Here is a 576,716-nt window from a genome sequence, read left to right on the forward strand (position 1 = left end):
AGGGAGGGTGGGCCAAGCTCAGTCACAATCGTAAGACCTTTATTCTCTTAAGAAGCCTGAAGTCGAGGATTTTAAAAAATTTATTTCTCCTGTGTCCTAGTCTTTCCTCTTTCTGTGATGCTGAGTCAAGAACTTTCTGGAGAATCTGAGTCATTTGCAAAGGCTGCAGCTGGAGAAAAAAGAGGAAGAGAATAGATTTCAAACTGTATCTATTGTTGCTTTTGAACCAGTGGTGGAAAATGGCCGGTATCAACAGGTGTGGAGTAGCAGCATGCAGCTTAGCCATAGTAAGAGTATCATCATAACTCATAATGCCTGAAAATTCAAAAGACAGATTTGAACTGTAAGTCCAGAACATTACAATTGAAGTAGAATTCAAAATTTAGGGTCTCTTCTAGCGAAGGAGACCCGTGCCGAATCATGCAAGGAGGGTTGCGCAACACCTGGTGAACCTTCCGAGAAGCAAATCAGAATTTCCCTGTCCAAAAATATTATCTCACCCAAGTTCTGTGAAGCAGAGAGCACCGAAGCCTTTATTCTGTCCAGCTGGTACAGGATGACGGTCGCAATGTGTTGCAGAATAAACCGGCATACATTTACAATGAAAACAGCACTTTTGATACATTTCTAGTTTTGAATTTCCCACCTTTCCCCGCCTCCCAACCCCACACTGATTCGCCAAGAGGTTCCCTGATATCACAGAGAAGGAGGCGCCGCTAGGGGGCTTGACTGCTTTGACCAATAAGAAGGTGAGTCCTTTGTAATGTCCAGTAGGGTCTCTCCCCAGGTGGTCTGACATTCAATGTCCTCTGAAATCTGGGGCGAGACCTATTGTCAATAAAGGAATTTTGAGAGTCCAAGCCAGGGGTCCCCAAACTAAGGCCCGGGGGCCGGATGTGGCCCTCCGAGGTCATTTACCTGGCCCCCGCTCTCAGTTTTATAATATAACTAGCTGTGCCCAGCCACTCGTTGCTGTGGCGTATGGGAATTCTTTGTTAGGTAGGTGGAATAACAGTGAATAGCTTTGTAGCCTGAAAGCCTGGCCATTTTCTTATGTGAATCCTTGTTTGGTGAGGTGGAATAGAAAGGAATAGGCTTGCTGCTTGGAAGGCTAGGTAGTTGCCTTTTAGGGGAATGTTTTTTTGGGGTGGTAGAATTGTAATGAATAGCCTTGGTGGTTCAAAGCCTGGGTGCTTGCTACCTAGGGGAAATCTTTGGTTGGTCAGCTTCAGAGTAGTATCACTGTTTCAAAGCCTGGTCGCCTTTTACGAAGGTTAATCTTTTATTGGTGTGGTTGAATTGCACTGAATATCCTTGCAGCTCCAATGTCTGGCTGTATTTATTATTTTGTATTTTATATATATATTACAAAATATAGAAAGCGTGGCACATTGCCTGTTGTGGGTTTTGGCCTTTTTTTGGTGTTGTGATTGTGTTTTTTGTGTGATTGTGTTTTATCTTACTGGAGGCAGGGATGATGGATTGTGTTGCCAATTTTAGAGTTTGGGGGGTGTTGGGTTCTGTTGTTTTGTGAGTCGCCGTGATGCCAAAAGCCTTTTATATATATAGATATATTGTATATACATATAATGTTGATAATAATATTATAATGTAATACAATATAACACTAATAACATTACCATATAATAATATTAATTATATATTCTATATTACATATAATATTACTCATAATATTACAGTATAGTGGTATAGTTCAACATAGTAATATATAATGCTAATATTGTGCTATGCTAATAATATAATATATTGTACGTACATATAATTTGTAAGCCACTCTGAGTCTCCTTTGGGGTGAGAAGGGTGTGATACAAATGTAGTAAATAAATAATAAATAAATTTTAGACTTAGGCTCACCCAAAGTCTGAAATGACTTGAAGGCACACAACAACAACAACAACAACAACAACAATCCTAATTAACTTGACTATCTCATTGGCCAGAAGCAGAAGCACACTTCCCACTGAAATCCTGATAAATGTATGTTGGTTAAAATTGTTTTTTAATTTTTAAATATTGTTTTGTTCTTTAATTGTTGTTGTTGTTGTTTTTGCACTACAAATAAGACATATGCAGTGTGCATCGGAATTTGTCTATATTTTTTTCAAATGATAATCCGGCCCCTCAACAGTCTGAAGGATTGTAGACCGGCCCTCGGCTTAAAAAGTTTGAGGATCCCTGGTCCAAGCTGTTGTAATCCTGTGTCCTTTTTTGGACATCTGGGGGTGACATTTCTGGCCAGAGGTCAGGCTTCGGTTATCATGCTCCAATGATATATATGGGGAAAGACATTGCAGCAATGAGAATAATATAGACAATAAAAATAATGATAATAATAAAAATAAAATAATAGTGACATGTGAGGAGCCCTTATCCGGGGAGGATTCTGAAATAATCCAACATCCGATGGGGCTGGGGAAACAAACACATGTGTTTCCATGACCATATGTCCAGGCTTTGATCTCTGGACGCATATTCATGGGGGTCTTCTTAGAAGGGAATCCCAGGTTTTTCCTTTCCTGCCCAGGCAGGCGAAAGGGGCAGGTTGGGGTACCCTAGGACTTGGACAGAGACGCAAGGATTACACGGGAATCCATGCAGGGAAATGGGGAGAGGGGTCCTTAATGGTTAAGAGTTCATAAAGTTCATAAAAGGTGAAATGAATGGTGTAGTGAAATGCGTATTTATATGGGAGATTTAGAACTTGTAATAGTTAAGACATAGCTTACCTTGCAGGGTTGGTGTATGAACCGCCATTTTGTAGCACTCGGAATCTGAGTGTAGATCCAGCCTGATTCCTCTTCCACACTGCTCCTCTATCCCAGGATCTGATCCCAGATTATCTGCTTTGAACTGGATTATATGAGTCCACACTGCCAGATAATCTGGGATAAGATGATAATCTAGAAGTAGGTTTTTTCCAATGGGGCTTAGCCTGCTTCTAACCAGGAGAGGAGGGAACGCGCTCAGGAGTGCGTGGGGCTTACACATGCCACATACACCCACATATAGAGTGAATTTTAAAAGCAATACTGCTAAAACATAGATTTAAAATGCAGTCTTTTCCCTTCCCAGAATGATATTATTACAGTAGAGTCTCACTTATCCAAGCTTCTGGATAATCCAAGCCATTTTTGTAGTCAATGTTTTCAATATATTATGATATTTTGGTGCTAAATTTGTAAATACATTAATTACAACATAACATTACTGCGTATTGAACTACGTTTTCTGTCAAATTTGTTGTATAACATGATGTTTTGGTGCTTAATTTGTAAAATCATAACCTAATTTGATGTTTAATAGGCTTTTCCTTAATCCCTCCTTATTATCCAAGATATTCACTTATCCAAGCTTCTGCCGGCCCGTTTAGCTTGGATAAGTGAGACTCTACTGTATATATATTTTAACGTGAGTCCCTTTCCGTTTCAAATCTAGAGAGAAAAGTGGGGTGCCAATAATAATAATAACAACAACAACAACAACAACAATACAGTTGTGGAGAAGAAAAAGGTTTGGATCATTGATGTCGCCATCCCAGGGGACAGTCGCATTGATGAAAAACAACAGGAAAAACTCAGCCGCTATCAGGACCTCAAGATTAAACTTCAAAGACTCTGGCAGAAACCAGTGCAGGTGGTACCGGTGGTGATGGGCACACTGGGTGCCGTGCCAAAGATCTCAGCCGGCATTTGGAAACAATAGACATTGACAAAATTACGATCTGTCAACTGCAAAAGGCCACCCTACTGGAATCTGCGCGCATCATCTGAAAATACATCACACAGTCCTAGACACTTGGGAAGTGTTCGACTTGTGATTTTGTGATATGAAATCCAGCATATCTATCTTGTTTGCTGTGTAATACAATAAAATAATAATAATAATAATAATAATAATAATAATAATAATAATAATAATAATAATAATAATATCAGGGTAACTTAAAATAATAGGAGTTGTGGAAAATCCTTAGCAGGGTGATAGTTTGCTCTCCCTGCCCATTTCCAGTTTTCTTCTCTCCCTGAAGTGGAAAGTCAGTCACACACCAACCTAGGTGGAGAGTTCTAGTTTGGGGTTTTGCAAGCACATTGCAAGAGAGATCCTGCAGAGGCGAGGGCATTGCAAATCCAGACTCACTCCACTTCTGCAACCTGGTTTAAGAGCCCTATAGAAACCAACCACTCCAGGACGGGAAGGGGATTTATCTCCTGAATAGCAACTATTGGTTGAATTAAAACACTTTCTCATATAACCGAAGGTTATCCAAAGGTATTTTGAGGCATGGGCACTAACGCTTCGAATTGGAAGGTTAATTCAGAAGCACCAAACCACCTCGAAACCCATTTCAATATTAATACGATTAACAAATTTATTATGATTAACGACTTTTCTGATTTTTTCCCCATGCCTAATATATCGATATGGAGTGTGTGTGTGTGTGTGTGTGTGTGTATAATGCAGTATATATAAAGTGTATTTTTCAGTGATTGGTTTGGGGGGGGGGGGGGCAAAATACTGTTTGCTTATACTTGAAAATTACTTAGGTCCAGCCCTGCTTTTATGCAAAATTCTTGTGTAATTTCCTTCAAAGTGCTTATCTCACTTTCATTAATCTCTGTTTTATTCACATGATGAATTAATAAATGTATCAATTTTTTGATAAAGTAAACAATCACATCCCTTGGGAAACTATGCACCTTTGCAAATTTGGAGTTGATTTGGTAAATTTTATCCATCTCAAAATCTATCTCCTCCTTCATTGTATCCAGAAAGTTCCCCAAAGCCTTGGCTGATTTCTTTCTGATATTTTCACATGGATCTTCCAGAACCAACCTAAATTTCCAAAAAAAATATATTCCCTATGAATTCCAGCAAAGGACATATTATCCAGATGATTCTCATCGTCTTTATCAGTCTTCAGTTCCCGTTGTTCCACTTTATCATTTATCAGTTTAACCTCCTGAACCAATTGCCTAATTGTTGGTTTCTTTAATTTCTCTTTTTATCTCATTTCATTTGTTGTTTCAGCTCTTCTTTTAACTCTTGAGTAATTTTTCCTGGTTCTTAATGTTTCTTGTTTCCCAAATTGTTTAATTAAATGCACTTCCATGACTACATGGACCATTTTAATTGTTTGAAAGGATAGTCTTGCTTCAGTTATTTTATTTTTTAAAAATGTAATCTTTGTATAGCCACATGATGGCAGTATTTCACATATGTTTTAGTTGCAATTCTTCAAGTATCCACAAGATGGTAGCACTTTGTAATATACAGTACCAATTCATTTCAATTCATTTCAAGTTTCTTCAACAACAGATTATTTATTTTTATTTATTTATTTATTTGCGACATTTATATACCGCCCTTCTCACCCCGAAGGGGACTCAGGGCGGTTTACAAGTATATATACATACAATATATTATATTATACAACTATATCACAATATTATTAGTAATATTGCATGTAATATAAATATACAATTATAATAGTGAATTATAATAATTATTACATTGTATTACATCATAATATTATTATTAATATTACATGTATATACAATGTATTATAATATTAGTATAGTATAATATTATTATACATCATTATATCATTAAATTGATACAGGAGACATGGTGGAAAGATGTCTTCCCGGCCTCACCTTCTTCATTCTGCTCCAGATATAAAACTAGCATAGCATGTTATTGCGGATAGGGGCCTCTAGCTGATGTAAAGAGACAAGATGGAACTGTCCTCATGGCTCCCTCTTAGCTTATGTCAGCAAGTTTCTTATCTATTGGTTTGCTGTGAATAGTCTTTACTTAGACTATCTCTCATAGGCTGAGGATGATGGTCCTCCCATTCTGGTGTCTTGGGGATGTGTCCGTAGGTGGCTGAAGAGACCTATTCTTGATTCTCATGTTTTCCTGCAGTGAGGACATCGGTTTCCAGGTGGAAGGCAGTCCTGGTCAGGGTTGGCTTGGTGCACTTTCCTTTTGGCACGTTTCTCCCTTAAGCCCTCCATTTGTGCCTCTTCAAACTCCGCAGCACTGCTGGTCACAGCTGACCTCCAGTTGGTGCACTCAAGGGTCAGGGCTTCCCAGTTCTCAGTGTCTATGCCACAGTTTTTAAGGCTGGCTTTAAGCCCATCTTTAAATCTCTTTTCCTGTCCACCAACTTTCCGTTTTCCATTCTTGAGTTGGGAGTATAGTAGCTGCTTTGGGAGATGGTGATCGGGCATTTGGACAACGTGGCCAGTCCAGCGGAGTTGATGGCGTAGGAGCATCACTTCAATGCTCGTAGTCTTTGCTTCTTCCAGCACACTGACATTTGTCTGCCTGTCTTCCCAAGAGATTTGCAGGATTTTTCTGAGGCAATGCTGATGGAATCGCTCCAGGAGTTGAGTGTGATGTCTGTAAACTGTCCACGTTTTCAGACTGTATGGCCATGTTCAAATAGTATTGTAAAGATGTCATGATCATTGTGTTTTATTCATGATTGCTATGTTTATGTTGACTGTTTAAGGTTATATATTTCAGCTATTCTTATACAGAAGTTGGGAGCCTCTAAGGCATGGCCAGGAAAAGGGGCGTGGCTTCACCTTGCTGGTGGAAGCCTTAGAATTCAAATTTAGCCGTTGGAATTGGGCAGTTGGAGTTTGACGGTTGACCAGAGCAGTTGGTTCTGTTCAGTGGGAAAGGAGTGAGATCGAGAGTAGAGATTGTGGGAGGAAGTTGAGCAGCTAGAGAGTTTTAGCGGAGAAGGGCTAAAATTAAAGTTGCTGAGCTCTTAGTAGGGATAACTAAAGAGCTGAGGCTACATCCCTAAGTCAAGGAAGACTAGGGTTGACCAGTTAAACTCCCCAGTCCGAGTTTGATCGGGTATAGATCAACTAAGTTCAAGAAGGACAGTATTCCTAACTGAAAGAAACAAGTCATATAAAGCTGATACCATACTAAGCTCAGAGAAACTATTGAGAAATCTTGCAACACTTACTGTGCAGAAGTAACATAATTCAACTCAAGATATAACATTCTTGCGACCATCAAGCTTTGTGCCATAAATAAACAAGTTACTGTTTCTTCAATTGTTGCTTATTATTTGAGCAAAGCATCTTTCAAAGGTGGTGGCAGCGACAACATTGGAAAGTGGGATACATAGGGGTAGAAGTTGAATCCTTCGCAATTTGGTGGCAGCGGTGGGATCCAAAAAGATTCCATCCTTGTCATCATACTTCTTTACAAGTATTCCTAACATTTCGCCTGCATCTGAGGTTCTGTTGGCAGTGAGGCAAGTGGAGTGTCCAAGCTGGGAGAAAGAATCTTTGTCTGTTTAAATAAAGAGTGAATGTTGTAATTAGTAAGCGTGAATTTGCATTTGAGTAGCCATGACGTTTGCAAAGTCAATCACTGAGGGTATCTGCATAGAGGTAGCCTGGCCTTTGCTGCCTAGATGCATCTTCTGTTTGGAAAATGTTCGCTGGTCCTTGATTGGCCCTTGTCTGGAGTTCTCCTGTTCCTGAGTGGTGTTCATTATTTACTGTCTCAATTCTGGTGTTTTTTAAAATACTGATAATCAGGTTTTGTTCATTTTCATGGTTTCCTCCTTTCTGTTGAAATTGTTCATGTGCTTGTGGATTTCAATTATCTAGTGTTCTTATCTATTGTTATTCTTGGAACCATTAACAGCTATTTTTTCCCATGGTAGGAAGTTTTTAATTTAATTTCCCCTCCAACTTCCAATAATTAACTCCTGATATACTTTTGGAATTAAGACTTGTGATAATTGAAAATCACTTTCTTCTTCTCCCTTTTCCTTCATATATATTCTCAGTCAGTATATTCAGGGAATCTACCAAGGGTGTTAATTTTCACTGGTGAATTTTCACCTCTTTTCTTAAATCAAAAGTTACAATATATTGTCGAAGGCTTTCATGGCCTGACGTTTCACCCACTTCTATGGCAGGTATTCTCGGAGATTTTGAGGTCTGTTGGAAACTAGGCAGGTGGGGTGAGGATGCCTGCCACAGATGTGGGTGAAACGTCAGGATAGAATGCTTCTGGGACATTGCCATACAACCCAGAAAGCTCACAGCAACCCAAAGTTACAATAGTTTGGACACATTGATAATCCTTCTCCTTTTGCTCCTATTGCTACAACTGCACCAGTTCTAGCAATCCTGGAGGTTGTCTTGTAAGCAGATGAGTCTTTATCACTATATCCTTGGCTGTCCCCATACCAGGGGAACATTTTAAATTGGCCAAGTCCACCTCTGTTTGGTAATGCTGCTGCAAGCTGCCTCTGTTACGGCAGTGCACAGAGACAAACACCCGCCATGTTGCCTTGCCTGCAAACCAAAAGTAAAACCCTTTCATTGGGACGTTTTAACAAAGTTGCCTGATAAAGAAGCCAGTGAAGCTTAAAAAGCTTGCAATATATATACCGTGTATTTTGGTTGGCCACTTGTCATTTTTTTCCAAGATGAAGAAGACACATTGGTGAGCACCCTTTGGGTTTGTTCGCTTAGCCAATTACAGATCTACCTAACTGTAATTTTGTCTCGCCCACATTGTACTAGTTTGTTTGCCAGAAGGTCGTGGTGGAATTTGTTGAAGGCCTTACTGAAATCCAGGTACGCTACATCCACAGCGTTCCCTGTATCGACCCAGCTTGTAACTCTATCGAAAAAAGAGATAATATTAGTCTAGACTGACTTGTTTTTGGTAAATTCGTGTTGACTATTAGTGATGACCACATTTGTTTCTAAGTGTTTGTAGACCATCTTTTCCAGAATCTTGCCTGGTATTGACGTGAGGCTGACCGGACGGTAATTGTTTGGGTCATCCTTTTTTCCCTTCTTGAAGATAGGGACCACATTTGCCCTCCTCCAATCTGCTGGGACTTCCCCCGTTCTCCAAGAACTCTCAAAGATGATTGCCAGTGGTTCTGAAATAACTTCCGCTTGTTCCTTTAATACTCTTGGATGTAGCTGATCTGGCCCTGGGGACTTTAATTCATTTAGAGCAGCCAGGTGTTCCTGGACAACTTGTTTCCCTATTTGGGGTTGGATTTCCATGAATCCTTTGTCCACTCCATGTTGCTGAGGTTGAAGATGGCTTTCTTTTTGTGAGAAGACTGAGTCAAAGAAGGCATTAAATAGGTCTGCCTTTTCCCTGTCGCCATCACCCCATCTTCTCCTCGCAGAGGCCCTATCGCCTCCTTGTTCTTCCTTTTTCTACCGACGTAAGCAAAAAAAACCTTTTTTGTTGTTTTTAATGTCTCTGGCAAGCCTTGCAAACCTTTTCCCTATAGGAGTTGGCTATTCGTTTGTCTTATTTTTTTTTCTTTGTTGGCACTTGCGCCTTGCGTTTTTCATCTTTAAAGAACTCCCATCCATCCTTAACTCCCCTGTCTTTTAATATTGACATCCATGGAATGCCGCTCAGCATTTCCTTCATTTTTTGGAAGTCAGCTCTCTTAAAGTCCAGAATGCGTGTTTGACTTATCTTAGTTTCAGCCTTCCTTTGTATGGCGAACTGCAGGAGCACATGGTCACTTTATCCTAAGGATCCAACCACTTTGACTGCTTTGATCATGTCTTCCACATTTGTTAAGATGAGATCAAGAGTAGCCGATCCCCTTGTTGCCTCTTCTACCTTCTGGACCATAAAATTGTCTGCAAGGCAAGCGAGGAATTTGTTGGACTCTTGGCCAAGTTTGTTTTCCAGCAGATATCGGGATAGTTGTAATCGCCCATGACTACTATATCTCTTCTTTGTGCCTCTTTGGTCAACTGTTGACAGGAGGTTGTGTCAAGTCCTTCATCCTGACTGAGTCTCTTGGGTTGAATCCTTTTGGTCAAACTGTAGTCTTTTTGGCCACTGTTTGCCTATATTGAGAGAGCACACATTATGGCAAGTAATGTGGAACAAGAACAGCCTTTGGAGTGTGGTAAATATATCCCCATACCAAAAAAGGGAAATGCTAAAGAATGCTCAAACTTCCGTACAGTGGCACATATTTCCCATGCCAGTAAGGTAATGCTCAAGATCCTGCAAGGAAGACTCCAGCAATACATGGAGAGAGAGTTGCCAGAAGTCCAAGCTGGGTTCAGAAAAGGCAGAGGAATGAGAGACCAAATTGCCAATATACGCTGGATAATGGAGGAAGCCAGAGAGTTTCAGAAAAACATCTACTTCTGCTTTATTGACTATTCTAAAGCCTTCGACTGTGTGGATCACAATAAACTATGGCATGTTCTTGGTGGTATGGGGATACCAAATCACCTTGTCTGTCTCCTGATAAATCTGTATAAAGACCAAGTAGCCACAGTAAGAACAAACCATGGAAAAACAGACTGGTTCAAGATTGGGAAAGGAGTGCAGCAGGGCTGCATGCTTTCTCACTCCCTATTCAACTTGTACACAGAACATATCATGCGACATGAGGAGCTTGAGGAATCCAAGGCCGGAGTTAAAATTGCTGGAAGAAACATTAACAACGTTAGGTATGCAGATGATACCACTCTGATGGCCGAAAGCGAGGAGGAGCTGAGGAGCCTTATCACCAAGGTGAAAGAAGAAAGTGCAAAAGCTGGGTTGCAGTTAAACGTCAAGAAAACCAAGATCATGGTAACTACACCTATTGATAACTGGCAAATAGAGGGAGAAAACGTGGAGGCAGTGACAGACTTTATATTTCTAGGCGCGAAGATCACTGCAGATGCAGACTGCAGCCAGGAAATCAGAAGACGTTTACTTCTTGGGAGGAGAGCAATGCCCAACCTTGACAAAATAGTGAAGAGCAGAGACATCACACTGGCAACGAAGGTCTGCATAGTCAAAGCAATTGTATTCCCCATAGTAACCTATGGATGCGAGAGCTGGACCATAAGGAAGGCTGAGCGAAGGAAGATAGACGCTTTTGAACTCTGGTGCTGGAGGAAAATTCTGAGTGTGCCTTGGAGTGCAAGAAGATCCAACCAGTCCATCCTCCAGGAAATAATGCCAGGCTGCTCACTGGAGGGAAGGATATTACAGGCAAAGCTGAAGTATTTTGGCCACATCATGAGGAGACAAGAAAGCTTGGAAAAGATCACGATGCTGGGGAAAATGGAAGGAAAAAGAAAGAGAGGCCGATCAAGGGGAAGATGGATGGACGGTATCCTTGAAGTGACTGGCATGACCTTGAAGAAGCTGGGGCTGGTGACGGCCGACAGGGAGCTCTGGCGTGGACTGGTGCATGAAGTCACGAAGACTCTGAGACGACTAAACGACTGAGCAGCAGCAACAGCAGCAAAGGCCATGGGCATCTACAATCCTCCATTGACCATGTTTTCAAGTTCAAGCTCAATGGCTATCTTTCAGTCATCACCGCATGCCCCAAAGGAATGCAATTGTAATATCATAGATGAATTCTGGGTCTACCCACATGCTTAATGAACATAATAAAACCCTGATAGTTTTGAAAAGAAAGAGAAAGTAAAGGAAAAAGAAGTGCATCTTCACAAGTAGCCAGTTAGGTGACACAGCCTTTTCCCAGCAGCTGCTTTGCCTCCTTCTGAAGTTTTTTCCCCATACTTCTCTGCCCCAAGCAACCTTTCTTATGTGTATTTATTTCCCAATAAGAGGGCAAGTTTAGCTTGGAGTTCATACCCCTCCAAATTCCCTTTAAAACAAGAATCAAAGTAGATATTACTTTAGTGAAAGATAAAAAAAAACAAATTAAAATTCAGGGTCAAATATGTGTAGGGTGTAAGATAAATACAGTTTTCTTGATGTTAATGATGTTATACCCATCTCCCTCCTCAGTTACTCCAGGTTCAAGTTTGCCCCCTTTCCTCACCTCTCAGGCTGCAAAATAACAGGTGCACCAACCTGCCAGGGTGGAGAACATGGGTGTGGAGATCTGTCTTGCCCCATTTCTCTTCATCAAAATAAAAATGAGCCTAAAGGAATTTAAAACCTGTTGGTTTTGTTCTGTTAATACATACCAATTGCAAACTAGTTTTCCTGGTTATTTTTTAAGGTGTGGGAAGAAGGGTGGTAGTGCATTAGAATATTAGAAGATAGAAAATGGGGGATGAAAAAGTTTTGCATTACAAACTGTTTACAAAACAGTATCTAAGAATGTCAAAAGCAAAAATGAACATTATTGTTATCATTAACAATGCTCATTATAGAGATGTCATTCTTTTTTAAGTGTATGAGAAGTGGCCATACATATTTGTTACATATATTTAAAGATACACAGAAGAAAGTCTTAGGGTCCTTCCACACAGCCATATAATCCAGGGTATCAAGGTAGAAAATCCACGGTATCTGCTTTGAACTGGGTTATCTGACTTCACTGCCATATATTTCAGTTCAAAGCTGATTTTATTCAGCTGCGTGGAAGGAGCCATATACGTAACGTATATGTTTTGTTAACTAGATGAAGAATCAAAGCTGCAAATACGTCTCATTAGAGACATCCCATTGTCATAGAAGAGCAGTAAGGGATCTAATATCTCAGTTTTGTTCCCAGTCAATAGATTTTATCTATTGGCAATTTGATCTCTGGCAGTGTTAAAGAGAAGGTCTTTAGCCTTCTCTGCCAAAGAGTGCTTGTTCTTCCTCAGTCCAGTGTTATTCAACACATTTTTTTAAAAAAATGACAGATGATGGATAGCGTGCTTATCAAATTTCCCAATAAGATAGCTAATAGCTAAACCAGATCAGAATTCAAAATGGTTGTAACAGATTAGAGAGCTGGGCCAAAACTAACAAAATGAATTTCAATAGGGAGAAATGTAAAGTACTACATTGAAATGCAGACGTATAGGATGGGTGACATCTGGCTTTGTTGTTGAGTTATGGCACCTTTAAAAAAAGAATCCAAGCAAGAGATATGATTTTATTTTTATTTTTAAAGCATTTTCTGCCCTTTCAAAGTTTCACAATATCAAAGCCACAAGATGCTCTGAAGGACCCCTCAGCAATTGTACTCCAAACTATATTGGGTCTAAACCCTTTAATAAATATATACAATTGTATTTCTTGTGTAGCTTGCATTGATTGTGTACTGTAGCAATTCCTACATGCTTCTGGAACATGGCCATATAGGCCGGAAAACTCACAGCAACCCAACATAGATTCTGGCCAGTCGTCTGCCTTTCCCTGACAACCACACAGAATAATTTTCAGGTGTAAATTTTCCTCATATAGTGGAAGTTGTTGGTATTATTTTGTGTTGAATGTAGCAAGGATATTTTCAAACCAATGTTATTGCTTCATACATTATAGTTCTCTTGACCTCAAAAATGTGTTTTGTTGTAAGAAAAACATTAAAATTCCTGTTTTTTAACTCACAAAGAAAACCAACAACCTTCTCAAAAAGTGTTCCTTTTGTAAAAACTATTTTTACTTCCTGAAAAAAAATATATTTGCAGGCCAGCCCCATCTGATGTCATGTACTAAAGACTTTAAACATTTCAGTGAAGCATAACATATGGCATTGGGTATTTTTATTGAATAACTGATTCTCAAAAACAAGGCCAATGTCCCTTTCACAGACATGCCACTTGTGCCAAAAAGGCATTGCTTTCAGAACATGTCATCGCTTGAGAACCTCAAGAATTGTACTTTGGAAAACACTGGCAGAAAATCACTCCCCTTCCCAGAAAGGTTCCAAGTTTGAATGCAGTCGAAAAAACAAACGCTGAGTCATCCTGGCTGGATGTAATCTAGCCCTCGGAGAAACTTGTTTACCAAGATTGTGCTGCAAGGCAACTGTTTGGCTCCATTGTGTGGTTGTAAGAGTCCTCTTTTGCTAAAATTGCAGTGTAGCTCTCTGCACAAAACCAATTCTGTTTTTAAAATGTTAGCCCCTCCTTAAGAGTATTTGTCTCCCAAAATTTGACGGGGAACAGCCAGATAACACACTCAAAAATGTAACCCCTGGTTGAAATCATATACCCACTTCATTGGGAGTAAATAATCTTGAACTCCCATGATTCCATAGCATTCAGCCATGGCAGTTAAAGTTGTGTCAAACTGCATTAATTCCACCATGTAAGTGCACCCTCAAACACACAGCAATTTAGATCAAGTGAAAATAGCTTAAAATCATGTACATACACAAATTGGGTAATTCATTAGGATACAGGAATAACTAAAAAGTTGTTTTTACTCTGAGCGATCTCAAAGTGTTCTGAGTCTTGCTGGGGCCTGTCCTTAGTATGGGTTAGGTGTTGGTTAATATTCCAATTATCATATTTACTCAAATTTAATGCACCCCCTTTTTTGACTAAATTACCGTATTTATTCTAATCCTACCGGCTGTTAGAAATTCTGGGAGTTGAAGTCCAAAACACCTGGAGGGCTGGTATTGCCCATGCCTGGTAATAACAACAACAACAACAACAACAATAATATTAATACTTTATTTCTATACCGCCCTATCTCTCGGATGGGACTCAGGGCGGTTTCCAATCATAAGAACAACACAAACATTACATAGCAACATAATAACACATTATTAAGCAAAGTAAAATAATACAATTATAGCAATAAATAACACTTACATGACCTGATCAAGGGGACGGGAACCATAAACCCAATATATTAAAATGTATAATTTTAGGCTAGAGAAATCTTGCGCAATATATTCAGGCCCAGAAATCGGCGGTATTCCAATGTAATTACTCAAAAGGTATAAACTCACCTGCATCCCTCCATCAGGCTGAGGCTTGTGAACTCACCAGCATTGACCTGACAAAACAGCTTCCCAAGTGGCCTCATTTATGAGGCCTTCAAAGCCTGCCCCTTGGTTCGAAGGCCTTGTAAGTTGGGAAGTTGTTGCTAGACCTAATGGAAGAGCGTGGCTTTCACTGTTGGCTGTTCCAAAGCAGGCAACATAATGGTTGACAGACAAGGTGAATCCATGCATTACATTCAACAATTTTTTTGCGATGCTTACCTTCAAAGGAACCCTGGTGGCGAAGTGTGTTAAAGCACTGAGCTGCTGAACTTGTAGACCGAAAGGTCGCAGGTTCAAATCCTGGGAGCGGGGTGAGCGCCTGCTGTTAGCTCCAGCTTCTGCCAACCTAGCAATTCGAAAACATGCCAATGTGAGTAGATCAATAGGTACCGCTCCGGCGGGAAGGTAATGACGCTCCCCCAAAGGCCGTCTAGATCGTCTCATAGGACCATAGGTAAGGAAAGTGACCTCCAAAACCCATGTAGATGGTCTCATAAGGCCGTAGCTAAGCAAAGAGACCTCCAAAGACCGGGTAGACTTAGATCAACCCTAAGTCTAAAGTTTAAGACAGGGGCCAGGTAAATGACCCTGGAGGGCCTCATCCAGCCCCCGGGCCTTTGTTTGGGGACCCCTGCTTTAAATAATACTATTTTTTAAACCTGTTTTCTAATCATTTTTTATGATTGCCTCTCTAGGGAACTGTGTTTGCCCATCCCAGGGCATTTGTGCCCCTCTCTGTGCTGGTCATGGACCATAATAAAGTCTTGATTGATAATCCAGTTTCTTGATTCCATGATCAGTGTAGGAAGTATCCATGTAGATACATGGGTCATGCTGTAGTGGTTAGAAATGTCAGAGTTTTTACATTATATCATTTCTTAAGTGATAAGTACGTGTAAGGATCAGAGCCAACAAGCATTAAGAGTCAAACCACCTGGCTAGCACTGAGCAATCTACAGCCAGGGTAGGGTAGCTGCAAATGTACTAAAGAAGCACAAGCTTCTCTGGTGATATTGATGTTATTGGTGTTGTTGTTGCTGTGTGCTGTTGGAGATAAAGCTGCAAAGAAACTGAAGAATTGGTGAAGAAAACCAGAGAGAGCCTTTTGGCCAAGAAGAAGGTATGAACTAACTGAGTGTAATAGGAGGGTGGGCTGGAGAAGAGACAAGATCTTCTGCTACACATACAGCAGAGTCTCACTTATCCAACATAAACGGGCTGGCAGAATGCTGGATAAGCGAATATGTTGGATAATAAGGAGGGATTAAGGAAAAGCTTATTAAACATAAAATTAGGTTATGATTTTACAAATTAAGAACCAAAACATCATGTTATACAACAAATTTGACAGAAAAGTAGTTCAATACACAGTAATGCTATGTAGCAATTACTGTATTTACGAATTTAGCACCAAAATATCACAATGTATTGAAAACACTGACTACAAAAATGCGTTGGATAATCCAGAATGTTGGATAAGTGAGACTCTACTGTATGTAAATATTTCAGTGTAAACCTTACTACTGACAAGACAAGTTGTATCTGTCTGCTCTTTAATCAGACGGGGAGTGCTTTCACTATAGAAGGGGATTGTTTTGTTTCTACACACAGAACCCGCAAAATTTTGCTGCATCAAGAAACACATCTCCCGATAATATGGAGGTCTTTGGGATGGGAACAATGCCCCCCATGGTTTTTTGCAATCATTTTGCCTGAAACTTCTCAAAATATATCAATTATTTCTCCTCACAATGGCTAGGACAATTTGTTATGTAAACAACCATGACTGAAAATGACAAGGTTGGCTTGTCTCTTTTAACTACTAAAAGATGCATTTCTCACTAATATGAAATCTCAGCAACTAGGGCTTTCCTCAGAGAACCTCATGGTCTTCCCAGACAGTTTCAAAAGAGAACTACACTGAGTGTTTTCAAGGTGCAATGGCTCTGAAATGCAAGCACTGTAATTTCATGAAGTTGCTGTTTAGATTATTTATTCCTCTTCTATTCATTTTCTCCTTCCAAGGAAATAGAAATGGCACGGGAGAAAAATCAAGAGGGAAAGAAAATTCCAAAAGCTTGACTTGCAGAAGGGAAAAACAGCAGGAGCAGTAAACGCTAGATTTGATCACAGGTTATTTCCAGCCAGGGTTTATATCAACGTCAAGATTTTAAAAGTACATCATGTCTCCTTCAAATTGTTTAGCTCAGAGGTTGTCTACGAAATCTTATTTAGCTGCCATATCTCCAACATGCAAGAGGATGGCGCTGTGACATTTGGAGAGCTTTGCTTGCAGGCTGTGTTGTGTCGCCACCCCCACTGCCACTGCCTCAGCAGGCAGCAGCCGTCTCCTCCCACCCTATGAGCTCCAGTGATCTGGCAGGTTGACAGTAAACAAAACACTTTGACCACTGTAAGGTCAGACAGCTTTCCCCAATTCACTTAGGGTGGAATAGCTGGCTGGTTCTTCTTTCCAAAATGTTAAATCCACAAACCGTTTTTAAAAATCCACTATACTTCCAAGCAAACAAGGGTAACGGAGGACACATCCGAATGCAACTTGGAACTTTTCCTGGGCAGATAATATGTATTAATGTTTGCTGGAAGAACAGATTAAACAATAATACATTAGTACACTACCAGAACTCCAGTCACATTGCACTGGTGTTTATTATTTACAGATATGAATTTAGATATTAAAGATATACATTCAAAAGAATCAAGCAGCAGAGCAGACATTAACTTACATCTCTGCAGCCTTTGCAAGCTTTGAATGAGCCTTCTCAATGACACCTTGCAAGGCAAAAATGAGCAATCCTTACTCCCAGACCTGCTGATGGTGGCGGTGGTGGATGTGGTGGCCTGTCCTTTGTATGGGTTAGTCAGTTGATAAATATCCCAGTTAACAAAGAAGGAACAGATTACAGTGGAACCTCAACTTAAGAGTGTCTCAACTTAAGAGCATTTTGAGTTAAGAGCAGTTGCTTGGTCAGTATTTTGCTTTGACATAAGCAGCATTTTGAGTTAAGAGCTAATGCAAGAGAGTGCTAGTGCGAGAGTACAGGCCTTTATTTATTATTATTTATTTATTTACAGCATTTATATTCTGCCCTTCTCACCCCGAAGGCAAACATTCAATGCCATAACATAGAACAGAGACAGAGACAAGATGCAGGCACGGGCTGACCTCGAACTCATGACCTTTTGGTCAGAGTGATTTGTTGCAGCTGGCTTGCTTTCCAGCCTGCGCCACAGCCCGGCTTCAAGGGAGTAACCTTGTGCTCTTCTCCACTTTGTGTAACTTTGGATTAGTTGATTTTGTGTGGTTCTTATTCCTGGTATGTTTGATTTCATGATGAGAGTATGAAAAGAATTATGCGCTTTGTCCTTGACACAACTTTCCACTTCATCACATGTACTGAATTCCACTGAGTGCTACATACACTTAACATCCGGGAAGCCACTACTCCCACCACATTAATTTGGCTTCAAGTGTAGAAGAGAACATTCCTTGTGTATTTTTAAGAGTGGTGGCCATCAGTCATTTTCAATGTTTCAGAAGATGGTAGGGAACTAGATTTTTTGAAATCATCTGGAAGTTTGGTCTTTTCTGTAATGTAGTGTCCTTTGTTGTTCCCAGGTTGAAAATGTGGGAGGGGAGCTTGTGGGAGGAGCTAAACTACCATCCCAGTTAGGAAGAGTTCCGCAGCCACTACCATTTCCTCACGGAGCAAGTTGCCAAAACAATTTCTTTCTTTTTAAAAAACCTTTCAGGATTCAGAAGTTGGATTATGTCAGTGCTGACGGGGCCCTAGATAATGTCACTTTAAGATAAAATTCTTTGGAAATAAGGCCCACTGTGTTGAATTAAACTCCTTTCAGAGCTATCTAGGCAGTGTTCCAGAAGCATTATCTCATTATTATCAGAGGCAAGAGGGAATGTTGCAACTGGCCACTTTGATTGGCACTGAATAGCCTTGCAGCTTCAAAGCCTGGTTGCAATTATGCTATGATGCAAGTATCCCCTAGTAACTTGTTTGTATATGATTTTGAAAGTATTATACAGTGTATAATATTTTGTTCCCAGAGCAACAACAACAAACTATATTTATATATCGCTTTATCTCCCTTGGGGATTCAGAGCGATTTACACATAATAAAAACATTCAACACATATACATCATACAAAATACAAGAAACAGTGCAGAAAAGTGTATTAATTTAAATTTTGGTCATGGGGACTGAATTATTCAAATGCGCAACAAAACAACCAAGTTTTTAACACCTTTTTAAAAGATGCAAGAGTGGGAGCCTGCCTGATCTCCCTAGGGAGGGAGTTCCAGATCCAGGGGGCCACTACTGAGAAGGTCCGCTCCCTCATCCCTGCCAACCGAGCTTGTGATGGAGGCAGGAGCGAGAGAAGGGCCTCCCTAGATGAATGAAGAGATCATGCAGGTTCATAGGGGAAACACAGTCACGAATGTAGGCAGGTCCCAAACTGTTTAGGCTTGAATTGGGACCGGAAAATAATCGGCAGCCAGTGGAGCTCCTTAAACAGGGCAGTTGACCGCTCCCATTAGCAACCTGGCTGCCAAACGTTGGACTAAGTGTAGTTTCCAGGCCATCTCAAGGGCAACCCCACATAGAGTGCATTGCAATAGTCCAGTCTAGAGGTGACTAAGGCATGGACCACTGTGGCCAAGTCAGACTTCATGAGGTACGGTCGCAGCTGGCATACAAGTTTTAATTGTGCAAAGGCCCTCCCAGCCACCACTGACACATGAGCATCAAGTGTCAGCGCCGAATCCAGGAGGACCCCCAAACTGCGGACCTGCGCCTTCAGGGGGAGTGCGACCCCGTCAAGCACAGGTTGCCACCCTATACCCCGATCAGACGTGTGACCGACCTCGAGGACCTCTGTCTTGTCAGGAATAAGCTTCATCTTATTTGCCCTCATCCAGGCCATCACAGCGGCCAGGCACTGGTCCAGTATCCGAGGGGCTTCCTTGGAGCTAGGTGGAAATGAGTAGTAGAGTTGAGTGTCATCTGTGTAGAGATGGCACCAAACTCCAAAATTCCGGATGACCTCACCCTGCGTTTTCATGTACATGTTAAAAAACATGGGGGATAAAATAGAACCTTGCGGGACCTACAGGTCAATGGCTAGGAGTCTGAGCAGGAATCCCCCAGCTTCACCAACTGGGAACGGCCCTCCAAGAAGGACCGGAGCCACTGTAGCACAGTGTCCCCGAGGCCCATCCTGGAGAGCCATCCCAGAAGGATACCACGGTTGATGGTATCGAAAGCCGCTGAGACATCCAGGAGAACCAGAAGGGACACACTCCCCCTATCTAGCTCTCTGTGGAGGTCATCCACCAAGGTGACCAAAGCCGTCTCTACTGTGTCCAGGCCTGAAACCAGACTGCGAATGGTCTAGAAAATTGGGTTTTTCCAAGAATCCCTGGAGCTGAGAGGCAACCACCCATTCCAACACCTTGCCCAAGAAAGGGAGGTTGGAGATTGGTGTATAGTTGTTAATAAAAGAGGAATCAAGGGATGCCTTTTTAAAATATGGGCCTAATTATTGCCTGTTTCAGGCTAGATGGAAAAATCCCTTGCTCCAATGAGGAATTTATTATCCTCTCAAACCAAATTACTAGTCCTCCCTTGGTAAGTTTGATTAACTAAGACGGGCAAGGGTCTAGGGCACAGGTGGCTCTCACTGCTCCAAGGACCTTGTCAACGTCATCGGGTTGCACAAGCCGAAATGAATCCAGCATGATCAAACAGACAGACGCCTCACACACCTCATCTGCCATTGCGCTAACACTGGCATCCAACTCAGAGCGTATTTGAGCGACTTTATCTGCAAATAGTGCGTGAAATTGCTGCACTGGGTTGCTGGGTTGTCAGAGGTCCCCCCCCCCCCCCGAGATGGATGGAGGAGCTCCTCAACAACCCGAAACAACTCCATTGGTCTATTAGCTGCAGACGCTATGTGGGCAGTCAAGAAAGCCTTTCTGGCTGCCCGCAAAGCTGCGAAGTATGCCTTAATGTGCCCATGCTCGGTCGGCTACCCTGTAAGTTTTCTCCCAGTAGTACTCTAGACCCTTTCTCATCCGCTTCATCACAGCCAGCTCCTCTGTGAACCAGGAACCCCTAGTGAATCGGCGGGTTGAGAGGGGATATTCAGGGGCGATCGTGTCTATCTCCCTGGCCAACTCACTGTTATAGTGGTCGACCAAGGCATCGACAGGATCGTCAGGCAAGATCACCAAGAGACCTCAGGAAACCAACTGGATCCATAAGCCTCCTGGGGCAGACCATCTTAATCAGTCCACCACCCCTGCGGAGGTTAGCAGTCGCGGTTAGTCTTAAAGTGACTAGGTGGTGATCGGACCATGACAATGGAAGAATGTTTTGCTCTTCCACCCCAACCACACCACTGTCCACAATAAAAACTAGGTCAAGTGTGTGTCCTGCCTGATGGGTGGGTCCAGATATAACTTGGGACAGTCCCATGGTTGTCCTGGCAGCCATGAAGTTCTGTGCTGCACCTGTTAAAGAGGCCTCTGTGTGGATGTTGAAATCTCCCAGCACCAAATTTACCACCGGCAGCGGCAGCCTACCAGCTGTTAGGAATTATGGGAATTGAAGTCCAAAACACCTGAAGGGCTGAAGTCTGCCATGCCTGGGTTAAACCCTTGTGCTGGCAGAACGGCTGACCAAAAGATCAACAGTTCGAATCCAGGAAGTGGGGTGAGCTCCCATCTGTCAGCTCGAGCTTCTCATGCAGGGACATGAGAGAAGCCTCTCACAGGATGGTAAAACAACCTGGCGTCGCCCTGGGCAATGTCCTTGCAGATGGTCAATTCTCTCACACCAGAAGTGACTTGCAGTTTCTCAAGTTGGTCCTGACATAAAAAAAACCAAAACAATTCCATATATGTCATCAATTTATTCTTAATCTCTTCTATTTGATCCTCTTGTGTATTAACCCGTTACACTTGTTATAATTTGAAATTAAAAATTATTGTTCTTCATAGACATCATATTTTAGGCTATCATTTGTGGCCAAATGTGATTATCTTCCAAGTGTAGCATCTTTGTGGTGGGTCTGTAAGTGACCATAGACCTGTTCTGGATCTGCATGGTCTTTCGCACTGAGGACATATGTTTCCAGATAGAAGGCGGTCTCAACAAGCGTCTGCTTGGTGTGACGACTTCTTCACCCATTTCTCCCTTTCACTATTGCTGCCTCTTTAAAATCCACAGCACTGTTGGTAACAGCTGACCTCTAGTTACAACACTCAAGTTCAAAGGCTTCCCAATTTTTGGTGTTTCTACCACATTTTTAAGGTTTGCTTTAGGCCCATCGTTAAATCTCTTTTGCTGTCTACCAACATCATAGACATATGCCTATCACAAAATGTGTAATGTGGAAGATCTACAAAATGCCAGAGGGGAAAGAGATGAGAGGATGAAGAAATGAGGAATAGGGCTTCTACTGACACAGACAATAATCAAGAAGGGACTTTGAGAGCTGTCGTGGATAGTAACTACCCAAGCCTGTTTTTTGTGTCCTGAAGGCAGGTAAAATTGTCCATGAAATTAAAACCCACCTTGATATATTAATTAACACCCCACCCCCCACTGCCGTTTCCATCTGTGGTGCCAGTTTTAGAGTTTGCTGCTTTTGCTGCAAGGGGTGGGAAGAAAATTGACCCCCTGTGTTGCTTTTGAAAAAGTTTTTTTTCTCCTCAGACTGGGATTATCTTTTTTTTCTCAAATAAGTCATAGTGGTTTGCATTCCAGCCCATATACACATATTTGAAAGTGTGTTGCAATGTATTAAGTAAATCTTGGTTCTAATTACGAGACATTAAGTTCAAATTGATATATTACAAAGCAAGTCTGTCCTTAAAATGTTGAATGCTCTAACATTCTAAGCCTTCATTTATGCTTATCTCAGTCCGACCTATGTTATCCTTTGTCACAACATGCCATTCTTTAGAAAGCGACACTAGACTTGTTATCATTCAACAATTTTATTAAAGCAGGTGCATTAAGTATTATGCTAAGTCAAAAGTATGGATGAATGAATGGGCAGAAATGGAGTGTGAATAGGACTGCAGTGAGAAGATGGCTGGGGAAGGACTGCAGAAATATATTCAATGCAAAACAGTATTGACAGTGACCCACAAATCCTTTCTAAGGATGGTGTGGTTGTGTGCTCTTGTGAGGCAAAAAGCTATGCCAACAGCAAGAGTGCTCCTGGTAGGCTGGGCAATAGTAGAGAGTGACACTGGCGGAAGATCTCTCAGATGCAACAGCAGTGGCAACACAGCTAAGGTTTGTTAGGACTGTGCAGAAGGAGGTACAGGTAAACATTTTGCTTGTATTGTCGAAAACTTTCATGCCCTGAATCACTGAGTTGCTGTGAGGTTTTTAGCCATGTTCCAGTAGCATTCTCTCCTGACGTTTTACCTGCATCTGTGGCTGGCATCTTTGGAGGTTCTGTTGGCAGTGAAGCAAGTGGGATGTATCTGTTGGATGTCCAGAGTGGGAGGAAGAACCCTTGTATGTTTAAACCAGTGGTTCTCAACCTTCCTAATGCAGTTCCTCATGTTGTGGTGACCCCCAACCATAAAATTATTTTCGTTGCTACTTCACAACTGTCATTTTGCTACTGTTATGAATCGTAATGGAAATATCTGATATGCAGGATGTATTTTAATTCACTGGATCAAATTTGGCACTAATACAAGATATGCCCAAATCTGAATACTGGTGGGGTTGGAGAGGGGATTGATTTTGTCATTTGGGAGTTGTAGTTGCTGAGATTTATAGTTAACCTACAATCAAAGAGCATTCTGTGCTCCATCAATGATGGAATTGAACCAAACTTGGCACACAAAACTCCCATGACCAACAGAAAATACTGGAAGTTTGGTGGGCTTTAACCTTGAGTTTTGGAGTTGTAGTTCACCTACATCCAGACAGCACTGTGGACTCAAACAATGATGGACCTGGATCAAACTTGGCACAATACTCAATATGCCCAAATGTGAACACTGGTGGAGTTTGGGAAAAATACACCTTGACATTTGGGAGTTGTAGTTGCTGGGATTTATAGTTCACCTACAATCAAAGAGCCCCTCGAGGTCTTGTGAGGTCTGTTGGAAAATAGGCAAGGGGGGTTTATATATCTGTGGAAGGTCCAGGATGGGAGAAAGAACTCTTGTCTGTTAGAGGCAGCCGTGAATGTTGCAATTAATCACCTTGATTAGCACTGCAAAGCCTTGCAGCTTCAAGGCCTGGCTGCTTCCTGCCTGGTGGAATCCTTTGTTGGGAGCTGTTAGCTGGTCTTGATTGTTTCTTGTCTGGAATTCCCATTTTCAAAGTGTTGTTCTTTATTTACTGTCCAGATTCTAGAGTTTTTTAAAATACTGGTCCCTAATGAGGCAATATTGCCCCCTCCCTGCTGGCTTTGGTTCGCAAATTAAAACTTTTCTGTGGAGACAGGCCTTCCCAGACAAATGATAATAGGTACTGCCAGCCTGATAAATATTTTAATAATATTTGACAAATAATTTCAGTTTTTAAATTGTTTCATTTGATATGTTAATTGGGTTTTTTATATCGGGATAAGATGTTTTAACTGATTACGTATTCTGGTTGGATGTATTTGTATGAATGTTATACAGTAGAGTCTCACTTATCCAAGTTTCTGGATTATCCAAGCCATTTTTGTAGTCAGTGTTTTCAATATATCATGATATTTTGGTGCTAAATTTGTAAATACAGTAATTACTACATAACATTGCTGTGTATTGAACTGCTTTTTCTTTCAAATTTATTGTAAAACATGATGTTTTGTTACTTAATGTGTAAAATCATAATGTAATTTGATGTTTAATAGGCTTTTCCGTAATCCCTCCTTATTATCCAACATATTCGCTTATCCAACGTTCTGCCGGCCCGTTTATGTTGGATAAGTGAGACTCTACTGTATATATTGTGTGTGTGTGTATATGTATATATATACAAGCTAGGATCATTGCTAGAAAATTGGGGAGGGGTGAAACCTTTTTAGTGAATCATGAAGAATAGTTCCATAATGCAAAATAATTTAGAAATCAGGCTCCATCAATAAACCTCAGTGGACACTCATGACAAATAAACTTCAGTGGACACTCCTGGATAATGGAGGAAGCCAGGGAGTGTCAGAAAAACATCTACTTCTGCTTTATTGACTATTCTAAAGCCTTCGACTGTGTGGATCATAATAAACGATGGCATGTTCTTGGTGGTATGGGGATACCAAGTCACCTTGTCTGTCTCCTGAGAAATCTTTATAAAGACCAAGTAGCCACAGTAAGGACAGACCACGGAACAACAAACTGGTTGAAGATTGGGAAAGGAGTATGGCAGGGCTGCATACTTTCACCCTCCCTATTCAACTTGTACACAGAACACATGCGACGTGCAGGGCTTGATGAATCCAATGCCGGAGTTAAAATTGCTGGAAGAAACATTAACAACCTTAGGTATGCAGATGATACCACTCCAATGGCTGAAAGTGAGGAGGAGCTGAGGAGCCTTATCACCAAGGTGAAAGAAGAAAGTGCAAAAGCCGGGTTGCAGTTAAACATCAAGAAAACCACGATCATGGCAACTACACCTATTGATAACTGGCAAACAGAAGGAGAAAACGTGGAGGCAGTGACAGACTTTATATTTCTAGGCGCGAAGATCACTGCAGATGCAGACTGCAGTCAGGAAATCAGAAGATGTTTACTTCTTGGGAGGAGAGCAACGGCCAACCTTGACAAAATAGTGAAGAGCAGAGACATCACACTGGCAACGAAGGTCTGCATAGTCAAAGCAATGGTATTCCTCATAGTAACCTATGGATGCGAGAGCTGGACCATAAGGAAGGCTGAGCGAAGCAAGATAGACGCTTTTGAACTCTGGTGCTGGAGGAAAATCCTGAGAGTGCCCTGGATCGCAAGAAGATCCAACCAGTCCATCCTCCAAGAAATAATGCCCGGCTGCTCACTGGAGGGAAAGATATTAGAGGCAAAGCTGACGTATTTTGGCCACATCATGAGGAGACAGGAAAGCTTGGAAAAGATCACGATGCTGGGGAAAATGGAAGGAAAAAGGAAGAGAGGCCGGCCAAGGGCAAGATGGATGGATGGTATCCTTGAAGTGACTGGCTTGACCTTGAAGGAACTGGGGGCCATGACGGCTGACGGGGAGCTCTGGCGTGGACTGGTCCATGAGGTCACAAAGAGTTGGAGACGACTAAACGACTGAGCAGCAGGACAGTCCTGGGGATTTGGTTAGTTAAAATTCATGAGTAAACCAGTTTTTTTTTAAAAAAAAAAATCTGAAAAATTGGCGGGATGAACCCCTACCCCCCCCCCCCCCGCCCCCCTTGGCTGCAGCCCTGTTTACACATACACTCCATTTGCCTCATTCTCACAGACCTCTGAACAAACCTGTGAGGATACCTAACAGCCGAAAGCCAGGAGTAATGCTGTTGGAACAAGGCCATACAACCCGCAAGACTCACAGCAGCCCAGTGATTCGACCATGAAAGCCTTCGACAACACATTGGACTCGTCATTGTTTGGCAGAGTGGACCGGGAGGCGGTTCCGCTAGGGTTGTTTCTTTTTTCCCTGCACAGACCTGTTCTGGGTCCATATCTTGACCGACACGACAGGGCAGAGTCAGTGGCGGACGGAGAGGCGGGAGGAAGGGGGAGATGGAGGCCAGGCCGGGTGACGTCACAATGCTGTTTGCGCCAATGGGGCGCCGCCTCCCTTTAAATCGACGGCCCGTGTCAATCACCACCCCCTCCGGCAGCCTCCCTTCCATCGCCATATTGGGCCAGTGGGGGGGAAAGAGGCTCGTCCTGCCCCCGCCCCTCGCGGCTTCCCCGCCTTGTTTTTCTCCTTCCGACGAGCTTTGACATCGGGCGCGGCGGGGCAGGAGCCCCCGCTCTCCTCTTCGGGTTCGCGCTTCTTCTTCTGCCTTTGGCGGGTGCGGAGGGAGGGCTGGTCCCGTCCCGGTCCCCGGCTTATGCGCGGCGCCCTGGGAGCGCCCCCGGGCCGCGGCGATGTCGACGGCGCGCGTCTCGAGCGGGAGCCCGACGCTGGAGCGGATGGAGGCGCGGCAGGCGGAGGGGGCGCCCAAGCCCTCGGCCTGCCGGAGCCTCTTCGGCCCCGTGGACCACGCCGAGCTGGCCCGCGAGCTGCGCAGGCACCGCCGAGAGGCCGAGGAGGCCGCCCGCCGCCGCTGGGAGTTTGACTTCCTCCGCGAGCAGCCCCTCCGAGGGCCCGGAGCGCGCTTCGAGTGGCGCGCCCTCCGCAAGGACGCCCTGCCCGACTTCTACAGCCGCCCTCCGCGGCTCTCCCGGCGGTGGGGCAGCGGGGCAGGCCCTGGGGACAGCCCTCCCGCCGCGGGGAAGTGGCGGCCGCAGTGGCGACGGACCCGGGGACTCTCCGCCGAGGAGGAGGACGGGGACGAGGAGGAGGCGACACAGGCGGATGGAGAAGGCCCGCCCAGTTCGAGGAAGCGGCCCGTCTCGGACGGTAAGCGCCCAGCCTCCATTCTCTCCTCTTCCCCGGGGACATCCGGGCCTTTTCTGCTCCTGGGGGCTCCCGTGGGTTGTCGAAGCCACAGAGAACTTTGCCGCCTCTCCTTCTCCTTTAAACAGGTATGGGTAAACTTCGGCCCTCCAGGGGTTTTGGCCTTCAACTCAAATTCCTAACAGTCTCAAGCCCTTTCCTTTTTCTCCTCAGCCGCTTACGGCTGTTAGGACTTGTGAGGGTTGAAGGCCAAAACCCCTGGACGGCCGAAGTTTGCCCATGCCTGCCTTAAAACAACAACTGGCAGGTAGCGGAGGAAGAAGCTCGCATCTATTTGGCCACTGTTAGAAACTTCATCCTGCATGTGTTGTCCAAGGCTTTCAGGGCCGGAACCACATGGTTGCTGTGAGTTTTCTGGGGTATGGCCACAACTCCTGATGTGTTTTGTCAGTTGAACTAGCCAAGATTTTTTGTCCGCTCTAAAAGGAGCCCCGGTGGCGAAGTGTGTTAAAGCACTGAGCTGCTGAACTTGCAGACCGAAAGGTCCCAGGTTCAAACCCCGGGAGCGGCGTGAGCGCCCGCTGTTAGCTCCAGCTTCTGCCAACCTAGCAGTTCGAAAACATGCCAATGTGAGTAGATCAATAGGTACCGCTCCAACGGGAAGGTAACGACGCTCCATGCTGTCATGCTGACCACATGCCCTTGGAGGTGTCTACGGACAACGCCGGCTCTTCGGCTTAGAAATGGAGATGAGCACCAACCCCCAGAGTCAGACATGACTGGACTTAACATCAGGGGAAACCTTTACCTGACAGGCACAGTTTTGGTAGTCATTTGCCAATTTTACCCAATAGTGGGTTGCTGTGAGTTTTCCAAGATGTATGGCCATGTTCCAGAAGCATTCTTTCTTGATATTTCGGCCACATCTATGGCAGGCACCCTCAGAGGTTGTGAGGTCTATTGGAAACTAAGCAAAGGGGGTTTATATATCTGTGGAAGGTCCAGGATGGGAGAAAGAACTCTTGTCTGTTTGAGACAGGTGTGAATGTTGCAATTAATCACCTTGATCAGTATTGAAAACCCTTGCATCTTCAAGGCCTGGCTGATTCCTCCCCGGGGGAATCCTTTGTCAGAGTACACAGAGAAGCTGTTGTAATTCACAAGCATGTGGACAATTTCAACAGAAAGAAACCATGAAAACAAACAAAATCTGGCTACCAGTATTAAAAAAAAAACCCTCTAAAATCAGGACAGTAAATAAAGAACATCTGTCGGGGGTGCTTTGAATGCGATTTTCCTGCTTCTTGGCAGGGGGTTGGACTGGATGGCCCATGAGGTCTTTTCCAACTCTATGATTCTATGAACAACACTTTGAAAACTGGGGAATTCCAGACATGAAACAATCAGGGCCAGCTAACACCTCCCAGCAAAGGATTTCCCAGACAGGAATCAGCTAGGCCTTGAAGGTGCAAAGCTTTTCAATACTAACCAATGTGATTAATTGCAACATTACCACCTGTCTCCAACAGACAAGAGTTCTTTTTCCCACCCTGGACTTTCCACAGTTATATAAACCACCCTTGCCTAGTTTCCAATATACCTAACACCTCTGAGGATGCCTGCCATAGATGTGGGCGAAATGTCAGGAGTGATTGTTTCTGGAACATGGCAATACAGTCTGGAAAACTCACAACAACCCACTGTTGGGTAAAATTGAGCGCCATGGCAAATGACAGACTTGTTAAAGCAAACTGCTTTTCAAGCAAACAAAAAATCAGCATCAGACTCTTGGCTAGTTCAATTGACAAAACACATTAGGAGTTTCGGACCTCCGACCCTAAATCCAAATCTCCTAGAAGAACTAGATCAAAAAATTGTTGCACTACAAAGGTTGGATATAGAAGCTCAGAAAGACATTGCCACCCCTAGTAAAGCTGGCTCATTGAAATGGCGAAGTTGTTTTAAACATACTTTTCAAATATCTAATATACATCTCAGGAGGTTATTTACCAGAACTAGATTTGAACAGCTGGACACAATGGTCAGGCTTGGAAGGTTAAATCAAGTCCCATATAATGAACATTTTGTATCTGTGGAGTGTCAGAGGTTGAAGATATCACACATGTACTGTTTAGTTGTAACTTGTATAAGAAAGAGAGAAACCAATACCTCGGGCCATATATTATACAAAAGACACACTGTGATCCTTAACATTTTATTGGCCAGTCAGAATGCTAAAACAACATACAAAATGGCCCTTTTTCTATTTAAAGCAACTCAGCTGAGAACTGCATATTTGGAGTCGATTGGTGTAAATTATTGGGGTGATAGATATTTGATCTGGTTCAGGATCTTGACCCCTTCTTGTTAACAGCTTGTTTAACTTTGGTTGTAATATTGGTTGTATGTGCTAAATGTGTTTGTTAAATGTTTTGATACAGTTAATAGGCTAATCAATAAAACTACTGGGGTGTTTGTGTGGTTTCCGGGCCGCATGGTGGTGTTCTTGCAGCATTTTCTCCTGCATCTGTGGCTGTCATCTTCAGAGGACATTCCACAGGTATCTATACTTCACCCACATCCTCTGCAGATGCCAGCCACAGATGCAGCAGGTGAAAGGCCAGGAGAAAATGCTGTGAGAACAGGGTCACACAGCCCCAAAAACTGGATCATCATTTCAAATTTTGGGTGTGTCCACCCTCCCTCCCCCAGTTCTGTTTTCGGGAAGATTCTTCCTGAAACAGAACTCTGTATCCCAAATTACGAATCCACGTGGCTCTTCTCCTAATCTCCCCGAAATCAGAAAGGGGGGTGGCGAGGGAGACTTGAAAACAGAATGAAAACAATGAAAACAGAACATATTTCTGCTGTTTCACACACTCCTACCAGAAACTACACAACACCCCATTAATCCCACTTGCTTTTTGATAGCAATTGGACTATGGTTTCGGACACCCAGTCCCTGCTGGGCCATGAAACTCACTGGATGACCTTGGGCACATCACACTCTCTCAGCCCCAAAGGAAAGCAATGACCAACACTTTAGGAACCAAGAAATCCCAGCAGTAGATTCATCCAAGGGTCACTCGAGGTCAGGAAATGATTTGAAGACACACAAGTACACTACGTAAGAGCTGCAGGGATAGTATTTACAGGGACTACCATTCTCTCCCAGGCCTTCTTTTGAAGGCTCCAGACTTCAAAATAACATAATGTAACACTATTTTGTTTTTGGGTTCTAAATGTCATTTCCTAATTTGTTCTGTCATAAAAACATGGAAAAAGTGTATTAAACTGCAAAAACATTTTATGAGACATCTTGCAGCACATTTTGCTACAATTTTTTCAGTGACTATATCATGGTCTCAGCTAGTTCAACACTGTGGCAGCCACAAAAACAAAGTTTCTGGAGTATAACAACTCCTTTCAAAGTAAGTACCGCGCAATTAAACAAGAAATTATATTTTCAAACCAGGAACAGATTTTTTTTTTTCAAATTTCGTTACATAGATGATCCCCGAGGACTGAAATCCAACGCTGTCAGGCAAACATAGTTCTTCTATTCAAATCAGTAATGCTGACTTTCAGGCATTACTTTTGATGTCTCTCTTAAGGGATGCAAAGGAAATTTTTATTTGTTCTTACAAAGAAAATGAAACCAGGGGAAACAATGTTAGAAGAAATAGTTTGAAAATTGTTGCTGGCTGCTCTGCGGAATAAGGAAGGTGGAGGATTAATGCCAAAGACTCAGCTGCTATCAGGTTTCACAGCCAAATGACCTGGCGCTCTCCCTGCCACCAGTCTTTTCTTTAAAAAAAATGTTTCTGATGCAATAACAGTGATCGTAACATTAGCTGTGCTAATGCACATGCTCAAATAATCCAGGGATTGCATTTTGCAATGTGTTTTCTTTCATCCCTATCCACTCCCCTTTACTGGATTATCTTTGCTCTTTATATTTAGCACAACACTCAGGAGGGAGACCATACTTTGAGTTTCTTTTCTACCCTCCCCACAGATTCATGCCTGCCAAACAAAAGAGCCAACATGACAGAAGAGGCAATTTCAGAGGGCTCTCCCAGTGCCAGCTCAGTGGAACAAACGCCCAAGAAATCAAGCCCAAGGCATCGTCAAACGTAAATTGCTCATGAGGTGAGTGTCCTCTCCCAATATTCAGTAAAATCCATGTAGATGTCAGAAAAGGATTTGTTTGAGATTAATTCCACTGATTTCATGCAAGGTAGTTTAATCTGAGAATCTAATTCTACCTTAATCTGTAATAAAATGCTTAAATTTCACTTTGGCATAAACTACAGTGAACTTTATTGAATCAAACGTCCTTAGGACCAGCAACACAAAAGCAATTGATAATTAAGTTAAGGGCATGGTTTGGAGAAATAGAGCATTTGGGCATGCAGGGCTCAATCAAGCTCTTGCGGTGCTATGATTTGGCTTCAACTGCCATTGCGTCATCTTAGTAAATTGTGGGGTTTGTAGTTTCGGTGAGAATTCTAGATGCCTCTCCCTAAACTACAAATCCCAGGTTTTTATATGGTGTTTCCATGGCATTTAAAATGGAATAATTGTATTGTAAACAGTGTAGTGTGATAGGAACAGCAGATTTTGAGATCAGGACCCCTACAAGAAAGTTGACAGTTGGCATTACCAAATGAATCAGAGAGATTAAATTAGAAACTAGATGCTTAGAACAAACTCAGGCTCTTGGAGTAAGAACAGGTGTGCAAGTTCATCTACTATGGACTTGTTTCCTTGGGATTTGAGAAGAAAAAAGCTTCTGTGTGGAGCACTTGCTATAGCAAGAGAAACTGCGTAGTTTGTCATTTTGTTTTCAGTGCATTCTCTAGAAATGTAGTGTGTTTAAAACAGGTTCCGCCTGCAAATATTTTTTGCCAAATGTCTTTTTATGAAGAACTTGGAAAATGGCATGGATAACAGTGCTGGTTTTATATATAGATAGGAGACCTAGCTGGCAGTGACTAGAGCCAGGAACACACTGAACAAGTGATGGAAGCAGCCTGGCAAAATCTGAAAGCCTTTGAAAAGCCAGAATCCAGTAACAATTCAGTTTTCCTGCCCAACACAGTTCTGTTGACTGGACAAGTCAAAAACAAAAACACTACTAGCAAAGTGAAGCTTATGATAACCAACAGTGACTGTTTAGTGTATGCAACATTATACACAGTAGTTATTTATTTGACTGGAGACAACATTTGTGGAGCCACACCCTGAGTGGAAACTTATTTGGCTTGTCGGGTATGTTGGTACCAGTTGGTGATTCTTTGTAGTCTAACAATGAAACAAGGTATTGTTGTTCTCGGCAACTTACTCCTGATCTCTTCCTTAATTTCAGAATAAAGAACATTTGTTTCCTTGTTCTTTGGAGGCATTGGGTTCATGAAGCAAGGAAGATGCAGAGTTTATATATGAAAGAAAAAAAGTATCACTGCTTCTCCATGGAATGGGGAACTTATAAAAGCACTGAAAGAAATCTGTCTTTGAATAACACTAAAGTCAGGCACTCTTAAAAGATCTGCCTCTCAAAGCATTGGATGTAGCATTCTGCAATTAGGTTTTTCCTCATTTGCTTCATTGTACTACCTGTGTATATAGTTTTTACATTATGTAGCACATAAACCTGTATCTCCCCCTCTCATCTTTTTGTTGCTTTGTTTTGGGGAGGGGGTGGAGGTCATAAAAGGCGATAGGTTCAACATTTGTTTCCAAAACCCAGCAGGCGAAGAGTTGCATGGAGAATATGTATTTCTTAAAAATGTCTTATCCCATTTAATGGAGTCCAAGAAAAACAACATGTTAACACTGGCTACAGCAGATTGAGGTAATTTGCTGGAGAATTTTCTAGCAATCCGTATTTTTGCTGAATTCCATTAAAATGAATGATATATGTAGAAAAGCAGATTCATTTTATGGGACCTTATGCAAGAGGGCGATTGTGTCCTAAATGTTTTTGAGGAACTTTGTTTCCATTATGTAGCAGCATAAAGGTCTCCCTACTTGCAACCCTTTACATGTTCTTTCCTGATAATTTTGGTATCTCTGTTACTTTAGATATTTTTTAAAAAATAATTTAAAATCCCTGCTCTGGATAGAATGGAGAAGAACAGGAAAACTCTGAACTTCAGCTTCTCTTCATCTCACTCACTTCTCTGATGTTCGCGGGTGGGCAAAGAAAGGAAAACTACATCTTTCAACAGTATTTTTTTATAATGCCTTTTTTTAAAAAAAAAATAAAAATTTGAAATGTACCTGTGTACATAACTTTGTAAAAACACTGAAAAATTATACTAACTTATTTATGTTAAAAAGTTTTTTTAATCTAGAATATGTTCTCCCATAAAGCCAAAGTGGCATACGGTTTTTGTGCATTTGTAAATGCTCTCCTTGGTAGGGGTTTTTAGATTTTATTGGGGGGAGGGGTTGTTTTGTAATTAATATGGCTGTGCTTAAATGATTGCAGACTGAGCCAATTTAATTTTTGTGTGTGAAGACATTTGCCAATTGATATTGTTCCACATCAAGCAATCAATAAATAAATAAAACTGCCATATATAAATAAAGAAATATCTATCTATCTGTATATACAATTATTTATGTGTATGTTTTATAAGTCCAGGGATGCAGAGGAACTTTGGCCATTTCCCAGAGAGATTGATAGACAATCTTTTTCTCTTCTTCTGTGGTCAAGGGCGTATATAGCAGTCTCATCCTGCCTTGTAGCACACAAATAGCACCATGAGGAGAAGGTGGGTTGCAAGTCTCACTGGGAAAAATAGTGTAAAGGAAAGTGGTCGACCTGTTCCCTAGTCCAGTAAATGCATATGCACACTTCTTTATAGGTAAATTTAAAAGGAAACAAACCAAAACAGGATTACTATAATGATGGGCAATGCGAAGTGCATTTTCTCAGAAGAACATCCTGTTAAAGCCCTCATTAGGTGTTCTCTTGATCACAGCACACATGTCCTTTGAATGTCTGAAGGGGGTGCATAGGCTTTTCTGGGTAAACTTGCTTATATGTTGCTATGTGATTGGGGACCTTGATAAGCGAGGATTCTCTGCTATGCAGACTCTTTCAACTAAGCTTATTCAGAAACGTTCTTTGGATCTTTGCAATCTACACATAAAGCTCTGAGAAATAATATCTCCAAGAATTGTGGGGATGAGACTCATGCATGGGCCCACATCCCAAACTCAGTGTCAAGGCAAAGATGTGAAGTAGGTCCCTGGCACTTGCTAGCCTGGAAGTGAAACTACATAGCTATTCATGTGCACACAAAAAATGAAGCCACAAACTGAAAAGTAACAGTTTGTATAACCAGGTAATTGCCATCCAGAACACTACTCTGTTACTTTAGCTGAAGTTCAGTAAATCTGTTCCCAGGACTGGTTTTGATAAAATAGGCACACACAGACCTCCCATATTTGATTAAGATGATGAGCATGTGCAAGGAGAAGAAGGGAACAACACAGAGCAGTTGTAGTTCAAAAATTGTTTGAACTACAACTGCCACAATCGTGCAACTAACACGTGAATGCTGAGAGTACTTAAACTAAGCAATATTTACACAAGTTACAGCACTAGATCAACCACCACAATAACTCCTTCATGTGTGATCCTGTGTTAATGTCAGGAATCATCGTGCCCTTTTCACTGGTTTGAAAAGCAGACAATTTTGTGCAACTGTAGTGCTAAGGTTGCCACTTCATTTTATGGGTCTTACACCTATGCATAGTAGCAGGTGATATGTAGGGACTTAGTAGGGGGATATTTCCAGAGACAGCTGATAACAGTTTTTGGCCTTTGCTATGTGTGGTATTGTCTGAAGCAGAGTCAAAAGTTGCTGGACTATTCCCAGGATTCCTAATCATTGGCTAGAGCTGCTGAGAGTTGTCATCCCACAATATCTAGAGAACTGCATGAATCTCACTTTAGTCCAAACCTAGACAGATGTGATCTATCTACTAAAACGATCTCCAGCAAGACAGCCTCATGGAAAGTCGTGCAAGGGCTATATCCCAACTCTTTCATCAGAATGTATGCAAACAAGCCAACCTGCTAATTTTGCTCAATGTTAGTAGTGTCTTTCGGTACAGTATACAATTATGAAGAGACCATAAGGGTCATTAAATCCAACCCTGTCATGCAGGAAAATACAATCAAAACCATCCCCAGAGAAAGAGATCCATCATGCAGCATATTCCACTGCTGAACAGCTCTTTCAGTCAGGAAGATCTTCCTAATGTTTAGGTGGAATCTCTTTTCCTGAAATTTGAATCCATTGCTCCATGTCCTAGTATTTCAGAACTGCTTCTTAAACTAAGCTAAACATACCCAGTTCCATAAGGTACTCCTCATAGGTCTTGGCTTCCAAATCTTTGATCATTTTGTTTGCCCTCCTTTGGATGCATTCCCCAAGGGGAACTGTTTTTGGGAAAACAGTTCCCCCTTTCAGCAGCTAGTACACCAACTTCCTGTTCAAAATAGTACCAGCAGTGAACAGTATATACGGCATGCAAAATTATTGGCACAATTTATTTTTTAACCTGTACATTTATGAAATCATTTTGCATCCATGTTTCCCAGGCTTTAGCACCCAATTCCCCTGGAATCAGAGAAGACTAAAGGGGAGAATTTAGTACATTTTGCACTAATTTTAAATCAACAGTATTAAATTCAAAAAGTGATGCATCCCACCCCAGAAAATTCACAATACTATGCAAGCAGGTAAAACATTTTTTCTTTCTTTGAATAAAAACTACAAAAACTGCAACACCACAGAAAAGAACAACAACGACAACAACAACTTCATTTCTAACCCGCCCTCTCTCCCCAAAGGAACTCAGGGCAGCTTCCAAATGCCCCATACGATATAAAACAATATAAAGTTAAAAACAGATAAAAACAAACCCCTGACAAACAAATAAACTATGGCTTGAACAATAAACAATGAAGAAATTCACACCTCTAAAAAGATAGAGGTGAAATTAAAATCTTTTTGAGTCCTTCTAATAAAGCCAGGGGGAGGGGGGCACACATAATCCCCTGCCTGAATTGTTCCATAAAAGATTTTTTTCACAGGAAAAATAATAAATCCTTAAACTCTTTTACAACCACAACAGAACAGTAGAGTCTCATTTATCCAATCTAAACGGGCCGGCAGAAGCTTGGATAAGCAAGGCTTGGATAAGTGAGACTCTACTGTATCTGCAGTGCAAATACAGTAGTCTCTCACTTATCCAAGCCCCGCTTATCCAAGCTTCTGGATAATCCAAGCTATTTTTGTAGTCAATGTTTTCAATATATCTTGATATTTTGGTGCTAAATTCGTAAATACAGTAATTACAACGTAACATTACTGCGTATTAACTACTTTTTCTGTCAAATTTGTTGTATAACATGATGTTTTGGTGCTTAATTTGTAAAATCATAACCTAATTGGATGTTTAATAGGCTTTTCCTTAATCCCTCCTTATTATCCAAGATATTCGCTTATCCAAGCTTCTGCCAGCCAGTTTAGCTTGGATAAGTGAGACTCTACTGTAGTTACAACTTTATAACCCAAATTGCTTCTTTGTGCCTTTCTATCCTGACAAGGATAGAATCATAAAATGTGTTGTCAAAGGCTCTCATGGTTGGAATCACTGGGTTGTTGTGTTTTTCAGGCTGTATGGCCATGTTCCAGTAGCAATATTTCCTGACGTTTTGCCTGCATCTGTGGCAAGCATCCTCAGAGGTTTGTTCAGAGGTCTTTTAGAAATGAGGCAAGTGGGTGGACTTGTCCAAGGTGAGGGAAAGAACAGCTCACAGTACTGACACATATACACTACACTTGTCTCATTTCCAACAGATCTCTGAACAAACCTCTGAGGATGCTTTCCACAGATGCAAATGAAACGTCAGGAAAGAATGCTGCTTGAACATGGCCATACAGCCCGAAAAACTCAACAGCAACCTAATCATGAAAAATGACTTGCATGCGTGAACTACAGGTTGAGGACCTTAGGCCAAGTTCTAGCAAACACTTAGCACATAAAGTACAGTGAGGTATCAAGAGCCCTGAGGTGACGACTTGAGACATTAACTCCACATGGCACATCCCCAAATGGTTGGGAGACTAGCCAATTTTTTGTTCCCTGGCTCCCATTTCTTTGCCTGTAATAGTGGAGGAAGATGTAGAGATTGGCAGGTGGAAAAACAAAATACTTGTCTCCATTCCGATGGAGAGCTCCACCTGCTCCAAACCTGCAGGCCAAACTACTCTTAAGTTTCTTTGGGAGAGTCACATTATATTTTATCTGACTTTTTCTCACAGGATTGGAAAGAGGTAAGAGGCAGCCAGGCTTTGACACTGCAAGGGCATTAAATGCTAATCAAAGCAATCAAGTGAAACATTCACTTGCCTCAAGCAGACAAGAGTTCTTTCTCCCACCCTGGACTTTCCAGATATATAAACTCCACTTTCCTAGTTTGCAATAGATTTCACACCTTTGAAGATGCCTGCCTTAAATGTGGGCGAAACGTCAGGAGAGAATGCTTCTGAAACATGGCCATACAGCCCAAAAAACTTTTTCTCACAGGGTTGTAAAGAGGTAAGAAGCAGGCAGGCTTTGAAACTGCAAGGGAATTAAACACTAATCAAGGCGATCAAGTGCAACATTCACAATTGCCTCAAATAGGCAAGAGTTCTTTCTCCCACCCTGGACTTTCCAGATATATAAACTCCACTTTCCTAGTTTCCAACAGACCTCACACCTCTGAGGATGCCTGCCATAGATGTGGGCAAAACGTCAGGAAAGAATGCTTCTGGAACATGGCCATACACCCCAGAAACCCTGATTGCATAACTGAAATGAGAAACGGGAACGTGTAAAGAAATGACTACAGTCTCAGTTATCCAACATTCTGGATTATCCAACGCATTTTTGTAGTCAATGTTTTCAATACATTGTGATATTCTGGTGCTAAATTCGTAAATACAGTATTACATAGCATTACTGCGTATTGAATTACTTTTTCATCGTGTATAACACGATGTTTTGGTGCATAATTTGTAAAATCATAACCTAATTTGATGTTTAATAGACTTTTCCTTGATCCCTCCTTATTATCCAACATATTCATTTATCCAACGTTCTGCCGGCCCGTTTATGTTGGATAAGTGAGACTCTACTGTACTTCATATATTCGACTGCTAGTCCTAGAGTAGATCCTCTGAATGAGCTGTATTTTTTTTAAACCAACCAATAGGTTTATTCCAGCTGGAATCGACCAATAGGATTCAAGGCCTGTTGTGAATTACCTCGCCTGTGAACAGGTTTTCAAGAAAGGCCCCCGAGGCCTGCTATTTTCGTGTTCTACTCCCAAGCAAGCCCCCGCCGAAAGTGTGGCTGCACATAGAGACACAACTAACTGACTCTTGGGTGTGAAGAAGCCATTGGCTAGTGGCTTTTCTCGCTGAAAAGTGGCGAGTGGGGAGGCCAGTCTCGCCTTCAGCTCCAGCCCCTCCAAAGGCACCCAACAAGAAGAAGGAAACTGCCGCGAATGAGCGACACTTAGCGTCGCAAGGATGTGTTCTAACACGCAGCAGCACTTCCGCCTCTCCGCCATCCTTTCTCTCAGTCAGAGAGAGACGCGAACTCTGGCGAACCCGCCCCCTCTTTAAGGCGGCTCCGGCGGCGCAGAGAAGGGGCGGGGCTCTCCCCTCACGCGGCGGACGTCTAATCGCTCATTGGTCGAGCGTCCTATTTGAATGGAAGCCTTTGGAGCTTCCCAGCCTTCGCGCCCTTTGTGAGAGCGCCGTCTCCATTGGCCGTTTAGCTGGTTCCAGGACGTCCTCTGTAATCATCTGCGCCGCAGCCACTGACGTCAGCACTGATTTGAAACTGCGTTAAATGGTCGGTGTAGATGGATATAAGTAAAAGTTTTTTTGCGTATAATTATTTTTTATTTATAATAAATGCTTCCAATAACGCATTTGCTAAAAGAATTGCAGACAATATTTCCAATGTGTTGTCGAAGGCTTTCATGGCCGAGATCACAGGGTTGTCGTATGTCTTTCGGGCTGTGTGGCCATGTTCCAGAAGTATTCTCTCCTGACGTTTCACCCACATCTATGGCAGGCATCCTCAGAGGTTGTGAGGTATGTTTGCAGTACTTGCAACGGGTTGCTGCGAGTTTTCCGGGCTGTATGGCCATGTTTCCGAAGCATTATCTCCTGACGTTTCGTCCACATCTACGACGGGCATCTTCAGAGGTTGTGAGGTCTGTTGCAAACTATTGTCAACCGGGATTTATATACAGTAGAGCAGGGGTCCCTAAACTTTTTAAGTGGAGGCCCGGTTCATGGTCCCTCAGACTGTTGAGGGGCCGAATTATCATTTGAAAAAAAAAATACGAACAAATTCCTATGCACACTGCACGTCTTATTTGTAGTGCAAAAAAACCAAAACAATATTTATTTATTTATTTAATACATTTATACCCCACAATCTCTCACCCCGAAGGGGACTCAGAGCGGCTTACAAGTTTTATGTCCATACAATATATTATATCATTAGCATAGCACAATATGAGCATTATATATTACTATATTGTACTATACCAATATACTATAATATTATTAGTAATGTTACCTTTAATATATAATATATAATTAATATTATATTGTATTATTATTAGAATTATATTGTATTACATTATAATATTAGTATCCATATTGTATGTACATACAATATATTATATTATTAGCATAACACAATATGCTGCTGCTGCTTAGTTGTTTAGTCATCTCTGACTCTTCGTGATAATAATATTATTATATTGTATTAGTATTATATTGTACTACATTATAATATTAGTCTCAATATTATATGCATACACAATATATCATATTATTACCATATCACAATACAGTAGAGTCTCACTTATCCAAGCTAAACAGGCCGGCAAAAGCTTGGATAAGCGAATATGTTGGATAATAAGGAGGGATTAAGGAAAAGCCTATTAAACATCAAATTAGGTTATGATTTTACAAATTAAGCGCCAAAACATCATGTTATACAACAAATTTGACAGAAAAAGCAGTTCAATACGCAGTAATGTTATGTTGTAATTACTGTATTTAGGAATTTAGCACCAAAATATCACGATACATTGAAAACATTGACTACAAAAATGGCTTGGCTAATCCAGAAACTTGGATAAGCGGGGCTTGGATAAGTGAAACTCTACTGTACTTGCAACGGGTTGCTACGAGTTTTCCGGGCTGTATGGCATGTTCCAGAAGCATTATCTCCTGTCGTTTCGCCCACATCTACGATGGGCATCCTCAGAGGTTGTGAGGTCTGTTGCAAACTATAGTCAGCTGGGATTTATATATCTGTAGAATGTCCAGGGTTGGAGAAAGAACTCTTGTCTATCTGAGGCAAGTGTGAATGTTGTAATTGGCTGTCTTGATTAGCATTGAATGGCCTTGCAGTTTCAAAGCCTGGCTGCTCCCTGCCAGGGAGAATCCATTGTTGGGAGCATCCAACAAATGCTACGTTCAGCAAAGGACAAGAGGGATCCTTTCACCTTTGCAGGAGTCTACGGTATAGCATGGACATGTCTACATAGGGACCACCAAACACAGCATTGCACAAACGTGAATCAAGGAACATGAAAGGCACTGCAGACAAACTCACCCAGAGAAGTCAGCCATAGCAGAGCACCTGATGAACCAACCTAGGACACAGCATACTATTTGAGAACATAAAAATGCTGGACCACTCTAACAACCATTACGTCAGACTACACAGAGAAACCATTGAAATCTACAAGTATGTAGACAATTTCAACAGAAAGGAGGAAGCAATGAAAATGAACAAAATCTGGCTACCAGTATTTAAAAACTCCAAAATCAGAACCTCACTCAGAAAACGGGAATTCCAGACATGAAACAATCAGGGCCAGCTAACACCTCCCAACAAAGGATTCCCCCAGGCAGGAAGCTACCAGGCTTTGAAGCTGCCAGACTATTCAATGCTAATCAAGGTGGCCAATTACAACATCCATACCTGCCTTGAGCAGACAAGAGTTTTTTCTCCCAGCCTGGACCCCAATTGCCTAGTTTCCAACAGATCTCACAACCTCCAATAGATGTGGAGGGAATGCTTCTGGAACATGGCCATACAGCCCGGAAAACACAGCAACCTAGTGATTCCTGCCATAAAAGCCTTTAACAGTACTTGCAACAATTTTTATCATTTAAAGTTACAGATCCTTTTTCAGTGTTATTTATTTACAGTTTTTCTTTCTTCTTTCATTTTTGTTACAAATGCTGTTACAAATTCACATATATATCTCAGTTAATATATATCAAACTGTTCTATTGTATAATTGTATATGTATATGTATATATATATACACAAACACACACACACACACACACACATATATATCGATGTAGATGGAGCCGGGGTGTAGGTGATTCTATTTTATTGGCCATCGCAACATTCTAGGGAAATGTGGGGCATGAGGTTTGAGAAAGGTTGCTTCTAATTCTAAGCCAGAAACTCTTTCGGGTGCTACCCCCAAACTCCTGTCAAAACACAAGAACCATAGAATTACCAGACTACATTAGTGGGGTGTTGAAGGGCCCCAAGTGTGCACTGTTTCTGAGTGAACAGGCTGGTGTAAATATTTTTTGGATTGTAGCCCTTTTACACTGTCATGTAAAATCCAGATTGTCTGCTTTGAACTAGATGACAGTGTAGACTCATATATTGCAGTGCAATGTGAATTCTGGATAAATAACCACACAAAGCTTTACACTTGTCATTTTATCCTGCCCTGTGCCTGACAGACTTTGAAGGCAGTGACAGACTATATTTCTAGGCGCAAAGATCACTGCAGATGCAGACTGCAGCCAGGAAATCAGAAGATGTCTACTTTTTGGGAGGAGAGCAATGGCCAACCTCGATAAAATAGTGAAAAGCAGAGACATCACACTGTCAATGAAGGCCCACATAGTTGAAGCAGTGGTATTCCCCATAGTTGTGAGAGCTGGACCATAAGGAAGGCTGAACGAAGGAACAGTCTGAGAACCACTGTTCTGGATACACCTTTCCGGTTGCTGTTCAAAATCGGATTTGGGAGCCTTTGGTTTTAAAACTTTTTATTCATTTTGTATCCTGTTTTTCTCCTCAAATTAGATAGCAACACATCTGAGATTGAAAACAGTACAAATAAGGCCACATATGTTATGTTTTTAAAACACGATTCAACAAATTGTAGTGAATTAAGAAAAAAAGTCAGCATCCTCCTGTTGTCAGGCTTCTCTTGTGCAGGCAGTCAGTTGCCAAAAGCTCAGGAGAACAACCTTTCCTTTGCTTGCAGGTGGAAGGAGGACAGCACGAAAAGGAACCTAGCCTTCTTTGGTTTCACAGCTTGACTGTAAAGACTGAGGAATGGGGGAAGAAAAGAAATGACCATACAGAAATCTAGAGCAGGTATAAACATTCTGTGGCAAAAAGAAGTTCTTGATTCCAGCTTCATCATGCCTATGCCTTCTTTATGCCTTTCCTATGCCTTAGGAAAGCTGCAGTCTCTCTCCTATTCATTCTCTGCAAAGCAAATACAAGAATATACCTATCTTACTTTGTAGCTGTAAAATTGAAATACGTTGGTATATGTGACATTCACTGAAGACTTTAAAGCAGTCTATCTCAAGCTATCTGGTAACACCCCCCCCAATGTATCAGGGATTGGTGTCCTATTTGTGACCTTTGTCTACATTTTTTCTTTCTTTCTTGGAACCTCATCAGAGGTTGACCGCCAATATCATGGGACAAGCATTGGCTCATTGACCACCACTAGAAACGGCAGTATTTTGAAGCACCACATTATCTTTTTTTTCTTAAACCTATCATGAACATAAACTTCAAAAATAAAGGGAGTAATATCACAAGCACTGTTTGGAGATCACAATCTTGGTCACCCTTGCTTGGTAAATGAACATAGAATCACACTAAAACACATTGTTCAACATTCTGAGATATGTCTCATTTTCTGAAACTGGGTAACAAGTCATTATTGGTGAACATGGGAGTTTCCCTCTGTGGCTTTCCCAAAGTGGAGACTATCATCTAGTAAGGGACAGAGGATTCCTCTCTGTGTCTAGTAATTAAAGTGAACTCTTTGTCCGCTTTCCCTTTTTTGTCTTTGAAAATGTTTCTTTAATCTTGGACAAATCTGTTTTCGGGGAGGGGGGGGGAGTGTGATCATGGCGCCGGACTGGAGGGCAGGAGGGAGAACCAGTTTCCTGCAGTTCAGACTTGTTGTCTGTCCTTTGGGCATGTTTATATTCTGGATGGTGCCCTGGTTTTTTAAAGGCTATTTTTTACACCAAAGTGACATTTTGATTTTTCGCAGGTTTAGAATGTGAAGGCAGAAATGACATTGGCTAGAACATACACTCAGTTTAAAATTATTTTCATTATTATGCAACATACCTCTAAAACATGTTTCCTTGAATACAGGTAATGTCTCACAAATCCAAATATAGGACAGTAAAAACTAATCAAGAATGGTAGCCTACGGATATTTGTATTTTACACATTGTGGAGGTTGGAGTGAGAAGCCATCCCAAAAGCATATGGTTGCACTGATGCTGTTAGAAGAACAGCGGTTAGTTCAAGCCATATACTTGAATGGTGTGGGCTATAGTGCTCTCCACTGCTATCTCCTGTTACCAAAGGCAATGGCAGTAAAGCTCCATCCACTCTGGTGGCACATTGTTTTCATTTGTTCTTTCATTTAATAGATAAAGAGGAGCTACCCACCTCCTGCCACTTAGGCCTCTTCCACACAGTTGAATAAGATCCCACAATATCTGCTTTGAACCGGGACATATGGCAGTGTGGACTCAGAGAACCCAGTTCAAAGCAGATATTGTGCGATTTTCTGCCTTGATTTTCTGGGATATAGGGCCCATGATCTCCAGCAATCTCTCTTGCCTGAAGATCATGGATCTTAAAGAGCCAGGCTCTTGGCTTGCTTGCAAGCACTCTCCCATCTTTTTATGTTTGGCCTCTCTCAACTGTTGAGTAGAAATGATGCTATGAGGGCATTCAACTCCTTTGGTGAATCAGACTGAGGCCCCTTCCACACTGCCCCTAAATCCCATGATCTGATCCCAGATGATCTGGCAGTGGAGACTCATATAATCCATCTAAAAGCGGATAATATGGGATCAGATCATGAGATATAGGGCAGTGGAGACGAGGCCTTAGAAAAAAAATATTCTGACACACAGTCAAATAATCTCACTGTAAGTGCTTGACTACCACTGGTTGAGTTTTTCAAATACATTTCTGATTAGCCTATCAGCCGTATCAAAACATTTGACAAACACATTTAGCACATACAACATACAACCCACATTACTGTTAATATATCACATATTATGACTGTGAGTCTATACACGCCAGTGTGTAATATGCACAATGTTATAATTCAAATGTCTGTTCATTTGTTTAAAAATGCTTTTTGAAGTCAAAAAGAATATATTATCATTAAGTAAGTAGAAGAGAGACCTCTGCTGGTTGAATATAAGAACATAGGCTGACCCAAGCTGGGTAAAGAGGAGGGCCTACAAGTCCAAATTTCTGTGACCACAGGTTGCCCAGGGAAGCCCAAAAGCAGGGCATGAATGCACGGAGACTCCTTAATTGTGTATCCAAGCAAAAGGTGTTGAGAAACTAATTTTAGCTTTTATAATATTTTCTGACTGTTTACCTGAAATTAAGGTAATTGTCTTATAAAATTCCCAGCTCTCTCCTTGACCCCCACCCCCTTAAAAAAATAATGTTACATTGGCAACTTTCCAGTCTCCCGATACAAAGGCCAGGCTTAGAGATATCGTCTATATTATTGATGGAAGATGAGCAATTTCATATCTGAGTTATTTAACAACTTCTGGTATCTTTTTGGACTCGTAGATTCATTTTTAATTTGTCAATAAGGTCTAAAACCTCATCATAATATACGTTTACCTGACCCCGAAACTTTAGACTTAAGATCACCCTAAGTATGAAACAATTTGAAGGCACACAATAACAATCCTAATGAACTTGACTATCTCATCAACCAAAAGCAGGCCCACACAAACCATTGAAAAACTGGTAAGTTTATGTTGGTTACAATTGTTCTTAATTTTAAATATTGTATTGTTCTGCTGGAAAAACAATATTTCAATGCAAAAATATTAAACCTTGCACATAAAATGTTGTTTTCTGTGCAGAAAAAAACTGTAATTTGGAATTTGTTCAGTGTTAAATTCTCACTTGGTTGATTTGTCCAAAAACTATTTTCTTTGTGAAAAATAATGTTTTAATGCAGAAATGTTATTTCTCAGTGCAAATCAACCATGTGTGGTTTTTATTTTTGGTTTTTATTTTCATTTTGTTGATTGATGAGTCAACAAACAAGCATGGGTTTGCTCTAGTCAGGAATAACATTGATTCTGTAGAGAAGTCTTGCCTTTGTGATACAGTAGAGTCTCACTTGTCCAAGTTTCTGGATTATCCAAGCCATTTTTGTAGTCAATGTTTTCAATATATCGTGATATTTTGGTGCTAAATTCATAAATGCAGTATTTACAACATAACATTACTGCGCATTGAACTGCTTTTTCTGTCAAATTTGTTGTATAACATGATGTTTTGGTGCTTAATTTGTAAAATCATAACCTAATTTGATGTTTAATAGGCTTTTGCTTGATCCCTCCTTATTATCTAACATATTCACTTATCCAACGTTCTGCCAGCCCGTTTGGACCACAAGAAGATCCAACCAGTCCATACTCCAGGAAATAATGCCCGACTGCTAACTGGAGGGAAGGATATTAGAGGCAAAGATGAAGTATTTTGGCCACATAATGAGAAGACAGGAAGGCTTGGAGAAGAGAATGATGCTGGGGAAAATAGAAGGGAAAGGAAGAGGGGCCGACAGGGAGCTTTGGCATGGGCTGATCCATGAGGTCATGAAGAGTTGGAAGTGACTGAACAAATAAACAACAGATATATTTCTCTGAATGAATCTTATATGTTTAGGAAGCTGAATGCCCAAAAGCTTTCTAGTAACTACCGTGTTTCCCTGAAAATAAGACAGTGTCTTATATTAATTTCTTCTCCCAAAGATGCACTAGGTCTTATTTTCAGGGGATGTCTTATTTTTCCATGAAGAAGAAGGTAAAGGTAAAGGTTTTCCGCTGACGATAAGTCCAGTCGTGACCGACTCTGGAGGTTGGTGCTCATCTCCATTTCGAAGCCGAAGAGCCGGCGTCCGTAGACACCTCCAAGGTCATGTGGCCGGCATGACTGCATGGAGCGCCGGAGCGGTACCTATTGATCTACTCACATTTGCATGTTTTTGAACTGCTAGGTTGGCAGGAGCTGGGGCTAACAGCAAGCGCTCATTCCACTCCCGGGATTTGAACCTGGCATCTTTTGGTCCGCAAGTTCAGCAGCTCAGCGCTTTAACACACTTTGCCACCAGGAGCCCCTCCATGAAGAAGAATTCACATTTATTGTTGAACAAAAAATGAACATTTATTATATATTGTACAGTGATTGTCACCACAAACCAGCATAACCAGACAAACTATGAATCCTATCAAGAATTTCTGGTTGCTACTATTATTTCCATGTATAACAATCTATGGTACGTACATTTACCAATCCTGCATGCTCTGGTGTTCTGTTTGGTGGGCATGCTTCCAAACAAAAACTTTGCTAGGTCTTACTTTTGGGGGAGGCTTTATATTTAGCAATTCAGCAAAACCTCTATTAGGTCTTATTTTCAGGGGATGTCTTATTCTCAGGGAAACAGGGTAAGGCAGAAAACCTAAATCCTATACTGACAGCAGATGTTTTAATTTAGCACTGTTATAATGGCATGCGTAATTGAGATTTCGTGTTGTATCTGATCTTGTCATTTCTTTAAAGCCAATGGCAAAAATAGCTCATCTAACTATGAAATGTCAGTGGAATGTTTAACTTTTTTCTATTGACAGTAATAATGTCAAGGTTGGAAGATTTCAGAAAATAGTACTCTGTTAGCAAGTGCACATCCTTTTCAATCAACATTGAAAGATGGTCTGCTAAGCTTGCAGAGAATGCCACGAAGGACAACCTGTCTCTGTGTATATAACTTTCATGCCTGTTAAGATCTTAGTTGTAGGGGTGGCTCACTCCGAAGATTTTTTTTTTCGTGACTTGAATCGCTTCTGGAGTGGGAGAATTGGCCGTCTGCAAGGACGTTGCCCAGGGGACGCCCGGATGTTTTGATGTTTTTACCATCCTTGTGGGAGGCTTCTCTCATGTCCCTGCATGGAGATGTTTCCATTTGATTTTCTCTGCTTTACTTTTCATGCTACTGTTTGTTTTCTCCCCAGCAATTCCCTTCACAGCTTGGTGACATCATCTCCATCTCTGGGAGGGGAAAGACAAGCATGCCCCCCTTCCCAGAACAGCCTCTGCCCATTGCTTTGTCATTCAAAGAGAGAAGGTCCAACAGTTAGTCACCATGGAAACATATCATCTGGGTTCATGGAACAACACAAAGTGGCCAATGTGGTCGGGACAGATCTGCCTGATACATTTCAGACACACCTCTCAGAACAAGGAACTATTTATTAAATTAGAAGGGATCCCAAGAGACAGTCAAGTTTAACCCCCAATCACAGAACAGTATAGATGATGCATGACATAAATAAATCATATGAAATCAACAAAACAATATGCAATTTCAGGGAATTTAGTTAATTAAAAAAACTTCCCTCCAAACTCACCTTTAAAATATAAATATATGAGATTAAATCTATCAGCTCTTAATCACAAATACATCCGTTATCAGGCTGCCCCAAGTCTGGTTCATGGGTTATATGGCCTCATAGGCACATAAGCATCTGGTTGAAGTGAGAAGTGCTTGTACTAAATCTATCTCCCCTCATGCATGTGAAGCTTTGCCTGTCTTCACTCAAGGCCCAATAAAGAGAGCAAGGGGATTTCTATTTCAGCAGCTGTTTGAGAACTGACTGTTTGACTAAATGTCTTATATTGTATTAATTTTAAAGACAGTATTTTAGAATTGTGAAGTGCGTTAAAGCGCTGACCTGCTGAACTTGCAGACTGAAAGGTCCCAGGTTCAAATTCCGGGAGCGGCTTGAGCGCCCGCTGTTAGCTCCAGCTCCTGCCAACCTAGCAGTTTGAAAACATGCAAATGTGAGTAGATCAATAGGTACTGCTTCGGTGGGAAGGTAACGGTGCTCCATGCAGTCATGCCGGCCACATGACCTTGGAGGTGTCTATGGACAATGCCGACTCTTTGGCTTAGAAATGGAGATGAGCACCAACCCCCAGAGTCAGACATGACTAGACTTAACGTCAGGGGAAACCTTTACCTTTACCTTATTTTAGAATCGTAGGAAGAGACTACAAAGGCCATTCGGTCCAACTCCCTGATGTGCAGGAAAAGCACAATCAAAGCATCCCGATTGGTGCCTTCCAGCCTCTGCTTATAAACCTGCACAGGAGATTCCACTACACTCCAGGGCAGCATATTCCACTGTGGAACAGTGGAACTTCTTAAATATTTGTAGCTATATGTTTATTTATTTGTATCTCTATTTTATTGTAAATTGCCTCATGGGGAAAAGATGGGATATAAATAAAAGGTAAAGTAATAATAATAATAAAGCTTTATTTATATACCGCCCTATCTCCCGGATGGGACTCAGGGCGGTTTCCAATCATAAAAACAACACAAACATTACACAAGAAACATAATAGCATATTATTAAGCAAAGTAAAAATACAATTATAGAAATAAATAACACATGACCTGATCAAGGGGACGGGAACCATAAACCCAATATATTAAAATGTATCATTTTAAGTTAAAGAAATTTTGTGCAATATAAGGTAAAGGTTTTCCCCTGACGTTACGTTTAGTCATGTCCAACTCTGGGGGTTGGTACTCATCTCCATTTCTAAGCCTAATTTCTAAGCAATTTCTAAGCTGAAGAACTGGCGTTGTCTGTAGACACCTCCAAGGTCATGTGGCCAGCATGACTGCATGGAGCGCTGTTAACTTCCCACCAGAGTGGTACCTGTTGATCTACTCACATTTGCATGTTTTCGAACTGCTAGGTTGGCAGGAGCTGTGGCTAACAGTGGGAGCTCACCCTCCTCCCCGGATTCAAACCTCCAACTTTTCAGTCAGCAAGTTAATTAGCACAGCGGTTTAACCCGCTGTGCCATTGGGGGCTCCAACTTTCTGGGTAGCTTTGGGGAAAGCTGAAGGAACTAAGGAGAGGAGAAGGGAGCTGAAAATCTGTTTCTCTCAATCCAGTTGAATTCACCCACATCACAATACAACCCTATAGCATGGATAGGAATCCTTAGATTAGATGTTGGATTATGAAATGAATATAATTGTTTGATTCTGGGACTGCAAACTTCTTAAGAAACACATTTCAAAAGATTGTCAGGAAAGATGCCTTCATGGGAGCCTAATAATAATTATCCTAACCACTTTTGTTTTGCCAGATTCTAATGAACTTAGTTACAAAAAGTGGTTGGGGAGTCTTGAATGAATACATAAAACCAGTGCTGAATCTTAACTTCTCTCTGTAGATCCCTATAACTTGTACAATATTTATTACTCAAGTTAATGCATTATATGGAAGCCAGTAAACTAAAGCATTATAAGAGTATCTAGTAGTTTTAAAGTGTTTCTGGAACAAAGCTTCTATTATGAGTTATACCGTTAACAGGCAACCATCAGATTTTTTGTTGAAACCGGAGCTCCACTGGCAGCATCAAAAAGGCTAGCCAGAGAGCAAAAAATTTCTGGCATTGGAACAGCTGTGCCTGAGCTGGTGTAAAAAAAAAAAACCCCTTGTTGTGCAAGGTAGAACTATCAATAGGATATCTATCAGTGCAGATGACAAATGGGAAGTTCAGAATAACTGGAATACTTTGCATTTATACAGTACATTTTGAGACCTGGATCCAAAGAACAGTATATAAATAAAATAAAATAAAATAAATGTCTACTTTTGGAACCCCTAATGATTTAACTGTACCCTGTGGGGATTTTAATTTTTCCCTTTCAAACAAATTCCAGAAGGAAATGCATGTCTGTCTATTGCAGTAAAAACAACAATGCATGTCTGTTTGTTGCAGCAACAACAACATTTCTTGGGTAAGTTCTCGGAGCCCAGAGAGTCAGTGGTTTCTAACTCTCAGAAACATGTGTCACAAGAGATGGGATAGCCTTTCCAGTGCCTTGGAATTCTTTGTTGGCTTTCCTGCCTTTGAAAAACAGTCCCGGTTCCTTGGAAAATCTCTGCCTTGGCAGCCAGGTGTCTGTTTGCAAATTTCTGTCAGAGCTCTGGGGACTTACTGTATATACTCGAGTATAAGCCTAGTTTTTCAGCCCTTTTTTTAAGACTGAAAAAGCCCCCCTCGGCTTATACTCGGGTGAGGGTCCTGGTTGGCTTATATTCGGGTCAGCTTATACTCGAGAATATATGGTACATTTATTATTTTTCTCTATTATTATTGGTATTATTACATTTATTATTTGTCTCTATTATTGTTGCTACTATTACATTTATTTTACTCTATTTTATTATTATTATTATTATTATTATTATTATTATTATTATTAATACATTTATTATTTCACTCTGATCTTATTCTTATTATTGCATTTATTATTTTACTCTATTTATTATTACTTGTATTATTTTCCTGTATTTAATATTCTTATTATTACATGTATTATTTTACTCTATTATTATTAAAAGGATACATAAGCACATTTACATTGAAGATGATGAGAATAATGATCAGAGTTGGACAGCCTTATCTTAAATTTGAGCTTTATGTAAACATTCAAAAACATTTAACCTACTGATGCCTCAATTAATGTAATTTTATTGGTATCTATTTTTATTTCTGAAATTTACTACCCTCGGCTTATACTGGAGTCAATGTTTTCCCAGTTTTTTGGTGGTAAAATTAGGTGCCTCGGTTTATATTCGGGTTGGCTTATACTCGAGTATATACGGTATTAGACCCAGGACCCTTCCTCGCAGCCATATAACCCAGAATATTAAGGCAGAAAATCCCACAATATCTGCTTTGAACCTGATTATCTGAGTCCACACTGCCATATATTTCAGTTTAAAGCAGAAAATGTGGGATTTTATTCAGCTGTGTGAAAGGGGCCCCATTGGTGAAATATAAGCTGGTTGTATATGTCTTAACATCAGTGGAGTGCCGCATACTTGGATGGAGCTCTGTGGCCAGCTAGAAACAGTGACAACACAGAAGAGGTGACAGCTCGGTGGAGCGGATGTGGATTCAGGCCATTTGGATAATGTAGTCTTGGATTTACACTGGGCTAAGCTGCCCAGTGTAGACGTGCCCTCAACCTGGTACTGTAAAATAAATTGCTCTTACACAATACTTTTCTAATTGGGTTCTGATCCCTAAGGCAGTTGATTAGAAACCTATCTGGGGTTTTGCGGGAGAAAATATATAATAACTGGCAAGAATTCCAGAAATATAATTAAAAAAATATGGATTAGCACATATAATGAAAATCTACTAGTCCTTTTTTGTTGCTGAAGATTCAGAGTGATTGGTGCTGAGATATATTGTTCCATTCTGTTTATCTTAGCATTTGGGTACAGAAATGTTGGACCCCTCTAACAACCAGCATGTCAGTCTACACAGAGAAGACACTGAAATCCACAAGCATGTGGACCATTTCAACAGAAAGGAGGGAACCATGAAAATGAACCAAATCTGGCTACCAGTACTTTTTTTTTTTTTAAAAAAACAAACCTCTAGATTAAACTCCCAACAAAGGATTTCCCCAGTCAGGAAGCAGCCAGGCTTTGAAGCTGCAAGGCTCTTTAATGCTAATCAAGGTGGCCAATTGTAACATTCACATTTGCCTCCAACAGACAATAGTTTTTTCTCCCACCCTGGACCTTCCACAGATAAACCCCACTTGCCTGATTTCCAACAGACCTCACAACCTCTGAGGATGCCTGCCATAGATGTGGGTGAAATGTCAGGAGAGAATGCTTCCTGAACATGGCCATACAGCCCGGAAACTTCACAGCAATCCAGTGATTCCGGCCATGAAAGCTTTCGACAACACATGGATGTGTCATTTTTCAATGTACAGTAGAGTCTCACTTATCCTTTTTTTTAAATGTAGTTTTTATTGGATTTTCCACAACACATAACAATAATCAATTAAAATCTAAGAAAGAAAAAAAAACACAAAAAACATACACCCACACATATATTGTACTTCCCTTCTTCCCTTATGGGGATCAATTATAATCATATTTATAATTATTTATTTATTTATTTATTTAAGTCCTGGTTGTGCTGGTATACCCTATTTAATTCTCCAGTGGCAAAGCTTGTTTCTTACTGTTTGTCCATATACTTTTTATATTGTTCCCAGTCTGTCTTTTTTATTGACTGTCCTCTATGCATCTTTAATAAAAACGTTAGCTCATCCATGTCTCTAATATCTTCAATTTTCTCGAGCCATTCTTCCTTCACTTATCCAACATAAACGGGCTGGCAGAACGTTGGATAAGCGAATATGTTGGATAATAAGGAGGGATTAAGGAAAAGCCTATTAAACATCAAATTAGGTTATGATTTTACAAATTAAGCATCAAAACATCATGTTATACAACAAATTTGACAGAAAAAGTAGTTCAATACACAGTAATGCTATGTAGTAATTACCGTATTTACGAATTTAGCACCAAAATATCATGATGTATTGAAAACATTGACTACAAAAATGCGTTGGATAATCCAGAACGTTGGATAAGCGAGACTCTACTGTATTTTAATATTTTTATGTTTAATGACACAAAAGGGTTTCATTGTATTTAATTTTACTCCTATGTTAATGCATTGTATTGCTTTAATTTGTGCTGTGTCATATTCGTTGTTAGTTGCCTTGAGTCCTTCTTTTGGCAGTGGGATAAAAATTTAAAAAATGAAAGAATTGATGAATCATAGAGTTAGAAGTAGCTGCATGGACCATCCTTTTCAAGAAGATTCTTTATTTTAGAAGGTTCTTCTATTTCATTGTTATTTATACACCCTATTTTACTTTGTTTAGAAATGTATTTCATCGTGCTTTAGTTTTTCTGCTAAATCGCCTTGAGCACTCATTGAATGGAAAGGTGACTCAGAACTATTTCAAAATAAATAAATAAAATCACCAGATGTCACCTCAAACACAAGTGTTTGTAGCTGAGTCTATTTATACATTTGTGACTCATTGTGTCTAGGAACCCAGTGTTGTGGATGCAGCTGTGAACCAAGAGAGAGAGAGAGAGAGAGAGCGCAAACCATATAGGGACATAAGATGGTTGAGTAGAAACCTGCAAGAGATATCACCAATAATTTTTAAAAGCCACTCAGTGTTCTTTGTCGTTTGTGTTGAGATATTCAAAGCAACTTGCAAAGGGCAAGCTGCGACTGGTACCAGTTAGTATTCTCGCTGGGACAATGGTAGTATTCAGCTACCATCAGCCACCAAGAAATGTAAAAATTACACGTTTTAAGGCTGCTAAGTAAGGAAAGAGCTGAGACAGAGAAAAGTAGAGTAAATCATGAAGTCCAAGACGGAAGCTTATTAACTGGAGCTTATCAAAGTCAGACAAAATTATACTATTAAGATAATTACAGGATTGGGAGAACACTCTTGCTAGTAATTGGCTGTACTTGTATGACCCATGTGTATTTAAAATGTATATACTGTTTTTTTGTTTTGTTTTTTTTCTTGATGTAATGTCTATTATCATCTATTGTATTGCTTTTAATTGTGTTATGATATGTTGTTTTTATATGTTATTATATTGTATCGCTCTGGGCGTGGCCCCATGTTAGCCGCCCCAAGTCCCCGTTGGGGAGATGGTGGCGGGGTATAAATAAAGTTTTTTTTAATTATTATTATTATTATTATTATTAATATTATTATTATATACAGTAGAGTCTCACTTATCCAACATAAACGGGCCGGCAGAACGTTGGATAAGTGAATATGTTGGATAATAAGGAGGGATTAAGGAAAAGCCTATTAAACATCAAATTAGGATATGATTTTACAAATTAAGCATCAAAACATCATGTTATACAACAAATTTGACAGAAAAAGTAGTTCAATACGCAGTAATGCTTTGTAGTAATGCGCACAGCCAGATAAGCCATTTTTGCCCTTAGTTTGTTACTAAGGGCAAAATGGCCACGCTGGGCGGGGGCGGGGCCAACTGTGGCCCCCCCCCCCCTCACTAATCGCCCTGGCCCCGCCTCCCACGCAGCGTGGGAGGCGGGGCCAGGGCACGCTGGGCGGGGCCAGGGCGCGGGTGGCGGGGGCGCTTTTCAGCACCCCCGCTTCCCATTAAAAAATATCTCCGGCCGGCCCTGTTTAGCTGGGTATGGCTGCACTCATTTCAGTCTGGGGTTTTCAGTCGTTATTATCCTTCATTTGCTTTTCAAAAATTGCACCAAATGTATTTTTATTGCTACCAGTACATATTTTATAAACTACCGTATATACTCAAACGAACCCAAAGGGTGCTCACCAATGCGTCATCTTCATCTTGGAAAGAAGTCACGAGTGGAGTGCCGCAGGGTTCCGTCCTGGGCCCGGTTCTGTTCAACATTTTTATTAATGACTTAGACAAAGGGTTAGAAGGCACGATCATCAAGTTTGCAAATGTCACCAAACTGGGAGGGATAGCTAACACTCCAGAAGACAGGAGCAGAATTCAAAACGATCTTAACAGACTAGAGAGATGGGCCGAAACTAACAAAATGAAGTTTAACAGGGATAAATGTCAGCTCACCACAGCCGCTCCTGAATGAACACACGAGACTCTCTGTGGTATCACCAGGAACTTTTACTGTAGGAAACATGAACATCAGAAAAGCCAAGAATGGGAGGCTCCGGCCAACCCTCCTTTATATACCCTCCCCCTCATTTGAACAGTCTCTTCCCGCTCAGTAAAACCCCGCGCAAATTCCCCGCCAAGTCCATCAGCCGTTTCTCCTCCGAGTCCTGGGACGCAGGTGTCTTATCACTGTCAGTGACCCTGAAACTCAGAGCCACATCCAGGCTCTAGTAGCAGGGTTCTGACATGGCGTCCTCCTCCCCTTCGTCCTGGAAGGAAAAGATTAAACACAACTATTGTTCTCCGCTGTCCAGAGTTCCTTTATACTTTTTTAACAGGCTGCAATGGAATACCGGGTGTACCTTTCCTAGGTCCTTTGGTAGCCTCAGCTCATAGGTCACTTCGTTTATTCTTTTTGCTACCCTGAATGGCCCTATATAGCGTGGAGCCAATTTCTTGGATGGGAACCCCAATTTCAGGTTTTTTGTGCTCAGCCAAACCAGATCTCCTTCGCCTAATTTGTCCCCCTCTCGGCGCCTACGATCCGCAAAGAGCTTGTACTTCTTTTGTGTTTCCCGCAATGCCTCTACCACGGTTTGCCACCCTTGCTTGATTTTGGCCGGCCATTCCTCGTCGGTCTGGCCCTCCCCTTCCTTCCACTCGGGTAGCCTGGGGAAAGGTGCCACCTCCTGTCCGTATACTATTTCGAATGGGGCACGACCTGTGGCCGAATGTACGGCCCCGTTAAAAGCCATCTCAGCAAACGGAAGAAGGTCCGCCCAATCATCCTGTCTATAATTGGTGTACATCCTTAAGAATTGGCACAGTGTCTGTTGGGTACGTTCGACCCCCCCGTTGGTCGCGGGATGAAAGGCCGAGCTCAGGTTCCTTTCTGCTCCTAACAGCTGTAAGAATTTTCCCCAAAATTTTGCAGTAAATTGGACTCCCCGGTCACTAATTATCTTGTCGGGACACCCATGTAGGCGATATACATGCTTCACATACAAATCAGCAAGTTTTTCAGCTGAAGGGAGTTTTGGCAGAGCCACAAAGTGTGCCTGTTTTGAGAATAGGTCCAATATTGTCCAAATGTATCTGTGGCCTCTGCTGGGGGGTAGTTCGCCTACAAAATCCATGGCTACGCATTCCCATGGCCTCATGGGCTCCACCACCTTCTGCAATAGCCCCTGGGGCTTCCCCGGTGGTGTTTTTCCCTCTGCACATAATTCACACTGCGTGACGTATCCCCTGGCGTCTTTCCTCATTCCGGGCCACCAGCATTGTTTGGCCAACAGTTTAATGGTCCTGGTGGGGCCTAGATGACCCGCACCCTTGTTATCATGGTACTTCCTTAACATTTCTCGTCTTAAACATTCAGGAATATACAATTTCTTATTTACAAACACCAAATCCCCACACAATTCTCCCTTTTCTTTGTTTGTTTGTAACCATTTGTCCATTCCATACGCTCGCTTCAACTCTTCCTCCCATATTTCTCCTCCCCCCGTGGAAATGGCAGTACGTTTGTTTTCTTTGGCCGCTTGTGCTCGAGTTAGTACTGCCAGGCCCCATTGCTTATCAAGAAAAATACTCCCTTCAGATTCCTGAATTCCTCCCCCGTGCTGAGGCATCCGAGAGAGAGCGTCAGCGAGTATATTATGTTTCCCCTGGAAGAATCTGAGTCTGAAATCAAAACGGCTGAAATATTGGGCCCATCTAATTTGCTTCGCTGATAGTTTACGAGGGGATCTTAGATACTGTAAATTTCTATGGTCAGTCCACACCTCAAACGGTGTTCCACTTCCTTCCAGAAAGTGTCTCCAGCACTCTAGTGCTTTTAGAATCGCTAAGGCTTCTCTCTCCCAAATCGGCCAGTTTTTTTCTGTATCGCTAAACTTTTTTGACAGATAGCCACATGGCTTCAGGTTCCCCCCCTCGTCTTTCTGTAGCAGAACTGCCCCATATGCCCGGTCTGACGCATCGCAATGTAATACAAAGGCTTTAGACATATCAGGGTGCTGTAGGACAGGCTCCTCAGTAAAACGCTTTTTAAGGGCTTCGAAAGCTTCCTGGCATTCTATTGTCCAGGTCAGTTTGGCCCCTGGGGCCTTCACTTTGGCTGTTTCTCCCCTACCTTTAGTCTTTAACAAATCCGTTAATGGCAAAGTGAGGCGCGCAAAGTCCTTGATAAATGTTCTATAGAAGTTTGCGAACCCTAGGAAGGATTGCAGCTGCTTCCGTGTTTTGGGGGCTTCCCACCCCCTCACGTCTTCTACCTTCGCAGGGTCCATCGCCACTCCCTGGGAGGAAATCCTATACCCCAGAAAGTCTATCTGGTCTTTATTGAACTCGCACTTGGCAAGCTTCGCATACAGTTTTGCTTCTCTCAACTTTTGCAGGACTTCCCTGACTAGTTCTATGTGTTGCTCCTTAGTCCGAGATACTAACAATATGTCATCTAAAAAAACAAAGACTCCCTTGTACAACAATGGATGCAACACTTCGTTGATTAATTGCATGAACGCGGCGCCTCCGCCGCACAAACCGAAAGGGAGCACACGATAATTGAATAATCCGAATGCACAGGAGAAGGCCGTCTTCCACCTGTCCTCTGGTTTAATCTGCAATTTATGGTACGCTTCAATTAAGTCCAGTTTAGTGAATATCTGTCCCTCCGATAACTGGGCGATCAAGTCCTTTACTAAAGGTAGGGGGTATTTATTTCCAGAACTGATTGCATTCAGGCCCCTGTAGTCAATGCAGAGCCTCAGCGTTTGGTCCTTTTTGCGCCTGAACAACACAGGCGCCCCTAGAGGGGAATTTGAAGGCTCTATGAAACCCCTCGCTAGGTTTTTATCAATGTATTTTCTCAGTTCCTCCTTTTCCCTAGCCGACATTGGGTATATTTTTGCCTTAGGAAGCTCTGCTCCTGGGACTAGCTCTATCTTCACTTCAACTCTCCGCTTCGGTGGGAAACTGTCTGCTTCCTTCTCATCGAATACGTCCACAAAATCCCGATACTCTGGGGGTAATTTATCTGCCAGTTCTGCTATCCTGATAGAGTCTTCCTCCCCCCTTTTCCCCGGCTCCCTTTCCACTTCCTGGCTCCCTCCTTCCAACTTCATCCTGAAGATCATGCTCTTATCCTCCCAGTTGATTTGCGGGTTGGCCTGCCCCAGCCATGGCATGCCTAGTATAACATTATAGCTGGCTATTTGTGATATCACAAATGACACCTTTCCTTCCCAACTCCCTATCTTACACTTTACATCTTCGGTACTGTACTTAGCTAATGATCCCGATGCTGTGGATCCGTCCAACTGCGAAAAAGCTATTGGGGATTCTAGGTTCGTTCTTTCGCATCCCAATCCCTCGGCTAATTCAGGGGAGATGATGTTCCTGGAACATCCACAATCCACAAATGCTTTGCAGGTTGCTTGTTTGCTGCCACTTTCCAGCTGAATGGGGACCACTATCATGGCTTTGTCCTGACTTACCAACCCCCCCGAGTGGTGCCTCATCGGTGGTTCTTCCTCGGCGCGTTTCCCTGCCACGGCTCTTGGTTTGGGCGGGCCTCCGCCTTCCCCTTTTCTCTGCCAGCACTCGGCAGCCCTGTGGCCCAAACGGCCGCACACGAAGCAGCCCCTCCTGCTGGTGCTCACGTTCCCTGTCGGCTCCGTTCTCCTCCCGGCTGGGGTTGATCTCTCCTTCCGGCTCCCCTCTTTCATCTGCGGCCGCTGCTGTAGCCCTCCTCGGTGCCTCCTCGCCTGGGCCAGCGATGTCTCGATGCGCCCCGCCAGCTGAATCCATCCGCGCAGTGTGTCAGGCTCATCACGATGCACCGCCCAGGAGAGGATCTCCCGCCTGAGCCCCTCTTTGAAGAGTTCTATCTTTGTCACTGCAGACCATTCCGGCACCTTTTCAGCGAGGCATTGGAACTCCTCCGCATACTCCGATACCGACCTCTGCCCCTGGGAGACGGTCTTCAACTCCTCCCTCGCCCGGATCTGCTCCAGTGGATCTCGGAAACGGGTCTCCAGGGCCCCCATAAAGCGTCGGAGTGACCCCAGACATGGGTCGCGCCGCGCGTGTAGTTGAACGTACCAGCTGGCCGCTCCCCTCTTCAACACTGCACCAATGGCCCGTACCCGGCTGGATTCCGTTCTAAAAGTGTGGGCATTGTCCTCCATATAGCCCCTCACCGTGGTCAGGAAAAAATCCAGTTCAGAGGACTCTCCCCCAAACTCGATCCTTAGTTCCTCTCGTCTCGGTAGGGGTCCCTGTGGTGGCAATCCCCAATTCTCCGCCCGTCGCAAGCCCCCTTGCGGGCCAGTGGGCCCCGCTGCTGCTTCCCTTTGTCCTGTGCCACGCCCGGCATTCGCCAGGGGCACCAGGGTCTCAGTTGGGAGCGTAGCCGGGATTCTCGGAGGCTTTTCCCCTTCGTCGTCACTCTCCTCCACCCGCGTCAGGCTCGTTTGGATCTTGGGCCGGGCACCGGGCTCCTTTCGCATTTCCCTTCCCTTCGGTGCTGGGAGGTCTGCAAAGCCCTGGCTGCTTCCCATGCTCACGTCCCACATTGAGCTAGCCCGGAGTTCCCTTCCTCGCTCCGGCTCCGCCAAAACCGCCAGGCGCTCCATCGCCCTCGACATCACTGCCAGGGTGGTCTCCATCGCCGACATCCTCTCCTCCAGAAACACCATCTTTTGCGGGCCTGGGGAAGGTGAACCTTCCTCTCCTCCGGTGCTATCTCCCCGCACCACTCCGCGCCTCTGGGTTACCCCATTTGGCTGGGCATAAGCGGTGGATGACGCCAGGGCCGCTAGCTGGTGGAACTCAGCGTCCGTCTCGGGAGTGGCCCTTTCCGACCTTCCTCCTCCGGCGCCCAAGAGCTCTTCATCCTCCACTTGCATGTTACACCTCACCGCTACAGCGGGATGGTGTCCGTATTCTTGGCTTAGTGTCAGCTCACCACAGCCGCTCCTGAATGAACACACGAGACTCTCTGTGGTATCACCAGGAACTTTTACTGTAGGAAACATGAACATCAGAAAAGCCAAGAATGGGAGGCTCCGGCCAACCCTCCTTTATATACCCTCCCCCTCATTTGAACAGTCTCTTCCCGCTCAGTAAAACCCCGCGCAAATTCCCCGCCAAGTCCATCAGCCGTTTCTCCTCCGAGTCCTGGGACGCAGGTGTCTTATCACTGTCAGTGACCCTGAAACTCAGAGCCACATCCAGGCTCTAGTAGCAGGGTTCTGACAGATAAATGCAAGAGACTTCACCTCGGTAGAGAAAATGGAATGCAAAGATACAGAATGGCTCGACAGCAGCACGTGTGAAAAAGACCTTGGAGGCCTCGTGGACAACAAGTTAAACACGAGTCAGCAATGTGATGCGGCTGCCAAGAAAGCCAACAGGATTTTGGCCTGCATCAATAGGAGTATAGCGTCTAGATCCAGGCAAGTCCTGCTCCCCCTCTATTCTGCCTTGGTCAGACCACACCTGGAATACTGTGTCCAATTCTGGGCACCGCAGTTGAAGGGAGATGTTGACAAGCTGGAATGTGTCCAGAGGAGGGTGACTAAAATGATCAAAGGTCTGGAGAACAAGCCCTATGAGGAGCGGCTGAAAGAACTGGGCATGTTTAGGTTGCAGAAGAGAAGGCTGAGAAGAGACATGATAGCCATGTACAAATATGTGAAGGGAAGTCATAGGGAGGAGAGAGCAAGCTTGTTTTCTGCTGCCTTGCAGACTAGGACACGGAACAATGGCTTCAAACTACAGGAAAGGAAATTCCACCTGAACATTAGGAAGAACTTCCTCACTTGAGGGCTGTTCGGTAGTGGAACTCTCTCCCCTGGACTGTGGTGGAGGCTTTTAAGCAGAGGCTGGATGGCCATCTGTCGGGGGTGCCTTGAATGCGATTTCCTGCTTCTTGGCAGGGGGTTGGACTGGATGGCACGTGAGGTCTCTTCCAACTCTACGATTCTATGATTCTATGATAAGCTGACCCGAATATAAGCTGAGGCACCCAATTTTACCACAAAAAAACTGGGAAAACATTGACTCCAGTATAAGCCAAGGGTGGTAATGGGTGGCCAGGACTGGGATGGGCGGAGTTACAAGCTCTGAGGCAGGGCTGAGCTTCTATCCCAGTCCTGCGGCGCCTGCCAGGACACAGGGGGCAGGGCCAGAGGAGGGGGCGGGGCCTCTTCCCAAGTGCCTGATGCTGCTGAACCTCTATACCACGCCCCCGTGTTCTAACAAGTGCCTCAGGGGAGGTATACAGAGGCTCAGCCTTGTCTCCGCTCTTGGGAAGAGGCCCCGCCCCCACCCCTAGCCCCGCCCTTTATTCCTAAAAGGCCTCTTAAGAGAGGTACAGAGGCTTAGCCCTGTCTCGGGCTCTTGGAAGGAGCCCCCTCCCCCTCCCCTAGCTCCTCCCTCTGTGTCCCAACAAGTGCCTCAGGAGAAGTAGAGATTCTCAGCCCTGTCTCGGGTCTTGGGAAGAAGCCACGCCCACTCCTCTAGCTCCACCTCTGTGTGTCCTAACAGGCGCCTCAGGTGCTCAGCCCTGTCTCCGGCACTTGGGAAGAGCCCCGCCCCTCTCCTGGCCCCGCCCCTGTGTCCTAATAGATTGCTCCAGCACCCACCGGGGGGGGGGGGTGGTAGCATCCACTTTGGGAATCACTGGGTTAAACTGTTGTGATGGCAGGACTGCTGACTTACAGGTTGGCAGTTCAAATCCAGGGAGAGCAGGTGCAGCTCCCTCTGTCAGCTCCAGCTCCCCATGAGGAGACATGAGAAAAGCCTCCCCCAAGGATAGTAAAAAATCAAACATCTGGGCATATCCTGGGCAATGTCCTTGCAGACGGCCAAATCTCTCACACCAGAAACGACTTGCAGTTTCTCAAGTCGCTCCTGACATGAAAAAAAAAAGTGTCAGCATCCAGTCAGTCCAGTTGGTCTGAGAGCCCAATGGATCTCCCTGCAAGTGACTGGCCATCATGGTCACATCTGCTGAGGACATAATGAGGTGCCTGCACAAACAGCAAGAAGGGGAAGAGCAACCCACTCCTTCTTGAATGTGATTTCCTGCTACTTGGCAGGGGGTTGGACTGGATGGCCCATGAGGTCTCTTCCAACTCTACTATTTTATGATTCTATGATTCTATGATTGCATGGATGTCGTATTCTGACCCTAGCATATGCAACCACGACAGCCAGGTGCTCACAGAAAGCTCTGTGGTCCACAGGGAGCAGTTGCAGCAACACAGGATGATCCATCCTCTTCACTGCACTTGAGCCATCTAGAGAACTGGACCCAATCCAGCTGTTCAGATGGCTGCAAAACCCTACGATACACCAAGGTTTCCTGCCAACTCAGGAGTATTCCCTGACTTTGTTTGAAGCAGAGCAAAGTTGGGTTAAGGGTAGAAAATGTAGGTTACTTACCACAAGTTTCTATGCATTGTCTAGACAGCCAGCATGTTGTAGTAGAGCCGTGAATAACATTACAAACAGTAGTATGGGTGCCAGAAGGGGAAAAAGGGTTACTTGGGAGCAGGAATCTGATGATGAGCAGCAGAGAAAGAGGATTCGGGACATACTTACAGCACCTACAGATGGAGAGGCGTTTGAGGGATTCTCTGGGGATGATGGTCAATGAGTGAAGGAGAAGGAGACACAATGGATTGGACTAAGATAAGAGAAGTACAAGCTATTTGCGAGGCACCAACAACTAGTGATACTTTTATGGGGTTCTCTGGGAGTGAAGACTGGCAATCAGGGGATCCAACTGATTCTTGGGGGGATCTAAGTCTTGTCAGGAGATGGAAGAATTGGAGGGAGAGTCAAGGGAATTCACGTGAAGAGCTGGGAGCAGCTGCGGGGGATGGTGATGGGGCAGTGGTCAGTTCATCTTCTGATGATGGTTTGTAGATAAAAGTGGGTTCAGGGGTGAGGGGTCTTTGCAGAAGGCAAGGTGTTGATGTGCGTTCGTGTGCTGTGTAATTGGGGCAAACTTTGCATGGAGTAGTGGGTGAGAAAATCCAGAGATTTAAAAAAATCAATCAAGTTCAAATTCACTCCGCAACCTGGGCTTAGCTTATAATGCAATTTGCCCAGCACTACAGCTTTAAATTGCCATTTGCCAAAAGTAACACTTGTGAAAGTGGCCAGCAGCAGTTCAGATGTATATGCAGAATGTCTACTACTCCAAGCAACACGGATCATGTAGACCTATGTCAGCAGGTCCCAGCTGCATCTCATATGTCCCCCATGGCGATTCATGAAAGCATCAATCACATTAAAGATGAGGCAAACATGGAACAGAGTGTCCAGATTTTAAAAAAACCAAGGCCTGCTCCAATACTATACTGTCAGCTCTTTGGACTGGCTACACCCCGCTATCACTGTTATGACTTCACAAAGATTAGTCCTAGAAAGAGAAAGCATAGCAGATATATTTAAACTCACAAGATAATTTTTGTGGATAGATTTACTTCAAGAATACTGAGACCACAAGGGCCACCCAATCCAATCCCATGCCACTCAAACTAATAAAGCTACAGTAGAGTCTCACTTATCCAACACTCACTTATCCAATGTTCTGGATTATCCAACGCATTTTTGTAGTCAATGTTTTCAATGTATTGTGATATTTTGGTGCTAAATTCGTAAATACAGTAATTACGACATAGCATTACGGCGTATTGAACTACTTTTTCTGTCAAATTGGTTGTATGATGTTTTGGTGCTTAATTCGTAAAATCCTAACCTAATTTGATGTTTTATAGGCTTCTCCTTAATCTCTCCTTATTATCCAACATATTTGCTTATCCAATGTTCTGCCGGCCCGTTTACGTTGGATAAGTGAGACTCTACTGTACTTGCAAATTAATGGGATAATCCCACCTCTCACAATGCCTGCTTATTGCTAAGAGTACAATGGCAATGTGAAGCATCTTCAAAGGCTATTGCAGGTTGAATATCTCTCATTCAAAATGCTGAGACCAGAAATATTTTGGATTTTTGGTGATTTCATTTTGTAATATTTGCATATACATAATGTGATATCTTGGAGATGGGATCAAATTTCTAAACACAAAATTTATTCATACTTCATATACACTTTATACACATAGCCTGGAGGTAAATTTAAAATAATTTGGTGCATGAAATACAATTTGTATTTACATTGAGCCATCAGAAAGCAAAGGTGTCATTACTTCAGCTGCCCGTGTGGACAGCTTTGGATTTCGGAGTTCCTGAAGTCTTGCTCAGCCCTGTTGATCTTGCATCTTTTACTTTGAGGTGCTGGAAACTGAAACTGGGACATCACACGCAATATATCATTTGAGCTATGGCCAGAATTCTTAATGATGTAAAATCCCCTTTTTCCATTTAAGTGATTGCAAATATTATTGCCGATTAGATGAAAAAAGCATAATTTAATTGTGAATGTAACAGTCAAGGCAATTTTCTATGGAATGTGCAACAACAAATACATGCTAGTTTTGTGTTTATTGGGATGATGTGGCTAAATGTCCATGGTAAAGGTAAAGGTAAAGGTTTCCCCTGACTCTGGGGGTTGGTACTCATCTCCATTTCTAAGCTGAAGAGCCGGCGTTGTCCGTAGACACCTCCAAGGTCATGTGGCCAGCATGACTGCATGGAACACCGTTACATTCCCACCGGAGCAGTACCTACTGATCTACTCACATTTGCATGTTTTCGAACTGCTAAGTTGGCAGAAGCTGGAGTTAACAGCGGGCGCTCACTCCGCTCTCCGGGTTTGAACCTGGGACCTTTCGGTCTGCAAGTTCAGCAGCTCAGCGCTTTAACACACTGAGCCATCGGAGGCTCAATGTCCATGGTAATGCAGTTCAAATCTTCATTTGAGCATTTGGAGGGAGAATGTGATTTAACATATGCCACACACAATAGCAGTTAACATCCACTCAGATTTGAATTAAAATGTAACCATTTTCAGATGGGAAACAGAAAGTGCAGTTTGCTTAATGGGCAAGTTTTACATGGATTGTGAAACAACATCTCGGATCTCTTTTGTTGTCAGTGCTTCTGAATAAAGAACACAATGCACAAATCTGGATAGTGCTACATTTGCTATATTATGGAATAATTTTGACTTTTGAACTGGAAATCAATATGCATTTAATACACTAAACCAAGGGATTTTATTTAGAACCATTTGCAGAAGTAAAAGGACATTAAGTCTAGTCATGTCCGACGCTGGGGTTGGTTCTCATCTCAATTTATAAGTCAAAGAGCCGGCGTTGTCCATAGACACCTCCAAGGTGATGTAGCTGGCATGACTGCATGGAGTGCCGTTACCTTCTCACCGGAGTGGTACCTATTTATCTACTTACATTTGCATGTTTTCCAACTGCTAGGTTGGCAGAAGCTGGAGCTAACAGTGGGAGCTCACCCTGCTCCCCGGATTCAAACTGCCGACCTTTCAGTCAGCAAGTTCAGCAGCTTAGCAGTTTAACCTGCTGTGCCACTGGGGGCAGAAACTTTATTTTAAAGATATTGTTTGGATCCATTTTGAAAAATTCATATATGATGCCAAAAATCAGAATGCAGAAATGTGAGCAAAAATAAAATGATAGATTTTCACAGCTTTCTTCTCTCTTTTGAATGAAAGAGCACTATTTCAGAAAGAATAAGTATACCTAATGGGTTCATAAATGTTCAAACTACCTACCATTCTTTTCCATTTCAACATATTTCTGTTTAATATGTAAAGAATATTTGCATATTTAAGCAAAACGTTCTCCTGCGGCTCCCATGCAACAAGTATCACATCTGGACATTTTGCTTAATTTGGACAGAGGGTGACTGTACTGTCAATAATCTACCCAATCCAAATATTGAAAGTGAATTTCTGGATGTTGCCCACTACTTCTCCTTGGGCAACAGGCAAATTTCTTATATTGGCCAAGAAAAAAAGGTAAATGTTAATTGCACTGAGACATAAAACTGACTTGAAACTAAAAAGTATGTGAAGTGACTGTTTCGGCAATGGGTGAAGGGGGATTCACACATCTGCTGTCTCTACTCTGCTAGGTATGAATTCCGAACTTAAATAAATACATACATAAACCAACAACCAAACTCTCCAAGTCTGAACAATCAAAACTTGTCATTGACTAGTAACTGAGCAAAATCTTACTTCTATATGACACTCCCTTACTTAATAATTGTACCCATTGTATGAACATCCTAAAAGAAGACAAGACATCTGCGCTTCAAGCTTTGTTTCTGTCATTTTGCATCTATTTTCAGTGTCAGGGATCAACCTTGTAATAAACATCAGCAGATGAAAGTGCCGCTGAGAAGATACAGAATATATTCCCATTATTCATTAATGGTAACAGTCCTTTCAAATTGCTGGTAAACAAGAGGAAAGTATCCCTATTGAGTGTTTCCAGGCAAGACCAAAGCTTTGGGATCTCTTTTTTGTAGAAATCAAGCACTGCATCCATCCATTTGAACATAATGAGTTGACAAATCTTTATGTTTGATGGAAGTCTTGCTGCTGCTTCCACTCTAGTTTCTTATCTCTGGTTCTGTTGCTACATTTGATGATAAAAATAAGGAATGGATGAAAAAAGCATCCACTTTTAGAGGACGGGCGGAAGAGGATTTGCTTTGTCTTAGTCTCTTTCCTCAGCTGCAAACTTGGATCCCAACACCAACTAAAATTATGTAGGATAAAATGAGAAGCTGATGCAATATTGTTCAGTCGTTTTCACATTTTACGGCTCTTTGGGGGAGAATCTGATGAAGATCGTAACCTCCTGGCTCTTGGAGTGGTTGAAGGAGATGCCCATTCTGATGATTGCTTGTCAAATTGAATTTGAAGAGCATTCAGGATGTCATTCAGCTTGTGGTCTATCTGAGTGACCTGTAGCAGAAACAAAGCAAGACATAGGGTTTTATCACTTGCTCATGTAAGTGTGTGTGTGTGAGAGAGACAGACTGATAGCTATGATTTTAAAACTACCTTGCAGGATGGTGGCATAGTTTTGTTGGGTATAGAACAAAGAGAGACCACAACAAGACTTGTCATTTCAGAGATTTATTACTGTTACCTAGAGGTTTGATGCAGTTATAGCTCTTTCAACCCTCTTGATGGATTGTCATCTTGTCATGGTGAGGGGGTTTGCATGTTCCAATGAACCTGCGGGCATAACCACTGGAGTCATGCACTTCCAGACTGAGCACAATTCAAAGACCTCAACAGCGGATCAGGTGGAAGGTAACATGGTACATGTTACAACTGTTGTGGTAATCTCTGAGCAGTTAGACTCAATGTAACCCTCTCTGGGGGAGATTCCACCAAAAATCAGCAGAGTAGCAAAAGCAAAGCTTTCAAATGCAACAGTTACTTACACGGGGTGAGTAAAGAGAAGCCTTTGACCATTTAGGATTGCAATGGACTGCAGAGTCTCAATAAAAGTTCAAAAAGTATTTATTCAGGTAAAAAGAATTCCATTGTAGATAGAAAGGCATGGGAGCTGCCTAGTCTACTCTAGACTGATTTCTAAGGAAACATAAGAAAGGAAAAATAACAAACATCTAAATAGTTACATCTTGCCAGGAGAGATGGCAAGACATGTTGTTAGCTTGAAGAACAAAGGGAGAAGAGAGAACCAAAATGGTTCCAACCTCATGGTCCAGTTTATTGGGGCCATAAAAGACATTCTGACCAATGAGAAGTTAGTGTCCCTGGATATTCACATTTCTGCTGACTTCAAAGTAAAGGATGTGACGTAAACAGGATAGAGTGAAGCACAGTAAAGCCTGTCTAGGCATGCTTTGGAAACAGGGAAAGGATTCCCTCAATCTAACTCTATCATCTATCTAACTACATCTAGACTTGAGTAGTCCAGGATGATTCCCAACAACAACGGCTGTGAAGGCAGAATAACGCTGTAACAGATTGAGAAGCCACCATTGCTGTGTTAACCATGCCACTGGTTGGAACCTTCACTCTGTGAAGACTGTGTGTTGATTGGCTGTGCACCGACTTCAACACATTAAAAATGTTGGGAATCTATGAGCAGTTAAGACTCAAAAAATAACCCTCTCTTGGGGTGATTCCACCAAAAATATAGCAGAGTGCTAGAAGCACACATCATAACCAGCAGAAACTTATGTGTGGTGAGCTGAGATAAGCTTCTATTGCCAGAGGCTGTCCAACCGCCCGGGGAGGGAGGCATTTGCCTGTGGTGCCATGGTCCCGGGGGCGCTATCGAGCCCCCGGGAGGATGGCGCCACTCCCGCCCCCTTCTCCTTCAGACCTGGGCCTTCCCGCCGTGGCAGGAAGGCCCATCCAGGCCCGAAGGAGAAGGCCCATGCAGGCTAGCTAGGCCTCCCTGCCATGGCCCACACGCCCTGGCCGTGCCTCCAGCAATGTGCGGGAGGCGGGGCCAGGGCGCGCGGCGCGGGAGGCGGGGCAAAGTCTGGCCCCACCTCCCATACCACATGGCCTGGCCCAGCCAGCCTGGATGGGCCTCCCCGCCGTGGGCTGGTTCAACCAGGCCGCTGCGGGAAGGTCCATCCAAGCCGCAGCGGGAATACCCAGTCACGCTGGCTGGGCCTTCCCGCCACAGCCTACGTGCCACAGTCCACTTTTTGAAAAACTTGTTCAGTTGCTACAATGACACGAATATGACATTAAAAACAGAGCCGCTCATTTATGTGATACAACATTATGAGCCCCTAAAACAAAAATGACATTATAGAGAATAGAAATACCTTCAGGCACTCCCAAATAATTTAGAAACCTTTTCTTCAGATTGCTCTCAAGTGTATGTTTGGGTTCTTGTTACAAGTTATTTTTCACTGTTCAAATGGTTTGATGGAAGTGAGAATTGGTAATAGCTTATTCATTTCCCCCTGAAGCAAAACAGTTGTTTTAAAAAGCACTTTATCAACAGTAGTTGCTAACTTTGGCAAAGGCACATGAGAACACTGGTGTGTGCATGTGCGTGTCTATATTTATTTATTATGGATTATAATAACTAACTTTGAGAAAGTGGTTCAGCTCTGACTAAACTTGGCTCCAGACTATTTTTGATCCTATGGCTACAAACATTCTCAGAAAGAATGAATGACAAAATCAAAAATTAAACCATTAATGTACAAAAATCTAGCTAGAAAATATAACCAAAAGTGGGATAAAAAAACAACAACAACAAATAACATCAGCACTACAGAAAATAACATTGCTGCTATATATTTTGAAGCAGTGGTTTCCAACCTGTGGTTCATAGACCACCAGTGGTCCCCAAGAACTAAAATATAGTCCGTGGCGTCACCGTTACTACACTGTTGCAATGAGAGTTACTGGTCTCACAAAACCCTCTTATAGTACCGAGGCAACTGGGAAGAGTGGCTGACTATCCATGAAAGGCATGACAACAAGCCTCCTGACTGCTGCTTCTCCTCCTCCTCCCTCCCCCTGAGCGAAGCCATTCCATGTGGCACCTGGAAGCAGAGGCGCCTTGGTGTCTTTGTTTTTAGGCCTGTTTCTGGGGTTATTTGGGGTGCTGATTCAGAAAATTGCATTGGATAGACCACATCAGCTCTAGATTATTAAATATGGTTTTCTGTGGGCGAGCAGATGGTGACTACTGGATGGCCTATGTTCTGTATCAGAAATTACAACTGATGTGGCCTATCTAATACAGTTTTCTGAATCAGCACACCAAATAACCAAACAGAATCTAAACTTGACCAAAAACTGATTTGTAACCCTTTTGGTACTAATATTGGAGAGTGGTCCCTGGTCAAATGGTCACTGGTCAAGTGGTCTCTGGTCAAAAAAAAGCTGGGAACCACTGTTTTAAAGGAAAAAAATGGTTAACATAATAAAGGCTTAGACGATAAAAACATTTTTACTTGTCAAGATCCTCCCTCTCCCGATATAGATATAAATTGGGCCTCCCTGAAGAAGGTATTATGCAACGAAAGATCCTTCTCACTTTTGACTATCCGTTGCACTTCTTTTAGCAAAAGTACTGAAAGAATGGCCTCACAAGATGCATAGACCTGGGAATTGTAGTTTGGTGAGGCACTTGCATTTTTGGGCAAAAAAAGGCTACAGACCTTGTAAAACTAAAACTCCTATAATTCTATAGTACTGGGTAATGGCGGTTGAAGTGGTGTCAAACTGCATGAATTTTATCGTGTGGATGCACCCTAGGTCTGGGTAGAGGAAATTAAACTCTTTCAGTTTTCACATTATTAACATTATTCGAGCACATTTGTTTTTGAATCAATTTGTAAAAAAGGCCACATAAATATTTATAGATAGTTTTGCAAACACTTTCTTATGCATTAATATTTATGCACAGCTTTGTACTCAATTTTCCCTAATATAAAAATTGACAGTGTTTTCAGTTTTCAATTGAGGATAGTGAAAGTCTTATGTATGCGTGTCTGTCCCTCCAAGTTCCCTGAAGACTTATGGCAACTCTATGGATTTCATAGGCTTTTCTTAGAAAAGGAAGACTTAAGAGCCCCTTCCACACTGCCCCTATATCCCAGAATCTGATCCCAGATTGTCTGGCAGTGGAGACTCATATAATCCACTTTAAAGCAGATAATCTGGGATCAGATCCTGGGATACAGGGCAGTGTAGATGGGACCTCAGAGACAGATTTGCCTGTTCTTTTCTCCAAAATATATTCAGGCCTTAATTTTCAGGATTGCAGATATCAGCAGGTAATTGTCTTTGTTTTCTTTTTCAGCGACAGTAGGAAAGATGATAGTTTGCTGTAATTGAACAATGGGCCTAGTCCATTTTTATTGCTTTAAGGGAATTAAACACACAGAGATTTTTCAAGGTGATCTGATACTCTCTTTACAGACTCCGTGGAGACAGGTGAGCTTGGCAGCTGTTCATTGCCAAGCAGCAGTAAAACAGCTGCATCTTGTCATAGTCAAATACTCATGTACCGTGGGTTTTTTCTTTTGAGAAAGGCTAGAAATGTACCTTGAGCTTCTTCCCCATTATACTATTCATGTATTGCAACTCACATCTGTCCTATGATATTATATATATATATATATATATATATATATATATATATATATATATATATATATGTATATGTATTCACAACTGTGTAAACCTCGCTGAAAAAGAGTGGTCACTTAGGGCACTCATTTATGCTCCATTCTTCCATCTGAAATCCATTTCAGCCATTCTTATGAGTAGCTGATTGCAGACACTCTTCTTTACACTTTTCCTGCATTTGTGTTTTAATAATTTCCTGTGTTTACATTAATGATATTATTACCAATTCTTGTCTACCACTCCGGCTGCATCATTAGTATATCTAATTATTTGAAAAAAATGTAGCAGTAATAGCACAACAGTGATAGGAAAAGTTTCATGAAAACCACCACTCCTCTAAATTTTCTTTCAGCAACAGCATGAATATCCTCGTGGGCATCAAAATCAAGCAAGTCCAACTGGATGGCCACCCACAAGGGTCTTTCTCCAGGGGCAAACCAAGAATGGGCAACTTGGAAGTCCCTGAACAGACTCAGAAATGGAGTTGGCAAATCAAAAGACAACCTGGCAAAATGGCACTACCTAGAAGAATCTCCACCTTGTGCAACTGTGGAGCAGAACAAACAAACAAACTGTGGAGCAGAACATCTGTATGCTTGCTCACCATGCCCTACCTCATGCACAGAGGAAAAACTGTTTAAAGCTACAGACAATGCAATCACTGTTGTCTGTTTTTGGTCAAAAACTATTTAGCTGCCTGTGATTTCCTTATTTTATCAGTTTTAAACTTATTTATTTATGAAATGCTTTTGACACAAAATAAATAAATAAGTGATAGAATGTTTATTTATTTTATTTATTTACAGCATTTATATTCCGCCCTTCTCACCCCGAAGGGGACTCAGGGCGGATCACATTGCACACATAAAGGCAAACATTCAATGCCATGACACAGAACAGAGACAGAGACAAGATGCAGGCACCGGGCTGGCCTCGAACTCATGACCTCTTGGTCACAGTGATTTGTTGATTTGTAGCAACTGGCTTGCTTTCCAGCCTGCGCCACAGCCCGGTCCTGTTACAACTATTCTATGGAAATCAATAACTCTCCTCCTCTGGAAGGATTCATGAATCATTGTCCAAAATGGGGCTTGTGGACATGAATGATAATCACCCTATCAACTGTAAGCAGGGGATCACAAAACACTGTCCTCCCCTTCCATGGAACAGAGTTATTTATTGTCTTCCATGTGCACATGTTCCTTTTTGGACAGACTTACTTGGGGGCAGCATTACTGACTTCCATGTACACACATCCCTATTAGGACAGTGCTCTATGATCCTCCACTTCTGGGGAGCAAAGTTGACTTCCATGGGCACAAGCTCCTTGGCTTCTTCCCTGAGCTGGGAGAGCAACTGTAAAGTCTATAAATGGACTTGATGGCCAGGTCATCATTATGTCTCTCCTCCCAATTCTAGAAAATGTCCTAGGAGGCGAGAGAAGGATAACAGAAATGAATAGCTGGCTTCACAAATGGTTTGCAGACCTGGCAGGATGACTTGAAAGGTATGCTGTCTCCTGGGTTTAAAACTCTGAAATGTAACAGAGAGGGTGACAAGATTTGTCAAGTTCACAGACCGTTACCCCTTCCTTTTTTTGATCAATGTAGAAATCAATGACACTGCAAGGCATAGCTTCTGGGAGATCACAAGACATCATGAGGCTTTCGGTAGGAAGCTGAAAAGCCCTGAGATTCAGACAATCAGGCCATCTCTCCTCCCATTCCAAGGACACGACTCGGGAAGGGAGAGAAGAATCACAGACATGATGGTGCTTCACAGATAATGCCACCAGGAACAATTTGGTTTTCTGGTGAAGTTTAATAAAGTTGGGCTTCTGGCAAAGGATGGCTTGCACCTCATCGAGGTCTTTAAACTGATCAAGAGGTCTTTAAACTGAGAGAGGGAGATAGTATTCATGTAGGCAGGAGATTAATAACAGTAGGAGGAAGTTGGACTCAATTGCTTTGGGTCTCCCACCCAACTCCATGATTTTAAAATTCTACAATTACTCCTATATCATTCTACTGGCTGCTCAAAGTATGAAATGATATCTACTCCTAGATGGAACAATGGAACAATAACCCTGGTAAACTGATTGGGTGTACAAGAAGGCTGACCATAGGTACTTCTGGTAGCAGTGTATCAAAACTGGTTGGTGGGTATGAAACCCATGTGATTACCTTGTTTTTGGTTTCCTATTCATTCTTGTTTATTTTCATTTTTCCATACTTTTCTATAAAACAGCACCTTTGCTTTGCCCTCTCTTCCTTTATCCCAAACATACCCACCCATTCTTAGGTTAGGTGTGAAAACCCTGGCGACCTGGAACATACAAGTTCTGACTTTGAATACAATTTCATTTGTTTTGGTTTCCATCTGCCTTTCCTGTTTAAATTAGTGCACAGAAAGGTCCTGTTTCCTCTACTTGAGATTTTGCTATACGTTATCTGGTGTGTGTGTGTGTTGAAATTTGGGGGGGGGGGGGTAGATATGAGAGGTCATTCTTAGGTGTGAATGATGAATTTTCCTGATAAATAGGTTGGTATGATAGTGCAGGTTTTGGGATTCTGCCTTTAATGATTACACATCAATTCTAAGAAATACTGCTTTCCCAAATGTTCATTCTAGTTTGTAGTTGATTTTATTGCATTGCCAAATTTGAATTGCTACTAGCTTTTATTTTTGAAATTAAGTGTCACATCCTGTTCATTATTTATAATGTCATAATAAGCCAGACTTACCACATTGTAAAAATTGCAATTTACATTTACAATTCCAGATCCATTGTAATTACTGTAAATGCTCCCAGCCTGCCTCAACCATTTTAAAAGCCAGGCAGCTGCACCAACTGAAGGAGTTTGAGATACTGGAAAGTGGGGCGTTGAACTCATTTGCCTCCTGCCAGAAAGGCAAACTGAGAAAAGGAGTGGAAAGAAACTTAACAGAGTTGTTTGGATGGGTGAGGAAAAACTCTGAGGAAGTGATTCAAAAGCTCTCAGGACCTCACCATAAAGGCCCATGGATTTGCCCGGCATTGCAACAAATCCATGGGCTCCTGGTGAGGAGTGTGGAGAACCTGTTACTCCAAGCCCTGACTTATATGTATTTTATATATTTATAAACCTGATGCCATGTAAAAAATTTTGTAGGCCAAAAGGGGATTGAGTGGAAAAGTTTAAGAAGCCCTGGTCAAGATTAATATAAGGTAGGGAATATTTGCACTCTGTCTTTTCTTCACAGACATCAACTCTGAAAAAATTCGGGACACACACACACACCTGGCCATGGGCTTGGCCAGAACTGGGAAGAAACTGGAGAATGAGATACATCCTTCAGGGAAATGCTTGATCATACTGAGGTATAAATATTCAATAGTATTCCTGTACCTTCATATTACGTAAGAGAAGTCCAGGGTGGGGGTTCATGGGTGGGAATGGGGAGGTGGTGGGACTGAGGAAAAATACTTGTATTTTGATTGTGGAATATCAAAGATTGTATGTTTCTATGTGTGTGTGTGTATACAAGTTCAAAAGTTAACACAGTAGAGTCTCACTTATCCAAGCTAAACGGGCCGGCAGAAGCTTGGATAAGCGAATATCTTGGATAATAAGGAGGGATTAAGGAAAAGCCTATTAAACATTCAATTAGGTTATGATTTTACAAATTAAGCCCCAAAACATCATGTTATACAACAGATTTGACAGAAAAAGTAGTTCAATACGTAGTAATGTTATGTTGTAATTATTGTATTTATGAATTTAGCACCAAAATATCACGATATATAGAAAACATTGACTACAAAAATGGCTTGGATTATCCAGAGGCTTGGATAAGCGAGGCTTGGATAAGCGAGACTCTACTGTATCACAATTTTTTTTTTAAAAAAAAGATACATCCTTCAGAGACTATTGTCAGTGAAAATTGCATTTCTCCACTTGCACCATCAAATACCCACCTTTTTCTGGTCCATCCTCAGTAATGTCCCTGTTGAGAATTAGTTGAATTTGAGTGGGAAAACGGTCTTCTTTTAATTCTTTTTTAAAAAAAGAAACTAACTTAAACTTGCAGCATTTTTTTACAGGAAAGTGATTCAAGACACTGAAAATTTTAGATTATTGTAATAGCAACACTTCCCTGAAACTTAATGACAACAACAACTATCCTAATTACCTTGACTATCTCATCAGGCAAAAAGCAGGTTCACACTTCCCATTGAAATATTGGTAAGTTTGTGTTGGTTAAAATTGTTCTTCATTTTAAATATTGCGTTTTTCTTTTCTGTTTTGTTTCTGCACTACAGATATGTGTAGTGCGCATAGGAATTTATGCTTGTTTTCCCACTTCACTGCTGTATTGGTAACCGTGGCAAACTTATCCGTCATGTTCTCAGTTCTCTGGCATGTGTTTCTACATTCTTTTAAATAAGAGGAACAGCACAATTCTGATGTATTCCTATTACAGATTAATTCCCAGATAAATCATGGGACACAACAGATTTGTAATTCAAGAAATTAATCCATGATAACTTGGATTCCATGTACAGTAGAGTCTCACTTATCCAACATAAACGGGCCAGCAGAACATTGGATAAGCAAATATGTTGGATAATAAGGAGAGATTAAGGAGAAGCCTATTAAACATCAAATTAGGTTATGATTTTACAAATTAAGCACCAAAACATCATGTTATACAACAAATTTGACAGAAAAAGTAGTTCAATAGGCAGTAATGCTACCTAGTAATTACTGTAATTACGAATTTAGCACCAAAATATCACAATTTATTGAAAACATTGACTACAAAAATGCGTTGGATAATCCAGAACGTTGGATAAGTGAATGTTGGGTAAGTGAGACTCTACAGCAGGGGTCCTCAAACTTTTAAAGCAGAGGGCCGGTCCACAATCCTTCAGACTGTTGAGGGGCCGAATTATCATTTGAAAAAAAAAACAACGAACCAATTCCAATGCACACTGCACATATCTTATTTGTATTGCAAAACAACAACAACAATAACAATGAAAGAACAATACATATTTAAAAATCAAAACAATTTTAACCAACATAAACCTATCAGGATTTCAATAGGAAGTGTGGGCCTACTTCTGGCCAATGAGATAGTCAGGTTAATTAGGATTATTGTTGTTGTGTGCCTTCAAGTCATTTCAGACTCTGGGGGAGCCTAAGTCTAAAATTATTTATTTATTCATTTACTACATGTATTTACTACATTTATATCCCGCCCTTCTCACCCCAAAGGGGACTCAGAGCAGCTGTATGTACATACGATATATTATATTATTAGCATAGCACAATATTAGCATTATATATTACTATATTGAACTATACCACTATACTGTAATATTATATGTAATATATAACATATAATTAATATTATTATATGGTATTATTATTAGTACTATATTGTATAAAATGATAATATTATTATCAATATCATATGTATATACAATATATTATATTATTAAAACTGATATAAAAATATTATATTATAAATGAGGGCGGGGGCCAGGTAAATGACCTTGGAGGGCCGCATCCGGCCCCCGGGCCTTAGTTTGGGGACCCCTGCTCTACAGTATTTCTTATTTTAATAGAAAAAGAGATAGCCTAGATCCATCTGGATCCTATAACGGTCTTTGGAATGGCATCATAACATGAAGTTACAAAAAGAAATTAATATAAATGCATTGATTATATGTTTTATTAAGGGGTGCTGACAGCATGTAAAATATTGTATTCTGGTTTTTTAAAATATATTTATTGGAGTTTCATAAGACATAAAAGTAATAAAAAAAGATTTGGTATACATCAAAAGTGGGAGAACAGTAGTTTTTTATCGAAAAAGTAGAAAGGATAGAGAAAAGAGAGTAAAGAAAAAGAAAAGAAAAAGAAAAAAAATTAAATTTGAAAAATTACAAAAAGATTAAAAAATGAATAAGAAAATAAAAAAATAAAAAATGTTGACTTCCATGCTCTTGCTGTTCCTTAAGTTCATTCATAGTTAATATTCCATTGTCGTCATACCATGTCCCCTCTGTCTTCTTCTAATCTTGGAATTGATATGCTTCAGCCGATGAGATCTAGTTTAATTTGTTTTAAATAGTATTTGAATAAATCCCAATTGGTTTCTTTCTTAGGTAATCCTTGGTTTGATGATAACCAGTAAGTCAGCCTGTCCATATTCATAATCTCTAGTACTATATTTAGCCAGTCCTCTTTTTTTGGTGTTTCCTTCTGCCTCCACATTCTAGCATAAACTAACCTAGCCGTTGTGACCAAGAAATTAAACAAAATCTCTTTATTCTTATCATTTTCAATATCTAGCATTCCCAACAAAAAGAATTCTGGTTCTCTTTGAATTTTTATTTTTAAAATCGACTGTATAGCTTCCCATATGTTTTTCCAGAACTTTTTCGCTTTAGTACAAATCTACCAAGAGTGAAAAAAGGTGCCCGTCTGTTGTTCGCATTTCCATATTTATTCTAAATATTAAAAATATTCAAATTTTGGATAAATGGCAGTGATTGAAATAGATAAAGCATTTTTGGTAAAATGTTCATTTTAATAATAGATAACCTGCCAAGTAAAGATAGTTTCATGTACCGTATATACTCGAAGATAAGCCGAGTTTTTCAGCCCTTATTTATGAGCTGAAAAAGCCTCCCCTGGCTTATAATCGGGTCAAGGCCAGCAACAGAGCCTGCAGGCTATTGCTTGCAATATGTGATCTATTTCTCTCTTCTCCCTTGTCAGTGTGTTTTCTTTTGCAAAGCCTCCCTTGCTCTTAATCAAGGGAATGTTTTGAAAAGAGAGACACCCTTGAAAGTCAGGAAGAAGAAAAATATATATTCATTAATCTTATGAAAGCATTTCCCCCTGAAATATTTGTTAAACTCTCTTACAGATATATAGGCATTAACCCCTTGCAAGCTTTTGCCATCTCTATGTAACTTTATATGTGTATATATCTAGATACATTAATTTTATATATGAATTTGCCCTCATATGTTTGCAGGTCTTTGCAAATCCTCTATACATATAGATCCATGTACCTGCGTATCTGTAGCCATACATATACATTATTTTTATATATGAATTTACCCTCATACGTTTGCAAGTCTCTGCAAATATCTATATAAAGAGAGATGTCTGGATAGATATGAATATATTCTTACCTACCTATATATAGGGCTTGCAAATATTACAGGGGGGAAATGAATACACAAATATCTATAGACATGTCAAGATAGATATGAATATATATACAGTAGAGTCTCACTTATCCAACACTCGCTTATCGAACGTTCTGGATTATCCAACACATTTTTGTAGTCAATGTTTGCATCATGATATTTTGGTGCTAAATTTATAAATACAGTAATTACTACATAGCATTACTGTGTATTGAACTACTTTTTTCTGTCAAATTTGTTGTATAACATGATGTTTTGGTGCTTAATTTGTAAAATCATAACCTATTTTAATGTTAAATAGGCTTTTCCTTAATCTCTCCTTATTATCCAACATATTCGCTTATCCAACGTTCTGCCGGCCCATTTACGTTGATAAGCAAGACTCTCGAGAGCACGGCCTCCTCCGCTGACTGAAGTGCCCGAGATGGTCTATACAGGGAGATATGATTTGATTTCAACAGTTTTTATTGGAAAATATAAACGGTTCTAGATCTGCCTGGTCATAACATGGAAAACAGTGTAACAGTCGAACTACTTGGAGCTGTAGGAGTTGTGATCACCATTATTTACAAACAGGGGCGGTCCAACCGCGAAGTGATTTAGGCACTTGCCTGTGGCGCCATCGTCCTTGGGGGTGCAATTGAGGCCCCCGGGAGGATGGCGCCACCCCCGCCTTCTTCTCCTTTGGGCCTTCCTGTGCCCGCCTGGGCCTTCAGGGCCTTCAGAGTTTGTGAGGTCTGTTGGAACTTGGAAGCTAGGTAGGTGGGGTTTATATATCTGTGGAAAGTCAAGGGTGGGAAAAAGAGCTCTTGTCTGTTTGAGGCTAGTGTGAATGTTGCAATTGGCCAGCTTGATTAGCATTTAATGGCCTTGCAGATTCAAAGCCTGGCTGTTTCCTCCCTGGGGGACTACTTGGTTGGGAGGTGTTAGCTGGTCCTGATTTACTGTCTGGATTTCCCCTGTTTTCAGAGTGTTGTTCTTTATTTATTATCCTGATTTTAGAGTTTTTTTTAAATACCAGGTGCCAGATTCCCTTTCGGTGGCCTTTTAATTATCTGCCTTGATATTCTGGGTTATATGGCTGTATGGAAGGACCCTCAGGGCTCTTCCACACAGCCATATAACCCAGAATATCAAGGCAGAATAACCCACAATATCTGCTTTGAACTGGGTAATCTGAGTCCACACTGCCATAGAATCCAGTTCAAAGCAGCTATTATGGATTATCTGCCTTGATATTCTGGGTTGTATGGCTGTGTGGAAGGACCCTCAGAGCACTTCCACACAGCCATATAACCCAGAATATCAAAGCAGAATAACCCACAATATCTGCCTTGATCTGGGTTACAATATCTGCCTTGATCTGAGTCCACACTGCCCTATATCCCTGTTCAATGTTTGGTGCTAAATTTGCAAATATAGTAATCCCTACGTAAGATTACCATGTATTGAACTGCTTTTTCTGTTGATTTGTTGTAAAACATGATGTTTTGGTGCTTAATTTGTAAAATCATAATGTAATTTGACATTTAATAGGCTTTTCCTTAATCCCTTCTTATTATCCAACATTTTCGTTTATCCAAAGCTTTTATTTTTCAGTGATTGGTTTTTTTTTTGGGGGGGGGGGCAAAATTCTGTTCGCCTACACTTGAAAATTACCTAGGGCCGGCCCTGTTTACAAAGTACAGTATTTTCACAGATACCATTTCTGTTTTATTGTCCAAACTTATTAGATCTCATGTGGAAACAATATGTTTCTATTGAGCTCATGGGCATGTGTCTTGTCCCATTTGCTCTTCAGTTTCAATAAGAAAATGCCTTTATTTCCTTTGATTTACTAGTGCTTTGAAAAAGAAAGAAAACGTTCAGAGGAAATTAAACCACAAACAAGAATATTTAAAGAACAAAAGAGCTTGGCAGATCCCCAAGAAAGAAAGGAAATTTAAAGATAAATGGAGTTGTCCTTATTTTACCTTGTGTGTCATGATGACTAAAATATGAAAGAAAAGCACGAGTTTATATTTGTCATATGCAGAGTTGCAAGGACCTGACCTCTTTCGGATAAGATGAGTAAACAAAAGAGACAAGACTCTCTTTTGTTAGACTTGTGGTATGTATGTGGATAGTATTTCTTCAATTTCACTAATATTTTTCTCTCTCCCCCCCCCCCCCCCCCCAGTAGTCTTATTGTCATCATGACTTGGAGGTTTCACCGGGTTCTCAAAGGCCATACCAGCAGAGCACACGCTCTAGTCATTTCTAAACTAATACGACTTCAAATGCAATCCAGTCAATCCAGTAGTATGGACAGATCTAGTATGGAGAGGCTCTTTCTCAGCATTGCCACCAGCAGTTTTGACTACCATAACCGTATGGAGTAGTTGTGATTTGTATAACGCAGTGGTTCTCAGCCTGTGGGTCCCCAGATGTTTTGGTCTTCAGCTCCCAGAAATCCTAACAGCTGGTAAACTGACTGGGATTTCTGGGAGTTGTAGGCCAAAACATCTGAGGACCCACAGGTTGAGAACCACTGGTATAAGGGGAGGGACCTAGGGAAAGGGGTATATTTAGCTTGAAGAAAGGAAGGCTGAGACTACTATTTGAAAGGATGTCACATTGAGGAGAGGGGAAAACTTCTCTTCCGCTGCTTTGGAGACTAGGAAACAAAGCAATGGTTCAAATTGCAGGAAAAGATATTCCACCTAAACATTGGGAAGAACTTCTTGACGGTAAGAGTTGTTGGGTAGTGAAATATGCTGCCTCAGAATGTGGTGGAGTCTCCTTCTGTGGAGGTTTTTAAGCAGAGGCTGGGTGGCCATCTGTCGGGGATTGTGTGATAATGCATAGCAGGAGGTTGGACTGGATGCCCCGTGTGGTCCCTTCCAACTCTATGCTTCTATGATGACATGCACCAATGAAACTGCAGATCTTTAAACTATTCAAGGTATTTTACTCTTTAGTATGCACTGTCACAATATGTGATGAGCAGAAATGAAGCACTGATTATTCTAAACCTATTATTATATGTAGTTGTGCATAATATATTTTCCATACAGTACATGTATTATGCTGCTATTCTGTTGAATGGAAAACATTGGTCTAAATGCAACTAGTAATCTCAGCTAAAGTAGTCTCATTGAGTCAATGGAATTTATGTAAGTGTTGATTCATCACTGACTACAACACCGCTTGAGCTCTGCGAGTGCAGCGTTTTTCTGAATGAAGAAGAGAGTGTTTGATGATCGAGACATCCATGGAGATACCAAGATGCTTGTTTATAAAGCCATTATCCTCCCAACCCTGCTCTACGCCTGCGAAACATGGACGGTCTACAGATGTCACACTCAACTCCTGGAGCGTTTCCATCAGCGTTGCCTCAGAAAAATCCTGCAAATCTCTTGGGAAGACAGGCAGACAAATGTCAGCGTGCTGGAAGAAGCAAAGACCACCAGCAATGAAGTGATGCTCCTACGCCATCAACTCCGCTGGACTGGCCACGTTGTCCGAATGCCCGATCACCGTCTCCCAAAGCAGTTACTCTACTCCCAACTCAAGAATGGAAAATGGAATATTGGTGGGCAGGAAAAGAGACTTAAAGATGGGCTTAAAGCCAACCTTAAAAACTGTGGCATAGACACTGAGAACTGGGAAGCCCTGGCCCTTGAGCGCTCTAACTGGAAGTCAGCTGTGACCAGCAGTGCTGCAGAGTTCGAAGAGGCATGAATGGAGGGCTTAAGGGAGAAACGTGCTAAGAGGAAGGAGCATCAAGCCAATCCTGACTGGGACCGCCTTCTACCTGGAAACCAATGTCCTCACTGCGGGAGAACATGTAGATCAAGAATAGGTGTCTTCAGCCACCTACGGACCCACAACTGGAAGACCATTGTCCTCGGCCTACGAGGGATCGCTTAAGTAAGTAAGTAAGTATTATGGACTGTGACATGCTTGGAACTAGCTTGGCAAAGCTATTCTTGCATTTAAACAGTTATATCCAAAACCTCAAGCTGTGGTATTCACTTTGAAAGCAGACAATTGACATCCCTTCTAGTTACAGTATCGTCGCCGAGTCCCCCTTCTACACTGCCATATAATCCAGATTATCAAATCAGATAATCCACATTATTTATTTTGAACTGGATTATATGAGTCAACACTGCCATATAATCCAGTTCAAAGCAGATAATCTGTATTTTATAAGGCAGTGTAAAAGGGGCCTAAGATTAACAACTCATCTCTATCCCTTGCTTTAAAAAAATGAAATAATAAAATAATACAAATACGAAGCAGAAAAAAGTAAAAACACAAAAACATCCCCTCCTGAAACAAAGGCAACCATCAAACTATCACATATACTTCTTATTCTGCTTTATTACATTTCAACTTCTGTTAAATACAAACCAACATATTTAAAATTACCATATTTACTTGAATTGAATGTAATGTGCATCCTAATTTTCAAAGCTTTGAAACCAAAAAAAGATTTTGCTGGCGAGTGTAATGTGCAGAGACACAAATTGCACTCTTTGTAATTTGGCCAAAAAAGATGCATTACAGTTGCTGCATGGTTAAATTTTTTAATTTAAAAACAAAGTGTTTGAACACCAAAGCTTCCAGCAATAGAAAGGAAAACCAGAGAAAGGGGGACTAAATACTCCACTGGCACCAGGTCTTATCTGATCTTGGAAACTAAGCAGGGTTTGTGCTAGGTAATATTTGAATAGGTGACCATAAATGAATACCATATAGGCTGTATTTCAGGTGGAGGAAATGCGAAAAAATCACTTTGTGAGAACAAGCTTGGCAACAGCTGCCACTTTTCTCCCTCTCTCTCTCCCTCCCCTCCAGAAATGGACTTCTTCCCCACCTTCCAAGTCCTCTCCCTTAGGCTTCACCCTGGCTGTAATTCAGTAATAGTCCAACAATAGTCCAGTAATGGGGTAGGGAGGTAGAACTTTTCTTTAAGGAATGTAGCTTCTCCTTCTCTTCAACTTTTGCTTGTGTTTTTACCACAACTGCTCCGCATTTTCAAGCCTCATGGAGCTTCATAAGCAACTTCCCCTTTTGTTTTGGCTCAGCACTAAGATTACCTAAAGATGGTAGTGCGCACACTGGCAACCTCAAGGTTAGACTTCTGCAATGCATTGTACATTGGGCTACCTCAGAAACTCCAATTAGTTCAAAACATGGCAGACAAATAAGTTATAGGAACATATAGGAGTGAACACATCATACCTATACTAATGTCACTTCACTGGTTGCCAATCAGTTTCAGGGCCTGAAGTCATGGTGGATAAAGGAAAACAAGCTTTGCACTTTAGAATGAGGCCAGAGTAAGATAACCATTCTGAGTTTCAGAGCTGTTTGGTAAACACCTTCTGAGCATTTGCAAAGATGCACAGTTACTTTTGAGAGACCAAAGCTGTCTTCCTGCTTCCTTCTTTTAATGGGATCAGCCCATCTATATGGTCTTATAAAACAACTGAACAAAATAGCTGTCACTAAATCACCACAAATCTCCAGTGATATAAGAAACTCACCTTTTATTAAGGTAACCTGGAAATTTGTCTGGAAATTGGGAAACCAAAATAAAGCCACATGAAAGGCCATAGAACAGAATTCACCTGCATTCCTCTGGGGCCATTCTTACCACATTATCCTTTCTTGTGATTTGGATGTCCTCAGTTCTTAGTGAAAACACTACAGATTTATAGTAGCATTGTAGTAACTATGGCTTACCCCCAAGCAAGACTGGGATTTATAGTTTTTGTGAATATGCAGGAAATTCTGCTAGAGATTAGTAAAAGTTCAGTTTCCTGGATTCATCTGTAAATGAGTTTAAACCAGCTCAAGTCTGTAATGCAGGTTTTGTGTCCTAGACAATGGACCACATTCAGACCTTAAAAATGGCTTGTAATCCCAAACAGTCTGATGGAGCTTAGAGGCTATTGTTTATTATCCATAAGAAGGTGATACAAGAACCCAGAAACGGAGCCCCTTCTCTCGCCCCTTTTCTCTGCTTGACAAAGTTGTACAATAAAGCTCGTGTAAAAATACATGTTAACCTGGGAATCTTTTAGTCTCCATTATGTCCCTTGTTTTACACATTACATCTGATTTTAGAGCTGTCTCTGTGCATTTTAGTCCTTGCTTGCCACCATATATGACCTATAACACATCCCTCTTTCTAATTCTATTGGCTCAAGAAAACTTGGCAAGCCCTCTCAGGCCTCATCATTGCCATATAATGGGCTCCTTCCCCACTTTTGCTCTTGCAGGATTCTGCTGATGCCTTTCAGTTTGGAGCCTTTCACCTGTTATAAAAGACTGATTTGGATTTCACACCAACCTCTGGGCACAGAAGATCCCAAACTTCATCTGTTTCAGATAAACCTTCCTAGTTTCTGTCCTACATTACTTGCTCCCTCTCATTTTTCCTGACCAACCATAGCTGGGTTTGACATCTTTTTTATTTTACCACGTATAATGATTTTAAAGCCTTAAAAATATATATGATGGGAGTAAAAGGTAAAGGTAGGTAAAGGTTTCCCCTGACGTTAAGTCCAGTCATGTCTGACTCTGGGGGTTGGTGCTCATCTTCATTTCTAAGCCGAAGAGCTGGCGTTGTCCGTAGACACCTCCAAGGTCATGTGGCCGGCATGACTGCATGGAGCGCTGTTACCTTCCTGCCGGAGCGGTACCTATTGATCTACTCACATTGGCATGTTTTCGAACTGCTAGGTTGGCAGAAGCTGGGGCTAACAGCGGGCGCTCATTCCGCTCCCGGGATTTGAACCTGGGACCTTTCGGTCTGCAAATTCAGCAGCTCAGTGCTTTAACACACTTCGACACACAATGGGAGTACTAATGATGATTTCCCAAACTATTGAGAAAGAACATGCACAGCTTCTGTATTTATGGAAAGAGCTCTGCATCAAACATTTGTTCTTGATGATCATTTTTCTAGCTTCAAATCCTATTAAATAAAGTCCACATTTATTTGAGCTGCTTTCAGCCTTACAAATGCACACTTCTGTGAATTTTTCATCCAGTGATGTATAAATACTAGCATTTCCACAGTGCAGCAACAAAAAGTCATCAATCATTATTTGAACCAGGAGGCTCATACAGAAACCTTTTGAAGAGACAAAAGGACTTCATCAGATGGGCAGGAGGAAAGAGGGGGATAGCATGGGAAACACAGGGAGAAGACACAGAGAAGACTGCACCTGATAAAGTCGTACTTAAGCTGCCCCTCTTTCCACCACTAGGAACATTGGAGGAATATATAGCATTAGAAATAATAACTAACCACATCCTGTGTTTCTGCACAAGTCACCGTTCTAAATGAAGACGTAGTGAGGCATACTGAGATGCCCCTGGCAGATGCCTTTAAGTATAGACAGGTTGAATGATTCTCAGCTGCCTTCACACCAAATACCAAATGAAGGAGGCAAGGCTAGATGCTATTCAGTTTAACAAACTTTAGTTTGTCTTATATTGATGGCATGCAAAGGGATCTTGTAGCACCTTTGAGACTAACAGAGAAAAAGAATCTCATGGCCGAAAGCTGTCATAGATTGCAGGTGCTTGGCTGCTTTGCTGTCATGCTGCGTTTATTGCTGATGGCTGTTTGAAAGTCTGTAGACTGTAGAGATGAATGTTATATTGCTGTAATAAATAACACCAGACAGCCATGCCAGAATGATGCACATTCAGAACAGGAAGCTTCTTCTACTGTAGGGACCTAGCCCGCCCCATCAGCTTTCTTGCCATGTGGGTCTGAGGTCCAGATGATCAAAACAGATTTTTTTTTCATGTCAGGAGCGACTTGAGAAACTGCAGATTGCTTCTGATATGAGAGAATTGGCCATCTGCAAGGATGTTGCCCAGGAGGACACCCGGATGTTTTGATATTTTAGCATCCTTGTGGGAGGCTTTTCTCATGTCCCCGCATGGGGAGCTGGAGCTGACAGATGGAGCTCATCCATGCTCTCCCTAGATTCGAACCGCAACCTTCAGGTCAGCAACCCAACTTTCTAGTCAGCAGTCCTGCCGGCACAAAGGTTTAACCCATTGAGCCACTGAGCTGCTTTGAACAGGATTATATGAGTCTACACTGCCATATAATCCAGTTCAAAGCAGATAATCTGGATTTTATATGACAGTGCAGAAGGGGCCTGAGTTGCTAACTAAGACCTCTGTGGACACGGGAGTTAATAAGTGAAGCTGGAATTTGATAGGCCCAAGTGCTCCCAGCAGCATTCAGAGTTGCCTGCTTGCTGATTTTTATTGTCTGCTAGTCGTCCAAGGCCATTTTGGGATTCATTTTTCTGCTAGACAAGTGTAAAAAGCAATAATAATTATAAATAGAAAATTAAAACAAACACAAGCAAATAGAAAAGGGTTGGAAATAAGGGTGGAAAGCTTCTATTTTCTATTTTCACTGCTGTTAAGATTGTTGTTAAAGATGTAATTCAGAGTCTGAAGGGACTGTATGTGCTGTTTTACAAAATTATTCTCAGAATTATTGCAATGCTTTTTATGCCAGGTTCAAATCCCGGGAGGGGATTGAGCACCCATTGTTAGCTCCAGCTTCTGCCAACCTAGCAGTTTGAAAACATGCCAATGTGAGTAGATCAATAGGTACCGCTCCAGCGGGAAGGTAACGGCGCTCCATGCAGTCATGACCTTGGAGGTGTCTACGGACAACGCCGGCTCTTCAGCTTAGAAATGGAGATGAGCACCAACCCCCAGAGTCAGACATGACTGGACTTAACGTCAGGGGAAACCTTTACCGTTAAGCCACACCTTAAATCAAAAAATAGCTTCCTAAGATTTATAGAGATACTCACAGGAATACCTCAGCAAGCGAGAGTCCAAAAGTGGTAGGTCAAAACCCAGAACCTCAATCAGTGGCTGATACCAGATGAGAAACTCCCCCTAGGCAGACAGAAGACTGGGCAATTTGGAAGGCACTGAACAGACTGTGCTCTGGTAACACGAGATGCAGAGCCAGCCTTAAGAAATGGAGCTACAAAGTGGAGTCCACGACATGCAAGTGTGGAGAAGAGCAAACTACAGACCACCTACTACAATGCAGTCTGAGCCCTGCCACACACACAATGGAGGACCTTCTTACAGTGACACCAGAGGCACTCAAAGTGGCCATCTTCTGGTCAAAGGAAATTGAGTATAATGCCAAGTTTTTAACTTTGTTTGTGGTTTTTCTATATATTATAACTGTAGTCTCAATTCGCTCCTGACACGATAAATAAAAAAGCTATAAAGACTGCCATTGTATCCTTAATTTATACTGGTGTGGAGGGTATACTGGTCTTTTCAGGGCCGGCCCTAGATAATTTTCAAGTGTAAGTGAACAGAATTTTGCCTCCCCCCGCAAAAAAAACTAATCACTGAAAAATAAAAGTGTTGGATAAGCAAAAATGTTGGATAATAAGGAGGGATCAAGGAAAAGCCTATTAAACATCAAATTACATTATGATTTTACAAATTAAGCACTAAAACATCGTGTTTTACAACAAATCAACAGAAAAAGCAGTTCAATACATGGTAATGTTATGTAGGAATTACTATATTTGCGAATTTAGCACCAAACATTGAACTGGGATATAGGGCAGTGTGGACTCAGATAACCCAGTTCAAAGCAGTTATTGTGGGTTATTCTGCTTTGATATTCTGGGTTATATGGCTGTGTGGAAGAGCACTGAGGGTCCTTCCACACAGCCATACAACCCAGAATATCAAGGCAGATAATCCATAATAGCTGCTTTGAACTGGATTCTATGGCAGTGTGGACTCAGATTACCCAGTTCAAAGCAGATATTGTGGGTTATTCTGCCTTGATATTCTGGGTTATATTATAAAGAACACCACTCAGAAAACAGAGGAATTCCAGACCGGAAACAATCAGGACCAGCTAACACCTCCCAAAAAACGATTCTCCCAGGCAGAAAGCAGCCAGGCTTTGAAGCTGCAAGGCTATTTAATGCTATAATTAGCATTTTAACATTCACACCTGCCTCAGACAAGAGTTCTTTCACCCGGTGGGAGACAGCCTCGCCGGACGCGGCAGCGTGCTCGCTCGCCAGCCGTTTCACCCAGCAGGAGGAAAAACTCCGGCCGCAAGTGCGCGAGCAGGCCTCCCCTTCCCACCTTCCTTCCCAGCCGTGATGCTCATAGGGCACTTGGAGGCACCTCAACTGCGCCCCCAAGAGGATTGTGCCTTCAGCAACCACGTAGTTTGCCTACCAGTTGAACTGCCCCTGACTCCCTTGCGCAACCAGGACAGCTTTTTGTTACATATGACTATGAGTTCTGTCAATCCCACATGTAGAATTCCTTCATACCATAGTAGGTTTTTAGTTCCACCAGGCTTGTGGATCTAAGGGTTCTAATAAAAAGAAGAAAGAGCGCAAAGGGTGGGGGAATCCCATAAGGCTAAGTCTGTCCATTCTTACCCTTAAAAAACCCCACAATTTTCTGGAATGCACTAGAGTTCCTCAGGAAATGAGTCAACATGGGAAGGATTCCCTGAAGGCAGACAATTTTAAAACCACTGATTTACAATAAGTAGTTGCATCTAGTTCTGTGGGATGCCGAAAAAAAAGAAATGTTTGGATTACAGCATGCTCTTATTCAGACTTTCCCTAAAGCAATTTAATGAAGACTTGAGGGCACTTTCAAACAAGGCTTTTCATTTTTTGCCTTGTTCGTGGAATGTTATGGAGGGCTAGACAATAGTAGTAGTAATAGTAGTAATAATTATTATATGCTGTTTTTTCTCTCTTAAAAGAGATCGAAAATGGCAAGAAAACCCATTTTAAACAGAAGATTGTCCTTTGATAACCTTTCAGAGGAAGGACAGACTACTGTAAAACAGAAAAAATGGCAAAGCTATTTCAGCTGTAGAGAACCACGAGCAGCCGATTTACTATAGCAGCCATTTGGTAAAAAGTCTGGGCCTGAGAATTAGAAACTGGACCCAGAATCCTGTTGTTGTACATGACATGCATATCGATTGTACTCTGTGAGGTCATAGAAAAAGGGGGACAGGGACAGTGAGAAAAATGATTGTCAGCCTAGAGCTATTTCCCATTTGCTTGTCTTGAGGTTGTAGGTGAGGTCGCCCTCAGTCAAGGTCCTTTGGTAGGAATGGCTTGTATGACTCCTTTCTTTGGATAGCTGTGAGTTTTCCAGGCTGTATAGCCATGTTCCTGAAGCATTCCCTCCTGACGTTTCACCCACATCTTTGACAGCACTTCGACAATACTCCTTTTTTTCCCTTTCCCACCACTACACCTATGGATATTTTTGTCTTGCTGCATAACTATGGCAGCAGAGCCAATAAGAGCATGGCTTGGGATCAAACTGCAAACGCGGGGAAATCAGGATCTAGTACAGCATTTCTCAACATGGGGGTTGGGACCCCTGGGGTGGGTCACAAGGGGGTGTCAGAGTGGTCACCAAGGACCATCAGAAAACACAGTATTTTCTGTTGGTCATGGAGTCCTGTGTGGAGCAGCAGTGATTAGGAAAGGTTACATTTTCCATGCCCTATTCTCCGCCTCTTTCTCCTACTCTACATTTCACATTTTTAGACATGCAGAGGCTTTGGCCCTATAACTTTTCGTGGTAGGATTAGAAACCAAAATCACATACACACAAAACCCAGTCGGAAAATCAGCAAAAAGCCACAACACGCCGGAACTGTTCCATACCATTTCATTACTGCTGTCATCACAGGAACTGCTTTTGCTTAAAGCCCAATTTCTGTTATTATTGTTGAAGTGACTTTTCACGCTGTGAGATGGAAGCGGAGAAAGAATTTGCTTCAACAACAGAGAATGAAAAAAAAAATCTCATGGGAGAGAAACTACAAAACATTTTCATCAGCTAAATGACTTTTGTATCTGGGTTGGGTAAGATAACAACCTTAAACCAAAGCCTTTGTATTTTGAAGAGAGTGTGTCGAACTGGTTATAGTTCCAACTACTAAAAAAATTACCCCTCCTCCATCCGCCACCTTTATTGGCTGAAAAACAAAGATGGGGCAGGGGCAGAGTTGAGATTCAAATAACAACAAGAACAATAATTTATAGTAAAATATATTGGCCCAGATGTATGTAGAAAAAGGCATATCTGTAGCTGACTTTTTTTTTGAATTCTATCATTTTGTGGACATGCTAGTGTGATTTACATAATGTTGCTGGAAATGGTGTGTGTTTGTGGGATACTTAATGAAATCCACAAGCTGCATCTTCTAATCTCAATTTTCAACCAAATGGTGACTCATCTATAAAAAAAGTAGGTAAAGGTTTCCCCTGACGTTAAGTCCAGTCATGTCTGACTCTGAGGGTTGGTGCTCATCTCCATTTCTAAGCCGAAGAGCCGGCGTTGTCCGTAGACACCTCCAAGGTCATGTGGCCGGCATGACTGCATGGAGCGCCGTTACCTTCTTGCCGGAGCGGTACTTAATGATCTACTCACATTTGCATGTCTGCTAGGTTGTCAGGAGCTGGAGCAACAGCGGGCCCTCAAGCCGCTCCCGGGATTTGAACCTGGCACCTTTCGGTCTGCAAGTTCAGCAGCTCAGCGCTTTAATGCACTTCGCCATCGAGGTAGCTTTCTGTAAACCAGCAGTTCTCAGACTGTGCTTCATGGAGCCCTTCGGTAAGGGTTTTCCCCATTAAGTCTAGTCGTGTCCAACTCTGCAGGTTGGTGCTCATTTCCATTTCTAAACCGAAAAGCTGGCATTGTCCCTAGACTCCTCCAAGGTTGTGTAGCTGGCATGACTGCATGGAGCGCCATTACCTTCCCGCCTGAGCAGTATCTATTGACCTACTCACATTTGCATGTTTTTGAACTGCTCGGTTGGCAGAAGCTGGGGCTGACAGAAGGAGCTTATCCCATTTCCCGGATTCGAACCAGCGACCTTTCAGTCAGCAAGTTCAGCAGCTCAGCAGTTTAATCCGCTGCACTATCGGGGGCTTCTTAGGGATCTGCAAAGCAAACTGAGGGGCTCCAGGCTACCCTCCTCCCCTCCTTCTCCTACCCTGCTCTAGTCCAGCCCGATTGTTGCATGTGTCTACCCCGACCCTGCCTGCTTACTTCTATTATTATTATTATTATTATTATTATTATTATTATTATTATTACAATGGCTGGATGGCCATCTGTTGGGGGTGCTTTGATTGTGTTTTTCCTGCATGGCAGAAGGGAGTTGGACTGCATAATGAGACTTTAACAACATGAATAATGGACTATGGATTTTGGAAAATGATTATGGACAAGTATGAGATCATTACTCGGTATTTTATATGGTTTTTAATCTGTTTTATTGATGACTGTTTTAATTGTTACTGCCTGTTTTATACTTTATTAGATGTGTTTTTTCTGTGTCTGCGCAGCATTGATTTTTTGTCAAATTTTGTAAACCGCCATGAGTCCCCTCCAGGGCTGAGAAAGACGGGGTAGAAATAAAGAAAATAAAGAAATAAATATGTGAATATTGTTTTTTGCTTTTCTTTTATTTTGCACTGTGTGAATCAGTTCACACAAACACACTCTCCATTTTTGGGACTCCATGAGAAACCTTTGCTTCAAAAAGGGCTCTGCAGCTGAAAAAAGTTTGAGAACCTCTGTTCTAAACTCAAGAAAAAGTGTCCCTATAATTTGAACACACCCTGTTACGGCTTAAATTTGAGGATGTTCCAGAAGGGCTTTAAGAGCACTACTTTAAGCCCTGCACTTAAAATAGGATTTTAAACAGTCAGGTTTAGACTTGATCTGGTGAGGAGCTGGGTCAGCTCCATGGTCATTAACCATGTATGGAGCTGATCAGGCAGTAACACGGCCAAGGCTGCTTAACATTAAAGTTACTGGATAATTTGTGGTTTCCTCAAAGCTCTGGATTATCCAACAACTTCGAGGGTGCCTAATCAACTGTGCTGCTTCCCATTCATGAAGCGGCAGAGTTGATTAGATGCTGGACAGGAAAATAGGATAGCACTTGTCTTCCCTCTCTTAAACTTACATTAGCAGTACCTGATGGACACCAAAATGGACATAGACTCTCCTCAGCACCTGGAATAATGCTATCCAGCATGCCATATTCCTTCTTTTCCCCTTTCCTCCTCCTCCTAATAATAATAATAATAATAATAATAATAATAATAATAATAATAATAACAACTTTATTTTTGTACCCCGCCTCTATCTCCCCAAAGGGGACTCAGGGCAGCTTACATGGGGCCAAGCCAGAATAAAATCAATAGCAATATAAAACACAACAATATACAAGATTGCACAATTATAAAAAGTTAAACATTACCCAATAAAAATAAATGACAAAAACTAATAAAAACATGGATTAAAATGGAGAAGTTGTAAAAATAGACTGGGTAAAGTGCACCATATAAATATTGTAAACGCGAGGTGACTGATAAAGTGCTGCAAATTCTTGGAAGTGCAAATTGGGATGGGGGGGTAAACCCTATGTCTATATCAAGTTGACAAAGGTAAAAAGTGCACTAGATAGCACTGAGGAGAGTCTGCATTCATTTTGGTGACCATTAGGCACCACTAGGTAGCCCCGGTGGCGAAGTGTCTTAAAGCACTGAGCTGCTGAACTTGCAGACCGAAAGGTGCCAGGTTCAAATCCCGGGAGCGGAGTGAGCGCCCGCTTTTAGCTCCAGCTTCTGCCAACCTAGCAGTTCGAAAACATGCCAATGTGAGTAGATCAATAGGTACCACTCCAGCGGGAAGGTCACATGACCTTGGAGGTGTCTACGGACAACGCCGGCTCTTCGGCTTAGAAATGGAGATGAGCATCAACCCCCAGAGTCAGACATGACCGGACTTATCGTCAGGGGAAACCTTTACCTTTTAAACGAATAAAATTAATTTAAAAAATTGACTGCATAAGCTATTTCATAAACTACTACTTAGAACATTACAAGATAAAGCTGGCGACATATGTCCTCCTAACGATTTATCCTTATATTGAAGATGAAGGGGTTTGCCTCAGGTATAGTACTCACATGGAAATTGAGCTGCAGATTTTTCATTTCATCTTCCCTGCCACAGGGCAATATAAGCTTCGATTGCTACTCCCTCCCATAATCTCTGAGGATCTAAACATTTCACTCAGGTCGGTTTCCTGATATTATGCATGTACCTTGAGCAGGTCACACTCTTTCAGCCTCAGAGAAAGGCAAAGGCAAATCCCTTCTGAACAAATCTTGCCAAGAAAAACCCTTGCTAGATCTGCCTCTGCTAGACTATTAGCATTCTGAAGTAGTTTATTCAGAAGACTAATTACATTGTGATTGTTCCCCAAGAGGGATATGATTTGCCTTTTGATTTTGTTGAGCAATTTGACTGAAGTGACTGGTGCACTATCCGCTTCCATATGTGTCTTGCCCTATTTTGATAAACTACAATAGACCGGAAATGATCCAAAAGTTGTTTGTTTAGTCCAGGATATAATTATGACTTGCTAAACAGGATACACCTTTAAATTATAATTTAAATTTGATAAATAGAGCAAACCTCAAAGTGGTGGATATTTTTTTATTTAAAAAAAATCTCCCAGGGTATAATCACCGAGTTAAAGGAAGCACCTGTAAAATGTTATTGTCATTAACTGAATAACATGAAGTAAGAAAAAGTGCTGCAAGGTTTTTTGAAGTTACTTTTCCTTCCCATGGAAATCATTGGTTCTCACTGATCAACAGGCTTATCTGAACACCTGAGTGAGGAACAGAGTCGTGCTATGTAGTTTCCCCTCCAATGTTGCACAAAGCCCTATACCAGTACTTTTGTAAGTAGAACAATTGCCTGTCAAAGAGATGACTCGAAAACTGTACATCCTTAGATTTTCACACCCTGAGTGCAAATGTCAGAAAGAAGGCTACATAACGTATGTGACAAAGGGGTCATGTTTGTGTGCTGAGATGCATCTTTTAATCCGGATGATGAAAAACTCCAAAAAACTATTCTTGCTTTCATTTTTTACTTCTTTCTCCTTCTCTGAGAACCTTATTTAAGGTCACTTGGTTTTACTCTTTTCCCTCATTCCTAGCACTACTCTCCCTCACACTTGACACTTTGAACTGATAAAGTAGCATTCACTACCACCTTGATCTTAACTGGGAGAGAGTGATGTCTGACTTATTCCATCTCCTTTGATTAAGTCTTTGCAACAAATTAGAAAATGAAAAAGCACCAGAACTTAATGGACACATATCTACTCACATACGTCGATCCCATGTATACATTAGGGCAATGGTTCTCAACCTCTACGTCCCCAGGTGTTTTGGCCTATGACTCCCAGAAATCCCAGCCAGTTTATCAGCTGTTAGGATTTCCAGAAGTTGAAGGCCAAAACATCTGGGGACCCATAGGTTGAGACCCACTGCATTAGGGGCAGATTTTGAGGCCAAAATTATGGATTTTGAATCACCTAATGTATAAGTTGAGCACCATTCTGCAAAGGGAGAAAGTATCAATGTCACCTCAGGGATCTGGGTGCCACTACTATTTCCCCACCCATGCATTCAAAAAGGCCAAAAGCAGTGCCATGGTGGAAAGTAGTGAGCGTCAGTGTTTCTTTTAGATTCTTCCAGAAGTGGCTTCTCTTTTCATAAGAGTTAAGATATAGTACTCACATTAACCTGTGGATAAGTCAATGTTTCAGAGGGCAGGGACACACCAAATCTTAAGGACAATGATATGGGGGAATTGAAGAGTTAATATAGGAACTCAACTGTGGGGAGAAAACTGGAGAGTATGCACCCATAGTCTTATGATCTTATCAAAAAGGCCAGGTAAAGCGTCCCACTTTGCCTGGCTTCGAGGAGGAAAAAGAGGGGCAGTGGGGTGAATCCATAGCCATGCATGCAGCTCCCTCTCAGAGATGATTCACCTATCACACATGAGGAGCATTGCCCTTCTGAGGAGGATCTGTGCTAGCTGCACTGGAGCCAGCACGACAGGGGAAGCCTCCCGTGTTTTGAGGGAAACATGCAAGGATGTTTCCACCCTGGTTGGGGGCGGGGCCTCCTTTGGAAGTCACACAATGTTGTGTGATGGCCAGCGTGGAGCTCCATCTCCAAAACAGGCTGGAAGTGTCCTAGGATGTTGAACTTGGAGAGAGTGATGAGGTTGGTAGATCTGTATATGAAATAAACTAGATGAACTTGAACTCTTAACACAGGAAGACACATATGATTTAATGAACCCTGGTGGGATTTTTCTTATGATTGGAATATAGTAGCAGAGGTGTTTAACACATTTCAAAGAAATAGACTAATCAGGAGAGGTGTAACAGTATCCTTATATGTGCATCTATTAAGAGATCCATGATTAAAAGCATAGGAAATTAGTTGAGAGTCTGGGTAAAAATGAAAGGGAAGAGGTACAACAGTAACCCCATTGTAGACATCTGTGATATGCTTCCCCGCTAGACTATGCTTAGATTATGCTTTCCTAAAACAAATGACAAAACATTCAAAAAGGAGAGATGTGATAATGTGGGACTTCAATCACCTTCAGATGTTCAGATGATATCAGATGAACTGACATTTTTAAAAGACATATATAAGGAAGGTACTGCCTAATCCATTGAAAATAGAACAAATGATGTAATAATTTGGTTCACCAGATGTTTGGGATTTGAACTGTCAGAATTCCTAACTGCTGGCCAAGTTGACTATGGAAAGTGGTAGCCAAATGTTGGCATGGAAAATGTATTCTGATGCTCAGGATCCTTAGGGTTAGTGACTTGAGACAAAAGCAAAATATGTTTCTCAGTGGATTAAGTAAAAGCAAGTCACGCTCCAAGAATGTATAAAAACTAGGCCAATACTGCAAATCCCTCAAAGGGGCCTATGCTGAACACCCCTCTTGCCTTTTGTATGTGTGTGTTTGTGTGTGAGTTTGTCCAGATCACAATAGATGACTAGGCTAAGGCCTCAAAATTCCCAGTTTGAGTCCCTGGCATCCATTTATCATTGTCACTGAAATAATCTGTAGAACAATCCCACAGTTCTGGAGGAAAGAGAAACTGTGCGGAGCAAACATGTCACGGCTAAAATTCAAGTCTAGTGCCATACATTAGTTAATTATCCACACAAAAATGCAGCATTTCCCTCTGATTATGTGTCTTAATTAAGTGATGTGGGGCCACTTTTAATCTCAGATGCAAGTCCTGAATAGAACTTTTGAAATGGGATAATAGAGGCTTATTAGGTTAAGAATGAATTGTGCATACTGGGCTGACTTTGAAAAACATGATTAGATGTGCTTTTACACCTAAATAACTAGGCTCTCATAATCAGCCTTCCAGGGGCTTATTAGCACAATCTAACAGGGCTGGCAGTGTTCTATAGCACCATTTATTCTGCTGTACAGAAAAGAAAAAGAAGATAAACAAAAGCGGAATGAAAATATACTATGATAGGAATTTTAATTATCAATATCATATGAAAATATGTTTGATTCTACAGTACTGTATCTATTGCATTGTACTTTGATGCTTTCTTATTGTAACACAAAGCTAGCCTTAGAGATCCAAAGGAGGTACACGATGTGCAAGATAAATTTGCACAGAAGACTTCTGATCTCTCTTCTCTCAAAAGAACTCGATGGAGCACTGCTTAGCTTGCCTTGTTGTGGAAATAATATGAACTCTGTCACATAGCCCTTTTTGATAATTCCAAGACCCACTTGTTGGTAGTGATCATGCAATTCCTCTACCACATAAATGCAATGCCATGGTGGGTCAAATGCTGTGAGCATGATGTAAATAAGATTGGGGACCTCTTAGAACTCACCAGAAAACTAAAAAAAAAAAGGGATAAGATAAAGGAAAAATGTGGAGTGAAGAACTGGTTAGCCTGGTTAGGCTTATTCCAAAGAACACAGAAAATGAAAAAGAAAGAAGCAACAGATGCCCCATTAGATAGAATTATTAGCTGGAAAATTGTTGGGTTATCTAAGCAATCATACATGCATTTTCAATGTGGGATGGTTTATGTAGTTAGTTATGTTTGTTGCTTAGTAACCTGAGCCAAGATGCATTCCAAAGTTGATGACACCATTTAGGGGGTTTTGCATATGAAATGGGAAATGGGAGTATCCTTTCTGGGGACACACAGGAAGTGATGTACAGATGCCTCTTCCTGTCTCTTCCTCTTCGCTCCTGACCATGCCATGCTGATGTTCCTGTTTTGTTAAGAGAAATGTAGTATCCTGAAGTGTTTTTTTCTTTTGGAAATAAGATGTTTTTGCCTGTATGACCATCATCATACAAGATTGTGAGTAAACATATTTTTGCTATTTTATTTGATGTCTCTGATGCTTATTTTATGCGCATGACTTTTTAAAGGGAAAGGGAGGCTGGATATTTTGTCTTATTGTTCATTTCCTTTTTACCTCTGCTCTCATAAACCCCTAGTCTTCTGCGTTTTACTGCTCTGCACCAATATTTAACCATATTGGGATCATAATCTTAACAGGTTATGAATGAAAATATATTCCTATTAAAAATTGATAAGGAACTTATCACTGATAAGGTTGTGAGGTTGCCTCACAACCTCTGAGGATGCCTGCCATAGATGTGGGCAAAATGTCAGGAGAGAATACTTCTGAAACATGGCCACACAGCCCGAAAGACATACAACAATCCTGTGATCCCGGCCATGAAAGCCTTCGACAACACATTAATAAGGAACTAACAGCCCTATCCTACACACCTTGGTAGAGGCTTGGAAACAAGACATAAACTTTAGCGAGAATTTAGTCAGGTCTTGAATAGACAAAATCTAAAAAAATTAAACACCTAAGGATTAAAGAAACACAATTGAAAATAATTACAAAAAGGTATAGGACCCCCTTACAGTTGGAACACATTATGGAAAGCATTTCTAATAATTGCTGGCATAAATGTGGGAAGATTGGTACATTTTTTCATATGTGGTGGTATTGCATTGAAATCCAGAAATATTACAACATAGTCAGGGAAGTAACAGAGGAAATAACAGGACAAAAATTATATTGGAATAAGGCCCAATTTCTGTCCCTCACTATAAAGGAGGGAACAACGAATGGACAGAAATACTAAAATTTATGATATCTGTCATACATGCCAAGGTTGGAAAGACAAAACAAGGTGGGAATCTGGAAACCTGGTGTTCTTACCTCTCTAAATATTTAATTAACGACTTTATCAATCAAAGGAAAAATAAATATTTGAATAGTTACTACAAACATTACTGGAATAGGAAATGGTATTGTTTAATTGACAAAATGGAAGGAAATTATAGGTACAGAATTTTGAACCAGACCATCCAAACAATTAAATCAGTGTATAGAAATAAGCTGACCCAAATGGGGGGTCGGAAGAGAGGAGGTGGGAGTGGGGGAGATTTAAGGGGGAACTAATTGATCTGTTTTGAAGTACAAACTGAACCTGTAACTTAGTCACAAAAACTGTAAATAGTTATCTACACTGATTCATAGAATGTCAAGGTTTGTACTATATTGTATTGTTATCTGTGATTTTCAGAAATAAAAAAAAATGTTGTGAGCATGGAGGTATGGTTTTAGTGCCTTCTAATTCCTCTTGAGCCAGGAAGCACTGGAAATGATATTTTCCGTGCAAGCTAGTTATAATGGATTTTCCACAGAAATGTATGAAACTTGAAAATTTCAAAGGTATTGCAGTTGATTTCTTTTTATTTTTTAAATCAAATATATTATAAATACTCAAACACATAAATAATTGAAAATATAAAAAATCAAACAACATAACAAAGCATAGCAAGACAGAAGTGAGACAAATGAAAAAAGAGAAAAAGAAATACATAGTGCTGACACAATACACCTCCGTAATTACGAAAGTATTGAGCAAATCCACAAAAGTTCAGCCTTAACCTGCCTTTGTACACACACACACACACACACAAACACACACACACAGAGTCATCCCTCTGCATCTTGATGGGGTTAGGAGCACAAAACACCAGTGAAAGTGAAGAACTGCAAAATAAAAATTGCAATTTTTCTATTTGAGCGGATATCTCTCTAGAAATTTTGCGGTCTTTCAGCATGACTCTATTGTCAGCTTCCACTGGAGCATAGAATTGCACTGGAGGACCTAGATCAGTGGTTCTCCACCTGTGAGTCCCCAGATGTTTTGGCCTTCAACTCCCAGAAATCCTAACAGCTGGTAAACTGTCTGGGATTTCTGAGAGTTGTCGGCCAAAACACCTGAGAATCCACAGGTTGAGATCCATTGACCTCAAGGATTCTTAGAGAGGTGTTCTCTCTGGAAATGTCTAGGTCTTTCAGTATGAATTAAGGAAGATGAGCATTGAATCATAGTGAAGGACTTAGATACTCCATGAGAGAACATTTTAAACAAATCAATGAATAATGAAATCTGCAAAAGTAAAAACTGCAAATGTGGAGGGAAGACTCTATATATATCCCCCACCTTAAAAAAAATGATTTCCAATTTGTCAGAAAAATAGTGTCTACTTTTATTCTTTAATTATTCCTTTCACACCTTACATTCTAACATCAAGTTCATTCTTAATTTCTACACTTTCTAATTACACTTTGCTAATCTACACTTTCCTAAAGGTAATCCTCCCCTCACACAGATACTTTCCTTATAATTCCATCTCTTTCTTAAATCAAATGCAATTGTTCATCAAAAGTTGCTGACATCGTCTCCCATTCTTTTAGTATCAAACAAGAATGTAAGCAATTTCCAGTCTTGTACAAATTGCTCATTAGAGTTTTCCTTCACTGGCTGCAGGTAATTTCTAAAACACTTTGAAAAAGACGTTACTACTCTCTTTTACCTACTTTCTCATTAGATTTCAACTTTTTTTCATACAGTGCAGCCTTTTGGTGGCCCACTATCAACACACAGTAGCGGTAGTCTTATGCCAGATGCCAATCCTTTTTTCTGTTTCCTTTTGTAAGGAGGGGTGGGAAAAGAAACATTCTGATCTTTTAGGTAAAGGTAAAGGTTTCCCCCTGACATTAAGTCTAGTCATGTCCGACTCTGGGGGTTGGTGCTCATCTCCATTTCTAAGCCGAAGAGCCAGTGTTGTTCATAGACACCTCCAAGGTCATGTGGCTGGCCAAGGCCAAGGACAAGAGCTCGAACACTGTTTCCATCCTAAATACCTTGGTGTCACCTTAGACCGAACACTAACATATAGGAAACACTGCATGAACACCAAGCACAAAGTAGCTGCACGCAATAACATCCTGCGGAAACTGACTGGCAGCGCATGGGGAGCAGACCCACAAGTAATAAGAACATCAGCCCTGGCCTTGTCTTTCTCAACTGCAGAGTATGCCTGTCCTGTTTGGCACAAGTCTGCCCATGCAAAGCAGGTGGACATAGCACTGAATGAAACATGCAGAATCATCACGGGATGCCTTAAACCTACACCTGTTGCTAAACTCTACCAGTTAGCTGGCATTGCCCCTCCTGACGTGCGACGGGAAGTTGCTGCTAACGGTGAGAGAAATAAAGTCGAACATTGTGAAAGCCACCCACTGCATGGCTATCACCCTCCTCCCACCAGACTCAAATCAAGGAAGGGCTTCATGAGAACCACCACTCCTCTTGATGTTCCTCCAGCAGCAGCAAGGGTGTCTCTCTGGGCAGCTAAACCTGGCAATTCTAACTGGATGGCCCCCCACGAGGGTCTTCCTCCAGGGGCAAACCAAGAATGGGCAACTTGGAAGTCCCTAAACAGACTGAGAAGCGGAGTGGGCAGATCTAAAGACAACTTGGCGAGGTGGCATTACCTGGAGGAATCCTCCACCTTGTGTGACTGTGGAGCAGAACAAACAACTCAGCATATGTATGCTTGCCCACAATGCCCTGCCTCATGCACGGAGGAGGAGTTGTTTAAAGCTACGGACAATGCGGTTGCTGTTGCCCGCTTTTGGTCCAAAACTATTTAGTTGCTTGTGATTTCCTTCCCCCCCCCCCCATCATTTTTGAAATGTATTTGTCGTGCAATGCTTTTGACACATAAATAAATAAATAAATAAATAAATAAATAAATAAATGTGGCTGGCATGACTGCATGGAGCACCTTACCTTCCTGCCAGAAGGGAACCTACTGTTCTGCATGTTTCAAACTGCTAGGTTGGCAGAAGCTGGGGCTAACAGCGGGAGCTCAGCCTGCTCCCTGGATTTGAACTGCCGACCTTGTGGTCAGCAAGTTCAGCAGCTCAGTGGTTTAACCTGCTGTACCATCGGGGGTTCTTGTGATCTTTTAGGGCTGCAATATACACTTGAAAGTGAGCCTCAGGACAATAGCCCCAGGACTATAAAAATAGAACTGCATAAAAAGTAGAAACATTCTACAAATATGAAGAATTTATGCAGTCCAGAGAATCTAATTTTATTTTCATGCTGATTTAAGGTTTTTTTTTTTAAAGTATGTAGGCCTATGCATAAGATCCAGTAAAGGTTATCTTGGGATAATGTCTGGTGCTGTTCTTTGGTGAAAGCTTGTAAATGCGTTTTTCCAGTAGTGCACTGGACTTCCTTTAGAAAGTTGGAAATGGAAACACATTCGGGATTATTTGTTTTAATATAGAAAAGATCTGCAAAATATTATATAAGGAATTTAAAATGTCTTTTCAGTGTGTTCTCAACTCTTTCTAAATATTTCTGGAAAACCCGAATTATTGTGCTTGGAAACAGTCAGCCAGAAGGGACTCATGTAAAGCATTGAATAATATGTTGCTTTTGTTGATTTTTCCAGCCTATCTTTCTTGGTTTGGTCATAGTTATCATCTGACATCAAATGGACAAACAGCTCATGTTTTACTATTTTTGTGCTAGAGAGTGTTTTCGGTCGGAAAGAAAGACCATCTTTTGGTAATAAATACAACCACATCAGAGTGAAGTAAGGGATTTTTCAATGTCAATAGAAATTCTATATATAATTATACAAAAAAAATCTGCCAGACATAATAGGTTTCAGAGGAACTGGACTACCAAAGAAAAGAGCCCAGCTTATGTTTTTTGTTTATTTTATTTTATGAGGCACAAAAATAAATAATCTGCAGACAAATGAGGAAAAATCCTGCACATGTAGTTTTAAAGGCCAAATCCAGAACATCCCTATGATGTGCAAGACTGTAGGATGTTGCCACAACCAGCCATATTGTTCTTACAGCTTTCCCTATTCTCCTCCACATAGGTGTAAAGAAACAGTAATGAAGAAGGAACAGGGTCCTTCCTTTCTCCACAATTGTTACTATCTGCTAGAAATGTTTTTGAAGTAATAATTTTCACATCACTAAGATACTAAGGATCTCATCACATTGAAGTCAGTATTCAGGGTAATAGTGGTGAAATTATCCATGGATCACAGCAAATCCAGCATGAGGCATGGGGAACCCATCGTTCCACACTCCACATTGATCTTTACTTCATCCCACGGGGGGAAAGAGTCATCGCCCAGATTCACCCATTCTTTTCTATGCAACATGAGAAGCATCCCGTGTTGTAGTTGAGTCTCCTAGCAATATTACAAACGGTAGTAGAAGTACTAGTAGGAGGAAAAGGGGTAATCTTGAGCAGGTGTCAGATGAGGAACAACAAAGGAAACGGATCCGGGAGATACTTATGGCACCTTCTGAGGAAGACACGTTTGAAGGGTTTTCAAGTGATGAGGAGTCAATGATTGAAGAAGGAGACGGGATGGATGTGAATAGAGGAACTAAAAGGGTTACTCAGGAGCAGGAATCAGATGAGGAAAGGGAGAGGAAGAAGCTCCGGGATATAATTACTGCTCCCACAGAGGAGGAGTCGTTTTTGGGTTTCTCTGGGGATGATGGGTCTGGGAGTGATGAAAATGTAGAGGGCATATCGGACTGGACTAGGGTACAAGAAATGAGGGATGTGTTTGCAGAGCCAACTTCTGGTGATACGTTTGTGGGGTTTTCGGGACAGGAGGATTGGCAAACTGCTGATACACCTGGGGCATGGGGAGACCTAAGTCTTGATAGGAGATGGAGGAACTGGAGGGATGATGGGTGGGGTTCACAGGAACAGCTGTGGGGGATGATGATGGGGTGGAGGCCAGCTCATCTTCAGATAATGATGTGTAAGTTAAAAGTAGGGTCTGAAATGGGGATCCTTTGCAGAAGGCAAAGTGTCGTTTTGGCGTAGGTTTGTCCCTGCCTGTTTTTCCTGTTGGGCTTTGGGTCCTGGCTCTACAGCTTGGCGTTCCTGGTTCCTGTGATTCTTGGATTTGGACTGGACTATTGTGAGTGTGCTTTTCTCCCTTCCTGGACCTTTGGACTGACGACTTCGGCTTTGTTTGATGACCCTCGGTAACGACGTTTGGACTAGCTTTTCGTGGACGCTGCTTTTTCCCTTCCTGGCTTTGGATTTACTTGACTTCAGCTTCGGTTACCCGCTTCGGTAAACTATCTTTGGATTGGCTATTGTGAGTGCGGATTTCCTTTGTCCCTGGCTCCTGGCTTGACTCAACTGCGGCTTGTGTAAACAACTCGGGGACGACGTTAGTTTGGACCTTCATTTTGCTATTTTGTTGAACTTTTACTGGTTTGTGGTCAGAGAACTGCAGGAAAAGTCAGTTCTACTGTGTTGAGAATCAAGAAGGTTTAGGCTTTTAGTCTGTGTGGTTTAGATAAGTCAATAAGTTGACTTATTTAGATTAGTAGTTAGGGTTGGAGTATAAAGGGGAAGAGAAAACCCAGTAAGAGTCTTTATTGTAACAGAAATAACAGATGGAAGGAATAGGCTAGAACCTGGAGTGATCTATAAAAGAAAGAACACATTCTGAAGTAAATAAGTATAACATTTGTCTAGTGGAAAGAATAATCTTCTTAAGAGTTTTATGAAAGGTTATAAAGGTAACCACTAAAGGAATGTACCTCTAGGAGTTAAGAAACATTGAAACCATTAAGCTTCTATACTTCAATAAACTTATTACAGTTCCTCTTAAATTCAAGTCTCGGTTTCTTATACTTTCGAGTCAAGCTGCGCTACACATCAAAGGAAGATAAACATGATATTGCAGGCTAGTGGCTGTGTTATCGATTTTGTAGATTCATTACAAATTGTAGGAGAACCTGCCAAATCGTCTCTTCAACATGTCTTTTGAACTCACATCCATTTATCTCATACTTTTTGATTTGTTAAATCTCTTCAGAGATTGGTGGCTAGGTTGCTAACTGGAGCGCTGTACCATGAGAGGATGACTCCCATGCTGCAACAGCTCCACTTGTTGCCAATCTGCTTCCAGACTAAATACAAAGTGCTGATTGTTACCTATAAAGTCCTAAACAGTTTGGGCACAGACTATTTGCAGAACTGCATCTCCGTATACAAACCGGCTGAAGTGTTGAGATCTGCGAAGGAGGCCCTGCTCTCGGTGGCCATGCCCCACTGAAACTCCCTCCCAAAAGAACTGCCCCCTCCCCCCCTCACCTTTAAAAAGTTGCTAAAAACCCAGTTATGCATTCTGGTGTATGGAGAAGAGGAAGACTAAAATGCCTCGATGTACACCCTTGCCTAGATATGTCAAACCTTTTCCAGATACTGGAATTGACTTCAGCCTGTTGGTTGCTGCATATAATTTTATTCTTCTATATGGTTTTAGCTATTAGTTTTTAGATGTTTTTATCTAGTGATAAATTTATATTATGCATTTATGTTTGTATGGGCCATTTAAGTTTAATCTTTGGTTATTTTTATCTGTTATTAAGTTTAAAGTTAGGTTGCTTTTATATTGCTTGAAGTGGTCTGTTTTGATATACCGTATATGCTCGAGTATAAGCCGACCCGAATATAAGCAGAGGCACCTAATTTTACCACAAAAAACTGGGAAAACTTATTGACTCGAGTATAAGATGAGGGTGGGAAATGCAGCAGCTACGGATCAAATTTAAAAATAAAAATAGATATTAATAAAATATCTGATGCTTCAAAGCATTATTTGAAGCATCAGTAGGTTAAATGTATTTGAATATTTATATAAAACTGCAATTTAAGATAATAATAAGACTTTAATAAGATAAGACTGTCCAACTCCGAATACTTATATATTCAAGTATAAGCTGACCTGAATAGAAGCCGGCCAGGACCCTCACTCAAGTATAAGCCGAGTGGGAGCTTTATCAGCCCTGAAAAAGTGCTGAAAAACTAGGCTTATACTCGAGTATATACAGTAATTTGTGTGTATAATTTTTCCCCTTTCTGGCATTGAATGTTGGCTATATATGTTGGAAACCGCCTTGAGTCCTTTCAGGTCTACAAATAAAGTTGTTGTTGTTATTATTATTATTATTATTATTATTATTATTATTATTATTATCAGCATATTCACAGCATCACAGCATATGATTTTGGCAATTCCTATAACAGTCAGTACATATACAAAGTGAAATGAAAAGTGCCTAAAGGTATCAAAATTTCATGGCAGGCATGATATCTAATCCAACCTTGCTTCACTGTTAGTACCTAAGCCATATACATCAATAGCTGTAGGTTAGTTCTAAGCTTCTATCAAATTATAGACTGTAAAAGCACAAACATTTTGAAGGCACACAACAACAACAACAACAACAACAACAACAACAAAACCAAGAGTGAAAACAGAAAGGGAAGAAGCAGTTCCAAGCTGTGGCAACCTCCACCTTCAGTTTACATTCAATAAGTGTAAGAGGCACTGTACTCAGATTTCTTAAGTGGCAAAATTTCTCCCCTTTTCTGCCTGAAATGCTGTGCCCAGTAGCTACCGCCAAGCTAAACATCCCTGGGATCCAAGAGCAGTGGGGAGACACACAGGATCCTTTTGAAAGACACAACCAGCCCCTCCTCTAATTCTTGCTTGACTACATTTAGGAGTCATGCTGCTTTGGAAATGCTGGAGATCTTTGCAGAGTTGGAATTCAACAATTCCCAAGAGAGCAAAGGATAGGTTTACAGCAAGTGCAAAGGATAAATATTTACAAGTATTCATCTGTAACAACAGGAAATTCATTTTTTCAAAAGATAAATACAAACAACAACAATAAAGTGCCGGCTGAGGAACAACAACAACAACAAAGGGCTAAGTATTTGGTTGGAATGAACTATTTTTATGCTAAAAGGACTGAAACTGAAAAAGATTTCTGCTTGCTCTAATTTACTTGTTTTAGAGCAGTACTGAAGGGGGAATGGTTACAGACATTTATTCAGCTGCTGTCCTCCTCAATGGAAACGGACTTCCCTCAGCTGGCACTGTAAAATGGATCCTGGCTTTTCATGGCTTTGCTGACCTTGTTTTTTTTTTCAAGTCTCCTTAGAAGAGAAATTGCATTTTAGCACTTGCTTTTACTGATACACTTGGATCTATTCTAGTAATCTTATTGGAAAATTATAATATATGTGCATTAATTGATGTTGGGCTGAACTTTTGACCTTCTGTAAAGTCAGTCCAAATTTGCGAGAATTCCAAATGTCTGCTCTGGAATGTACAGCCACCTTTGTTTTGAGAAACTATTTTCATCAGGATGGAATTGTGCAGTTGTGTCAGTGCAGGAATACAGATTATAAGCTGTGTGGAAGTGTGATCGCAAAACTACAAATTGGTCAATCAGTGCAAATTTATTACTGAAGAGATATTAGAGGTGCTCAACCCAATATGTACCTGCTATCAATGATAAGCTGACTGTAGTGGAATAGTGGGTTTGCGCAATCAAGTCTTTAGGGTGATGATATTCATGAATATTCCAAATACTTGGAGCACATATAATTAAAATCTTACTGAATGAATGGAGGATGGAAGATATCTGTACCAGGATCAACCTTGATCAGACCCATTAGTCCAGCCCAGTGTTTCTCAAATGCTGCTCCTGCAGGTGTTTTTGGACTTCAGCTCCCAGAAATCCCAACCACCTTACCAGCTGTTAGGAATTGTGGGAGATGAGGTCCAAAACATCTGGAGAAGCACCGTTTAAATAACTCTGATCTGGCTAATGTCAGATCCAAGCAAGCTAGCATTTCTAAATGTGGCTGACTGTATTTGAGATAGTTTTATGGACTATTCTAAAGCCTTTGACAGTGTGGATCATAATAAATTGCGGCAAGTTCTTGCTGGTCTGGAGATACCAAGCCATCTTGTCTGTCTCCTGAGGAATCTGTATAACAACCAAGTAGCAACAGTAAAAACAGACCACAAAACAATAGACTAGTTCAAGATTGGGAATGGAGTATGGCAAGGCTGTATACTCTCATCCTACCTATTCAACTTGTATGTAGAACAAGTCATGAGACATGCAGGGCTTGATGAATTCGAGGCTAGAGTTAAAATTGCTGGAAGAAACATTAACAATCTTAAATATGCAGATGATACCACTTTGATGGTTGATAGCGAGGAGGAGCTGAGGAGCCTTGTAACCAAGGTAAAGAAGAAAGTGCAAAATCTGGGTTGCAGTTAAACATCAAGAAAATCAAGATTATGGTAACCAGACTGATTGATAACTGGCAAATAGAGGGAGAAAATATGGAGGCAGTGACAGACTTTGTATTTCTAGGCACAGAGATTACTACAGATGCAGACTGCAGCCAGGAAATGTTTAATTCTTGGGAGGAGAGCAATGAGCAATCTCAATAAAATAGTGAAGAGTAGAGACATCACACTGGCAACAAAGGTCAGCATACTTAAAGCAATGGTATTCCCCATAGTTACCTATGGATGCGAGAGTTGGACCATAAGGAAGGCTGAGCGAAGGAAGATAGATGCTTTTGAACTGTGGTGTTGGAGGAAAATTCGGAGAATGGCTTGGACCACAAGAAGATCCAACCAGTCTATACTCCAGGAAATAATGCCTGATTGGAGGGAAGGATATTAGAAGCAAAGATGAAGTATTTGGGCACTTAATGAGAAAGCAGGAAAGCTTGGAGAAGAGAATGATGCTGGGGAAAAAGGAAGGAAAAAGAAAGAGGGGCCGACCAAGGGCAAGATGGATGGTATCCTTGAAGTGACTGACTTGACCTTGAAGGAGCTAGGAGTGGTGACAGCTGACAGGGAGCTCTGGCATGGGCTGGTCCATGAGGTCACAAAGAATTGGAGGTGATTGAACAAATAAACAACAAAATATTAGAGATTTCAATATCATGGAGCTGTACAGAGCTTTGAGTAGCTATTAATATACTATTTTTGAGCCACTTTGAGAAAGAAAGATTGGGAAATAGGTGAAGAGGCATCCCAGGCAGCATATTGGTATAATGTTGCTTCTTCATAACCTCTTCTTGCTTCTGAAGATGGATTAGCGTGCCTCAAGGGGACTATCCAGCGGGTGTTAGTTTCTCACTTCTATTCCAGAGGCAAACTTTGAAGGATAGTGAGACAACACTCTTACGCCAGCTGATTAGAAAAAGAAAAAGATCCTCCAGCTTCCTTTGGCATGGCTTCCTTTAGGGTTTGAAATGTTTTCTCTACATGTAGGAGAGATTCTTGGTCTCAGCTGTGTAAATGTTTTAACTGGGACCTGTGCTTGGCTCTTCAGGTCATCCGTTTCCCTTCTGGCCTGCACAGGCCAAAATGCATCTATATAAGCTGAGCCCATCCAAAACTAACACAGTGGAATTTTTCCACTTGAACATACCCATGGCACTTGGCTTATTCAAAGTGCAGGATGTCGTGCCAGGTAATAAAGTATGCACTTGACTGATATGAATTACAAATGATTGATTTTTTTAAAGAAGAGAAATATAGCTTTTTGTGGCTTAACACATCTGACTTGGCAGAATGTTTTCCAGAGGAGCAACTTAAGAAAAGATGTTAAACATCCTGAAAGAAAATATAAAAGCTAACCTAAAAGAGGATCATGTTTACATTAAAAAAAAAGAAGTAGGTGGAAATCTTGTGATTAATCTATCACAAACAAACAAACAGCATAGCCAATTTTATGACTCACATGGAAAGGGGCTCGAAGTTTGTGGCAGAGCATTTACAATGCCTATAGAAGGACTCAAGTTCAACCCCCAGCATCTCTAAAGACCTTATCATATGCTGGCTTTCCTCCGTTTCTAAACATTTAAGAGACCTTTGAAAGACGGAGTTCCACAGAGCCCATCGAACGATGCAAGAGTACTTCCATCAATTGATCATGGGACTCAGTTTCTAAAGTGTCTGGCTGTTACTGTTTTGATAGAGAGTCTGGTCACACTTACCACAATGAACCCAATACCAGATCCAGAGAGGGATCTTGAAGGGAAAAGTGTCAAGGTGAGTGATAGGAGCCCAAGAATTATGAATGGCAAGACCAGCCTAGAGAGGGGATCCATCAAACTAGTATTGTTAGGAATATGTCCCAGTTAAAACCCATTTATGCTTTGATTGCTCAGGTTATCATTATTACTATGGAACCAAAATTGAATTTAAAGTTGAAGAAAGATTAAAGGTTTGTACATGGGATGTTTCTAGCACATTAAATACCCATATTCTTGTTATTCTTTTTGTTGTTATTACCCCAGTGCAGGGTGTTTCTGTCAAAAGGAATTTTTTCCCACTGCCTTCATTTTATTTTAAAACTTAACTTAGAAATAGAAAATTTCCATACCTGCTAACTTTCCACATCTGTTTTCAAATAAAAGCAGGCTTTCAAAATATTCACTTTTTCCACAACCAAAGTGGAAGGAAGAAAAGCAGCATCTTTGAAATATTTAACTAAATGATGGCTTTTTGAATCTTGCAGTTTTTTCCTCTCCTTGAATAGCTACATTGGGTTTTATTTTAAGATTTAATTATAGGTGAAAAGAAAGAGTATGAATGGTGACATGGCGACATTCCTTTTCTGGTTTATTCCTCCACCCACCCCTGTTCCTCTGTAGTTTATTCATCACTCACCTGCTTGACCTTTGCAGATCTATAATCTCTTACTCTAAGAATCATTGTTGCTGGAAATAAAACCCAAACATTATTCACATGAGTTCTTTAAATTATTGTTTTCACAGAAGTGTACATACATGCACTCAAGAAATATAATCATACATGTAGAAATAGATCAAAATGTCCTTCTTTTCCATCACATGGTCGACTCCCTTCCCCTTGGTACTGTTTTGCCAGGCTTTGTGGCAAAACGGCAGGGATGAGGGATGACTCTGTCTCCTTGCATGCTGCTTTGTAGTGGTGATGTTCATCCAGCACATGGGGAGCATTGCTGAAGCGGTGCGGATCCATACTAGTTCCATTAAGAGCCAGCACAACATGGGTAGGCTCCCATGTTTGGAGGGAAGCTTCCTAGGATGCTTCCACTCCAGTTATGGGCGAGGCCTCTGCCAGAAGTCCAGTGATGTGGTGTGATGGGCAATGTTGTGTGTGCTCATCTACTGCTGGACTGGCAGAGAAGCATCCTAGGATGCTTAAAAAAACCCTGTGTATTGAAGTGGTAAAATAGGGAAAGATGGGATTATTGTTAAGGTTTATTGGTTAATTGTTAAGCCTAGTTTTACATATGCATCTGAGAACCATGAAGCAGTAATGGTAGTGAGATGGTTTACTAGATAGAAATGCCATCAGTTTCAATACAACAGTGCAAGAGGATCACCCATATCGTGAAGAGCTGAGGAACTAAATCAGTGGCACAGAATGGCTCAGTCAGAACTCACAAGTGTGTGCTTGCTACTTGGGTAGTTGTCTTTGGCATAACTATGCAAGTAGCATTTGTGTGCTTCCAGGCTGCTGATTGCTTCTACTATGTACTGCAGAGAAATGAATATTCTTCATATAAATTGAACAGATAAGGTGATAAGATGCACCACAGTCTGTATCTTTGTCATGTTGTTGCCCCGGTGGCGAAGTGCATTAAAGTGCTGAGCTGCTGAATTTGCAGACCGAAAGGTCCCAGGTTCAAACCCTGGGAGTGGCGTGAGCGGCCGCTGTTAGCTCCAGCTCCTGCCAACCTAGCAGTTCGAAAACATGCCAATGTGAATAGATCAATAGGTAGCGCTCCAGCGGGAAGGTAACGGCGCTCCATGCAGTCATGCCGGCCACATGACCTTGGAGGTATCTACGGACAACGCCGGCTCTTCAACTTAGAAATGGAGATGAGCACCAACCCCCAGAGTCAGACATGACTGGACTTAACGTCAGGGGAAACCTTTACCTTTACATGTCCAAAGAACATGGTGCTGTTGTTAAATCCTGAGCACGGCTTTGCTTGCATGAAAAGTCTGATTATTTCATTAATCTTTGAAAATTCTTGGAGAGTAGGAGAAGTTCCAGCAGACTGGAGAAGGGCAAATGTTGTTCCTATCTTGAAGAAGGGGAAAAAAGAGGACTCAAACAATTACCGTCCAGTCAGCTTGACATCAATACCAGGAAAGATTCTGGAGCAGAACATTAAGGAGGTAGAAAGGAATGCAGTGACTACTAAAAGTTAATATGGATTTCTCAAAAACAAGTCATGCCAGACTAATCTTATCTCTTTTTCCAATAGAGTTACAAACTGGTAGATGTAGGGAATGCTGTGGATGGAACATATCTTGATTTTAGTAAGGCGTTTGACAAAGTCCTCCGTGATTTTCTTGCAAGGTAAGGTAAAGGTAAAGGTTTCCCCTGACGTTAAGTCCAGTCGTGTCCGACTCTGGGGGTTGGTGCTCATCTCCATTTCTAAGCCAAAGAGCCGGTGTTGTCCACAGACACCTCCAAGGTCATGTGGCCAGCATGATTGCATGGAACGCCGTTACCTTCCCGCCGGAGCGGTACCTATTGATTTACTAACATTTGCATGTTTTTGAACTGCTAGGTTGGCAGGAGCTGGGGCTAACAGCGGCTGCTCATTCCGCTCCCGGGATTTGAACCTGGGACCTTTTGGTCTGTAAGTTCAGCAGCTCAGCGCTTTAACACACTGTGCCACTTGGGTTATGTAAGCCATCACAAATTGTATGCATTTGGAAAAGTGACTGTCCCAGGGGCCCCATTCACACTGCACAACTTTATGTCTTGTCCCAGTATTTGTCTATACTTAACTGAACAATGCACAGCTAACAAACATTTGAAAATAAATCCAGGACTACATTATAGCTTTTTAAATTACTAATAATTGTAACTATTAATGAAAAGGAGTATAAACATAGAGCTATAAAACGATATTTGTCTGAAGAAAAAAGAAACCCTCTATACACAATTCAGGAGTAATCTGTGTTAATTTCATGGTCATTTGCTGTGAGCTCATTTTAATTAAGCAGCTTTTGTTCACTAAGATATTCATGCAGATAAACTTTCCCATGCCTCCATGGTTGCAGGGTTTGATGTTATCATGCACTTCACTAAACTTCCACCACAGGCTCTGACAAGATGCAACGAGTCCCTACAATAAACACATATCCTGGGAAAATTCTGCTTTGCTTCATGTGAGAGAGTGGCTATGAAACACAGCCAGCTCTTGTTTATATATTTCTGACTACAAATGCTGTGAAAAGTTGCAGAATTAGAATATCTAGTTTTGCTACACCAAATATATATCAACAGGTAAAGATAGATCAATTAATCTTCCCCATAAGCAAGCTTCTGGTCTTATGCAGATTTTACATAATATAATTTACTGTAAGCTGTGACAATGGCTTTTTTCAAATGAAAATGTGTGTGAAGCATTTCATATAAATTATTCCAATAACAGAATATTAGGCTGACTTACCCACCCTTGCTGTAGAGGGAAAATGGTAGAACACGGAATTTAAAGCCACGGCTTGCTCCAAATTCTCTCTGAGAATCCGGAGCAAGCTGTGACTTTGGGCCCATGTAAACAGTTGGGCTGCTTCCAGGACACAACTGTTTACATGGCCATCCCATATCCATACCTGAAGACATGGGATAGCACATACCTTCCTTCTCCCATTGTTTTTGACGTGGCAATTAGCAGGTGTGACAACTTCAGTTGTCCCAGTGGTGCAGTGTGTTAAACACTTGTGCTGCCAGGATGGATGACTTGAAGTTTGGGTTGCTGACCTGAAGTCGCCGATTCGAATCCAACCCGGAGAGAGCGCGGATGAGCTCCCTCTATTAGCTCCAGCTCCATGTGGGGACATGAGAGAAGCCTCCCACAAGGATGTTAAAAACATCAAAACATCCAGGCGTTCCCTGAGTAATGTCCTTGCAGACAGCCAATTCTCTCACATCAGAAGCGACTTGCAGTTTCTCAAGTCGTTCCTGACACGAAAAAAGTTGCTAGTTGACTGGAGTGATGCTAGTTGGAAGAAAGAGACGATCACAGAAAGGAGGGTGGAAAGGAGGAGATGATTCCTTCTTTCCTTACACTGGCACCCCAGCAGATGTTACTCTAGGAGACAAGCAACTGACATGAGCCATGTTGCACCAGTTGGCTGCTGCCATAGGAAGAACAGGGGAGGATGGTAAAGTTAGTCATTTGGTGGTGTTGAGCTGCTTTGACATTACTGGATAGTCAAGACTCCCTCCTTTCTCTACAACACTGTGGGGGTCCGTGAGTAAAACCATCCGGGGGTTGGCATTTGCACTCTGGATCATCCCCAGGATAAGTGTAGACCCCCCCCCCCCCAAAAAAAACAACAACAACCCTTCAATGACCCCCATGCTGTAACTGAAATATATTTGGAAGCAATGCTTGATAACATTGCTTGATAGCATCTCTGGAATATATTTAGAAGCAATGCTATCATCCCTGGTGGTTATCACCTATTTCATTCTTCTAGATGTGGCCTCCAAAGGCCTTTCCTGAGGCCTGTGGATGGGGCAGAGCTTCGCCTTCACCATCTGGCCCTTCGCATGCCTGCCTGACAATGGAGCATGTGGGTGGTGAAGGCTTACTCACCTATGCACCTGCTGGCAAGAGCTGAATTATGAGTGAAGAAAGCAAACAGATACTATCTCTAGACATATACAAAGCTGGATTAGACTCTGAAGAAGGAGGTGTAGAAATTTCTATGAGTAGAAAATAGGGAAAATTTGGAACTACTACTACACAAAGTCAAGGAGAAAGGTGCAAAGGCAAATTTAGAGATGAATATTAAGAAAACAAAAATAATGGACACAGTTGATTTGTCATTGTTATGTGCCTTCAAGTGATTTCTGACTTACATTGACCTTAAAGCAAACATATCATAAATCTTTCTTGGAAAGATTTCTTCAGAAATCTGCCTCCCTCTGATGATCTTTGTTATAACTACAGTAGAGTCTCACTTATCCAACACTTGCTTATCCAACGTTCTGGATTATCCAACGCATTTTTGTAGTCAATGTTTTCAATACAGTAGAGTCTCACTTATCCAAGCCTCACTTATCCAAGCCTCTGGATAATCCAAGCCATTTTTGTAGTCAATGTTTTCAATATATCATGATATTTTGGTGCGAAATTCGTAAATACAGTAATTACTATGTAGCATTACTGCATATTGAACTACTTTTTCTGCCAGATTTGTTGTATAACATGATGTTTTGGTGCTTAATTTGTAAAATCATAACCTATTTTGATGTTTAATAGGCTTTTTCTTAATCTCTCCTTATTATCCAACATATTTGGTTATCCAATGTTCTGCTGGCCCGTTTATGTTGGATAAGTGAGACTCTACTGTATATTGTTCCTGTTGAGGGATATAGCCCAAGAAGAGAGAGAAAAATACTAGAAGTGAACAACTAGCGTCGCAAATGCTCCCATCAAGCTTGAGATGATGTGATTTGGATAAAGTTACCTAGTCGGTTATCATGACTGATCTGGAGATCTCCAAAGTCATAATGGAATGCTCATAATCGCTCTCAGTGAACACAGATGATTTACATAACTTTGAAGTAAACAATGAAGAACACCAAGAAAGTCAGAGATTTCCCATTCCTTGGCTTAGTCTAAAATAGAGACTTCAGAATCAGAAGAAGACTAGTACTTGGAAGGACAGCTGTGAAGAGACTAGACAAGATTCTCAAATGTAGTCATTTGTTTATTTATTTTTATTTATTTATTTACATACCCAGGAGCCTCCGGTGGCGTAATGGGTTAAAGCCTTGTAACCTGAAGGTTGGGTTGCTGACCTGAAGGCTGCCAGGTTCGAATCCCACCCGGGGAGAGCATGGATGAGCTCCCTCTATCAGCTCCAGCTCCATGCGGGGACATGAGAGAAGGTTCCCACAAGGATGATAAAAACATCAAAACATCCAGGCATCCCCTGGGCAACGTCCTTGCAGACGGCCAATTCTCTCACTCCATAAGTGACTCAGGTTGCTCCTGACATGAAAAAAAATTTTTTTACATCATTTCTATCCCACCTTTCTCACCTGAGGAATCCCCATTGTATACCCTACATCTTGTATGGTTGTGAAAACTTGATAATGAAGAAGGCTGATAGGAAGAAAATTAACCCATTTTGGATGTGGTGCTGGAGGAGAATTCTCTGGATACAGTGGAATGCAAAAAAGACAAATATTTCTCATCAATATTTGTCAATTTATGCAGTAACAATAACTTCTGACAATATTTGAGGTTGTTTTAATTATGTGAAACAGTAATAATCTGCTATGGCATCTTTAAACAGTGTTTATGATATACAACAAAAAGCAATAATTCACTAATTTATTAATTTGTTTAGTCTACTGGTACTATCAGATCCAATCTAAAGTTTGAAATATAAAATCAACAACTAAATTCCATATTTTAAAAATACATTCTCCATGCACACCTATTAAAACCAGTTATTCAAAGTGACAGTCATTTAGAAAGGTAATGCTTACTGCATTTAGAAACACAGAAGAAATCTTATACCTAAAATCTGCTATAACACACTATCCAATTCCATGGTCATCCCTGCTGGTGACAGCTTTATTTTAAAAGTGGGTGATATATCTTTAACGTTATGAACCGGGAGTGGTGTGATTTGTTTTGCAGAGGGTGGAATACGCAGGAGGGTAAGGTGTGGTTTTTCTGTCTCCACAGTACATGTAAGGTCATGGACTGGCTGGCTCCAGGCAGATTATTGCCCTGCTGTCTGCAGACATGCCTTTCAGAGACTGTTTTCTAAAAAGAGAATATGCAAAGAAAGGGCCACCTTCTGAAAAATGTGTCACGTTGTCCAACTTCTATCACAGAAGAGAAACATTCACTTCATTCTCAGACTATTATTAGTCATTATTTAGGTCACAGACAGGAGACTGTTTCCAATTATTGAAAAAGAAGATACAAGCACGACATGCTTTACTCTCATTTCTAAAAACTGGCTGACCAGGCATAGCAGTCTTTTTCAGCTTGCTTTTAGCAGCTCATGTGCAGAACGTAAAAAGAAACAATATCCCTCTCTGGTTTCAATCTTTTAAAAACTTTCTACCTTCAGCAGGGGCGGCTCCAGCTATATGCAAACTATGCGGTTGCGAAAGGCGCAATCCTCTAGGGGGTACCAACTTGTGCCTGAAGGGGTGCCTTGGTGGGAAGAGCCAGCGGAGCCTTGAAGGGTGCAATGCCCGCCTCCCTCTCTCCCTACCTGGCTACCCCGCCCTCTTTGCACCTTGCTCCTTTAACTATGTCTCCTGGGGCGCCTCTCTCTTTTTACGCCCTCCGATGCCCACATCATTACTCGCAGGCCGCAGCAGAAGCAGCAGAAGCAGCAGAAGCGAGCTCAGCCTTTCGTTTCCCACCACCGCCATCGGGCTTCTGCCTCCCTCCTGGTCCTCTGCCCGCAGCACCCACAGCATCTTCCACCCAGGCGCGGTCTCGTCCAGGATGATGAGTGGTGCACCAGGGCCCCAGCTGAGCCGGGGGAGAAGGGCCGCGCGGGCGGGCGGGCGGGCAGGGGAGCAGCCTCCAGGGAGGGAGGGAGGGAGGGAGGGAGGGAGGGCGACGGGGACTCCTTTCCTTCCTTCCTTCCCGGGGTCCCTGGCGGGAGTCCCTTGGAACCTCCGGTGCGGAGCGAGTGGCCCGCCAGGGGAGGAGGAGGCAGGTGGGGCTGAGGATCCCCTGGGCGCCCTTTCTCTTCTCCCTCCTCTCGCTTTCTGCCCTTCCTTCTTCCACTTCCCCTCCCATCCTTCGCTCTGTCCTTCCTTCCTTTCTTCTTTCCTCCCTCCCTCCCTTCCTCCCATCCTTCTTTCCTCCTTCCCTTCTTTCTTCTTTTCTCCCCTTTCTTCTTTCCTCCTTCCTCTTCTCCCTCCTTCCCATCCTTCTTTCCTCCCTTTCTTCCTCCCTCCCTTCTTTCCTTCCTTCCTGCCTTTTTCTTTTCCTCCCTCCCTTCTTTCTTTTCTTCCTTCTTCCTCTTCTTCCTTCTTCCTCTTCTTCCTTCCTTCCTTCCTCCCTCCCTTCCTTCCTTCCTTCCTTCCTTCCTCCCTCCCTCCCTTCCTCCCTCCCTTCCTTCCTTCCTTCCTTCCTTCCTTCCTTCTTCTCCTCCCTCCCTCCCTCCCTCCCTCCCTCCCTCCCTCACATAATAGTAATAATGAATGTATTACCCCTTGTCCTTATCTGATGTGATAATAATAATAAATGTATAACCCAGCTCTCCTTATGTAGTCAAATAATAATAATAATTGCATTGCTCACTTCTTATTTAGTTTAATAATAGTAATAACCCTAAGGAGCCCCGGTGGCGAAGTGCGTTAAAGCGCTGAGCTGCTGAACTTGCAGACCAAAAGGTCCAAGGTTCAAATCCCGGGAGCGGTGTGAGCGCCCGCTGTTAGCTCCAGCTCCTGCCAACCTAGCAGTTCGAAAACATGCAAATGTGAGTAGATCAATAGGTACCGCTCCGGCGGGAAGGTAATGGCGCTCCATGCAGTCATGCCGGCCACATGACCTTGGAGGTGTCTATGGATAACGCTGGCTCTTTGGCTTAGAAATGGAGATAAGCACCAACACCCACAGTCAAACACGACTAGACTTAATGTAAGGGGGAAACCTTTACCTTTACTTTACTGCAGAAATGCCCCATTATTAAAGGGCAGAGGAAGGAAGCGAAGGAGCAAGATGGTTTGCTAATGATAAATTAAACTGCTAAGAGGATCGATAAGAAATGAACATTTGGCAACAATAGGACTTTTCCTTCATAAAAATGTCCAACAGCAGGAATAGTAGTTTATTGCTTTGCTGAACAGAAATATTAATTCTTGTAATTGCTTGCATGACAGAATTAAGGAAACAAATAAAGGGAAACATGAAATAACCAAATTGATAAAGAGTTACTTTTACAAGTTGGACTAGATGTCTTTTGCCATTATTCTAAAATTTCTATTTTAATTCTATGAAATGGGGCTGGAGAAAGAAAAGTCACAGTCATATGCATACACCCAGTAATTCAGAAGAACCATGAAGAATTCAATTTTCAAAAGTGTCCTAAGTAAACCAGAACTAAACTAATGAGTTAAGGATAAACTGAAGAGTTAGTTTGAATGAAAGAGTATGGGTGGATGCATGCACAAACCATAAGTCTAATAAAGATGCAGAGAATAACTGAAATTAATTGAGACTCACAGCATCAGATAGACCTCACAACCTCTGAGGAAGCCTGCCATAAATGTGGGCAAAACATCAGGAGAGAATGCTTCTGAAACATGGACATACAGCCCAGAAAATTCACAGCAACCCAGAGTCAGATATTTTTCTAATTTTAATGTGAGTTTTCCTTGAAAGAAGACACCAACAAGTAATGGAAATGCACTAAGTAATGTTGTACGTAAAAGAAAAAAACGGAGTTACAAAAACAGCAGCAAGCTAACTTCTCAAAAATATATTTAAAAATGCTTTTAAAAGTAACTTCACCAACTTGGGGTTGAAGCCATATTCCTGAACTCTAGTATAAGGAGTGTACTACTGGCTAAAGCTACTCTGTTTTTGGTAAACATGTGCAACATTTTAGGTGTGGCAAAATAGTTCCTGGAATTGCAAAGCTCTAAAGAAAATGCATCCGTAGTGTCCATATCTTGTATTAAGTTGGGGGAGAAAACAGTGCCTCCTGTCTAAAGGTTTTCACACCCATGATGCTTTTCTCATCATACACATGAATAAAATTAAGAAGGAATGGGCTGTGTGTGGTTACTCCTATCAGAGCCATTTGGAATATCTTAGGGTCTATGGAAGAACAAATGGCCGAAATGTGTTCTTATGCTTGAAAACTACAAATATTAATTCAAAGGTATGCCCCCATGTAAGAAATGTATTTCCTCTCAGACGTGTTCACTTTCTCATATGTCTTAATTTCTCTGTCAAAAAAAGACACAAAGCGATTCATTTTTAATATGAAGGATTCACTCCATAGTAACACCACTGCACTGATTATCCTGTATTTTGTCAAGTGAGGCTGAATCTTTAAAGTAAGCAGTCCTTGGGTTTTTTTCATCATATTTCCTGCATTGTGCTGTAGACGGCTAAAAGACAGTCAAAAGATCAAAGGTTTCCTTTGATGGTTTATATCAAGGATCCCTGCTGTATTAAAAAGGATCTCGGGTCAAGACATTCTTGTTCACACACAAATCTGAACAAGAGCTAAACAACAGCAATCAAACCACATGAAGACTGAACACACTCATCAAAGGGGCTGAAGAGAAACATCCAGTACCAAAACCATAGCATTAAGTAGCGGCAGATGTCTCCCAAGGAGGCTGCTTTTGATGCATCAGCATTAAGTAGGAAGAGAAGGCCTTGGGGTGGGGTGTAGCAGTGGAGAATGATAGCCAACAAATTACTCTAGATTTTTAGAATGAATCCATTCTTTCTTTTAATTTGATAAATGTATTAACCACCCAATAAACAGATTAGCTATGTCTCAATACAATATCATAGAAACCTGAGCAACGTTTTCTGTAGTCCAGTGATTCTCAACCTTCCTAATGCCACAACCCCTTAATATGAGTTACTCATGTTGTGGTGACCCCCAACCATAAAATTATTTTCGTTGCGACTTCATAACTGTAATTTTGCTACTGTTATGAATCATAATGTGAACATCTGATATGCAGGATGTATTTTCATTCACTGGACCAAATTTGCCACAACTATCCAATACGACTTTTTTTTTAAAAAAAATAATTATATTGGAGGTTTCAAAAGTGTTACATAATTAAAAATAAAGGGAAAGTTTGGGGAAAAGAGTGGAGGGGGGACAACATTGGGGTAGAAGGGGAAAGGGGGGAAGGGGAGGAAAGGAAGGGCAAGTGGGAGGGGAAATGGGGAGGGAATGGGGGGTAAGGGGTAAAGGGTTGTCGGTAGTTTGGTCTTCCATTCTTCTTCGTTGTGGTTAACTTGATTTTACAGCTATATCTTGTGCCTCCTGATCCTTTTTAGTCCCCTTGATACAAATCTTAATTTGCTCATTATTTTATTCAGCTACTACTGCAATATTTTTCAAAATCACTCCAGTTAACCAATACGATTAAATTTGAATACTGGTAGAGTTGGGATTGACTTTGCCATTTGGGAGTTGTAGTTGCTAGGATTTCTAGTTCACCTACAATCAAAGAGCATTTTGAACTCCACCAACAATGGAACTGAACCAAACTTGGCAGATAGAACTCCCATAACTAACAGAAAATACTGGAAGGGTTTGGTGGGCTTTGACCTTGAGTTGTAGTTCACTTACATCCAGAGAGCATTGTGAACTCAAACAATGATGAATCTGGACCAAACTTGGCACATATACTCAATATGCTCAGATTTGAACACTGGTGGAGTATGAGGATAATAGACCTTGGCATTTGGGAGTTGTAGTTGCTGGAATATATAGTTAACCTACAATCAAATAGCCCCTTGAACCCCACTAATGATAGAATTGAATCAAACTTCCAACATAGAACCCCCGTGAGCAATAGAAAATACTGGTCTTTGGCGACTCCTCTGACATCTCCTCATGACCCCCCCCCCAGGGGTCCTGACCCCCAGGTTGAGAAACGATGAGTGCTATGAACAATCAAATAAAAAAACCCATTTCAGCTCATAATTCTAATACTGGCCAAATAGCACATGTGGTATTTGTTTTGTTGCCTGTGCCCCTGTTTAGAAGGTTTCACCTCACTTTCTGACCCTGTCATAACTGGATTTTGAGGGGGGGAAAGGGTTTGTTGTGGAAACAGGAATTGGTGATACAGCTTCAGTGGAGACACCCAAAAAAACCCCCTCCTCCCCTATGATAACTCTTTCAGGAGAGGAGACATGGTGGCGCAATGGGTTAAACACTTGTACTGTTGACCTGAAGATCTGAAGGTTGGGGGTTCAAATCCACGAGACAGGGTGAGTTCCTGTCTGTCAGCCCCAGCTTCCCATGCGGGGACATGAGAGAAGCCTCCCACAGGATGGTAGCACATCTGGGTGTCCCCTGGGCAATGTCTCTGTAGATGACTGATTCTCACACACCTGAAGTGACTTGCAGTATATTTTCAATTCGCTTATGGCACGATTAAAAAAAACTCTTTCAGGAGTGAATCTTTCTTCCTTGGGGTGGATCTCTCTCACTTCCTGTTGTCTGACCCCCATTTGTAACTATGACTCATTTGTAAGTCGGATCTTTGTAACTTGGGGACTGCCTGTACTGTGAAATGGTACTGGATCCAAACAGATCAAGTGGGACTGTAACATGTCACAGCAGAGCAGATCTGAGCAAATGATAGGAGTTGGCTGTCAGTTGGGCTGCTACTGTGCAATTCCAGGATAACTTTTAAGTGACTGGAGTCTACAAGCTCTTCCAACATGGCAAAGGCCACAAAAATGGAATGGTCATGGTTTTGGAAGTGAAATTCCAAACAGGAGATGAAACAGGTGGGCAGTGGCGGGGGGGGGGGGGGGATTCCTTTTGGCCTGCTGCTTAACAAAATTTTCAAATGGATGGGGAGGTGTGAAATATGCCATCCAATTTATGATTTTAATATCCACTAACAAAAAAGATCAATATGAAAAAGCTCAGGCATAAGTCACAACCTTGGTTAATTTTTATCAGATTGTTCTCCTTTTGGCTTATATATTTGCTTAACTTTTAAAATGATCCTACTACAACAGTTGTGTTATCTAGCATGAGAGATCTCGATTACCCACTGCATTACTGTGCATGTACAGCAACAACTACGAATTTATATTCCAGTTCATGTGACTAGGAATAAAATATTATTGCCATAGAATTGTCCTTGGGTTCAGACTACAGTTAATGTTGAGGGAAATTTCTTAATCATGCATAGCACCAGGCTAGCACAAAGGTAAAGTAAACACAGTTCATCTGGCAATCTCCCCATGTTTCCCTATAGCATTTTACTTTTTCATCCTTGGTCAAGTAGTCAAATCTGAGAGGCAGGTGTGGGCACCAGGAGACAAAATGCAATAACTTCATGGCATGCACAAGATTGAATAGACATTAGAGAATGGAGAACAAGCTGCATGTTATTTACTATCATGGTCAGTTTTGTCTCTGCCAATTTATTGCTGCCTTGTTGGGAAATAGAAGGCTTCAAGCTTCAGTCTTGAAGTTGAAGGTGACCCCCCCCCCCCCCCAATAAAAGATAGTAACTTATAATTTTGCTAAGGACAAGGACATTAGGCTGGATAATAAGGGTTAAGTCTTGGTCAATTTGCAAAGGCACTAACAACAACAAGGACCCTTTCCATCTTAGATAATGTGTACATTTAATCAAAGCTTTATGTCCTATATTTCATATATTTATAACAGAAGGTAACAAATTTATTACTGGAAACCATGTCACAAAAGTTATTTGACTTTTTCCATCTGAGCCACACCTGGGCCAGAGAATTAATGACTTTTCTAATTGTTTCCCATCTCAGTCAACGACTCACAAACAAAAGGGACTCCCTTTTGAGCTGAGAAACATTTACATATCTAGGTTAAATGTTAGCCAATAAAACATTATGCTTTATAATCTTTCTCTTGCCATTCATTTCCCCTTCCTATGAACTCTTTAGGTATCAGGGACCCCTTTCCCTGCATGAACCCTATGTATCCCTTGCGCTGTCTCCCAGTTCTAGGGGAGCCCCAAAAGGCCCTTTTGCCTGCTGGGCTGCTGGAGAACCTCTGGGATTCCTCTCCTTTCCCCCCATAAGAAACACAAAGGAGATCAAAACCCTCTGAATGCCTCATGGGACTACCTGCGTCTGTCTTCCAACACATGGGGATGCTGGATCTCGTGTTTCTCCCCCCATTGTGAATCCCACATGTGTCTATCAAATTTATTTTTATTTTTATTATTTTTATTATTATACTTTATGATATCTTGCCCCTTATAAAAGAAGTACTGTGACCCTGATGTGAACTTTTTACCAGCAAAACATCCTGACCTGAGCACCACCAGGATGCGTCAGGCTATGTACTACCAGCATGGATTACCATGATCACCCTCTGGACTTTTTCTCAAACCTCGGAAGGTGGTGCCAGACCATTTGAGAATGAAGAAACCTTTGGATATTTCAATCATTCACCTAAATGGCTTACCTCCTCTGCAGGGAGAAAAGGGTAGGCTGCCACTGCCAAGAGAAAACCATCTCCCTTTCTGAATCATTTTAATCCCATCAAGATTTTCGATGCTGCTGCTTTTTTGACAATAGGACTGGCATTCATGTGTCAAACTCCCATCCAAGGGACTTCTTGTTCCAATCAATGTATCAAAAGATAGGTCCAGTTTGCAGGGCCCTAGGGCTCTCGCCAGACCGCTTGACAAAGGACCTAACATAGGTCACTCATTAATCCTGTCATCAACATATGATTGCCTTTGTTTCTCCTGCTGCCGTACCTCCATCTCCCCCATTGGCCAGCCAGGGAGAGACATCACAGGCAGGCAGCACTCTGTCATTGGCTGAGGTGTGTCAAGCTCCCACCTCTCCAGGGAGCCCCTGCCAATCACAGCAAGGCTGGGTCCAGCCGGGGGCGGTGGGAATTTTGAACCTGAAAACTATATAAAAGTGCATGCTTTGCTATGTTATATATCTCAGTCTATTTTTGGCGAACTATCGCAGGCTGGCATCACTTTCAGCTGAAATTAAATAAAATTACTCAGTGGCTTCTGCTTTGTCTTGGTGAATTATATTCTGGAAATCATTGGTTTCTTTTTCTCACCAGTCTTCTAAATGAACAACATACGGGAATTTTCATAAGACAGGCTAGAAACTCTTGTCAGTTTTTATTATTATTATTATTATTGTTGTTGTTGTTGTTGTTGTTGTTATTATTATTATTATTATTATTATTATTATTACCAAAGCTATTAGTAATTCAAGATGGCAGGGGTGAACTTGAGCTCGTCTGCATGCAAAACATGTGCTCTAACATAGATATTAGTCGACAACCGTTCTGAGTCCAAATGAGCGGAGGATAGTTCTGATTCTAAATGAGTGGATGAAGTTATTCAATAGTGCAGAAAAACATTCTATGTATGCTCGGGGGGCACAAAAATATTCCAAATTCACCATTCTGATTTTTGTAGTTGACGATTGCTACAGCTGGAATGAACATCATTTTGTATTTTTTTCCAGCACAGACAAACAATCCATAGTGTTTGAAGGCAGTATATGAGGATGGGATGAAAAGAAACAAGACAGATCTGTGCAGAAAAATACTGTGATATGTTACTAGGTTAAAGGTAAATGTTTAAGTCTAATTGTGTCCAACTCTGGAGGTTGGTGCTCATCTCCATTTCTAAGCGGAAGAGTTGGCATTGTTCGTAGACACCTCCAAGGTCATGTGGCCGGCATGACTGCATGGAGCGCTGTTACCTTCCTGCCGGAGCAGTACCTATTGATCTACTCACATTTGCATGTTTTTGAACTGCTAGGTTGGCCAAAGCTGGAGCTAACAGTGGGAGCTCACCACACTCCCCAGAGTCAAACCTCCAACCTTTCGATCAGCAAGTTCAGCAGCCCAGCGGTTTAACCCATTGTGCCACCGATGTTTGACTAAAACAGCATTTCTCACCATTGACTATACTGGCTGATGAGAGATGTAATTCAACATGATATGGAGGGAAACACTATGCTTATCCCAGTTTGAAACATTCAATTTGGAAACCCAAAAGAAATAAATAACACATAACCAGAGATTGCTAAAATATTTGGCTTACAGCTCCCAGAATCCCCCGTTAAGTACTGCCACTGACCATCCTGACTTAGGAGTACTAGGAGTTTTAATATGGGACCATAGCTCTGTATATAGCCTGCCATTTGCATCGGTCTTTAAATGTGATTTCACTGGGGATATGTTACTAGGAAGATTTGAGAGAAAGAAACCAACTTGACCTTTTCCAGTTGTACCATGCTACAAACATATTGTCATCCTCTGTAAGATTTGCAGTTCATAACATATCTGGAAATTGTTAGTTTGAGGAAAAGAACTTTAAAAACACAAAAATATCGTTTTTGAATGAACTAATAACAAAATGTATAGTGAGGTGCCAGCAAAATATGTCATTCTTTGCAGAGCTCAAGGATTTATTTGAAAACTAATTCTTTACTTCATTCATACAAGCAGACCGAATTAAACCCCATCCCCACCTATATTAAAAATCTCCCCTTTTCTACAATACTAATGAATTATTTTAAACCTAACATTTCAAGCTTTGACTGTATTGCTAAGCAGCAGAAAATAGTTCCGTTTCTGAGGTTATAAATAGGCACAGCAACTGAAGCAAAAACAAATACCTGACTCAACAAAATCTCCTATTTCCTTTGATTCCTTTGTACATCCTTCTGTTTCAGTGTCTTGCTTGGCACATCCTATTTCTTCCAAGATTGACAGCTAAACAGCACCTTGCTAAGGTATTAACTGATTATAGTAAATGTCCTTGAACATGTTTAACATCCAGTAAATGATGGCAATAAATAGGGTATTAAGTAGCATGGTGCTTAAAAACCTGCAAATTCCGACAATGGTAATAAAACACTCCTGCAACAGTGGTGGCCTTCGGATCAGGAGTCTTAAATCAGGGTATTTGCAAACCACCTCTGCTTTCTCTCAACTCCTAGCAATTCTTTCCTTTCTAATAAGGTTAACAAGCCAGAGCTGAAGAGTTGAAGCCCGAATCCTCCTTTTTCTAAAGCTCTAAAGAATCATGATCATGCCATTCACATCACGTGTCCCCCCTGCTTCAGCACAAGGTTCTCAATTAAGCTACTTACCTTTTGTGTATTGTGTCACAGCTGTGATACACAAGAAGCAATTCTTCAATCTCATGTTTAAAATGTGGCTATTTCCCCTCTCAGAATCACATTTGATTATCTTAGGGTTTTAGGGTGTTTTATATTGCCCAGAGATTTGTTATTAAGACATTTTTCTTCTTTCCCAGAGAAAAAGCAGAACGTCAAACAGTCACCACTCTTTGAAAAACAGCACCATTCTGAAAAGTTGGCCAACAAACATATTAGTGAAGTCAAAGGTGACCCCCCTCCCCAATAGAAGATAGTTGATAATCAGGGAACTTACAGTTTTGCCAAGGACACCAGGCTAATCTCTAAAGAAGCCATTTTTGTGTTCTAAGTGGTAAAAATTGAGTTAATCCTGCTGTGAGAGGAGTGAAGTTCAGAATAGGGAAAGAGCTAATACAGAGATTTCTAAAATCTATAAAGCACAACGGGCCCCTGGTGATGGCGCAGTGTGTTAAAGCACTGAGCTGCTGAGCTTGCAGACCGAAAGGTCCCAGGTTCAAATCCCGGGAGCGGAATGAGCGCCCACTGTTAGCCCCAGGTCCTGCCAACCTAGCAGTTCAAAAACATGCAAATGTGAGTAGATCAATAGGTACCACTCCAACGGGAAGGTAACAGCGCTCCATGCAATCATGCTGGCCACATGACCTGGAGAGCACCAGGTTAAACCACTGAGCAGCTGAACTTGCTGACCACAAGGTCGGCAGTTCAAATCCCGGGAGCGGGCTGAGCTCCCGCTGTTAACCCCAGCTTCTGCCAACCTAGCAGTTTGAAAACATGCAGAACAATAAGGTTCCCTTCCAGCAGGAAGGTAAGGCATTCCATGCAGTCATGCCAGCCACATGACCTTGGAGGTGTTTACGGACAACACTGGCACTTCGGCTTAGAAATGGAGATGAGCACTAACCCCCAGAGTCGGTCACGACTGGACTTAACGTCAGGGGAAAACCTTTACCCTTTTATAAAGCACAACAAGGGGCTGTTCCAGACAGGACTTTAATTCGGGCCGGGTCGAGTTTAAAAATCTCGATTGGGACTTGATTAGAGTCCACATATGCCCCAGAAAGCTCGTGCTTTTCTGGGGGATGTCCAGATGCCCTGCTGGACCTTCCGGCAGGGCACTCAGACACCAACAACCCCCTCCCCCAGAAAAGCCTTAAAAAGTAAAATTTGTTTACCCGGCAGCATTTCCCTGCTGTCGACCCTCTCCTGGCATGTAGAAATGATGTGCCAGGAGAAGGGGGGCCCAGGAGTGATTTCCCCCCCCCCCTCTCCTGGTGTGTCATTTCTATGTGCCAGAAGAGGGCTAGCAGCAGGAAAATGCTGGCCAGATATGTTATTTTTTCTTTTTAAGGATTTTAAAGGGGTTTTTGGAGGAGGTGGGAGCTGTTTTGGGTTTTTCACGTTCCAGGAGCCCAAAAATCCCAATACAGATTTTTGGACCAGAAGTCGCACAACGCGATACCCGGACCCAATCCACACAGCACCCACAGCTTGAAAGCCTCGAGTTTTTCCAGCTGTCAAATTACTTCAGCACAAAGCAGGACTTTCCTGCTTTGGGCCGAAGGGATTTGTTTTTACCCAAGGAGTTATTTGGAGGGTGCACATTTTCCACCCTGTGTGGATGCACCCAGGGTGGCCAATCTAAATGCAGTTTGCATGTTTTCTGATATTATTCCTGTTGTCTGTTGTCATTTTCTAGAGGATTCTCAGTGAAGACAGAGATCACTCCCCTTCTTGGCCATGTAGAGACTGGGAACAAAGGAAAATAGAAGACAGGACAACTACACTGTAAAATAATACCTAGTTATGCGAATGGAATTCTAATCACCAAGGTAGTCCTTTAGGTATTATCTGCGCTAGGATGCAGTCCCTTTTCTACATTATTTGCTTAGTTTGAGCACTGTTTTTCCTTTGGAAGAAGACTGAGGCAAAGAAGGTGTTGAGAGCTTCTACGTTTTCGATGTCCCCTACTAGCCTTTCATGATCTTCCCCATGCAGTAGCCCTACCCTTTGTTCTTCATCTTGCTTTGAACATAGCCAAATGAGTCACTTTTGTTATTTTTCAACCCCTCGAAGAAGCCTGATATCATTATGAGCATTAACTTTTCTGACTTTCTCATTAAATAAAGGTAAAGATTTCCCCTAATGTTAAGTCCAGTCGTGTCCGACTCTGGGAGTTGGTGCTCATCTCCATTTCTAAGCCGAAGACCCGGCGTTGTCCGTAGACACCTCTAAGGTCATGTGGCTGGCATGACTGCATGGAGCGCTGCTATCTTCCCGCTGGAGCGGTACCTATTGATCTACTCACATTGGCATGTTTTCGAACTGCTAGGTTGGCAGAAGCTGAGGCTAACAGCGGGCGCTCATTCCGCTCCCGGGATTTGAACCTGGGACTTTTTGGTCAGTAAGTTCAGCAGCTCAGCGCTTTAACACACTGTTCCACCGGAGGCCCCTTGACTTTCTCATTACATGTACTAATTTGTATTCCTCTTTGGTGATTTTCCCCATTGAATCTCCACTCAACTGAAAGTTCTTTATAAACCTACTGGTAAACTGGCTGGAATTTCTGGGAGTTGTAGGCCAAAACAGGTTGAGAACCACTGTCTTAGAACAAAAGTGTGACCCATCTGCCTTTTGTTTTCATTTTTTAGAGATTGTTACCTCGGCTGCCTTCTATTTGCAAAATGTACCCTCTCTGTGTTTTGTGCCTTTGCATCAAATTCTCTTTCACAAATTCCCCCTTGTGCTTCTCTGGGCTGATAGTTTTATAGATCTTGGGGTTTCTTAATCACAAGAGCACAGAAATATTCACCATTTTATATGCCTTCAGGTGTGATTTGTGCATCTTTTTGGGGCTTATAAACTGAGGACTGCCATAGTCTGATCCCACTAATCTGTGCAGACATACTTTCATATTGTACTCACTATTTTCTCATCCAAATCATGTAGCAGGTCAATACACGTTCAAATTTCCTACTCAAAGCCATTCATTTCAAAATTGCTTTATACACAAAAAACAGAAGATAGTTTTTCTTACATTCTTTCCATGTACCCCGTCAAAGCTATTTGTGTGCTCCCACAAAGATTGCATAACTAACTTATATTTGATGATGGGTTACATATATTTTAATCAAGTAGCAATCCTCACTATTACATATGTTTCTTTGTAAGGACTGCCAAAATTTCAGCTGCTTTGCTTTTTGAAAAATTGCCTTTGGAAATAGAACAGATTTGCATCAAACAATTTTTGCTATACATCTCCATTTCTCTCTCAGGCACACATGACACAAATCTGTTTAGTTACAGCTTTGAGGCAGGCCCTTTTGAAAGGTGAGTGTTCTGCTTCAGCCCTTACTTTGATTTATTGCTATATATTTCACAGCATGACACACATTGTTGACTATCCAAAATAAAATCTCAGGAGGTGTTAAGTTTCACTGGCTGGATGACACAAAATAGAGTTGAGAGGGAACATAATGTAAATCAGAGGGCTGCAACTCTGAATGAATGAACTTGCCCTGTGGGGTCTGGTTACAACAGGCACACTGCCCTAATCCATCAAGTTTCTTTACAAAACAGCCTTTGTGTTTAATCCACATGCCTTTATGGAGTCACCATAACCAAATGTCCAACCAGACAGAACAACAGTGAAGTTTATTTTGCACTAGAAAATATAGGCCGTACATGTATGTAATGCATGTAATATTCCTAGGAAACACAGATAACGTTCCCATATATACAAGAGGTTGAATGATCTAAAGTCTAGATATCCAAGCTGTCGTCTTCTTGCAGGCCCGTAGCCAGGATTTTGATTCGGGGGGTGGGTGCATGGGGGGAGCTGAGTCTGAGTGAGAGAGGATCTACCCTAGCAAACCTTATGTATCATTATCCCAATACCTCCATGCATATGGGATATATTGAGCATGGTGATCAGATCATGATATTAATAAACATAACAGTTGAAATAATACCAGTAAGGCCTTCTCGCAGAACACCCTGATAATTCCAGGGGGGGGGGGCTGAAGCCCCCCAAGCCCCCCCCCCCGCTACATGCCTATCTTCTTGCAACTATGCAATGTTTTCAGAACTTTAACCGTATTCCAGGTGTTCACTTTAAGAATACATGGTCCCACAATCGTACTTCCACATGCCCTTATAACTTCGCCTTTCTGCACTTTTTAATTTTAAAAAGAGAAATTTCACAGTTTTAGCAAAACCAAAAAAAGGAAATATGATTTTTGAATATTAAATAAACAACAAACAGACTGCCCGGGAATAGCGAGGAGGAATGAGTGTGTGTGATTTCACTGTCAGCATGCCAGCACAGAAGGAGAAAAAACCCATCGCATAAGGTGGGTGACAGGAATGTTGCCCGACTGCTAGCAAGTGATAGATTTTGCCTGTCAATAGTGATGGATGGGTTGTGGGGAGGAGGTAGATGAGTGTAATGCAATAGGGCCATCACTAAAAGTAACAGTCCAGGTTCAGTGTTAGTTTGCCTGCCTCATGCAATAAAATCCCAAGAGCTCACTCCAAAGGGAGTTGCCAATTTTTCCATTGCTTGACATAACTGGGCCAGGCTTTAGCACAGCTGGTTAATCACCAGTTTCAATAAATCTTACCAATTGAAAGGTTGGCAGTTTGAAGTCTGGGTCGAGGTGAGCGCCCAACCTTCAGCCCAGCTCACTGTCCACCTAAGCAGTTTGAAAACAATTGTGAGTAGATAAATTAGGTACTGCTTAAGCGGGAGGTATTTTATGGCATCATAAAAAGGAAATACAGTGTTCGCTCACTTATCGCTGGGGTTGGGTTCCAGGACCACCCGCAATAAGTGAAAATCTGCGAAGTAGGGATGCTACATTTATTTTAATATTTATTCATTATTTTAGTAGTTATACACTACTTTAAGTCTTTATCAACCAATCGTGTATTGATAAATCGCCTCCTTCTCCTCCCGTTGCTGCTTGGGCTTCTTTTCTCTCCCTTTGGCTTCATAAAAAATTACAATTTACAGCCTGTCTTTTAGAGTTTATTGAAAAACCGCGAAACAGCGAATCTGCAAAAAGTGAACCGCAAAGTAGTGAGGGAACACTGTACCAGAAAATGCTGGCTATCAAAAGAAAGGAGGACGTCTGTGATCAGGGCTCTTCGACATGGGGGATGGAGCGACAGCACCCCCCTGTAGCCAGAATCAAGCACAACCCCCAGGACGCTGAAGATGGGAAAATGCCTCACACACCTCTATCTGTTATCTGTCTGTTTGTATAAAAGCACTGAATGTTTCCTGTATATGTGTTCTGTGATTCACCCTGAGTCCCCTTTGGGGTGAGACAGGCAGAATATAAATGCTTTAAATAAATAAATAATAAATAACCAGACATTGCTGTCAAAATATAAGACGCTAAGACTATGTCAAGTGCTTAGCCATGAATGCAACACTGAAACCATTCACATGCTCTATAATGTATATGTGATATACACTATCTGAAGATGTTCTATTCTAGACCGAAATCAGCCAGTGGAGATATAATGGAAAATTACCCAGCATGGTGCGACCAAAAGAAAAGACAGATGGTGACCAAAGTGCTTTAACACCATAAGCATTAACAAATGGAACAGCTGTGTCTCACAGCTTGGGAAAGTAGTTTCATGTATTGCAACTTTTAGTACCTCTCTGAACAGCATGTCCTGTGGCTATGCTACTTGGACAATTATGGGAGTTGTAGTCTGAAACAGTAACTTTTCCAAACTCTGGTTTATTTCATTTTATCCTTTGAATAATCCTGTAGGTAAATCTAGTTGAAAGACTCCCTAAATAGGAAAAACAAAATCTCTGCTGCGGACTCTGTTTCTCAGTTAAACCACTCTTCCCCAAACCATGTTAGTACAGCAATGCACATAAAGGAATCTTGTCTTACTAGAAATGAGAGAATCAATCTGTTTCCAGTCTGTGTCACTTCTGCATGTGCCACATGGATTCTCAGAATTCTATGCAATCCCATTTCTATATTATTCTGTACATTTAAAAATAAAACTGTATTTTATATCAATTTGGATACTTTTTTGAGCAAATAAGTCCATCGTCACAGATAATGTTAAATGTAAACTTCAGGAGAACATATTAGTACAGTTCATTAGACTTTTAAAAATATTTAGCACTGCACACTTATTTATTCTGAAGACATGGGAAGTATTTGACATTGCAGTCAGAGACACTATTTATTGAATGCATAAATAGCATTTGATAGGATTTAATATAAAGTATAAATGGTATATTGTATCCTGATGTCTCAGATATATTCTACACTACAGTGGAATAAACTGACATAATAGGAGCCTCCGGTGGCCTAGGGGATAAAAGCTGCCAGGTTCGAATCCCACCCGGGGAGAGCGTGGATGAGCTCCCTCTATCAGCTCCAGCTCCATGCGGGGACATAAGAGAAGCCTCCCACAAGGATGGTAAAACATCAAAACATCCGGGCATCCCCTGGGCAACGTCCTTGCAGACGGCCAATTCTCTCACTCCAGAAGCAACTCCGGTTGCTCCTGACACGAAAAAAAAAATTGACATAATTCCTTTTCTCCCCAGAGAACTCTGAAAATCTAGTTCTTTGAGGGGAGCCTATAAAGCTTTGGGAAAGAAGTCTCAGCTTCCTTTAATACTAATGATTCAGAGAATCCTTTGAGGCGCTTGGTTTTAAAAGTGTAATCAGTGTTTCTCAAACTTTGCTCCTCCAGGTGTTTTTGACTTCAGTTCCCAGAAATCCCAGCCAGATTAGCAGCTGATAGGAATTGTGGGAGCTGAAGTCTAAAACATCTGGAGTTTGAGAAACTCTGGTGTAGGGAATAGGGAAGGATGACAAGTGTCCACCACCTCTGTAATTTTATAGCTTCCCTGATTCTATGCCACTGAAATTAATTTATAAAGAAGCACAGAAATGGGAGTGGGGAAAAATAAACATGCAGGGAGAAAATATCACTCAGAAGCCTACTGAAAATTTTGTAGTATAGCAGCAAATGCAATGGCATAGCAACAGATGCACCCCTGCACCCAGAAAATGATGCCTACTTCATTGCAGTATACAGTATTATCTTCTTGGTTTTACTTTCCACAGTGAGTTGAAATCAGGGGGAGTAACCCGTAGCTGTCCACCTAGATTTATGTCGTCTCACTTCAAAAGCATCCATCAATGATTACCAGGTCTCTGCTAAGAGCAATTTGTTCCCTCTCCTGCTGAACCGAGAGGGGGAAGACAACTATGGTGGCATATGGAAAGAGAAAACGAGGGTGACCCTGTATGTTTTTGGCTTTGGACCTATGGCTGCCAGATTCAGTCCCACTCACCATTGGTATGGAACACACAATAGATTACTCAACAGAAAAAGGTTTACCAGTCGTGGTTTAGATAATCAGAGGAGCTTTTCCCAACTATTCACTTTATGGGTGACTAGGGTAGCTTTGGGGCTTGATTCTTTGCAGCCTTGACCTAGAAGTCAAGCTGACTATTATGAGTTAAAATCTCTGGGTAGAGATGTTTTGCGACACTAATCTAATGTGTCAGATGGAGGACAAATATAATGTTTTCCAGGACTAGCAAGCATTCACTTAGGTAGAAGACAGTTTTAGCTCCAGCGGCTGTTGCAACTGGAGTTAAACCTGACCATATCTAGGGATCTCAATGTTCTGGGATGAGGATTCAGGTGTCCTGTTTTCAAAATGCAGCATTTATGACATTGTGTTGTGATTAACTACAACATTCACACTGGCCTCCAACTGACAAAGAGTTATTCTCTCACCCTGGACTTTCCACAGATATATATATATATATATATATATATATATATATATATATATATATATATATATACACATACACACACACATATACTTTCCTTGCTTAGTTTCTCCATACCTCACAACCTCTGAGGATGCCTGCCATAGATGTGGGCGAAACATCAGGAGAGAATACTTCTAGAACATGGCCATACAGCCTGGAAAACATACAACAACCCATTTATGACATTATCAGAAGAGCCAGGCAAAGCGTCCCACCTCATCTGGCTTTGCTGAGGAAAGAGGGCAGTGGGGCGAATCCGTCACCCCACGCGATTCTCCCTTGTGGCCCCACTTCCCCATCACACGGGGGAAGCGTCGCTCAAGCAATGGGATTTGTGCTGGCTCCAATGGAATCAGCACAACACGGGCAGTCTCCTGCGTTGGAAGGGAAGTTTCATACACCGGAAGTCCAGTGATGTTGTGTGATGGGTTTATGTGATGCAATTCTAAATGTGAAGGTGTTTTTTTCTGAGAGATTGCAGACATAATGATAGAGTTGATAGTCTATGGGAGTGTAGGCCGATTGGGTCTGCCTCCTTCAGGGCCCAAGTAAGAGGTCTCATAACTTAACTCGCATAGGACCTCATTTGTCCTAAATTTGGCACTGCATGACACTGTGATTTGATAACCCCTTGGAAACTAGTATCACTACAAAAGAGTGTATTTCAGTAGTCCTCCTTCATGAAAAAATGTGAGTCAGATTGCTATTTTTAGACATAATCCTATTTGAAAGCTTAAATATTGTTACTATGCATTTATTCTGATTTTTTAGGAGTGATTAATTATTATGCTACATGTTTGCTGCTCTCATTCCTCAGTTATCTATTTTAATTATTATGAATGCTATTATTGGACCTCCAACAACTGTTCAACAAACTAACATTTTTAAAGGTAGAAATAAGTAGAACATAGTAATGGACTTACATCAAAGAAGTGATAGAAACACATCATTCATATCATGGGTGTTCTCCATCCTTACTAAATACTAGCAGGGGGAAACTTGTATAAGAACCTTGTATTGACACAGAGCAAACAGCACCACCTGCTGAAACACCACTAGTGTGCACTCTCATTTTTGTCATGTTTGTGCTATTATGATTCAACAGATTGCTAGTGAAGACAATATTTCTTCTATTTTCTCATTGGACTGCTAGAACTAGTTGGCTGAACCTGCCTTAATGCATTACTTTGCAATCACTTTGAATGAGGACCAGGGGACAGGGAACATTTCTGCTGTGCTGGCCAATTGTGGAACACTTTTGAACAACTATTTCTACATAAATAAAACACGGGGGTGTTTTAAAGCCTTTGGAACCCCAATTATTTCATACAAATGTCCACACATGCTCATTTTTAAATTGCTATAATTTATTTCAACTTGTTTTAAACTATCCTGCCTCAGCTTCATTTTTTAATTACTATATGTTGTTTAAGTTAGTTAATCTGGTTTTGTTGCATATTACCCAGAAATCTTTAGCTATATGATGAAATGTAAGTATTTAAAGTAATTATTTTAACATCATTAAATGTAGGAGCTCTAATGTGCCCAGAGTATTCCTACATGTATTGGAGAGAGGTCTATGCTTGATGTACATAAGCTCTCATTATGCGCACAGCTTATATTTATTCAACCTAGATCGATTGTTGGTTTGTTCCTGTTTGATTTTCAGAAAACAAACTTCCTTTTTCGTTCTGTGAATTTAGCTTAGCTGTGGCACAGGCTGTTGAGCAACCAGCTGCAGCCAGCTGCAATGAATCACTCTGACCAGGAGGTCATGAGTTCGAGGCCAGCTCAGAGCCCCGTGTTTGTCTTGTCTTTGTTCTATGTTAAGGCATTGAATGTTTGCCTTATATGTGTAATGTGATCCGCCCTGAGTCCCCTTCGGGGTGAGAAGGGCGGAATATAAATACTGTAAATAAATAAATAACTAAATAAATAAATACTGTACATAATAAATCATTGTTTCCCTCCTTCTCCAGATCTGCCTTAACAATTCAGAAATATGGATGTGTGAGTTCTGCTTTGGGTGCTGAAAAGAATGAATAACTATTACATCCCTGATTGAAATAAGAAGTGGATTTAAACAATAATACTTTTAATATTTTCTCCTTAGTCATATGGGACATTCAAAAGATTTTTAAAAAGATAAAACATTATGTTCTGTGCTAGCAGGGCTGGCCCTAGTTATTTTCGAGTGTAAGCAAACAGAATTTTGGCACCCCTCCCCCACAACCAATCACTGAAAAATACAGACATATATAGGTAAAGGTAAAGGTTTCCCCTGAAGTTAAGTCCAGTTGTGACCGACTCTGGGGGTTGGTGCTCATCTCCATTTCTAAGTCGAAGAACCGGCGTTGTCCATAGACACCTCCAAGGTCACGTGGCCAGCATGACTGCATGGAGCGCCGTTACCTTCCCGTCGGAGCAGTACCTATTGATCTACTCACATTTGCATGTTTTCGAACTGCTAGGTTGGCAGGACCTGGGGCTAACAGCGGGCGCTCATTCCGCTCCCAGGATTTGAACCTGGGATCTTTTGGTCCGCAAGTTCAGCAGCTCAGTGCTTTAACACACTGTGCCACACACATATATATACACCATATATACCAGTACATTATACTATTAGTACAGAAAACTCACAGCAACCCAATTACAGGCCAATCAAAATGCTATGGCATTCTGTGAGTTGTAGTTTGAGGAGGCCCTAGCACCTTTTTTGGCACAGCAGGCCAAACACCTTGCAAATGACCATAAGTTCCCTGTAGCGTGTCCTCACTTCTGGCAAAAAAAGCCGCCCAGGCAGTGGTTTCCTCTTTCATTGCGATGTCAGCTGCCCTGAAACAGAACCCTAGGCTCAAGCTGAGGAACAAAGCCCGCTAATCCTGGAACGCATGCGCAGTAGGAAGCCGAGGATGGCCGTGCCTGGGCAGTTGGGGCCTGGGCTAGAGCTTGCGAGTTAATTAACCCACAGAGCCCTCCCCCCTTCCCTTTCCTTTCCCTCATGCACTCCAGTCTGGGCCTCTGTGGGTGCTGCAGGAAGAAGAGGAGAAAGGTGCTGCGCGGGCCTTTCCTTCTCCTTCTCTTTCCTTGGCGAGTGCTGTGGGAAGGGGAAGGAAAGGCCTGTGCAGCACCTTCTCCTTCTCCTTCATGCAGCACCCGCCGAGGAAGGAGGATGCTGTGGGAAGGAGAAGGAAAGGCCCATGCAGCATCTTCTCCTCCCTCGGCGGGTGCTGCATTAAGGAGAAGGAGAAGGTGCTACACAGGCCTTTTCTTCTCCTTCCTTGGCGAATACTGTGGGAAGGAGAAAAAGGCATCTTCTCCTTCATGCAGCACCCGCCGAGAAAGGAGGGTGCTGTGGAAAGGAGAAGGAAATGGCAAGGAGAAGGAAATGGAACGCAGCACTTTTTACTTCCTTGGTGGGTGTTGCATGAAGAAGAAGGCGCTGCGCGGGCCTTTCTCTTCTCCTTCCTGTAGCACCCACCGAGGAAGGAGAGGGGAAAGGCGCGCGCGGCACCTTCTCCTTCTTCTCCTTCAGGCAGCACCTGCCAAGGAAGGAGAAGGGGCTGCCAGCACCGGCCTCAGCCTCCGGGGCCCCGAAACCCAGCGGAGGAGGCGGCAGGGACTGCCAAGGCCCGGGTGGAAGGGAGCCGCTCCTCCTCGCCTCCTCCTGAGCAGCCTCCTCCTCCTCTTCACGCTGCTTCATGCACTGGCTGCGCCCCCGCGGGCTTGGAGGTGGGCCAATCATGCTCTCTCTCTCTCTCTCTCTCTCTCTCTCTCTTTCTCTCCCCCCTCTGAAGTGGAGACACCTCAACTGCGCCTCAATTGCGCCCCTACTCAATTGCGCCTTCCGCAATTGCGTAGTTTGCGTATAGCTTGATCCGCCCCTGTGTCCTGGTAAATTTCTACGCTCTGATTCCAGGTGTAAAGGTTTTATTAAGCTTAACAACCTCAATGTCGCTCTCATCAAACTCTCCAATTACTCTGAAAATACATACTTGCTTATAAATTTCCTACCTACATGGTTTGTAACTGTTTTCCATGCCTTCTCTTAAAAGCTGAGTTCTATCCCCATTTCACCTCGCTGCCTTGCTTGCTGAGTTTCTAACTGCAACTATTGAATTCACTTCCTTTCTGTGTCCTCAGTGTGCATTCACCTATAGTAAAGGTTTCCCCTTGACATTAAGTCTAGTCCATTACAACTCTGGGTGGTGGTGCTCATCTCAGTTTCTAAGCTGAAGAGCCGGTGTTGTAGATGCCTCCTAGATCATGTGGCCAGCATGGAGTGCAGTTATCTTCCGCCAAAGTGGTACTTATTAATCTACTCACATTTGCATGTTTTTGAACTGCTAGGCTGGCAGAAGCTGGGACTAACAATGGGAGCTCACCCCATCCTGTGCATTTGAACCACCGACCTTCTGGTCAGCAAGTTCTGCAACTTAGTGGTTTAACCTGCTGTACCACTGTGGCCCTGCTTTTTTTTATTATACCTTAAAAAATAATAGAAGCATATAACATTGTTCACAGACACATACACAAACACAAAATAGAAAGGGGGTGGGGTTGTGGAGCTCTGGTTAGTAGATTACAGTTGATTAAATATTTACTGTATCACTGAAGAACAGGAAGGGGATTGAGAAGACATATATGTGTGTTTATTTATTTAATTTGTATACCGCTCTTCTCCCTCAGGGGGACCCAGAGTGGTATTACATAATGTATATAAAGTGTTATAGTTGTTACATTAATATCTTACACACAAGTATTATTATACACATCATCTAAAATTTTAAAAGTTCCAAATGCCCTCTATAGGAAATATGGATTTTTCAGGTTTAAAAAAACCCTGGTTTACTCATGAATTTTAACTGGTTAACCAAATCCCCATGCTAAGTCTATGAGAAGCAAAATTAGAGTTCCTCCAGAACTGCAAGCACTATCTCAACCAAATGTTGATAGTTATTCACACTATCATTACCTATCTTCCTACAATTTACATTGCGATAGCAGCAATAGCCAACACAGTGGAAGCAACAAGGTTTTAAGGAAGGCATGGAAGCAGCTGTGGGTTGCTGTTCTGAGACTTAAAGCCCTGTAAGTGTTTGTTATTGTTTCCTTTCATCCACCTGAGCAAAATGTTTGTGGTTTGGAACTCAATGAGTCTTCCCGTCCTCCAATCTGAGATATAATTGCTTACATGAATAGAACAATTATCAAAGGTATTCACAAAGATATAGTAGCGAAAACATATGTGCATGCTGTAAACAGAAATCACCGTTCAAAATACAGAAAAGAAACATCTGAATTATAGATATCTTAGGCAGTTAGGGAGAGGTAAAAAGGGTGCTGTGAACATTCATTTCCTTCCCCTTGTTCAACAGCTTGCAGAAAATGGCACCAACTAATGTGATAATGTCAGTTTGCTTGAGAGCAGGCTGACCCTGCTGTTTTAAAACATTCAGCTTCGACAGTCAGGAGCCGGTCTAATGTTCTGCGGCTGCCTCTGGTCAATGACATGGTAGAAACTGCCTTATCGCTGCATGTGGGAGGGATGTCACTGCCAAAACCACGGCTACTAGAATGAGAGAGAAAGCAGCTTATAATGATTAAGTGAGTTATAGAAACTGAGCCAAGTTCTCCTAACAGCAACAGCCTAAATAATTTCACTCTCAAATTATTTTCTCTGTATGGCACATAGAGACTTAGTTGTATACAGGATTCAGGAGGAAGGGTAGAATCTTTGAGCTGAAAGGCCATTCAATGAGATATTTAAAGTTGGTACTTTTCCCAAAATACCCTAAAGGCACCAGATTCTTTCTCATCTAAATATCCTAAAGGCACCGGATTCTTTCTGATCTTGGGAGCTGAGTAGGATCTGTACTGGATAGTACAGAGCTAGGAAACAACCAACTAATACCAACTGCTGTGGGCTATATTTCAGAGGAAGGAACTAGCAAAACCACCTCAAAAGAAAACCCTATGAAAATCATGAAGTTACCATAAGCCGACAAGCAGCACTTATACTCTTTAAAAAAAATACTTCTCATTCTGGGGAATCCAAAGCACCCTGACTTAAAGCAGATTACAAATTCCACCACTCCACTATCCAGGAACTATTGTGCATTCACTGAGTCAAACATCCATACAACTATGTCTCAATCTCTAGAAAATCTGTTGATATATTTAAGACACTTACATATAGCTGAGAATATGATGTTCCTTTTCCTTGAGGTAAAACAATAACAAAGCAAACAAAAATGCTTGTTGCATCAATATGAATAACCCTATTATGAACATGAACTCCCCTGACATGATGTAACCATTTATAACAGAGCAAAGAAGAAATTCACTGGTACTTGCATATTTCATTAAAAAAAATTCAATGTTTATATGAAATCTTTGATTCATAGTTTCACAGCATGAGACAGTAACAACAAATTCACAGTTAAACTAAAGCATCTCTCCATACATCAAGGTGTGAAAGTGGAGAGGATGCAAACTCCCCACTGTAATGGATGAAATCAATAAAATGTCACTGAAAATAAGTTTAGAAGTTTAAGGAAAAGGTAAAGGTTTCCCCTTTAGTAGTAGTGTGTCGTGCAACAAGAGCTGCTTAAAGGGGAATGAAGTGGAGAATGTCGCCGATTCTTTCCCCATCAGATGAGGTCGTATAACTGTATCTTTCAACCCAGTCTTTCAGAAACAGATGAATGAAACATTTTGTGAACAAATGATAATTAGGTACTGTATATACTTGAGTATAAGCCTAGTTTTTCAGCCCTTTTTTTAGGACTAAAAAAGCCCCTCTCGGCTTATACTCGGGTGAGGATCCTCGTTGGCTTATATTTGGGTCAGCTTATATTCGAGAATATATGGTACATTTATTATTTTTCTCTATTATTATTGGTATTATTACATTTATTATTTTACTCTATTATTATTACATTTATTATTGTACTGTATTATTGTTGCTACTATTACATTTATTTTACTCTATTTTTATTATTATTAATACATTTATTATTTCACTCTGATCTTATTATTATTATTATTACATTTATTATCCTACTCTATTTATTATTACATGTATTATTTTCCTGTATTTATTATTATTATTACATGTATTATTTTACTCTATTATTATTAAAAGGATACATAAGGGCATTTACATTGAAGAAGATGAGAATAAGGATTTGATCAGAGTTAGTCTTATCTTAAATTAGAGCTTGATGTAAATATTCAAAAACATTTAATCTACTGATGCCTCAATTAATGTAATTTATCTATTTTTATTTCTGAAATTTCCCACCCTCGGCTTATACTGGAGTCAATGTTTTCCCAGGTTTTTTTGTGGTAAAATTAGATGCCTCAGCTTATATTCGGGCCGGCTTATATTCGAGTATATACGGTAATGCCAAATGCCGTATTTTTTTCTTGTAGGTAACTGATATCTTGGAATGGAAATCTTGATCTTAATCTAAGCAATGTCCAAAAAAAGTGGGGGAAGAGAGAACTATAAATAGTCTTTTTGATAATTAGTTCTCATGAGTAAAAAGAGACTAAATAAATATCAAAAGTCAATAATAACTGGTAAAAGGATGCTTACAGAAAAGTGTTTCCTTTGCACAGGCAAACATTCCTACAGAAAATGTGAAAAGCTATATTTAGCAGTGGAATTGGACTGGGAAATGAAACAAGTCTCCGGGGGAGGAGCACACAATGCCCACATGCAGGCATACCCACAACCATCCCACCTGAACTAAATACTGCCTTCCCTGTGCTAAGAGGCCTGTGGGGATGCCATCTCCCTAGCCAGTAAAGATAAAGTTAGACCCAGCATTTCTTTTCCTATTTACATGCTGATTCAAGTATTCACAATTCACTCACTGTTCATATTGAGATGTTAAAAAATCAGAACAAAGCATAAGAAGTCATGCTGGTTAAACAGAAACATTTCATCATTGTTGGGATAAAATGCTAAACAAGCAATGGTAAACCTCAATGGTTTGGGTTGCATACAACAGAAATCCTTTTGACAAATAGCAAATACACTAAATATAGGAACATGATGATTTTTAAAAGTTCTGTATTTTTATTCTGAAGTACCCTATAATTTTGAAATTATTTATGAAAACAGGAGTTTTCAGTGATCCATACAATGATCTAAGACAGAACTTGAAAGTGAAAGAAACCAAGACTCAGCTACCGTGTTTCCCCAAAAATAAGTGTTTTATATTAATTTTTGCTCCGCCCCTGTATACTGTACAGTAATTGTCATCACAAACCAGCATAACCAGACAAAATGTGAATCCTATCAAGAATTTCTTGTTACTACAGTAGAGTCTCACTTATCCAACATAAACGGGCCAGCAGAACGTTGGATAAGTGAATATGTTGGATAATAAGGAGAGATTAAGGAGAAGCCTATTAAACATCAAATTAGGTTATGATTTTACAAATTAAGCATAGAATCATAGAATCATGGAATCATAGAATAGTAGAGTTGGAAGAGACCACATGGGCCATCCAGTCCAACCCCCTGCTAAGAAGCAGGAAATCGCATTCAAAGCACCCCCGACAAATGGCCATCCAGCCTCTGCTTAAAAGCCTCCAAGGAAGGAGCCTCCACCACGGCCCCGGGGAGAGAGTTCCACTGTCGAACAGCTCTCACAGTGAGGAAGTTCTTCCTGATGTTCAGGTGGAATCTCCTTTCCTGTAGTTTGAAGCCATTGTTCCGTGTCCTAGTCTGCAGGGCAGCAGAAAACAAGCTTGCTCCCTCCTCCCTATGACTTCCCTTCACGTATTTGTACATGGCTATCATGTCTCCTCTCAGCCTTCTCTTCTGCAGGCTAAACATGCCCAGCTCTTTAAGCCGCTCCTCATAGGGCTTGTTCTCCAGACCCTTAATCATTTTAGTCGCCCTCCTCTGGACGCTTTCCAGCTTGTCAACATCTCCCTTCAACTGTGGTGCCCAAAATTGGACACAGTATTCCAGGTGTGGTCTGACCAAGGCAGAATAGAGGGGGAGCATAACTTCCCTGGATCTAGACGCTATTCTCCTATTGATGCAGGCCAGAATCCCATTGGCTTTTTTAGCAGCCGCATCACATTGTTGGCTCATGTTTAACTTGTTGTCCACAAGCACCAAAACATCAAGTTATACAACAAATTTGGCAGAAAAAGTAGTTCAATATGCAGTAATGCTACATAGTAATTACTGTATTTACGAATTTCACACCAAAATATCATAATATATTGAAAACATTGACTACAAAAATGCGTTGGATAATCCAGAACGTTGTATAAGCGAGTGTTGGATAAGTGAGACTCTACTGTACCATTATTTCCATGTACAACAATCTATGGTACGCACATTTACCAATCCTGCAAGCTTTGGTATTCTGTTTGGCGGGCATCCTCCCAAACAAAAACTTTGCTAGGTCTTACTTTTGGGGGAGGCTTTATATTGAGCAATTCAGCAAAACCTCTACTAGGTCTTATTTTCAAAGGATGTCTTATTTTCAGGGAAACAGGGTATGACATTAAGAATAATTAAGAAAAATGAGAATTCCAGTCTATTACAGACAGAAGCATGCAGAGCAACACACAGGAAAAACCACTGAGTTTGGGCTTGACAAATCAATTCAGAATCAAATCCTTGCTTGCTCCGATGTAAAGAGTAGGGATCCCACATTTACAGGCCTGGCTCCAAGATTCTGTGCCAAGTCTGGATCCTCTTCTCCATGGGGAAGAAACTGCAGGCAGGAGGGCTCCCTTGAAAAGCATGTGCATGTATATTTGCCTGGCTTATTAGAACAGACTATGCTGAAGGTACTACGCTTAATAATATCTCCAAGGCTGACTTTGTATGGGGCTATCCCTAGGTCTTTGGCACTGAAATCTTATGGTCTGGAATAGTCCTGACCTGGCAGTCTTAGGACAACCTGACCTAGAGATTCACAACAAGGTTCTGAAATCTATGCTTTCTATACTCCAGATTAAATTTCCAATTCCTCAAAAATCATAAAGTCAAGACCCAATTTTATCATGTTTTCATTTATGGCTGCCCAGCAACCTCAATATGTATTCATGCATCCATTTCTATGAATTCACCCCCCCTCTCTCTCTCTTCATGTAAGTTTGTGTATGCATACACGTACACTCACATGTAAAGGACAACAGCGCTGAGCTGCTGAACTTGCGGACCGAAAGGTGCCAGGTTCAAATCCCGGGAGCAGAATGAGTGCCCGCTGTTAGCCCCAGCTCCTGCCAACCTAGCAGTTCGAAAACATGCAAATGTGAGTAGATCAATGGTAGTGCTCCAGCGGGAAGGTAACGGCGCTCCATGCAATCATTACAGAATTACACTTCACATTCTCAGTAAAAGGTAGTTATTATTGAGAAATTAACAAATTACTGTGGAAGGGGAGTGGAAGAGGAGGACTGTCCTTCCCCCTGATGTCACTTCAGATACAAATTGGGCTTATTGCACAAGATAAGTTTTTTTTCGTGTCAGGAGCTTCTGGTGTGAGAAAATTGGCCATCTGCAAGGACGTTGCCCAGGGGACGCCCGGATATTTTGATGTTTTTACCATCCTTGTGGGAGACTTGTCCCCGCATGGAGCTAGAGCTGATAGAAGGAGCTCATCCGCGCTCTCCCCGGGTGGTGACACCATGATTAGGCATCATTAAAAGGTTTCCCTTCAATAACATGGGATGGGTTTATTGGGGGCTGGCAGCAGACCAACAATGAAAGGCATGTGCACCAGTTTGTCACCTTTGTACAACAAAGTCCAAAGTAGATATTTGTGGCTATGATCCAAAGAAAGACATGCTTCTTGCATATAATCTATGTTTTGTTTGCCCCTGACACTCTACAATCAAACCCCTGGGTAGTTAATGATTAAATTGATTTCAGGGCAGCATGCAATGTTGTGAATAACAAGAATAACAAAACTCTTAAATCACATCTACCAACTTTGAATGTGAGCCTTTTCAGTTTAATAGTATTTCCTTTCCTATTTGTTCCTTGTATTAGTAATCTTTTTCTTTCACTTCTTTGGTATCTCTTTTGATCTGACTTACCCTATTTATTTTGTCTTATATACCATATCTATATCTATACATATTTTGAGAGAGAGAAAGCAGCATATAAATATAATAATAATAATAATAATAATAATAATAATAATAATAATAATAATATTTTTTTTTATTTCGTGTCAAAAGCATTGTACGACAAATACATTTCAAAATGATGGGGGAAAAGGAAATCACAAGCAACTAAATAGTTTTGGACCAAAAGCGGGCAACAGCAACCGCATTGTCCGTAGCTTTAAACAACTCCTCCTCCGTACATGAGGCAGGGCATTGTGGGCAAGCATACATATGCAGAGTTGTTTGTTCTGCTTCACAGTCACACAAGGTGGAGGATTCCTCCAGGTAGTGCCACCTTGCCAAGTTGTCTTTTGATCTGCCCACTCCGCTTCTCAGTCTGTTTAGGGACTTCCAAGTTGCCCATTCTTGGTTTGCCCCTGGAGGAAGACCCTCATGGGGGACACGGAAAGAGCCTCCCCGAAGATTGAGTAAATTCAGTCGGGCGTCCCCTGGGCAACGTTTCTTGTAAGCGGCCGATCTTTCCAAACCCAAAAGCATTGGATTAATAATAATAATAATAATAATAATAATAATAATAATAATAATATGTACACTACATACATCTAGAAATTAAAGTTAAAGATTAGCCCAAAAAACCTGGGATGACTTATCTGCAGGCCAATGTCACTATTGTACCTTAGGTAAAGGTAAAGGTTTCCCCTGACGTTAAGTCCAGTCGTGACCGACTCTGGGGGTTGGTACTCATCTCCAATTCTCAGCCGAAGAGCCGGCGTTGTCCATAGACACCTCCAAGGTCATGTGGCCAGCATGACTGCATGGAGCGCCATTACCTTCCCGCTGGAGCGCTACCTATTGATCTACTCACATTTGCATGTTTTCGAACTGCTAGGTTGGCAGGAGCTGGGGCTAACAGCGGGCACTCATTATTTTCCCGGGATTTGAACCTGGCACCTTTCGGTCCGCAAGTTCAGCAGCTCAACACTTTGACACACTCTGCCACCAGGGGGCCCTGTACCTTAGGTCTTATCAAATAAGGTACCATCTGTTTCTCTGAATAGGGTTAGAAAAGGCAAGAGAATCTAAAAGTATTAGCCCCCTCTACTCCCTCTGGGTTGGCACTGTTTCTGACCTTTCTGAATGCCTTGGCAAGGAGATAGCCATGGCAGTCAGAGGTAGCTAGACCTTTTGAGGTGTCATTGGTGTTTTCTCTTCTCTATGGAATGATCCTCAGCTTATCCACAGCTCATTTTAAAATCCAAATCCATAATTTGGGCCACCAAACCTGGCCTTGACTTAAATAAGGTTAACTTATACATGAGAATATATGGTAAGAGACACTCATCACCAACTAAAAGTTCATTTTAAGCTATTCTGCTGAAATAAAAACAATTTGTTTGTATTTATATAATAAGAACCTCATCACAAAGGCCCATGGATTTGCCAGGCATTGTGATAAATCCATGGGTTTCTTTCTTGGGGGCGAGGGGTGGGCAGGTGCTGGAGAACCCATTGCTTCATGCCCCGCATTGCCCACCTTACAGTTACTTCTAACCCATGGGGGGAAGCATTGCCATTCGGCTTCCCCCCATTGCTGGTAAGGCAACACGGGAAAGTTCTTGTGTTCCCAAGGCAGCAGCGTGTGCCACTTCCTCTCCTCTTTCAGCACAGAACCCAGCCGGAAGTCCTTGTGTGCCGTCTAATGGGCTCAGTGCTGAAACTAGAGAGGAAGCAGTGCACGATAGGAAAATCAGCCCGTATGGTGAGATAGCAAGACTAGCAAAGAGACTGGAATAGTGTTGCACATTATGAATGGTATTTACGGTATATACATTTTTTTCAAAGAATAAACACATTGTTTGGTGGTATGTGTGTGCCTGTGTTTGTTCCTTCAAGTCTCCATAAATTTCTTGAGAAAGTACGTGACCAACCTATAAACAGAACACCGCCTTTTCTAATGCCGGTTTGAAAAAATGCTGGGAACATTAAAATTATATTGTGGAATATGTTAATCATACTGTTCAACTTGCTGGTTAGCAACTAATTTTTAGCTATATTTAGTACTGAGGTGGGGCTGAAGGGCCAACTACAATGGTTCCACCCACTGAGTCATTCCCCTGCTGAGCAACACAAAGCTGGAGGGCTTTTTGACCATGACTTCCCCAAGGAACAGCAACCAAACAGATAAGTAGGAATGAACATCTGAAAGGAGAATTTTGCTAAAGCTTTTATTGCTATTTCATATGCAAGAAGAGAGCTGAAGAACATGTATCACCTTTGTTGCTGCTTGTTTATAGAAAACCAGCTGAGGTAGCCATGGTTGCAGGAATAATTGTGAGATTTAGGGCTATGTTTGGGTCTAGGAGAAAAAAACTCAAGAAGCCAATTCCATATTCTTAACTTGCAGGGCAAAGATGCATATTTACTCAGACACACCCTGATCAATTAATCTTATGAACAGATATGTGTGCAAAGATTGCTGCCCTAAGGAAATTGCACAGCAGTATAAAACATCAAGTTATACATGCCCCTTCGGCAACTGGTGATATGATTTGTTTTTTTTAAATCATAATGCATGAAAGAACTGGGTAGTACCTTAAAGAGTAATTTCTACATCCTAGGTGACCAGGAGACTCAGCTTCACAGCCATGATGGGTGGAAAGTTGCCTAACATGGGTAATTGCAACCTATCCCAACTGTGTACTGGTTTATGAAATTTCTTGAAGCGTCTCAGATGTTTGTACTACTTTATCATCATGCTTCCATAGCATGGAGTATGTTGAGTTCTGGCTTATGAAATTGTTTCAAAAATGGAGGAACAAAAGCAGAACTATCATAAAAATCATCTTCGTATCAGCATCTATATCTGTCTGTTATGTTTGAGTATTTTTGGTTTAAACCACAAGATTATATGGCAGCAGTTAAACTGAGAACTGTACCTTACTTACCAACATTGGTTTAAAAACCTCAAAGGACTGGACATTCTCCAAGAGTGAAATGAAAGCCAGGTATTGTATGTTTAGTTTAAGAAATGGCAGTGCTGCATTTTAAAATTTTCTATCTTTGGTACTTACATGTTTTAAATGAAGACTTCAATATAGTAAGTATTTATTAAATGATTGAAATGCACTACAAATACAGTGGAATTTTACATATCTGTGTTTGGAAATAACTCACATTAATTTCAGTGAAAGAGGGAGGAGAAGAAGACTTTAATCCTCTTATAATGGGAATAACCTTTGCCAAATACACTGCATATGTACTCTGCTTAAGACAGAACTACATCTGACAATAAAAATAGAATTTACGCATGTCTAGGCCCCCTGGTGGCACAGCGGATTAGACTCACCGAAAGGTTGGTGGTTCGAATCCAGGGAGTGGTGTGAGTTCCCGCTGTAGGCCCAGCTTCTGCCAACTGAGCAGCTTGAAAACATGCAAATGTGAGTAGATCAATAGGTACTGCTTCTGCGAGAAGGTAATGGCACTCCATGCAGTCATGCTGGCCACATGACCTAGGAAGTGTCTACGGATAATGCCGGCTCTTCGGCTTAGAAATTGAGATGAGCACCAACCCCCTAGAGTTGGATACGACTAGACTTAATGTCAAGGGAAACCTTTACCTTTACCTAGGTTCCTATCCAAGCATTATTTGGTTAGTGGTCACTGTTAAGATAACTGTAACAATGATTATCTATATTTTAAGCATTTTAGCTCTATCTGACATTGCTGTTTATAATTTCCACACACACACACATACACATATATGCATGTGCACACACACAGACACACACACATATAAATGTAATGTTCGTTTTACTATGGAGTAAACAACAAAACCACTGAACCAAATCACACCAAATTTGGCCACAAAAGACATAGTCATCAAAAAACCCTAGAAAAATAATAATAACTAAGTATTGCAAAATGTAGTTAACGTGTATCATAACCAATGAATTACTTGTTAATGTTACCTTTAGGAATAGAAGCAGACTACTAAGTTAAAAGTAGCTTTCTAAGCTTGGGCCCATTTAAGAACAGGTGAAACAATAGCAGGAAAGTAACCACAGGATGGAAAGAGGTTGTTCCTCCACCTCAATGGGCACAGTGTGTTCTTCTGTCCTGGATTTCTACTCATGGGCTGTTTTGTGCATATAGAGGAACATTTAAAAAGTGTGGTCTCGCCTGGAGCCTGCACTATTAAAAACCAATGCTACAACCTCCTCCTGCAGCATGTTGAGCAAGCCTTATTTCATTCTGTTTCCTCATTTTGCCACAGCCACATGTCAACATATAAGAAGTTATTTCAGTCTGTAGCATTTCATTGCTTGAGCCAAAGCAAATGAATGCAGAAATAGCTAGTGAACCTGGCCAAGGAAAATGAACTTTTCTTCCCTCCTACTGTGACTTTTTGGAAACAGCCACTTAAATATAAAATTAATGAATGAGCAATGTAATTTTTGAGCTGCAACAGAAAGCAAATGATTCCCCTTCATTACTGAATTAATATAATCCTGGTATTTTATTCATTGTATTTATTTAACCTGTTTTATTATAAGTAAACAACAGTTAATAAAATAGACCACATTAATCTTCCTCTACAAGCTAAATTGCCCCTCTTATGAATGCTATGCATATAAAAATTAAACATTGTTGTTTGTTGACCACAGAGGTCACATTTAGAAGGGATTCAAATAACCGTTAAGTTAATTTTTGAGAGTTCCACAAACTTCAGGCTGTACTTGTGTTGTTTTTTAAATATATAACTCAAAATGTAAACGTTGTAACTTGAATCTCAATGTGTTTAATTATTATTACTTTGAATGTTTTTAATTAGAACTATAAGGGAATAGGATTTCTATTTTACTCATAACTCCAAGTAAGATTTCTTCTATTTAGGCAGATAAGGCAAATGCAATTATTCCAGATCTCTTCGGACCTCATTACATAATGGAAATTCAATGTCCTAAGACACTTCTGCCCCAGTTGATCCATGGAGACCCAAGTCGCCCATCACACAACATAGCCTCACTTCTGGTTGAGCTCTGTGGGTCGACTAGTGTGGCAGCATCGTTGGATGCTAGGCTATCAAACACGGGAGCCTCCCCGTGTTTCATGTGGAACAATGAGGTTTGGGCAGGGGAAAGCCTTATGGTGACACTTCTTCACATGTGATGAGGGAAGCATCAACTGGCGGTAAGGTGGGTCACAGGATGCCAGGATTGCCCCACTGCCCCCTCCCCAATTCATCAGAGAGGCTGGCGAATCAGAATACTGAATCTCATCAATGTGATGAGGTCCTTACTGATTCTGAAAAATTACCTGTAAATGAGTTGAATAATAATTTTATCTATATTAAATTTGTATATGCTGCCTTTCTACTGTATAGTGAGCCTGTATGGTCCCCTACCTAAAAGAAAACCCTAAACAAACAAGCATACTTTCACCCTACCTATTCAACCTGTACGCAGAACACATCATGCGACGTGCGGGGCTTGACGAATCCAAGGCCGGAGTTAAAATTGCTGGAAGAAACATTAACAACCTTAGGTATGCAGATGATACCACTCTGATGGCCGAAAGTGAGGAAGAGCTGAGGAGCCTTATCACCAAGGTGAAAGAAGAAAGTGCAGTTAAACATCAAGAAAACCAAGATCATGGCAACTACACCTATTGATAACTGGCAAATAGAAGGAGAAAACGTGGAGGCAGTGACAGACTTTATATTTCTAGGTGTGAAGATCACTGCAGATGCAGACTGCAGCAAGGAAATCAGAAGACATTTACTTCTTGGGAGGAGAGCAATGGCCAACCTTGATAAAATAGTGAAGAGCAGAGACATCACACTGGCAACGAAGGTCCGCATAGTCAAAGCAATGGTATTCCCCATACCCTGTTTCCTCTAAAATAAGACATCCCCAAAAAATAAGACCTAGTAGAGTTTTTGCTGAATTGCTAGATATAAGGCCTCCCCCGAAAGTAAGACCTAGCAAAGTTTGTTTTTGGAAGCATGTCCAACGAACAGAATATCAGAGCATGCAGAATTGGTAAATGTACGTACCATAGAGTGTTGTACATGGAAATATTGGTAGTAACAAGAAATTCTTGATAGGATTCACAGTTTGTCTGGTTATGCTGGTTTGTGATGACAACTACTGTACAGTATATAATACATGTTCATTTTTTTGTTCAACAATAAATGTGAATTCTTCTTCATGGAAAAATATGACATCCCCTAGCGCATCTTTGGGAGCAAAAATTAATATAAGACACTGTCCTATTTTTGGGGAAACACTGTAGTAACCTATGGATGTGAGAGCTGGACCATAAGGAAGGCTGAGCAAAGGAAGATAGACGCTTTTGAACTTTGGTGCTGGAGGAAAATCCTGAGAATGCCTTGGACCGCAAGAAAATCCAACCAGTCTACACTCCAGGAAATAATGCCCGGGTGCTCACTGGAGGGAAGGATAGTATTTGATGAAGTATTTTGGCCACATCATGAGAAGACTGGAAAGCTTGGAAAAGATCATGATGCTGGGGAAAATGGAAGGAAAAAGGAAGAGAGGCCAAACAAGGGCGAGATGGATGGACGGTATCCTTGAAGTGACTGGCTTGAACTTGAAGGAACTGGGGGCAGCGGCGGCCGACAGGGAGCTCTGGCGTGGACTGGTCCATGAGGTCACGAAGAGTTGGAAACGACTATACGACTGAGAGAGAGGGGGGGGGGGACAATAGACAGTTAAAAAATCCCCCAAATGGTTTGAATGCTGTCAGCCTTCCGCTTTCATGGGGGTTAAGGGCATAAGACCCTTGTGAAAGTGGAAAGAACATGACTACATACCATGGCAGATCAGAATCTTGTACAAAGCTCAATTTGGCCGTACCCGACAAAATGAAAAGGAGCAACAGCTCTAACACAAAAGTTGTTCAAGTCTGGTATTGGTTCCAATACATATAGGCTTCAGGGATACAGTCAATGAAAATATCTTCCAAACAGATGGTTGGTCGTGTTGCTGTATATTGGATTGAAGAAAATAATGATGGAGCACCGTTCTCAAAAAAGTCTTCAAAAGTAAAGTCCAAATAAAGTCCCAAGTCTACAGGGGTCCCGGGTATTTTTGACCCTGTTTCAGGGAAAAACCCCTTCTTCAGGAGTTGTTAAACTCAGCAACAATGAATTTCTATCTAAAACAAAACATAGAGTAACAAGTATACAGCAACACGACCAACCATCTGTTTGGAAGATATTTTCATTGACTGTATCCCTGAAGCCTATATGTATTGGAACCAATACCAGACTTGAACAACTTTTGTGTTAGAGCTGTTGCTCCTTTTCATTTTGTCGGGTACGACCAAATTGAGCTTTGTACGGGGAACTGTAACAATATATGTCATTTGGACACATTTTCTTTGTACATAGACAATCGTTTGTGTGTATAGATACTTTACAAGTATTCTGGGACTTTGTATAGATCAGAATCTTGCACAAAGAGGGTCGCTGGCATCTCCACAACAGTTCATGATATCAGATTTCAAATGGTAAGACTAAGGAGTAGGCATTTCTGGTTTGCCTTTGCCTATCAGTAGCATCAGATCCACCTAATGCTGGCAAAGTCTGGGATGTGGTCCTAAACTGAAATTGTCCATCACAGTAGTTATGTTCGAGGAATATTTTAATACTTCCGTTTTTGTATCCTGATCTTTGGACCCTACCACCTTGCAAATGATTTTGTAGAGGAAAAAAGAAGAGCTTACTCCTATCAAAATGCACTGCTCTTTCAGTTAGCCTGGCTTCAACTAAAAATAAAAACAAAGTTATTTTTCTTTGCAACCAAGTATTTATTTATGTATACATGTAGTTTGCTCCCACTTGCCCTGTGTCTGTTACTGTGTTCCAAAGGCTTCAGATTTATTGCTCCAGTTTCCTTAGCATTTTTGCCAATCTTACATGCTTTGCTTTGGCTTGGCATGTTATCACTTGTTTGTCTATAAATGTGGAAAGAGTTATGTTAATAAGAACGTTGACTGTAATTGTAAGTACCACAAGAGATTGCTATATAATTATGAAAATCCCAATAGATATATTTTTCAAAATTCAGTAGAGATGTCTTTTGCACACTTTTCCTATTTGACAATTCTTGTCTATACCAGTTTTTATTATTTTTTTGTTTTGGTTTCCCTTTCATGATGTTCTTTGCTTTAAAATATTAAATGGAAGACCAAAATCAGACAATCCCATCTAAATGACAAAGGGGCATCAAATTACAAATTTAAATTAAAGCTACTGCCAACTAGTAGATCATATTGGAATTTGAAAGCAATTGTCCAAACATGTAAGAAAATCTGTCATTGACCGCAGAGCATAATTTAAAACAAACAGCTTACGCTGAAGCTAGTAAAGGTTCAGCCAAATGGCATGATCTGATATTGGAAAATTGGTCTCAATCTCCTTTGGAAGGTCTCCATGGAGGTTTTGAAACAAACCACATTCACCTGTAATACCAGCCATAATAATGCAAGTAATTTGTAAGCAAGCACAAAAGACGACAAACAAACATTATGGTTCAACTGTCCAATAATGCCATATGAACTGAGTATTACACACTAATGTATAAACAATGTAATTTCATATCTAAAAGGGCTGTCAGATATTTCTGCCACATAAATGTAGCAGAATCAGAGGTTCGTCCAGGAGTAGCTAGGTCTGGCATTTGATGGGACCTTAAGATGAGCAAAGTGCACACTTCTGCCCGTTTCTAGTTAAACCATGTGCTTCCTTCTTCACCACACAGGCGACTGTTGGCTCCCCCATGTCTCAGTTTTTTAAAATATATTTTTCAAATTGCACAATTGCAGAAGAGTTTTTGAAACAAGAAATTATGAATAAGGCAAAATTTCAAAGTTTTGAAATTGTGCTGTTACAGCAACCTTTCTTTAAAAAATGGAATAGAATTATGTATAAGTACTTTTCTGTTTCTGGAGGCAGAAGGAGCACTGAGGAGCATGAAAAGACCACCTACATGCACCCCACATTGAAATGTCACAAAACAAACTGAAAATGGGCAAAAGCACAATACCTGTATCTAAGTGTTTCTAAGTGCAGGGAGATGAGTGAAGCAGATTTCAGCCAGTCTTTCAAATCCATTCGTTTCTACACACTTCAGAGATGGAGTCCCATGAGCAACCCACAGAACACTCTGTCTTTTAGCTCTGTCAAATAGCTATTGGTTTTTGATTGGTTTTGCCAACAAGGTGCTATATGTTTTAAAACTCAGTACAAAGTTTAAATGGTGTATGTATTGTGATACTGTTATGTTAATTTAACCTGCTTATGATTGTTGGTTATATATTATGTCTTGTCTTCTTGCTTTTGCTTATGTATGTGTTATGATTTAATTTTGTTGTAAGCCACCCTGATATATAAAGTGTTTATTATTATTATTGTTATTATTATTATTATTAATAATAATAATAATAATAGGGGCCCCTGGTGGCACAGTGTGTTAAAGCGCTGAGCTGCTGAACTTGCGGACCAAAAGGTCCCAGGTTCAAATCCCAGGAGCGGAATGAGCGCCCGCTGTTAGCCCCAGCTCCTGCCAACCTAGCAGTTCGAAAACATGCAAATGTGAGTAGATCAATAGGTACTGCTCCGGCGGGAAGGTAACGGCGCTCCATGCAGTCATGCTGGCCACGTGACCTTGAAGGTGTCTATGGACAACGCCGGCTCTTTGACTTAGAAATGGAGATGAACACCAACCCTCAGAATTGGTCACGACTGGACTTAACGTCAGGGGAAACCTTTACCTTTACATTTACTAGTAATAATAATAATAATAATAATAATAATAATAATAATAATAATAATGTGTTGTGCATTGTTTGATGGGATTAGTAGGATTTCATCTTTGAAGCATGTAGAAATGGAGGGAACCTTCCATGTGATGAGGTCCTAAGTCCTCTAAGGTGACTCTATGGTCAAGGTTCAGTTGAAGCTGACTGTAGAAACACCCTGGAAGACCTAGTAGTTCCTTGACAGTGGTTCCTTGAAAGTGATTCCTAGAGATGCAAATAATCACCTGTTAAACCTGCAAATGTGGAGGGCCAATTGTACACTCATTTTGCCCCACTATTGGCCCCAAGACCCTGCAAAATCTGTTTTTATGAAGTCCTACAGAACCTGTTTGATTTGGAGAGACAGTGGAACAACAACAAAAACAACAAAGGCATATAATTCAATTTTCTTTGATTTTCTTAAACAAACGGAAAGGCAATCATCTTTATCTCTTTGCTTTAGTATATGGTGGTACACTTTCAAGATGTTATTCAGTTATATCTTGACAACACTGTTATATTTAACTCTTCATCCTAATATCCCCGTTCATATATTAAAAAGCATTCTTGAAATAACATCTCAAACAAAGCCAAATAATCAACTGCTCCACACTCAGTTTAATCTGTCTCAAAGCAAAATATATCATGACCATTTAGTAATTCATATTTCAGGCAAAATCCTGTCACTCCACTACCCACAGGCTCTGGGTTCAAAAGCCAAATATTTCACATTTTGCCCTAACTATAGTTATGCACATGTCAGCAACTTACTCCTGAATATAAGAATACTTTTCACATATTTTAAATGTTTTAAAGAACATGATGGCAAGATAGAAACTTTAAAACATAAATCAGTTATGACTTCAGAGCAAAAAGTGACCCTTACCTTATCCTCCAGCCGGATCAGTCTGGCTCCAACAGTATAGTACCCTTTGTCTACCCCCTTTTCTAAATTAAAAAAAAAGGTACAGTTAAGTCCAATCAACATTAGTAGAATGTTAAATGGCAACATGATTACAACTATAAATATATACACTCCTCCCCCATAAATAGATACCATTTCATAAACAAAATATAAATTAAATGGATTTACTAGGTTATAAAGCAAGAATATAATTTAAATACCCTGAAGGCATCAGATCTCATCAGATTTTAGAAGCTAAACAGAACCAGACCTGGTTAGTATTTGGATGGGGGCTGGCAAGGAATACCAGGTGCTGTGGGTTATATTTCAGAGGAATCCACTGGCAAACTGCTCTGAGTGTATTTTGCAAACAAATTACTAACCGCACCATATGTTGAAATGTGACTTAAAGGTTGACACGTACACACACATACCATTAAGAAATAAGACCCAAGATTCCTTTCTTGACATCTCCATCGGAAAATATCTTAGGGTGGTTACACACAGCCATATAACCCAGAATATTAAGGCAGAAAATCCCACAATATCTGCTTTCAACTGGATTATCTGAGTACACACTGCCATATATTCCAGTTAAAAACAGATAATGTGGGATTTTATTCAGCTGTGTGGAAGGGGCCTCAGCTAGAGATGAGGAAATTTCTTAGTTTCATGTTCCCTGTCATTCAGTTATTTCATACCTTTTACATCCTGAATATGTAACTTTTACATTTTGGTGCATTCTTCAAAAATGAAATGAGTCAGATTATCCTCCACTTTGACTGACCAAATTCATTATGTATAGCTATTTCCAACATGGGGAAAATAACGCTGTATGTATCTGCTATTAGGGGAAAAAACTATTAAACCCTCCAAAAAGAACTACTTATGGGACATAAATAGCTTTGGTTGCCTTGATGGAAGATCTGTTTTGAAAACTCAACGGGATCGTGCATCCTTTTACTTATGTTGGACCTCACAAGAGCATTTAGTACCATCAATGAAGGTATCATTTGGTTTTGGGAGATGAATTGGGTCTTAATCTGTGGTTCCAGTCTTTTTGGCTCTGAACTTTCCTAAAAGGTGGGAATAGAGACCGCAGTTCAGCCTTCTGGCTGTTACTCTCTGGAGTCCCATAGGGTGCAGTTTTATCCCCTTATGCTTTTAACATCTACATGTGGCTGGGGGAATTCACATGGAGTTGGGTATTGGGAGTCATCATGTTGCTGATGACATTCAATTCTCTTTTACACGTGAAACCAATAAGGCTATCAAAATCCTGAACTGATGCAGCAAAGGGCTGAATGTGAGGAAATATTTAGGCCCCTTCTACACTGCCATATAATCCAGATGATCAAAGCAGATAATCCACATGATACAGGAGGCTCCGGTGGCCTAGGGGATAAAAGCCTTGTGACTTGAAGGTCGGGTTGCTGACCTGAAGGCTGCCAGGTTCAAATCCCACCTGGGGAGAGCGTGGATGAGCTCCCTCTATCAGCTCCAGCTCCATGCGGGGACATGAGAGAAGCCTCCCACAAGGATGGTAAAACATCAAAACATCCGGGCGTCCCCTGGGCAACGTCCTTGCAGACGGCCAATTCTCTCACTCCAGAAGCAACTCAGGTTGATCCTGACACGAAAAAAAAAGATCCACATGATCTGTCTTGAACTGGATCTTGTGAGTCTACAGTGCCATATAACCTAATTCAAAGCAGATAATCTACATTTTATAGGACAGTGTAGAAGAGGCCTGAGACAAAACAGGTTTTATGTTGTTCAACAGGAATCCTAATGTGGGTTTGGGATTAAAGCCTCTTTTGAAAGGAATTGTAGTTGCTCAGAAAGATCAGATTCTTAATCCCAGAACTGATCATGGAAGGCCTGGTAGTTGTTCTAACCAGGAATGCCTTTGGACTAGTTTGGATGGTGTGCCAGCTATGCCCTTCACTAAAGAGAGCAAGTCTGGTGACAGTGGCTCTTGTTGTAATGCATCCTAACTAGGCTGTCATTGAAAAAAATGTTCAGAAGCTATAGCTAGTGCAAAATTGTAGAGCCAGACTATTGTCAGATGTGTTTTAGAGACCAGACAACACTGTATTTATAACTGTGCTTGCTTGAGTTCCAAGTTCAATTCAAGGTGCTGAAATAATGAAACTGTTCAAAATCTGCAATCCTTAGCAGATACTCTATTTTATGTCTCACCACCCTACAAGGTACTTTTGGGGGCAGAACCCAACTAAGGGATAATAATTTGGCTCTTTCCAGTCTAGAGTTTCTGGTGATTGAGTTTCATTTCTTAAGAATCAAGGGTGGCTGCTCTATTTTAACTGGCTGTTGTTTTTAATTAATTTTAAATGATGCTTTGAGTCTGTTTTCAAATGTTTGTATTCATATATTTAATGTTTTAATGTATTGGATGTTTAAATACAATCCTAACAGGTTGATAAATGGATCATAATGTTTACAATAAAATAAAATAAGACAAACATCAATTCTGGGCCACAAACGCAGCTCAATTCATAGTGATCCATTCCAGACCTTAGAAAGTTACACCACTTGATGGACAAACCAATTTTACTATCTTCCATATTAATATTTTATTAAATATCAAATTCTTCCCATTCAGAATATAACATTATTTGTAAACTTTGCTAAATTCTTATGAAACAAATGAGCTGAAATTTCACCCTTGCATAATCTAAATACAGTAGAGTCTCACTTATCCAAGACTCGCTTATCCAAGGTTCTGGATTATCCAAGCCATTTTTGTAGTCAATGTTTTCAATATATCATGATATTTTGGTGCTAAATTCGTAAATACAGTAATTACAACATAACATTGCTGCGTATTGAACTACTTTTTCTGTCGAATTTGTTGTATAACATGATGTTTTGGTACTTAATTTGTAAAATCATAACCTAATTTGATGTTTAATAGGCTTTTCCTTAATCCCTCCTTATTATCCAAGATATTTGCTTATCCAAAGTTCTGCCGCCCCATTTAGCTTGGATAACTGAGACTCTACTGTAGAAGCATTTACGGTTTTGAGCTGCAGATTTCAATGACAGTAGACACTGTGCTGCAATAAATCAGTCAGCAATCTGAGATAGTGGCTAGTTATGAAAAAGTTTTCCCCTCCACTGGTTGCATTGCCCTCGGGAAAGATTACAAAAATATAGGCAGGAGATGGGGAATATCCAAGACTCTCATGTATTTCTTATTATAAGCTGTTTCACAGTATGCCAAAGGAATGGAAGCCATGTATCGACAGCCACTGTTTCTGCTGCCATCATCCTTGCCAAATAAGCAAAGGAAGGAATGGGAATGGAATTGTTCTTTGAGTGGCAGAGAGGTCAGGTGAGAAGGAAAGCCCAGAATGCAATTTCTAGTGCTGTACCTGGAAGAAAGAGACCAGGTTTTCCCAGGGAATGATCCAACCTTGAAAGAAGAAAAAAGAGACAGAGAGGTTATATTTGCATACATATGCTTATACAGTACACCGTGACAAAAAATAAATAAATATGTATGTGATCTATAGAGAGCAAGCTAAATTATTGGACAAGAGTGTACAGATGCCCAGTCTCATTTTCTTTCTACAGCATACAAAATACTTTTTTGTTTGTTCATCTAAACAAGGCTCTTTATCACTGAGGCCCTTTCTACACTGCCATATAATTCAGATTATCAAATCAGATAATCCACATTATCTGTTTTGAACTGGATTACATGAGTCTTCACTGCCAGGTTTATTCATTTTGTGTCAGAAGCATTGCATAATGCCAGATAATTCAGTTCAAGGCAGACAATCTGGATTTTATAGGGCAGTGTAGAAAGGACCTGAACAATGGCCCTACCAATTTAGCACAATATGGAGATTACCAGTTGGTGGAAAACAATCTGTGTTCTGTATTCCTTGCCAGGCGGAGAGCCTATGAACATATATGATTAAGCTTGTCTTTTCAGAAATCATGCAGATATGTGATGTTAAGAGTGGCAAATTCAGCCCTCTTTCCCACTAAGACCCCTGCTAGACTGCCATATAATCCAGATTATCAAAGCAGATAATCCACATTATCTGCCTTGAACTGGATTATATGAGTCTACACTGCCAGGTTATCTAATTCAAAGCAAATAATCTGGATGTTGAATGTAGGCAAGAAAGATCAGCTGAAAAACCTTACGGACTGTGAAGAAATCCTGTCTTCTAGTGATGCTAGATTGTGGTTTCTAGGAACACTAGAAATGTCACCATTCTTGGTAAGTCTCTGTTGGCACTGCTTTCCATCTGTTTTAATCTCTGTTGACACTGCTTTCCATCTATTTTAGCTATTGGAAGGCTAAAGGAAAAGCTCAATTAACTGTAGAAACCCATCTTCATTTTCACTACATCAAGGATCCACAACTGTAGCGGAAGCCAATTTTTGCCCTGGTACCCTTATGCTGAGCTGCATTTATAGCAAAATCAGCCACAAATGGAACCTAAAACTTTGTTTGTCCATTCCTGTATTTTTGGCTGATTGGGGTGCTGAGGATATAGGTAATGCCAAACCACCATATCTGGGTATCCTTTTTGTGGTTTGTCTAGGAACTATAGAAGGAGCCACGAAGGCTGTAAAAATGGTTTGAGTCCACTGCATCTGCCCATGCACTGAATTAGATTACAGTGAATATGGGTTATCGACATGATCATGATCTAACATTTTTCTAACCTGCTTCCAACATAAGCAACCTTCTGAGAACTATATTTCATTTTGTATTTTGTGGTGGGACTGGTATTTCTATGGCCCACCTAAATACATTTAAAGCCGATAACAATAATTGTATTTAATGCACTCACACACTATACAGATTTTTAAGCCACTCTTTGCCAATCTTGTCAAGAAAGCAATCATCATCATCTGACACACAAGAGCAGGCGTTAAGGCTCACTGAATTCACGCCAAGCCTGAAAAATGCTGAACCTGGAAATTATTGATTTATTGGTATACTATACCAACTCGCAGCTTCCTTACATTCCTGAACTGCATTCAATGGTTTGGAAGTGGATAAGCATCTTCAGAATGATGATGGTATGACAACTGTGTCAGTCTTCAAGGTATAACAGGGCTCTTTGCTGCTTTAAACTAACAGGCAAAAGATTCCTTGCATTCCACTAAGAACAGATGCAGGACAGTGTTTACAGGAATCTTGCTTCTGTCGCCTACCCTGTTTTCAGTGATTAGCTATAGTTCTCAGCCTCCTTTCTGCAATGTAATATCAATATGATATTGACCAAGTTTATAGGATCCATGAGAAAAGTATACAAGCATCCTATCTATCTATCGATCTCACATATCATATATCTTGCATATATCATACATACATAATGCCTAAACATGGAATTTGTTTATATTTCATATTCACCTTACACTCATAGCCTGAAGGTAATTTTATGCAATATTTTTAATACTTTTGTTGCATGAGAAAATCACCCCCAGGTCCTTGGGATGTCTAGTTTACCTGGGCCAGGTCCCCACTCACTGAAGTCTCCTTTGTTTCTCTCTTCTTCTTTTTTTCCTTCTCCCTACTTTCCTTTCTCTCTTCCTCCTTTCCTTCCTTTCTTTCTCCTTTCCTCACTTTTTTCCTTCCTTTCCTTTTTTCTTCGTTCCTCACTTTTCCCCCCTTTCCTCTTTTTCTTCCACTTTGCCTGCCTGTGATGTCTCAGGCACCTTTGGCCCCTGACCCCACAGCCATTGCTGTCCAAAATGAAGAGGATTTGAGTTTTTTCCCAAGTGAGCAAGATTCTGTTCCTTTCCAGATGCCTTCTGTTGACATTTCCATACCAGAGCCAATTAAAGACGGCCTTGAGAAGGAGCCGGCCCTTCCCGGCTCTCCGGAGGAGTTACCGTTCGATAGAAGGGCTTTTTTGAAAACAGACTGCTCTCTAAGGCAATCTGTAAGGAGAAGTGTCAGATTAGCAGAGTGAGGTGATTGTGGCTGAACCCAGTTCTCTTGGGAAGAATTAGGGAGGCAGGCACCTGGCATGATGTTTGGAGGTCCAGTTCTCTTGGGAAGTTTTGGGGAGTTTAACACCTGGTTTGGGGGAGCTATGAACTTCAATAAAAGTTGTGCGCAGAGAATCTTCTGTGCGATGGCAACTTAACTTTGGACTAAGAAGTAGCGTCGTCTCTCATTCCTGATTTCCAAGCGGCCTGACGGTGCGCTTACTCTGGAGTAGACCGGGTGTTGGTTTACCTTCCTGCCTTGATGGGACTGCGTTTCAGCTCCTGAACTTACAACTTGCCTTGCCTTGAAACCCTGTTTCGATCATTACTTCTGAAGGACTCTTCTTGCTCTGCTTATTTCCCCACTCAAAACTCAGGCGGAGTTTGAGTGTGTTTCGGTTATTGGATTTTGAACTCTAATATCGGACATAAGACTTTATATTATTGGACTAAAATTGATCTTTCCTGGAAGGTCATTTGCTACTTCTATATAACTGCTTATTTCCATTTGGAACTTTTATTGCTTTAATAAAGATATTATTTTGTTATTGGCTGTTGTGTTGGTTCCCAGTGTTCGAGCCGCTTAGGAGTGTTACACTGCCTTCCTTCCCCTTTTTTCCTCTGAGAAGCCTGGCTTGTTAAAGGTACTTTGGAAAACTATGTCTCTTGTGTATATAATTTGCTCTAAATGCTCCACGTTTTTCCTATGTGTTCCTATTTTGCCTATATGTTGTGTTAACCTAATGTTTTATGCTCCTGAGATCCCCATTCCTTCCCTTTGTGGAAAACCTTGTTCCTGAACCCAAAAAAGTCTTGCATCCCACACAATTGCATAGCCTGGGGGAAAGAAAACAAGCTGGGAATTTCCTCATCAATTTCCAGCCTCACCCATATCTTGGACTTTACCTGGACATTGCAACACAATAGCTTATTTGGGCAGGGCAATCACCTCTTTCTGCCCCCCTGGGGAAGAACCAATTTCACCACACTGCACCTTTGATGAACGGGGCCGCCTTCATCAGAAGGAAAATTTGCATGTCCACAGCCAACCTATCCTCTGTCATTTTTGCATGATTATAGTAATATATGATGTTTTGTTTCTCTGGGGGCTGGAAACGCCAGCCCAGCCCTATTAAGGGCCCATGCCATGTTCATCTCATAAGACAATAGCATTCCTGGGTAGGGCCAAAGATGCCCTCAATCACTTTGTTATTTTTCCTGTTCAGTGAAAGGAACCCTATTCATCGACACTTAATCATTCTTTGTTCCCAACCCATGCTGGCCATGGGCTGTGACTGGTCAGAATTAGAGGCTTGGTTGCAGCCTATGTATAAAAAGGGCTATGAAACTGTATTCTGTATGCTATCTATTTTGTGAATGTATCACTAGCTAGCATCTTATCTGCAGATAATAAAATCTTCCTTGGCTGAAAATCACCTTCTCTCCTTGCTTGCTGGCTAATTTCAATTGGGCCTAATCTGTTTGCTCGCCAAAGCAGGGACTCATTTAAAATGGGCAGCTCAGGTAAATCACTTGCCTGGGTTTCTGCCAACAGGCATCTTCTTGGTCTCAATGCCAGGGGTTGTCTCCTAAAATGGGGCCAACACTTTTGTGCATGAAACAGTGTTTGTGCACACTGAACCATCAGAAAGCAAATGTATCAATATGTCACTATCTCAGCCACTCATGTGGATAATTCTGGATTCCAAAATACTTCATAATTCTAGATGAAGGATGCTCAAGTTGTTTACAATGAAGTTTCACAGAAGTCATGAATTTTAAGGACTCTGGGCACAATATTTTCAGAACCACTTATTAATAAAATATCTTCACCTAGTGTCTTCAAGGAAAACATGAGTTTTCTTGGAGGCAATGTGGCATACCTTCTTTGGAGTTCTTTGATCCGAACCATCATATTGAGGTGCCCTTGAGAATATTGTTCAATCACATCCCGCACGTCATAAGGCTTCCGAGCTTGCTGTCAAAAAAGTACAAATCAAAACAGAATGATTAGAGAGTCTGTTAAGTTTCACCTGTCTGAACCATACAGCTATTAGTAATGCTTTAAGATGTTTATAAATTATTGTGATATAATCCTAGAAGGTGAGTCAGTATTATCACAATCACATCAATTTTACAGATAGAAGGTAGACTGGTAATGGAAGACATTGCATTTCCAAGGCAGAATGTGTATGATTTGTTTGTATGATTTATTTTAATAGGTATGTGTGTGTGCATATGTTTTAGTATTAACCTTTAGCCTGGTCAGGACTCAGGGCATTGTGGCACATAGAATCATAGAGTTGGAAGAGACCTCACGGGCCATCCTGTCCAACCACCTGCCAAGAAGCAGGAAAATCACATTCAAAGTACCCCTGACAGATGACCATCCAGCCTTTGCTTAAAAGCCTCCAAAGAGGTAGCCTCCACCACACTCCATGACAGAGAGTTCCACTGTCAAACAGTTCTCACAGTTAGGACATTCTTTTTAATGTTCAAGTGGAATCTTCTTTCCTGTAGTTTGAAGCCATTGTTCTGTGTCCTAGTCTCCAGGGCAGCAGAAAACAAGCTTGCTCCCTCCTCCCTATGACTTCTCCTCACATATTTATACATGGCTATCATGTCTCCTCTCAGTCTTCCCTTCTGCAGGCTAAACATGCCCAGTTCTTTAAGCTGCTCCTCATAGGGATTGTTCTCCAGACCCTTATCATTTACAGATTTTAAATAGTTAGCAAACAGGTAACCCCTTCCCCAATTATTCTAGTTTTACTTTGCTATTGGATTGCTTGATCTTTGGATTTAAAATGGAAAGACCAGTTGGGATTTTCTGACTCTAAGTACCACTGAAGTAAAAAAGTAATCTTGGGAATTTACATGACAATGCTGTTATTAAGGATATACATGAAGAAACTGGAAGTGTAGTAGAGGTGGTCTGCACTAGTGTTGGCTTTAGCTGTTTTGTAATCTGCATAAGTTCAGTGGGGAATCTGGGGCAAGATGGATCTCCCTTCTGGCTGTGATTCAGTGAAGCAAAAAAAGAAAGGGGTGAAGTACACTGCAGGAAAAACTATCCAGTAATTCAAAAATAACTAACAGAAGATCATTAATTGTGTTGTCTGCTTCCAGTCTGCTACAGCCTCAGCTGAAGCCATTAGCATGCATTAAACACCTCCAGGGGGTCATGCTTGGAGTGCAGCCATGGGATTCCAGAATTGCAGAAAAAAGCCAAAAGAGAGAGAAAAGATCTTGTAAAAAAGAAACACTCACACAAAGGAGGAAGCGAAGGACAAGAGAGGGAGAAGAAGAAAGAAAGAAGGAAAGGAAGAAAGGAAGAAAGACCAGTGTTGCCAGTTATCAGCAATCCTGGCTTACCTTGGCACTGGCTTTAGGGAACATGAGTTTAAAGTTTTCTTGGCAATTAGGAGGAGAGGGGAAACATTTACACTGAAATTGTTGCTTCTTAAATACTCATCCTACTTGACTGCTTCCAGATGGTGACACATCATTATTTCTGGCCAGAAAAAAGGCAGAATATTGTCTTTTGCATGGGGCAACTATGTCAACACTACTCTTTGGATTGACTGGCAGGGGTGCTCTGAGAGTAATTTGTCTAAATATGCCCCTCCTTTCCCAATGTATTTTGTGGGGGCTTTTTCTTTTGAATTAAAATGGCTCAGAGCCTACCTGTGCCATAAAGGGGTGGGGTGAGCGAGAAAATGAGACAGGAGAGAGAAGGCTACACAAATGCATAATTAATTTTCTTCCTTTCCAGTAAAGTTTATTTTTCTAAACCTCTATTTGTTCGTGTAAAATTGGGGGTGATAAAAATTTATGTGAAGGAATGCAAGATAAAACATCACTGAATCCAAGCAAAAAGGTACAATTTTTCTTATCCAGTTCCTGAATAGCTCTTTTTATGCAGAAAACGTTATGACAAAACAAGGTAGTTGGGATCTAACTTAGGGCCCTTCTACATTGCCTGATAACTCGTGATGGGTCACAGGTTTACCTGAAGTGTCCAAATGATGCCTCAGGTAAACCCAGATTAATGTGGAGAAAACATGGGCATCCCAGTTTTCTCCAGATTAATTTGACACCTCAACATATTCAGACCTTATTAAAAGGTCCGGATCTGTTGAGGTGCCAGGCCTGTGGGGACTGACTCCCAGGACTGCTTCTGCACAACACAGTCATCCCAGTTGTTTGGGTTCTTGGAGCCCGAAGGAGTGAAATGGTGTCCAGTCCCCCATTTCCTCCTCAAAAACTTACCTGGCAGCACAGACCCCTTTGGAGAGTTCTCCTGATGTGCGAAAATGACATGTCAGGAGGTGGGTGGGGGGAGGAGGGAACACGTCATTTTTGCATGTCAGGAGAACTTTTCAGAGGGGCTACACTGCTGGCAGGCCCCTCTGGTAAGTTTTTGAGGGGAAATGGGGCCCCGGAGGGTGGCTGCTTGAGCCATCTCTTGAGCGAAAGCCTGGGGTTTGGGTTGGGGGTGGAGACAAAATTTTGGGTTGGGAGTGAGGACAGAATCTTTGGGCAACTAACACTCTTTCAGTCTCAGCAGAAGAGAAAGGCAACCCTATTCTTAAAAAAATCTGTACCTGGTAGATTTACCAGGTACAAAGCAACAGCAACTACCACAGAGGCTCTGAATAGATTCGCATGCTATGTTTCTACAGTTATTACATTGTTTATATGATTTCAAATCTAATCTAATCTAAATCTAAATCTATCTAAATCCATAATAAAAGCAAAAATCCGTATGTGTGTATGTGGCACGGATCTCTGATCACACAGACAGCCTCCGGCCTCCACAAACAGGCTATAGTTCCCAGGGTTAAGAATCTAGCAAGTCACTCTTTTCCACTGACATTGCGGTTACAGCGAGTGCCATGAACACGCAGCCCAACCCCTGCCAATGTCCTTCCCAAACACTACAGCCCACCACCCAAGGAATGCTTTTGTTTGGGGACCATTTCATCCTAGATTTTGCTTTTTCTTCCACCACAGGCAGGCATCTCAGGGTTTTCCATTGCTGTGGAATTTGCATGGCCCCGCCCACTGCCCTTTCCTTTCCAATCTCTCTGCATAACAAACAGAGCAGAACTGAGCTGCAACTAAACTTACTGGAGGAGTTTAGGGATTGACTCCACATGGTGGAAGTTGTAGTTCACCCTGCATCAAGTCACAGCACTGTGACTCTTACGGGGGCATTTAGAGGAGTTGTAGTTCACCTACACCCAGAATGCTATGAACCCAAATAATGATGGCTCTCGGCCAAACTTGCCATGCATCCCCGATATGCCCAGATTTGACTACTGGTGGGTTTGGAGGGGAACTGGACTGGAAGTTGAGGAGTAGTAGTTACTGGGATTTATAGTTCACCTGCAATGAATGAGCATCACACTTGGCACATAGAGCCCCCATAACCAATACAACATATTGGACAAGTTTGGGGAAAAGGGAGTTATAGTTCACCTGCAACCAGATAAACACTGACCCCCACCGACAATGCACTAGGACCACACTTCACACAGAGAAGCCTCATGACCTACTGAACATACTGCAGGTATTTGTGGGAAGGGGCCTTGATTTTGGGAGTTGTAGTTCACCTCCATCCAAAGACCACTGAACCCAGCCAATAATGAATCTAGATCAAACTTGGCACACGGACTGAATATTGCCTCCTGTGGATACTGTTAGATATTTCGGGACAATTGCCCTGGGAATCTGGAAATTGCAGTAGTTCACCCCCATCCAGAGATTACTGCACCATACCTGGTACACACGCCCAAAATAGCCAACTTATAATACTAGCAGGGTTTCGGGAGGATTCAGCCACGATTCTGGGAACTGTAGTTCACCCACTCCAAACAGAATACATAGCATTAAAAGACAAATAATACCATTCTCAAATGACCCGGGCATCGCTGGGTCCCCAAGCTAGTATACTATAAGAGATACTTAATTTTTGTTGGATTTTTTTTGTTAAAAGAAATGCAGAATGAGAGTTAGATCTCTGAGTTTGATTGACTTTTCAGGATCCTCTGTTGAGGAACTGGCATCTCTGAACAAGGGGAAAAACCTAGCAGAGCAACTAGTTCTTCCTAGTTTTGACAAGTGTTCTATTTTAGTTCTACTGCCTCAGCCATTGAGTTCTATCATCACCAGGGTTTGCTCTGATGGACAAGACAATAGATTCAAATTGGAGGAAAAGAGATGCCACCTAAACATTGGGAATAATATCCTGATAAGAACTGTTCAGTGGTGGAATACCCTGCCTTGGAGCATGGTAGTTTCCTTCTCTGGAGGTTTTTAATCAGAGGCTGGCCATCTATCAGGAGTGCTTTGATTGAATTTTCCTGCATGGCAGGGAGTTGAATTGGATGACACTTGTGGTCTCTTCTAACTCTCTACTTCTATAATTTTAAGATGCAAGGATGTAATTGTTCACTCCATTCCTTTTCAAAGGCAACAATGAATACTTTCATTTTCTGCATAAGAAGCAAAAATTCTGCATTAATAATAGCATTACAACTGCAGAAATAGAAATTCTGGCACAGCAACTGCTGTTTACTACACAGCGGCTGTTTTCTGCACAGAAAGTGCTATCTTTTGCACAAATGTTGCAGAGCCATGTTTAAATTTTACACAGAACAAATCCCCAATCACAGTTTTGTCTGTGTAACAAACAACATTATTTTAAACATAGAAACTACTATTTTCTGTACTGAAATGAAGTTTTCTGCACTGAAGTTTTCTGAGCAAAGCAACCATGTATGAACTGTGTGCAGAATGAGTTTCAAGCTATGCCTACTGATCCATGATTCAACATTTGGCACCCTGGAAATCATACACTTGAAAGGAACTAGACAAAAAGTATTATGTACCAACTGCAGTGCTGTTCACAGTATTTGGTGAAAAATATTGGAACCTGAACATTTTGAAAAATATATTCAGAATCTGCAAAAGATTAAGATTTTACAAAATAGTTTCATGATCTACAAAAGATTAGCAATAATCCACATCTTTCCATGCTTTGTGTTACTCTATATTTGTATAGCTATTTGCTACACAAACCGCTTGGTACACAAAGTTTTCCTGCATAGGAAAGTTTACACATTCTGCCCTGAGTGTCCCTTCACTCCACAGTACTACTGATATGGTGTATTTTCTTACTGCAATTTGCATTCATTACCTGAAATTTCCTACGGGCGACAAAATATTGCATTCTCCTTACAACTTTGACAGCTGTTCGATGGGCTTCTGTTAGCCTATAAAAGGTGAATAACATATGTTGAAAATTCTTTTATATACAGAACAAAATAATTTTTAAAACACAGATCTAAAGCAGCATATTCAGCATGCATATCCCCTTAGTTTTTTTTTTTTGGTCATGTGCCAGTTTAGTATAGCATTCTCCAGGATGTAAGCCTTTCTTTCAGGATAGATGCTTTAGAAAAGCACACACTTTTTGCTTATACAAAAAATAGTTTTGGATATGCCCTGACATGAGCTCCTTGGTCTTTGGATGAGTCATTATTATAAATAATCAGAGCCTACTCCTGTTTGGACTGAGACAAGATGAGGGCAGTGAATCATGCAGAGAGTCAAAGTGATGCCTTAGGCTTTTTGCAGGCTTCAGGTACTCAAGCTAACTTTAGAAATAGCACACTAGTGCTCAGTTTGAAAATTAGTATTTTGACAAGCCATCAACAGAGGCAGGAGGATCACCATTTACTGCATATGCGATCTATAAAAAAAGCATTTTACTAAGGTTCACTATTAGTTCAAGCAAGAAACAGAGCAGCTAAAAATGGAGCAGCATAACAGCTTTCACTATAGTACTTTCTTTGAGGATTACATGCAATGTTTTACCACAAAGAAATCAAGATTTGGGAAAAATATTTGGACATTTATAATTAACAACGTGAGCACCTATGCAGATGTCATCCCCTTCAAATGTACAAAATACAGAATGAGGTTGGCAATTTGAGCATATACAGTAAATAAACACACACACACACACACACTCCAAACATGCTGGCAGTCTTATTTATTTTTTAAAAGTTTATTTTTCTTTTTTGTTTAGATATTCTGTCTTAAAGATGAACTTTCAAATTAATTTGTTGTTTGGCTTTGTGCAGCGTACTGGTGAACATCTCAGATCCTTCTTTTAAAATTTTGACTTGAGTGAAATCCCACAGAAACAACCTATGATGTTAAATACTTATCACCTGTTGGATTTGGTATGCTGAATCCCATAACTAAAATATTTGAGGTCCCTTTCTTGGTGACTTTTTACCATAGGAAAAAGGGTAACATTATCTAACTGGAAGGCATAGCAAGTAAGCAAGTAAGATGGATAGTACCATACACCCATGTGCATAGAGTCAACTGCAGGTACTCATCTGCAAGATTTATTTTCCCATTAACTATCTGACATGAAGAAGGTTTGTGTTCATAAGGTCCTTTAATTCAAAAGCCAAGTCTCAAGTGTAGCACTTTCTATGTAAAACAGAATGTTTACAAACCAGCCTGATGTGGGCAGCTACACATATGAAAACTATGGTACTATGAAGTCCCTCTACAACTGGATCTACATTGCCCTATATCCCAGGATCTGATCCCAGATTATCTTCTTTGGATTATATGAGCCTACACTGCCAGATAATCTGGGATAAGCAGATAATCTGGGATCAGATCCAGAGGGTTCTATAGCTGATATCACCAACATATCTTCTCTGACCTGTTACTAACCAGCCTCCTTGGTATATGAGGACTCTCAGGGAACTGATGGGAAAGATGACGACTAAAATGCAGATAGTGGGAAATTTGACTTATATGTGACAAGACACTATATAGAGGACATCTTTGTTGCTATAAGATGCCAACATGTGCAACGAAGAAAGTTTTATTATTTGCATGCATTGCATCTGTGAATTCACATCTGCTGAGCTGTTCAGGGTGGTGAGAGGTTTAACCCAGACACCCTCTCCTCTGAACCCACTGCTAGAACTTCAGTAGCTCACTGTGATGCCTTTATTACAATTTTGCAGATATATTTCATATAAGAGCCAACGTTGATAACGAAGAAGTTGATAACGAGTAGTCCAGCAGCTCTATTAGTGGGATTACACTGGATCAGTTTCAATTGGTGAGTACTGCTGATGTGGACAAACTGGGCAAATAAGAAGGACAACACATTTTTTCCATCTCTGCCCCTTTTGGCTGGTTGTCCAGGGAGGAAATGGGATTTGATCTCGAATGCAAATTATGAATGTTTTTCTCAGGGAAGAGAACTTTCCATCCTGTTTAATAGAAGCAGTAGCTAGACCACTGCTAAAAAGATTATAATAATTACAGATCGCTGTTTACTCTTCCTTTCTTGGGAAGGTAATGGAGTGAGCAGTTGCCCTTCAACTCCCGATACACTTGGATGACTCATTTCAAACTGGCTTCAGAGAAAGATATAGAATTTAGGGTGCCATGGCTGTCTTTGTAGATTATCTCTGTCTTAACACTGACAGGGGTGGTGTGTCCCTGTTGATGCTTTCAGTGGCATTTGAGACCATCAATCGTGGTATCCTTCTGGAACGCCCGCACCTGGGGGGGGGGGGATTGGAGGCAATGAGTTGCAGTGGTCCTGGTTGTACCTCTCGGGCAGGTTCCAGATGGAGGTGCTGTTCAAAGAAAGGTTGTGACATCCCACAAGGTGCCATTCTATCCTCAATACTTTTGAACGTTTACATGAAACCTCTGGGAGAGAACACCCTGAGGTATGGGGTGGAGTGACCCCAGAATGCTGATGACACTCAAATAGATTTCCACATGCATTCAGAAACAGCCTTAGCTAAGTATGATAGACAGATAGTCTCTACAATAACTTACGAACCCACTGCTAAGACTCACAGAGTCTTCTTGTCATAATTTACTTTTGTCTTCCTCTGAGGCTGAGAGTATGACTTGTGTAAAGTCACCCTTGGGGTTCAGAGCCATAATCCGATGTTCAAAGCACTAAACCATGCTTTCTGAATTCTGAATTCCTTCTTCTTTCTTTCTCCCTTTCTTATTTTCCTCCTTCCCTTTCTGTTTCCTACCTACCTGCCAACCTTTCTTTCTTCCTTTTTTCCCTTCCTCTTTTTACTGCCTTCCTTCTTTTTTCTTTCTCCCCTTCTCCCTCTCTCTTTCCCCCCTTTTCCTCTCTCTCTCTATGTCTGTCTTTCTCCCTCCCTCCCTCCTTCCCTACATATCTTTCTTTCTCTCTTTCTTTCTTTTTCCCTTTTCTCCCTCCCTCCTTTCTCCCTTCCCCGGGCAGGAGCAAGCAGTAGCAGCTGCTTGGGTCAGGTGCAAGCATCTCTAGGTCTTCCAACATGATCAGAGGATCCTGACCACAAAGTCACACTGGAGAACCTAGATACTCTACAGGTTAAATTACAGGAAGTTTTTTTTTTTATTTAATGACATACAAAATGTAAAAAGAAAACTAGAAATAATGAACTACACATAATACCGGTATGCCATTCCCCCAAACAAGTACATTGCCACATTCTCTTGTATGTACCACTTCCCCATAATAGATTATAATACAGAAATATGTATGTCTTGACTTCTAAAATATATTCATCCTCCAACTCTATTACATACTTGTTATATTTACCTCTATCTGCCTTCCCCCTGTTTCCCCCCACCTTACAGGAAGTTGTAATTTCATTTGATTTTCAGATCCTTAACCACAATAACTATAGATGTAGCAGGCTAAAGCAGTCACATTTAATGTATGTAAATATATCATTGTATGCTTAGAAAGCACTCTATTCTGTTTAGCTGTTTACAACATTTACCAGGTTGAGACAATGTTGGCCAAAGATACAGTCTTATCTCAGGAGTAGTCACATATGATTCAGTGTCTGCATATGAGAGTGGGAGCTTTGTGCTCCAGAAAAAAGTGAAATCCAGTTTGGTATTTTGAAACAACATGGACACCGTGGAAGACCTTGATAGAAGGTGACACTAGCCAGGTGGCAAAGACTAGAATTCTCAGTTTGTGTATAAAAACACATATTAACCTACTATGCCAGAACCATCTCAGCTTTAGTGACTTTGACTGCATGCTCAGACCATTAGCTATGGAAAAGTACAATTTTTGTCTTCAAAGTCCACTGGGACTATTATAGTGTAAGTGGTCCGAGAAACGCATACTTAAGAAGGTCAAAGATCAAGATTGTGAGAAGAAAACAGAGAAACAAAGGTTACATTCTTTTTTAGCAGTTGACATGCGATTTTTGCCTTGGGTACTCTTTAAGAATGTGCAAAATTTAGCATAACTGCAGACAGGAGAGAGTAATGGAAATGGTCATATGGAATGTAGCATAACATCTAACACCATACATCAGTTATCTGTTTACAGAGTCAATGTACATATTTTTTGATGAAAATATCTACAATGCAAAGGAAGTGCAGTCTGGAATTCTATAGCAACACTTGAAACATTTCCCAGGAAGTTTATGCACTTTGGTATTTTGAAGATGAAAATCTAACTTTTTCCAAGCACTCTACTTGGAAAGTTTTTTGTTTCCTTGTGTTGTTTAGTCTATCAGATCTTGTTTAACATGTAAATATTTCATTCCTTCCAGTCAAGCATTACTAAGATGTTCCAGGACATGTCCATTTTGTTTTAAATAACCCAGAGTGAAATATTCAACATTCTGGATTCTGTTTCTGACAGCTGAGCTGAGATTGCTTTCTCCCAATTACACTGGGGATGATATACTTCATTTATTAGAGTCATTTCCAGATAGAGGGCTCTTTACACTAGCACTGGAACTGTAATGATTTCAGAATTAAAGAACATCCAATGTTTAAACTTTTGGTTAGTGCTATGAAAGCACCATATCTCAGAAAGACAGATTCAAACACGTAATATCACTATAAAGTCTGTTTGTACAGTGATGCAACTAGCACTATGTAGTTTGTAATTCTGTAAAAATCTTCAGATGGTTTTGAATATGTGGTTGAACATGGCAACTATTATTTATTATTTATTTACAGTATTTATATTCCGCCCTTCGCACTTCGAAGGGGACTCAGGACGGATCCCACTATATACATATAGGGCAAACATTCAATGCCCATATACAGATAGAACCGAGACCGAGACAGATGCAGAGGCAATTTAACGTTCTCCTGAGGGGATGTTCGATTCTGGCCACAAGGGGGAGCAGCTGCTTCATCATCCACTGTGACGGCACTTCCTCATTCCAATGTCGTAAATTAGTTAAATTTGCATCCCCACTTTATAAGTGGTACCTTATTTCCTACTTGATAGATGCAACTATCTTTCGGGTTGCTAGGTCTGCAACGAGCAGGGGCTATTTTTTATTTTTTAATTGATGGGTGCTCACCACGCTACGGGCTGGCCTCGAACCCATGACCTCATGGTCAGAGTGATTTATTGCAGCAGGCTGCTCACCAGCCTGTGCTACAGCCCGGCCCCTAGGTTTGTCATCCAAAGTTTTATGTAAGAGTAGAGGGCCAACCTACTTTTCAGTCCATCCTCAAGGGGGGCTGGGAAAGATTCTGCAAAACCTGGGAAAACAATGCCAGTCACGGGAATGCAAACAATACTGAACTGGACAGATTAACACTTGACTCAATAAAAAGCAGCTTCTTAACTGCGAACAAATTGAAATTGAATCCAGATAAAACAGGGGTACCCCTGGTCAGTCAAAAGGCCAAATAGGATATAGAGTTAAAGCCTGTGCTGGATAGGGTTACACTCCCTCTGAAGACAAAAGTTTGCAGCTTGGGAGTCTTCCTGGATTAATCGCTGAACACGGAATCCCAGGTTTTGGCGGTGGCCAGGAGAGCATTCACACTTAAGACCTGTGTGCCAGTTGTGCCTGTACCTTGAGAAGCCAGACTTGGCCACGATAATTCACGCTGTTACATCTCGAGTAGACTACTGCAACACATGCTATGTGGGGCTGCCTTTGAATACAGTTCAGAAGCTTCAAGTAGTCCAACGGGCAGCAGCCAGACTGCTCACTGGAGTACAGGGAGCATACAATCCTCCTATTGCATCAGCTCCATTGGCTGCCAGTTTGCTAACAAGCACAATTCAAAGTGCTGGCTTTAACCTATAAAGCCCTAAACAGTTCTGGCCGAACATATCTCCCCCATGAACCAGCTAGAGCCCTAAGATCTGCCGGGGAGGCCCTCTCAAGCTCGACTGGTGGGGATGAGACAAGGCCTTCTCAGGGGTGGACCCCCAGCTATAGAACTCTCTCCCCAGTGACATCAGATGACAATCCCTTCCCTCATGATGTTTAGGAAGAAGATAAAGACATAGCTCTGGAATCAAGCATTCAGGCAGTAATACAATATGGAATATAGAATATGGAACTCGATTTAAATGCAGCACCACAAACAACTACTTGGACTGAGCTTTATGTTTTAATCTGTATTAATTGTATTTATGTGTCATATTGGTTTTATCACTTTATATTTTGTTTTTCTCTATTGTATTTATTATGCGGCATTGAGTTTTGTCTTATCTGTAAGTCACTTTGAGTCCCCCTTGGGGTGAGAAGAGCAGGATAGAAATATAGTAAATAAATAAATAAATAACGTCTTCATCCTTCTCCCCAGTAACTGCATCACCTAGTGCATATAAATAGAATTCTTAATGTATTTTCACTTCAGAAGAAGTCCAATTCAACAAATATGTTGTACTTTGTGTCCATGATCAGGACACAAGGCTCCATTAAATACCACTTGAGTGAAGCCACATATTACCTTAGTAAACACGTCTACAATCTGTACCTGTCAAGGTCGCACAAGTGTGCGGGTGTGGCTGTAGGTAGAATTATAGTGATTAAAGTGTGACAGTCTTTCTTCCACCTTTTCTTTAATAATGCTCATCAAGGATTTTCTCTTACATTCAGAATTTGTTTTCAGGCCTGTCTGGGTAGGACATATGAATAAATGTCTGTGGCAAAATATAGGAAAACTGGCAGACACCCAAATAGGTCAGCCATGCACCACACTGTGCTAGAATACCACAACCTAACACCAATGATAACTTATACCAAAATATTTTTTCCGTTAATGGAGAAAATACTTTCATGGCCCTGAGATAGTTAGGAGCATACTTTTATATACCAGGTCCTGGGGACAATTTTTTTTGGGGAGGGGATAATATGCAATGTTTCTTGTTTGTTCTGTTTAAAAATGGTTACTTTCTGTCACTCTATCACATTGCTAATCTATATATATAAAAATGTAATGTGCGTAATTCCCATGGAGTAAACAACAAAACTAGTGGACCAAATCACACCAAATTTGGCCACAAAAGACATAGTCATCCAATCTATGTCTTTCCATCAAAAAAACCAATAAAATTAGGTCCAAATTAAAGAAACTCCCCAAAACCAAAAATTACTAAGTACGCATGTGCATAGCCCCCCCCCCCAGGAAACTTGGTGACGTTAACCAGGTGGGCAGGGCTGCAATGGCCACTGCACCAATGGTGAGGCTTCCTTCGCTTTCCCTGCCCCCTTTCCCCCCCCAGAAGAGAGTGCCCGCAGTGAGAGGAAGAGAGCCAGAGGCCTCAGAAGGCCTCCCCAGCATGGGAAGGTGGCAGATGGCCGGTGAAAGAGGAGAATGGAGCCCCAAAGGGCTCTGAGATGCACCAACTTGACACCTCAAAGGACCTTTCCCTGTTACGGTTTGTGGAAAAACAAATGCATGCAGTCCTGTCCAGACTTATCCAGCCCCTTTGTGCATCCACAATGAACAAATACAAACCAAGAAAATGGAAAAATCAAAGTTTACTCTTAAGTAGCAGAGTCAAAGAGAAAAATCAAACAAGCATCTTCAAAACACAAAACCTCCAGCTTCAAAATAACTCAGTCCATCTGGAGCAACAAACTCACATAAAGTTCTTTGCATACATGCATCTTCTTTGGAGATTTCTTCTTCATTCAAAGCATAGTAGGCTCTCAGCCAAGAACTTACTTTGAGTAAGTTCTAAAGCAAGTAATTCAGTAAGTTCCAAATTGCATTACAAACATTCCCCAAGTTATACCCCATTCAGGGAGTGGTTCAAGCTTGTTGTCCTCGATTGTTCTAATTACCCAACCATGAATTCTGATTGACCAGGTGTTTTTCCCTTAACATACATACACACAAGTGGCGATCCCACAGAAACTTAGTCAAATACATACATATGCAGCAATACTCCCCACACAAGGAGGTACTGGATGGGAGGGCAGAGGGGAGAATGGAGCCCAACCGGCTTCCCCCCAAACTTGAGAAAGGAGCGGATGTGGGGAAATGGAGCCAAACAGCTCCACAAACAACGCACACCCAACCTGGAGCCACGCAGGCTCAAAAACCTCCCCTCGCCATGGAGAGCAGCGGATGGTATTTATACATGGCTCTCATGTCTCCTTTCAACCTTCTCTTCGGCAGGTATACAGACCCATTAAGATGCTCCTCAGAGGGATTATTCATCCTTTTAGTTGCCCTCTTTCTCTGGACATCTCCCACCTCAGAGTCATTGTTATTATTATTATTATTATTATTATTATTATCATTACTATTATTATTGGGTTGCTGTGGACCATGAAAATGAACAAAACCTGGTACCCAGCATTACAAAACACTACAACCAGGACAGTAAATAAAGAACACCACTCTGAAAACAAGGGAATACCAGACAGGAAACAACCAGCTCACTTCCCAACAAAGGATTTCCCCAGGGAGGAAACAACCAGGCTTTGAAACTACCAGATCATTCAATGCTAATCATGGTGACTAATTACAACATTCATACTTGCCACCAGAAACAAAAACCCACACAGGACGGCGCCACAGCAACACGTGGCCGGGGACAGCTTTATAAAAAGGCATGGCCAAAATGTTCACATTCTAAGCAGAATGGCTGTCCACTACTGAAACTGAGGGTTAGATAGAGTTTGCAAGATAGTAGTAGTAGTAGTAGTAGTAATAATAATAATAATAATAATAATAATAATAATAATAATAATAATAACTTTATTCTTGTATTCTGTCACCATCTTCCCGAAGGGACCCGGGCTGGCTTACACATGGCACAAAGGATTCGGCTATTGTATGACGAACTAATCACCTTAACTTATAACACAAAAAACAATTCTTATAGAGAACTGGAAACAGGAAAAAAACCGAGAAACTAATCGGGTCTTGGATTGATAATATCCATAAAATTAAACATATAAGGATCAAAGAAACCCAAAGGAAAATAATATCTAAATGGTACAGAACCCCCCTCCAATTAGCACACATAACGGGAAATATCTCAAACAAATGTTGGCACAAATGTGGGGGGATTGGTTCATTCTCTCACCACTTAATCAGAATCATGGAGCCTCTTAATTTCTATCTGGGAGCATTCTCCCTTCTGATCTAATGTTGGCTGAACTTGGGGGCTTTCCAGGATAGTTTTTGTTTAGATGATAAACTGGTGACATGCAGTCTGGTATTTGTTTCTTGAAAATGGTTTATTTACCAAAAGAACACACAAAAAACCCTAACACCCTCTCTCACTCTTCATTTCATTTTCTCTTAAGACTACAGATAATAAATATATTACATTTCAGGAAATACTTGGAAAAGAAAAACTCAGCCCAATCTTAGTTGAGCTCATTTGATGCTGATAGGGGTTTTGTTTTTTAAAATATAATTCAGGGAATTATTACATGACCTTTCTTTCACATGCCACTCTGAAGTGGTATAGTCCATTTCAGAGCCTCAGGAATCTGGTCAAGCTCATTTTGCAGGACATGGAATATAATCCTTAAAATGCAATTCTGGCATTTAAATAAAAAAACCAAGGAGGGAATTATGTACAAATTGCCCCATCTCCAATACTCTTATTTCTTCAAAGAGATAGAGGACAAGCAAATATCAGATACGTCATGCTCGTATCTTCCTAGATCTTGTATCCTATGTATCTCAATTGTCTTTCCCAACCTAGTACCTTGGTGCTTTGTCAATGTTTGAACTATAAATAACTATAATATCATACAGGGCCAACATTTTGTGCTCATAGACATGTTTGGGAATTAGAAGACACCCCATTGCTATACCATGTTCTGTCCCTGTGTAAGAGAGAAGAGAGGAAGAAGGCAGAAAAAACTTACCAGAGAGGGCTATGAAGGGGGAAATAAAAACCCTGTCCTGAATACAGATCGTAGCTGGTCCTGCCACTTAGTCTTGACTCTAAGCAAAGGTTTTAAGTAAGAGAAGCAAGTTACTTGCTCTAGTACAGTGGTTCTCAGAGCCGGCCCAATGTAATTTTCAAGTGTAGGCGAACAGAATTTTGGCGCCCCCCCCCCCAAATCTTCGGGGTGAGAAGGGCAGGACACAAGTATGGGAAATAAATAAATAAAATCAAGACAGTTAAAAAAAACACTCAAAAACGGGGACCTCCAGACATGAAACAATCAGGGCCAGCTAACACCTCCCAACAAAGGATCCCCCCAGGCAGGAAGCAGCCAGGCTTTGAAGCTGCAAGGCCATTCAAAGCTAATCAAGGTGGCCAACTGCAACATCCACACTTGCCTCAAGCAGGCAAGAGTTCTTTCTCCCACCCTGGACATTATTCCACCACTTGCACCACTTGCCTAGTTTTCCAACAGATGTGGGTGAAACATCAGGAAGGCGGGCACAGCGCGGGGCGGAGGTTGGGCCCAGCGCGGGCCAGAAGTCGGGTCCAGAGCGGGGGGGGGGTCGCTTGCCCTGCGGGTCGGAGGTTGGGCCCAGCGCGGGTGGGGGGGTCGCTCGCTCCCTCGTGCGGTGACGTAAGGCACAATGTGTGCCTTACGTCACCGCACAAGAGAGCGAGCGACCCCATGCGCATGCGCGGAAGGGTCCCATCAGCTATTTTGGCCGATGGGACCCTTCTGCGCATGCGCAGCACATTGCTTGCTTGCACAGCATGGGTAAGGCACCCAAGCTGCCCGTCCGCGCAAGCGATGGAGCCAGGCCATTTTGGGCGATGGGACCCTTCCATGCATGAGCAAAGAATCAGCCCCAGAAAAAAAAAAGAGTTGATGGTGGGCGACGGCACCACCTTTTCACGGGGGCGCCTCAAGTGCGCCCCCTGTTGGTGTGCGCTCGCGCCGGCCACCTACATGGCCTCGCTGTTGGACCGCCTCTGGTGGTTCTCAAACTGTGGGTACCTAGATGTTTTGGCCTTCAACTTCCAGAAATCCTAACAGCTGGTAAACTGGTTGAGATTTCTAGGAATTGTAGGCCAAAACACCTGGGAACCAACATACTGAGAACCACTGCTCTAGTACATGGAGCAAGAAAGAAAGAAGGGTCTATGGTTATCTATATTTCTAGAGAAATGGAGCCTAGGATCTTTGTGGAGAAAAGATTAATTAACATTTCAGATCTGGAACACCCAAGTATGAAGAACCTCCAAGTGCCAACAAACACACAAGATATAATGTCGGCCATCAATTTCACACACTGGCATTACCCTTTGCAGGATTTAGCAGATTAGGAATTCTCCATGAACAGCATTCCAGTCATTAACAGTCTTGTCTTAGAATACACATGTCAGCTTTCTATGCATACTACTCATTATAGCACAATAATCACATATTGTTCTCATAGAAAATGACAGCCCTCCAAACTTCAAGGTGAAAAAGTACTGGTATATGATGGGATTATGGTGTGAAAGATACAAAATTGCTGCATATGTGTTATGAAATCAATTTTCTAAAGCTTCTATTTCTAATTTTTTGGACTGTATTTTTATCTACCACTGTATTTTTATCTGGGCTCTGTTAGTCTATGTCAGCCCAATTTACCACCATAGGCTACATAATCCAACCCACACGACTGTGTTGAACTTCAGTTGGCTTTTGTAAATTACTGTGAACATTTATTTAGATTTTGTGCCACTATATAATTCTTTTTAAATATGTTTTTATTGTAAACACCGGTAGAATAATAACAAAATCCATCACCATTTCAATATACATATCAAATTATATATTCTTAGTAACATTATCCTTGCTAATTCCACCGTTATCTCCCACTTACGTCTATTGGTTTTTTACCCCTCCCCCCACCCTCTGGGAATTGTACTTTCTGTCATTCAGATATTATTTTAATTGATCAATCGTAAATAGAGAATAATTCAGTTCTTTATATTTTCGTTGTCAACTTTATCAATCAATCTTCCCCATTTCAGATCTCAGTTCTTTTTCATTCAGCCTGATATATATTTAGTTCTCCTTTAAAAGGGTGTAATCCTGAAGCATAAAATCAGCTAGGTATTCATACCATTTTTTAACTTCCCACTTTGTTTGCTCTTTCCAACCCAAGGCAACTGTTGCTTAAGCGGCAACTATCATGTATTTTATAATTTAAAATTTTATAATTTTTTAATATTTTTTGTGTCACTATATAATTCTTGTCTGATTCTGTCTGACTATAGTGGTTTAATGTATCGATGTTATGTTCAATTCACATATAATAGGTTTAATTTGATGTTAGGTTTTTAACACTGTTTTCATATGTGGGGTTCTTGTTGGGATTTATTGCCAATATCTATCTGCTTTATGAAGGCATTGAATGTATGCCGTTCTTTGCTGGAATCCACCCTGAGTCCCTTTGGGGAGATAGGATGAAATAGAAATGAAGTTTTATTATTATTTCTCAGAATAATAGTACTGTACTGTAAAGTCTAAAGGACTTGCCTATTTTTTGCAGAAACAATTAACAAGTAGCATGAAAGGGTTTTATTTAAGAAATAAAATAAAGAAACGATAGGTAATTTGCTCAATAACTCACAATTCTGGTCTGGCATTCAATTATCATTATTATTTAGGAAACAATCTACAAACAATATGCTACATTATTTCTAAAGTTTGTGACTTCTAATAACTTCTAGGTCTGTTTCTTCTTTCCCACCCTCCAATCACACACAAAACGGAGCTAATGTAACATTCCCATGGGAAAGTTTGAACTCCTGTATCAAGTGTTTACACTGCTTGTGTGAAAATGCAGATTAAATTATGTTAACCAACTGCATTTTAAAACCCACATTATTATTGTGATTTTCTTAAAATGTGAAATAGAGTTTTAAAACAGTGTCTGAAGGAGTTGTAGGCAATGGAGAAAACTTTGTCCCTGCAGTTATTCTTGCCCTGATTAAGTGTTTAAAGAAATTATTTGAAGGTCTATTTGAGTGTTCTATCAGGTTTTATTTCTGGCTAATATTGCTGATGCTCTCTTGGTCAATGTTTCTGTCTTTTTAAATCCACTAGGCAAGATGCTTTACCTACTCTGTTATACATATTTGCTGGTAGTAGGGGATTGGTTCGTTTTTGGCAAGACCATAGGGACAACAAAGGAAGCTACAACTGACATAACTAAGGCCTCATCTACACTGCCATATAAAATACAGATTATCTGCTTTGAATTGGATTATATGGCAGTGCACACTCATATAATCCAGTTCAAAGCAGATAATGTGGATTTTTTTTCGCGTCAGAAGCAAGTTGCTTCTGGAGTGAGAGAATTGGCTGTCTGCAAGGATGTTGCCCAGGGGACGCCCAGATGTTTTTGATGTTTTACCATCCTTGTGGGAGGCTTTTCTCATGTCCCCGCATGGAGCTGGAGCTGATAGAGGGAGCTCATCCGCACTCTCCCCGGGTGGGATTCGAACCTGGCAGCCTTCAGGTCAGCAACCCAACCTTCAAGTCACGAGGCTTTTATCCCCTAGGCCACCGGAGGCTCCTTGATAATGTGGATTATTTACTTTGATAATCTGGATTATATGGCAATATAGAGGGTCCTCAGAGGTGGAGCAAAAAAGTAAATCTGGATCTATTTGTAGATCTCTAGGTGATCAGCAAGGATTTTAGAACTTTGGGTACTGCTAATAGTAACAAAAAAAGTACATCTCTTATTGCTCTAAGGACCACCATATCACAAAGGCCCATGGATTCACCATGCATTGTGGCAAATCCATGGGCTTCCTGAGGCAGGCATGTAGAACTCAGTGCTCCATGCCCTGCATTGCACGACTTACAGTGGAGGACCCCCCCCCATCCCATCCCATCCCATCTCATGACGGGAATCGTGCCAACTGGCTTCCCCCCAATGCTAGTAAGACAACACAGGAAGGCTCCCATGTTGCCATGGCAGTGACATACACCGCTTGCTCTCTTTTTTCTGGATAGAGCCCAACCGGAAGTACACGTGCGTTGTGTAATGGGCTTCATCTTGAAAGGGGAGAAGAAGCAGCCTACAACTGGGAAAGTACTCCGTCTGATGAGGTAGTTAAAGATACTTTTGATATGTAGATTTAAAGCTACATATCAAATTTTTTGTGTGAACATCCATTCAGTTCCACTCGAAACAAAATCCTGCTCTTAGTTTTTCACTTTTAAGTGGATGTTATCTGAACCAGGCAGTTGTATCATCGGGTCTAGAAAAAACAAAATAAGTTTCTCTAGCCTGATTTCTGCCCACATCACACTACTTCAGATTATAACTGATTTGGTATAGGATTATATTTGATTTTCTGATTATATTGTTAAAGATGGTGAATTACTCCTTTGTCACAGAAAAGATTACCTTGCGGCTACAGTTGTCAGAGGACAATACTGAAAGACAGAATCTGTGTCCTCTGTCTCTGAAATGGGTAATCACATTATTGAAATGGAGGCAAGTCTACATAGTCAAGAAAACTCAGATGCACTCCAGATTCATGGCTGCCTATCCTCACAACGTTTGCCAACTGTCAGTGAGCATTGCAGATTTTTCAGGGTTAAACTAGATTTGCCTCACTTCGCGAAATGTTTGCATTGCCTGTGTAATGTTTACATTGCTTGTGGCTTTGGGGCAGTTTGGGCAACAGGATAAGGTCTGATTTGGACTAGTTCAGATAGGGCACCAGCCTCCTCACCCATTCCCTGCACTCATCAGTACATAAAAAAGGCACTATTGCTATCAGAATGGGATGCCCATGCCAGCCAGGGCTTGCACAAGCTCTGTATACAGCTGGAAGCATGGCAGAGACATGGAGAGTGAGATGACAGCCCAGTGGGGCTGATGTGATCTTTATTATGGGTTTGTGGAAAAACATAATGTGTGCAGTCCTGTCCAGACTTATCCAGCCCTTTTGTGCATCCACAAGTCAAAAAATGTGAAAAATCAAAGTTTACTCTTAAGTAGCAGAGTCAAGGAGAAAATTAAGCAAGCAACTTCAAAACACAAAACCATTGGTTTCAAAATAACTCAGTCCATCTGGAGCAACAAACTCACATAAAGTTCTTTGCATTAAATTCATGCATCTTCTTTGGAGATTTCTTCTTCAATGGTGCAAGGAGAAAAGCATAGTAGGCTCTCAGCCAGGAACTTACTTCGAGCAAGTTCTGAAGCAAGTGATTCAGTAAGTCCCAAAATGTATTACAAATATTCCCCAAGTTATACACCATTCAGGGAGTGGTTCAAGCTTGTTATCCTTGATTGTTCTAATTACCCAACTATGAATTGTGATTGACCAGGTGTTTTTTCTTACACACACACACACACACACACACACACACACACACACACAAGTGGCGATCCCACAGAAACTTAGTCAAATACAGTAGAGTCTCACTTATCCAACTCTCGCTTATCCAACGTTCTGGATTATCCAACACATTTCTGTAGTCAATGTTTTCAATGAATTGTGATATTTTGGTGCTAAATTTGTAAATACAGTAATTGCTACATAGCATTAGTGTGTAATGAACTACTTTTTCTGTCAAATTTGTTGTATAACATGATGTTTTGGTGCTTAATTTGTAAAATCATAACCTATTTTGATGTTTAATAGGCTTTTTCTTAATCTCTCCTTATTATCCAACATATTCGCTAATCCAATGTTCTGCCAGCCTGTTTATGTTGGATAAGTGAGACTCTACTGTACATGCATATGCACCAATAATCTTGGTCCAGTTGGAACACATAGATACCAAGGTGGCACTGCAGTTGCATCTAGATGCAACAACAAGAAGGGATTTTAGCTTTGCTTTTACCATAGAATTATCCATTCCATCTTGTTTCATTTTTGCAAATACGATTTTAGCTGGATTTTATTTTAAAGTTTTTATTACTACTTTGCGTGCCTTGCTGATTGAAAGTCAGGGCATACATTCAATGAACAATGAATGATTGAAATAATCTTAACTGTGGTCTCAAACAGGCAGGTTTTTAAAGCGACCAAGTATTCTATATCCTGGGGGAATTTGTACATGGGAAAAATGCTTTCAGTCAGTCTCATTGAGAGATCAGTTTATGCCAGAGCATTCTGTTAACTCCTAAGGGGATATTATCATTTCAGTTTTTCTCTGAAGCTGAAAATACCAATGCACAGAAAACAAGATTGAGGTCTGCTAACACTCTACTTTCTATCAGCTAAAACATAACATTAGTGATTGACCACAATAAAAGAGAAAGATAGGAAGTTGGCTTAACAGGGGCCCAATTTTGCTTGCCTGATTCACTGTCACTGAAGAGTCAAGTTCATAATTCACAGGAAGTCTTCTGCTGTTGTGACTGCAGCAGGAAAAACAAAGATTTGCCTAAATGAACATTGGCTAAGTCACCAAACATACAGTACTCAGCAATGTAATTAGGTAATCTTCATGCTATGTGCATTGCTTTGACTGTCCTGGACAGAGATCTCATTTCAGCAGACACCACTACAGAAAAGCAAAGCCCCAGGGCAAAACAGTTATCATACAAAATGTAACTTATGCTCATCTTCTGTTGACAAAGGTTACTGTATGGCTTATGCTCAAGGACAGAAGGTTACACAAACAAATCAGAGCAAACTAGACACAGACTAAATGGCTGTTATAACAAAGTCCTGGCAAAAAAATTCTTGAGCAGAGCAATTCCCAATCTGGTTACTGTGTTAGAATTGTTATTGTGTCATGAAAAAATACCCATTAAACAAGGTTCCTTCCAGTCTGGTTCCTTTCAGTCTGAAGCACTCACTCAGAGAGTGCGTGATTTGTTTCTCCAGTTCCTTATTTATTATCACTCTTGAAGATACATACAATGGAATCATACTCTTCATGATAGCCCTCCAACCTGCATCCCAGTAATCTTGGTGCTAGGAATATATGTCTTGTTCTCGCTGCATCCTATGACAAGTTTGCCAGGGAAAAGGTAACTCATATCCATTCAGAACATGATGCCATGGTTACTGCAGAGTCTGAGAAAGTATCAGATGCTCCATCTGGCCAGGTTTTTTGGGACTTACTTCTGTGGTTGTGGTCAAGATGCCTGAATTGGTCTGTTCCATCATATCTAAGCTTGGCCCTTAGTCATTGGCCAACACTATCTAATAGAGATTGATTGATCAGGTGAGATGTTGGAATGGTAAATGCCTCACTTTATTTATTTATTATTTATTTATTTTATTTACAGCATTTATATTCCACCCTTCTCACCTCAAAGGGGACTCAGGGCGGATCACATTACACATATAGGCAAACATTCAATGCCTTTTAACATAGAACAAAGACAAGACAAACATAGGCTCCGAGCGGGCCTCGAACTCATGACCTCCTGGTCAGAGTGATTCATTGCAGCTGGTTGCAGCTGGCTTGCTCTCCAGCCTGTTCATGTTGCTCTCCAGCCTGCGCCACAGCCCGACACATTTTCAAGTGCCCGACATATTTTCCACACAGAAATAACTCATATACTTTTGCACAAGTAACATTTCCAAAATGAAATCCTGCCGCGTGAAGAATCCTAAAGCTTTTCCTTGGTGAGTTGTTTCACATTTTCATCCATTTTCATCTAATCAATATTTTCACATCCCTAATTGAGAATCTCCTAAGACTTTTCAAGCTGTCTTCATTCATTATTTCACTTATCTATTCTACTGGGAGGAATTTATCAAAAACGCACAGTTAATAAGACACAACAGCCATGTAAATGTTTTACTGTTAAACAGACAAGAGTGAAAAAGCTGGATGCTACTATCTGTACAATGTAACTTCTGGCTGGAGGACAGGAAAGGAAGTTGTAACACTACCTTTTAATAACATGTAGCAGCAGCAACTTTAAATTGTGAACACCTGAGAAGCAGAAGCAGTATGAGCGCTTTCCATAGTGCAACGAGCCATATGGTATCCTACTAATACAGCATTGATAGATACTTCCTGCCGAAGTCTGTCAACTTGCATTTGGCTGCTCAAGGTTTAAGTTACATTTTTCTTTCCCAGTCATTTACAGGAGTTAACAATTCATTCACCTACTCTCAGCTTCATTCACTGCTATCATGTTCTCAAGCTGTTACCTCTAGCCAGATGGTTATTTTTGTCGTCCTAAAGCATTTGATGCTATATGATACAGTACACCTCACAGATAAAATCTGGCATAATGCTTGGAACCAAACAGAAATGAAACTGCTGTTGTCTAGAAACCTGTAGATAAACTCCAACCAAAATTAAATACATAGAATCAAATTTATTTACATAGGGAGATTTAAAGCGACATATAATATGATTCTCATAATAAAAATCAATAGGTTTTATTTTGAAATAATAATAATAATAAGGTAAATTAATATCTATTCTAACTTTTATCTATGAATTTCATCCTTGAAAAGAGATAATACAAGAAGGGAAGTTGGTATATGGGTAAGAAAGTAAAAACACTTAACAGGTGTAACAAAATCTGGACACCCTTTCTTCTCATTTTTCAAGAAAAAAACCTTTCATGGAAAATGATCAAGAAAGGGGAAACTGGAGAAGGATTTTTTTTGTGTCAGGAGCAACTGGAGTTGCTTCTGGAGTGAGAGAATTGGCCGTCTGCAAGGACGTTGCCCAGGGGACGCCCAGATGTTTTGATGTTTTACCATCCTTGTGGGAGGTTTCTCTCATGTCCCCGCATGGAGCTTTTTTTTCTCGTGTCAGGAGCAACCAGAGTTGCTTCTGGAGTGAGAGAATTGGCTGTCTGCAAGGACGTTGCCCAGGGGACGCCCGGATGTTTTTTTATGTTTTTACCATCCTTGTGGGAGGCTTCTCTCATGTCCCCGCATGGAGCTGGAGCTGATAGAGGGAGCTCATCCGCACTCTCCCCGGGTGGGATTCGAACCTGGCAGCTTTCAGGTCAGCAACCCAACCTTCAAGTCACGAGGCTTTTATCCCCTTGGCCACCGGAGGCTCCATCACATGGAGCTGGAGCTGATAGAGGGAGCTCATCCGCACTCTCCCCGGGTGGGATTCAAACCTGGCAGCCTTCAGGTCAGCAACCCAACCTTCAAGTCACAAGGCTTTTAATCCCCTAGGCCACTGGAGGATGGCCAGAAGGATGATGACAAGAGATACTTAAGGTTTTGCCTGGAAGACAATTAACTCACTCTTGTTCCAACCCTCAAAGTTTCAATCTTATGTTCACATGGAAAAATAAAATTAGGCACTCTGCTTCAGTGAGAACAGTGAAGAAAGCTTCTGAGAGTATAGCTAAATACCTTTCAGAGCACATCTACACTGATCATTTAAGTTGGTGTGGGGTCTGTGGGCATCTACAAAGAGGAGCGGGTGACTGACTTCTCCCAAGCTCCTTTGCCCATCCTGAAACCAGCAAGAAGTGATGCAGTAAATCAGATATGTGCACTTTCCCTCTGTTTTGAAGACAAACTAGGGTGAAAACAAGGGTGGAACTGGGTCCATACCCAGTGTGCCAAACCTGCTTCAGAGCAGCTGGGCTGTCAGACCACCAGTGAGGCAGCTCAGGACAACCCTGTTGTGCTTCCAATACAGGCTAGAACTAACACTTTTCATGCCAGTTTCAACCTGCATTATGTGTCTGTGTAGAAGGGTCTCAGATTTTCTGATTCAAATACTCACTTTCTTTTTTTTTTTTTTTTTTTTTTTTAATAAATTTTTATTTTTTAAAACACAAAAAATACATACCGTAGACATACAAAACATTTACAATTCCCACCACCAACACGAGGATTGTTTTCTTTTTACATATTCATTTCTTTATGAGACAATTTTTATATCTTTATCTTAATCCATTTCCAACCTATATACTATATCAAATACTCACTTTCGATTACCTTTTTTTTCTTTTTAAGAAACCGTAATTGTGAGCACAAATATGAGTATTAAGCTCCCCTACAACACTCGTCTCACGTCATTTAAAAACAATTCTTTTTATAATTTAAATATCAAGTTTGCTTAGGATTGTTAGTAAAATACACAAAAATGGTTGATACTTTCAAATTTGAAAAAAGTCCCTCTGGCCTAAAAGAACTGGAGAAATGGGTTTCTATGCACCCAGGAGGGGAGGCATGTTGCCTGAATCCCTTCGGGGAGAGAGCTGCGGGTTGGAAATAAATTGTTGTTGTTGTTGTTGTTGTCTTAAGGACTTCAGAGAACTTAAACTCATAACTAGTATTGCTGGGTTGTAACCTCACATATTACTGTGACTCCGTCCAAAGGAACATTAGCAATTTCTGAAAAATCCAGTATGGTAGATATTTTTTTCCAGAAATTGAAGCACTAAGATTCAGGCCATCTTTTAACACAGTTAGCTTCACTTTAACAGATGAGGGGTGAAAAAGGGTTCAGAAATGTTTTCCACATTCCCTCCCTATTAGACACACCCTGGGTAGGCTTTGAAATTGAAACCACAGTGCCCCTTTTCTGGGTCACTATGACCATATTCTCCCAAGAAGTTGTTAAGTGGCAATTTAAGAATTAAGGATTACAAGAGAAAGAACCAGTGTCAAGTAAGGCCACCCAGAAATCCTGACATTGCTGGGTGGCCTCTTCCTGTTGTATTATGTTAGTGTTAATGCTGATGCATTACACCATGTGTGTCAAAATATGACTAACCAGTCCCAAAATGAACTTTTAAAAATGCTGTATGTAAAATTGTTAATTTTATAAGTATCATGTCCTGGGATGACACACTGCTTCTCTTAGTAGCAAAATAAGAACCGTAGGCTATAAATTCAATAAATAAAAGAGATTAGTAGTACTATTGTGTAGAAAGGCTTCCTGCTTGCCAAAGTTAAACCACATCTGTTTAACTATGAAACTCTTGTGTGAAAATGACTTTAGAAAACAGTTCAGAGGGTGACTATGAGACTTCCTAATGAGAAGCGTGGTTTGCCCATAGTGGCCAGAGTGTAGCTTCCTATTTTTCATAACAGAGTTTCTAAACGTCACTCAACACTGAGCGTGTGCTCTGACCCAGCTGAGCAACAGGTAGGAGGAGGAATGTTGTGCAACTAGCAAGGAGCCAGCAGCAGGGAAGGAAAGCAAGGGACACTCACTGAAAACACAAGCCACACTAAGACTCAGCTTTTAAAAAATAAAGTTAGCTTTCCTTTCCTGCCTTCTTCTCTCCTGTGGCTGTCACCAGAAGAAAAAGAACAGTGATGTCAGTGTAGGCCAGAAAGTTAGCTGCTTCAAACAAAGGCATGCAATGAAACTGGTTGAGTTGACCCAGTCCGTGAGAAAACTGGATGCCCTAATACATTTGTGAACATCCTCTATCTCCTCCATGATGACATAATGGCAACAGTCTTGGACAGCAATGGCTCCCTAAGTGACTAATTTAAGGTGGTATCAGGCGTCAAACAAAGATGCATTATTGTCCCAACTTTATTTTCTACTTTCATAACAGTGACTATGCACCTTGTTGGCGGGAAGCTTCCCACCAGTATGGAAATCACCTGTCTGACAGATGGCAAGCTTTTTAACCTCAGCAGGCTGAAAGCCAAAAGTAAAGTCTCAACAACTTCTGCTATAGAATTCCAATATGCTGATGATCATGTACTCTGTACTCATTCAGAGGAAAACCTACAAGTCACTTAAAACACCTTCGCATTGAACATCTACCAGAAGGCACCAACCAATCCCTTTGCAATGCCAGAAAAAAGCTTAATGATTTAACACTAGAAAATGTTGACAATTTCTGCTACCTAGTTAGCCAACTTCTCCACAAAAAGTTGACATGGATGCCAAATTAAAACATTGTCTGAGCTCTGTGAGTGCAACATTTTTAAAATGAAGCAGAGAGTGTTTGAAGATCGGGATATCCATAGAGATACTGAAATTCTTGTTTATAAAGCCATTGTCCTCCCAACTCTGTAAAACACCAACTGTCTAACAAAGGTCAATTTCAACTTCTGGAATGGTACCACCAGCCTTGCCTTCAAATAATCTTGCAAATCCCTTGGGAAGATAGGTGGACACACATCTGCATTTTGGAAAAAAGCACACCCCAACACTGAAGCAATGATTCTTCACCATCAACTTCGCTGGACTGGTCACATTGTCTGAATGCCCAATCACCATCTCCTAAAGCTGTTACTTTACTCTCAGCTCAAGAATGAAAAACAATGTCAGTTGACAGCAAAAGAGATTTAAAGGTGGGCTTAAAGCTAACCTAAAAATGTGGAATAAATATCTAGAACTGGGAAGCACTGCTCCTCGAACAATCTCACTGGGAGACAGCTGTTAGCAACAGTGCTATGGATTTTGAAGAGGTATGACTAGAGGACAAAAGGGAGAAACACGCCAAGAGAAAAGTGCATCAAGCTAATCCTAGTTGGGATTGCCTTTCATCTGAAAATGTATGCCCTCACTCTAAAGATGCCAGCCATAGATGCAGCGGAAACGTCAGAAGAAAATGGTGCTAGAACATGGCAATATAGCCCGGAAACCACACAACATCTCACTATAAAAATACTTTGCTTCTGAAGCAGTCTGCTGGATTCCCTTCATTGTCCAATCACAGCAAGCTTTTCATGAAGCTGTACAATATTTTGGAAGCTTAGGACATGAATAGTAAAAATGGTTCCAATCCCTGACATTCATGATGAACATTTAATTTTCTTTAACTTTAATGAATTATGATGACACTTTAGGAGTACATTTGGATGTGGATTACAGCACCTTCTTCTAAATATACTCAAATCTTCCTCTGTCTCCTTTCTGTCATATTTCTCTTTCCCATTTCTTCTGATTGGCTTTGTTTTTAATCATAATTATACAATACTGTAAATATTACTTCTGGTGTTCACACTAAGAGCCTATAGAATAAACTGTAATATATGCAAACTAACAACATTGAAATGCATTAAAAAGAAACAGTAAACATCCTTGCTGTTGGCACTGAGACTGGGAGTAAGCTACCCCCACCCACTTTGTGCTGTGCTACACAGTCCAGATCCTTTTCATGCCCTGCAAATGACCTTTCAGACTTCATTATTTCTGTAACTTCTTGCTGTCATGACTTGGCAGTTCTGAGTCTTCCTGACTCAGTGTGTTTTGCTCATATTAAGAAAGAAATTAACAGAAAAACTATGAAATATTTACAGTTACCAACTGAGAAATAAATGGATTCAGACACCCGTCATGTCATCATTCCAGAAGAAGATATGATGATCCATTTTCTCTGAGCTTACAAATTCCTTTCCTTGGACAAAGAGATAATTACTGAAATGAATGTAACCTTGCTCTCATGCCTGAGTTGTGTTAACGTGTAACACTGAAATCGAAACCGCTGCTATTTATAAGAACCATAATTTCAATATGGGCCTGTTATGGTCATTGATATAACAGGGATAGTTGAGCAGATGCAATAAAAACACAAAGAAGGAACACAAGTGAGATGGCTCAATTCTCACCTTGCTTTCTACTTCCTCAGTCCCCAACAGCATCTAGAGCTGCTATTTTCTGCTTTTCACAGCTTCAGAGGAATAGTTTTCACTAGAATCACAACAAGGAAAAATAGCACTAATCTGCAGCCTCCTGAGATCATTTAATCCTGATCAGCTGTGGTTGTTTACATTGTAAAAAAAGCACAATAATATCAATACAAGGATCATTTAGTTCTATGTCTATTTCAGTCAGAAGCCCACTGCTTCAAATAAACCAACATTTCTGCAGTAATATCTGAGGGCACATCTATACTGCCCACTTAAATCAGTTTAAAATTGGTATTGAAGACAGTGCAGATGACTATGTAGGAAATCCTGAAACCAGTTTGAGGCCCAGATGGTGATTACACAAATCACAGAGCATTCATGTGCATCAAAGGCTTTCTTTCATGTGCTTTTGTGGGTGTTTCTTGTCTAGCTACTGCAGTTTGAAGCTAGCTTCTAACTGCATTCAATGGTCCATGTAGATGGAGTCCGAGAAAAGTTTACATTTTAAGATCAGTTTGGCAAGGCTGAAGGATGAAGGCATTATTCAGCAATAGCAAAGCACCAACATCACAAACAAACAGCATGGAAAGCAATAAAAGTAATAATAATATTCTCTATTTTGTGTTTTTAACTGATGGCAAAAAGTACATTCATGTAAATATCAGCTGTAGGTGACTGACAGGGAAAAATATAGCACTTTGCCTCCCATTGTTTCTATTTCTCTTACTCCTTGTACCCTTGTATCTCACCGCTCTTCCTTATTACCCTCTTTCTTATCATATCTGGTGCTTTACCAGGTCCCATCTATACTGCCATATAATGTAGTTTGAAACTGCATTATATGGTCTGTGTAGACTTATACTAGAATGCAGTTTAACGACACTGAACTGCATTATATGAGTCTACACTAACCAGTTCCAAACTGCATTATATGGCAGTGTAGATGGAGCCACAATGTCTCCCTCCCTTATTCTGCAGCTGCCTAGTCATTTCCATGTGAATTGATCCTGTGAATAGTCTGAGGCCCCATCTACATTGCCAGATAATGTAGTTTCAAACTACATTATATGGTCAGTAAAGACTCAAATAATGTAGTTCAATGCAGTTAGACTGTGTTGTATGAGACTACACTGACCATACAATGGAGTTTCAGTACAGATGGTGCCTGAGTTATAAAGAGACAGCCATTCTACACAAGACAAGTAAGGAGTTACTAATGGCAAAAGGCAGGGAAACCATGTAGAATGTAAGGCAGATTATAGTGGCATAAGTACACGTATCTGCCAACATGAACACACACACAATAGATGGACAAAATACTTTGTATGGATAGCACAATTATTTATCTCAGTCACAAAATGTTTCTAATCCAAAGCCTGAAGTTTTCTGTATATGATTATAAAGCACTTGTGCAGCTTCTGACATGGTTGCCCTCTATACTCCCTATAATGCACTCATAGTATGGATTTATAAAGCAAAGCAGAATAGTGTATATGAAGCAAATCTCTGCAACATAAAATACTCCCATTATTTCTACTGTATTTCTCAAATGCAAAATGAACTTGTACTACCAAACCATTCTCTCTGAATTTGCACTTCTGGAAAGATAGACATGTTGTCCCTCCTTCATTCTACCCACCCAATCTTTTGAGATGAAAAAAGGCACACAACATTGTCCGCTTTATGCAACCCACTTCAAACAAACATCAAAGGCTTTTGAGTTCTGAGTCATTCACATCAAAGCCGTGAGAGTCACTTACAGTTTTAGGATCAGATGAAACAATGAGGGAGACAGCTGTGATCTGATGGATAAATCTCTCATGGACATAAAATCCATGGACACTGCTTATTGTATGACATTTATTTATTTTATTTATTTACAGTATTTATATTCCGCCCTTCTCACCTCGAAGGAGACTCAGGGCGGATCACATTATACACACATAGGGCAAACATTCAATGCCCATAAACACATCAAACCGAGACAGAGACAGACAGACGCAGAGGCAATTTAACCTTCTCCTGAGGGGATGTTTGATTCTGGCCACAGGGGGGAGCAGCTGCTTCATCATCCACTCTGATGGCACTTCCTCATTTCAACGTCGTAAATTAAACTTGCCTCCCCATTTTTATAAGTGGCACCTTATTTCCTACTTAATAGATGCTGCTATCTTTTGGGTTGCTAGGTCAGCAACAAGCAGGGGCTATTTTTAATTTTTAATTGATGGGTGCTCACCCTGCCACGGGCTGGCCTCGAACTCATGACCTCATGGTTAGAGTGATTTATTGCAGCAGGCTCACCAGCCTGCACCACAGCCCGGACATGTAAGATTAAGATTAAGGGACCTCACCGTACTGATGGGCCCCCAGTTCAATTTTGCTGGTGAAGGGAAGGTGTGCGTGGTGTCTTGAGGCAACCTGCACAACCTACCTCCTTTCCCCATCACATGGATGCGCCCTGTCCCTGTCCCCATCAGACAGGAGAAAGGGTGGCAACGCACGTCGCTGCATTGCCCTTTCCCCCATCAGGCAGGAGAAAGGGCCAAAAACGTGGGTAGCTCTGTCGGAGCTAACAGAAAGACACTTTACCTTTTGTTGTTGGTGAGAAGGTGTCTTACGACACTTCTTCACCACTTCAGCCATGACTGGGGCAGGGTCACGTTCAGCAAGCTCTGTACTTTTAGCTATCATAAGAAGATCACTCTGACAAGTGTGTAATAAATATAAGAATAGATTTTATTCAGAGATGTCACTATGGTTATTTTCAGCATGAAGCTTTGTTTAGGATAAACAATTTTAAAAAGGTAATAGTTTACATAGGTAAAGGTAAAGGTTTCCCCTGACGTTAAGTCCAGTCATGTCTTACTCTGGGGGTTGGTGCTCATCTCCATTTCTAAGCTGAAGAGCCAGCGTTGTCTGTAGACACCTCCAAGGTCATGTGGCCGGCATGACTGCATGGAGTGCCATTACCTTCCCGTCAGAGCGGTACCTATTGATCTACTCACATTGGCATATTTTCAAACTGCTAGGTTGGCAGGAGCTGGGGCTAACAACGGGCGCTCAAGCCGCTCCCGGGATTTGAACCTGGGACCTTTCGGTCTGCAAGTTCAGCAGCTCAGCGCTTTAACGCACTTTGCCATCATTATTATTTCATAACAATCAATAAATAATCAATAAAGGTTAATCAATAAAGGTTAATCAATAAAGTTAAAGACAAGACAGAGTTAAGGACAGAGGGTTTTACAATACAATAGTTTTGTTCATAGACAAATCACTGGGTGGTTTAAGATGGATAAAAACATATTTGGATTTTAACAGTTAAGCCAGAGTTTGAAAATGGTTTATATTTTGGGGGTGATCATTTGATTGCAAAAATGTATTTACTGCTGTTAAAATATGAAATTGGGGAGAACAAGTAAAAGACTGCATGCTTAAATGAGCTCAAAATATAGGTACTGTATATAAATCCAATTGGAGCAATGGGAGAAGGTTTGGACAAATAGTCTTTAATTTACTTTGAGTAATGATTAAAAAAAATAGAAGATGATGTGAATACTTGATGCCAGAGAGGATTTTCAATATATATAAAGGGAGTTCTAGTAAATGTTGGACATGTGAGGAAAATGTTGGGGCCCTTTATCATATCTTGCAAAGAGTCTCAGAAATATTGGACTCAAACACATATGATGCTAGAATAAACTGTCAAGGTTAAAATCATTATGAAATTGGAATTTTACTTGTTGGGAATGCTGGATGATCAACTAGAAATGAAACGAGGAAGATTACTACAATATAGATTACTGCAGCAAGAATCATCTATGTCCAGAGATGGAAAGAATGAATTATCCTAATGCAAGAAGAATGGCTCACAAAGATTTGTGCATTAGCTAAGATGGACAAATTGCCGATCGTTAGTATAGAAAAAACTTTGACTTTAAGAAAGACTGGGATTTTTTTGACATTTTTAACAGCAAAGGTCGAGACAAACTTATACTATCAGTTTTCCAATTTAGAAGAGTGTTATTAATAGTAGAAGGGTGTAGACAGATAGATATCTAAAGGGCATAGAACACAGGTAGTAAAATCAATAGGTAATGAGTGTGAGGTTTGTAGATTAGCTTTAATAATTTAGATGGGAATTCAAAATCAGAATTCAAAATGCACTAACATATTGGAGAACTGGACCTATAGCCAAACAAGCCCTCTATAAAAAACTGGAAGGCCCCATCTTCCATTTGTCTCCCTTTATTAAAAAGGCCACCCATTCCCCTTATTGCTGATATTCAAAGTGTATTGATATGCCCCAACATCCACATTCAAAAGTCTTAAACCATCTAGTCTCCTGCAGCTAATCTCTTCTGCCCCAACTGCTACCCACATTTTTAAAAAACTGATATGGGGACACATAATCTCAGACTAGCTGTATTTATTGAGAATTTGTGATGACATTCTTGAAGCTCAGACTCCTGGGGGTTTCTTATTTGTTTTTTTTAAAAGAGGAATTCCATTGTTTTCTCTTTTGTTTCTATATCTTTAGTCTCCCAGAAACATTTAGGTTTGTCAGTTCTGAATTTTAGCAGCCTCTTACAGGCTAGTGAAATCTTGTCTGTCACAGCTGATTTCGTTTATCTATTCCTTGGAGAGAATAACAAGCAGCTAAAAATAACCCATTCAAGACTTCTGCTGCATCTGCACAACATAGGAAGCCTCAAGACACCCCATTCCAGTTCTCTGTGTTACTAGGTTCAGTTAATCTCACAAAGAACTTCAGATTTATCCAGTGTCATTATTACAAAAGGCCAGGTCAAAAAGAGCAGCACTAGCACACATATTTGGACTAGCCAGTAATGAAATACTGGATTTGATAAAGGCCCTGCTTGCTGGCACACATCTGTTTTTTTTTATTGCTTGATAAATATATTCACTGCAGAGTGTGAATAATAAATATACTTTCATCACAAGGATAATGTCTTACATTTTGCAGCGTGCAAAAATCCCTGTTTGATTTGGAATATGTAAATTATATTACACAACATGGTGAAGTACATCGGTGTGAATCAAGGGAGGCCTGGGTTTAATATCATATCAAAGAAAGACCTGAGGATAAAGTAACCTGATGAGAAGAAATAAGGGAGAGGATGAAACAAGCGAGAGATGAAACTGTGATCCTGAGGCAGCACACAGTTGTTTCTACTTTAGAGGGTACAAGTTTCAGTGAAATGCACAGTGCAAAATATTTTGCCAAAATGAAAGGGGGTGTCATCCTATGGCTTGTTGCCTATGAAGCACGATGCACACTGCAATTTCATCTTTACATTACTAAGTTGTATTTCCAAAAGATAAAGGGTGGTAGTGGTCATTTTTCAGTTCTATTTCCTCCGAGAAAATTTAACGCCTGTCCCATACTAAACATGACCAAACAAACCCTGCTGCTTAGTTCCTCAGAATTCCTTGATCTTGGGCATTCCTTGATCACCCATTCACCCAACCTGAACCATGGCCCTCTCTGCTGTGACCCTTCTCATCACCTGAGAGCTCTGAGCCCCTGGTGCAGTTTTCACATATCGTGGAACCCCAACTTACAAATGTCCCAGCATTTTGACCTATGAACCATTGCTTGGCCTAGGTTTCATTTTGACAGCCAAACCTCATTTTTACCTATGAACAGCACCAGATGAGGTGCCCGAACAGCGACAGAACCCTTGTGCTGAAAGGAACACTGGAGCAAGAGAGTGCTTGCCCCATGGAGTTCTTGCCAGACCCCTTGTGCCAAATGGATGGTGAGCATGAAAGAGAGCACTCACATCAAAAGTAGTGCTCCCACAGGAAGCACCAAAAGAAGGAGCACTCTCATGAGAGTACAAGGCTTCTAGGGAGCAGCCCCCGTACCACATGGCTCAGTGCCTCAGCCTGAGTGATTTTGCCTCCTTGCCATGTGCTCTCCTCCACTTTGGGAGATTTCTGTCTGCTTGTCTCGTCTCTGCTTTTTGAGATTGCTGTCCATTGAGTAAGTTTAAGTTAGTTCATTTTGTGTTCTTTTAAATTCCTGGTATGTTTTACTTCAAGAAATGAGAGAGGGAGAAAGAGAACATTATGAAGAAAATGATGCTGTTGTGCCTTGCTGTTACATTGGCCAACTCATATTTTGTTGTCTCAGATATAGTTCCTTGCCACAACTTTGTGCTTCAACCATATTCTATTTGACCTTTCTTTGTTTACTGCTGCATATGAATGTGCATTTACATATTATTTATAAAGTACATTTTTATTTAAAAACACATACCGTATATACCCGAGTATAAGCCGACCCGAATATAAACCGAGGCACCTAATTTTACCACAAAAAAACTGGGAAAACATTGACTCCAGTATAAGCTGAGGGTGGTAAATTTCAGAAGGCGCTCTTCTAAGGTTTTGCAAGAAGTACACCTTTCCTGTCCCAAAAAAACCTTCCTTGCAAGCATTTGCAAAACAGAAGAGCAATCCAGGAAGATCGTGGGGAAAGCTGAGCGCAGCTGATGGAAGGGAAGCCAGCCGGGTTCAGGACGCAAGCCAAGCAAGAATGTTGGGGGGGGGGGGGGGGAGGGCTTTTCAAACACTTTTATCGCTATGATAACTGCCTAGATTTCAATGGGGACTATGGTGAGAAGTGGTTTTGGGTCTAGCTTTCAACTGAATATGGTAAATGTTTTCTCCTATACTTTGTTTATTTTTAATTCCAAAACGTATTGAACTTTCTGGATAACCCTCGTAATAATAGAGTAAAATAATACATGTAATAATAATAATAATAATAATAATCATCATCATTATTATTATTATTACAGGAAAATAATACATGTAGTAATAAATAGAGTACAATAATAAATATAATAATAAGATCAGAGTGAAATAATAAATGTATTAATAATAATAATAAAAATAGAGTAAAATAAATGTAATAGTAGCAACAATAATAGAGAAAAATAATAAATGTGCCATATATTCTCGAGTATAAGCTGACCAAAATATAAGCGAACCAGGACCCTCACCCGACTATAAGCCGAGGTGAGCTTTTTCAGTCTTAAAAAAAGGGCTGAAAACTAGGCTTATACTCGAGTATATACAGGAACAAAAAATGGGAGGACTGGTTAATAGCATTTCAATGAGAAAATTAGCTTTGAGATAAGAATGTTTTGACTTAAGAACATGGTCACAGAACAAATTACATTCCTAAGTTAGGATATTACTGAACTATGAAAACAAAAGGAAGTCTGAAACCTAAACTACTCTCTCATTTTACTCCATTTAAAACATTGTTTTAAACCAAGTTCTATTTGAACAATGAGATATATTCAAATTGCTTCCTGGATAAAAATATATGGTTAAAGACGAATTGTGTATTAGTCAGGTTCCAGGATGCATGAATTTTCTCCTCCAACTCTCAGAGGGGACAGTTGTGTGCTTTTCATCTTTAATCTTAAATTCTCAGCATGTTTTTGAGATGAATAGCCCGATTCATATTGACTATGAAAACTTGGGTGAGATTCTGTGAAAGCCCTGTTATCCTGTCACCTGGCATATTTTTTTTTGCAAGAGTAGCACAGAGAAGTTGCATTGTTTCACTGATAATTCCTTTGACTTCAATTGCCAGGCAATTAATCTAAGCTATAATGGACCAAGTAAGAAGTGACTGACTTAGACCAGGTTTGGCAGGGGTAGGTGAGGGCTGAAGGAACCTGGCGGTTGCTAAGCCTGGTCTTGTATCTCATTAGGCCTCTCAGGTGAAAGGATTGCTCCAAGCTCCCAGGCCGGTAGGTGAACAGGGTCATGGGTAGATAGGGCAATGGCACAGGCTGGACCAACTTTTGCCTGCCCTGAAACAAGCCTCATTAGGCCTCGTGAGCAGGGTACTGGGCTACAGGAGCAGTAATAGGCCAGAATAGGCCTTTGTTCAGGTTTGGAGGATGGCCAGGACTAGACTAGAATGTGCATTTCGTATGCTTTTTGAGTGGGTATTAAGTGGACAGCTCTGTTTAAGCCAGGCTAGCAACCAACTTCAAAAGACACAGGAAAAGTTGGTTTAATCAAAGAATTTAGTGTGAATACATAAAGAATAAAATTACTTCTCAATTTGCTTTCAATACTATCAAAGCCTACTGTCTGTCTGCGAGCCTATTTTGTTTTCAGTAAAAATGCAAAAGGAATAAACATTTTCCATTCAGATCTCTAGAAGTTCATTATAGTAGGCATCAAGTAATAGGACTGAAAAGAATTTAAGAACTACAGGGAAGAACCATTCTTTATGCCACTTAGCATAATCATCCATGATATCACCACATTCCTTGGCTCTTACACAGTGCAAACAAATTGGAAGTGTTTTGCTTTGTGATCTCAGAGACTCTAATTAGATGTTTCTGGTACAGTTATTTTAAACAGGGCCATCATGTACTTTTAAGAAATGTTCCAGCCCTAAAGATAAAAATGAATTTCTATTCAATACCAGCTAGAGTGTTCCCTTATTACTATTCAGTTTAGGAAATACAGTAAATGAAACAGCACCATTATTATAATCTTTAGAAAACAACATCCAGGCTCAATAGAAACTTGTTTTTATTTTAGATACAAATAGAGGACACAAACAGATTAATCACTCAGCAGAACAGACACACAACAAACTGGGGGATTCAGACCCCCTCTAACTGTACCTCAGAAAAGCCTTAAGATCTTTTGAAACTCATCAGGGATTTGCTAATTTCTAGATAATACATCCAAAATGTTTTTAAAAGACTTCGTTTCCTTAAATGTTGAAAAACACTTATTTTTCAAACCCTTGTTTTCTCATATGTACTGTAGATTTCCAAATGGAGCGAATGTGTTGGTAATTGGTAATAATTTTGCTGTAAGACCTGCAGTATTTTTAGAAATCGAAATGGCATTTTGTCAATCACACAATATTTTTGGACGATTTGATAAATTTTTGCAGTATTTTTGTTAATATCCAAAAGGTGAAAATATTTTTGAATAAAAAAGGAAAATTTGATAGTCACATGAATTGTGGCAATGAAAGTAGGTATGCTCTACGTAGCTCCCTCTCAATTTTCAGGATGTTTCTACTTCATATGCCTTCCTCCTCAATTAATAATGCCTCCTTTCCATGTTTTCAAATTTAAAAAAGCTCCCCAGAGTCTTACATGTAAGGTAGCATGTCATTGTGCTTCGAAATATCATCCTTTTAACAAGTCACTATACTAAAAGCAAAAGTAAAACATGGAGAAGCTCCATTCTCTCCACAAAAATAAGACCTGAAGCAAGATAGCACAATGATCTTGTGACAATATGGACAATTTCAAGAAAGAAATGGTTATATTACATTAAAACAGTTCATAACATTATTTTATACTGTCACAACAATCTGTCATAAGAAAGCAAATTGGAACTGGCTTCTCAATTGCTTCCATGGAGGGATGAATCAAGTGGAATTCTGGGATACGTGTTCTGATTTATACACAGCTTTAGGAGAAGGGAGGTGATGAGGAATTATTACTTTTGCAAGGAACTATCCATCAAGCTGACAATTGCATGAGGCCATATATGCAATTTGTATGTAAGTTGGAACAGATACATTTTTTCAGTGTAATTCCAACCAAAAAGCTTTTATTTAGTTTTAGATATCATAGGAAAGGGTTGGCACTCCAGTAAAGTTTCTTTTGCTTTCTGTTCCCCTGTTCAGAAGACTTCACTTAACTTTTTGTCCCTGTGACAACTGGATTTTGAACATATGGGGGTGTTGTGAAAACTAGGATTGAAAACGCTTCAGTGGAGACACCTTTTCTCCATGATATATCTTACAGGAGTGAATTTCCCTTCCTAGGGGCAAATTTCCTCTTGCATCCTGTTGTCTCATTCCTGTTTGTAACTAGGAGTCAGATGTAAGTCAGAAGATTTTAACTCAGGAACTGCCTGTAATTTTTTTATTTTATTTTAGAACACTGGTATGAGAAGTTCAGCCTGTAATGAGTCAAGCCTTCATAGAATCATATAGCTGGAAGAGATTACAAGGGCCATAAAATCTAACCCGCATAGGAAAACAATCAAAGTACTCCTGACAGAGGATTATTCAGCCTCTGCTTAAAAACTTCCAGGGAAGGAGACTACATCATATTCTGAAGCAGTGAGTTCCACTTCCAAACAGCTGTTATCATCAGGAAGTTTCGCCTAATGCTCAAGTGGAATCTGCGTGCAGGTCTCTAGAGCAGTGTTTCTGAAATTGTGCTCCTCCAAGTGTTTTGGACTTCAGCTCCCAGAAATCCCAGCCAGCTTGAAGTGTATGTGGTATTCCTTCATTAGTTTTACCTTAGCCTACTGGAAAAGGTGAGATCTTTCTCCACCACTCCTCCCATTTGATTTTTCTCTGTCACCACATTATCTGCAAAGAGCCACACTAGGGCTGTTTCAGGTGGTAAGACATTTTTTCAATCTAAGTCCCATAAGAGAACTCAGCCCATTCAGTAGCTCAATGTGAAGAATTCCACTGACCCCTTTGAAGATAAAATTACTCAGATCAGTTCCAAACTGAATGGAGGTCCAATGGGTGCACCTCTGGCCTCAATTGTTCTGTCATAATATAAAAGATCTTTGGAGAGGTGGAAGCCACCACTTGTATTCTAGACTCTTACCCCTCTTGATTCAGGAAATGAGCTAAAGGAGTATTGGATGAAAGAGTCTTCATTGCTGCTTAACAGCAAGGCAGGGTTTCAATATGCATGAAAGATGCAGTTGTAAGACCTCACTCAAAACATCTTCCCTGGATACTACTATTAATGTTTGGACAATCTCTAATGTTGTACTTCTAGTCAGATACTGAAGCATATGTTGACCAGTAAGCTCCAGAGATTCCTGTAATTAGGCAGGCTTCAGGTTATGTTGTTGAAATTGCTTTGATTTCTTTTCATCCCATGAACTGGACATGCGGGATGTTTTCTCTTTGGGTTTGTTGTGTTTTTCAGGACAATTAGCTTTAGTATCCTTCTGGGCTACACAATTGGAACACAATTTTTACACTAGTTCTGTTCTTTTCTGGAGTTGAAAGGCCAGAAGGTGGTGCTAGGGGATTCCTGTTTGGCCCCTTTATATGTTTTATTCCCTATGCCAGTGGTTTACAACCTGTGGGTCCCCAGATGTTTTGGCCTTCAACTCCCAGAAATCCTAACAGCTGGTAAACTGACTGGGATTTCTGGGAATTGTAGGCCAAGACACCTAGGGACCCACAGGTTGAGAATCACTGCCCTATGCTATTCAAATGTAAGTTGAGTTTTAAACCTACATTTGGAAAATTAATGTTTCTTTGCAGACCTAGTGCTTGATGTTTGCTTGTTTATCTGCACTCAGTACACATATTTGCAAACAGATTACAAACACATTCCATGAGTCTCCAGTGCCCTCTTCTTGTGAAAGGACTAATCTTTTGAAAAGGCTATTTCACTGACATTTCTTACTAGTCAGAGGAATTAGGAGCAGAAAACAACATACCGCTGACAGCTGATTAAGTAGACGCCATCACAATAATCTAGTCTCACTGCTATCTGGTTGTATGCACTTTTACTAAAGTAAACCAAGGGGAGATAAGAATCAGTAACTTATGAAAAATGCCATTGCAGCACACTGCAAAGTCAAACAATCACATGGAATGAAAAGCATAGAAACCAAAATAGCGTGTATGGATTGCAGGGTTGAGTGGCCATACACTAAGCTTTTTGTACTGTAATGGACTGATACATTCATTTTGAGCTAGAGACCAGAGATAAATTGCCTTAGCAATACAAACAAAACAGCAGAGCAATTAGGGAGGAGGGGGTTAACTTGGATACAGTGATAGCATCTCTAAATACATAATTTAGTGAAGGAGAGCAATGGAGCATTGCAAACTGACTTGCAGGTCTAAATGTTTCAGCTGGCTGCCTTTTTAAAAATATTGTAAGTAAAGACAGGGACTTGCTATTTGTCAGTTATAGTAATCTTGGGAGGAGAGCAATGGCCAACCTCGATAAAATAGTGAAAAGCAGAGACATCACACTGGCAACAAAGGCCCACATAGTTAAAGCAATGGTATTCTCCATAGTAACCTATGGATGCAAGAGCTGGACCATAAGGAAGGCTGAGCGAAGGAAGGTAGATGCTTTTGAACTTTGGTGCTGGAGGAAAATCCTGAGAGTGCTTGGACCGCAAGAAGATCCAACTAGTCCATCCTCTAGGAAATAATGCCCGGCTGCTCATTGGAGGGAAGGATATTAGAGGCAAAGATGAAGTATTTTGGCCACATAATGAGAAGACAGGAAAGCTTGGAAAAGATCACGATGCTGGGGAAAATGGAAGGAAAAAGGAAGAGAGATGGATGGATGGTATCCTTGAAGTGACTGGCATGACCTTGAGGGAACTGGGGGCGGCAACGGCCAACAGGGAGCTCTGGCGTGGACTGGTCCATGAGGTCACGAAGAGTCGGAAATGACTGTGTGAATGAAGAAGAAGTAATCTGAAGAAAGCAACACTTTTGTTCTACTTGAATGGTTAAGTCCTAAGTGTGCAAACAGAGTACTTGCTTCACAATGTTAACACATAACAGTTTCCATTTAGTGAGCTTAGCTTATAACAGCAGCTGTAGCAAAATTCAGCATATTGATTATCTGATATTCCTCAGAGCGGAATTATATATGCAACCTTGAAAATTATATATAATTATAATTATGCCTCTCTTAAGGGTATATAGATATGCAGATGATACCACTCCGATGGCTGAAAGTGAGGAGGAGCTGAGGAGCCTTATAACCAAGGTGAAAGAAGAAAGTGCAAAAGCTGGGTTGCAGTTACACATCAAGGAAATGAAGATTATGGCAACCAGATTATATGATAACTGGCAAATAGAGGGAGAAAACATGGAAGCAGTGACAGACTTTATATTTCTAGGTACGAAGATTACTGCAGATGCAGACCGCAGCCAGGAAATCAGAAGATGTTTACTTCTTGGGAGGAGAGCAATGACCAATCTTGATAAAATAGTGAAAAGCAGAGACATCACACTGGCAATGAAGGTCTGCATAGTTAAAGCAATGGTATTCCCCATAGTAACCTATGGATATGAGAGCGGGACCATAAGGAAGGCTGAACGAAGGAAGATAGACGCTTTTGAACTCTGGTTCTGGAGAACATTTCTGAGAGTGCCTTGGGCTGCAAGAAGATCCAACCAGTCCATCCTCCAGGAAATAATGCCCGGCTGCTCACTGGAGGGAAGGATATTCGAGACAAAGATGAAGTACTTTGGCCACATAATGAGAAGACAGGAAAACTTGGAGAAGAGAATGATGCTGGGGAAAATGGAAAGGAAAAGGAAGAGGGGTCGACTAAGGGTAAGATGGATGGATGGTATCCTTGAAGTGGCTGGCTTGATCTTGAAGGAGCTAGGGGTGGCGACAGCCAACATTGAGCTCTGGTATGGGCTGGTCCATGAGGTCACAAAGAGTCGGAAGTGATTGAACAAATAAACTACAAGGGTATATATTGTTAATTACTCCTCAATTCACATGCTCACTCAAGAGTTTTTGTCAGATACAGATACATTTTAAACAATGAAATACAAATTAAGAAACAGTAATAATATTGAAACAACATTTTGAACTGTTACTTTTTGAAACTATTTAGATTGAGTTTCAATGAATTACAGTGTCGTTCCATGATCCCCCAAGTTCAGAATTATTTCAATTCCAGTCACAATGTAAAAAGTACTATTTGACTATTTATTTATTTTAAATAGTAACTAATATAATATTCTTCATTTCAGAACAGAAGACAAAGAGCAAACAAGCATTTGAAGCATCTTATATTTCTCACAAGCCTATAATGTGGACAAATTGTGTATGTTCTTGTGCCTTTGATTCCACAGAATTCTTTAACTTGGCAGTGTATTGCAATAGCATTTTTCATGTTACCTTCCTTCACTACATCCTTCACTGTTACGGATGCTGTGTTACAGATGCTCTTACTGTGGGTTTCTGAATTGGCACAAGTTTGGCTTAGGTAACCCCTGGGATACCTTCCAACTATAATTCTACAATTATGTTCAGTGCCCTGTCACCACATGCATAAAGCCTTTTGGATTTAGAACCTTAGGGGGTCATTTTAGCCATAAAAAAAAAGGTTAAAAGCCAAGGGTATCTCTCTCAGATGCCAAGGAGGGCTGATGCAGTCCACAACCTCAGAATGTTGCCTATTAGTTTGATATATATTGTGACATATATCCATTTGCTTCTTTTTATCAGCTAAGATTTATTGTATTGAATAGTCATCTAGATATAGTTTCTAAATTCACTATGAATGTAATTTCTGATTTGTTCTAGTGGCATGATAGCTAATTATAACAAACTAGCTTTGCCTGGCCACATGTTGCTGTGGCTTATGGAAATCATTTGTTGGCCAGGTGAAATAGCAGTGAATAGCTTTGCAGCCTCAAAGCCTGGCTGTTTTCTTCTTATGGGAATCCTTGTTTGTTGAGCTGGAATGCAATGGAATAGGCTTGCTGCTTGGAAGCCTGGGTACTTGCGTTCTAGGGGAATTGTTTTTTTGGCTGCTAGAATTGCAATGAATAGCCTCGCTGCTTCAAAGCCTGGCTGTTTGCTACCTAGGGGAATCTTTGGTTGGTCAGCTTCAATAGTACAGAGTAGTAGCACTGCTTCAAAGCCTGGCCGCCTTCTACCAAGGTTAATTCTTTGTTGGTCTGATTGAATTGCACGGAATAGCCTTGCAGCTTCAATGCCTGGCTGTTTTATAACTAGTGGAATCCCTGTTTGGTGAGCTGGAGTAGCACCCTCAATCAAAGAACAGCTTTGAAGCCTGGCTAATTCCTTTGTAAGGAAATCATTGTTTGGGCAGCTTGAATTGTACTTTATAGTCTTTCAGCTTAAAAGCCTGGCTGCTTTCTACATAGAGCATCCTTGCTAGGCCAGGTTGAATGGGATGGAGTAGCCTCATGGCTTCAAAGCCTGGGGTTTTTTCACCTGATGGAAATCTTGCTTGGCCAGGTTGAATAGCACTGAATAGCCTTGCTGTTTGCAAGCCTGGCCGCTTTCTACCTTGCAGAATCCTTGGTTAGCCAGTTTGAATAGCAATTAATAGCCTCAGTGTGACAGGTATGAATGCTGCAATTAGCCACCTTGATTAGCATTTAATGGCCTTGCGGCTACAAAGCCTGTCTGCTTCTTGCCTGGGGGAATCCTTTGTTGGGAGGTGTTAGCTGGCCCTGATTGTTTCCTTTGTGGAATTCCCAATTTCCCTGCTTTCAGAGTGTTGCTCTTTATTTACTGTCCTGGTTTTAGAGATTATATTGTTCTGTATTATTATACTACAGTAATTATTATATATTATATTTATTATCTTATCTGCTTAGAACTGGATTATATGAGGCCCCAACTACACAGCTGTATAAAATCCACACTGAACTGTAATATATAGCAGTATTAACTCTAGATAATCCAGTTCAAAGGAGATACTGTGGATTATCCTGCCTTGGCATTGTGAGTAATATAGCTGTGTGGAAGGTCCTTGAGTCTACACAGTCATATAATCCAGTTCCAATCAGATAATCTGTATTTTATAGGCTGTGTTGAAGAGACCTAACTGCCTGTGCCCTGGGTGCCATCTTGGCTGAGGGAGTTGCTAGGACACCAAGGGGGTGGGGCCTAAAGGCAGTGCGGGGGGGGGGGGGGAGCTAAAGGCAGCAGAGCCTACTTTTCTAACTGGCAGTTAAGGGGAGAAAAGCTCTTCCTCATCCTGGGTTTAGTGGATTTGTTGTTTACTCCATAGTAAAATGAACATTACATTTTTATATATATAGATAGTGGAGACATTTACATCCATCTGTCTTTGACTACATATTTCTGAGCAGTCTCGTGTCCATTCCACACTCTTGTGAAAAAACACAATAGGTAACAGCAACAGTAGAACCTCCCCTATATACTAATAATGTCATCTCTGCTTTTGGTTGGAGTAATGAAAAATACTTCATTGTCTTATTTCATGGATACTAAAATTATTACAGATGTTTCGAACTGGTCTTGAACCTCAACGGTCATTGGTATGCTTACATGTCAGCATAGCATTATTTACCTCACTGCCAAGAAAAACTACTCTGTCAATAAAAGAATGCTGCCAGTACATTTTATATCATTTCCAGATCGTTAAGAAGCAGAATATAAAAACTAGAAATATAAACCTGCGAATGGTCAAAATGAGAACAAGCCAAACATCCCATATACTACTCACATGGGCACCCAAATCTACAAATGATAATTTATTATTGTATCTGGCTTCAATAGAGAGGATTAATGCGCAAGGCTGTTAGTTCCATTAAACACTAGCAAACAATGCATGCTACATAATGTAAACTACCTAATATTAAATTAAATTGTTGGAGAAAGTTATTGTGTAAAAACACATATTTACCACAGGTACTTTACCAGTTAATGTTACAGTGTGATTTCTTGAAAACTGAAGCAAACACAATTTTTCACCATTTTATTAAGACAGAGTGCCCTCTAATGTCTAAAACTTATCATCTAGCAATATTTGTCATATCAGCACATGTGGAGAAACTAGCTCTCTCTATAGTTAGAGCACCAATTGCCATATAGGAGCGAGGCCCACAGGGTGAGGTAAACAGAAGTATTGCATAAGTGCAGGGCGGGCCCTAGGTAATTTTCAAGAGTAAGTGAACAGAATTTTGGTGCCCCCCCCCAAACCAACCACTGAAAAATAAAAGCGTTAGATAAGTGAAAATGTTGGATAGTAAAGAGGGATTAAGGAAAAGCCTATTAAACATCAAATTACATTATGATTTTACAAATTAAGCACCAAAACATCATGTTTTACAACAAATCAACAGAAAAAGCAGTTCAATACATGGTAATGTTATGTAGGAATTACTATATTTGCGAATTTAGCACCAAACATTGAACTGGGATATAGGGCAGTGTGGACTCAGAAAACCCAATTCAAAGCAGATATTGTGGGTTATTCTGCTTTGATATTCTGGGTTATATGGCTGTGTGGAAGAGCCCTGAGGGTCCTTCCACACAGCCATATAACCCAGAATATCAAGGCAGATAATCCATAAGTATGTTTAAGTCTACTTGGAATACACAAAGCATGTTTAAGAACCGGTCCAAGAGTCCAGAAGAGCCTTGACTCCCCATACGACCATCATCCCACTTTCTTTGCTAGTTAACTTGAATCTAGCATGCTTTATTATGCCAATTGTTTGCCTTAGATCAGGCATGAGGCAAACTTCAGCTGTTAGGAATTGTGGGAGTTGCAGTCCAAACACCCGGACGGCTGAAGTTTGCCCCATGCCTGCCATAGATAGTTGAGCAAATAGTTTTCATGGTTGCCCCTGGCTGTTAAGAATTGTGGGAGTTGAAGTCCAAAACAACCAGAGGGCAGACGTTTGCCTATGCCTGCTGTAAAGTAACCAAATGCAACTTGGCAGCACTTTTAACTGCCATGACTCAATGCTATAAAATCCTGGGAGTTTCAGAAAGTCTTCAGGCCGATGACTCCCTCCCTCAAGCCCAGGTATCTGAAGCAACCAATCAGGAGGCCGCACCTCAGCCCTCCCCGGGAATGCTCAGAGAGCTCCTTCAACCCCCTCCCAAACCCCCCACCCGCCCTGAGTCCTGGCTTACGGCACTGAGGAGTCAGGTGAGGACTCGGGGCTGTTGCAGGAAGTGCCACAGGTTGAAGGGGCTGCCCACCATGGCCACTCCATAGGCGCCCCCGTTGCCCTGGCCCCCGATTTCCACGCTGCTGCCCTCCATTCCTCGCCAGCGCTGGGAGCAAGCTGTGGCCACCACGCCCAAACATGAGTGGCCTCCTCCTCAGGCCACGCCCCCACGGAGGAGACTTCAACTCCTAACAGCCCCACTGCTTTGGCTGATGCTCGGGGTTGGTAGGAACTGGAGTCCAAAACACCTGGGTCACCACCAAAGCTTGGGAAGCACTTGAAGGAAGTGACTATGCACCTCTGCTTTAAAGTGAAGGCACCTCGGCACCACTTTTAACTGCCATGGTGGCCCAGCCACGTGGAAGCCAGGCCAGACCGAGGAGGCAGGAAGGCCACGCCTGGGCAGAGGTGCCCCAACGGTGCCCCCTAGGCGCCCTTCAGCGACCGCATACTTCACCTAATGGTTGAACCGCCCCTGACAGGGAAGTTTCGTTACATTATCTACTTAATTTTCTACTTAACTCCGCTAAAAATGGATGGTGAGGGAGCTGATGCAGTAATTTTACAGGTGTAAAATATTTGTCTTTTTGCCTGAGGATGTAAACAGTTATACTAGCAACAAGTACAAGTTAATGCCCCTCTTTGAAGAGATGGCCCAGCACCTTGAGACCCATGTATCCACAAGGAGACTCTCTACAAGGAAAGTGGTAATACCTCTTCTAAATAAACTTTCCCTTCACCCCACGATACTTGATAATTACAGCCTAGCCTCCAGTCTTCCATTTCTGGAAGATTGGAGCATATTGCAGCATGTAATACTGTAAAATAAATAAAATAAATAAATGTGGTGGCCTCCCAACTCCAAGGGTTTCTGGATGCAATTGAGTAGATCCATTTCAATCTGGTTTTAGTCCTGGTTATGTGTGAGAGACAGCTTTGGACACTTTGATGGACCAAATAGAGCTACATAGAGGGGAGCGCATTCCTGTTGGCTCTCCTGGACTTCCCAGCAGCTTTCGATACCATAGTATCCTCCTGGGCTGCCTCACTGAGATGGGACTTGGAAGCACTGTTTTACAGTTTCTCTGTCCCTTCCTGGAGGGGGATACCCAGAATATGGTGTTGGGGAACTCCTGTTTGAACTCCTGGCAATTGGTGTGTGAGGTCCCTCAGGGCTCTGTCTTGTTCCCCATGATGTTTAACATATACATGAAACCGCTGGGAGAGATATTGGGAGTTTTGGAATGGGGTGCCATCTATACGCAGATGACACCCAACTCTACTACTCCTTTCCAACTAAAGCCAAGGAAGCTGTCCTGTCTCTAAATCAATGCCTGTCATTAGTAATGGACTGGATGAGCATAAACAAATTGAAACTTAATCCAGACAATACAGAGGTGTTCCTGGTCAGTCAGAAGACAAATCAGAGAATAGGTATTCAGCCTGTGCTAGATGATTTCTAAACTATGCAAGAGCTTGTTCATATAGTATTTTATGTAGTATTTTAGGGGGGCATCTCACCATTGATGTAGCATTTTAATGATTTATATAGTAATTTAATGGTGTATTTTGTGTTGTATTTTATAATCTATATTTTAATAGGTTTTTATTAGTTTTAACTATTCATTCTAATAGTCCTACATTTAATTCTCTTTTAGTGTTTATATGTATTAGATTTTAAATTATACACCATATGTTTAGCATTGTTAGCTTTTTGGGTCTCTTTTAGGAGAAAAATATGCAAATAAATATAGCAGCATGCTTCTTCCTATAATAAACAAACACAAGCATTCATCTCATATAATCCCCCACTCCACTTTGCAGTGCTATGAGGTGATCATAATATTTTTCTTCTACATTAAAGCAATAAAGAACCATCCTTCTCTCTCTAGCACCCCCTTTTGGCTCCGGCCCGGATAACAGAACAGTACCCTGAATTCAACATATTTTTAGTTAAAATGATAGTAAAATGTTCTAGGATGGAACTACACTGCCATAAAATCCAGTTTCTGAATCCAGATTATCTGCTTTGAACTAGATTATATGAATCTATACTGCCAGTTTAAATCAGATAATCTGGATTCAGAAATTCAGTTATATGGCAGTATAGATCTTCTCTTCATGGTTGCACAAGGGAAGAAGAGGGTGACTGTAGAAACACAAGGAATGAACACACTTCCTCCTGTCATGCTTGTGATCAAACTTTCCTGTGATGTCTGGAAATCCAATTCTGGACCACTGCACAGTCTGAATCATTCAAGCAAGTTTTTCACCTGGACCAAAGCAGCATACAAGTAGTCAAAGACTAAGAAACACCAGTATTAGAATGCTAGTTCATTATTTTTTGACATACTGCTCTGAGGACAAAAATATTTATATTTTCTTGCTAGAAGGTTCATAAAATTGAATTTTATTTTAAATGCCCTGGCATGTACAATATTTTTATACGGCATGCACAGAATGTGATTTAAGCTCCAGATTGATTGTGCTTGACTCAGTTTTTGGCTCAAGGGAACATGACACTTCTGGGATAATCAGCCTTAAAGCATCACAACTGCCTTTTCAAACATTATGAGTGCACCATGCACATCCACAGAATAATATCACAACCAAACTGTTTTCTTTCTCTCAATTGCTCTGTCTCCTAACTTAAGGCCATACTCTTAAATGTGCATTTGTTGCACAACAACTGAAGATATAACAATAAATGAGGATCCCCTGTTTAACCCAGATTGTTGTGTAAACGGCATGCTAACCGAGTTTATTCACTCTTATTTTACTTCTTTTTCTGCACAAAACCATTACCATACTGGCACAACCTAGGACCCTCCATACTTCACTGACACTTCCTTGATATTTTTATTTATGCATGCAAAGTGCAAAGCAATGTGGGAGTGAATTAGTTAAAAGTGCTCCAGAATGCTGTTAGTTTGCAGGAGGCCAAGTTTATAGCATTTTTTCCCAAACAATGCAAATCAGAAGCAGCAAAGGAAAGTGGTAACCTAAGTAGTACAACATTGAGAGATTATTTCTCAGAAGCAAGACATTTCTTCAAAGGGTCTACAAAACTGATCTTATATATTAGGGAATGTACTGTACTAGTCATCATGAAATAGAAGTTTGTGCACTGGCTTGGACTCTGGAAGACCAAGGTGGCCCACTGAGGGACCTTAGGTAAACTACACTCTCATCCCCTCAGAAGAAGGCAATGGCAAACCACCTTTTAGCAAGAAAATCTTCATAAGAAAAAGATATGATAAATTTACCTTAGGGTCATCATAAGTTAGATACAGCTTGGAGTCATTCAACAAAAACAACAACAACCTCTTGGATAGAGGGCTTTCTCCTTGCATGCTTGTGATTCCCACCCTTATTTTCAGCACAATTTTTCAAAGATATGACAACCCATAGGATCGATACTACGAACCCAAGATATCATCAAGCTAGGCAGCAACAAGAAAGCTATGGCACCTTTCCCAAGCAGCTATAAAGAAAGGGTAAGAAGCAACTTTTCACATTTAAAAAAACTACAACAGTTGTGTCCTGTTTCATTTCTAAACCCTGGCACCAGAAACTGGTCCTGGTGCTATCTTCTATCTCAAAAAAAGCACTGCATTTCCACATCAAGGTGCTGATGTTGTGAAGATAGTCTAGGCAAGTGGCCAGGAATTACAAGTAGGCCAACAAGACATTATTATTAATTTTATTTTTAAAAAAATATGATCAGATCCTGAATGTTCCAGTTCCAGTCACAGTCAAGAAATTCCATTTCAAGCATAAACACAACCATGCTTTTAACACACTACAATCAGATTTCATGCTTACCTGGTTATGCTTCTGTTTATAAAGAAAAAAACAGTTTGTTAGGGGCTGTGATATATGTATGCATTTATAATGGAAATAATTTATAATGGCACAATTAAAAGTGACAATGTAAGGATGCTGGTAACAATCAAAACAAGTATTTTAAAGTGTATCTAATGGAGGTGAAGGCTTCACTCTACTGAAAACTATTTATGCATGTCTGGCATTCAATAGAATTCGTACTGGAGAGTGAGCAGTATAATCCAGCCTAAAATAATAATGCAGGGGTTAAAGTAGTGTACAATTGTTGCCCTGTATTTGCATACGCTGAAGTATTTTGAGAAATCATTCTGCACATAAATATACCTTTTTGTGAGAAAACATGATACAAGCAGACCCTGAGTTACAAACATCTGACTTACACATGACTGATAGTTAAGAATGGGGGTGAGACAACAGAAAGTGACAGAAATCTACTCCTAGGAAGGGAAATAAATCCCTGAAAGAGTTATCATGGGGAAAAGGTGTCTTGGTTGAAGCTTTCTCACCAATCTTTGTTTCCCCAACAAGCCAAATTTTTCAAAATCCAATTCTCAAAGGGACAGAAAATTAGGTAAAATCCTCCAAACAGGGGCACAGACAGCAAATCAAACACCACGAGTGTTCACCCTTTCCTATGCTGTACAAAGCGCTCTCTCTCTCTCTCTCTCTCTCTCTCTCTCTCTCTCTATATATATATATATATATATATATATATATATATAAAACAAAAGAATGCCCCAATTTCAAAAATTCATGGTAAACATTTTAGTGAACGCTCACCTATGAAACTTACATCAATGTGAATGTGAAGTCTTCACTTTTTCCCCACACTCATATGTGTTGCCCAGACCGAGTAATTGCACACAAACACAGCTAGCCGGGACATGGGATACCCCAACCAAAGGTGCTTAAGAAGCATTTTTGCATGCACCCATATCACCTGCAGTTGGTGAAAGCTCCCACGTGCAACAACTGAATTGTGCAACGCAACTTCTCCACTGCCATGTAAGAGCAGATGGAAGATGACGGCTTTGCTGCAATGCCCATCTTTAGTGACAAGGCTATGTTTCACCACTAAGGTAAGGTGAATTGGTGCCATTGACCATCACATGTTGCAACAGGTGTGGCAGGAGCTGGACTACAGTTTAGATGTGTGCTATGTGACTGGTGGCAGCCATAGTGAATATCTTTGAGTGTGGAAAAAAACTTGAAGACTTAACCTTCACATTGATGAAGGTTTTATGAGTGTGTGTTCACTAAAACATTTACCATGCATTTTTGAAATCAGCCATTTTTTTGTAATAACCGTGTGTGTGTGTGTCTGTGTATTGGAGTTTACATTTTTAAAAGTCCTTCTTCCAACTTACATACAAATTCAACTCCAGAACAAATTGACATAACCTATCTGATTCATAACTTGGGGATTGCCTGTATTCCATGCAATCCTTCCACATTCTCTCTCCACATCCACTGCTATTTGTGTAAAATAGGGTGTTTCTGTATAAAAAACACAATTTTATGAAAAACTCACAATTACTATGCAAACCTTTCTCCCATGCACAGAATAATTTCCCAAATAACTTTAGGATATGGAAATACCTTCTTTTGAAAATAATTTGCTCAAGATTAAGCTACTCCTAAAACTTATTTGTTCAAGATGAACATTTTAGGTTAGAGGGAGTAGCTTTTTAATCCATATTTTCCAGTCAACTGACATTCCATTGTTTTAAAGCAAGAATGCTGGACACCATTACACCCTTATCAAGGTACTTACTTACTTCTTTAAAACTAATGGTTTTTGAGTTACCCTGGCATTTAAAGCCAATTTGGTTCTGAAATCTTTCTTAAATACTGAATATATTCTGCACACAAATTTGATACAATGCCACAGTCAAAACTTGCTTATTCTTAACTTCCCCTTGATGACACATACTCATTCTTCCCATAAACTACTGTCACTTTGCTTTATGTTTTGCAGCTTCTGCCAGCAGCCATTGGTTATCTGAAGCTGGAACAGAGAAACCAGTGGTAGAATTCCATCAAGGCACAAGGCTGTTGAATAAGATTCATGTGACAGAGTGGGAAGCAGACTCCAAATAGGCATGTTTTAGTGTAGTTCCATAAATCAACATTTATCTTAGATCAAGAGAGTATGTGACATGAAGGGCATGCATTTAGCAGAAACCAACTGAACGGCAATTATATTTGAGCTGTTAAGGTTTCACAAACCTTAACATCAAGTTTCAAACTTTCCAGCATTTTAGTTCAGCAAACAAGAACTATTTCAGAGTATGTGACGAGAAATAGTTTATTACAACAATTTAAAACATTAAAGTTCAATTTAGATTTTCTTGAATGTCTTTATACTCCTAGATCTGTAAATAGACCCCCCCCCCACACACCATTTATCTGGGCAAAGGGTTCTCCAATTTCTCATGGTTCCTGATAACAGAACCTACATCTCCTATGCATGACTTGGTTTTGGTACTGAATGTTGTGGATTTGGTATTACAAAAAGATCTGACCTTGCAAAATGCACATGGTTGCAAACATACAGACAGCAGGTTCTGTATAGGGGAAAGTAGTTTGTAATTTCAATAAATGTGATTAGAAAAAAGAATGGACCTATTAAGGCAGTGGTTCTCAAGCTGTGGGTCCCCAGGTGATTTGGTCTACAACTCCCAGAAATCCCAGCCAGTTTACCAGCTGTTAGGATTTCTGGGAGTTGAAGGCCAAAACATCTGGGGACCCACAGGTTGAGAACCACTGTATTAAGGACTCCATTTTAAATACAATTACAGACAGTCTCTGCGTTAAAGACATTTGACTTACAAACAACTCCTAGTTAAGAAGAGTGGTGAAACAACACAAAGTGAGAGAAATCTACCCCTAGGAAGGGAAATTCACTCTTGAAAGAGTTATTATCATGGTGAAAAGATGTCTTCATTGAAGTTTTATCACCAATCCTTGTTTCCACAACAAGCCAATTTTTCAAAATACAATTATCACAGGAACAGAAAGTGAGGTGAAATCTTCTTAATGGGCACAGGCAGAAAAAAAAAACAAGCACCACAGAGGTGTTAACTCTTCCTTATGCTGTCCAAAGCTCTCTCGCTCTCTCTCTCTGGCTGGAGATACATTTAAAATTTATCTCTTTTGACTAACATACAAATTCAACTTAAGAACCAACTACAGAACCTATCTTGTTCGTAACTTGGGGACTGCCTGCATTTTCATTTTAGTAAGATTAATGTAAAACCAAGTCATTTATATCACCTAAATTAATCTGTTAATTATTCTGCTGCCTACCAGATCTAGTTTTTCATAGTGGTTTTTTTTATCATCTGTGGTTATGATTTTTACTAATGAGCTCTTTCTGCCTAGGAAAAAAACTTTTATTCTTCTTTCTCCATTTTCCATCTTTATGTTCTGGCAGGACATCATTACAAGCTACAATTAATTATTTATTTATTTTCTTACTGTTTCTATATCATTTCCTGATGACCATTGTCCATGTTTCAATGGACAATGGACAACATTAAGACATGTTTTCCAAGTAATTTTAAAATGAGTTAAGTCCTACATAAGTCCTATACTTACTGAAACTTATTAGACCAGCTAGTCACAGTAAAAATTTGATTGACTGCTGTGGATTTAATTCCATGTAGGACTTATGTTTGATGTGGCCCATTTTAACAAGCATTAAATTTAGCAGTTTAGTTTTATTTCCATACTTATTAGCCTTTGACATTCAACTCAAATCTATCACTGCATCATAAAAGATCTACTTCCTGTTCTTTTACATATACCCATGTGAGTCTATACACTGTTCATAAAATCTATCATGAAACACATTTCAAAAACATAAATTTGATAAATTTTAATCAAATAACATCAACAGCAATAAATAGCACTAATGAACTGCTCTCAGTTTCAGTCAGAGATTGCTTGAAAAAGAAAACAAAGAGATTGGTAGATATTGAACAACCTCTTCCAAACACCCTGAGAGCTGAGCGCCAATAACTTTCTTAGGAGGACAGCCCAGTACCTAAGGTCTGTTAACCATGAAATCTCACCTCTCACTGAAGTCTTTATAATACACTGAAAAAATTAGTTTTTTGGAAACAAAATTTAGTTGAGGGGACTGGCTTTTATTTCTAAGGTTGTTTGTGACAAGTGCAATATTTAAGTTTTCAACTTACTGGGTTTGTGAAAATGCAAACTGGAAGTAAGGCAGTGTCGTGGAGCCACACATAAACTTACATTGCATGATTTCTTCCACTAGTGTCATGCATAGAGTCCATATATCTGTGAGAGGAAGCCTCCATATACATGTGAGACTATCTCTTCTGAGAAGCCTGCACTCTATGTCTGACCACTATGGGAAAAGGTAATATGATGTGTATGATATTGGAGTGAACCTATACAACAGCACTCCACTCTTGGCACATATGTTCACACATACCGTAAGCTGAACCCCCAGTTAAGTCAATATACATCACTGCCTATTGGACCCATCTCCTGGAGCTCTGTTTTGGATACTATCAGTGTACTGACAATCTTAAATCTTTTTAATTTCACACAGCATCTTTTAATAGTTTGGCCAATTATATAAACACAAACATTAATATATAACCTTTTCAAAAGCCCATAGGAGAGACACATGTAGATTAAGAGATAATTGCCAGCACACAGAAACATCCATTCTCCAGACTCCCATCATGATTGATCTACACATTACGATGATAATTATATTACAGACATCACAAGGCAATGACCAAGAAGAGATCCAATAAACCAGAAGGTCAGCATTTGATATTTACAGAATTCCTTTTCCTTTGCAACAACCACAGTGCTATGGGTCCCAGTAAAGTTATAAATTCACTGTGGTACTGGGGGGGGGGGGGCACCTATAAAGGACAAATTAGCTTTCAAAGTATATCACTGAAATTCATGCTAAAATGTTTTAGAAACCTGATTTGAAATCCAGTAACTTGAATTCAGGTAATTAATATGTACTTTAAATGAAATTAACATGTTTGGTTTTTTTTAAAAATCCTAGTAAAATAGCAGACAATTCCCCATTTTGTTGATTCTTAAAGCTGAGAATAAAATTAATATTGGCTGGCTAAAAAACTATTTAAATGGCTTATATGTAATATATAATAAATTGCATGCAGAGCCAAATATATAAGATGTCCAGTTTAATTGCACAACATCCACAAATGCAATGGAAGAAGGCTGAAGAACAATTGTAATGGCTGCACTTACTGCGACACATCTGACACAGCAGGCAGAGCTGCTTCTTCAGAGATGAGATCCATGTCTTCTGTGAAACTGTTGGCCCTGGATATTTCATTGCTGTTCCCTTCCAAACGTTTTTTTACTAAACAAAGAATGTGAAGAGGCAGTACTTTAGACCAAAGAAACTGAATCAGAAGACTGAACTGGCATGCAAGTGTGCCTGATCCATACTAGCTCTGCTTACACTTTGCTTTGCTTTTATATTGACCTAAAATGCCCCAAATCTACCCAACAAAGGGAGACTATTGCCCGTTGTACTCTTGGTTTTTTTTGGGTGGGAATCATAAAGAACCCAGGAGAGAGGTGGGGTTGAGGGAAAGCGCTCTATCCTGTAGAAAAGATTTCAGCAGATGTTAATACAGACAGGTTACAAACAAGACAGGTTCTGTGGATTTGTTCTTCAGTTGGATTTGTATGTGAGTCAGAACAGGTACATTTTAAGTGTAACTCCAGCCATACACACACACACACACACATATGCTTTAGATAACATAGGGAAGGGTTAATATCCCTGTGGTGTTTGTTTTGCTGTCTGTGCCCCTGTTCAGAAGATTTCACCTTACCTTCTGTCCCTGTGATAATTGGATTTTGAATAATTTAGCTTGTTGCGGAAATAAGGATTGGTGCTAAAGCTTCAGTTGAGACACTTTTTCCCCATGATAATAACTCTTTCAGGAGTGAATTTCTCTTTCTAGGGATAGGTTTCTATCACTTCCTGTTTTCTCACCTTGTTCTTAACTATGAATCATTTGTAAGTCAGATGTTTGTAACTCGGGGACTGCCTGTAGGTTGGATTGTGTAATATGAGCCAACGTTAATTTTTAATAAGGGTTATCATTTCACAGATTCTGTTAGATATGTATATGATTAAAAGCATGGCCTAATGTCGGCTTCTTAAACTGAGAGTCCCAAACCTCACCTGGGGTCCTGTTAGCTCAATGTTGTGGTCACAAAAAATACGGCAATAGGAAAAGATTTCTGAATGCCACCGAATTACACAAATCTGTTAGCAACAGCATGCAGTGCTTACAGTGGACTCTGTAGAAAATGCTTCAGCTGTACTCCATAAAAGAGAGCCTTGCAAATGCTGATTTGGTTTTTACACCTGTTTTATATATAATTATATCTGGAGTCACACTAAAATATCTTGGGTGGAAAGAGATCACGAGTGAAAAAGCCCTGCTTTAGACCACTGGAGATAGTTTGGGATGATACAAATCAGACATTGCTATTGTTATCATGTTACTGCTACTATAATTTTAAAGAGTCAGTATATAGAATAAGTTTTAATGTTTATATTGGAAAGTGCTAATTGTACTTTTAAGGTTGTATATTATTTGATGGCCTATGGCTGGTACAATAAACAATTCATTCGGTTTAAGAAGTCCCCTGGCTCTAGACCACTGCTTCTTAAACTGTGGGTTCTGACCCCAAATTAGATCCCTTAGCTCAGTGTTAGGGTCACACAAAAATTGGCAATGGCAAAAAATTTCTGAATGTCAGCCATTTACATAAATCTGTTAGTAACAATGTGAAATGTTTACAATGGATTCTGCAGAAAATGCTCCACTGTACTCCCCAAAAAGAAAAATCAGCCTGTTTTAGCAAGCCTTACAAATGCTTGTTATCAGTAAATGTTTGATTTTTATACCTATTTAATATACCTGTATATCTTGGTTCACATAAACATTTTTCAAGCAGAAAGAGATTGCAAGTGGAAAACATTTAAGGCATCCTGATCTAGATCAAGTGACTTTCCCTTGATTTCAATGTAACTTCTACGTGCCCATATTACCCAATGAAAGCAAGCAAGGCTTTCATGTGCTCAACATTAGCTACATGTGTTGTCGAAGGCTTTCTAAAAGGAATCACTTGGCTGCTATGAGTTTTTCGGGCTGAATAGCCATGTTCCAGCAGCAGTCTCTCTTGATGTTTCATCTGCATCTATGGCTGGGATCTTCAGGGGTTCTGTTGGTGGTGAAGCGAGTGGAGTGTGTGCGTGCGTGTGCATGTGTGTGTGTGTGTGTGTGTGTGTGTGTGTATATATATATCTGTAGAATGTGCAGGGTGGGAAAAAGAACCCTTGTCTGTTTAAAGCAAGTGTGAATGTTGCACTTAGCAAGCTTGAATAGATTGAATACCATGGAGCTGCAAAGCCAATCAGTAAGGGTATCTGCATAGACGTAGCTTGGGCTTTGTCGCCTGGAGGCATCCTCTGTTTGAGAGGTGTTAACTGGCACTTAATTGTTTGCTGTCTGGAGTTATTATTTACTGTCTTGATTCTGGTGTTTTTTAATACTGTAACCAGATTTTGTTCATTTTGATGGTTTCCTCATTTCTGTTGAAATTGTTCATGTGTTTATGAATTTCAATGGCTTCTCTGTGTAGTCTGACATAAAGGTTGCCAGAGTGGCCTAGAATGTTTGTGTTTTCAAATAATATCCTGTGTCCAAAATGGTTCATCTAGTGCTCTGCTATCTACATAGACTTGTGCAGCTGTGGACAAGTCTACATAGGTACCATCAAATGCAGCACCCAGACACGAATCAAAGAATATTGCAGACTAACTAAACAAGAGAAGTCAGTTATAGTGGGGGGGGGGGGGGGGGGCTGGAGCACTGTAGCTGTCCAGCAGTGACAAGGACAACAGGAAAGGTAAGGTGACAGTCCAGCAGGCCCAAATCAGTTTTGGCCTAGCTGGATCATTTAGATTCTATCTCAAAGTTGCTGCAGGTTGGGCACAGAATGTGTGGCTGCCTCCAGAGCCAGTCTAGAGTATTGCTGCTCTGGAATTGCATATTAAGTAGCCAGTGTAGATAAGCCCACTGAATCCATACAGCTGAGGATGCAAGGCCTTTGAGTTACTGTCACTTAAATTCTTTCCACTGGGCTTGACTCTGAATCAGGAAAGTATCTCAAATATCTAGCAGGTTAAGTACGTATTTCAATCAACCTCTCCTATATGTACTACAGTAGAGTCTCACTTATCCAACATAAACGGGCCGGCAGAACGTTGGATAAGCGAATATGTTGGGTAATAAGGAGGGATTAAGGAAAAGCCTATTAAACATCAAATTAGGTTATGATTTTACAAATTAAGCACCAAAACATCATGTTATACAACAAATTTGACAGAAAAAGTAGTTCAATATGCAGTAATGATATGTAGTAATTACAGTATTTACGAATTTAGCACCAAAATATCACAATGTATTGAAAACATTGACTACAAAAATGCGTTGGATAATTCAGAACGTTGGATTAGTGAGACTCTACTGTACCTGCACATGCATTTGGAAAGCAATAAAAGTTACTCTTAGCCAACGCAACTAAAAAGTAAAGAATTAAAAACCTAAATCAAGCAAAGATTGTAAAAAATCAGTTGTACAGATACTGAGACCGAAAATTAACATTGATACACAAAATATATCAGAGAATGTAGATTTCCTTGTACCTGGTGAAGCAGGTGAAGCAGGACAGGTTGCAGCACAGATAGATAGAGATGACCAAGAAAGCTGTCGGCCTTCATAAAAGCAGAAGGGGCCAGAAGAAAGCAGAAGGAAAGCAAATGATAAAACGAGTTAGAGCAAAAAGTCAAAATTGTGTGCATGCTCCTGAGAAAGTTGTAACAATCTCAGACTTTTCAGTTGCACAAATAAAATACTGCATTTAAAACCACAGAATTGAAATTCTAAATGGAAATGTGAATTTGAATGTAATATTATTCACTCATGCAATAAATACCAATCTATTTTAAAATCTTATTTTGTCAAAGTGCCACCACAAAATATCTAATACAGTGTTTCTTAAATTCTCCTCCTCCAGGTGTTTAGGACTTCAGCTCTTCCAATCCTAACAGATGGTAAGCTGGCTGGGATTTCTGGGAGCTGAAGTCCAAAACACCTGGAGGAGCAGTTTCAGAAACACTGATGAAATGCCTAGAAGATAACAAAAATTGGCATATGTTTGACATCCACATTTGCACAGGATGAATACAAGACATATGCAAATTCTGATTTCTCAAAACTAAATTAATTCTCTATGAGTTAATGTTATGTCACTTATTATGTACACATTTTACAAAAACACACTCAACTGAATGTACTACAAAGTGCTGAATGGTTTGCTATACTGTTTGCACAATGAATTATACAGCCCAACCAAAACGTTTTTTCTCAGTGTCTCGGTTTTTAGGCCTGTTCCTAAGATTAGTTATGGCACTGATTCAGAAAACGGCATTGGGTAGACTGCTATCAGCTCTAGTTTCTTAGATATGGTCATCATGATTTTCTATGGGTGAGCAGATTGCAACTGGTATACGGCATATATTCTGCCTCTCAAAAACTAGAACTGTTAGGGGAAAACTGGTGATAGTGTTAGAATCAAAAGGTTAAATATACTCAGAAACAAGTCTAACATTTGAGGCATCAAAATGTGTATCTGCTTGTGTTATCAACAAATGGTCCAATTCTAATGATTTCTGAACATTATGGTATTTTGTGCTTTAAGTCATTTCTGACTTAAGGTGAAAATATGGCACATCTATCCCGAGATTTTCCTGATGGGATTTGTTTAGAGAAGAGTTTGCCTTTGTTTTCTGGTGCTAAGCATGTGTAACAAAGTAGGAATCTTTCCATGCCACTGAACGATCAAAATAGCTAGCCCTTTTCACACATGAGCCAAGGAACAACATGAGGGGTGGGGAAGAATAGAAGAATGAGGCTATTCTCTGTACCCATATTCTGAAACTACACTCTGGCAGAACTCTGTATGGGAAACTGGCTGCTCTCATGTAGGCTCCTCTACTTGACTACAGAACACAAGAACAGCCAACTTCCTCTTAAGATCTTCACCAAGCATAGAGAATTCATAAAACCTGGCAAGAAAGTAGCAAAAATCTATATGAATATACCATTATCTAGTGCTCCTGTGCAAAATAATCATGGGATCATAGAGACCTTGAAGCCATTTCAGATAAGTCTAGTGAATGTTGTAATTTGTTTAAGATTTTCTTAAGGTCAGGACAACTAAGGTTGCCAGGCCACAATACTTTCAAGACCTAAACTTGAGACCTCAGGCATAATGATATCGCAGCAGGATCTTGTAATTCCATCAAGGATGATACATTAAGTGTCAACTGCAAAATATGTAATTCAAATTTAAAAGCCCAATGACTAACAAATGAGGGGGAACATCTGATTATAAATTATGTTTTTCATATGTATGTACAGGAGGGGAGAGTGCAAATTTTCCCAGCTCTCTCTTGAACACTTTTCCAACCAGGTTGTTGTGTGCTTTCCGGGCTGTATGGCCATGTTCCAGAAATATCCCATCCTGATGTTTCGGCCACATTTGTGGCAGGCATCCTCAGAGGTTGTGGGCAAAACATCAGGAGATAATACTTCTGGAACATGGCCATACAGCCCGGAAAACACACAACAACCCTGCGATTCCGGCCATGAAAGCCTTCGACAACACTTTTCCAACCGTTTCTTTAAAACATTAGAATTTTTAACTTTTCAAGCATGTATTTTAATACATCCTCAAACTGATAATAACAATAATCATAATTCTATTAGCAATCTAATCTATTGATAATTACTATATATTTGGAGGAAGGAGAGATAAAGATTATGATCATGATAAATTAATTAACAGGACAGCAGAGAGCAATAGGGCAATTCTATCTATGCATATCTACTTCAAACCAAACCTTATGGGTTTTAATTAGACATATAACTTTGAAATAGAGACAGCATTTCAAGGTTTTCTGGTGATGGAGGCAAAGAAAAAGTGGAAATACAGAAGAGAGAATGAGAAAGAAGATGATGAGTACAGGCAGAAGAGGTAGTAAAAGTAAAAAGATGGCAAAAGATGATGATAGGATTTTGGCCTGCATAAATAGGAGTCTAGTGTCTAGATCCAGGGAAGTCATGCTACTCCTCTATTCTGCCTGGGTCAGGCCACACATGGAATACTGTGTCCAATTCTGGGCACCACAATTTAGGGAAGATGTTGACAAGCTGGAATGTGTCCAGAGGAAGGTGACTAAAACGATCAAGGGTCTGGAGAACAAGCCCATGAGGAGCAGCTTAAAGAGCTGGACATGTTTAGCCTGCAGAAGAGAAGGCTGAGAGGAGATATGATGGCCATGTATAAATACGTGAGGGAAAGTCATAGGGAGGAGGGAGCAGGCTTGTTTTCTGCTGCTCTGGAGACTAGGACACGGAACAAACTACAGGAAAGGAGATTCCATGTAAACATTAGGAAGAACTTCCTAACTGTGAGAGCTGTTCCACAGAGGAACCCTCTGCCTCAGATTGTGGTGGAGACTCTTACTTTGGAGGCTTTTAAACAGAGGCTGGATGGCCATCTGTCAGGGTGCTTTATAAATAATAATAATAAAACTTTATTTATATACCACCCTATCTCCTGGATGGGACTCAGGGTGGTTTCCAATCATAAAAACAACACAAACACTACACAGCAACACAATAACACATCATTAAGCAAAGTAAAAATACAATTATAGACATAAGTAACACTTACATGACCTGATCAAAGGGACGGGAACCACAAACCCAATATATTAAAATGCATCATTTCAGGCTAGAGAAATCTTGTGCAATATATTCAGGCCCAGAAATCGGCAGTATTCCAAAATTACAATTACTCAAAAACCTGCCTACACCACCAGGTCTTCAGTTCCTTATGGAAATTGGATAATGTATGGGATTGCCTGATGTCTTTTGGCAATGCATTCCAGAGCCGGGGGGCCACTGCTGAGAAGGCTCATTCCCTCGTCCCCACCAGCTGCACTTGAGACGGTGGTGGGAGTGCGAGAAGAGCTTCCCCGGATGATCTCAAGGTCCGCACTTGCTCATAGAGGGAGATGCGATCACGGAGATAGGTAGGGCCCAAGCCGTATAAGGCTTTATAGGTCAACACCTGCACCTTGAATTGGGCCCGGCAGTTTATCGGTAGCCAGTGGAGCTGCTTTAATAGGGCATTGTGTGCTCCCTATAGCCAGCTCCAGTTAGAAATCAAATCGCTTTGAGTGCGATTTTCCTGCTCTTGGAAGGGGAGTGGACTAGATGGTCCACTTCTAACTCTATGATTTTATGATTCTATGATGATGATAGTGGGGATGACAACAATGATGGTGGCGGTGATAATGACAAAATGCAGACTGGTGAACTGAAGAAAAGAAAAAAGGAGGAGACAGAGGGTCAAGGGAAGGAGAAAAAGGATGTATTGCCAAGCAGAATATGTGTAGTGGAGAAAGCAAAAGAAAGAGAAAGGAAGAAGACATTTAATCAGAAGTTGTGGGCAGAAGAGAGCAGGAAGCATAAGAAACACAGACTGAAGTGAGTGACAGAGAAGATATTTAAGCCAATCATTTGGGATGGAAAGAAAACAGACAACAAAGGATGGGATTAGAAAGGGAAAACGAAAAAAGAAGGAAGAAGTCACAGAAGAAAACGAGGAGTGAAGGAGGGAGGGACAAAGTGAAGGAAGGAGAGAGGACATTTGGCCAGATGTTGGGAGTAGGAAGGGAAAGAAAAGAAGAAACAGATAGGAGTGAAATTAGAATTAAAAGAAGGAATCAAGTGCCTAAGTAGAACTGGAGAAAACATTTGTATGTTGCCTTTTAGTAGCAATATTACAACCAACATATGGCTCAGACCAAGAAAGCAAATTGTACGGTGGCTTCAGTCATTCAGGATGTGATGAGGAAACAGAAAAATTGACAATGAGATAGGGAAAGCCATCAAGCACCAATCCTATAGTATTACAGCCTCCTGAATAAATAGTGAGACAACACAACAGTGAGGGAACACAGTATTTTCCTATGGTGCTTGCTCCCTCTAATGGAGAGCAAAATAAACTTTTGAGAAGTGGAAAAAAAAGTGTGGGGAGTCTGTATCAGCTGCTTTCAATAATCCAGTAGTAGTGGAACTAGGAGCACTTTTTCTATCAAAGTAGTACAGTCACAGTCAGCCTTCCATATCCACAGCGCCCACATCCATGGATTCAAATAACTCAGCTCAGAAATATTTGGAAAAGATAAAACAGGAAACCTTGGTTTTACTGCATGACAAGGACTACGCTGATACATAGGCATACCTGCTAGAGCCTTTCGTCATCTCAGATCCTCAGGTTTTCTCTGATACTTGTTTGTTTGCCATTTTATATACAGTTTGCCATTTTCTATAAATTTACTTCACCATTGTATACAGTATAATGAGACCTGTGCATTTTTAGATTCTGGTGTCCATGGAGGGTCCTGGAATCATACCCAAGCAGATACCAAGGGCCTCCTGTACTTGTTATCACAGCAGAGCTGAAAGAGTAGGCAGAGCATGCATCTCATTTGAAATCCTGTGGGTGCCTCCTGCAGAATTCTGGGGCTTGTACTTTAATGAGACTCAGGATTTCACTGGCAGAGCATTTTAAAGGCCCATCCCCTAAACTACATGCCCCAGAATTCTGCAGGAGGCACCCACAGGATTTTAGATGGGATGCATACTCTGCCTACTCTTTCAGCTCTGCTTTAATACTGGCCAATCTAGAAAGAAGGATGGAGCTGGCCTTGAGACCTGGAAACCTAAAAGTGGCAGTAGTCTGCCTGTGTACCGACTAAATTCTAGAGCCTGCCCTCAGATTAACAAGAAAATTATTAAATAAAATGAAGATATGATAAGCCATGTGGCATCTAATTATATCCACTCTAAGAAAAGTCTATACAAATGTATTCCTTAAACCTAACCCTCATGAAACTTGAATAGCAAAATGTATTTCAAAATGACCAAAATCCTCCTTCATCTTTAGGTAAAGGTAAACGTTTCCCCTGACATTGTTCAGTCATGTCTGACTCTGGGGGTTGGTGCTCATCTCCCTTTCTGAAGAGCCAGCGTTGTCCGTAGACACCTCCAAGGTCATGTGACTGGCATGACTGCATGGAGCGCTGTTACCTTCCCGCCGGAGCGGTCTCTATTGATCTACTCACACTGGCATGTTTTCGAACTGCTAGGTTGGCAGAAGCTGGAGCTAACAGCGGCTGCTCACGCTGCTCCCGGGGTTTGAACCTGGGACCTTTCGGTCTGCAAGTTCAGCAGCTCAGTGCTTTAACACACTTCGCCATCCTTTAGCCCCTGCATTTTCACTAATGCATGTTTTTTTTCAGAGCTTAGGGCTTACATTGACTCATTACTAAAATTTTGTAGCTTTTTAAATAACTGCAGCAAAATGTACAATGCTTGAAATACATTATCCTATTAAGATAACCAAGAAAGACAAGGAATAGATCCTCATCTTGATATGCAGACTAAAGACCTAATCTCATTTGCCACCAGAATTGCCCTGCATTATGGCGAATCCGCCAGTGCCTGATGTGGGGAACCCATTGCCCCACATTGTCCGGCTTTCCCCTTACCTCACCCCACGAGGGGAAGTGTCTGCCACCTGGCTTCTCCCTGTTGAACTCTATGCAACATGGGAAGCCTCCTGTGTTGCTTCTGTGGCAGCATATGCCAGTTCCCCTTCCCTTTTATCATGGAGGCCCACAGGAAGTAGCTGTGGTTCATGGGATGGGAGCCAGCGGGCTCTGTGACAAAAGAGAAGGGGAACCAGCATGTGCTGCCAAATTCAGCCCCTTCTGATGAGGTTGTAGGAAGAACTTCTCCACCTTTGAGCATGTTTGCAAGTAACAATAGAGAGCAACTGTTGGTCATTGATGTCTCAATTAGCTATCACATTCAGTACAATTAATCAGTAGCCAAGAAAAGTGAAAACATTTCATTTCCATGTTTGTCCTAAAACTGCAAAATCCCTTTTAGGACAAACAAGAATCTCACTTTTATTATAGGTTGCTGTAAGATCCGTTTAATAAACAGTGTCACACTAAGTAGCCAACAACATTAAAAATTGGAATAAAGAAATCCAAGTGTGAGCTTCATATCCATGGTTGATTTCAGCAAAGTAATGTGTAAGCTAAGGAAATGCACAGTGTTGTTAGCATTATAGGTCTTTTATCACCAATAATTATATTGGCTCTACAAAACATACTATCATCCCCCCTCCCAACCTACCTGTTTGCTTGAACATCCTTGTAAGACCTAATAGAGAAGAAGGGTGGAATGTATTCAGAGGTATTCATTTAACTAAGTTTGGCATAAAGAGCTATGTCTAGATCCATTTTAGATGGTATAAAGAGAAGTTCACATTGAAAGTTTTTGTACTGCTTCAATGGTTGCAGAGGTTCTAGTTACGTGAAGAACTTACAAAATAACTTTAAAATAAGTGTTTTCCCGGCAACGTCTAAGGGCACACAATAGGATAGTATTACAGTCACTAGAGAAACACAGGCAACAATGTATTTAGTAAAGGTACTAGTAGTGGTAGTAGTCGTATTATGTGCAACAAAGTAAGGATTAGTAACGTACCAGCAAGAATAAGCAATAAAACCAACTGAGGCCATAAGGTAACATTCAGTATTGTATTGCTATATTGCACACACCACACATACCACCAATCACTGGTGTTAGGTGTCTTTGTAAAAATGTTGCAGATCATAAACCCTTCAATCTCAGCAAAATTCCATGTTATTGTTTTAAAATAAAAACGTAAAACATGGAAATAATAGTCATTTATTTTCTAAGTACTATTTTACACTTTATCTTGTAGGCTAGTTATAAAGAAATACCAAAACCCGAGACCTTTGCACTGATACGGTTCCTTGCACAGCTGTTACAATTTCTAGCAAATACTGCCAGACAATACAAAGGAATGGTAAGACTATCCCTGATTATTTGCCTTGATTACAAGCTTGCCTCCAAACCATTAGCCTTTGTTCTTGTGTTATTAGTAACCTTAGAATAATAGAGTTTGAAGAAACCACAAGGGCCATCCAGTCCAATCCCTTGCCATGCAGGAATACACAATCAAAGCACTCCTGATTGATAGCCATCCAACCTCTGCTTAAAAACATCCAGAGAAGGAGACTCCGCTATGTTCCAAGGCAGAATATTCCATCACCAAAAAGTTCTAACTGCCAGAAAGTTCTTCATAACATTTCAGTGGAATCTCTTTCTACTTAGCAAAGATAGGAGTGAAGAGAAGGACCATTGCAAACTTCTCACTGTTTATATGCTCACCCCAGGCAGCAAACTGATTGCAACTCCACTGATATGGAAAGTGTAATAGTAGATGCAGTAACAGGAACGACAATATTTATTTACAATGCCCTTTCCTCCAAATGGTGGAACATCAGATGTATGCCATCATTTACAAAAACAATAAAACATACATTATCACTATACATAAAGACCTCAACATTCCACCAGACATCCCAGCAACCTGAGTCATGGCTCAGCAGTTTAATTGGTTGAATTGGTTTGAGGAAGGTCCTCAAACCCTTACAAAAATGGGTGACCCTCTCCTATAATCATAGAATCATAGAGTTGGAAGAGACAGCATGAGCCATCCAGTCCAACCTACTGCCAAGAAGCAGGAAATCTTGCATTTGTCCCTGTTTTGTTAGTTTTGGCCCATCTCTGTAATCTGTTAAGATCGTTTTGAATTCTTCTCTTCTGGAGTATTAGCTACCTCTCCCAGTTTGGTGTTGTCTGCAAACTTGATGATCATGCCTTCTAACCCTTCGTCTAAGACATTAATAAAGATGTTGAACAGAACCAGGCCCAGGACAGAACCCTACAGCACTCCACTTGTCACGTTTTTCCAAGATGAAGATGATGCATTGGTGAGCACCAGGGCTGTAGCCAGAAAAAAATGGGGAGGGAGTGTTTGAAACCATTTTTTAGCAAATCATGAAGAGTAGTTCCATAACGCAAAATAATTTAGAAATCAGGCTCCATCGATAAACTTCAGTGGACACTCAAGACAGATACTCTTCAGTTGACACTCATGAGGATTTGGTTAACTAGTTAAAATTCATGAGTAAACCAGTTTTTTTAAAAAAAAAAACCTGAAAAATTTCGGGGGGGGGGGGGTGAACCCTAAACCTTCCTACAGCCCTGGTGAGCACCCTTTGGATTCGTTTACTAAGCCACCTAACTGTAGTTTTGCCTAGTCCACATTTGACTAGTTTGTTTGCCAGAAGGTCCTCCAGCCAGAGGTCCAAAGGAAGACTGTTCCACAAATGCAGAGTCAGATCTTGAAAGGCTCACAACTGTTGTTGCTCAGCCTAAGCCTGAGATTGGGCCCATTCAGCCAGTGCACCTGCTTTGCCAGAGGAATCTGGGCTTGGGCCTGACATGCAGCCAGAGTTTGGGCCTGACATGCAACCAGAGTCTGTCCCAGTGGATTCTGAGACCAGAGACCGAATGGATGCAAGCAGGCATTGTGAACCACATTCCTCCCAGCAGTCAAGGTCAGATATCCAGGTGCGAGATGGGCATTCTAGTTTAGAGGAGGATAATGAGTTTGACAGGAAGGGAGTGATAACTCATCAAAGGTGGGAACAAGTCTTTTAGGGTACATTTTTCCTTCCTTCCATGATTTGTCTGTGTCCTCTGTTGGGAGGGCCAGTGCTGTTGCCGTTCCAAATGGGATTCCCTCCCATCCCTTCCCTCCCTCTCTCCATCTCTGCTTTTGGGAATTGTGGGAGTTGTAGTCCAAAACACCAGCTGAGCCTCTGCTTCTGCCATTCCAAATGGGATTCCCACCCCTTCTCTCTCCCTCGCCCTCTAAACTGAAAACACCAGTTTAGCACTGCCTAACTTGATTCATTGCTTATGAATCAGGTGGGGCAATGCGAGGAATGGATTAGGGTAATGTGATGGACATACACCAATAGGGCTAGTAGTCTAGATTATTAAAGCAGATAATACACATTATCTGCTTTGAAGTTGATTATATGAGTCTATACTGCCGTGTAATCCAGTTCAAAGCAAATGATCTGAATTTTATATGGCAGTGTAGACAGAGCCTGAGAGTTCCTCTATGCCTTGCAGCTCCAGTTCCTGTGCTTATTCTTCCAGCAGGCTAAAAAGTGATTGGCTGCTAAAGACCATGGCATACAGCTTGGAAAACTCACAGCAAATCAGCATGGCTAATGTCTCTTCCATTTGGCACCCTGGAATGTATGTGAATTTTTCTAGCTAATAAGCAGCCTTGTCATCACAACCTTATTTGGCTACATATCTTCTGGAAATGTACTCTGCATCACCCACACCTTCAACAGATAAATCATCAATCTTATTATCAACAGTCCCTTTGATATTAATGTCATTGTCTAGCTCTCACAAACTTTTTTGCACCATCCTTTTTACTTTTACAAACATTCTTCCTTGGCTACTGATGTGCAGGCTTAGTATTACTAGATCTGGTTTACAAGACACTGATAGAGGTCCAATCTATACAGTTTATAAAATCTAGATTATCTGCTTTGAACTGGATTATAGGGCAGTGTGGACTCATATAATTCAGTTCAAAACAGATACGGTAATCTGGATTTTATGATAGTGTAGATGGGGCCAAAGCCATACTTGAGGTAAAATTGCTTCCCAAACCCTCTTTGTCACATGTCAGAAACTATCAATTAAAACTAGTGGGGTGAACATCTAGCTTACATAGCCCATGTCTAGATACACATTCAGATGTTAGGTCATAAACCTAAAGCATGTCTCTGTAGATTGAAAATCACATAGTGAAAGTTCCTCAACAGGAAAAAAAACCCTCTCCACCAATGTAAGCACTATGGTTGTGAGGCTGCCCTGAGTCCCCTTCGGGGTGAGAAGGGCGGGATACAGGTATGAAAAATAAATAAATAAATAAATAAATAAATAAATAAATAAATAAATAAATAAATATGGTGTAAAAAGAAAACTGAACTAATATCTTTTTTTCTGGCAGATTTATATCACGTCAGCTCTCAACTGACTTCTTACTGGCAAAACCCACACATAGGTTTTACCTCAATAATAATAAAGCTAATGACTGTAAAAGAAGCATGTGACTGACAAACACTTAAGAAAATCCCTGTGAAACAGTTACCTCCAGGTTCATCAAGATAGAAGCCCAGCTCTTTTTTGTCTTCTCGATCATCGATGTGCTCATAAGTAATTTGTGGAATGGATAAAGCTGTCTCTCCAGTATTCATTATAGGTGTAGAACCATTATCACGCCCTGGTTTTCCCTTTCTCTTGTACCTTCTGCTCTGTAATAAAGAGTAGAAAACCACTTTTCTATACAAAAATCATAAAAAAGTTAGACTGAATGCCTAAAATAAGAATATTGCAAAGGGCATTAAAGGCAGCATGTACACTGTACTTATTTCTTTCCTGGAAACTCAATACAGACTGGCCTATGAACTGGCACTTGTCTATGGTCCACAATTTTGAGTAGTAATCCTATAGAAGTCTACTTGGTACACATTTTTAGAAATAATGGAGAGAGGAATAATATATTAAATCCCACTCTTGAATAGTTTATCGCTGTTATAAAAGAAAATATTTCATAATCCAATTTTCCAGAAAAAACTAGGCTTTGGAAAGACACTGGGAAAAAGTGAATTATTCTTTATTTTCCCTAAGACTTTATATCTCTCATTTCATTTAATGTAAAAAGTCTCAGGCTGGATCTACACTGCCCTATCTCAAGATCTAATCCCAGATTATCTGCTTTAAACTGGATTATATGAGTCTACACTGCCAGATATTCTGGGATAAACAGATAATCTATTATCAGATCCTGGGATCTAGGGCACTGTAGTTCCAGCCTGATAATATATATTTAGGTGGGATATCTCTTTCTAAATCTCTACTTTTGTCTCTCTTTTCTTTATTTCTTTAAACCAAGAGCAAGAAATCTTCCAAATTTTACTACTGTGAAAATTTCAGAAGCCCTACTCATCACAGCCAATGGTGAGGAATTATGTGAGTTGGAAAACAGACTTTTAACTCGGTCTTGATGAAAGAAATTGGTTGTTTCCTTTCTTTCCCCAGACTAATTATTCTACTTTCACTATCTGGCCCCTTCTACACTGCCATATAATCTAGTTCAAAGCAGATAATCTGGATTTTATGTGGCAGTATAGAAGGGGCCTGTGGCTGAATCTACACTGCCCTATATCCCAGGATCTGATCCAAGAATATATTCTTATCCCAAATTATCTGGCAGTGTAGACTCACATAATTCAGTTCAAAGCAATAACCTGCAATCAGAACCTGGGATATAGTGCAGTGTAGATCCAGCCTCATATAATCCAGCTCAAATCAGATAATATGGGATCAGATCCTGGGACAGTGTATAGGAAAACCTGAACCTGTGTGAAGTTTCTTTTTCCCCTCTAACTCATTTTTCCTCATTTGTGTTTTAAATTGTAAGTCTCCACGCAGGGACATAGAAAAAACCCCACATGTCACCTTGTACATTTTAAGTATTTCTAAATAAAACAACAAAATAAATTTGTTATTACAGGTCACCTGTATTGCCATATTCATGCCATAATGATGTTAGTTTGGATCAATATCCAGACTATATATGAAGAACCGACCAGTTGCACTCTCAGCCTCACAGGGCTGTTGTTGTAAGAAAATAGAGAAGGCAGAAACCATGCTACCTTGACATCCCTGATGGAAAGGTGGGATATAAACATAAGAAAAGAATATGCACCTGTTTTCGAAGAAGTGGGCTAGATGATGATGCTGTTTTCTTTGTATTTTGAGCTGTGATATAGATTTTCCATGTAGCTGTGGAATTGTATGATTTCTCTGCAGCATAACATCTCCACAAAGTCTGTGGGAGATTAAAAAAAACAATTTTGTTAAAATTATAAAAGGTGAAATAATTCCAAATGTCTTCAACATAAGCACCTCATATTGTTTCACGCCTGTAATTCTAATGGGAAGGTAAAGGCAAAGCCCCTCTGAACAAATCTTGCAACAACACCCCCCCCCCCCCCCCGTGATAAGTTAGCCTTAGGATCACCATAATGGAGATATTATTCAGAAGCACATGTGATGAGTGAATTGAATGAAATTGCATGATTGGGGTCTGGCAAAGGGCCTATTAAGGCTTGGCATGACTGAGGACACTATCCTATAATTGTAACCTGGGAAAATTGCATTATGGAGGAGGTGAAGACGCAATTAAACTTTAGTATGAAAAGTGTTGATAAAAAAGAACTGCTGAACTGAAATAACTGACCTGAGAACTTTTGGTGTAAACAACACATGTTTACATAGTCAGACACAATGACTCTTTAAGGAAGCTAGAAACACGGAGTCCTTACGTTAAGGAAGAAAAACACATATGTTCCGGAATTGATGAAGCTTCAGCAAGTCTTAGCTAAATGACAAGTTATCAAAATAATCTAGAACAACAACAGCAAAAAGTTCTACATAACAAGACCCCTTTCTCTTCGAAAAGTGTGTCAGATCTGCGAGACGTCAGGAGAAAATGCTTCTGAAACATGGTCATACAGCCCGGAAAAGTTACAGGAACCCAACAATCTTAACCATTAATTATACCTTGCCTGAAAAGTGAGGTGCTGAAAACCTATTTGTGGTCCCTAGAGGCTTAGACTATTTACCGGTCATTTTGACCCCTTACTACTTCCAAGTTGTGCAGGCCTGCTATAGAACAACATTTTGAGAGAGATCTAGCCACCAGGAGGCATAATACTGCTGTGAGCTCATGAAAACTCTGCTGCTTCCTCAAATTCACTGGGATGGCCTCCTACGCATGTGATGAGATTTAAGCTCAATCCTACTAAATCCCTAGTTAACACCAACACAGCTGGAGCAGTTTAATGCTCTGTGTAATTTCCTTTCCCCTCCTGGAATTGTGACATATTAATAAACACCCTTTTACCTGAATTAGAGATGCTGCTGCAGGTATTTGTCTGTTGAAATGTTTTTGACGTTGTTTCTGTTGTACTTTAAGTGCAAAGCCAGAACCCAGGATCCCCTAAAAGACAGCAAGAAGTCATTTGCAAAAGCAAAACAAAACCCTCTTTAGTGTTTGTGAAAAGACAAAGTCTGAGATACTGAATTTCCAATTAACCATATCTCATTCTCAATTTCTCTCTCACACACCCCTCCCTCTATCCCTCCCTCTATCCTAATATACAGCATATGCTATATAAACTGTAAACAACACAGTTTCCTTCTAATAAGGAATATACTTCAACCAGATTTTTCATGAAATAAGTAATGTTAAGAAATACGCTGAATATATATATTTCACTTACTGCTGGAAGAGCAAAGAAAGATATCGCAAACACAGAGAAACAGGATGCTATCGTTTTGCCAATCCACGTCTGTGGCACCTTGTCACCATACCCAATAGTTGTGACGGTCACCTATGCAATAGATAAGAAATAATTCACAAAAAAGGCCTTCTGAAGGCTGCTTCACATTTTAGGGTAGATTTAAAATTCTGTTGTTACGCATTTCAATCATTTCAGGCTCCATGTTCAGGCTTTGAAATAACTGAAATAACTTGGTGCATAATTTTTTTCTGGAAGTAATTTCAGCTCTCAGCTCAATGTATTCATTCACTTGTCTTCCTTGGAACGAAAATATATTCACTAATCAATTGAATATTCTTTCTGAGGCATCTCCTTCAATTATATAACTCTTTTTTATTCTTTTGTTTGTATTCTTAATGACAAAAAGCCTGTTTCTCATGGTATAGCAGTGTATCTAATATGTTATGGTTGAGCCTTATGGCTCCGATACTGGGAGACGTGGTCATAAGACTCCTCGAGAGTCAGACTCTCTTGAGGAGCGAGAAAGGAAACGGCTGCGGGACTTATTTGCAGAACCAACAGATGAAGACTCCTTTGAGGGTTTTACCGAGGGAATGGAGGAAGAGGTGGTTAGCTCAGAGGAGGATGACATGGAATGGACTCGTGTGAGGGAGGATTTGGGTGTCACCGGCAATACTAGTGTGGGAGGCGACTGGCGGGTTGCAGGATCAGACCCGTGGACGAGTTGGAGGGATGGAACGGGATCCACAGCTGGGAATGCTGTGGGGCGTAGTCAAAGATGTGTTAGCTCTGATGAGGATGATGATGATGAGGCACCTGGAATTAGGGTAACAGCTGACAGCGATGAGGAGTTGTAAACTGGCATAAAATGGGGTTTAGAATCCAGGGCTAATTGCGTTGGGCAAGGTAATCTGGACAAACGCTTGGGCTCTTGTTGGGAATTTCCTGAAGACGGGTGTGTTTCGTTTGCTGAATACGTAAGTTACCAAGGACACTGGGCATAGACGGCGGGAGGAACTGTGTGGGCTTTTGTTGTGCAACCTGTGTTTAATCTTATTAGCTTGGACCTCCGTCGTCTTCTTGACGGACATTAATTGCCTATTCTGGATTGACGCTGGATTGACTGACTGACTACGTCCTCGGACTACCCCTTCTGTGGCTTTCGGTGGAATTGGTGAACCAAAGACATCTGTACCTGGCTTTCGACCTCGGACCGGACTGGGACCCTGCTGACCGTTGCTACCCTGATTGAAGTGCCTGGACCCGGATTCCGTTTGTTGCACGGAGGAGTAACAACCTTAGTTACTCATTTGCAGCTTTCGAGTAGCAGAGAGGAATCTGCTGCCAGCTATTTATGTTCCTTTAAATCCTTGTTTATCTACTTTTCTTTGTTTAAATTGCCGGGCTGAAGTAAGCATTTTCTGTTTAACCCGGATTAAACTCCTGTTTAATCCGGTTTATCTTTTGAACCACTTTTGGTACCAGCGGAGTCTTTTTTGTGTATCTTTTACACTGAAGGCAAGTGTTTGCCTAGCCCTTTGTTCATACGGGCACTTTTTAGTTCTATAACTTTAATAAACTGTGTTGAACTTTATCTGGTGGCGTTCTGTCTATGACATAATATCTTCATACTGTTTATTTCATGTATCCAAAGTCCAGGTTAGAGTCATAGAATCATGGAGCTGGACCACAAGGGCCATCAAGTCCAACCCCCTGCTGTACAGGAACACCCAAAGCACTCATGGCATCCAACCTCTGGTAAAAAACTTCCAGAGAAAGAGATTCCACTACCCACTCAGGCAACATATTTCACTGCTGAACAGCTCTTACCATCAGGAAGTTCTTCCTAATGTTTCAGTGGAATCTCTTCCTGGAATTTGAATTTATTGCTCCATGTCCTAGTTTCAAGAGCAGCAATGAACAAACTTGCCCCCTCCTCAATATGACATCCTTTCAAATATTTAAACATGGCTCTAATGCTCGAATGTCTCTTCTAAACCAATTTTCTTCCAGCTAAATTTACTCAGCAATCTAACCTTTTAACATTTTGGTTACTCTTTTCTGGATATGTTCCAGTTTGTTAATATCCTTCTTGAACTGTGATGCCCAGAACTGGACACAATATTCCAGGTGAGATCTGACCAAAGAAGAATGGTGTGGGACTATGATTTCCCTTGATCTAGACCGGTGGTGCCCAACCTGTGGTCCGTGAACCACCAGTTGTCCCCAAGAACTAAAATATGGTCCATGGCTTCAACGTACTAGACCGTTGCAACAAGAGCGACTGGTCTTGCGAAACCCTCTTATAGTGCCAAGGCAACGGGAATGTCAGGAGGGGAGAGGCTGACTACCCATAAAGGGCGCAACAACAAGCCTCCTGACTGCTGCTTCTCCTCCTTCTCCCTCCCCCTGACCACAGTCATTCCATGTGGCGTCTGGAAGTGGGGGCACTTTGGTGTTCCTGGGGTTATTTGGGGTGCTAATTCAGAAAATTGCATTGGAGAGACCACATCAGGTCTAGATTATTAAATATGGTTTTCTGTTGATGAGCAGATGGCAACTACTGAATGACGTATGTTATGTATCAGAAACTAGAGCTGATATGATCTATCTGATGCAGCTTTCTGAATCACTGCCCCAAATAACCAAACCGAATCTAAAGTTGACCAAAACTGATTCGTAACCCTGTTGGTATTAATGTTGGAGAGTGGTCCCTGGACAAAGTGGTCCCAGGTCAAAATTGGAAACCACTGATCTAGACACTATATTCCTATTGATGCAGCCTAAAATTGCATTGGCTTTTTTAGCTGCTGCATCACACTGTTGACCTATTCAGGTTGTGGTCTACCAAGCCTCCCAGATCCCTTCCCATGTACTGTACCTTTTCAGTCCTCCTATATTTGTGCATTTCCTTTTTCTGCCTAAGTGTAGTACCCTACATTTTTTCTTGTTGAAGTTAATTTTGCTAGTTTTTGTCCAGTTCTCTAAATTATTAAGTTCATTTTGGAATCAGATCCTGTCCTCTGGGTTATTAACTATTCCTCCCAATTTGGTGTTTTCTGTAAATTTGACAAGCATGACCTCTTTCCATCATCCAAGACATTGATAGAGATGTTGAACAGCACTGGGTTCAGGACAGAAGCCTATGACATCCCACTGGTCACTTCTGTCCAGGATGGAGAGGAGCCATTGGTAAACATCCTTTGGGTTTTATATATTTTTATCTTATCTTTCTCTCAATAATGGAACTCAAGGCAGGATAAAAATGAAAATCTTCCTCCAAGACCAAACTCAAGAACCTTTAAGCTATTTCTCATTAACCATTTTCAAACAATCAACTGCTTCCAAATATTTCACTAATAGAAAGAGAAACTCCCAGGACTGGGTATAAAACAAGAAAAACACTTACCACACCCCACCAAAGGGCATCAGCATAGCTGGAGAACCCTGTTTGTCCTTCCTCATCTACTGCATCTTTTTCGGCGAGGTATACAAAATATGATGAGAAGATCAGTCCCAAAAATCCAATATACAATGTAGTTATAAGTTCCTAACAGAAAAAAATGAATTGTTAATTGGAAGTTTGCACTCTTTGTAATTACTTCAAAAACTCAAATACAGATTGAAATGTTTGTTCTCTAAAACTAAGCATACATGTCTAATATTCTTAATGAACAGAGATTGATCAGGTCATTATGCTGATCTGCTTCATCAACATTAATGATGAAACACATTTTAGAATCATAGAATCATAGAATCATAGAATAGTAGAGTTGGAAGAGATTTCATGGGCCATCCGTTAACATTAATATCAGTTGCACATTAACACACTGATTGGCAATGGAAACATCAAGAAATGGATGGACTGGAGTGCATCAGGCCTGAAAATTCGGCACTCCCTATTCCTGGCTAATCCAAATTCAGAGTCATGCTATCCGATCACCAAACTTGATATCATCATAAGAATTCTACAACTATAAAAACAGCTTTTGATGCATATTCAGTGACTTTTTCATATACAATACCTGACGATGTATGAATACAACAGATCCTAAGAGTCTCCAGGTGCCACCTTGTCGGTCTACATGAAGCATGCGAAGTATCTGGAGAAACCGGATTCCCCTTCAAAAAGAAATTTTGAAAATATTTTAGGGTAAAGTTAGCACATTCAGTTCAGAAGACCCATACTTGACATTTCTGTGTCCTTATTCTCACTACTTCACTGGAACTGAAGACCACTTTAGTACTGCTGGCCAACAATGGTAACTAGCACATAGGTGAGAGGCTGATAAAAGGAAACATGTGGGACAGATCCTGCTCCACAGGTAATGTTCTCTGGTTCCTGAAAATACTACAAAATTGTAATCAAAAAGATACAGCATTTTGGCCAGAGTTCTACTTGTAAAGTAATAAATATGTTTCCTTTTGACTTAAGCGTTTCATACTTCTTTTGTATTAACAACGTATTTCTTCCTCAGGTTTTTCCTCATTTAATTGTCCTTCCTCTTGTGTTTCCCTGTCTTTATTTTTAGATTGTGAAATCAACTGAGGTAGGGAACTATCAATCTTACCCTTTCTAAAATGCTATGTACATACATAAAGTTGCAGAATTAATTATATTTTATTTATTTTATGTATTTATTTATGACATTTCTATCCTGCCTTTCTCAATCCCAAAGGGGACTCAAGGTGGCTTTGCAATATAGGCTACTATCCGATGCCTTTAAAAACAGTGTATAATAAAATAAACATTTAAAATAGAGTTATAAAATACATTTAAAATGATTTAAAAACATTTAGAGCAATGGCAACACCATTAATTATGTGATCCACAAACATTGTCAACAACAAACATTTGTTTGCTACAACAACAAATAAACACTTTATGCAAATAGAAATATGTTTGTGCATAATTTAAGTTAACTTATAAGTTCCACTACTAGCAGATTTCCAGATTTTGAAACTTACAGCAAGCATAAAACTGTAAGACATACCTGATTGCAGATGTAGCAAACACTTGTCCATTTGATCCTACACTTAGAACAATAACTGAAGCTATGACAACAATGAGATCTGTTGGCAGACATTGAAGAGTGTTAATACAGTTGTATAAAATCCAAAGGAAAAAGGAAACATTTCTAGAAATTACAGATTTGATGCTTCAGCCTACTATTGTTAAAAACACCATAATTGAAAGCTGGTTGTCATGTATCATATTATAAGAAATTTATATAGCGTTCCTCCATTAGCATGTCATACAGCACAGTAAAATCTGTAATGCATCTTTGACCAAGAGCAAGCATAAGATTTCTTCACATATCATCAGGAAAATGCTACTTATATAACAATCAAAATTATTTTTATGCAGTAAAGAAGTAACCATTATTTGTGCTACATTTTGGCCAAAGTTTTAGACACAGTTTTCTTTTTCCAATAATTTTCAGGGTCGCCTTATGTGGGTCGCCTGGATGGTGACAGAGTTGTTGCCTCTGTGACATGTTTGTTTTCTTGCCAAAAATCCTACAAGACTACACCTACTTGCCCTGATGAAGGAGAAGCAGAAGCGGTTCAACTGCAAGGCAAATTAGGCAGTTATCGAAGGTGCCATCATCTATGGGGTGCAGTTGAGGCTGGAGGATGGCGCCTTCAGCAACCGTTGAGGCACCTCCACCCAGGCGTGGCCTTCCTGCCTCCGCGGCCTGGCTTGGCCTCCAACCAAGGAGGCTTGGGAAGGTGTCTTTGGCAGGGAGGAGACAGCCCTCAGGCACAGGCCAGGATTGTTTCCCTGTCCCTTAAAGGGGCAGCAGGGCGGCCTGGTTGGAGGCCAGGCCAGGCCGCGGAGGCAGGAAGGCCTCTTACCTGCCAGGGCCTCTGGCGACTTGTCCCAAGGCAGGCGGTGGGATTGAGTGGTAAACCAGCCCCACCGAGGGGATACGGTGCCAGCAGCTGCATAGCACATGCGCAGTGGTCAGAGAGGGCGCCCCACCTATCTCGCCCATCTGCCAGAGGTGGTCCGAACAACGAGCTGGGTGGGGCACCCTCTTTGACCACTGCGCATGCGCCATGCGGCCGCTTGGCCCTGTCCTGTATCCTCAAAGGATATGGGGTGGGACCAAGCGGCCGCATGACGCAAGTGGCCACCCATCTCACTGTTCCTCTCCTCGGCGGGGCCAGCGTCGGTTTACGGCTTGGTCCCACTGCCTGCATTGGAATGGGTCGCCAGAGGCCCCGGCAGGTAAGAGGACTTCCTGCCTCCGCGGCCGTGGCCTGTTCTGGCCTTCGCCCTCGAGGCCAGGTCTCCAGGCTGCCTGGCCATGTTCCAGAAGCACTGTCTCCTGACGTTTCACCCACATCTATGGCAGGCATCCTCAGAGGTTCTGAGGTCTGTTGGAAGCTAGGTAAGTTGGGTTTATATATCTGTGGAAAGTCCAGGGTGGGAGAAAGAGCTCTAGTCTGTTTGAGGCTAGTGTGAATGTTGCAATTGGCCAGCTTGATAAGCATTTAACTTGCAGATTCAAAGCCTGGCTGCTTCCTCCCTGGGGGCATTCTTGGTTGGGAGGTGTTAGCTGGCTCTGAATGTTTCCTGTCTGCATTTCCCCTGTTTTCAGAGTGTTCTTTATTTAGGCTTTTCCTTAATCCCTCCTTATTATCCAACAATTTCGCTTATCCAACGCTTTTATTTTTCAGTGATTGGTTTGAGGGGGGGGGGGCAAAATTCTGTTTGCTTACACTTGAAAATTACCTAGGGCCGGCCTTGAGGAGAAGGTGCAGCCATGTCTGTCATCTTATCAAGCAAGATGAAACTTTTTAAGAAGCTTTTCACTGGTTAGTGATTGTGAAGCTTAACACCTCTGAAGTTATTACAGCAACCTAAGATGGTTGTATGGAAGCAATAGGAGGTGATTTCCTAATGAGAAGAACAGAAGCAATATTATGTGTGCCTTATAAAATTGTCTCAAGAGACATGATGTTTCATGGGGTGAAGAAACAGTGGCATCCTTGGGTAGGAGTGATTAATTTTTCTTGGGATTTGTTATGCAGAGGAATGAAGAAGCCAAATACAGACAGATAGAACTTCTGGACTTCCAAGGAAGCTGATTTCGGTAAACTTAAAAAAATACAGCACTGATTATTTGCATGCCTTATTTGAGTGGTTTGAGATCTCATGGTTAGTGAGATTTCATGGTTAGAAATGCTCAAAGTGAAGTGAGTTTACAGTGCATGGGAGTTTTTTTAAGGTGAGATATCGAAGGCACAGTTGCAAGCAACTTCAGAGAGAGAGAAAAGTGGGAGGTATCTAAAGAAACCAGAGTGGATCTATAAAGAACTTTCAGATGACTGAGATTCAAAATACACATTTATAAAAAACAGAAGGGGAAAACTATGAAAGAAGACTGAGCAAATAACCAATACTTTTAAGGAAAAAGTTAGAAAAACTAAAGGTCAGAATGTGCTTAGGCTTACAAGAGAAGTTAAACCACAAAGAGAAGTTTTTTTTTTTGGCATATCCAGAGAAAGAGGAAAACATGGAATGTTACAATCACTGCACAGAGATGGTCTTTTATGCCGCAGGTCAAAGGGCTCGCCCCAAAATTAAAAACTGCTCTAACTGCTTAAATTAGAATTAATTATGCAGTAAGGGAGCTGCATCCTGAAACAGATAAATGAATATTGTCTGAAGAGTTGGATGAACCACATCCAAGAGTACTAAAGTAACTTGTAAATGTAATCTCAAAGTCACTGTCAATAATCTTTGAGACGTCTTAAAGGACTGGAGAGTTCCTACCAGACTGGAAATTGGGCACATCTTCAAAAGGGCAAGAGAGAAAGAAAGAAGAGGAACTCGAGCAAGTATTGACTAGACAATTTGACACTGATGCCAACAAAGGTTCTAAGATAGATAATTAAACAGTTAATATTGTCAAAGGCTTTCATGGCTGGAATCACTGGAATGCCATGAGTTTTCAGGCTGTATAGCCATGTTCCTGCATCTGTGGCTGGCATCTTCCGAGGTTCTGTTGGTAGTGATGCAAGTGGAGTATATAGAACATGGCCATATAGTCCAAAAAACTCACAGAAACCCAAACAGTTAGTCTTTCCATGCGGAAAAAGGAATGCGGCATTGAATAAGAATTGGCATGGGCTTCATAAAAAGGCATGACAAAGTACTCTTATCTCTTCTTTTTTGACTGACATATTGAATCAGTCCATCATTGGACTGCTATGGATGTAGTATACCTTGATTTCAGTAAGACTGAAGGTCCTGCATGTAATATTCTTGCAGACAAAATGGAGAACTATGGGCTGGACAGTGTTATAGTCTGGTGAATCTGTAATTACTATATTTCATTGATTCTAAGGCACCATCCATTGTAAGGCACACATGAATTTCAAACTGATTTCAGGAAAAAAAGAATTTGTATTCAATAAGTTTTTGAATTTCCTCTGTATACACAATACCTTTTCTGTTTTGTTTCAATGTGCAATCTTTCCTGTGGGATGAGGAGGTAGTGGGAGTATCATCAATCTACATGAGTCTATTATTAAGTGTATGGGATGGCTGAGGAGCCAGCCAAAGCAGGAAGCATGCTCAGCAAAAATAAACAGCCACCTGACTGAGGACAAAATGGTGGGAGTATGGAAAAGCCATTGGGGGCTGGGGTCCTTCCTCTTCCTCTTCTCTTGGTGGGGGGGGGGGAGATAGTTTTGACTGGGGGAAAAAAAGCTAATATAAAGCACACCTTATTTTAAGCCCCTTAAATGGGAAAACGTGTGCCTTTGATTTGATGAAACATAGTAAAGGATAGACTGAATTCAGAGAGCTCACCAATGGCTGCTCTTCAACCTGGAGAGAAGTACCACAGAGTTCTGTCCTGGGCAAGGTGGGAGTTACCAATATGCCAGAAGGAAAGGAACAGAATTCAAAATGATCTTGACAGGCTGGAATGCATCCAGAGAACCAAGATTATCATAGGTCTGGAAACCAAGCGTTAGGAGGAATGATTGGAGGAGCTTGGTATGTTTAGCTTGGAGAAGAGAAAGTGAGAGGTGATTTGAGAGCCATCTTTAAATATTGGAAGTGAGAAGATAGAGCAAGATTTTTATGCTCCAGAGACTAGAACATGGGCAAACAAGGTCTCCAAAAGATCACAGAAGAACAGAGACAAAAGTTAAATAGGGAGATTACAGAGGAATAAATTAAAAGAGCAATAAACAATTTAGAAGCAAATAAATCACCAGGACCCCAAAATGAAGTAATAAATTTCATGAAAAAGATAATGAACCAAGCTATGACCGAAAAAAGGATACCTGAATCTTGGAAGGAAGCAGAAATAATTATGCTACATAAAGAGGGCTCAGACCCAAAAGATGTATGGAATTACCGACCAATATCTCTCCTAAATACAGATTATAAGATTTTTACGAAAATAATAGCAAATAGATTCAAGGAATTTCTAAACGAGTGGGTGGGTGAGGATCAAATTGGCTTTCTACCAAATCAAAACATTAGAGATAATGTAAGAATAATAATTGATACAATAGAGTACTTTGACTTGAATTCTCAAATTCTGAAAAAAAAAATGGAATTGGAAACCCCCTCAAAAATTAAATATCTAGGGATCTGGTTATCTGCCAAAAATAATCAGCTGCTTAAACTAAATTATTTGGGAAAATGGAAGGACATTAAAAAAGATTTGGAAAAATTGAAAAATTTAAACCTATTGATATTAGGGAGAGTAGCAACAGTAAAAATGAATATACAGTAGAGTCTCGCTTATCCAACGTAAACGGGCCGGTAGAACGTTGGATAAGTGAATATGTTGGATAATAAGGAGAGATTAAGGAAAAGCCTATTAAACATCAAATTAGGTCATGATTTTACAAATTAAGTACCAAAACATCATGTTATACAACAAATCTGACAGAAAAAGTAGTTTAATACGCAGTAATGTTATGTTGTAATTACTGTATTTATGAATTTAGCACCAAAATATCATGATGTATTGAAAACATTGACTACAAAAATGCATTGGATAATCCAGAACGTTGGATAAGCAAGTGTTGGATAAGTGAGACTCTACTGTACTACCAAAAGTACTTTATCTCTTTCAAAATGTTCCCTCTTTATAACAGCAGCGAGGATTGTGGTAGAAAAACTATGGAAGTCAGAAGAAGTACCAACTAAAAAACATTGGATAGATAAAGTCATAGAGATTAGAGACATGGACAAATTAACTTTTTTGACTAAGAAATGTACGGGAAAAATTATGAAAGAAACGGACTGGACAGCTTTCAAAGTTTTTTTTTTTAAAGAAATAAAGGAATCGGATTGAAGAATGAAAAGAAAGAAAAGGAATAGTAGAACAGAAGTCACCGCGCCTCCCTTTCTTTTATTTTAGGCCCCTTTCCCTTGGCTTCGGCCAAAATGTTCACCTTATCCATTCTTAGTTTCCCTCACCCCCCCCCACTTCCCCCTTCCATGTCCCAACCCCTACCCAGCCCAGCCCAGCCCCCACCTTATTTTTCCTTTCCCATACCATTCCCTTAGAATTTTATTGGTAGTGTAATAGAAAAACATCAATAAAAATCATTTTTAAAAAAGAACATGGACAAATGGATTAAAATTCCAAGAAATATCTTACTATAAGATCTGTTTGATGGTGGAATAGAATGACTTAAAAGGTGGTATATTCTTATTATTGTTACCAATTTACTTTATTTTTTTATTTTTAAATGCCTCTCCTTATGATAAAAGGCAGGAAACAACAGATTAACAAAATTCTCCTTATGTTACTTCATTATGCCTACTGTACTTTATGTTCCAAGTTCTGTTAGTTTCAGTGCTACTGCTTTATTTCTAATATCATTCTTCTGTGGAAATACCTTTTCTCACCAGTTACTAATGAGAAAAAGAGAGTAAGTGTTACATTTCCCAATGAAATGTGCAATCAGTTTAAACGTAAAGTGCCAAACGAGATGTGATGGCAGCAGAATCAAATCTGCTACTGTAAGCAGCAGATGGGATGACGAAAGAAATGTAACATGTCCAGTAACAATAAGATTATTTTTTTACAGTAAAACATCTCACCTATTATTGATATAGGCTTCCTAGCAAAACGTATTCTTCCTTTAATGCCAACATATTTGCTTCTGCAACCTGCAGACCAGAGCCTCACCACATATTCAGCACCAAAAAACACCACCAAGACAATTTCCTGAAATTTTTTCAAAAACAGTAATTTAGACTTATTTTATATGTAGAATATTTTAACATTTTTTTCTGAAATATATAACCATTTCGAGTACACTTGTGCATTTTCTTCAGCAGCATTAATAATAAGTTTTACCAAAAATCCGCTTGAGAAATCTGTCCAAGACTTTAATCCACAAAATACCAAGACTTATACACATAGGTGCTGCTCATCGCCATGTCCTCTTTGCCCCCAGGTGGCCAGCTGAAAGATAAGGTGGCATCTAGTAAGGGGACTCATAGTCTACCAAGCCATTAAAAGCATTGTGGTGAAAATAATAAATTGCTTTCTTTTCTTTATTTTTTTTAAAAGGCAAAGGAAACTCAGATTCTTTTAAATGTTCTTTATACCACAAAATTAATAAATGTTTGGTTGGAAGTAAATATAGAGTGATTTTTATTTGAAAACCAGGAAAACAAACTGTTGCCATTGTTTGCTTTCAAGTTGTTTCCAATTTAGTGTGAATTTTATGGGGCTGAGAGTGTGTGACCTTTCCAAAGTCGCCCATTAATCGAGTTAAGACAATGGCCTCTCTCCTTATATACTGTCATCAATAAGAAGTTTGCTGTAGTTTTATTATCAACTGAAAACTACATTTAACTCACATGTGTCTCTTCATAGATCTGATTTGTCTTACATTTGCCTTTTACAATAATTAGTTTTCAGCTAATTACTGTTTGTAATGTATTTGTTGTTGGGTTTATTTTGCTTTATGTCGCATTTCAGTTTGTCAAGGTACCTTTTGTCATATGAACAGATCAATGATGAAATGGGTGAATCAAGTCCATAGTTTATTTTCAGATTATAACAAGAGCAATTGAACTAACTCGGGTCCCTTCTACACTGCCCTATATCCCGGGATCTGATCCCAGATTATCTGTTTTGAACTGGATTATATGAGTCTACACTACCATATGATCTGGGATAAGAAGATAATCTGGAATCAGATTCTGAGATATAGAGCAGTGTAGATCCACCTCATTGAACTCAGTGTGGCTTTTTTCTGAACAGACAAGTATTTAATTAGTCTAAGATTATAATATACTAGCTTTGCCTGGCCACGCATTGCTGTGGCTTATGGGAATCCTATGTTGGCCAGGTGGGATAGCAGTGAATAGCCTTGCAGTCTCAAAGCCTGGCCGTTTTCTGGAGGAGCTGGAGCTTTTTGTTGTATGAACGTAGAGGCATGGATGAGGGTTGTGCTGCCAAGTTTAGTGTTTCTGGGATGTGTAATTTTGTTGTTTTGTCCTAGGCCAAAATTTCATTACCCTTTTATATATACAGATTATATTGTCTTAAGATATGCTTTAACTGAAAAGTATGGACCAAGGCAGAAGTTGTAACAACAGAACTCTTGCTGTATTCCAAAAGGATATTTAAAGCAAGTTGTGTTTATTTCCAAGAGAAGTTGGATGAGTATCTTAAATTATGCAGAAAATAGAAAAGAAGTTTCTGGACGGTGATGGAGGAAAACAAGGATGGTGTAAGTATGCTACCATCTTAGAACTCCCACAGGCAAGATAATGGCTGGCTGCAGCCTTCAGAAGCTGGGTAAATCAAAAAAACAGTCTAAGGTCACATTGCGAAACCAATCCAATTATAAATATGATTTAAAGACAGGGTCAAGAGAACAGAAAAGGCCATACATGGCTTAAGGGAGAAGGAATATGTACCATTTTATGATCATCAGGGATCAGGAAGAGGAAAGATTCACTAGTCAACTGGGTCACACAGAAGTACAACCTATGTTGTTTCAGCAGTAAAAAAGGCCAGGACTGAAGATATCAGTATCTTTGTCCTTCATTGCTACACTAAGTTGGTCCAAATCTCAAGGTTTTCTGCTGTTGAGAAGTCCTGTCCACCAGGGGATCCTGACATTTCTTGGTTATTCAATCCTGGGGGAATGACTGTGTCAATATCCTGTCAGCTTGACTGAATATTTTGCCTCCTCCTCTAATTTTATGGACAAAACTACTAAATGGGTTGGTTTTTTTTTTCCTGGCAGAGTTCCCAGCCTAGCATTTCCAAGAGTGTGGGTGATATCTATGGAAATGATGGAGTCAGACTCGTGGGAATTCAGGCTCAGATTCTTACACTGAGGATACCTAGATCAGGCATGATAGGAAAATTCTCAGAATGACAGATGAACCTCCACCTGGTCCTGGTCCTGGAAATGCTAAGATGACTTTTGTTGAAATCACATTCCTGACAACTATAGGATCTCTTTAGATGTGCCGCCAGAACCGCCACGGATTATGGCAATTCAGCCAGTACACTTCCAGGGGTGTGGGAACACGTTGCCCCACACCATCCAAGCTTCCCCCCACCTTATCACATGGGGGGAAGCGTCCGCCGGCTGTCTTGCCTCCTTTTGTTGGATTTCCTGTCTCTCGTTCTCTTGGAATGGCATTGGAAGTTGCATCTGAGATATCTTGTCTTGTTCATGTGTGCCACTGCCTCAGCAAATTCGCCATATTCTGCTTTCACAAAACACTTGTCTACTTTCGAATATTATGTATCTTCTCACTTGTCATGCATATATGGTACTTAGCTGCATGTGCCTAGCTGAGGATAGGTTGAGGATGGCAGCATGGTTGGTCATATGCATCTAGCTGATGCCTTACAATGTGATTGCTATTCTATGAAAACCCATGAGCCCTGGAAACTGGATGTTGGTATGGGCTCAGTTTATTTCTATATTTGACAGATGGACATGTGAAAAATAATATTCAGTTGTTTATATTCTTTACCCCACCCATCCCACCATTTCTGCAATGTAAAATTGCATTGGTGTCTTGAAAAATATGTAAGGGAAAACGTGTCTTTAAAAAGAAACAAGATATTCCTAGATGAGAAGGGCGAGATATAAATGTTGTAAAATAAATAGGTTTTGGAGATGAAATTGGGTACCTTTTTTGTCTATTGATGTTTTAGGTTTGCAGGCTCTTTTGCTCATTAAAATGGATGTCGGCAAGCTATATGGGTTGTGGAAATAAATATATGGAATTATAGGAGGCCCCCAACTTCATGATGGTTAGGGGTGCAGGACTCTCATGAAAGTGGACAAAACTATGCCCTAAAAGCTCAATAGAAATAATTTCCGCATAGAAGTGTAGCAAAATATATTGCAAGATTTTTTTGCATCTTTGACTGGTTCGTTTTCTTCCACAAAGACTTATTAACAGGTAAAAGGCTACTGACATTTCATCCAATAATTTGAACTGGATCACTCACCATCCAAAAAAGTGTCCCGGTGGCAAATTCTGCATAATGTTCTATAGTGGACAGAACACTAAAAATTAAACAAACGAGCACCAACAGAAATCTGTAAGAATAAAATGCAGGAGGGAAAAAGAATATGTGCTCAGTGGTGGGTAAAAATATACAGTTCAGTTCAAAATTTTATTTTATGCATTTTTACTCTGTTTTCCTATAATTTGAACAAAGATTCAATGCTAAGCTCTCAGAAGCATTAAAACTAACTCTTATTTCAATTTTAAATAAACAAGTATTAAAAATAAAAGCAAGTTCAGTGTATCATTGTCATTTTAGAGCAGTATCTAATTTGGTAGAAAGTCAATACGACGTTAACAATGCAAACTCTATATTACTAATCATACATTGCATAGAATGTATAGAAACAAACTTGATTGCTTGATCAACAAATGAGTGATATTCTTTAAAAAGAATCAAATCTGTTCAACTCAAAGTAGAGGTCTCATCCACCATCCAATGAGAAAAAATTAGACAGCTTTTTCCAAAGCTCTACGAAAATGGTCTCTGCAAATTGTTTATCCTTATTTATGAGCAAGTTCTATATATTGAATATATATGTGTGTGTGTGTGTGTGAAAATACATCCTGTAATTTAAATATTTACATTACATTAACAACAGTAGCAAAATTACAGTTATAAAGTAACAACGAAAATAATGTTATAGTTGGGGGTGACCAACATGAGGAACTGTATTGAGGGGTCGCAGCATTAGCAAGGCTGAGAATCACTGTTTTTGACCAAGTTTGGCAATTACATGACCATGTGATGTACAGCACTTGGGGATGACAATAAGTCCCAGGGCTTCTAATCAGTCTAGAGTCCCCCACACCTGTTGCTTTTTCAAAATTCTATTCCAAATTGCATTTTGAGCTGAAAAAGAAAATGTTTCCAGTAGGATGGTTTCATGCTTGAAATCTGTTTTTCCCCCTTGGGGAAAGACTGAAATGGCAAAAAAACAAAACAAAATACACCATCTCTTCCCAAATGACTTTAAGTGACTGGAATGTCAGGTCTGGTGATGGGATATGGTGATGGCCTAGTGTCTCCCACATTGGTTTAGGAAGTCTCAAAATAGACTTACAGTGATACCTTGAGTTAAGAATTTGATTTTTTCTGTGAATGAGCTGTGAACTCAAATCACTCTTCTTTCAAAGCGAATTTTCACATTGATATGCTATTAATCCGTTCCAGCCACCCCAGCCTCAATCTTATTTTTGTTACATATTTTAAAGTGTACTTTATAAATAACAAATAATGCATAAATGCATATTCACATCTAATAATACAAAAGAAAGATCAACTTTAACATGGCAGAAGCATAAAGTTGTGGCAAGGAAACACATTTGAGGCAACAAAATGTGTGTTGGCTATTGTAACAGCAAGGCAAACCATGCACATTTGTATGGTACAATAAAAGGAAATACAGTGTTCTCTCACTTATTGCTGAGCTTAGGTTCCAAGACCACCCGCAATAAGTGAAAATCTGAAAAGTAGGGACGGTATATTTATTTTTATATTCATACATTATTTTAGTAGTTATACACTATTTTAAGTCTTTATCAACCAATCGTGTGTTGATAAATCGCCTCCTTCTCCTCCCGTTGCCGCTTGGGCTCCTTTTCTCTCCCTTTGGCTTCTCCTTCCTCCCTTCCTTAGGCTGTAAATTGTAATTTTTATTATTTATAATAGTCTTTTAGAGTTTATTAAAAACAGCAAAACAGTGAATCCGCAAAAAGTGAACCGCGAAGTAGTGACGGAACACTGTATCAGGTTTAAAATGGTGGAAGCACAAAGTTGTTGCACAATGGTAAAAGCACAAAGTGAAGAGGCAGAAGCATCATTTTCTTCATACTGTACTCCCTCCCTTTTTTGCCCTCTCTCCCTCTCTCTCTTCATGAAGCCAAACATACCAGGAATAAAAACTACATGAAATCAACTAACCCAAAGTTTCTCAAAGCGAACAACAGCAAAGTAGAAAACAATCTCCCAAAGTGGACAAGAGCATGAGACACAAGGCACAGACATATGAGGTACAGAGGCTGCTCCCTCTGGCACTAGCTCTTAATTTAAAATATTGCTCACATGTCAAAGCAAAACCCAGGCCAAGCAATGGCTCTTAACACGAAACACTCATAAGTTGGGATGCTCTTAAGTTAAGGTTCCACTATACAGCCCTGCTACAAAGCTTAGAAAAGCATACTTTGTTTGTCTGTTTTAGTTCCATTTTAGCTTAATATTTTTCTGACTAGCAACCTATATACTTAAAATGTTTATCTGCTATTTTATTTTTTTTCTCTTCTAGATAGGTCTTTTTAACAGTATATTTAAGATCAAGTTCCAGCCTAAAAATAGTATTTCGAAGAATTCAAACTGGAACTTAAGATGCTTTCCTTCCAGCAGATAAAAATGCTAAGTAACATGAGCGAGTGATAACAGCAAGAGCAATTCTGTGCCAATTAGATTTCTAAATGTTTTAGTATCACTAACCCAGATAGCGATTACATTCAGCATCCGTCACTCAACGAAAACATCAAATGTGCTTTAAATACGCTTACTCCTCCCAGTATTGCTATCTTTAGTTCATTATGGCTGTTCAGTATGAAATATGAGGGATACGTGAAGGGAGAAAGTGGCATTTGAAAAATGCAAAATATTTGAAAATGTAGCCTAGGAAAGCAGGGAGGACCATTTCTTCTCAGCTTCTAGCAACAAAATGTTTTGGATACCTTTCTATCTATTACACTTCCAAGAAAACTCAAAATTTAGAACAAAGATGGGCGACGCTTTCTGCATGTGATGGAGGAAAGCTTCACTTTGTGGTAGTAGCGTGCAGAGCTACGGAGTCACTGGTGTATCCGATGTTTCACCACGCTTGCTGGATAAGGTCCTAAATATTACAAATCTCAGGCAGTGGTCTCATATGTGGAGCTCTTTGTCCTTTAATCTGCTAATTCCAAGGAAAGTGTCCTCAAGATTATCTATAAATGATATTTATCCCCTGTGAAATTATCTACTTGAGTCCCCATGAGGGAGAGAGGGTGGTCTAGAAATAAAGTATTACTATCATTATCTAGAATTATAAGTGAGGTACCTCTAGTGCCGTGATGGCGAACCTATGACCCGCATGTCAGCACTGACACGTGTAGCCATTTTTGATGACACACTGCCAGCTTCCCCCGAAACTAAGACTTAGCAAAGTTAATAAGAGTGGGACCTTCCAGGCTGCAAGCAGAGTTCCATTGGGAAGCATGGCTGCAGGGCAGGAGCCCATGCACAAGGGAGAGAAGGAGAGAGTGTGTTTGCTTTCTGCGTCTCCGTGGCTGGCCCTGCCCTGCCTCCCGCTTGTTCCCGGCCGCCAACACGTATATGCAGCTCAAAGAACCAAGGCACCTCCTTCCCTTGCTGCCGCTTCTTCCCTCAGAGACATGGCTGTCCTATTACTATATTTTATATCATTATATTATATCTATATATATAAAAGGGTAATGAAATTTCAGCCTAGGACAAAACAACAAAAAAGAAATACTAAACTTGGCAGCACAACCCCTCATCCATGCCTCTACGTTCATACAACAAAAAGAAAAGAAAAATAAAGTCCTAATTAGAGGGAAAGGAATAATTGTTTTTATCCAATTGCTGTCAGTTAGAAGGCTAAGCTCCGCCCACTTGGTCTTCTAGCAACCCACTCAGCCCAGGGGACAGGCAAAGTTAGACCTCACTTAGACCCCTTCCACACTGCCTATAAAATACAGATTATCTGATTTTAACTGGATTATATGGCAGTGTAGACTCAAGGCCCTTCCACACAGCTATATAACCCATTTATAATCTTATATTATCTGCTTTGAACTGGATTATCTTGACTCCACACTGCCATATAATCCACTTCAGTGTGCATTTTATACCGCTGTGTTGTTGTTGTTGTTGTTGTTTTTGTTATTAACTCCCATTGCCACACATCAGTTGTAATGGGAAAGCGACCCTTTGTAATACTGTTTGGTCTCACAAAGTTGTTGTTATTACTATTATTACTATTATTATTAATATTGACACAACAACATAGTATGACACAGCAAACAAGATTGATATGCTGGATTTCGTATAACAAAATCACAAGTTGAACACTTCTCAAGCGTTTAGGACTGTGTGATGTATTTTCAGATGACCCACACAGATCCCAGTAAGGTGGCCTTTTGCAGTTGACAGAACAATGTCCATTGTTTCCAAATGCCAGCTGAGATCTTTTGGCACGGCACCCAATGTGCCGATCACCACCGGGACCACATGTACTGGTTTCTGCCAGAGTCTTTGAAGTTCAATCTCGAGGTCCTGATAGCAGCTGAGTTTTTCCTGTTGTTTTTCATCAATTCGATTTTCACCTGGTATGGCGACTCAATAATCCAAACCTTTTTCTTTTCCACAACTGTGGTGTCTGGTGTGTTGTGTTCCAGAACTTTGTCAGTTTGGATTTGAAAGTCCCACAGTATCTTTGCGTATTCATTTTTCATTACCTTTGCAGGTTTGTGATCCCACCAGTTCTTTTCTACTGGGAGGTGGTACTTGAGGCCAGCAGCGGCCCTAGGTTTTTTCACTATGTAAGCACTATGTAAGCCCCCCCCCCGAAATCACGCGCCCCCCAACTTACTGGCGGCGGTGGCGCTCTCTCCAGCCGCAGAACTACGAAGGCCTCCAGGAAGGCCTCACTTTCTCGCGAGATTTCTGTGAAATCTCGCAGAAATCTTGCAAGGAGAGTGAGGACTTCCTCGTTCCATGGCGAGTGACCTAATGGTTGCTGCCGCCGCTGCCTAGAGAGCACACCCCAAGGGCTGCACCCCAAGCAGCGGCTTCAATGGCTTCAATAATGAACCAGCCCTGCTTGAGGCATAAGTTCCAATGAATCATTTGGGCCACATAGTTGTGCCTCTGTTTGTAGTCAGTCTGTGAGATTTTCTTACAGCAGCTGAGGATATGATCAATTGTTTCGTCAGCTTCCTTGCACAGTCTGCATTTTGGGTCATCAGCTGATTTTTCGATCTTGGCCTTAATTGCATTTGTTCTGATGGCTTGCTCCTGAGCTGCAAGGATCAGGCCTTCTGTCTCCTTCTTCAGGGTCCCATTTGTGAGCCATGGCCATGTCTTCTCCTTGTCAGGTTTTCCTTCAATTTTGTCAAGGAACTTTCCATGCAATGTTTTGTTGTGCCAGCTGTCAGCTCTAGTTTGTAGTGCGGTTTTCTTGTACTGATTTTTTGTCTGCTATGCTTTGAAGATTTTCTGATTTTTGACTTCAATCAAAGCAGGTTCGTTCTTCACTTTCCTTTACATATTTTGCCAGAGCATGTTCTTCTTCTTTGAATGCTTGTTTTATTTGTAAGAGTCCTCTGCCACCAGATCTTCTAGGCAGATATAGCCGGTCAACATCACTGCGAAGGTGCAATGAATGATGAATGGTCATGAATTTTCTTGTTTTTCTGTCCAAATTGTCCAGTTCCACCTGTGTCCAGTGTATGATGCCAGCAGTATATCTTATGACAGGTGTGGCCCAGGTGTTTATGGCCTTGATGGTGTTGCCTCCATTGAGTTTACTTTTGAGAATTTTTCTGACCCTTTGTGTGTATTCTTTGCTGACCACAGTTTTCACATGTTCATGCTTGATGTTGTCCAGCTGTAATATGCCCAGATATTTATAGGCCTCTGGCTGGTGACACTTTATTGTTTGGCCATTAGGCATGTGTTGTATTATCCATTCCAAAATCATTTAACAGGCTGTTAATGTAACATCCTTTTCTTATATAAATTCATTTTTTAAAAATTAACATTTAATTTTTTTAAAAATTTTAAGCCACTTGTGTTACCTACCCCTCATCCCCTCCCTTCGACTACATATTTATTCTATTCTGTTATCTTTAACCATGTGCAGTTTTCTTAATTTCTCTAAGATTCTTGTGTTGGCTTCCTCTTTTTTTAACCTATTCCATATGTCATCCATTTGTCTTGCATGCCATTTATTTTATCTTCTTGAGTATTATCCCTAGTTACAGTTATAATTTGAAATTGGACCAGATCATATAACTATTCCAGTTTTCCATTGTCCATTTTTTTCTTTCCACCCCCATGCAATTACTACTTCTTCTGCCCAAATCATACTTTTGAACATTTTTTGTTCTTTTGTTTTGGTTCTGGTATCACCCATTACTCCCATTAATAGTATATCTAAATCTGTCTGTAGTGACACTTTAAATATTTTCTTCATTGCTTTCTTTATCCTCTCCCGAAAGGGAGTTACTTTTGGGCATACCCACCACATATGGGAGTACTATTGCTTATTTGTTCCATAATGACAACACATTGGGTTTAATCCTTTTGTCATGTATGATAATTGAGCTGGAATCCTGTACTATTTTAGTATACATTTTCTTTCCAATTCTTTATATTTCTCCATTTTAATTTTCTTCATCCCCTTCATTATATTTTATATTGTTTGATTCGTGAGTGGGCCTTCTTTTTGCCATTTGCTTTGTATTATTCTTACGATGTATCTGTTATCTATTATCTTCTATATATATAAAAATGTAATGTACATTTATAGGACCGAGTAAACAACAAAGCCACTTAATCAAATCACACCAAATTTGGCCACAAAAGACATAGTCATCTAATCTATGTTTTTTAAACAAAACAAAAAAAAACCCCTAGAAAAATAAAGTCCAAATTAGAGGATGAGGAAGAGCCATTTTCCTGGCTGCAGGTCAGAAAGGTAGGCCCTGCCCCCTTTAGGCCCTGCCCACTTCGTCTTCTAGCAACCCCCTCGGCCACAATGGTGTCGAGGGACAGCCAGGGTTCATTTAGGCCTCTTCCACACTGCCTATAAAATACAGATTATCTGATTTGAACTGGATTATATGGCAGTGTAGACTCAAGGCCCTTCCACACAGCAATATAACCCAGAATGCCATGGCAGATAATCCACAGTATCTGCTTTGAACTGGATTATCTTGAGCCCACACAGCCATATGATACAGTTCAGTGTGGATTTTATACAGATGTGTAGAAGCGGCCTCATATAATCCAGTTCTAAGCAAATAATATAAGATTATAAATATAATATATAATAATGACTGTGGTACAATAATATGGAACAATATAATCTCTAAAATCAGGACAGTAAATAAAGAGCAACACTCTGAAAACAGGGAAATTTTAGACAGGAAACAACCAGGGCCAACTAACACCTCCAACAATGGATTCCCCCAGGCTGGAAGCAGCCAGGCTTTGAAGCTACAAGGCCATTAAATGCTAATCAAGATGGGTAATTGAAGCATTCATACCTGCTGCACCGAGACTTATTAATTGCTATTCAACCTGGCCAACCAAGGATTCCACAAGGTAGAAAGCAGACAGGTATGCAAGCAGCAAGGCTATTCTGTGCTGTTCATCCTGGCCAACCAAGATTTTCCCTAGATAGAAAACCCCCAGGCATTGAAGCCATGAGGCTACTCTGTCCCATTCAACCTGGCCAACGAAGGATGTCCCATGTAGAAAGTGTCCAGGCTTTCAAGCTGCAAGACTATTCAGTGCAATTCAAGCTGGCCAAACAATGATTTCCCTACAAAGCAAGTAGCCAGGCTTCAAAGCAGCTCTTTGATTAAGGGTGCTACTCCAGCTCGCCAAACAAGGATTCCCCTAGGTATAACACAGCCAGGCATTGAAGCTGCAAGGCTATTCAGTGCAATTCAACTAGATCAACAAACACCTTGGTAGAAGGTGTCCAGGCTTTGAAGCAGCGATACTACTCTGTACTATTGAAGCTGACCAACCAAAGATTCCCCTAGGTAGCAAGCAGACAGGCTTTGAAGCAGCGAGGCTATTTATTGCAATTCTACCAGCCCAAAAAACCATTCCACTAGAACGCAAATACCCAGGTTTCCAAGCAGCGAGCCTATTCCATTGTATTCCAGCTCACCAAACAAGGACTCCCATAAGAAGAAAACGGCCAGGCTTTGAGGCTGCAAGGCTATTCACTGCTATTCCACCTGACCAAAAAGTGATTCCCATAAGCCACAGCACCAATATATATATATATATATATATATATATATATATATATATATATATATATATATTTTCCTGGCACCCGTTTTTCTGATTTTTCCATTATTTTAAGTACCTCCCCCAATTTATCTTCCTCCTTTATTTTTTCATCATATTTCCCTTGTTTAAGTCTATGGTATAATGCTAATATTTTATCCAATTCTTATTACCCATCTTTCCTGTTACCCCACTCATGAGGGTTGACCATTCAGGTCATACATATCTTTAATTTTGTCATATCATTTTCTTCTCATTTCCTTTCACCATTTCAGGTCATTCTCTTTCTCGTATAAAATCTCTAAAAGTGTCAATTTAGATATTTCTGGCATCCATTTCGGTTCCCATTTTCCATATTTCAAGCATGTTTTTCCAAGGGCTGTATGATCTTTTGATATCTGACGTTAGATTACTTGTGAACACCCCATATCTTTCCTTGCCCTTGTTTCCTTCATTTTCTATCTTAATCAATTTTTCTTTCTTGTTGCCATGATTTTCTTGTAGTGATTTTATTTGAAAAGCCTCATAATAAAATGCCAAGTTTGGCAACCCCCATTCTATTCCCTCCTGAGGTATATAGTAAATTTTATTTGGTATTCTAGATTTTTTTCTCCAAACTTCCATTCTTTTATACTCTGGCTCCATTTCCTAAATAATCCTTGATTAATTTTCATAGGGAGGACTAGAAATAAATACATTAGTTTAGAGGTTAAAAACATTTTAGCTGCTCTTATTTTGCCTTAAATGCTTAGGATATTATTTTCCACTCTTTTAGATTTTTAAAAACTTTCTTCCATATTTCCTTATAATTTGTCTGTGCCATTTTATCTATTTTTATTGTTATTTCTAAGCATTTTATTTTCTTAATATCTGTGTCAATCCCTGTCATTCTATTTATCTCCTTTTTTCTGAGTGGATTCCATCAACATATATGATTTCAGATTTTTTTATGTTGACCTGAATTCGTTTCAAAATCTTTTAGAATGATTTTTACTTATTCCAATTACAAGGATTGTTAGGATCATCATTATGTCATCGGCATATAAATTTACCTTAATTTCCTCTTTCCCTAACCTATATAATAATAATAATAATAATAATAATAATAATAATAATAATAATAATAATAATAATAAAACTTTATTTATACCCCGCCACCATCTCCCCAATGGGGACTCGGGGCGGCTAACATGGGGCCATGCCCAGAGCAATACAACATAATAAAATATAAAAACAACATATCATAGCACCATTTAAAATACAATAAATAATAATAAACAGAACATCAAGAAATCAAAAAAACAATAAAGCAAGGGCAGGCCGCGTGAACACAGAGATAAAACCCGGAGTGAGAGGGACAGAGGAGTACTCCACTATGGGCAGGGACATTTGGAAGGGGTAATCTAGAGGATAGATTTCTCTATATCCCTCTATTCTTATGCTATTCCTTATTCTGTCTACCAAAACTTCTATGCCAATTACAAATAGAAGTGGTGACAGTGGACATCCCTGTTTGACTCCCCTTTGAATATGAAATTCCTCTGATATTCCCTCTTATGCAATGAAATATGGTAACGTATTACTTGTGGCTTTTGAAAAGTTATTCATTGGTGTTGCCTTTTCTCCCAGTTTTAGATGTACCAGGTTATGCAACCCATTACTTTTCAGTTACTTCATAAAAATTGAATTGATAAAAAACCCCAAATCCTGGGGGAAAAAACCCCCAAAACAAAACAAAACTGAAAATCCCTGCCCACAGGATGTTTTAAAATTGTGAATGTTATTCATTATAATCCAAAGGAGAACATAGAAACACTGCAGGTAATTTACTTTTGAAACTCAATAGCTGGTCTCTTGGTAGGAAAAAAAGAGAATACATTATAGGCAATGTCATTATTTGTAACAAATGATTTCCAACTTTTAGCTGTTTGTCACTTTGACTGTTGGTGTAGTATTCAAATATCATTTTTTTAAAAAATATTTTTTATTGAAAACCTTTTAATACATAAATAAAAAAATAAAAAAGGAGAAGGAAATGGGGGAGGGGAAGGTAGGGAAGGGTAGCAAGTGAAGGGTATAGGGAGTATTCAGATATCATTAATAATAATTAATGGAAAAGGTTTTCTCAGTTTAGGGTAGTTCTGGACACATCTTAAATATCTGTAGAGCACCAAGTATTTTTTTAGCATGGTTGGCCTTTCTTATCCACAGATTCTGCTTCCATGCATTCATATTTCCATGACTTGAGTTCCAAAAAGCAAACGATTTTGCCATTTTATACAAGGGGTGCCATCTTACTATGTCATTTTATATAGTGGGACTTCAGCATCCATGGATTTTGGTATCAAACCTAGGACCAAACCTCAGAAGAAATTGTTTCCTCCCATAAAAGCAACAGCTTCATTGTAGTTTTAAAAATCATAGAAGTAGTACCAAAAGATTACTGTAATTTATCAATTGACAGATTACTTTGCCAGAATTTCCATATCTGACATCAATCTCCTTGACCTCCAAAATGGAGTCATTCAACTCCAACACAAAGGTTTGCAAAAAGATGCCCAGGACAGTCAACTTTCAAGACTATGACTGTTGCTAAGCACTACTCTGATCCAATTATTTTGAACTACGTAAGTCAACACTGTTTTTCTTTTATTCAAGATTTTACTCTTCTTGCTCCATAGAACAAGGTCCAAACCAATATATTTAAATAACAAGAAATGGGTAGTAAAAGAGATTACTTTAGAAAGTGATAGACAAATGCTCCTTGGAAGTTTTTAAACAGTGGGTTGATTGGGGATGCTTTAACTGTGCATTTCATTTTTGTTGGTTGGACTAGATGACCTTGGGGATCCTGCAAGAGCCTACAATGATAAAATTGAGGTCTTCTTTTTGCCTACTATAAAAAGCTGTCTTGAGACAGGATAGTCTCTCTACACTGCTTGGAATAAATCTTTTTAAATAATTTATCAGCTAGGAAACTTTGTATGATATTTGATCATGTTTATATCCTTAAATGATACTTTAAGATATGGAGGTATTAAATACTACATGAGACCAATTGTGGTGGAAAGTTCAGAGTAATTAGGGTAACATGTTCCATCCAACATTCTGATACCTTGTTTTGACTATCAAGGTGTTTCTCTCACCTGTTTTCTCCGCCCCCTCCACATCTTTGTTCAATTTGAGGGTTCACTTTTTATTTGTTTATGTTTACCACTGCTCCATGTGCTGCATATTATTTATTATTATTTCTTCCTACTATGCACAGTCTCAGGTTTAGTGTGGATGTTTTGTTTTCCTAAGTCTATGTAGTTGAAAGAGAACTCATGTGGCTTGTTCATGAAGAAACCATTTCTAAATCATGCAGCATCATGATGAGTGAATACTGAATAATGAACCAAGTTATAATGGGTCTACTTAATCTTTTCTATGTATAAATCTTATCTAAATAAAACGGATAACCCCTTACTAATGACCTCCTTAGTAATATTGGGCTAAGCATCTAGTACAAGGCCTTTCACAGATCTATCCTTTTGTAAGTCATCCAGAGGTCTATCTACACCTTCAACTCCCAGAAATCCTAACAGCTGGTAAACTGGCTGGGATTTCTGATAGTTGTAGACCAAACACCTGGGGACCCACAGGTTGAGAACCACTGATCTACACTACAGGAGTTAAATGCAGTTTGACCCCGCTTTCATTGCCTTAACTTGATGCTATGGGATCCTAGGATTTGTAGTCTGGTGAGACATCAGCCCTCTTTGGCAGAGAAGGCTAAAAACCTTATAAAACTACAATTTCCATGAAAGTACTACATAAAACAGTTGGCACACAGGTCTGGCCTTTTAAAATCCGATATCATTAAAATACAATAAAACACATCACATACAAATGACATTAAAATTAAATTAGAGGAAAATGTAATTAGCGAAGAGCATCCCCAACTGAAATATCAGCAATAATAAAATAAATTTGACACAAGCTATGTCTAACTGCATTAATTCTACAGTGTAGATGTACCCCATATTTGGCATATAATAATCAAATCAATTTAAAAATGGTGTAAAAAAGGTATACTTTCAATAGAAGTACCTCAGTCAAAATGAAACAACTGAGATAAAATTACAGAGAATCCATATACTTTGGTTTCAGAAATTCAAGTCAACAAATTAGCATTACTTTTCACACACACCCCTCCAACTCCCATTAGTATGCATGCATGTGTGTGTGTGTATGACTCCAAAGCTTATATTATATACATTATTCTTTCCTATCAGTCTCAAATGTAATACTGGATGTCTTTGCATCTTTTTATCCTTTTATTGGAATTACATTTTAAAAAATCATTTTCTCCATTTACATTTCTTTTTACTTCAGCAAGGGCCATTCTAAGCTAAAACCCGAGAGGAAGCGGGCTAAAACAATCTACTTCCTCTCAGGTTTCAGTCCCCATTCCCATCCAAAACCCTTGCTTTTCTGCACAGAGTTTTTTTTTCATGTCAGGAGCAACCGGAGTTGCTTCTGGAGTGAGAGAATTGGCCGTCTGCAAGGATGCTGCCCAGGGGACGCCTGGATGTTGTTGATGTTTTACCCATTTTACTTTGCATTAATTCTTTTGGAAAACCAGAAATCTCCAAAGACTTTTTGGAGACCAATTGGCATTCACACTATTTGGAATAATCATAACCTATTGGCAGGGGAGGTTCTAGGCATACGCAAACTACGCAAATGCTGAAGGCGCGATCCTCTGGGGGGCGCCCTCGCGTGCATTTACGTAGTTTGCGTATACCCTGTTTCCCCGAAAATAAGACATCCCCAGAAAATAAAACTTAGTAGAGGTTTTGCTGAATTGCTAAATATAAGGCCTCCCCCGAAAGTAAGACCTAGCAAAGTTTTTTTTTTGGAAGCATTCTTGCCAAACAGAATACCAGAGCATGCAGGATCGGTAAATGTGCATACTATAGATTGTTTTACATGGAAATAATGGCAGTAACAAGAAATTCTTGATAAGATTCAGTTTGTTTGGTTATGCTGGTTTGTGATGACAACTACTGTATAGCATATAATAAATGTTCATTTTTTGTACAACAATTAATGTGAATTCTTCTTCATGGAAAAATAAGACATCACCTGAAAATAAAACCTAGTGCATCTTTGGGAGCAAAAATTAATATAAGATACTGTCTTATTTTCGGGGAAACACGCTAGCTCTTGAACTGCTCGGAGCGCCGTTGCTTTCTTCCCTCCCTGCTTCCTTGCATACCTCCCTCTGCCTTCCCGCCCCCTTTGACCCTCCGCCCCGCCTCTCTCTCTCTCTCTCTCTCTCTGTGCCGGGACTCAAGTCAGGAACACTCCTCCTCTCCTCCTGAGTTTGGAAAGGGACGGGCTGCCCAGCTGAGCTGAAGTTCGGAGCCTCACCGAACCTCTGGGTGCCCTTTGGGGCAAAGCGGTGCCTCTCTCCCCTGTTTTGCAGTAGAGCCAGCAGCCAGATAAGCCTCCAACACTTACAGTGGGGAAAAAGAGTATTTAGTCAGATACCAATTATACAAGTTCTCCCACTTAAAAAGATGAGAGAGGCCTGTAATTGACATCATAGATAGACCTCAACTCTGAGAGACAACATGAGAAAACACATCCAGAAAATCACATTGTCTGATTTTTCACAAATTTATTTGCAAATTATGGTGGAAAATAAGTATTTGGTCACCTACAAACAAGCAAGATTTCTGGGTCTCACAGACCTGTAACTTCTTCTGTAAGAGGCTCCTCTGTCCTCCACTCATTACCTGTAGTAATGGCACCTATTTGAACTTGTTATCAGTCTAAAAGACCCCTGTCCACAACATCCAGCAATCACACTACAAACTCCACTATGGTGAAGACCAAAGAGCTGTGGAAGGACACCAGAAACAAATTGGTAGCCCTGCTGGGACTGGGAAGACTGGATCTGCAATAGGCAAGCAGCTTGGTGTGAAGGAATCAATTGTGGGAGCAATAATTAGAAAGCGGAAGAGATACAAGGCCACTGATAATCTCCCTCGATCTTGGGCTCCACGCAAGATCTCACTCCTTGGGGGCCAAATTGATCACAAGAACGGTGAGCAAAAATCCCAAAACCACATGGATGGGAGTTAGTGAATGTCCTTCAGAGAGCTGGAAGCAACGTAACAAAGGTATTCAGATCCTGCCGTGCCAGGCGTGTCCCCCTGCTTAAGCCAGTACATGTCCAGGCTCAACTGAAGTTTGCTAGACAGCATTTGGATGATCCAGAAGAGTATTGGGAGAATGTCATATGATCAGATGAAACCAAACTAGAACTGTCTGACAGAAACACAACTCATTATGTTTGGAGGAGAAAGAATGCTGAGTTGCATCCAAAGAACACCATACCTACTGGGAAGCATGGGAGTGGCAACATCATGCTTTGGGGCTGTTTCTCTGCAAAGGGACCAGGGTAACTGATCCGTATACATGAAATAATGAATGGGGTCATATGAGATCATGAGATTTTGAGTGCAAACCTCTTTTTATCAGCAAGGGCAGTGAAGATTAGACATGGTAGGTCTTTCAGCATGACAATGATCCCAACCACACCGCCAGGACAACGAAGGAGTGGCTTCATAAGAAGTATTTCAAGGTCCTGGAATGGCCTAGCCACTCTCCAGAACTCAACCCTAAAGAAAAACTTTGGAGGGAGTTGAAAGTCCGTGTTGCCCAGCGACAGCCCCAAAACATCACTGCTCTTGAGGAGATCTGCATGGAGGAATGGGCCAACATACCAGCAACAGTGTGTGCCAACCTTGTGAGGACTTACAGAAACAGTTTGACCTCTGTCATTGCCAATAAAGGATGTATAACAAAGTATTGAGATGAACTTTTGTTATAGACCAAGTACTTATTTTTCACCATAATTTTCAAATAAATTCATGAAAAATCAGGCAATGTGATTTTCTGAATGTGTTCTCTCATGTTGTCTCTCATAGTTGAGGTCTACCTATGATGTCAATTACAGGCCTCTCTCATCTTTTTAAGTGGGAGAACTTGTACAATTGGTATCTGACTAAATACTTCCCCCCACCCCCACCCCACTGTACCTCCCCTTTGCTTTTCCAGCCAGAGAGCCAGGGCTGCAAATGCAAATGAAAACTAAGGGAGAACACGAAGAGGGTGGATCTTCCTTTCCTCCCTCCCTCGCATGCGCCTGGAAGCCATGCCCCCTCCTGTTGCCTTCCTCCATTAGCAGCAATGTGCGCCCTGCAAGGTAGGCCAGAAATGTAGGATATAAAATGGCTTTTTATTTGTGGGTTGCTGTGTGGCCATGTTCAGGAGGCATTCTCTTCTGGCATTTCACCCACATCTGGGGCAGGCATCCTCGGGGGTTGTGAGGTCTGTTGGAAACTAGGCAAGTGGGGTTTATATATCTCTGGAAGGTCCAGGGTGAGAGACAGAACTCTTGTCTGCTTGAGGCAAGTGTGAATGTTGCAATTGGCTGCCTTGATTAGCATTGAATAGCCTTGCAGCTTCAAAGCCTGGGTACTTCCTGCTTTTTATTAATTTATTTATATCCCTCTCCTGACATTTCACCCACATCTATGACGGGCAGAGCCAGCTAACACCTCCCAACAAAGGATTCCCCCAGGCATGAAGCAGCCAGCCTTTGAAGCTGCAAGGCTATTCAGTGCTAATCAATCTGACCAATGGCAACATTCCCACTTGCCTCCAACAGACAAGAATTCTTTCTTCTACCCTGGACATCATTCCACAAGTATATATACACTCCACTTGCCTCATTTCCCACAGACCTCTATGCAGAGACCCTCCCTGATTGAATTTTCAGCTGCAAAGGCCATTCAGTGCTAATCAAGGTGGCCAATAGCAACATTCACACATGCCTCCAACAGACAAGAGTTCTTTCTCCCACACGGAACATTATTCCACAGGTATATAAACCATTGAAAATCAACAAAACCTGGCTACAACCATTAAAACAGTCTAAAACCAGGACAGTGAATAAAGAATAACACTCTGAAAACAGAGGAATTGCAGACAGGCAACAATAAGGTCAACTAACACCTCCCAACAAAGTATTCCCCCAGGGAGGAATAAGCCAGGCTTTCAGGCTCCAAGGCCATTAACTGCTAATCAAAGTGACCAATTGACTATGCCACAGCAACTGGCATGGCAGGGCACAGCTAGTAGAATCATAAAATGTTAAAGTTAGAAGGGACCTTAAGGGCCATGGCATTCAACCGCATTCTGTCATATAGCAATGCACATTTAAAGCACTCCTATAAGATGACCATCCCACCTCTGTTTAAAAAACCCCAAAGATGGAAAGTCCACAACAGTCCCATACAATCGATTCCACTATCACACAGAATGCAAACATTATTCCTAATATTCAGGTGCTTTATTTCCTAGTATGAGGCTAGATTGTGCCTTCAAGCCATTCCTAACTTATGGCAATCCAGTCACAGGGGTTGCTTGGCAAGACTTGTTCAAAGAGAGGATGCTGGTGCTTTCCTCTGAGGCTGAGAGAGTGTGACTTACTCAAGATCACCTAATGGGCTTCCATAGCACAGCAAAGAATTTGAACCCAGGTCTCAAGAGCCATCGTTCAATGCTCAAACCATTACATTGCTATTTTAGGCTTGACAATGGCCTCTTCTACACTGCCATATAAAATCCAGATCATCTGCTTTGAACTGGATTATATGGCAGTGTAGACTCATACAATCCAGTTCAAAGCAGATAATGTGAATTATCTGCTTTGATGATCTTATATAGCAGTGTAGAAGGCCTCTTCCACACAGCTGTATAAAATCCACATTGAACTGGATTATATGGCAGTGTGGACTCAGATAATCCAGTTCAAGCCGATATTGTGGATTATCTTACTTGATATTCTGGGTTATACAGCTGGGTGGAAGGACCCTAATTTCTGGTCATAACCTAAAAATGCTTTTATTACACCACTTGCAGGCAGATGTGAACAACAATGATCATGGAAGCCTAATTCACAAACTATTAAAATGTTCTGGAAGAGCTGCTGTGCCATTATAATAATAATCTGGCTGCAATATTTAACAATATTTTCCATCACTGGTGCCTAGGCATGCTCTTCCTACCATGATTACTACCATGCTGTATACTTTTCAAACAAGCCCAGATTTATGGAACTACTTTCTCTCCCTCAGATACTAAATACACTTTACAACAACCTGACAAAGTAGGCAAGGATTAAAATCACCGCATACAGCCAAGGCTAGCAGAGCATGGGCCACTTAAGACCAACAGACAGCTTTGTAGCAAGACTGATCATTAAACATACCTGATCATTAAACACCATGACTTCTCTCTTTGTACAGACACACAGCATCTGCAAAAAAAGTTTATCCATCCCTTTGACATAGAGCTCTGCCTCTTCTTTCTTTCTCTCTCTCTCTACACTGTATGATTAATGCAGTTTGACCCCATTTTAATTGCAGTGGCTCAATGCTATGGAATCAAGGGAGCTGTGGTTTGATGAGATCCCAGCACTCTTTGGCAGAAAATATAATAATAATAATAATAATAATAATAATAATAATAATAATAATAATAATAATAATAATGTGTTGTCAAAGGCTTTCATGGCCAGAATGACTGGGTTGCTGTAAGTTTTCCGATCTGTATGGCCATGTTCCAGAAGCATTTTCTCCTGACGTTTCGCCCACATCTATGGCAGGCATCTTTAGAGGTTGAGGTCTGTTGGAGACTGGGGAACAACCTACATCCCGAAAAACCTATATTAATCCAACAAATACACTGCTTTCTCAAAATGTTAATTCCTTCCATTGGTGTCTCTTTGTATTGACTCTTGTTTTCTAAAGTATTAATTTGTATTTATTTTACTCTTGGTAACTGAAGGTGATATATACATCTTAGGACCTAAGTACCCTAAAAGTACCAACTCCCATCTGATTTTGGAAGCTAAGCAGAGTCAGCCATAGTTAGTACAGTAGAGTCTTGCTTATCCAACCTTCACTTATCCAATGTTCTGGATTATTCAACGCAGTCAGCCTCCCACCCGGATCCACAGTTATTTCTTTATACAGCAAGGACTGAAGTTTTTACGGATTTAACTTCTGACAATATTCTTACTGCAGGTTTATTTTATGCAATTCTATCTTTATTTGCAGTCAATTTGTTAATAATAGCCAATGTTTTTGGGGTCAATGTTTTCAATACATTGCAATGTTTGGTGCTAAATTCCTAAATATAGTAATTCCTGCATAACATTACCATGTATTGAACTGCTTTTTCTGTCGATTTGTTGTAAAACATGATGTTTTGGGGCCTAATTTGTAAAATCATAATGTAATTTGATGTTTAATAGGCTTTTCCTTAATCCCTCCTTATTATCCAATGTTTTCGCTTATCCGACGCTTTTATTTTTCAGTGATTGGGGGGGGGGGGGTTGCCAAAATTCTGTTCGCTTACACTTGAAAATTATCTAGGGCCGGCCCTGCCTATTGGAAAGTATGATCTTGTTAGAGATTTAGACTGAAATCCCCGGATTTTTCTTTGAACTGTTAGAAACAAAGATATGCCAATGCATAAAATATATAGCAGATCTTCATAAGTATTATTTCAGTTGCCAAAAAAATCTACTCTCCCATAAAATATATTGCTTTTAAGTCATGCTCTCAAGAGACCCAAAAAATAAGTAGTCTTCGTTAAAAGTTAACATAGTTGATTTACTTACAAGCTCCATGTGTTTAACATACTGGAATCTTGTCTTATTGGTTTAGAGTTTATTTTTAAAAAAATATCATTTTTATTGTGAGATTTGTAAGCAACTTTGATAGATTTCTTGTTACAACATAGATTATCTTTTCTTCATACAATAAAAACACATGATTCGAATGTCACGGGTAGTGTGAGAAGTTAACGAAACATAGACAAAAAGGGGAGTGTGTTGGGGAGGAAGAGGAGGGGAGAGACAGGAGATCGACGACAACCACCCAACAAATGGCGGAAAAAGAAGAAGAGAGAAAAAAAAGGAGTTGTATACAAATAAACAGTTGCTATAGTATTCTTGTCACTTCCAGAGCCCGTAACGTGGTCTTTTTTATTTTTCCTTTTACCCATTTAATTTGTCCTTTGTAATTGTATAAATAATAATAAAAATTACTTTATATTTCCGCCCTCAGGATATTCCTTAATCTAGCTTTAAGTAAAAATTTATTTTCTCTTTTTGTAGGTAAGCTATCAGTAGTTTCCAGTCAGTTCTATTAGTTAGTATTCTGTCCTGAGCCATTTTTTGTGTAAGTAAGTCCATATTCATTTTGTTCAACACTTTATTAAGCCATTTTTCCATGCTGGGTACTTCTTTGGTTTTCCATTTCTGTGCCAATACTATTTTTGCCACAGTGGTGAGGTAGAATATTAACCTATCAATGTTTTTGTCAAGATGTGGGTCAGTAATTTCCAGTAGAAAACATTCTTGTTTGAATTCACATTTTTTTGTAGAATTCTTGACTTTTTTTTAAACACTTTGTGCTAAAAATTTTTTAACCCTCTTACATTCCCACTACATGTGGATGAAAATGCTTCCCACATTTCCAGCACTTTCCAATTGTTTTTCCTTGGTTGTATTTTGCCAATTTGTTTGGAGTCAGGTACCACACGTAGAACATTTTGTACCAATTCTCCTTAATCTCCATAGCATATGCATATCTTAGCTTCTTTATCCATATCTCCTCCCATTGACTCATATAAATTGTGTGGCCTTTTGCTCTGGCCCATTTTACTATGACTTCTTTTACTTGTTCTTCCTCCAATACCCAGGCAAGTAGTTCTTTATATATTATTTGTATTAGTTTATTTATTTTTAAGATTTTATCCCAGAATGACTTTTTTTTATTTCAAATCCTATCTTTTTATCTTCTTTGTAGTCTTCATTAATCTGCCAATACTGAAGCCAGTTTATAGTTGGATCTATTTGTCTAATTTCCTCATGTGTTTTTAGTTTTGCCTCTTGGTTATTAATTGTTAGTAGTTGTTTATATGTAAGCCATTTTTCACAAGGAGTTTCGCTTCTGTGATTTGCTTCATATGGGGGAAACCACATGGGGATTTTTGAGTAAAATCTGGCTCTATATTTATGCCATACTTTTATCAGTGGAAGTGGTTTTTATTTATTTTTTCTTTCCTTGTTTTGCCCTTCCACAAGTAACTGTGCCAACCCCTTCTTAGGTCTTCTCCCTCCAGTGCTAGTATTTTCCCCCTTTCCAGTGAAACCCAGTCCTTCACCCAAGTCAGTGTGGCCGGCTCATAATATAGTTGAAGGTCTGGGAGTCCTAGACCCCCCTCTTTTCTTATCATCTTTTAAATTTTGGGTTTTTGTTCTTGCTTTTTTGTTTCTCCATAAAAACTTTTTAATGTCTTTCTCCCATTTTGTGAACATCATTTTTTATTTGATTACCGGGATAGTTTGAAACAGGTATAATATTTCTGGTAGGATGTTCATTTTAACCACTGTTATTCTGCCTAATAGGGACAGATAGAGATTATCCCATCATTTCATTTTTTCTTTTATCTCTATCCATTTTTTATAGTTTTTTTAAAAAAAGTTGAGCATTACTTATGGTGATCTCTATACCTAGATATTTTATTTTCCTAACTATCTTAATACCTGTCTGCTTTTCTAGTTCATCTTTATTCTTCTTTGAGATGTTTTTGTTGACATTTTTGTTTTTTCTTTATTTATTTTGAATCCCACTGCCTCTTTGAAAGCTTCCAGTTCACTCCACTATTGGTCCATTGGTTTATGGGGTCCTCTATTATACAGACCACATCATCTGCAAATGTACAGGTTTTGTAACTGTTATTTTTTACTCTTAATCCTTTTAAGTCATTATTTTTTCTTATTCTTAGTAGCACAAGTTCTAGAATCATGATGAAAATTAGTGGGGAGAGAGGGTATCCCTGCCTCGTTCCCTTATGTAACCTGATTTCTTTACTCATTTGACCGTTTACTATAATGCTTGCGAATTGATGTGAATAAATTGCTTTAATAGCATTAATAAAATAGTACCCCACATCCATCTCCTTTAATCTTGTCAAATGCTTTTCCAGAGTCAAGAAATAAAAGACCTGCCCCTTTTTGTATGTTCTTGTCATAGTACTCGATTACATTTTAAATAGTCCTGATGTTATCTTTTATGTAGTGTCCTGGTAAAAATCCCATCTGTTCTTGACCTATCCTTTCATTAAGTACTTCTTTTAATCTTAATGCCAAAATACTAGTAAAGCTTTTATAATCAGTACTGAGGAGTGAAATCGGTCTATAATTTTTTACTTTTGTATTGTCAGGTTTTTCTTTATGTATTATTGTTATTTTCGCGGATTTCCATGAATTTGGTATTTTTCTATCTTCTAATGCCCTATCCATTACTCTCTTCATTGGTAGTATTATTATATCAATGAAGGTCTTGTAATATTGGGTCATGAACCCGTCTAGTCCTGGTGTTTTATTAGTAGGCAAATGTCTAATTACCCTCCATATTTCCTCCTCTGTAATTTTCTTATTTAGTAGTTCCCTTTGCCCTTCGGTAATTTTTACTAATTTCTTGTTTTCCTAGGTATTGTATTATTTTCTCTGTTGGGGTATTTTCATCAGCATATAATTGTTTATAGTAGTTTATGAATTGTTTTTCTATCTCATTTTGTTTCCCCCTCTTCCTCAATTCTGTTTATATATTGTTGTTGTTTCCTTTTTGCCACTTTCTAGGCTAACTATCTGCCTATCTTATTTGTGTTTTCGAAATGGTATTGCTTTGTGTATTTAAGTTTTCTCTCTATTTCCTCCAACTGTACTGTATTCATTTTTTAAAAAAGTAAATCTAGGTGTAGTTGAGCTTTTTTGTCCTTGGGATTTCTCTTCAATTTTGCTTCTATTTCAGAATTTTTTTCTTCTATCTTTTTGAATTCTAATTTCCTTCTCTTATTTCTAATTTTCTTCTCTTTTATTGGTTTAGAGTTTCAACTGAACATTGACTCAATATAAACTGACTACTCACAGCAGCATAATATACTCAATTACACTCAACTAATGTCATACATCAACTGTACTGTACTATATTTCTGATGTAAACTCTAACACACACTGTACTGTACTTCTGATGCAAACAACCTCATACTCTAACATCAACTGACTTAACTGCCTTCCAACTGACTTCTGATTCAAATGCATTCTAAAATGAAGTCTCACTCTGAAATGCTAAATCCAAAGGTCAGCTTCTGTGATGCCTTTTTAATGTTATCCAGGCCTGTAGCCGGGGGGGGGGGGGGGGGGGGGTAGGGGTTCAACCCCCCCCCCTGAAATTTTTCAGGTTAAAAAAAATGGTTTACTCATGAATTTTAACTGGTTAACCAAATCCCCATGCTAAGTCTATGAGACAGAAAAAATTAAGAGTCCCTCCAGGCACTATCTCAAGCAGATATTGACAGATCTGAACCCGGGGGGGGGGGTGAGTCAGGGGTTCAACCCCCCCCTGAAATTTTCAAAACCCCTCCCAAAATTTTTTTCTGGCTACGGCCCTGATGTTATCAATCCATAGAGGAAATATATATATATATATATTTTTACATAAGGACATACCCTATATATTCATGTATAAACCTAGAAATGATGTCAACCCAAAAATGAAGCCATGGTGACACTTATGACCTTTATGAATGCCCAAAGGGGGAAAATGCTGGTGGCAGTAACCATGAGCTTTTTGTCCCCTGAGGCAGCATTCATGCTTTTCCCTCTCTGTGGAATAACCACTGATTTGTTCACAAGTCATATAAAAATCTATAAATTGGGGCCAAAGTTTCTCAACTTATACATGAGCATATACAATGGCTTCATTGCTTTCAATTGCAACATTAGAAAAAGCTAAAAACTAGAGGTGTGGAAGTAATTCATCTCTTTGTCAGAAAAAACGCATAACTTTGTCAGAAAAGCTGTCATACTATTTATATGCCTCTAAAGACAATGTCCAAAAATACAATTTTGTCTCTATTTGGTATCTCTTGATTCTATATGAGTACTCTTCCTTTTCAAAATCCTGATTCAATTCTTGATCAGTTTCCTCAATTGAAGTTTAATGTTACAGTAATACTACTGTCATTGTACCCATGTCTACTTGTTAATACAGTAGATTATCGCTTATCCAACGTAAACGGGCCGGCAGAATGTTGGATAAGCGAATATGTTGGATAATAAGGAGAGATTAAGGAAAAGCCTATTAAACATCAAATTAGGTTATGATTTTACAAATTAAGCACCAAAACATCATGTTATACAACAAATTTTTAAAGAAAAAGTAGTTCAATACACAGTAATGCTATGTAGTAATTACTGTATTTATGAATTTAGCACCAAAATATCATGATGTAGTGAAAATATTCACTACAAAAATGCGTTGGATAAACCAGAACGTTGGATAAGTGAGACTCTACTGTATTTTTAAAATTAATAAAAGAAGAAAGAAAAGTCTCTTTGTGAAGCTTCTAAAAGTTCATGTTCATTTTTTTAAATTACAGAAAAAAGCCAGATGAACAGAATATTCCAGTACAATAATATTTTGGTGACCCAATTTGCTTCCAAAATGATAGGCATTCAGCCACCTGAGTTTGTTATTACAGGAATGATGTCAGTAATAATCCACACGTCTGCTCATTTTGAATCTCTGCCTAAAAAGCTTTTAAGACATGATAACAAAATCATCCTTGGCAGGACTACTTACTTCAACTCTGCTAATTTAAACACCATAATTGCATATGCCAATAAGTTTTCAGTCATGTCATGTGGACTGAATATTATATTCAAACCATAGTAGAATATCCTGGTCATCGTGTCAGCATCATTGTTCTAAATATGCAGTTTTCCTAGATGTCAAGTGTTTACACTTGAAAATGAAAAATATTCAAAGTTATTTAATCAGATAAATAAAATGTTGGTTGTGTTCCATAAACATTCCTGGGAAATTGCTGAGTTGTGTATGTAGAAAAGGAAGGTCAACCTGCTTTCATCACTAGTGTTTCATATTTCAAGTGCTTTTTTTTTTTTAGAAAAACAGCTAAGTCCTAGCTCAAATAGGCTTAGTGATGACTATTCACATATTTAAATCTACAGAAATGAAATCTGTTTAAGCTTTAGACATGATTATTTGCTATAAGTATAGTCCTTGAAATGAGGTTCAATTCTTTTAATTCACAAACTCTCATTCCTCACCAATAGTATTTTTTATTATAATTTGCTAGCAGATGTAAAGGAAATGTTGCAAAAAAGAGAGCAATATACAAAAAAGTAAAAAAAACAACAACATGGTTTAACATAAGTTTCTGTTATGCTGTGGAATAGACAGATAGTCCTTTGTTTTAACAGACTAGTAATTCATCTTTATTTTTACACCCTCACTCTATTTCCAGGGTGCAGTGACTTTGAATGTTTAATGACAGCAGCTATGAACTCAGGTTCAAGCTCTAATAATCACCTTCCCAATCACATCTGGATCATATACAACAACAAGAGGCACAATAACAGTTCTGTCATTTGGGCTGCTTCCAGAACAAGCATTTATTGTTCAATCATATTACCACTTTTATGGAATGGGCAGGATGTATGTGCCCCAGTGATACTGCATTCTAAAATGCAATTTTCTAATGTTTGCCTACTTCTTCTTCTGTATTTCACACATCCACAAACACGCATCACGCGCAACTAAACAGAGAAAAAAATAATAACTGCATGCTGTCTGACTGGTAGTAAAAAGAGCTGCTCTACTGCCTGGTGGTATTAACTATGGCAGTTGGTTAATTATCATGCAGCACAATCCTATCTATTTTTAATCACAAATTATGGCCTACTGCCTTGAGTGAGATTTGATTTCAGAAGAGTGTATATAATATTGTGGCTGGAGGGGACAGTTTGGCTGCCATATATATATATATATATATATATATATATATATATATATATATGAGTGATGGAATCGCAGCACCGAGCAAAACAACGAAACTAAACATCCCCCAACCTAGAAATTTAACCACACAATACAACATCCACGCCTTAAGGTTGAAACAATGAAATATCACGTCATGCACACAGAAAATCACACAAACCCACAACGCACCATCTGCGCTTGCTCAAAGAAGCCCTCCTCGCGCTTCCCGTCATGGCGCCCCATTCACTCACCCAACCCCTTTGACTACGGACTCCGCGCCATCTGCGCATGTGCAAGAACGGCCAATTCGTGCTTCCCGCCATTCTGCCCAATTCACTCACCCAAGCCCCTTTGACTACGGATACCACCATCTCCGCAGCCACAAAAAAGACCTCCTTGCTCGCCACCCAGATCACCCAGGGAAAGACCATCTGGGAGGGAAGGGAGGGAAGGGCTCAGCCAGCCAGATCGCCCTTCTGTTACCACCGTTGCCCTCTTCCCCCAGGCACATTTCCTCACAGAGGAAACCCAGCCAATAGCCAACTCAAGCCTCAAAGAAAAAAAAGGCTCCTCCAGAAACTCCTCTTTCCACCTCCTTTCAAATGGCCGGCCAGCCTCTCAATAATAATAATAATAATAATAATAATAATAATAATAATAAGAAGAAGAAGAAGAAGAAGAAGAAGAAGAAGAAGAAGAAGAAAAAGAAGAAGAAGAAGATCATACAATCCTAAGGTTAGCAGATACCACTAAGGATCATCCAGTTCAACTTCCTTATATCATCCAGGAGGACACAATCCAACCACTCCTGACAGATGGCCATCCAATATCTGCACAATAATAATACACATCGAATCATAGCATCAGACAGTTAGGAGACACCCCTAAAGGCTCTCCAGTTCAACCCAATTCTGCCATGCAGGACACAATCCAAGCACTCCCAACAGATGGCCACCCAGCCTCTCAATACTACTACTACTACTACTAATAATAATAATAACAACAACAACAACAACATACAATCCTAACGTTTGGAGTGACCTCTAAGGATCATCCACATCAACTTCCTTCTACCATGCAAGAGAACACAATCCAAGCACTCCTGACAGATGGCCCTCCAGCCTCTACATAATAATGATGATGATTATGAAGATGATGATGATGATGATGATGATGATAATAATAATAATAATAATAATAATACAAGCATAGAATCCAAGACTTTCGACAGACCCCTAAGGGCCATCCAGCCCAACCCTTTCTACTATGCAACACGACACAATCCAAGCATTCACAACACATGGACAACATATAAATACTATACAATACTACACAGGATCCTCACCACTTTCACAGTATACAAACAACCAAATGCATACTAAACATAAAAACAACCATAAAACAGACATTCAATACCACCACTACCTCAACAATTTCTAACCAACACCACCACACAACGCCACAGCAATGCGTGGCCGGGCACAGCTAGTATATATATATATAAGAATTTTTTGCATAAAATGGGAAACAATTTCTTAATAATATTTTTAATAATAGTTAATAGGGTGTGCAATTTTTTCATTAGTCCTCGTAAGTCAGATAAAATTTGTTAAATTCGTGCTTACAAGGAGATATCCAACACATTGACGTGGCCTGCACCAAAACATTTAAGAATCATAACCTACCCAATATTTTTCCGCTTACATTTTGTAGATCTCAGAATCCTCCCAAAGGCAGTTTCATTTTCAGTGCAAGGAAGCAAAGCCAAAAAGGTTGCTTTTCCTCTTAAATTAATATCCTCTCGCCATTGGGATAAGGAAGTAGGGAGAAAGCAGAGTTTGCTGGGAAAGAAAGCACAGAATTCTGGGAAATGTAGTTTGGGAAGGGAGGAGCCCTGTGCCAGAAAATTCAAAAGCTCGTGCCCTAAATTACATTTCCCAGAATTCTGCTCAGCATCAGAAAGCCCCAATCAGAATAGGGGAGAGCTATTTTCCCTCCGTGGCAGCCAGCCAGAGTTCCAATAAATTGTTGAATCTGCAAAGAGGAGGACTGACTGATACTTCTAGTAAGTAAATCTCTGTGCTGGGCTGGAAATAAATCCCTAAATAGAAGTTCTGTTTCTTAATATGAGAAACATTCAATGAGATAGCTGTTGTGGCTTTTAAAAAAGAAGACAAAATATTTTTGTCAAAACTATTTAAAAAATTCCCTAAAATCAGTAGATGTATGAATATTTCTGAAAGTTGGAGGGAATGATCCCCTGTTATCTTGTGCCATTGTATAGAAAATTCATGGAGATAGCTCTTGTGGGTTTTTTTTAAAAAAGATGTTGCTTATAAAAACTTTGACAATTCCCTTAAAATCTGTGGATAAGTGAAACGTTCTGAAACTTGATAGGCTAACAGTGGTGAATGTGTTCCACCATTGTAGCAAATTCCACCTCAATAGCTATGAAAATGAGGGAAAAAGTAGCTTCTGAAGTTTCCCCACTTGTGTAATTTTAAAATGAAGTTTTACAAATGATGTTTAATTGTAATTTGTTTCTTTAACTGTTGTTTTGGCATAACGATTGCCAATTGTGAGTCCCCCTCCCCCCAGGGTGAGAATGATGGGATACAAATGTATGAAATAAATAAATGAAGTTTACACACTGGAGCAGCATTAATGAAATATCATTAATATAATCAGATTTTTTAAAAACATTGGAATCTATTTGTCAAAATATAAGCGAAGTAGTTAATCAGAAGAATGGGTCTCCATCTATACTGCCACATAATACAGTTTGAAACTGCATTATATGGTCACATGTAATGCGCTTTAACCGCTTTGAACTGACCATTAAATGTAGGCATCCTCAAACTGTGGCCATCTGGCTAGTTGGCCATCCAACTCCCAGAAGCCCTAGCAAGATTGTTCAATAGTAAGGAATCCTGGGCGGTGGAGGCCTAAACAGTTGCAGTTTGATCTTGCCTGAAATAATGCAGTTTCAAGCTGCATTATATGGCAGTGTAGATGGAGCCTATGAGTGGCTGCATCTACACCAGCTGAAATACTCTGTCATATTCTGTTCTGGAGCTTTCCTGGATATAGCATGGGAATGTCCCAAAGCTCTTTTGGAAGCCAGACATCGGTCCAGGCCAACAGTGCACTGCTGCTGCTGTCTCCCCAGCCAAATTCAGCTCCCTGGTAGACCTTTGCTGATAGCGTAGCTTCTAGTACCCAGCCATTTGATCACCAGAAGCGACATCACTAGCAAGGCTGCTTCTGGCTAGCAACACTGTTCAGGTTGTTTTAACGTGTGAACATTGGATCACTCAAATCCAGCCTGATCCAGCTTTCAGCTTGCAGTGGATTTGAGATGAATTTGTTTTATTTGGCCTTAGTGTTCCCCTAAAAAAGTCAATAAAATCCTTCAGAAGTTACTACAAATATTTACAGTATTATCAATGAGAACACACCCTCATCACACAGGATGAATTTAGCATCCTAGGACACTTTTACCCTGTCTAATGGACGGAACCCCACACTGGTTATCACATTACATCATGTGACTTCTGGCAGAGGCCCCACCCCCAGCCAGGGTGAAAGCAACACAGGATGCTTTCCCCCCAACACGGGAAGCTTTGTTTGGGCGGGAGGGGGTAACGCTCTCCCCATGTAATGGGGAAAGCCTAGCTGAGAGGAAGCTGCATGCAGGGCAACAGATTCACCTTCCTGCCTTTCTTATTTCTCCCAGATGCTAGGCGAAGTGGGATGCTTTGCCTGGCCTTTTTAATGAGGCCCATGGACAGAAAGGTAACCTCTAATATTTACTTTAAGAATATCATCATTCAGAATATCAACTATTAGGCATGTGCAATCAATGAAAAAAAATTGTTTCAAAACTCATTACAAAATTATGGGGCTCTGGTGTTTTGTTTCTAAGGTGTTTCTAAAATGTAATTAGTGAAAATTTTGTCACTATAATGAGAGTAACAAAATTTTGTTACTTTTTCAATATAATACTTATTTATTTTGTACTGTGGAGTGCCCCAGTAGAATGTACTATTTGGTAAGTGAATGTACAAACCAACAAATACTTCAGATTCTGCAGTGGAAAAATGGTCTGGTATTGTCCTAGTCCCATCAAGATGACAGAACTGTAGAAGATTTCTATCAAATTTGATTTAAAAATGAATCTTTCAGTTTTTATCACCACCTGGTTTTCCGTGGCTACTTGTCAAGTGAAACAAGGTTTAGGCAGGGACATTCAAAAGGACACAGTATGAAAGGAGATAATACTTCTGATTCTATACAGTCATTCACAGATTTTACTGGGGAAAACTGAAAGCAAGTTATCTGATCAGGTTTGAAATGTTAGTAATTATTTCTGACAGTACTTATCATTTTTTAAAAATGTACTGTCTGGTTTTTAGAATTGTACAAGATGTAACTAAGGCCCCATCTACACTGCCATTTAATGCAGTTTCAGAATGCAGATTAACCACATTGAGCTGGATTATATGGCAGTGTAAACTCATATAATCCAGTTCCATGCATTATATAGCAGTGTAGATGGGGCTATCTAACTGCTCAGAAATTTTAAAAGATTACTCTTAGATGTCAAAAACTGCCAGATACTTTCTGCTTCTAAAAAACAAAACAAAAAACACCATACACATGACATTGCCAAAATTGCAGTAATGGTAGAAATTACCATAGTTTTTGTATACTTTAACACATATATCATATTCCTTAGAATGTAACCTGAAAGAAAGATGAAAACCTTGCATAAAATGCCCATTTAATATTGAAATACTATACAATACATATAAAGATTCTTGTTGAACACCTTATGGCCTACTGTTGAGCAGATGTACTTACACATGTACTATCAAATCTTTTCACCTGACATTAATGAATTTCATGTTTAGACTTGTGTCCTATCACCAATATGTCATCATGAAAATACAGGCAGTCCCCGAGTTACGAACATCTGACATACAAATGACATATAGTTAAGAACAGGGGTGAGAACATAGAAAGTGAGAGAAATCTACCCCCTGGAAGAGAAATTTACTCCAGAGAGAGTTATAATGGGGAAAGGGTGTCTCAACTGAGGCTTTGCCACTGATCTTTGTTTCCGTTACAAGTCAAATTTTCCAAAATCCAGTTATCACAGGGACAGGTAGAAAATCCATTGCCTTGTGTGCAGCTCCCTCTTAGCGATGCTTTCTCCATCTTATAGGGAAAGTGTTGCCCTCCCAATGAAGCCGGACAAAATGGGACACTTCCACTCCAGTTGGGGGCAGGGCTCTGCTGGAAGTCGCACTATATTGTGTGACGTTCGGCATGGGGCTCTGTCCCCAAGACAGGGTGGAAGCGTCTTAGGACACTAAATTCCCCTCGCCCAATGAAGTCAAAAGTGAGGTGAAGTCCTCTGAACAGGAGCACAGACTGCAAAACAAACACCACGGGGTTGTTAACCCTTCCCTATGCTAGCCAAAACTAAACAAACCCAGAGAACCTATCTTGTTCTTAACTTGGGAACTGGCTGTACAATTACAAAATCCAAAAATATGGAGCACTTCTCGTTGTAAGCATTTTGGATAAGAGATATTCAACTTGTACTTTAGCTTCAATATTGTGTTATGGTCTGCTATGAAAGAAGGTCCATGGGGTAACACCATGAGTTACTCACTGAGTGACACTAACCCTAGTGGTACCACTGACAACATTAGTGATTTCCTCACTATACCTTACAACCTCTGAGGATGCCTGCCATAGATGTGGGTGAAACGTCAGGAGAGAATACTTCTGGAACATGGCCATACAGCCCGGAATACATACAACAACCTTTCCTCACTATATTTTCCTCCCATTTAATTATCAAGTCATGATCAAAGGTGACGCCAAACGTGACAAAATGTTGACAAAGGTAGCTGAGCAGACTTTCCTGTCAATTGTAAATCAAAACATACTCTTTCAAGCCAGCACACACAGTTCCTGCTCTGACTCCAGTATTTAACCTTGAGGAAAAGGAGACGTTTTCAGCAATTTTTGGCTGCCTAATGAAGGAAAAGTTTATTTGTAGTAAGCAACTTTACTGTATTTTCTGCATTTCAGTCACATAAGGTCACCATTTGATTTCTCAGGCCACACACAACCCTTCCCCCCAATAAAAACATGCAATACGATTTTTAAGCAAGCAGTGTAAAACCCAAATCCTAGATAATTAGTATTAGAAGCCAACACATTCAGGTCTCATTTCTGTCAAAAGTATCCAAGAGCAATAATCTGAACTTAATCTCACCACATTCTCTTGCAAAAGCACAATATAGACATCTGTTAAACTAAATCAAACCGAACTTCTAATTATTTATCATTAAACGTTATCACAAAATCTGGAATGCCCTTCTTGAGAGGTCAATTAGTCCTTTCCCCTCTTAGTTTGAACTAGAATGCCAGCTGTGACCACATTTAGGAAGATCTAATCTTGCCTTAGTTATTACCCCGTTCTGGTAATATCCATGCTGGACTACCATAATGGGCATGGACTTCAGATGGCACAAAATACAGACATATGGCTACTGAAGGATTGGGAGAAAAGGAGATGGGACGGGAGCAAGTAACATAACAGGTATTTTGTTCACCAGTATGTTTCTGATTAGTTTCACAGAAGGATAATCTGTGCACCATTAGCATAATTAACATAACCAAGGGTGCATCTACACTGTAAAATTAATGCAGTTTGACACCATTTTAACTGCCATGGCTCAAAGCTATGCAGTCTTGGGATTTGTAGTTTAATGAGGCACCAGCACTCTTTGGCAGAAAAAGCTAAAGATCTTATAAAACTACAACTCCCATGACTCTATAGGATTGAGCCATTAAAGTGGTGTCAAGTTGCATTAATTCTACAGTGTAGATACACCCCAAGCATCAGGAATGATAGGAGTTTTAGTTCTGTATGATTTGACATTCCTTAAATTTTCAAATGATATGAGCACACCTCAAGGCTCTTCTGATTTTTCTGCTATCATGTTGTCATATATGACAGAGAAAACGTATCAATATCCCATGCCTCCAAAATGCATTGCTAACCACCTTCCTTTTCTGTAGGCCTTTAAGAAAGCTCTGAAGAGCTATTTGCTTTTCTGATATTGTGCTGAATTTTAACAACCATTTCAGCTTGATGTTTGGATGTTGGTTGATATTGCAACAAAATAACATTATTTATGGATTTTTGGATTGTTATTTCTGTTGCTATATTGTTGCTACTATATGAGAGGCATTAAAAAGACTTTACTCAAAAAACGATCTTAGAATATTTTACAAGAATGGTAAATAAAGAATATGATGGAGGATTATTACCTCAAATCTTCAACACATTATATGGTTCACTTCCCCCTGCAAGTAAAATTGACTGCATCCACTTAATTGTTTTTTTAAAGAAAATTCACTACCATCAAATCATTTAAATTTACAAATAGATATTTTGCCATTTTTATAGAAAGCAGCTTTTGAAACAGCAAGATCCAATCATGTAAATAAACCGTTTCCATATGTGTTTCTGTGAATTTGGATGATTACTCAGCATTTATGAAGTGATCTCTGAGGCCCCATCTACACTGCCATATAATGCAGTTTAAAACTGGTCAGTGTCAACACATATCCTGCAGTTCAATGCAGTCAAATATGAGTCTACGCTGATTATATAGTGGGGGCCACTCTCCTAGCAATTATTTCAATAGTCTTTTAGTGGGGGCCACTCTCCTAACAATTATTTCAATAGTCTTTTTGGCCCCATCAACACTGCCATATAAAGCAGTTTGAAACTGCATTATGTGGTCAGTACAGGCTCATATAATGCAGTTGAACTACATTGAACTGCACTATATCAAAGCTTCTTAAACTAAAGGTCGTGACCCCATTTGGGGTCCCTTTGACATGGGATCTTAAAAATGTGTGTAGCTTGCCACCTAGTGGCTGTTAACTTTTACCTGAATCTGTTAGTAACTTGCAACAAATGCTTCAGCTGTACATCATCAAAAAGGAAAATCAGCCTGCCTTGTTTAGCAAGGCTTGAAAATGCTGATTTTATGGTACTTCTTTTCCATTTCAGAAATGCTTCCCTTCAAATTGTGATACTAAAAAACAAAGCTGGGTTTATAAACCATACACAATTGAAATAAAAAATGTCAGTCATCCACCAGTAAAAGTTCAAGAATTTGCCTGCAACCTCTGCAGGGAGGGAAAGGTTAATACCAACTATCTGGGGATTTGGGGGGGGGGGGATATGGACTGCATGCATGTATGTGAACAGACCATTCTGGGAACAAGAGGGAGGTGGGTATGGGTCCATTTTACACACATGGCCCACTCTGCCACCTGGGACTTGTTATGTTTGAGATACAGACTTCCAAAACACCCCTTTGTGCTCCCTCCACTCAATTGAGCGGGGGGGGGGGGGGGAGGAAAGCCAATTGAGTGTGTTCTGCTATTGGGGCTGCAAATCCAGCATGCCAGCATGGCATGTAAAATGTTGGAGATGCTCTATGTAAATTTTATGTAAAATTAAACAAGCATTTATATGTGATGTATCACCTGTAAAAGTTGATTTGTATACCTATATTATTTAACAAGGGTTATGCAAATAAAATAGGATTGTGAGTGGATAAAGTTTAAGATGCCCTGCAGTATGTAAGTCTACACAGAACATATAATGTAGTTTCAAATGCAGTGTAGATGCGGCCTTTGTTACGTCAGTATTATCCTACAGTCATTAATAAAGGACGTGTCTGTGAGGGTAGGTACTGAGGTTGACAGAATTGCAGCTTAACTTGGAAATATACAAAATTGAGAATTCAATTCACAGATAAAATTTATACAAGTTGTCATAAAATGCCTATTTTAAGCAGATGTGTTCCAGAATGGTCACAAAATAGCACCAAAAATCAAATTAAAAGTAATCTTCCAGGAAAATCTAAAAATAAAATATGTCTATACCAGAATTTTCTAAATAGACGAGAGGGTTAATACTTTTTAAGTATATTCTGGTAAACTTGATACCTTCTATGATCCACATTGAAATAAAACAGTTTGCAGTTTAAGGTCAATTGTTCATTTTTTGTGGAGTTACTTCCTGATTTATTTAGAAGCCTAATACATTATTCATATGAATAAAAGGTAGGTACTTACACTGCAAAGTGGTATATGAAACATTTCCATCCACTGGGCCGTTCCAGAAAGTTATATACATCTCCTTGCATACTAGTTTTGGTTAGATATGGTCCATAAAAGCACTTCGGAGCGTAGGCCCGGCGTATCTCACTTCCTGTCATTGATTCACTATTTATCTGAAACACAGGATCCTGAGAGTTTTCTTCTTCAGAGTTTGATGCCATTTTTGATTCATTTGTCACCAAAAAATCAGGATCTACAGAAGAGTACTGCATATTGCTCAACTTTGTTTGTACGTCCAGCAAGGTTGTGGACTTCCTGTGTCCATTCAGGTTTCCTACTTGGGAGTCTGAACGTTGAATTTTACTGCAAAGGTTATACATTGGGTGCCCACCAGTTCCGCCATTACCACAAGACATCCTGTAATGAACTATGTGTGCTGCTCACCTTGATCAATATTTAAAATCATAAAAGGTATTGCATATCCCCCTGTTCTGTTGTGCTCTCCAACCACCCAGGAAAAAGTCTTGGAATTCCTCTGCAACACCACCATGTGCAGCCGGTCTGTCACCTGTTACCTGGATTCTGAAATTAAATCACAAGAAGATATTTAGATAATGGAAGTATCAAGTAATAGATGCCAGAAAAGAAGAGAGGAAGGTTTAGACAGTGTTGAAAGGGTAATTAGAGTTCAGTTGCCACAGCAAAGGAGGTTAATAATATAAATTGTTTTATTTAGACTAATTTGCTGCATAGGCATTTTAATAAAACAATATGTTACTTTAAAAAATTTACAATGGCTCAAGAAAGCAAATTACATATAATATTCTGATTATATATTATTTATTTTTAAACTGCTTTTCAGACCACACTGTTGTGGTATACATCTTACATCTTTTAGTGTGCATTTAAAAGTAAAAAGTGAACAAAACAAAGGCATGGCAGGGAAATGAAATCGGCTACAATTCCCTGTTGAAATAACACTCTGTTTGATAATACCTTAAAATAATCCAAAAGTTCAAGACAGGTCCAGCCTGGAGCAAGTATTTTAGCCCTATTTTATTTTATTTTATTTTATTTTATTTTATTTTACATTGTTCTACAAAAAATGGATGCACTCACAGCAAGATATAAAAGCACTTAACCATTTATATTACCTCTTAGGTTGTCATGTTTGACCACCAGATGCACTTACTTACGGTATTTTTGTAAATATATACTGAATTGGAAAGAGTATGTGTTTCAAACAGAAATTATGGAAATTTTCTAGTCTGAAGTAAGTGTGTGTACACATGTGAATACTTAAAATATGGCAAGTATTTTTTTTTTGCAACTCTGTGAATATGCAGTTGTAATGTATGCACGCACTTTTACAAAAACCTTAGGCCTCTGGTGGTTGGTGGCTTCTAATCTATATCCTTTCACTACATTTTGTAAGACGGAATCAAAACTAATGATTCACACACACACAAATATGGTATTTTACTGTTTTACAGTTCCACATATAGCTTACATATATTACCTGAAACAGTTTCACAATGCCTTTCCTTCAAGAAGTGGCATATCATACAGATGCTGATCAAGTATGTTAATGAAACAAAATAAATAAATAAAATACCAAAACCATTCAGACAATTCCTAACAAAACACAATACTGTTATTTGTGCCAAAACTATCATCAAGGCATTTAGTCTTCTAAGTTGTTTCAACTTCTAACAGAGTGGCCTCAAAATATGCCAAATAATCTGTCTGTCCCTCAATAGGATATGATGATTTGAAGGAAGAGTTTCAAATTTAAATCTTTTGTCAAAAGTGCTTTGGTGTGGGTCAATTGTCTTTTTATTTAACAGATATATGTCTTTAAAAACTGTTAACATGATTCATACTAAGCATGTCTAACTGCATCCGTGAATCAATATTCTATTTTTAATGCCATACCAGGGCAACATTTAACTTTTCTACCTTTTCATTTCCTACTTCAGAATAAATGTATAGGAAAAGTAAGATAATCCTTGCTTGCTTAAATCTTTAAGCAAATAACATTTGCTCGAACACTCTGGCAAATTGTTAATAGTGTGCAATGTATCAGTACAGGAAAAAGCTACTGCTAATTCATCCTCCTGATTTGATATATGCACCCAGAAAAAAAAACCTGAAACCATCTGGAAAGCAGCACATACCCTCTCCTGTTGCATGTTGTCTTTTTTCTTTCTCTTTGTGCTTCCCTCTGCTTCATATGGCATAATCCAAGGACAGAGGCAGCTGGAGAGCTGCCTGGCTCTGCCCCTGTCCGACGAAGTCCCACCCTGACTCATCCGGAGGACCTCCCATGCACCTCTCGTCTTAGTATTCTTTTGGCACAAAACCTGCAGGGCATCATTCAGTGTCTGATAAGTGTGGCTTTCTCCTGTGTTCCTCTGATTGGCACATGGTTTTGCCAAACAGATTTCCCCTCTCCTCCTCCCTCATTTTCTAATTCAGGGCAAGTGGATTAAGTGTGATTTTCTTATTTCCCCTGAATTCAGAATTGGCACCAGCTGTGCCTAGTTTACATAATCTGTAGAAGCCCTGGGTGTTTTAAATGCCTGTAAATAATTCTGCAAGACAATTTCAGCATGCCTTTTATCTTGACTGTTACGGCTAGGCATGTTCAAAACTTCTGCTGTCTTGGAGCTTCCTTTTAAAGAAAAAAAACTAATGAGAATTTATCTGATGAACTGGCAATACATGCTTGCTGGCAGGGGAAAGAACAAAATCTATAATCTTTAATGTATTTAAAAGGGAAGAAAAAGGACCTCTAGACTGTTTATCACAAAATATCAACAGCTGTGTCTAATTAATAAACAACCATCTCATTCTCTGGAAGTTTATCCCTTTCTGGAGATTAGATTTCACATGTCAACTCAATAGTAACAAATAGTTAATTAAACCATATTTCTCCATGGAAAGTCTGGAAAAACCCTTTACAGGAAGTCCCCAAGTTACTGACAAGATAGGTTCTGTAGGTTTGTTCTTCAACTAAATTTGTAGGTAAGTCGGAACAGGTACATTTTAAAGTATAACACTTGCTATATATATTAGCTTTGGATAGCACAGGAAAGTGTTAACATCCCTGTAATGTTAGTTTTACTGTCTGTGACCCTGTTCAGAAGATTTCACCGTACTTTCTGTTTCTGTAATAATTAGATTTTGAAAAATCTTGGCTTGTTGTGAACACAAAGATTGGTGATAAAGCTTGAGCCACCTTTCCTCCCACAATAATTCTTATAGGAGTAAATTTTCCTTCCTAGGGATAGATTTATTTCACTTCCTGTTGTCTCATCCTCATTCTTAACTATGAGTCATTTGTAAGTCAGATGTTTGTAACCCGGGGACTACATGTACTAACTTAGGTCATCAAGAATGGTTCCATAAAACATTTTTATCATGCCATCAACATGTATCATTCACTAAATTTTACAGTGGCTTTACCTTTAGCTCTAATCTTCCTTTGTGGTTTCACTACTTCTGCCTCTTACCACAGAAAATTCATTAAAGATCAAAAGATGCACTTTCACTCCTTTTGAAAACGTCTCAGGAAAAACCTTTGTAACACAAAATATTTGAATCTACCTGTTCAGTTCTGAATTGCCATACTTTCAACTGAAAAATGTTATTTATATATTTTGGATTTATGGATTAATTGGGCACATATATTTTGGTCATATACTGCTTTGTTCATTGTAGGACAAAAACACGTCACAAATAAAACAAATATTTAAGATACACAACCATTCTATATGCCCTGTCATGCTAAGATGCTATACACCTATAATGGTACACAGGAGCTTTCTCCTTAAGAAAATTGCTTCTATGTTGTCTTTGAATCTTTGGATAGAGGTGCCAAATGTGTGTCCCTCCAGTTGTTTGAGATTCCAACTCCTAGAAGTCCTAGCCAACTTGTCCAATGGGCAGGAATTCTGGGAGCTGAAATCTAAAGAAGCTGGAGGACCACAAGTTTGACCCCTCTGTGGTAGAGGAACTGAAAAGACTGGACTAGTTCTGCACATTGGACACTGGTTTCAATAATAATCTTGACTAACAGACTGTGATTTTTCTGCTTCTTGGCAGGGGGTTGGACTAGATGGCCCATGAGGTCTCTTCCAACTGTATGATTCTATCAACTATACAGTCAGTTGAACTCCATCTTATGACACTCTGGAGCACTGTCCTTTTCTAGAAAGTTTAGTATAGGATCCATTTAATCCATCTCTTGGAACATTTACTAATTAATAGATGTAGAGTTGATTTTTGTAGATTTTATCGTTCTTAATAGTAAAGCCTACTATTATTAATTGCTAAACTTTCAGAGAGATGGATGAAATACATCCTACTGCAAACATTCCACAAAATATTTTAATGAAACTGGGGAAAATTGGATATCTGAAACTTTGGAGTATCAAAGAATAAGCAGTTAAAGACAATATGGTGCTTGTAGCAATGTACCTTATATGCCCCATAGGCGTTGCTGTTTGCTGTTGTATACACATATGGAAAATTACTGCTTCTGCTAACAGGAATCTTGGATATCTTGCAGAAGAAATGTCAAATTGTTTGCATTACAATCTGTTGTGAAAATGCTTTAACACAACAGGATTGCCCCTTTATCTTGTTACAACTATTCAACTCTATTTTAGTAATGATAGAAAGTAGCCTGCTTCTTTTCTCCTGTACATTCAGTCCCATTTATCCTACAGGATGTTTTTAAATCAATGTAAATTCTACATATCTTCTACTTGCACCAGAAATATGTTCTCCCTTCCAGGTATCTTATCCCATTGGATTTTGGGACAGCCAAAGCAATCCTTAAGCAACACATCCTAGATACTGAATATTAACACAATCTTGGCCAAATTACTAAATCTATGTTAGTTAACAAAACACTTTGTATGCACAAGCCAGCAAATGATATCTGGCCATTCTCAGTTCAAAAGCACCACAAGGCTTCATATCATACTAGCTCATTTCAATTTTCATACATACCCCCAGCTGTGCTGCAGCAATGGATATAGAAAATCCCATTCTTTAATCACATATGTCCTTGTAGGTCAGGGAAAGACAAATCAGTGACCCAAGTTCTTCTTTATGATCTCTTTTAATCATAATATTAGGGAAATATTGAGTCTGCCTTAATTAAATTGGTAGGTCACCCCAATTCTTTTTATGTTTCTTCCTTCCTCTGTGATGAAGATGCCTTGATTACTTTTAAGGTTGCAAAATATTGTGCTATCACGTGTATAATTCAATACATTTGCTTACCTGCCACCAGTGCTTTACCTCCCCCCCCCCCCCCCGTGTTCTCGGGCCAGATCTAGAAGACTACTCTCTTGTTTTCTTATTTTAATATTTGCTTCTTCTACCATAATAAAGACTGATTGATCATAATCCATAGCAACAACACCATTATCTCCACTGCTAGTGCTGATAGTTCTACTATTACTGTTGTTGTTAAATTGTTATCAATTTAAAGTCAATTTGTGGAGATGCAATTAATGAGAGCCCTTCAAAACACCCTCTTGTTAGCAGCCCTGCTCAGTTCTTGCAGAGTTGCAGCTGTGGTTTCCTTGACTGAAGGCACATATACACTGATCACTTAGCCACATGCTGCACAGGGGTAATCTGTATTAATCTGGGGGAAATTTGACTCCTCAAGTATGGTTAGAGGCTCCCCAGGGTTAGAGACAATCCAAACATTACAGCCCGTTCCAAATGGAATCAGCTGCAGTTGTCTTGACTGCCATTCCACATTCACCCGGACTCAGACAGCCTGTCCTCACTGTCCCTAAACTGAGGGAAAATCTGAATCCTGGGGCAGGATTCAGGCTTTCCCCCCCAATGTTTAATAATGCAGAGCAAGGCTGCATTAAAATAATTTTGCCCAGCATTATCATGGATCAGCCCTGTGATGTGTATAGCCATCACAAGGTTGATACAATTATACACCAACCTAACTCATCAGTATTGATGTTCCCCATCAACTATCTTTATTGAAATCTCTGACGGGAGAAGGAACTATACTAAAGCAATATTGGACAGTCAGATGTTGCTTCAGAAGTCTGTTGCTTGCCAAACTCTTCTCCCATGAGAAAAATGGATCATGAGCAGGAGCAACAGGAGGAGTGGAACTAGTGGGGCATCTGTTCTCCAACATGAAATATTGCATCTTGGTCAGATTGACAGCCACTGTCTCTTCATTATTTCTGTGCAGTGCACACTTAGCTTGTGTTTTAGAAAAGGGAATTCTGCTACTAGCTATACTAGGAAGGAAAATTTAGCACTCAGCATGTAACAAGGACTTCAAGGTGGGGTGCAGAGAAGGACCATGAGACAATTGCACCTTGGCGTTTCTATGATAGAAGTGTTGTGCTTGCATTCCCATTTATGGAGTGGAGTGAGGGTCCTTGTAAGTAATAAGATTCAGGTTTTTAACAATTGACACAATACACGTATATTTCCTTTTTAAGACCTTATTTTTTATGCTGGCCTTCAATGATAACCAGCATAAATCAAACCTAAAATTTCAAGAACAATCCTAGAAAACATATTTATGAGTGTTTGCCATGCAGCAAAATAGAATAAATTCCTAACTCCACAAAAGATGAGTATGTTTATTGGCCAACTGAAGTGAGCAAAATGCATAATGCAAGCTTTCAAAGGTCCACTGGCTTCTTTATATGGGAAAAGATGTTTGGTAATTGGGTTTAAAGCTACACTATTAATATGCCACTTTTCTGAAGCATGAAGTACTTTATACACTAAAAGCAATTTAAATCTCTCATTTTGACTTAGGGCAGAAATAGGAAATTACACCTTAAACATAATCTTGATAAGATTACACCTGCCTCCTCAGTTTCTTATTGTCTGTTTTTTTTCATCATTACACAAGAGTAATAAATATGTCATGCCTATCTAAGGAATAATTCCTCCCAAATGTGCTTAAAAGCACAGTCTCCCTCAAAAACAACAGATCCTAGTAACACAATTTAGGCCTCAAGCCCTAGTGATGCATATGTTGATGAGGACAGCTATGTCAATCCACATAACTGATGGGTCTCAGCTTGCTCAGGACATGTACTTGCTATAGGTATGGCTGTACCAAAAATCTAGCCACCAGTATCCATCTCCAGTCTTGTCAATGGCTATTTCATGCTAACAGTACAATGCTCAGTTTCTGGGATGCTGGAAGCTACTGAGATGTAACTCCAATGTCACAACTCTGGCAAGTTAATGTTGCTGTTCCACTCCTATCTAAATGGCGAAGAAGATACACTTTAATATTCCTGTTCCTTGATGGATCTTCACCAAACTATGGAGACAGACTTTACAGGTGGGTCAGTCACACTCTTGGTTCATTTCCAAGCATCCCAACCACTACTAGACAGAAATCACAGAACACGGGGAAAGCAGGAGACAAAGGAGGTCTTTAGATTGATGCTGAAGTCATAACGACTACTGCTATGTAGGATCCAAATAGTTTTTGTAGAACATTTGCTCAAGAACCTTGTAGAATCTATCATAAAGGAAAGCGGAAATTGGATGGGATGGATTACTTTGGATCTATTACTTCCCTGAGTTTCCCCAGGGAGAAAGGGCGAAATAGAAATAAAGTGTTATTATTTATTTATTATTACTTTGCACCTTGAACTTCTGAGACAACAAATCCTATTCCTGTTAAGAGGCATAATGTACATCAAGGATAGGATATTGATTTGAGTCACCACATCCAATGATCCCTCTCCCTTGGACATGGACATATTCTGCTTTCTTTTACTATAAGTCTTGACTATGCAAGTCTTCTGGTATCCCCACTGATAGATCAGATGTGAGACACAACCTGGTTACCCTTCTGCCATGACATCACAAAAACATTCTCATAGAATCGCTCTGAATATCTAAATCTCTCTCATAGAATCACTCTGAATATCTGAATCTCTCTCATAGAATCACTCTGAATATCTGGACAGAATCTTCAACATTCAATTGAAGTACTTTATGTAGTCAGCTGAATGTCACCTTTAAAATGCCCAGTTAATATAATTCTAGTGACATACACTGAACAACTTTGGTGACAAGGTCCGAACTTAAGAAATAACATTAAAAGTATCTGAATGGCTTTGGCTTGATCATATTCATACCCAGCAAGCTCAAAGAATGGGACAAGTTGGTAATTTAAAACTAGTTCTAGGACTAAAGTATTTTTAAATCAATGCAATAAATTAGGAAACTCATATTTCATCATATTATCAATATAAATGGAAAGAATGAATAAGTTCATACACTGAAGACATTGTACACTTGTAATACTCAACGTTTCCTATTGAACTACATAAAAGAAGGCAAGAATTACTCCTTGCAATATTAGGTCTATTCTGATTGAAGAGCTATCAGGTGACAGTGGTGGAAAGCTTTCAAATAACGAGACAATATAAATTCTTGTACACTGAGCTCCAACTGTTACTTGATTCCTTGCTCTAATTATATAAAGTGTCCTGGCATTGTTTTAGTGGATTTGTTTCAATCATCAGTAATGCACTGGAAAAGAATTCCCCCATTGTGGGTAACAAAATATTATAAAATTGTACTATTATATGCATATTTGAAGACACTGATCAGTGTGAAATTAATGCTTCAGTAGACACAATGCATTTCTCCTTTGCATGGGGATTGAAAAGTTACAACCACTTTACAAGCCAATTTAAGAGCTAAATTGTGTATGTTTATCTCACACTGCAATTACGCATGCTAATCAATTAATGAGATTACTTTAATTAAATTTACAGAGGTCAAATATAGGATAATGACTCTTTGAACAAACTTATAAAAGCACTTGAAGGAGCCTTGCAGAAAACAAAAGTGGTTTTCATATTAGCTAGTGTCTGCTATTGATGTCAATTTAAGCATTTTCCATGGCCTTTTTTGTTGTTGCTACCTAGAATCTTACAATCAGAAAGCTGGAAGGGAACCTCATTAAGTTCAACATAGGATCTCCAGCCTTTTATTAAAAATCTCCAGAGAAGCAGGCCTTACAACTTGGCTAGACTGCATTGTTGAAACATTCTCACTGTCAAAAGGTTCCTTCTATTGATCAATAGAAACTTATTCTCCTGTAATTTCAAATCATTACTCTACTCTTTGGGGGAGTAGAGAAGAATCTGCACCTTCTTCTTTGTTATAGTCCTTGAGGACTTTAAAGAGTGCAGTCACATCATCCCTCAGCTTCACCAGGCTGAACATCCCTAGTTCCTTCAACCTTTCCTTCTATTTTTTGTTCTCCATATGTCTTATCCTTTTCGCCTTTCTGTGAAACCACTTCAACTCATCAATATCCTTCTTAAAATGTGGTGCCCAGAATTTAACCCAATATTCTAGATCAAGCCTGATCAGCACAGATAGTGGGACTATTATTTGTCTCCATTTTGGCTGCTAAATCTGAGAACAGTAAGTCAGCTGGCCAAATTTGTAGCAATGAGCTATCACATCATCTTCTGTGTTGCTACAACTGCTCCTACCAAGCCTACCAAGCCACAGAACTCCTTCCAAACTCCTGGCCATTGTGATCACCCTGTTCTGACATCAGCAGAGGCACCTGTGTGACCAGCAGCAATAGGGTGGGATGATCTCTGATGGGCACCAGGAAAGAGAATGCCAGGAATTCAGTCATCCCCCCCCCAAACTATACTCCAGCCCCCCAACAGTCTGCGGGCCCTCAGCTTACAATGTTTGAGGATCCCAGAGCTATACAGATGTCTCACAGTTAAGACAGTTGGCTCCTATCTACCAAGGATTTTGACATCCCTCCATCCCTTTCCTCCTCATCTTTCTAGCTAGATGTTGGGGTTTTTTTGGGCAGCATGGCAATTGGGAGAATGGCGAAAGACGGTGAAGAAATGCTTGCGCTGGAAAAGTGTGGGATGTTGTTCCAGCTGATTCTTATGTAGCTGTGTGTATTTGAATTTTATTTATTTTAGTCATAATTGATTTGGATGTTTATATCATGTCAATCCTTGACCAGGACTGATGTTTGGATGAAAAATATGTGAAGTCTTTTATATGTGGACTGTTCTCTCATCTATCATGTCGTATTCCTCTTTTAGGCTATTTTTTTTTGTAAAGAACTCTTTACTTTTTCTCTTTTTGGTTTCTTAGTTTTATCTACTCAGGCCATTGCCCATTATTTATGGAAATTAACAAAAAAGTCAACCCCAGTAGATGGAGGCTAAATGAGAATATCTTAAAACAAGAAAAGGATATAGAACTGACTAAAGCCATGACAACAGAATACTTTAAAACAAACAACACCCCAGAAACAAAACCATAGATAATATGAAACGCTTATAAAGCGGTGGCGAGAGGCTTCCTGATTCAACTTAATATAAGGAAGGGCAGAGGAACTTAGAACTGAACAAATTACAAGTAGAAATAGAGATAAAAGAAAAGGAGCTAAAAGCCAACCCTAAAAACTATAAAATAAAAAGGAATCTAGAAATATTGCGGAAACAGAAAAAGAGCTGCGAACTAGACAAATTGGCAAAACAAATAAAATGGGCAACACAAAGTACCGTTGAAAATGCAAACAAACCAGGTAAATGGCTCACAAGAGTAATCAGAAAGAAAAAACAATCAACAAAATACAAAAATCAAAACAAAGGATAAATTAGCCACTACGGATGAAGATATAAAAGAAGAATAAAAAAAATATTATGAGATGCTTTACACGAAAGACCCGATAGATTTAGAGAAGATAACAGAATATCTAGGGAAACAAAAATTCGATAAGCTCAGCGATGACTAGAGACTAAAATTAAATAAAGAGATAACTGAAGAAGAAATATTTAGAGTGATTAAAAACAAGTCCCCGGGTCCAGATGGTTTTATAGTAGGATTCTAAAAAACAGTCCAAAAAGAGGTAATTCATTTCTTGAAAAAAATAACGAACCAGGCCTTACAGAATAAAATCATCCCCGACTCCTGGAAAGAGGCAATGATAATAATGAATAATAAGAAGATTCGGACCCCACGGATGTTCGGAATTATAAGCCCATTTCACTGCTTAATACTGATTATAAAATTTTTACTAAAATATTAGCAAATAGAGTCAAGGAATAAATAAACAAGGAATAAATAGCTGCTTGGGTAGGGGAAGAACAAACAGGTTTTTTGCCAAACCGTATTAGAGAAAATGTTAGAACGATTATAAATACAATTGATGAACACAACCACCAAAAAGAATTAGGCCTTCTCATGCTAGATGCGGAGAAGGCCTTCGACAATCTAAATTGGAACTTTTTCAAATTATTATTCCAAGAATTGGATCTGGGCCTACAATTTTAGAACGGAATTAATAGCATATATGAACGTTCATTTTCCGGTCCCAATTCAAGGTGCAGACCATCACCTATAAAGCCCTAAACGGTTTGGGACCCACCTACCTTTGTGACCGTATCTCCTATCATAAACTTGCCCGATCTTTTCGATCATCAGGGGAGGCTCTCCTGTCGCCACTGCCTATATCTCAGGCCCGCCTGGTGGGAACAAGGGAGAGGGCCTTCTCTGCTGTGGCCCCCCGACTGTGGAATTCACTGCCCATTGAGATTAGGCAAGCCCCCACATTACTAGCCTTCAAGAAAGACTTAAAAACATGGCTCTTCCGTTGTGCTTTTGGAGAGTAACTGTCATATACTTCTTTTTTGTTGCTCCCCTCCAATATCTATCCTCTAGACTGCACCACTATCTTATGATCCTGCTCCCCGTGGTTTTTATTCTCATTTCTTTCTCACCCCGAGTTTTAACTTAGTGTTTATGTGGCCCACCCTGGTTTTTATTGCTTTTCTGATTTTGTGCTGTAATGTATATTATTATCTATTGTATTGTTTAATTGTGTTATGATGTGTTGTTTTTATATTTTGTTATATTGTATTGTTTTGGGCATGGCCCCATGTAAGCCGCCCCGAGTCCCCGTTGGGGAGATGGTGGCGGGATATAAATAAAGTTTTATTTTTATTTATTTATTAATGGGCAAAAATTCAAATCAATGGCCAGGAAGAGCCTGCAAAAAAAGCTCTTTTGCAGACAGTGAAGTGAAGGAAAACAGTGGATACAATGTATTACTCTTGGTTAATATGTAGCAAAGGTCAATGGAGCCTTAATGGAGAAGCTGCCTGTGGTTTTTCAGCTACAGTAGCAGTTCTGAATGGAGGATACAATGTTTCTGTGTGCCTGAAGCCTATCTGGAAGGGAAATTCTGGGTTCCTGCGAGCCTGTGGAACTCCTGGCAGAAATCAGCTGTGTGTCAAAGCAATGTGAGTGCAGGGGCTTGTGTGCTCGTCGACATCACGCTAGCCCTTCACTTCAAGCCTTCCATTCAAGCTTTAAAACATGGCATTTTAAACAAGTATTTGATCTTTCACAGGTTTTTAAGGATTAGTCCGAGGACTTACTGTGGGCATCACTTTGGCACTTGAAACTACTTCTTTTTATCCACAGCTATGACTGCATTTTATGAATGTTAATGTTTTGCATTGTAATTAAGTACTGTATCTGTGAGTTGTAATTCTGTGGTTTTTATCATTTCAGATTTATGTATTATCTAAATGCAGCACTTCGCTGTATTTTGTTGGCTGCCCCAAATCCCTTTGGGGAGATGGTGGCACTGGCAGGGTCAAAATAAAATTTACAGTAGAGTCTCACTTATCCAATGTTCGCTTACCCAACCTGCCAGACCTGCATTGTATTGTTGTACTGTTTCAAGGTCAAAAATACAATACAGTAGAGTCTCACCTATCCAACATTTGCCTATCCAACATTCTGGATTATCCAATGCAGTCTGCCTTTTAGTAGTCAATGTTTTTGTAGTCAATATTTTCAATACATTGTGATATTTTGGTGCTAAACTTGTAAATACAGTAATTACTAAGTAGCATTACTGTATATTGAACTATTTGTCAAATTTGTTGTATAACATGATGTTTTGGTAATTAATTTGTAAAATCATAACCTAATTTGATGTTTAATAGGCTTTTCCTTAATCTCTCCTTATTATCCAACATATTAGCTTATCCAACGTTCTGCCGGCCCGTTTATGTTGGCTAAGTGAAACTCTGCTGTATTATTATTTATTTGTTTTGTTGTAAGTCGCTGAGTCCCTTGGGGAGGGGGAGAGATATAAATAAAGCTTATTACAGTAGAGTCTCACTTATCCAACATAAACGGGCTGGCAGAACGTTGGATAAGCGAATATGTTGGATAATAAGGAGAGATTAAGAAAAAGTCTATTAAACATCAAATTAGGTTATGATTTTACAAATTAAGCACCAAAACATCATGTTATACAACAAATTTGACAGAAAAAGTAGTTCATTATAAAGCCCTAAACGGTTTGGGACCCGCCTACCTTCGTGACCGTATCTCCTACCATAAACCTGCCCGATCTCTGCGATCATCTGGGGAGGCCCTCTTATCGCCACTGCCTATATCCCAGACCCACCTTGTGGGTACAAGGGAGAGGGCCTTTTCTGCTGTGGCCCCCCGATTATGGAATTCACTGCCCATTGAGATCAGGCAAGCTCCCACTCTGTTAGCTTTTAAAAAAGACTTAAAAACATGGCTCTTCCGCTGTGCTTTTGGTGAGTAATTACTGCTATATATCTCTTTGTTACTCCCTTCCAACATCTATCCCCTAGACTGCTCCACCTTCATATGTCCCTGTCCCATGTGGTGTACTCCTTTGTCTCTCTCACTCCGAGTTTTTATCTCTGTGTTCATGCGGCCCGCCCTTGTTTTTATTGGTTCTTTGATTTCTTGATGTAATGTATATTATTATTTATTGTATTGTTTTAATTGTGTTATGATATGTTGTTTTTATATTTTATTATTTTGTACTGCTCTGGGCATGGCCCCATGTTAGCTGCCCCGAGTCCCCGTTGGGGAGATGGTGGCGGGGTATAAATAAAGTTTTATTATTATTATTATTATTATTATTATTCATTACACATTAATGCTATGTAGTAATTACTGTATTTACGAATTTAGCACCAAAATATCACAATGCATTGAAAACATTGTCTACAAAAATGCATTGGATAATCCAGAACGTTGGATAAGTGAGACTCTACTGTACTATTATTATTCTGGTCAAAGGAAATTTAGTATAATGTCAAGTTTTTAAACTTTGTGGTTTCTCTGCATTATAACTGTATTCTCAATTCGCTTCTGACACAATAAATACATTATGATGTTTGTTTATATCCCGTTTTATCTCCCCAAAGAGGACTCAAAGTGGCTATTATGTACACATGTGCTCATTGTGTATTATCAGAAATACCTGCCAGAGGTGCTCCAAGCACAAGCTGCTCTGTATTAATTTTAGGAATCCTGAAGAGAAATAAGTATATATATTTGTAAAAACACAACCCATGAAGTTCCCAGCAATGAGAGCTTGCATGGCTTGTTGCCATTTTCTCTTCAGCCCCGAGGTCCCAATTCGACGCTATCTGGGCTCCTGAATACAATTCTGCTCGAATCTGGCGGGAAAGAGGAGGACCCTTCATTCCTGAGGGCGGGGCATTCCGGGCGCGCGCCAGCGGCGAGGGAGGCGGGCAGACGCGCATGCGCTTCGCGAGGCGGCCCCTCGGCTCAGTTCGCAGAGGCGTCACTGCCCTGCGCTGCGGCCAAGATGGAGGCTCTCCGTTGGAGCCGGTTTGTTTTGGGAGCGCCGCTGCCGAGTTGGAGCCGTGCGCGGTGCTGGTACTCGATTGCGCTGAGAGTGGCAGGAGGCCCTGGCAAAGGTAGGCGGAGGCGGTGCCTGTGAATGCCTGGGTTTCCCAGCCAGGAAGCCTCGTGAAGGAAGCTCGCGGTTCTTGCAGAAGCGCCGGGAGGCCAACTCCCAGCCTGGCTTCCGCGGGAGCAGGCCCCTTCGAGTTTTTCCTGACTTTGGCCCACGTTTTCCCAGACCCGCTCTAGTTTTGGCCACCGCGGAACTGATCCGGGGCCCCTTTACAATAAGTAGTCAGTGTAGATGTGCCCTTAGAAGAAAGATTGAGCAACCACGACATTTCAAGATATTGCGGTCCCCCCTTTGTTTAAACTTATTTATTTACTTTTATTTACAGTTACAGTAGAATCTCACGAATCCAAGCCTCGCTTATCCAAGCCTCTGGATAATCCAAGCCATTTTTGTAGTCAATGTTTTCAATATATCGTGATAATTTGGTGCTAAATTCGTAAATACAGTAATTATAACATAACATTACTGCGTATTGAACTACCTTTTCTGTCAAATTTGTTTTATAACATGAAGTTTTGGTGCTTAATTTGTAAAATCATAACCTAATTTGATGTTTAATAGGCTTTTCCTTAATCCCACCTTATTATCCAAGATATTCGCTTATCCAAGCTTCTGCCGGCCCGTTTAGCTTGGATGTGAGACTCTACTGTACTTCAGAAGTCATTTCCTGTTGTCATCTCCATATTTTGTTGTATTGCAGTCTGAAATGGAAAGGGATTTCATTGCCACTATCTTTGGAGACTCCTTTGGAGGCTTTTAAATAGAGGTTGGATGGCCATCTGTCGAGGGTGCTTTGAATGCGATTTTCCTGCTTCTTGGCAGGGGGTTGGACTGGATGGTCCACTAGGTCTCTTCCAGCTGTATGATTCTATGATTCATGTAGAAGACATACTGTGAAGATACCCGAGGCGCAAGGGCCATGGATTCCATTTGTTTGCTTAAGCTTTGTGCTACAGTAAGCATACTTTGTATAGAATTTATTTATCGTGTCAGAAGCAAATTGAGAATACAGTTATGATGTATAAAAGGTAAAGGTTTCCCCTGACATTAAGTCCAGTCATGTCTGACTCTGGGGGTTGGTGCTCATCTGCATTTCTAAGCCAAAGAGCCAGTGTTGTTCGTAGACACCTCCAAGGTCATGTGGCCGGTATGACTGCATGGAGCTCTGTTACCTTCTCGGTGGAGCGGTACCTATTGATCTACTCACATTTGCATGTTTTCGAACTGCTAGGTTGGCAGATGCTGGAGCTAACAGCGGGTGCTCACTCCGCTCCCGAGATTTGAACCTGGGACCTTTCGGTCTGCAATTTCAGCCGCTCAGTGCTTTAACACACTTGGCCACCAGGGCGAAGTAATCACAAATAAAATAAAAAACACAAATAAAGTAAATAACCACAAATAAAGTAAAAAACTTGATATTATACTAAATTTCCTTTGACCAGAAGCTGGCCACTTGGATATGGATTACTTTAACATGCTCTTTCCTAGCACGAAGAAGGCAGCAAGGAACCTGTGTACGCGTGCTTGTTTCTTTTCTGGTGCCCAGGTGCCTGCTTTCTCCAAGCCTTTCTCTGACCCCTCCATTCCCACCCATTGGCTCTGTTGCTGCTCTTTGCCATTTTTTCATAGGACTTTACAACCCTCACCATGCATTCACGGTCTCCCTCAGCCTTGTAAGGATTTTAGTCCCTGTTAAAATGGTACAGGGTTGTAGCAAATTTGGCAGCAAATAATCTGTGAATAATCCAATTCATAAAATAATAATAATAATAAAAATAATAATAATAAAAATTTATTTATACCCCGCCACCATCTCCCCAATGGGGACTCGGGGCGGCTTACATGGGGCCATGCCCAAGACAGTACAATATAAAAGTGAAATTCGCTGACAATATTTGTAGTAATAGTAGTAGTAGTATGTTCTACTTTTTCCTGGGTAATTGGCCATATATAAAATAGTTTATATGGTGTAAGTCTTGGTATAGGATTTATGTAGAGAGTTAGAGTGTGTATGCCTAAATTAAGAGTGCTCAGTACTACTCATTTGGTATCTTCTGCACAAGGCTTTCAATGTCTGATTTTAACTACCAATATTTGTGATCTCAGAAGTTGAAAGGGTAGCTGTTGTTGAGATGTGACCTAGGCAAAGTTTGTTTCCATGCTGAAGGCTGCAGATGGTTTAAGTCTCCAGATTCTTGTGTGGGTTTTCTGACATATTTTGTAAAATAGAACTTGGACATGACCCACTGTGTTGAATAAAGCAATATTTTTAAAAAAAGCTTCCTCAAAATGTGTTTATATTTCAGGTGTATCTGTACGAGGAGGAAGGTCCTCACAAAATGAAAGACCCCAGAGGGAGGTAATAATTGAAGATACATGTGCATTTTATAGTTATTTAAACCTGAAAGTTAATGTTTTCATTGAGTGTATCAGTACTGTTTTAGTTTAAATTGCCACGGGTTTCCAATAAGATACCAATTCAAGAAGGTATTGATAATGTGGAAGGCGTTCAGAGAAGGATGATCAAAAGTTTGGAACCCAAGTCCTATGAGGAGAGGTTTATTGAGCTGCGTATGTTTAAGTTGGAGAAAAGATGACTGAGTGGGGACATGATAGCCATGTTTAATTCCAGGAAAAGAGATGCCACTTAAACATTAGGAAGAACTTGATGACAGTGGGAGCTATTCGACAGTTGAATATGCTGCTTTGGATTGTGGTGGGGGTCTTGTTCTCTGGAAGTTTTTCAGGCAGAGGCTAGATGGCCATCTGTTGGGGGTGCTTTGGTTGTATTTTCCTGCATGACATCGGGTTGGATAGGATGCCCCTTGTGGTCTCTTCCAACTCTGTTTCCAAACTATGAGAAAGTATCTTTTATTAATAAATGTATTTTATATATAATTTATTTGTGACTTTTCAAACATTTTCTTCTACAATTTTAGCTTGAAACTCCTAGAACAGAGAAGATGGAGGTTGACCAGGATTGGACAAGTGTGTACCCTGCAGCAGCAGCTTTTAAGCCTTCCTCTGTGCCTCTCCCTATTCGGATGGGCTACCCTGTGAGAAGAGGTGTACCTCCCGAAAAATATGGCAACCTGGAACTTATAAAGGTAATGTTCCACTCTGAAAATTGTTGCAAAGTACTTGCATGGAAGACCACCAATGAATACCAGGTGCTGTAGGCAGTATTTAAGAGCCTACATCAAATTGTTGCCTTTTTGTAAGGCCTCCCTGGGTCCCCTGGAGGGTGAGAAAAGCGAGATATAAATGTGGTAAATAATAAATCAATAAGAGGCAAAATCAGCTTTCAGTATTCCTTGCCTAAGAAAACCTTATAAAATTCATGAGGTCGTCATAAATCAATAGGTGACATTGAAGGCACATGCACACACAACTGGTGAAAAACATGATCTAGTACTTTCTGCACAAGCTATGAGGACAACACAATTAACTCCTAATGTGCTGGAAAATTTGATTCCAAGAAATGGATGCCTTGAAGAGAAATGTAGAGGGCTGCAAGACCATTGTCTCAAAACAAACATACACACAAACTAATAATGTTCAAGCATATATATATAAAATACTATTGATATAAGAATTACCATTGACTTAAATAAGGCAGAACCACTTCATAATTATGTTGGTTCAGACTGACTTTTTTTTTTAAAGGGAGGGCCCTTTAACATTCTCGGTCAGAGAGATCCTGGGCCTAACTTAACTACCAACTAAACTTTTATAGGAGAAATCCACATAATTTAAAGTGGGATGCACACTCTATGTCTACTCTTTTAAAGTGTAGTGTGATGAGGTCCTTAGGTGTTCGAATAGAGAGAATCCTTACTGGATTTGCAGACGACACAAAACTGGAAAGGTGCCAACTCACTGGAAGATAGCAACAAAATTCAAAAGTGTTGTTGAAGGCTTTCATGGCTGGAATCACTGGGTTGTTTTGTATTTTTCTGGCTATATGGCCATGTTCAGGAAGCATTCTCTCCTGACTTTTCACCCACATCTATGGCAGACATCCTCAGATATATAAACCTATCTTGCTTAGTTTTCCAATATACCTCACAGCCTCTGAGGATGTCTGCCATAGATGTGGGTGAAATGTCAGGAGAGAATGCTTCTGGAACATGGCCATACATCCTGTAAAATGCACAACAACCCAAAATTCAAAAGGATCTTGATAAACTAGAAATTAATAAAATGACACTCAGTGGAGACAAATGCAAAAGTTTGCCTTTAGGCCACATGTCCATAAGAGTTAAGGAAAATTTACAAAACAGTATGGAGATGGTACCTAACCCCCACTATACAAAATCAGATAGATAAAAAGGATTCAAATCAGTGCTGGAGAGGCTCTCAGGAAATAAGCTCATATCTTCATTTGTGGTGGTCATGAAAAATTATACAAAAATTTTGGGAGGGGGTATAAAAGAAATAAAAGCAATAATAAAAATAGAGATAGAGAATATACCAAAATCAGCATTGCTACTTATACATCATAATACAATTTCCTCACAAGAGGAGAAGTAATTGGTTTCTAATTTACTAACAGCAGTGAAATTGTTGATAGCAAAAAAAATGGAAAGAAAGGAAATTCAATTATAAAAACAGCACAGAGAAATTTGCAACATAGCTATGGGTGATAAGTTGACTTGTGATATTAAAGTTAAAAAGGGAATATCAAAACAAACACTATTGGAAAATATGGGGAAAATTTATTGAGTATATATTTAATGAAGGAAAGGGATACAAGCTGGCAACAGAAAAAATGAAATTCTGGATTTGTGAAACAAGATGAGTTGGTTGGTCCTGTTGAAGGTGGCACAAAATAAGGGTAAGGGGAGGGAAAAGACACACATACACACACAGAGAGATATGTGTGTGTGTGTGTTTATATATATATATATATATATATATATATATATATATGATAAAATATGTATAAGTAGATAAAAGACATGTAATACAGTATAGTATGTAGTATAAGCTGTAATTGGGGAAAGTTAAAAACCAATAAGAAGTCTGTTTAAGGTGTGTTTGATGCATTTTTATTCATGTAAAATACTGCATACTCCACTGTCCAAGATATTATAAAAATGTATACTTATATTTTTGATAGATAAATGTATAAATAGAAAGTTTAATTTTTTTAAAAAAGCTTTGTTTTACAATGATTTGGCATGTTGCTTTTCCTTTTAATTATTCCCCAATGAACTCAGCTTTTTTTGAATAGTTAAAATAATGCTGAAAGGAGCAAATCAGTGTAAGAAATAAAGCCAATTTAAGTGCTAAAAATTTTCTATATGACATATGGTCTGCTATATTACTGACCAATATTACTGATTTATAATTATTAAATGATCCTCTTCCCATCTTTTAGTTGAATTATATTTATGTTAGCAAGATACATCTCTTTCAGATTCCTAATTTCTTGCATCTGACTCCAGTTGCCATCAGGAAACATTGTGCTGGTCTTAAAGGTAAGCTTCTGGACATTTTATGGTTTTAACTGAGATTTAATTATAATCTTCATTGTCCTGAATACCATTTTTGATGAAAAGTTGTGATGTAAAATTAATGAACATATCAATACACTGTTAGAAACCCTTAAAAATGGAGCGAACAGCTTAGATTTAGCTATATATTGCTTGGCTAAAGAGGCATCCCAATCAACAGTTGCTAGCTAAATTGTGCCTGCAAAGAATATTTGTGAGTTTTCTTTCACATGTAGTTAGAGCAACATCATAATGATAAGGTTCAGTGCAATTGCAGGCTGAACATGAATAATACAACTTGTAGAGTGGCTGCCACTTGACTCTGGAACTCCTTGCCAAGGAAGCCAGAATGGCCCCCTCCCTGTTGTTGTCTTTCCCGCAGCAGGCTAAAACCTTTTTGTTCAGGCAGGCTTTTAAAGATGAAGGTTTTAAATATCAAGTTAGGAGGTGCTTTTGTTTTTAACTTCAATCATGTTTTAATTATTTTTAACTGGGAATTTTTAAATACTATTTGTATTTAATATTACAGTAGAGTCTCACTTATCCAACACTCACTTATCCAATGTTCTGGATTATCCAACACATTTTTGTAGTCAATGTTTTCAATATATTGTGATATTTTGGTGCTAAATTCGTAAATACAGTAATTACTGCATAGCATTACTGCGTATTGAACTACTTTTTCTGTCAAATTTGTTGTCTAACATGATGTGTTGGTGCTTAATTTGTAAAATCATAACCTAATTTGATGTTTAATAGGCTTTTCCTTAATGCCTCCTTATTATCCAACATATTCGCTTATCCAACATTCTGCCGGCCCGTTTATGTTGGATAAGTGAGACTTTACTGTATTTTAATGTTTGCGTATTTATATATTTTAAATTGTATTCTGATGCTTTTATGTTAAGCTGCTTTGAGTCTCCTGCGGGAGAGATAAAGTGGGGTATAAATAAATATTATAATTATAATAATAATGCCTGAAAAATACCAAGGAATATCACTTAAGTCTTTCACTAAGCTGTGAAATCTTTGAATCTGTACTCTTATGAAGTACTTAGACTTTTCTGTTAGAAAGCTCTAGTACCTCGTGAAAGCACAAATATCAGGATTTCATGAGGTGCAGCCCACCCAACATACATTTTTTTTGCTGTAATCTTATTTAAATCATTGACTCTTCAGACTTCTGCACAGAGTGGCCACATGCTCTGGATAATGAAGAGAAATGTTTGCAGCACTTTCCCATTGAAGTGGACACCGTAGATTATGTTTCAGCTGGCCCGTCTGTTCGTAATCCTAAAGCAAGAGTGGTGACCCTGAGAGTAAGTAACTACAGAAAACATTTCATTTTTAATATTGGCCTCGTAACATGAATTCAGTTTTTTTTAAAAAAAAAATTGTCCAGCAGCGTTTGGAATGGGGAAGTTGGCATCACAGTGGATGATGACGCAGCTGCTGCTCCTTTGGCCGGAATCGAGCATACCCTCAGGAAGCTGGAAGCTGCAGAATGTTAAATTTCCTCTGTGTCTGTCTCTGTCTCTATGTTCATATGGCATTGAATGTTTGCCTTGTATGTGTACATTGTGATCCGCCCAGAGTCCCCTTCGGGGTGAGAAGGGCGGAATATAAATACTGTAAATAAATAAATTTTTATTAATCCTCTGTAAACATAAACTGCTGGGAGAAGTGGCCAGGAAGAGATCTGAAGATAAAAAGCAGATAGTAGTGAGAATACTCTGAATGTGGAGTTCAGCACAGTTCTCATTGAATTAATAAAAGCTGAGACTTCTGGTGCATGGTCATGGCGGAGAGACTGGCACATTAGAAGAGTGCCGGCTCTGGAAGGCGACTGGGTAGAGCAACAGCTCCCTTCCCCCCGTGGATTGAGGCAGGGGGAACAACAAAACTAGGAGGTCAGCCGATGGTCCAGAAGGGTTCTCTTCCTCAAGAGGAGAGCCTGAAAGGATCTGGTATTGATCCTCAAGGTACGGCGGGTCTCCCAGAGCATGCAGACGTTTGGGCTGCAAATCAATGACCGCACGGATTTTAAATTCAAGAAGAGAGAGGAGGAGAGAAGAAGACACACTGAGCCATAAATGTACAAGAACAGAAGGGAGAAAGGGTATCGGAAGAGGCAAGGGGACTCCCATAAGAAAGAAGTAGAAACCCTGGGAATAGGGGGAAAGAGGAATAAAAGCGGGAGAGAAGAGTGAGAGAATCAAAGCAATCAATTATCTAAACTAAAGGGTATTCAAGAGTGAGTGGAAGGAGGTTTAAAGACTGGAAGGAAGGATTGATTGAGGACTGAAGGACAGGTGAAATAGAAGGCAAAATATTAAGTTTAAGAGAAGAAATCTGTAGCCATATTGATTAATATTGGTTTAATATATTACTATAGTCCACCAGTTTGGACTCCAAAAAAAAGACTGACCTTGAGGGAGGATTGTTGTGTCTACGAGGTGAGGATAAACAAAGGAAGTGATGGATGAGGGAGAAGGAGGTGTGTTCTGGAGCAAGAAGTTAGAGGAAAAAAAACTTCTTTTTGAAGGGAGGAGGAGTGAAGGCCAGCAAAGAGACAATGCGAGAGAGGGGCAAGTGTGACCGAGGGACAGGAAAAAAGCTAGAAGGGCAGAAGTAAGAGAACAAACGAGAAAACAAGCTAACGTGAGAGGAAGTCTCGCGAGGCTGGATATGAGATTTATTATGGTCACACAGCTCTAGGAACGCGGAAGAAGAAAGAGCGAGGAAGGAAGGAAGGAAGCAAATAAGAGAAGGTGAAGACAAAGAAGGGAGTTAATCAAAAAATGGATTAAAGAGTGCTCCGGGAAAGAAAAGAACAAAAGAAGGTCAAACCTTGTGTCTCCCTTTTCACTCTTATTCCAACGGTGCCTTTATTCTCCTCGTATGTTTTATGTTTCTTCCTCCCCCAATCTTTTTACCCCTCAACTCTTGGTAAAGGAGCGAAGGGACTAAAAAGAGAAATAAGGAATCAAACCCAAAGACTGGATAGATGTGGATTAAGAAAGGCTATCAAATAAAATCAAAGCCTTAGAGCCTTATTTAAAGCCTTAAAGGAGAAAAGAGAATGAGAAAGATTAAGAAAAGAGAAGAAAGAAGGGATGATAAAGAAACAGAATGTCATTTACAAAATTCAAAGGAGAAAAAGAAATGAAAGACGGGAATCACAAAGGAAAATGTCAATCCCAGAAGAAATAAGTTAAGAAAAAAGAAAGAGTATACTTCTATAACTAAAATAAGAGAGGGAGATAATATATACACACAAGAAAATGAAATAAAGGAAAAATTCTACAAATTCTATAAATTGTTATATCAAGAAGATCAGATAAAAGAACAGATATATCAGTACCTGGATGAGCAGAAAATACAAAGAATATCTGATGAACAAAGAGAAGAGCTAAACAAAGAAATCTCAGAACAGGAAATAAAAACGGCGATAAGGAACTTAAAGAAAGCTCCAGGACCAGATGGCCTGTCTGCCGTGTATTATAAAATTTTCCAGCAGGAACCTTATACCACACTTGAAAAAATTAATGAATGAAGCCAGAATATACAAAGAAATACCAAATTCCTGGAAACAAGCTCAATACAGTGTAATACATATGTGTAATACATAAGGCAAAAATCAGACCCAAAACAAGTAAAAAACTGCAAACCAATATCATTACTAAATGTAGATTATAAGATATTCAGCAGCATCATAGCAAAAAGATTTTTAAAATTACTCAATCTTATAAAAGAAGAACAGGCAGGATTTCTACCTAACAGGTACCAAAAGGATAATGTAAGAACGATTGTAGACTTAAGTGAATATTATGAAACTAAAAATCAAAATAAAGTCATGTTCTTAACGTTGGATGTGGAAAAGGCATTTGATAATGTATATTGAATTTTTTTAAAATCACTAATGAAAGAGATGGATATGGGGATTTATTTTCAAAATGTAATAGAGGCAATATTTGAAAAACAGGAAACAAAAATTATGATAAATGGGCAAGAAACGAAAACACTAGAAATAAAAAAGGAACAAGACATATTGTTCCCCCTAATATTCATTTTCACTCTGGAAGTACTGTTAAACAAAATAAGAGCTCACAAATTTAGAGCTTTTGCAGATGATATATTCTGCATAATAGAAGAACCCAGGAAGAAATGGATAAATTTATTTTAAAAATTTGGCGAGGTAGCAGGATTTAAAATAAACGTGGAAAAAACAAAAGCAATAACAAAGAATATAGAAAAAAGGAAAAGGACATAAAAAAAGAAAATTAGAACATACAAATCGCACCAAAATTAAAATACTTAGGAATTATTTTGAAACCAAAAAACCTACAATTATTACAAAACAACTATATAGATAGATATAGATAAATGGAAGGAGATTAAAAAGGAAATAGAAAATTGGAGAAACTCAAAATTATTATTAGGCAGAATAGCCAGTGTGAAATTGAAAATATTGCCAAAAATGATATTTTTATTTCAAAACTTACCTATAATAAGAAATCAAAAATTACTTAAAGATTGGAATAGGGATATCATGAAATTTATCTGGGAAAAGAAAAAGCCAAGAATCCATTTCAAACACATGACTGAACGAAACGAAAAGGCAGGGTTAGCAACACCAAGTTTAAGATTATACTAGCTTGGGGGCCCTTCTTTGAAGGTAACAGCTTGACTTGTACTCTTACATAGCATTTAATGTGATATGAAACCTGCTAAGAGACTGATTTCTCCCCAGATTAAGCTTTCAAGCCTCAACTTGGATGACCACGCAAGAAAGAAGCTCATTAAACTTGCAGGAGAGAGGTACAGCAAGGGTACAGATACCCTTATCATTACAACAGACAGGTATTGTAACATGAGAAAATTATCTAATGTGGATAGTCAAGATCTTTCCAGCTAATATTCATCACTCTTAACTCTCAACAACATCTAGAACATAAAAACAATTTTATCCTAATATGAAGGTGTTTAGTAGCAATGATGTTTGGATTCTGATATGACCAAAACAATGTATGTTTTAATTCGTCCTTATTTGTCGAGATATAAAACACATGCCTTAGTTGTGTTTTGTTTGGATTACTGTAATGTAGTAGTGCACATGTTTTGGATTTCAGCTCCCAGAATTCCTGACTGTTGGACAGGCTGCCTAGACCTTCCGAAGTTGAGAGTCCCAAACACCCAGAGGGCTACAGGTTGTGCATCACTGGCTGCAACACATTATGTGGGACTACCTTTGAAAAGGGTTCAGACTTCACCTGCACTAACATGCTTCCAGATTATAAACTGGAGCTGCCTACAGGGAGCACATAAATAACTTGTTGAAAGAGATGCATTGCCTACTGGTCTTATTTTTAGGCTATAATCAAAATGCTGGTTATGATCTACAAAGCCCTATATGGCTCAGATTCAGGTTTTCAGAAGATTTCTTATTTCCCTATATGAGTTTGTGTCTTTAATTCTGGGTATACATCTGGTAGGAACATAAAAAGGAACGCTACTCCCAGTCTCTGGGACTCCTTTCCTTTAATTGTTGTTGTTCAATCACTCAGTCGTTTCCAACTATTCATGACCTCATGGACCAGTCCACACCAGAGCTCCCCATCAGCCATCGCCGCTCCCAGTTCCCACAAGATCAAGCCAGTCATTTCAAGGATACTATCCATCCATCTTGCCCTTGGTCGGCCTCTCTTCCTTTTTACTTCCATTTTTCCCAGCATCATATTTTTTTCCAAGCTTTCCTGTCTTCTCATGATGTGGCCAAAATACTTCATCTTTGCCTCTAATATCCTTCCCTCCAATGAGCAGCTAGACATTATGGACTATGGACTGGTTGGATCTTCTTGCGGTCCAAGGCACTCACGATTTTCCTCCAGCACCAGAGTTCAAAAGCGTCTTCCTTCGCTCAGCCTTCCTTATGGTCTAGCTCTCGCATCCATTGGTTACTATGGGGAATACCATTTCTTTAACTATGCGGACCTTCGTTGCCAGTGTGATGTCTCTACTTTTCACTATTTTATCGAGGTTGGCCATTGCTCTCATCCCAAGAAGTAAACGTCTTCTGATTTCCTGCCTGCAGTCTGCATCTGCAGTGATCTTCGTGCCCAGAAATATAAAGTCTGTCACTGCCTTCATGTTTTCTCCCTCTATTTGCCAGTTATCAATCAGTCTGGTTGCCATAATCTTGGTTTTCTTGATGTTTAACCGCAACCCAGCTTTTGCACTTTCTTCTTTCACCTTGGTGAAAAGGCTCCTCAGCTCCTCCTCACTTTCAGCCATCAGAGTGGTATCATCTGCATACCTAAGGTTGTTAATGTTTCTTCCAGCAATTTTAACTCCGGCCTTGGATTTGTCAAGTCCCACACATCGCATGATGTGTTCTGCATACAAGTTGAATAGGTAGGGTGAGAGTATCCAGCCCTGCTGTACTCCTTTCCCAATCTTGAACCAGTCTTTTCTTACTGTGTCTACTTGGTCTTTATACAGATTTCTCAGGAGACAGACAAGGTGACTTGGTATCCCCATACGACCAAGAACATGCCACAGTTTATTATGATCCACACAGTCAAAGGCTTTAGAATAGTCAATAAAGCAGAAATAGTTGTTTTTCTGAAACTCCCTGGCTTCCTCCATTATCCAGCGGATATTGGCAATTTGGTCTCTCGTTCCTCTGCCTTTTCTAAACCCAACTTGTACGTCTGGCAACTCACACTCAATGTATTGCTGGAGTCTGCCTTGCAGGATCTTGAGCATTACCTTACTGGCATGGGAAATAAGTGCCACTGTACGGAAGTTTGAGCATTCTTTAACATTTCCCTTTTTTGGTATGGGGATATAAATTGATTTTTTCCAATCTGATGGCCATTCCATTGTTTTCCATATTTGCTGGCATATGGCATGCATCACCTTGACTGCGTCATCTTTCAAGATTTTAAACAACTCAGCTGGGATCCCGCCATCTCCTGCTGCCTCGTTATTAGCAGTGCTTCTTAAGGCCCATTCAACCTCACTCCTCAGGATGTCTGGTTCTAATTCATTCACCACACCGTCAAAGCTATCCTCGATATTATTATCCTTCCTATACAGGCCTTCTGTATATTCTTGCCACCTTTTCTTGATCTCTTCAGCTTCTGTTAGGTCCTTGCCATCATTGTTTTTGATCATGCCCATTTTTGTCTAAAATTTACCTCAGATGTTTCTGATTTTCTGGAAGACGTCTCTTGTCCTTCCTATTCTATTGTCTTCTTCCACTTCCATGCATTGCTTGTTTAAAAATAGTTCCTTGTCTCTTCTGGCTACCCTCTGGAATTGTGCATTTAGTTGGGCATATCTCCCCCTATCACTGTTTCCTTTCGCCTTCCTTCTTTCTTGCGCTACTTCCAGTGTCTCAGCAGACAACCATCTTGACTTCTTGGTTTTCTTTTTCTTTGGGATGTACTTTGTTGCCGCCTCCTGAACAATGTTGTGAACTACTGTCCATAGTTCTTCTGGGACTCTATTAAATACAGTCCCTGAAATCTATTCTTCACCTCCACTGCATATTTACTAGGAATATTTGTGAGATCATATCTAATTGGTCTGTGTATTTTTCCCATTCTCTTTAGTCTGATTCTAAATTTTGCAATAAGAAGTTCTTGATCTGAATTACAGTCATCTCCAGGTCTTGTTTTCACCAACCGGATGGATGTCCGTCACCTTTGGCTGCAAAGGATGTAATCAATCTGATTTCAGTGTTGACCATCTGGTGAAGTCCATGTATAAAGACGTCTTTTAGGTTGTTGGAAAAGTTTGTGTGTTATGCACAATGAGTTTTCCTGGCAAAATTCTATCAGCCTACGTCCTGCTTCATTTTGTTGTCCCAAACCATGCTTGTCTGTGATCCCGGTTGTCATTTGACTGCCCACCTTAGCATTCCAATTAGTTAGACTAATTGGAATGCTAAGTTATACATTCCTTTAGTTATACTGGTACTATTCTTTTGCAGGCAGATGAATGTCTTTTTCTTTTGGCAGACCTTTGGGGTGTCACATCTCACATCCATTTTATACTTGTGGTTTATATTTATTCATCTTTTTGTGCTACTTCTAATTTTATTAATAGTTTATTAATATTTTAATATTTGTATGATGTTTATTTTAAACTTATGTTAGGTACCTTGGGTCTTTAACTTGGAAAAGGGTAGACTATAAATATAAGAATAATTGAAAATGATTCAAATTATGGTTATCATGGAACAACTTTTTTCTTTCTATTGACTTTATTAATATTTGTGAAATGTCTTTTCCCTTTTTTTATCCATGAATGTAAGGCATTTTGACATACAGTGTTTGTTGTGAAGCACTCGGGGCAAAACAGCAATAATAATAATAATAATAATAATAATAATAATAATAATAATAATAATAATAATAATAGCAGCTGTACAGATCTAAAATGCTGAGAAATACTATTTGTACAGCAAACCAGAATTCGATGGTTGTTCAGGCTGCTAATTATGAACTTTCAATTCTACTGTTCAAAAGGTTTTAAACTACTAAATATACTGCAAATTATATATTATTAAATTTGTTTTTTTTTTCTTTTCTTTCAGGTGTCCTTTAAGGAGGCAAAATTATGACTATGCAGTGTATCTGCTGACAGTTTTATTTCATGAATCATGGGTACGTATATGTGTTACCAATTCAGTATAACTGAATTCAGTATAAATTCAGTAAAAACACACAGCATAACTTAATTTGTGTAACATTTGTTTGCTTAAATGTTATTCATAAATTATATGGTTGTGTTGTCGAAGGCTTTCATGGCCAGAATCACCGGGTTGCTGTGAGTTTTCCGGGCTGTATGGCCATTCTGGAACATGACCATACAGCCTGGAAAACTCATAGCAACCCAATTATATGGCTTATTTAACTTGAAAGAGGGATTGTAGAACTCCAATTCTGATAGACTCAGCCATGTGCTGTTCGTCTTCCACAGGTGGAGCAGAAAGCTTTTAACGATAGGGATACTTGATGAAAAGCCTTTCATCTTTTCAAAACATTGACCAAAATGCATGGATGTCATTTTTTCAAGAAAGAAGACTGGGCAGTATAGATACATGGTGCTGGCTATTTAGAAAGTAGAAAGCTGACTTTTTAAAATAATGAATGGATATATCTAGTGCATATGAATATGCCCTATTCTAGTATATCCTATATAACACGCATACGAATATATATCTAGTGTATATAAATATATATATAGTGTCTAGATCAAGGGAAGTAATAGTGCCCCTATATTCTGCATTGGTCAGACCTCACCTGTAGTACTGTGTCCAATTCTGGACACTACAATTCAAGAGGGGTGTTGAGAAGCTGGACCATGTCCAGAGGAGGGTGACTAAAATGATCAAAGGTCTGGAAAACATGAATTCCTCTGAGGAATGTCTTAAAGAGCTGGGTATGTTTAGCCTTCAGAAGAGGTTGAGAGGAGACATGATAGCTATGTATAAAATATGTGAAAGGATGTCATATGAAAGAGAGCAGACTTGTTTTCTGTGGCCCTGGAGACTAGGATTCAGAGAAATGGGTTAAAATGACAGAAAAGGAGATTTCACCTGAACATTAGGAAGAACTTCCTGACCATATGAGCTGTTCAACAGTGGAACTCTCTGCCTCGGAGGGTGATTGAGGCTCCTCCTTTGAGCTTTTAAACAGAAGCTGGATGGTCATCTCTTGGGGATGCTTTGATTGTGCTTTTCCTGTATGGCAGTGGGCTGTACTGAATGGCCCATGTGGTCTATTTCAACTTTTTGATTCTATATCAGGGCTTCCTTTTAAAGGAGACATTCATAACCTGAGATATGATGCATGAAACAGTTGGCGTAAGGCCTCACTATCATCCTATGTAGAGTGCCCATCCTAAATAAAATGCATGCCTAAAATACACCTAACAGAGGAAGACAGGCTGTCCACCCATGGCAACATCTAGTGAAGCTTGTCTGCCATTTTTGGTATTCTCAAAGAATATTGGTATGTTCAAAGCCAATGGTGCAGTAAATAAGAATGGCTTTAACTTCACTTTCTCCAACTAAGGAATCCTTGGCTGTTGTATATCATGTTACAAATATAGAAACAAATGTTTTAGGGTTTATTAAAGTAAACAGGTAGATTTTCCTTTACAGAGACCTACTTTTCTATAGGCATCCATACATTGGTTCTAAATGCTGAAAGCTCAACACTTGGGGTCATTAATTGCAGATCAACACATCTGTCCTTGACTCTAGCATTACTTAGTGATGGAAGACTTGGCCATATGATATTACTTGTGTGAGTGCTTGGTGTGTATTGAATACACACAAGTCTCATGCCCTTTTATTACCTTTCAACTTCCACATGAATATTTAATGACCTCATCAGTTGTAATTGTCTTTGATTTCAATGAAAAATTCATGGCCTGCTGCAACGCATTGGATTTTTTCCATGGTTCGAGGGATCCCTCAGAAGGGAACTACATGTATACATTCTGACAACTTTAGAGGTGCAAATTCTTAATTTCTGGGTAGGTGCCTCCTCAGTTTAGTAGCAAAATATATTTAAATTGTTTGTGGGAAATACAGTATTTTTAGAAAAAATTATCTATGAAATGCTTTGTGTGGGCATGGGGTAAATTGTGATCAAACAATGCCATGACAAGAAGATATTTGTGACTAGATCGTCAGTGGCCAAATACATTTTAAAAAAAAACACATAAAAATAATTTTTTAAAAGTTTGTCAGTGGCTTTACCAGAAGCTGGAAAAAATAGGTAGGGGAGCAGCCGGTTGTTTCTGAACACCAATTGAAACTTCAGTATCCATAACAATTAGGTAATCGTTTCTTCACCCCAAAGTATAGACAACTGTGGAAATACCTAGTTTTTATAAGGACTGGGCGTTGCTAGAGGGCTAGCTGGAATGTGTGAATGGCAATTCAAGACATGATTGGCCAGTCAGCTTTCTGAAGTGTGACCAGATCTCTGTTCCTAAGCTGCAGATCTGATTTTTAAAAAGAAGTGCAGTTTTGCCCAAAACAAGCAAAACAGATTTCAAATTGCTCTTGTTGCTTTATCAAATTATTACCTTGCTAGGATTGAGTCTCAATTAATTGGGCTCCATCTATAGCAGTGGTTCCCAAACTTATTTGGCCTGCTGCACCCTTTCCAGGAAAAATATGACTCAGTGCCCCCTGGAAAGGGGGGCGTGGCTTAGAGGGATGGGCGTGGCTCCTGTTCAAGAGGGCGGGGCTGAGCCTCTCCCCTAGTCCAAGATGCAGGGCTGCGAGGAGAGGTGGGCGGGGCCACAAATGGGCGGCCAGTACTGGGATGGGCGGAGTTACGAGCTCTGAGGCAGGGTTGAGCTTCTATCCCTGTCCTGCGGTGCCTGCCAGGACACAGGAGGGGGGGCTAGAGGAGGGGGTGGGGCCTCTTCAAGTGCCTGATGGGGCTGAACCTCTATACCCCACCCACCCCCGTGTTCTAACAAGCGCCTCAAGGGAAGTATACAGAGGCTCAGCCCTGTCTTGGGCTTTTGGAAGGAGGCCCGCCTCATTCCCTAGCTCCGCCCTCTGTGTCCCAACAAGAGCCTCAGGAGAGGTATAGATTCTCAGCCCTGTCTCAGGCTCCTCTAGCTCCAGCCCCTGTGTCCTAACAGGCGCCTCAGGTGCTCAACCCTGTCTCCGGTACTTGGGAAGAGGCCTCGCCCCGTGTCCTAATAGGTACCATCACCACCCCCCTGGATCGCTCCAGCGCCCACTGATCTATAGGTTCCAAGTGCCAGTTAGGTTCAGTGCCTCATCGGGGTTAGTGCTTGCCACTAGTTTTTGGGCTGAAGATACAGTGCAGAAAAAAAGTTATTTATCTTATCAGAAAAGGAACCATCCCTTTATTTGAGTGGAGTAGCAAAAGGCAAAAGCTTGGTCTATTTTGAGAAAAACTAAAAAAAAAGCACACACCTTCCTCTGTTCTCTCTGCTTCTGACCTTTTTGTACGCCTGATTTTGGGGTGGGGTGGCAGCCACAGTGGCCTGGGGCAGCCGGTCCCTTGAACTTTCCCCTCTCTGTGAAATGACCCTTGACTTACCAAAATCCATACTATTGGCCACAAAATCTGCCCTTGATATTTACATAAAGTCAACTTATTGGAAATTAAACTGGAAACACATGCTGAGGGTCTTGGAGATGCCTTAAATAGATAACAAATCGTGACTATATTGTTACAAACCTGCATTTCCTGATAGAGAAAGCATATGTTTCTCAAGATATCATGCCAATGTACCGAATGTGGCTATTTGCTTCTTTGAGAATGATTCCATCTGTCTCTAACAAATCGTTAAATTGCTCTTTTAAAAGTTTCTCTTGATAAAATCTTGTTCAATTTTTGGCTGGTTGCAAGCCCCCACTTCTTGAAATGACACCTGAAGGTGGATGGGTATTCAGTTCTCAGGATATTTGGATGAAATTGGATGTCTGTTAGGCTGATTTCAAATGCATGACACACATTCGAAGAGTCCTGTACAGATATGGGCAAAACCAGGCCTGTGGGCCAGAGGCGGTCCCTTGGGCTTCTTCCTCCAACCCTCCTGTCCCCCATCCTCTCAGCATGAGGATGTGGTAGCCCACCGCATCCCCATGCTGATCTTGTACTTTGTTCACACTGTGACTTTGAAGGTACTATACAGGGTGGTAACATATTTGTCCAGACTATTGGAAGAATATTTATGTCTTTTCTCCCCATTCATCCATCCAAACAGCTTTAGGGATATGCTCAAATAAAAACAATCAGGAAAACAAATTTGTTTAAAAATTTTGCTTCAGTGATCTTATAATTTAAACACTAATTATAAGAATTGTGCTTGTTTCACATTAATTAATTCCATGTGATGCATGGTGTAAGCAGACTTTAATTTATCTATACAGTACCTCTACATTTTGAATGTTTAAAGAATTGCTGCCACCCAGTGGTGAAATTGTAAAAATATATAGAGAGAATTTGCTCAATGTATCACCCAATCTTTATGAAAACATGAGTGATTACAGAATAGTGGGCATCCTTTTAAATAGTTACTATAGCACTGTAATTCATGCTTCTGAATTCTTAACTATGGCCTGTGGATCTCTGGGGGGGGGGGGGGAGTGTGGAAGTGAAATAATGCTTTTCTTCAGTTTCCTTCCTGTGTTGAAGTACTTTTTGGAGAAAGTGATACATAATTTGATTAGTTTTTGAAATGATCTTTGACCTGTTAGGTGCTGGCCTCTTGAAGGATAGATTTGGGAAATTAAGAAGAAAGTTTAATAACCTTGATTAACCTTTATTCTGCTGGGTTTTTTTTTGTACGAATGCCTTGGTGGAATGGAAAACTACTTTAAGTTCATCATTACTATCCTAAATTGAATTTTAATGATTTATTGAAAATATGTTATATCTATGTTACATTACTACACAAAAAATCTTACAAGAATAACGTTGAAAAAATTGTATTCAATTCAAGTCGATTCATGCATAGATCATGTGTTGGGAGCTTCATTGTAGCTGAATAAAAGGAGCGTATACCCTAAACCAGCGCTACTTGAAGTCAGTTGCATGTGGACTGGGGCTAGTTCTTAGACAGCTGCCAAGAAAGAAATACCTGGTAGCCAAAATCATATCAATCGCTGGAACACTGGGGGAAGAAATTGTTGCTCCCATACATTAGATAGCTGAAGATACAATACCCTACAATGCACCCCTGTAAATGTGCCTCACAGAGTGTATACATATGCAGCCAATAGTGGTGTTTAAATTGTCGTTCAAGACAAACTTGCTGCCATTATGGACTTTATTGAGAAATTTCTGCTAAGATTTGAAGGAACACCAAAGTTACTTGAAGCACATTTTGGAAGCCAGTAATTCAGGACACATGAATTCCTGGCAGTTCTATTTATCTTCCCATTCAGTTTCTCTCTCTCTAAAGCATTGTCTGTCTTTCAGAAAACAGAAACGTGGGAAAAAGACAAGACAGAGGCTGACATGGAGGAGTACATCTGGGAGAACAGTGCATCTGAAAAGAACGTTTTGGATACTCTGCTCCGAATAAGATCTGCTGAAAAAATTGAAGACCTCAGCAAAGAAAAACTTCTTGCTTCAGAGCTCATTCTGTCTTATAAAAACTCAGTGGTTGCACTGAAAAATGAAGGAGAAACAGAGAAGAATCTTTCTCAATATAAGGAATCTGTTAAGAAACTACTAAATATGAATAGCTTGTAGTATAAAAACCTGTTTAATGTGGAACTACATATATTACACATGACAATGTACATAATAAAATTTACAATTTAAATTTCATCTTAGTGACTACATTCTTACTTTCGGTTTCTTATACAGGTGACTATACTATATTTCTTTCAAAACATTTTGTTCCAGAAAATCAACCAACTTCTGTTCCCTAGTAATTAAATACTCTAGGGATCGTATTCACGCTCAAAATTATGCTGCCTTGAAGGATATAAGGATATAACACTGGTGTTTAAGTTTACATATATCGTGAAGCAAAGGTGAGAAGGGAAATTTCATTAATAGCATGTTGGGTTCTCTGTTATCTGGCAAGTTATCAATATCTTTAAACATCTATTGCCATTGCTGTTGCATGAATCTATTCTATTTTACTGGCATAGCCATAGCTACGGTGATGCAATGGGTTAAATCCATGTGCTGGCTGAACTGCTGTCGGTTCAAATCCCGATACAGAGTGAGCTCCCATCTTTCAGCCCTAGCTTCTCATGCGGGGACATGAGAGAAGCCATCCAGCAGGATGGCAAGACATCTGGGCGTCCCCTGGACAACGCCAATTCTCTCACAACAGAAGCACTTCTGGCACAAAAGAGCTACTATGTTCCTATATCCTGATTGGAACAAAAAAGCAAAATAAAGACTGCAGCAGCAATGGCAGTAGATGTTTAAAGCTACTCCGCCAGTTATTCAGTTTCGGTTAATATTGCTGAACAATTTGGAGTCAGGATTTAAAATACCAAGGTTTCAAATTTGAGTTTCAGAATTTTTTTATAGGTGGAACTAAGATGGTTTAAGAGATCTTCAGAGAGCAATTGCCAGTGCTTTAACTGTTTTGAGAGCATTCAGGGTGAGGAATGTTGACTACATTCTTAACTGAGTTGGTTCTCTCTCCTCCCTCCATGTTGGTGTATGCAGAAGCTAGAGAGAGTAAGGGGATTCTAAACAAATTGTAAGACTTCTCAGCTCCAGTTGTGTTGTTGTTGTTTAGTCTTCTTCAGAAGAATACACCAAGATACAAAAGGACTGAAGATATCATAAAGCTTTATTGCTCAGAATACAAGAGTCTGCTCTACTTCCCATCTATATAGGTCTAGCTACAGTGTTATAAATCACTCTTAGAGACCTGGCACCTATAGGTTGCCCATTTCCACATTCCGGAGTCCCTTTCCCCCTACCTCAAGGCAGTTGAGTTTTATGGCTGGTTCATATGTTCTGTTCTCCCTTTTGACTCATGGCCATCTGCTCTGTGTCAGCACTCTGTGTCCAGAGATGGCATGAGATGGGGATCATGACAACTTGTAAGAAAGCATGTTTGGCGTATGTTACACAGCAGAGAATCATATTGTCTGTCCTAACAATCAAAAGGTAGTTGCATTATTAGCTACTGTGATAGAAATAGTGCTTAGTACTCTTCAGTGCTCGCTGCACTTTTAATTGTATTATAGATCCTTGATGCTTAACTTCTGCTTTAGCAATCTATAATATAGATCAATGTTAGGATTTCTGGGAGTTGAAGGCCAAAAACATCTGGGAACCCACAGGTTAAGAACCACTTTCTTAGCCAATTCAAGGAAGGGCAGAAACGGAGGTTTAACATTTCAGAATAATGGGTCTCCCCATCTAACAGGTGGTGATTGTTGATTGAGCATACAGAGTTAGTATACTCTCTAGTCTGAATGTTTAGTAGGACCTCAGTTTTGATTATAAATGGGTTCCTTGTCCTACCAAAGCACCATATCTTTTTTTTTAATTGTAAGCTACCAGGAGTTCTGGTTGCAGCCAACACACATTTTGTTGCCTCAAATTTAGACCTGCTTTTGGGTATATTTGATCTGATTTTTTAAAAAATGGCACCAGTTCCTCCCATTAGCTCTAATTTTTTGAGATACAGAACCTATGACATACAAATCACCATCTGCTCGTCCACAGAAGACCATGATAACAATTTTTAAGAAACTAGAATTGATGCGTATCCAATGCAATTTTCTGAATTAGCATCCCAAATAACCCCAGGAGCAGGCCTAAAAACCAAGATCCCAAGAATTTTTGTTGTTGGGTTGTGTAATTAAAATCTGTATATTACAAACAGGAACTTCTGAGGATGCAAACTGCTCTTAGATTGAGATTTCCATAGTTCAAACAATGTCTCAGTGCATTTTTTTTAATATAAAATGTCCTAAAAGTGCCTCTAGTTTCCTTCTCTGCCCCCTTAGTGCAAGTGTTCATATTTAGTATTGATATGCTGACAGAGTGTTTGTGGCCTTATCACGTCCATTACTGGATAAATTTCAGAAAATGCTAAAAGGATAGATAAAGGAACTCAGTACGCTGTAGTGAACAGAAAACATATGTGCTGAGGAATTAGATCTTGTTCTAATTTAATGGTCAGATATAATACTCGTAACCAATCCAAGACAGACAAAAATGCTTCATTTTTAAAGCAATCGCAGCTACTTTTTCAGTTCTCAGTCTTGCAGTTCTCCACTCTAGTCTGCCCTTTTGAAATGTGAGATGTTAAGCTATCTGCTATTTGACATTTTTCCATTAAAGACCATTTTTGCCTGTACGCTGGCTCTCCCTCTCCGTCTTGGTGTATAGCGGCCATGCCTCTTGCGATGGCATCCTGTGGCAAGAAAAATGCTGCAACAACAGATCAGGATGAGTGAAGAACAAAGCATCACTGGAAGCAACCAGCTTTTCCTTCCTACTCCCTCCCAAGCTGGCTTGTGGCCTTGGTCCTCTGAAGTATAATTCCTTCCACCATAACCTTTGGTTTCATTCAGGTGTTTGCTGTTGTTCAGGTGGGCCATATTGGGTAAATGTGATAACATCTTGATGGATGTGAGCACAGAGGTAGGAAGTGTAGTTGCTTTGTCAGATGTGATTCTTGGACTCTTTCTTTCTGAAATGATGTTTGTCACGTTAGTAAAATGTCCCTCCATTGATGCCACTGTAGGTCCCAAATATGTAATGGACGCATTCTTGTACACAGGGCCACTTGCAGTCCTTGTAGTTTTACTGTTAGTTTCTAGTCCTTGTACTACTGCCGAAGGTGAGGTCTCGGGAGGAAGGCCCCTAGAAGTGGTGGTTGAGTCTTGGCATTTGTCTGAATCAGCAGCCCTTACGTTTCCATGCCTTTCCCATTTACTAAAAGAAGACTTAATAGTCACATCTTTAAAAGAAAGCTTCTCAAATACAAGGAGATCTGGATCAATGCCTGTTAGAATAGAATCAATAACAATAATAACAATAATAATAAGAATAGAAACAACAATAACAACAACAACAAAAACAACAACAAACACACGAGACCTCACAGTTGTGGAAAAGAAAAAAGTTTGGATTATTGATGTTGCCATACCAGGTGACTGTGAAATTGATGAAAAACAACAGGAAAAACTCAGCCGTTATCAGGATCTCAAGATCGAACTGCAAAGGCTCTGGCATAAACCATGGTCCCAGTGGTGATCGGCACACTGGGTGCCATGCCAAAAGATCTCAGCCAGCATTTGGAAACAATAAACATTGACAAAATTATGATCTGTCAACTGCAAAAGGTCACCTTACTGGGATCTGCACGTATCATCCGAAAATACATCACACAGTCCTAAAACACTTGGGAAGTGTTCGACTTGTGATTTTGTGATAGGAAATCCAGCATATATATCTTGTTTGCTGTCTTTGTGTCAATAATAATAATAATAATAATAATAATAATAATAATAATAATAATAATAATATCTTGTTTGCTGTGTCATACAATAATAATAATACAAGCTTTATTTCAGTGTTATAGCACAGTAATAAAGCTACAGTGAAAGCTGCCATACAGTCATATGTCTTAGGGAGAAAATTACATGTTCCATTGGATACTCCAAAAGCTGATCTAAAGCAAGTACAGTAGAGTCTCACTTATCCAACATAAACGGGCCGGCAGAACATTAGATAAGTGAATATGTTAGATAATGAAGAGGAATTAAGGAAAAACCTATTAAACATCAAATTACATTATGATTTTACATACAGTAGAGTCTCACTTATCCAATGTAAACAGGCCGGCAGAACGTTGGATAAGTGAATATGTTGGATAATAAGGAGAGATTAAGGAAAAGCCTATTAAACATTAAATTAGGTTATAATTTTACAAATTAAGCGCCAAAACATCATGTTATAAAACAAATTTGACAGAAAAAGTAGTTCAATGCTACTGTATTTACGAATATTGCACCAAAATATCACGATGTATTGAAAACATTGACTACAAAAATGTGTTGGATAATCCAGAACGTTGGATAAGTGAGACTCTACTGTATTAAGCACCAAAACATCATGTTCAACAACAAATTTGACAGAAAAAGCAGTTCAATACACAGCAGTGTTATGTAGTAATTACTGTATTTACGAATTTAGCACCAAAAAATCACAATGTATTGAAAAGATTGACTACTAAAAGGCAGACTGTGTTGGATAATCCAGAACATTGGATAAGCGAATGTTGGATAAGTGAGACTCTACTGTATCTTTAATTTCATACACTCAAATTCCCAAGCCTTTCTAACAAAAGGTTAACCTCAACAATGAAACCAGGGTTTAGTTTGGTCTCTGCTGGCAGAATACGCTAGCTAGATAAAGGTGTTATACCTTGTCTAACCTACAGATCTCAACAAGCAGTGGAGAACACAAGGGCCAAGGTGTGATGATATAAAGTCATGTGGTTCAGGACAAAATATTTGTGTGTGAAACACAAACCACTGTTCAAGTATTAGCAGGTTTCCTTGTAATTGTTTGTATTCTAAGTTTGTGTTTTGCATCAGAAGCAGTGCAGTTTAGAAGTAAAGTCAGTATCAGTATGCTGCAGTGTGTAGTCATTCTGTATTGAGCCAATGTTCAGTAATGTATTAGACTGAAGAGATTGAAACAGAATGCTTTAGAGAACCTACTGTTTAAACTCGCAGCCAATAAGAACTGTACCTGTATGCTGAATGAAATCAACTATGTTGCTTTTAACGAAGACTACCTATTTTTGGTCCCTTGAAATAATGATTTAAAAGCAATATATTTTATGGGATAGTAGATGTTTTTGGGCAACCGAAATAACATGTCTAAAGATCTGCTATATGTTTTGTGCATTGGCATATCTTTATTCCTAACAGAATCATAGAATCATAGAATCGTAGAGTTGGAAGAAACCTCGTGGGCCACCCAGTCCAACCCCCTGCAAGCAGCAGGAAAATCTCATTCAAAGCACCCCCGACAGATGGCCATCCAACCTCTGCTTAAAGGCCTCCAAAGAAGGAGCCTCCACCACAGTCCGGGGAAGAGAGTTCCACTGCTGAACAGCCCTCACAGTGAGGAAGTTCTTCCTGATGTTCAGGTGGAATCTATTAATAATCTAAGTCATTAATAAAGATGTTGAACCAAACCAGGCCCAGGACAGAACCCTGCAGCACTCCACTCATGACTTCCTTCCAGGATGAAGAAGACACATTGGTGAGCACCCTTTGGGTTTATTTGCTTAGCCAATTACAGATCTACCTAACCATAGTTTTGCCTAGCACACATTTGACTAGCTTGTTTGTCAAAAGGTCATGGGGGACCTTGTCAAAGGCCTTACTGAAATCCAGATAGGCTACATCCATGGCATTCCCCGCATCTACCCAGCTTGTAACTCTATCGAAAAAAGAGATCAGATTAGTCTGGCATGATTTTTTTGTTTTTGGTAAATCCGTGTTGACTATTAGCAATGACCGCATTTCTTTCTAAGTGTTTGCAGACCATTTCCTTAACGATCTTTTCCAGAATCTTGCTTGGTATTGACATAAGGCTGGCCGGATGATAATTGTTCGGGTCATTCTTTTTTTCCTTCTTGAAGATAGGGACCACATTTGCCCTCCTCCAGTCTGCTGGGACTTCTCCCGTTCTCCAAGAACTCTCAAATATGATTGCCAGTGATTCCAAAATAACTTCCGCTAGTTCCTTCCAAACTCTTGGGTGTAGTTGATTTGGCGCTGGAGACTTGAATTCATTTAGAGCGGCCAGATATTCCTGGATGATTTGTTTACCTATTTGAGGTTGAATTTCCCCCAATCCTTCATCCACTCCATGTTGCTGAGGTTGAGGCTGGCTTTCTTTTTGTGAGAAGATTGGGGCAAAGAAGGGATTAATTAATTCTGCTTTTTCCCTTTTCCCTTGTCAGAATTTCCCCATCTTCTCCTCGAGAGGCCCTGTTGCCTCCTTGTTCTTCCTTTTCCTACAATAGTAAGCAAAGAAGCCCTTTTTATTGTCTCTGGCAAGCCTGAGCTTATTTTGTGCTTTAGCCTTGCGAACCTTTTCCCTACAGGAGTTGGCTATTCATTTGAAATTCTTATTTGGTGATTTTTCCCTTTTTCCACTTCTTGTGCACATCTTTTTTGAGTCTTAGACCAGTTAGAAGTTCTTTGCACTTGTCTTATTTTCATTCTTTGTTGGCACTGTTTGCATTTGCACCTTGAGTATTTCACTTTTGAAAAACTCTCATCCACCCTTAACTTCCTTGTCTTTTAGTATTGGCGTCCATGGAATGCCGCTCAGTATTTCCTTCGTTTTTTGGAAGTCAGCTCTCCTAAAGTCCATAATGTGGGTTTGACTTGTCTTAGTTTCGGCCTTCCTTTGTATTGCAAACTGCACATGGTTGCTTGCCCCCCCCCCCTTTTAAAATTTTTTATTTATAATTATAGTGATACAATAAAAAGAAGAGAGCCGCATGTGAATACATACACACACACTCAAAAAAAAAAAAGCCAAAAACCAAAAACCTAAAATAAACAACCTCAACAACAGTTACCACTACCCCGCGACCCTCCCTCCCCTGCATGTGGTCTTCCAGTTCCCCTGCTCTGCGGTTGCTTCTTACTTTTCCCCTTTCTTTCCCGAACGATATTCTTCGAACCCAAGAGTAACTGCTCTTACACAATATTTTCCTCTATATTTCCAAGTCTCTTTTTTCCTTGAAATATCTATTTAATTTATCCCAGTCTGTTTTTGCATCCATTCTTTTTGAGATTATCTGTGTTAATGTGTCCATATTTCGTATGTCCATTAATTTCTAGCGAGGGTATCTCCATTGTTTTCCAGAATTTTGCGATCATGATTCTGGCGGCGCTTATCATGAATATAAACAGTTTTTCATTATTTGCGTCCATGAAAAAGTCTGTTAACCCTAGTAGAAAATATTCCGGTTTTAGTGCAAGTTTTATTTGTAATATAATCTCCATTTCTTTCTGTATTGTTCTCCAGAACCTTTTTATTTTCTTGCACCCCCACCACATATGGAATAAATCTCCCTTCTCTTTTTTACATTTCCAACACTCTTCCCCACTCTTGCCCTTGTTAATTTTTGTCAGCTTTACCGGTGTGATGTACCACCTAAAGTAAATTTTGTACCAACTTTCCTTTAACGATATTGAATATGTGTATTTTAGTCTCTTTTGCCAGCATCTTTCCCATTCCTCAAACCTTATAGTATGTCCGAACTCTTTTGCCCATGTAATCATGTTTTCTTTTACATGAACCTCTTCTGTTTCCCATATCAGCAACTGTTGATATAGAATTTTAATTACTTTCTTTTCAAGATTTAAAATCTTGTCCCATACTGTTTTGTTCCTTTCAAATCCTATTTTAAAACCTTCCCTGATCTGCCAAAAGTTTAGCCAGGTTATAGATGGTTCTATTTGTTTGATCTCCTCGTATGATTTTAACACTGTTCCCTGATTATCTATTTTTGCCATTTGTTTGTAAGTTAGCCATCTTTCCCTAGGGATCTCTCTCATATGTTCTGACTCTAAGGGAGAGAGCCATAATGGTGTTTTCCTATAAAATCTGTGTTTATATTTCTCCCATGTTGCTAATAATGCTTTCCTCAGATAATGGTTGTTAAAATTTCTCTCTTTGTGACCTTTTCTTTTCCATAAGTATGCATGCCATCCTTTGTATAAGTCCTGACCTTTTAATGCCAATATCCTAGCCTTCCGTAAGTTAGCCCACTCTTTTACCCATTCCAATGCAGCAGCGTTGTAATACAGCTGAATGTTGGGAACGCCCAACCCTCCTCTCCGGATGTCATCTTTCATGTATTGAAACTTTATCCTCGCTCGCTTTCTTCCCCAGATGAATTTATTAATCTCTCTCTGCCATTCCTTCAAAAAAAGTTTGTTATTTAGAATGGGTAGGTTCCTAAATAGAAATAGCATTTCCGCTAGAATCTTCATTTTTATAACAGCTATTTTTCCTAATAGAGAAAGATGTAGAGCATCCCATCTTGCCATTTTCTTTTTCAGTTCTTTCCATTTTTTGCTATAATTATTTTTTTGTAATTGAACATTACTTGCTGTTAGTTCAATCCCTAAATATTTGACTTTTTTACTATCTCAATTCCTGTTTTCTGTTGTAGCTCCTCTTTATGTAATTGTGAGATGTTCTTCGTCAGAATTTTGGTTTTACTTCTGTTTATCTTTATACCTGCTATCTCCCCAAACTTCTCAATTACTTCAAGCCACCTCTTAATCTTGTCTATAGGTTCCTCTATGATGCAGACGATGTCATCCGCGTATGCGCGTGTCTTATAACTGTTATTTTTAGTGCTTAGTCCTTTCAACTCTCTGTTTTTCCTTATTGTTTCCAGCAGTATATCTAATGTTAATATAAATAATAAAGGTGAGAGGGGACACCCCTGCCTTGTCCCTTTCTTTATTTCTAAAGTGTCCGACAACTGCCCATTTATAATAATCCTTGCCGTTTGTTTGGTGTAGATGTTTCTTATTGCATTTTGAAAGTAGTGTCCTATATCCATTTCGGAAAGAATTTCAAATATGCAGAACCAGTTTACACTGTCAAATGCTTTTTCAGCATCTAGGAATAGGAAGGCCATTTCTTTTTGTCTGTTCTTTTCGTAATACTCAATTGCGTTCAATAAAATTCTTAAGTTTTCTTTTTGTTGCCTCCTCACTTCTGTGTGAACCCAACTGCCACTTGAGTTCAGCGATGCTGGCTCAGAAAGCTTCAATCGGAAGCCAACAATCAGTCAAAACAGTAGCACCTTCAAAACAATAGCAGAGCAGCTAGCCTTAATTACAGGAGGCAAGCCCACACTCAGCTTCCTAATGCAGTCTCAGAAAAGAGTCAAGCACACAGCTTCCTAATGCAGTCTCAGAAAAGAGTCAAGCACACAGCTTCCTAATGCCACTTGAGTTCAGCCTCTGGCTCAGAAAGCTAAAGCAAAGGAGCAAAGCTGACTTCTTGCCTCCTCACTTCTGTGTGAACCAAACTGCAGCTGTATGAACCCAACTGCAGAGAGATAACCAGGTATATCAGTCTAACAACTGAGAAGCCTAATTTGCCTTCCGTGAATACTAGTGGAGAGTATTTAACTCTTCTCAGGAAGATCATACTTTACAAATAGGTTATGATTATTCCAAAAAGTGTGAATGCCAATTAATCTCCAAAAAGGTCACGCTTCCAAAAGGCTATGGAGATTTCTGGTTTTCCAAAAGGTTATGATCTCCAAAAAGTCATGCCTTTCCAAAATCCCACACTTGTTTAAATAGAAAAGTAGAAAACTAGAGAAGAAGGTCAACGGAGTAATTAGAGTGGCCAGGGAAATGGTTCAGCACATCTTTCCCCATCATGTTTTTACTTCAAATGTTCATCCTCAAGATGCATTTAAAAATAAAATTGTGCTGGAACCTTGTTAAACACATTTACACACATCATGCAGACTTTTCTTGCTGTGTAATAGTATCTTACCTGTTGTAATGTTGTATAATACAGCATTGGCCTTAGGCTTCAGTATACAGCTCTCCAACATTGGACAGTAAATATGCGCACACTTAAGATTCAGGTTGTTGGTTTCATTGTAGAAAACTGCCAAGTTACAGGAAACTAGGAATTGGGAAAGAAGAAAAGCTTTGAGCTGACACAGGATGTAAGGGGTCTTGTACAAATATATCTTTGGACCAGTCTTTGGATGCCTTGAGATTTCTTTTAGCGTGATGCTGTTGTAGTAAACAACAAAATTCTTAATAGAAATAATTTGAGATCAAAGGTAATTGTAAACAGAACTACACGAGAGACTTGCTGGTTGTCCTTGTTCTAAAGAAATAGGCTCAATTTACATATTGCATTAAGAACAGGGATCAACAGCCCTAGTCAAAATAGCCAATGATAAGAAGTGCTTGGAGCTGCATTACCAACATTTGAAGGCTGCGTAATTCCTACTAGGCATGTGCGATCCATGAAAAAAATGGTTCAAAACTCGCTTCAAAAGTAGGGGGTACTGGAGCTTTGTTTATAAAGTCATTTCCGAATTTTGAAGAAAAAAATTCAAAACTTTACAAAAATTTGGAATATTCGTAATTACCTCGTTAATGGCGGATGTGCATGCGCAATGGCAAAAAAAAGCACTGGGGGAAATTTCGAGGACTTCAGAAAATTTGTTTTTGTGGCTGAAACTCAGTGAAATTGGTGGACAGTGTCCCAGCAAACCATTAGTGGACAGGACACGGTGCAACTCTGACCTGTAACCGCCAGCCAAAAAGCCCCCCCCCCCCCCCCCGCTGGCCACAGTTCCAGGACAACATGTCAGAGCCAGCAGCTCTAAAGGAAGGAACAGCCATCTGAGGAATCTAGTGTAGAGTGGGGCTGGGTGTTCCCTCGGTTGGCTGGCCAAGTGGCCATCCTGCTGGAAGTTCCAGCTAAAATCCATCAGCTAACCAAACAAAAGGAGCAATTCAGAAACCCTGGAAACAAATCCGCTATGTCCCCACCAGCCAAAAAGGCCCCAAACCATACATGAAAACAACCTGGGAACGAAAGAAAAGGGCTGCCAGGCAGCGGACACATAAGCAACGGATGCTTTGCCAGGGCAGAAAAGCATGCCGGTCCTCTAACCGGACATGAAAACAACCCGGGAACAAAAGAAAAGACCTGCTTGGTAGCAAGCACCCAAGCATCGTTTGCTTTACAATGGCAGAAAAGCATGCTTCTGCACAGCTTCTTCATCCAGCCACAGTTGGCCGGCCACCACTCTGCCCCACCGTTAGACAGTGGAAGGGTTCTCCACCATGACTCTGCCAGCTCCAGCTGGCCATCGTTGGCTGGCCCCTACCCCGCCCCACCATCAAGATTGTGGGGCGGGAGTCTGCCTTTGTCGGCTTGGCTCCCTCTCCTCTGGGGTGCCAACCACCGTTGGCCGGCACCCACCCCCCGCCCCTTCGTTAGGATCGTGGCGTGGGGGGTCTGACTTTTTGGTCGATGGTGAAATGGTGGCTTGGCTCCCACTCCTCTGGGGGGCTGGCCACCCCCCCCCCCACCCCTCTGTGAAAAATGCAGGGCAGGGGTCTGACTTCTTGGCTGGCAGAGACAGGGCAGCAGCACTCCTCCTGGCCCCCCAGAAGCCCATCTTGCTCCTGAGGTAGGATCGTGGGGTGGGTAAAGACGACTCCATTGTGCAGTGCGCAGTTGCAAATTGGCACAACCATTGCCAATAGGCAGCCCGAAAACGGTCTAAGGCCAAAGAAACCCAACCTGCATTGTAGCCCGTACCGCTCTCCAGGCAGCCATACAGTTTGGCCCGCGATGCAAAACCAACCTGTCACCGCCAGCCAAAAAGGCAGGCATCCCGCCCCACCCCAGGAAGGAATCTGTGGGCCACAGTGGAAGGGTTCTCCTTTGGGAAACGTGATGGCACTCAGATCTCTAATGAGAACAGTGAGAATGCCTGCCTGGCATGTGCTTTCCATAGGTCCGCTGAGCAGCACTCCACCATCTCTCTGCCAGCTGAAAAGGCCCCACCCCATGCCGGCCACAGTTGCCCGACCCCCACCCCCATAAGATCAAGCAGGAATTTTTAAGAAAGTCTGGCCAAGGGACCAGAAAGGAATGCTTTTAAAAAATACTCACATAATGAAAATTATGAAAACAATCAACACATAAAGAGCGTCTGTGCTGAACAGGGCAAAATCCCTCGCTTCGAATGCTTTAAAAACGCAGAAAGGCATGCCAGTCCCCCAAACTGGACGTGAAAAGAACCATGGAAAGAGAGAAAGGAAAGGCCTGCCTGGTAGCAGGTGGAAAACAAGCATCGGATACTCCACACCGCAGAAAAGAACACCAGGCCCCGGAAGTCCAAAGGACCCAAGAAAGAGATAAAGAAAAGACCCCCTTACAAGGGGGTGGCACCCGAGCATCAGATATTACTTCTGTTATCATTTGAGATAATCTAGAACAGAGTTTTCCAAACTGTGCTCCTCCAGATGCTTTGGACTTCAGCTCCCATAATTCCTAACAGCTGGTAAGATGGCTGGGATTTCTGGGAGCTGAAGTCCATAATACCTGGAGGAGCAGCGTTTGAGAAACACTGATCTGGAAGGATTTCAGTGTAGGCAAGTCCCCACACTTTTTGGCCCCGTGGGGACTATGGACAATGGGCAATAAAAGGCAGGTGGTTTTTTTACTCCGTCTTGACTATTTGTAACCCACCATTATTGCTATTTTTGCCTATCTGACTGAACAATTCCATCTAAAACCTGATAAATATTGCGGAATTACTGTGTTTAACCTCCTGGCCACTTTAGAGCAGGTTGGATGGGAGAATAAAGCCAATAGCTCTATAGATATCAAGGTCAATACTCATAGATGACCCTATCAGGAATTATAGAAATTGTGGTTCAACAATATATAGAAGGCCACAAGTTGCCTACAGAAAGTTGGGAAGAGTTTATACGATACATTAATTTTCAATTTCAATGTTTTTTTTATAGATTGCTTTGATTTTTTACAGACACGAACTAGTTCTTACCGTTCTTGAGAAGGCAACAAGTCTGGCTACACCGCAGTGCTGTTGATTCTGCATATACTTTGATGATGTGGGCCCCTTTCCTCTGTGAATTCTCCAGATCAATTCCAAGACCTGGGAAGCGCCGGATCCAACAGTTTTTGAAAAATGTGGTGGGTGAGCAGAGGGAGTCTGACTGCCATATCCAGCCCAAAAGCAGGAACAATTCCGATGTAGCCATCAGCAGAAACATCTCAGTAGGGTGAGTTTACTAGAAGTCTTTCCTCCAAAGCAGAAGCATAGTCTATCAGAAAGCATGTGTAGGTGGCAGTGATCTAACCAATCTTATTGCAGCTTATGTTCCTGTGCTTTCAAAGTAAGATAGTGCTGAAATGAGAAAGTATTTTCAAACATAGAAAATAAGGTTTTTCCAGCCTCAGAACCAACAGCAATCATCTTTGAGAATTCCTGGAGAACAGGAGAAGTTCCAGCAGACTGGAATAAGGCAAATGTTGTCTCCAACTTCCAACTTTTTTCTCAAAAACAAGTCATGCCAAATTGACCTTATCTCTCTTCTTTTTTTTATAGAGTCCCAAGCTTGGTCAATGAAAGGAATTCTATAGGTAGAACATATCTTAATGTCAGTAAGACCTTTAACAAGCTTCTCCATTACATTCTTACAAGAAGCTAATAAAAGTTAGGTAGACTGGGGATTGGTCAACTTGTTTAACTCAAAGGGCACTTACCAATTGCTCCTCCTGGAGAGAAGTGACTAGTAGGGTGCCACAGGGGTCTATCATGGGTCTGGTGCTATTCAACATCTTTATGAATGACTTGGGTGATGGAATGGAAAGCATGCTTATCAAATTTGCAGACAACTCCAAATTGGGAGGGATAGCTAATACCCCAGAGGACAGGATTCGAATCCAAGATGACCTTAACAGATTAGAGAGTGGGGCCAAAACTAACAAGTTGAATATCATCAGGGAGAAATGTTTGGTACTACACTTAGGCAATAAAATGAAATGCACAGATATAGGATGGGTGACATCTGGTTTGAAAACAGTACATGTGAAAGAGATCTAGGCTTCTTGGTAGACCACAGATTTGACATGAGTCACTGGTGTGATGTGGTAGTTTAAAAATCCAATGCAATTCTAGGCTGCATCATGTAAAGAAATCGAAAAAAAGCAGAGGAAGTGGTGGTTTAGTGTCCTTTGTCTCAATAGAACTAGCCAGAGAAGCCCAGATGGCGGGATTTGGCCTGCAAAATAATGATCTCTTGCCAGTACAAATCAGCACTGACATAGGGAAGATTTTTTTCTGTATAAATGTTTATTTCCCCCTGCTAATGGTCTGTTAGTGATTACCAAAATATGGGAAGACCTAATGTTCTTACTTGACCAGATATATTTGAAAGCTCCCACAACATTAATTCTTAAATGCAGAGACTTTAATGCCCGGATTGGAGATGCCTCAGAGGGCTTTTTGCAACTCTTTAAGTTTAGATTTGGAGGATATCTTTTTAACTTCTCATACTTCAGTGGATGCTAAATATAACCAGCAGGGCTTTACACTTTTAAAATTTATATTTCATCATAACTTATATACCTTGCATGGGAGTCCAAAGGACATATCCAAAGGTTATTATACATATTTGAGCAACATTAGTATAGTGTCTGGATCAGTATGGGTAAACTTAAGCCTCCGGTTCTCCTCTTTCTTCTCGTCCTTTCAGCATGAGGATGTGGCGGCGAACTCTTGAGAGCTCTCAGCAGCCACATGTTTGCCTGTCCTCTCACCTAATAACTGGACATTTCCTTTTCTTGGAAGGCAGCATCATTTTGCAAACCTTTCAGTCATGCATGCCTCATTACAAAAGCTAAAAAGCCAACATAAAAACTATTTAAATTGCAAAGTGCTTATTTTAAAAAAATATTTTAAGTTGCACATGACTGGTGCAAACATGAATGTTCAGGGAAGTGCAGCTGCAAACTCTGAACTCTCGAAGTCATACACTTCATACATAAAAAAGGAAACCGCACCAAGTAGGAGATGCTGGGATTAGGTCCCTGCTGCTGGGGTTAGGTCAATGTGATTTGTGCTTTGTCCAAAGAAATGTTCAAATATGCTTTGTGCAGTATGAAGCAGGGCTAGGCAGACATGCTCCTATATCAGGTAAGATGGTTTTTTTTTATCACTGCAGAAGCCATTTTGGAGACTAATGTGATAACCCATGTGATTACCTGGGATGTGTCTTCATATGCCAACCACCAGGATACAATATTCTTTTAGGGCAGAACAGGGCAACTGTCAGGAGTTGAGGTCTACATGCTCTCTAAAGCACTGCTTTAAAAACATTGGAGGGAATATGATTTGTTATTTTTCTCTTAATGTATCAAATGATATACTTATGTACACCTAGGAATTTCCTTAAGAATAAAGAAACTGTTATCTGTCACTACCGACTTTGAGAGAGTGGCCTCTAAGTTTGTTACAGAAAGAAGTTATTATTAGTGCTACTGTTTATTTATTTATTTACTTACAGTATTTATATTCCGCCCTTCTCACCCCGAAGGGGACTCAGGGCAGATCATATTATACACATACAGGGCAAACATTCAATGCCCATAAACACATCGAACCGAGACAGAGACAGACAGACAGACAGACAGACGCAGAGGCAAGTTAACCTTCTCCTGAGGGGATGTTCAATTCTGGCCACAGGGGGGAGCAGCTGCTTCATCATCCACTCTGATGGCACTTCCTCACTTCCTCATTCCAGTTGTAAATTAGTTAAACTTGCCTCCCCACTTTTTATAAGTGGTACCTTATTTCCTACTTGATAGATGCAACTATCTTTCGGGTTGCTAGGTCAGCAACGAGCAGGGGCTATATTTTATTTTTAATTGACAGGTGCTCACCTCGCCACGGGCTGGCCTCGAACTCATGACCTCATGGTCAGAGTGATTTATTGCAGCAGTTGCTCAACAGCCTGCGCCACAGCCCCGCCCCCAAAAATGCAAATACTGTTGCATTTTTGCAAGGGTTTCCAACCCCAAACATTTTAACAGCTTAAATCTGACCACGAGGAGAACAGAAGTGGAGAAGGAACGAGGAAAACCAGTGGTAGCTAGAGATGTAAGCAAAGAATATAAACTTTTGATTAAGAAAAGAAAAATGGCACCACATACACACAGCACAGAAAACACAGGTTTGCAAAGCAAACATGCATCCTTTTAACTTTCATTGCCAAGCAGGAATTGCTTGCATGAAAAGTGTCCTAGGCTCAAACAGCTTCTCCTGCCATTTGTATTGATAGGACCTCCAAAAGACAAGGCATACATGTTTGCCAGTGCTAAGAAAGACCATCAGTAGAGGTCTTTCTCCAGCCCCTTCTGCATTGCTGTATATCCCAGGATCTGATCCTAGATTATCAGCTTAAAACTGGATTATATGAGTCCACACTGCCATATAATCAAATTCAAAGCAGATAATCTGGATTGTATATGGCTGTGTAGAAGGGGCCACCGTTTCACTACTGTGTTTCCCCAAAAATAAGACAGTGTCTTATATTAATTTTTGCTCCCAAAGATGCACTAGGTCTTATTTTCAGGGGATGAAAAAGAATTCACATTTATTGTTGAACAAAAAAATGAACATTTATTATATACTGTACAGTAGTTGTCATCACAAACCTGCAAACCAAACAAACTGTGAATCCTATCAAGAATTTCTTGATTTCCATGTGCAACACTATGTTACGTACATTTACCGATCCTGCATGCTCTGGTGTTCTGTTTGGCGGGCATGCTTCCAAATACAAACTTTGCTAGGTCTTACTTTCAGGGGAGGCCTTATATTTAGCAATTCAGCAAAACTTCTATTAGGTCTTATTTTCAGGGGATGTCTTATTTTCGGGAAAACAGGGTAGAACAGAACCAATAAAAGAGAGACTTTTAAAATTTACTTTACCTCCTTGCTGTATGGGTTCTAGAAATAACTATATTTCACTTGTATTTCACCAGTTCCTGGCTACAACTGGACATTTCAAACAGTAGTACAGCCAGAATTAAAATGTGGTACAGACCATGTTTATCATTGTTTCTGGAGTATAGATTGTGCAGGTTACTAACTGGAGATGACTATAGGAATCATATTGAAGCAGCTCCACTGGCTGTCAATAAGTCTCTGGTCCCAATTCATAGTTCAGGTTATCACCTATAAAGCCCTACATGACTTGGGTCCAGCCTATATTCATGACTGCATCTTCCCCTATGAACTCAAAGATATGCCGGGGAGGGCCTTCTTGGTGGTCCCCCCCCCCCCGGCTCTGGAACGCCCTCCTCAGCGAACTTAGACAAGCCCCTACACTACAACACTTTAGGAAAGAGTTAAAAACTTGGTTTATCCAGCAGGCATTTGATAATGTTTTGACACTGACCAGAACTGACTGCCAATCACTTAGCACTTTATATCTACATTCTGGGCAATCAATTGCTATATTGATGATATGGATTGTTAAACTGATTCTATTTTAATGTTGTTTTATCCAATTTATATACCTGGTTTATGCAAACCCAATCAACAATTGGGCCACACAGTCTACAGAAAACCTAGACACACAGATAGATACCTTCATAAAAACTCCAACCATCACCCAAGTCAAAAAAGAAGCACAATCAAAGCCCTGACAGACTGTGCACAAAGAATCTGCGAACCTCACCTCCTCCAAGGTGAACTAAAACACCTAAACTGGGCTCTACAGGTCAATGGATACTCCACCATGGACATCAGAAGAGCTGCAAGGCCAAGAACAAGCCATGAGAGTCAAGACAAAGATCCACCCAGAGGAAAAGTGTTCTTACCATACATCAAGGGAACCACTGACTGCATAGGCAAACTGATGAAGAAGCGAAAGACAATCCTCTCTCCTCTGCAGGAGTCTACCGTATACCATGCAGCTGTGGACAAGTCTATATGGGGGCCACCAAACACAATGCCCAAACATGAATCAAAGAACATGAAAGGCACTGCAGACTAACTCAACCAGAGAAATCAGCCATAGCAGAGCACTTGATGAACCAACCTGGACACAGTATATTATTTGAGAACAAATGCTTGACCACTCCAACAACTATCAGGTCATACTACAGAGAAGCCATTGAAATTCACAAACATGTGGACAACTTCAACAGAAAGGAGGAAACCATGAAAATGAACAAAATTTGGCTACCAGTATTAAAAAAAACTCAAAAATCAGAACAGTAAATAAGAAGCAACTATCTGAAATCAGAGGAGTTCCAGACAGGGGCAGCTAATGACTCTGAACAAAGGATGCCCCCAAGCAGGAGATGAACCTTTCCAATGCTAATTAAGGTGATTAACTGCAACATTCACACTGGCTTCCAACTGACAAAAAGTTCTTCTCACACCCTGGACTCTCCACAGATATATATTAATCTTCCTTGCTTAGTTGCTCCATCCTCACAACCTCTGAGGATGCCTGCCATAGATGTGGGTGAAACGTCAGGAGAGAATACTTCTGGAACATGGCCATACAGCCCGGAATACATACAACAACCCTGTGATCCCGGCCATGAAAGCCTTCGTCAACACATTATATAATGTTGTTAATTGTTTTTATGTTGATGTATTTTATTTTATGTATTATGTATTTCATGTATGGCATCTTTGTGTGCTATTTTGTAAGCCGCTCGAGTCCCTATGGGAGATGGTGGCAGGGTATAAATAAAGTTATTATTATTATTATTATTATTATTATTATTATTATTATTATTATTATTTTGGACACAGTCATTCTGGTCAGATTATATAAAGCAGGCATTTGAAATGTGTCACCTACCCAATAAGCATTATCACCAGAAAGCATATACAGTATCACAATGAATGAAAAGGCTTTAAAGTGGAAGTACAGTAGAGTCTCACTTATCCAACATAAACGGGCTGGCAGAACATTGGATAAGCGAATATGTTGGATAATAAGGAGGGATTAAGGAAAAGTCCATTAAACATCAAATTAGGTTATGATTTTACAAATTAAGCACCAAAACATCATGTTAGACAACAAATTTGACAGGAAAAATAGTTCAATACACAATAACGCTATGTAGTAATTACTGTATGTACGAATTTAGCACCAAAATATTACGATGTATTGAAAACATTGACTACAAAAATGCGTTGGATAATCCAGAATGTTGGATAAGCGAATGTTGGATAAGTGAGACTCTACTGTAGTAATATGCTGCTAGTGGAGGGCTCCTCTTCCTTTTATCCAGTCATCCATGTCTGCATCTACAATACTGGGTTCCCTTCTTGCTCCTTTCCGATTATCATTATTTTTCCTTGCAGTCACTCATATTTTGTGGTGGCTGAGCAAACTCAGCCTCACTGGGCCATTGGGAAGGTGCACTTCCCAAACTTGTTTTTTTCCAAAGATTTTTTTGTACATCTGCAAGTTTAGTGCTCCTGATACACTTGTCTACATAAGTATCATCTGAGGACTAGAAATAAACTGATTGATAAACAAAGATATCTCGTTTTTCATATGAATAAAGATTAATCGACAGTTCTGAGTGATAATAGTACAGCTATCGCTTCCTTTGTAAAAAAAAATCTGTTTATTTGTCATTTTGAGTCAAACTTGCTTCTATTTCCATTAATTTTCCTGGTAAGATTACATGTTCAAATTTTATAGGCATTCCCATGAAATGGGAATGTGATGGCTTTGATTTCAGCATTCAGTTTTGATTTTCATTTTTAACTACAGTATTAATAAATTCAATACAATCCTCAACATGTCTTCTTAGTAAGTTTCTCTGAGTTCCAGCACCTTAATTCCAAGTAAAGGTGGGATAAGATTGCAGCCTCATTCATTATATTCCAATCGCATTTTCTTTTTATGGCTCAAACTTATCTCATTACCTCTTGTAAGAAGATTTGCAACCAGATTTCTCTGTACAGCAACAAGGCTTTGGCTCACGATTCTCTTGTTTCAATCCAGATCTTTAATTTGCAGGCTGCACTGTCCATTTAATGATTTTTAAAAAAAATCAAACAAACTAATATTTCCTGAAATTTTATATTTTATCTTCTGGACTGGTAGAAAATAAACGAGATGGAAGAGATAAAAAGGGGACAAAAAACACAAGCATGGCTATTGCAAAACTATCCGAAGCACACAATCACTTTTCTTACCTGAACTCTTTGGAGCTGATGTTCCTTTTTTCCAGCAGAGAAAGAAACAAATATTTTCTTGAAAAAATGAAAGGTAGGGCTACACTACAATAATTTGACCACACGCAAGAAGACCATTTTCTAAATTCATATATTGAGAAATTTGCGCTTGCTTTAAGGCTGTTGATCCATTTGTAAAAGCACCTGAGAGCAGCGGGAAGATTGTGCTAGCCAAAAGATGGTTCCCCTTGCGCGCTTACACACACACACATATCCCTGCATTCAGAGAGAATGGCAGCAAAGTTCCTTTCCCCTGAGATCTAGTGGCTGGAACTTAACCCCTTTCCTGCCAATGAGGCAAAACCAGCTGAATTTAGAAGAGTTTTTTAAAAGTTATTTGACCGCAATAATTTTTTATTTAAAAATTATTTTCCTGATTCAGAGCATGTAGTGATTACTTTTATAATTTGACCAATTATGTAGAATTGCATAAGCTTTCCTCAATTTCCATTAACATATGCATTTCCTTTTCTAATATGCCTATTGTAAGCTACTTATTCTGCCTTTAATGTAGACAAGATTTCATCTACCATTTGTCCCTATAATCTGCTATACATAGATTTGGAATATAAGTTGTAATTATAAACCCTCGATGGATTGTCACCTTGTCTTGGTGAGGGGGCTTGCGTGTTCCAATGAACCTGCGGGCACAACCACTGGAGTGATGCACTCCCAGGAGTGGCCGCAGGGGAGGTTCCAGACCAAGCACAATCTGAAGACCCAAAGACCTCAACGGTGGAGCAGGCGGAGGATAACATGATACATGTTACAATGGCTGTGAAGGCGGAAGAAGGCTGCAACAGACTGAGAAGCCACTCTTGTTGTGTTAACCACACCACTGCTGGGACCTCATTCTGTGAAGACTATGTGTTGACCGGCTGTGCACCGACCTCCACACATTTAAAAAAATCACACACAGGCGTCTTCCAAGAAAAATGAAAACAAACCAAAAATGTCCCATGGCAATCAGCGAGTGGTGACGGGGACAGGACTGTGAAATCTGGAAGCCCCTAGTCACAGACTGGCACATGGGCGGTGGATATGGACTCAGTCGTTCTACCTCAAGGACCGAGGCAGTTGAGTAGTCCGGCAGCTGTATCCATGACTGAGCAGCCCTTTTTAGGATCCGCTCTGCTCACCCCACACGGGGAAGGGGCTAGAAAAGGTGCCCTAAACATAGTCTGCCTCTCTTACCCTGACTGGACTGCCACGTCCAGAGGGTCACCACTCTGCGGCCAAAAAAGAGAAATGAACTTTGGAACATGGAACGTACGGACACTGTTGGATAACACTGACAGCGAACGCCCCGAACGCAGGACTGCTATCATTGCAAGGGAGCTGGGACGCTTTAAGATCGACATAGCAGCCCTTCAGGAGACCCAGAGAGCAGGAGAGGGACAGCTGAAGGAAGAAAAGGGAGGCTACACCTTCTTCTGGAAGGGACTGCCTGAAGAAGAGTGAAGAATACACCGAGTTGGCTTTGATATCAGAAATAACCTGGTGAAGCACCTGACTGAAGCACCCACTGGCATCAATGAACGACTCTCAACCCTCCGAATTAACCTTGCCAAAAACCAACAGGCAACCATCATATGTGTCTATGCACCAACTCTAGATGCTGACGAAGACATCAAGGAAAATTTTTATTGTCAGCTGGACACCGTCCTAGCGGAGATTCCTAAGGAGGACAAAATCATCCTCCTGGGGGACTTTAATGCCAGAGTCGGATGGGACTCTGACCTGTGGCCAGGGATCATAGGAAAAGACGGGGTCGGAAACAGCAACTCGAATGGCATCTTGCTTCTCACCAAATGTGGAGAGCACAACCTTGCCATCACCAACACGCTCTTCCACCAGAAAAACAAGCTCAAGACATCAAAGCATTGGCACCTCTTGGACTATGTCATTACACGTGCCAGAGACCGCCGCGATGTGCTTCTCACAAGAGCCATGACAGGTGCTGATGACTGCTGGATGGACCACAGGTTAATCCGATCCACGATGGCTATCAAGATCATCCCCAAACGCAGACTCCAAGGAAGAAAAACAAGGTGTAAAATGAACACCCAAGCCCTTCAGGAGCCCTCCAAACGAGCCCTTCTCCAAACAACACTCAAGGATCATCTACCCACAGAACACCCCGAAAATGTTGAGGAACATTGGAACAAACTGAAGACCTCCATCATCACAGTCTGCAAAGACACCATTGGAAACCAAACTAAGAAACATCAAGACTGGTTTGACGATAACGACAAAGAGATCCAACAGCTAATTGATAACAAAAGGGAAGCCTTCCAAACATGGCAGAGAGACACCAACTGTGCTGCCAAGAAAAAGATCTATGCCAGTGCAAAAGCTGAGGACCAGATAACTCAAGAACATCTGGTGGATAAAGAAGGCTGAAGAAATCCAACACCTTGCAGATACCCATGATGCTCAGGGATTTTTCAAAACCACAAAGATCATTTACGGACCAAGAAACCATGGCATACAGCCCCTACGCTCATCAGATGGAACCAAACTTCTGAAGGACAAAACATCAATTGCACTACGTTGGAAAGAGCACTATCAGAACCTGCTGAATCGCAGCTCCAATGTGGCCAAAGAGACCATCTCACAAATCCCGCAACATCAAACCAGGGATGAGCTTGCAGCACTGCCTAGTTTGGAAGAAGTTAGCAATACCATCAACAAAGCCAGTGGACCTGATGGGATTCCTGCTGAAATCTTCAAAGCGGGTGGACCTGAGCTGATACAACAACTCCACCAGCTCATTGAAAAGGTGTGGGTGAACGAGAAAACCCCAGCAGACTTCAAGGATGCCACCATCATCACCCTTTTCAAGAAAGGGGATAGAAGAGACTGCGGGAACTATCACCTTCTAACTTCCGCTGGGAAAATCCTCGCAAGAATCCTTGCAAACCGCCTTCTCCCTGGCTCAGAAGACACCCTCCCAGAATCCCAGAATGGCTTCCGTCCCTCCAGAGGAACAGTGGACATGATCTTCACTGCACAACAGCTCCAAGAAAAATGCAGGGAACAAAATCAACCTCTGTACATGGCATTCATTGACCTTGCAAAGGCATTCGACACAGTGAATCACAGCGCTCTCTGGGCCATTCTCCAAAAGATCGGGTGCCATGACAAATTTGTGAACATCCTGCGGCTCCTCCATGATGACATGATGGCAACAGTCTTGGACAGCAACGGCTCCCAAAGTGACCCATTTAAGATGGAATCAGGTGTCAAGCAGGGATGTGTTATTGCCCCTACCTTATTTCCCATCTTCATCGCTATGATACTTCACCTTGTTGATGGGAAGCTTTCCACCGGAGTGGAAATCATGTATCGGACAGATGGCAAGCTATTTAACCTCAGCAAACTGAAAGCCAAAACCAAGGTCACCACAACATCTGTTATAGAACTCCAATATGCCGATGACAACGTAGTCTGTGCGCATTCAGAAGAAGACCTACAAGCCACTCTAAATACCTTCGCAGAAGCATACGAGAAGCTCGGCCTCTCATTGAACATCGGGAAAACCAAAGTGCTCTTCCAACAGGCACCAGCTAACCCCTCTGCAAAGCCAGGAATACAGCTTAATGGTGTCACATTAGAAAATGTTGACCATTTCCGATACCTTGGCAGCCACCTCTCCACAAAAGTCAACATCGACACTGAAATACAACACCGCCTGAGCTCTGCGAGTGCAGCATTTTTCAGAATGAAGGAGAGAGTGTTTGATGACCGGGACATCCGTAGAGATACCAAGGTGCTTGTTTATAAAACCATTGTCCTCCCAACCGATGTCCTCACTGCGGGAGAACATGCAGATCAAGAATAGATCTCTTCAGCCATCTACAGATCCATTCCCAAGACAGCAAAGATGGAAGACAATCCTCCTCGAACTACGAGGGATCACCTAAGAAGATGTTGTAAACCTCTTTGAGCCCCCCCCCCCCCCCCGGGGGTGAGAGAAGCGGTATAGAAATGCAGTAAATAAATAGATAGATAGATAGATAGATAGATAGATAGATAGATAGATAGATAGACAGACTGATTAGGCAGGACAATCAAGGAGCTTAATTTTTTCTCCATATTGGCTGGGGAATTGTGAGAGATAAACAGTATTTCAAAATAACAACTCTCCCCAAGCTCTAGACAATCTGGAGTCATTACAATCCACTCTGGCAATTCAATCATGTAACAATGTGGAGGGTGTAGTGACATCCATCCTAAGCAATAACACATGACTATTCTCCCAGAACAAAAGCCTCCAGAAGTGCTTGACTTGAAAGGAATGAGCCCCCACAAGAGTTTGCTCTCTTCTTGCCTGACACTGGGTTGGGAGAGCTAAGGAGCCCTCTTCACCTCAGGCAGGCACAAAGGAATGTCATGCTTTAACCTTTTGCCGGCAACCCTAAAAGGATTGGGTATCACAGTCACCGTCTGAGAACACATACTTTCTTTCTGTGCTTTGGGGATTGTGGAACGCCTTGATCTGTGGAGAATACTTTATGTGAAAAAGAGCTGGCTTTTGCTTCCTAAAAAAATACCTGAGAGCAGGCACCTGCAAACCTTTTCAACATGAATAATGGAAGACAAAAAAGAGAACAATACACAGGGAGTTCAAGTCTTCTATAACAAATGTATCTGCTTCTTCAGACAGGTCTTGCAAAATTTGCTGCACTGAATCAAAACTGAAGCCAAATTGGGTTGTTGTATGTCTTTCGGGCTGTGTGGCCATGTTCCAGAAGCATTCTCTCCTGACGTTTCGCCCACATCTATGGCAGGCATCCTCAGAGGTTGTGAAGCCAAATTGTTTAAATAATTTTACTTGATCGTTTGCTTTTAGGCTCATGGGCTATACTTTACCTGCTCCTGCATTATAAGATACTAGCTGTGCCCGGCCACGCGTTGCTGTGGCGAAGTATGGTGGTTTGGGAAATAAAGTATTGAGGAATTGGTGGTAGTGAAGGTAAAGGGTAAAGGTTTTCTCCTGACATTAAGTCCAGTTGTGTCCGACTGCACACTGAAGTGGATTATATGGCAGTGTGGAGTCAAGATAATCCAGTTCAAAGGAGATAATATAAGATTATAAATGGGTTATATAGCTGTGTGGAAGGGCCTTGAGACTACACTGCCATATAATCCAGTTACAATCTGATAATCTGTATCTTATAGGCAGTGTGGAAGAGGCCTAAATGAGGCCTAACTCTGCCTGTCCCCTGGGCTGAGTGGGTTGCTAGGAGACCAAGTGGGTGGAGCTTAGCCTTCTAACTGGCAGCAATTGGATAAAAACAATTATTCCTATCCCTCTAATTAGGACTTTATTTTTCTTTTCTTTTTGTTGTATGAATGTAGAGGCATGGATGAGGGGTTGTGCTGCCAAGTTTAGTGTTTCTGGGATGTGTAGTTTTGTTGTTTTGTCCTAGGCCGAAATTTCATTACCCTTTTATATATATAGATCCTAATAGGGGTGGGTGGGGGAGTTCCACCTCGACTGCAGAAACATAAGGGGGTGCAATGCTAGCTCCTTGCTCCCATCTTCCTTATTGAGGTGCCAGAAAGGGGAAGAAAGTATCCGCTGTGAGGGCCATGAGCTGAGCAGAAAATACAATCTGCTTTAGGTTAAGCCTGCCTCCATCCCACCTACCTCCCACCTGAATTTTCTTATGGCAGAAAAAAAAGAACTTGATCAGGGGTAGGCAAGACACTGCTTCATTTTTACAATGACACCATTCATCCTCAGAGAAGTAGTCCTGCTAGTCCGATGCAGTAGAAGGAAAAAGGGATGGGGAGTGGGAAAAGGAAGCTAGTATCCCCTTTATGTCTCATTGATTTCTACTTTATCACAAGCATTTATGGATATTAATCCACTTCCTCAGATGCAATGACTGTGGAAGTGCATTGATATCCACAAAAGTGAGTGGTAAAATATAAATCAGTTAGGCTCTGTCTAAACTGTACAATGCAATTTCAAATGCATACATGTGTATTTTGTTCAGTTTTTGATTTGTTTTGTTTTACACAGAGCATATTAGCTCAATATGAAGCATATACTATAAGCATATCAGCACACAGTGTAAAGATACTGCAATCTGTAAGACCAATTTTTTTCTCCCCAGGTTGACAGCTGAACCGGAAGGGAGATGAAAAAAAAGTCAGATAGATAATAGATATATAATAAATATACAAAACGTTACTGAAGAAAGGTAAATGTTTACTATGGGTCTTAGTGTTCTAAGTAGTTTCAAATAATAAATTACAGTAGAGTCTCACTTATCCAACATAAATGGGCCGGCAGAGCGTTGGATAAGCGAATATGTTGGATAATAAGGAGAGATTAAGAACAAGCCTATTAGACATCAAAATAGGTTATAACTTTACAAATTAAGCACCAAAACATCATGTTATACAACAAATTTGACAGAAAAAGTAGTTCATTACACATGAATGCTATGTAGTAATTACTGTATTTACGAATTTAGCACCAGAATATCACAAAGCATTGAAAACATTGACTACAAAAATTCACTGAATAATCCAGAACGTTGGATAAGTGAGTGTTGGATAAATGAGACTCTACTGTATTTAGGAAGGATTTCGGTGTACAGTATGGTTTTTTGAACCCTTTACTCAGATACACAGACCCTATGAATTGTCATAAAAGAGAAACCTAAAAAAAAATCATCATCATAGGCTATCACTGTACTGTAATTACTACATAACATTACTGCGCGTGGAACTACCTTTTCTGTCAAATTTGTTGTATATGATGTTTTGGTGCTTAATTGGTATAACGATTACCTAATTTGATGTTTAATGGGGTTTTCCTGAATCCCTTCTTATTATCCAACATATTCACTTATCCTGCCGGCCTGTTTATGTTGGATAAGTGAGACTCTACTGTATATTGATAATCTTAAGTTATCTGCTTAGAACTGGATTATATGAGGCCCCTTCTTCACAGCTGTATAAAATGCACACTGAAATAGATTATGTGGCAGTGTGGAGTCAAGATAATCCAGTGCAAAGCAGATAATATAAGATTATAAATGGGTTATATAGCTGTGTAGAAGGGCCTTGAGTCTACACTGCCATATAATCCAGTGCAAATTAGATAATCTGTGGAAGAAGCCTAAGTGAGGCCTAAATCTGCCTCTCCCCTAACTGAACCCTGGCTGTCCTTTGGCTGGATTGGTTGCTAGGTGACCAAGTGGGCAGAGATTAGCCCTCTAAACTGGCAGCAATTGGATAAAAACAATTATTGCTCTCCCTCTAATTAGGACTTTATTTTTCTTTTCTTTTTGTTGTATCAACCCTGAGGCGTGGGTGATGGGTTGTGTTGTCAAATTTCGAGGTTGGGGGGCCTGTACTTTTGTTGTTTTGTGGGTCGCCGTGATGCCATCACTCTTTTATATATATAGATTTTCTATACATATGATATTGATAATAACATTATCATTTTATACAATATAATACTAATAATAATACCATATAATATTAATTATATGTTATATATTACATATATTACAGTATAGTGATATAGTTCAATATAGTAATATATAATGCTAATATTGTGCTATGCTAATAATATAATATACTGTATGTACATACAGCTGCTCTGAGTTCCCTTTGGGGTGATTAGGGTGGGATATAAATGTAGTAAATAAATGTAGTAAATGAATAAATAAATAATTTTGGACTTAAGCTTGCCCAAAGTCTGAAATGACTTGAAGACACACAACAACAACAATCCTAATTAACCTGACTATCTCATTGGCCAGAAGCAGGCCCAAACTTCCTATTGCCTCTGTGTCTGTCTAAAACTGAATGTTGTTTGTCTGTTGGCATTGAATGTTTGCCATATATGTGTTCATTGTAATCCGCCCTGAGTCCCCTTCGGGGTGAGAAGGGCGGAATATAAATACTGTAAATAAATAAATAAATAAATAAATATTGAAATCCTGATAGGTTTATGTTGGTTAAAATTATTTTCATTTTTAAATATTGTATTGTTCGTTCATTGTTATTGTCATTGTTTTGCACTGCAAATAAGATATGTGCAGTGTGCATAGGAATTTGTTTGGGTTTTTTTTTCCCCAAATGATAATTCGGCCCCTCAACAGTTTGAAGGATTGTGGACAGGTCCTCTGCTTCAAAAGTTTGAGGACCCCTTTTCTAGTGTGATGAGGCAGAAAGTGCAATACAGTAAAAAACGTAAGGTGGAATGATCATGCTTCCTCTCAGCCTAAACAGACCCGGCAGGCTAAACAGACCGAGGTCTTTAAGACTGGGCTCACTAGAAAAGACGACAAGGCTCGTGAAAGTCGAGGGAAGTGGGAGGTGAGGAAGGCCCTTCCCGATGGAGAGGCCAGGGCTGAACAAGGGGCGAGGCGGCTGTTGCCCGTCCTGGGCAGAGCTCGCTTTCCCGGGGGAGGAGCGGAGCAGACGGGGCCCGTTTCGGCGCTGCCCTTCTTTGGGCTTGTCCACCCGCGAGCCGCGGATCCCTCCCCTTCCCTTTCCGGCGGGGGCCAGAGCGGGCGGTGATGACGACGCCCGGCTCGGCTCAGTCCCCTCCGGGGGACGAGGTGGTGGAGATCTGGCTGGGCGAGCGTTGCTTCCCGGCGAGGAAGCGCCTGCTGCTGGAGCAGAGCGACTTCTTCGGGGCGCTGTTCCGCTCGGGGATGCGGGAGGCGGCGGCGGCGGGGCTGCGGCTGCGCGGAGGGCTGAGCGCGCGGGGCCTGGAGCTGGTGCTGGACTTCATCCACTGCGGGCGGATGCCTCCCGAGGATGAAGGCGAAGACGACGAGGGAGGCTTCCGGGCGCTGGAGGAGCTGCTGGAAGCCGCCTGCTACTTGCAAGTGACGGCGCTGCTGCGTCTGCTGGCCTCCCGCCTGCGGCTCCCCAACTGCCTGCGCCTCCTCCGCCTGGCCCAGCACTACGGGCTGCGAGAGCTGCGGGAGGCGGCGCTGGGCTTCATGGCGGCCCGTTTCCACGCCCTGCTCCGCCGCACGGACCTCCTGCCGGGCGCCTTGCGGCAGCAGCTTCGGAAGAGGCGCCTGGCCAATGCGACGCCCGCTTTGCTGGCCCTGGGCCGCTTCGCCGCGATCAACCCCGAGGAGGCCTCGCCCTGCTCCGCGCTGCGCTACGACGAGGGCGCCCGGCGTTGGCTGCCCCTGCCCGGGGCCCTCCCCGTCGAGCTGGAGAACGTGCGCGGATACGGCGCCGCCCTGCTGGACAACTACCTCTTCCTGGCCGGCGGGTACCGCCTCACCGCCAGCCAGGAGATCGCCGCCGCCCACTGCTACAACCCCAGCCTGGACGAGTGGAGCCCCGTGGCCTCCATGAACCAAAAGAGGTAAGGCCTGCCGTCTACCCCCGCCCCCCTTTCTCCTTCGGGCGGGAGGGAGCCTTGAGGTCAAGCCGGAGGGAAGCCTCCTGGGCCTGGTAAAATAATAATAATAATAATAATAATAATAATAATAATAATAATAATAATAATAATAATAATAAGCACACCAGACAAAAAACCAGTACAAGAAAACCGCACTACAAACTAGAGCTGACAGCTGGCACAACAAAACATTGCATGGGAAGTTCCTTGACAAAATTGAAGGAAAAGCTGATAAGGAGAAGACCTGGCTATGGCTCACGAATGGGACACTGAAGAAGGAGACAGAAGGCCTGATCCTTGCAACCCAGGAGCAAGCCATCAGAACAAATGCAACTAAGGCCAAGATCAAAAAAATCAGCTGATGACCCAAAATGCAGACTGTGCAAGGAAAACGACGAAACCATTGATCATAGCCTCAGCTGCTGTAAGAAAATCGCACAGACAGACTACAAACAGGCACAACTATGTGGCCCAAATGATTCATTGGAACTTATGCCTCAAGTACCACCTCCCTGCAGTAAAGAACTGGTGGGATCATAAACCTGCAAAGGTCGTGGAAAATGAACACACAAAAATACTGTGGGACTTCTAAATCCAGACTGACAAAGTTCTGGAACACAACACACCAGACATCACAGTTGTGGAAAAGAAAAAGGTTTGGATCATTGATGTCGCCATCCCAGGTGACAGTCACATTGATGAAAAAACAACAGGAAAAACTCCGCTGCTATCAGGACTTCAAAATTGAACTTCAAAGACTCTGGCAGAAACCAGTGCAGGTGTTCCTGGTGGTGATCGGCACATTGGGTGCCATCCCAAAAGATCTCAGCTGGCATTTGGAAACAATAGACATTGACAAAATTATGATCTGCCAACTGCAGAAGGCCACCCTACTGGGATCTGCGCGCATCATCTGAAAATACATCACACAGTCCTAGACACTTGGGAAGTGTTCGACTTGTGATTTTATGATACGAAATCCAGCATATCTATCCTGTTTGCTGTATCATACAATATAATAATAATAATAATAATAATAATAATAATAATAATAGGTAAAGCTTTCCCCCTGACATTAAGTCCAGTCGAGTCCGGCTCTGGGGGTTGGTGCTCATCTCCATTTCTAATCCGAAGAGTGGCCTTGTCCGTAGACACCTCCTAGGTCATGTGGCCAGCATGACTGCATGGAGCGCCGTTACCTTCCCGCTGGAGGGGTACCTATTGATCCACTCACATTTGCATGTTTTTGAACTGCTAGGTTGGCAGGAGCTGGGGCTAATTGCAGGTGCTCACTAATATAATAATAATAATAATAATAATAATAATAATAATAATAATAATAATAATGCATATGAATATGTAAAGCAAAGTGAAGAACCTGCTTTGATTGAAGTAAAAAATCAGAAACTCCTCAAAGCACAGCAGACAAAAACTAGAGCTGACAGCTGGCACAACAAAACATTGCATGGAAAGTTCCTTGACAAAATTGAAGGGAAAGCTGATAAGGAGAAGACCTGGCTGTGGCTCACGAATGGGACACTAAAGAAGGAGACAGAAGGCCTGATCCTTGCAACCCAGGAGCAAGCCATCAGAACAAATGCAATTAAGGCCAAAATCGAAAAATCAGCTGATGACCCAAAATGCAGACTGTGAAAGGAAGCTGACGAAATCATTGATCATATCCTTAGCTGCTGTAAGAAAATTTCACAGACAGACTACAAACAGAGGTACAACTATGTGGCCCAAATGATTCATTGGAACGTATGCCTCAAGTACCACCTCCCAGCTGTAAAGAACTGGTGGGATCACAAACCTGCAAGAATATTGGAAAATGAGCACGCAAAGATACTGTGGGACTGCCGAATCCAGACTGACAAAGTTCTGGAACACAACACACCAGACATCACAGTTGTGGAAAAGAAAAAGGTTTGGATCATTGATGTCGCCATCCCAGGTGACAGTCGCATTGATGAAAAAACAACAGGAAAAACTCAGCTGCTACCAGGACCTCAAGATTGAACTTCAAAGACTCTGGCAGAAACCAGTGCAGGTGGTCCTGGTGGTGATTGGCACATTGGGTGCCGTGCCAAAAGATCTCAGCCGGCATTTGGAAACAATAGACATTGACAAAATTATTATCTGCCAACTGCAAAAGGCCACCCTACTAGGATCTGCACGTATAATCCAAAAATACATCACATAGTCCTAAACACTTGGGTTGTGTTTGACTTGTGATTTTGTGATATGAAATCCAGCATATCTATCTTGTTTGCTGTGTCATACAATATAATAGTAATGCCACTTTATTTAGGGCTCAGCGCAGTTTCCAACATAGCAAAGAAACCATACAACATTAAACATGAAACAAGAACATACAATTCAAAAAACCACATTTTTTTTAAAAAAACGACAATTACAAAATGCTCCATCAGCAGGCCAGATATAACGACCAGGGCTTCCGAATGGGCAAGGCCAACTATAAAGTGCTAGGCAAGACAAGTGCAACAGAATATCATAGGGCTGGGAAGTGGATAAAGTGCTAAGCAGGGTCCTAGTTAACAACCCGGGGGGGGGGGGGGGAGGCTAGGACTAATACTGCTCAAAAACCTGCAGAAACCAACAAGTTTTCAGAGCCTTGCAGAATGAGAATAGTGTAGGGGCTTGTCTGATTTCTCTGGGGAGGGCGTTCCAGAGTTGGTAGCCATTACCGAGAAGGCCCTCTCCCTCGTCCCTACCAGCCACGCTTGCGGTGGCGGGAGCGAGAGGAGGGCCTTCCCGGCAGATCTCAGAGCCTGTGCTGGTTTGTAAAGGGAGATGCAATCACGAAGATAGGGAGGGCCTGAGCCATATAGGGCTTTATAGGTCATCACCTGCACCTTGAATTGGGACTAGCAGTACATCGGCAGCCAGTGGAGCTGCTTTAGTAGGGGTATTGTATGCTCCCTGCAATTAGCTCCAATTAGAAGCCTAGCTGCCAATCTTTGAACCAGCTGAAGTTTCTGGGCTGTCTTCAAGGGCAGCCCAATGTAGAGAGCATTGCAGTAATCCAGTCTAGATGTAACCAAGGCATGGGCCACCGTGGTCATGTCCTTCTTGAGGTACGGTTGCAGCTGGTGCACATGTTTTACCTGTACAAAAGCCCTCCTGGCCACCACCACCGCTGACACCTGAGGATCAAGCGTCAGTGCTGAATCCAGGAGGACCCTCCCAAGCTGCGGACCTACGCCCTCATGGGGAGTGCAACACCGTCGAGCACAGGTTGCCACCCAATATCTCGATTGGCCCCACGACTGACCAGGAGGACCTCTGTTTTGTCTTGATTGAGCTTCAGCTTGATAGCCCTCATCCAGTCCATCATAGCAGCAAGGCACTAGTTTAGGGTCCGGGAGGCTTCCTTGGAATTTGGTGGAAAGGAGTAATAGTGTTGAGTGTCGTCCACATAGAGATGGCACTGAACTCCAAAACTCTGGAAAACCTTGCCAAGCAGTTTCATGTAGATGTTAAGCATGGGGGATAGGATGGAACCTTTCGGGACCCCACATGTCAGTGACCAGGGGTTTGAGCAGGCAACTCCCAGCTTCACCATCTGAGTACGATCCTCCAGGAAGGAGTGAAGCCACTGCAAAGCAATGCCTTCAAGATCCATTCATGAAAGCCACCCCAGAAGGATGCCATAGTTGAGGATATCGAAAGCTGCAGAGATGTCCAGGAGAACCATCAGGAACATACTCCCCCTGTCTAGCTCTCTGCGGAAGTCATCCACCAAGGCAACCAAAGCCTCCATACCATGGCCAGTCATAAAACCAGACTGCAATGGATCTAGATAACCAGTCTCGTACAAGAGTCCCTGGAGGTGAGAGGCCACCACCCGCTCCAGAACTTTGCCCAGGAAAGGGAGATTGGAAATTGGCTGGTAGTTATTCATTGCTGAGGAATCTAGGGACGCGTTCTTCAAAATAGGTGGTACTATAGCTTTTTTAAGGCATGGTGGTATGTGTCCCTGTTCTAAGGAGGCATTTATAATCCTTGTAAACCACTCGGCCAATCCCCCATTTTTGCAAGCTTGATTAGCTGGGATGGGCAAGGATCTAGAGCGCAAGCGGTCACTCACCGCTCCAAGAACCTTGTCAACGTCATCAGGCTGAACTATCTGCTTAAGCTGCCATGCTCTCTCTCTTTCACCCCCAAATCTTTATTAAACATTTATTAGGAAAGGGGGGGATGGGGGGACAAAGAAAGGAAAAGGAAAAATTGGGGAATATGCAAGCAGCAGCAGAGTAGCAAAGTGCAAGGGCAGATGTTTTCACTGTGTCTGATTGTGATCCCCAGGTTGTGCCAGTCAGCTTTCATACAATTTTATTTCTAGTGCCCACTTTTTGCTTGATAGTCAAGCAGTGCTTCTTGTAAGTCAGAGCATGGTCCAGGTTAACTCCCAAGTATTTTGGTGTGCTGCAGTGCTTCAGTGGGATTTCTTCCCAGGTAATCTTCAGAGCGCGAGATGTTTGTCTGTTCTTAAGGTGAAAAGCACACATCTATGTTGTAGATGGATTAGGGATCAGCTCCCTGCTTGAGCAGTAATGGCACGATCGTCAGCATGGATGAAATTCTCCTTCCCTTCTGGCAGTAGCTGGTCATTTGTAAATGTTAAACATTGATAGAGCAAGCACACAACTTGCAACATGCAACCAAATTACGATAGTAATGGGAGATTTCAATTGTGCTGATATTTGTTAGAAGACAAACTGTCAAAAATGTTATGTCCAATAAATTCCTCTCTTGCTTTACATTAAATGTCATCATCCAGAAGGTGAAAGAGGCAATGAGGGGATCAGCTATTTTAGTTCTAACCAACGGTGATGATCTGCTTCATTGACTAGAAGTGGCAGGTTCCTTAGATGGAATCTTGTCCCCATCTTCAAAAAGGTGGAAAAAGAGGATAAAATCAATTATCACATCGTCAGCCTAACATCAGTACCAGGAAAATTATAGTGCAGATAATAAAAGAGACAGTCTTAAGCCCTTAAAAAGGAAGTGCATATGAAGTCAGTAGCGGTTTTCCAAAAACAAGTTATGTATGCCAGATGGAAGCTTGGAGGATAAAGGAAATGTCAATGTAGCATATCTTGATTTCAGTAAGGCCTCAACAAGACATAGAAGCAAATAAAATGTGGATGATGCTATTGTTATAGCAGGGGTGTCAAACGCATTTTTACCGAGGGCCACGTCAGCCTTATAGTTGCCTGTCTTAGCTCCCCATTGAATGTATATGCATTTATTTGACACCCTGCAATGAAGGAGAAATCACCCCATCCTCCAAGCAGTCAGGCAAGATTGTTTTTGTGTATTAGAAAACATCTGTTTATTCTTTCTGATTTTGATGTGCTTCAAATTTATGACAGATGTAGCTGAGCAGGTAGGAGTTTTGCAGGTTGATAATTTTGTCTAAGAGAAATTGATTTATTTTAGCATGAGATTTCATGTCTGTAATAGATCTGTAAAAGGTATCGCATAATCTTTTGAGGATTCTCTCATATTTTCCTTATTCATGCATATAACTTCTCATAATTTATTTAGATGTGCATATGTATCATTTGGTTGTTGTTAAGGTAGGGATCACTTGCATGTGTGAATGTGTCTCTTACGTAATCATGCTGTGCTGGCTATAGAGGAGAATACTTCCTTCTGTAAGCAGCCCACTTTATTTCTATGCTTTTTGCTCCATCCTTTCTTTACAACAACAACAACAATAATAATAATAATAACATCATACAACAACTAGAACACAGCAAACATAATAAAAACAACATCATAACAAGGCTAAAACAGTTCAATTAAAATAGACATCGTTACAGTCAGGACATTCCATTGAGGGATTGAGAACCGGAAATTGGGGCGAGGTAGACATTCTCTATTGTAAGAGATAGATAAAAACTTATACAACAGTATATATCATAGGGTCAAGAGGTGAGTAGTGTGCAGAACAGGGTCTGCTTTGTTGTACACTGAAACTAATGTTGCTCAAAGACCTGCCGGAACCACTAGGTTTTTCATTCCTTACGGAAGGTGGGCAGAGTAGGGGCTTGTCTGATTTCTCTAGGGAGGGTATTCCAGAGCCGGGGGGCTACCACCGAGAAGGCCCACTCCCTCATCCCCACCAACTGTGGTGGTGGGAGCGAGAGGAGGGCCTCCCCGGCAGACCTTAAGGCCTGTGCTGGTTCATAGGGGAGATGTGATCATGAAGACAGGCAGGGCCCGAGCCATATAGGGCTTTATAGGTCAATACTTGCACCTTGAATTGGGCCCGGCAGCTTATCGGTAGCCAGTGGAGCCGTTTCAGTAGGAGCGTTGTGTGCTCCCTACAGCCATCTCCCGTCAGAAGCCTGGCTGCTGACCTTTCGACCAGCTGAAATTTCTGGACCTTCTTCACGGGCAGCCCCACGTAGAGAGCGTTGCAGTAATCCAAGCTGGATGTAACCTAGGCATGGCCCACTGTGGCCAAGTCAGACTTCTTGAGCCCACTTACTCACCTGTGTGAGTATATACTTGAGTATAAGACGACCGGAATATAAGCTGAGCCACCTAATTTTACTACAAAAAATTGGGAAAATTTACTGATTTAAGATGAGGGTGGGAATTGCAACAGCTACTGGTATATTTCAAAAATAAAAATAGATACCAATAAAATTACATTAATTGAGGCTTCAGTAGGTTAAATGTTTTTGAATATTTACTTAAAACTGTAATTTAAGATAATAATAAGACTTTAATAAGACTGTCCAATTTTGATTACCTATACACTTGAGTATAATCCGACCCGAATATAAGCCGAGAAGGGCTGGAAAACTCAGCTTATACTCTAATATATACGGTACATGGAATTTGTTGTTTTCCATCAAACTACTTCTGAAGTTCGAAATTAAACACAAACCATAATACAGGTTGAATAATGAAGATATTGCCTGATTTCTTCATTTGAAAGAATACTTTCATCTTACACAATGTCAGATTGTCTATTCTATTTTACCCATCAACTTCATATTGTGCTAGTTAATAATTTTTTACAAATTAGTTTTTAAAACAAGTGTTCTTATTTGAAAATCAGTGGCCTAGGGGATAAAAGCCTTGTGACTTGAAGGTTAGGTTGCTGACCTGAAAGCTGCCAAGTTCAAATCGCACCCGGGGAGAGGACGGATGAGCTCCCTCTATCAGCTCCAGTTCCATGTGGGGACATGAGAGAAGCCTCCCACAAGGATGATAAAACATCAAAAAACATCTGGGCATCCCCTGGGCAACATCCTTGCAGACGGCAAATTCTCTCACTCCAGAAGCAACTCCGGTTGCTCCTGACACGGAAAAAAAAAAAAAACCCCTATGTTATTTGCCATTATTGACTCACAGGTTGTTACATAGATAACCCAGATACTTCCAGCTGGAAAGTATTATAGGAGGGTGAGATGTACACAGTGATCTAATTGTAAATGTCAGTAAAGAGAAGCTTGGAACTATCGACTTTCAGCTTTTGGTTGGAACATGACCATACAACCTAGGAAACTCACAACAACCCACTTTGCATGTTTTGCTAATATATGAAAAATCAGAAATGTTTGTCCATGCTTCACTTTCTTTGTTTTATCACATTTCCATAGCTTTTCCAATTGCTTCTTTAGCAACATTAGTAGTTACTTTCCGACTTTTCCACACTCCCCACACTGAATTAAATTAAAAGACTATGTGATCATACTTACTTCTGCCAAACAGCAAAAAGACTGGCAAAAGAACTATATATAATGTTCAATTATGCAAAGATAAGGCACCATGATCTATGTATAAAACTCCAGCCTTTCATTCGAATATTTTTCCTATATAAATATACTAGCTGTGCCCGGCCACGCGTTGCTGTGGCAAAATATGGTGGTCTGGGAAATAAAGTATTGAGGAACTGGTGGTAGTTAGGGTAAAGGGTAAACGTTTTCCCCTGACATTAAGTGCATTATAAATGGGTTATATAGCTGTGTGGAAGGGCCTTGAGTCTACACTGCCATATAATCCAGTGCAAATCAGATAATCTGTGGAAGAAGCCTAAGTGAGGCCTAAATCAGCCTGTCCCCTAACTGAAGCCTGGCTGTGCCTTGGCTGGTTGCTAGGCAACCAAGTGGGCAGAGATTAGCCCGCTAAACTGGCAGCAATTGGATAAAAAAAATTATTGCTCTCCCTCTAATTAGGACTTTATTTTTCTTTTCTTTTTGTTGTATCAACCTGGAGGCATGGATGATGGGTTGTGTTGTCAAATTTCGAGGTTGCGGGGCCTGTACTTTTGTTGTTTTGTCCACTGCCCTGATGCCATCACTCTTTTATATATATAGATAGATATTTTTGATGGTTGACGGTTTTGTTTTTAATTGAGATGAAATTTCTTGTTAGTGATTTATGATTGTTCTTGACTGCAACTCTTTAAATCTCTTTATTTGTAGATCTAATTTCAAACTCTTGGCTGTTAGTGGGAAGCTGTATGCCATTGGTGGGCAGTCCCTCTCCAGTGTTGAATGTTACGACCCAGAACATGACTGGTGGAACTTTGTGGCATCATTGCCAACCCCGCTTGTGGAGTTCTCAGCCTGTGAGTGCAAGGACAAGATCTACGTCATGGGAGGCTACACTACCAGAGGTGAGGTGGGGACTAGGAAGGAATTGCTTTTAAAAAAATAATTGATGGCTTTAGCACAGGGGTCAAGGCTGAAGGAAAACAGTTTACATTGGAATTGATTAGCATTGTTAATATCCTATAATTATTGTGACACAGTTGACACAAATCAAGGAGTAAACATATATTGGAAGGTTGTAAAGCTTCCCTTCTCCCACCTTGATTGTGGATTTGACAAGGCATGAAGTAGTGGCAGGAAGTGAACCTATGAGAAAATTATATTAAGTGGTAATAAGTGTGCAGAGTACTGCTATATTGAAATATGTTGAATGAAACAAGAAAGGAGTCTCATGGACAAATTGTTCTTCAGACACCCTGATTCATAACAAGTAATCTCTTATGGAAGGTAGATGTGCAAGCTGGTATGTCTCACTCTTTGATGGTAAAAATGCATATACTAAGTTTATTGAAAATACTTGATTTAAAGGAGTGGTTCCCAACTTTTTTTTACCATTGACCACTTTGACCAGGGACCACTCTACAACATTAGTACCAAAAGGGTTACAAATAAGTTTTTGGTTAACTTTAGATTCGGTTTGGTTTTTTGGGGTGTTGCTGATTCAGAAAATTGCATTGGATAGACCACATCAGCTTTAGTTTCTGATACAGAACATATGCCACCTAGTAGTTGCTATCTGCTTGCCCGCAGAAAACCATATTTAATAATCTAAAGCTGATGTGGACTATCCAATGCAATTTTCTGAATCAGTATCCTAAGTAACTCCAGGAACAGGCCTGAAAACAAAGACACCAAGGCTCCCCCACTTCCAGGTGCCACATGGAACGGCTCCTCTCAGGTGGAGGGAGAAGGAGGAGAAGCAGCAGTCAGGAGGCTTGTTGTCATGCCTTTTGTGTGTAATAATCCTCTCCCCTCCCAACACCCCCGTTGTCTTGGCACAATAAGAAGGTTTTGTGAGACCAGTTGCTCTCGTTGCACAGTGTAATAATGATGAGGCCACAGACCATATTTTAGTTTTTTGGGGCCACTGGTGGTCCACTGACCATAGGTTGGGAACCACTGATTTAAAGAAATGAAAGGGGAGAGAAAAAGGAGACAACATTTAAAGAAGATGGAACTCCTTTACCGTTAATAGTTGGATAGAAAAGAAAAGAAAGCCATTGTAATTCTGTGATACAGATCTAGTTGAATATCCCCGCCCCCCAGGTTTTGCAATGGTGGAATTATATTGATACTGCATATACCATTGTTCAAATGCCCTTAAGGTAAAATGCCAAATCTTCTTTAGCTGATCCTTTTCTTTTCTAGCTTGAATAATAAATAAATGTATTCTTGGATAAGAAGCCTGCATTGTGCTTTTGCTTATTCTTACATATTAGTTAGATGTGATAATGGGGAGGGGGAAGCCCTCAAGTTTGTTTACATTTTTGTGAGAATGAATTTGATTTGATTTGTAACCAAGAAATTGGTTACAGATTGATACTTTTCAGTATATGCAGTTTTCTGAATTAAACGTTTTCTGTATTTTGCAGGTCGGAATTTGAATATCTTACAGTACTGTCCCATTTCTGACAACTGGACTAACTTTGAACAGTGTGATATCCACATCCGCAAGCAGCAGATGCTCTCTCTAGAGGACACTATCTACATTGTTGGAGGATGCATCCATGAACTGGGATCAGAGAAAAAATCTAACCAGAATGAGGACATGTTAACAGTCCAGTCCTATAATATTACCACCCGAGAATGGCTCTACCTCAAAGAAAATACATCAAAATCTGGTCTTAATTTGACTTGCACTCTACACAACGATGGGATTTATATATTGACTCGAGATGTCACTTTGTTCACAAGCTTGGAGCACCGAGTTTTTCTTAAGTATAATATATTCACAGACAGTTGGGAATCAATTAGGCACTTTCCTATCTTTGGACAAAACATGTTGGTCTATTCTATCTATTTGCCAAATCTGAGCTGTTAATGGACAAATCTCCACACTGCACAAAAGTTATCATATCTTAGTAGATTTCATTTAATAATCTTCACCCTAGGAGTTGTTATCTGTTCCAGATGGATCATGTTGTATATCCTGATTGTTGTTCATATAGTCTGTTTAATTATATGCTAATGACATACATGGTGCTTTGCAAGAAACTGCCTCCAAGGACCATCTAGTTGGCAACAGTGAGTGAGGCAACAAAAAGAGAGAGAGGAAAGAGGCAATGTGCATAAAGACAGCTCTGTGTATTTCAACTTTCCTTTAGTTTGCTGGTGATGAGTAAAGGGCCATAATTATGGTTTTGTGAAGCATGGGCAGAGACTTAGTGTGTGATAGGGCCAAATATGCTGCTGTTATGCCTACTGTGGCATTTCAGAAAATGTATTTCTGAATTATAGTAGCTTTTGTCTTTTGTTTCACTGTTTTGTAATAAAGTCAAAGTGGCCTTTGCTGGTTTTCCTGCCTTCTCTTTCTGAAGACAACAAATGGCTGTTCTGTTATTTTGAGATTGGATATGAGAAATAAAAAAGTAAACTGAGCAAGTACTGTATAGCAAAGTCTCTTAAACCTGGAGCTCTTTAATTAAATCTACGGATCACTTCTGGCACCTCCTGCTGCTCCCCCCATCATTGCTGTTGCCTCTGCTTTTCCTTCTATAAAGACTCAGAGGCATGCAAGCAAAATGGTGGAGAACCAAGCAGCCAGTTCAGGTGGCCAAGCAAGGGAGACTCCCTCAACCCTCTCCATTGAGTGAAAATAAGGGGGGGGGAGTGATGGGGATGAGGAATCAATTGGAGACAGGAACTAACACAGGAGAGGAGGAAGGAGCTGGAAGAGGAGGATCAGGCGTGTCTGGAAGCAAAGAGACAAGAGCTCAAGGAGGAGCTCTATCCAACCCTCCTCCATGACATAAGTACCTTCCTTCTGTACCGGCTTTCTTGAGGGGGGGCATAGGTGGAAAATCAACCTGCCTTTTAAGCAAACTTTGCAAATGCAATAGCTTGTTTTTAGATTCCACCTAAACATTAGGAAACACTTTCTGATAGTAAGAACTTTTTAACAGTGGATTATGAGTCCTTGGATAGCTCCCTCTTCGGAGATTTTTAAGCATAGGCTGGATGGCCGTCTGTTGGGAGGGCTTTCACTGGGTGTTCCTGCCAGACAGAAATGGAATAAGATGGGATGGCCTTTGGGGCCTCTTCCAACTCTAGATTTCTGTGATTCTGTGAGACCATTATGGGAAAAAGAGGGAGGTTGGGTATGGGTTTATTTCCAGCACGTGTCCTACTGTGTAACCTGGGCCTTTTAAATTGGAGGTATGGATCCCAAAAACACTCCATTATGGTCCCCCCCGCCCAATTCAGAAGAAAAAAGGAGGCCCAACAGAGGGTAGTTCCAGACAGCCCTTCAACCCGGGAACAATCAGGTTTGTTAAATGCGATTGCACCCAGGTTAAAGCCCCAGAGAGTGCATGCTTTTCTGGGAAGGGGGGGGTGTCCACATGCCCTGTGGGACTTTCTGCCAGAACACCGGGATACTAAACAAAAACCCCCAGAAAAGTCTTCAAAAAGGAAAATAACTTAGCCGGCACTCTAGTATATTCTGGGCTCCTGGAATCTGGAAAACGTGAGAGTGCTGTGTGGATAGCCCCCTCAGAAGTCCCAGGACTTCTGAGGGGGCAGTCCAGACACCACCCACAGCTGGAAAGACCTGTGTCTTTCAAGAAGACCTGGGTCTTTTTAGCTAACAAATTATTTCGGAAAAAAGCAGGGTTTTCCTGCTTTGTCCCAAAAGCATTTGTTTTTATGTGGGGCATTGTTTGGACACCCCACATGAAAACGCGGGGGGGGGGGGGGTGCGCTCTTTAGGTGCTGTCTGGATATACCCAGAGAATGTTCTTCCACTCAGGCTGCTAGCCAAACATTCCAGCATGGCATGAAAAATGTTAGTCCACATCCTGCAGTATCAAATATTCAGCCAAGATTTAATTCTTTATGTAAAAATTTGAAAAGCACATCCATCCCAATAGTATGCAAACTGGCTTTCATTTTTGATAAATGGTAAAATTATATGTATACCAAACAATTGTTCTTACTATGTCTATGAAGTTAATAAAAATGCTTCAATTCATTCAGCCTCAAAAGTTTTTATAAATGTATTGTACAGGAATGGGCAAATAAAAACAAGTGAGGAAGATCTAAAGGAAATAATGGCAAATTATTACGAAAAGCTTTATAGGAACAAGGATACAGTGAGTTCAGAAGGACTACTTAACAAAAAATTAGACCCTCTCCCTCAAGCAGCATTGGATTCAACTATAACTAGCAATGAAATAGAGGAGGTAATTAAAAACTTAAACATTAACTCATCACCAGAACCCGATGGGCTCACTACAAATTTCTATAAAATCTTTCAAAAAGAAGTTATCCCTAATTTACAAATCTTATATAATAAAATTATGGAAAATAAAATAATTCCAGAGACATGGAAAAAAATCAGAAATTATAACAATTTTAAAACCAAATAAGGAGGAAACCGACCCCAATTCATATAGGCCTATCGCGTTAAGTAATGTGGATTACAAAATAGTCACAAAAATTATAGCAAATAGACTGAAAGAGATAATGCCCACTTTAATTGAGGAAGATCAGTATGGGTTCATAAAAAAAAGAATGATTGCCGACCCAATCAGAAATATTGCTATACAGAAATATGCTAAAGAAATTAGAACAACGTGGTATAACAAAGATCGAGGACTTACTGAAATCCGACGGTCATACAATGTCATACAATGGGAGAAGATACAAGATAAATGCGGGCAGGGTAATTGGCTACTATGGGGAGGATTGTCTAAAAAGCTAACAGAATGGAAGAGCAAGGAGACTCCAGAAACAGATCTTGATAAAATAATAAAATGGAAATAAAATAATAAAATGGAAAGTAGAGAAGGAGAAAGGAATCATAGGATTCATATACAAAATTATCATGGAAAAACAATATAACATAAAACACACCCTGATAGAAGTCTGGAAAAATAGACAATTGGATGAAATCAATTAATAAAATTAAACATTTAAAGATTAAGGAAATGCAACAGAAAATACTTACAAAATGGTACAGAACTCCTGTGCAATTCGCTTATATAACAGAAACCTACTCAAAACAATGCTGGCATAATTGTGGGAAAACCCACATATGGTGGGAATGCGAAAAAATCCAAAGATTCTATAATATAATTAAGAAGGAAATGGAAGAGCTACTGGGGACAAAAACAGACTGGAACAAAACACAATTTTTTGTTCAAAAAATGGAAGGCAATGGGGAACTTAAAGAATGGGAGGAAATAATAAAACATATGTTAGATGTGATTAAAGCCTCAGTTGCCCTAGGATGGAAGGACCAAAAAAAATGGAATACAAAAACTTGGTATAAATATTTAGCCGACTATCTACTTCAAGACTATATTAGTGAAAGAAAAAGCTACTATAAGTTGGGTCAAACCAAAAAGACCTGGGAGGCAAAATGGAAGGGCCTCATTTCCAGGATAAAGGAGAAAGACAAATATAAAGATTTAAATAAGATTATCCTCATGATTGAACAACTATAATAAGCATAGTAAGAGTAATAAACTGTCCCCAGGGGAAGGGAGAGGGAGGGTGGGAGGGAGAAAGAAAGAGAGGGACATTTGCACCAATAAACCAGCTTAGGAAATGAAATTCAAATCTAGTTTTGTTCATGTGACAGAGTGAGATGAATATGCCAAGAGGTATGTGTCTTACACTTTTAAAACAAAATAGACCAATATTACACGAGAGGTACATTTAAGCTAGGGATTGAGTTGTTGAGCTTTCCATTTGTTGTTGAATTTGATATTCCCGCCAGTCCTAGTCAGAATAGTCAGTCATGGGGAATTTTGAGTTCACAGCTCAACACTATCTCTTCCCCTGTAGCTAGATGACTAAAGGAAATAGGTTGCTTTGCCACTTTTACAAAAACAGCATCTTAGATAATATTAATGACTGAAATTTTGCCCATAAAGAACAATTGTAGACTTTTCCAACTATACAAATCTTTAATCTCTTCCCATATTTTATCATACTTACTAAATGGGTTAAAATTTTTAGTAGAGATATTTACCTCCAAAACCTTTTGGACAACCTGGAAACCCAATTTCTCACGTAAGGTTTTTTGTTCTGCTTTAGTCATATTTTTAGTCATATTTTTAGTCAAAACTGCTGTTTAATCCTTATTATAATTTTGAATTCTGCCATCTCCCCATTTTCCTTCAAAATGGAATTTAAACTCACACCTATATGCAGTGGATCTTCTTAGAATATCATCAGATCATCTGCAAATACTTTTAGTTATAACTTTGACCTTTTATATTTACTCTTTTTATGTGTTCTCTAACTCTCATTGCTCCATTCAATACGTCTTATTACTATTAGAAAGAACAATTGTTCGGAAGCTGCAACTGGTCCAACGGTCAGCAGCCAGACTGCTCACTGGAGCTGCGTACAGGGAGCATACAACCCACTTGTTGCGCCAACTCCATTGGCTGCTAATTTGTAACCGAGCACAATTCAAAGTGCTGGCTTTATCCTATAAAGCCCTAAATGATTCTGGCCCAGCTTACTTGTCCGAATGTATCTCCCTCTATGAACCATCTCAGAGTTTAAGATCATCTGGAGAGGCCCTGCTCTCGGCTCCATCTTCGTCGCAGGCACGATTGGTGGAGATGAGAGACAGAGCCTTCTCGGTGATGGCCCCTCGGCTGTGGAACTCCCTCCCCAGGGAGATTAGATCAGCTTCCTCCCTCCTGACCTTCCGCAAAAAAGTGAAATCGTGGCTCTTTGACCAAGCCTTTAAAAATCTAATGCATTAATTAGATACGAAATGTGTAATTGACTTATGAAACGGCCCCAGACTACGCCTATGAATCACATGATTTAACTTGCTGTATTGGGTTTTTTATATTATTATTCTTATACTCTGTTATGAAGCCGCCTTGAGTCCCCTCCGGTGTTGAGAAAGGTGGGGTAAAAGTGCCGTAAATAAATAATAAATAATAAATGTGTCTAGTTTCTTTCTGTATTTTACATGGATTTGTCAATTCTCCATTAATCAAGATTTGAGTATTGTGCTTATAGATCTGCTTAATCCATTCTTGAAAATTTCGTCCAAAATTCATCTCTTTGACAGGTTACATAAATGGCCATGATACATCATAAAACACTTTTTCAGCATCTAGAAATCCTGTTTTTTCATTGTGAGCATGGCAATATTCTAAAATGTCCACATTGCACCTAGTATTATCATTTTAATGTCTCTTTGGTAAAATTCCTGCATGGTCATCATGTATTAGAGTCTGTAAAACCTTTTTACAACCTCTATGCTTAAATTGTAGGACAAAGCTTGTAATTATCCAACAAAGGTGTGCATCGGTAATCTTGTAGGGTCTTGTAGTATTGTGCCATGAATCCATTGGCCCCTGGCATCTTTCCCATTTTTATTTCTTGAAGCGCCTCAACAGGTTCCACTTTTCTTTGATCTTCTTTAAACATCGGAAGGTCGATTCAAATAGTTTTTGTTTCAAATATCTCAGTTTCTTTTCAGCCTCGGCAACTGCAATCATAGAATGTTGTTTTGTAGCCAACTGATCTTGTATATCGATTCCTTGTTTGATAGGTTCTTTTGGAGATCCTTGTTCATCTAAATTGTATCTTGAATCTGCTTCTCCTTCTGTTTATATCAACATTGCAATGTATAAAAAACATGTCATAAAAACTTTACTGATATCTCAAACCATCCTAGTCTCAGTCCCTTTGTTCAAATTCTCTTCCAAGAATAGTTTTAGCTGCATTTTTGTTTTCAAAGACACTTTTCTCACTATGTAGTCATGATTCTGTTGTCTAAGACCAGGGCCATGTGGTTGTGGTCAGAAATTGTGGTGGATCGTGAAGACCATAAATGGTGGACTTGCAAAATAGCAAGAAAACAAACAAACAAACAAAAAAACAAAGCAAGAAAGAAAGAAAGAAAGAAAGAAAGAAAGAAAGAAAGAAAGAAAGAAAGAAAGAAAGAAAGAAAGAAAGAAAGAAAGAAAGACAGGGAAAGGAAAGAAAGGAAAGAAATCCAAAGGAAAATCCAGAAAATATTAGACATAAAAATTAAATTGAAACCAGAATACTTCTTGTTAGAATCATAGACTTTGGCCTAGACAAAAATAAAGATAGATTATTTAACTAGCTAGTGACTGCAGTTAGAATAACATACACCAAAAGATGGAGAACAATGGATGTTAAAAATAATTGTCATTAATCTTCCATTTAGATTAAGAAAAATCTATCCAATTGGTCACATTTAAAATTATCTTTATTAGGAAGAAGGTAGATCTTATCAACCTCTCAGCGAATATCTTTATGAGAGATTTCAAAAATATTCAGCAGAAATTTCTTTTAGACTGGATATCTTCCCTCTGTTACTCTGGGAGGAAACTCTGATTATTTTCTTCTCTCTGAGCCAACATGTCCAAAGCCAGTTCAGAGGTAGAAGAGCTCTTGTGAAAAGTCTCTGCTCTTTCCATTCTTTAAGAAATCAAAGTCTGTCCATGAAACAATAGCAGGAACAAATAGTTGCAAATCCACTTGAAAAGTCCCGTAGCAGGATCAAGGATGCAAGGTAAACAAAGCAGAGTCAAACTCGATTCAGGAACAAGGAAGACATGGTAGCAAGGCAAGGTCTACTTGGGAGTTGCGGCTCGGCACGGCTCGCCTGAAACTGGGAATGTGACACGGATTGAGGAGGTAAGGCAAGGAGCTGGAAACTGGAACCTCTTCCAAGGAAAGGCAAAGTTGACACCGCAACAAGAATACAGCGAGGGGCACTTTTAAGGAATCCCAAGCCTGTGAAATTATGGAGTACAGGACCCACAAAAACTTCCCATGGGAAAGTTAGCCTTTGTGGTCTCTTCCAACTTTATGATTATATGATTCAATGACCTTACTAAGTAGCCATAGCAAAGCCTGTGTGTAGCCTCTGATTGCACAGGACATACCTTGTGTTGTGAGTCCAGGTGCTTCTCTCATTTTGTAATTATGAATTGCCTATAAAATATAATAAACCACAGAGGGAAAGCAACATAATGGAAGGGTGGAGTTAAGTCACCCACCTGGAAGTGTATGTTGGCCCCACTGAGATGTTGCAATGACAGTAATTTGCCTCTAACCCATGTTCCTGGGCAACATGTGAGTTAGTAGCAAGTAATGTCTTAAGACATTCTTTTAGACTTGATGCACTTCCCACTGGTAGATAATTGAGATCAGTCCTACAGCACTATGAAACAAGTCGGAGAGCAAACTGACGTAAAATATTTTGAATATGTGAAAGAGCTCCAGGGCCGCTGAGTGCATGAATAAAGATGGGATTATTCTATTTTTACTCATTCCAGACTTATAGCTTCTTGTTGGAACTGCTTGGAAATCTGGTGTTAGTTGCCGCACATGATATAAAACTATAGAAATAAATTACATCATGTCACTTGTTGCAAACGTACAAAAAGGTGTGTGTGTGTGTTCCTTTAGGGTAGGTTTGAATGCCTATTGACTTAACAAGAAATCTTCGTGCTTACCCCCTGCACTAGCCCAGTCCTTTTTTATTAATTAATGTTACTTTGTAAGGTACACATTAATTAAAAGATCAAATGGGCAGATCCATTTCAACGTTCTCCTTATATTAATCTCTGTGCTGCATCTTTATGCCATTAGGTTAAAATATGGGTAAGCCCGCAAAAAGCTCTAAAAATTGTAAATTAGACTGCACAGAATCTGAAAACCACCAGATATCAATATACCCAACTGGGTAAACACTCTTTTTCTAATTACATTGTAAGTCAAATAATAATTTATAGACAGAGCATTTTTTTTTTTAAAAAAATCTATATTTGCAGGGTTTCAGCAAGGGAAATGAGAGAGCACGAAGAAATGCTTATTTAGTTTAAATCCAGACTTGAATTGTGCAAGCATGACAAGAGAGTCTGTGGCCCAGCATGTAATTAATGGCCAACTGTATTTTACATGCTGAAAATGTGTGTAAACAGCAATTAATCATTCCCTGCACCCCTTGTGAGGTACATCTATGGCATATGCAATACTGTTCCCCAGGGTAATACTTTAAAAGCCTCCTGTGTGTGCCAAATTAATAAGCAGTGCATTTGTAAGGTGTCAAGGAGGTTTTAATGACGCTTGTAATGCCAGTGATGTCCAAGAGGTGGAGCCCTGTACCTGCAATAATACAGAGGGGCGGCTGAAAAAAACTCAGATGATGCACTTGCTGTTAAATGTGGTCCATAGCCATGGTGTGAGTTTTTGCAACTGAGCAAGGATTTGAGCTCGGATATTCCTCCCTGGATCCAAGTAAAATGTACCGTTTATGTTACCAGGAATTTCCAAAATAGTAGACAAAGCACATTCATGTTACAATCAAGGAATTGGAAGAGACCATATGGGCCATCTAGTCCAACCCCTTGTCATGCAGAAAAGCACAATCAAAGTACCACTGACAGATGTGTTCTATGACAACATCCCTTCTCTAATTAATACATGCATTAAAATCAGAGTAGGGGAGATATAATAATTTGCTCGGAGAAAACACCTCAGTACTACCGTGACGACAGAAATGTGTTGTCGAAAACTTTCATGGCCAGGATCACGGGGTTGTTGTATGTCTTTCAGGCTGTGTGGCCATGTTCCAGAAGTATTCTCTCCTGACGTTAGGCCCACATCTATGGCAGGCATCCTCAGAGGTTGTGAGGTATGGAAAAACTAAGCAAGGAATGTTTATATATCTGTGGGAAGTCCAGGGTGAGGGACCAGCGTAAATGTTCCAGTTAATCACCCTAATTTGCATTGAATGGCTACTATTGAATTTGCATTGAATGGCCGGGCTGTGGCGCAGGCTGTTGAGCAACCAGCTGCAACAAATCACTCTGACCAAGAGTTCATGAGTTCGAGGCCAGCTCGGAGCCCCGTGTTTGTCTTGTCTTTGTTCTATGTTAAGGCATTGAATGTTTGCCTTATATGTGTAATGTGATCCGCCCTGAGTCCCCTTTGGGGTGAGAAGAACGGAATATAAATACTGTAAATAAATAAATAAATAAATAAATCTACTAGCTACTTTCTGCCTGGGGGCATTCTTTGTTAACTGCCCGTAGTTCCCATGTCTCAGAGTGTTGCTTCTTATTTACTGTTCTGATTTTTTTAAAGTTTTTTTTAATACTGGTAGCCAGATTTTGTTCATTTTCATGGTTTCCTCCTTTCTGTTGAAGTTGTTCACATGTTTGTGAATTTCAATGGCTTCTCTGTATAGTCTGACATGATAGTTGTTGGAGTGGTCAAGCATTTCTGTGTTCTCAAATAATATACTGTGTCCAGGTTGGTTCATCAAGTGCTCTGCTATGGCTGATTTCTCTGATTGAATTAGTTGGCAGTGCCTTTCATGTTCTTTGACTTGTGTTTGTGCACAGAAAAATTGGAAAAATACTACAAAACACATATTAAATTTTTTAAAAATAAAAGATACATATTAAAACATATTTCTATAAAATGCATATTAAAATGCACAGATTAAACCAAGGACATGAGCTTAAAATTCATACTTAAAAACTGGCTGGTTAGGCCTGCAGGAAGAGGTAGGTCTTTAGTTGGTTTTTAAAGTTTGACAGCTAAATGAGCTGTTGGAGCTCTACCGGCAGGTCATTCCGCAGTCTTGGGGTGGCTGATGAAAAGCTCCCCTGGGTGGTGGTTGCTAGTCAGGTTCTGGCTGGTTGAAGTAACTGCCCCACAGAGAACCTTAGAATTTGTAGTGGATTATATAGGAAAAGGCAATCTTTTAGGTAACCTGGACCCAAATCATGTAGGGCTTTAAAGGTCAAAACCAACACCTTGTACTTTGCCTGGAAACTAATTGGTAGCCAGTGGAGTGACATGCCAAGAGACATGCCAGGAGAAGGGGGGTGGAGGAGGAGCAATTTTACTACTCCACCCCCTTCTCTTGGTGTGTCATTTCTACACACCAGAAAAGAGCCAACATCAGGGAAATGGCATCCGGGTAAGTTATTTTCTCTTTTTGGGTGTTTTCAAGGGGTTTTGGGGAGAAGACGTGGGTGTCTAGGTGCTCTCCCGGAAGGTTCCAGGAGCCAAAAGCACTTGTTATTCTTCTCTTGGTAAATCATTCCTAAGTGCCAGGCTGACAGCAGGGAAATGGAAGCTGGGTGAGTTATTTTATCTTTTTAAGGGGTTTTTAAGGGGTTTTGGGAGAAGGTGGGTGCTATTTTGGGGTTTCCAGGCTCCAGGAGCTGTGTGGATTGGGCCCGGAAGTCACGTGATGCAATCTCGGGGCCCAATTCACACAGTTCCCAGACCTCAAAAGACCACTCAAAAACAGGGGAATTCCAGATATGAAACAATCAGGGCCAGCTAATACCTTCTAACACAGTATTCTCCCAGGCACAAAGCAGCCACACTATGAAGCTGCAAGGCTATTAAATGCTAATCAAGGTGACCAAATGCAACATTCACATCTGCCTCAAGCAGACGAACATTCTTTCTCTCACCTTGGACATAATAAAGATACATAAACCACAATAGCCTAGTTTCCAACACATCTCACAACCTTTGAGGATGTCTGCCATACATGCAGGTGAAATGTCAGGAGAAAATGCTTCTAGAACATGGCCATACAGCCCGGAAAACTCACAGTAGCCCAGTGATTCCATCCATGAAAGCCTTCGACAACACAGCAGTACCACTATTTTGGAGTCTGGGCAAAATACATTCTGTTGTCAAAGGCTTTCATGACCGGAGTCAGTGGATTGCTGTAGGTTTTTCAGGCTGTATGGCCATGTTCCAGAGGCATTCTCTCCTGACGTTTCACCCACATCTATGGCAGGCATCCTCAAAGGTTGTTGGAGACTGGGAAAGAACCTACAGTTCGAAAAACCTACAGCAATCCAAAGAGGGGAAAGAGGGGGAAGCTCAGGGCAAGAATACCATGAAAGGTGTAGGTATCTTTTTTCTTTATTTGTTAGATTTTGAATGATATACACTATGCAACTGTATCCAATACACACTTCATAACATCATCAGGGCTCAAGCTAGGGGGGGCTGCCCGGTTTGCTTTTGCCTAAGCGTACAGTTTAGGGCAAGATTCCTCTGTCTCCTGCTGGGTTAATTAAGTATAAATGACTTTTGCATTTTGTACTCATTTTGTCGCAGTTGAAGCTGAACTTAAAGAGGGTAAAAAGGAATAAGAGAGAAAACAGTGAGTGCCAGACATTCCCCCTATTATTGCTAGTATTAAAAGGAGTCATTAAGTCTTGGAATTTTCAGTTAAACTATTATTGTGTGTTCCTGTTATGCATTCTTACAATAGGCCCAGCATTCAAAACCATAATTTTCAATAACATGAAAGTGTGCATTCATTTCTGTGAATCCTATGAAAAGAAGAAATATTACAATTGAAGTTGCCCTAAATAGAAGTACAATCTTCTTTATTGAGCTGCCTGGAGAAGGATATGAATAAAGTAAAGATAAATGTTTCCCCTGACGTTAAGTCCAGTTGTGATCGACTCTGGGGGTTGGTGCTCATCTCCATTTCTAAGCCGAAGAGCTGGCGTTGTCCATAGACATCTCCAGGTCATGTGGCCGCCATGACTGCATGGAGCACTGTTACTTTCCCGCCAAAGCAGTACCTATTAATCTATTCACATTTGCATGTTTTCGAACTGCTAGGTTGGCAGGAGTTGGGGCTAACAGCGGGCATTCATTCCGCTCCCGGGATTTGAACCTGGCACCTTTCAGTCCGCAAGTTCAGCACCTCAGCACTTTAACACACTGTGCCACCAGGGGCCCCTAGGATATGAATAGAGGTGTGCAATTTGTCCAAAAGGCATGCCGTTTTGGGGTCCCTTGTTGGCTGAACCCTCATTCCGTTTACTGGGAAGTTATTCAAAAGGGGAGAGGTTTCCCATTTAAAGGCTGAATGCCTGTAAGGCTGAATGCACAGCCATTTCAAGGCCTATCTGCATGAAACCTACCTCAGTTTTAGACTCCATTTACAACTGCAGGCCTGCCAAGTTTCAAAACAATTCACCAATCTACTAATTTTTTAGAATTATTTTAAGTTTTAATCATCACTTTTTAAAAATAAGATAAACCACAAGAGAAGGTTCTGGGAATTGTAGTCACCGGTTGTGTCCATTCTCAGCCAGTCAGAGCATGGATACCACCAGGCTTTTTATTGACTGAGAAACAGAGAAAGAGAGAAAAAAAACTTCAATTCCCATTGTGCCATCACACCTGAGGCTATAACTCTTAGCGAAAGAGGCATGGACGTGACATCTTTCCCCAGGGGATTGCTTCTTGCCCTCCTTTAGGGAAACTGGAACTCCCAAGGACCAAAACACTGTAGATAACTCAAAACTGGTTTTATTGTTCACAAAAGGTTATCACTTTAAGGCAATAAGCTGGAAGTTTCAAAGGGGTAAAGGAAAATACATTACAGTCTTTGGTTGTCTTAAGTCCAAGGAGCTCTGTAGCTGAGAAGCTTTTCCAGGTCCCTCTTTCTCAATGGCTGAGAATGCCTGAGCAAACCTCAGCCTCAGTCCAAATGGCCTATGTTTGAAGATTCAGTCTTCCTTTGGTGCCAAAGAACTGATTTGAAGGCGCTTGAGACTCCTCAATGTCGTCCAGGTTGGCCCTGAACATGAAGCATAAGTCTCAAGGGTAAGAACCTCAGAATTGGTGCTGAGAGGTAACTTAATCAAGAGCTTTTAGAGCCAAGTCTCTCTCTCACGTCCATCTGATAGAAAGCTTGATGGTGGAATGAAAAAAGGAAACACTGACCCACTCCAGGAAAGGGTGGAGTCAAACAATTGAGATGAGGGAGCAATATAACTGGTGCAAACAACATTGATTGACAGCTATAAATAACCAATCCAACTACATTTACAGGGTAAAGGCAAAATCAGGCATGATACAACAATTCAAATCTTGCAACTTACAGTTTGACATATAGATGGCGCCACTCGCGCCGTCACACCCATCATGTCTCAATGCCTGCCATATGCAAGTGCTGCTGGGAAAGTGAGTTCCCAGGGCCCTCACTGGAGGAGGAGCCTAGGAAACTCCAAAAAGAAATGGACGCTGCTGCTGCTGCCAAGAGAGAAGGGAGAAAAGATGTGCAGATTCCTGCCTCTCTCCACTGTACTAACTGATAAAATCTGACTCCCTCCGTTCATTTTGCCGGGCTTTTTGTCTCCCTCCTCCCAATTCTGTTCCCAGATATTATACAAAACGGCCCACCGAAAACTATAAATCTTTTTTGTTCAAACTGAATTGGACCCAAGTCTAGTTATGAATATCAATGATTCTATTCCTACCGTGTTTCCCCGAAAATAAGACAATGACTTATATTAATTTTTGCTCCCAAAGATGCTCTAGGTCTTATTTTCAGGGGATGTCTTATTTTTCCATGAAGAAGAATTCACATTTATTGTTGAACAAAAAAATGAACATTTATTATATACTGTACAGTAGTTGTCATCACAAACCAGCATAACCAGACAAACTGTGAATCCTATCAAGAATTTCTTTTTACTAACATTATTTCCATGTACAACAATCTATGGTACGTACATTTACCAAACCTGCATGCTCTGGTGTTCTGTTTGGCAGGCATGCTTCCAAACACAAACGGAGTTAGGTCTTACTTTCGCGGGAGTCCTTATATTTAGCAATTCAGCAAAACCTCTACTAGGTCTTATTTTCTGAGGATGTCTTATTTTAGGGGAAACAAGGTATTTAAGGGGTCTGTCCATATGTTCCAGGACTCCCCTGAATCTGGAAAGCCCACCGAATGCAATAAAAATTTAACAAAAAAGGTTGAAAAGATATGAACAATGTAACTCATTAGAAATACTTACTGCTGCTGCAATTTGGTTTTTGGTCCACAGATAGGTAAGGCCAGTGTAAATTTAGAACCAACAGGCTATCAACAAGTTAATCAAAATATTCAGGCATAGAGTATAATTAGGTCTATGTGTTAGATAGAAAGCTGGCTACTCCAAAACTACCTTTTACATTTGTGAGCAATTTTGTTTATATCTAGAGAAACTGACTAGCTTTTGAAAGGCAAGTCTTTGGCTGGGATGAGGGCAAGTGAGTAATTTCAAAGGTTTAATGTAGCTTTAATGCCAGAGGTGAAAATGTCTACATTAACAGTATTAAATCTCTGGAATGAAGCCAGTTGCATTACATGATCTTCAGGGTGGTAAAACTTGAAGGACGGTCAGTTAATGTCAACAACTCCAGGATCAATGCTCCACTCTTCCCCCAGTCAAAATACCCCAGTGAAACCACAGAACACTGACAAGAATATGCTGGATCTGATGAGACTTTGTTGTCACATGACAGGCTTGTTATGTCTCCTGGGTTGCTGTCTATCACAATACCGTCACAAAAAGTTGCTTGCTCAAAATTTGCCTTCACCCCTGCCTTTGCCTTTAGGCTTCTTGCATCTCCTGCTACAGCCTAGAAGTGGCTGCTCCCACTGGTGGTGCCCTGCCTTGAAAATGAAAAGCAATCAAATCCAAACAGACTGTTTATGCCAAAAAAGGTATTGAAATAACAAATACAAACACCTTCTCACCCCAGTAATCTCCCAGAACTGAAACATGGGTACATGAGATTGTTTTAAGAAAGATGCCATACAGCTCCAGAGTGATTTAAAATGCAAGCACTCAACCACCAATGAAAAGCTGTTTATTGACCCAAATCATCCAGCTGTTTGAATTTACACTCGCAGTTCCCAGAACTATATGACAGCAGATTGCAGAGAGTCCTCAGCTCACATCTTACATTTGGACTATTATCACTGTGTTCATCTCCCATCTACATTATTAAGAAAAATGCCACTGGCCTATTTTACAACGTCTGCTATAAGAATGATGGAGATTTTGTATATAAAACCTGCTGAAAAGTTAAAGGACTATAAAAATTTTGTTTATTGTTATTATTCATCTTTAAAAAGCAATGTTCATGATGTTCATACCAGCAGATACATCAGCATTTACATATGTATGCAAATATTTATTTATTTATTTATTATTCAAACTTATATGCCGCCACTCCCCTAGGGCTCAGGCTAAATTCTGGATTACTGGGCTTACAAGAACAGGCTAAAATCAACAATTTAAAAACATCTTTAAAACATCTTTAAAAACATCCTAAAAGCATCTTTTAAAACATCAATAACAGAACTCAAAAGCCTGTAATTCTGTACATGGAATAATATCAGGATATTGAACAGAACTGAACCTGGATCAGAAAAGGTTTCATTGGCACAGTGTGTTAAAGCTCTGAGCTGCTGAACTTGCGGACCAAAAGGTCCCAGGTTCAAATCCCGGGAGCGGAATGAGCACCCGCTGTTAGCCCCAGCTCCTGCCAACCTAGCAGTTCGAAAACATGCAAATGTGAGTAGATCAATAGGTACCGGCGAGAAGGTAAAGGCGCTCCATGCAGTCATGCCGGCCACATGACCTTGGAGGTGTCTACGGACAACGCTGGCTCTTCGGCTTAGAAATGGAGATGAGCACCAACCCCCAGAGTCAGTCATGACTGGACTTAACGTCAGGGAAAACCTTTACCTTTACCTTTAGACAGCACAAAATACAACAATAAGTTGATTAAAGAATGCATTCAATTACAGTGCTTTCCTGTCGAGCCCACTTTTCCCAACAGTATGATTTACATTTCTGCTTTCAAGTCAACCACAACACTCTTTTAAATGCTTTAGCAAAGGTTCTCAACCTGGGATCCCCAGGTGTTTTGGCCTACAAGTCCCAGAAATCCCAGCCAATTACCAGCTGTTAGGATTTCTGGGCGTTGAAGGCCAAAAACATCTGAGGACCCCCAGGTTGAGAACCACTACTTTAATGTATAGACAATATGGCTTTTGTGGTTCCACTCACAACAAGATGTGCATACTGACATAATACAGAGTATTTCTTTGATGCAGACAAGGATATCTGTACATGGATGGAGTTGGCTTGAATGCATGGCACTTTGTCTATCCACATGTACCTTTGGGTGCAAGGTCAGTTACTTCACTGCATAACTTTTGAATAGCTGCAAATCTCAGCATCTCTCTCATCCACATTCTGGTGAACAAATAGTGATAGTGTTACAATGCTGGTTATTTGACTTTTCTAGTCCTTATATTTGTTCATATGGTCTACATCAGTGGTTCTCAACCAGTGAGTCCCAGGTGTTTTGGTCTACAACTCCCAGAAATCCCAGCCAGTTTACCAGCTGTTAGGATTTCTGGGAGTTGAAGGCCAAAAACATCTGGGGACCCCAGATTAATAACCACTGCTCTACATGGTGTAAATAAAACTAATAGTCACTAATCAGTTTTAAATAAGGTATCACTGCTTGATCACTTCAGCATTTTAAGATATCACTTCTAAGTAGGTTGTGTGACCTTTTCCGTTTTTCAATACACTTAATCTTACAGAAATTCTTTTGTCTTTCCATTTTATTCCTGCAGACATTGCTCTTTCACCTTCAAATTTACCCCAAATTCCTGTATATCCAAAATAAGATGGCAACTGTACTCAGTACATGTTCACTCTTTATATTCAGTTATATTGTGAATCTGCGAGTTCACTCTATTGTTCCTTTTCTGCAACATAAGAATTTTGTCTTTCACTTTCTGTAACACTTTGCCAGTAAAACATACAGCACAGGAATAACACAGGGGTGAAGGTACTGGAGGACATTGTACACAAAATAGACAGTGTCCCAAATGTAGCTGTGATGAAAAAGTCTTAAATAGATGCATAATTCTAATATATATACTGGAAGCCAACAGGCTGAGAAGGTGGCAGTGGCAGTAAAAATCATAACAGAAGTGCTTTCTGTCTTTTTAGAACTTACCATGGACATCATTGGACTCTTTTGAAAGAAAACGGCAAGTCGGATATAGTTAAATGTAATCAGCAAGACTGGAATGAGATAGAACAAGATGAACTGACTGAAGAGTACTTGATAGTGCTTCTGGAACAGAGTAGGTAAGCAGAAGCATATGTTATTAGAAATTATTGTTTCCATTGTAGCATGAAGTCTCAGCAGTGAACTGACAACAAAACTCAGGATCCAAGCTGCAACAAGCATGAATATCATGGTTGTGATGTTTGGGGTTCTGTAAGGTCTCAAGATAATTCTGGCTCTGGTTATGGAGACAACACAAAGAGAGTAGATACTATCAGCTGAAGAGAAGACTGAGCAGAACTTGAAAAACTTGCAGAACACATCTCCCCAAAGCCATGTGTAGTAGACTGAAGCCAATACAAAGGGCATCAGGACAAGTGTAAGCAAATCTGCTACCACCATGCTTAGGAGAAGAACATCCTTGAAGTGACTGGCTTGACCTTGAAGGAACTGGGGCAGTGACGGAGGACAGGGAGCTCTGGCGTGGACTGGTCCATGAGGTCATGAAGAGTCGGAAACGATTATGCGACTGAGCAGCAGCAAAATTATACAAACATTCAGAACATTTTCCATTGGTAACACATGTTTACATTCTTCCCCCTTTTTCTCCCTCCCTCCCCTCCCCTTGCCGGGGAACAGTTTGCAAATTTCCTGTATTTAATACGATTGTTCAATCATCAAGATAATCTTGTTTATTTCCTTATATTTGTCTTTCCCCTTTATTCTGTAAATTAAGTCTTTCCATTTTGCCTCCCATGACTTTCTGATTTGGCCCATTCTATAGTAACTTTTCCTTTCACTAATGTAGTCTTGGAGCAGGTAGTCTGCTAAATATTTATACCATGTTTTAATGTCCCATTTCTTTTGGTCCTTCCAGCCTAGGGTGACTGAGGCTTTAATTGCATCCAACATATAATATATTAATCATTCAGATTTTTAGTTCCCCCTTCACCTTCAATTTTCTGGAGGAAAAATTATCTCTTGTTCCAGTCTATTTTTATCCCTAATAGCTCCTCCATTTCTGTCTTAATTGTTTTATGGAACTTTTGTATTTTTTCTCAATCCCACCACATGTGGGTGTATGTTCTGGTTTTCCTGCAGTTTTGCCAGCATTGTTTTGGGGGAGTTCTGGTAATATGAGCTAATTTCACAGGTGTTCTATACCATTTTGTCTGGATTTTGCATTGCATTTCCTTTATCTTTAAATGTTTTATTTTATTAATTAAATTTATCCAATTGTCTATTTCTTTCTCACTACAACTTAGTTCCTCCTTCCAGATTTCTGTCAAGGTATTTTTTATATTGTATAGTTTTCCTGTGATTATTTTGTAAATGTATCCCATGATTCCTTTTTCTTTCTCTACTTTCCATTTTATTATTTTATCAAGATCTGTCGCTGGAATTTCCTTACTCTTCCATTCTGTTAACTTTTTAGATAACCCTCTCCACAATAGCCAATTTCCATGACCGCACTTATCTTTTAGCTCCTCTCATTGCATTACTGTTCCATCAGGTTTCAATATGTCCCAGATCTTTGTTAGGCCGTGTTGTTCCAATTTCTTTAACATGTTCCGGTATAATTGGGAATTTCTATTATCTATGGATCCTATTGGGAACATATCTATTTTATTTATTGGAAGTTTATCTTGCCATTTTTCCCAGCATGTCATTGTTGAGGTCAGAGGACCTCCTTTTAGGTTATTTAGTTCTCTTTTTCCTATTGTCCCAATTAAACACGATCCATATTCCCATCCATTCATTAGTTTCTCTAATGGCCCATCTTTTGGGCTCCCCAAATGTCCAGTTTGAGAAGCCTGGCCAATTGGCAAGCTTTGCAATAGTTTTGGAGGCAAGGAGCTTCCCAGCCTCCATTCTCCTGTGGACTGAAAAATATTGCATTTGAAATTCTATTTTTACTAGAGCCAATTATCCATGTTTTTATTGAATTATTCCATTTTTTAAATTATTTTAGGTGGGATACTAAATGGGAGAGTTTGAAATAGATGCAAGAATTTAGGTAGTACAGTAGAGTCTCACTTATCCAACCTAAACGGGCCGGCAGAATGTTGGATAAGCGAATATGTTGGATAATAAGGAGAGATTAAGGAAAAGTCTATTACACATCAAATTAGGTTATGAATTTAAAAATTAAGCACCAAAATATCATGTTATACAACAAATTTGACAGAAAAAGTAGTTCAATACGCAGTAATGTTATGCTGTAATTACTGTATTTATGAATTTAGCACCAAAATATCTCGATTTATTGAAAACATTGAATACAAAAATGCGTTGGATAATCCAGAATGTTGGATAAGTGAGACTCTACTGTATCATCATTTTGCATGCTTTTAACCTAGTTGTAATATCCCAATTCCATTTTTTTCCACTCGTTGATTTGTTTACTTCCTTTTTTTCCATAATTGGTTATAATTTGTCTGAATTATATTATTTAGGTTTTTAGGGATGAAAATGCCTAGGTATTTTAACTTCTTTCCCCCCAATTTCGCCCCTAGGATTGATTGGACTTCTTTTAGCTCCTTCCAATTTAGGTTTCTATGTAAAATTTCTGATTTTCAATATTAATGGCAAGACCTGAAATCATTTCAAATTTTGTAATTATTTTTGTAACTGTGTTTACGGAGTCCTCTATCCAGCCTATAAGGACTACTGCATTATCTACATATAAATTAATTCTTATTGCTTCTCTATCCATCTTATACCCTGTTATATTTTTGTCTGACCTAATTAGTTTGGCTAAAGGTTCTATCGCTAAGGCAAAGAGTAGTGGAGAGAGAGAGAAAGCAGCCTTGTTTGGTTCTGCTTTTGATTTTAATGATTCTTGAATTAGATCCATTTATTATTACTTCTGCTTGGTTTTCTTTATATAATTTTGTAATTACTCTATGCATCTTATTCCCCAAATTACACTCCTCACATAGTTTGACTAAATAATTATGATTTATCGTATCAAATGCTTTGTAAACATCTAGTTTTATTAGGAGTAATTTTGCTTTCTTTTTTGTTGCGTGGTCAATTACATAAAGAATATTTCTGATTGGGTCAGCTGTAGTTCTTTTTTTAAATAAATCCATGCTGGTCTTCCTCAATTAAAGTGGGCATTATCTCTTTCAATCTATTTGCTATAATTTTTTGTGAATATTTTATAGTCCACATTACATAAGGTAATTGGTCTGTAGGAGTTAGGATCATGATCTTCCTTATTTGGTTTTAGAATTGTTATAATTTCAGATTTTTTCCATGTCTCTGGGATTGTTTTAGTTTAGATAATTTTGTTATATAATATTAGTAAATTAGGGGTTACTTCCTCTTGGAAGATTTTATAAAAATTTGTAGTGAGCCCATCTGGTCCTGGTGAGGAGTTAATTTTTAAGTATTTTTTTTAATTAACATCTCTATTTCCTTACTAGTTATATCTGTGTCCAATTCTGCTTGGGAATCGGGGTCTAATTTTTTATTGAGTAATCTTTCTGATCTCTTTACATCTTTGTACATATAGAGCTTTTCATAATAATGTGCCATTATTTCCTTTAGGTCTTCCTCCCTTGTTTTTATTTGACCTTTCTCATCTTTCAATTTAATTATCTTTGTTTTCCCTTGTTTCCTTTTTAGAAGACTTGCTAGCTTCTTTGTGTTATTAACAAAATTCACCTGAAAGTCGTTTTTAACCCATATGTATTTCTTTGTGGCTTCGATTTCCTCAAGGTTTTCTAGTTGCTTTTTCTTCTCTCTCAATTTCTTTTTATTTCTCACCGTTTGGTCTTTTTGAAATATTTGAAGTGCTGCTTCTTCTTCAGTTCTCAATTTTCTTAATCTTTTCTCTCTCTTTTATTAATGCCCTTCTCATTTTCCTCTGATTACTGCTTTAAAGGCATCCCAAACTATATTTTCATTCATTCCCGGGGTTCTATTTAGGCTGAAATATTGAGTAATTTGGTCTTTTATCTCTTTTCTATCTGTCTCTTTATAGGCGACTTTTGGATTGAATCTCAATTTTTTCACTGTGTTTCTGGTATAACTTCCTAATTTAAAATATAGAGGTGCATGATCTTCCAGCTAAGTTGTTGGTGGAAGATCATCACTTCAATACTGATGGTCTTTGCTTCTTCCAGAATGCTGATATTTGTCCGCTTGTCTTCCCAAGAGATTTGCAGGATTTTATGGAGGCAACGCTGTTGGAATCTTTCAAGGAGTTGAGTGTGACGTTTGTAGACGGTCCACGTTTTGCAGGTGTATAACAGGATTGGGAGGACAATAGCTTTATAAACAAGCATCTTGGTGTCCCTATGAATGTCCTGATCCTCAAACACTCTCTGCTTCATTAAAAAATGTTGTACTCCCAGAGCTCAGACGATGTTGTATTTCAGTGTCAATGCTGACTTTTGTTGAGAGGTGGCTGTGGAAATAGTCAACATTTTCTAATATTACACCTTTAAGCTGTATTTCTGGCATTGCAGAGGGATTGGCTGATGCCTACTGAAACATCACTTTGGTTTTCTCAATGTTCAGTGAGAGGCCAAGCTTTTCATATGCTTCTGCAAAGGTGTTTAGAATGGGTTGTTGGTTTTCTTCTGAATGAACACAGACTACATTATCATCAGCATATTGAGGTTCAGTAAAAGACATTGTTGTGTCCTTGGTTTTGGTTTTCAGTCTGCTGATGTTAAATAGCTTGCTTTCTGTTCAATAGGTGGTTTCCACACCAGTGGGAAGCTTCCCATCAACAAGGTGCAGTAGCGTAGCTATGAAGATGGAAAATAAGATGGGGCAATGACACATCCCTATTTGACATCTGATTCCCCCTTAAATGGGTCACTACAACACTTTCACTACAGTTCATAAATCATCACTATCCTTTTTTATCTTTTTATTAATAATTTTATTACATTTCCATTCCATTTCATTACAAAATACAATCTCTATAATTCATATATCTATTTTTTCTCAATTCTCCCATTGTTTTTCCATGTCAGGAGTGACTTGAGAAACTGCAAGTCACTTCTGGTATGAGAGAATTGGCCATCTGTAAGGATGTTGCCTATGGGATACGTGAATGTTTGATGTTTTACCATCTTTGTGGGAGGTTTCCCACTGGAGCTGACAGAGGGAATGGATCCACACTCTCCCCAGGTTGGATTTGAACCAGCAACCTTCAGGTCAGAAACCCAGCCTTCAAGGCAGCAGTCTTGCAGGCATAAAGGTTTAATCCATTGGTTCTTAACCTGGGATCCCCAAATATTTTCGACCTACAACCCCCAAAAGTCCCAGCCAGTTTACCAGCTGTTAGGATTTCTGGGAGTTGAAGGCCAAAAACATCTGGGGACCCCAGGTTGAGAATCACTGGTTTAATCCATTGTGCTATTGCTGTTAATCTGGAATTGGAAATTTGAATTTATTTAGCTAAACATATGTATGTATCTTTAAGTCACTTGCTCTCTTATGACAATCCCACGAGTTTCATAGTTTTCTTAGACCCTATCTACACTGCCATATATTACAGATTGAACTGTATTATGTGAGTCTACAGTGCCATATAATCCAGTTCAATGCAGTCAATCTACATTCTAAAACTGGATTATATGGTAATGTAGATGGGGCCAGACTCTCTTTATTCCAGGCTGAAGTCTCCTTACTGCACAATTTGTTCTATTTTTATGAGGTAGACTACAGCCTTTTCCAGGTGAAATTTGACCAAAGCAGAATAGAGGGGCACCATTACTTCCCTTGATCTGGACACTGTACTTTTGATGCAGGCCAAAAATCCCATTGGCTTTTAAAGCTCCTGCATCACACCTTTGACTCATGTTCAACGTGTTGTCTGCTAAAACTCCAAGATCTCTCTCACATGAACTGTTGTCAAACCAGGTGTTACTCATCCTGTCTCTACATTTCATTTTTTTCTGCCCAAGTAAATCATCCTACATTTCTCCTTGTTAAATTCATTTTGTTAGTTTTGGCCCCGCTCTCTAATCTGTTAGGGTCATTTAAAACTGAGCAGTCTTCATTCCCATTATCAACTCAACCAATCCTCACTGGCTGTTTTAATGAGTGAGGAAGGGCCAAGCACCAATAAACACAGAGCTTTCACTGCTCTAAGGATCCTGTCCACATTTGTCCACATCTTCAGAAAGGTATCAAATAATACAGAGCCAAAATTACAACCACTGGAGCTGCATCAGATACAGCATCCAAGTCAGAGTAGAGATCTGAGCAATTTAATCCGCAAAACATGTTGCAAATTTCTCACAGTAGGCTGAATTTTGATCTTCTGTGTTGAATTGCTGTAGTTTTTTTTTTAACAAGGGCTATTATGTTGAACAGGAACATGATATGTTAGTGGCTTGCTTTGTAAGCTGCTTTGAGGTGTACTTTTTGAGGCAATTGGATTGGAAATGATTTAAGACCATGTATAAAATGTTAAGAGCAAAAGTATCCATCCTGCCAACTAACAAACCCATCCCAGTATTCGCCTTATTAAGGTAGGGTGGAGTGATTGGATTCTGCGGAAAACAGTGGCAGACATATGTGAACACTGAGGGTCAGGAGTGATGCAGAGGCACGTTTTGACCCATTTGCAGAAACAGATGATTCCAGCAATAAAATGTTATAGGGTATCTTTAATCATTTTTGGTGATTTCTCTGCTTCAAACTTAAAAATACAACCAGTCTGCAGGGAATTGCACACAAAATATCAATTTGATACATTTATTAAAGGATTAGATTAAATAGAGTTTGGGGTACAGCTGCTTCTAGGTACTTCTAGAGCCTCTAGCGCAGTGGTTCTCAACCTGTGGGTTCCTAGATGTATTGGCCTTTAACTTCCAGAAATCCTAACAGCTGTACCCCAAACTCCTTTAGCTATTTTGATACCACGGAAAATGTTTAAAAAATAGAGAAAAAGCCATATCTCTTGCTTGAAGTCATTTCATTGTTCTTAAACCTTTGGGGAGGGGAGTGCCATGGCTTGATCACAACAGAGTGTTTTCAAGCGGGTAATTAATGAGAAAAACCACACAAGATAGGAGAGACTACAGTAGCCTGCTTTTGCTTGGACCTACTTAGAAGGGCAAGATACCAACACCTCATTTTTTTCTTTTCTCCCTGCTAGATTGAGTACCATCTTGAACCTAGTTTACACCAAGTGAAGTAAGAAAAAGGGAGAGTGGGAGGAGAAGAGAATAGCTGCTACCTTTGAAAAGCAATTGAAAAGGTGGGCAACAGAGGTTTACTCAGGACTGTCTCTGCCACATCAGGACAGTTGGAGAGTCTCTGCCAACAAATCTGTACTAGAGGTTGTTATTCGTGGATAGCTGTTCAGAACTGAGATGTTTTTTTTAAAAAAATACCAATTAATAGTCAGACTTTCTGACCTGATTATTCTTCTGTCTCCTAATGCTGGCTTTTTGAGGGTGTGCTTTCATCCTCCTCAGATTTCTAGGTTTATTCCTAGTTGCAGCTTTTCTCACTGAGTAGGAAAATATGAACTCAAAGTACTTGTGGTTACAATTATTTAATAAGTGATGGAAGTTTTAGTCTGTCTTTCTATGTTTTCTCACTGGCACCTATAATTTAATTTGTAAAGCTAGCTTCTGACCAAAGGTGACCAAACTTAACTATAAAAAGAGTTGAAAGTCATTTATTAAGCTTTGGTGGTCGTCCTCACTTTGGCTGACGACAGACAACTTTCCACTAGACGTGCAGCATAGGGAAGATAAAACTTCTTTATAGGAACAGGACAGCCAAGTTGCTAACAGGTTGCAAAAACTGAATGCTGTAAAGCAGATTTGTAGGATTCTCATCTGTAACAGAGGAAAATGCAGTCTAGAACACAAGTATTCAGAATTCAGCAGAAAAAGCACAACAGGTTTAAGAGAGCTTGGAACGCTATATACGGGAACAGTTGCTACTACCTTACATTGAGTCAAACCCTTGATCTATCTAGGCTAGGGTTCTATCTAGGCTTGATCTATCTAGGCTGTGGCGCAGGCGGGAGAGCAAGCCAGCTGCAATTAACTGCAATGAATCACTCTGACCAGGAGGTCATGAGTTCGAGGCTGCTCGGAGCCTATGTTTGTTTGTCTTTGTTCTATGTTAAAAGGCATTGAATGTTTGCCTATATGTGTAGTGTGATCCGCCCTGAGTCCCCTTCGGGGTGAGAAGGGCGGAATATAAATGCTGAAAATAAATAAATAAATAAATAGGCTAATATTGTCAACTGTGACTGGGAGCCATTCTCTGGGGTACCTTTTCTAGCTCTACCAGAGACCTCTGTTGTTCTCTGATTATTCTCCTATCTAACTATTAACCAGGCCTGGTCCTGCTTAGATTCCAAAATAATATGGGATCAGATGTGCTCATGGTGAGGTAAACTGAAGACTGAAGAAAGCTGAAAACATATGTCATTATTTTGGAGTGCTATGTTTGCAGCTGTCAAGATTAAATAAAGGCCACATGCCAAATATTGGCGCATGATTCCATTTATTAGGGGGGAGAAATTTATTCCAATACAGAGTGCAAATGGAAAAGATGTGTCATGAGTATTAATGCAAAATTTGCTGTTTGCTTTGAACGAACACCAGTATTAAGCAAATGGTGTTTAAAGCCTCATCAACTAACATATATGGAGCTGAAAGGGGAAAAAATATGGATTATACACCTCAGCGAAAGAAAGTACCTTTCAGGGACATTCCTATTATATATATATATATTTATTTATTTCTATCATTTCTACTCTGCCCTTCTCACCCGAGGGGACTCAGGGCGGCTTACAGACTGCCAATTTATACCGATATACCATAGTACAATAAAATAAACATTAAAACAGTTAAAACAATTATAATATACAAGATATAAAATTTAAAATAGTGCAAAGTGCTTATTATTCAAATAAAGAGTTCAGATTCAGAGAAGAAGACAATAAAATTGCCAGGTAGACAAGAATTTGTGCAAATACATTAAAAATTTCTGCATACACCCCCCAGAACAACACATAGCTCCAACTACTTCTCCCCACAGACCTGCTGGTCTGTTGGGTGTGTGTGTGTATCTGTGTCCTCACCTGAAATCTGGCTCACAGAAAGAAAGCAGGAGTGGGATATCAACTTTTTTCCGAAAATTCCTACTGCCGTCTATTTTAATAGTTTTGTACAAAGCAGTCAGGACGCATTTTTATAATATGAAAAACCAATATTTTCTATTGTATAAACCTGCAATACAAGAGAAGAGTACCAGAGAGCTTGCAAACTCCAAGACGAATAGCATTTCCTATTCCAGTTGTTAACACTTGATTATGACTTAATTAAACTGGGTTGTAATTACAATGGGTAACATGGAGACAAATCCTGCTCAGGCATCTCCTCTTTCTCTGTGCACCGTTGAATATAAGCATCAATGAAAGTGTTATCTTCAAGATAATATTGTAGGGATTGAACTGTAACTCCCTTCATCCTATGAGTTGCATCTGGAGTGAGAGAATTGGCTGTCGGCAAGGACGTTGCCCAGGGGACGCCCGGATGTTTTGATGTTTTACCATACTTGTGGGAGGCTTGTCTCATGTCCCCGCATGGAACTGGAGCTGATAGAGGGAGCTCATCCGCGCTCTCCCCGGGTGGGATTCGAACCTGGCAGCTTTCAGGTCAGCAACCCAACCTTCAAGTCACAAGGCTTTTATCCCCTAGGCCATCGGAGGCTAGGGGATAGGGTTGGGTTATACAGGATGACCTTTCATCCTATATAAATATGCAAATGCCAATTGGATGTGATTTAAAAAGGCGATTACTCTTCTGGTTGCTCATCTTTTATATTTACTCCTGAAGTATATCATTCCACCCACTTTTGCTTCATAATGGTCCATAACACTTCAAATGCCCAAATTGAGTGCTTATAAAGTCAAGTCAAAATAGCTGTTACTTTTCCTGTAACCATCTGATCCACAGTTGCCAAAGGACTGTACCTTAATCCAACAAACCCCATCTTCAGTGATTTTGGAGCTGCCATCAGGAATGATGGAAAGGGGATGAAACCTCAGGTATATATGCATGTGCACAAATTTTTCACAGGGTTTTCTTAGACAAGGAATACTCAAATGTGGTTTTCACCAGTTCCTTCTTCTGAAATATAGCTAGTATCTGGTATTTATTGGTGGTCTCTCACTCAAGTACAAATCAGAGCACACCCTGCATAACTTCCAATATCAGATAGAATCTAGTACCTCGCAGTTGGTTCTCGCAGAAGCAGAGGCAGCAGGAGGACATTTTTGCTCCCTGGCTTCAGGTAGGATTTGGCTAAGATTTGGCTAAGATTTTAAACTGAGTGTGGGCTTGGCTCCTGTGGTCAAAGTCTAACTGTTGTGTGACTGTTGTGTTGAATGAGAGCCAGGTACTTAAGTTGATTGACAGCAGGCATTGTCCCCTGTTAATTGAGTTTCTGGGAAAGCTTTATTTGCCAGTGTCGCGCACGCCTGACGGCGCGCGCGAAAAAGGCACCTTTACTAACTATCCTTTGCAGTACATACAGGAAACAAAGCAACATAAACAAATACACAAAGAGGTGGTTTGTTGCAGTTTGCACATAAAGTGCGTGCATATTACTTAACTGTACAAAGATCCCACTTGGCCACCACGCTCACCAAGAGATGCAACAAAAGCAAAACATTCCCATCACATGCACCAGCTGTGGCATGTTCCGCTTTTTCACACAAAAACTAGACAACTACATCTGCTCCAAATGCAAACAGATGACTCTGATGGAGCAGAGGATCCAACAGCTCGAGCACCGTATTAAGACCCTTAAGGACATTCAGGCACTCGAGCTCTTCTTGGACACTGCACAACACGCTGCTGTAGATCAGCAGCCTGCATCACACCAACACCACCAAGACCATGATCAGGAACCTTATGGGGAGATCAACTCAAAGGTAGACAACCCTCAGGCTTGGAAGGAGGTCACCCATAGAAGGAGACGCAGGACCAGGCAGCCTCCGCAGAACTCCTCTGCTCAGCTGCATTTACACAACAGATTTGAAATTCTTACATCATTAACATACAATCAGGAAACACATCTTGTGGAGGACCACAGTTTCTTAGATACCACTCAGTGGACCACCCTGGATCAATGCGCAGGGGATAGCCCTGACGGGGACAGTGCATCACCACAGTCACACTTATGTAATCATGCAAATGCTCCATCCCCAATCATAGACCAGGAGCAACAGGAACATCCTTGGGAGAGTAATGGGCTCTCGGATGTATCTCAATGGATTGTCATTGATGAATGCACTGGGGATGTTGAGGAGGAGGACAACACTTTACACCTACATGATTCACTTCAACAGGAACACTCTTCAGGGGACACACACACTGTCTTGCACAAAAGGGACCCTGTCAATCCTCAAAGGAAACAGGTCTTGGTAGTAGGTGACTCCCTCCTTAGAGGAACGGAAGCCATCATTTCCAGACCGGATGGGATGGCTCGAGAAACATGCTGCCTCCCGGGGGCAAAAATACACCATATCACTCAGAGGCTCAACAGGCTCCTAAAGCCCCATCACCCTCCCCACCTTATGTTGATACATGTAGGTACCAATGACACCGCTAGGCATACTTTTCAAAAGATCACAAATGATTTTCGAGCTCTGGGAACAAAGCTAAAACTTTATAATGTACATGTGATCTTTTCATCCCTCCTCCCTGTTGTAGGACACGGCTCTACAAGGGCCGGAAAAATAGTACAGGTCAATAACTGGCTCAGAAAATGGTGTCAAGAGGAGCATTTTGGCGTCCTTGACCATGGTCTACTCTTCCAAGAGGATGGACTACTGGCAAGCGATGGGGTGCATCTCACACAAGTAGGAAAACATCTTTTTGCACACAGACTCACAAACCTCATCAGGCGCACTTTAAACTAGATCCACTGGGGGAGGGGAACAACAGCCTGGCGAACAATATATTACCCACGACCACAGGGAACCGCCGAAAGGCTAAAGGGAGGGCTGCACAAACACAGCAAGGTCCAAGTACAGAGAGCACAATAATCCCAAATAAACAGTTTGAGAGGAGGTCACAGGGGCTTACATGTCTTTACACTAATGCTCAGAGCATGGGAAATAAGCAAGACGAACTCCAACTCCTAGCACAGCACCACACATACGATGTCATAGGCATCACTGAAACCTGGTGGGATGACTCCCATCACTGGAATTTAACCATTGAGGGCTATAACCTCTTTCACAGAAATAGAACAAAGGGGAGAGGAGGGGGAGTAGCTTTATATGTCAAAAACAGTTACGTTGCAGAAGAAATGCAAGACTGTAATCCGGGAAACCAGCTTGAAAGCATCTGGATAAGAATCAAGGGAACCGGGACTCAAAAAGATCTTGTCGTGGGTGTCTACTACAGACCTCCGAGTCAGGATGAAGGACTTGATGAAGCCTTCTGTCAACAGCTGACCAAACAGGCACAAAGAAGAGATATAGTAGTCATGGGCGATTTCAATTATCCCGATATCTGCTGGAAAACAAACTCAGCCAAGAGTACAAAGTCCAACAAATTCCTCACTTGCCTTGCAGATAATTTTATGGTCCAGAAGGTAGAAGAGGCAACAAGGGGATCAGCAACTCTTGATCTAATCTTAACAAATGTGGAAGACCTGATCAATACAGTTGAAGTGGTTGGATCCTTAGGGGCAAGTGACCATGTGCTCCTGCAGTTTGCAATACAAAGGAATGCTGAAACTAAGACAAGTCAAACACGCTTTCTGGACTTTAAGAGAGCTGACTTCCAAAAAATGAAGGAATTACTGAGCGGCATTCCATGGACGCCGATATTAAAAAACAAGGGAGTTAAGGATGGATGGGAGTTTTTCAAAAGTGAAATACTCAAGGCGCAAATGCAAACAGTGCCAACAAAGAAGAAAAATAAGACAAGTGCAAAGAAGCCAGAATAGATGTCCAAAGAACTTCTAACTGAGCTAAAGCTCAAAAGTGACATGCACAAGAAGTGGAAAAGGGGAGAAATCACCAAAGAAGAATTCAAACGTATAGCCAACACCTGTAGGGAAAAGGTTCGCAAGGCTAAAGCGCAAAATGAGCTCAGGCTTGCCAGGGACATAAAAAACAACAAAAAAGGCTTTTTTGCTTACGTTGGTAGAAAAAGGAAGAAAAAGGAGGCGATAGGGCCATTGCAAGGAGAAGATGGGGTGATGGCGACAGGGGACAGGGAAAAGGCAGAACTGCTCAATGCCTTCTTTGCCTCGGTCTTCTCAGAAAAAGAAAGCCATCTTCAACCTCAGCAACACGGAATGGACGAAGGATTGGGGGAAATCCAACCCCAAATAGGGAGACACGTTGTCCAGGAACACCTGGCCTCTCTAAACGAATTCAAGTCCCCAGGGCCAGATCAGCTACACCCAAGAGTACTGAAGGAACTAGCGGAAGTTATTTCAGAACCACTGGCAATTATCTTCGAGAGTTCTTGGAGAACGGGAGAAGTCCCAGCAGATTGGAGGAGGGCGAATGTGGTCCCTATCTTCAAGAAGGGAAAAAAGAACGACCCAAACAATTACCGTCCGGTCAGCCTCACATCAATACCAGGCAAAATTCTGGAAAAGATCATTAAGGAAGTGGTCTGCGAACACTTAGAAACAAATGCGGTCATTGCTAATAGTCAACACGGATTTACCAAAAACAAGTCATGCCAGACTAATCTGATCTCTTTTTTCGATAGAGTTACGAGTTGGGTCGATTCAGGGAATGCTGTGGATGTAGCGTACCTGGATTTCAGTAAGGCCTTCGACAAAGTCCCCCATGACCTTCTGGCAAACAAACTAGTAAAATGTGGGCTAGACAAAACTACGGTTAGGTGGATCTGTAATTGGCTAAGCGAACGAACCCAAAGGGTGCTCACTAGGCTTGATCGATCCATGAAAAATTTGATTCTAAACTCGTTTCAAAACGAGAGGGGGCAGTTTTTCGTTTTTGTTGCTAATAACGAATTTGGCCCCCAAAAATTTTCGAAATTAACGAAAATTCGTTATTTTCGAAATTAATTCGTTAATGGCGGACGCGCATGCGCGGTGGCCCAAAAACAGCCCGAAGGGGGGGGACTTAGGGGGCTCTCCCGCCCTCATTTTTTGAGTGATCTTCTTCAAACTTGGTACAGTGGTAGAACACATTTAACACTGATAGCTCACCAAAATGTGGAACGTTTCCCTTATCCTCTGATTTTTGGCAAATTTTCATAGCTTTTATAATAAACCATTTTTTAATAATTGCAGAAATCTGTTCCTGGTTTGAAAGTCTTATTTCCTGTTAAATTGGGTTGTCTTTACTGTGAAAGTCATTGTTCTACTTCAGAAACTTTGTTTTTGTGGCTGAAACTTTGTTAAATTGGTGTGTGTGTGATATATATTGTGTATATATATATATATAGTCCCTGCTTGTGTGTGTGTGTGTGTGTGTGTGTGTGTGTGTGTGGGTAAAGGTAAAGGTATCCCTTGACGTTAAGTTCAGTCATGTCTGACTCTGGGGGTTGGTGCTCATCTCCATTTCTAAGCCCAAGAGCCAGTGTTGTCCATAGACACCTCCAAGGTCATGTGGCCGGCATGACTACATGGAGTGCCATTACCTTCCCAGAAACACCCAGAAAATGGGAATTCCAGACAGGAAACAATCAGGGCCAGCTAATACCTCCCAACAAAGGATTCCCCCAGGTAGGAAGCAGCCAGGCTTTGAAGCTGCAAGGCTATTCAATGCTAATCAAGGTGACCAATTGCAACATTCACACTTGCCTCCCACAGACAAGAGTTCTTTCTCCCACCCTGGACCTTCCACAGATATATAAACCCCACTTGCCTAGCTTCGCACAGACGTCAAAACCTCTATGTCTGCCACAGATGTGGGTGAAACGTCAGGAGAGAATGCTTCTGGCACATGGCCATAGAGCCCGGAATACATACCACAACAGTGTGATCCCGGCCATGAAAGCTTTCGACAACACAACCACAGTATCCATTCAAGTTCATGTAGCGTGGTATGGACTGGAGACCTGTATTGGGGGGAGGGAGGGTGCGAATCTGGGCCCCTGGGAGCAGCCGAGGACGGGCCTGGCCCACACCCCCTCGCATCCCGGGCCTCTTCCTTCCTCTTCCTTTTGTTATTTAAACTATATATTGTGAAATTATGGTGTGTTTTTTTTCATGCGTGTTCTGTGTTCAAGATAGGGAGACCAAAGAGGAAAAGCAAGGGAGGGACGGAGGCCCCAACACTTCCGGCTCCCATGCGAACTCCCCCCTTGTGTGCCTTGGAGGGTGGAGCATGCGCACTGGCTCTCCCTTTCTCTATGGCTCTTTTCAGGTCGCTTGGGAACCCGAAGTGCCTCCTCCCTTTGCCTTTGTGTCCAAGAAGGAGAGAAGGACGTTGCAAGGTTTGCATTGAGGGTGTTTCTCTGGTGGGTTTGGCTTGGAAGGGGGCTCATTAAGGCCCAATTAATTAATGCACTGAGCTGAGGCGAGGCGGCGGCGGCGGCGGCCATTTCCCCCCTCCGTCTTCCTCCTCCTCCTCGGCCTCCTTCCCCCTCGCCCCCTCCCATTGGCTGAGCCTCCCATTGGCTGAGGGGCAAAAGGAAAGGAGTTTGGGTGCTTTGCAAAAGCTCTTTTTTCTTAACGAAAAAAACGAAGAAATTAGAAAAAACGGCCTCTCGCGATTCGAAACCGCGATATCCAGACGTATGGACAACCAAGGTTCGATATTGCTTCAAAACAATCGAAAATAACGAATCAATAACGGTAAACGGGGAAAACGAATTATTTGAGCAAGCCTAGTGCTCACCAATGCGTCGTCTTCATCATGGAAAGAAGTGACAAGTGGAGTGCCGCAGGGCTCCGTCCTGGGCCCGGTTCTGTTCAACATCTTTATTAACGACTTAGACGAAGGGTTAGAAGGTACGATCATCAAGTTTGCAGACGACACAAAACTGGGAGGGATAGCTAACACTCCAGAAGACAGGAGCAGAATTCAAAACGATCTTGACAGACTAGAGAGATGGGCCAAAACTAACAAAATGAAGTTCAACAGGGACAAATGCAAGATACTTCACTTCGGCAGAAAAAATGGAAATCAAAGATACAGAATGGGGGACGCCTGGCTTGACAGCAGTGTGTGCGAAAAAGACCTTGGAGTCCTCGTGGACAACAAGTTAAACATGAGCCAACAATGTGATGCGGCTGCTAAAAAAGCCAATGGGATTCTGGCCTGCATCAATAGGGGAATAGCGTCTAGATCCAGGGAAGTTATGCTCCCCCTCTATTCTGCCTTGGTCAGACCACACCTGGAATACTGTGTCCAATTTTGGGCACCACAGTTGAAGGGAGATGTTGACAAGCTGGAAAGCGTCCAGAGGAGGGCGACTAAAATGATTGAGGGTCTGGAGAACAAGCCCTATGAGGAGCGGCTTAAAGAGCTGGGCATGTTTAGCCTGCAGAAGAGAAGGCTGAGAGGAGACATGATAGCCATGTACAAATACGTGAAGGGAAGTCATAGGGAAGAGGGAGCAAGCTTGTTTTCTGCTGCCCTGCAGACTAGGACACGGAACAATGGCTTCAAACTACAGGAAAGGAGATTCCACTTGAACATCAGGAAGAACTTCCTCACTGTGAGAGCTGTTCGACAGTGGAACTCTCTCCCCGGGGCCGTGGTGGACGCTCCTTCCTTGGAGGCTTTTAAGCAGAGGCTGGATGGCCATCTGTCGGGGGTGCTTTGAATGCGATTTCCTGTTTCTTAGCAGGGGGTTGGACTAGATGGCCCATGTGGTCTCTTCCAACTCTACTATTCTATGATTCTATGATTCTACCTGTGGGGCATTAATAATAATAATAATAATAATAATAATAATAATAATAATACTGCCTAGAAGATCAGGGGGCAGAGGATTCTTACAAGTAAAACAAGCAGTCAAAGAAGAAGAACATGCCCTGGCAGAATATGTAAAGCAAAGTGAAGAACCTGCTTTGATTGAAGTAAAAAATCAGAAACTCCTCAAAGCACAGCAGACAAAAAACCAGTACAAGAAAACCGCACTACAAACTAGAGCGGATAGCTGGCACAACAAAACATTGCATGGAAAGTTCCTTGACAAAATTGAAGAAAAAGCTGATAAGGAGAAGACCTGGCTCTGGCTCACAAATGGGACCCTGAAGAAGGAGACAGAAGGCCTGATCCTTGCAGCCCAGGAGCAAGCCATCAGAACAAATGCAATTAAGGCCAAGATCGAAAAATCAGCTGATGACCCAAAATGCAGACTGTGCAAGGAAACCGACGAAACCATTGATCATATCCTCAGCTGCTGTAAGAAAATTGCACAGACAGACTACAAACAGAGGCACAACCATGTGGCCCAAATGATCAATTGGAACTTATGCCTCAAATACCACCTCCCAGCAGCAAAGAACTGGTGGGATCACAAACCTGCAAAAGTACTGGAAAATAAGCACGCAAAGATACTGTGGGACTTCCGAATCCAGACTGACAAAGTTCTGGAACACAACACACCAGACATCACAGTTGTGGAAAAGAAAAAGGTTTGGATCATTGATGTTGCCATCCCAGGTGACAGTCGCATTGACGAAAAACAACAGGAAAAACTCAGCCGCTATCAAGACCTCAAGATTGAACTTCAAAGACTCTGGCAGAAACCAGTAAAGGTGGTCCCGGTGGTGATGGGCACATTGGGTGCCGTGCCAAAAGATCTCAGCCGGCATTTGGAAACAATAGACATTGACAAAATCATCATCTGCCAACTTCAAAAGGCCACCCTACTGGGATCTGCACGCATCATCCGAAAATACATCACAGTCCTAGACACTTGGGAAGTGTTCGACTTGTGATTCTGTGATACGAAATCCAGCATATCTATCTTGTTTGCTGTGTCATAATAAAATAATACTTTATTTTTGTATCCCGCCACCATCTCTCCAAAGGGACTCGGGGCAGCTAACATGGGGCCAAACCCAGAAAAAACAAAGTGTAAACAAGTTAAAGTATAAAAACAAACAATAAAATAACAAGCAGTATAAAATCAAAAACGAATTCAAGCACAATTATACATAAATACATAAAACAAGATAAGAAGTTTTAAAACCATATCAATTTAACCACCAACGGGACAAAGGAATAAAAGGGGGTCGAAGTAAAGTACGTAGTAACTAGGTTATTCTATAAAGTGCCTGACCGAGTGTTCCAAAGTTTCCAAGATAACGTTAGGGGTAGGATGGGGTGGGTCCAGAGATAAAGTGCAGGATGGCAGCATGGTTGTCAAGGGGTCTGTAGTTTCTTGTTTACCCGAAAGCGCGCTGAAAGAACCATGTCTTAAGTTGTTTAATAAAAGCAGACTGAGTTGGGGCCAGCCTAATCTCCCTAATGTCCTAATCTAGGACATCAACAGATGTCCTACACGAAAAAGCAGTTCTACTCCAAAACCCACAAATAGCAGTTGTCCCAGGACAACCCCCGGGAGAAAAAAATGGCAGGGCAATATGCCACCCTGATTGACAATTAGAACTAAAAATGAGAGGAATGCAGGTGAAATGAGATTAGGCAACAAATATGCAACCATGCACATTTTTATTAACCTCAGCTCATCTTTTCAATTTTCCCCTAAACCAAAACCTGAGTAATGTGTTACCTAGTGGATTGTTTTGTTTTTTTAATCAACAATGTTGTTTATTGCATTTGTATGCTGCCTTTGTCTCAGAGTGGGAAATATAATTTCCAGGTGAAGGTGGTAAGCTAGGCTATGGGCTTATCTACACCGGACAACCCTGTGTAAATATGTTTTGAGGCCATTGTTCAGACAGCCTGGGACCACATTTGCTCCGTTGAGCTGGTCTGTATCTCATGTCCTCTGTGTTGCTGATTCTGCTCCTAGGCAGTCACAGAGAAGGAGGGAAGATTTCTCAGTCCCATCTAGTTGTGCAGATGCCCTTTTTGAATGTCAGCAAATGTGCCCACAATGACCAGGACCTCAGATAGATCTCTGGTAAGAGCAGTAACAGAGCAGACAACATAGACAGAATCCATTTCCTTTTCCTACACTGAAGAGCTGCAGCTCATATTGGGGGGAAGACATCAAATTACCCTTCCACGTAATCCACTTCTAAGTGGATAATAGTCCCCACGTAGATGAGGCCGAACAGCTACAAATGCAGTAAGTTTAATGCCTGAGGTGGAATTTGTTGGGCTGGGTTTTTTAAATCTTTTTCAACAGTGGAGTTGATAATATGGTATTTCAGTCATTTTTATAATTACTAATTTTGCACAGAGCACAGCAAATAGTCATTAATCCCTTTGAAAGTACAATTTAATGCAATGCTTCATGACAGGAAGTGAACAGGATAATAAAACCTTTTACTGCTCAAAACCACACTTAATAGTTTTATGGTGCAAGTTGGCTCAACAAAATCCTCTTTGTGAGTCATCACTTCAAAGGAAGGTCCTGAAGACCCATTAAAACATGGCAAGTTCACTTTATAATGGCACACGGACTTGAGATTTTAAAATGCCTCTTCCCCCACACCAAGAAGATCTGCAAGCTAGATCAGGAGGAGCATTCATTCAGAAGTTTGGAGTCCAATATGAACATGTTAAGGATTTGCTCATAAGTCATACATACATGTTCATAAGAAGTATGATTGTAAATTACTGTGTTTCCTAGATATTTGAAATAATAGTCCTTATATCTTATATCTTATGACTGCGCTCCATACAGTCATGCCGGCCACATGACCTTGGAGGTGTCTACGGACAACGCCGGCTCTTTGGCTTAGAAATGGAGATGAGCACCAACCCCCAGAGTCGGACATGACTGGACTTAATGTCAGGGGAAAAGCTTTACCTATTATTATTATTATTATTATTATTATTATTATTATTATTATTATTATTTAGGCTTGATCGATCCATGAAAAATTTGATTCTAAACTCGTTTCAAAACTAGAGGGGGGCAGCTTTTCGTTTCTGATGGTATTTCCGAATTTGGCCCCCAAAAATTTTCGAAATTAACGAAAATTCGTTATTTTCAAAATTAATTCGTTAATGGCGAAAGTGACTTTTATTTTTATATTTTGTAGTAATGTTTTCTCAAAAGCAAGGTTCACACGCTAAGTGGAGCTAAGAGACAAGTTGTAAAGAAGACCATATTTTTTTATTTTTCAGGTGTAAATGTTAAGATATTGCTGCATAGTGTTTTAAATTGTGTGGTTAAATTGTGAGCAACACTGCTGTACTCTCTCTCTCTCTCTCTCTCTCTCTCTCTCTCTCTCTCTCTCTCTCTCTCTCTTCCATGCCCTCCCACTTGGGAAAGCTCCCATAAAACCTGATTGAAACAGAAATAAATTGCTCTTGATCTTCTGACGATCTGAATTTGATAGCGAGCCAAGTATTTTAAACAGCAGGTCTTTCATAACAAGGAATTCAGGAGTGAGGAGGTTGGGGTATGCTGTCTCACCACAACGCTCAGCACATGTCAACATAACTGATAACCAGACTTTGCTGCTCAGCCTCCCATGCAGCACAAGGACTGGCTTACTGCCAATTTCTGAATGCCAATTAACACGCTGCTATGCTATGGCTGGGAGGTGAAAGCCACAGCTTTATTTACTGCACAATTAACTAGTAAACATGACTCAATCATAATTTAAACATTCACAGTTTATAAGAGCCTCTCCAATCCCTTGAAATGCCTCTTCTGACCTTGAAGCCATAGGGAGAAGGGCAGGTGAGGGGAAATTTGACTTACCACCTATACCCGGAAATCGAGCAAATCGGCACAGCTCTATATTTTTCTCTGGCCTCCTTGTAGCTCCACGCATCCAGATTGCTGAAGGAATTCTGTCTCAATTTCCCTTGAACCAATTAGACGAGACAAGAACGCAGTTACCCATTGACATCAGTGGAAGTGAAGAGAGATTCATATTCTTGTATATATCTGGACATAAATGTGCCACATCAAAAACACACAAGAAACCACACCAGGCTAATGAGTTTGATCAGTGAGCACAGAACACTGACTCCTGAGATGCAGAAAAAAACTCAAGGTGAAAAGAAATTAGATGGAGTGGTTCTATCTCTGAACATAAGAATTGGAAAGAACTCCAAAGACATTGAACAGGAGTAACATGTCTGTGGCTTTTTTTGAGCTTGCATACTATACTTCTTGGGGGACTTAAAACTGGAATACTAATTAGGGGCTCCTCAAGAAGTTCAGATTAGATTTTGTTTCTGTTCAGAAGGTTCAGCATAGCTCAGTTGAAGAATTCCATGCTGTGACCATACTTAGTAAAATCAAGAGTAAGCTCTTTCCTTTTCAATAAAGACATGAAACATATTGAAGGGAATATGTGGATCTTTTTGCATCTTTGTTTCTTAAAATGAGTCTTAAGAACCATCTGGAGGTCAGCTGTCACCAACAGTGTTGTGGATTTTGAAGAGGCACAAATAGAGGGCAAAAGGAAGAAACATCGCTGACAATGGAGGCCCAGATCACTGTCATAAGTAAGCAGACCTTTTTTCATCTTCGCCAGGCAAGGTGACAGTTGAACAAAAGGCGAAAACTTTGTTTTGGCAAGAGAAACTTCGTCCTTCACCTGTTTAATTAAGTTTGTGGCAGAAAAACGAAGTTCCTGGGGTGGAACAGTAAGTAGAACACAATGATACAGGAGCAGACACTTTTAACCCAGGAACATCACCCTGCTGTTCTATACTACAAGTACAGAACAAAACTCATTTGGACAGATGGCTAGGCAGACTCTAAAAGTGTTCCTGGACTGAAAGTGTTTGTTCCTATTTGATTGTGCAGTGCTGACTTGGACAGAAGTGGTTCTACCGCATTAATTTTGTTTGTGTGCCAGAAACTTTATGAAACATGGGGAGGGCAAAGTTTCTATGGCCAGGATAAAGAACGGAACTTTTGCAGTGATTTTCATATCCACATCTTGAGGTTTTTTTTTAAACTCACCAAAGTTTCCAGCGGTCGTCCTGCGGCAGCCATCTTGGGAGCCTCTAAATCCCGCAACAAAGCATCAACTGGGTGAAAGAGGCATAAATCTCAGGACCAACAGGTCTGTGTGTGGACCTCTTCTGAAGTCCTGGGATTTTTTCCCTCTCACTAAAACTCGCGATTTGGTGCTGTCTGTAAGTGCTCTTTGTACCACCTTTTGGTCAGACCTCATGTTGTAGTTGAGTCAGCAGGCAATGTTACAAATGGTAGTAGGAGTATGAGTAGGAGGAAAAGGGTTAAGCATGAGCAGGTGTCAGATGAAGAACAGCAAAGGAAATGGATCCGGGATATACTTATTGCACCTTCTGATGAAGACACGTTTGAAGGGTTTTCAAGTGGCGAGGAGTCAATGAATGAGGAAGGAGACGGGCTGGATGTGAATAGAGGCACTAAGAGGGTTACTCAGGAGCAGGAATCAGATGAGGAATGGAAGAGGAAGAAGCTCTGGGATATATTTACTGCTCCCACAGAGGATGAGTCGTTTTTGGGTTTCTCTGGGGATGATGGGTCTGGGAGTGATAAGAATAAGGAAGGCACATTGGACTGGACTAAGGTACAAGAAATAAGGGATATGTGTGCAGAGCCAACTTCCAGTGATATGTTTGTGGGGTTTTCAGGACAGGAGGATTGGCAAACTGGTGATACATCTGGGTCATGGGGAAACCTAAGTCTTGATAGGAGATGGAGGAGCTGGAGGAATGGTAACCGGGGTTCACGTGTGACGACAGAAACAGTTGTGGGGGATGACGATGGGGTGGAGGCCAGCTCATCTTTGGAGAATGATGTGTAAGTTAAAAGTAGCGTCTGAAATGGGGATTCTTTGCAGAAGGCAAAGTGTCGTTATTGCGTAGGTTTGTCGCTGCCTGTTTCCTGTTGGGTTTTGGGTCTGGGCTCTACAGCTTGGCGTTCCTGATTCCTGTGATTCTTCGACTTGGATTGGCTTATCATGAGTGTGTCTTCTCCCTTCCTGGACTTTTGGATTGACTCGACTTTGGCTCTGTCTAACCACTTTGGAAACTACCCTTGGATTGGCTTATTGTGAGTGTGGCTTTCCCCTTTTCCTGGCTTTTGGATTGACTCGACTGCGGCTTGTGTGAACACTTTGGAGACGACACTGGTTTGGACTTTTTTTTTTGTACTTCAACTGGTTTTGGTTATTCCCTGTGTGTAGCGCTGTCTTCAAGGAAGCCTGTTACAGTGCTGTTTGCTTCCAATTTCATTGACTGCATTTTAATCCGGATTATCCATCCGTTCAATCTGGATTATTTTCCGTTCTTCTTTTTGAGCCCAGTTTGGGCTAGAACTTTGAGTTTTGGTCAGAAACACTGCAGTCAAGTGTTTCTGAGCCAGTTTTTGAGTTGCAATAAACCTTTTGTTAAATTAAGTATTGTGTGGGGGACTCTTTAAGGCGCCTGTGTGCCCAGTATTCCAGGTGACACCTGACACCACAATGTAAGAAGGATATTGACAAGCTGGAACATGCTCAGAGAAGGGCAACCAGGATGATCAAAGGTGTGGAAACACAGCTCTATGAGAAACGGTTAAGGGAGCTGAGTATTTTTTAGCTTGAAGAAGAGACGGCTGAGGGGGGACATGATAGGTTATGACAGGATATCACAAAGAGGACAGAACAAGCTTCTTCTGTGCTGCTTTGTAGGCTAGGGGCTTCATCACAAGGAGCTGGAGAAAATGAAGGAAAGTGGGAGAAAGTGGAGTTTCATGGAATTCTGTCTTTAAAGAAGACAAAGACTTTATTCACTCTGATCACACAAGATCACCTCCTTCAGCTTCTAACTCAGCCATCCATTTAATTCCCATCACATGGGCAGGCAATGACCTCCCATTTCAAGGATACCAGCACACTTTTTAAAACAGGCATCCTTAAAGGTAGCCTTCAAGACCCTTCCACTGAAGCAGATTTAAGACATTTTTCTTAAGGTGGCACTTTCCATTGGGTTGTTTGTACTCAAGACCCTTTCACTGAAACAGAGTAAAACACCTTTCTTAAAGTGGCCCTTTCCTCGGAGTCCTTTGCCTTCCTGACCCTTCCACTGAAACAGATTTAGGGTATCTTTCGTAGGTAGCACTTTTTATGGGATCGTTTGCAGTCCCTTCCATTGAAATAGAGTTAAGCACTTTTCATACGGCTGCACTTTTCCTGGAGACGTTTTCAATGATATTAGTTTCCTCCCATTGTCCTTCCAGGATTTCGATTATTTATGTTTTAAAAACATTACTCTGGATGGTAGGAAGTAGTTTTAAATTAACTCTCATCTTTCCCAGAGCCTTTGCATTGGCAATTGTAGGAAGTGGTTTTAAATTAACCCTGATCTTTCCCCAAGCCTCTGCATTGGCAATCTGGGGAAATGTGCATTTCCGATCCTCCCACACACAGCATCATTGTTTTATTTACAAGCGGACAATAGGATTAACATCACACAGGAAAATTGACCATTTTGCCTGCTTTTATGCAGAAAATTTTAAAATTAGTCGGTTTCCAACCGGCTTAGGAATTGTTGGAAAAGCCAATATCTTCGTCGTCTCACTCGTTCAGTCATTTTTGACTCTTCGTGACTTCATGGACCAGTCCACGCCAGAGCTCCCTGTCAGCTGTTACCACCCCCAGTTCCTTCAAGGTCGAGCCAGTCACTTCAAGGATACTGTCCATCCATCTCGCCCTTGGTCGTCCTCTCTCCCTTATCTTAGAAATGTATCTTAGAAATGGCATAATACCTCAAACCCACCGTTGAAGCTTATGTCGTGTGAAGAGCACTGTGGATTGCTGTTTCTTAAATGTGCAGAAACACTGATTTTACTGCGTGTGATGAAATCATAGGACACAGAGCAATGATTTCAAAATGCTGGGGAAAGGATTCTACCTAAACATTAGGAAGAACTTCCTATGGTATAATTCCACTTGGACCCATGGTGAGCATATGAGGATTTCATTGTGGCATATAGTTTGATCAAAACATATTTCATACTATAATAGAATTAATTTTTAAAACGAGGTTGTGATTATTGCTTTCCTAGGATGCAACATATCATATCATGCTACAAAATGTAGTAGAGAGCTAGTTCATTTCTCAACTTGGAAATCGGGACCTGTGGGCGGGGGGGGGGGGGGAGGAAGTTACATATTTCTGATGGTTTTAGGAACCCCTTTGACAGATAATTCTGAAGATCTCTCTGCCTGTTTGGTCCAATTCTATCGGTGGGGTTCAAGGGGCTCTTTGATTGTAGATGAACTATAAATCCCAGCAGCTACAACCCCCAAATGTCAAAGTCTGTTTTCTCCAAACTCCACCAGTGTTCACATTTGAGCATATTGAGTATTCATGCCAAGTTTGATCCAGATCCATCATTGTTTGGAGTCCACAGTGCTCTCTGGATATAGGTGAATAACAACTCCAAAACTAAAGGTGAATGTACAAAAAATCCTTCCAGTAGTTTTTGTTGGTCATGGGAGTTCTGTGTGCCAAGTTTGGTTCAATTCCATCATTGGCTCTTTGATTGTAGGCGAACTATATATACCAGCAACTATAACTCCCAAATGACAAAATCAACTCCCTCCAAACCCACCAGTATTCAAATTTGGGCGTATTGGGTATCTGTGCCAAATTTGGGGCAGTGAATGAAAATACATCCTGCAATTCAGATATTTACCGTATATACTCAAAGCTAAGCCAAGTTTTTCAGTTCTTTTCTTGAGCTGAGAAAGCCTCCCTCGGCTTATAATAATGGGGTCAACGTCAAGCTGGCAATGGAGCCTGGAGGCCATTGCTTGCAATAGATGCAAAAAATATTGCAATATTTTCCTCCCTTATCAGTGTTTCCCAAAGCCTCCCTCGCTCTTAACCAAAAGAATGTTTTGAAAAGGGAAAGGAGGGGGAGAGAGGCCAAGTCAGGAAGAAGAAAATGCATATATCCATTAATCTTATAAAAGCATTTCCCCCTGAAATATTTGTTAATCTCACCTACAGATATATAGGCATTTCCCCTTGCAAGCCTTGGCAATCCCGATGTACCTATATATCTTTATCTATCTATCTATATATGAATTTTTTCCTCATATGTTTGCAGGTCTTTGCAAATCCTATATACATATAGAGATCTAGAGATTTTCATGTACATGTATGTCTGTATCTATACATTATTTTTATATATGAATTTTTCTCTCACTTGTTTGCAAGTCTCTGCATATCCTAATATATATATATATATATACTAGCTGTGCCCGGCCACGCGTTGTTGTGGCGAAGTCTGGTGGTCTGGGAAATAAAGTATTGAGGAATTGGTGGTAGTTAAGGTCAAGGGTCAAGGTTTTCCCCTGACATTAAGTCCAGTCGTGTCTGACTCTGGGGGTTGGTGCTCATCTCCATTTCTAAGCCGAAGAGCCAGCGTTGTCCGTAGACTCCTCCAAGGTCATGTGGGATGACGGCATGGAGCAGCGTTACCTTCCCGCCGGAGCAGTACCTATTGATGCACTCACATTTGCATGTTTTCGAACTTCTTTTTTTTTAATATATTTTTTATTGAGAGATTTTATATACAATTATATAAAAACAAGCAAAAGGAAACAAAAAAAACAAAAAAAACAAGAGCATAAAGGGGGGTAGGGGAAAGGGAGTGATGGGGAGAGGGGAAGGGAAAGAGAGAGAAAGAGAGAGAGAGGAAAAAAAAAAATAGGATAAGTTGTTGATCTTCCATTCTCAACGCTTCGGATCATCATTTCCTTTCTAGTCTCTGTTTCCGATTCTCCTCGGGTTGGTTTATTATATTACATGCCAGTGCTAGTCTGGAATTGTTAGCCTAAACTTTGATTGTCCAGCATGAGTTTCTTGTATTTTTCATAAGGTGTCCAATCTGTGCGCTTGATTGTCATTCCCCTATGCTGTTTAACCAGAAATGTTAGGGAGTCCATGTCATATATTTCCTCGAGTTTCTCGCTCCAGTCTTTGATACTTGGGGTGCTTTGTGATTTCCAAAGTCTTGCAAACGTAATCCTTGCCGCCGTGCTCATATATGTAAATAAAATGCCATCATTCCTATTAAACTTTATGTCGTTGTCAGTGATTCCCAAAAGGTAATACTCGGGCTTTAGAGAGAAGGTTGTCTTTAGAATTTTCTGGGTCTCTATGTGCACCATTTTCCAGAATTTTTGAGTTTCCTCACAGGACCACCAGACATGAAAGAAGGATCCCACCTGTTTCGAGCATTTCCAGCACTTGTTTTGCACGTTTGGATACATTATTCCTAATTTTTCCAGCGTGATGTACCACCTATGGAAAATTTTTAACCAGTTTTCTTTCAGGTCTATAGCATAGGTATAGTTTAATTTTTTTTTCCATATTGACTCCCACTCCTCAAATTTAATTTGTCTGCCAAGGTTCCTTGCCCATTTCACCATACATGCCTTTACAGTTTCTGTGTCTGTCGACCATTCTAGTAGCTTGTTATACAGTAACGTGATACCTTTCTTCTCACTTCTAAGCAGTTTATCCCATATAGAGTCAGTTTCATTAAATCCTGTCTGGCAGTCTTTTAAGTATTGCTCTTTTATTTGGGCATATTGGAACCATGACATTTTAGTATAGGTCTTCTTTAATTCATCTAGATCTTTCAAATGATACCGTCCGTTGTTTTTTAAGAGAATATCCTTGTAAGTAGGCCATTTTTCCCATCCAAGAATTTTCCTTTGATTGGCCTCCAGGGGGGAGATCCATAGTGGAATTTTGAGATACATATATTTTTTATATTTTTCCCAGATCTTTATAATTGGGGATCTTATGAAGTGGTCTCCAAAATTCTTTTCCACCGTTCTTTTATCATATCCAACATATGCATGCGAGCCCCGCCTTAAGTTGAAGCCTTCTAAGTCTAGCAATTTCTCGTTCCTTAATAATGCCCACTCTGTTGCCCATATTAGTGCAGCGGCTTCCGAATATAGTTTTAAATTCGGGAGTCCAAATCCTCCTCGATTTTTCAGATCAGTCATCACCACATATTTAATTCTGGGCTTTTTCCCCTTCCAGATGAATTTGGAGATTTCCCTATTCCAGACGTTGAAAATCTTGGCGTAGCGAATAATAGGTAGATTCTGAAAAAGGTAGAGCATTTTGGGGAGGACATCCATTTTGATGAGCGCAATTCTTCCCAAAATGGATATGTTTAAATTTGACCAGTTCTTGAGATCTTTGCTGGTCTCTTTCCACTTCAAATAGTAGTTGTTTTCAAGTAGTTGTGCGTTTTTGTTTGTTATCCAAATCCCCAGATATTTAATTTTTGACGACACCTCAATGCCTGCTTCCTCTTGAAGGGCCTTTTGATTAGATTTTGTAATATTTTTGGTCAATATTTTTGTCTTTTTTTTATTCAGATGGAAGCCTGCTAGGTCTCCAAATTCTTGCACCTTGTTTAGCCATTTTTGAATGTTTTTCCTGGGTTCTTCGACAATGCATATGAGATCGTCGGCAAATGCTCTCAATTTATAGTCCTTAAAATTAATTCTCGCCCCTCTTAGGTCCTTATCAGCCTGGATATTTTTTAGAAGAATCTCCAGAGCAAAAATAAAGATAAGTGGTGACAACGGGCACCCTTGCCGGGTCCCTTTCTCAATCCTAATTTCATCTGACCAACACCCATTGATTGATAGTTTGGCAGTCTGATGGTCATAAATCTTGTCGATCGCATTATAGAAGTGGAATCCGATATCCAATTCTTTGAAAAGTAATTTAAAAAAGGCCCAGTTCAATTTATCAAACGCCTTTTCTGCGTCGATGGACAGAAATGCCAGTTCCTTTTGATGGTTTTTATCATAATATTCTATAATATCCAGAATGCACCTTACATTTTCTCCTATTTTACGGTTTGGAAGGAATCCAGTTTGTTCTTCCGCGATCCATGTACAAAGGAATTCCTTGAACCTATTTGTTAATATTCCTGTGAATATTTTATAATCCACATTGAGAAGTGATATTGGGCGATAGTTTCTTATTTCAGTGGGGTCCGAGTTTTCCTTTAGTATTGTAATTATATCAGCAGATTTCCAGGAATCTGGAATTTCATTACCTAAAAGAATCTGGTTCATGATCTTTTGCAAATGTGGAATTAATTCGTTTTGGAAGGTTTTGTAAAAGCACGCCGGGAATCCGTCTGGGCCCGGTGCTTTATTGCCTTTCATTGCCTTTATTATTCTCCTTATTTCATCTTGAGTTATTTCTTTGTTTAAAAATTCTCTTTGGTTCTCCGTGATTTTCTCTAGCTTTAGTTTTGCTAAATATTCAGCTGTTTTTGAGTAGTCCACATGTTCCTGTTTATATAATTGGGAGTAAAATTTGTGAAATTCTTTTGTGATACTTTTGTCAGTAGTAAAGTCTTCATTGTGGGCTCTTATTTTTGTTATGAATTGTCGTTGTCGCTTCTTTCTGATTTTCCTAACTAGCCACGTACCCGGCTTATTGGCATTTTCGAAGTTATACTGCTTGATGAATTTTAGATTTTTCGCGATGTCTTCAAGATCAATTCGTTCCTTTTCTTTCTTCAGTTCTTTTAGTTTTTGGAAGGCATGTTTATCCTTGGAGTTCTGTTTCAGCTGCTTTTCTGTGGTATCAATTTCTCTTTTTAAGTCATTAATTTTTTGAAATTTTAATTTATTCTTTCTGGATTTATGCTGGATTAGGTGGCCTCTCAGGACTGCTTTATAGGTGTCCCAGATTATTTGAAGTTTAGAGTCCTTCTGAGTGTTGAATTTAAAGAATTCCTTTGTGATGTCTTTATATCTGTTTGTATCTTCTTCTGATTTGATTAGGTTGTCATCTAATCTCCATTTGTGGTAAGCTGGTTTGTGGTTGAAGTTCATAGAGATTGGGCAGTGATCAGATTTATCTCTGGGTAGAATCTTAATCTCAGTAAATTTGGTTAAAAGGGAACTCGACGCCCAAACCATGTCGATCCTTGACCAGGAATCATGCCTATTTGAGTAAAATGTATAGTCTCTTTGAGTTGGGTTGTGGTAGCGCCATATATCATGTAAATTGAATTCCTCTTTCATTAGAAACATGTTTCTAGGTAGTCTCCCGCAATCGTCCTTCTTTGCACGTTTCGTATTCCGAGATTTGTCTTGAGTAGGATCCAAGACTCCGTTAAAGTCGCCGAAGATCATGATATGTTCCGCCTCTGATTTGGTAATCTGGTCTTTTAGCTCCTTTATAAACTGAGTTTTAGGGCCATTTGGAACATAGACATTGCATATCAAGATCTTCTGGACGCCCAATGAAATTTCGACTCCCACGAATCTCCCTTCTGTGTCTTTAAATTTTAGTTCTGCTTCTAACCTTTCTTTAATATATAATACTACCCCTCTCTTTTTCCTCAAGTCTGCCGAAAAGAATTCCCTCCCCAGTTTTGGATTTTTCAAATAAGCCACATGTTTTTGTGCTATGTGTGTCTCTTGCAGAGCCACAATATCAAAATTACCTTTTATTAGTGAATTCATAACTGCTTTCCTTTTAATTGGGGAATTAAGCCCATTGATATTGTTCATAAAGCATTTAAGTTGTCCATTTAGATCACACATCTTCCCGGGTTTCCTCTGTGGGGGGATCGTTCTCTCGTTGAGCATTATTGTGGTCGGTGTCCATCGGGCCTAGGTCTGCCTTTGCGTGTGGATCTTCAGGGGAGTATAGTCTGGCTCGTTTTGGTTGTTTCCCCTTGTCATGAGGGGATTCAGATGGGTTGTCAGTATTTGGTTTTTGTGATAATTTCTTGAGGAAGTCCCTCGCCTTTTCTTCAGAGGTAAGCCAATGTTTTTCGTTCTTGTAGGTTACCATGATACCTTCAGATTTTTCCCAGCGGAAGCGTATTTTGTTCTTTTTGAGTTCGTCAGTTAAGAAGAAATATTTTCTGCGTCTATTTAGGGTGGTTAATGGGAATTCTTTCAAGACTATGATCCTGGAATCTTTAAAGTATATTGGGGAGCGGCTGTTCTGGACCAAAATATCATCTCGAATTCTTCTTTTGACAAAGTGTGCAATTACGTCCTGGGGAACTTTGTTTCTTTTGGAAAAGTTCGTTTGGATTCTGTAAACTCTGTCAATTTCGTTTTCCATTTCTTGTTCAGAGCATTTCAATAAGTCAGCTAGCAACTTGGTCAGGATTTCTTTAATGTCCTCGTTGGAGTCTTCTTTTATATTTCTGAAACGGAGTTGAAATTCCATTTCCTTGAGTTCCATCTTTTCATGTAACTTTTCCAATTTCATATTTCTCCCCTCAATGTTTTCTAGTCTTTGTTGCATTTTAATTTGTGTTTTTTCCAGTTTTGTTTTTGCTTTTTTCAGGTCAAGAATTTCTTCGTGAGTTGCTTTTATTTCCTGTTTTAGTTGGCCTATTTCTTCTTTAATCTCCTTCTTCATCTCCACCATCTCATGATAGAGTTCTTTCTGTTGCTCATTATGTTTTTCCGACATGGCACAGAGTTCTTTTTGGTATGACTCATTTGTCATTGCTAATTTCTGAATTTCCTTCATGATGTCTTTCATGCTCACCTCCTCCGAGGGTCTTCTTGTCAGTACCAGTCCTTTCATATCCCTTAAGTCCTTGTCCAACTTCGGTTTCTGGGCTGCCATTTCTTATGGTGGCCCTGGGGGAAGCCCCTGTATGTGAATGTATATATTTATTATTGTGCTTCTTTTATTTTTATTATTGTTATTATTATTATTTTTATTTTTTAATTTTTTATAATGTCTAGAGTAGGAATCTGGTAGGCTAAAGTCCTTCCTCAGGACGTTGGTATTTCCAAAAATCCCCTCTTATGCGTCCTACCGCCAGCAAGTCCCTCTGAGTTCACGCATACATCATCCGTCGTCCACCGTCCGCTACTTGCCGATGACCTGCGTCCCACTCCTGGCCTCCGTCCTCCGCCTTTTTCCCACCTCCGTAGTCTGTTGTCCCGACTTCTATCCCGTTTCCGACGCTGGTGGTTATGGTCTATATTTATTTAAAGCATCTGTAGGGAAATCCGGGGCCTCAGCATCTCCTAGAGTCAATCTCTGTTTTATTTCGGCCTCTCTAGAAGTCTTCTTTCAGCTGCTCTGCTGGATGCGCCGATGGGGTAATTATAATTGTCCCGATTTGTTAATTTGTTAGTTAAGTTCTTGCAATCCCTCTCCTCTCCAGTTCCGGGTATATCCCAGCCAGCCGCCGCGTCGCTTCTTTGTGCGCTGCCTCAATGGTTTGACCTTGCACCTGGCTTCCTCTTCCTGCAGCGCGCCTCTGACGTCTCTGGCGTTAAGCAGTTATAGAGCAGGGGAGGGCAGACTGAGTATCATGGCCCCAAGGTCGGACATCTAAATCAGTAAATAAAACAAGTCTTCCTTACTTATTCTGGTGACGTCCACACCTTCAGCGCGCCAGATCCAAGCGGGATTTAGTTGCTAAGTCCTATTAATTAAGTAGATTACTTCTGGGCTGGTCGGAAAGGTCAGGACTTTCCGTGTTTGTTGTTAAAGTTTCCAGGCTTCGGTAATTGATCTCTTCTTTCCCGTCCCGAACCTCTGCCGAGCGGTGAGAAAGTTATTCAATGGAAACTTACAGTTTCCCCTTGCCGCAGCTTCTTCCTTAAGATTTCTTTGTCTTTTAAAATGAGCCGGGCTGGCGGTGTTTGCGGAGTTTAACCTCCGCTTCCCTTCCGGCGGTCCGCGCCCTCCGCGGTATGTTGGGACCTTCCAGACGCTCACCTTGACAGAACAGTCCGTTGGGAACCCTCTCTACCGCTAAGGAGGCTTGCGTCCCCCCCTGGTTCGTTCCCCAGGGGGAGGGGAGCCGACAGCTCTACCCGACCGTCCGGAGCGGTGGCTTCTGAGAGAAACAGCGAGAGCTCTCAGAGAGTCCGACCCGCCGCCATCTATGCTCACCGGATGTTTTCGAACTTCTGGGTTGGCAGAAGCTGGGGCTAACAGTGGGGGCTCTCTCTGCTCCCCCAATTCAAACCTGTGGCCTTTCAGTCCAGAAGTTCAGCAGCTCAGCGCTTTAACACGCTGTGCCATCAGGGGATATTATTTCCTAAAGGTTGTGAATATACAATCTTTCTGATTGGTTTTTTTTTGTTTGTTGGAGGCAAGTATGAATGCTGCAATTAGGAAAAATGATTAGGATGTAATGGCCTTGCAGCTTTAAAGCCTGGCTGTTTCCTCCCTGAGTGAATTTTTTGTTGGGAGGTGTTAGCTGGCCCTGATTGTTTCCTGTCTGGAATTCCCTTGTTTTCAGAGTGGTGTTGTTTGCGATATTTTATGTGCTTCTACTGTCTGTGGCCCTGAGAAAACAGAGGATTTTCCAGACTTTGATGATGGGAATACTTTGTTGGGAGGTGTTAGCTGGCCCTGATTGTTTCCTGTCTGGAATTCCCCTGTTTATTTACTGTCCTGGTTTTAGAGATTATATTGTTCTGCATTATTCTATCCCAGTAATTATTTCATATTAAAGAAGAATCTTACTTATCCAACATTCGCTTATACAATGTTCTGGATTATCCAACGCAGTCTGCCTTTTCATAATCAATGTTTTTGTAGTCAGTGTTTTAAATTCATTGTGATATTTTAGTGGTAAATTTGTAAATACAGTACAGTAGAGTCTCACTTATCCAACATAAACCGGCCGGCAGAACGTTGGATAAGCGAATATGTTGGATAATGAGGAATTAAGGAAAAGCCTATTAAACATCAAAATAGGCTATGATTTTACAAATTAAGCACCAAAACATCATGTTAGACAACAAATTTGTCAGAAAAAGTAGTTCAGTACACAGTAATGCTATATAGTAATTACTGTATTTATGAATTTAGCACCAAAATATCACGATATATTGAAAGCATTGACTACAAAAATGCGTTGGATAATCCAGAACGTTGGATAAGCGAGTGTTGGATAAGTGAGACTCTACTGTAAATACTACATAGCATTACTGCGCATGGGACTACTTTTTCTGTCAAATTTGTTATATAATATGATGTTTTGGTGCTTAATTTGTATAACGATTACCTAATTTGATGTTTAATTGGCTTTTCCTGAATCCCTTCTTATTATCCAATATATTTACTTATCCTGCCGGCCTGTTTACATTGGATAAGTGAGACTTTACTGTATATTTCTAATCTTATATTATCTGCTCAGAACTGGATTATATGAGGCCCCTTCTTCACAGCTGTATAAAATGCACACTGAAGTGGATTATATGGCAGTGTGGAGTCAAGATAATCCAGTGCAAAGCAGATAATATAAGATTATAAATGGGTTATATAGCTGTGTGGAAGGGCCTTGAGTCTACACTGCCATATAATCCAGTGCAAATCTGATAATCTGTGGAAGAGGCCTAAGTGAGGCCTAAATCTGCCTGTCCCCTAACTGAAACCTGGCTGTCCCTTGGTTGCTAGGCAACCAAGTGGGCAGAGATTAGCCCTCTAAACTGGCAGCAATTGGATAAAAAAAATTATTGCTCTCCCTCTAATTAGGACTTTATTTTTCTTTTCTTTTTGTTGTATCAACCTTGAGGCGTGGATGATGGGTTGTGTTGTCAAATTTTGAGGTTGGGGGGCCTGTACTTTTGTTGTTTTGTGAATTGCCGTGATGCCATCACTCTTATATATATATATATATATATATATATATATATATATATATATATACATACAGAGAGAGAGAGAGAGAGAGAGAGATGTCTAGATAGATATATGTGAACATAGATATATCGGGTTTGCAATATTACAGGGTGGAAATGCACACACAAATATATATATACTAGCTGTGCCCGGCCACGCGTTGCTGTGGCGAAGTCTGGTGGTATGGGAAATAAAGTATTGAGGAATTGGTGGTAGTTAAGGTAAAGGGTCCCCTGGGCTGAGTGGGTTGCTAGGAGACCAAGTGGGCAGAGATTAGCCTTCTAACTGGCAGCAATTGGATAAAAACAATTATTCCTCTCCCACTAATTAGGACTTTATTTTTCTTTTCTTTTTGTTGTATCAACCTAGAGGCATGGATGATGGGTTGTGTCGTCAAATTTCGAGGTTGGGGGGCCTGTAGTTTTGTTGTTTTGTGGGTCACCGTGATGCCATCACTCTTTTATATATATAGATATAGACGTGCCCAGATATGAATATAGATTTATCAGGCTTGCAAATATTGCAGGGGAAATGCACACACACATATATAGTGATGTCTAGATAGATATAAACATAGATATATGAGTCTTGCAAATATTGCAGGAGGAAAATGCACATACCGTGTTTCCCCGAAAATAAGACAGTGTCTTATATTAATTTTTGCTCCCAAAGATGCGCTAGGTCTTATTTTCAGGGGATGTCTTATTTTTTCATGAAGAAGAAATCACATTTATTGTTGAACAAAAAAAATGAACATTTATTATATACTGTACAGTAGTTGTCATCACAAACCAGCATAACCAGACAAACTGTGAATCCTATCAAGAATTTTTGTTACTACAGTAGAGTCTCACTTATCCAACACTCGCTTATCCAACATTCTGGATTATCCAACGCATTTTTGTAGTCAATGTTTTCAATACATTGTGATATTTTGGTGCTAAATTCGTAAATACAGTAATTACTACATAGCATTACTATGTATTGAACTACTTTTTCTGTCAAATTTGTTGTATAACATGATGTTTTGGTGCTTAATTTGTAAAATCATAACCTAATTTGATGTTTAATAGGCTTTTCCTTACTCTTTCCTTATTATCCAATATATTCGCTTACCCAACGTTCTGCCGGCCCGTTTACATTGGATAAGCGAGACTCTACTGTACCAATATTTCCATGTACAGCACTCTATGGTACGTACATTTACCAATCCTGCATGCTCTGGTGTTCTGTTCGTTGGGCATGCTTCCAAACAAAAACTTTGCTAGGTCTTACTTTCGTGGGAGGCCTTATATTTAGCAATTCAGCAAAACCTCTACTAGGTCTTATTTTCTGGGGATGTCTAATTTTAGGGGAAACAGGGTATATATATAGAGAGAATTTAGAAACGTTTCAGGGGGAAATGCCTATATGAAATTAGTATATATAATGATAGATCTATATCTAACTCTGCATTCTTTATATAGGCATTGCATGTTTGCCTGTTACTGTTGGAAGCCAGCCTGAGTACCAATGAAGAGATAAGGTGGGATACAAATGAGGTTTTATTACTGTTATTATTATAATAAAGTTATTGTTGATACCATATATTTTTTGACCCTGCTTTTCCACTTACAGAGCAAGTTTGCAGTTATTCTTTGAAATATGGTAAATATGCTAAAATATTTAACCTACTGATGCCTTAATATAATTTTATTGCCATTTTTATTTTGAAATTTAGCAGTAGTTGCTGCATTTCCCACCCTTGGCTTATACTTGAGTCAATAAGTTTTCCCAGTTTTTTGTGGTAAAATTAGGTGTTTCGACTTATATTTGGGTCAGCTTATACTTGAGGATATACATTACATTTCATAACAGTAGCAAAATTACAGTTATGAAGCAACAACAAAAATAATTTTAAGGTTGGGGATCACCACAACGTATTACCCTGTTTCCCTGAAAATAACACATCCCCAGAAAACAGGATCGGTAAATGTACATATCATAGATTGTTGTACAGGGAAATAAAGGTAGTAACAAGAAATAATAATAATATAATAATAACTTTATTCTTGTATCCCACCTCCATCTCCCAGAAGGGACTCAGGGCAGCTTACACAGGGACAAGCCCAACAACAACATAAATTTACATACGAACAGAAATTTAAAACAATAATTTAAAAACAGTATAGCAATAAAATATAATATAGAAATTTTTGAAAGGATTCAGTTTGGTTATGCTGGTTTGTGATGACAACTACTGTACAGTAGATAATAAATTTTCATTTTTAAAAAATTCAACCATAAATGTGAATTCTTCTTTGTGGAAAAATAAGACATCCCCTGAAAATAAGACCTAGCACATCTTTGGGAGCAAAAATTAATATAAGACACTGTCTTATTTTCGGGGAAACAGGGTAAGGGGTTGCGGCATTAGGAAAATTGAGAACCACTGAGCTAGTTTGAACACTGGAGACTAGGATTTGAATTCCTGCTTGACAACTGGGTGGCCTCGGACAAGTAACTTTCTCCCAGCCCTAGGCAAAGACAAACCTATTCTGAACAAATCTTGTAAGGAAAACATTATGATAGTTTTGCTTCAGGGCTGCCTTAAGTTTCAATAAAATACAAAAAAAAAAAAAAAGAAAAAGAAAAAGAAAAAGAAAAAAAAGATTCCTACCTGAATGTAAAAAAACCCATTTTGTTCTCAGACTGAGATGATCTGAGGGCTGTTCCATTTCACAGCTGATCAGCTTTGAAAATAAACACCTTGCTTTTTGAAATCTCCCGTTGAACTCCTCATTATGCCGTTCCTTCACTCTTAAAGGTATTGAGTTTCCAACACTTTGATTTGTTTTTAATAATAGCAACATTGTAAATTTCATGCAGAAGTATTGGGGAAGGCATGCTTGAAGGGGACATGAGATTCCTATTCATCAAAATGGGAAATGAATTAAAAAATGAGAACCACTGCTAAAGAATATGCAAGCTTGTAAGAGACTCACGGAACAACATAACTTCCTGGATCAATTTGGCTTGTGTTACCTAAATCCTTCTCAATAGAGATCATAAAGAAGAAGGGGAATAAACTGGCATAACTTTTCTGACTTTAATGGGTATTTTGCTGATGAAAAGTCCAGAGGAATCAGTTGGAAAACCCCAGCCATCCTCTTCCTTCTCTACATTGCTATAGTTTCCTTCATTTTGAGAGGTTGCTCTATTTTAAAAATAAACATAAAACTGATGTCTCCAGCACTGCTTTGTCTGTGGTCAGGGTGCATGAGGGGTTTCCCTGGCATACATACATGTCTTCTGGCTTCCTGTCTATTTTTAGGAGCTTTAAATAACTGAGTTGGGGGCGGGGGCAGGATATAACTCCAATACCATAACTTTCCAGATGACACCAGTTGCTTAAATGATGCCAAGCCATACCATGAGAGAGAAAGAGTGAGCCCACATTGCTGTGGTTTTTGAACTGAAGATCCTGTCAAGATGCTATTTTTGGGGTTTCTCTTGCTGAAGCCAGGCAACACACAGAGAGCAGACAAGCTGACCAGATAGTCTGTCACTGAAATATTCTAAAACATTTCCACTTTCCCTGAGCAGTTTAACAAGACAGTGAATAAGCTGGGAAAGCATATCAAGAGAAGATAAAGCCTATTGAATTGCAGTCTGGTCAGACAGCCAGACCTGCATTGTATTGTTGTACTGTTTCAAGGTCAAAAATACAATACAGTAGAGTCAAACTTATCCAACATTTGCTTATCCAACATTCTGGATTATCCAACACAGCCTGCCTTTTAGTAGTCAATGTGTTTGTAGTCAATGTTTTCAATACATTGTGATATTTTGGTTCTAAATTCGTAAATACAGTACCATTACCTTTGGCAATGCAAGAGACCCAGAAGAAAACTCATGATTTTATTGCAAGATGCAAACTTGTTACTTACTGGGAAATGAGGAAGTATCTCCTAAGAAGATTTGAATACAATTTCCTGCCAGATCCTTCATTGTCTTGTCAAGTACAGTAGAGTCCCACTTATCCAACACTCGCTTATCCAACGTTCTGGATTATCCAAGCCATTTTTGTAGTCAATGTTTTCAATATATCATGATATTTTGGTGCTAAATTGGTAAATACAGTAATTACAACATAACATTACTGCGTATTGAACTACTTTTTCTGTCCAATTTGTTGTATAACATGATGTTTTGGTGCTTAATTTGTAAAATCATAACCTAATTTGATGTTTAATAGGCTTTTCCTTAATCCCTCCTTATTATCCAACATATTCAATTATCTAACGTTCTGCCGACCTGTTTATGTTGGATAAGTGAGACTCTACTGTACTTTAAATATTTCAGCATGCTTATTTGGAATAAAGCTGATCATGTGGCCTTCAGACAAGCCTTTGAGGCTCCATTTACACTGCATGAAAATGTGGTGTGAGTGGCACATTATCATGAGACATCTAAATGATGCGTCATGATAATGCAGATTAACCTAGAAATCCAGGTTTATTCCAGGTTTAAAAAAACACAAGGAGCCTTCAGTGGCTCAGTGTGTTAAAGCGCTGAGCTGCTGAACTTGCAGACTGAAAGGTCCCAGGTTCAAATCCGGGGAGCGGAGTGAGCGCCCGCTGTTAGCTCCAGCTTCTGCCAACCTAGCAGTTCGAAAACACCTAGCAGTTCGAAAACATGACCTCGGAGGGCTGAAAGCCAAACCATCTGGAATGATAGGGTCTATGGACATTTTGGATCACCCAACACAAAGGGCAATTTTCTATCTGCGAGGAAACAGGGAATTTGCCACCGTCTCTCCGCTGTGTCACATCCTGATCCAAAAACCAAGCTTCATCTGCCATGACTGTAAGGCTGGCCAGTGTAAGGCTGGCCAGTGCTAAATCAATCAATGAATCCATAGCCAGGTCGGGCTTGTAGGGCCCTGGGGCTCTCGCTAGACCATCGGACAATGGGCCCAGGAAGGGCCAGTCATAATCCAGCCATTAGACAAATATTTCCTGTTGGACTTATCTGGGAGTTTTTAGTGTTTGAGAACACTAGGCTTCATCAGAGACTGTACATGCAAAGAGTTTCAATAGGGCTGTTGTCCCCACACAGTAGGATACTTAATCCGTCGCCTCCTCCATTGTACAGAGACCTGCCAGCCCCTCTCTCAAAGGCAGGCAGCGCTCTCTCATTGGCCAAGGCGTGTCAAGCTCCCACCTCTCTAGGGGCAGTGGGGATTTTGAAAACTGTATAAAAGTGCATGCTTTGCTATGTTATGTATCCCAGTCTATTTTTTTTTTGGTGAACTGTCGTAGGCTGGCATCACTTTCAGCTGAAATTAAATAAAAATTCTTCAGTAGCTTCTGCTTCAACCTGGTGAGTTATATTCTGGAAATTATTGGCTTCTATTCTCACCAGGTCTAACCCACAGCTTGGATCTCACTGTCCAATGCTGCTCTAAATTGCTCTATAACAGACCTAGGGCACAACATCACGGACTATTTAGCGCAAAGGACCAGCGTACCAGCTCTATGGCAGCTAAACAACACAAGGAACTAATCTGTGTTGGGAACTGAAGAGCCGTTAAGCTCTAATCACCCCCTTTATGAGGTAAATTCTCATTAAAATAGCAGAGTAAATTGCAGCAGTGAAACTTACACGCGGTGTCAGTTTCAGAAGGCCTCTTTGTCTTCAGGAAGGCAAAGGGATGCAAAGTTAGCTTTAAAGTTTAAAAGCATTTATTGAGGTAATAGGAAATCCACTGATGGATAGAAAAGGTGTGGAGCTAACTATCTAATCTAATCCTGTTCGAATACACATAGACGGATCAAAATAACAAAGGTATAAATAACTACATCTTGACTACAGGAGCGGACAGAGTGTGTCCTCTCTCTGGAACAAAGCAGGAAGCAGGAATGGCGACCAGCCTCGTGGGTCGCTTCTTCTCTAGGGCCATAAACATTCCAAAAGCCAAATTGGGGAAGTTATGTCAAAGCCCTAGGAGAGATCACATTTCTAAAGCATCAAAAGGGTGGGTTGACCTAAACAGGACATGAAGAAGGAAACAATAGTCAAGCCTAATCAAAGCATACATGGAACTGGGGAAGGCATCCCTAACTCTTTTCTAGCCTTCCTATCTAACTATAGAGACTTAAGCAGTACAGGATGACATTTTTCCAATAATCTGGGCTAACACCCGCCAGTGCTGTTTAACATGGCCTTGAACTGTATTAATGGAAGATGCAAGTTTCCTGGATTCTCCCCTACAATTTGGAGAAAATTGTGTCTTTGAGCTCATGTAAACAGTGGGGTCAGTGCTGAGGCAGAACTGGCCATAACTGTTTACACAGCCATCGTATGGTCACCAGCCTCCGGTGGCCCAGAGACACAGGATAACACTCACTATCCCATCCTGTTCTCCTCACTGTGGTTCCCAGCAGACAAGACAGTTGTCTTGTCTGCTGGCAGTTGTTTGTCACCTGGAGTGATGCTGGCTAGAGTGATGAGGCAATTGGAGAAGGGATGGGGAGAGGTGGCCCAGATAACCTCATTCCAGATGATGTGACTGGCCACCTCAACGAGAGCAGGAGGAGACAAGGGTAGCCACCTGGTGGCACCAAACTGGGGTTGGTGCTGCTGGATGATGAGGATCTCCCCTTCCCCATCCAGAAGATGGAGGGTGATCCCCATGATTCACCACACTAGATCAGTCCTGGTGTTGCAGCCCAGGCAGCGAGAGCACTGAGAACCAACACAGAGACCAATAATCTTTTAATATCTTATTAAAGCAAATAATAATCCCAAAATGAAATGGTGGAAAAGTTGAGCAAGCAATAGCCCTTTAAGAAAAGGTATAAGATAGTCCAGAAATGTCAAGGAATATGTCCAGTATTAAGAGTCCAAAGTCCAGAAACCGAAACACACTCAAAACTGAGGATAGCCTTTGAGTGGGGAATTAAGTCAGCAAGCTAGGCAGATGAGTAAGGTCCAAATGTTCAAGAATAGTTCTTAGAAGCAAGGCAGAAACTTGAGATCATGGAAATAAATCTTGGTTCATGAAAAGACAGGAAAGTAAACTTAAATCCGGATCTACTCGTGAGTCACGTGAGTCAACGTTGACACCACAAGGGAAACTACTGGGAGCAAAACTTTTATTGAAGTGCAGAGTCTCCCCCAAAAAGGGGGGCTTTCCTCCCCAAAGTTCCCAAGGGAAAAACTTCTAGAGAAAGTCTCCACGCTCAGCCAAGCGGGCACTTCTCCTCCGCGCTTGTTTCTCAGATCTCTGCTTGTTTAGATACTCTCTCCTGTTGAAGGACACAGACTCCGGTGAGCTAGAGACAGCTGGCAAGGGAGTAGAGTTATCCACAACACTCTCCCTTTCAATTAGAGCTGGCTGTGTATCGTCAACAAATGGCAGCTGCAAATTCATCGGGTCTTGGTGACTCGGAGAAATATCAACATATTCTTCATCCTGGTCAAAGGCAAACCCAGGGTTAGGTACAGGGGCCAAAGGTAGCTGGGATATAACACCTGGGATAAGTAATCAATGTACAATCATCCCAAGACACATCCCTAGCTCTCCATATGATGGCTTCCAGCATTGCCAGGAAACTTCTGGATCAAACTGCTTGTTATGAACCGTTAATTGTCCAATTGTTCTGTAAGTGTTTGTACTAGCAGAGAGCTTCCTTGGTGTGAAGCCATGGGGTTTAAAAAAATGTTTACAAGATTCTCTTAGCCCTCCAAGTTACTGATTACACATACTGTACATGTTAGAAGAAGGCCATAGAATTTAGAATAATCTCTATGAAGTGTTTTCCAAAAATCATTTCTGAAAATGATAGGCTGTCTAGACTGGGCAGGCACATTCCTCCTTAAAATGTATGTTTATATAGTAAATCTAGAAACCACTCTGAGGTTAGGTTACAGCTACTGGGATTAGTGGGCGTCTTGTGGGCAGCTATAGGTTTGCAGAGTCAAGCTGCACTGATGTCTGAATTATGAATTAGCTTCTTTCTGATTCCAATGGGGTAACCTCAGAGAAGTTTATACACTTACTGCTAAGTGTTCCTAAAGTACAAGTTACTTATTTAAAGTATGCATATAAAGCGTTAATACCTCCAAATTAAAAGCTGCCCGCCTAGCAGTCAAACAGTAATATCAAATTAGAGAAGCAGAACTAGAAGGAATGATGACAATGGTACCTATAAGGATATTGGAATGAAGTCTTATGAAATTCATGTTGTCACCATAATTTGAAAGGCTAGTTGAAGGCACATGGAAGAAAGAACTGTCACAGAATATCTCACATTTTCTTCTATATTATCCAGTGTAACATTGATGGTGATAACATCTGATTAAGCCAAGCCAAAATGAAGCTGTGTTGCAAATTCATGGCAGTAGATGCATGAGGAGATTGTTCAAGTTCACATTTTGTTTCGGCTTTCCATATTGGCACAGAAAAATTCTTTCCGCACAATATTTAATCAACGCAGACAAATTTGATGCTATTAACTACTATCAAATTGGGTTTGAAAGATGGAAGTCCTATAACTGAGTCCTATAATTGGGAGCCTCCAGTTTAGCTGAGCTGCTAAACTTGCTGACCGAAAAGTTGGCGGTTCGAATCCAGGAAGTGGGGTGAACTCCTGCTGTTAGCTCCCGCTTCTGCCAAACTAGCAGTTCAAAAACATGCAAATGTGAGTAGATCAATAGATACTGCTCTGGTGGGAAGGTAAAGGTGCTCCATACAGTCATACAGTTTAATCGTCTTGGTTTGATTTAAGATCCATTTTTGATCCTTTTAGCAGTTCATGGTATCTGTAGACCTCTTATCCTGTACTGCATTTCCAATGATATTACATTTCTATGGCTCTGCCCTCAAGGGACTTACAATCTAAAACAGACTGTATGTAAGAATACAGAGAGTAAGTGGGAAGATGTGGGACAGAAATATGATATCACATTGTTGTGTGTAAACATCTAAAATGTAGTTACAGCTGGGAAAGGGGAAATAAAGTTAATGTTTTGTGAGTTATGGATGTCATATACAGTAGAGTCTCACTTATCCAACATAAACGGGCCGGTAGAATGTTGGATAAGTGAATATGTTGGATAATAAGGAGGGATTAAGGAAAAGCCTATTACACATCAAATTAGGTTATGATTTTACAAATTAAGCACCAAAACATCATGTTATACAACAAATTTGACAGAAAAAGTAGTTAAATACGCAGTAATGCTATGTAGTAATTACTGTATTTACGAATTTAGCACCAAAATATCACGATGTATTGAAAACATTGACTACAAAATGCGTTGGATAATCCAGAACGTTGGATAAGCGAGTATTGGATAAGTGAGACTCTACTGTATTTACGAATTTAGCACCAAAAATATCATGTTGTATTGAAAACATTGACTAAAAAAATGCGTTGGATAATCAAGAATGTTGGATAAGCGAGTGTTGGATGAATGAGACTCTATTGTATTTGAGTTTCTATTTCTGTCTGAACTTTTTATATTTTAATTTTATGACAGTACAAAAAATTGAAATGTCTCCTTCAGCTTGGTATGCATGAAACAATTGTTCTCATCTTCCTTTTAGTGCTTTCAGTATGTATTTAAAATCAATACAATAAGGGAAATATGGATAATCAAGTAGTACTAACAATTATTATTCTCTAAAGAGGTGATTAAGTAACATTTAGAAGACCAGCAATTATTGTTGTCTGAATAAAAATAATGACAATGCTTAGGTGTAATCCTAACTTTCACTGGGCGATCACCTGAGATTGCTTCTCATTAGATCATATCAATGAAATTAACTGACATTAAACTGACAACTATTGTGCCTGGTAGACAGACATTAAAAAGAAGGATTGCAACATGTAGAATGAGGTTCAGAACCTGCTTTAGAGAAGATAAGCCAGTAAAGCTTTCCTGAAAGACAAAATCTGTCCTTAGGCAGGAACCTGTATTCTCTCTGGCTCCTATGTGGCGGGGAAAATAATCTGTTTCAAATTACTGGAAGAGGATTCTTTGATTACAGTCTGCAAATAAATACAATTCCACATATCTTGATTTGATGATATAATTATCCTGTGGTACCTTCTCATTCATATGAGATATGACCTCTTTTGCTTGTTCTGGTGCCTGAGGTAGAAAATGCAGATAGCCCACATGAAAAATTCCTGGGTGTACGATTCCCTTCAGTCAAATGTGGTTAAGTCTTGCTAGTGTTACTGAAAGCTTAAATTTTATGGCAGCAACTATTTTCTAATGCAATTAAAGAATTTCTCAAGCAGCCAGAGAGATCCTCACAATGGAGTCGAGCTGGACGTTTGGGGGGTCTGCCCCAGAAAGAGAGAGAACCCGCGGCCCCAACAAAGAGGGATCGCTACTTTGGCGAGCTCAGATTTCAGCAATTTTATTTCCCTAGAATCCAATAAAAAAACTCTGCCAAAGTGAAAAAGCGCCACCGAGATGATTTATTAGCGATTCAGCTGAATAGGATGCGATGCTGCAATCATTCGTCAAGCAAAGCATGTAGATACAGAGAAAAATGCCATTTTTATAAGAAATACAGAGGTTTGCTTTTCAAATTTCCCGCCCTCCTCCCTCCTCCCGGCTCCCTGGTGATTGGCTGGCACGCTTCAGCTGGGAGGAGGTTTGACCGCCTGTCTCAGCGTTTTGCCCAACCAGAAGAGAGGGAGGCGGGATGAAGGGGGGACAATGCTTTCATGAATGGATTATAGTTTTCCATGCCCGGCGGCCCCCGAGTCTGGACAATGGCCTTCTAAGGGAGCCTGTTTTATTGTCTTGAGATGGGTCTGTCATAGATATTGATCACTTAATCCAGGTTTTCCTGTTGTAATCTGATATAACACAATGGCAAGGCTGGGGTGAATGATCTTTTGGTGGAGGGGTTTGAATAGCATACAGTTTTGGGAAGGGGGACTTTCCGAAGGTCCCTTGGCTCCCCATTGATATGTGATGAAGGGTTTGCCAAAGGGAATTCATTCTGATGGGTCAGATAGGATTCCCATTGTTATTGTCCATGCAAATATGTTCTAAGATGACATCTGATTATCCTTTCAATGACAGGGCGCTTCCTTATGGGAAGGGAATGGGGTGGAAAGGGGTCAGGGCAAAGTCAGATACATGTAGGAAAATATACAGGAATAAAAAGGAGTTCCCAGAGAATTCATATCCAAACCATTCCCACTAAAACAATTAATAAAAGTTATAACCTTAATACATCATGAGTTCATAATTCATACAGAGAGACTTCACACAATAGCTTGAAGAAAATTGAAGCGTGAAATGTATTGCAGAAAGTCCAAAGTCCCCCAAAAAAGGTTTGGGGGTTTCCACTGAGCCAAAGATGGGGTCCTGCAGCACGGGAATCAAAGCTGGCCCTTGGTCCTTGGAGAACTGTAACTCTTTCCCAGGGCTGGAGCCCAGTTGTTGGATTGCCCCTGGAAGGCTCCGTGGGGCAACCATCTCAAATTTCCAGAAGGGATGCTTCACACGGGCGACGGGCAGCCAGCTGCGGGAGAGAGAAACGGCAAAGTGCGGACTTTTGACAATCAGCTGTTTTCCCTTTAAATATAATCTCAAAACTTAAAAGGTTATTCCCCGGGTGTAGGGGCCCGAAATGCAAAAAGCAAGATAGCAGATTATGTTAGAATTTTGCCAGGAAAAAGATGACACCAAAATGGGGCCAATCCGTCAACTTGCGGATACCGGGGCTCATGGCGATTCTGTATCCGAGGTTGGGAGGAACGTGGATTTGAGCTCCCTGGGACGCCTGGAAGGCTTCCCAGGTTGGCCTGCAGTCTCCCGCAGCCCGGTTAAAGTTTTGCTCTAATGTTAGTATAGTTTCAGGCAGAGAAGAGACACAATGTATCAGTTAGGAGAGGTTGAAGTTGCAACTTGGTTAATCTTTATTAGGGGCTTGTTACATAGTTGGAGCTGGGTACTGTAGGGAGATGAGAGAGAGAGAGCATGCGGTAGAATAGAGTCCCTGGTTGAGGCAGTTGCTGGGGCACATTTCATCCTTTCTGGCCCAATTTGGCACCCAGGAACTGCGGAACTCCCTGCAGCTTATCAGATCAACTCAAAGGCAGGGGTTTGGGGTGCCCTTGATAACAACAATGTTCTGAAACTCTTCATAGGACTTCATATCATGTAATAAAATCAGTGTTGCTACACATTTAAGAAATGGCTACCTACAGAGTCCATCACATGAGGCAAGCTCGTTCTGTAGGTTCCAGGTATTTCACCATTTCTAAAGTGTGTTTTTTTCCTACACTTCCTAAGCCAATTGTGTTGGAGATAGCAACCTTCTCAAGCCTCCTCATTATGAATTTTTCCCTATTTATAATGTGTTGGTTTATTTCCTGAAGTGTATGTCTTTTTTGATTTGCAGTTTTCTTAGCTCTAGGTACTTGAGCCAGTGGGAGGGGCTGCAGACCATGTGACTGGTTCAGTGACTGTTTGGAATGCAGTTTAAAAAAGGACGACAGTTGAGAAATGACAGTTGAGGCTTGAGTATGTTTCAGTACAGAAGCCAATGTTAGAAATTAGAAGTTAGGGTCAAAAATCAGAAACTCCTCAAAGCACAGCAGTCAAAAAACCAGTACAAGAAAACCGCACTACAAACTAGAGCTGACAGCTGGCACAACAAAACATTGCATGGAAAGTTCCTTGACAAAATTGAAGGAAAAGCTGGTAAGGAGAAGACCTGGCTATGGCTCACAAATGAGAAACTGAAGAAGGAGACAGAAGGCCTGATCCTTGCAGCCCAGGAGCAAGCCATCAGAACAAATGCAATTAAGGCCAAGATCGAAAAATCAGCTGATGACCCAAAATGCAGACTCTGCAAGGAAATCAATGAAACCATTTAACATATCCTCAGCTGCTGTAAGAAAATCGCACAGACAGACTACAAACAGAGGCACAACTATGTGTCCCAAATGATGCATTGGAACTTATGCCTCAAGTACCAGCTCCCACAGTAAAGAACTGGTGGGATCACAAACCTGCAAAAGTATTGGAAAATGAGCACGCAAAGATACTGTGGGACTTCCAAATCCAGACTGGCAAAGTTCTGGAACACAACACACCAGACATCACAGCTGTGGAAAAGAAAAAGGTTTGTATAATTGATGTCGCCATCCCAGGTGACAGTCGCATTGACGAAAAACAACAGGAAAAACTCAGCTGCTATCAGGACCTCAAGATTGAACTTCAAAGACTCTGGCAGAAACCAGTACAGGTGGTCCCGGTGGTGACCGGCACATTGGGTGCCGTGCTAAAAGATCTCAGCCAGCATTTGGAAACAATAGACATTGACAAAATTACGATCTGCCAACTGTAAAAGGCCACCCTGCTGGGATCTGCGCGCATCATCCGAAAATACATTACACAGTCCTAGACACTTGGGAAGTGTTCGACTTGTGATTTTGTGATATGAAATCCAGCATATCTATCTTGTTTGCTGTGTCATAATATAATAATAATAATAATAATAATAATAATAATAATAATAATAATAATAATAATAATAATAATAAAAGGAGCAACCCCATGGGTCATCCAGTTCAACTCCCTTCATGCAGGAAAAAACATCCCCTAAGCTGTGGGAAGGAAATAGGGTTTTGGAAGCCAGGAAGGTGAGGAGAAAAGACTTTTGGGAGAGGGGGAGGCAGGGGTAGGAGCAGGGACGACAAGGGAAAGCTTGGAGCGGGAGGAGAAAAGAAGAACCATGAAGCCCCTCAGTATGCTTCACGGAGCCCCAAGGGCTCCACAGAACACACTTTGGGAACCCCTGATCTAAACCCTAGACAGGTTAGATGACTTAGTTCAAGTGATCCAATCTATAGTTTCAGTAACTGGTAAAAGGAAGTCTTAGGCTTGAGTGCACTCACACTTGCTTCATCCTCCTTCATACACAAGAGGCAGAGAGTGAACGTTTTAAACCACAGTTCTACATTACATCTGCTCTGAGGGAACAGTGGTTGACCTATGGTTAGTTTACACGAACCAAGCTCAAATATGGTTTCAGACTTTGATCTGTTTAAACTAGCTGTGGATAGCAGGAACCACATTCAGTTGTAATGTGGGAATGTGGTTTTTCTAACATGAAAGTGGAAGTTCTACTAGCCACTTGTTATATTAGGCTGTGAAATGTGCAGTCTTCCAGATGTCATTGGGCCACAGCTTCTAACATTCTTCACTTATTAGTTATACTGGCCATGGTTAATGGGAATTGCATTCCAATATTTTATGGAGGGTCACAAGTTTTCCACCCTTGTTGAGGTGATTGAATAAAACAACTGAAACCCCTTCTACACTGCCATAAAAAATCAAGATTGTCTGCTTTGAACTGGATTATCTGGCAGTGTAGATCATCATCATCATCATCATCATCATCACTTTATTCTTTATATCTTCCCGAAGGGACTCGGGGCGTCTTACATGGGGACCAAACCCAGAAAACAAGGAAACAAGGAATTCAAAAATTAAAACACAGACAAAACAATATAGCTAAAAACCATTAAACCGGAAAAATAAACATCTTAAAATATATCTAAAAACATCACAGAACTGAAAGTGAGACTATTAAAAGTTGTAAGGAAAGGGCAGAACTTACTCCAGTTCAAAGGAGATCATGCGGATTATAGAACAACTGAGGCTCCTTCTACACTGCCATATAATCCAGATTATCAAAGCATATAACCCAAATTGTCTGATTTGATAGTCTGGATTTTATGGTCCTGTAGTAGGGGCCAGAATGATTGTTATAAATAATAGAATGACTACTTATAAATAATAAAATTTATACTAAGAATACATACTCAAGAATACATACTCATCTATTGTTCTTTGCCTCAAATGTGGTTTGTCCTGTATTGTAATAATCTGAATGTTATATTAGCGTCTTTTGCAATATATTAGGGGTTTTTTTGTAATTTAATCTTAAATGCATGTAGGAAGGATCTTTAAAAGTGATAGTTGTACACTAAGACTCTTTCCACACAGTTGTGTAAAATACACATTGAACTGGATTATATGGCAGTGTGGACTCAGATAATCCAGTTCAAAGCAGATATTGTGGATTATCTGCCTTGATATTCTGGGTTATATGGCTGTGTGAAAAGGCCCCCAGAAATCTGAAATGTTCCTAAATCAGGCAGGTATCTACCATATGTTGACTTTAGACTCTGTAGGAATTTCAAAAATGTCGATATTGAGCAAATCATAGACAGAAAACACAGATAACGTTATTTGTAGACAGTTAATATTATGTTCTATTCTGCATTATTTTAGTTTATCTCTGTAGATAGGGTCATCACATTCCAACAAAAATGGACACAGTTTAACTGTGCTTTACCTCTAGGATAACAATCCAGCTAGCATGAAGTAATGCAAGTATGAAACCCCCTCACCTCCATAATCCAAATTCTACAAAGTGTTTCAGCAAGGGCTGGTCTATGCAAATGCATTTCACATTCTGCAGAGCAGATTTTGTTGTGCAGCATGGTTTACATTTGGGGCTCTCTGATGTGCTTTAAGAGCCTTAACTTGGACTTTCCCATGACTTCTATTAATGTGCTTTACTGGCTTTGATTTGTGCTGCACATGCATAGGAGCCATGCGTTTTGTTGTCATCAGATTTTCATGGTTTGAAGTTGCACTAAATGGTAAGTGTAGATGAGGCCTTAAAGTTCATGTACATCCGTTTACAAACATGTGTACACAATTTGCCTTTCCCCCTATCTGAGACTTAATTTCTAAAGATTCAAGAGGAAGACTGAAAAAATAACAACTATACCAAGGAACTGAAGTTTTTGTGTTTGCTTAGGTGACACGACACATGAGTCTAGAACATTTTCCAAGTAATGTAATAGGAACCTAGTTTCTAATTCTGATAAACAGAGAAACTACTTTCAGGTGCATGCACATACCATCCCATTCTTCCCTTGCAGACTTTCTAATCCTAGGGCCGGGCTTAGCACAGCAGGCTAAACCGCTGTGCTGCAAAAAAAATCCCAGTTCAAGCCTGGGTCCGGGGTGAGCACCTACTGTTAGCCCCAGCTCACCTGCCCACCTAGGAGGTCGAAAGCAGAAATGCGCGTAGATAAATAGGTACCTGTACTGAAGTATGAATTTTTGTTTACAGGTGATATATTAAATTGTATGTATTTGTTTTACAAGGGTAAGTATTATAGTTATTGCATGAAGGGGATAGCCATCTCAGTGTTCTAAAGCTGGTTGCCATGGAGAAGTAGGTGGAGCCAACTGCCGTTTAGCAGAAGAGAGAGCAGAATTTGAAAAGAAACTCAGTCTGTGATCTGAGAGTCACAGGGAAGAGACTGGTTCCAGGTTAGGGAAACCAGGGAAGCTCAGATCTCTAGTTGTGTCATATTAAGCAAGTCAAGTGACTTGTTTGGGTTTATTGGTAGAATCTGAGTGGTAGATCCGAAGTGTTCAGTTAATAGCATCAGTTGAAAGAATAGGAAAAGGTTTAAACTGCTCAAGGAAAGGAGAAAGTCTTTTGAGAGTGGATTCATAATATGTTATTATTGCAATTGTTGAAGAAAGTGTACCACAAAGTGAGAAACAACATTGTAACTACTAAGCTCTGTGCCTGAATAAACTTGTTATTGTTCTTTCAACCTCCAAACCTCTGTCGCATATATTCTAAACCAAGTTACGCTACCATCTAAAGTGAAGAAGAAGGGGAAAAAAGTAATAGGTTTCCTCCCTGAGTCTTTGGTGGTTGCATCATTGGTGGCAGCGATGGGATAAAAAAGATTCCCCCTGCCTGAAAGAGCCTTAGTCGTTAATAGTCTTTTACAAATTGGTGGCAGCGGTGGGATATAAAAGATTCCCCCCTGCCTGAAAGAGCCTTAGTTGTTATTAGTCCTTTACAGTACCACTTTTAGTGGGGAGGTCATAAAGGCGCCTTTAAGGACATTGATTGAAGGAAAGCTCCTCAACATGGAAGATGGAGTGACAGCACCCCCTCTTCCACTGGAGTCGAGCACAGCCTCCATGATGCTGGAAATAAGATGGGAAATACTGCCTTTACTTCTGTTTGCGTTGTCTGTCCTTGTTAATTGTATAATCAGTATTGAATGTCTATTGTATGTGTGTTCTGTAAGCCGCTCTGTATCCCCTTTGGGGTGAGAATGGTGGGGTATAGATACTGTAAATAAATAAATAAATAATCCCCTGCAAGTGTTTTTGGATGTGAGAAGATGAGAAAGAGGCAGAACACTAGTGCAAAGCGAATCAGAATACAGAACATAGCTATCCAAATGGTAGGAAATAGCTTGGTTCTCAAGTAATGCCACTATTCTATTCGATAAAAAAGCAACAACCCCGAGGCCAGGTATTTAATACATTAATCATCAAGTGGCATTTAGTTAACCTCTGGAATTCAGTGCTGCAGGGCAGGAGACAACTGAGTAGGAACTATATCTTTGGATAGCATCTCTGCTTAGACCTTGGAAGTGGTTGTTTTTTTTTAAATTAAAAAAATGAGATGTTACTTTCAAGGCATATAGCAATTACCAGTCAAGTCTGGTAAAAAATACTCCTCCCCCTTTAGTGTCAGGTGATGAGACAGGAATGTGGAAAGGAACAGCAATTGCTGCTGCTAAGACAATATTCATTTGTCCTAGAGCCAAGACAAGAACTTGGCCTGCTTTGCCATTTCACTGAAGTAAGTAACTGCGACTTAATGCAGATAGCCTAGGGTTGTCATTCCCATGCTGTGATTGGAATATAGCATTATTTCCTTACACGTTCATTTTAGAGGTTTTATTGGGGGGGGGGTCAAATACCAAAGGATTTTCCATTGTACAGGTGTATAGTTCTAATTCACATACATAACATGCATGGCTACAACACATCTTTATATGGTCTTGCTACATGTGCACAACCTTTGTTGATCCAGCAACACATTCTATAATATTTACGAGCCCACATAATATTTTAGAAAATTCTCAGGGGAAATTTGATGGCACTAGTACTGAAGAGACATTAAAGGCCCATCCAAAGGGCCTTTTAAGCTCCAACAACACTATTCTGAGTTGAAGACAGTTTTAAAAAATATTTTAAAACCTACCTAGGCGAACCTACCAAGAGTGAACATAAATAGGTGTATAAACATGCATAGGATTGTCATCAGGGACACTTTACTTGAGATTTCAGGGCCAAAATCTGATATAAAACACTGGTCTCTTGTGATGTTATCATGAAAGCACCCTTAAGTAATAGCTGCAAGGTGGAGTGCTGGCTGAACTGCTGACCTGAAGGTTGGGTAGCTGACCTGAAAGTTGCCAGTTTCAATACGTGAGCTGGGGTGAGCTCCTGTCCATCAGCTCTAGCTTGTGGAGGGCATGAGAGAAACCTCCCTGCAGGATGGTAACTCATCCTGGCGTCCCCTGGGCAATGTCTCTGTAGATGGCCAGTTCTTTCACACCAGAAGCGACTTGCAGTATGTTCTCAAGTCATTTCTGACACAATAAAAAAGCTGCAAAATGTATGTACAGGTTGAGTATCCCTTATCTAAAATACTAGGGACCAGGCATGTTTTGGATTCTGGATTTTTGGGACTTTGGAATAGTTGTCTTTACATACAGTATATATGCATAATGAGACATTTTGAAGGTATCCAACTCTAAACACAAAATTCATTTGTGTTTCATATATATCTTATCACACAATGAAAAACAGTGGCAACTTATTGGGATGTGATCCTTACTACCACACCTCTTCAATCATTGAGCAACTGTAGTGCTTTGCGATCTGTATTCCCAAAGTCATATTTCCAGTTTGCATAGTAGTGCTACCCTTCAGTATGCCGGTGCTAGGGAATTAATTTTTTTAATCATTTTACCACAGCAGCTTCACAATTCCACCAAAGTAGCGTTTTTTTTTTTTAAAAAAAATACTTTTAAAAATCATTTTACAAAAGCAGCTTCATAATTCCACCAAAGTAGTGGTTATTTATTTTAAAAAAAATATTTTTCATGACAACTTATTTCACGGAAGAGAGTGGAAGATGAGGACAATTCTGCACCCTGGCATCACTTCAGTGCCAGCATGCCAGCACAGAAACTGACCCTGGCTCATTGCACTAGGTAAGTGATGGCGAGATCAACAGTTCTTAATATGTTTTCCCATCAAAAGCTAGGGATGGGTTTGTTGTGGGAATATGCCAGAACGGAAATGGGTTCTGAATAGCATCATCTTATTAAAAACCACAATCAAAAGTGATGCTTCTGCTTCAGTGCTGATTTACAATCATTATGTGATATAGCCTGAGGGTAATTTTACAAAATATTTTTAATATCATTGTCGATGAAACAGACAACATGTTTAATATTGTTGTCCATGAAGAAAGTGGGGCTTTTCCAAAAAGGATCTTTTGATGTTTCAGCTTTTGGCTGGGTGTTAAGCAGGATTACAGGAAATCCACACTGATTGACTTTTACTTTCTTTCTGTTACAGGTTGACTATTTCTTATCCAGATTTCCAAAATCTAAAATCTGAAATTGTCCACATGGGTGGCTAAGACGTCTTAGTAACTTTTTTTGGTTTCTGGTAGTTCAGTGCACGCGATTTCAGATTTTGGAGTGTTGTGGATTTCCTGCAGTCCTGCTTAAAAACCAGACAAAAGGTGAAACAGCAAAAGAGCCTTTCTGGAAAAGCCCCACCTTTTTCATACATACAGTCTATATATATAAAAGGGTAATGAAATTTCTGCCTAGGACAAAACAACAAAACTACACATCCCAGAAACACTAAACTTGGTAGCACAACCCCTCATCCATGCCTCTACGTTCATACAACAAACAGCTCCAGCTACTCCAGAAAACAGCCAGGCTTTGAGACTGCAAGGCTATTTACTGCTATTCCACCTGGCCAACAAAGGATTCCCATAACCCACAGCAACGCGTGGCTGGGCAAAGCTAATATCTTATATAATAACATTAGACAACTCATTTTGTAATTTTAAACATCTCAGACTTAATCTGTCTGTGGTTTTAAAACGGTTTGGAATGATCTTTGTTTCTACACATGTTGTATTCATATATGAAATGCTTGCCATTTTTTTATTATTGCAAATCACCACAGGAGATAGGTTGAAAGGTAACACAGAGATGCTAAAAAGAAATAAATAATAGTAATGAATTGAAAGAATCAAATGAACATTTCTATGGAATTTACACTCAAGAAACTACTTAAAGAGTTGGCATCATTAACAATCCTACTAAGTGTTGTCGAAGGCTTTCATGGCCAGGATCACAGGGTTGTTGTGTGTCTTTCGGGCTGTGTGGCCATGTTCCAGAAGCATTCTCTCCTGACGTTTCGCCCACATCTATGGCAGGCATCCTCAGAGGTTGTGAGGTATGGAGAAAACTAAGCAAAGAGGTAAATATATATCTGTGGAAAGTCTAGGATGAGAGAGGTCAGTGTGAATGTTGTGTAGTTAATCACTTTAATTAGCATTGAAAAGCTTATCTGCTGTCTTCTTCCTGCCTCTGGGGCATCCTTTGTTTAGAGTCGTTAACTGCCCTAGGTTGATTCATGTCTGGAAATCCTCTGTTTTCAGAGTATTGCTTTTTATTTACTGTTCTGATTTTTGAGTTTTTTTAATACTGGTAGCCAGATTTTGTTCATTTTCATGGTTTCTTCCTTTCTGTTGAAGTTGTCCACATGCTTGTGGATTTCAATGGCTTCTCTGTGTAGTCTGACATGATAGTTGTTAGAATGGTCCAGCATTTTTGTGTTCTCAAATAGTATTCTGTGTCCAGGCTGGTTCATCAAATGCTCTGCTATGACAATCCTACTAAGGTCTTGAAAACTCATGCCCATTGCACTAGGTTAGTGGCTCTCAACCTGTTGGTCCCCAGATGTTTTGGCCTTCAACTCCCAGAAAGCCTAACAACTAGTAAACTGGCTGGTTTCTGAGAGCTGTAGGCCAAAACACCTGGGGACCCACAGGTTGAGAGCCACTGCATTAGGTAAATGATGGTGAGATCAAAGGTTATTAATATGTTTACATACAGAGAGGGATCTTTTTTGTTTGTGTTCTCAAATATCACCTTTTGCTGGATCAGAACACGGTCTCTTATGTCTGTCACTTGGTTGACAAGCATTATATATATGGTCATGGATCGATCCCCTATGTTTTGCTTCCAAAATTCAATACTGAAAGAATATAAGGAGTTGGGTCTCTATAGAATTGTCTGCAGCTGCCTCCATGTGGTCAGCCCTAGATTGCAAGTTGAAACAGGAATCTTATCCCCGAACTGACCACTGAATTGTCTTTAGGAGGAAGGACTACAATAGGAACATTTAAGACTTGCTGAACAACAACACTTTCATGAGCTCTTCTTCTTCTGTTCTGTTGGGTTGGGTCTTCGTTTTTGACTCCTATCTTGGGGCTATGATTTCTGGTTCATGTCATGATTCTTGTCTGTTGTTGCTTATTTGTTCAGTCGCTTCCAACTCTTTGTGACCACATGGACCATTCCACACCAGAGCTCCCTGTCGGCCATGGCCACCCCCAGCTCCTTACTTACTTCAAGGATAACATCCATCTTGCCCTTGGTCGGTCTCTCTACCTTTTTCCTTCCATTTTCCCCAGCATCATTCTCTTCTCCAAGTTTTCCTATCTTCTCATTATGTGGCCAAAGTACTTCATCTTTATCTCTAATATCCTTCCCTCCAGTGAGCAGTCGGGCATTATTTCCAGAAGTATGGACTGGTTGAATTTTCTTGCAGTCCAAGGCACTCTCAGAATTTTCCTCCAACATCACAGTTCAAAAGCATCTATCTTCCTTCACTCAGCCATCCTTATGGCCTAGCTCTTGCATCCATAGCTTACTATGGGGAATACCATTGCTTTAATTATGTGGACCAGTGTGATGTCTCTACTCTTCACTATTTTATCAAGATAGGTCATTGCTCTCCTCTCAAGAAGCAAACTGTTGTGGTAATCTCTGAGCGGTTAGACTCAATTTAACCCTCTCTGGGGGAGATTCCACCAAAAATCAGCAGAGTAGCAAAAGCAAAGCCTTTAAATGCAACAGTTACTTACACGAGGCGAGCAAGAGAAGCCTTTGATCATTTAGGATTGCAATGGAGTGCAGAGTCTCAGTAAAAGTTCAAAAAGTATTTATTCAGGTAAAAAGAACTCCATTGTAGATAGAAAGGCTTGGGAGCTGTCTAGTCTACTCTAGACTGGTTTCTAAGGAAAAATAAGAAAGGAAAAATAACAAACATCTACATAGTTACATCTTGCCAGGAGAGACAGAAAGATGCATCTTGTTAGCTAGAAGAACAAAGGAAGAAGAGGCTTAGAGAGGGGCGACTGACCGCATGGTCGTGCCTTTTATTGGGGCAATAAACATTCCAATGGATAGAAAGTTAGTATCCCTAAAGCAGGGGTCCCCAAACTAAGGCCCAGGGGCCGGATGCGGCCCTCCAACGTCATTTACCTGGCCCCCGCCCTCAGCTTTATAATATAATATTTTATATCAGTTTTAATAATATAATATATTGTATATACATATAATATTGATAAAAATATTACAATGCTATACAATATAATACTAATAATAATACCATATAATAATATTAATTATATATTATATATTACATATAATATTACAGTATAGTGCGGACCAAAAGGTCCCAGGTTCAAATCCCGGGAGCGGAGTGAGCGCCCGCTGTTAGCCCCAGCTCCTGCCAACCTAGCAGTTCGAAAACATGCAAATGTGAGTCGATCAATAGGTACTGCTCTGGCGGGAAGATAACGGTGTTCCATGCAGTCATGCCGGCCACATGACCTTGGAGATGTCTATGGACAATGCCGGCTCTTCGGCTTAGAAATGGAGATGAACACCAACCCCCAAAGTCAGACACGACTGGACTTAATGTCAAGGGAAACCTTTACCTTTACCTTATAGTGGTATAGTTCAATATAGTAATATATAATGCTAATATTGTGCTATGCTAGTAATATAATATATTGTTTGTACATACAGCTGCTCTGAGCCCCCTTTGGGCTGAGAAGGGTGGGATATAAATTAGTAAATAAAGGTAGTAAATAAATAAATAATTAATTTTAGACTTAGGCTCGCCCAAAGGCTGAAATGACTTGAAGGCACACAACAACAACAACAATCCTAATTAACTTGACTATCTCATTGGCCAGTAGCAGGTCCACACTTTCCATTGAAATCCTGATAGGTTTATGTTGGTTAAAATTGTTTTCATTTTTAAATATTGTATTGTTCTTTAATTGTTATTGTTGTATTGCAAAACAAATAAGACATATGCAGTGTGCATAGGAATTTGTTTGTATTTTTTTCCAAATGATAATTTGGCCCCTGAACAGTCTGAAGGATTGTGGACCGGCCCTCTGCTTTAAAAGTTTGACGACCCCTGCCCTAAAGAATCACATTTCTACTAACTTCAAAGTAAGGGATGTGACGTGAACAGGATAGAGTGAAACACAGTAAAGCCTGTCTAGGCATGCTTTGGAAACAGGGAAAGGATTCCCTCAATCTAACTCTATCATCTATCTAACTACATCTAGTCTTGAGTAGTCCGGGGTGATTCCCAACACAAACGTCTTCTGATTTCCTGGCTGCAGTAATCTTTGCACCTAGAAGTACAAAGTCTGTCACTGTCTCCATGTTTTCTTCCTCTATTTGCCAGTTTCTAAATTCTTGTCTAGTCTCTACTTATCTTCATGAATTTTCCTACCAGGTTCAGTTTCTGACTCCTTGCTGCCCATTGCCTAGTCCAGAGAAATATAACTTCTTGTGGCTTTATATTGTTGCAATGTATCTATTATTATTATTTATTATTTATTTACAGTATTTATATTCCGCCCTTCTCACCCCAAAGGGGACTCAGGGCGGATCACATTACACATATAGGCAAACATTCAATGCCTTTTAACATAGAACAAAGACAAACAAACATAGGCTCTGAGCGTGCCTCGAACTCATGACCTCAGATTGCAGCTGCTCTCCAGCCTGCGCCATAGCCTGAGCCAATATCAGCTGGTAGTATATCTAATATCAGCTGGTAGTATATTTGAACATCAAATTGAGTGTTTCAAAATCCTAATAAGTGTTACAGTATAGGCCATACCTAATACACTTCACTATGGATTCATCTATACTGCAGAATCTATGCAGCTTGACACCCTTTTAATTTTTATGGCTCAATACTATTGAATCCTGAGAGTTGTAGCTTGGTGAGGCATCAGCCTTCATTAACAGAGAAGGCTAGAAGCTTTGTAAAACTACAACTCCCACGACGCCATCGCATTGACCCGTGGCAGTTAAAGCAGTATCAAACTACATTAATTCTACAGTGTAGATGCACCCTGTAGCATGTTTTGGGCAAACACATGAGTGGGACACAACACATCTAATGTACTGTGTTTCCTCCCCTTAGAATTAATTCAGTATATCTTCCAAAAACAAAATCAGACAAGCTCTTGTTCTGCACACACCCAAATCGCGGTTTTGAAGGGCTGCTCAGGCAGCACAACATGAATGAGCCAGAAAGGTTGAGCTAAACTGATGAAAGTTTGTATGGTAATGGGAAATTGGTTGGATCCCTTACTGAAACACAAATTTCCAAAGATCCGGATCCAGCTTTACTCCTCCGACTTGGATCCAACTAGCTGCTGGCTTTGTTCCCCTGGCAGAGAGGAGCTGTCAGTCTTCTTGGTATGAAGTTCATTGAGCTTGGCTCCTTAGGCATGAGGGAGGCAGGAAACATAGTGGAAGAGTGTGACTGAAGCACAACTATATTTTGGCACTGGGTAGGTGCTTTATGTGGGTTCTTTGCCAATTGGCACCAAAGGTTTGGGCTATGCCTGGAGCAGTTTAAGGAAAAAAGATAAGGAGCCTGAATCTCCTTCATCCATAGCAGAATTGCGATTTGTTTATTGTTACTCTCAGAACTACAGAGAATTAAATCTTAGGTCTCAGTTCATGTCTTTTGCCTTGGTCTAACTTGACTTTGTCAACCATATTGAAGGCAGATGTCCATGTGCACAGGGGGATTACTGGTACTAGATCATATACATCTCTTTCATTACGTTTCTCTGTTTAAATATTCAAAAGTTGGCATGTATCATACGGGTTCTGTGAGTTAAACACCACTGTAAATATTCCTTTCAGCCATGAACCTACAGACTATGGGATAGCATACCTCTTGGCATCAGACTCTTTCTTCTATCTATACTAGGGGCATACAGTGTCAATTCTACGCAGTATAGATGCACTATATACTGCTCTCTCTCTATCCAGACGGCCAAAGAATGATATAAAACATGAGAAATGTTTTTTTTTTAATATGCAATATATAAATTGTATGGTGCTGTAACATTATTTGATTGTAGATTTGTTTATAGGATTAGGTTAAGTAAACTTAATCTAATTCTACTCTGTCTGCCTAGGCACGAATTCAGATTAGGAGTCTGAATGTGGTTAGGGAAAGTGCTATAGGACTACTATTTCCCTAGTCTGGGAACCTGCTAGTTTTGTATGAAATATTAATTAATTTATTATTTATTTACTACGTTTATATCCCGCTCTTCTCACCCCGAAGGGGACTCAGAGCGGCTTACAAATCAAATGAACATACAACATTAAATTACTATATTGTACTATATCATTATATGGTAATATTATTAGTAATATTATATTTAATATATAATATATAATTAATTAATATATAATTAATATATAATTAATTAATATTGGGGATGCTGTGGATGGGCTGCCCATCCTACTGCCCCCAAATGATCAGTGATCTAACTCTGCATTCTGTTCCATCTAATTTCATTGACATCAATTTTTCTACTTGCCAACAGTGCTGCATAAATTGCATGTGCTGATTTCATTATCTGATGATATATCCCATTTACTCGATTCTAATGCTCACTTTTTTTTGACTAATTTACCTTCCCAAAATTTGCATAATATGGTAAATACTTTTTTGGGTTTTGGGGTTTTGCAAATAGGGGTGCACATTAGATTTGATGGTGCATTGGATATATATATATATATATATATATATATATATATATATATATATAGGATATATATATTGGTGTATAATGTTTTTATTTGTGTTTTAGGGACATCTAACATGGCTTACAGATTGGTGCCATAATCTCAAAACGATTTTTGTGCCAATAGCTTAGCACACTGTGCCAGCAAAAGGAGGACATGATCATGATCTATCCATCTGATTCCATTTTTCTCCAGGGTTGCTAATCTACATTGCTCTTTTCCCTTTAAATAGTGAAAAATTTCAGAGTTCTTTTCTAGACAAAAGTTAAATTAAGAGCATGCCCTGCACCATACATTAGTTTGAAAACAACCTGATAGCTACATGCTGCTCATGGAGATCCTGAAATCCAATTGGCATTTAAAAATATGATTAAAAAGATTATTATTGGCATGATAATTCATTTTACAGCACAACATTGTTCTTTCCCGTTCCTATTACCTCTCTCTTTTCTGAATAAAGGGTTATTTGGTTTTGAAAGATATCAGCCAAATCATTCTGTCATAGGAGCCTACTAGACACCCACAATTATGTCACTGTTATTTTTCTCCCTTTTGATTTTTATGTTCTTAACCTTTTCACCAGGGGCCCCTGGTGGCAAAGTGTGTTAACACGCTGAGCTGCTGAACTTGCGGACCAAAAGGTGCCAGGTTCAAATCCCGGGAGTGGAATGAACGCCTGCTGTTAGCCCCAGCTCCTGCCAACCCAGCAGTTCGAAAACATGCAAATGTGAGTAGATCAATAGGTACCGTTCAGACAGGAAGGTAACGGCGCTCCATGCAGTCATGCCGGCCACATGACCTTGGAGGTGTCTATGGACAACACCGGCTCTTGGAGATGAGCACCAACCCCCAGAGTTGGTCACAACTGGACTTATCGTCAGGGGAAAACCTTTACCTTTACCTAACCTTTTCCCCATTCACAAGGAGATTATCATGGAATTACCATGTGGAGTCAATCCCTCAAATTCCTTCTCTGCTGTGTTTGTTATGCAGACAGATTTGAAAGGGAAAGGCAGTAGGCGGGGTCATGCAAATTTCACAGCAATGGAGAACCCCAAGATGCCTGCCTGTAGTGGAGGAAAATGCAAAATCTAGGATTAAATGGTCCCCAAATGAAAGCATTCCTTGGGTGGTGGGCCATAGTGTTTGGGAAGGACATTGGCAGGGTTTGGGCTACATGTTCATTGTGCTCACTGTAACCTGCAATGTCAGTTGATGGAGTGACTTGGTGGCTCCTCAGCAATGGGAATTATAGCCTGTTTGTGGAGGCTGGAGGTTGTCTGTGTGAGCAGACACCCGTGCCACACACACACATACAGGTTTTCACTTTTATTATGGATATAGATATAGATATAGATAGATATATAGATAAACTAATAAAGAAAGAGAAAGAAAAAAAAGAGAATAGCAGGTGCTGCCTTTCCTTTTATAATGAAAGTGGTAGAACGATTTGATTATAGGATAGTTGGAATAATAGCAAAAGGAGAAAGCACCAGAAAAAAGGGGGGATACAGTTCTTATTTTTTTTCTGAACACAAGAATTCATATATGAATGTGAAGTTCCTAGAGTCATCTGGTGAGCTACTGCCAGACTAAATATATAAATTGTTATTATTAATCAATAACAATGATAGTCCATTGATTTGATTTCTCTGCCATAAGTTGCTTTTGCTGCTAATTTTTAATAGTTGCTGATTTATTCAAATTATCTGGCACTTTAACTACAATATTGTAGTATAGTCTGGTACAGGAGGAGGCCCATGGGTAACTAACTGCACTGTTGGAACTGATGCCGCTGATCTCAAAGCATAGCATGGTCCTGACCCAGCAACTTAGGCAAGGCCCATTTTAAACTTACAGTAGAGTCTCACTTATCCAGCACTCACTTATCCAACGTTCTGGATTATCCAACACATTTTTGTAGTCAATGTTTTCAATATATCGTGATATTTTGGTGCTAAATTCATAAATACAGTAATTACTACATAGCATTACTGCATAATGAACTATTTTTTCTGTCAAATTTGTTGTATAACATGATGTTTTGGTGCTTAATTTGTAAAATCATAACCTAACTGGATGTTTAATAGGCTTTTCCTTAATCTCTCCTTATTATCCAACATATTCGCTTATCCAACATTCTGCCGGCCCGGTTATGTTGGATAAGTGAGACTCTACTGTATTTGCTTCACTATTTAATTTTGGCTTTCACTTCTTCCTTTCAAAAACATCTTGAAAACCACTTCATTCCCTAAGGCTGTAGTCCTATATACACTTACCTAGGACTAAACACAACTCAGTAGGACTTGCTTCTGAATAAACACATGTAATTGCTGTCAGAAACTAAAATGTATTGGTTTATTTTATTTACTGTGACCTGAATAATTTAAAACATTCTGAATGATGGACAGTCTATTTTGAGCTGGCCTAGGCTGAAAAACAAGATCGCCTCCTCACTGCTCATATGCAAACTAATGAGAATGGCAGTGGAAATTTTTATGTGTGTACTATGGACAGGAGACTCTCTTCCATGGTTCAGTATATATGAAGACAACAAACCAACTCAGGGACCACAAGGTACAGCAGACACAACAACTCTGTTCTCCCATAGAGGCAAATGACTAGCTGGCTGAGAAGGACAGAGGCTTACTCCTGTGGGGACAGCCTTATTTATTTATTTATTTATTCATTTATTTATTTACAGTATTTATATTCCGCCCTTCTCACCCCGAAGGGGACTCAGGGCGGATCACATTATATACATATAGGGCAAACATTCAATGCCCATAAACACATAGAACCAAGACAGAGACAGACAGACGCAGAGGCAATTTAACCTTCTCCTGAGGGGATGTTCGATTCTGGCCACAGGGGGGAGCAGCTGCTTCATCATCCACTCTGACAGCACTTCCTCATTCCAATGTCGTAAATTAGTTAAACTTGCCTCTCCACTTTTATAAGTGGTACCTTATTTCCTACTTGATAGATGCAACTATCTTTCGGGTTGTTAGGTCAGCAACGAGCAGGGGCTATTTTTTATTTTTAATTGATGGGTACTCACCCTGCCATGGGCTGGCCTCAAACTCATAACCTCATGGTCAGAGTGATTTATTGCAGCAGGCTGCTCACCAGCCTGCGCCACAGCCCGGCCCCCGGTGAGCCCGGCGAGCATGTTGGGCATTCAGCTTGAACACTAAGAAACTGGACTTTCAACTGAGCTTGATGTTGTCTTAGGGCTCTTCCACACAGCAGAAAAGTCCGCTTTGACCTGGGTTAAAAAAAAAAAAACCCAGTCAGAGCGGACTGTAGTCCGCACACCAGCCACAAAAGCCCGCGCTTTTGTGGCTGGGTGTCCAGATTTATTTATTTATTTCATGTCAAAAGCATTGCATAACAAATACATTTAAAATGATGAAAAAATAGAGGAAATCACAAACAACTAAATAGTTTTAGACCAGAAACGGGCAACAGCAACCGCATTGTCCGTAGCTTTAAACAACTCCTCCTCTGTGCATGAGGCAGGACATTGTGGGCAAGCATACATATGCGGAGTTGTTTGTTCTGCTCCACAGTCACACAAGGTGGAGGATTCCTCCAGGTAGTGGCACCTCGCCAAGTTGTCTTTAGATCTGCCCACTCCACTTCTGAGTCTGTTCAGGAACTTCCAAGTTGCCCATTCTTGGTGTGCCCCGGGAGGAAGACCCTCATGGGGGGGCCATCCAGTTAGAATTGCCAGGTTTAGCTTCCCAGAGGGACACCCTTGCTGCTGCTGGAGGAACATCAAGAGGAGTGGCGGTTCTCATGAAGCCCTTCCTTGATTTGAGTCTACTGGGAGGAGGCTGATAGTCATGCAGTGGGTGGCTTTCACAATGTTCGACCTTATTTCTCTCGCAGTTAGCAGCAACTTCCTGTCGCATGTCAGGAGGGGCAATGCCAGCTAGCTTGTAGAGTTTATCAACAGGTGTAGGTTTAAGGCATCCTGTGATTATTCTGCATGTTTCGTTTAGTGCTATGTCCACCTGCTTCGCATGGGCAGACTTTTACCAGACAGGACAGGCGTACTCAGCAGTTGAGAAAGACAAGGCCAGGGCTGATGTTCTTATTACTTGTGGGGGACACGGAAAGAGCCTCCTCGAAGATTGAGTAAATTCAGTCGGGCGTCCCCTGGGCAACGTTTCTTGTAAGCGGCCAATCTTTCCACCCCAAAAGCATTGGGTGTCCAGATGTTCTCCTGGTGAATTAATTCATGGTTTCCAGAAATATCATCTGGACAGCCTCCTTTTGGATGCAGGAAGTCTGCATTAAAGGGGCTGTCTGGATGGGCCCTTAGTGTCATTATTTGTACTGAGGTAGGTGGGACACAGGGAGAGAAACAGCAAATTTCTCCTCCCCCCTCCAAACTTATTTAAGTTATTTGTGTTAGCGTGGGGTCTCAGGGTGCGTGCCGTGTGGGTTTCTTCAAACTCCATCAATCATCTTCTCCAGCACCCTGATGAATTGGTTGCAATCGTCTGCCACACCAATTCCTCTGTTCAAATGTCAGACTCAAACACATCTGTAGTCTGAAGTCCAAACATTTATTTCAATATCTATAATACATATTTACAAAGCACAGCAAAAGCCATCGCTCTGAGCTGGCATTCTCTTTAGCCTCTTCGTTCCGGCAAGCACCAGCTCAACACACACAGAGATAAGAAAACACATTCCTCAGTCCGAAGGAAGTTCCGACCTCCAAGCCGGAAACCATGCCTGATAGGTCATAGCAATCACAACAGGCTGTCAGTCAAAACTAGCCTGCTGTTAACTGTTTCATTACTGAAACACACACTCTTGCCTAACAGCAGAAAACACTTGATTTACATTTCATACATATACAACCATAATCCAACAATTTGAATATCAATTACAAGGAGAAACTGTCATCACCTTTACAATATATCATCATTAGATTTACAATATATTTTGTTTTTCAGTTTGGATGTCATTCATTCTAATTATAAATTAGTAGAACATGGCTTTATTTTAAAGTGATTTATGAAGCCCCGTTAGCACTATAAATGCAAATACATACTCTAAGCTGTATATGTGTGCATACGTGTGTGTGATTTTTAAACTACCCTGGCAATATTTATCCCCAACCACTCACTCTCTGTGGCTGCCTCATTCGATACCGATTGTTCTCCCCCACTTTAATTGTTGAATTAGAATTATCACATTTCGCCTTGTACTATGCTAGTTGTTGGGGCCTCTGTATGAAGAAAAATGACTATGAGCTTCTGTACACAGCCAAGCACCTAGGAGGTATGATCAGTGAACTGCTTCTTGTGTGTGCAAGGGAGGGAGGGAAAGGAGAAAGAAAGCTCACAGACAGGTAGTAGTATGTGTTGGTGTATTTGTATTTACTTTGGCTTTAAACACACTCTGCAGGGAGTCATTTGAATTGCTTTTCAACTCTCACTCTCTGGTGGATCGTTTTCTATTTTTTGGAACCCGTTGCCCTCTGAGACCTGAGGTTTGGCTCTTCTAGTTGGGGACTGTGGGTTCACTTATAAGGATGAGATTGGAGGCAATTTCTCTGAAAACAAACCAAAAAAAGGAATCAAAGCCAGAAAAGAATTTTGCCCCTTTTTCAAATGCTACTCTGCTGCAGGTAAAGAATTTAACAGCTTATGCAAAGTATAGCCAGAGCCAATAATAATTTGACTGACATGGTTTGGCACCAAATTGTCTTTTTAAGCTTGCTTACAAGATGGACATTTTTTAAAAAACCAAACAAAACATTTCTAGGCACTGTCTGGTATTTTTGTATGTTTGCTCTTGCAAAGTTGAATATGCATTTGGACAGAACTAAAATTTAAAAACTTGCCTAAACAGGTTTATTACAGACTGTGGCTCTTTAGGAATTAAGACCAATAGAGCTGTGGGGAAAATTGCTGTATTTGAGACTGATCAGGATGGTTTCATCAACTATCAGAGTGTTTGTTTCTCATTTCTGTCTTTCTGTGTCCTGAATTATAGGGCTGTGCCTTCTCTAGATGTGGTTTTTAAGCTTTTTTGGGAGGGGAGGTTTTTGCTTTATCCCACCATCACAAATGAATTTGCTAATATATTTGTTCCATTGTTTGAAACAGGTATCATTCAATAATATCGGTATTGTTCGGAGAAGAAACATCATTTTAGGAAGAACATTCATTTTAACTGCAGATATTCTTCCCCGCAAAGCTATTTTTAGCTGGGACCATAGTTTTAGATTTTTTTTGTATACCACTCCATGCTTTTTCATAGTTTTTATAGAGGTCCAAATTTTTCATAGTCATATAGATTCCCAAATACTTGACCTTGTTGACAATCTCAATACCTGTCATGTCCTTCAAAATTCTCTAGTCTTGCTGCAAAAAGCCTCAACTCAATTATTTCTTTTTTTATTTTCACTCCTCTAATGGAGTTTTCTTGTCATATTTTTCTTGCCAACACTTCTATTGCCATTATAAATAATAGTGGTGATAATGGACATCCTTGTCTCACACTCTTTCAGTCCAATCACCATTTATTTGTAATTTTGCATATTCTTTAGCATATATTGGTGGAGCCCTGGTGGCGAAGCAGCACTGAGCTGCTGAACTTGCAGACCGAAAGGTCCCAGGTTCAAATCCCGGGAGCGGAGTGAGCACCCACTGTTAGCCCCAGCTTCTGCCAACCTAGCAGTTAGAAAACATGCTGATGTGAGTAGATCAATAGGTACTGCTCTGGCGGGAAGGTAACGGCGCTCCATGCAGTCATGCTGGCCACATAACCTTGGAGGTGTCTACGGACAATGCTGGCTCTTTGGCTTAGAAATGGAGATGAGCACCAACCCCCAGACATGACTGGACTTAACGTCAGGGGAAACCTTTACCTTTACCTTTTTACCTTTGCGTATATTGACTCCACTCAATTCAATAAGTTTTGTCCACATTTAAACATCTTGAGCTTTTCTTTCAATTCCCAGCTTAAATTGTCAATTGCTTTTTCTGCATCTAGGAAGAGAAAATGCCTTGTTTTTCATTGTGTTTATATTTTCTCTAATGTGCTTTCCAGGTAAGAAGCCTGCTTGGTCTTCTTGTATCCACCCAATTAGTATATTCTTTAATATGTTTGTCAGTATTGTATCAAATATTTTATAATCAGTGTTTAGCAATGAAATAGGTCTGTACTTATAGAAAAATCTGATCTTTTGGGATCAATGCAATTTTTGCTTTTTTCCATGTTTCTGGTATTGGCTTCTTTTTTAATGTCTCATTCAAAACTTTGTGGAGGGGTAGTGCAATTTCATCTGCTATTAGTTCCCAATCTCAAATGGTAATTCTGAACTGCCGTCTGAGTAAAATGGTTATTCCAAACTATGCTTATAGGCAGCACTGTTTAAAATATGAGATAATGAATTCCAATGAGAATAGCAGAGTTTGCCAACGATGGTCTGTTTAAATAATTTGCAAATAGAGAGCCTTTGTGAATTTTTCAATATATGGGGATAAGATCTTATTTCCTATATGTTCTTCTGGTTAGTGATATTGTAATCATAGAATTGGAAGAGACCTCAAGGTGCATTTAGTCCAATCCTCTGCCATGCAGGAACACAGAATCAAAGCACTCCTGACAGATGGCCATCAGGTCTCTGTTTAAAAACTTTCAAAGAATGAGACTCCACTACAGATCTGTATCTAATTTATTCAGGCCTGACTTAATATGGGAAAATACCATACAAGTGATTATTAGTGCCACAAAAGTACATAATTTTTCATTGTTATTTTTATGTTTCTTTTCCTTCCACTACCGTATCGAAGAACTTTGCATTCAGGCATGGTTGTGCACCACTAAAGAGATTTCCAAGTCAAAACTATATCTCCCTCTTGCAGAATACCCAAAAAAGTAAACGTTTTTAATTGCAAAATGCTTATTTATGTTTAATTACATTTAAAGTAGTTGTTGGGATGGTGGTGGTGGTGGTGTTGTAAAGGTGCATAGCTGCAAACTTTTAACAGAACTAAAGGTAAGTCTCACAAGATTGTGAACTCCTAAGTTGCACAATTCTCACACATCAAAACAAGAACGTGGGGACATGGACGAAGATGGAGAATGCATGGTATAGGAGGAGTTATGTCCCTGTAGCTATGATAAGCTAAATGTGCTTTGAGCTTTCTCAAAGTACTTTCACAAGAGGGGTTAAGCAGATATAGTCTAGTTTCAAGCAAAAGAAATTTTCAATGGGGGCTTCATAGTAGGTGCTTATGATAATGTTCATAACCTATAGCACCAGATATTTGGTGAAGAGTTTTGCCTCTATTTATCTTTACCTAAGCCCTGGGACATAGATCAGATTGAGCCAGACTAACTGATTTAATATAGGAATTCCAGTTGTTCCTATGGGTGACAACTTCTGTCAATATTCATAGGTGTACAACATCACATATCAATGTCAGGGTCCACATTCAAAAGACAATCCAAGTTAACAAATCAGCATTGTTAGCACATTGCTGGAATTTAGCTGGAGACCCGAAGCAGGGGCCGGGCTGTGGCGCAACTGGCTAGTAACCAGCTGCAATAAATCACTACTGACCGAGAGGTCATGAGTTTGAAGTCTGGGTTGGGTTAAGCCCCCGACCATTAAATAGCCCGGCTTGCTGTTGACCTATGCAGCCCGAAAGACAGTTGCATCTGTCAAGTAGGGAAATTTAGGTATATGCGGGAGGCTAATTTAACTAATTTACAACATCATAAAACTGCCAGCAAAACACGAGGAAAGGAATGAAGAAGTACAGCCACTAGTGGACAGTGAAGCAACAGCTCCCCCTGTGGCCGGAATTGTGAAGCTGGAAAAAAATGTTAAATGCCTCTGTGTCTGTCTATATATGTTGTTTGTCTGTTGGCATTGAATGTTTGCCATATATGTGTTCATTGTAATCCGCCCTGAGTCACCTTCGGGGTGAGAAGGGTGGAATATAAATACTGTAAATAAATAAATAAAATAAATTTTGTAAAAAATTATCCACTTATCCAACATAAACGGGCCAGCAGAATGTTGGATAAGCGAATATGTTGGATAATAAGGAGGCATTAAGGAAAAGCCTATTAAACATCAAATTAGGTTATGATTTTACAAATTAAGCACCAAAACATCATGTTAGACAACAAATTTGGCAGAAAAAGTAGTTCAGTATGCAGTAATGCTATGTAGTAATTACTGTATTTATGAATTTAGCATCAAAATATCACGATATATTGAAAACATCGACTACAAAAATGTGTTGGATAATCCAGAACGTTGGATAAGCGAGTGTTGGATAAGTGGGACTCTACTGTACTTGACAAGACAATGAAGGATCTGGCAGGAAATTGTATTCAAATCTTCTTAGGAGATACTTCCTCATTTCCCAGTAAGTAACAAGTTTGCATCTTGCAATAAAATCATGAGTTTTCTTCTGGGTCTCTTGCATTGCCAAAGGTAATGGTACTTTAGGTACCTTTTTCCATTGTTTAAAGTGTGCATCATTAATTATAATTGGAATATTCTAAAAAAGAAATAGCATTTTTTTTTGTAATACAGCAGAGTCTCGCTTATCCAACCTTCGCTCATCCAACAATCTGTATTATCCAATGCAGTCTGCCTCCTGCCCGGATCCACAGCTGTTTCTCTAGGCAGGCAAGGATTGAACTTTTAAGGGATTTAACTTCTGACAATGTTGTTACTGTAAGTTCATTTTATGCAATTCTATCTTTATTTGCAGTCAATTTTTTAGTACTCAATGTTTTTGTAGTCAATGTTTTCAATACATTAAGATGTTTTGGTGCTAAATTTGTAAATACAGTAATTACTACATAACAGAATCACAGAATCACAGAATAGTAGAATTGGAAGAGACCTCATGGGCCATCCAGTCCAACCCCCTGCCAAGAAGCAGGAAATCGCATTCAAAGCACCCTCGACAGATGGCCATCCAGCCTCCAAAGAAGGAGCCTCCACCACAGTCCGGGGGAGAAAGTTCCACTGCCGAACAGCTCTCACAGTGAGGAAGTTCTTCCTGATGTTCAGGTGGAATATCCTTTCCTGTAGTTTGAAACCATTGTTTATGTTGGATAAGTGAGACTCTACTGTATATATTACAATTATAAATTTTTGATATTTAAACTATACATATTGAGAAATTATGTTTTTTTCTCTCAAAGTGACACACCACCCAAGTCATGCTAGGTTTTTTGGCGAATTTTGACACACCAAGCGCAAAAAGTTGCCCATCACTGCTCTAGTAGCAGCCTTAAGCCTCAAGATCAGTGACTGGGGTGGCCCATTTGTTGCTTTCATGGTTCACTTAAACAGTCAGTCTACATGTTCCCAACGGTTCACAAGCTACTGTTCAAATTGAACACACTGTTCTTTTATAAGAAACTAAAGCCTGGGGATTTACTTCCTAGGATTGCTTTCCACAAATTTTATGGAGGATGTGTGGCATCATGAATTTGTGGCCGGGGCCATAAATTCTCATCACTCTGCAATTACCTGATAATTTGAAGAAGAAAAAGAGAAGAAGTGGCCCTAACTACAGCAGCAGCTGAGAAAATGTAACATTCAGTTTCTCCACACAAGCCACGGTGTCTCTAGTGTCTGGGAAGGGCTCAAGATGTTTTACAGAATTTACATTTTCCATGCTGCGGTGAATTTGGAACCTCTACACAGCTAAGACAGAATAAATTTTAGTTCAGCACAAACCTCTTGATCATTCCCTCCTTCAAATGGGGGAAAAGAGCAGTGGGAATGTGGAAAGTGTAGAGCACATCATAAATCCAGGGACACAGGAACTCCAAAAGCTGCATAAGGCACATACGGTGTGCTATAAAGGAAGCACTGTGCTTTAATATTATTTTCTGTTTAAAAATCTACATGTGTGGTTTGGGACAAAGGCCTTTTGGTATGGAAATCAGAAGGTTCAGTATTGTTTTTTTTCTACCTTTTCATCAAACTGATTTTTCTCTGAAAAGACAGAGAAAAGATGGGCTAGGGTTCCAATGCAGGGTAAGAAACAGCAAAAGAAAATTGATACATTATGATGCATTAACAACTACTCCAGATCATACCTATTGTGTTCAGCTAAGTTCACAGGAGGACCCCCGGTGGTGGCTCAGTGTGTTAAAGCGCTGAGCTGCTGAACTTGCAGACCGAAAGGTCCCAGGTTCAAATCCCGGGAGTGGAATGAGTGCCCGCTGTTAGCTCCAGCTCCTGCCAACCTAGCAGTTCGAAAACATGCAAATGTGAGTAGATCAATAGGTACAGCTCTGGCGGGAAGGTAACGGTCATGCCAGCCACATGGCATGCAGTCATGCCAGCCACATGACCTCAGAGGTGTCTACGGACAACGCTGGCTCTTCGGCTTAGAAATGGAGATGAGCACCAACCCCCAGAGTCAGACATGACTGGACTTAACATCAGGGGAAACCTTTAACTTTACCTTAAAAAAACACATGCCAAGATCCGGAGCTTTCAAGGAGGTGAAATGGGGGTGTTCACAGGACTCATTTCTGCATCCGTTTGTGGAGATTATAAAATCAGGGTTTTTTTAATTCCATGTAATAATTGGCCCCAAAATACAGCTTTACAACTTCACACAGTGACAGGACAATTACAATAATGAAAGCAAATTCATTTATTGAATGTATTTATTCATTTTCTACAATTTAATCATTTCCTCATCATTCCTTAACATACAAGAATTGTATAGTTGATGGAACAGTTGGAGGTTAACCTATGCTAGGAATTCAATGGAGGAATTAATTCCTTTCAGTTCTTCTGGACCATTACCCTATACATAGACTGAACTGGGAAGACTGAAAAAGGAGACAGATGAAGGCCACATGATGAGCTTTATTCCAAACAAGCATGCTGAAATATCTCACTTATCCAACATAAACAGGTCAGCAGAACGTTGGATAAGTGAATATCTTTGATAATAAGGAGAGATTAAGGAAAAGTCTATTAAACGTCAAATTAGGTTATGATTTTACAAATTAAGCACCAAAACATCATGTTATACAACAAATTTGACAGAAAAATTAGTTCAATATGCAGTAATGCTATGTAGTAATTACTGTATTTACGAATTTAGCACCAAAATATCATGATGTTTTGAAAACATTGACTACAAAAATGCCTTGGATAATCCAGAACGTTGGATAAGTGAGTGTTGGATAAGTGAGACTCTACTGTACATTAAAATCCAAGCAAATAAAATCAGAGTAGTTAAAAGCGAACCAGCGGGGACAGGTTTCATAAAGTGCTATATCATGGAAATGAGTAACAGTGATAAGTTCCGTATGGTTTTATGAACACAAAGAAGTATTCTGATGACAACTCTACTGGGCCTATTCATTCAATGCGCTCCGGAACAACCATGTTTTCAATTCCCAGCAGAAAATGGGCAGGGAAGGAGCTAACCTGATCTCTATCTGAGATTGTTAATGTTTTTTCCAGCAATTTTTACTCCATGCTTGGATTCATCAAGTGGAGCTATACAAAGAGAAAATTATTGCATGAGGGTTGAAACATGCATGAGCAGTTTCGTAACACTGACTAGAAACACCCCTTTCCTCACAGCGTTGTCCCAATTGCATTGGAAACTATTTTCCACTCATTGTTTAACCATACCTTTCAATGCATAGAGGAATCCCCCAAATAACCTGCAAAAAGTGCTTTCTTCCAGTGATGGCAGTGGTCTGATGTCATAAGTCCTGCTGCAGCCAAATTGATGTGATGTTGTGGTCATCCCTTTTTCTGCGTTTCATTTTTCCATTCCCCAGCCGCTGGCCATTCAATTTCCAATGAGCAGATGAAAAAGACCTCTGACCACATAGCCATTATTTTCCACTTTTGACCTGTTAGCTTCCTTTTAAAAAATTAAACAAGATAACCGTACTATTGTGGATTTACTTTGTTGTGTCCCTGTCCCTCGAGGTTTTTATTCTGATCCCTTTCTCACCCAGAGTTTTTTAATTTAGTTTTTAATTTAGTGTTCATGCAGCCCGCCCTTGTTATACTGCTGTTTTGATCTTATGTTGTACTGTTTATTTTTATGTATTATATTATTTAATTGTATTATGATATGGTTATATTGTATTGTCCTGGGCATGGCCCCATGTAAGCCGCCCCGAGTCCCCGTTGGGGAGATGGTGGCGGGGTATAAATAAAGTTTTATTATTATTATTATTATTATTATTATTATTATTATTATTATTATTATTATTGTGTAAGCATTTCCATATTGTTAGAAATACTTCCAACTGCACTTCGCCTCCTATGCTCAATTTGGCTGCGCAAACAGTTCTCAGTGAAATTGGTTCAGCTTTACAAATGTCACATCTGGCAATCCCACATGGGTGAATCCTGAAATGTTAAAAGTGATAGATGTCTAAGGAAATACAGAAATCCATCCCTACTATATTCAAACTGTCTCAGCCGTCTGATAGAAAGCTATGTAAGCAGCATTTTTGAAAAGTCTTTTTGCAAATACAGTAGAGTCTCACTTATCCAAGCTCAACGGGCCGGCAGAAGCTTGGATAAGCGAATATCTTGGATAATAAGGAGAGATTAAGGAAAAGCCTATTAAACATCAAATTAGGTTATGATTTTACAAATTAAGCACCAAAACATCATGTTATACAACAAATTTGACAGAAAAAGTAGTTCAATACGCAGTAATGTTATGTTGTAATTACTGTATTTACCACTTTAGCACCAAAATATCATGATATATTGAAAACATTGACTACAAAAATGACTTGGATAATCACTTGACTTGGATAAGTGAGACTCTACTGTATTAAGATTAAGTGCATGGTGGTTCCTTATCCTTGCTGTTTCTTTCTGTGATCCTCCAGGTGTTTTGGACTTTAGCTCCTAAAAATCTCAACCAGCTTACCAGCTGTTAGGAATTGTGGAAGCTGAAGTCAAAAACATTTGGGGGAGCATAGTTAGAGAAACTTTGTGTTAATCGACTGAACCCAAAAGGTGCTCATCAATGGTTTCCTATCCATCCTGGAAATAAGTGACTGGTGGAGTGATTCTGTCCTAGGCTAAAACTAACAAAATGAATCTCACCTGGTAGCACAGTGAGTTAAAGTGCTGAGCTGTTGAATTCTCTGACCAAAAGGTCAGCAGTTCAAATCCGGGGAGCGGAGTGAGCTCCTGCTGTCAGCTCCAGCTTCTGCCAACCTAGCAGTTTGAAAACATGTAAATGTAAGAAGATCAGTAGGTATCATCGACCATGGTACCCTTCTGGATCGGCTATTCAGAATGGGTCTTGTGGGCACTGCTTTGCTCCCTCCTGGAGGATCTTACCCAGATGGTGATGGTTTTATAACACTGATATTGTTATTGTTAGCAATTGTTATGTGTTTTATGGTGTTTTTACTGTATTGTATTCTTTATGGCACTACCACGCCCTTTTAAACCACTCTGAGTCCCTTTTGGGAGATGATGGTGGGATACAAATAAAGCTATTATTTTATTATGACACAGCAAACAAGATAGATATGCTGGATTTCGTATCACAAAATCACAAGTCGAACACTTCCCAAGTGTCTAGGACTGTGTGATGTATTTTCAGATGATGTGCGCAGATCCCAGCAGGGTAACCTTTTGCAGTTGGCAGATCGTAATTTTGTCAAAGTCTATTGTTTCCAAATGCTGGCTGAGATATTTTGGCACGGCACCCGATGTGCCGATCACCACCGGGACTACCTGCACTGGTTTCTGCCAGAGTCTTTGAAGTTCAGTCTTGAGGTCCTGATAGCGGCTGAGTTTTTCCTGTTGTTTTTCGTCAATGCGACTGTCACCTGGGATGGCAACATCAATGATCCAACATTTTTTTCTTTTCCACAACTGTGATGTCTGGTGTGTTGTGTTCCAGAACTTTGTCAGTCTGGATTCGGAAGTCCCACAATATCTTTGCGTGCTCATACTTTTGCAGGTTTGTGATCCCACCAGTTCTTTACTGCTGGGAGGTGGTACTTGAGGCATAAGTTCCAATGAATCATTTGGGCCACACAGTTGTGCCTCTGTTTGTAGTCAGTCTGTGCAATTTTCTTACAGCAGCTGAGGATATGATCAATGGTTTCGTCGGTTTCCTTGCACAGTCTGCATTTTGGGTCATCAGCTATTTTATTATGACACAGCAAACAAGATAGATATGCTGGATTTCATATCACAAAATCACAAGTTGAACACTTCCCAAGTGTCTAGGACTGTGTGATGTATTTTCAGATGATGCGCGCAGATCCCAGCAGGGTGGCCTTTTGCAGTTGGCAGATCGTAATTTTGTCAATGTCTATTGTTTCCAAATGCTGGCTGAGATCTTTTGGCACGGCACCCAGTGAGCCGATCACCACCGGGACCACCTGCACTGGTTTCTGCCAGAGTCTTTGAAGTTCAATCTTGAGGTTCTGATAGCGGCTGAGTTTTTCCTGTTGTTTTTCGTCAATGCGACTGTCACCTGGGATGGCAACATCAATGATCCAACCCTTTTTCTTTTCCACAACTGTGATGTCTGGTGTGTTGTGTTCCAGAACTTTGTCAGTCTGGATTCGGAAGTCCCACAGTATTTTTGCGTGCTCATTCTCCGATACTTTTGCAGGTTTGTGATCCCATTACTATTATTATTATTATTATTATTATTATTATTATTATTATTATTATTATCTATCCAATAACCTTTCCTGGTATTGATTTCAGGCTGACTGCTCAGTTCCTCTCTTTGAAGATGGGGGCAAGGGTTCTTTTTGTGTGCCTTCATGTTTTTTTATGCCTTAGGGCAATGCTAAAGCAAAACTATATTACACTAGCCTTTTGGGACAAAATTTGTTGGCCTCCAGATTGCTTGAACTCTCCTGATCTCCACTCAAAGATGATGGATTGATAGTGGCTCTGAGATTACATTTGCAGAGCAGTTTTTTAGAATACTCTTAGGCCAAAATGTGGTGACGTGGAGGTTCTGGGAATAAGTGCCTCAAGATTCTGGTGGTTGGAGATGAAGATACTGACAAATAGTAGCACAGGGCGAGGAAGAAGTTATATTCAGGAATACTAAATCAAAAGCTCTGACACTTCCTGATGCGATGGTTCCAATCCACCCATTCCTTGTGGGTGTTATTACCACCTTAAAAGTACTATTTATATATTCTTAGTGCCATGTCTAGTCTGGCCCCTGCATTTTGATAATTCCCCTTGCTGTTTGAGCAGTTCTCTCCTCTGCCCTGAGCTCCAACAATTCCAGTTCTCCCATGCACCCCTTTATTAGATCACAGTTCTGGTTTCAAACTGTTGGTTTAGCAGATTCCCGTGTCTTCCTTTTTTTATCTGTTTTCCATACAGATCATTTCTGCCACTGGAAAAACAAATTAATGGAACTGGCACTGGAATTGCTGGTGAGACATGCAGTAAACAAGCTGGGGAATTTTTAATAGAGAAATAAAAAAAATCTAGTTGCACTGATACATTTAACACAAATGCCTGGAAAGTATTCCTTAGGTGAGACCTCCTATGAAGGAGGACATGAGCGTTGCTATTAAGGCTGAAAAGCTTAGGTTTGGTTTTTTGTTTTTCAAACCCAAGTGTAGTTATAGAAATAATATTTTTTAAACCAATAATCAGTTTAAGAAACATGTTTATTGAGTGTCAGGAAATATCAATGAGAAGAATTGTGGACTGAAAAAAACTTTACTTATTCTATACAAAAAATGCGTATGTATTTCTGTGCAGAAAAAAAAACCATCTGTACAATTGTGTTTGCTGCACAAGAATAGTAAAGGTAAAGGTAAAGGTTTCCCCTGACGTTAAGTCCAGTTGTGACCGACTCTGTGGGTTGGTGCTCATCTCCATTTCTAAGCTGAAGAGCCAATGTTGTCCATAGACACCTCCAAGGTCATGTGGCCGGCATGACTATATGGAGCGCCAGAGTGTACCTATTGATCTACTCACATTTTGCATGTTTTCGAATTGCTAAGTTGGCAGGAGCTGGGGCTAACAGCGGGCGCTCATTCCGCTCCTGGGATTTGAACCTGGGACCTTTTGGTCCGCAAGTTCAGCAGCTCAGCGCTTTAACACACTGTGCCACCAGGGGCCCCGCACAAGAATAACACATGTGAATTTTCCGAAGGTAAATCCAGAATTACAAATAGTCTTTGAATGCTGTACAATTTTGGAAGACATTTTCATAGTAGAAAGATGCTAAACATTACTTGTTGCTTCCTTTGATAATAAAAGGAGTGACAAACTTCAACCCTGTCAAAGCATTCATTTTTGTTAGGATTCCATGACTTTAAGAAAAGTAAACATTCTTACAAACACTTTTTTGGTGAAATTTTAATTCTTTCTCTTCCCCACTTAAAAGAGTTTGAATATGGTTTTCAGGTAGATCTGAAAAGGACTTTGATCTGATGTTTCTTGAACACCAATACCACTGTTCTTGGTCACATGGCAATCCTGTTTGAAAAAAAATTGTAGCAGTTAGTGAAATGGTATAGGTGTGTGTACCTGCTGTTCAGCGATAGGGCAGATTTTTTTTTTAAATAGTGGGCATATCAAAAGTTCTGAGAAGATCTAAAGATAGCAGTGGTTTCACAATTACTGATTAAATCTCATGGCTGAGCAAAGCGGTGGTCCCAATCCAGTTGTTTTTGGCCTCATTCCAACAGTCTTAACCAAGACTGAGCAGCCTTACAGTGTGATCATAAACTCGGTGAGGTCATCACTCTAAAAAACAGCTAACATGCTTTAAATAAACAAATAGTCCTGGTTGGATTAGTTACACATTTTTCATGTGCTTGCCTTTGGAAATTATTTGAAAACTTTAGTAAGTCCAAAATGCTGCAGTCAGGCTGTTGACAAAAGTTCAATACAAGAAACATTACCCTGTTTCCCCGAAAACAAGACAGTGTCTTATATTAATTTTTGCTCCCAAAGAGGCACTAGGTCTTATTTTCAGGGGATGTCTTATTTTTCCATGAAGAAGAATTCACATTTATTGTTGAACAAAAAAAAAAGAACATTTATCATATATTGCACAGTAGTTGTCATCACAAACCAGCATAACCAGAAAAACTGTGAATCCTATCAAGAATTTCTTCTTACTACCATTATTTCCATGTACAACAATCTATGGTATGTACATTTACCGATCCTGCATGCTTGGTGTTCTGTTTGGCGGGCATGCTTCCAAACAAAAACTTTGCTAGGTCTTACTTTTGGGGGAGGCCTTATATTTAGCAATTCATCAAAATCTCTACTAGGTCTTATTTTCAGGGGATGTCTTATTTTCGGGGAAACAGGGTATTGAGATCATTGCAGACGAGTGTCAGAGATGTAGGGAAAATCCATATGTGATGAGTTTTGGCACTTCAACTGGTGTGAGGTGTTCAGCAAATGGGATAATAATTAGCAACCTGAGTGGTATTGTCCTCAGTTCATAATGATCTCCCTTACTTGTCTGCTACCCATCCACTACTGGTTACTGGATTGCTTTCATAGACAGATGGCCACCCATTCAGTTTTCAGTGAAATTGTTCTGATCTAATATTAAATCTCTCTACCACTTCAGAGTCATCACCGAGCTCATTTGATATTCAATTAAATTTGACAACAAAATCGGGATAGGAAATGGCTACAACTGAAATTCTTGTGACAGTTTTTTGCACTGTGAAATGCAAAATCGATTCCAGGCTGTTTTAAAATGTTTTCCACAATTTTCCCCTCTTTCCTCCTTCTTATTATCACCATCATCCTACCTTTCCCCCCAAATTAGGATCAAGGTGGAATATTTTCCTTTGAACATTTTTTCCCCTTTTTGGATAGGTCTCCTGTATTTTTCTTTCTTTGTGTACATTTCTTCTTTCAGCATTTCATTTTATTCTTCTTACCTTCTTTTTCACACCACAAAACTAGTGCTTGACCCAAAATATCCATTGCAAATATCTTACCACCCCATCTTCCCAAACAAGCAAGCAAGTTGTCTCTTGGGTTAGGTTTTCCCCTGACATTGTCTAGTCATGTCCGACTCTGGGGGTTGGTGCTCATCTCCATTTCTAACCCGAAGAGCCGGCATTGTCCGTAGACACCTCCAAGGTCATGTGGCCGGTATGACTATTGATCTACTCACATTTGCATGTTTTCAAACTGCTAGGTAGGCAGAAGCTGGGACTAACAGCGGGAGCTCGCCCTACTCCCCGGATTTGAGCTGCCAACCTTTTGGTCAGCAAGTTCAGCAGCTCAGTAGTTTAACCAACTGCACTACTGCTGTCTCTTATCTTTAAAAAATAACGCAGTCTGGAGTAAAATATAGTCCAGAATACGATGCTAAATATGAAACAACAGTTAACTAATGAAAGAAGTAAATTTGATTTTAAAAAATAAATACACAGAAAATACCCCTATATAAAGAAACCTGAAATAATCAAAAAGAGAGACTCCGATGTCTTTCCTCCCAGGATAATTAATTTCAGGTAAAGGTAAAGGTTTCCCCTGAGGTTAAGTCCAGTCATGTCTGACTCTGGGGGTCGGTGCTCATCTCCATTTCTAAGCCGAAGAGCCAGCATTGTCCATAGACACCTCCAAGGTCATGTGGCCGGCATGACTGCATGGAGCGCTGTTACCTTCCCGACCTATTGATCTACTCAAATTTGCATGCTTTCAAACTGCTAGGTTGGCAGGAGCTGGGGCTAACAGCGGGCGCTCATTCTGCTCCCGGGATTTGAACCTGGGACCTTTTGGTCTGCAAGTTCAACAGCTCAGTGCTTTAACACACTTTGCCACCAGGGCTCCATTAATTTCAAAATCAAAACAAATCATATTCTTAAATCCATTTTTAAAAAGTCATGCAAAGTAGATCTGTTTTATAAAGAGAATACTGTGGAGCCATCTATACTTCTTTTAAATTGTGTCAGAAGTGCATACTGCAAGCCACTTCTAGTGTGAGAGAATTGGCTGTCTACAGAGACATTACCCAGGGGACACCGGAATGTCTTATCTTCCTGTTGGGAGGTTTCTCTCATGTCGCCACAAGGTAGAGCTGACAGATGGGAGCTCACCCCATCTCATGGATTCGAACTGGCAACCTTCATGTCAGCAACCCAACCTTCAGATCAGCAGTCCAGCCGGCACAAGGGTTTAACCCATTGCATAACCTCGGCTCCACCATCTATACCAAAACACCACAACAGAGATTCGTGGTTGGTTTTGCCATAGTCTCTTGTCCAGTATCTGAGTGCCATCTACCTACTGCAGCTGTCAGCTTGCGAGCATGTTAACAGCATATTATGCTTTCTAGACTTCCAAATATTTTGGAGAAAGCATGTGAAAGGTACATGGTTCTACTGCAAAAAAGGAAAGAAAAAATGTTTACAGAAAGAATTGCAGCTCAACAGTTCCTACTGTTTTGCACTTACTAGAAGGCCATATCTCTGACACTGCAAGGTCGCCCTTTTCTAAACAGTCTCAGTGATTTATCATTTTGGAGACAATAATACAGGGTACAGAACCAAATTCTGACTACTTTTTACAAAAAGCTCCCTATATTTGAATTTCCATTTTATATTGATACCAGCTGATGTAGTTCTTACTATTTCACTAGTATGAAGACATGAGCAAAACATGCACTTTTTAAATGGATCGTGCTAGATCTCTTTGGCTTTTTGTACATGGGCCAAGCATCCTCAGCTTCATTTTGAAGTTCAGGGTCTGTATTATGCATTAAAGTGCAATGGTGTTTTTTTGTTGTTTTTTTTAAACTAAGCTTAAACTTTTCTCTTCAATTTGGTATACAATGAAACTGGTTTTTCTTCTAATCCTCTTTAGGCCATCCTCAGTCAGCAATTAACTACATAAAATGTGTAGCTTTCCAAACCCTGTTCCTCAATTGTCATAGTGATGATGATGTCCAGTGGATTGTATCACTTGAGGATGTTCTCTGGCACGTATTGATGGGCTCATTCCCCAGCCATTGTAGCAAACATTTTCATATTAGGCAGATAGCTGAAGCAACAGATACCGTATATAGTCGAGTATAAGCTGACCCGAATATAAGCTGAGGCGCCTAATTTTATCACAAATAACTGGGATAACTTATTGACTCGAGTATAAGCCGAGGGTGGGAAATGCAGCAGTTACAGGTAAATTTCAAAATAAAAATAGATACCAATAAAATGTCATTAATCGAGGCATCAGTAGGTTAAATGTTTTTGAATATTTACCGTATTTCAAAGAAAAGCAATATACTAGCTTTATAAGTGGAAAAGTAGGGGCAACAAAAACAATATGGTATAAACAATAACCTAATAATAATAATAATAATAATAATAATAATAATAATAATAATAATAAAAACTTCATTTGGATCCCACCCTATCTCCCCATGGGGACTCAGACCGGCTTCCAACATAGTAACCGGCAAACATTCAATGCAAATATAAACAATGCAGAGCTAGATATAGATCTATAATTATAGATACTAATTTCACATATGCATTTCCCCCTGAAACGTCTGCAAATCCCTCTGTGTGTGTGTGTGCGTGCGCATTTCCCCTACAATATTTGCAAGCCATATATATATCCATATCTATCTAGACATGTCTATAGATATTTGTGTGCTCATTTCCCCCCTGTAATATTTCCAAGCCCTATATATAGGTAGGTAAGAATATATTCATATCTATCCAGACATCTCACTTTATATAGATATTTGCAGAGACTTGCAAACATATGAGGGCAAATTCATATATAAAAATAATGTATATGTATGGCTACAGATACACAGGTACATGGATCTATATGTATAAAGGATTTGCAAAGACCTGCAAACATATGAGGGGAAATTCATATATAAAAATAATGTATATGTATGACTACAGATACACAGGTACATGGATCTATATGTATAAAGGATTTGCAAAGACCTGCAAACATATGAGGGGAAATTCATATGTAAAAATAATGTAGATGTATGGCTACAGATACACCGGTACATGGATCTATATGTATAAAGGATTTGCAAAGACCTGCAAACATATGAGGGGAAATTCATATATAAAAATAATGTATATGTATGACTACAGATACACAGGTACATGGATCTATATGTATAAAGGATTTGCAAAGACCTGCAAACATATGAGGGGAAATTCATATGTAAAAATAATGTAGATGTATGGCTACAGATACACCGGTACACGGATCTATATGTATAAAGGATTTGCAAAGACCTGCAAACATATGAGGGGAAATTCATATATAAAATTGATGTATATAGATAGATATACATATAAAGGTACATAGAGATGGCAAAAGCTTGCAATGGGTTAATGCCTATATATCTGTAGGAGAGTTTAACAAATATTTCAGGGGAAAATGCTTTCATAAGATTAATGAATATATATTTTTCTTCTTCCTGACTTGCAAGGGTGTCTTTGTCTTTTCAAAACATTCCCTTGATTAAGAGCAAGGGAAGCTTTGCAAAAGAAAACACACACCAGGAGAGAAACTTTCATAATATATTCTGCTGTAACTCTTCACACTGATAAGGGAGAAGAAAGAAATAGATCGCATATTACAAGCAATAGCCTGCAGGCTCCTTGCCGGCCTTGACCTGATTATAAGCCAGGGGAGGCTTTTTCAGCTCATAAAGGGCTTCGAGTATATACGGTAATTACATACATGCATTTTCTCCAATTGATATTAGAGCACATGGAGACCCAGACATTCACCGGATGCTGTACAGTATGTTGTGTATGATGTGTAAATATGTAAGATTTCACAATCACTAGTTTTTGTGTACTTCTTCATTCATTAAACTTAGCAAACATGCTAAGACATTTGCTTGTACACACTTACACACCACACACACAGATGGTAAAATAAATGAATTAAATGCTTTCCATGGTGGATGGAGCCCCCGGTGGTGCAATAGGTTAAACTCTTGTGCCAGCAGGACTGCTGACTGAAAACTGGCAGTTCGAATCCAGGGAGTGAGCTCCTGTTTCTCAGCTCCAGCTTCCATGCGTATACATGAGAGAAGCCTCCCACAGGATGGTAAAACATCTGGGCGTCTCCTGGGCAATGTCCTTGCAGACGGCCAATTCTCTCACACCAGAAGCTACTTGCAATTTCTCAATTCATTTCTGACACAGAAAAAAAAATGGTACAGTAGAGTCTCACTTATCCAACATAAACGGGCCGGCAGAACGTTGGATAAGCAAATATGTTGGATAATAAGGAGGAATTAAGGAAGAGCTTATTAAACATCAAATTAGGTTATGATTTTACAAATTAAGCACCAAAACATCATGGTATACAACAAATTTGACAGAAAAAGTAGTTCAATACGCAGTAATGCTATGTAGTAATTACTGTATTTACAAATTTAGCACCAAAATATCACAAAGTATTGAAAACATTGACTACAAACACATTGACTACTAAAAGGCAGGCTGCGTTGGAAAATCCAGAATGTTGGATAAGCAGATGTTGGATAAGTGAGACTCTACTGTATTGTATTTTTGACCTTGAAACAGTACAACAATACAATGCAGGTCTGGCTGCCTGACCAGACTGCAATTCAATAGGCTTTATCTTCTCTTGATATGCTTTCCCAGCTTATTCACTGCAAAACATTGACTGCAAAAATGCGTTGGATAATCCAGAACGTTGGATAAGTGAGATTCTACTGTAGATGGAAAAAAATCATGGAAAGAATGAATGAGATTCTCACTCAGAGTTTTTGCTTTGTTTTTCCTTTCTACTGAACTCCTCCTAAATGAATATCAGGCATCTCTCTGAACTGGTCAGGCATCTCTCTAAACTGGCAAAATAATTAAGTGTGGCCATGAAACTTTTATTTGCAGCTATTAAATGAATGAGTAAATGTGTGCTGTGAAATGCCAAAAGTATCCCATCAAAAATATGTATATTTGGAGGGAGGAGGAGGGACGTAGAAGGGATGAGTGACTTTTGGCAGCAAAAAAGGCTGAGTTCTGTTGAGCATTAAGGCACAGAAGAAGGGTTTTGACCATTGGGTGGTCCGTTTCTGTAAAACTGCAAGGCATCTTCCTTGCACTGAGTATACCATCTTTTTTAAAAACATAGTCATGTTCACATGGTTGGGAGATGTGAGTGGGAGGGTGGGTCTCTTGCTGTGCTTTGATTTGAAGAAATGGCAGTGAATGGGCGGTAACGGTACACTTGCTTCATACTTGGCACTGAATATTGTGAGCCTGTAAGACTGGTTGCCTGCCCTGGGTTAGAAGCTTATGCGCTGTTGAAGGGAAGGGATGAATTGAAGTATGACATGGGAGCCGCTACTTGCTCTTATATAATATTTTCTATATTTCTAGATTTAGCATATGTCCTGTAAAATATGAAAATGATGCTCCCTGGTCTTTACTGTAGCATCTTACATGAATTCTAGGGTGCATTTTGTTGCGTGAGATCATGGAAATGGTGATGGATGAGATTTCTGAACTCTTGTCCTATGATGTTCATTGCTCACATAGATGTACATGCCAAGAAGCATTCCATGAACCATAGCTAAGTGGATGGAGCGATAAGGAAATTGGGACTGCGTGACTTGTTCTCATTGGACCTTTTTATCCCTGCAAGAATAAAGGCCTGTTAGGATGTCCCTACCACGAATGTTAGATCAAATAGGATTTTCCTCAGGGAAACCACTTTGTAGCTATTACAGGACGGGCCAAACCAAAAAGACCTGGGAGGCAACCCATGGAAGGGTCTCGTTTCAGAATAAAGGGGAAAGATAAATATAAGGAATTAAATAAGATTATCTTCATGACTGAACAACTATAGTAAGTACTAGCTGTGCCCGGCCACGCGTTGCTGTGGCAAAGTATGGTGGCATGGGAAATAGTCAAGATAATCCAGTTCATAGCAGATAAAATAAGATTATAAATGGGTTATATAGCTGTGTGGAAGGGCCTTGAGTCTACACTGCCATATAATCCAGTTCAAATCAGATAATCTGTATTTTATAGGCAGTGTGAAAGAGGCCTAAGGCCTAACTGTGCCTGTCCCCTGGGCTGAGTAGGTTGCTAGGAGACCAAGTGGGCAGAGTTCTAACTGGCAGCAATTGGATAAAAAACAATTATTACTTTCCCCCTAATTAGGACTTTGTTTTTCTTTTATTTTTGTTGTATGAACGTAGAGGCATGGATGAGGGGTTGTGTTGCCAAGTTTAGTGTTTCTGGGATGTGTAGTTTTGTTGTTTTGTCCTAGGCCGAAATTTCATTACCCTTTTATATATATAGATAGTAAGATTACTAAACTGTTCCCAGGGAGAAGAGGGAGGGAGGGAGAAAGAAAGAAAGAAGAAAGAAAGGGGGAAACAATGTAAAACAGGATACAGGAAGATGAAGAAAATAAAATGAGTACTTTTGGGAACCTCAGACAGATGGCTATATATAAGATTAATAAGTTTCTGAGTGATAATAGAATAGCTGGTGAAATCAAGGAAAATTATTACCATATATACTCGAGTATAAGCCGACCCGAATATAAGCCGAGGCACCTAATTTTATCACAAGAAAATTAGGAAAACATTGACTCCAGTATAAGCCGAGGGTGGTAAATTTCAGAAATAAAAATAGATACCAATAAAATTACATTAATCAAGGCATCAGTAGGTTAAATGTTTTTGAATATTTACATAAAGCTCAAATTTAAGATAAGACTGTCCAACTCTGATCAAATCATTATTCTCATCTTCTTCAATGTAAATGCCCTTATGCATCCTTTTAATAGTAATAGAGTAAAATAATACATGTAATAATAATAATAATAATAATAATAATAATAATAATAATAATAATAAATACCGAAAAATAATACAAGTAATAATAAGATCAGAGTGAAATAATAATAGTAATAATAATAATAATAATAATAATAATAATAATAATAATAATAGAGTAAAATAAATGTAGTAGTAGCAACAATAATAGAGAAAAATAATAAATGTAATAATAGAGAAAAATAATAAATATACCATATATTCTCGAGTATAAGCTGACCCAAATATAAGCCAACCAGGACCCTCACCCGAGTATAAGCCGAGGGGGGGCTTTTTCAGCCTTAAAAAGAGGGCTGAAAAACTAGGCTTATACTCTAGTATATACAGTACATGTTTGATTATGCTGAGGAATAAATATTTAACAGTATTCCTGTACCTTCATATTACATAAAGAGAAGTCAAGAGGGGTTTTTTGGGTGGGAATGGGGAGGTGGTGGGACTGGGGAAATATTTGTATTTTAATTGTGGAATATCAAAGATTCCTCTCTCTGTGTGTTTATATATATAAACATTTTATTGTGGAATATATATATATATATATATATATATTCCAAAATAAAATGTTTTTTTAAAACGGGGAAACCACGTTGCATAGGGGGGTGGATACAGAACTATAAAAAGTGTAAATTACCAAGAAAGGGGGATGGAAAGGAATCAGTCCACATTTCTAGGAGAGATAAATTAATTTCATCAAGTGAATAAACTGCAACTTTTGCTGGTGGAAAATAAAATAATCTCACTACTTGCAGTTTCTCAAGTCACTCCTGACACACAAAAAAAACTATTTGCTCTTTGCTGTTCATGAAAAACACTAAAAGATGTCCGAACTCCAGATCTTGTCATTGTCATTGCAATTCAACAAAGAGCTGATTCAATCTGCAATCAGAATTAATCAAGACTTAAAGGACATAATAATAGAATCAAAGTGAATCTTAGGAGTCATAAGACACATTAAACAAATTGAACAAGGAAAACAATGAACACCAGGGGGAAAAATAAAAAGATTAACAAAAAGAACAATGAAATGGAGTGATAGAAGTGGCTCCTAACAAACAGTTTAAAGCACCATGCTTTACAAATGGTGTATGTAGATATGACTGAACCAGGGGACTGGTTACAAACTTATTTATTTATTTATTTATTTATTTATTTATTTATTTATAGTATTTATATTCCGCCCTTCTCACCCTGAAGGGGACTCAGGGCGGATCACATTACACATATAAGGCGGATCACATTACACATATAAGGCAAACATTCAATGCCTTAACATAGAACAAAGACAGAGACAAATGCAGGCTCCGATCTGGCCTCGAACTCATGACCTCTTGGTCAGAGTGATTTGTTGCAGCTGGCTGCTCACCAGCCTACGGCCTTATCTTGAGGATTGGGTGGAGGGGGATATCATAGCAAAACAGGGAGAAAGATGCTCTAGTCTTCAAGTTCTATTTAAACAGATGGAGAAGTCCTATGTAAAATGTATGAGATTCCATGCAGATGTGAGAACCAGATTAAACTTAAGCAAGGAATTTTCTATTTAAGTGATGGCTTGATGTACAAGAAGAATATTGAGAGTGGACTGTAATAAAAAAAACCCTGAGAATTCTGGCATAATTTAAAAAATAAAGACTTTTGGCGAAATAAGAGTATTGGAAACAAAGGGGGAAAGACAATCAGATACTATATAGAAACAAATGGTTGAAATACAATAAAATTAATTTAAATTTTAAAAGCGAGAAATGAGAAGAGGAATGTTGAAGTTACAAAAGATGAAATTACAAGAATTGATTTTTTTTTCCTCAACCAGCACATGGATCATAACTTGCATTAATCGGTGCCCAAAGCAGCAAAAGTCCATTGTTTGAATAAACTGTCAAGTCTCTATAAATGACTCTGTATTTATTCATTGCCTTTTTGGCTGATTTGAGAGCGCAGACTCTCCAACATCCACTTTTGGCTGAATTGAATAAAGCCTCTGATCCTTACCTTCAACCTGCTCATGTATTATTTGATCCTTTGGAGCCTAGGAATACTGGGAATCCAGACCTGTGGCTCTTGTGGAGATGAAATCATACATCAGGATCAAATCCAAAAGAATAAATCCTGTTGTTGCCTCCTCCACCTACTGGACAATTAAATTGTCTTCAATGTAAGTAAAGAATTTGACATTGTATTATTGGCAGAGTTTGACTTAAAGTGTTCCAGTACTTGAAGTCTCTTCTTTTTGAATGTCTGGTCATTTTATGTAGGAAGGTCCAAGTCTTCAATCTGGCTTTGCGGTTTGTAATAGACATCCAGAATGATGTCACTGATGTTTTGCTTATCTTTGATTTGTATCCAAATGCTCTCAATCTGTTTTCCCTGATTAATGTTATGGATTTCCCCATAGGTGTACAGATATTGGATATATCCTTTCCTGTTTGGTCTATTTCTTTGGTATAGGTAGTATCCCACAATTAATTCACTCCAGTCATGAGATTTATACCAAGTTTCATTTATTCATACAGTAGAGTCTCACTTATCCAACACTCACTTATCCAACGTTCTGGATTATCCAAGGCATTTTTGTAGTCGATGTTTTCAATACATTGTGATATTTTGGTGCTAAATTTGTAAATACAGTAATTACAACATAACATTACTGCGTATTGAACTACTTTTTCTGTCAAATTTGTTGTATAACATGATGTTTTGGTGCTTAATTTGTAAAATCATAACCTAATTTGATGTTTAATAGGCTTTTCCTTAATCCCTCCTTATTATCCAACATATTTGCTTATCCAACATTCTGCTGGCCAGTTTATGTTGGATAAGTGAGACTCTACTGTATTTGCCTTCTTGTGTTAAGGATTCAAGTTTGTCTTCTTTGTTTCTCACATTCTGTGCCTTATGGGGCCGGGCTGTGGCGCAGGCTGTTGAGCAGCTGCAATAAATCACTCTGACCATGAGGTCATGAGTTCGAGGCCAGCCCGTGGCGGGGTGTGCACCCATCAATTAAAAATAAAAAATAGTCCCTGCTCGTTGCTGACCTAGCAACCCGAAAGATAGTTGCATCTATGAAGTAGGAAATAAGGTACCACTTATAAAAGTGGGGAGGCAAGTTTAACTAATTTATGACCTGGAATGAGGAAGTGCCATCAGAGTGGATGATGAAGCAGCTGCTCCCCCCTGTGGCCAGAATCGAACATCCCCTCAGGAGAAGGTTAAATTGCCTCTGTGTCTGTCTGTCTTGGTCTCTGTTTAATGTGTTTATGGGCATTGAATGTTTGCCCTATGTGTGTATAATGTGATCCGCCCTGAGTCCCCTTCGAGGTGAGAAGGGCGGAATATAAATACTGTAAATAAATAAATAAATAAATAAATATTATAAAGACAGATAGCTAATACCATTGTGAGTCACCAGCTGATTCTTTCTTGGTTTTTCTCTCCCCCCCCCCCCCCTAAGCATCATTCCTAAGTGCCAGGAGAGGGTTGGCAGAAGGGAAATGCCAGCCAGGTAAGCTATTTTACTATTTTGATGCTTTTTAAGAGGGTTTGGGGAGGGGGTTATGGTGTCTGTGTGTTCTCCTGGAAGGTACCGGGAGAACATCTGGACACCCAGCTGCAAAAGCGCAGGGTTTTGCAGTTGGTGTATGGACTACAGTTCATCCCAACCCGGGGTTTTTAAACCCAAGTCGAAGCTGACTTTTCCATTGTGTGGAAGTGCCCTGAGCCAGCAGCTAAATAGAAATAGACAAAAACACAAGCTCACATTCTTTATATTATTCCAGAGACTAATTGATTGATATATGTCATTTAATTTCTCTCACTTTCCTTAAGAGAAATCCCTTATTTTCTGACTGCCACTTTTGTGTTTATACTGAAGCACAGCTAATGTTGTATATGAGTATTAACTGTGCACATAACAGACTTTCTTGAGCTACTCTGTCCTGTTTTTGGGAACTGTTATCAGTTCCACTTTGCATCCTAAAGCCCTAACTCATTAACCCAGAATCAAAAAATATTCCTTTCAGCTTCTTTACTGTAACATCAGATTAGAACTACAGTAGAGTCTCACTTATCCAACATAAACGGGCCGGCAGAACGTCGGATAAGCGAATATGTTGGATAATAAGGAGGGATTAAGGAAAAGCCTATTACACATCAAATTAGGTTATGATTTTCCAAATTAAGCACCAAAACATCATGTTTAACAACAAATTTGACAGTAAAAGTAGTTCAATACGCAGTAATGCTATGTAGTAATTAATGTATTTACGAATTTAGCACCAAAATATCACGATGTATTGAAAACATTGACTACAAAAATGCGTTGGATTATCCAGAACATTGGATAAGCAAGTGCTGGATAAGTGAGACTCTACTGTAATAGGAAACAATTCAGAGATATAGCTGAGTTATTCTATTTCAGTCTAAAAAGAAAGGAGAGGTCTTATGACAAATTTTAGAACATCATGTTTAACAACAAATTTGACGGAAAAAGTAGTTCAATACGCAGTAATGCTATGTAGTAATTACTGTATTTACGAATTTAGCACCAAAATATCACGATGTATTGAAAACATTGACTACAAAAATGCGTTGGATTATCCAGAACATTGGATAAGCAAGTGTTGGATAAGTGAGACTCTACTGTAATAGGAAACAATTCAGAGATATAGCTAAGTTAATCTATTTCAGTCTAAAAAGAAAGAAGAGGTCTTATGACAAATTTTAGATCAAAAGGTTTATTTCAGCATAACTTTTTTTTGGACTGCAATCTACTTCTTTAGAGTATAATATTAAGGTCTCAGGTATACATTTGGTTGAAATCAGAATGAAATGTGAAAGAGCTGGTTTGTAATCAATACCCTGACATCTGTAATGAATACAAAAGACCGTCAGGCTGTTAATTGATTCTCAGGTGTTAAAGCAAACTGTCTCCTTTTAATTTCTTCCAGAACTGAAGGAGGGCAGTGGGAAAGAGAGAAAGAAGGAAGGGATGGTAGAAGTGAGAGGGAAAAGGAGAAGATCATTTATATATACAGCAGGGTGACTACTCCGACTGCTCATCAGACGGGGGAAAATCGACGGCATGCTCCACTTTGCCACCGCTTTAAGCACTTAGCCTGCCAGCTCCCATTACACAACACACAACTACTTCCAGTGGAGCTCCGTGCTTAAAGGGGCGGTGAAGAGGAGCACGCCGCGGCGATGGAAACATGGGAGGTTTCCCGTGTTCCATCAAAAACAGTGGGAGGAGGCCGGAGGGTTGATGCTTCCCCCATGGAGTGAACATCTGGGTGAGTTGGGTGATGCAGTGCATGGGGCGATGTGCATCACCAGAATCCCCGCAATGCATGGCAATTCTGGAGGCCTTTATAATGAGGTTCTATACTGCCACCCATTGATCCCTGTTCGGACCTCCATTATGTGAAATGTGTGAATCTTCTCTTGAAATGCCTTTTTTTGTTCTTTTTAGCCACTGTGATAGCATAGTAAAGGGTTAACACAGCTGTACAGACTAAACAGACTAATTGGGAACCGATTAAAAGCTATTTAAAAGAGGAAAAATATAAAATATTAATATGAGATCAGAAGGAAAAGACATGGAGGGGAAAAAAACCTGTTCCGGACCATAAAGGAAGGTGACTCGCGAGACAGCTTGGACAGAATAAGAGTGGATATTGAACCGAACTTTTTAAAATACACTGTACAAAGAGATGGAAGTCAATCTTGAATGCACATACAGTAAAGTCTCACTTATCCAATACTTGCTTATCCAACGTTCTGGATTATCCAACGCATTTTTGTAGTGAATGTTTTCAATACATCGTGATATTTTGGTGTTAAATTTGTAAATACAGTAATTACTACATAGCATTACTGCGTATTGAACTACATTTTCTGTCAAATTTGTCCCTTCTTATTATCCAACATATTTGCTTATCCAACGTTCTGTCGACCTGTTTATGTTGGATAAGTGAGACTCTACTGTATATGTATAGGATTTTATTTTATTCTTACATGTATCTTTTTTCTTTTTTGTTTTTGAGGTTTATGTACATGGTTCCCCCCACCTATTTTTTTCTTTCCCAGTCACACCATATCCTTTTGTTGTTGTACTGACCATTGTGTATGTATACATGTATGTCTTTCACAAGTCTGGCAAACACTTACAATAAAAATTATTATTATTTTAAAAAGAACCATTGCTCTAAAGGCTTCAGGCATACAAAAGCAAATGGAAGTGCTTTACACAGTGGTTCTCAACCAGTGGGTCCCCAGGTGTTTTAGGCTACAACTCCCAGAAATCCCAGGCAGTTTACCAGCTCTTTGGATTTCTGGGAGTTAAAAACCAAAACATCTGGGGATACACAGGTTGAAAATCACTGGCTTAAAAAATATGAGCCTGTAACCCAATCTGACACAAAATGGAACATGAAATACTTTGCTGGAAGTCCATCAGGCTATGGCATGAAGGTACTGGCATTGTAAATTGGATAGGACAAAGCTACACCTGGGTGCTGCTTAGTTGCCACTGTGCAATATCCTTGTGCAAAAAAGGTATCAATGTTCAGAGGAACCTGTATTCTGCTTTTGCTAAAAAGAAGCAAGTTAACCAATGTAATGACATATGAGTTTTGTATTCATGTTTGTTGTGTTTAACTATGTGCTTGTGGTTTGGTTAGGTAGGTGTGAGACAGTGGCAGCCATTTAGTGGCTCTCCTCTGAGGCAGTTGCCATGGAGATGTGGGCAGAGCCATCTGCCGAGGGGAGGAGAAGTGAAGAGGTTTTTAAAAGTGAAGCCTCAGTCTGTGCTCTGATGAGGCACAGGGAAGATTGATTCCAGGTTGATGGGATCAAGGAGACTCAATTGTTCATTTTGAGTTGGTTTTAAATAAGTTTGGTGACTTATTTAATGTAGTCTGTGTCCTGGGAAGGCACAGAGAATCTGTGATAGTACATCACGGGGGTGACTGTGGTTTGAAGTCACTGGATAGTCCAAGTTTCAGACTTTGGGAACCAATCCCAGCTGGACTCACAGAGATTCATCGAAGTAACAGTTTAAAAGGAGTAGAGAAAGAAGTTTTAACTACTTTAAGTAAAAGAAGTGATACTTTAGAGAATTTGATTCATCTCATTCTAGTATTGTAACTGTTAATAAGAATACCTCTAAGTGAAACATCTTTTGTAACCACCAAGCTTGTGCCTGAATAAACTTGATATTGTTCTTTTTACATCAAAGCCTCTGTCGTCTATAGACTCCCTCAGCACAATTGCGCTACCATTTTAACACCGAATAAAGTAAAAGGCTTCCTCTGAGCTATTGGGTGGTTGAGCACTTTTATAATCTAAAGGTGTCTCTCCACACAGTGGTGGCTGCATTTCCACAAATCGGTGGCAGTTATCTTTTATTATTTGGGACATCTATTCGTTATTAATTGGGTCTTCTAGGCTACCCTCCTTTACAACCAAGAATATGGTTTTTGTTATTTTGAATCCCACAGCCATCAATAACATAAGAAATTTAAGAGTTCTGTAACTAGGCAAAATATAAACACTCTTATCTTCTGATGCCAAACGTGTAGGAGTGTAGAAACAATTGGCTCATTGTGATATTTGTAGTTGTTGGTGATGTAAGTTGTGTTTCTTTGTCATGCATGACCTACTTGTGTCATTAGTCAGCGTCCGTGTCACACCGATAATGTATGATGGGAGTTTCCATCAAAATTAGTCAAATTAATCGAGAATACACTTGTTTCTGTAAGAGATATAACCTGCATGGTTCTGACATTTTGTGCTTAACCTAGCTATTCAAATTTATTTTCTTACCTTGAAGGACTTCAAAAGCCTTTTGGTTAAAATGGTTCCAAGAATGGCAAATTACAACATGGAGAATTGAAATGATCTGTACCAGACTTTGGGAATCCCCAGACTGCAGACGATTCCTCAACGCCTTCACAGAAGTGAGACTCCTCATTGATTTTTTCCAAACATTCCTTAACTTCTGCAGTCTTCACATAATTGCTCCCCCCCCCCCCCAATAAATGCCGAGTTTTGCTATCAGTAGCAATAAGCATAGGTTGCAGTGGCGGCAAAGGAGTGCATCCTATTTCAAACAAGATGCCTGCTTCTCTCCCACATTGGTTGTGCCTGGACCCCTTCTCTTCTGTTCCCTGTCTCCTCATCCTGATAATCAGCTGCAGGCAATGGGAATAATCTCTGTTTGGACTAGCTCTTTCTTTATAAACCACAAGTACTCTTATCTTATTGCCTCGACATACCACAAGGACATTTGAGAAGTTTATGAATTTAATCAGGCTTCTGTGATCACAATCCAGCAAAGCTTTAGCTGGCCATGAGGGAGAGAAAGGTGTCTATAAATTGGAGGGTGTATTGTGTCTTTACATTTTCCCTTTTTCATTTTTCCAATGCAAACAAGTCTTCTTTCCTTTGAAGCTTGTGAGAGCTGCCAGCTGAGGACACGAGGGATGCTTTCCCACTACATGACAGATGTTTGTGTGCACATACCCAAATTAGACATTGCAATTTAAAAAGGAAACACATAAGCTTGGCATTTGAAGACGGCTGCCTTGAGGGGCACCTGTCTGTCAAAGGACAGGAATCTAACTATTTCGCTGTTCACTAATGGCAAAATGTTCCCAGTTATCTTGGATGGGTGTCTGTTGTTTTTGGAAGGGAAGGGCACAGAGAACATTAGTATATGAATAGTTTCCACAGTAAATTAGCTAACAATGACTGCGGAAAAGATTAGTTGAACTGTGAGAAAAACGAGTCCTGGAAACAGATCAAAAGAGACTCGGAAGGGTGTGTGTAGTTTCCAACGCATTGTGTGGGATGCTTGATGCATAACTTCCATGAAACTGCACAGTATTTTGGTCACCTTTTCCAGGCTGGGAGTGTGTGTGTGTGTGTGGGGGGGGGATCACTAGACTGTAAGCAGCTGAATGTATAGCTTCCAGAGAAGTATGTGCTAAACACGATTTGCATAAAACCTTATGTCAAATCCACAATATGTGAGCTTCCAAAGTTTCATTGGGTTTTTCATCAGACAAAGATGTTAAAAATCAGAGAACAAAAATGGTGGTGGCTTTAGTTTTTTTTTTCGTGTCAGGAGCAACCGGAGTTGCTTCTGGAGTGAGAGAATTGGCTGTCTGCAAGGACGTTGCCCAGGGGACTCCCGGATGTTTTACCATCCTTGTGGGAGGCTTCTCTCATGTCCCCGCATGGAGCTGGAGCTGATAGAGTGAGCTCATCCGCACTCTCCCTGGGTGGGATTCAAACCTGGCAGCCTTCAGGTCAGCAACCCAACCTTCAAGTCACAAGGCTTTTATCCCCTAGGCCACCGGAGGCCTAGTATTATAGGCCTACATTCTGTCTGATATGAGAGATAATAGATTCAGTAGGATGCAGGGATTGATCACTCCCCTTACTGGCCTTGTGAGGACTAGGGACAAAGTGAGCTCCATTAGCAACAGAAAAGTAACTTATCTTAAGATTCAGCTGTCTTTGTCCTATGTGAAGCAAATTGCTCCTTTCTAAGGCAGAGAACTAATATTTCATAGAGTCTCTTTCCTGTTACATTTGGAGAGTGGGGCAGGGGGAAATGATATATAGGTTAGGGTGGAGTGCCGCAGGGTTCCATCCTGGGCCCGGTTCTGTTCAACATCTTTATTAACGACTTAGATGAAGGGTTAGAAGGCACGATCATCAAGTTTGCAGATGACACCAAACTGGGAGGGATAGCCAACACTCCAGAAGACAGGAGCAGAATTAAAAATGATCTTAACAGACTAGAGAGATGGGCCAAAACTAACAAAATGAAGTTCAACAGGGACAAATGCAAGATACTTCACTTCAGCAGAAAAATGGAATGCAAAGATACAGAATGGGGAACGCCTGGCTCGACAGCAGTACTTGTGAAAAAGATCTTGGAGTCCTCGTGGACAACAAGTTAAACATGAGCCAACAATGTGATGCAGCTGCTAAAAAGGCCAACGGGATTCTGGCCTGTATAAATAGGGGTATAGCATCTAGATCGAGGGAAGTCATGCTCCCCCTCTATTCTGCCTTGGTCAGACCAATCCTGGAATACTGTGTCCAATTCTGGGCACCGCAGTTGAAGGGAGATGTTGACAAGCTGGAAAGCGTCCAAAGGAGGGCAACTAAAATGATCAAGGGTCTGGAGAACAAGCCCTATGAGGAGCGGCTTAAAGAACTGGGCATGTTTAGCCTGCAGAAGAGAAGGCTGAGAGGAGACATGATAGCCATGTACAAATATGTGAAGGGAAATCATAGGAGAGAGCAAGCTTTTCTGCTGCCCTGCAGACTAGGGCGCGGAACAATGGCTTCAAACTACAGGAAAGGAGATGCCACCTGAACATCAGGAAGAACTTCCTCACTGTGAGAGCTGTTCGACAGTGGAACTCTCTCCCCCAGACTGTGGTGGAGGCTCCTTCTTTGGAGGTTTTTAAGCAGAGGCTGGATGGCCATCTGTCGGGGGTGCTTTGAATGCGATTTCCTGCTTCTTGGCGGGGGGTTGGACTGGATGGCCCATGAGGTCTCTTCCAACTCTACTATTCTATGATTCTATGATAATAATCAGCATTGTATGTGGAAGAGAGGGTGGGGCAGAGAAATAAGAGCTTGAAAAGGTAAGAGGCCGAGCACAGCTGGAAGAGAGACATGTCCCATGAGTGGAAGGACAGGAAGAATGTGGTGAGAAGGAGACAGCTGATAAAGAGGACTGGGCTGAAGAAATGCAGACCTTGAAACCATGAGATTTATTCTGGAAAAAGAGAGCTAACGAAAGGACTCAGTGACTAACAAATTTCTTCAAGCAAGTCATGGATTACACCATCCAGTGTTCCCATATATTATTGTTGCATTCTATCTTTCCAGCCCTTGCCATGCAGGAATATACAACTAAAGCATCCCTGAGCAATGACTATCCAATAGCTGTATAAAGGCCTCTAAGGAAGCAAAGCCTATTCTATTTCATGCTTGAACAAGGGTTGCAGTCAGGGAGCTCTTCCTAATGTTTAGGTGCGATCTTTTGGCCCTTTTATACATCTCTTGCTGTTACAGCTTTTTTTTTTGTTCCACTGTTAGCCTCAGCTTCTGCCAATCTAGCAGTTCGAAAGCATGCAAATGTGAGTAGATCAATAGGTACCGCTCTGGTGGGAAGGTAATGGTGCTCTGTGTAGTCATGCTGGCCACATGACTTTGGAGGTGTTGTTGTCGACCGCGTTTCTAGGGGATCGGGCCCCTTAAGGAGAGAGCCGATCCGGTCCTGAGAGAACGGACCTTGGCGGAGCCAATAGGAGAATATGAGCCGCAATACAACCTGGAACCGAAATGAAGAAGGTCCGCCAAAGATGAAGGAAAATCCGCCAAGGAGTCTTTATTGAGCGATTCAGCTGAAAAGGACACTAGTAGCGATCATTCAGTCTACTAGCGTACCATATAACCAAAATAAAGCCATATTTATACAATGTTTCAGTCTGACAGCCCCTTGAATTTCCCGCCCCGCTCCCCCGCCCATCTGATCGCGGATAGGCTAGAAGGCTGAACGAGGCGGGCTTTCGTTTCCCGCCTTGCTCTGCTGGCCCAATGGGGAGCCGCTTTTTGTCCCCACTCGGGCCAATCAGAGAGGAGGAGGCGGGAGCTATTGAAACAATGAAGTGCCAGGGCAGGAAATGTCAGATTAACTCCTGCCAGACCGATTTCTAAAGGAATTAATGGCACCCATCAAGGATGTCCGGGTTCCTGCCACGTTCACAGATTTTAGATATGCCCTGGGGTGTCAGAGGGGAAGTGGTGATGGGTGTTGATGAGCCAAAATTGACAGGCTCCACAGGGCGCCTTCCTGAGGTGTCCTGGAATTTCCTGGGATGTGACAATGTTTGCTCTGGGGGCTGAATCACCTTTAGGACTATACTCCGAATTTGGTGACTCAAACCTTATATTGTCCATGCAATCTGAATTAGATTGGGTTAAGCTGTGGCAGATTATCCTTTTGTTTTTTTGGGAAAGGAAGCCTGGGTCATAGGAGCAGGGGTTCATGTTGGGGTCAAAATATTTCCCATTTGATTTCATGATTTGACAATTATATGAAATAGAATGAAAATTAAAATAAAGTTGGAACATAAACCCAGCTGGGAAAAACACATATTTTCCGGGGATCCCAAAGAGTACAAATACATATAGGCAGATAGATAGATTTCAAGGAAGCAAGGGAGAATCCATAAAGGTGGGTTACATTGCATAAAGGGGAATCATGAATGATATAAACAATTGAAAACATTTGATAAGAACGAAGTTCACAACATCTGGGGAACCCAATATGGAAAGTCATAGGAGTGGAGTTCTAGCAGCATGATTTCACAATTCATGAAGTTAGCCCAACGATTAGAAATTCATACAACAGTGAGTCATGAGGGTGTCCAGGTACATAGAATATGAAAATTCACGGATACATGAGGAAAAAGAGTTCATCTGTGATGGAAGGAATTCATAGAGATGGCATGGGGAAGGGGCACATGTGGGTTGCAGTCTTGGGAAGTATAAGATTTCATAAGTCCAGGGATAGGTCTGGGGAAGAGTGTTCTTCTCCTTCATAAAATTATTAAGGTATGAATGAAACGTGGAGGGCGCCCGTCCGGGCACCCCCTGGCAGCTGTAGAGAGGGTGAGGGTCCTTGGAGAACTATGTCTCCCCAGCGAGAGAGCGATCCCCCCATCCCCAGTTCACAGAAAGGGGCTAGGGATCTCTTAAAACCATTCCGCGGGTCGCGGGGAGAGGAAAGTCCGGGATAAGGCAGCAGTTTGGCTTGAAAGGAGCAGTCGGTCCCGTTTGACAGTCAGCTGTTGAGGTGCCGAGAACTGGACCGATTTCGGTTCCGCTGGTGGTCTTTGAGTCAGGGGCCTTAGAAAGGGTTGGGACTAAAAGATGAGTGTGCTAGGGGTAATTTTGATAAAGATATGAGCCAATTTGTACCGTCCGCCGTATTAATCTATGGCAGAGAAGCCTCCGCCATGGTTTTAAAGATCAGACGGGTTAGTGAGAGGGAGAGAGAGAGAGAAATTGCATGCAAAGGAAGGAGTCAGAGAATGACACAAAATAACCAGATAGAGGGTGTTACTGTTAAAATAAATGCTACTTTTATTGGGGGATTTGTTACATAGTTCAGGGAAGGGGAAAGTGAAGAAAAAAAGATCTTTTAATAATAGTCTGCTGCGGTCCCGCTCCGTTCCTTTTGGTGAGTGACCTGCGGAACTCTCCGCTGCGAGTTCAAATTAATTTGAAGGCCGGGGTGACGGTCATCAGTGTCTACGGACAACATCGACTCTTCGACTTAGAAATCGAGATGAGCACCAAGCCCCCAGAGTCGGACATGACTAGACTTAATGTTAGGGAAAAACCTTTACCTTTACTTATTGAGAACAAGCACTGGGTGATGAATATACAGTCCAGAGAATATTACTGATGTTCAGATCTGTCAATATCTAGCAGAAATATGTATCAAGCTGTTGATCCTGTCACCAACCTATGCTAAAGAAGATACGAACATAAGAAGACCACTCACAAGGACAGACTGAGGGTGAATCTACACAGACAAAATAATGTGACCTTACCTCAGGCCCCTTCTACGCTGTCATATAATTCAGATTATCAGAACAGAGAATCCACATTGTTTGCTTTGAATTGGATTATATGAGTCTACGCTGCCATATAATCTGGTTCAAAGTGAGAATCTGGATTTTATATGGCAGTGTAGAAAGGGCCTCAGTCTCAGACACAACTTTTTTCTCATCCAAATCTGAAAATATTTCTTTTTGATGCCTAAGGGCCTTCAGGCAATTTCTAAAAATTATCCAATGTATTATGCTGCTCTGGGGAGAACCATGTATTTTAAATGTGTGGATTGACCCAAAAATTATGACCAAGGTGGAATTTGGATGAGAGATGGAGGAGGGGACTAGGTTTGTGGGCAGTAGCTGGCTAGAATGGCACAGATCTTGGATAAATGGTTGCTTTTAGATTTCCTTTTGATGGCAAGGGTGGGAGGGAGGGACTCTTGGGGCAAGGACTATGAAACACTGTCCTTAGAATAAACACTATTAAATTCAGGAAGATTTGTATCTGAATAGACCTGTGTAATATGGCACCACATGCTACTAATTCTACACCCACTTTCCTGGGAATTAATTTTTAAGAAGGAAGCAAGAAATTAGAGGGGGTGGAGACAACACATATGAGGACTGAGGAAACTGCTTAGATATTGACCCAATTCAGTGGGAGTGTAGATGGATAATCAGAATGACAGAAAACAGAGAAAGACTAGTAGACTATGCAAATGTGTGCATGTATGGTGCAAAGAACCTCCTTCAGATTCTGTGATCATATGACCCAACATAAACATATATGGGAAACACGTGCACACAATAGAAACACCCTCTCACACTGAAGTGACTACATGAGGGTATGGTTTTCAAAACTGATTTCAGTTTGGATTACATCAGATGCATGTTGCAGTAAAAGGATCAATCCAGGGTAGAAAGCTATGCAGTAGAGCTGAAATAAGGTAAAAGTAAAGGTTTTCCCCTGACGTTAAGTCCCGTCGTGACCGACTCTGGGGGTTGGTGCTCATCTCCATTTCTAAGCCGAAGAGCCGGCGTTGTCCGTAGACACCCCCAAGGGCATGACTGCATGGAGCTGAAATACAGCCTCCATATAATTTTGGCCTGAGAAAGCTGGCTTTCAGGATAATTACTGAAAAAATGTTGATGGCTAGACATCATAGAGAGCGTTTCCTCTGAATCTAGATCAGGCATTGGCAAACTTTTTTTGAGTGGGGGCCACACTGCGGGCTGGGGCAGGTGGGCCAGGTCAGCCTGGAAAGGAGGGGAGGAGGCCAAGGGCAGTTGGCGCAGGGAGTGGGTGTTGGCACAGGGGATGCAGTTGGCACAGGAGAATTTGGTGTCTGGAGGGAGGGTTCTCCTCTCAGCCTGGGGACGTGGTGGCCCACCGCGTTCCCAGGCTGAGAGGAGCAGGAGATAGGCCACTGCTGAGACCTCTCTGGAGAGCTCTTGGTAGTGGCTTGTCTTTCCATCTCTTTCTGGGGATGAGGCGGCCCACTATGTTCTCAGGCTGAGAGAAGGAGGAGACACGACACTGCCGAGACCTCTCCAGAGAGCTCTCGGCAGCCATGAGTCTCTGCCTCGACCTTCCTCTCAGTCTGGGGATGTGTCAGTCTGCTGCATCCACATGCTGAGAGAAGGGCTAAAACAGACAAGGACTGTGGAGAAGAGCCCAAGGGTCTGGATTTTCCCATGCCTGATCTAAATGGTCAGGGAAGATTGCTTTAATAGCAATCCATTGCTGACCCTTAGAAAAAGATGAAACCATAGCAGTGGAGCAGCAGATAATACATCTGCTTTGTACAAAGCAATGTTCCATTAGTTTTGAAAATTTGAGAACAAAGATATTACCTTTGGTTTAGGTGTCTTATCTTTAGGTAAAGGTAAAGGTTTCCCCTGACGTTAAGTTCAGTCATGTCTGACTCTGGGGGTTGGTGCTCATCTCCATGTCTAAGCCGAAGAGCCAGCGTTGTCCGTAGACACCTCCAAGGTCACGTGGCCGGCATGACTGCATGGAGCTCCGTTACCTTCCCATCGGAGCGGTGTGACAGAGCGAGTGATGCCATCTATATGTCGAACTGTAAGTTGCAAGATTTGAATTGTTGTATCATGCCTGATTTTGCCTTTACCCTGTAAATGTAGTTGGATTGATTGGTTATTTATAGCTGTCAATCAATGTTGTTTGCACCAGTTACATTGCTCCCTCATCTCAATTGTTTGATTCCACCCTTTCCTGGAGTGGGTCAGTGTTTCCTTTTTCATTCCACCATCAAGCTTTCTATCAGATGGATGTGAGAGAGCGACTTGGCTCTAAAAGCCCTTGATTAAGTTACCTCTCAGCACCAATTCTGAGGTTCTTACCCTTGAAACTTATGCTTCATGTTCAGGGCCAACCTGGACGACGTTGAGGAGTCTCAAGTGCCTTCAGATCAGTTCTTTGGCACCAGAGGAAGACTGTGTCTTCAAACATAGGCCGTTTGGACTGAGGCTGAGGATTGCTCCGGCATTCACAGCCATTTAGAAAGAGGGACCTGGAAAAGCTTCTCAGCTGCAGAGCTCCTTGGACTTAAGACAACCAAAGACTGTATTGTATATTTTCCTTTACCCCTTTGAAACTTCCAGCTTATTGCCTTAAAGGGATAACCCTTTGTGAACAATAAAACCAGTTTTGAGTTATCTACAGGGTTTTGGTCCTTGGGAGTTCCAGTTTCCCTAAAGGAGGGCAAGAAGCAATCCCCTGGGGAAAGATGTCACGTCCATGCCTCTTTCGCTAAGAGTTATAGCCCCAGGCGTGACAGCACAAGTGGTACCTATTGATCTACTCACATTGACATGTTTTTGAACTGTTAGGTTGCCAGAAGTCTTATTTTTATGATGTTCAAACAATAGTGCCCTTTTTCTACATTTGTTTTTCTTTTTAAAAATTAGGCCCATGCAGATACGTTTTCATGCAAAGGGTAGTGAGATAAACCAGTACAGTTCCAGAAAGTCTTGTTTCTAAGTTTAAAATCAGATACATTTACAATCCTGCTTTTAAAAAAATATTTCAAATTTAATATTTTTATCATTCTTATTTAACTTGACAGCCGTGTAATGTCTTTGGCATTGGTAATGATGGGAAAGCGTTACTGTGGAAAACCTAAAAATAGATATATCCATATTATGGTCTATAGAATGTGTCCTGTTCGCTTCTTTCTTAGAGGTGGTCCTTTTTGCTTTATTAAAGTTTACATTCGAGCCACTTGGGCATGGCACGACTGTACAGGAAGATTGCTCTCCTTGTGCCAGTGTAACATCCACACAGAAGGTTAAACAAGCCAGCAGTATCCTGAAATACATTTCCAGCACCTTTCAACAACACTGAGTTTTATGTTTGAATAAGATATTTTAAACTTTCAAACACCATAACTACAGTATTCCTCCTGGTTATTGAATTGTAGCAATTCAGCCCAGCCTCTCCTGTGGTTGGCCAAGAGATCAAGCGTACTGGCTGAGACTGCAATATGTGACTGATGTCCACAGAGATCAGATAAAGTTGTGCTATGGGTTGTGCATGTATGGCAAAGTTAAATGGTTCTGGGTTTTGAAATAGCTGTAAAGCACCATCCCACATTGTGATGATTAATTTAATTCCATTTCATATAGGTATTCTAATCCCCCAGTCATTACTGTTTTATGCCTAGAGCATAGCCTCCATATCCTGAAGCAGGCCACCCAGGACAGGGTTTTTTGGTACCTCTCCCTACTGCTAAGGTTCAGGGCAGTAGGGATCCTTTTAAGCAGAGACACAGTTCAAGTCCCTTAGACTGTTGGGGGTGGGCGGGCTATAGTTTGAAAAAAACAACAACAACCATGAATGAATTCCTATGCACACAGAAATAATAATAATAATAATAATAATAATAATAACTTTATTTTTATACCCCGCCTCTATCTCCCCGAAGGGGACTCAGGGCGGCTTACATGGGGCCAAGCCCGAATAAAAACAGTAGCAGTATAAAACACAGCAATAGACAACAACTTGCACAATAAAAAAAATAAAAAAATAAAATAAAACATTAGCCAATAAAAAACAAGAACTAATAAAAACATGGATTAAAACTGAGAGATTGTAAAAGTAGACTGGGTAAGGTGCACCATATAAATATTGTAGACACGAGGTGACTGATAAAGTGCTGCAAATTCTGGAAGTGCAAATTGGGATGGGAATAGACCCTGTGTCTATATCGAGTTGACAAAGGTAAAAGGTGCAAACCGGTACAAGAATGGTCACAGATACAGGTTGCTTCTGGATGAGCAATCTTTATCTAAAGGCTTGAGTAAAGAGCCAGGTTTTCAAGCTCTTTCTGAATGCTACCAGGGTGGGGGCTTGCCTGATTTCCCTGGGGAGCGAGTTCCAGAGCCGGGGGGCCACCACGGAGAAGGCCCTCTCTCTCGTCCCCACCAACCGTGCTTGTGACGGAGGTGGGAGCGAGAGGAGGGCCTCCCCCGACGAACGAAGAGATCGTGCAGGTTCGTAGGGCGAGAGGCGATCACTAAGGTAGGAGGGTCCCAAACCGTTCAGGGCTTTGTAGGTGATCACGTGCACCTTGAATTGGGTCCGGAAGGTGAACGGCAGCCAGTGGAGCTCCTTAAGCAGGAGGGTTGACCGCTCCCTATAATTTGCTCCAGTTAGAAGCAAGGCTGCCGAACGTTGAACTAGTTGGAGTTTCCGGGCCGTCTTCAAGGGCAGCCCCACGTAGAGTGCATTGCAATAGTCCAGTCTAGAGGTAACTAAGGCATGGACCACCGTGGCCAGATCAGACTTCACGAGGTAAGGTCGCAGTTGGCGCACAAGTTTCAATTGTGCAAAGGCCCTCCCGGCCACGGCCGACACCTGAGCATCAAGCGTCAGTGCTGAGTCCAGGAGGACCCCCAAACTGCGGACCTGCGCCTTCGGGGGGAGTGCGACCCCGTCAAGCACAGGTAGCCACCCAATACCCCGATCGGACATACGACTGACCTGGAGGACCTCTGTCTTGTCGGGATTAAGCTTCAGCTTATTCGCCCTCATCCAGCCCATCACAGCTGCCAAGCACTGGTTCAGTATCTGGGGGGCTTCCTTGGAGTTCGGTGGAAAGGAGTAGTAGAGTTGAGTGTCATCTGCGTAGAGATGGCACCGAACTCCAAAACTCCGGATGACCTCTCCCAGCGGTTTCATGTAGATGTTAAAAAGCATGGGGGACAGAATGGAACCTTGCGGGACCCCACAGGTCAAAGGCCAGGGGTCTGAGCAGGTGTCCCCCAGCTTCACCAACTGGGAACGGCCCTCCAGGAAGGACTGAAGCCACGACAGAGCCATGCCCCCAAGGCCCATCCCGGAGAGCCGTCCCAGAAGGATACCATGGTCGATGGTATCGAAAGCCGCTGAGATATCCAAGAGAACCAGCAGGGTCACACTCCCCCTGTCCAGCTCCCTGCGGAGGTCATCCACCAAGGCGACCAAAGCCGTCTCAGTACTGTGCCCAGGTCTAAAGCCAGACTGCGATGGGTCCAGAAAATCGGTGTCATCCAGGAAACCCTGGAGCTGCGAGGCAACCACCCGCTCCAGGACCTTGCCCAAGAAAGGGAGGTTCGAGATTGGTCTGTAGTTGTTTAGAATGGCCGAATCAAGGGAGGCCTTCTTCAATATAGGCCTCACTATGGCCTGTTTGAGGACAGATGGAAATTTGCCTTGATCCAAAGAGGCATTAATTATCATCACAAACCACTCTACCAACCCTCCTCTGGCCGATTTAATTAGCCACGAGGGGCAAGGGTCTGCAGAGCAAGTGGTCGCTCTCACCGCCCCAAGGATCCTGTCCACGTCATCCGGGCGAACAAGCTGAAACGAATCCCACAAGTTCGAACAGACAGGTGCCTCAGTTACCTCCTTTGGCATTGCAACAAAACTAGCATCCAAGTCGAAGCGAGTCTGAGCGACTTTGTCTGCAAAGTGGTGCGCGAACTCGCTGCACCGAGTTGCCGAGTCTTCGGGTGCCCCTCCACCCTCAGGAGGGTGAAGGAGCTCCCTGACGACCCGAAACAACTCCGATGGTCTGTTAGTTGCAGACGCTATGCGGGCAGTCGTGAAGGTCTTCCTGGCTGCCCGCAAAGCCGCGGAGTAGGCCCTAATAGCGGCTCTAGCCCGTGCTCGGTCAGAAACGCTACGAGTTTTCCGCCAGTGGCACTCTAGTCCCCTCCTCGAGCGCTTCATCACTGCCAGCTCCTCCGTGAACCAGGGAGCCGAAGTGACTCTTCGCAATGAGAGGGGACGTTCGGGGGCGATCATGTCAATTGCCCTGGACATCTCGCTATTGTAGCGATCTACCAAGGCATCGACAGGATCGTCAGCCTCCATGACAGGAAGATCCCCAAGAGACCTCAAGAATCCATCTGGATCCATCAGTCTCCTGGGGCGGACCATCTTAATGGGTCCACCACCCCTGCGGAGGTTTGAGGTCACAGTGAGTCTTAAACTGATCAGGTGGTGATCGGACCATGACAACGGAAGAATATTTTGCTCTTCCACTCCGACCTCACCATCTGCCGCAACAAAAACCAGGTCAAGTGTGTGTCCAGCTTGATGAGTGGGACCAGATATCACTTGGGACAGTCCCATGGTCGTCATGGCGGCCATGAAGTCTTCAGCTGCACCAGTTAATGTGGCCTCGGCATGAATGTTAAAGTCCCCCAGCACTACCAGCCGCTGAGAGACCAACGCCGCACCAGAGATCACCTCTGCCAGCTTGGGCAGGGAGACTGCCGTGTCGCGGGGTGGACGGTACACCAGCAGAATCCCCAAACTGTCCCGGGTACCCACCTTAAGATGGACACACTCAAAACCTGCAGATTGCGGGATGGCGCACCTGACCAGGGAGATTGTCTGCCGAAAGACCACCGCAACCCCACCTCCCCGCCCCCCGGCTCTGGCCTGCTGTTGCACCCCGAAACCTGGAGGACACAGCTGGGCGAGATTTACCCCGCCGGGCTCATCCAACCAGGTCTCGGTGATGCAAGCCAGATCCGCCGCTTCATCCAGGATCAAATCCTGGATGATAGCTGATTTACCATTGACGGATCTGGCATTAAATAGCAGGACCTTCAAACGGAGGGGACTGTCATGGAGGCTACCACTCCTATCCTTCTCCAGGGTCGCAAGAACTCTGTTGCGCTTATCCCTGGGATAAAGGTGACCACTCCTCCTCCTCCCCCACACGACCTCAATGGTCTCCCCCAGGCTCCGGTCCACTCCCCCCAGGGCGACAGGCAGGATAGAGCTCTCATTGCGATGCCCTAGTCAGCTGTCCATAAATGGGGAGCGACTCAGGATTCTATCCTGCTTAGAGTCTGAGAATGAATCCTGTAATGATGAGATGATGGAGCAGTCAGGGGAACTAGATTGACTAAACAAGAGCAATGTCTCTGGGCGGGAATCGAGAATAGATTGGGAAGGGTCTAGAGTTGAAATGGGGGACACTACACAAGATTCTAAGAGTGGAGGGGACCTAGATAAAGAGTCATGGGCACTAACCATTCTGGAACTAATGGTACCTTGAAAATGCAGTTCCGAACCTGCCATCAAGGGGCGGATTGTGGGGTCCAGAAATACCTTCCTAATATTAATACCCCATGAATTCAACAGGGGTTTACGCGCCCAAAGTGCTTCAATTAAAGTGCTATCATCAAAGGTGATAACAAGACGTATGGAGCGGTCCTGAGCTTGAAAGTCCCTACGTAGCCATGAAATGAACTTAATTTTGACTACACTTGGGCTCACAGATAGTATTTGACCGAGGGACTCCTGTACCGCTCTCCTTGAGGTCCATCTGCCCCTATTCAACCATGAGTCTGTTATTTCAAACGCCAATTTTTCTAATTGAGGTAAATATTTTTGGTGGCGCATTGGGTCAAGTGTGCACAGGCCAGACTCGGATATTCCATGTGCAATTGTCCTTTTTAAACCCTGATCCGTAACCTTATGACCAGCCCTCCCTTCTCCCCTGTAGTCATGAGGAAGCTGTCTCTCATTCTCAACGTCCCCATCTTCCTTCAAAAATTCCTCCTTATGTTCTGATTGCCATTCCCCACCCTCCCCATCAGAAGACAAAGACCACTTATACTCGGTTGAAGTGGCAGTCGCGATGTCCTCTTCCTTCCCGATGTAACACTGACCAGGATTGCTTACCAAGAGGGAGATCCCTTTGAAGAGGTAGTCTATCTTCTCATTTAATGCAGCAAGTTGTGAGAAGACGAGGTCAAGCGACTTCCCCATAAGTTCACACAGGTGAGAAAGTTCAGTATTCTCATGAGTTCCCAACTGATTCATTTTCCTGTACAACTTTCACCAAAAGCCTTCCAACAGTACCACTCAAAAACCTTCAAAGGTATTCCACCCTTTCTCACTGATCTTTCTCAAACGTTCTAGAACCTACTCTCCTGAGAGAACTAAATACACTTACCAATACATACTCGGACCCTCAATCACTTTCCAAAGTCCAACAGAACCAAAACCCAAACCAATAACTCATGAGAAATCTTAGGAAATATCTCTTTACCCACCCAAAAGCCCTCAGCACTACAGTCTAACCTTCCTCACTGCACTAAACAAACAGAACAAAAGCCCAGTCATAGTACACATCACTATTAAAAATAATTACAAGAAACAAATAAAATGACCAATAGATAAACAACCACAAAAGAATCAGGCAAGATGGCGAGCCCGAACAGTAGTGTCCCAAGGTCAGCATAGATTACAGAGAGTTATTCGCTTCCTTCTCCAGAGGACTAGTGCTGGTAGAGTCCTACGCTGTAACTTCACCCTTCAGTCTCCCAAGGGGACCGGAGCAGGTGTAGAAATAGTTCCCGGTTCAGCCACTAGTTGACGAGTGGGTTCGATGGAAGACAGGCCGCTGGACGGGCGCAACACAAGTTGTAGCCCCTCTGGCCAAGGCTGGAGGCTTGCTGCCCTCTGGTCCAGCAGGGCAGCGGCAGATGGCAGATGAAGGGCAGAAGTAATGCAGCGCCTCTGGCCCAGATGACCACCGGAACCTCTGGCAAATTTCTAAGGGAGCGGGTTCCCGATGGAAGACAGTTTACTGAGAGTGCAGCTCCTCTGGCCCAGGCTACAGGCTCGCTGCCCTCCGGTCCGGCAGGGCAGCGGCAGATGGCAAATAAAGAGGTAGCGGTAATGCTGCTCCAACTGGCCCAGGCTGAGGGCTCACTGCCCTTCGGTCCGACAGAGCAATGGCAAATAGTAGATGGCTGTGACAACCTCAGGCAAGTTCGAACAAGTTCTGTCAAGTTCTGAGGGAGCTATTTCCTCGCCACCAGTCAGATGGTGATGGTGGCGATACTCAACCTTCTCCCCTCTGAGCAGTCTCTTTGGGGCTCTCCTCGCTTCCCTAGTGGGGGCGCACCGGAGCCCAGTCAAGCGGAGCAGAGGTGGGAATAGGATGGAAATAAGGAAGGAGGGAGAAAAGGCCACTAGGGTGGAGAATGGTGGCCACACAGCTCCCTTCAGATCTTCCTCTTCTCCCCTCTTGCTTTGCCACTCTCTTGCGCCACTCTCTTTCACTCCCAACCCCCAGATTGAAAGGGCGAGATTTGGGGTTTAGGTGGAAGCGGCCAGTAGCCAGTAATTGGGGAGAGAAGCGTTTACCAAGTGGCTGAAAGCAGGCAACTCCTTGCAATAGTAACTGACAGCACAACAGCAGCAGTGGCCTTGAAGACGCCCAGGGCTTGCCAATGGAGCCGCTCGTCCCTCTCTCTCCTCCTTTGAAGTAGAGGTTGGGGAATCGGGCAAATGGCAAATCTTTTAAAGTCTTTTAAGTTGTTAATTACCTCAGCAGCCAGGTCGTTGACAGGATAAGGAACTGATAGAGCAGCCTTGCTGTAAATCACGCTGATGGCATTGCTCTTCTCTTCTCCCTTTCGCTTTAAACTCTCTCTTCCTCGCCCAGATCCACACCTTCTTTGACACTGAGGGGTTCTTTGATCTCCAGGTCAAGAATAGCGTGGTATGGCTTAAAAAAGAGTTACTAGAGAGAAGGATTGTCTCAGATTAATTAGTTTCTCTTTTCGGAGCCAAACGGAGCTCCTCTTACCTCGGCGCCATCTTTGACCTCCATCTAGTTCATCTGCATGCTGTAACCATCTGCATGCTTGACCACTCCAACAACTATCATGTCAGACCACACAGAGAAGCCACTGAAATCCACAAGCATGTGGACAACTTCAACAGAAAGGAGGAAACCATGAAAATGAACAAAATCTGGCTACCAGTATTAAAAAACTCAAAAATCAAACAGTAGATGGGAAGCAACACTCTGAGGGCAGAGGAGCCCAAGGATGGCTAATGACTCTTAACAAAGGGTGCCCCCCTGGGAAGAGACAAACCTTTCCAATGCTAATTAGGATGATTAACTGAAACATTAATGCTGGCTTCCAACTGACAAAGGACTCTTGTCACACCCTGGACTCTCCACAGATATATATTTTTTCCTTCCTTACCCAGTTTATCCATGCCTCACAGCCTCTGAGGATTCTTGCCATAAGTGTGGGTGAAACGTCAGGAGAGAATACTTCTGGAACATGGCCACACAGCCCGAAAGACATACAACAACCCTACTTTTCATTATTGCCATGATCCCTCTGTCAACAATCTTAGAAAAAACAAACCTCGGCTATCAAACATTTTAAAAAATCTCACAAAATTTCGCATCTAATGTACATGGATGACCTGAAGCTATATGGGAAAACGCAAACTGAAATCTAGTCTCTGACTAACATTGTCAGAAGTTTTAGCACTGATATCAGCATGGAGTTTGGTTTGGACAAATGTTCGACAGTGGCATTGAAGAAGGGAAAAATAATTGAAAGTGAGGGTATAAATATGCCTAATGCCCAAACGATAAAGTGTCACCAGCCAGAGGCCTATAAATATCTGGGCATATTACAGCTGGACAACATCAAGCATGAACATGTGAAAACTGTGGTCAGCAAAGAATACACACAAAGGGTCAGAAAAATCCTCAAAAGCAAGCTCAATGGAGGCAACACCATCAAGGCCTTAAACACCTGGACCATACCTGTCATAAGATATACTGCTGGCATTATAAATTGGACACGGGCGAAACTGGACAATTTGGACGGAAAAACAAGAAAACTCATGACCATTCATCATTCACAGCACCCTCGCAGTGATGTTGGCCGGCTATATCTGTCTAGAAGATCAGGGGACAGAGGACTCTTACAAATAAAGGAAGCAGTCAAAGAAGAAGAACATGCGTGTGATGTCTCATGGGCCTCAGAGTTCTGACCCTAGCGCCATCATGGATAATGATGACGAAAACATGGGTTTTCTGCTGTCTCAGCAGGAGACGGATTTCTTCCAGATGCCTGTTGTTGATGATTCTAGCCAGGACCTCATTAAAATGGACCTTGAACAAGTTTCTCCCAGTGCCTCTCCTCCCTTTGCGAGAAAGGAATCCTATACTGCGAGTCGGGGCCAGAAAGAACTATCAAGGAGAAGCCTCAGATTAGCAGCCAAACAAGACGTTAATTAGCTAAGTTCTCCTGGGAATTTGCAGGGAGGAACGCAGCTGCGGGAAGATGTGTTTCGCTTCTCTTTCCCTTGGGAAAGGAAGCTCTGGACACCTGCTTTGCAGGAAGATTGAAGTTCTTAAAAGTTCCCCACACAGGGGAATCCGTGCGGAGTTAACAGATCAGCTTCAGGATTAACTTCAGTTCCAGCCTAGTGTGGACAGTTTTAAGTCTGCAACTCCAGTTTCCTTGCCTTGCCTTGCCTTGCCTTGCCTTGTCAAGTTTTCATGAACGATCTTGTCGTGTTTCCAGCCTTGGATTTTGTCTCAAGTATCTAGCCTTGTCTCCAGTTCTTGCTTTGGACTTGCTTTGAACCTTAGAAACACTTTGGACGTTTTCCCCACTCTACGGCCTGGAAGTAGAGTGTGTTTCGGTTTTGGGATTACAACTTTGAACTCTAATATTATATATTGGACAATATATTTCTGGACTATATTTGACCTTATCTGAAAGGTCTATTGCTGGACTACATTTTCTACTTGTTTTTATTCTACTATAATATTTCCTTAATAAAGATATTAGATTGTTTTTGCCCTTCGTATTTGGTTCTTAGTGCTCCGCTGCCTGGGCGTGACAATGCGCTGGCAGAATATGTAAAGCAAAGTGAAGAACCTGCTTTGATTGAAGTCAAAAATCAGAAACTCCTCAAAGCACAGCAGACAAAAAACCAGTACAAGAAAACCGCACTACAGACTAGAGCTGACAGCTGGCACAACAAAACATTGCATGGAAAGTTCCTTGACAAAATTGAAGAAAAAGCTGATAAGGAGAAGACCTGGCTATGGCTCACGAATGGGACCCTGAAGAAGGAGACAGAAGGCCTGGTCCTTGCAGCATAGGAGCAAGCCATCAGGACAAATGCAATTAAGGTCAAGATCGAAAAATCAGCTGATGACCCAAAATCCAGACTGTGCAAGGAAACCGACGAAACCATTGATCATATCCTCAGCTGCTGTAAGAAAATTGCACAGACAGACTACAAACAGAGGCACAACTATGTGGCCCTTATGATTCATTAGAACTTATGCCTCAAGTACCACCTTCCAGCAGTAAAGAACTGGTGGGATCACCAACCTTCAAAAGTATTGGAAAATGAGCACGCAAAGATCCTGTGGGACTTCTGAATCCAGACTGACAAAGTTCTGGAACACAACACACCAGACATCACAGTTGTGGAAAAGAAAAAGGTTTGGATCATTGACATTGCCATCCCAAGTGACAGTCGCATTGACGAAAAACAACTGGAAAAACTCAGCCGCTATCAGGACCTCAAGACTGAACTTCAAAGACTCTGGCAGAAACCAGTGCAGGTGGTCCCAGTGGTGATTGGCACATTGGGTGCCATGCCAAAAGATCTCAGCCGGCATTTGGAAACAATAGACATTGACAAAATTACGATCTGACAACTGCAAAAGGCCACCCTGCTGGGATCTGTGCGCATCATCTGAAAATACATCACACAGTCCTAGACACTTGAGAAGTGTTCGACTTGTGATTTTGTGATATGAAATCCAGAATATCTATCTTGTTTGCTGTGCCATACAATAATAATAATGACATTTATTTCTAACCCTCTTTGTCTCTCTAAAACAGTGGTTCCCAACCTATGGGCCGTGGCCCAGAAGTGGGCTGCAAGAATCTGGTCCAAGAACCTCCTCCTTTATATTTTATTTTATTTTATTTTATTTTATTTCCACTCCTTTCTGCAGAGCTGACCATTGCATTGGATAGACCACATCAGCTCTAGATTATTAAATATGGTTTTCTGTGAGCAAGCATATGGCGACTACTGAATGGCATATGTTCTGTATCAGAAACTAGAGCTGATGTAGTCTATTTTGGACTTGGGGAGTTGACTAGACTCTCCAAACGATGTTCCAACTGAGCCAGATTCCCTGGGGGGTGGGAACCGGGTGGGGTTTGGTTCCATCGAGGTCGCGTGGGGGAGGAGGAATTGCGGTCGACGGATTCCCAGGGAGAAGCGCAACAGAGTTCTTGTGACCCTGGAGAAGGATAGATGTGGTAGCCTCGATGGCAGCCCCTCCGGGCTGAAGGTCCTGCTGCTCAATGCCAGATCCGTCAAGGGTAAATAATCTATTATCCAGGATTTAATCCTGGATGAGCAGGCGGATCTGGCTTGCATCACCTGGCTGGATGAACTGAGTGGAGTTAGTCTTTCCCAGCTTTGTCCTCCGGGTTTCGGGGTGCATCAGCAGGCCAGGCCGGGAGGGCAGGGAGGTGGGGTTGCGGTGGTCTTTCGGCAGTCCATCGCCCTGGTCAGATGCGCCGCTTTGCAACCTGCCGGGTTTGAGTGTCTCCACCTGAAGGTGGGTACCCGGGACAGTTTGGGGATTCTGCTGGTGTACCGTCCACCCCGCGACACAGCAGTCTCCCTGCCTGAGCTAGCAGAGGTGGTCTCTAGCGTGGTGCTGGGTTCCCAGCGCCTGGTGGTGCTGGGAGATTTCAACATTCACGCTGAGGCCACCTTGACAGGTGCAGCTCAGGAATTCATGGCCGCCATGATGACCATGGGACTGTCCCAAGTGATATCGGGTCCCACTCATCAAGCTGGACATACACTCGACCTGGTTTTTTTTGCGGGCGACGGTTTGGTTGGAGTGGAAGAGCAAACTATCCTTCCATTGTCATGGTCCGACCATTATCTGATCAGTTTAAGACTCACCACACCCGTAAACCTCCGCAGGGGTGGTGGACCCATTAAGATGGTCCGCCCCAGGAGACTTATGGATCCTGAGGGATTCCTGAGGTCTCTTGGGGTTCTGTCTGCCATGGAGCCTGACGATCCTGTCTATGCCTTGGTCGCTCGCTATAACAGTGAGTTGTCCAGGGCAATAGACATGATCGCCCCCGAACGTCCACTCTCGCTACGTGGAGTTGCCCCAGCCCCCTGGTTTACTGGGAAGCTGGCGGAGATGAAACGTGTGAGGAGGAGACTAGAGTGCCGCTGGCGGACAACCCGTGATGCATCTGACAGAGCACGGTCTAGAGCCACTATTAGGGCCTATTCCGCGGCGTTGCGAGCAGCCAGGAAGGCTTTCTCGACTGCCCGCATTGCGTCTGCAACAACTAGATCCTCAGAGCTGTTTCAGGTTGTTGGGGAGCTCCTCCACCCTCTTCAGGCTGGGGGGGCACCTGACTCGGTGTAGCGAGTTTGCTCACCATTTTGCAGACAAAGTCGCTCAGATTCGTTCCGACTTGGATGCTGGCCTTGTTGCAATGCCAGGTGAGGTAACCGAGGCTTCTGTCTGTTCGATCTTGTGGGATTCGTTTCAGCTTGTGCAGCCTGATGATGTGGACAAGATTCTTGGAGCGGTGAGGGCGACCACCTGTGCCCTTGACCCTTGCCCATCTTGGCTTTTAAAACAGGCCAGTGGTGGGTTGGTTGATTGGTTTGTGAGAATAATTAATGCCTCTTTGGAGCAGGGTAGATTTCCATCTAATCTAAAACAAGCGGTGGTGAGACCTATCTTAAAGAAGGCCTCCCTAGATTCGACCAACTTGCATAACTACAGACCAATCTCCAACCTTCCATTTTTGGGCAAGGTCTTGGAGCGGGTGGTTGCCTCTCAGCTCCAGGGATTCTTGGATGATACGGATTCTCTGGACCAATCGCAGTCTGGCTTCAGGCCTGGTTTCAGTACCAAGACGGCTTTGGTCGCCTTGGTGGATGACCTCCGCAGGGAGCTGGACAGGGGGAGTGTGACCCTGCTGGTTCTCTTGGATATCTCAGCGGCTTTCGATACCATGGTATCCTTCTGGGACGTCTCTCTGGGATGGGCCTTGGGGGTACTGTTCTGCAGTGGCTTCAGTCCTTCCTAGAGGGGCGTTCCCAGATGGTGAAGCTGGGGGACACCTGCTCGGACCCCTGGCCATTGTCCTGTGGGGTCCCGCAAGGTTCTATTCTGTCCCCCATGCTTTTCAATATCTACATGAAACCGCTGGGTGAGGTCATCCGGGGTTTTGGAGTGAGGTGCCATCTCTAAGCGGATGGCACCCAACTCTACTACTCTTTTCCACCAAAATCCAAGGAAGCCCCTCGGATACTGGATCAGTGTCTGGCCGCTGTGTTGGCCTGGATGAGGGCGAACAAGCTGAGACTTAATCCTAATAAGACAGAGGTCCTCCAGGTCAGTCGAAAGTCCGATCGGGGTATTGGGTGGCAACCTGTGCTTGACGGGGTCGCACAGGTTGCAGGTCCGCAGGTCCGCAGCTTGGGGATCCTCCTGGATTCGGGGCTGACGCTTGAGGCTCAGGTGTCGGCCGTGGCCGGGAGGGCCTTTGCACAATTAAAACTTGTGCGCCAGCTGCGACCATACCTCGAGAAGTCTGATCTGACTACGGTGGTCCACGCCTTAGTTACCTCTAGACTGGATTATTGCAATGCGCTCTACGTGGGGCTGCCTTTGAAGACGGCCTGGAAACTGCAATTAGTACAGCGCTCAGCAGCCAGGCTTCTAACAGGAGCAAACTACAGGGCGCGTTCTACGCCTCTGTTTAAGGAGCTTCACTGGCTGCCATTTACTTTCCGGGCCCAATTCAAGGTGCAGGTTATCACCTACAAAGCCCTAAACGGTTTGGGACCCACCTACCTTAGAGACCGCATCTCCCCCTACGAACCTGCACGATCTCTTCGCTCTCTGGGGGAGGCCCTCCTCTCGCTTCCACCACCTTCGCAGCTGCAGCTGGTGGGGACGAGAGAGAGGGCCTTCTCCGCTGTGGCCCCCCGCCTCTGGAACTCACTCCCTAGGGAGATTAGACAGGCCCCCACCCTCCTTGCCTTCCGGAAAAGCCTTAAAACCTGGCTTTTCCGGAGGGCCTTCAACGATTAATTTTTGGGGTTGATTTGTCTGCCCATTTAATTAGAGAGTGTTCTCCCATGATTATTGATACCTTGCTGAGGACTTCTGCCACGAAGCTACCTTCTCCATGTAGCCCTCTATTTCGGCCTAGAATTGTTTAGCTCCTTGTTTTTAATATGTGATGTATGTATTGATTGTATGACTGCTTTTTTTGTTTGATTTTACAATGTGTAATTTGTCACTGTTTTTATTATTGCTGTGAGCCGCCCTGAGTCCCTTCGGGGAGATGGGGCGGGATATAAGAATAAATTTATTATTATTATTATATTATTGAGTTGACCAATTCATAAATAGTAACTCCTCCCCCCCCCCCCCCCCAAAAAAAAAACCCCACCAAGGTCAAACCCATGAATGTGGAGGGCTGACTGTATTCAGTTTTTTCCTTGGTTTGAAATGAACTTTCCCCCTTCTGCACAGCCCAATATTGTCTGGCTCTGAACATTGCAGTTTGCATTGTCTCTTGAAGGTGACTCAGATCAAAATAACTGAGGAAGTAGTTTCCTGTGTGGGGGAAAAAGAAAGAGAGAGAAAGAGAGAAGGAAAGAGAGAGAGGCCGCATCTACACTGCGATACAATGCAATTTGAGAATGCAGATTAACTGGTTTGAACTAGATTATATGGCAGTGTAGACACATATAATCCAGTTCAATGCAGTTCATTATGCATTATATGAGTTTACAGTGACCATATAATGCAGTTCAGACTGGATGGTTCCAGAGAGACTAACATTGCACCATGCAATTCGGCACAGATCTGGGTCACCTTCTGAGTCAACCTTTAGAAGTCATTTTAAAAGGTAACACATATCTCTTCATACACATTACTAATGGGCTAAAGAGATGAGGCTTCCTCAAATTGCATCCATTTATGCTTACTTAATTTAATTCACCAAGTACCTTTGCAAACAAGGAGTCTTTCCTTAAAGAACTGTCCTCAGTTCACTTTAGTATGGAATTTCTGCACACTTCATAATACTCTCCCAAGGGACAGAATAACAAAGCAGCAAGGAAATTTTGAACCACTATTCAAATTGTCCTACAAGGTTTATTTCGTTCGCTGAGCAGATGCTGGCTGTGAGTGGGAAGACGTTTTGTTGAAAAGTAATATTTGAAATAAACTTGGACACATCTGAGTATGCTCATATGCTCAGTGGGTTTTCAATAATTTAATCTTATTGAGCCATTGTTTTTTTAAGGCAACACCCATCATTTTTAAACATCTGCCACTTTCCTTTTGTCTGAAAGAAAAATTAAAATCTGGGCTAAAGGAAATGTTTGGAGCTTCCCAAATATCTCCAGTGACTCAAGTATCCTGTTTGGACAAAGATCAAACCTAACAAGTCCAAAAGACCAACAAAACAGTAATGCAGCACCCTCTCCAAAACATCTTTGGGATATATTTGTGAACCAGCTCCATTACATCAGTAATTTTAGAAATGTGGACTGTGGGAGAAATCAGTCAACACATTTCTGAAAGTAAATTTATTATTGTAATCAGACACATATACAATCAACATATGAATTAAAGCTAAAGAGGAAGTCACACGGGCACAATCATATCTAGCATTGCTTTTCATTCTGGTCTTTCCTCCTTTTAATCCACTTCTACTGGATACAGTCAGGCATGATTTTTGCCTGCACTATATGTTACTGGATCATTCTATAGAATTACTCTCAGGGGAGGTTGCCCATTTTTGTCTTTACATGAGTCTGGACAAGTTTCCTTCCAATCAAGAGTGCAGCATTTATCTGAATGAAGCAGAGAGAGTTTGAGGATCGGGACATCCGTAGGGATATCAAGGTGCTTGTTTATAAAGCTATTGTCCTCCCAACCCTGCTAAACACCCGCGAAACGTGGTCTATAGACATCACACTCAACTCCTGGAATGATTCCTAAAAATCCTGCAAATCTCTTGGGAAGACAGGTGGACAAACGTCAGCGTCCTGGAAGAAGCAAAGATCACCAGGATTGAAGTGATGCTCTTCCACCACCAACTCGCTGGACTGGCCCCGTTGTCCGCATGCCTGGTCACCAGTGCTGCAGAATTCGAAGAGGCATGAATGGAGAGAGAAAGGGAGAAACATACCAAGAGGAGGGAGCATCAAGCCAACCCTGACCGGGACCGCCTTCCACCTGGAAACTGATGTCCTCACTGCAGAACAACATGTGTGGCAAGAATAGGTCTCCACAGCCACCATACATCTACCAGCAAGACACTACACTTGGAGGACCATCATCCTCAGGCTACCAGGGATCGCCTAAGTAAGTAAGCTTAGTAAAAAAAAAGTATTTAACTGCTGCAAAAGACAAGCATGGTTTTGGACCCCTCACACTTAGGAATTTACAATCCTGGAAACATTACATACTTTCCAAAGTTATTTTAATAAATAAGTCTACTATAACTGTTCTCATTAATCTCAGTAAGGAACAGTGAGTGACCTTCTCACCACTTCACAGTGGATGTTTAGATGACTGGGATTTTGATCAGTTTGTCCAAGTTTAAATCTAATCCTCCTCCTTGAATATTCTGTGTTTTTTGGAAGGAACAGCAGTTTCACATTTTGCTACAAAATATTAAATGTTGCTCCATGTTTTTTCATGTCCAAGGTTACTTTGTCAAGTTTTTCCGATATCCATAGTAAGTTCACTGATCCACCAAAATACCACAAATAGTGATCAAGCCTTCTGAATTCATTGATGTCTGTATGACTGGTAAGAAAATGGATGGAAGAGAAACCTGAATTCGATTGGGAATGAACCGATTGTTGAATGGCGAGTGAATGTTTACATAAACCCCATTTATTTGATTGAGCATCTGTAGCTGGGAGGAACAATAGGCAACCCCACCCCTTTGAGGAAAACCTACCAAGAGGCCCTCAGGGTTGCCTCTGGGTCAGAAACAACTGGAAGGCATATGAAAACAATGAAGATTGGGAACCTGTTTCGTTGAACTAAACTTTATTTTGTAGCATGGATAACTGTTCTTTTATTATTTGACTGCAACTGAAGGCAGTTTATTACACTGATAGATTTATACAAGCTGTTACAAGCTTGTATACAAGAGTTACAAGCTGGGTCGATGCTGGAAATGCTGTAGAGGTAGAGTTATCTGGATTTCAGTAAGGCCTTTGACAAGGTCCCCCACGACCTTCTGGCAAACAAACTAGTCAAATGTGGGCTAGGCAAAACTACAGTTAGGAGGATCTGAAACTGGCTAAGTGAACGAACCCAAAGAGTGCTCACCAATGAGTCCTCTTCATCCTGGAAAGAAGTCACAAGTGCAGTGTCACAGGATTCCGTCCTGGGCTTGGTCCTGTTCAACATCTTTATTAATGACTTAGATGAAGGGTTAGAAGGCATGATCATCAAGTTTGCAGATGTCACCAAATTGGAATGGGTAGCTAACACTCCAGAAGACAGGAACAGCATTCAAAATTATCTTAACAGGTTAGAGAGATGGGCCAAAACTAACAAAATGATGTTCAACAGGGACAAATGCAAGATACTCCACTTAGGCAGAAAAAATTAAATGCAAAGATACAGAATGGGGGACGCCTGGATTTACAGCAGTACGTGTGAAAAAGATCTTGGAGTCCTTGTGGACAACAAGTTATACATGAGCCTGCAATGTGATGTGGCAGCTAAAAAAGCCAATGGGATTTTGGCCTGCATCAATAGGAATATAGTGTCTAGATCCAGGGAAATCATGCTACCCCTCTATTCTGCCTTTGTCAGACCACACCTGGAATATCATGTACAATTCTGGGCACCACAATTGAAAGGAGATGTTGACAAGCTGGAAGGTGTCCAGAGGAGGGTGACTAAAATGTTCAAGGATCTGGAGAACAAGCCCTATGAGGAGTGGCTGAAAGAGCTGGGTATGTTTAGCCTGCAGAAGAGAAGGCTGAGAGGGGACATGATAGCCATGGATAAATATGTGAGACTAGGGTGGGGAACAATGGCTTCAAACTACAGGAAAGGAGATTCCACCTGAACATCAGGAAGAGCTTCCTCACTGTGAGAGCTGTTTGGCACTGGAAATGTCTACCCCTGAGTGTGGTGGAGGCTCCTTCTTTGGAGGCTTTTAAGCAGAGGCTGGATGGCCATCTGTCGGGGGTGCTTTGAATGTGATTTCCTGCTTCTCCGCAGGGGGGTGGACTGGATGGCCCATGGCTCTTCCAACTCTATGATTCTATGATTCTAAGCCAAGAAGAAGAAAACAACACATCTGCTGACTTCAATAGGATCTAACAGGGGCAGGGTCATGCTCGCTAATATTTAAATAGTACAATCATGTGGATTCAGCCCGAGTTGTACTGTCCATGTTTGAAATTGGTTGTACTGACACTAACCTCAGTGTAGACTTTGTTTCAGATGCTTGAAAAGAGAACTACATCATATTCAGAGAGATTGTCGGAGGCAAATTCATTCTCGTGAAGAGAATATTCAGAGGTGACATGACTGCACTCTTCAGATACCACAAAGGCTGCTACAGAAAGACAGACGCAGTCCTGTTCTCTACTGCCCTACTGGGTAGAACCATGTTTAATAGCCTGAAGTTAGAAGAAGGTAGATTTTGATCAAAGATTGGAAGGCACTTCTTGACCATAAGAGTTAGCCATGGAAGAATGAATGCTATTTTAAAGGCTTTAGCTACCAGTTTGGATGTCTCTGTTTACGTTACTGCTTGTCCACTTCAAACAATTGCCATGTCTTCAGCCTGTGCATGTACAAGTGTCATTAAGGCTTACTGAAACTTCATTTTTGTGGCAGCCACAAACTATGTTCTCTATGAGATAGTAACTGAAAACAGTAGTTTATCAAGGCCCAAAGGGAACAGATCAAAGGTTAAAGAAAGAGTTGGATAAACAGAACAAATATCAAGCAGTGAGAGGACAGTACTCTCAAATAAAAACCTAGGGTGGAGGTGTTCCATGGGCTTAGCTGTCTCTATATTAATGCACAGAGCATGAGAAATAAACAAGATGAACTGGAACTCTTAGCACAATAAAACAGTTATGTAATAGGCATAACTGAAACCTAGAGGGATGAGATCTATAACTTTATTTAATACATTTTTGTTCCTGATTTGTAAATGTCATTTCCTAATTGGGTGTATAAAAACATGGAAAAGGTTTATTAAACTGCAAAAATGTTGTTTTTGTGGGACATCGTGCAGCACAATTTGCTATGGTTCCCAAGGATATTGTTACTCCCCCCCCCCCCCAATTTAACTTAAAGTCTACTGATCATGTTGCAAGTCTCTCAGCAAAAACATTACTGACAACTTTTGTGAGAAGCAACCCATACCAGAATCCCATCTTCATCGAAAAGCAGATCATGGTCCAGGTAGCCAAATACAGTAGTTCTTGACAACACCTTCTACAGAGCCAGTTGTTCACCTCTAGTATTTTTCTCGCCCTTCCTGGGCTGCATCATGTCATTGGCAAAACAGATGAAAAGACAACCTGTACATTAAGATTCTTTAGCTTTCTGCCCAGAGCTTCAAAATCCCTTCTGCTTTTTTGAAGACTTGTAGTATCATTGGTTCCCACATGACCGAGCAAGAAAGGGGGATAGTCAGTGGACTTGATAAGTTTCATTGTGATATAATTTACTTGTGGTTAAATATCGCAACATTGCAATTTTTAAAATGAGCTTAATGGACAGGCCATTTCTCTTGAGAAAATATCTAGAAATGTCAGCTATTTATTAACTCAGAAGTAATGCAGAATATACCACCAAACCATAAGGTCTAATTATTTATAAGGGTGTAATTCATGTTCATGTTTTAAAACTAAGATGCTTTCGTTCTCATTGCGCTTGGGGACCTGGGAGGATTTCTCAGCTTTCCTATTTATAATACATATGTTGGAGTTCAGGCTATGCTGGTTCCTCAAATGTTGTTCCTTTCCAATGCAATGTTAATAAATCTTTTGTTTCCCATTTCCAGGTGAGGGAGACCGATGTCGCGGTCAACTGTGCTGGGGATGCTTTTAACTAATAGTGGTTTTTTATATCCAAGGTGTTTACTGCTTGGGTTTTAATAATGCTGTACTTACTTGGTTTTATCTTGTTTTTAATTATGTTGGTGCTAATCCATGACATATGTAGTATTTGAAGGGCATATCCTGACATTGATATTTGCAGCATTTTAATGTTTTAATGATTTATATAGGGTTTTAATGGCATGTTTTATATTGTATTTGATGATCTGGCTTTTGTGTATTTGTTTGTTTGTCTTGCATGTGAAAGACCTATGGTCTAAGCATTAAATAAATTTGGATTTGGATTTGATTTGGAATAAATCTTTTGTGGAAGTACCCAAGTCTCATTTGTGTAGCTTAGCATGTCCTTTCATGATCCTGAATTCAGTTTGGCACAAAATTACTGGCCTGCTGAAGCCCATCCTCCAACATTTTACCATAAAAACCAAAGCATCCATGGCTGAGCAAAATCAGAGTATAGTCAAGGTGACAAAAATTATCAGTGAAGAAGAACATGCAAAATAGGAGTTTAAGATTCTGCCCTCTCCTCTCCCTGCTACTAAGGGCCTATTTACACTGACAGTTTAATTCAATTTCAAAATTTTATTGAAAAGGGTAATTTGGCTATGTAGATAATTACATAGGAGACCCTGGAACCAATCTGAGACTCGGATGGTAATTATACAAACCACAGAGCACTGATACCCATTAAGGACTTTCTTTAGCACACTTTCACGGGAATTATTGTCTAGTCACCACAGTTTGAAACTAGGTTTGAACTGCATTAAATGGTAAGTGTAGATGGGGCTTGCAGTAACTAAGTGCAAATTACTTTTGGACTTTGCACTTAAAAGTAGGAGTGTACAATTTGGCTAACCCTCATGCTGTTTTTGGTGTCTGGATTTCGATGGCCCACCGATCCATTTTTCGGGAGCCATATGAATTTTAGCGGGCAAAATTTGTTTTTTGATCTGGCACCTGAAAGATCCGGGAAGATCTGGCACATTGGCAGCAATGGGGTGACTTCACAGGCTCTCCTTTCTGTCATTTTTTCTCCTTATATCCTTCAACTAGACCTGGGTTTAACTACCTCTTCACAGGGGCTAAAATCGGCAGCCTTTGCCAGTTTAGCCCAGGTCACCCACAGAGCCTATTGGCTCCCATCAAACGATGCCGATGCAGCTCCGTGGGTGGAGGGTGGAGCTGGCACATTTGACTTAAAGAAAAGCAAGCGATGCAGAGCTTTGAGAGGCACTGAGAATTTAGATCACCAGTGGATTGGAGCCCAATCTGTCTCTCATAGAAGCCTGCTCGCAACAGAAAAATTGAGGCCCAGCTTGGCTAAAAGACACTTGATGGCTTTCTTCTGTTCTGATAGGCTCAACAGGCAGGGTTCACAGGGAAACCTGGTGCAGGCATATGGTTGCCTCTGCACGCTCCACGTGCAGCCGAATAAAATCAAAAGTACCGTAGTCAGCAGCCACATGGTCTATTGTGGCCAGAAAAAAATGGTAGTGACCCCCGCACCATTATGGCTGGCCAAAACAGCCAGAGCCTGTTTTTAAAAACAGATCCATACACAGCCTTTCTTAAAAGTACCATAAGTGAAATAAGCTGAGGATAGAGAGGAAAAGTTGGAAAAAAGAAACTGAGACAAGAAAGGATATTCTGGGATTATCTCTATCAAATCGGGACAGTTGGCAGCTATTTCATTCATGCCTTCAGACACTCTTATGTAATGTAAAGATATTGGAAACAACACTAAAAATCTGGAAAGACCACCCAGGGAGAGCGTGGATGAGCTCCCTCTATCAGCTCCAGCTCCTCGTGGGGAAATGAGAGAAGCCTCCCACAAGGATGGTAAAAACATTGAAACATCCAGGCGTCCCCTGGGCAACGTCCTTACAGACGGCCAATTCTCTCACTCCAGAAGCGACTTGCAGTTTCTCAAGTCGCTCCTGACACAAAAAATAAATAAATGAAATTTGCTCCACATATTTAGAAGAGCACCAAACAAACCTAGCAATTGTTTCACACATACACCTTGAACAAATGTGGAAAGCATAACCCAAGGATAGAGAAATTGTCTATCTTTAGTGACAGTACTAATGACAGTACTACCATACGCTCTAACATTTCACAGATTAAAATTGGGAAATGTGTGACCAAGTAATAATCAGTGTGGTCAAGAGGGCAAAGCTACAAAAAGAAAAAGAAAAATACATAATATATGACCCCTTCTACATTGCCATATAAAATCCAGATTATCTGCTTTGAACTGGATTATATGGTAGTGTAGACCCTGGGCCCTTCTACACATGGCTAAAAACCAGGAAGTAACCAGGTTAAAAGGGGGGGGGGGGTGTGGCTAAACAAAATGTAGCCAAAGTGCGAGTGGAATCAAGTTAACAGCTGAAAAGCATGGTTTAAAAGGTGCACTTAAAATCTGATTCCGTCCAAAAACTGTGCACAAGACTGCATATAACCACAGTCATGCAAAACACATACTTTCCTTCCCTTCCCCCTGTGTGGACTGCACCAGTGCACATGCACTTTTTAAAAGCTTTAAACATCTAATCAGACTGTCAAAACATGGAGCCATAGACTCACAGGTGCTCAAGGAAAGCACAAGTGGAAAGCAATTAGAACTCTTGGAAACCCTTTCTATTAAATTGTATACTATTAAATAGAGCTTGAATCAATAATTTGGTGAAAAGATAAGAACTCTGTGTGTACATTAAGATATTCACATGTTTGCATATGAGGTCCAGCGCATAAGAGTAATTTTTTTTAAAAAAAATTATTTCCCGTCCGTCTACCATCTTGATCCATTTCAAAAAGAAGGTTGCATGGATGGTGGAAGACCATTTCCCAGGAATGACAGGTCTGTGTGTGGACCTACTGTCATGTCCCTGGATTTTTTTACCTGTTTTAATAAATACATTTTGTTGATGTCTGGAAGCACCCTCATATAATCCAATTCAAAGCAGACAATGTGGATTATCTGATTTGATAATCTGGATTATATGGCAGTGTAGAAGGAGCCTGGTAAAGGATGCAGCAGTTTGCTTTTGCCTGATTCTAAGGGAAGACCAAGATTCCATCCACTGCAGCGTTTCCTTTGAATTCAAGTTTGCAGCAACAGAAGTAAGTTGAGGACAATAGTGAAGTGGAAGGATATTAAAACTGGGATGTTTTAAAACAGTTGAAAAAGTGAGGATAATTAGGACCATCTCTGCCAAATCAGGAGTTGGAGAATATGCACCTTTGTGCTCTGCTACTGTCTGAAAAGTATGACTAGATTCTACTGAGCATTTTAATTTTTACCTTAGTAATACAGGAGAAGTAGCAGCATCTGGAAATAATCTTGGAATGAGGTGGGAAACTTTTTCTCTAATGAAAGATCTCGTAAAGGCCCACTTCACTTCAGAAAAAAGAGATTCCACTTGAACATTAGGAAGAACTTCCTAACTGTGAGAGCTGTTTGGCAGTGGAACTCTCTGCTGCGGAGTGTGGTGGAGGCCCCCTTCTTTGGAGGCTTTTATGCAGAGGTTGGATGGCCATCTATCAGGGGTACTTTGAATGTGATTTTCCTGCTTCTTAGCAGGGGGTTGGATTCTATGGCCCATGAGGTCTCTTCCAACTCTATGATTCCAAGGCAGCAATAATTCCTGGCTTGCATGAATCCCTGTTTGTTTCATCTTCAGCTGTTTTTGTTGTTGCTGTTGTTGCTGGACAGAATCTGTGGAGCTGTAACTCCCTTGCCTCTGCCCCCCTCCGTCTGTCTCCATCCCTTCTGCTCAGCTTTGGGAAACTCTGGATCAATGGTCATGGAGCTTATTTGTTCTCCCATGTAAGACTGGCTGCACCATTTCCTCCCATGCAGAGAACTCTATTCCACCAGGAATAGACATCAGTTCAGCCTCTCCACTGTATTACTGCCAAATGCTGGAGCACAATATACTGTAAGTGATTTTTAACTAAAAGCTAATGTGAAAATGGAACCCAAACCAATGTAAACATATTAAGTTTAAAGACTATTTTCAGATGTTGTAGAGGGGGAAATTACGGTTTCTTGTCCTTAAAGTCCTTGAGGACACATTTCTTTCTCTGAGTCATGATATAATTTTAATTAGATTACATTTTATTGGACTTCTTTACAAATTGTAAAAGTACTGGCTTTTTATACATGCATGTATGAAAATATTGTTGAAACCATTGTACTGGGGCAACTCATTAAAACAGATTTAAAAATAGGAATAGTTTATTTATGTCTTATTAAGACATGTATATCTAAAGTGCATTATGTTACAAAAATATAGAAGTCAGCAGCACCAAGATAAAAGTTCATAGAAATAAATACATTATTCAACAAAATAAATTATGGTAACTGTAACAAGAAGATAGCACAAAAAATCCTCCATATTCACAATGTTCAGATGTGCAGTTTTGGAAAGCATCTGTGGCCAAGGTTTTATTTTGATACAATATTTACAGATAATAAATACGTCTAACACTTTGCATATGTTCACTATTACAGAATACTGCAATGTGTTTTCCAAATATCTCAGCTGAAGATGTCAACGCCTCCTGCAAAGAAAGACAAGAGGAAAAGGAGAAATTATTTTTTCCACACAAAATAACTGGAGGCAACATTACAAGTCTCAAAAATAGGGTGTGACTGCTGGAAGAGATGATGAATGCTGGATACTTTTATGTATTTTTGTTATTTTTCAGTCTCTACTGTATATTGCTTTCAATACAATGATATTAGCAATGTAAAATATTGCAGATCAATTCCAAGTAGCTGATCCTTTGCAGCTGAGATATTCCTTTCCTCCTGCCATAGTTATTACCAATGCATTGTATTTTAATCACAATTTAAGGTTATTCCACTGAAACTAGGTGTGGGATAAAGTATCTCAACAAAAGCCATAATGCTGATTTGAAAAGAAACAAATTAACTTGGGAATATACTGCAAAGTCTACCAGCTGGCAAAAGCAGAAGCAAAGTTGCAAAGCTGCAAAATCCATTTTCCAAGTCTACATCAGGCAGCCAAATCCCATGCATGTATGTTCAGCTTTGTTTCCTGTATATGATTCTATTGCATCTTTGTCACTTTATTCTACATTTCCTCCTGAGGGTGGCCATTGGAATTAGATGTTCTGATTTGAACAGTATTCTCCAGTTTGTTTCAGAGTTATATTTCAGAATGCCAGGGACTACAAGTAGGACAGAAGTATTAATTTATCATAATGTGCACATGGCCTCCTTGGTTGTTTATGCCAGTATAGATGAGCAAATGCCCCACAGGCAGAGCCTGCACACTATGGTGGTCTGATTGCCACTGTCATGCTGCCAAGTAAAAGAAAGATTTCTGCACATCAGCTCTCAGATGGTGGTTTGAATCCACCCTAGATCCTGACATAAGGCAGAGAGGTCCATGGGGGAATAAACACAATGAAAAAGTCCAAGTTTTCAGATTTAAGTTCCATGTGCTTGGCTTATTTTTTGATGAGGAAACCTTCTCCCATTTGAATGCAGCCAGGGTCTCATTTGGTACATGCCAGGATGATTTCTAAATTAAACAGATTTGTTGGGCAAATGTGCAGTACTGGCAAATATATTTGGCTATGTACAACAGCATATAAAATGCATTCTTAGTAGTACTTATGCTAATACTGGTACATTTTTCTGCCTGTAGGACATTTTAGAAGCATTAGTAGCCAATTTCACAAACACCACAAAAACATCCTGTTTGGTGCCAAATTTACTATGTATGACTTGGCAGTGGACATTCTCAGGCTATATGGATAACTACAGTAAAACACATCAAAGTAACACACACACATAGAGGGAGGATTGCATCTGGAAAGCAAAACAATGCGTGGATATGTGTCAGCTGCATGGTTCCCCCCCCCCCCCCCCCAATTTTGTGCAGACGCTTCTACATTAGCATCACACATCTCTGGAGGTGACTGGTGACTACCTCCTGCTCTCTCTGCATTTGGAATTTTGATGTAATAATAATAATAATAATAATAATAATAATAATAATAATAATAACAATTTTATTTTTATACCCCATCTCCATCTCCCCAGGGGGACTCAGGGCGGCTTACAAATACAAAACGAACATACAATAATATTCAAGTACCGAAAAACATGCAAGTGAAAATTAAAGAGACATAAAATGTCACAATCATTAATAAACACAAATTAAAACACAGCAATGAGATCATAAAATGAACTGGGCAAAAGTGTGCTAAGTGAGACTTGTAAACATGAAGGAAGTTAAAAGTGCTATAAGATCATGGGGGAGAACCTTAAAATGGGGGTGAACCCTGAGGCTATATCAAAAAATTAACCATGCAGGTGCAACTGATCAGAAAGTAACCGCTAGTACAAAAGTTTAACATACAAATGGGCAGTACTTATTCAAAAGCCTGTAGAGACTAGATTGTGAATCGCAAAAGCTGCAATTCTTGGAACATCATGAGAATCCCTGTGCATGTTGGCTACTGAAATGTTTAAAAACAAGTGGTCATCTTAACTTTCTTTTTAGTGTGTACAAAAGAAACAGTTTTTAAATTGGCAATTTACAAGTCCTGGATTGTAGAAAAGGTCATCAAAATGATATGAAGAACATCTGCTGAATCCCTCCTGTGTACAAACAATGCACAGGAAGAAGCTAAACATTCATACTGTTTATGCAAACAGGAGTAAGAAAGCAGCCATGGTAAAAAAGGGCTACACAGCCTAGTCAGAAGGTAACAAATGCATCCCCTTTGTAAATGAAAGCACAGCATTCCCATGGAATGCTCAATTTCACTGCCTTGCTTTGCTGTGAGGCAAGCACTGGGAAGCTGTTTGTATAAGTGAATTTCTGTGAGGAGGTAAGAAAAAATATTGAGCTTCAATTGAGCTAATTAATCTAAAGTAGAATGCAGATTATAGATCCAGTGTATCTGTATGGACTCACTTACATTTTCCAGCTGATTCATGTGGTGCCTGTATAAGCACGTAGGAGTAAACCAGAGTTCTATAATCTACATTCTGCTATGGATTAACTGGCTGTGTAGAAGCATCCTGTATTTTCTTTCTGAAAGACTAGGATCTTTAGCAATTGTTTTAGAAAAATGTCATAGGGACTCTGTGCAAAGTTACTGCTCTTAAACTGTTCCACTTATTCAAAAACCTTCCTTGCCCTATATGAGAGAAGCACATTTCTTCTACACCCAGGATAATGCTCAACATTTTTCAGCAGCAATGTAATTGTTTAACAAGCTGGCAGCAAAACTGGAACTGAACTAACAAGTCTTAAAGACAGGAAAATATTATAACAGAAGGCTGGCCAATGTTAGAAGATATTATTAAGAGAAACTTTCCATGTTCTCCCCTAAGGTTAACATGGAATTTCTGTTTAAGTGAAATAAATTATTAAGGAGAAAACAAGCCCTATTTGTACATGTATACAAATTTAGACTGGACTTTCAGATTCATAATCTGAAAAGTATTTGATTCTCATGTTTGGAAAATGTTGCAAAATTTGAATAAAGAAGTTATAATGAACATAAAATGCATTATTTTAAAATTTAATGCAATAATGAATTGAAACTTGACATTATAATTTTATAAATACAAAGTTTTCTGTGATTAATTTGCACAACTCCCTAAACAAATGAATATATAGTAATGCATGGACTTCAAATTTTGAAATGCTATTCACAACCTTGCTGCTGAATAAAACACACTATGTATCAATGATAAATACATTTGTTGGCCTTCTCTTGTTCTCCAGAACGGTATTATTTATCATAGTAAGATACTTTAAAGCAAATGGAGTAACTACTGGCGCAGAAGAATTCCTCAAACACTTCTCCCTGTAATCTGGGGAAATGTGAACTGAATACAGCCTTTGAGACAAGGCATGACCCTTTCAAGCAACAGTTTGGGGTCTCATTGAGCTTTCCTTGTTTAAGCCCCATGTATACAAGAATCACACTGCTCATCCACAGTTCTTTCTTGTTTCAAGGGGCTTGCAAGGAAGAACTTCCCATGTGGTTTAGGAAGTATACAGCTTTGAGAATTATGACTTGGACATAGGGAAAAATGGCTTTTGCCTTAAAATTTGCATATTTTTCAACTCAACTCCTAGCAGTGCTAGGGCTGGTATAACCAATAGTGAAGAATGCTGGGTCTCCATCCAACAATATCTGGAGAGTTGTAAAACTCATTCCCCTGTCTTAAAGTCTGAAGATCTTACCTTTTATTGATATGTGTCGTAGCAAAGATGTCCAGAAGTGGGATTTGTGCCATTCCACTCCCAAAATATCTGGAGTTTAGCCAGGCTGAACGAACCCTTCTCTTTTTCTTCTCTTGTTCCTTACGTTTCCCAGGTTTTCCTTTCTTTTTCTTCCCTGGTGGCTTAAGGGGTTGTTCTTTGTACATCTGAGTTTTATTGGTCTCCTGAGTCAGGTATTTGCCTTCATCATCACTGCCAAATCGAATAGCATAGTTCTTTGCAATGGTGGCAGGTTTAGGATTTGGTGATACCTCTGGCATAGCCCGAATCTCGGCTGTGTTTACACCCTCAATTAGATTTTGCAGGAAATTTCGTCTTCGCATATCTTGGTAAGACTTTCCTTTGTCATGTAACAGCTGATATTCTGATACAGTCCTTTTGCTGCTTAAAAAAAGCAAAAACCTATGTTATTAAATCACCAATGACATGTTGTTGTGGAGCCAATTTGTCAAAAACCCTTCTGTCTGCCAGTGCAATAACCATAGGAAAACAACACAATGTGTCCATCTTCTACTTATTGGGGTAACTGATACATATTCTGAAATAACTACTATTCTTGGCTGTTCTGCACAGAATCAGAAAATCAAAACTGACATAATTCACCAATTATTTTATGTTTAACCAACTGATTTAAAAAATTATCAGAAACTATCTTTGTTAAATAATTGCTAGGAGCAAAATTACACTTCTTTTGACATCATCTTTGTGGCATATGCATTGATACAATATTTTTCTCCTGTATTACATTTGTAATATCAAAATCATTGGACCATTTCGACAGATCTCATGACATGGCTCCTTTCTGTGTTGGCACACTTTGAATTTCCAGCAGAAGCAACTCTAAAGTGATGTAGTGGTCTCAGCATTGGATTGGAAGTCTGGGAGACAATTGTTTGAAATTGAAATCATGAAAACCCACTGGGGTGATCTGGTCAAGTCACATTCTTTCAGCCTCAGAGGAAGGCAATGGGAAATCCACTCCGAACAAATCTTGTCAAGAAAACCCTATGAAATATTTGCCTTAGGGTCATCATAAGTCAAAAATGACTTGAATTCACACAATTCTCTTATAGGTAAGATGTGTAATGGACTTCCACCAATCAGATATGCACTTTTGAATCGTACCAACAGGGTCTAAAATTAGGATACACAGTAGCAAATAACATCAGAACAGGATTGACTTTGGCAAACACCTTCTTAATTAAACATGTCTTCTAAAGATGGCAGTTTTTAATACTTTCATATTGTGCAACTTTTAGGGCCATATTTTGTAAACCAGTCCACTCTTCAATAAAAATGTTCTATTGCTTGCAGCTTGGCTATGCACTAAAGCACTGCATAGTGTAGATTAGGGCAAGCAGTCTTCTCTTAGGCCACTTCTACACAGCTGTATAAAATCCAGATTATCTGCTTTGAAGTGGATTATCTGGCAGTGTAGACTCAGATAATCCAGTTCAAAGCAGATGATGTGGATGATCTGCATTGATATTCTGTATTATATGGTAGTATATAAGGGCCCTTAGAAAAAGAAAGAGACTGCTTGAAGTTAGACTGGTAGAGCACATCATTCCAGTCCTAAATAGAATTTTTGATAAATTCACCCAGAATGGCTAAAATTTTCCTTCTCTCGTGTCCATCAGATAGCCAACCCAATACAATGGTCTAATTCTTGGTTAGATTTCAATTTAAAGTAATGGAGTAGTAGGATGAGTGTGGTTTATAAAGGACCCAGCTATTATTATCAGAGCATTGCAGAAACATAGGCTCCTTCTGCACTGCCATATAATCCAGATGATCAAAGCAGATAATCCATATTATCTACTTTGAACTGGATGATATGAGACTACACTGCCATATAATCCAGTTCAATGCAGATAATCTGGATTTTATATAGCAGAGTACAAGGGAGCATAGACATCTCTTACACGGATTAGCTCTCTTTTACAACTTGAAAATATGTCTTTCCCTTCTTTTCTTTATAAGAAAAACCACAGGCAAACCTGCTACTACATTGTATGAGGGCTATCCAGAAAGTAGATTACATTTCAGATTTAAAAATGTACGAAGTATAGGAGAAAACATTTACCATATGCAGTTGAAAGCCACACCCAAATACTACTTCTCAACATAGTCGCCATTCAAATCTAGGCACTTATCATAGCGATGAATGAGCTTTGCAACTCCTTCCGCACAAAACTCTGCCGCTCGCGTCCCCAACCACCCCTTTTCCGCAGCTGCGCATCGACGAGGATGGGGGAAAGTTGAACACAGGGATTTTGCTGGTTGAGGACGCAAGTGGCAGAGTTTTGTGGGGAAGGAGTTGCAAAGCTCATTCATCACGATGATAAGTGCCTAGATTTGATTGGCGACTATGTTGAGAAGTGGTATTTGGGTGTGGCTTTCAACTGCATATGGTAAATGTTTTCTCCTATACTTTGTTCATTTTTAATTCCGAAACGTAATCTACTTTCTGTATAACCTTCGTTGTTTGGTACAGCCAAACAAAACTGAGGCTGAATGCTTTAAAGACCATATTTTGTTTCCATTGGCTATCTGTAATGTAGGGCATGTCTTGTCAGAAATTTTTCAGGCAATGTTCTTGATGCCTAGTTTTCAAATATCCCACTTTCTACTCACCTATTTGTCTCTGCAATACTTGCCCTTTTTTAGATTTTTCTGTGCTAATTTTCCCTTATCTCAATTTTAAGGCAACATTTGCCACCTGTAAATGGTATATTTGATTCATGTGAGTTTTCTTTCCATCTAGTTAAGTTATCAGTTTAATCAGACATTTTGCAATCAGTTAATAACCAGGAAGACCAGGGAAGCACAGTCCACAAAAACCATATTGTGGTCCAACAGGTGATCCAAGAGGTTTTTGAGAAATAATTAACTATGGGAAAATGTGTACTTTTCCCTCAGGGTAAGGTGGATGTGCTGTGAAATTTCAGGCAAATGCAAAGTGGAATGTTTGCAAATAATGTCTCAAGTAGCTATACTTCCAATCTGCATGAGGGAGAATGTGCTAAGGCAAAGTATGACCTTACTACTTGTATCTGAATATATTATAGAGAATATCTCCAAGTAAGAGCTTGCAATGTTTTGCTTGAAGACAATGAACAGTGTTATAAGTCAGTCCTATTAACATATTACACTGAAGAGTATTAATCTGGTTATTGCTTGTCCCATCTATCTCCTTGGTGATTACTGTTCCTCTGGTATTAGAACTATACAGAGACTTACTGATATTTGTGTAGCTCAAGGAAAAAGATATCTTCAATATTAAAATGGAAAGCACGTTATTGTCCACCTCATAAAAAGTTCATGGCTTATTCATTGAGTTATTGTTTGATTACTCTGCATTTAGTGTTTTACGTGTGTGAAAACATGACTACATGGGAAAATATTGTGTTTTAGGTGACACCAGTCTATTGGTGTAATATAATCTGCAGTAGTCCTTAGGGAGACGCACATGCTAGATAGTCTTTCATTTGAATCTCAAGTCAGCCGTAAGCTCAGTTACTAGTCTGAATTAGACTGCATTCTCTCTCTTCCTCAGTTTCTCTCTGTAATATGGGGATAATAATATTTATTCACTGAAATGATGTTCATGAACTTATTTGAATGTCTGAGGGTTCTGTACACAGACCAAGTGTTAGTGTTCCTATAATTAATTACTTCTTCATGCATGGAACATGCCATAATGTTATAGTCATCAAGTCAGTAAATCAGCCTTTTAGACATTGGCATCAATGCAGTGTTTTGGAATCCTACTGATATGATCAGTTTAACATTTTTGAATATATGAGTGCTACTAGATTTTTTAAAAACAAGAAACTAAACAACAAACGTGTGTATACCCCCTCTCTCTCACGCACATGCACACACACAAAATAGTTAGGTGATTTCTATTTCCCAAGAAATGTTACGTGTTTTTCAGCTTTAAACAATCTGAAATCTGTATGTGTTTTTCAGCTTTAAAGTAGTAACTACTTTAGAAAAGCCTTAATTCAAGCCTTAAAGGTTCATATTGTGTACACTCCAGAATATTAACAATACTTGTGCATTTTTTTTAAAAAAATTGATGCACACTATGGAAAAAACCCAAAGTGATTAAAGAAAAGACACGCCTATGCTTAAGAAATTACGGTTTTAGCCAAAATTACTGGCTAAATGTATATGGATTTTTATTGTGTCCTCTTTAAAATTGCCTTTCTAAAACTAATTAAAAAGGGTACACTCCTTATGGCAACCACTGTGTCCTGTGTCTGTCCCTGATGATCAAAACAGCAGTTGAAATTAACTTAGTTCAGGCATTGGCAAATTTGGGCCCTCGAGGTGTTTTGGACTCCAACTCCCACAATTCCTAACAGCTGGTAGGAATTGTGGGAGTTGAAGTCCGAAACACCTGGAGGGCCCAAGTTTGCCCATGCCTAACTTAGTGCCTTGAAACCATACAAATTTAGCTTACTTTTTTCAACATTGTCAATCTGGCCATGGTGACTCATACAGCCCTACTAGCTTTTCTCAGGATGCTTTCATCATAATTTTTCCCACCCTTTAACACTTTAAATTCTTAGCTTAAATTTCATTTGAAATACCACACTCAAAGACCTGGTAAGTTGAAATAAAGATATATCTCTATCAGGTCACAATGCCTCTTAAAACTCTTAATTTTTTCGCAATATCTTCCTGCATCCCTCTCTTAATATTGACTCCTATCATTAGGCTCCATCTGTAATTTTTCTCTCAGTGATCTGTGATCTTTCAGTTCCATTACAGAAGCTGATTGTGGGTCAGGCACTATTATTTTAGCATTTAGCTAGTGATCACCACTTCACAGCAGCTCAGTCAGTGGGGTCAGGTAATAATAATAACAATTTTTATTTGTTGCCCACCTCTCTTCATGGCGGGTATAACAATTAAACACACAGATAAAACACACTATTATTAAAATAAATATACTGAAATAAATAGGACAAAGATTAAAATACCAATACTAATAAAATATACAGTTAAAATTAATTATTTAAAATTGACTGGGTAGGATCACCAGAAGAGCTAAGTCTTTAAAATGTCTTAAATTTTGACAGCTTATTTTATGACCTCTTACAACAGGTCATTTCACAGTCTGGAGTGGCCAATGAAAAGTTCATCTGAGACAGTTGCCAACTGAGTTCTGGTTAGTTAAAATAAATGCCCCCTAGAAGATGTAAGTATAAGGGGTTGATTATAAGGGAAAAGGCAATCCTGTAGGAAAATGGCAATAGTATAATAGCTAATGCTTGTTAGTACTACACAGATGGAAGTGCAATAATCATCCTTTTGAAAAATCTTTTACCATTCAAACCCTATGATGAGACAAACCAAAATTAAACAAGAGACAGTGTTAAAAAATGAAACTCCCATCTCAGAGAGCACTCAGTATAACTACTGGGGAAGAGCAGACAACTCTGAGTGATGTTGTGGCTAATTTTGCATCTGGACTCAAACTGAAAGCATGTTCAGCTGCTGATGTGCTTAGTGGCAAAAGGAAAACCTGAAGCTGCACAACATGGAATGTAAGAGGCATTTTTAATCAAATAATTACAGTGTTTTACTTAGGAAATGAAACCTAAGAAGAAATTGTGAGATATACCAAAATCAGTCGGGGAATATAATATGAAGTCTGATGGAACAATATCAATGAGACTTTAGGGAAAGTCTATTATATAATCATAATTCAGATTTATGCCTCAACTACAGAAACAGAAGAGGAAGAAACTTAAAAGGTCGGTGCTAGGATACACTCCCAAACAGGATGGGTTGATAGATGACTGAAATAGATAAGTAAGAAAAAGTAGAACCAAAGATTGTAGAAAAATTGTAGGAAAATGGCCTAGAACCAATAAACGGGGCAGGAAAGTGACTGGTTTAATTTAGTGAGGCCAACAGTTTTCACTGCAAACAGATTCTTCAGGCAATGAGACAACTATATATATATAGACTACATCCGATGGGTAATATAGAAATGATGTGGAAACTACACTGAGCACTTGAGAGAAATAAATCACAAATTGATACAGCTGCTTTAATTTGCAGAGACAGAATTCTCATTCTAACTAAAAACCTGTTAAAAAATATAGAAAGCAAAACAATGGTTCAGAGATTAGAAACAACTCAGTTTACATTCCAATCCCCAAGAAAGGGAACATTAAGGATAGCAGTAGCCATAGGTCTTATGCATTAATCCTCAATGCAAGCTCAACATTTTACAACCTAGACTTCTGGAGTGAGAAATGTAGTAGACATCATATTGCAAACATATGTTGGATAATGGAGCTCACCAAAGAATTTAGAAAATCAGACTATGCTTTATAGATTATAGAAGTCTTTGATTGTGTAGATCATGAAAATCTATGGATTGTTTACAAAGAAATGGCTGTGCCACAACATTTGATTGTCCTGATGCATAACCTACAGGATAAGAAGCCACTGTCAAGACAGAATATGAAGAAATTGAATGGTTTCCAATCAGGGAGGAGATCAGGAAAGCTGCATTTTATCACCCTATCTGTTTAACTTTTATGCTAAACATGTAATACATGAAAATAAAAAATTAAGATATACAGATGACACCATACAACTAGCAGAAAATAACAAAGACTTGGAATGACTGTTGATGAAATGAAAATCACAGAAGAAAGTCCAGGTGCAGGCTTAAAGTTGTATAGTAAGAAAACAAAAATAATGGGCACAGATGATTAACAGAACTTTAAAGTAAATGATGAATATACTGAAATAGTTTTTTAAATTCCATACTTTGGCTCAGTCATTAATCATAATGGAGACAATAAACAAATCAGAGTGAGACTATGACTTGAATATTAGCTATGAAGGAACAAGAACCTCAAATGTAAGGATATGTTACTGAATACTAAATTTAGGATTGCCCAAGCCATTGTATTTACAATTTCTAGGTATGATTGTGAGAGCTGGACAGTAAAGAAAGCAGACAGGAAGAAAATCAACTCATATGAAATGCAGTACTACTGGAAAATTCTGCAAATACCATGTACTACAAAAAGACCAAAAATTGGCTTTAAAGCCACTAAATCATTTCTGATCTTTAAAGTATCAGGTATTGCAAGCTATATTTCAGAAGAAGAGAATAGAAAAACCATGTATAAATATTCCTTGCTTTAAAAAAACACTATGAAAAATGCATGAGGTTGCCATAAACTGTCAGGCGACTGGAAGGAACATACACATAGAAAAGCAATCCAAACTTGTACTGTCTGAAGACATTAAGATGACTAAACTAAGACTGTCATACTTTGGACAGATTATGAGAAAATATGACATACTAGAACAGGGGTCCCCAAACTTTTTAAGCAGAGGGCCGGTCCACAATCCTTAAGACTGTTGAGGGGCCGAATTATCATTTGAAAAAAAATACAAACAAATTCCTATGCATACTGCACACATATCTTATTTGTAGTGCAACAACAACAATAACGAAAGAACAATACAATATTTAAAAATGAAAACAATTTTAACCAACATAAACCTATTAGGATTTCAATGGAAAGTGTGGGCCTGCTACTGGCCAATGAGATAGTCAAATTAATTAGGATTGTTGTTGTTGTTGTTGTGTGCCTTCAAGTCATGTCAGATTTTGGCCAAGCCTAAGTCTAAAATTAATTATTTATTTACTGCATTTATTTACTACATTTATATCCCACCCTTCTCACCCCGAAGGGGACTCAGAGCAGCTTTATGTACATACAATATATTATATTATTAGCATAACACAATATTAGCATTATATATTACTATATTGAACTATACCACTATACTATTATATAATATGTAATATATAACATATAATTAATATTATTATTATATGGTATTATTATTAGTATTATATTGTATAACATAAGATTATTATCAATATTATATGTATATACAATATATTATATTATTAAAACTGATATAAAAATATTATATTATAAAACTGAGGGCGGGGGCCAGGTAAATGACATTGAAGGGCCGCATCCGGCCCCCGGGCCTTAGTTTGGGGACCCCTGTACTAGAACAATAGTAATGCTTAAGTTAGAAGGTAGTAGGGGGGAAAGAGGAAGACTGGGTTCCGGATGGATAGATTCAACCAAGGAAGCCATGGTGCTGAGCTTGTGAGACCTGAGCAGGACATCTGATAACAGGGTAACTTGGAAGTCTCTATTTCATAGGGTCACGATAAATTAAAGTTGACCTGATCACAATTAAGTCAACTTCCACTTATGGCGAGCTTATGAAATACAGATGGCAGTTAGCAACAACAGTGAATGCATAGCAATTAAGAAGAATAAGAACAAAACTGAAATGAGAAAAGGATTCTTTCCTTCCTTCCTGAATGCTTGCTTTGCTTCCTCTTTATCCGTCCTGGGCCTGGTTCTGTACAACATCTTTATTTTTCTTTACTTAGATGAAGAGTTAGAAGACATAATCATCAAGTTTGCAGATGTCACCAAATTGGGCGGGATAGCTAATTCTCCAGAACACAGGAGCAGAATTTGGCCCAGAAATGGGCCAAAACCAACAATAGTTCAATAGGGACAAATGCAAGATACTCCACTGAGGCACAAAAAATGAAGTGCATTATTAGAGGCTCGGTTGCCACTTTTGGGGCTTTTATTGTGATGTTTCTGCTTGAAAGCAGGAGGGGGTTGGGCTACATGGCCTTTGGGGGTCTCTTCCTGCATCATCATCATCATCATCATTACTATAGGCTGGGTTGCCACTTTTGGGAGCTTTTATTGTGCTTTTCCTGCATGGGAGCAGGAAAGGGTTGCACTGCATGGCCTTTGGGGGTCTCTCTTCCTACTCTATTCTTCCCTCCTTGGAGCATGCCTTGTCTTGAAATCCACAAGCATGTGGACACTTTCAATAGAAAGGAGGAAACCATGAAAATGAACAAAGTTGGCTACCAGTATTTAAAAGCTCTACAATCAGAACAGTAAATAAAGAGCAAGACCCCAAAAGCAGGGGAATTCCAGACAAGAATCAATCAGTAAGTGGAGTTTATATATCTGTGGAATGTTCAGGGTGGGGAAAGAACTCTTGTCTGCTTGAGTTAAGTGTGAATGTTGCAATTGACCACCTTGAATAGCACTGAATGGGCTTACAGTGTCAAGGCCTGGCCTTTTTCTACCTGAGGGAATCCTTTGTTGGGAGGTGTTAGCTAACACCTCCCAACAAAGAATTCCCCCAGGCAGAAAAAAGCCAGGCACTGACCGGAGGGGGAAGCAAGGAGGAGGAGGAGGGAGCAAAGGCAACCTCCCAGGGGCATGCCTTCACTCCCCTCGCTCCCCACCCCTTCCCTCCTGACTCTCACCCAGTATGGCAGGGACAACACAGGAGAACTGAGGGGAAGGGAAGGGGGGGGGGAGGAAGCAAACACAGCCTCCCTTCACCATGCCTTGGTCCAGGGACAACACAGGAGAGTAAGAGAAGGAGGAAAAGTGAAGAAGAAGTGAAGAGGAAAAGGAAGAAGGAAGGAGAAAAAAAGGCAGTGAAAGAGCTCAGCAGCAGACTTGCCTCAGATTTCTCTTTTGCAGACAGGCAAGGAAGGCAAGCAGCAGAGCGGCCAAGCAGGGGAAGGGGTGGAGGTGAAAGGAGCAAACTCAGCCTCTGTGGAGCATGCCTTCGCTCCCCTCCCTCCAGGGCTGAAAAACTCACTCTATACTTGGTATATAAGGTATGTCTGTTTGTCCATTAAACATTAGTACTCATGGTGGTTGATAGACATCACTAAAACCAAACAATATCATTAAAATCATTTCAATACTTAATATGCATTAAAACATTTTAAAAGATCAGTTTAAAGAGATATTTTCTCTCTCTTCTTAAACTCTTTCTAAAATAAGCAACACAAAGATCTGAATCCCACTCGAAGGATGCCCTGAGAGCCCATAAAACAGGCTTCGCCGGCTTGTGGCATTCTCCCAGGGATTTCAATTCAGGCACTGCCCATAGAATCTGATGCAAACAACTGAGAAGCCACGCTAGATGCACTTTAGTTTAAAAGTGCCACTTCCAGAATTGTCCCATGTAACTGTGTGGAGAAAATATAAACCTTTTGTGTGCAACTAATCACTGGATGGGATTCATGTAGCAAGAAGGGAGAAAATGAAGGGATTGTCCTTTCCAGACTGAAAGCTAGCTTGTTAAGTGAATACAAGTCTGACCCCAAACCAGATGAAGTTAATGCAGTGCTAACATGTGGTAAGCAGTTTTGAAAGAAGAGTTGAGAGCTTATGGTTTCTTGCTGCCCAAAAGTACCCACACAAATTACTGTATACATTATATGCCACATTCACAGAGCTATCATTCAATCTTGTGTATGTGGTCCTGGTTAGTATGAATTTGGTATCATAAACACGCTGGTTGGATTAATTTTCTAACCCCCTAAGGAAAAATGGTTAACCAGTCATTATTAGGAAAGTGTCCACTCTTGATGTCTTGATCGTAGTAACTTCAAACAGCCACCCTGGCCCTCCTTCTCTTTTACTGGCTTCCAAAAGAAACTACTCTGAGCAACTACAACTTGCCTTTAGGGACAAACACACCAAGACACTATCTGTCTTCAGAAGGATAACAGATCAGTGGGGTATACTGTGGTTTTGGTGGCATTCTCATGTTTATTCTCAAGTCAAGTGAAGTCCTCTTTTACAATTTACCCTTTGATTCCTTCAATGTTATGGGATACACAGTGTAGGACACAGCCTATGAGTCCCAGCTCTGTTTTGTGCAGTTTGTTGCATTTAGTCAAATCTACCAAACTAAATTAAGACTCTTCAGCTCAAAGAAGGTACTCCATACTTTACCATTGTTTGTGGGGTTTCTTCAGGAATATCACTTCACACAAACAGTTACTTAGAATATGTTTAACATTGGCACTGAGATGTGAGAATGGGATTTACCATTAATATTAAATGGGAGAGGAAATAATCTGTTGAAGCACAAACCATTGCCTCTTTATCAGATAGCACTGATAAAGACAAACTTTTATGTTCCGATTCCAATCTAGAATGTCTTATCCAAGAGAAGGATGCAACATGAACCTAAACATGGATTTGCTGTATAACTACTGTGAGAAGCATGATTTCCAAATAAAGGACAGCTCAAGGCTACCAGGCAACTAGTGTCAATGGGAAGAAGATGTCCTGTAGCCTTATCTGCTGTACAACATTCTCTGCTACAGTTGCTTAAGATGGTCTGTCTTTTGGAGTAAAGTTCACAGATATTCTTCCTAAACTAATTTGCAGTTGACTTTCTCACCATTCCCTTCCTCCCCCATTATCTTTGCACTCCAGTAAATAATCTAAGACCTTTAGGTTTATTCCATACACTGTTTCCTCTATAACTGTCCTGGCATCAGTTTGAGTAACTGGACTAGAGTAAAGATAAAGCAGGAGAGAGACTTAGTAACTAGAATCCTTCAGAGCATGGGTACAGAAATACAGCGTAGGATTATTGACCTGGGTGGTTTGTCTGAGTTTTGTTGACATTACAGTAAGATGATTCATATTAATAAATATGGTACCAGTCTGTGTGTGCACGCTGGGAGTTCTGTGTCCTTCAGATTTACTTATCTGGCCCAAACCCAAGGGAGTGAAAGCAATATCTGTGACTGAGGTGCCATATATTTTATCCTACAGTGCTATCCCCATGTTGGGGCTTATGCCAACTTGCCTACAAGCCTCTTCTAGCCTCTGAAGTCTACAAAGTCCCTCATGTTTAACTTTCTAAAGTGTACTTAATCTGCATGCAGTCAATGCATGAAAAATAAGTAACAGTACCCACGCTTTACCCTCTCCCACCCCTCCGCCGTGTCCTTTAAGGATAGTGATTGCTCCTCTTATGTATTGCCAACAATCACTGAGTGAAATTTATTTTCCCTCCCAATTCCTCTGAAAATTATGCTCTCTCTCCAGACCATGTTAATATCCCTCTCCTATGTTGTTCAGATGGGAAAAGAGGGAGACATTCTGTCGGAGAAAAAAAGCTAGAAATGCAAGAAAAGGAAAAGTTCAACACAAAAGCGGTTATGTTTTTAAACACGAGAATTCCCTTCATATTCTTCCTCTAAATGGAATCCCAACTATTTTAAGAAAGCCAAAGAATGAGGCCCTAATCTTTTTGACAGGCTGATATTCCTATCATACACTTCCTTGGGAACCAACTCCAGTTAAGCCAGTAGGGTTTGTTTTCGAGTAGACCAGGAAAGAATTGCTCTTTGGAGCGAGCTAGTACTAAGAGGAGAGATAAAAACCCAGGGACCAGTGGAGTCAAGTCCTGCTCTGTTTCAGGCTGGATCTACACTGCATTATATCCTAGCATCTGATCCCAGATTATCTGTTATTGCAGATTATATAGCAGAGGAGACGCATATAAGACTCAAAGCAGATAATCTGGCATCAGATCCTGGGATATAGGGGCCATGCATGGAAGGGGGCCTCAGGCTGGATCTACACTGCCCTATATCTCAGGATCTGATCCCAGATTATTGGATATGAACTGGATTATAACAAATCTTTATTTGGGACCTAAAGTGGTTTATAACATATTAAAATCATATAAACAACAGTCCAAATACATCAATAAAAACGATGAAACATCATAAATGTATAATGAATAATATACATTCACATTCTTGTGGCATCATGTCAGATCATATTGCATTTTATTCCAGTCCATAAATATTATGGTGTTTCTTATCACTCCATCTTAGTTTCCCTCACTAAAGAAATGTACAGCAGATTATGCGAGTCTACACTGCCAGATAATCTGGGATCAGATCCTGGGATATAGAGCAGTGTAGATCCAGCCTCAGAGGACATCTGACAACATGAAGGCTCTGGAATACCCTCCCAAAGGAAATTAGTTTAGCCCCCACCCTCCAAGCCTTCTGATCCAGCTTTAAAACAAGGATGCTTAAATAGGGTTTTGCGGTTGACACTTTGGCACTTTAGTTACAAATTGATGGCAGCTAGTTATCCTTAGATGTTCTGTGTTTTTAAATTGTGTCATTTTAATTGATTGTGGTTATTATATTTTTTAAAATTAATAACCTTAACTAGTTATCCTTAGATGTTCTGTGTTTTTAAATTGTGCCATTTTAATGTATTGTAGTTGTTGTTATATTTTTTTTAAATTAATTATTTCTATAATTTTATATGGTATTGTTTTATATTCATGTACCATTTTATACTGTATGCTACACCTCTTGGTGCTTTAGTAAGCTGCCCCGAGTCCCTTCGGAGAGACAGTGTCGGAATACAAATAAAGTTTATTATTGGATTGTTGTGTATTTTCCGGGCTGTATGACCATGTTCCAGAAGCATTCTCTCCTGATGTTTCACCCACATCTGTGGCAGGCATCCTCTGAGGTTTGTGAGGCATGTTTATTATTACAGTAGAGTCTCGCTTATCCAACGTAAACGGGCCCGGCAGAACATTGGATTATTTTTCTTCGTGTCAGGAGCAACCGGAGTTGCTTCTGGAGTGAAAGAATTGGCCGTCTGCAATGACGTTGCCCAGGGGATGCCCGGATGTTTTGATGTTTTACCATCCTTGTGGGAGGCTTCTCTCATGTCCCCGCATGGAGCTGGAGCTGATAGAGGAAGCTCATCCGCGCTCTCCCCGAGTGGGATTCGAACCTGGCAGCCTTCAGGTCAGCAACCCAACCTTCAAGTAACAAGGCTTTTATCCCCTAGGCCATCGGAGGCTCCTAGAACGCTGGATAAGCGAATATGTTTAATAGGCTTTTCCTTAATCTCTCCTTATTATCCAACATATTCGCAGAATGTTGGATAAGCGAATATGTTAGATAATAAGGAGAGATTAAGGAAAGGCCTATTAAACATTAAATTAGGTTATGATTTTACAAATTAAGCACCAAAACATCATGTTATACAATAAATTTGACAGAAAATGTAGTTCAATACGCAGTAATGTTATGTTGTAATTATCTCACAACCTCTGAGGATGCCTGCCATAGATGTGGGCGAAACATCAGGAGGGAATACTTCTGGAACATGGCCACACAGCCCGAAAGACATACAACAACTCTGTTGTAATTACTGTATTTACGAATTTAGCATCAAAATATCATGATATATTGAAAACATTGACTACAAAAATGGCTTGGATAATCCAGAACGTTGGATAAGCGAGACTCTGTTGTATTGTTAAGGCAGAGAGGACATCAGCGCGCCCCTTTCCTCCCCACAAGCAAAATAAATACATATTCAAATATAGAGAAGAAGAAACTTACAGCCTGCGCCCGTTCCCTTCCAGCGATTTCCCCGAGGAGGGGACGCAGTAACTGAGCAGAAAGACTACAAAACTCCACTGGTGGAAGAGCCTCGGAAACATCGTGGCTGCGCGGTGGGTCTCTCTCTCTCTCTCTCTCTCTTTGGAATCTGCGAAGGAGAAGCTCCGGTGAGGGGAGAAGCTTGGCTTTGGGACGCTCCCGAATCAGGGGGAGTTTTCCACAACGTTGCTGGCCAATCCGTTTCCTCGCTTCAAACCGCCCCCCCCCCTCCCTTCTATCCACACTCTAGCGCCGCACTTGAGACGGCAAGCGGCATCTCCTCAGGCCCCGCTCGAGAAGCCCGGCGCAGCAGGGAAAGCGCGCGAAGGTTCCCCCGCCCACGACTCCCTTGCCCCACTTACTGGCTGCCGACGGATCCCGATGAAACAAACACAAGCGGGAGAGAGGCACCCCGAGGCTCTTGGCCTTCCTTCTCTGTCTCGAGAGCTCGACGGTTGGAGGCCGTCTCTCCTGTGCCCGCCCTCTCAGCCGCGTTTAAGCGAAAGGCGGACCCCTTCTTCCCTCCCTCCCTCCCTCCCAGCGGGGCGTTGCAAGGTTCTCCCGAGTGAGGAGTGAGCATAAAATCCCCCCGGACGTAATGGGGAGGTTCGCTTCTTCATAATTGCCATTGGGGTGAAGGCCTGGGCGTGAGGGATGCCACGAGCCCTTGCTGCCCTCGCGACCCACGCCGCACGCGGGCGCCCTGAGGCCTGCTTCCAAGAGCGGCGCGTGACCTCTGGGCCCTTCCTACGAGGAGCCCCACAGACAGGGACTCTTTGCCCCACTCCCCATCCTCGACGTAATTCCCTAATTCCCCAAACTCTTCATGACTCTTGGAATATGTGTTCTCGAAAGCTTTCATGGAATCACTGTGTTGCTCTGATTTTTCCGGGCCGTGTTCCAAAAGCATTCTCCTGACTTTTCTCCCACCTCTATGGAAGGCATCCTCAGAGGTTGTGAGGTCTGTTGGAAACTAGTCAAGGGAGATTGCTGTGAGTCTTTCGGGCTGAAGTGGAACATGACTATACAGCCCGAAAGACTCACAGCAACCCAGTGATTCCGGCCTTGAAAGCCTTCGACAATATATAGTCAAGGAAGGTTTATATACAGTAGATTCTCGCTTATCCAACGTAAATGGGCTGGCAGAACATTAGATAAGCGAATATGTTGGATAATAAGGAGAGATTAAGGAAAAGCCTATTAAACATCAAATCAAATTTTGCAAATTAAGCACCAAAACATCATGTTATACAACAAATTAGACAGAAAAAGTAGTTCAATACACAGTAATACTATGTAGTAATTACTGTATTTATGAATTTAGCACCAAAATATCACGATGTATTGAAAACATTGACTACAAAATTGCATTGGATAATCCAGAACGTTGGATAAGTGAGACTCTACTGTATCTGTGGAAGATTCAAGGTGGGCAAAAGAACTCTTGTCTACTACAATTAATCATCTTGATTAGCATTTTTTTCGTGTCAGGAGCAACAGGAGTTGCTTCTGGAGTGAGAGAATTGGCCGTCTGCAAGGATATTGCCCAGGGAACGCCTGGATGTTTTGATGTTTTACCATCCTTGTGGGAGGCTTCTCTCATGTCCCCGCATGGAGCTGGAGCTGATAGAGGGAGCTCATCCGCTCTCTCCCTGGGTGGGATTCAAACCTGGCAGCCTCTCATGTCCCCGCATGGAGCTGGAGCTGATAGAGGGAGCTCATCCGCGTTCTCCCCAGGTGGGATTCGAACCTGGCAGCCTTCAGGTCAGCAACCCAACCTTCAAGTCATGAGGCTTTTATCCCCTAGGCCACCAGAGGCATTGATTAGCATTGAAAAGCATTGTAGCTTCAAAACTTGGCTGATTCCCCTGGGAGAATCATTTGTTGGGAGGTGTTAGCTGGCCCTGATTGTTTCATGCCTGGAATTCCCCTATGTTCTGAGTGTTGTTCTTTCTTTACTGTCCTGATTTTAGAGGTTTTTTTAAATAGAGTGTTTCCTCAATACTTCGCAGATCACTTTTTGCAGATTCGCTGTTTCGCGGTTTTTCAATAAACTCTAAAATGCTATTATAAATCATAAAAAATTACAATTTACAATCCAAGGAAGGGAAGAAGGAGAAGCCAAAGGGAGAGAAAAGGAGCTCAAGTGGCAACGGGAGGAGAAGAAGGTGATTTATCAACACACAATTGGTTGATAAACTTAAAATAGTGTATAACTACTAAAATAATGTATAAATATTAAAATAAATATAGTATCTCTACTTCACAGATTTTCACTTATTGCGGATGGTCCTAGAACAATAAGTGAGGGAACACTGTACTGGTAATCAGATTTTGTTCATTTTCATGGTTTCCTCCTTTCTGTTGAAATTGTCCACATGATTATGGATTTCAATGGCATCTCTGTGTAGTCTGCCATGGTGATGGTTAGAGTGGTCTAGCATATGTTCTCTAATAATACGCTGTGTCCAGGTTGGTTCATCAAGTGCTCTGCTCTGGCTGACTTCTCTAGTTGGGTTAGTCTGCAGTGCCTTTCATTTTCCTTAATTCATGTTTGGGAAATGCTGCCTTTGGTAGACCCTATGTAGACTTGTCCACAGCTGCATGGTATATGCTAGTCTCCTGCAGAGGTGAGAGGGACCACCAAACACAGCATTGCCCAAACACAAATCAAGGAACATTTTTTTTTCATGTCAGGAGCAACCGGAGTTGTTTCTGGAGTGAGAGAATTGGCCGTTGCCCAGGGGATGCCCGGATGTTTTGATGTTTTACCATCCTTGTGGGAGGCTTCTCTCATGTCCCTGCATGGAGCTGGAGCTGATAGAGAGAGCTCATCCGCGCACTCCCCGGGTGGGATTCAAACCTGGCAGCCTTCAGGTCAGCAACCCAACCTTCAAGTCACAAGGCTTTTATCCCCTAAGCCACCGGAGGCAACATGAAAGGAACTGTAAACTAACTCAACCAGAGAAGTCAGCCAGAGCAGAGCACTTGATCAACCAACCTGGACACACCATATTATTTGAGAACATATGCTTGACCACTCTAACAACCACCATGTCAGACTACACAGAGAAGCCATTGAAATCCACAACCATGTGGACAATTTCAACAGAGAGGAGGAAACCATGAAAATGAACAAAATCTGGCTACCCGTATTAAAAAAGAACTCTAAAATCAGGACAGTAAAAAAAGAACAATACTGAAAACGGGAATTCCAGACCTGAAACAGTCAGGGCCAGCTAACACTTTCCAACAAAAGATTCTCCCAGGCAGGAGGCATCCAGGCTTTGAAACTGTGAAGCTATTCAGTGCTAATAAGGTGGCCAACTGAAACGTTCACACCTGCCTCAAAAGAAGAGTTATTTCTCCCACCCTGAGCATTCCACAGATATATAAACCCTACTTGACTAGCTTCCAACAGACCTGGAGTAGATGTGGGCGAAACGTCGGGAAAGAATGCTTCTGGAACATAGCCATAGAGCCTGGAAAACTCACAGCAACCCACTGTTGGAATAGTTCAGTTTAGCACAGAGACAGACAGACAGCTTTGGAGCCTTCCTTCACCTTTTTCCTCGAAGTGGCCTTCCCAGAAGTCAGCCCCGTTTTCTGGACAGCGCAGACTTCTAGGGTCCTCCGCCTTTCTCTCTCTCTCTGCCCCTGACAGGCCAGTCGCAGCGAATAATCCGATTCTAGGTTTGGAATTAAAGTAATATAATGATGATGATGAAAAAGAAGCAGGTGCTTCCTTCCCGCCTCCTTGTTGCCTCAGTGAAGGCACCGAGAGGGAGTCTCTGCCTATATAAGACAGCGAGAAAAAGGAGGGGAGGGGGAGATCCCCCTTTTTCGGGTTTACTCGCCCAAGACGTCGAGTCCGCGCGCTGGGGCTGCCCTCACGTCACGTGACGCCCACGCGGGACTCTCCAGGGCGCGCCCAGGGGCACGAGACTGGTTGGGCGGCTTGGCTCACGTGCCGGGCATCCAAGCAGATGGGACGAGAGGGCGTGGCCGGCCACTCCCCCGTCGCCTCATTGGTTGCCTCATCCGAGTCCCCGCCCCTCGCCCTCAAGGGGTCCAAAGGAGTCCAAAGGGCAGGGCGGGCTCCTGCTTGGCATCCTCAGCGGGAGCCTGTCCGTTTCAGGCGCAAAAGCCTCCCTCCTTCCTTCCTTTCTTCCTTCCTTCTCTGTGCGTGCCCAGGCACGAGTTCGCCCCGGAGGCACCCTCTTGATTTGAGTTTGTAAAAGCTTCACTTCCGAGGAAGGATGCCTTTGTTGATTTCCTAAACAACCCAGCGAAGGATATTTTGCTAAGCCTTCTGCCTGGTTCTTAGAATCTAGTAGACTCTGTGTGTATTTGTGTCTCTCTCTTCAGTTTTGAAGAGGGCAAGGATTCAGTTATTTAATTCATAAAGTCTGTTTCCTTCTATATATAGCTCCGTGGTGAATGCTGCTGGCACGCGCTGGGGAAGCCTGGAGGAAGCCCAGGCGGGAAAAAAAAAAAACACACAGAACCAGGTTGTCCTCTTGCGGAGCTAGTTGCTAGTTGCCGGCGGGTGGCCTGGAGGGAAGGAGGGCGGGAGGGACGAGGCCGGTGAGCTGTCCATGGTGGCTCAGAGGACACAGGCGCCGGCCTCGCCCTTCATTCCCCTTCCCTGTGGCAGCGTCATGACGTCAGGGCCTGCGAAGGAAAGGCGCGCGCCCACAGCTGCCCAGGGCCTCATCGCAGTTAACGACTGAGGGAAAGCATTAGTGAGTGAGTGACTGAGTGAGTGCACTCAAAGAGGAGCTGCCATTGGTCAGGACCCCTCACTTGATAGGGTAAGTCTTGCACCACAAGATTCTCTCTTTTTAAAAATATTTTATTTATGATTTTCAATATACATAAAAAGAAGGAGAGCAATTAAGGAGGGGATAGAAAGATAGAAAGAAATAGAAAAGAATAATAATAATAATAAAAATAAATACATCACACAGTCCTAGACACTTGGGAGGTGTTCGACTTGTGATTTTGTGATATGAAATCCAGCATATCTATCTTGTTTGCTGTGTCATAATAAAATAATAATAATAATAAAAACCTATCAAGCTCAATGGAGGCAACACCATCAAGGCCATAAACACCTGGGCCATACCTGTCATAAGATATACTGCTGGCATTATAAATTGGACACAGGCGGAACTGGACAATTTGGACAGAAAAACAAGAAAACCCATGACCATTCATCATTCACTGCACCCTCGCACTGCTATATCTGCCTAGAAGATCAGGGGGGCAGAGGACTCTTGCAAGTAAAACAAGCAGTCAAAGAAGAAGAACATGCCCTGGCAGAATATGTAAAGCAAAGTGAAGAACCTGCTTTGATTGAAGTCAAAAATCAGAAACTCCTCAAAGCACAGCAGACAAAAAACCATTACAAGAAAACCGCAATACAAACTAGAGCTGACAGCTGGCACAACAAAACATTGCATGGAAAGTTCCTTGACAAAATTGAAGGAAAAGTTGATAAGGAGAAGACCTGGCTATGGCTCACAAATGGGACCCTGAAGAAGGAGACAGAAGGCCTGATCCTTGCAGCCCAGGAGCAAGCCATCAGAACAAATGCAATTAAGGCCAAAATCGAAAAATCAGCTGATGACCCAAAATGCAGACTGCGCAAGGAAACCGACGAAACCATTGATCATATCCTCAGCTGCTGTAAGAAAATCGCACAGACTGACTACAAACAGAGGCACAACTATGTGGCCCAAATGATTCATTGGAATGTATGCCTCAAGTACCAGCTCCCAGCAGTAAAGAACTGGTGGGATCACAAACCTGCAAAAGTATTGGAAAATGAGCATGCAAAGATACTGTGGGACTTCCGAATCCAGACTGACAAAGTTCTGGAACACAACACACCAGACATCACAGTTGCGGAAAAGAAAAAGGTTTGGATCATTGATGTTGCCATCCCAGGCAACAGCCAAATTGATGAAAAACAACAGGAAAACTCAGCCGCTATCAGGACCTCAAGATTGAACTTCAAAGACTCTGGCAGAAACCAGTGCAGGTGGTCCCGATGGTGATCGGCACATTGGGTGCCGTGCCAAAAAATCTCAGCCGGCATTTGGAAACAATAGACATTGACAAAATTACGATCTCCTAACTGCAAAAGGCCACCCTACTGGGATCTGCGCGTATCATCCGAAAATACATCACACAGTCCTAGACACTTGGGAAGTGTTCGACTTGTGATTTTGTGATATGAAATCCAGCATATCTATCTTGTTTGCTGTGTCATACAACAACAACAACAATAATAAAAACCTATCAGAGGAACCTCCCACCCAAAGCTGTGGTTCCCTTCCAGGTCCTCTGCATCGCCGAAAACATCTTCTTCTGTCCAAAATATGAGCCGGTGAGTGTCTAGTTACATCCTGAAGCCAAGGATTGCTTATAAACATATATCATATAAGTTCATTTTTTCCTTATCATATATTGTCTCAATTTATTCCAGTCTGTCTTTATCCTTGGTAATGTGTTCTGTGATATTGTTTGTGTTAATAAATCCATATTTTTGATATCTATTAGTCTCAGCATCCATTTTTCTGTTGTGGGGATGTCTGGTGTTTTCCATAGTTTTGCTATACAAATCCTTGCTGCCGTGATCATGTATGTAAAAAGCTTTTCCGTATTTAAATCCATCTGAAAATCTGTAATTCCTAAGAGGTAGTACTCCGGTTTTAGATCAAATTTTATATGAAGTATATTTTCTATTTCTTTGTGAGTGTCCTGCCAGAATGTTTTTTTATCTTTTTACACCCCCACCACACATGCATGAAATCTCCTATGTGTTTACCACACTTCCAACATTTCCCATCTCCCTTTCCTTTATTAAATTTCGCTAGTCTTTCTGGTGAGTCTTGCACCACAAGATGCAGAGCCAACCTTAAGAAATGGGGCTACAAAATGGAGTCCACAACATGTGTGGAGAAGAGCAAACCACAGACAATTTTCTGCAGTGCAACCTGAGCCCTGCTACATGCACAATGGAGGATCTTACAGCAACACCAGAAGTGCTTCAAGTGGCCAGCTACTGGTCAAAGGACATTTAGCATAATGCCAAGTTGTTGTTTTTTAAAAAAATATTTTAATTGGAATTTTTTTATTTGAAGATAAAAAAGTATGAGTTAGCAAGTAATAAAATTTTCACATTGAAAGTGGGAGAACACTAATTGTTTATAGAAAGTAGAAAATAAGAGAAGAAGAGAAAAAAAGAAAAAATATATAAAAATATATGGTAAAAAGAAAAAATAGAAAAGAAAAAAATATAAAATGGAAAAAATTGTTGATTTCCATCTGACTTTAACTGGTTCATCATAGGTATTCGTAGAAATTGGTAAAACACCACATCCCCTTCATCCTCATCAGATGATACAACTTTGATGGCTGAAAGTAAGAAGGAGCTGAGGAGCCTTCTAACCAAGGTGAAAGGAGAAAGTGCAAAAGATGGTTGCAGTTAAACATAAAAAAACCAAGATTGTGGGAACCAGACTGATTGATAAATGGCAAATAGAGGGAGAAAACGTGGAGACAGTGACAGAGTTTGTATTTCTAGATGTAAAGATTACTGTAGATGCAGACGTTTACTTCTTGGGATGAGAGCAATGACCAACCTCGATAAAATAGTGAAGAGTAGAGACATCACACTGGCCCACATTGTTAAAGCTGTCAGAGTAATTTACGCAGCGCAGCAGCAGTTGGATGGAGTCAGAGGAACGCAGCACAAAGAGACATCAGAGATGATGGTAAAACTATATACAAGTTTTACTGAAAGCAGTAATAAAGACAAACAGACTTGAAGACAATGGACACAGGACTTGACTTCTCAGCAGACAGCACTCAACTCAACACAGAACAGAACTGGTGCAATCAGTAATGCACAAACACTTGTGTCTGGACACTTCCCAGTTCCAGCCACACATCAAGGACATCACAGCTTCTTAGCAATTAACTCTTTACAGACTATAGTACACTCTGGATGATGCAATCAGTATGCAATACAGGCAAGACACAAATTTAATTTAAACACTACCAATACACAAATCTCACATTAACAAAAGCAATGGTACTCCCTGTAGTAACCTATGGATGTGAGAGCTGGACCATAAGGAAGGCTGAGTGAAAGAAGATAGACACTTTTGAACTGTGGAGTTAGAGGAAAATTCTGAGTGTGCCTTGGACCACAAGAAGATCAAACCAGTTCATACTTCTGGAAATAAAGCCTGACTGCTCACTGAAGGGAACGATATTAGAGGCAAAGATGAAGTACTTTGGCCACATAATGAGAAGACAGGAAAGCTTGGAGAAGAGAATGATGCTGGGGAAAATGGAGGGAAAAAGGAAGAGAGCCTGACCAAGGGCAAGATGGATGGATGGTATCCTTGAAGTGACTAGCTTGACTTTGAAGGAGGTGGGGGTGGCGAGGGCCGAAGGGAGTTTTGGCATGGGCTCATCCATGATATCACGAAGAGTCAGATCAACTGAATAAATAGACAACAAAAAGGTGATAGGCAGCCAGTGTAGCTGTTTTAATAGGGGTGTTGCCTGCTCCCTAGAATTAGCTAGGCAAGGCATCTCTTTTCAAAGCAAAAGATAAGCAGCAGCAGCAGCAACAACAAGCACAACAACAACAACAACCAAACAACTCAATATCAAAGAAAAAAAGAGAGAACAAAAAGAAAACACACATTCCCCAGTAAGGAAGAAATGTCTCCTCTTAAAAAAACTCTTGAAGTGACTCTCTTTTTCACACACACACATACACACTCACACAGGGTTAGAGGCAGACAGAAAATGATGATACCCATCTTTCTTTCAAAGTAGGAAGACAGACATATGAAGTTCAGGAATAGTCCAAGTTGAGCAGAGTCAGCAGCTCCGCTGTGGACATGCCTATATACACAGCTTTCCTCATACTCTCATTTCTGATTAATGGGAAAACACACACATTCGTTTAGGGCACCCGTTCCTCCTTTGTTTCTCAGAGGTTTTTGCAGTGATTTTCTAAACTCAACAGCATTTCCCTTTTAGTCCCATCCTAGAGCCTCAACCTTGAGTTGTAGCATCTTAAGGGTCAGAGTCTTAAGGGTCAGAGTCTCCCTTGGGGAAAGGGTGAAAGGTGGACTTGTGAAGCTTGCAAAGTGGCAGCTGAAGGTTGGGAGAAACCAGGCACAGCTATAGGAGTAACAGAAGCAGGGTTCCACAGAGTCATGGTGGCAAGGGTGCGAAAAGGTGCTTGAAGTCACAGAAATAGGAATGGGAAGGCACTCTGAGACTTCTGGAACTTTTGTTTCAAGGGGACTCCCAGGGAAGAAGGGTTACTCAAGACCGGAGGGAAACCAATTCTTCCCACAAACTCAAATATGTGTAACTTTTGAACTTCCTCACCTTTTCTAATCTGGAGTCCACAACATAACACTTTGTCCACACAGATCCTCCCCAACACCATTTCCGAGCAAGATAGAAGACCCACCCTAATCATGACCTACCAGTATGCATTCCAGGGAAGCAGATTTGGGCTGATCTGGCATTTTTATTGGTATCTATTTTTATTTTGAAATTTACCAGTAGCTGCTAAATTTTCCACCCTCGGCTTATACTCGAGTCAATAAGTTTCCTCAGTTTTTTGTGATAAAATTAGGTGCCACGGCTTATATTCGGGTCGGCTTATACTCGAGTATATACGGTATATCGACTCAGTGGGCATGCTCAGGAGACACTTTAGAGACCTGGCCTGAATTTGTGCCAGGATTCATAGAATAATAGAGTTGGAGGAAACACATGGGCCATCTAGTCCAACCCCCTGCCATGCAGGAAAAGCACAATCAAATTACCCCTGACAGATGGCCATTCAGCCTCTGTTTAAAAGCTTCCAAGAAAGGAGTCTCCACCACTCTCGAGGCAGAGTGTTCCACTGCTGAACAGTTAATTTTGTTAATTTTGGCCCAGCTCTCTAATCTGTTAAGGTCATTTTGAATTCTGATCCTGTGGTCTGGAGTTTTAGCTATCCCTCCTAATTTGGTTTCATCTGCAAACTTGATAAGCATGCCCTCTAAATCTTCATCCAATTCATTAATAAAGATGTTGAACAGTACCGGGCCCAGGACCGAACCCTGCAGCACTCCACTAGTCACTTCTTTCCAGGATGAAGTGGAACCATTGGTGAGCACCCTTTGGGTTCAATTGTTCAGCCAGTTACAGATCCATCTAATAGTAGCATTGCCTAGCCCACATTTAACTAGTTTGCTTGCAAGAAAGTCGTGGGGGATTTTGCTGAATGCCTTACTGAAATCAAGATATGCTACATCCACAGCATTCCTTGCATCAACCAAGCTTGTAACCCTATCAAAAAAAAAAAGAGAGATAAAATCAGTCTGGCATGACTTGTTTTTGAGAAATTCATGTTGACTTTTAGTAATCACAGCATTCCTTTCAAAGTGATTGTAGACTGCCTCCTTAATGATCTGCTCCAGAATCTTTCCTGTTATTGATGTCAGGCTGACTGGATGGTAATTGTTCGGGTCCTCTTTTTTCCCCTTCTTGAAGACAGGGACAACATTTGCCCTCCTCCAGTCTTCTTGGACTTCTCCTGTTCTCCAAGAAGTCTCAAAGATTTTTGCTTTTTTCCAATCTGCTGGAATCCCTTCTCTACTCCAACAATTCTCCAACAAGTTTTTTGACGATGGCTCTGAGATTGCTTCTGCGAGTTCCTTTAGAACTCTTGGGTGCAATTCATCTGGCCTTGGATACTTAAATTCATTTAGAGTATTAAAATGTTCTTTTTATACTTTACCTATTGTAACCAGTATTCCCTTTACTGCACAGTTTAGTCTATGTATTGTCGAAGGCTTTCATGGCCAGATTTGCTGGGGTGTTGTGTGGTTTAAATTCTGTTTGGCCGTGTTCTAGCAGCATTGTCTCCTGATATTTTCCCTGCATATATGGCTGTGCCATAGACATTCCACAGGTATATATAGTCCACTTGCTTGACTACCATCAGATCCTGTGAAGATGCCAGCCACAGATGCAGGCAAAGCATCAGGAGAAAATGCTGCTAGAACACAGTCATACAGCCAGAAACCACCCAACACTCAAGTGATTCTGGTCATGAAAGCTTTCTACCATATTATCTTATTTGAAAGAAAACAACCCAACCCTACACTAGGATAGTCTTACAATATTTTGTCTTATCAAAGCTCTTTACAAGTAATGTACAGTATATGTGTGTGTGTGTGTGTGTGTATACAATTTACATAAAGTGCTCCTTGCAGTCATGCTGGCCACCTGACTTTGGAGGTATCAATGGACAATGCCAGCTCTTTGGCTTAGAAATGGAGATGAGTACCAACCCCCAGAGTCGGACATGACTAGACTTAATGTCAGGGGAAAACCTTTACCTTATTCACAGGTGACCTAATTGTACAACATTTGTCATAAAACAAACAAAAACATCTGACTTACAAATGACTCCTAGTTAAGATTGGGATGAGGCAACAGGAAAAGAGAGAAATCTACCCTCAGGGAGGGAAATTCACTCCTGAAAGAGTTATAATGGGGAAAACCTGTCTCCACTGAAGCTTTCTTACCAATCTTTGTTTCCACAACAAGCCATTTTTTTCAAAGTCCAATTATCAATGGGACAGAAATTGAGAGGGGATCTTCTGAACAGCGGCATAGATAGCCAAACACCACAGGGGTGTTGATGCTTTCCTATGCTATCCAAAGCTTATATATACACGAGAGAAGGGGAGGAGAGAGGGAGGGGGGAGGGAGGGAGAGCTGGAGGTACCTCCTTTGACATACAAACAAATTCAACTTAAAAACAAACCTACAGAATCTGTCTTGTTCATAACTTTGGAAATGCCTGTATTGGCCATTCAGGAGCATCTCGGTCTCTTAAATTCTCATTCTCACTCGCATTTTCTCCCTTTTTAATTAATTTTTATTCAAATAAGCAAAACTACATTCATACAAATACTCTGCAAAGAAACCAATAACACCAAACAAAAGGACAATATCCTCTTCACATAAATAAACATTTTTCTTCAACAAAAAAACTAATAAAACTAAATTAAACCAATACGCTAAATGTATATACAAGAAAACCCCTAACTAACATAAAAACAAATCTATTGATCTCTCACTCGCTGTCTAGTGTTGGTTATTTTTTATTCTGACTAGTCTACTCGCTTTAGGTAAAAGGTAAAGGTTTCCCCTGACATTAAATCTAGTCTTGTCTGACTCTAGGGGTTGGTGCTCATCTCCATTTCTAAGCCGAAGAACCGGCGTTGTCCGTAGACACCTCCAAGATCATGTGGCTGGCATGACTGCATGGAGCGCTGTTACCTTCCCGCCGGAGCGGTACCTATTGATCTACTCACACTGGCATGTTTTCGAACTGCTAGGTTGGCAGGAGCTGGAGCAACAGCGGGCGCTCACTCCGCTCCCAGGATTTGAACCTGGGACCTTTCGATCTGCAAGTTCAGCAGCTCAGTGCTTTAACACACTTTGCCACTGGGGCTCCCTTTAAGGAACATAAAATAATCACACTTTTACATTTAATAATATATGACTAGTTCATAAATCCCCCTATTTTTGTGCTTGCCATTTCCGCACCATCTCATTTTTTCCCCCTCTGCCTTTCTGAAATCGCCATTGTTTTCTTCCTTTCTACCCTTTGCCTTCTTTTTGGTGCCAGTCTCAGAAGAAAGAAACACATTTCTATGAGATCATGCTTAGCACTTGGCTTGCTCTCTGAAATTCCAGTGTTAGGAAATAGCAGGTGGGAGCAGGAAGAAGCTATGCAAAACCTTGGGTTTCTGTCAACCAGATCAGGTTCCTACAAGTACAGATATTAATGTGTGCCTTGAGTTCAGATTAAGTAAAACGATAGGTTGCTGTATGTTACATGCAGTACGTGATTATGTGTGCAGTGATTCAGCAGAGAGAGGTCTGATAATGTTGCTCTCCAGGACTTTTTGATTAATGGAGCTGGTGATGTTGTCCGCCACCCCAGGCTTCCCAGCTTTCCTGTCTCCTCCAAACTGAGGTGCCGTATTTACAGTAATTTCTGGGTGACTGCAATATAATATTGGTGGCTTGTGTCCGAGTATTAGATTATTAGTACCTGGAGGGGCTGTATGCCATTTTCCTAGTACGAGCTGTTAAGACCCATTAAGTTAACAAAAGACCTGCTTCCAATAGAGATGAAAAGAGCCAGAACAGGTTTGTTGAATCAATACAGTTGTCTGTATTTTTAGATTCTACTCACAGATATGGTGATGGGGACTAACAACAAGTTTCTGCACTTTAAAAGTCAAACTGACTGATGTTGCTCAGGTCCTCATTCCCCTTTTTGATATTCAGAGTGACACTTGCCTTTTCCCATTCTGCTGGAACCCCTTCTTTACTCCAACAATTCTCAAAGGTTTTTGACAGCGGGGACCCACTGGTTGAAAACTATTGATCTACAGGAATAATTTCTTAATAGTAAGAGTTGTACAACCGAAGAATATACTGTACTGTCTCCGAGAGTTGTGAGTCTCCTTCTTTAGAGGTCTTTAAACAGAGGCTGGATGGCTGTTTGGAGTGCTTTGATTGTCTAAACTGGTGTGGCAGAATGGGGTTGGACTAGATCATTCTTGTAATCTCTTCCAGATCTATGATTCTATGATTAAATAGAATTTAATTCTATGATTAAATTATATGTACACATAGACACACACACACACACACACACACACACACAAGTACAAACTTTATACATACATTAAAACAAGGGGAAATACAAAAACCAAAATAAAAATCACCAAAGACAAATTACAAAAAAGAAAAAAATACCAAAGCCACACTCAACGGAAGCAAGCCATCCACTTATTTTTAAGTATTGTTTCTCTACTAAAAAGAACTTCATAGGGTGAATTTTATAAAGGTAACTAGCTGTGCCCGGCCACACGTTGCTGTGGCGAAGTATGGTGGTATGGGAAATAAAGTATTGAGGAATTGGTGGTAGTTAAGGTAAAGGTTTTCCCCGGACATTAAGTCCATTATAAATGGGTTATATAGCTGTGTGGAAGGGCCTTGAGTCTACACTGCCATATAATCCAGTTAAAATCAGATAATCTGTATTTTATAGGCAGTGTGGAAGAGGCCTAAGTGAAGTCTAACTCTGCCTGTCCCCTGGGCTGAGTGGGTTGCTAGGAGACCAAGTGGGCGGAGCTTAGCCTTCTAACTGGCAGCAATTGGATAAAAACAATTATTCCTCTCCCTCTAATTAGGACTTTATTTTTCTTTTCTTTTTGTTGTAAGAATGTAGAGGCATGGATGAGGGGTTGTGCTGCCAAGTTTAGTGTTTCTGGAATGTGTAGTTTTGTTGTTTTGTCCTAGGCCAAAATTTCATTACCCTTTTATACGAGGGCTATCCAGAAAGTAGAGTACGTTTTGGATTTTAAAAAGGACAAAGTATAGAATAAATCATTTACCATATGCACCTGAAAGACACATCCCAAAACTACAATCTCATGTAATTCCCATTTAAATGTAGCCACGTTTCTTATAGATAAATCAGTTTGAAAAGTACTGCACCAGTAAATTCCCCGCCTCTCTCCTCTGTTTCCAACAATGGGGGCGTGGCTGGCAGCGCAGCGTTTTGGCTACGCTGCAGGGAGGGAGAAGGAGGAAGAGCCGAGGACACAGGCGGGGAATTTACTGGTGCATAATGCTGAGAGGACAGCCCAGAGATCAGGGGAGAAGGATTGGGGCAGTTACCGCATGTCTTGTTTTTCTCCTGGCATAAGGATGGAGTGAGCAGCCCCGTCCTTTTGCCAGGAAAACAATCTAAGGATGATCTACCCCCTGTCCTGCCCCCTCTTGACCCCTTCCTCTCACATGCCCTATCCCTCCCAGCCCGGCCCTTGGGGTTGGGCCCATAATATGGCCCCAAGGCAAAAAAGTTTGCCAATGCCTGTATTAGACAATATTATATGAAGATGAATCTGAAGCTGATTGACTGAACCCAGAAAGCGTTCATCTGTCAGGACCTAAAGCTTAAGTCTTGTCACAGATTTTTTGGGATATGGTATTGCTATTTTGTATGTATACATCATTAGTGTACTGTATCTATGTTTCTGTTCACTTTTGTGTTCTTAATGCTATGGGCATATATATTGAATGATGGGTGTTGTTATGTTTTCAATGTTGATGTAAATCTGGTATTACAAGTTCTCATTAGCTAGGAATTTGCTTTGACAGATTCATGGGTCTATTATGGGGAGTACAATATTTCAAGGCTGTTTCCATGAGTGCCTGGTACCGGAAGTGAACAAGAGATCTTATGATTAACAGGCCAATGGAGGAAAATATCATGGAAGATGTAATCTTGACAAATAGAGTGAGAGCCCATGCATTATTTGAATTGTGTTACCTATAAATATAATATTTGTGTAATACACCTCAGTCCTGACAATAGCAGTTGTATAGTTTGTTTTCCTTGGTTATTTTAGTTCAGCTTATTTTCTGAGCTAAGTACGGGCTTACATAGTTCGGAAAATAAACCAAAAGCCAAAGCAAATCTGGACACCATCAACAGGACAATAGTGTCCAGACTGATCTAATAGTGCCATTCTGTTCTATTTTGGTCAGATTTCACCATTCAAGAAAGATATCAACAAGATGGAGCATGTCAAGGGAATGGCAACCAAGATCATAAAAGGTTTTGATGAAGGAACTGGGTAAGTTTAGCTTGGAGAAGAAATGTTTGAGAGGTGATGTAAAAGCTACCTTGAAATATTTGAATGGATGTCATGTAGAGCAGGGCTTCTTAATTTTTTTCCACTTGTGACCCCTTTTTTGTCCAAGACATTTTTACATGACCCTGGGTATATGTGTATAAAATAGGTATCAAAATCAAACATTTACCAATAATAAATCAGCAATTGCAAGGTTTGCTAAACAAACTGATTTTCCAGTTTATTAAGTGCAGCTGGAGCATTTTCTGGAGAGTCCACTGTAAATACCGTACTGCACGTTGTTGCTAACAAATTCATGTAAATGTTTAAAACAGCCACTAGTTGGCATTCAGAAACCTTTGGCTGTTGCAAAGTTTTCACGACCCAACATTGCCAGGATCCATAGTTTAAGAAGCAGTGATGTAGAGGATGGAACAAGCTTGTTTTCTTCTGGTCCAGAGTCTAGGACGTGAACCAATGAATTCAAATTACAGTACTGTAATACTGACAGCACATAATATGAGGCCCCCAATGATACTACCTTTCAGTGGAGTACAACTGCATAGCCTTTTGAAATAACAGGCTATGCTGATGGCAATAGTGCTACTGGTAGAGTCTACCATGTCTAATAGAATTATGCTAAAGATCCAGACTAACTGTGCTCGACAGCCACTGGGCAGTAGAAGTGGGAGGTGACATTGGTGGAGGATCTCTCTGAGACAATGGCATCATTGCTGATGATAATATTGTACAGCAGGAGGCATAGTACAAATAAATCCTGTTTTAATGTCTTTTTTATCATGAAATTCCGTGTAAAGACAATCCAAATATACAAGAGGTACTGATCACTACATTTTAAGAATTCATATTGATTACTCAACATTCAGTGTAAATAATAATGCTACATACTCTAACTCAATTGGAACTCAATTGACAGACCTAGTTTTTAAAACTTGAACATGCCTATCTGTATTTTATAATGAGTTTTATGAATGTCCGATGTAAGTTAAATTTTTTTAACTGATTTATAGTGTATTGCACAATTTTTATATGTGTGTTTTATTGTAAGCTGCCCTGAGTCCCCTGCTGGGTGAGAAGGGTGGGATATAAATATTGTAATAATAATAATAATAATAATAATAATAATAATAATAATAATAATAATAATAATAGCCCAGCAGCTGTGATCTCTGAAAATGCCCCAGTTCAAAGCACAGAACTCAACCCATATTTACCGACTTCAGTAACTTTAATCACATGTTGCTGAACTCCGAAATGATATTTGGAAACTAACAAAGCAATGAACTTACTAGTTAAAACCAAATAAGTTATTATGTTGGAAGTCTTTATTAATGAGAAGTAGTAATTTAATTCAATTTATTTTGATCTAAATTCCAGAATTATGTTTTTTTGTTAAGTTATTAATTAACTAAATGAGAAACAGTGCTAAAGAAGAAACAAAATTTACATTTCTTTTTTTTTTTTTTACTCAAAGCCTAATTCTCTTGAACATTTGCAAAATGAGTTGTTGCCTTTTGTTAGTCCCTTGGGGCCAAGAAATTATCACATTTTTAATCAACCCACTTATTTGCATTCGTAATTAGAGCGCAATCATTTAATTAATTCTGAGGCAAAAATATTTTAACCCAAGAAATAAGAAGGACAATTTAGAAGGGCATGCACTCAATGTATCATTCTTGTTTATCCTTTAGGGCTAAGTCACTAGGCTAAACAACATACTTGAGTGGTCTTCTGAACAAATTGTGTTAAATGCATTTGAGATGAGCAGTCTCAGTAATAAATCTTCCTCAAAGCCCATCACATTCCTAAAAACAGTGAAGGATCCATATTATTTTAAGTAGAAAGGGGAAACATCATCTCTCTTTTTAAAAAAGGCAAAATGGAGGAGGTGGAAATTTCAGACTATTCAACCTGACGTCAATATCAGAAACAATATCAGAACAGCAGTCTGTTTGCAAGTATCTTCATGACAATGCAGTGATCAGTAAGCTTTTAAAATGTGGAATAGACAGAATCACTTCTTGGAAACCATACTCAAAGAGTCATCACAAGTGACTGTGTTTCAAACTAAAAGGGTCTGAAATAGAGTGAAATTTTACAAAGTTTTTTTTACCTTACAACAAGCAAGAAATGCCAGATGTCCAAGCAGAATTCAGAATAGGAAGAGGCACAAGGAATTGTAACACCAATATATAAAAAGGTGAACAAAAGAATTTCCAAAGAAAATTAGCCTGTGCTTTACAAATTATAACATCTTTGTACAGATCTTGAAAAACTATGGATCACTCTTAAGGAAAGGATTGTGCATGGTGTATATCTGGGTAGAAAGTCCAGTGTAAAGAGTGAATATGGATAAGATTTACATAACTTCAAAGTGAATTACGAAGACACTGAAACCCACTCTGACTGCTTTATCCACCTTGGATATGTTTCTGGATTTGGTGTGCTGCTGCTCAGTTGTTTAGTCGTCTCCGACTCTTTGTGACCTCATGGACGAGTCCATGTCAGAGCTTCCTGTTAGCTGTCACCGCCCTCAGTTCCTTCAAGGTCAAACCAGTCACTTCAAGGATACCGTCCATCCATCTTGCCCTTGGTCAGCCTCTCTTCCTTTTTCCATTTTCCCCAGCATCGTGATCTTTTCCAAGCTTTTCTCATGATGTGGCCAAAATAGTTCCGCTTTTCCTCCAATATCCTTCCCTCCAGTGAGCAGCCGGGCATTATTTCCTGGAGGATGGACTGGTTGGATCTTCTTGCGGTCCAAGGCACTCTCAGGATTTTCCTCCAGAGTTCAAAAGCGTCTATCTTCCTTTGCTCAGCCTTCCTTATGGTCCAGCTCTCGCATCCATAGGTTACTATGGGGAATGCCATTGCTTTCACTATGCGGACCTTCGTTGCCAGTGTGATGTCTCTACTCTTCACTATTTTGTCAAGGTTGGCCATTGCTCTCCTCCCAAGAAGTAAACGTCTTCTGATTTCCTGTATTTGATGTGGATCCACAAAACTGCAAGTAAAAGTTTTCTGGATCAAGAATATCACAGGGTCATTCTTGAGGAGATATGCTTCACCCACACAGACCACAAACCCCAAACTGAGCCAGAAGTTGGTCCTGGGCATCTAGATAATATCCAGGGCCTCTAACAATAGCAGAAGTTGGGGAGTATTCTGGAAACCTCCATAAGCTCTGGAACAACCCTGCATTTGGGGTTGTAGGAAGGGAATATGAACAGTTTGGACTGGTTCTAATTTTGAACCACCCCCACTGTTCATATTGGCCAATGCCATCATCCTGTTTCCCCTGTGCTCTGCAGCATGGAGATAAAGTGGCACTTGCCCTTTGTACTGGCAGAGGGCTCCAAAGAGCTTTTGGCTGTCACCAGCCACCTTTGTCAATGCCAGCTAAGGTTCTCTCACAACCTGGAGAGGGTAGAAGGATTTCCCTCCTCCTCTCTGCAAGTCAAGTGGCACCTTTGCTGACATTGACAAAAGTGGTTGGCAATGACCAGGAGCACTCCAGAGCTCTATGGTGACCGCTTCAGTGACCAAGGGCACAGATGACCATCCAGTGGGGTTAAACTGAATTTGTTCTGACTGGATAAGACAAGACTTTGCTCTCACCATTGCTGTGGTTTGAGAGCAGAGAGGTGTAAACACTTCAGCAGAATGTTTTAGACTAGCTCGGGATTTAGGTGCCCATGTAAATGAGCTCATAAAAAACATAATTATGATGTATTTTGTTAGACACAGATAAATAAAACTGTGGATACTGTTCCCATAAATGTAGGGGTCATTTTTATCATCAAATAATTTCTATACATAGGCTGAGTTAGAAATCAAAATACAGTAGAGTCTCACTTATCCAAGCCTCGCTTATCCAAGCCTCTGGATTATCCAAGCCATTTTTGTAGTCAATGTTTTCAATATATCGTGATATTTTGGTGCTAAATTTGTAAATACAGTAATTACAACATAACATTACTGCGTATTGAACTACTTTTTCTGTTTGTTGTATAACATGATGTTTTGGTGCTTAATTTGTAAAATCATAACCTAATTTGATGTTTAATAGGTTTTTCCTTAATCCCTCCTTATTATCCAAGATATTAGCTTATCCAAGTTTCTGCCTGCCTGTTTAGCTTGAATAGACTCTACTGTATAGACCAAAGTCAAGAAATAAGAAGAGCAGGATGCGAAGGACATTTATAAAGGAATTCAATGAAATCCTTTATAACTGAATATTGAAGTTGAGATTATCCATGGCTTTATAATTTTGATTTTTATGTATGACTGTGAAGAAAGTTGAAGGGATGAGAATGAACGTATTTGAAACATAATAGAGGAGAGTCGGATACAATAATGACTAAAATGACAAATAGAGCACAGTGTTGAGCAATGACTCTTGAGACCAGAATTTGTATCTCCACTCAGAAATGGATGACCTTGAGTAAGTCACTTTCTCTCAGCCTCAGAGGAAGGCAAAGGTAAAACCCACTCAGAGCAAATCTTGCCAGTAAAACTTTATGATAGGGTCCCTAGGATCGCCATACATTTGGAATGACTTGAAGACATTCAACAACAATGATGGGCAATTCAAGCCTGAGCTCTTCTTATGAGAAAAAACACCAATTTTAGACTATTGTATTTTGAGCCTATCATTAGATGACATGGCTCATAATTAGGAGACAGTAGAAAAAGAGTCAGAGTGAATTACAGCTGGATAGACTCAATCGAGGCAGCCACAATTCTGAGTTTACAAGATGTGAGCAGTGCTAATGATGACTTTGCCAAAGGGTCACTCAAGTTGAAGCCGACATGATAGCAATTAACAAAAAACATGTTGATTATTATTTAATGTATATCTACTTATACATGTGTTACCTTGCTAAAAAAAACCAGAATAGGAAATATGTGATTGAAGTACAACATCAAATATCCTTTACTATTGGCAGTGAAGACTTCACACCGGCAATGAAGGTCCACATAGTTAAAGCAATAGTATTCCCTGTAGTAACCTATGGATGCAAGAGCTGGACCGTAAGGAAGGCTGAGCAAATGAAGATAGACGCTTTTGAACTGTGGTGTTGGAGAAAATTCTGAGAGTGCCTTGGACTGCAAGAAAATACAACCAGTCCATACTCCAGGAAATAATGCCCGACTGCTCACTGGAGGGAAGGATATTAGAGGCAAAGATGAAGTACTTTGGCCACATAATGAGAAGACAGGAAAGCTTGGAGAAGAGAATGATGCTGGGGAAAATGGAAAGAAAAAGGAAGAGGGGCCAACCAAGGGCAAGGTGTATGGATGGTATCCTTGAAGTGACTGGCTTGACCTTGAAGGAGCTGGGAATGCCGATGGCCAACAGGGAGCTGTGGCGTGGGCTGGTCCATGAGGTCACAAAGAGTTGGAAGTGACTGAAACAATAAACAACAACAATTGGCAGTGGTGGTTAGGGGTGATGTGAGTTCAAGTCCTACCACACTAAGAGCAACATGTTCTTCCTCTGCTATAAAATTTTGAGTAATTCTACACTAGTGTCTACAGTACTTAACTCTGTTCTTCTTTTTGAATTGACTTTTATAGAGAAAGATTGTATGGCTTCGGAGCACTGTGGCTGAGATTGGGGCTGCATCTGCACTGTAGAATTAATGCAGTTTGTCACTACTTTAACTGCGATGGCTCAATGCTATGGAATCCTGGAGTCTGTAGTTTTGTGAGGTACCAGTAGTGTTTGGCAATAAAGGCTAAAGCTCTCCTGTGCTTCCATAGCACTGAGTCATAGCAGTTAAATTGGTATAAAACTAGGTGGCCTGTCCTGGTTCGTATCTATCAACAAGAGGTTTATGTAGCCAACTGCTTTCCCATTCCACCTTTTGCAACCTCAGAAATGTTGATGCTTTTGTTGCTTTTTAGTTAGGATGGAGAAGAAAACTCAGATGATGATGATGGTCTTGGCTCCAAATGAAACAAGAGTGTATTCCATGTGTAAGGCAACCTTTACAGTATTTCTTCCCCTGCATATGTCTGGTCTTGGCTATAGTTTATTTTTTTTTAATTAGATTTAACCCTTATAGAAAACAAGTAATGTTACCTCTATCTAATCTGACTTGTTCATTACCTTAGTGATAATTTGTTTAAGAATTTGGAATGGTAGAGAAGATTTTATAATCAGAAAATGATTATTTACTAGGTACAAGACACATATAATTTATTTATGTTTAACTCAGTGAGAAACTCCTATAGTTTTCTATAAATTGTCAAGGATCCACAGCACACACTGGAAGGGAAGGATTAGCCAAGCATAACTTATATGCATATTCTCAGTGAAAAATAAATAACAATTTTAAAAAAGAAGGAAGGGGACAGAATCAGGCCACTGGAAATAGATTCTTCATATTTGTGTTATTGTTCAAAATTTGGTACAATTCTCTGCCAACATGTAATCCATAGTGGCTGTTTATGCTCATATGTTAGGTTCTTGACATGGTGGAGAATATCATAGCCCAGTATAATATTTGGCTTTGAACTTTGGCAGTTAGGGGCCCAGCTTTCTAGATGGGCAAAGCAACATGGTTTAAGACATGAACTAGGCTTGTCCATGCCAGAACGAATACAAATGCCCCCTTTCATAGCCTTAATGAAATCATTAATTATGTCAGCAACTCGAGCGATAGATCTCCAAACACTTCAAATTGCTTAAGCAACAGAGCCTTGAGTATCTTGGAACTTTCGGAGAAGGGTCTTCTTACATGGATGTGTCCTAACCGCAAATGATTGTACAGTTCCATAGATTTCTTGTTCAACTGTTGTTTTGCCTTGCCTTTTATTTTTCATAGAAGAACTTAGCCGATGTTTCAACCAAAAAAGTTGAGTGGCTTACTGCATGCTGTAATGGTGCCATGATGCAATCGAGGCTAACTTTTTGGATCTGAAAATATACCACACATCATATTCATAAGTCTACTCCTTCAATAGCCTGCTTTCATTTTTGTTAAAATTTACTCTGAGCTTCTTTCCAATATTTAAAAGTAGTTCTTAGCACCTTCCAGCACCATTTTTCTTGATATAAACATTCACATATGTTTACTTTCTTGGAGTCTTTGCTTTTAAAAAAGATTGGCTTCTCTTCCTATAAGTCTGTATCTGAGCTGGGTATGTGGGTGATTTCAAAGAAGGAATGTTTTCAGTTACTGTGGAGAAAATCCAGCAGTTACATTTTCAGTGATAATGAAAAACTAATAGATTAAATTTATAAAGCTCCATTAATTTACTCTAGTGACTCCAGTTTTGTAATTTCTGTTGTTGTTGTGTGCCTTTCAAGTTATTGCTGACTTATGGTGAACCTACCACGGGACTTTTTTGGCAAGATTTGTTTGCCTTATTCTGAGGCTGAGAGAGTGTGACTTGGCCAATATTACCCAGTGGGTTTTCATAGCTGAGTGTGGATTTGAGCCCTGGTCTCCAGAGTCATAATCCAGCACTCAAACCACTATACTATGCTGGCTCTTAATAACAAATTATCCCAGTGGTGTTTAAACATTTATTCTTCCATTATACAAATTATCTCCACATTTTTCATACCATTGCAAGGAAATATACTGCATATACTCGAGAATAAGCCTAGTTTTTCAGCCCTTTTTTAAGACTGAAAAAGCCCCCCTTGGCTTATACTCGGGTGAGGGTCTTGGTTGGCTTATATTTGAGTCAGCTGATACTCGAGAATATATGGTACATTTATTATTTTTCTCTATTATTGTTGGTATTTTTACATTTATTATTTTTCTCTATTATTGTTGCTACTATTACATTTATTTTACTCTATTTTTATTATTATTAATAATACATTTATTATTTCACTCTGATATTATTATTATTGCATTTATTATTTTACTCCTATAATAATAATAATAATAATAATAATAATAATAATAATAATAATAATAATAGACAAAATTACGATCTGCCAACTGCAAAAGGCCACCCTACTGGGATCTGCGTGCATCATCCGAAAATACATCACACAGTCCTAGACACTTGGGAAGTGTTCGACTTGTGATTTTGTGATACGAAATCCAGCATATCTATCTTGTTTGCTGTGTCATAATAAAATAATAATAATAATTACATGTATTATTTTACTCTATTATTATTAAAAGGATACATAAGCACATTTACATTGAAGAAGATGAGAATAATGATTTGATCAGAGTTGGACAGTCTTATCTTAAATTTGAGCTTTATGTAAATATTCAAAAACATTTAACCTACTGATGCCTCAATTAATGTAATTTTATTGGTATCTATTTTTATTTCTGAAATTTACCACTCTCGGCTTATACTAGAGTCAATGTTTTCCCAGATTTTTTTGTGGTAAAATTAGGTGCCTCGACTTATATTTGGGTCGGCTTATACTTGAGTATATACGGTAATCAAAGTATCCCTGATGGTGTAACATGAAAGAAAATCAAACTTTACCATAGCACTAATCAGTTTTTTAAAATTTTGTATCAAAAACATTGCATAAATTAGTATAAAACTGATAAAAATAGAAGAAGCACAAGCGGCTAAATATCTTTTGGGCAAAAACGGGAAATAGCGACTGCATTGTCTGTAGCCTCAAACAATTCTTCCTCTGTACATGAGGAAGGACATTGCGAACAAACCTAAAGATGCAGAGTTGTCTGTTCTGCTCCACAGTCACACAAGGTGGAGAATTCTTCTAGGTAGTGCCATTTTGCCAGGTTGTCTTTTGATCTGCTCACTTCACTTCTGAGTCTGTTCAGGGTCACTTCCAGGTTGCCCATTCTTGGTTTACCCCTGGAGACAGACAGTAAGTAGTAACAGGATCAGGTATATATGTGTGTTAAAAAAAACCTTATGGTGCTAATTATTATGAGCAGCTGCTGATGTAGGTCAACAAGCAAGCTTGGACCACACCCGGTGGGGTATAACTGCATGAGTTTTTAGAATACAGTTGGTAATGGTGATGCTGATGCTGAATGTGCAATGACTGACCAGCTCTTTGCTATGAAGAACTGTGTAAGTTTGTTGAGTTTACTTCATTTTTTATTTTGCAAATCTGCTGACAAGACTAAAGATTTTTTTTGTTCCCTTTTCCTCTTGTTTGTGTGTCTATTGCTTTGGACCTGACTGATATTTGCTTATGCGCAACACTTTGTGCGTGGGGGGGACGGGCATCCAACTGGGATTTCCTGGCTTAGCTGCCCAGAGGCAGTTGCTGGAGGAACATCAAGAGGAGTGGTGGTTCTCATGAAGCTTTTCCTTGATTTGAGCCTACTGGGAGGAGGCTGATAGCCATGCAGAGGATGGCTTTCACAGCATTAAACCTTATTTCTTTCACAGTTAGCAGCAACTTCCCTTCGCATATCAGGGGGCGCAATGCCAGCCAGCTTGCAGTTTATCAACAGGTGTAGGTTTGAGACATCCTGTGATTATTCTGCATGTTCCGTTCAATGCTATGTTCACCAGCTTCGCATGGGCAGACTTATTTATTTACAACATTTCTAACCCGCCCTTCTCACCCAAGGGGACTCAGGGCGACGTACAACAACCGGCAAAATTCAATGCCAAAGAGATAAATAAAAACGCCAACACATCTAAAACCATTAACAATAATCGATAAAATACATTAGTCAAGCTTAATACCATTCTTCCAAGGAACCGTTGCACATAAACCTAAGTTCAGACCATGTCAATATAGTACTTATTCATTAAATGTTTGTGCACAAAGCCATGTCTTAACATTCTTCCTGAAGCCCAGAAGAGTTGGGGCCTGCCAGATGTTACTAGGGAGGGCGTTCCACAGCCGAAGAGCCACCACCGAGAAGGCCCTGTCCCGCGTTCCAACCAGTCGCACCTGCGAGGCTGGTGGGACCGAGAGCAGGGCCTTTCCAGATTATCTTAGTGTTCTTGATGGTTCATAGGAGGAGATACGTTCAGACAGATAAGTTGGACCAGAACCGTTCAGGGCTTTGTAGGTCAAAACCAGCACTTTGAATTGGGCTTGGTAGCATATCGGCAGCCAGTGGAGCTGGCTTAGCAGGGGGGTGGTACACTCCCTGTATGCCACCCCAGTTATTATTTTGGCTGCTGCTCGTTGTACTAATTGGAGCTTCCAGGCCATCTTCAAAGGCAGCCCCATGTAGAGTGTGTTGCAGTAATCCAAACGGGATATAACCAGAGCATGGACCATCAAGTCAGACCTCCCAAGGAATGGGCACAGCTGGCGCACAAGTCTTAGTTGTGCAAATGCTCCCCTGGCCACCTCTGAAACCTGGGGCTCCAGGCTCAGCGATGAGTCTAGGGGAACACCCAGACTGCAAACCTGTGTCTTTAGGGGGAGTGTGACCCCGTCCAACACAGGCTGTAACCCTATTCCCTGTTCAGCCTTGCGACTGACCAGGAGGACCTCCGTCTTGTCTAGCTTGAGGTTCAATTTGTTGGCCCTCATCCGGTCCGACACAACGGCCAGACACCGGTTCAAGACCTGGACAGCCTCCTTAGTGACAGGTGGGAAGGAGTGACAGAGCTGGACATCATCTGCGTACAGATGACACCTCACCCTGAAACTCTGGATGATCTCTCCCAGCTTCATGTATATGTTAAACAACATGGGGGACAATATTGAACCCTGTGGGACCCCACAAGTCAACGGTTGTGGGGCTGAGCAGGTGTCCCCCAGTGACACCATCTGGGAACACTGCTCCAGGAAGGACCGGAGCCACTATAAAATGGTACCTCCGAGCCCCATCCTGGCAAGGCGTCCCAGAAGGATTCCGTGATCGATGGTATCAAAGGCCATTGAGAGGTCCAGTAGAATCAGCAGGGGCACACTCCTCCTGTCCAGTTCCCAGCGTAGATCATCGACTAAGGCGACCAAGGCTTTCTCGATACCATGCCTGAAGCCAGACTATGCCAGATCTAGAAAATCAGTGTCTACCAATGCCTGGAGTTGTGCGGCCACATGCACTCTAGTTCCCTCTTCTTTCGCTTCATCGCTGCCAGCTCCTCGGTGAACTGTAGAAGCTTGAATCTAACTCTCAGCCAAACAAAATTTGAAGTATATTTTTGCCAATATGTCATTTGTAAGTATTGATATTGTTTTGGGATGGGGGAAGCCCACATTTTAGGCTAAGTAATCTTTTTTTTTTGTTTTGTTTTTTTGTTTAACTGTTTGACTATGATCACTGGTCTGACGGGAGCATCAGTTCAACAATATCAGGAGGGACATATAATTTCTACAGCCTCACATAACTGAACAAACTCCATTTATCTCTTTAAGCTGTCATTCAAGACACAAAATGAATACTTGCCTCAGGCTGGGAAGAGAGAGATGACGGCTAGAGCTTTACATGTAAATTGTGGTATTTTTTCAAATGCCAAGTGGAAAATGAAAAAAATGTTTCCAAGCAGTGATTGAGCATGGAAAGCTCTCTGTCTCAAAACAAATTTCTGACCAAATTATAGCCACCAAAACACAGTGGTTAAAGTAACCTTGACATTTCTCACCACAAATACTAGACTTCACATCTGTTTCTAGGAAGCTGCCACTCCAATGGCTTTCAGGTTCATTCTAGCCTATCACTAGAGTTCAGTTAATACGTCTTGAGTCTATGAGTCCAGAGAGTGGAGGGCATAGACATGTTCTTCTAAATATCTAAACCACTTGCACGGTTTTGAAAATCCCACATAAAACACAACCAAACAGGATTTAAACAGTTTTACTGATATTTTAGAAAATAAAGTAAATCCCATAGAGATTTTAGAAGTCTGACAACTCTAGGTCAGCTGCAGACCTAATCTGTCTCTCATGTATAAGTCCAACTTAAAGAATAGAAGAACTTTATTGAAAGGCTCAGCATCCTGTCGTTGTAAAGCTTGCTTTGCATTCAAACATTTCATGTGTACATTTTCACTGGCACACAACATCCTTCTGTTACACTTTTTTCAGTCTTTCGGTAATTGACCAATAAATCTAAACATTACATCACTTGTCTGAACAACCAGTTCACGTGAGAAAATGGCCTTGGTTCCCAGCTTCACATTTCCCAGAGTCCCCTTCCTTATCTTCCAGGTGTTGGGTGCTAATTGGTGCAAGTTCCCACAAACTACAATATCAGTGGTTCTCAGCCTTATGGGTCCCCAGATGTTTTGACCTTCAACTCCCAGAAATCCTAACAGCTGGTAAACTGGCTGGGATTTCTGGGAGTTGTAGGCCAAAACACCTGGGGACCCACAGGTTGAGAACCACTGTGCAATATGCTGTTGCCTACTCTAATTCCCATCTATTAGTTTAGTAATATTGCAGGTTCTCACAAACTACAATATGCTGGGAGAAGGTTATAGTAATCTATTTTAAGTGCAAGATACACACACACACGTGATATACAGTAGCCCCAGATGGCACACTTCATATTATGGCAGATCCTAGAAATATGAGATTCTGCGATTCACAGTGAGTAGTGATGGAGGTCATGGGTGGTAGGTTCACGGGTGTGAGGTAAGAAGAAATTTTTTTAGAGTGTTGCAATCTATCTGTTTGGCTAGTTAATGCAATTTGTGCTTATGCTTGTCATTTGTATACAATAAACAATTTAAAACACAGAGAAAGGATCCTGACACCACGTCTCCTTCCCAAGACACATAATCCCAAACAATTAAATCAACGGGATGGGCTTATCTGGGTATTTAGCAGGGGGGTGCAAATCTTCAGAGTTCCGTTTCATAATTCAGAGATTTGTATGATTCAGTAATATGAATCTCCAAATTACTAATTGGAAAGGGACCCCACCGAAGCATTACAAATCAAAACATAAGCCTCCAAAACTTTTGAAGAGATTCATTAAGGCTTGTTGTTTCTGAGCTTTTTTTCAATGTAACATACTCTGTTCATAATTGTCTGGGGTAGGAGGGGATGGAGGCTAATGTGATTGACATGGGCAATGAGCCTTGAAATTTCCCCCATTGTTGCTAATGGAACAAATCTTAACAAAGCAATCGTGAAGCTTTGGAGATTCAGATTACAAATAGGAACGGGACCACTCCGAATCTTTACGAAATGAAGTGTGTGTGTTGGGGGGCAGGGATCTGAATCTCTGAAATGAATTATTTATCAGATTTCAGCTGTTTTGCACACCTCTAGTATTTAGCATGGAACTTTTTGATCATCAACAGCACTTGCACATCTCTTGCATTTACCCACTCACTTTTAATTGGGATAGTATGTTTCCATTTGACAAATTATATTGAAAAGTTTGATTACGAATTCTGGAATCCAACTGCCACCTCAAAGTGCTGAGTGCCATTAATAATCAGTGGCTGTCGATGCTGGGATGGAAACCATTGGCTGTAATCTGGTGCTGGTTTCAGCAAGCTGAAGCGGAAGATGGGATATCATCGTTTATAGGTCTTTGGCAAGTCTAAGTTGGTGGATATCTCATTAATGAGTCTTTTAATTTTATAGGGGACTATATACTTGCATGTTAGCTTCTTAGAAGGCTGTCTGGTTTTCAGGTATTTAGTGAATACAGATTGCTTTAGTGTAATGTCCCAATCGAGACTCCTTTTTTCCCCTCGGCATGTTTTTATAGCTGTTGTTGGCATGTTCTATGGCTTGTGTAATGAGTAGCCATGTTTCTTTGGTATTAGTCACCTAATCATTTACGACCTCATCACAGGGGCTTTCTGAGCCATCCTAAGATACTGCTTAGATACAGCCAGGACAGAGCCTTCTGGAGCCCATAACATGATACAGGGTTACTTCCAGCACGGCTCCATGCCAGCTCTGGGCATGCTGTATCTTTGCAGTGGCTAAGCAGCAGACAGAAGAACCCATGTTCTCATTCATCAAACTGGGGACAGTGTGGGAGCTATCTAGGGCCAGATGGATTTCGGTGTGGGATGGTAAGGGGGTGATGTGGGGCGCTGCTCGACAGTTGACCCCGCTGCCTGACTCATTCAAATTGTGATTCATTGCTGTTGCTGTGGTAGCCACTATCCCCATGGCTTTACTAGTTGAAATTCTTCAGGTCAGAGAATTAAAGTAGTAGCCATTTACTTTTGTTTTCATTCTGATAGGGTGATCCAACTAAGAAGATCCTCAGGTGGAAATCTGCTTTTGCTTGTGTACCATTTGATGAACTGGGAACTGACAGCATAAATGAGAACTATGTGTCCAAATGTTTATCTGAACTGGCAATGCATTGCTTTGATTGTGATACATATTGTAATGTCTCATATATTTGAATACATACCCCTACTCATCACTTGATGGTGCCAGAAAAGAGAATGTTGCTTTACTGCATCCCACACAAGTATTCCTGTGTCAATAGGTTAAAGACAACAGTTATCCTTTTATGTATTAATCATGGCACAGATGGCATGTTAATTGTCCAAGTAGGTGGACATATATGAATAAATCCTTTGATTCCTAAAAAGACATTTCAGATATTTCCACAGAAGACAAACAATGAGACTGATTTGCATTAGAACTGAATAGTTTTCTTCTTTATATGATGACCTTTTCAGAATTTATCTCGTCTGTTGCTGTACTAATTTGAGAACAGATCTTTTTCTTTTTAGAATGTTACAAAATAGAAATTAGTCAGTGAAAAAATTAACTCCCCTTTGTCTATCGTGCTGCCGGTGGTATTATGAGACTAAACAGTGGATCACAGCATTTCCCCAGAAGATATTAAAGCCATTTATAGGTTGCTTCTGTGCTAGAGGGCTAGATTTAGCAAAGGCCTGCCCATTCTTGGAGAGTGGAATGAATGCAATCTGGGTTCCTGTTTCCATGTATGCCTTTGGGCATTTCAAGCTGCATATTACGTATGGTACTGTAGCCCTAAGGTACGATATTTGTCAGTGCATTCCAGGTACTCATATGTCTAGAAACATGTCTGACTGGAATGGTATGAGACAAACTGGAGAAAAATAATTAATTGCGACTTTAGTATGGTAATAGTGGATAGTGTCACGACCCAGGCTGCAGAGCACCAATAACCATACACAGAGGCCAGAATCTATCTAATATCTTTATTAAGGAAATATGTAAAGTCAATAAAAGTAAATGTAGAATATAGTTCAGAAGAAGACCTTTCAGGAAAGGTCAAATATAGTCCAGGAAAACAATGTCCAATATGAAATAGTAAGGTCCAAAGTTGTAATCCAGTAACCGAAACACTCACTTTGCCAAGCAAAGTGAGGGGAGATGACAAGGTCCTTTAGTCCATGAAACTTAGGCAAGGCAAGGAAATAACTTGATTCTTGGTACACAAAGCTTGATTCAAGGCAACAAGGAACGTGGAGCAAGGACAGGATCCGTGGTAAATTCGTGGCGAGGTCCAAAAACAAGGCAAGGTCCGTGGAGCAAGGCAAGGTCCTGGGAAACAAGGCAGGGCTGGAAACAGGAACAAGAACTCAACCGCGGGAGTAGCGTAGTCCACACACAACCTACTCCCGTAGCTGACGAATTGACTCCGCAAGACTCCTTCGTGGGCAAAACACCTAAGTAGGGTCTCGGTTTCCCGCCAAGAGCAGATTCTCTGGGGAACCAGAAGTGAAAGCCATTCTCTGGGTCCAGATGCATGACTCCCTAAAGTTTCTCATGGGAAGCAGGCTAATCAACCATTTGTTTGGCCGCGATTCTCAGGCTTCTGCGATTAGCCTGTTGAGCTCCTCTCTGTTGTTGACAATAATCACGGCGAGAAAAAGGGGGAGATTTTGGCTCAGGGCTTGTTTGGCAAACTTCTGGAAGGCAAATCTCCTGCAGGTGCAAGGGTTCCAGTTCTGGCTGAGAAAGTTCCAATTCTGACTGAAACGGAGGAAAACCTAAGTTTTCCTCCTCATCTGTCACAACAGTGTTAGGGACGGGACTACATGGCCCATGAGACATCACAGATAGGCACAAAGAAAAATGCACACACACAAACATCTATTTTCTTCCTCAACAGGCCATAGGTATCTAATATATTATAAAATGTTCTTTTGTTCACATACACAAAATTCTAAATGATCAGAATTAAAATCTGGATGAATGGAAATTTAGGTGAATGAAAGCTAATCTTTGTGAACTATCAGTGATCACAAGATAGGACTGAAGCCTTCTTGCCCCCTTGTAACTTGAGTGGCCCACATGGCTACCTTTCGACAGTCCACATAACCTTGTTGAATCATCATTAGGACTTGGAAGCTAACACTAACTCAAACTTACAAAATGTTTCTTTTATGTTAGCACTACAGTTAGGAGCCTCCGATGGCCTAGGGCAGGGGTCCCCAAACTAAGGCCCGGGGGCCGGATGTGGCCCTCCAAGGTCCTTTACCTGGCCCCCACCTTCAGTTTTATAATATAATATTTTTATATCAGTTTTAATAATATAATATATAGTATATACATATAATATTGATAAAATATTATAATGTTATACAATATGATACTAGTAATAATACCATATAATAATATTAATTATATGTTATATTTTACATATAATATTACAGTATAGTGGTATAGTTCAATATAGTAATATATAATACTAATATTGTGCTATGCTAATAATATAATATATTGTATGTACATACAGCTGCTCTGAGTCCCCTTCGGGGTGAGAAGCGTGGGATATAAATGTAGTAAATAAATGTAGTAAATAAATAAATAATTTTGGACTTAAGCTCGCCCAAAGTCTGAAATGACTTGAAGGCTCACAACAACAACAATCCTAATTCACTTGACTATCTCATTGGCCGGTAGCAGGTCCACACTTTCCATTGAAATCCTGATAGGTTTATGTTGGTTAAAATTGTTTTCATTTTAAAATATTGTATTGTTCTTTCATTGCTGTTGTTGTTTTGCACTACAAATAAGACATATGCAGTGTGCATAGGAATTTGTTCGTATTTTTTTCAAATGATAATTCGGCCCCTCAACAGTCTAAAGGATTGTGGACCTCTGCTTTAAAAGTTTGAGGACCCCTGGCCTAGGGGATAAAAGCCTTGTGACTTGAAGGTTGGGTTGCTGACCTGAAGGCTGCCAGGTTCGAATCCCACTCGGGGAGAGCGCGGATGAGCTCCCTCTATCAGCTCCAGCTCCATGCGGGGACATGAGAGAAACCTCCCACAAGGATGGTAAAACATCAAAACATCCAGGCGTCCCCTGGGCAATGTCCTTGCAGACGGCCAATTCTCTCACTCCAAAAGCAACTCCTGTTGCTCCTGACACAAAAAAAAAAGCACTACAGTTGTCAAAGACAATAGGGGTAACAGAACAGGCAAAGTTTAATAGACTAGGGCTCCTGATCCTGTTACAGCTGAGAAACCTTTTACATGACCCCAGGTATATAGGTATATAAAACGCATAAAAATAAAACATTTATTGATAACAAATCAATAATTTTCTTTTTATGGAGTACAGCTGAAGCATTTTCTGCAGACTCCACTGTAAACACTGCATGTTGTTGCTAATAAATTTGTGTACATGTGTGGCATTCAGAAACCCTTTAAAGGTAAAGGTTTCCTCGACGTTAAGTCCAGTCGTGTCCGACTCTGGGGGTTGGTGCTCATCTCCATTTCTAAGCTGAAGAGCCAGTATTGTCCGTAGACACCTCCAAGGTCATGTGGCCGGCATGACTGCATGGAACGCTGTTACCTTCCCGCCAGAGTGGTACCTATTTATCTACTTACATTGGCATGTTTTTGAACTGCTAGGTTGGCAGAAGCTGGAGCTTACAGCGGGCGCTCACTCCGCTCCCCGGATTTGAACCTGGGACCTTTCGGTCTGCAAGTTCAGCAGCTCAGCGCTTTAACACACTGAGCCACCGGAGGCTCCATAGAAACCCTTTACTGTTGCCAAATTTTTCATGACCCCACCATTAAGGAAGGGAATTCCATTTGGGCTTGGGACCCACAGTTTAAGAAGTAATGTAATAGACCAAAGCATAGCATTTGGATGAAAGTTGGCAGGAGGGTGGCTATGCCAGGAGAATGATTTCTGACAGAATTTTGAAGGGAAGGACATGGCATGCAGGGAAGTGGCTGAAATCATGGGGAGTTCAGAGCTGCAGAGACAGGTGCCAGCAAAACAAGGGTGTCATTGAAAGAATCTGGAGAGGCAGGATATAGAAGGCTAGAAAAAGGAATGTGTGTTTAGAGCTATTGTTGGACGTTAATCTTTCCATTTTTTCTGTCATCAAAACTTTCAAATCCCTGGCAAAAACCTTTACAAGAAACCTCTTAGCATCTCCAGGGGGAAAAATTGGCCCTGTGATCACTGTGAATTCAATTTTCTTGTCATAAGGGACCACACTATTGACAATATTGCCCATGCTATTTGGAGAACTTAGTTAAGGATCACAGTGAACTGCCAGGATATTTTAAAGTTTTTAATAGGAACTGCTCTGAGTCGTTATTTTGGAAGAAATTCAGATCTATAAATTTTAAAAATGAAACAATCTTGGCGTTATTGAAGTGAAACTTGCTTAGAAAACCGTTCCATTTATTTAAGTTGCACTTTCATTGCTTTTGGAATACTGCCTTGAGAGGAACATTGCATGCACATTGCTTAGAAACAAGTACACACAAACTTGACTAGTCTCAGCTGAGACCTTAAATTGCTAGTTTCCTGAATTGCTTTTCTTTAGTATTATTACTTATTCTGGTTGGCCAGGTTATAAGAAAGGACAAAAGACAAGCCAGGTCAGCATGTTAAGGTTCCCCATTTCAGCTCTGATCCATTCATTACTCTCTAACCTTTGGCACAAAAATGGCATCTGAGTTAAAATGTCTAAATCTATACCCCACTGTAAGGTATTCAATATAGATAAAATATGTAGATAAATATTGATAAATATATCGTCTTCTGGTGCTATGCTATCACTCAGGAAAGTTAATATCAAAGTTATCGTACAGTTCAAAACATTGAAACATAATAAACACAATTAAACAAATATAAAGAAATATATGTAACAGTCAAAACAAGGATATGAGATAAAAATCTATCCATCCATTTAAACAAGTTTGCCTAGGCAAGAACATTTTTCCATTTGGCAAAACAACATGAGAGAAGATGTCAACTAAGCCTCTAAGGGCAAAGAATTCCAAAATTTAGGTGTGGCTACAGAACATATCCTTTCTGTCATTACTATTTGCTGTGCCTGTTTCATGCCTGAGACACGAGAAGGGTTTCTCTTTCAGATAATAGGGTGTGCACAGTTGTTATGGGAAAAAGGGGGTTCAAAGGTACCTTGGAACTAAGCCATTTAAAGCAACATGAGCCATGAATGGTGAACAGTAAGGCTTTCCACTAACAAACACAGAATATTTGAGATACGAGGACCTGACCATTTCTTAGCTGTTGGTCATGTATTTGTTGTTGGTAGCAGCACACAAGAAATCCATCTAAAACCATTAGTCTACTGCCTAAAGAAATGTCTACAAAACTGTAGCAGCAACAGCCATCTTACATTTTATATAGAGTTTTTCTACAGCTCTTGCTGAAGATTCTGCAACCAATCCCAAATGCATTTTAGCATCCAAATTTAGATCCCGTTCTCCCCAATCAGAATTGAGAATGTTGGCTTCAGTTGGAATGAATTCTATCATATCAAATATTCGAGAGACAATATCCTGATTCTCTCTTGATACGCAACAAGAAAGCAGACCCTAATCAGTGCAAAATAAGTACACATTGCAATTCATTCAAACCTTCTTTTCTTTAGTGTATTACAAAAAGGTGTCCAACTTTTTGATGGCTATATGAGAGATTACAGCATTTACGAAAACTGCCAGAGTTTATCTGTGACATTGGAACATTATTCAGAGATGCAAAGAATCTTTAGCATGTTACAGGTTGATTGTCTTGATCATTTTCCTGCTTCTTGACAGAGTATTGGACTGTATGGCCCACGAGGTCTCTTCCAACTCTATGATTCTATGATTTGGGACAAAATGCTGGTGGTTACATGTGCAGATCTACGTTGTGCTACCCAAAGTATCATTTTTGGACAATGTGGAATGGGCATAGCCAGCTGATGGTGAGGATGGATATAGCAAGATGATGGCGAGAACAGTCTTGCATGGTACCCTGGATGGAGATAATGTACCTAGAGCAATGCTGCATTTTGCATACTGCCTTTGTGCATTGTGTAAGGAGGCAGCAGCTAAGTGTATTCATTGCTTCAGTTGTTGAGCTCCAGTAGTATTCAGTATAAGGACTGCATAATGTGATCCTTTCAACCTCATCATGTTACCTACGGAATTCACCACGAATCATGGCAAATCCGGCAGGGCCTGGCAGAGGCATGGGGAACCTGTCGCCCCAGGCTCTGCATCGCCTGGCTTCCCCTTTACCTTGTCTCACAGGAGGAAGTGTCCACCGCCTGGCTTCCCCCCGTTGTTGGCTATGCTGTTGGAAAAATGTCATCCTGCACTGCCTAAGTCTCTATGGTTAGATAGGAAGCCCAGAAAAGAGTTAGGGACACCTTCCCCCAGTCCTATGCATGCTTTGATTAGGCTTTACTATTGTTTCCTCCTTCCTGTCCTGTTTAGGTCAACCCCATCCTTTGATGCTTTAGAAATGTGATCTCTCCTAGGGTTGACGTAACTTCCCCAATTTGGTCTCTGGAATGTTTATGGCCCTAGAGAAGAAGAGACCCACGAGGTTGGTTGCCATTTGTTCTTTCTGCTTTGTTCCAGAGAGAGGACTCACTTTGTCCCCTCTTCTAGTCAAGATGTAGCTATCTATATCTTTGATATTTTGATCCATCTATGTGTTTTTAGATCAGATTAGATTAGCTAGTTAGCTCCAAACCTTTTCTATCCATCAATGGATTTCTTTTTACCTCAATAAATGCTTTTAAACTTTAAAGCTAACTTTGCGTTCCTTTGCCATCCTGAAGACTCAGAGGCTTTCTTAAACTCACACGGCGTAAGTCTCACTGCTGCATTTACTCTGCTATTTTAATGGGAATTTACCTCATAAAGGCAGTGATTTGAGCTTAACGGCTCATCAATTCCCAACAAATGCAACATGGGAAGCCTCCTGTGTTGCTGTTGCAGAGTCATATGACAGTCCTACTCTACTTGTGTCTTGGAGCCCCACTGGAAGTAGTTTGACGTCATGGGATAGGAGCCGGTGGGCTCCATGTGGTGCAAGTAGAGTAATGTTGTATGATGAGGAAGTTATCCCATCCTGAGATGATGCCGGATCCTGACCACTGTCTACACCAGTAAGGACCCTTCTACACTGGTCTAAATCTGAAGAAAGCTCGCAAAATACTGTTTTGTGTGTGTGTGTGTTTCTTGGACACCCAGGGGCTGAAACTCTGCTTTTTTTGGTTGTGGGGATGGCCAAATTACCCACCCCTGCTGATTCATTATCTGCAGGGGTGGACATAGGGATTGTCCCCACTCCCCTCCCCCTCCCCGCATTTAGCCTTTTCAGAAAAAGGAAAAGCCTTGGTAGGAGCCACTAGGCTTGGTTTTCCTTTCTGGGGCTGGAAAATGAAGCTAGAGAACTTTGGAGAGGGGAGGGGAAGGAATTCCCCTTCTAAAGCTCTTTAGTTTAATTTTCCACCCGCAAGAAGGTAAGTCTCCTACCTAGGCTTTTCTTCTTTTTAGGGGCTAAATGTGGGGCAAGGAAGAGAGGCTAGCATTGCCATTTCCCAGGCTGTCTGACCCCAGGGAGGTGGGATGTCTGTGGGGACTGTCTGCTTGGATCCTGGAGATCTCAGGAAACTGTCCCCATTGTCTCTTTACCTACAAGGTCGAGAAGGATGTGCTTTTCACACAACAAAGTTACAGCACTATGATTTCATATTACACCTCATGGCTGCATCTCATGGAGTCCTGGGATTTGAATTTCGAGTCAGAGAGTTCTTTTTTTGTCTCACCAAACTCCATGTCTCAGGATTCCATAAAATATAGCCAAGGCTGTTCAAGTGAAATCATTGCACTATAACTGTGTAATGTGAAATTGTCTTTTGGGTTTGGGAGGCATAAGGAGCATATGGAATGGATATGGGATTCACATTGTGGCAAAGGCTGTAAGAATAAAATTTTGGCTGGCTCTACATTATGGAATCAATGCAGTTTGACACATGAACTGCTGTGGCTCAATGCGATGAAATCCAGGGATGTGTAGTTTGGTGAGCCATGACCACTCTTTGGCTGAAAAAATCTTAGGAAATTACAGCTTCAATGTCCATAGCATTGAGGCATTGTACTTAAAGTGGTGACAAACTGTAAATGTATTTTTTGTTCTTGTTTCCATAAATCCTCCCTCCCTCCCCATGTCCTACCTAGGAGATAATCAGTACTATCAGCTGCTTTATCACAATAAAAATTGGCTTCTCTGGGCTTGACAAGATAAAATAGAATAGAACTTTTCAAATAGGGAGGAGGGACTGCCAAAAAAAACCTGGCCCATTTGCTTTTAAACTTTAGGAATTGGAATAGCATTCTTTTGAGAGAGAAATGTAATTTGAGAAGAGAAGTCTGGCCTGAAGATGAAAGTATAGTTCTGCCATACCACATAAATACTGCGAAAGGATATTGATGTAGACGAGTGAGAATCTGTTTTTAGATCTTCTCACGAAACAATTCCATATGACAACAAATTTTGGTTTGCTGAATTTTGAGATAAATGTTTTCATCTGTTTACCAGAATATCAGTTGTCATTCTGTTTTGCACTGTAATATCAAGCAAATATGAAAAGTTATCCACTGAGAGCTTATTAGTAACATTTCTGTTAATATTATATATCATAAAACGGGAAGATGGAGAGAAAGTTCTCACTTACTGGAAACCACCAGATAAACACCCTGAGGGCATATATGTTTCCATATGAGAACTATATGCATTCATCTTATAGCAACCACAGCAACATTGTTTAGGCCTGCCGGAAATTTATGCTGTTAGCCCATGGAATAAAAAGACCAGACAATGGAGACTGGATGAAGTAAGGCAACTTTATTATCTGTTTCCTATTTAATTGTTTTTAGGTGATAAGCAAATCTAAATGTGGGGAGCCTTTCTTGAGTGAAAACACAACAATTTAATGCATGACAAATTGTTGGAGTTCAGGTACAAACATATAGGATCAAAACTATCAAAACTGATAAGTGGTTCACTATATAAGGGAAGTCCTAGAAATCCTAAAATATTTGCAGTTACTTCTCTCCAATAGCAACACCTAATGAGGCACATACTGGCAGTTTTCTTCATAGCACCAAGTGAGACAGGAAAGAAAACCATAACATCTACCTTAGTGGCAATCAAACTCAATATGGAGCAGGCAGAACTGTACCTCTCTCAACAGAGTGGCAACACTTGATTATATGGAATGACTTTGAGGCACCCTCAAAGTAGACAGTGAATTGTATCACCACTTTGCCTCACTAGTAATCTGGAAAGATCACTCAAGGTAATAAGAAAGGTCCTGAATACACCCAGACTATTCTGATATATCTTGTGAGTTGAAGGGGTTAGCGATGGCATGTTCAACCTCTTTTCACCAAGATTCCACAGGTGTTTTGGTACTTCCATGGGTTTTGGAGAAGCACACAGGCACGCTCTCAAAATCTGCTGAATTGAACATGGGAATCTGCCAGGAGATATATTACTTTGGCTGTTAACAATTTTGAGTACAGGGTTGTTGTATGTCTGGAGAGAATACTTCTGGAACATGGCCACACAGCCCGAAAGACATACAACAACCCTGTGATTCCGGCCATGAAAGCCTTTGACAACACAATTTTGAGTACATCAGTATTATCACACCAAAACAATTCAGACCTTTTTGGGTGAGGTTCTGAAAAGTCCTAAGACTATTCCCACAGCTCGAGAAAGGGAGCCAACCATTAAATATGAAACTGTAGTCAAGAAATTAGACGAGATCTTGGAAATGCAGCTATGAAAGAATTAGACGAGATCCTCAAGTGTAAAGATGTGTCACTGAATGGTAAAGTTGGGATTGTCCATATCATTATATTTCATATTTCTATGTGTGGTTGTGAAAGGTGGACCGTGAAGAAGGTTGACAGGATGAGAAACAGCTCATTTGAAATGTGGTCCTGGGTGAGAGCAACATGGAGTTGGAAGAGACTAGAAGAACCATCCAATAATAATAATAATAATAATAATAATAATAATAATAATAATAATAATAATAATAATAATTTGATTGAAGTCAAAAATCAGAAACTCCTCAAAGCACAGCAGACAAAAAATCAGTACAAGAAAACCGCACTACAAACTAGAGCTGACAGCTGGCACAACAAAACATTGCATGGAAAAGCTGATAAGGAGAAGACCTGGCTATGGCTCACAAATGGGACCCTGAAGAAGGAGACAGAAGGCCTGATCCTTGCAGCCCAGGAGCAAGCCATCAGGACAAATGCAATTAAGGCCAAGATCGAAAAATCAGCTGATGACCCAAAATGCAGACTGTGCAAGGAAACCGACGAAACCATTGATCATATCCTCAGCTGCTGTAAGAAAATCGCACAGACAGACTACAAACAGAGGCACAACTATGTGGCCCAAATGATTCATTGGAACTTATGCCTCAAGTACCACCTCCCAGCAGTAAAGAACTGGTGGGATCACAAACCTGCAAAAGTATTGGAAAATAAGCATGCAAAGATACTGTGGGACTTCCGAATCCAGACTGACAAAGTTCTGGAACACAACACACCAGACATCACAGTTGTGGGGAAAAAAAGTTTTGGATCATTGATGTTGCCATGCCAGGTGACAGTCGCATTGATGAAAAACAACAGGAAAAACTCAGCTGCTATCAGGACCTCAAGATTGAACTTCAAAGACTCTGGCAGAAACCAGTACAGGTGTCCCGGTGGTGATGGGCACATTGGGTGCCGAGCCAAAAGATCTCAGCCGGCATTTGGAAACAATAGACATTGACAAAATTACTGTCACGACCCAGGCTACAGAGCACCAATAACCAAACGCAGAGGCCAGATTCTATCTAATATCTTTATTAAGGAAATATATAAAGTTAATAAAAGCAAATGTAAAAGTTAGTCCAGAAGCAGACCTTTCAGGAAAGGTCAAAATTAGTCCAAAGAAACAATGTCCAATATGAAATATTAAGGTCCAAAGTTGTAATCCAATAACCGAAACACTCACTTTGCCAGGCAAAGTGAGGGGAGATGACAAGGTCCTTTAGTCCATGAACTTGAGCAAGGCTAGGAATTAACTTGATACTTGAAAACAAGGCTTGAATCGTGGCACAAGGTAACAAGGAACAAGAACAAGATCCGTGGAATTACTTGGTAAAATCCGTGAAACAAGGCAAGGTTTAGTCCTGAAAGGCGAGGCAAGGTCCGTAGGTAAACAAGGCTGGGAAACAGGAGCGAAGGCTTGAAAACAAGAACAAGGCTTGAACAGGAACGAGGCTTGGATCGGAGCGCGCTGTCCAGACACAACTCGCTCCGGAGGCTGACGAATTGACTCCGCAAAGTTACTCCGCGGGTAAAACACCTATATAGAGTCTAACTTTCCCGCCGAGAGCAGTTCTCTGGGAACCAGAAACGAAAGCTAATCTCTGAGACCAGATGTTTGACTCCTTAAAGATTCTCATGGAAAGCAGGCTTAATTGGCTAAATTCTTAGCAATTATTCTAGCACTCCTGCGCGAGGCCGCTTCCAAACCTCTCTGTTGTTTACAAAACTCATGGCGAGAAAACACAGGAGATGTAGCCTCAGTGTTTGTTTGGCATACTTCTGGAACATAACCCTCTTGCAGGTGCAAGGTTCCCAGATCTGGCTGGGAAGAATCTGTCTGGGAAGAATCCAGTTCTGACTGGGAAGGTAAAAAACCCAAGTTTTCTTCTTCATCAGGCATCACAATGTCATGAGCAGGACTACAAGGCCCATGGGTCATCACACTATCCCCCTCCTCAAGCCCCCTCCCAAACTGGGACTCTCTCCCCGAGGCGCGAGGTCGTGGCTTGGCGGGATAGGTCTGATGAAAGCGACGGGTTAGATCAGGAGCATGGACTGTGGAGGCGTCTTCCCAAGAGCGTTCCTCAGGGCCAAAACCCACCCAGTCAATGAGATATTGCAGGCGGCGGCGGTGAAAGCGAGAATCCAAAATGTCCTGAACCTCGAACTCGTCCTCCCCATCCACCAAAATAGGGACGGGGGCCGGCCGGTCTACATCTGGCCGCACACCATCCGCCGGAAGGAGCAGGGAGCGGTGAAACACTGGGTGAATGCGCATTGAACGCGGAAGTTGGAGTTTGAAAGTCACGGGGTTTAATTGCGCCACCACTGGATAGGGGCCAATGAAACGGGCATCTAACTTCTGGCAAGGGCGATGGGAGGGCAAAAAGCGAGTGGACAGAAAAACCCGATCTCCTACCTTGATTTCGGGGCCCGGCTGGCGATGTTTGTCCGCGTGACGTTTATAGTCCTCCTTGGCTTGTTCCAGTTGCTGGAGCAAAAGTTGTTGCACCGCTGTGAGTTCCTGCAGCCAATCTTCTGCTGCGGGAACTTCTGAAGTTTCAATGACAGGGGGAAAGAAACGTGGATGGAAGCCGTAGTTTGCAAAGAACGGCGTTTCTTTTGTAGAAGCCTGGACTCCATTGTTGTAGGCAAACTCCGACAGTGGTAACAGAGAAGCCCAATTGTCCTGTTGGTAGTTTACATAACAGCGAAGGTACTGTTCCAAAGTGGCATTGGTGCGCTCCGTTTGCCCATCCGTTTGAGGATGATGAGCTGAAGATAAACGAGAGTCTATGCCCAATAGTTTTTGTAGTGCCTTCCAGAAACGAGAGGTGAATTGGGATCCACGGTCTGTGACCAAACTCTTGGGCAATCCATGTAGTCTGAAAACATGTTGGAGGAATAAATCTGCAGTCTCTTGGGCCGTGGGAAGGCCTTCACAGGGAATGAAATGGGCTAACTTGGTGAAAAGGTCCACCACCACTAGGATCGTGGTGAATCCACAGGAAGGTGGTAAGTCAGTGATAAAATCCACAGAAATTATTTCCCATGGGCGAGATGGGGTAGGAAGGGGGTGTAGAAGCCCTGAGGGCTTCTCCCTTCTTATCTTGGAGCGCTGGCATACTGGGCAGGTGTTGACATATTTTTCCACATCTTTGCGGATCTTGGGCCACCAGAAATCTCTTAGGATCAGATGCATGGTTTTAAATAGTCCGAAATGCCCTGCTGGTTTGCAGTCATGACACAGACGAAGTGTTTTTTCCCTGCCCGGTCCGGGTGGGATATAAACATGATTTCTATAGCAAAGCAGTCCATCTTTAAGCGAAAAGGGAAAATGCAGACCTTGACGAAGTTGGTCCTGCGCCCAGGCATCTGCTTGCTGACTAGCCCTGATTTCTTGAGCACAGATGGGTCCTGGAGTAGAGGGAGTTGAATCAATGGGAGTGGATTTGGTGTTCCCCACTGTGAGCGTGGCAAAGTTCTCGGGTTGTAGTAGTTGGGATTCAAAGGTCTCCTTGCGTCCTGCAGCGTATTCCGGTTTACGTGACAGGGCGTCTGCTTGCTTGGTTTGGGCTGGGGTCACATAATGAATCTGGAAGTTGAAACGTTCAAAGAATAAAGCCCAACGTTGCTGCCTCTGATTTAGCTTGCGGGCAGTTCTTAGATGTTCTAGATTCCGATGATCAGTGTGGACTTCAATGGGAAATTTGGCCCCTTCTAGCCAATGTCTCCAAGTTTCAAAAGCTGCCTTTATGGCTAATAGTTCTTTTTCCCAAATGGTATAGTTCCTCTCTGGTGCGGTTAGTTGACGAGAATAATAGGCACAAGGATGAAGGTGATCTCCCACCGGTTGTAGGAGCACAGCCCCAATTGCCACATCAGAGGCGTCCGCTTGCACCACAAAAAGGGTTTCAGGATCTGGATGCTGAAGGATTGGCTGGGATGTGAATAATTTCTTTAGTTGCTGGAACCCTTTCTCTGCTTGATCAGTCCAGCGGAAGGGCTGTTTCCCACGGATGCAGCTGGTGATTGGGTCAGACCAGCGGGCAAAATCTGGAATGAACTTGCGGTAATAGTTCGCGAACCCCAAGAATCGCTGCACCTCTTTCTTGTTGGTTGGCGCCCGCCATTCCAATACTGCTGAAACTTTTGTCGGGTCCATGGAGAGCCCTAGAGGCGAGATGCGGTACCCCAGGAAATCTACCTCTTGTAGATCAAAAGCGCATTTTTCCAGCTTGGCATAAAGTCCATGATCCCGCAATCGTTGTAACACCATTTTAACGTGGTTCTCATGTTCTGATTGTGATCTAGAAAACACCAAAAAATCGTCCAGGTAGATGATCAAGAACCGATCTAGATAGTCCTGAAAAATGTCATTGACAAAATGCTGGAACGTTGCGGGAGCTCCGCATAAACCATAATTCATAACTCGGGACTCGAATAATCCGAATTTAGTCTGGAAGGCGGTCTTCCACTCGTCCTCTGATGCGAACTAGATTATAAGCCCCCCGTAGGTCCAGCTTGGTGTAGACCTTGGCTCCTCGAAGTCGGTCTAGTAGATCCGAGATTAAGGGCAGGGGATAGCTGTTCCGCTTAGTGATATTGTTCAATGCTCTGTAGTCCACCACCAAGCGTAATTCCCCTGACTTCTTCTTCACAAACATCACTGGGGAGGCGGCTGGGGATTGAGAGGGTCTGATGAATCCCTTGCGAAGGTTTGTCTCTATAAATTCCCTGAGAGCTTCTTGCTCTGGTTCAGTCAGGGAGTAGAGATGCCCTCGCGGGATCGGGGCCCCCTCCACCAAGTCAATGGCACAGTCATAAGGTCTATGTGGGGGTAATTTTTCGGCTTCTTTTTCATTGAATACATCCCAATACTCGGAGTACTTCTTTGGCAAGGTGATAATGGGCTCGGTGTCTGTGGCATGGCAGACCTTGGCTACGAGGCAATGGTTTTGGCAGTACTTTGAAGCAAACTGCAGTTCTCTGTTGGACCAGGAGATGTTTGGGTCGTGAAGTGTCAGCCATGGAATCCCCAAAATCACAGGGAAATGGGGAACCTCAGTAACAAAGAAGGAAATCTCTTCCATATGTTCCCTTATCCACATCCTGGTGGGTTCCGACCACTGGCTTACGGGGCCCGTCTTAAGAGGGCGGCCATCGATGGCTTGCACCACACGGGCATTCTTGAAGTCATGATATTGTAATCCCAGAGAGTCGGCATACTCTCTATCAATGAAATTGTTGGTAGCTCCTGAGTCTATCATGGCGTGGATCATGACGGGTCCCTTTTTTGCTGACCATAAGGTGACCACTAGAAGGAACAGGACCCCGGTTGGCGGCTCTTGAATGGGTTTCTTGACCGGGTTGGCGAGCCTCTCTACGCCCGGTCGTTGGCTTCCCCCGCCGGCTGTGTGCCAGCCGCCTCAGACGCCTTCGTCTCCGTGGAGGACGCCGCCGCAAGACGGGCGGCGGGCTTCCCTTTGGCTGGGCACTCTCTGGCGAAGTGGCCCCCATTTCCGCAATACCAACAGAGGTTTAGGCGTTGGCGGCGGGCCTTCTCGGCGGCATCTAATCTGGGACGCACATTGCCCAACTGCATCGGCACCTCCTCGCTCCCTCTGGGGTATGGGGATGGTGGTGGGGGTCTCCACACTGGACGCGGCTGAACGCTGGCGGGAGCGGGGGGTTTTGCCCCAGCTCTACCGCTCTGGCCTCGTACCCACTGTTTCCTGTTGGCAATCATGACTTCAGCCCGTAAACATTGATCGATGAGTGCTTCAAGCGTTTGGGGAGGATCCACCTTGGAGATTTCCTCCAGCATTTCAATGTTGAGACCCTCCCGAAATTGTCCTCTGAGGGCAACATCGTTCCAGCCGGTGTTGTGGGCCAGCACTCGGAACTCGGCTATGTACTGAGACATGGGTCTGTCTCCTTGGAAGAGGCGGCGGAGTTTGTGACCGGCTGCCTCCAAATTGTCCTCGATTCCCCAAGTCTCCTTAAGGTGGTCCAAGAAGCGTTGCGCTGATCTTAGGTGTGGAGAGGCTTGGTCGAACAGTGCCGTCGCCCAGTTGGCCGCTGGCCCGTCTAGAAGACTGTAAACCCACGCCACCTTGATGTCTTCTTGGGGAAACTCGGCAGCACGGGCCTCTAGATAAGCTTGGCATTGGCGACGGAAAACATGAACCTTAGAAGTTTCTCCAGTAAACTTGGTTGGCAACGCCATGGCCGGAAGACGGATTCCGCGTTCCTTCAAACCCTTTATTTCCCCATCCTGTGCATTGAGCTTATCACGGATTCGGTCCACCTCATCCTTGTCGATGGTGTAGGTAATCGGCTGGCCGCCCGGTCCAGGTCCGGCTCCGGTAGACATTCTGGCCGAGGTTAATTGGTGCTTAGGGTGGCGGAGTCAAACTGTCACGACCCAGGCTACAGAGCACCAATAACCAAACGCAGAGGCCAGATTCTATCTAATATCTTTATTAAGGAAATATATAAAGTTAATAAAAGCAAATGTAAAAGTTAGTCCAGAAGCAGACCTTTCAGGAAAGGTCAAAATTAGTCCAAAGAAACAATGTCCAATATGAAATATTAAGGTCCAAAGTTGTAATCCAATAACCGAAACACTCACTTTGCCAGGCAAAGTGAGGGGAGATGACAAGGTCCTTTAGTCCATGAACTTGAGCAAGGCTAGGAATTAACTTGATACTTGAAAACAAGGCTTGAATCGTGGCACAAGGTAACAAGGAACAAGAACAAGATCCGTGGAATTACTTGGTAAAATCCGTGAAACAAGGCAAGGTTTAGTCCTGAAAGGCGAGGCAAGGTCCGTAGGTAAACAAGGCTGGGAAACAGGAGCGAAGGCTTGAAAACAAGAACAAGGCTTGAACAGGAACGAGGCTTGGATCGGAGCGCGCTGTCCAGACACAACTCGCTCCGGAGGCTGACGAATTGACTCCGCAAAGTTACTCCGCGGGTAAAACACCTATATAGAGTCTAACTTTCCCGCCGAGAGCAGTTCTCTGGGAACCAGAAACGAAAGCTAATCTCTGAGACCAGATGTTTGACTCCTTAAAGATTCTCATGGAAAGCAGGCTTAATTGGCTAAATTCTTAGCAATTATTCTAGCACTCCTGCGCGAGGCCGCTTCCAAACCTCTCTGTTGTTTACAAAACTCATGGCGAGAAAACACAGGAGATGTAGCCTCAGTGTTTGTTTGGCATACTTCTGGAACATAACCCTCTTGCAGGTGCAAGGTTCCCAGATCTGGCTGGGAAGAATCTGTCTGGGAAGAATCCAGTTCTGACTGGGAAGGTAAAAAACCCAAGTTTTCTTCTTCATCAGGCATCACAATGTCATGAGCAGGACTACAAGGCCCATGGGTCATCACAATTACGATCTGCCAACTACAAAAGGCCATCCTACTGGGATCTGCACGCATCATCCGAAAATACATCACACAGTCCTAGACACTTGGGAAGTGTTCGACTTGTGATTTTGTGATATGAAATCCAGCATATCTATCTTGTTTGCTGTGTCATACAACAACAACAACAACAACAACAACAACAAAGTTTAGAAGGAATGTTGTCCTGTAGTTTGAATTCATTGCTCAGGGTTTTATTCTCTGCAGCAGCAGAAAACAAGTTATCACATCATTGTCACATTTTTACAGGTATTTAAACATGGCTATCCTATCCCCTCTTAACATTCTTTTCTCCAACATACTCAGCTCCTTAAGCTGCTCCTCATAAGGCATGGTTTCCAGAACTTTTGATCACCCTCCTCTGGACCCCTTCCCACATTCCTTTGGAAGTTTTTAAACACGGTCTGGTACATAATTGTTAGTAGCATCAGACTTTAGACCATAAAACACATTTAAACCTGTACCACTTGTCAGTCAGAACTAAGTCGGTTACATTTTCAAAGGCTATAATGGGATACTTGTCACTATTTTCACTGTGAAATTTGGAGTATCAGGAGGCGTGAGACTTCGACTAATGGAAGGATCACTTAAAATTGAAAGTGTTTCTTGGGGGTATTTTCAGCTCAAGACTTCAGGAAGGAACTATACCTGATATGATGTAATAAAATAAATAGAATAAATCCATGAATGGATGGCTTCTCAGTCTGGTTCTCAGTGGGTGGCAAATATCTACATTCTGCACACCAGTGTAACTTCTCCCACCTTGGCAGCTTAACCAAAGTCTATGGACTAATTTGGCACCAAGATTACCCTTGCTTTAAAGGTGGTCCCAAGTTGTAGAAGAAAGTTTAATGAAGTAGCTGGCATGAAGGAAAATAACAAGGTGCTTCCACTGGTAGTGCCAATCTGTTCCATGCTCTTGGATGATTAACAGCCCAATAATTTCCTTCACACTCTTCTTCTTCATCTTTCTAAAACATATCCAACATATATTTGAAGAACTTATATATATACTTGAAATCTTTTCTGGGGTCAAATAGTACTAGTCATTTTATTACAATTTCATAGTGTAAATTTCAGACCTTCTTCTTTTTCCACTGTGGTATTTTACAATATGACCTGTATTTTGTGCCCATTTTTCTGTTGATTTGTTCATTTCTATTTTTAAAAATAATACAAACATTTTAACTATTAGCAGTTCCATCATTAATACAGAATATTTCAAATATGAATTTTTATCTCAAAACCATATATTTTCATATACATTTTAAATCTTTGAATTTACAGTAGAGTCTCACTTACCCAACATAAACGGGCCAGCAGAATGTTGGATAAGCGAATATGTTGGATAATAAGGAGATATTAAGAAAAAGCCTATTAAACATCAAAATAGGTTATGATTTTACAAATTAAGCACCAAAACATCATGTTGAACAACAAATTTGACAGAAAAAGTAGTTCATTAAGCATTAATGCTATGTTGTAATTACTGTATTTACGAATTTAGCACCAAAATATCATGATATATTGAGAACATTGACTACAAAAATGCGTTGGATAATCCAGAACGTTGGATAAGTGAGTGTTGGATAAGTGAGACTCTACTGTATTCTCCATAAAAACATAATCAAAGTTTTGTATCCTGTTACTCTAACTCTTCCACCATTTTCATTCTAAATTGATGGCTTCCCAAACCCATTTGTTATTATATAATTATATTTGTCATTATATTTTGTTCTCTGAAATGCAGAACCTCATTTGGTGACACTCATAAAGACATTACTGTGCATTATCTTAGCTTATATTCATTCTACAATTGTAACAATGACCTAATAAAGTGATTTTGAAACCAGCATTTAGTTGATTTTTTTTTTAAAAAAAAACAGATTTCAAATCATATTTCAAGTCAAAACCTTCTAATATTAACAGTATCCTCCTCTAAATTCTACCAGTCATTTAAGCAGTTTAGGCTGAGTGTTCATTGTTACAGGTGCAGAAGTAGTGTAAAACATTGTTGGGAGGCCATCCTGTCCTGGGACTTTTCCAGATTTTATTTTCTCTATGGCATCTTTATGTATTTTTGGTGTTTCAAGAACCAGTGTGATGTAAGATTGGATTAGGAATCTGGAGAAAGGGTTCAAATCCTCCGTTTTCCATGGAGATGCCCTGGGTGCCCTTGAGCAAATTACATTCTCTAAACCTCAGAGGAAAGAAAAGACATCTCCCACTGTGCAAATTTGATCAAGAAAACCCTGTGATAAGTTTGTCTTAGGATCACCACAAATTGAAAACAACTAGAAGTCAAATGGAAATCATATGACAACAACCATTCATATCAAGAGACCACTAAGACATGGCATTTATAACATATTGTACAGGGAGATTGTTTCTTGACACCTTATAATGAATTGGGTTCAAGTACTACTCTCCAATTTCCGCAAAGTTGTATTAGAAATAGAAATGGAAGCAAAGTTCTGGATTGTATGCATGTGCATATATGCACATGTGAGCTTCTTGCTTGAAAAAGGAAGACATCTTCATGGGATGGAAGGAGGAAAAAGGAAAAGGAGATCCACTAAGTTAGCATCAGGGTAGTGAAAATTTTGAAAGGGCTGTGATCCTTTGCAGTTCTTTTAATAGAAAACCATGTGTAAATTTCTCCTCATACATTCATTTCACAATGTAGCTAATATGAGAATGTTGGAATTCCCATGCTCAATGGATTTGACTTAAATTCTTCTTGCCTCCTTTCTCTTGAAACTCAGAAGGCTTCAATGATAATGTTACTTTTCAGAAGTCATTTCAGCATGTATGTGTGTTGACTTGATAAAGCTGCTATTATGACTGGCTTACCTCATTTCTGTTGAGATGGCATGTGATGACAGGAGTTATACTTGAAATAGCCCTGGGTATAATCAGTGCGGAGGCAGGAAGAAATTGGACAGTTTTAATCTAAACCGCAGCATTACTTCCTTGTGGTTTCTCTTATTTCTAAATCTATGGTGTTAAAATCTCAATCAGTTCTCTGCCTCAAGACATAGTTCCAATATCTCTAGTGTTTTAGTAACATCCGGCTTTGTTCAATGATCATAATTTTGCTAAAACCCGTTGTCTGGGTCAGTGTGTACATGCCTAAGCTTGACTTTTAATAAGGTATTTATCTGCTTTCAGAAAGGATTATTATTTTGCCTTCAGAGAAGGAGGTGGAAATACAGTGCCTTGTAGCTATGATCCACCCTCATAAAACGAAAGATTTATTGGCCATTTCTTTTGTTCCAGATTTCATCTTCAGTCTGCTTTGTCTCCCTCAATTTGAAGTATCTGTTTTGATATTTCATTAAGTGTTATACTAAAAGGAAGTTCTTTGTTTTAATTTGAATAGTCAGTTATAACCTAATGTGAAAGAAACCTAAACGTGGAAAACAAATCCACTGGTGTCTGGGGAGTTCTTGCTGCTCTGGGTCATAATCCTGCAGGTCTCAGCATAGTGAAGTATTTCTGATATGTCAAATATGCTACACTGGGATACTTACCACCATGGTCTATGTTAATGTGGGATTTGTGTATTGATAGTGTTTAAATACAATTTGTGTCTTGCCTGTATTGCATACTGATTTCATCATCCAGAATGTACTATAGTCTGGAAAGAGTTAATTACTAAGAAGCTGTGATGTCCTTGATGTACTCTGACAGTCTAGACCAGTGGTTCTCAACCTGTGAGTCCCCAGATGTTTTGGCTTTCAACTCCCAGGAATCCTAACATCTGGTAAACTGGCTGGAATTTCTGGGAGTTGTAGACCAAAACACCTGGGGACCCAGGGGTTGAGAACTATTGGTCTAGACCAGTGGTTCTCAATTTAGGGTCCCCAGATGTTTTTGTCCTACAACTCCCAGAAATCCCAACAGCTGGTAAACTGACTGGGATATCTGGGAGTTGTAGGTCAAAACACCTGGGGACCCACAGGCTGAGAACCACTAGTCTAGACCTACTAGAGAGCTGCTGTTCCACTCACTTGGCCTTCCATGCCTGGTGGAAAGCTGGAGGAAGGAAATTATATTGTGTCCACATAGCCTGATAAAAGTTTATTACACCATGTGTTATCTGAAATCCAGGTTATGAAATGTCAGAGCTCTGAAATCAGGTCTCAGATAAATGACCTCAGCTTCAGAAGCAGGAAGCCCAGTAATTCTTCTTCCCAGCACCACAAATTAGGCACAAATTACCAGAGTACAGGAACACCAGGCTCAACAATAAGATCAGACTGCAGAGAGTCAATCAGATGGCAAACCAATCATATAGGGCATAATGAATCATATAGGGCATCATATAGGGGATCCAACTCATCATCACAGCCCTGCTCTCCATGGTTTCATGAAGGGAGACTAGGCAATCTCATTATCTCAGGACTACTCCTCCCTGATAGCAATCACACCACCATTGTCCCCAAGCGACACCCACTTCCCTGCTCATATAGCCCCCCTCTAAGCAAAAGGGGGTAGATACAGCAGACAGATATTGTTGCAGTCCAGAGAGCGAGAGCACTGAAAACCAACACAGAGACCAATAATCTTTTAATATCTTTATTAAAGCAAATAGTAATCCAAAAATGAAATGGTGGGAAAGTTGAGCAAGAAATAGCCCTTTAAGAAAAGGTATAAGATAGTCCAGAAATGTCAAGGAATATGTCCAGTATTAGAGTCCAAAGTCCAGAAACCGAAACACACTCAAAACTAATGATAGCCTTTGAGTGGGGAATCAAACCAACAAGCTAGGCAGACAAACGGGGTCCAAATGTTCAAGAATAGTTCTTAGAAGCAAGGCAGGAACTTGAGATCATAGAAATAAATCTTGGTTCGCGAAATAACAGGAAAGTAGACTTAAATCCGGGTCTACTCGTGAGTCAGAGCAGCTCCTAGCCGCTTAAATCAAGGGGCTAGAAACTGGAGACGATGTATCTTCTTAGAGTTGAGCAACGTTGACACCGCAGGGAAACTACTGGGAGCAAAGCTTTTATTGAAGTGCAGAGTCTCCCCCTAAAAGGGAAGCCTTCCTCCCCAAAGTTCCCAAGGGAAAGGCTTCTAGAAAGAGTCTCCACGCTCAGCCAAGCGGGCACTTCTCCTCAGCTATTGTTTCTCAGATCTCTGCTTGTTTAGATACTCTCTCCAGTTGAAGGACACTGATTCCGGTGAGCTAGAGACATCTGGCAAGGGAGTAGAGTTATCCACAACACTCTCCCTTTCAATTAGAGCTGGCTGTGTATCGTCAACAAGTGGCAGCTGCAAATCCATCGGGTATTGCTGACTCGGAGAAATATCAACATATTCTTCATCCTGGTCAAAGGTGAACCCAGGGTCAGGTACAGGGGCCAAAGGTAACTGGGATATAACAGATATGGGTTTTCCGCCAATACATATTTTATTTATTTAGTTTCCTTCCATACACACTTCCATCAATCAGAGACTGTAAAACACAACCACGATGAATGTAATTCTAACCAATGAGATAGTGGACCATAATTTACATCAATCAGACTAATGTCTATTATTTTCAAATTGCTATAAGTACTGATGCCTGTAACCAGGAGGTATGTCAGATCTGTGAATTTCCCTTGGCATCCTTCTTTGGCAGTTGAAGCAGTAAAGCACCCTCATCTTTGTGTGTCTTGATTGGAACCGATTGGAGCTGGCATGCTGGGAATGGACCCCTTGGGATTCTCGACAGCATACCTGCTGAGGTTTGCTAGACTCCTTTAGAGTACATTTATTAAAGGGTTTTGGTTTTAATATACATTATACAGTTGCTGCTGGCCCTTCCCGGATTCTACAGCAACTTCAATATTGTGGAACTTTGGAAGAGTGGAAAAGTTTTTAAAAATAAAGGAAAAATAATATATTTTGCTTGAAGTCTCATTAATTTCTACAAATAATTAGGTAGGGGAGTTGCTGTGGCTTGACAACAAGAGGAAAAAGTTGGCCTTAGAACTATATGACCGTGTTTCAACCTCAGCACAGTAATGTTTACAGTCTTTAAAAAAAATTGTTTGGTTTTAATGTATATCCCAGAAAACA

General features: G+C 40.7%; 5 protein-coding genes and 2 long non-coding RNA genes across 13 annotated transcripts; 4 read left to right on the forward strand and 3 right to left on the reverse strand.

The window, feature by feature from the left end:
* The first annotated feature begins 26,555 nt into the window (after positions 1-26,555).
* cdkn1b (cyclin dependent kinase inhibitor 1B) lies at positions 26,556-33,961 on the forward strand. The gene is made up of 3 exons (XM_008121663.3): positions 26,556-27,355; positions 31,371-31,504; positions 32,724-33,961. The coding sequence occupies exons 1-2, from the start codon at positions 26,881-26,883 to the stop codon at positions 31,490-31,492; spliced, it is 597 nt and encodes a 198-aa protein (XP_008119870.2). The 5' UTR covers positions 26,556-26,880; the 3' UTR covers positions 31,493-31,504; positions 32,724-33,961.
* A 1,601-nt stretch (positions 33,962-35,562) lies between these two features.
* Positions 35,563-46,465, forward strand: LOC134299346 (uncharacterized). The gene is made up of 3 exons (XR_010006533.1): positions 35,563-39,286; positions 42,768-42,880; positions 46,198-46,465. It is a non-coding gene; the product is annotated as an uncharacterized LOC134299346 (long non-coding RNA).
* Positions 46,466-64,471: 18,006 nt separating this feature from the next.
* Positions 64,472-288,869, reverse strand: LOC100564878 (potassium voltage-gated channel subfamily KQT member 1). Of its 3 annotated transcripts, XM_062981976.1 has the most exons (19): positions 288,345-288,869; positions 286,183-286,749; positions 251,894-251,984; positions 248,497-248,623; positions 242,402-242,480; positions 241,433-241,529; positions 240,817-240,957; positions 237,387-237,497; positions 237,008-237,103; positions 235,808-235,930; positions 234,188-234,350; positions 230,263-230,289; positions 223,626-223,694; positions 220,139-220,253; positions 169,726-169,801; positions 164,408-164,502; positions 159,938-159,978; positions 156,522-156,583; positions 64,472-67,312 (listed from the first exon to the last, which is right to left on the reverse strand). In XM_062981976.1, the coding sequence occupies exons 2-19, from the start codon at positions 286,581-286,583 to the stop codon at positions 67,157-67,159; spliced, it is 2,070 nt and encodes a 689-aa protein (XP_062838046.1). In that variant the 5' UTR covers positions 286,584-286,749; positions 288,345-288,869; the 3' UTR covers positions 64,472-67,156. The 3 variants fall into 3 exon arrangements, with proteins under 3 accessions (XP_062838046.1, XP_008119866.1, XP_008119868.1); XM_008121659.3 differs by lacking the exon at positions 230,263-230,289 and having other exon boundaries at positions 288,345-288,867; XM_008121661.3 differs by lacking the exons at positions 223,626-223,694; positions 230,263-230,289 and having other exon boundaries at positions 288,345-288,868.
* An 11,942-nt stretch (positions 288,870-300,811) lies between these two features.
* Positions 300,812-320,834, forward strand: mrps35 (mitochondrial ribosomal protein S35). Of its 2 annotated transcripts, XM_062981977.1 has the most exons (8): positions 300,812-300,986; positions 303,292-303,344; positions 303,925-304,092; positions 306,408-306,468; positions 307,663-307,802; positions 311,237-311,346; positions 315,089-315,158; positions 320,481-320,834. In XM_062981977.1, the coding sequence occupies exons 1-8, from the start codon at positions 300,875-300,877 to the stop codon at positions 320,754-320,756; spliced, it is 990 nt and encodes a 329-aa protein (XP_062838047.1). In that variant the 5' UTR covers positions 300,812-300,874; the 3' UTR covers positions 320,757-320,834. The 2 variants fall into 2 exon arrangements, with proteins under 2 accessions (XP_062838047.1, XP_062838048.1); XM_062981978.1 differs by lacking the exon at positions 303,292-303,344 and having other exon boundaries at positions 300,838-300,986.
* Positions 320,835-321,804: 970 nt separating this feature from the next.
* Positions 321,805-343,524, reverse strand: mansc4 (MANSC domain containing 4). Its single transcript, XR_010006534.1, has 4 exons — positions 340,810-343,524; positions 333,613-333,975; positions 330,561-330,695; positions 321,805-323,997 (listed from the first exon to the last, which is right to left on the reverse strand). It is a non-coding gene; the product is annotated as an MANSC domain containing 4 (long non-coding RNA).
* Positions 343,525-349,191: 5,667 nt separating this feature from the next.
* klhl42 (kelch like family member 42) lies at positions 349,192-361,445 on the forward strand. The gene is made up of 3 exons (XM_003221374.4): positions 349,192-350,212; positions 358,720-358,913; positions 360,441-361,445. Exons 1-3 carry the CDS (start codon positions 349,401-349,403, stop codon positions 360,887-360,889), a joined length of 1,455 nt encoding a protein of 484 aa, XP_003221422.2. The 5' UTR covers positions 349,192-349,400; the 3' UTR covers positions 360,890-361,445.
* A 143,476-nt stretch (positions 361,446-504,921) lies between these two features.
* Positions 504,922-527,419, reverse strand: pthlh (parathyroid hormone like hormone). 4 transcript variants are annotated; one of them, XM_062981981.1, is made up of 4 exons: positions 527,028-527,419; positions 523,425-523,572; positions 509,066-509,488; positions 504,922-505,388 (listed from the first exon to the last, which is right to left on the reverse strand). In XM_062981981.1, exons 2-4 carry the CDS (start codon positions 523,523-523,525, stop codon positions 505,379-505,381), a joined length of 534 nt encoding a protein of 177 aa, XP_062838051.1. In that variant the 5' UTR covers positions 523,526-523,572; positions 527,028-527,419; the 3' UTR covers positions 504,922-505,378. The 4 variants fall into 4 exon arrangements, with proteins under 4 accessions (XP_062838051.1, XP_062838053.1, XP_062838052.1 ...); XM_062981983.1 differs by having other exon boundaries at positions 509,066-509,485; positions 527,028-527,409; XM_062981982.1 differs by lacking the exon at positions 527,028-527,419 and adding an exon at positions 523,826-523,950.
* Positions 527,420-576,716: the final 49,297 nt, after the last annotated feature.

Source organism: Anolis carolinensis, chromosome 5, assembly GCF_035594765.1.
Source record: "Anolis carolinensis isolate JA03-04 chromosome 5, rAnoCar3.1.pri, whole genome shotgun sequence".
Taxonomy (NCBI): domain Eukaryota; kingdom Metazoa; phylum Chordata; class Lepidosauria; order Squamata; family Dactyloidae; genus Anolis; species Anolis carolinensis.

Bases quoted from the DNA above. Each gene is read 5' to 3' on its own strand.
- pthlh (XM_062981981.1), bottom strand. From the start codon at position 523,525: ATGTTTCCGAGGCTCTTCCACCAGTGGAGTTTTGTAGTCTTTCTGCTC. The intron at 509,489-523,424 runs GTAAGTTTCTTC...GCTTTTTTTAAG, and splicing joins GAAGGGAACGGGCGCAGGCT to CAGCAAAAGGACTGTATCAG.
- mrps35 (XM_062981977.1), top strand. From the start codon at position 300,875: ATGGAGGCTCTCCGTTGGAGCCGGTTTGTTTTGGGAGCGCCGCTGCCG. The intron at 300,987-303,291 runs GTAGGCGGAGGC...TTTATATTTCAG, and splicing joins GGCAGGAGGCCCTGGCAAAG to GTGTATCTGTACGAGGAGGA. The intron at 306,469-307,662 runs GTAAGCTTCTGG...TTGACTCTTCAG, and splicing joins ACATTGTGCTGGTCTTAAAG to ACTTCTGCACAGAGTGGCCA.
- cdkn1b (XM_008121663.3), top strand. From the start codon at position 26,881: ATGTCGACGGCGCGCGTCTCGAGCGGGAGCCCGACGCTGGAGCGGATG. The intron at 27,356-31,370 runs GTAAGCGCCCAG...CCCTCCCCACAG, and splicing joins GAAGCGGCCCGTCTCGGACG to ATTCATGCCTGCCAAACAAA.
- LOC100564878 (XM_062981976.1), bottom strand. From the start codon at position 286,583: ATGTCTTGTGGTAATGGCGGAACTGGTGGGCACCCAATGTATAACCTT. The intron at 240,958-241,432 runs GTATTGTATATG...TTTTTCTGTTAG, and splicing joins TTGTATTCATACATCGTCAG to GAACTTATAACTACATTGTA. The intron at 156,584-159,937 runs GTACAGCACTAG...TTTTTAATTTAG, and splicing joins ACCTGGTCTCTTTCTTCCAG to AAAAGGGGGTAGACAAAGGG.
- klhl42 (XM_003221374.4), top strand. From the start codon at position 349,401: ATGACGACGCCCGGCTCGGCTCAGTCCCCTCCGGGGGACGAGGTGGTG. The intron at 350,213-358,719 runs GTAAGGCCTGCC...CTTTATTTGTAG, and splicing joins GCCTCCATGAACCAAAAGAG to ATCTAATTTCAAACTCTTGG. The intron at 358,914-360,440 runs GTGAGGTGGGGA...TGTATTTTGCAG, and splicing joins GGGAGGCTACACTACCAGAG to GTCGGAATTTGAATATCTTA.